The 428,886-nt window shown below is 40.7% G+C and overlaps 1 protein-coding gene, 2 long non-coding RNA genes and 2 pseudogenes across 3 annotated transcripts; 1 reads left to right on the top strand and 4 right to left on the bottom strand.

The window, feature by feature from the left end:
• Positions 1–5,935: 5,935 nt before the first annotated feature.
• ZFAND3 (zinc finger AN1-type containing 3) lies at positions 5,936–333,969 on the bottom strand. The gene is made up of 7 exons (XM_047858007.1): positions 333,840–333,969; positions 333,038–333,320; positions 226,219–226,259; positions 85,723–85,905; positions 64,117–64,182; positions 36,219–36,386; positions 5,936–8,305 (listed from the first exon to the last, which is right to left on the bottom strand). Exons 2-7 carry the CDS (start codon positions 333,106–333,108, stop codon positions 8,151–8,153), a joined length of 684 nt encoding a protein of 227 aa, XP_047713963.1. The 5' UTR covers positions 333,109–333,320; positions 333,840–333,969; the 3' UTR covers positions 5,936–8,150.
• On the bottom strand, positions 154,619–169,793 carry LOC125165301 (uncharacterized). The gene is made up of 3 exons (XR_007152055.1): positions 169,781–169,793; positions 165,897–165,901; positions 154,619–154,751 (listed from the first exon to the last, which is right to left on the bottom strand). It is a non-coding gene; the product is annotated as an uncharacterized LOC125165301 (long non-coding RNA).
• Positions 216,166–216,513, top strand: LOC125165300 (alpha-endosulfine-like; annotated as a pseudogene).
• A 44,700-nt stretch (positions 333,970–378,669) lies between the features above and the next one.
• Positions 378,670–379,002, bottom strand: LOC125166827 (60S ribosomal protein L27-like; annotated as a pseudogene).
• Positions 379,003–385,553: 6,551 nt separating this feature from the next.
• On the bottom strand, positions 385,554–402,254 carry LOC125166828 (uncharacterized). The gene is made up of 3 exons (XR_007152547.1): positions 401,921–402,254; positions 388,749–388,812; positions 385,554–385,717 (listed from the first exon to the last, which is right to left on the bottom strand). It is a non-coding gene; the product is annotated as an uncharacterized LOC125166828 (long non-coding RNA).
• Between the last annotated feature and the right edge of the window lie 26,632 nt (positions 402,255–428,886).

Here is a 428,886-nt window from a genome sequence, read left to right as displayed (position 1 = left end):
ATATGGTAATTTCAGTTTAACTTTTTGAGGAACCACCAAACAGTTTTCTACAATGGCCATATTATTGTACACTCCTACCATCAATGGATGAAAGTTCCCATTTCCCCACATGCTTGCGAACACTTATTTTCCATTTTTTGATCATCACTGTCCCAGAGGATGTGACTCACTTATCAGCCCTGGGCTCCCAAGGCACATGTGTGAGAGAGAGTCCAGTGGAAGTCTTATCCTATGCCTTTTAGATCTAGCCTGGAGCCAGGAAGCATCACTCCTGCCATATGCTAGTCATCAGAAAAGCAAGTCTCCACAGCCAGCACATGTTCAAGGGGAAGGGCTCCTTGGTATCTTCATGACATTTCTCATCCAGTGCTACTCAAAGTGCCAGCCTGTGGGATGACAAGGTGCTCACACCAGCACACTGCTTCCTCATCAGGAGAGTCTGTTGGCTGACCCAAGCGAGTGCTTAACTATTTAGCCGACTTACATTCAGACCCAAGCTCCTCATCTGGGCCTGTGACACAGGGGAAGAGCTGTGGGGCCTCTCAGGTCTTGCTGGGAACTAAGCCACCATTTCATGCCTTCAACTCTCTCCCAGCCTTTATGGGGCCCTCTTTAGGAAAAAGAATAAAGAATATGACTATAAAGTCAGGCTCAAAGATGAAGAATTAGAAATCACAGCGAATCACCCATTTTTCAAAGTTGACACATACCCAGACATCAAGAATTCTAGAAAACCAACACAATGGTTTCAGTGGCTGTGTTGCGCGTCTATAAGGCTTGGGCTCTGTGCTGTCGGATCACCCTTTGCATGATTTCCTGATGCCATTCAAGAGCAGAAAGATTCCTCAATCTTCCGTCCCTTGATCAAACTTTGAATTACTGATACTTCACATTTCTTTCCTCTTCACAACTCACACTGGCACGGACATAAGTTTTGGGAACTTTTGTCAAATGTGAGGAAACCACCATTAGGTTTCTTCCACGTGTGAGGTGTAGGATTCCAGGGCATGTCAGGAATTCCTAGGCTAATCTTTAACACGCTTTGCACTGCACAAGGCACATGCACTTACAGTTGTATGTGCCGCACAGCCCAGCATGCTCCTAACAAGCGGAGATTTCCATCTTGAGCAGGCATGGATGAGAATCAAGTCTTGTGCTTGTAAATTTACACATCCAATGACTGGAAGAATTTTCCACAGACTAGCCTCTGGCTCCAAACATTTTTTTTTTAAGTTTATTTATTTTGAGAGAGAGAGAGAGAGAGAGAGTGCGAGCGTGTGCGCGAGTGGGAGAGGGGTAGAGAGAGAGAATCCCAAGCAGGCTCCATACCTTCCATGCAGAGCTCAACAAAGGGCTCAAACTCACAAACCATGAGATCATGACCCGGGCCGAAATTAAGAGTCAGATGCTTAACCGACTGAGCCATCCAGGAGCCTCCCAAACATTCCAAATCTTGTCTCCCTTCCGTGCCTCCCCTCCTTCTAGTCAGCGTGGTGATCAGCATGGCCGGCAGCAAACTGTCCTTCTGAAAGCCATCCTTTCTCCCCAGGAAGACCATCAATAACCCAGTAAACACCAAAGTGACAGCAAACCACACAAATACATCCTACCCACTCCAAATATGTCCCCAACTCGACTTCACCTTGGCCAAATCCCCAAAATGCCCACATCACCTCAGCACCACCCAACAGAAGAGGAAGTTGGAGTGGAGAGAGACCAGCTTTAACCAACTGCAGCTACAGAATCTCACCCTTGCAAATTTTAAAAAACCGTGGGCAGAGGCAGATTCACTGCCAAGGCCGGTCATCAGGACTTAGAAGGGGTCTTGGTGAGTGAGGGGCCTAGAGCTAAAACTTCATTTCAGTAGAAGTCCACCTTTAACATCTCCATCAAACCTTTCCTGCTCCTTATCCAATCTCCCTGCACCTGATGACCCTGCTTCCCACTTGCATGAGCGAACAGAACAGACAGCTTCCACCTGCCCGCCTGTGCACTGCGTCTTCTGGGCACCACTCTTGACTTACCCCTGCGTCCTACGCCCCCTACCTCTCCTGCTCTGATGGATCATTCCCTCAGCATAAACAGTACTTCTCTCCTGCCTCCACACCCACTCCATTACTGCTCCCTTCTCTGCTGTAAGTGCAGCAAAACCCTAGTGGGGCTTTCCAGCTTTTTCCCTGGTGGCAGGTCTCTGGCCGCTGGGTGCCCAGGCAGCACCCCCATGGACTCCCTTCTCTTTGAAATTCATCAGGATTCCCCTCTCTCTGGGTCTCCTCCTTCTGCTGGCAGCTTCTTCTCATCTCCCAGGACCTTGCAATACCACAATGTCCCTGGCACAGCCTCAGTCTACCTCCTTTCCTCCCTCAGTGACCAGGCTGGGACCTGAAGTACTGGCTGTGTGCCGAGAACTTACAAATGCTCATCTCTAGTCAGGATGTCTCCACTGAGCCCGCAGCTGTATACCGGGTGTCCCCTCCACATTTCCACCCGGACATCCAGTCTGTGGTGTCCACCCCACCGTGTTCCCACCAGAGTCCTTCATTAATGGCACCTCTGGCCCTTCATTCTGGCCAGAGCCTTGAGGTCCTCCTGTCTCTCACCCACAGCCCATCTGTTGGCATCTCCTGTTTTCACTACTTTCAACCCAAGTTCACAATCTGACTTCTTGCCCCCCGAGTTCTGTGCCACCACCATCCACTGCCTGATATCAAGTAGCCTCCCTGGCCTCCCACTTCCTCCCTTGCACACAGGCAGGGAGACTGTGTCCCCTGTGGCTCAAATCCTTGATGGTCCCCATCTCAGAGAAAAGCCCACAGGCCCTGTGCTTCTTAGCCACCTTTCCCATTTTGTAGCATACATTTATCCTGTTCTTTTGTCCCATCCCCACAGCTGAAGTAGGCACTATTTTTGGTCACCAGTACCTGGAATTGGTGCCAAGCACATTCCAAGGGTTGAATGAGGGTCCCCACAGCCAGGGCTCCGAGCTGGAAGGGCACCCGATGGGGCTCACAAGGTGTACACAAGCTTCTGCCTTTGGGACCTGTGTCCTGGTGACATCCCCTTTCCTTTTGGTCACTGTGTCACATGGAGCAGATCCCTCCCCTCCTAATCTGGGACCCTCTGCTCCCGACCTCCTTCTGCTGCCTGGTGGGCCAAAGACCACAGTTCCCCCTAACCTGGGGGTCAGCTGATTCTGACATCTGACCCTGTGGCTTGCCTGCTCCCAAACCTTCCAAAGCCCTGGCCCCCGCCCCGCCCCCCAACAAATCCACACTCCTCCCCACAACAGCTCAAGCCCTTCCCAGCCCTGGGAGATCAGAACAGGGCTGCCTGGAGATGGTGAGGTAGGGATGGAGTCCTAGGAACCACTGGACCAGCCAGCCTGGCCTCCCAAGTACCTAACAAGGGGTCATGCACAAACCTATTACCCACACGCATGAAACCAGAGACCCCAGTCTGGGGAGCATCTCACTTGCCACTTGCCAACAGCTTAACTGCCCAAACCCATGAGGTCAGCCCCTAAAGCCCAGTGGCTACATGTGAGCCTGGCGGCTACGTGCCCCTTCCCAGCCAGGCCCTCTCTGGCACATCCTAAGGGTGAGCCATCAGTTTTATTTTGTATGTTCTTTGCCGAAGCCCACCAGTCTCCCCAACCTCTTGCTCCTGGCTTGCTATATCCATTTCAAAGTCCTTCCAGTGACTGATCGGAAACACCCTGACATGTAAACCTGGGGAACAGGATGCAAGTCAAGGGAAATGTGAAGTTCCGGGAATGTGCCAGGTGATTCAGGTTATGGGTCACTGGGACAGCACAGCAGAGATCCATGTAAGCCAGGCAGGCCTGGCTAGAATTAACCCCCAGCACACAGAGGGTGCTCAAAGAACAGGGGTAACTTGTCCCAAGGTGTGATTATGAGAAAGCCCGGAGGTAAAAATAAGTCATGGGCTGCGTATTGTGATGCACTAGCCACCTGCATCTTCTAAAACATCTCTGACCAGGAAATCGGCTTTCCACTTGGCATCACCAAGGACCTGAGCTTCTTGAAATCCACTTCTGGGGAATGCTGGACAGGCTGGCTTCTGAAAACCCAGCATCCTGACCTCCCTGGGAGAGCTGGTCCCTTCTGTCAGTTTTTAAACTTAAGGAAAAAAAAAAAAATCAACGTTGCACATGTGTATAGTCCTAGAAATAGAAAATATAAGGCTTGCTGAATTCCCATCCTCCACCCCCACAGAAAACCACTAAACTTCCAGCGTTTTCTTCTGCATTTACCTCCACATTAAAAAAAAATTTTTTTTTTTTACTGTTTATTTTTGAGAGAGAGAGAGAGAGAGAGAGAGAGAGAGAGAGATCAGGGGGAGGGGTAGAGAGAGGGAGACACAGAATCCAAAGCAGTCTCCAGGCTGAGCTGTCAGCAGAGCCCCACACAGAGCTTGAACTCATAAACCAGGAGATCATGACCTGAGCCGGTCAGATGTTCAATCTACTGAGCCACCCAAGCGCCTATACCTCCACATTTCTAAATAACATGCTCACATTGCTCTCTTGACTTTCCAGTTTACACATTATTTAACTTCCCACTAAGGACGATGAGAACGTAGCCCCATTATACTCTATACATACGCATGCACGTACTCTGGTCTCCGAAGAGTTCTGTCACCAGTTTTTGCCAGAGCAACATTCATCATTATTTATAACAATCACAGCTGAGTCATGTAAGGTCTCTGGGCTCCTCTTAATATTTTTTGTGTGTCATTAATAAATGATCTATTTTAATTTGCTTACTTTTCTATGAGATTCATGCCCAAACCCTGGGACAGAGGCATGGATCAAGTGTGGACCCTCTGAGACCCATGAGACTCTCACTGCCCACACCACCCACAGCTGGCTGCATCCCCCGTGACATCCCTTCCCAGTCCTCTCCTGAGTTTCCAGGCCTCCACGTTTTTCTCTTCTTATTCCTCTTCTTCTGGAGCCCTCCTTTAGGCAGGTTTGAGAATGGCTGTAAAGGAGATACGTTTTTGAGACAGCTGCAGAATTTTCCCGGGTATTTCTGTTGCTCTGCTGACTGCTGGGGTGCTCTCAGTTCGCTCCTTCTTTGGAGCCAGAGGGCTCTCTCAGTTTGCCTTGAGGACCACGTCCCACCCCCAATCTGCCTGCGGGGTGGGGGTGGGCTTCCTGCTCCTGTTCCTTGCTGTGGCTTCTTTCCAGAGCCATCTCTTTTGGCTGTGGGCTCCTGCTGGCAGAAACAAAACCTCCCAGATCAACAGGAGGTGCTAACCAGGGACAGAGGTGCATTTAGCGGGTTCCAAGGCCACCACACTCCTGTGCTCTTTGCACACATCTGCCTGTTCCCCTCCACCATACACCTCTAATTTCCTTTTAGGATTTCTCATCATCTGCATGGCAACTGTGTGGTCAAATATTCTGCCCTAAAGGTGGGAAGGAGGGATGCTACTCTTCTGCCACATTTTCAAACACATGAAGACGTATCGAATGCCTCCTCCACACCAGAGTTGGATCCGGGTCTCTGAGATGCTGCCCCTCCCCGCCCCCCAGGACCCAGGCACCCCTAAGGCAGGCACAACTGAGGGACTCCCTCAGGGCTGGTGTTTATTTCTTCCTATCTCCCCTACATGGGTGACCTCCTTGCTGCCAGCAAAGACTTGGCCCAGCAGGCACACCTTCATCCAGGGTCAGCCCGGGGGCCTCCCAAGGCACAACCCGCCAACAGAAACAAGGAGAGCAACTGTTTAGCCTGGACGTGTGTGACCCCCCCCCCCGCTCCCCCCGCGGAGAGAATGGAGGGGACGCTGCACACAAGAGCCACCTCCTCCCTCATCTCTTCCTAGCTCCGGCCAGGGAGACACTGTACCGTTTTTCTGGTTATACAGGTAGCACTTTGGAGAACTGGCGAAACAGAGAAATCCAAACTTTCATACGATTGGTTTAATTTTTTTTCAGCAGGAGAAAAAAGAATAAAGTTACAAGATTCTTTTAATATTTTCACAATGTTAAAACTAAAACTGAGCTCTAGGCTATGTGTGTAAGTAAATCTAAAACACAAAAGGGTTAAATAAGATCTTCTCTTTTAAAGATACAAGAATTTAAGCTTTCCTTACATTTAACAAACTTCACAGAACAGATACTGCAGGGGAACAAGCCCTCCCCCCACCCCCAGCTCTACCATCAGGAAGTGAACATGGGCTGCGAGCCCTGTGTGCCACCAGGCTCCCCAGAGAGCCTACCTCCCATCCCTGCCTCGAAGCAGCAGCGGTGGGGCCTGAGGAGGGCCGGAAGGGCGCGTGGGTGGCCTCTTCGGGATCAGAGCTTGGCGGGGGGGCCTAGGCGGCCGCCTCACTGAGGATGGCCATGTACTGGCCAGAGGGCCGTGGCTTGACAACAGTGGTAAACGCGGGCAGACCTGGCCCCTCTGCCCTGGGCTGCCTTAGAGCAAGACACCAGTCTGGGTCCTGAAGCAAGAATAAGGCTGGAGATTTTGCAGCGGATTCCACTCTGGTGGGGGTGGGATGGAAGGAAGAGGCTGGGAAGAGCATGATTTCCTATTTCAGTATTCCGGATCAAAACCACTTGTAGTTGCAAGGTGTGTAGCTGTGAACTGCAGACAGAGTTGAGCTGCTTGTTGTGGTATAAAAGGGAAAGTTTGCTGGGTTAACTATTCCAGTAGCCTGTGTGTGAGCAGATCCAAGCCGCCTCTGCAGGAGCCTCCGACTCTCACCAGCCTGGACCAGATGGGGTCTCTGGGCCACTCAACCCTGTTCAGGCTTAAGACAGGAATCTTAATCCTGTCCACCCTCCCCGCCCCCACCCGACCGGTGATGATTCCCTAACACGGGCAAACAGGCCCAGAGCCACCCTCCCCACCTGGCCTGAGCTATCGTGGCTACTGACTCCTTTCTGCCCGCATGAAGAGGGACAGGCTGATAAATGTGCCCTCCCACCCCACTGCCAGAGCAAAGGTCTCTCAGAGCCAGGCCGGGCCAAGAACCACTGTTCTAGACAGATCAACCCACAGCTCCTCTGGCGTATGCTGCCTGCCCGTCCTAAACCTATGTGGTAGAGGTTGTCCCTGGACTACAGAGCTGCACAGACACAAGGGGCGAGGCCATGGCACCATCCTCTCGGCCCACAGAGGGCTGAGTGGGTGCCACTGGAAGGGGCAGAGTCTGCGGACAGCAGCTTCCCAGACGCTCCCCAGCCCTCCTACTGATTCCCGTTGGCCATGAAATGTCTTTTTAAAAAATCCCAATATAGAAATATAGCTGCAGAGGCCAGTTTGTAGATCCCAGCCGCAGCTGCTGTGCTGTAATTAGCCTTATTTGATCAATTGCCAGATCCCTGCACTTGGCAAATGGCAAACCAGAGCCAGTGGGGTCAGGGTGCGCCCTGGCTGCTTCTCACGACCGTGGGTCCTGTGTAGAAAAGATGGGTCTTGTACATGGACTAGTCTTGAATGGAACTAATTTTCAAAGTGAGGTTATTGTTTCTCTTCTCCTGTGATGAGAGAGTTTTTTCATAGCAAGTCAGGTAAAAAAATTTTCCTAAGAACCTGCCCCCCCACCCCCATTTCCAGCTCTGTGGGAGAGCAAAGCCACCACCCAGCCCAGCCACGTGGCCAATCTCAACAGCCTCCTGTGGCCAAGGCACGCGTGGCCATCAGGTATCCTGGCTACTGGGACTAAGGATAAGTGAAGAGGTGAAAGGCCGAACATTAACCAGAGTTTCTGGCAAAGCCATGTGCGTCATGGGAACTGTAACACCAGCTTCTACTCCTCTATTAACTCAGAGTCTCCGTCTGGAACACTTTCCGCTTAAGGCTTTTTATAAGTTTGACTCCAGCAGTGACAGGTATGTGTTGTTTTAAATCCACTAGCCATGCTCAAAAAAAAATATTCTTCACGTTTTAATTTTATACAATGGCTAGCAGGCACCTTAGTAACCAGCCAGAAATCAATTTCAACCACCATCAACCCCTAAACTACAGTACCAGGATGGCTGGCTAAAGAAAGGAAACGGACTGGCTGTAGTCTGACGCGTGCCCAGTACAAGGTGTCTGGCTGACTTTGTCCTAAATAAGGCTAACATTAGTGAACTAAGAACAGCGTCATGTGGCGGCCATGCCTGGCCTTCAGGAGCACCCCTCCCCAATGCGCTGGCAGGAGCGCCCCACTTTCCGGTCCAGTTTCACCATTTTCATGATGGCTTCCTCTCGGCCGCGGCCCATGTGGTCAAACGTACAGTCATGCTGCTCGGGGAGGCGATGTAACATACAGAACACATAACCTGCAACAGTAGGAGAAGCAAAGAAAACAGACTGTTAGGTGGGCCTCCAAATGTCCAAACCCCAGCTTTCGTTCTGGCCTGGAGGATGGAGGGGCATCTCAGTGAGCAGACAGTGGCGCACAGCAGGCACTCCTGCCACCGGAGAGAGTTTACACAGCAGCCGCCTGGGAGGAAGGGGCCTTTACCACAGCTCCTCCTCCAGGACCTCAGAAGGCCAGAGACTTCTCAGCTGCTGCAGTGAGACACGCCGCCCCCTTCCCGGTGGGGGTGGGGGGGTCTGAGCCCCTCCCTCCCCACCAAACAGGGGGGAGGGGAGAAAGCTGCCAGCTCAGCACCTTCCCAGCTTGGGCAAACTGTAACAGCCACAGGACACCCACCATTTCTAAGAGGCAGAGACGGAGCAGAAATGATTATGGCTTAAATTACATCCTGTACAGTGAGGGCTTAGGGGGGACAGTGGGTGTGATCAAACCACAGCCCACAAGTGAGCGGAGACTCTCAAAGAAAAGGGGATTATTTCGAGTGCCAGAAAAGGTATTACATATAAATAGGGGAAAGAACAGAAATGTTGAGCTCTAATCGCCATCCATCTCAAAGGAGCCTGAGGCTTCTAACTCCACCTGGTAGGTAGGAGGCTACAGGATTGCTCCCTCTTCCTGGAGCAGAGAAATCAAGGGAAACACTGATGAGCCTGGCAGAACAAAGGACTGAGGAGAGGCCAACAGAGCAAGGAGATGGTGCAGGTGAAGGCCCTCTGGTAGGAAATAAGAGGTGGCCCTCAGGCAGTCAGCAGGAGGCTCAAAGGACAAAGGTAACACAGAGCTGCCAAGGATGTGGCCTGTTCCCTCCCCATTCTGCTCCATTTCTAGAACTGCTGATGTCCCCAAGGTCTGTCTGGCCCTCTCTGTCAGGGAGGGGGAGGGAAAGATCCAGGCTGGGAAGCCACCTGCCAGTGCTGGCTGGCCCATCGCCCTCACTCATCCCATCAGTCGTATGTGGCCACAGGCCTAGACCAGGTCCACAGGACCGACCTGTAGGCGAATCTTCCCTAAACCTCCTCTCCCTGTGTGCGCGGGCAGGCATCCCACAACAGCCCCACCAGGCCAAGGCTCTCCTCGCAACCACCACCTCTTCCCAGAGATTTCTTTTGCGCCCAGATCTCACTGCTCAGAGCGAACGGCCAGTCACTCCCTTCATCCATCTCCACAGCCTCCATTTCTTTTCTTTTCACAGAAGAATAACATTGGTTGAAGCAAAGACTGAGTGGCCAGGACAGGCGACAGTTTCAACAGCCTAACCTGTAAGGTTAACTTCATCTAGAGAACACTCCTCAACTGACCCTCACAGCCCTGCTCTGATGCCCTAAAGCCCATGCTGTGCATAGAGCACGTGCACAGGGCCCAAGAGCCTGAGTGACCAGGCTGACTGGACCATCCGCTGTGAGAGAAAACACATTATTAACTGCTTCCCAGGGAGAGCAGGGCAATATGTTTGACTCTAAATTGGGACTGGGTTTAAGGAAAAGAACAGAGATGAAATTTTTGTCTCCTGAGAAGCCGAGTTCCCACTTGGTCCAAAAGCAAAGTTAAGATTAATGAGCTCATGTGTTATATTTACTGATAAGTTCATTACTCGAAGATATTGGATAGTGTTGTCTTTGTCCTAAAGGACTTCCCAGCCTAAGTGTGGATGGCCTCAATATACATCCTCCATCTAACCAGCACAGCTGTCCTTTGGGGCAAGCCTACCTGTGGGGAGAGGGGCTCTGATGGGGCGCTGGCAGCATGGCACCATGACATGCTGGTAGGCATTTTCTGCCACCAAGTCCTGACATACTTCTGGAACTTCGGCATCTATAAAAAGGGTGGGAGAACCCCCAATGCCCCCTTCCCTCCTTGTTTTCAAGATACGGAGATGATGTAGGAGAAGGTCCCAGGGGCTCTTCTCTGCTTCTGATGAATGGTGCCGGCTGAATCAAAGTAGCAGGAAATGGATTACCTCTGAAATTAACTGAGCCCTGGCTCAGCCTAACACCTCATTAGTCAAAGGCAGAGTGGGGCAGAAAGGAGAGGCTCCAGCCTTGTCCTCACTACACATCCCGCACAACTTTGCTTAGCTTGCCTTCCCCTGGCTACAGAGCAGCCCCCCTCAGGGATCTGAGAGCCCCAGGCTCCGTGTGGAAAAGGAAACAGGGCGTGACAACCACAACAGCTGCCTGATGCTCTCTCTACACACCCGAGGATTCTCCATCCAGCCAGAAACACCTCATTTCTCCCTCCGAGTTCTGTGTACCTCTGTCAGATACAACTTGACACTTGGCTTTGATTTCTGTAAGGTAAAAACCACTACACAGCAGCTACACTTGGGTGTAGCACGGGTAACAATTAGAATATATGGCATTGTAATTCACTGGGGAAGAGTGTCTGGGCAAATTCTAGAAGGCTAGCTTCCCAACTTGCTGTACTGAGGTTAGTAGCTGGAATAAATTAAGTCAATCCCCTCTCCTGTCAGGGTCACTCACCAAAAGGAAGTTACATGCTGGAACTTGTCCCAAATGCTGAGCAGGTATGATCCACTGACAGCAGCCAATCGGCTAAATGCATTTTGGTGTCAGTATTCGGGAATGGGTTGCTCTGGATACAGATGGGGGTGGTGGGGGGCGGGAATGACCCGTGGGTAGACGAATCTCTATCCTCTTTTCTTGGTACCCACAGATCTGTTTCCAGAAACTATTGCAAGTGTCATGAACTTTCAATTATTCTCTGATTGAATTCTTTAAACAGAGCTGGGTATGGAGAAATGAGTTCAGGCTGCTAGGGAAGATGATTGTTCTTAATTTCAGTGATGAATACAGTTTAAAAGCGCAAGGGGATTTACAGCCTCTGTCTACATCCTCCACAGTGTTCATTAGAAACCAATTAGGGCCTTCCAGAGAGGGTCAACCAAGGCAGTGTCCGAAGGGATGAAAGCACAGAGGACAATGAATTGATCAGCTGAGCTGCAATATGGGTTTGGTATCATCACCAGAGGATTACACAATTCTTTTCTCCCCTAATTTAAAAAAGTTATATATCAAAACTGAATTCACTCATTAATTTGCATACATACAATCAATCCATACCTACACTCTCGTCATGGCCCCCATAGTTCAGCATCATGTACTTTAAAAAAAAATTCAATATACGTTTGCCTATAAGAGCTACATACCACATGGTACTCTGGCAGGATGAGGATGGATCAGGGTAAGAGAATATGATTAAAAGGACGCTGATTCCCAAAAGAGAATGAAAACACCCAAAGCCAAAGTTTTTGAAAATATGACATGCCTGCTAAATGTGGTTTAACCTCAGCCCTTGCCCCTCTGGTGTCACATAACTGGCTGCCCTGCTCCCGAGAGGCCCGGATTCCTGGTTTTCCATGAAATACTGGCGTAGGAGGAAGCTGCAGAGCTCCTATAGGCTGCTGGGGTTGTTTTCAGTACATCTGCACGAAACACTCAAGAATTTGTGTGGGTGTTTCTTCACTAGCTGGCACTGAAGAACAATTTGGGATGAGCCCTTGATTAAAAAGGGAGGGTGAAGCAGCAACTCTGTGTGCACTTTGTTCCATGCCCCACCCCCTGCCCCTCCCTGGCTTCTGGCTGCCCATCCCTCACGCAGGAAGAGGAAGAGGAGGCCCCCACAGCAGGTGATACCAGTCAGCCCCCTCCCAGTGAGCTGAGCTGGAAGGTCTCCAGCAGCTACATCCTCAGTTTGAAAAAACCTTCTTTAAGCAGGCAGCATCAGGAGGGAAGAGGATGACTGTGTAGATGGTCACAGGGCTGACCTACTCAGGCTCATCCCAGTGCCCTGCCCAAGCCTGTGGCTATGGACAGCAAGAGGTGGGGGGGATACCAGAAGCTTCCCTAACTCTATCACTCAGAGATACAAGAAAGGGTTTTTCCCTCACATGGCATGAGAAATACAGAAGACAGCATTCAAGTCACTGGCCCTCAACAGAGAAGCCTGGGGGCATTCTTGTAGGACAGGTATTTTAATGGAAACCACTCCTCTGGACTCAGCCCTCCTGATGTGGGCCTGGGGCCTGTGGCACCCATGACCATATGCCATATCAACCTAAAGATGGTCAACACCCAATGGCCCTGAAAATACATTCCCAGCACAAAATGGAACTAAGGCTCATTCTTCTAAGACTCGAAAAGGTCTGAAAAGTGCATGTTTCTAAAAATGCTCATTTGGTGGGAACCAAACTTCTGACTCTTTAGCTTTTAAAGTTAATGTCTGGAAGCCATACAATTCATTCTGATGCCTTCATCCACAGTTAAACTTCACATCTGCTTACACGGGTGTGTGTGTGTGTGTGTGTGTGTGTGTGTGTGTGTGTGTGTGTATGTGTATTTTGAGACTAAACACACAGGATAGAGAATAATTTGTACAAATGCCATCATCAAACACAGATGACACCCAACACCTTTCTCTAAGTGCTATGAAAGTTTTAACACTGTTTTCTGTTTCACTAACTTGTTTACAAAAATCCACAACTATCACTGCCCAAGAGGAACACTGGGAAGAAGCCTCACCAAAGACCTGAGAAGAAAGGGTCTGTGTCCTTTACCTCTCAGTAGTGCTGGTAGGCAAGGCCCTGAGGGCACTAGAACCAGATAACTGCTTCACCTACCAGTTCCATCCCTCCACTGCTCCCTCACCCACAAGCCATGGGAAATGGCTAAGGTACTGGGGGCAGGGAGATGGGAGGAGGAGGAGCTGGGGGGCAGAAGGAGGGAGCCAACCTTACACTCTGTAGGCAGCAGGCAGGGTAGCCCTTACCCTCTGGCTGAGGCCCTGGGCTCCTCCCCCCCACAGCCAGCACTTCCCTCCAAACCCTAAGAATTAAGCAGGGGCTGGAACTTTATCCATGGAATTTCCTAAGGGAGGCAAAGAAAGTGATGCCAAAATCCACATTCCAAGTCTCAGCCCTTGACATTTTTATTCAATCTCTGTCAGACAGAAATGCTGCTTATCGGCTTTATCTTAGAGTAAAAAGCCCCATTTAAAGTTGGCAAAGTTGGGCAGCTCTGGATAGTTTTAGACTTTAATTAATTAAACATCTGTTTTCTCACAGGATCTGACCCCCTCCACCCCCCCCCCCCCCCCAACTTGAAGGCTCACCCACCGCGGTGGTTTTAGTAAAGTCACAGACCAGGGCAGGCCTCAGCTCCAGCTATTTAGGTGTTTCTACCTCACTTGTAAGAAATATTTTACACTTTCTTGCTCATTTGAATTTCAAATTGTCAAAGCAAAGGTTCAAGCAGAAACTAAAAATACTGACAAGCCTTGGGGACCGAGGCCCTGTAAAAATGATCCACCGGTGAGCAGCCTGAGGTGGCAGTGCACGTGTGCATGCTGTCTGTGCAGTCACGTCTGCCCTCCAGCCCCCTACCTGTGCTGGCTGCAGTGTACATGCAGTTAGGAGGACAATCAGAGACTGTTCCTACACGTGAGCATGGGCTCCAGCAAACACAGCCTACCCGACGCCTCCCGAAGCTTCCTGAGAAACCTCGGCAACAGACACTCCAAATTTTAACTCATCAATAGGCACCACTTCCTATCTTTTTAAAGAATAATGACAAATGTGCCTGAGCCATGTGTCTGAAATGACCAGGCAAGCTTGTTAGAAAAAAGGATCACATTTTTTTTTCCAGCAAGGTAAAAGTTTCTTAAAGCTCAGGACAGCACAGTGACCTCATAGCTCATTTGTAAGTACATGCTGGGAACAGCAGGTGGCTACAGGAAAGCTTGTTGGAAAGCATTAGCCATTTATACTCCCACCAGCAGCAATCCCGGATTACACCACATTCACTGACCCAATGCCCAAGGCAGAATTTGTAGCACAGAAACATATTAAAGGATCTTAACACATTTTATTTCATCATACCCAGGGTATGGGCAAAGCAGCTACAAGTGATTCAGGAACGGAGTGTGTCTGCTTTGCATTCTCCTCCATCTCTGGCTCTGCATGGTGGAGGGGAAAGCATCGTGCTCCAAGAAACAGAACTGGAAAGTGGCTCATGAGTGGCCAACACAGTGCTTAGCTGGGCCGGGGGAGAGAATGGGTGGATGGGCAGGGGTCAGCTGCCCAGGGTGCTGGAACCAAAGCCACAGTAGATCAAGGTGGGCATCGGTCTGTTTTTCAAAGGGAAGGAGAGCCTTCAGTTTGTAAGAGCCCATTCTACTCAACAATTTAATAAAAACCACTAAAATATACCAAGACAATTCTAAAACAGAAGCAATCATCTGTTTTCCCCCAAATCAATTATAATACCAGTTAGATACAAGCTAAATGTTAGAACAAAAAAGCAGTGTGACAGCAGGCAAAGATATGGGAGCCTGGTGCCCTGAGCTCCTAAGGTGGCTGTGTGCACTCAGCAAGTGGCTCTGGGAGAGGAGACAGCAGCAGAGGGAGAAAAAGGTGTTGTGGTCCAGTGTAATAACAAAGCTCCTGAAGCAACTTGCACACGTCATTTTAAAAGTATACAAAATTCACCACTCCTGGTATCCTTTATTGTTCTCTAGATAGCTCCCTTCTTGCAAAAACTCTACTGACCTCTTTCCTCTCCTCTGGGGGGAATGTCTGCCTTGTCCCAGTAATGTCTCCTATCACCCAACTCAGGCAACCTTGCTTTACCTGACATTCACAGAACAAGTCCTGCCCCCTTCACTCTTGCCTCCACCCAGGAAAAGCCTAGTCCTATTTTTGCCACCGTGGGTGGGAGGTAGGGCAGGGCACCTGCATCACAAAGGATACTGTGCCATCAATTCTGACTTGTGAGAACCCTCCAAGCATGCCCGGTAACACCTCAGCGCACAAGGAAGAAGGGGGTTGGCTGTAGGCTCACATTCTGCTGGGCTGTTTTATCTACAGATGAACATATATTTAAAAACTAAGAGAAAATGGCTCAAGACAGTTTTTGCCACAGGAATAATGACTTGCATTTTCAAACATCATTCCATTTCAGTAGCAAAGGCAGGCAGTATTAGCCTCTTGGTACCTGAGGCAGTTTTAATGATCCAGAAAAACCCTAGCAGGTGCCTGCAGTCCCAGCCTCTGCTCCATTCCTTCCCCCCACCACAGGCCTCTCAGGGTCTCCAGATAATAGTGAGGTCCTGGCAGGAAACTTCCATTTCTTGGGTGACCTTATCCTCCTCCCAACAGGCTGGAGATTTCTCTTTCAGCATTTCCTTGTCCTTTAAAGGACTACGTTCTCAAATGGAGAACCCTCCTAGAAAACTAGCTCCAAAGCTGCACTGTAGGCAAGAAAAAGGGCCCTACCCACCCCACCCAAGAGCCACTGAGGGCACAGCCTGGGCCCAGTGGAGCAACTTAGCTGCCAGGCTCTCCAGAGAACTGTGGCCTGTTTAGCCATCCCTGAGGCTACACTGGCAAGAGCCAGTTCACCCAAGTCACAGAATGTCAGGGGGCCTCCGACTGTAAATGCCATGTGTCTCTCTCCAGAACAACACTTGGAAAGGAAAGGAATACTTTCTCCATTTTTCTCTGTCGGCCTTTCAATCCATATGGTGAGGTCATGGGACAGAGTACGAAGATGACAGATCGGAACTGGGAGGTACCTATGGCAAATCCCATAAACAGCGCAACCTCAAGTTCTCTTTCTGCAAAACCCAGTGAGAAACTTGTGCTTTGGAGCCAAAGTACTGGATTCAAGTTCCAGCTGCAATGCTCTGACAGTTGTGTGTTACAGGTAAGTCATTCAACCTTTCGGAGCCTCACTTGTACCGCCCATAAACGGGGTTACGGACATTAAAGCAGCTAGTGCACACGAAGCCCCCGGCTGGAGGAAGGCTGCTGCTGGATGGCTCCTCCAGCTTTTGTCACCCCCTCACCTTACAGGATATAACTAACAAACTCGACTTCAAGGCTGGGAGCCCCCTTCCCCTTCTTCCTCCTCCCGTTTACCTCTCAGTCTAGACTCTGGTTTCCTTCTGAGAAACTGCTACTGACAAAGGAGAATGAACGTGAAATCTTCCTCTGAACACGTGGTCTCCTCTGCCCCTCTTCACAAACCTCTTTGTACAGACTACAGATGCACAGTAAGTGACAAGCTCAGTAAAGATTTCTGTTGAAGATATGCAAATTTTAGAGCAACTTGATTTAAATATATGAAGACTACACAGGGCAGCCTAGAAAGCACTCACTGGTTAGGGACACCATGAAAGGGACACAAACTTTCCAAGGACAGCAGAGAGCAGCTTCTCTGCTCCTGTGGGGGCTTCTCCACAGGTATGGTTGTGAATTCTGCAAGCCTCTCTCACAAGCAGAGGCAGAGCAAGTGTGTTTCCAAGTTTGGTCACGTACTGACCGTGTGCTGAAGAGCCCGTGTCTATTTCCCTGAGATGGTCGAGCTGGGAGCTGCGGTGAAAGCAGGAACAAGAGAAAGGAATGGGCTGTAGACATTCTGAAAACAATTATGCTTTTATCCAAATGGTGCCAATGTCACGTGCATTTGCTTTGTGCTTCTTTTAAGAATGAAAAGTCTCTCTACATGCCTCGTTTTCACATTAACTCAGAAAGGTCATTCTGAGGGCCTCCAGAGTACAAGCACGCTCTTCTTGATCTTCACAAAATTTAAGCCTTAAAGTCACAAATCCCACAACATGTGAGGTCCACTATTCTAAGTGTGTGTAGAGGGGAGGGGAGGGCAGAGAAGCTGGCTTCTTGATTCTCCATTTTTAAAGTTACTTTATTTAAACACCCCTCATCTGCAGGGAGAGAGGCTTACTCAGTGGCAGAAGAATGCTTTAGCCGTACACATGAATTCAGACTTGAAACCAAACCATGGATATAGACAGTTAAAACCCCCAATGAATGGACCACCCACTCCAGGATCCTAGAGACTTCTTCTCTGCCTGGGTGGGGGGAGTTGACCTCACAGCCCAATTCCCTTTCACTCGGAGAGTGGGTGGGGAGGGGGGCACAGATAAGGTTATACAGTCCAGGTATATAAATGCCATGAATGGAGCTTGCTCATTGCTAAACCCAATGGGCTCTTTTCAGTTCTCCTCGATAGTGTCTGGAACAGTTGACTACTCCCATGGGCACATACTGCTTTCCTTGTTTTTATTCTCTCTCCCTACTGTCCTTTAAGTATGAGAATTCCTCAGCGCTGGACTCTTTTTTTTTTTTTTTTTGTCTCACCCACACTTGCCCCAATGTTTAAAACTCTAACCACATAGGCCAACAACTTTGAAATGTCTTTCTCTGTCCCAGACCTACCTCTCTCTTTGGAGCTCTATGCCTCTGTATCCAATTATCTACGGGCTAAGTTGGATATCTTAGATTCAAGGTGCCCAAAATGGAACACTTGCTATTCCCTCACAAACATACTTCTTCAGTGTCCCCCACTCTAGCAGAACAGGCTCACCTTGCAGCCAGTGGCTCATGACACAAACCTGGGTCATCACTGATATATTCCTCATTCTTCACATTCAACTACCAAGTCCTGTGGATCCTAGTCCCCAAAATCAAATTCATTCTCCTCCTTCCACCTTTACCACCAGCACCCAAAGCCACCAGTGTCTCCTGCTAGGGCCACTCTAACAACCTTGTGATCCCACACACCCTGATCTGTGATAATCACACTCTTATTTAAACCCTTTAGGGGTTTCCCAAGAATGACAATCAATTTCACCATCTTAGCTCACTCTCATACCCCACTGCCTTTTTGTCTCTCCTCATGCCATTCACCCCCCCACCCTCCTGTACTCTATGTCCTTGACACACTCACCTAACCAAATGCTTGCTTCCTCAGGCCTCACTTTGAATGGCTTATCCTCAGGAAGACCTCCCTAGACTCTCAGACTAATCTAGAGCCCCATTATACACTCTCATGGCATCCTGGACTTTTCCTTGAAACACTGGTCACAATTATAATTATACAGTCATTGTGTAATGTTTTCATTTAACTTGTTTTCCTGATTTCCTGAAAGCAGGAACCACGCTTTTGTAATTTAATGCCTAGAACAGTGTGTGGTTCACTCAAAATATTTCAACTGAGTTAATGAACGGGAGGTTAGTTACAGAGACTGTGTGCTCCGAACCTCAGGGGACAGATAAAGGCCAGTCAAGAGCTCAAGTGGCCAAATCCAACCTGCTCACCCTCACTTCTCAGCAGCATCTGTCTCCTGTTCCTTTCTTGTAGTATTTCTCTCCCTTGGCTTCTATGGTGTTCTGTGATGTTCCTCATCTTCCTCCCACCTCACTGGCTATAGCTCCTTGGGACCCTTTATTGGCTTCCCTTCTGAAACCACTACAGAATATAGTCCTCTTGTATTTTTGTACATTCCCTCCTGTAGGTAATCTCATCCAGACCCAAAGCTTCAAGTACAGTCTAAACACTGATGCCTCTGGAACTTTTATTTCCATCCACAAATTATTCCCCTAAACTCTAAACTCCTATATTTAACTTACTACTTGACAAACACACCAGAACAGACTGGTTAACAGGAACCTCAACTGTAACATGTTCAAAACAAAAGTCCTGTATTAGCTCATCTCCTAATCCTCCCTGCCTCAGGGAGTGATACCATATCCACACAGTTGCTCAAGCCAAACCCGGGCCTCCTTCTTGGTTTCCTATTCCCTTATTCCTCGCGCCAACTTTATTATTAGTCTTGTTGGATATACCTCTAACTGATGTTCTAAATCTGCCCAAGTGCTTCTCGCCATCATCTCATGCAAAACTCCCGTGCCAAGAATGAGTGCGGCATGCTGATGGAACAGAACAAAGGCCAGCAAAGGCTGAGATGCAGTGAGGCCAAGCCTCCAACATGGCTACCTGGAGCCCACAATGCAGTTGCACTCTTCTGCCTTTGCTGCCTTCCCACCCCCAGCCTTCTCTCTCAGAGCAGTTAGAGGGATTTCTTTCTTTTTCTTTCCTTCTTTCAGGGCAAGTGACTTGAGATGTACTTTTTAATATTTGTTAATTAATTCCTGTTTGAATAGGTAATACATGAATATAACAGAAATTCAATTTGCAGGAAATAATATTCAACAAAAACTAAGTCTCCCTTCCCATTCTCTCAGTTGCCCTCCCCAGAGGCAAAGCAACCACTACGACCAGTTCTTATGTATTCTTGATAGTGTATGCATACACAAGCATTTGTGTTCATGTCCCAGAGGGATAGAAATGTAACATAAAATGTAAATCAGATCACACCACTCCTTTGCCTAAAGCCCTTCAATGCCTTCCCACTACTTTTACTTAGAGTAAAATTCTAGTAGACCTTGCAAAGGTCTAACTATCCCCCATCTGGTCCTGCCCGCCTCTCCTCACGCACTGTGCTCCAACCACACGGGCCACCTTTCTGGTCCTGATATGCTAGGTTGTTCCTCCCTCAGGGTCACCTCACTGTTCTCTCCATCGAGGACACTTCCCCTGCCCAAGCTCTCTGAATGGCTGGCTCTCACCAGTTTTTATGTCTCAGCTCAGCTTTCACCTCCTTCCAGATGCTAGCCTCCCCACCACTACCTGCAGCACCCCCACCCCACCCCCACCCAGGGCAGAGCCCTTCTCTTTCTCCGTCATCCTATTACACCACAGCACTTACTCCTACCACAAAATATCTCATTTATATCTTTTCCCTTGTTTACTGCATCTCCCTCCCAAAGAATAAAAGCACCATGCGGTCAGGGACTTTGTTGCTGTTTTCCCTGCTGTTCCTCTGGAACTCAAGTAGACTGAATAAATAAATAATTTGAGTCAACATCTGACTCATTAAAAATAGAAGAAAATTACTTTTGGCAATAAAAGAAATGTTTAATGCTGGTAACTGTGCCCCTCCCTGCCACCCCTGGAAAGGAACACCACCACACAGTCTACTTCCAATTACCTGGGTAAACAGGAGCACAGTGAGTGCAATCTAAAAACTATTACTGTCTGGCTTTGGATATATTCCATTGTTTTGCAGTATCCGGTTTACTTTCCTAATTATGCTTTTCTATTGCCATTATTAATATGAACCTATATTCACTGAGCTCACTCTGAGAGGCAACCCAGAAATGTCCAAGATGGCATTAGATGCTCTCCTGGAATTAAAACTTTGCTGTAACTCATAATCACAAATGAGCTGAGTACAGATAATGAAGAATTGAAGCATAATCACCCAAGTTCCCACTGACATTCATTTCGTACTCTACCCCCCAGTATTTTGGTCATTTATTCCAGATTCCATGGAAAATTAATCCTGGGGTAGTTAAGTTCAAAGGAAGAGCAATTTAATTGATACAAGAGTATGAACACCAACCTGGCCCTTTAATTTGTAAATCTGGAAGCCTTCCCCTTCCCAGGTGAATCTGTTACACTGCAGTGCACCGCTCTAGGGAGCACATGTCATACTATGTATTAGTCACAAGAATGCACAAACTCCATCATGTGCTGACTCATAGTTTCCATCTCCCAGGAGCCACCTGGGTTCAAGAAGAGCATGTGAGTGTGTGGAGAGGCCTGCTGCTATACAGCATAATCTAGAGAGGAAGAAGCCTGCTCAGCTCCTCAAGGCACAAGTGGGCTGCCAGAAGTCTAAGCCTCCATTACCCACAGGAAACGTCTTCAACAGAGTATCCACTGCCTGCCACCTCCCACCTTACAGCCTAAGAACAACCCATCTGCATCCAAGCAACATCTTGATTGATACTTAGAAAATTCTGGCCATAGGAGAGCATCCAACACCTGCATGGTATACTTTCCCCTAGTCCCTCTGCAGCCAGAAAGTACTGTTCTGGAGAATTCATCAGGAAAAATGAAGCAGTCTTGGCTGTCTGCTGCAGGAGAGAGCCACTGGGCAGAGTTTCCCATAGGCCAGTGCCATCTGTATCCCAGTCATCCAACATGACATTGCACATTTCAGCACGTACAACAGTCGGTGAGGCCCCGTGATCATGTACAGGGAGGTACCCAGAGAAAAGAGGAGCACTTCTTGTCATCCCCTCCTTCCAAATATGCCTCTGTGCTGCACACTGAGAATAAAGCAGACAGTACAGGTGGCTCTACCTGTCAACTCCACAGGCGACAACAGGGAAAGGGAACATCCTTCAAATCTCAGCAAGAGGTAAGCTGGGGCACCCTCCCAAGCTCACACAATCCCTTGAGTAAATGCCAGTGGACTTCCCCACCCACCACATCTCCATTTCTGCCCTCTTCCCATTTCCTTACATTTCTAGTCCTTTTCTACTTTGTTTTCCTCCTTTTTCTAACACCTCCCCCCAAACCCCCCCACTCCCGCTTTCTGTTTCTCAAGGTGCCTCAGTAGCTATGGTTGCCTTGACACCTGCTCTGACCACAGAGGGGGTTTTCTGGACAGTAGGCTCAAGGGCAGACCGACTCTGGTGGACAGTGGGAGTATCCACACTATGTAGCTTCTACATGTGCAGCTGTCATCTGTCTGGAAAGTACATGGCAGATGACTTCATCTCCTGCTCAATTCTGCCTAAGCCTGAATAGGGATGGGAATAATGTTTGTACAAACAAGGATATGTGGAAAGGTGAGCAATTTCGTAGAGAAGCCAGCTGACCCAATTATCTTAGGCACTTCTCCAGTGAATTATAGGGCTGACTCATCCTTTTTGGTCTTTGGCCTCTGAATTCTGTGCCATATTTCACAGTGGGCCTTGACTACCCCAAATCAGCATTTCTTCTCAGCAGCTAGACAGTGCCATCTCTCAGCACGTATCTCCCACCTACCCAGCATGTGTATGTTTGGAGTCTCTGGGTCCTGTCCCAGGGACGCTCTCCCTAGTGGCACTGAGTTTCAGAGACTGAATGGTTCTAATGACGCCAACCACTATCTGAGAAACTATAATCCACAAACACTGTGATGGGGCTCTGGTCAGGGGGCAGACAATACATATTGAGTGCTAAGGTGACCTTCCCCATATCTGTCTTCTAAAAGATGGCTGTGCCCCCCAAATGCAAGTTCTCTTTATATATATAACACTACCTATAATATCAACCGATGCTGCGGAACCTGTGTTGCTGATTTGTCACAGTCTTATTCAGGCTCATTGCTGGCCGCAAGATAGCCAAACCTGAAGTGGTGAGGCTTTTCTTGGAGTCTACATCTCTAGGGCCCAATAGTTGAGGAGTAAGGACTATCATGTGATCTTATCAGAGCCTTGGTCTGCTTAGGTAAAAGCACTTTCCAGAAGCAGAAACAAACTTTATTGATATTGATCTCTTCAGAGGAAAGGTGCTATAGAAATCTCATCTAATAAATAAAGGATTCAGGCTCCAGTGTTGGGCTGTCAGTCCAGCAAGGAAAAGAAGCTATCAGGCTCAAGGAGTCAAAAGTATTTATTGGTCATCTGTGCAATGTTTACAGAGCACTATTCTAGGGGCTGGGTGGAGGAAAAGGAAAAGAAAAAAGTCACTAGTTTTCCTGCCTTTCAAGACAGCTGGAGATGTGCAGAGAGGAAAACAGCTGAAGGACACAAGAAGCAAAGCAAGAAATCAACTGCAAATAAAATCAATACAACCCAGCTATATGCAATAAATCGGGGGCACTGAGGAGAGGTCAACTGCATAAGGTATCCTGGAGTGGGTAAGTTTTCAAGGACAATGAGGACATGAATTAGCACTCAGGAAAAAATGGAACGTTCACATCAATAAGAATTAAGTGCCACTGTGTCTCACATTACCCAGGCACAGTGAGAAACAAAAAGGTGGCAACACTATGGACCTTGTCCTCCAGAAGCATCTTATCTAGATGGAGTGACAAGTGGCACATGGAGCAAACTGGAAACAGTATATTGGGATGACTTATTACCACCGTCTCAAGTGGTTCTCACATAGTAGGCTGCATACATTTTTACCATTCATTGTTCAATAAAAAGCATCTCTGAATTGGGGCAGTGCTTAACAAATGGGCTAAGATCTATATGGCTGAAACTAGATGTAACTCATGCTGCAGGTTATCTCTCACTGTTTAGGACACCCATGGGCCAGTAGGGGGACATGAACACTGGTGGGATTCTGGGAGCTCAACAGATCTGGGCTCCAATGCCAGCCACTCCCTTAGTATTTGAGTTACTCAACTTCAAAGCTTGAGTGTTCTCTTCTGTAAATACGTAGTACCATTTCACAGCAATGCTTTCATTAGGGTCAAGTGATGGAACATAGGAGTAGGCATCCACTGTATAGTAGGTATTCAATAAAGCTGTTACTTTCTCCTTTACCCAGAGGATCACAACTGCAATGGTAGAGTTCACTCATTCACTCGAATGGTCACTAGGTATCAGTGCACTTCTACTACAGTAGAAGCTGCCGAAGAACACCATATGGTCCCTGCCCTCCAGTGCTTATGGTCTAGGAGGAAGGAAAGCTAATGTATGTTCTGAGAAGTATAACAACAGAGGTCAGCCATGGACTCCATAAATGAGAAGACTTTTTAGCAGTTTCAGAAGGAGATCAGCAGGTAAAGAAGGGTTTTTGTTTAAAAAGACATCCAGATTTTGTAAGGGCTTCTGATGAGGAATTCTGTGGAGACAAACACTGAGCCCACTCTATCATGCCTATATCCCATCCTAGGCCATAACATCCCCACACAAGTTCTTCAGTCCTTGTGAATGGACTTGCTACTGGAGGACTGGGGTGCCAGAAAGCCAAAGCCCCTGTGTTCCAGTATCTGAGGAACAGGCTTGCAGGGGAGGAAGATGATTTGTGACAGGTCACTCTGGAGGACAGAGTGAGGAGAAATAAGGGCACATTATAGAAAAAGGCTGTTTTTATTCAATGGAGGAGGCACCTAGGTGGTCTAAGCTGCCTGGCAATAAGACCTGCCACATTCCCTCCAGGCTGAAGATGTACACGGTGGCTGGATTACCTGCAAGGGCACTGCTGCTGCTGTGGTTTCAAGGTCAGTTTGAGGGGCTGGCCAGGCACCAGATGGGTGACTTCTAAGTCGCTTAAGTACTTGAAATCTATGCCAGAGTGTGACAGGTTAGGCAGGAATGAGAGACTGATGTGGTTGTATACAGCAGGTCTGTGACCTCCAAAGAGCTCATTTTATTCATGTGCAAGATGAATCACAGGTTTCACTAATGCAAACACACTCATTCCCAAAGTCGAATATTTAATTAAACCATAAGCTTATCAAATATTTTTAATTACACCAAGCAAGCAATTCTACCCTATCTGATGTATGTATGTCTTGGCTGATTTCTACCCCCTACCAATAAAAATTCAAGGCAGATAAAAGTATGTAACAACAAATAATGGTAAGGTTCCCTATCTACACCTTATTCCTCCAGCCAAATATTCCACCGGGAAACCCTCAGGTTGCACATGTACCCTGGCTTCCAGAATTAACATGGAGACCAGCCCAGACATCCTCTCATTCACTTGCTTGGGCATGTCTTCGACTACTACTACTACAAAAGGGCTTTCTCCTAAGGATAATCAGCAGGTTCACCAGAACGCCACATTTCTGTGACCTCCGATTTGTCTTGCACATTATTAGTCAACACTGTCTGGGTACCACCATAGGCCACATACTCTAATAAGGGCAGTGGGAAGCTACAGAATAATACAAGATCCTGACCCTTGAGGATTTCAGAATCTAGGAGGGAAGAGAAGATCAGTAGAGGAAGGCATGTGTTAAATACTCAGAAGATGTAAATTTCTAAGTAAAAGAGAATGGAGTTGACTAGATCTGATATAAAACTTCTATGATGTGGATCACCTTATTTGACATGTCCAGTAATTCTATTTGGTCTTAAATTACCTTTGCATTTCCCATGAAAACAATGAGATATTAAGTGTGCCGACAGTTTATCAAACATTGGGGTATAAGAGAATTACCTGAGCAACTGCACTTTTACTTTCTAAAGAAGCATCCCCTTCTATCTGGGGATAGGCCCACATTTTTCAAGCAGCAGTGCTCATGAGGGAATCGCAGTAAGAATCTCTTTGAGAAGACTGGTAATATCTAATAGCATATATTTGCTATTACAATGTACTACATTATGTATATAGTACATTATGTGTATAGTACTACAACGTACTATACAATGTATACAACGTATTAAACACAAATTAGTTTAACTACATACATTAAAGGCTTTGGAAAGAACATTTAGCAAAACTCTGTGAACAAATTGTTGTTAATCTGCAAGAAAAAAAATTTAATAAAAAATCCTATTATTTTGTCTAAATACTACTTTATTTATCTTTACTGCTAATGGTCTAATCTGGTGACATTTTGCTGCAAAGGGTTCATAGAAGAGTCCTGAGTTCTGAGCTAGGTTTTGGAGGCCAAACTAAGAGGAAGTGAAAATAGTCAGGTGTATTAACTTGAAAGAAAGACCAAGAAATCTTTTTGGGTACTTCAGAAGAGACCAGCAGGATTTGGTGGTAACAACAAGCCAACATCAAGGATGTGTGATGAAGAGTTATAGTTGGGCGGGGGGGGGGGGGGGGGCAAGACCTATGTGATGGGAGCAGGCACTGCTGTGAGCAGTCACCCTGGGCAGGAACTTTTTAGTCCCTGAGCTTTACAACAAAGGCTGCATGAAGTACCAATATTTTAGCACACAGGTGTGATCTGAGGCTAGTGGAAACCTTTCTGATCTGTTTCCTCATTTATAGAAAAAAGTGGGGTTGGCATGGCTGCTAAGGCTCCTTTATTATCTATCTACCCACAAATTTTTGTGATTGTGTCTTGTGGTAAAAGCACTGAATTCAAGCAAAGCATTTCCAAGCTTCTCTCAGTGTGGTTTGCTTTTATTACCTCAAGTGAGAATAACCCAGACAGAATAGCATTTTGGTGTCTTGTTATGATATTGGTGTGAGGAAAAGAGGAATATTCTCAGGGCACAGGTTTTCCCCACTATAGATGGAGACACATTACACAGAACTGTGAACAAAGGGAATATGCTTCAACTGTAAACAGAAATGAATTCATGGGATGGTAAACTCTTATTATTTTTTTTAATGTTTATTTTGAGAGTGGTTATGAGCAGAGGAGGGGCAGAAAGAGAGGGAGAGAGAGAATTCCAAGCAATGAGAGCACAAAGCCCAATGCAGGGCTTGATCCCATGAACCTTGAGATCATGACCTGAGCTGAAATCAAGAGTTGGACGCTTAACTGATTGAGCCACCCAGGTGCCTCTGGATGATAAAACTTTTAAAACACAGTTTTGCTCTTTTTTTTTTTTAATTTTTATTTATTTTTGAGACAGAGACAGAGCATGAACGGGGGGAGGGTGAGAGAGAGAGAGAGAGGGAGACACAGAATCCAAGCAGGCTCCAGGCTCCCAGCTGTCAGCACAGAGCCCGATGCGGGGCTCGAACTCACAAACTGTGAGATCGTGACCTGAGCTGAAGTTAGACGCTTAACCGACTGAGCCACCCAGGCGCCCCTTGCTCATCTTTTTTAGGCCACATGGTAGTTCACCATGGGCTATATCATCTGTTTGGGGGGATGTATTTGAATATTGCCTGTTTTCCTAGAATGTATTCAACAGCTACAAATATTACAAATGTCAGAGAAGGGCAGAGGTGGGGAACAGCTATAAAAAATCTACAGCAGATGGGGTGCCTGGCTGGCTCAGTTGGAAAAGCATGCACTGATCTCAGGGTTCTGAGTTTGAGCCCCACACTGGGTGTAGAGATTACTAAAAAAAATTAAACTTAAAAAATCTACAGCTAAATCATACTTAGTTGTAAAACACAGAATTTTACCTAAGATCAGGGAAAAAGGCAAAGAGATCCAGTCTCAACACTTCCATTCAACATTATGGTAGAGGTCATGGCCAGTGCAACAATGCAAGAAGAAAACTGGCATAAAGTTTGAAAAGGAGTAAAACTGCCTTTATACACAATGACATGATCATGGATGTAGAAAATCCTAAGAAATCTAGAACTAATAAGTGAATTAGAGCTGCAGAATAAAAAATAATATGCAAAAATTGTGTTGTGAAGTGACAGCAAAGAACAATCTGAAAATACATTTTAAAAATTCTGCTCACAACAGCATCAAAAAATTAAAATGGGAATAAGTTCTTTAAAAGGTACTGAAAAATACAAAATATTGCTGAGAAACTTGAGAAGACTTACATACCATATTCGTGGGTTGGGATATTGTTAAGATGGCAATGCTGTACATCTTTTTTAAATGGTAAAGATACTTGAGGTATGGACTCTTCACAGAAGAACTGATAAATAAGTAACCAAAAAGCTTATGAAAAAGATGCTTAATATCACTAGTTATCAGGGAAATGTGTGATGGGAAATTAATATAACACACCAAGCTGGCACCACATACCCACTAGAATAGCTAAAGTTAAATCAAAGACAATATTAAATGTTGACAAATTATGGGTAAATTGGAACCATAATGCATTACTAATGGAATTTTCTTAAAGTGCTAAACGTCAGAGTCATTCAACCTGGCAATTCCACCTCTGTATCTACCTAAGAAGAATTAAACATATATCCACATAAAAACTTACACATGAATATTTATAGCAGCTTCATTCAAAACATCCTCAAACTGGTAACAACCGAAATGTATGTCAACCGGTAAATGTGTTAAGATCCATACAACGAAATACTACCCAACATTATAGAGGAATGAACTACCAATACATGACAATATGGATCAATCTCATAAACACCATGCCATGTAGAAATACAAGACTACATATATATACTGTATGAATCCACTGATATTAAAATTATCGAAAAGGCAAAATTATAACAACAGAAAAGCAGATCAATCAGTGGCTGCCTGGGGCTGGAGTAGGGGAGAGTAGGGATTGACTGAAAAGGGGCACAAGGGAAATTTTACAGGTGACTAAAAACATTTTAAAATTTGAATTTGGTGAAAGCTGTACCACTTAAATTTACCAAAACTCACTGACCTGTAAAATAGGTGAATATTATGGTATATAAATTCCATCTAAAAAAATCTGTTAAAAAAAGAACAAACAAACCCATGCACACTCTGCTGGACAAAGAATTAACTGAAACTATTTACTCTTGGAACCAAAACAAAAGACATCAATAATTCATTTTCTTTTGCAACGATCCATTTTTCCCCCCTCCCATAAGGAAGTATTTCTAAGCAGGGTAACCTAGCCAAATAGCTTTGATAAAATTATTGATAAAATTACTGTGCTGTTATTGCTGCTCAGATTGGACTACAGAAGTAGTGGCAAATTTGTTGTCCAGACAGAAAATATTTCACTTCATGGGACAAGGGTCTCCTGGTTCACCTCTCAGTAGGGTGGGAATGTGACAAAGGCTTCAGCAGATGTGTTCTGTACATTTTGTCTTTTGAAAGCTCAGTCTTTGATGCTCCTTTGCTGGGGAGGGGAGCTCTTCACGTTTCTGATTTCTTTCTACACCCTTGTCAAAGGGCACATGGTAGGTTGGATCTCCGACACAGTGCTGAACTAATGGGCTAAATACGGAGTTAGTATTCAGTAAAAGGTTTGATTTGTTTTGCTCTAACATCTCAATGTGCAATTTATAGAGGAGCAGCAGAGGGACTAATCTGTTTGGTTTTAGACTAGAATTCTTATACATTAAAGATTAAATGGGGAACACAGCATACTCTTGTTCAGGTAAAAGTACAGTGAGAGCGAAAGAGAGTAGCAAAGGGAGAACATTTTCTCAGAATCTGCCTCAAGATATCCAATTACTCTTAGTTCTCACATTTACAGTAACTCCCATCAAAGGGTGTTTTTGTTTTGGAAGGATGGACAGGACACCTATGTTACCATAGGTAACATATACCCAGCTGCTGTCTTATAAGTAATGGAGAAACGTTAGCCTTTCATTGCCAGACTCAGCATGAAAACATGAAAAGGGCTGAGGTCTTGGTAACCACACACTCTCTCCTATAATACATGGCAGAGCATAAACTCACCACTCAATAGCAGTAATGATAACACTAAACCAACCAAATCAATTTGGTCAAGATAAAAGATCTCTGGTGTTTCCCTGGATAGCAGAGTTTTCTAACGGATCCAGGCTAGAACTCTGTAAGGGAATAAAGCCTTTATAAAAACATGCATTGCCTTGCTTTCTTTTAGAGACAAAGGACAGAATGCCACGTGTTCCTGACAGGTTCAAATCACATGTGGATGAGAGTTAAATAAAGGCGCAGATACAAGGACTTATTTGTGATGATTTCTGATCCTGGTGAAATGGACCAGCCTAGTCATTTCATGTCACCAACACACCTCATTATCACCACAGCTCCTTGCCCAACTCTGGACCATAAGATATCACCATTCATTCACTCTGTAGTCCCCTGTAGTGCAGAGATGGCTGTGACAGAGGCACATCCCTTTTCACTTAGTGAATTAGTTCACATTCTTCCCAGATCATTCCACTTAAAAAGATTCAGCAATCTCCCGGGCCTTCTTGTGTGCTTAACTGGAGCAGGGGAGGGAGTCAAGGGGCACCTGGGTGGCTCAGTCGGTTAAGCGTCCAACTTTAGCTCAGATCATGATCTCCCAGTTCACGAGCTCGAGCCCTGCGTCGGGCTCTGTGCTGACAGCTCAGAGCCTGGAGACTGCTTTGGATTCTGTGTCTCCCTCTCTTGGTGCCCCTCTCTTGATTATGCTCTGTCTCTCTCGCTCTTAAAAATAAACATAAAAATAAAAAAATAAACACACACAAAAAAGCGTGTTGACTATATTCAAAACCACGGGCAGCTTCTCACTGCAAACCAACATCCAAACCGTACAGCCTGGAGCCTGGAATCCTTACCCTCCCTTTCTAGTAGTCTCTTCTCACTCAACCCCAAGGCTCCATCCAGCTGTATAGAGGTCACCATCTTTGACCAGGTAGTCCCTCTTACCCCACATCTAAATCCCACTCTGCCTTTGAAGCCCCAATTGTCACAACCTATACAAGTACTGTAGTTGGAATTAATCTCTCTCTCCCCATGTTCCTACATATATGGCTTATGCCTCAGTTAAAACTCTTATGGTAGGCTGCCCTGGATGTCAGCTATTTCATGCCTTCCTCCTAGGCCCAGCAAATCCCTATTTTGAATGCATATTAAAACCACCTTGGGGATACCTAGAAAAATGGCTGATTCCAGGAGTTGGCAAAGGTCAAGTACAAGACACATCCAGAACACATCTTATAACTGCCAGAAAGTAAGGAAACGTTTTTGGCACAGTTTGAGCACCAAAATAATTAAGTATAGTAATGAATTATGAACCACTGATAAAATAGAAGAGCTCATGAGCCTGTAATAACAACAGATAAATAAATGGGGAAGAAGGGTTTTCACTTACATAAGAACGCTGAGTGTCAAAGGAGAAATGAAGAAGGAGGGCTAGAGTTAGAAAATCATCATTTTGCAACGATCATAGTAAAGACTGGTTCAGGGGCACTTGGGTGGCTCAGTTAGTTAAGCATCCGACTTTGGCTCAGGTCATGATCTCATGGTTTGTGAATTTGAGCCCCACGTCAGGCTCTATGCAGACAGCTCAGAGCCTGAAGCCTACTTCAGATTCTGTGTCTCCCTCCCCCTCTGTCCTCCTCCACTCACGTGCTCGCTCCTCTCTCTCTCTCTCTCTCAAAAATAAACAGACATTAAAAAATTAAAAAGACCGGGGCGCCTGGGTGGCGCAGTCGGTTAAGCATCCGACTTCAGCTCAGGTCACAATCTCGCGGTCCGTGAGTTCGAGCCCCGCGTCGGGCTCTGGGCTGATGGCTCAGAGCCTGGAGCCTGCTTCCGATTCTGTCTCTCCCTCTCTCTCTCTGCCCCTCCCCCGTTCATGCTCTGTCTCTCTCTGTCTCAAAAATAAATAAACGTTAAAAAAAAAAAATTAAAAAAAAAAATTTAAAAGACCAGTTCAGGCAAGAATCATCAATGGATGCTAAATCTAAGAGACACTTTTGATGATGAGCAGGATACTGACATGGTCACAAAGTGTCTTCCCACAGACTGCTTACTACTTGCGTGGTCAAAGATAGTAACTATAGAGTGGAGAAACTGGGCAACACTTTGAGTGAATTAAAATTAATATCTACAGTGAGGGGGATAATGGACATCTGTGCCTAATATAAAATCCTGAGAAAGACACATCACTTAATAGGAGTCTGAGACTAGGCTGGGAATAAGTAATCTGAATCTAATCATGAAGAAACACCAAACACCAAATAGAAACAAAGAGAGTTCTATTAAAAGGGGGGGAGGGCTATAGTCTTCAAAAATATCAATATCATTAAAAACAAAGAAAGGCCATAAAAACGTTTCAAGTTAAAAGGGTCTAAAGAGACATGACAACTAAATGCAATACTTGATCCTGGACTGGAGGGGGAAAAAGTGCTTTTACAGGAGACATTTTTGGATCAACTGAGAAAACCAGAATATGGGTGGCAGATTTAATAAAAGCACTGAATCAGTATCAATTTACTAAAATTGATAACTGCTATGGATATAAAATAATATCCCTATTCTTGGAAAACATTCATTGACGTTTATAAAGACAAAAGGCCATGTTTGCAGCTTACCTCAAATGGCCCAGAAAAACACTTTAAACTTCCAAATAAAAAGCTAAAACAATAGCTGGTGTCCTTTTCTGATTTAATTATTTAGAGTGAGGCCCAGACATTCTATTTTTAAAAGCTTCCCAGGACTGAGAACTGCCTAGAGCAGTGGTTCCTCAGACCAGCAGCAACATGACCCAGGACCTCGTTACACATTCACAGGCCACTGAATCAGACCTCTGGGAGGTGGGGGGTGGTCAGCAATCTGTGTTTGTCACACCTTCCATGCGAGTCTGATGTCCACTCAAGTTTGGAACCACGGACCTAGACTAAGAGCTCCTACATTCTATATTTCTAGATCCTACATTCCCCACAAAAGCTAGCAAAATGCTTCGTGCATTGTCGTATCTCGATAAATGCTTGAAGAATTTAGTTTTACAGTGAATGATGATGCAGAAAATGACCACTGAGGCACTTGGGAGATGATAAACTAAAGGGCTAAAGCATTACTATGGAGTTTCTAAAGTGAATATAAAATTTATTTTGAAAGCAATAATGGAAGTCAGATTATTCAGGTTGTTAGTAAAAGCACTGTTATCCCAAAAGGGAGCATATCGGCTTACAGTTTAAGTCACTGTCAACTGAAAACAGGTGATAACTTATGCAAGCTCTTAGACTGGTATTTAAAAATTAATTCTGTGGTTCTGGGAAGCAAGGCACAACAATAACTAAGCCACGCTGTGTGCATCATGCAAGATCTGCTTAGAGAACACAGCATTCACATGGCTGTGATGTGGCCCAGATCTGATGAGGATGGTCAAATTTCAGAACATCTTCTAGCTGGCCTTTGGAGAGACAAGACTCCTGTAATGAGAATGAGCTGATCAATTTGCCTACTGAGTAGAAAATGAAACAAATAAATCCATTTTTATGCAATTGTTTTCTATCTTGAGAAGCTAAACTGTTGAAGATGCTCTAGGATGCAGGACGTCATCCCAGCTTCACCACATGCCTTTTCTAATTGGCATCCTGAGAGATTTCACAGGAAAAGGGTGTTACTTTGGTATTGTTGATTTAAAGGTTATCTAGTCACAGCAAGGCAGAGAAGAATTCATCTTCAAAATTCACCTCCTTATTGAAAGCCCATGGAGTATCTTGGCAATTAACAATTCCTATCACCTCTAGCTGTTCCCTATGTGAGAAGGCTCAGAACTCGCCTTACAAATTGCTCTTTTGAAGATCAAAGGGAAGCTGAATGTGTCTGTGTGTGCTCTCGATGAGACTGTAATTTAATGGAATTTTTAGAGAAGCCTTGCTGGCAGTGTTTGGATGACAGCCCCGGGGCGGAGGATTCAGGGGAGCTTGGCCACTCTTCCCTTTGGAGCGTCTTCTCTGTCTTTAATTGGCACCTCATTAGAAATTAATGAAAATGACATCCTCTGTTCTTCCTGCTCTAGGCATCGAATGCTACAAAAAGGCCCATCACAATTCATAACACATTCAATTTATATAGCAATGGCTCTTAAGCATTATTTATGAGATGTGAATTTCTTGTCAGCAGTTAATAACCTGTACAGAGTGGAAGGGGAATGGAAAAAAAGATTGTGAATATATATATTAAGAAAAAGATTTTCTGCAGCGGAGAAGTGTTCTGTTTGAGTTCAAACTACCTTCCTGAGTCTTCACTTCTAGCAGGAAATTACTATGCTCCCCCCCACCCCCAACCTTTCAGGGCAGTTCAATGTCTCTTCAACACCCCATGCATCCTCAAGGAAATAACTACACAACTCACCCTTTCCTAGAGAGATCCAAGCAGACAGGCAGGAAGAACACAAGAGCTATTTGTCAAAGACAATCCCAGAGGTGTATGTTCCCACTGCTCTATTGCTGTCCTTTATCTTTTAAAATGTGGCAGTAGACTCAGTCATTTTTCTGGGCACATAAGTGTAACACTCTCAGTGGGCCAAACTGAACTCCCCACTCTCTCTAGGAAGGCTACAACTGGAGGGAGTGCACAAAGCTCAGGGCTTTCTTTCCCAGCATTAAGATCAAATCTCTCTGTAAGTAGACCCTCAGAATTGGGCATAAGCCAAGGGACTATGTGTTAGATCATTTAAAAAGAATGCATATCTGTGGTAAACCCAGCAGGCACTCAGAATTTACCAAGACACTCAAGTTGGCTTCACTCAGGAGCATGTAAAATCATCTAACATGTATTTCTAGATTTTTTTCAGCTGAGTGCTTAAGACCTTAGGAAATCTGGGAGACCTGGTTACAATACTTCTGGATCTCTCAGTGCTAAACTGTGAATTCTCACCGCTTGCCTGACAAGGACAGGAGGTATCAGCCATTGCCAGAGGCAAGACAGCATACTTTATGGATCAATTGCTTGATCCACTAGGGCAAATCCTGTGTAATACCCAGGATTCAGTTGCTTTCAAGAAGGAAACAAGAACATAAGGTACAGGAAAATCTCATGATTCTAATTTAGGAATAACCAAGAGCATGTGTTATAAAAGCAATAGGCAAAACGGTCAGGTGGGCTTCACAACACTGATAACAGACTGAAGTACTGAACCCCTGCCCCCACAAAAGTTCATGTGAAGACCAAAGCTAAGAATCTGCAGACCACCAAAGACTGGACAAACCCTTCAATACAGGCGAAGGTGGTTAGCCACCATGCACCAGAGTCCGCTCTGGCTAACCACAGTATTCCTTCCCTGTTTCACTATGGATTTAAAATCACGTGGCAGGGTTGCTGAAGATGCAGTCTAAGAATAAGGTTCTGGGCTCTTCTGGAGTTCTACATGAACACAACTGAAGTCTGAAAACTCTGCTGACAGCCTCTCCTCTCACCTTTTCTCCTATCTCTCTTCTTTACACTTTCACACAAGTGTTTAATAGGAAAGTAAATGCCAAGCTAAAAAAATAAAAACTCATCCAGTGACACCTGGACTTCCCATGCTGGTGTCTGTTTCTGCAGTTGAGCATACACTTCCAATCTCATTGAGTACCACACACCAGAGCGCACCAGAGCGTGCAACAAACAGATTCCTGGTCTTGATAACAACAGGAGTTCTGACTTTGTTTCCATGAGAAGCTGGTACCCCTCCTTTCCTTTTGATTTCCAACAGGGTAAATAACTGAGGCACAGGGAAGCAATGGCTGCCTCTTCAGAAGATGAAGGACTATGAGTAACTGTAATTTTCTAACTGCTGAGAGAACCATCTAGTCCTGCCTGCCAGCATCAGTACTTGTAGGGTATCTATGGCTATCGCAGAGGAGAAGGGAGGCTTCTAAAGCTCACTCCTTAGGGCAAAGAATACAAGATACTCAGAGGCAAGAGCCAGGTCTCCAAGTCTGCCTGATGACAGCTCTTGTCCCATAGAACAATTTTATAAAACAAAGCTTTAAATCAGGAAATAAAAACAGGAACAGGAAATCTGTAAGTCAGCCTAAATAATGCAGCTACACAATTCTGCTTCTCTGTGACATCACGTACGTGGTCAAAGGGAGAGAAAGAATTGGTCTAAGTTGTGTTCCGTTGTGGGTAGTCATGAAGGTTTTAAAAATACATCCCTGTACAGCAATTCTAAGAGCTAGTATAACACTGGATAATACAGAAGAAAATGTTACTTTAAAGCTACTTCAAGGGGTTAACTGACAATGAATTATGATTCAAAGAAAATGTTCCAACCAAACTTTAATTTAAAAGGGGTATGGGGGGAAAGAGTTTCCATTTATTATACGTAGTAAGATGTTCATTCAAAATGAATAACTGAATTTTATGGTACATATCTCAGAATGTCACTGGTTTGGTTAATTTCTAAGTAAGTCATCAATGAATAGGAACTAGAGTAATATGTAGTGGGGAGAAGTTGGAATCAGTAAGCAGTGACAATGCAACTCTAACGAGATAAATTTAAGAGTGGGAATGTTTGTGCCTTGTTTTTACGTGTGAGAGGAAATAAAGGGCGTTTAGAAGTAAGACTTCTCGGGGTGCCTGGGTGGCTCAGTCCGTTGGGCGGCCAACTTCGGCTCAGGTCATGATCTCGCGGTCCGTGAGTTCGAGCCCCGCGTCGGGCTCTGTGCTGACAGCTCAGAGCCTGGAGCCTGTTTCAGATTCTGTGTCTCCCTCTCTCTGACCCTCCCCCTTTCATGCTTTGTCTTTCTCTGTCTCAAAAATAAATAAACGTTAAAAAAAAAATTAAAAAAAAAAAAGAAGTAAGACTTCTCTGCTCCTGCTTTATGAATCTCCAAACCAGTAGCTTGCAGGGAAGTACTCAGGAGAAGAACAAAGGGCTTCAGCCTCTTAGGAATAATTTCCAAAGTTATGCCAGGGTGTCAAGGACCAGTCTCCATCATGCCACTGGGGGGAAAGCTTACCACAGCGGCATGATCCCAATTCCTGCTGCACCAGCTCCAGTTTGGTCTGACACTGGAAGCACCGACGTCGACTCTTCTGTTTAGACCGGCTGTTTTCCTCAGGTCGTTCGGTGTTCTCCAGTAGTCGTGCCCGTTTCACTGGCGAAGCCTCATTCTCAGACTGTGAATCTGACCAAAACAACACATTTAGGGGTCAGGGTTAGTGCCTGGCCCAGCAAGCACAGCTAATTAATGTACTGCCAGGCCTTCTGCTGCCCTTTTCCAGGAACTGGACCTGTGTGAGCAAGAGCCAGTTCTGCCTGGCCTGGTTTATACTGCACAGATTGTGACAAGAATGTACCTTCGGGGCAGACTTCTAATAAGCGAGGCCTGAGCTAGGAGAGGAGAGCAGGGTTACTTAACAAAAATCAGTCTGATGCTGTTGTTTTTAAAAACAGCTGTTTCTCTGAGGAAACCATCCAAACTGGGATCCTCTCTTTCTCTGTACCCCATCTCTGGGCCTTACTGCTTGTACTGGTTATTTACTGCTTCTTAGATATTTGGCCTCAAGTAGATTGTAATTCATTAGAGAAGAGACTATATCTAATATTTCTTTATATCACCATATATAGCACAATTCTATACCCAATGCCACTGTTTGATGGGTGATCCATAATCTTTTCTAGTAAAAACACTCCTGTTTCTAGTCCTAAATGTAACAAAACACACAAGAATCAGGTTCTGATGCTGAAAATTATTTCAACTGTATTCAGAGTGAAGGAGTATCCTTGTTTATTCACAAGCAGGCTATCCCACAGCCTCCACTGTGGAGGCTACCGAAGCAGCACTTTGCACCACAACCCTCAACGTTGGTGCCAAATTGGCAGGTGGAGGGAGGTATGCTGTATGACAACTTGTGTTTTGTGGAACCTTAATAAAGTAACTAAAATGAAATAAAGTTCTTGTCATAGGCAGGCTGCGAATAACTCTTGCCTTCAAAAGAAAGGGGAGCACTTGGGAACTCTGTATTCTTGGACTTGCTCCACTGCAAACTGAAGATGCACCTCTTGCCAAGGTTCTAAAGGGGTTTGTGCTAAACCATCTCTGGAACACAGTCTCCTAAACGATTTTCTTCAAAACACATCCAGATCCCACCACTTCTCACCCCTCCACCAACACCACACTGGTCCAAGCTATTACCATCTCACATCCAGCTTAGTATAATAGCTTTTTAACTGGCCTCCTGCCCACCCCTAAGCTCCTACAGTCTGTTCTCCACAGCCAAGTGATCCTTTTAAAAATCAAGTTAGAATCATGTCGCTTCCTTCTTCAAAACCTTTCTAAAGCTCCCCTTCCCAGAGTAAAAGTTCAAACACTTACGACCGCCCTCACAAGCACCTGCATGATTTGCCGTCCTCTCTGCTCTATCACCTCATCTGCTGCTCTCTCCCTTTACTCCATCCACAGTAGCCTCCTTATTGTCTCCTACCTCAGGGCCTTTACACCTTCTCCTAAAACACTCTTCTCCCAGATCTACATGGGATCTCACCTCTTTTAAGTCTTTTAAGTCACATTTTCAATGATGTCTTCTTCCCTGTTCACCCTATCTAAACCACTCTTATCCCCCTTCCCAAGCACTTCCTCTCCTCCCAACTCCTGCCTTTTACTCCTCCATAGCACTATGCCTTTTAGTATAATCCTCTAGGAGGATGTAAATTCCTGGAAGGCAGGAGGTTTCACTTGCATTGTTCATAATCTGCCTTCCATGCCTACAACTCAATACATATTTCTTAAATGAATGAATCTTGTCCTAGGCAGTTGGATTTTCTATTTAAAGTGGCCCTAGTGAGAAGCAGCAGACTGCTGGATGTTTTTCAGTGGAGGCTGTCTGTACCTTTTTCCCCAGCCTCCCTCTGTGTGAAGACGCTGCACTTCACGGGAGAGCGCTCACTGCCCCACCCTCCTCAGCCCACCACACTGTGCACTGACTTATGGAAGGCACGCACCATTCTTAGCAATTGTAAACTTCATTTTTCATCTCATTTAGTTCTTCCAGTCCTACATGACATTTTCCCCCAATACAAACCAACTAAACAAGGTCTTTGATGAAAACAATTGAAAGCAAGTTCAGCCTATTTCCCAGCTCTGCTGAGCGAAGCTGTCCAAACCCAATTGGTGTGATGACTGAGGCAGCCACAGACAGAGCCCCTTCCCCTACAACAGCAACAAGCAACAATCTAAATGTAAATCATTACAAAGCAGCCAGCCAAAAGGAATTCACCTCCTATGAGCCGCAGTGCTCTCCTGGGGGTCCTTTTTCACAAACCAGCAATGGCACAATTTGTATTAATAACCCTATTTAGAGATACTTTTTTTTTTTTTGTAACAAGAAGAGAAAATTCTAGAGTAAGAGTCATAACAAAAAAAAAAAACAGTGCTTGTTCTGAGACAAGGTCCTAAATATGAAGCATCCTTATGAGAACTTATCTCCCAACGCTGGGGCATGAGGTGGGGAAAGAGAGAGAAAGGAGCCCATACAAGAAATGGAGGCTATTGATGCCTTTGCATTATTAATATTGTTAAAATCCAGAGGGCTCTGACATGATGCCAGCACATCTCTAATGTAAAAGAGGACTGCTTAGACCCTAACCCTCTTTCATTCACACTGCTATCTGACAGAACCAAGCCTGTGTCTAGAAATGCAGAGTTCACATTCAAAAGTGTTTTCCACATGACACTGTCCCAAACTGTCAAACATGCTATCTACATACGTCTCTATTTCTAAAGCAAACCTTTGCTACAAGGAGCAGACATTTTTTCTTTTAGCATGGCAATGCTGTCCACGGCTAAGTATGCGCAGATAAGCAAGGGAGTGATAGGTAATACTTTTTTAACATATGATTCTCAAGAATGGGAAATGGAATTCACATTTATATAATCATCAGTTGGCCATTACCAAACAACCCACCTGATGGGACTCTCAAAAGTTGGAGGCCTGTCTTTTCCTCTGATTCCCTATCTTGTCTGACCAGCAAGCATTCAATAGCAAAACTAAGGAGTAAGTTTGCATGATCTCATGCTGAAACTTTCCTTTCCCCATTCCACATTTTATATAAAGACCACTTGGTTATTTGTTCGGGTAAGCAGGAGGCATGGGATGTTGCAGAAATTATAGGTCCCAACCGGCTTTTCTGATGCTGCCGACCACTTCTGGCTGCACTGCCTTGGCCATCCTAAAAGAGCACCACTCAGCCCTAGTCAGTCCTCTAAGAGTCAATGTCTGGGCATCTGTGCAAGTCTAAGACAAAAGGCATCCATGTATATAAAGTCTGAACCACGAGAAGCAGTCCTCAATGATTCTAAACCAACACAGATGAAAAGTTTACCAGAATGTGTGTGTGTGTGTGTGTGTGTGTGTGTGTGTGTGTGTGTGTGTGTGTTTTAGGATCAAGGAACTGTTCTGAGACACTAAGAAATCCATGACTTTTATGTTCTGGAATATGCCCACTTAGTCTTCACTCTAATGGTCTATTAGATGGAAAGGAATCCCTGTGCCCTCTAATGATCCCTGCCAGAAAGAAAGAGGGAGAAAAACCTTCTTAAACTGTTTACCACCCTCCACATGCTGTCATCCAGGAAGGTGACAGTGTTATATATAACTTCTTGGCAAAGCAAACCATTCTTTGACATTTTTTCACAAGTCAACTTAGTGTTTTAATTAGTAGCTAATGAAATAAATAGCAGTCTACAAGATCATCATCATGTCTGCATAAGAAATTTACATCTCCTCTGCTAATTACTTAATGAAACTTTGTGCCATGGGGTGAGTTGCGTAAATAAGAGAAACAGATGTCCAGGGCAGGATTCTAATTGCTTAATAATGAACTAAATAATTCAACTATTCAATTATAAATTTTATGTCAATTAAAAAAGGACTAACAGAAAAGATCCAAATGTGGTCAACACTAAAGGAACCCCCATCTACTGTCCATATTTGAATAAATTAAACTCTGATTATTTACTTTCTGCTCGAAAATTTCGTTCCTGTTACTTTGAGACATCTTTAACTTCCTCGACAATGACGGAAAACACCCAACACTCTACTTGCACAATCTGAACTTGGGCAGTAAGGGTTAAAGGCGGAGAGAAAGGTGAACAGAAATAACTCTTACATGCAGCTTTAACTGTCAGAAGAAACACGTCCTTGCAAGGAGCATGCTCATTAGCAGCAGGAGGAGCTGTAGTGGCAAGCTAGAAACTGTTTCCACCCCAGGAGTTAAGAGTGACTTCTAATTAAGGTCCTTCATATAAAGGGCCAACAAAGCACATTTTTTCCAGTATGCTTTTTCTCGAGAACATAATCCAATCTGCATGTACCCACGCAAGAGCTGCCACACTCCCATGCTGGGTTCACAGTTCTTGGTACTCACCAGATCCCCTCTTCCTCTGCCTATGTTTAACAGAATGAGAAAGATATCACATCAGATTTTCTAAGCTGCAGGAAAGGTTGATCAAGAATCGTAATGTGATTACATGAAAAAGGAAAACCTTAAGACAAAGTATTTTACCTATCAGCTCCTTAGGTTTGATGGTAACTACTGCTTAATTTGTGACAGAGAAACAAGTACAGAGATTTTAAAAACACACAACCTTCTGAAAAGAGAAATTCTTCTAATTGTACTATTTCTTAGCCAATTGCAGAAAGCAGTGGTAAGACTTTCAATTTAGGAACACAGTTTAACTGGAAAGCTTGAGACAACAAACAGAGTTACTTCTTTTAAATTCTGTTTTGTCTCTGACAGAAATTCACATTTGTTCCTTACTGTCACTGTTCTTGTCTTTATTACTCATGTTCTCTCCTGAAAATTTCCAAATAAATTGTGTCAGGCCTGTCAGAGTTGAATCCCAATCTCTCTTAATCTCCCGTCACTGTGCAGCTGGCAGCATGCACACACCCGGGGCTGCTAACCATGACTGTGGCCTTCTGACGTCTCAGGCAGGCTCTTAGCCCTCTGTACAAGCCAACACTACAATTTAGAACAGGAGAGTGGGAGAAGCAAAGTGGCGACAAAGAGAAGGAAGCCTTCCTCATTCGCTTCACCCACACCTTCCCTCACTTGTAAGAAAGAAAGATGAATCTGTTTAATCTCAGGCTGTATGACAGCTTTTGAGGCACTCAATCAGTTTTTTTAGAACCTATCACAGTCTCTTGACAGATTGACATTTATGATCCCAACAGCCTGTGCAAACATCAGTAAGAGCAATAATTAATGAACCTCACACATCACTGCTGTCTCTCCTTCGACCATTTAAAAGGAGCTTAAGCTGCTAAAACCTCTGTCCATGAAAAATACCATTCTCACTGGAAAAACTGATAAAAGGGACCTTAAAAATCTGTTTTACAGGTACTTTCTCTGTTTCTCCTCATGAGTGCATGCAGGGATTAAATTCATCCTCTCCTGAAGGAGTTCAGGAGAGAAAACTTCCTTAGGACCTATTAAACATTTTTCCCTATGGTGTCCAACTGGGATTTCCCCCTCCCTTCTTACTGTCCTAATGGCCTCAGAACAATTTGGGAATATACACCTGTTACAAAGCTATTACATGGACAGAGAAAGAAATTCAAGTCTTCGGTGGGAATGGATTATTAAAATTTTGTGGAAATGCTTTTATATATATGACATGGAGATGAATGTAACTTGAAATATACTTAAGATGCTATGTTTTATATCATAACCATTTTAAAGGTCAGTTGTTCTCAAATTGCCAGGGAGTACCATTCTTAAGCATCAATTTCTCTATTCTTCATCCAGTTCCACTCCTACCCCCGCCCCTTGCCCCTAGTTATTTTTTCTGGCTCTCTCCTTTGCTATTAGAGATACCTGAGGGTGGTCTCCTTCTCCATCACAACCTCAAGACTGAAAGCAGACCTCTGACTCTTCCCTCCCTGTTGAGAACACAAGATCGGGAGACCTGAGGCAGCTGATCGGTAAAGCGGACTATCCTGGGAGTGCACTTGAATATTTGGGGTCTCTGTCCTCAAAATGCTCACAAGATACAAAACATCAGAAATCTTCTTGGGGGTAATTATATCATCTAGCTGCCTCATTTTGGTCATCATGATAGCACTGCGAAACTGCTTCCATAGGGACTTTTTTTGGTTAGAAGACAGGTTTAAGAGCAGCTGAACACATGGAAGTTGTAAGTCATGATAATTTGTACCCAAGTGGGAGAGGAGCACCCACAAGTCCCAAAGGCATGTTTTAAAGACTGGGCTCAGATTTCTCACTTCCCCAAAGCCAGTCTTCCCCTCTGACTCCTGCTGGACAGGAAGGTGGATGCTGATTTTCATGGCACACCTTGACACCAGAAAAAAATGACTGTAAATTTGTTAATGGATCAAGTAGGAGAAGCTAATGGGCTGTGGGGAGAGCAGCTCTCCATGAAATAAAACAATCAAATAAAATCATGGTACCAGAGCCCAATAGTTCCAAAGGAAGGAGTTTTCCCTCAACTTTTCTATTCTGCATGCCTTTTTATTTCTTTTTCTTGCCTACTGTGCTGGCTAGGCCTTCTAGAGTAATGCTGAATAGGAGTGTTGAAAGAGGACGTGCTTGCATTGTTTCCAACTTCAGGAGGAAAACATTCAGCTCTCACGCAACTTTTCATTTTGAAAAATTTCAAACACGTAGAAAAATTCAAAGAGTACAACACCTGTGCACATTCCATTCAGATTCAACAACTGTTAATAATCTGTCACACTGTTTTATCTCTCCTCTCCATATTTACGCTTTCCCCCTCCCAAAACCATCTGAAAATAATTTGCACATATCAAAATACTTCATACACACACATCTAAAATAATAAGGGCATTTCCTGCCATGACCAAAATATCACACCTAAGAGCATTAAGAATAATTCCCCAGTGTCATCTCATATTCAGTCCATATCCAAATTATCTTCATTGTTCTCAAAGGCATGTCCAATCAAGTTTCATGTGTTACATTTGGATCTTATGTCTAAGTCTCTTTTAATCTAGGACAGCATGCCCTTCAAAGTGTTGGTTTTCCTTCATTTGTTCATTCCTGCCATCAAATGACCTAAACTTTTGAACAGTCCTGGTTAGTTTTCCTGTGGAACATACCATATTCTAGATTCTTTACCTACTTATCTACCTTTTAATGGCATAACTTAACTTATAAGGAAGGGGATTTTTAATTGTACATCTCCTCTGTTACATATTCAGGGCCAGAAATTAAAACTTGCAGCAAGTCCCTGACAAATCCACATGGCTGCAGGGCCGGCACAAGCAAGGGCAGGTAAAGAAGAGCAAGTACTGGGTAGTCAACCAGCCCAGTTCCTACTGCACGCTGCAGTGGGGGGAGGCATGTTCTTCCTCTAACGGGTTCTACTGCACCCTTGCCACATACTGGACATCAGAATATAGTTCATCTATGCCTGGACAAGGGACGGATGCTCAGGCAAACATCAGGAGATGAGCTAGCTCCAAGTGTTTAAGCCCATGATTTCTTTTTTTTTTTTTTTTTGCCCATGATTTCTTATAGTCTGATGGCATTCCCTGTGACTAAAGCTGGTCCCACAGGCCACAAGTCATTCCTCCAATTATTTCCTTGCCAATAGCTTCCTGGCCTTTTTCCTGATTGCCCTCCCTCTCATGACGGACTACACTGTTGTTAATTATTGCTATAAGACATCTCTTCATTGCTAAACCACTCAACTCTCTAAAGTTCTTCGTTATTTTAAACCTAAGGAAAAATTTCACCAGATTAAAAAATATACACCAAAAGCCCAGGGATGTTCATTTGCAAAAATAATCACAATCTCATAAAGTACAGTAACATTCTGTTTATTTGCTCTACTTTATTTAAGCCTGTCTATTAATGACCACTCTGTTCAAGGCCATGACAAACAGACCATATATTATTATTTCTCAAGTGCCTACTATGTGCCAGGCACTGGGCTTTGAACTGGCAAATCAGATCTGCATATGGTAGTGATCTCTTCCCTCAAGGAGGCCACAATCCAGAAAGACAGACATATATACAAATAAACCTATAGCACAGTGACATATTAGTATATGAACAGAATGCTATGAACACAAAATGTGGACATGGTAAATTCTTTTGGGTGGGTGATCAAGAAGCAGAAGACAGAAAGGTCAGTAAAGGTACCTCTTGAACTTAAGAACTATATTAAATATATGCAGACAGATGATTTTTTTGCTCGTTTTTGTCATCTCCACATTCTTTTCTGGGGAGCCTGCTTTTCACAATACCATCTGCATATAGCTTACAGCTGTTCATCTACCTTCTTCTCTTTACCAAACTTGCTATCAACTAATAGACCCTTTCACAGTCTCAGGAGCACAGGTAACTGGAGAATACCAGTGAGTGGCTTTAGGGAAATAAAGCTGTGTTACCTTTCCCCTCTCCTTGGCCCCAAATGGTTCAAATTTTTCCTTCCATCATGTTTATTAACCTCAGTATTGGCTTCTGTCTGGCTCAGACACATGCATGGCTTTAACTGCCAACTTTTATCAGGAATCTTCCAAGCCCATTTTCTGTTTATCATTAATCATTTTAGTTTGAGATAATTATAGGTTCACATGTAGTTAGAAGAAATAAGGCAGAAAAATCTCATGTACTCTTCACCCAGTTTTCTCCAATGGTAACATCTTACTAAACTCCAGTATGATAGCACAAGTAGGACCCTGATAATGATACAGTCAAGCTGTATAGCATATGGATATAGTCAAACTACATCCATCACCACAAGGACCCCTCATGTTGCCCTTTTATAAGACAGACCCTTCTCCCTCGTTCCCCTCTTGATCCCTGCCAACCCTTGGCAAACATTAATATGCCCTCCATTTCTATAGTCTTGTCATCTCAAGAATGTCATTTACATGGACAAACAGAATCATATAGTAACATTTTGTCCAAGCTCATTTCTAAGGCCACTACCACAGTAGGTGAATATGATAAAAGAGATTCCTTAAGTTAAGCTTCAGTAATAACTGCAATAATAAGTACTAACACAAAGCACTTATTTTGTAACAGCACCTAAATGCTTTTACAGTAGTTCCCTCTTATCTGTAGGGGATATGTTCCAAGAATACCCGTGGATGCCTGAAACCAGATAGTACCAAACTCTATATATGTTTTTTCTATACAAACATACTTATGATAAAGTTTAATTTATAAATCAGGCACCATTAAGAGATTAACAACAATAACAGAACAACTATAATAATATACTGTAAGGTAAGTTATGTGAATGTGGCCCCTTCTCTCAAAATTATACTGCACTCACCCCTTGTCTTCTTGAGATAACGTGACAGGGAAAATACCTACATGAGGAGATGAAGGGAGATGAATGATGTAGACATTATGATGCAGACTTAGGCTACTACTGACTTTCTGATATGTCAGAAGTAGAATCATCTGCTTCTGGACTGCAGCCGACTGTGGGTAATTGAAACAGTGGGAAGGGAACCAGTGGGAAAAGGAAGCCATGGGAAGACTAATTACTGCACATATATTAGCTCTTTTAGCTTTTGTAACAAGGCTATATGGAGAGTGCTATTATTACCCATATTTTAAGACGAGGAAACTGAGGCATGGGTTAAGTGAATTGCCAAGGATCACACAAAGCTGGTAAGAAGAGTTAGAATTTGAACCCAGGGTGTGTGTGTCCTAGAGTCCTTGCTCTTAACCACTTAGCTATCCTGTCTCCAATGGTTATTACACTTCAACACTCTGCTTCTGCTCTTCCATGAAAATACCTAACTGCAAAGACTAGTTTTTACCACCTCCTATGTATACAAAGACCCAGCTGTCTAGGGGTGAGGGGGAAGCAGATCCTAAGCAAAGTATGGGAAGGAAAACAAGAGACCCTTTCGGTTCCACTTAGAATCTTCTTACCCAAATAAAATGGTACAATTTCTCTAAAATACATCTCCGCTGAATAATCCTACTTGTCTTCTGCTCTTAGAATATGATTTAAAAGACTTACTCCTGGGGCACCTGGGAGGCTCAGTCAGTTAAGCACCTGATTCCTGATTTTTGGCTCAGGTCATGATCTCGCAATTTGTGGGCAGAGTTCCACCTTGGACTCCATGCTGACAGTATGAAGCCTGCTTGGGATTTTCTCTTTCACTCCCTCTCTGCCCCCCCCCTCCCCCCACACATGCTGCACACATTCTCAAAATAAATAAGCGAACTTTTAAAAAAAAAAAGACTTAACTCCTACCATTTTCTTCCCATTCCTGCAAACTTTCCGAATTTCTGTGGACTAGACTTACAGCATTTAGTTTACACAAAATGAGCTTCATTTTTAATTTTCTCTGTTATTTTCAGGAATCTGTCCACAAAAGTTTCTTTACAGATTATTATAGGATGATATAAAAAAAATACTGTGCCCCTAACAGCAAAAGTCAGTTATTTTCATTTGAAATTTTATTTCTTTTAACGGTCAGAAAAAGTAAAACGTGCTTTTTTGCCTTTTTATGAGCCCCAGAAGTCAAAGCTTCCTCTTCTCCACCACCTTGACTCCTTCCTACAGGTCATACACCAGGTCTCTTTAAAAAGGCACTGATGAGGGTGGGTAGCCCATAAACCACTCCTGGGTTCACCGCAAAAACCGCAGCCACCATCCTTGTTTGTTAAATGCCATTCCTACTGCAATATTTACTTAAAGGGTATCCCCAGGAGCTACAGTCTACAGAGGTGCCACTTGGTCAGTGGAGCCTAGCCTGTCACACCAGCAACACAGCAGTCTTCCTTTGTAGCTGATACTGGCCTGGTACCACTTCCTTGTTTTAGCTTCTCCATCAGCAACACCTGTCCTGCCTGCCCATCTAAACCGTATTACTTTTCCCCACAGATTTTTCAGTTACTTATTTTAACTGACAAATTACCCGCAGTATATAATCTTTCCTTCTTATAACGTGCTTGGGAATTTTAGAGTTCAACATTACAAAGCATTGATTTTTTAAAAATATTACATTTATAGCATCAACAGAGTACAGAATAAGGTTAACACTATTAAGGTTAGACAGAGAGAGAAGCAAGATTAAGAAACCCATGAGAAAGATAGACCTCTCAAAAGGTCACATGCCCAAGTCCCCTAACTTCTGTTTCTTGACCACAAATCTAGGTCCGTTACCATGAGGGTTTTTTTTTTTTTTTTTTTTAATTTTTTTTTTTTCAACGTTTATTTATTTTTGGGACAGAGAGAGACAGAGCATGAACGGGGGAGGGGCAGAGAGAGAGAGGGAGACACAGAATCGGAAACAGGCTCCAGGCTCTGAGCCATCAGCCCAGAGCCCGACGCGGGGCTCGAACTCCGGGACCGCGAGATCGTGACCTGGCTGAAGTCGGACGCTTAACCGACTGCGCCACCCAGGCGCCCCACCATGAGGGTTTTAAGACTCTCAAAGTGCTAAGACTGGTCTTGAACTTCTGTTCTACTATCTTTTCCAATATTTCTAGAAAACTAAGATCAGCCACAGTTTATTTTCATTTATCCAAAGAAAGGAAATTTGAGAGAATCCATGAATTATCTATATATCCAGATTTACCATCCTACAACTATGTGTAAGGCAGGCATACTGTTTTCATCCAGTTTCCTAGAACACTCATTTAGAAGTTAAACTGCCTAAAAATACAGATTAAGTCTTCTACTTATTCTGCAGTTATATGAAGCCTAGAAGTTTTCAAATTATACCTTAAAAAACTACAGTTGACCCTTAACACAAGTTAAACTACTTTAAAGTGGGTCTACTAATATGCAGATTTTTTTTGGATACAATACAGTAATGTAAATGTACTTTTTCCTTATGATTTTCTTAATAACATTTTCTTTTCTCTAGCTTTATTGTAAGAATATAGTATTTAATACATATACAAAATATATTATCAATAGACTGTTTATATTATTGGCACAGCTTCTCCTGGTCAATAGCAGGCTATTAGTCAAGTTTTGGGGGATTAAAAAGTTATATGTGGATTGCCAACTGTGCAGGGAGACGCGGGGACAGTGCCCCAACCCCTGTGTTTTTCAAGGGTTAACTGTAGACAACTGTTCAGAGCAAAACTGGACAGTAATGTGACTACAGGCATCTTTCCACTGTTGATCATATACGAAGAGGCCTAGTGGGAAGGGACAGGTCAGGAGTCTTCAAGTAATAATGTAATAACGGACCCCCCCATATTCGGTCTCCAAAGTACGGATGACTTGCTTAAGTCATGAGTCTTTTTTCAGAAGACTGAAAATAGCTGTTCTTTTTGGAAAAACACTGAGTATGGGGGTAGGGTGGGGAAAAGGGGAAAGAATAAGACACTAATTCAATTTTTTTTACTTTTTCTTTAAAAAAACCAAACATACAAAAAGTCAAACATTCCTATGCCCATCATCTCACTCCTCTGAAGCTTAACTACCCTCCCCAAAGTGTTCTTAATTTTCCAACTGTTTTGCCCATCTGGCTAATAATGCAAGTCTCTAGGGGCAGGGGCAGAAGTGACATATTTAGTACTCCACTGGTGCTCAACAACAACAACAACAACAACAACAACAACAACAACAAAGAATATCTCTGTAACAGGGAATAAGTCCTTAATGATGATGATCTTGCAATGAGAGACAGTCATTTTGTGGGCTGTGGTCCAGGTTTAATGTAAGGGAAAAAAAATATTTGAACATTTATATTATGTTATTTAAAAAAATCAGCTTGAATGTATAAGTAGATGCTAAAATTAAATAGCTGATTTGTTTTTAAACCATTTTTGTTTCTAATTCAGCATCAGCCTAATTCAGCTCCTCTCTTACCTATCGTTTAGTTTCTTCCACCCAAGATCTAGTCTTTTGACTCACTGCTCCCAGGGTAAATCCTTAAGTTTATGAATAAATACTTCTGTGCCTCACTGTTACTCTTTCTGATGTGAGGCTAATTGAACCTAAAGTTAGAACACAACATACGATGACAAAGCTTGCCCAGGAAAGCTTTGTCTATTTATTTTCCTGAACGAGTACCATTAGGTATTCATTACTCGGGGTTGTATCAGGGCTGATGCACGTCCTACCAAGTATGTAGAGGGATGACAAAAGCTGCCTTAAGAAAGTGGCTTATGAAGAAAAAAGAAAATCTCATTTGTAAAACAAGTTGCTGGAAAATTAGAGGTAAAGAAGTCTGCATAAAATTATTATGAAAATTGTCTTTATCCCATATTTGAAACATGAGAGGATCAAGTGCCTAACATTTTAATCTCAATTCAATTGACTTTGTTCATCAGCCACTCTTCACTGAAAGATTATTGATCATAATGTCCATGCTAGAAAATCAATTATATATTACATCAATGTTTACTTCACAATTTTGCAAACTGTACTGTGGCTATGTATACCTTGATTTTAAGAATTACACACTGAAGATTTTAGCATAATAAAGGCACCTTACTCAAATGATTAGGGATATGGAACGAACGAACACACACACACACACACACACACACACACACACACACACACACACACGAGGTCAGTAGGGGGGAGGGTAGAAAAAGCCCATATGGTAAAATGTTAAATCTGGGGAACGGGGAGGTGGGGGCACAATAAAGTGAGAATTTGACTTTCTTGTAACTTTTCTGTAAATCTGAAATTGTGTTAAAAAAAACCCAAAACACCTATATTCCAGGGTAGCCATACTTGCATACTGGCTAGAGTGTCTGCCAAATTCTTTCCCAGATGTTGACACTGCTTAGGTCTGATAGGAGAGTGCATGGCAAGATGGCTGTAGCAGGTAATCAACAGCAATGTCAACGCTTATGCTTCTCCAGGTTTGTAGTGAAGTCAACACTTATCTGTTAAGTACACTTTAATGATCAGTCACAGACTTTTACATATCACTTCCTTAATCTATACTTCCTCCAATCCCAGTAAGGACCCATTTTTAATTGCATCAATTACTGCAACTGCTATTCCAGGAAGGATGATGACCAAGACTTAAGATGTGATTTTAATCTTCTAGAAACGGACTTATCAACAGGAGGCCAAAGAAAAAGTAGATCTGAATCCTTGTCACTTACAGGAACTATCAGTTAATGCCAAGTTGAAAAACAGACTTTGCTACAGCTAACACCTCCCATTCATATCAGTACTACACATATTCCCTTCCCAGCCCAACTTTCTTTTAAAAGTCATCCTGCATATTTGGACATATAACTCAAGCTGTAATGTAACAACATCTTTGGGAAAGAGTTGTTCAACATTCTGTCAAAAAAAAAAAAAAGCAGTGCTCAATATATTTTTTCAAGTAAATACTGGCCCATATTCAAGGTAAAAATCTTAAAAGACTGTCTGTTGTATTGTCTTTCTTTATCCCTTGCTAAAGTAACACAGAAATTAACACAGTCTGAGTTAAACGCCCCATTTTCTTGGTTATATATGTACATACATTTTTAATAAGTTTTGATGGGGTGGATGGATGTGGGCAATGCATAGCATGCAACTAATTCCCCTGTCCACTGAGCTAATAGAGATGTGGTTTATTTAAAATTCAGAGTTGTGGTTCTGCTACTTGGGAATGGTTTTCTGAAACTCTGTAGGTGGATACTGGTAATGAAACAGAGAATTCAGAACGGCGGGGAGCATAAGGCCAAATAAGCTTTTATAGCAGTGTGTGTGTATGCACTAAAAATAATTATACATATGTAGTGGGAGGCTGGTTAACTTGAGCCCACAGAGGCACTTGGTTGTTCAGATAACTAATCACAATATGAAGTCCCCCGTGACAAAAATGTTTCCAAGGTTAAACTGTCTGATTTTTAATCATAAAGAAGTGAATTTATTGGCTAAAGTTCTCTCATGTTGTTGGTCTAAATGTAACAGCCAGCCTTTTTCATCAAGATTTTAACCACAAGAAAACTATCAACCTTCTGTGGCTCCTAAATTGAGATTTGCTCCAGAAAGAAAAGGAGTTCTCAATTATAATATAAAAGCTTAGAGAAGAGTTCAGGATGTAGAAATGTCTTTCTTTCTTTTTTTTTTTTTTCCTTGCAGTCAAGCTTGTGAAATCGCTGTAAGGATTACTTTCTACCAATACACACAATATTAAAATTTTACTTTTAAAACTAGGCCCAGAAATAAAACAGAACAAAAAAGAAGTTTGATTTTCCCAATTCTGATGTCCAGTTTTCTTAAGAAAGAGTTTTCTGGGCTTCCTGTCATTCACAGCCCTCACCCATTCAAATAGGGGCTGCTAATGGCTCTCCCCTCTTCTCTTGACTTCACTGACCACTACTCTCCATCTGCTTGGCTTTGGGTCCTCATTACCAGTTTCCGATTCCATGTCTTTTTCTAACCGGACTACTGGAGTTGGGAGTTCTTTCTTACTTTCCTCCTTCAAGTTTCTCCTCCATCTCCTTTCATCATCAGGTACCTTCTGATCTTATCTCTACTACCTACTAAGCATTTATCAGGCACTATGTCAGGTGCTTTAAATGCATTATCTCATTTCCCTCATAACAACTCTACAGTTCAATCTGTCATTTTTACAAAGGAGAAAATGGAGGCTCACAGAGAGGTCCAACAGTTCTTCCTGTGGTTGGGAAACTGGAACGGGAACCCACATAGTCTGCCTCTAGAGCCCACCTCGTCAACCACCACATCCTACAAATACACCTCCAGTGGATCCCCCGTTTTCTGCCCTGCTTCTCACCCTGCTTAAGACTTTCTTTGCACACCAGTGGCTGTCACCCCTGCAATCACAAAGTTTCAGCCTCCACCCATTCCCATTACAATGGCTAGAAATTTGTTTAAAATCTTTTGTTGATTATGTTAAACACACACAATTATATTTATTATAGTGGGTTCAGTCTTCATTACCATTATTTTTGTGCCTTTATTTCAGTTGGGTCTGGGGAGGGTCAGAAGAAAAAGTGTTTAGCCCTCTTAAAATAAAAGTTACCTGCAAAGTCAGGACTGTGATTTCTGATTTAGTCACCAGTGGAAGAAAAAAGGTTCTAGCTTCAAACAGAAAGTTGTGGTTCTCAGTAAATGTAGGGGACGAGATGTACCCAAGCTGTCTATACATTAAAAAAAAGAAAACCTATTTATCTATATCTATACCTCTTTCCTCATGCCTCACGCTACTAGAGGCAACTAATGCTTCTGAGTTTTTGCGTCTAAAAAATCTTCTTTGTGTATCTCTTCTATTTCTCCTGTAATATTTTCTATTCTTTTTCCTTCCTGTGTACCTTTCCTTTGTATCTTTTTTTAAAAGTTTTAATTTTAATTCCACTTCATGAACATACAGTCTTACATTAGTGTCAAGTGTACAATACAGTAATTCAAACAGTTCCAGAACATCACCTGCTCATCACAAGTGCCTTCCTTAATCCCCATCACCTGTTTCCCCCATCTTCCCACCCACATCCCCTTTGGTAACCATCAGTTTGCTCTCTATAGTTAAGAGTCTGTTTTTTATTTGTCTTTGTCTCTCTCTCTCCCTTCTCTTTCTCTATGTAATTTTTTTTTCCTTTGGTTGTTCATTTTGTTTCTTAAACTCTGCATAGGAGTGAAATCATATGGTATGTGACTTTCTCTGATGTGTTCTGTTTTGCATTATACTCTCTAGCCCGATCCATGTTGTTTGTTGCAAATGGCAAGATTTCACCCTTTTTTATGCCTGAGTAATATTCCATTGTATACATATACCACATCTTCTTTATCCACTCATCAATCGATGGACACCTGGGCTGCTTCCATAATTTGGCTATTGTAAATAATGTTGCAATAAACATAAGGGTATATGTATCCCTTTGAGTTAGCCTTCTTGTATTCTCTGGGTAAATACTGGGTAGTGTGATTGTTGGATCATCCCTTCCTTTGTAGCTTAACAAGGGCAAAATATTTCCCTATCTTAACCACCTCCATGTTAAGAAATGCCTAACTCCATTCCTTCTCCAACCACCACTACTTACAGGTTTTTAATGTCTCACCTAACTCCTTAACTGAACGCCTTCTGTCTGCTGCCCCTATTTTCTTGTTATCAAGAACCTCTTTAATGACTGCTCATCAGGCTTTGGTTTCCCACCATGACACACTAACTTCTTTTACGTTTCCCAATGATATTCTGATAGCCACAGGCAACAATTTCCTGAGTCCTCATATCTCCTGGCCCCTATTCTCTTACATCTTTCAAGATCCTGTGTTTGGTTTGTTCCTTTCTTTTTTTTTTTTTTTTTTTTAATTTTTTTTTTCAACATTTATTTATTTTTTGGGACAGAGAGAGACAGAGCATGAACGGGGGAGGGGCAGAGAGAGAGGGAGACACAGAATCGGAAACAGGTTCCAGGCTCTGAGCCATCAGCCCAGAGCCCGACGCGGGGCTCGAACTCCCAGACCGCGAGATCGTGACCTGGCTGAAGTCGGACGCTTAACCGACTGCGCCACCCAGGCGCCCCTGGTTTGTTCCTTTCTTTAGCTTCCTTAACTCACTGGTTTCTTCTTCTCTTTCCCAGCCCCCCAAGTACAGTCCTTAGCAGCCCCTCATTCTTCTATAAGTCACTCTCTTACCCACTTTCACACTCTTAATCATTGCTTCTAGATCAATGATTTCCAAACTAGGCCTGTATTTATAATTTTCTATAGGACTATCCACAATAACCTAAAATTTAGCTCATCAGAAACTGAAAATAGTTTCAACCAGTTTTTCCTCTCACTCTTTCCCTGACATCAACCATTATCTTTCTTCCCTCAGATCCCCAATTTTTCAACTCTGCATTCTTTCTTGAGCCAACTCTATTCAGCCATTAAATCTTATTATTTTAAAAAAAAAATTTTTTTTTCAACGTTAATTTATTTTTGGGACAGAGAGAGACAGAGCATGAACGGGGGAGGGGCAGAGAGAGAGGGAGACACAGAATCGGAAACTGGCTCCAGGCTCTGAGCCATCAGCCCAGAGCCCGACGCGGGGCTCGAACTCCCGGACCGCGAGATCGTGACCTGGCTGAAGTCAGACGCTCAACCGACTGCGCCACCCAGGCGCCCCTCCTATTATTATTTTAAAACATTTTTCTCAAATTTATCTCTCTTCCTCTATCCACTGACCACTACCCACAAAACACCTTGAAAAAATGGGATAAGGAGGAATTGGTAAGTCAAATTATTATTTTATACACAAAAGGAAAAACCTATCCACATTAGCCCAGTGGCAAGACATTTTATAGACTGTAACATTAATTTAGTTTATCAGGTTTGTAATATTATCATATATCCACATTCTTAAAAATGAGCCAAACCTATGCATAACTTAAGGCATCAAAGAGCTCCACAGAAAAACCACAATTTTTCCAACAGCAGGAAGACTCCTGATAAGTTAGTTTTCAAGGTAATACATAAAGAGGTGTATTCATTTAAAGGCACAAATGGCAACTGAACTACCAGAATGCCCATAAACTCCTGGATCAAACTGGTAAGCCCTTTTCAAAGCATTCCTCTGTAGCTATGCTACACATTTCTCCTATCCCAAAGGTCTAATTACTGTGATTTAGTGAAGTTGAGTGATCAGAGCTGAACAGAATAGAGGTGTATCTCAATTTTCCCAAGTATTAGGTGCTTATCTGCTACTCAAAAGCATTGCCAAGTCATACTTGCTGTCTTCCATTCACTGGAAAGCAAAGTCCTATTGCTAGACTTTGCCTCCACCTTCCAGTGTCCCCTTATCATTCCTACTGGCTCTAAGGAACTAAATTTTAAGCATTTCATCAGGAAGATAATCCTTTTAAAAAATACATTAGTATTATATTTGTTTGTAATAATTAACATAATTAATCCCCCCTGTGCTCACTTTAGAAAATAAACATTAGTTATATTTCTTGCTCTCTAAAAATGGAATTAGTTGTGTTTGTTTCTAGACTTATTTATAGTCCAGACCATTCTGGTCTCTTTATAGCATAAGCTGCCAGGGGCAAGATGCATGCCTATCACTTCTTTTGCATGTTCCTACAGAATTTACTACTGGACTGTCATAGTGGTCTTTTAATAATGTACTGGACTGGCTGAGTGACTACAGTATCTCTCAGCTGGTCCTATATTACACATAAGCAACCACTTCTGAAGGTGTGATCTATAACCATAACAGCAGGCAATACAATAAGATTATAGCTTTAATCGGCCATGATTATGAAATATTTCTTAAGATTCATAAGGGGGGGGGGGTGCCTTAGAAGCAGACACAGGTGTGAGGAATACATGCCAGCCCACCTGATGACAGAACAGGCAATGGGACTGTCTCTTCAGATAGATGAGCAAGAAGGAAAACGGATAACACAACTTGTCTTGGAAGCAAGCAGCACGATGAGGCAGTAAAAACCCATCAGCATACATCACCCTATCATGGCTAGTGTCATTCCCAGCCTCTATTAGCCCTCGCTGCATCAGCGCAAGTCCCAGACACTTTATCCTGTTTATAATTGCTGATGAGCAGTAATAAGGCCTCCATGCCTCAGCTCCGTCCGTTCCACTTCGGTACCCACCTATTAGGTAATAACTTTTATTTACAGCCTTGCTTGATGCGCTGTTCTATTAGTACAGCCAGGAACTGAGCGGGGCAAAAAAAAGAGTCTCCTTAATGGGCAGTATCATCGCGAGGCTTGGATGATTTATAATGCAGCTTTGTGGCTGTTCTATCACGCTCCTCTGGTAAGACTGCTCCAGGAAAGCTATGTTTCTAACGTGGTGTCCTCTAAAAGGCACACATGTGCTATGGAGCAGCACCTGAAAGGCATCCCCAGATACATCCCCGCTGCCCCCCACCAAAATCCAAAAGTTTCAAAGGAGGAGAGGGGTATTAAATTCCCTTGATATCCTTTTTAAATAGTGTTGGCTCAGGCATTTTGCCCCAGTGGAGCAATAGAACAGCTAATTAATGGAAGTTCAAGGCTTTTCTCCTTGGTAAGAGTGCAAGCTATGATAAAATAAATGACCATAAATGCAAACACACACACACACACACACACACACACACACACACACACACACACACACACAGAACAGCTATAACTGCATTCAAATAAATAAGCAAACTGAATTTACACAAAGCATGTGGACCACTAGTAACTAGTAGCTCAACACCAAAGCCAATGCTTCTCATACACACACATCCAAAATAGCAGCAAGCCTCATCACACTTCCTTTTCCTTTTAATACTGGAGTGTATTTTTATCCATTAAATGCAAAACTGCCTCTTGACAAGACTGGCACCCTGGCTTGATATTCACTTTTATCAGCTTTTGTTCAGAGGAGAAGCTACCACTTCTTATGAGCAAAATTCAAACAAGTACTCTGAAACAAACCTTTGGCTTCAAGTCCAGCAAACTTAGACATTATTATGTGTCTAGCTGGCCTATAATGCAACCACAGTGATTAGTGGCAATGGGTCCAAACTCTGATTTACAAGTACAGGTAACCTGTAATTTTCCTCTCCCTAAACTTTTCTGAAATCTATACATTGTGTGAGGTGCTTTTAAAATCACCTATTATTCACATATTGACTATCAAATCATCTATTTATACAGTGTCTTGCTACCTCATTCTGTTTCTTTTTTTTTAATTTTTTTTCAACGTTTTTTATTTATTTTTGGGACAGAGAGAGACAGAGCATGAACGGGGGAGGGGCAGAGAGAGAGGGAGACACAGAATCGGAAACAGGCTCCAGGCTCTGAGCCATCAGCCCAGAGCCTGACGCGGGGCTCGAACTCACCGACCGTGAGATCGTGACCTGGCTGAAGTCGGACGCTTAACCGACTGCGCCACCCAGGCGCCCCTCATTCTGTTTCTTAATATAAGCAACAATTCAGGCAGATGAAAGTCTTTACAGAAAATAAAAACCAACACAAGAAAAAGCATTTAGCAGGTTATTTCCCTACCCAGTTTTCCATGTACTTGTCAAAAAACATGGAGTATCAGTAAACAGCCACTAAAACATACTAAGATAACCTGTGGCTTGTTTTCTACAATAAAACACAGGAAGACACACCTTTTAGAGAAATGTTTGCAATCCTACCAAATATGCAGTATTCATCTTGTCCCCTACCCCAGGAATCAAATGAACTCTTTTAGGACCCAAGATGATGAGTGCACAAGGTAAAACATTTTTTTAATCCTTTTTTTCTTTGCCATGACAGATTTACTGTTTTGATCTTTCTTCAATGGTTACATTAAATGCTAATAAAAAATGAAAGGTTTATATCTTCCCTAATAGTCTCCTGATGGGAACTTGCATATTACACAAGTAGGTCAAATTTCTAATTTTCTGTCTCAAATGCTGATACTGCAGACCTGAGGGAAAAGCTATACCTGAAGGACCCAGGAGAAAAAGAATGAAAAAGAGAACTGAATTACACTTGAACTCATGCCCAAAGCCACCTCTCTTTAAAGCTCCACAGCATCCTTTCCAGAAGCGCCACAGACAGTATGTAATACTGACCAATACAGCTGGTTGAAATGTTTCCATGAATACTGACTCCACCAGGAGGTAAAACATACAACTGTAGGTATTTCTCAGATTTACAGAGCCACCTCTGATTTAACACTACCACCCTTTAGCTTCTGAATCAATTTAAAATATCTTATATAAACCTAACAACAATGAAACATTTCCCTTTAACTGGCTTCTGAACACTGATGTGGAAAGTGTTCGGCACATCAATCTTCTCTTAACTCCCAGGTGAAAGGGGGTTTCTCCTCTTGTCTTTTTTTTTTTTTTTTTTTAATTCTCTTGTCTTTGTAAGAACAGACAATAATATCACAAGCAGATTGAGAGAAGTGAGTCAAGAAAACGTTCTGGGGGAGAACAGGGAAACAATGAACAATACAAGGGTATCTAGTTCATGTCACTATTCATCACACTGAAAGAAAAACAGGTAACCCAAAAGGATAAACATGGGTTTTCGAGGGGGGGGTGGTGGGAAAGGAAAAGGAAAGAAAAAAGAAAAATAAGTTTTAAAAGAAAAGAAAGCATGCAAGGGCTATACAGTTAAACAGAAATAACATGCTTCTTGTAATAGAGTGGAATTGATGATACTTTCTGCAAAAACTTGCCTTGATGTTTAATGGGACAGTTTCTAGTCCCATCTGCTTTCATCTCAGGCAATACTGTAACTCCCTTATGGCCCCACAAATGGTTATTTTACTTGCTACTCTACTAATTATAATCACATTTTTAACATACACACAGCATTTAAAAACCATCATTTTTCAAGTCTATCAGAGAGAATATTATTTACTCAACATACTTGCTAGAAGAAGAGTAAAACTGAATATAGAATATATTGAATATAGATACGGTAAACCAAAAGGCTGTTGGCAGTACCATTAAGTTTGAAAGTTGCCTATGACTTTTTCCCTATTTTAACTTTCAAAATAAAGAAGCTATAAAATGAAAAAACAAAATCAAGGCACATAAGAGTGGTGAATTAGGTAAGGAGCAATTTCCTTTTTTTCATACACTAAAAAGTCTACCCCTTGATATATTCAACCTAGCATAGAGTGAAGAGTTGGTTACTGCCTCACCTGGAAGGATCAGGGTCCTTGAGTTAGTTACGGTTCAAGGGTCCTCGTGGAGACAGACCATTTCTCCACAAAAATTCCAGGCAAGACATGGTTCTGTCAATTACAGCTTAAAATTTAAAGTTCATCAATAGCAATCTCCAATAAATGAAACACAAAACAACATATTTCTTTTGCTGTAACTCTCTGTAAAAAAAAGAAAAAGCTACAGGTCTTTATTATTTTTTCTTTTTAATTTTTTTTTCAACGTTTTTTATTTTTGGGACAGAGAGAGACAGAGCATGAACGGGGGAGGGGCAGAGAGAGGGAGACACAGAATCGGAAACAGGCTCCAGGCTCTGAGGCATCAGCCCAGAGCCTGACACAGGGCTCGAACTCCCAGACCGCGAGATCGTGACCTGGCTGAAGTTGGACGCTTAACCGACTGCGCCACCCAGGCACCCCGAAAAAGCTACAGGTTTTTAAAGAAGAAATCTTACAAAAAGGCAACAAACTTCCCTCCTGTCCCACAAGGCACTTTAACCATAAAAATATGACCACATAAAATATTCACCTAAATATCCAAATACCTTCCAAATAAAACTATCTAGACCACAGCTTAGATTACAACATTTTGGCTTAAGGTAGAACTTGATAGAAAAGATGAAGGACAAAAGGGAATCTTCCGGTAGTCTGTTACCAAGGAAAATGAACTATTTCTTTCATAATATACTCATTCTTGGCAAGAATGTTGTGAGAATTAACAAGGGAACATGTGCAAACCATTCTGAGCTCTTGGAAGAAAGTAAGTTCTCTCTAGTAATCTGAAAGTATGAAATGCTTTAACTCTCACATTCTAACCAAAAGCAACCTGGGACTTGGCAGCATTTTTCAACTCTTTGCTGACTGTTGATATCACAAAGCCACACGCACCTTCACTTCATTTTTCTCTGCTTGAAAACCACAATGATCACTCTGTGTGTGTGTGTGTGTGTGTGTGTGTGTGTGTGTGTGTGTTTTCCATCCAAAGATTACAAAGAGTCTAAATGTTAATAGTTCTATGTGGCTAAAAGCCAGCATCTAACAAAAAGCCATTTCTCAGCAAGCTCACAAATACAAACTGATCTTTCATTTGCCACTACTGTCCCTTTTTGTAATCTGCTTCTGAGACTCACAATCCTCACAAAGCAATTTCTAAAAGAGTTCCCCCCCTCATTTTGATGGTTGCAGACCAACCACTCTACACTACTGTCCACCTCTCTAAATTACAATACCCACTGATCAAGAAGTAGTCACCTGAAATGTAAACAGAGACATAATCAACCATTCCACGTATTAAAATCATATAATAACATGTCTGATGCTAATCTTCATATCTAATTTTCAAAGTACTAAAAAGAAATGACATGTTTACTGAAGAGGTCACTAACCTTTTTTGAGTGTAAACACCTATCTAAGACATTTAGCTATGTACCTATATATATGTATGTATGTATATAGCTATGTGTATGTACACACACACACACACACACACACACACACACACACATATATTTCTCAGGGCACCTGGGTGGCTCAGTCTGGTTAAGCATCCGACTTTGGCTCAGGTCATGATCTTGTGGTTCCTGAGTTTGAGACCCACATTGGGCTCTGTGCTGACAGCTCAGAGCCTGGAGCCTGCTTCAGATTCTGTCTCCTCCTCTCTCTGTCCCTTCCCACTCATGCTCTGTCTCTCTCTCTCTCTCTCTCAAAAATAAATAAACATTAAAAAAATAAATAAAAAATATATTTCTATGTGTATTTGCTTGCTTTAAAGTATGTGCATGGACTAATATATAATGAAATCAATATAATATAATCAATAATATATATTATGAAATCAATCTGCAAAATAGAAATTTTAAAAGCCTGACATAAAGAGCTTTTACTATTTTCTCCCTATACTTCACAGCCTTTTATATTGTATGCCCTTCTTCAGGGACCACCGACTTAAAGAACCGCTTTATTGTAGACTAAGTTACGTATTCTTTTTCTAATTTCACGTCATTATTACGCTAGAGGATGCTTTAGGACCAAATCTGTATGGATAGATTAGCTGGGAAGAGTTGGTATAGTCAGAAGGTCTCACTCTACAGCTCCTAAGAAATAACATGTGGCTGTAAGATAATCTTTTACTCATCATCTATGCCTGAAGCCTGTGTTCTGAGAGACCGTTAGGAGAGCTACTATTACGGTATCCACTGTGGCAGAAGCACTACAGGGCATGTGTTAGAGGCATGAGTCCTATTCTTGAAGAACTTAGACATAAAGAATACAAGACACTGCAGCAACATAACAATAAGTAATTGGTGGTGATTCATAGGAAAAATGCCCAGAATCCCCATGATGAGCAACCTGCTGATTTCAGAACAGCAAGATGGAAACAAAGACAGTCAACCTGGGATTCCCAAAGCAAATCATTTAATTTACCTCTGAAAATCAGGAAGTTCTGCCCTCTAGAGTCAAGCCATTGTGTAAGGCTGAAGTCATCCACCTAGCTCAAGGAGCCTGAGGGGGCACACATAGGTTTCTTGAAAAGAAGTGCAGCTGGCTGAACCTGATGGCCTTTAATGTCCAAGCTAAGAAATCTCAACTTTCTTTCAGACTTTTTGGAGACGACTTGCATGTTGCATTAATGTCCTTCCAAGCCAGAAATTCTCAATCTCTTTTTAGTTAAGAGGTATGTGTTCCCCCAAAATGAGGCCTGGAAATGTATGACTGAGAGCTCAATGCCTCCCTTATCATTTCATTTGTGGAGACCTAAAAATATTACCCTCCTCAGTTCCTAACATAGTACTGACATACAACAACATAATGTGAACAGAATGTGATCAACATAAAATCAATTAATGAAAGTAGATATGGCAATACATTCTGGTAAATTATAATCTACTCCTTTCTGCCTAAACTACCTATTAATGTAATATCAATACCATGTGTATACAGTTGGCAATCATATACATATAATCTTTAGTGACAGCACCTACCCTTATTGAAGACCTATTATGTGAGCTTTATGCATAGTATTTCTCACATCAAACCTACGAGACAGATTCAATATCCATTTTACAGATGAAGAACAAATTTTGAGAGGTTAACTTATTTACTCAGAATCACATTTTGTAAATGGTCAGGCTAGGATCTGACACCTGATTTGCTTCTAGAACTCACACTTTTATTATTATATTTTTAAGTAGCCTTCACACCCTGATCTCATGACCCTGAGATCAAGACCCGAGTTGAGATCAAGATTCAGACACTTAATTGACTCACCCAGGCACCCTGTAGAACTTGCATTTTCAAACTACTTCACAAAATGCTATGTTTCAAAATCTTGTGTTTCTCTATCTCCATAATTCATCAATGATATGCTTTTCCACAGTCTGGCTGGGAGTATAAGTAATTACAATAAAATGCAATACCCAGTGACGTTATATTGCAGAAAACAACAATGGCTTTAGCATCTCAAAGATCTGTGTTCAACAAAGTGGCAGTAAACAGGGGGAGGTGGGTGGGGCAATGAGCGAAAACAGGTGGTGGGAATTAAAGAGTACACCTAGCATGGTGGGCACTGAGTGATGTACACATTTGTTGAGTCACTATATTGTAAATCTGAAACTAAAATAATACTGTATGTCAACTATACTGGAATTAAATTTTAAAACTTAATAAAAAAAAAAGATCCATGTTCAAGTCCTGACTCTTACTAGTAATATTACCACCCCAGGAATATACTTAACTTTCTGAGTGCCCATTTATGTCATCTATAAAGGAGGAGTAATTATCTTGCAGAACTGTTCTGAAGATGAAATGAGTATGTATGTAAAGCATACTGAATGGTACCTGGTAATGTAATAAGCATGCAATAAACACTGTTACTATGTTTGGATATATGAAGCAGAACAGAGGCAACAGATATGCCTAGAAAATGAAGCACACAAGTACATGATATTCAGGAAGAGTTCCTGCTAGTTTCAGTGTCTAAGCTGAGCAGGAGCCTCCTTCCTAAGTCTCTGAGGATGACTCAAGGTACTTGAGGCCCATTCCCTGACTACCTCAACATGTTAGTAGTGCCAATGGTAAAGTCTGCCCTGAGATCAAAGACTGAAAGGAAAGAAGAAAGACTAAAGTGTAGTGTGCATGTGAAGTGCTGAGATGAAAGGGCTCTGAGTGTTTCCAAGCTTCTGGCTGAAGTGGGTAGGAAGCTGGCTCTCTGACTTCTTACTGGCTGGTCGGGATGGCCTGTCTTACCCCATGACACAGCTCACTTCTATCTTAACCACGAACTACTGAGGGGAGCTTGGGTGCTGGGCACAGAAAGGATGAGAGCATCCCAGGACTATCTCACACCTTTCCTCAATACTAGTATAGGAGAGTAAATTTAAGTTCCTCAGAGTTCAATGCCTGGATCTTACTCTAAAACTGTGCAAGGACAGGCCTATTTCAGGTTTAACATCAAAACTATGAGCATTTAAAGGGACTGAGGTTTCAGTTTAACTTTGTACACAGAAATAGTTTGTGCTATTTCTACTGGGGAAAAAGACTTTGTGACCTTTAGAGAAACAATATAATTACTTTGACTCCTCAAAATACAATCTTTAAGTTATTTTAAATAGTAGGCAGCATTATTAGAAAAGGCAAATATTGTTTAAAGTAAATGAAGCTACAGACTAAGGGAGCAATGGACATTACGACTGCTCTTTAGAAAGTTGTAAGATTCATGACTTCATGTCTAATAAAAATGTCACAGATGCACAAAGATGTTTTTGGGATTCAATGCATCTAAAAAGAATGACTTCAGCATACCTCTGGCTTTAAGACAAATGGAAAAAATTTTTCTAAAACTATTAGGATACTACAATTATCAAGTTAAAACACTGATTATCTGTACCACAACTTCTTTCACCTTCCACCTCCATTATCTAAACAATGTTGTGTTTTTTTTTTTTTTCAGTAGGTCCAAGACAGACAAATTAGACACATGCCAGAAACTAGGCAATTACTTGTATTTTCTGTAGGTTTCATGTCTTAATAGTATTCTTCAGATATTAGGAAGTAGGTAAATTTTCATGTCTACCCTTCTTGGTTCTAGCTGCCAGCATTAACTCATTCTGACCTCTAAGAGCACCACTGTGACCCCCTGTTCACTCCACTGCCACTCCCAGAACTTAGCACATAATAAATACATCACCTTCACAACTGATGTAAGAAATTAGAGAATGCCCTGGCAAAGACACCATGTTCAAACCAGTAACTAATTTCTGTGAAGAATCCAGATAAGAATGAATCCAGATAAAAATGATGTACGTACCTGTACCACAGGATCTTTTGGTTGGTGTGATTAACGAGACATGAGCTGTGTCTGTGCATGGCCCACCTAGAAACAGAAAGGCAGGCACATCAGTCAGGACATATCTTCTACATGCCCAAAGTTGCTATCCTGGATAAAGAGAAACCTAAAAAGGCAGGGATCAACCTGCAAATATGCTTGAAGAGGGGCAGTAGGAAAGATGGTGGTGGTAGCGGAAGGCTAATTTCTAAGGACCTAATTTTAGCTCAGCAATTTAGACTACAGGTCCACAGTCTTTCTAAATTACAACATGCTTTTCTTTTTTTTTTTTTTTTTTAATTTTTTTTTTCAACGTTTATTTATTTTTGGGACAGAGAGAGACAGAGCATGAACGGGGGAGGGGCAGAGAGAGAGGGAGACACGGAATCGGAAACAGGCTCCAGGCTCCGAGCCATCAGCCCAGAGCCTGACGCGGGGCTCGAACTCACGGACCGCGAGATCGTGACCTGGCTGAAGTCGGACGCTTAACCGACTGCGCCACCCAGGCGCCCCTACAACATGCTTTTCATAAAAAATTATTGAGTTCCATAATGTTCAGAAGTTAAGGATATAATTTTAACTAGAATTCTGATGCAGGTGAGAGAAAATTACCCAAAAGTTTGGGAAGATGAGTTTTTCCACAAAGCAATAAGCAGGAGCACTCCCTCTTAAGTTGATCTCGGCAGTCACCTTACCTTTAAATTTATTGTATTTAATAAATGGGCAATAAATTGCCCATAGCCTTACTTAAAGAGGGAGAACACCCAAAGGAACAAAACACTGCTTTACAGAAGAAATAAGGATCATTTCAATATATAAAGAGAGCATTACTGAACAAGGAAGAATATCTAGTTCAATTATAAGACTATGATAGAAAGAGGGGCTTTTATGGAATCTTGTGAGCCCAGAGATCTAGTAGATAGACATAATTCAAGAGTATGCAAGAGATATAGTCAGTTTATATACTGGGTGAAGGCTTGAAAAGCAGTAATTTCATTCTGCACAATCAGGACCATCAACAAATTCTTAAGTTGATATTGATATATATACCCCAACACTCCCATATTGGAGACCACACCCTACCTTCTGAAAAAGGAAGTTACTGTATAAACATGAATACTAGTGGTTCTTGACATACCCTAGGAAGGGCAGTGGTGGTGATCATAAAGGAGTAAAACAGGCAAATGTTACACTATTCTGAAAAGGTTCCTCAGGTGATGATGACTAGCAAAGGGATACATGGTTTCTTGGCACAGCTGTAAGCCAATAATGACAAGACTTCCTATCACTGAAGTTACCCACTGAAAAGGAAGGAAAGGTGAAAGAGCTCTAAGCCCTATCCTAGAGTTCATGCCACCAACATCCATAGGTTTAGGGACCTGGAGATCCCACGTAAGAAGTTCATCATTAGTTCCACCCTTTCCTACCCCAACGCCATAAGAGCAGCAAACCTTAGCGGGTGTAAGACGACACAGAGGGGAAACAGAAGGGAGGAAAAACCAAGCAGGTGTATTGTTAATGTCAAACAGGTCTTAGTAAGTCCTACTATTTGTCACCACATGGGTTAGTCTCATGCTCAAGGAGTTTATACTTTTGTTAGGAAGACAAAATTTGTGTAAAGAAAAAACAATACATGACAGCAAAAAAGAGCTGAATGGGAAATGATCAAGTACCAAACATTATGGAACAAATAATAAATGCTAAATGTAATCAGGAAGAATGTTATCTATCACTGGCCAGCATCACCTGGAAATACATCTCAAGAATTTGAAAATGAAGGACTGAAAATTAGGCCAAAAAAGCAAGACATTTCAATTAAAATTTTTTCTACAAACATCACAAACTAGAGAAAGCTCAACATGCTAAAATTCCAGAGTCCAAATGGGCAACTGTGACATGACAAATAGGCAACATGAAGAGAAAACGGGCTGCCGGAAAACGGATACAGATCCCACATCCATAAGAACCCTCTTGACACTGGCTTCTATAGTTCCATAAATAAGTTAGCTTTTTCCTCCACGTGAGGTTTTTGATTTTAGTTTTGTTTTTTGTTGTTGTTGTTAATCGAAGCATTTTGATTTCTGGGAAATGATAGGCTGTTACAGAAGACTCCATTTAAAGTCCTGCAGCTACTCCCTACTTGCTCAGTAATCCTGGGTAAGTTTAATAAAAAACATGGACGTCATAAATTGCCCATAAGCCACAGTGTTGATGAGATCATCTGTACAAAAAGACTTCATAAACTATAAAGCTTTATATTATGTATCATCACTTTCTCTTCCACCAGATTTTATGCTCCCAAGAGCCAAGACCTACTTTGTCATCTACTCTTGGGTCATGACAATGTCAACAGTGGGCAATTAATAGTGTTTATCAAGTGACCACTGCAAGCTGCTTGATGAAATCGGGAGAGTGCATTTTTTAAAAGCTTTTTTTAAATTGAGGTATTAGATAAAGAAAATACTAGAATGAAGCACGTAAATCTTAAATAGACACAGTGAAGGGTTTTAACATACACACACACACACACACACACACACACACACACACACACACATATATATATTTGCATAACAACTATCAGATAAATATACTAGAACATTTTCAGAATCCAGAAAGTTCAAAGGAGCATTTTCAAGATACAGATTCCCAGACCCAGACTCTGGAAATTTTGATGCAAAAGGTTCGGGTGGGCACAGGAAGCAATTTTAGTGCACATTTTAAAACCAGCTGAACACAATGTAAATATTAACAACCCAGTCAGTTCTAATCTCTGATAACATTTTCTTTAACTCCCAGCTCAATATCTGGCCAAGATCACAGAGTACCCACAGCATCGCAAGCTGCACAGAGCACAAGAGTCAATAACAACCTAACTAATGGAATACTTTTTTAAAAGGATACAACATAATTCATCCAGTAAAATTATGAGAGAAGGGAGAAATTGGTCACATCAAGACCCCTAAAGAAATTTAGCTGGGACTCATGACTTAACACTCCCATGTTTACAAATGTAATCTTTACCTCAATCTGTAGATTGAGAGCTGATCCTTTTTAAGATTCCTAATGAATGAATTTCTGTAGGCTTTGGCAAATACGCAAATAACTTTAAGGCTACCTAGCATATCTCACCATGCATCATCATGAAAGTGTTCTCCAGAGAGCTTGTTAAACTAACAACCCAATCCAATGTATTCACTACATTATAGTAAACTACAAATAGAACCATAGTTGAGCCAAAACAAATTGACAGCATGAGTAACTGGCAGTGATAATATATCCCAGCTTTGATAATTGGACAATATTATAAACAGAAAGCTTGGAATTAAGTTTGGTCTGGCAGACTATAACCTATGAAACTCTTTAAAATCCAAAACAGATGCATATGAGCACCACACATATATTCTACACTAATTGTGCTGTCATACAAAATTCCTTTACTCTCACATAAAAGGAAGAGTCACAGGAGATATTATCTACCTTTACACAATTACAGATCTTCCTCAACTTACGATGGGGTTACGTCCCAAAAACCCATCATAAATTGAAAATCCTAAGTTGGAAATGCATTTAATACACCTAACCTACTGAATATTCTAGTTAGCCTAGCTTGTTTCTTAAATGTGCTCAGAACACCTGCATTAACCTACAGCTGGGCAAAATCATCTAACACAGAGCCTATTTTATACTAAAATATTAAATACCCTGTCTAATTTATTGAATAGTGTACTGAAGGTGAAAACCAGAATGGTTGTATGGGTACAAAATGGGTCTAAGTGTATTGGTTGTGGACCCCTGTGATGGTGAGGCTGGGGGCTGTGCTCATTGCAGCTGCCCAGCATCACGAAAGGGTACTGTAGCATGTATTATTAGCTGAGGAAAAGATCAAAATTCAAAATTCGAGTATGGTTTCTATTGAATTCCTATGGCTTTTGCACTATCGTAAAGTCTAAAAATCATCCCAAGCTGAACCATGTTAGGTCAGGGACCACATGTAATTCCAAATCAACTCTGTTAAAATGAATACAGAAAATTAAGGACCACTCAAGGGGAATCTTTTCAAGTTTTTGTCCACAACAATAAAAATATAACATGGGTGCCATGTGGTTATAGCAAACAAAACAATTTTGAGAGCTGATGGTGAGGGTCAAAGTCAGGGCACCTGTTCATCAAATAATGGAGTTGGCTTTTCTTTACTGGGCTTTCTAATGCCTGAGGGAAAGGCAGCATATGGTCAAGTCATTGTAAATCCTGCTCTTATTTTTGGCCCTACCTCCTCTCCTTTCCAAGCAGCAGGGTAGACAGAGCGAATAACTGAAAAGCAAGGTGAGGAAGCCTCTTCATGACTGGGTTCTATAAGTGAATATAACGTGTGTGTATGTGCATGTGTGTTATGTGTTGAGTGGGATCATGGTTAGGAAATGAAATGTATTTCAAAGCACAGCATGATTCACACCATTACTGTCTAGTCTACAGTAGTGGCAATTGAGTTCAGAAAAATAAGTTTTGGGTTTTTGAATATGAAAAAAACCAAACACCATAGTTAAAGTTCCTTGTTTAATAACAGGCTCTCTGCGAATTCTGAACCAGATGATATCAAGATTAACCAACCTAAACTAACTTTTAGACAGTCACTGAGAGTACTTTTTTGCTTTCTTTTGCTAAGACATATTAAATATCTGTTTTTTCAAATCTCTTCACTATCTGCTGATATTTAATAACAGACTATAATTTTGCATTTGATATTACATCCAGAGGACTTTTTACTAAGTTTCAATAATTTAGAGTCTGGAACTTCAAGTAAATAATGTTTGTGGTAGCTTGTGGTTTGTGGCCACAAGTCTGAACACACTATTTTGTCTTCTAGGGGATGTTTCTATTCTTGTGTTAAAGGTGTCCTACATAACGTAGCACTATGGATTGCATTTGCAATTTCACATGACAGGAATGAAATAAAATTCTTCGGCTATATTCCCAACAAGAGATCTTTATACTGTTTCTAATAAGGTAGTGGATTTTCTTAGAGAAGCAGTACTAACTTCAGTCCTGTACAGTTGAAGGGTCAAATCTGCATACTAACTTCACTGTAACTTGCAAAACCAGAAGGACTGAATGAAGGTATCCCATTAATTATCAACATTCAAATTTCAAACTGAAGTAGAACTCTTAAATTTTCTGTCAGATTCCTATAGAGTTACTGAGTATGTCAAAAAAACCTCTGAGCTACCTATGTAGTAGTCAATCTCAGACTGGTTGAAGTCTGTGACTCAAGGAGGAAGCAGAGAACAGAGGCTTAGAGGCAGCTGTGTTTAGGATTGCAATCATCTTAGGCACTCTAAATCTAAGGCTGAATAAATAACAGAAAAATAGTATTTCTCCTTAACCCCGAAAATAGAGATGAACAATCTACCCAGAAAGGTTTTGTTAAAACAGCTGTGATGACTGGTTATTTTTGGCTTCTGGATCCACTAGCCCTCATTGGCTGCAGGTATACCATGTGTTAAAGCACATCAATTAGGAAAAATGGACTGTCAAGGAGTCAGTCAGCTAAAAATTGCCAGAAGCCCAATAATGAAACAAATATTCTACTATCAGCTCTTCATGGTAACTGCAAAACATTAATACACAAAAATAGCCATTCCTTTTGCAAATTTATAACACTTCAATATTCTTGCTTAATTAACATGACATTTACATAACAGTATCTAATTAATTTCCAACTAAAGGCACTATGGGCTAATTAGAAATGCATCATCCTTTTTTAACCAGCTTGTCAATTCCACTCTATCATAATCTGCACATTGTTTACCTTGCAGCATCTCACTTTCCTAGGCTCAGTGTTCAAAAGGTGATCTCTGACAACAGATTCAAGAGCTACAATTCTCCTCACTCTCAAGAGATTTATAGTATCTTATCAAGAATTTTTTGATGAGACAACTCAAAGAAAAAAAAAAAAAGCAAAAAACAAAAAGCCTATGCAACAGAGATAGTGAAATAAACTCTACATTGTCTCCTGATGTGGCTATATTAAGAATGTAAAACTATCTTTTAAAAATATTCAAAGAATCTAGATTTCTTTTGCAATAAGATATTCCTTCTCTAAAAAGCCTTCAATACACACACAGACACTTAAAACAGTAAATGGTAAGAAATGACCAGCAAGAAATGAATATTAAGGACAGATCAGAATGCATAAGAAAATAAGTCATCTCCCCTTCAGAAAAAAGTCAACCTCACCCTAAACCTGCAAATCTTGAATTGTTTTAATCAGAAAGAACACACCTAATCTATCTACATAATTGAGTTTGAAAAGCACCATCGATTAAAAACAAGGATACATAAAGATATAATGAACGGAAATCTAAGTATACAGAAAATCTTCAGCACAGATAATAGCCCTCCCATTTCTCCAAATGAAACTTTCAAATTAAACCATTTACAAAGCTTGTTACAGAATCTAAGTGTTAATCTCTCAGTCAGAAGTTGTAATCCTAACTTACTGCATGATCTCTCGCACCATTGAGATCTAAATTAGGGATTCATGAGAAGGGGATTTTCAAAGTGGGTCACAAGTTGCAATTGGTAGATATCTATTCTGCTTATAAAGGGCTTCTCAACAAAATTTCATTACCATTCTACCCCTGCTCCCCTAAATAAGTATCATGCTGGGCAGCTCTGCAAATGTTAGTGTATGTTTGTGTGTGAGTATGCTTATTAGCCTATTTGTCCAATAGAAATAAAATTAAAAATCCTCCCATACCACCTTCCCCAGAGAACAGCACTACAAGCAAAATGAAATCAGTATGCTTTCATTCACCTAGTACTGATGGACTCTTACAGGAGTTAAAGTGGACATCCCTGCTGGGGCCAGGGAATGTGTTTTGGAAGAAATACTCTCATGACCCAGCAATGGCCTTAAATGGAATGAGCCTCAAGGGCAAGGGTAAAGTCTGACTCATTTTAGTAATCTAGCACGTTAGGTTTTCAAAAATGTATTTTCCACTGCTAAATGAAAATGACCCAGGCCAAAAGCAGTTACTGAACATACATAACTATTCAGAAGGGAAATGGAACAATTTTAAAAATAGTTGATTTTCACTATATTTACATGTTGATATAGCACAACAGTTATTTTAGTCTTGGGAACTTTTTACACTTAAAAATTATTAAGGACACTAAAGAGCTTCTGGTTATATGGGGCATATCTACTGATATGTACCTGATCTGAAATCAAAACCGAAAAAATTTAAAAACACAGCTTCACTTAAAATTCACAAAATAATTACGTGTCAACATAAAAACATACCGTTTTAGGAAAAGCAATTACACATTTTGAGAAAATTATGAAGAGTTGTCTTAAAGGAAGACATCTGAATTTTCATATCTACATTCAATTTTAATTGAAGGATATCACGAAAAACCACTCTTCACACAGATACACAGTGGGAAAGGAAGGCCCTTATGGTGCCCTGAGTCGATCTTGGGGACTTTATAGGTCCTTGGGCCACACTTTGAGGAGGACTGGTATAGAACAAAAAAATGAATCTAAAGGTTAATATAATTTCCAATTTCTCCATACTTTCCTCACATGTCAGTTGGTTTATTCTGGTCTTGCAGAGACCAACTGGATGCACTAGTAGTAATAACAGTTACTACTGTTACTACTGAATGAGAATGAGCTCATTCTCAACAAAATGTTCAATATTTAAGCAAATACAGAAAGGCAAGGGGGTAGCAGAATAAACTCTATGGTCATAATTTCAACCAGGACATTTTGTTTCTGCTACTTATATACTAAGAGTAAAAACGTGTTTCAAGGAATTCAAAAAATTCTGAGCAATTAAATGTTTGATTTCAGTTTTTCAGATGTGATCTCTCAGAACCCCTTATGATCAGAACAGAGCTTCCAATACATTAGGAAACTGACAAACATCCAACATCATATCCAAATGTGATAAAGTCCAATAGCAATTAACATTGAAATTCTAAGATACCACCGTCTTAGGGATCAAAACTAGAACCCTTTTGGGGCACCTGGGTGGCTCAGTCGGTTAAGCATCTGACTTCGGCTCAGGTCATGATCTTGCGGTCTGGGAGTCCAAGCCTGGCTGTCAACTGTGCTGACAGCTCAGAGTCTGGAGCCCAGTTCAGACTCTGTGTCTCCCTCTCTCTCTCTGACCCTCCCCAGCTTGCACTCTCTGTCTCAAAAATAAACAAACATGGAAACACACACACACCAAAAACTAGAACCCTTTTTTGAGAGGTCCAAATATTACCTAGCTAAAAGTTCTATTTTTACATACTTCTTTCTCTGTGATAAAACTTATTTAATATGGATATGAAATCAGGAGCTGTCACTTCTTCAATTTAGGCTTCAGTTCTAACTCTTTACAGGCATAACTAACGCCCAACACAGATTTCTGTATTTGCATTTTACCATCAACATGAGCATGAATCTCATAACATTAATGGAGAAACCACTCAGCAATTATAAGAGCTTTTATTTTTGACATCATAGTTCAGCTACCAAAGATGCTCTCCTAAATCTTGGCCTACGTCAGCAACTGAAAGGCTGCAATGCCCTCCTCAGAAAGAAGTTACTTGTGCATGTTCTTTGTAAGACACTTTAGATAAAATGGAAAAAGACATTATTTAGGCCACAGATACGCCCTGTGGACATTTAAAAAGAATTCTGAATGCAGGTGCCTTCTTCCTTGGCCTTTGGTGAACCTCTCCTATAGGTAGCTGCACACTGCTGTCAATGTGTTCACAGTGACATTGGTTGTAAGGTACCTGCGTCCAACCTCCTTGTTCTACAGAAGCAAACGCTAGCAGGTCTTACCAATGGGACCTCTCTTTGCAAAAACAGAGCCACAATTTGAATTATGTAGAGAAGTGTTTATACTGATATTTTGAAATTTAAAAACTTCCTCACAAAGATGGCATCCTGTTTCTATTAAACCAAAAAATTGTCCTTTTGACAGATCAAAAAGTGAAATGGTTTATGAAATTACAGACCACGTGAATATAAAACATAAAGTATATATGTAGTCACTTTTTGGCACTGGCAGCTTTGAATTTTAAGAGAGAAGTTCACAAACACAATTAAAATATAAAGTTAAAATAACCACTTTTAACACATCCAAATAGATAGCCCTATTAGAATACGATTTTTTCAGCCAAACGCTTCTGTCATAATAAAACTTAGATTTAGTTTCAAATTGACACTGTCACCCATTACTTGTATCAACGCAAAATAAAAATATGACAATTGCAAAGGGCTAAAGCTGTGTGAAATGTAATTGTTCACTGTGACCTTTACTTTCACAGCAAAGTACAGAATACTTCACTTAATAAGAACATAAAACAAAAATCTGCATTTGCAAAGAGGGGGGCAGTGATAATGTTGCTTCAAAACCTAGTCTGAATATCAGTAACTGTATAATCTCATAGGTGCCTGAGGAAATCTTTATGGGAAATAAACCTTTCAGATTTGTAGACTTCTTAAGGGAGCCTGAAAAATGAGTATTTAAAACCTGCTAGTTTTCTGTATGGCAAAGGGGAATCCTAAAGGGGGAAATTGAAGTGATAAAAGAAATACTTATAAGCAAAAACTGTTACTTCACAAGCAAGTGGCTATTTGCATAGTTTAAAAAAAAAAAAAAGACAGTCTTCCATTATTCCAAATCTCTGGTGGATAAAAGAAATTAACTGTCACTACAACAAGGCAACCAAATTTCAAAATTTGGTAGGGAAACTGCCTTTTCGAGGTGCTTCATCTTGGGGTTACTGAACGGCACAGTCACAGAAAATAATAAAAGAACATTAAATAGCTGTTTCAAATCAGGTTCAGGCAATAACACACTTCTCTTTAATGTGCCAAAACACATGAGTTTTCCAAAAGTTAAGAATTAGAAAACTTTTCTAAGTATTTAAATTAGTAAACATTTACTAAGTACTGCCTTGCCAAGCACTATGCTGGGTGCTCTGGGGAAAAGCAAAGCAACATATAATAAAGTCTTCACTAATTCTGGACTTACCCTCTAAGTTGGTACAAGGAGATGACATTATTTTGTCAAAAAGATAACCAAAACAATATGCGATTAGATGTTACAGGTAGGAAGTGGAGGAATTCCTTGGAGGAAGCAATTAGTGTTGATAAAATGGTTTTGAGATGGCTTCCACGAGCACAAATAAAAACGGTTAAGACAAGTGCCAGGGCATCTGCTGAGGACACCAAGGGTCTAGCATGGTTCAGAGCTGAACATCACTGCTGAAATGGGTAGCCTGGTCAGATACAATCAATGAGTGTCCAGATTACAGTGGAGGATGCCTGATACAGAATTAAGAATTTAAATGACCAGATGATGATAAGCCAACTAAAGAATTTCCTTTCTTGTGTAACATGATATCAATGGGAGGTTCTTGTGACAAACTTAAGGACTAGGATAAGAGTAGAAGATATGGCTATAATGCTGTAAAAACACAATGGTGGCAGTGACAACTTTCCAGACCTTTAACATCTCTCCATTAACTAGAAGATCATAAACAAAGAAATTAGGTAATATAACCAATATCAGTGAAATTAAGAATAAGACTTAGTTTGTGTACTTGGTATAATATATACTCTAAAGCTAATAAATGAGTGGTGCCTGGGTGGCTCAGTCAGTTAAGTATCTGACTTTGGCTCAGGTCATGATCTCAAGGTTCATGAGTTCAAGCCTTGCTTTGGGCTCACTGCTGTCAGCACAGAGCCCGCTTCGGATCCTCTATCCCCCTCCCCCCTCTCTTCCCCTCCCCAGCCTCAAAATTAAACAAACATTTAAAAAATATTAAAAAGTAAAGTTAATAAATGAAAGTTATGCATTCCAAGAAATTTAGAAGAATAGATGAAATGGATGTTTTTAATATCAAAATTGACTTTAAATAAGGTAGAAAATATGTAAAGTCCAATATCAGATATCAGGCCAATTAGCTTTATGAATAAGTTTTTCCAGCTTTCAAAGAATAGACACGTTACATAATGTGAGAACATAATACAAAAACCTGCTTAGAGCACAGGAAAAGATGAACAGCTTTCTATGAGATTAATGTAACTGATGCCAGAACTAGACAGGAATAGCATGCCCACAATAATATAAATACACATATACATAAAATTAACTCACTTGTTAAAAAGGTGTAAAATTTAAAATAAAATTAGCATTTTGAACCCAGCAGTATACTGAAAGAACTAGTAGAGTTTAATTCAGGGAATGCAAAGATAGTTTAATGCTGGAAATCCATTAAATTAAGAGATTACATATTAAAAGAGAAATCCATTTGATCATCTCCAAAGATGCCCCCACCAAAGGTATTTTATAAAATTCAACACTCCTCTCTGACTTAAAAATAAAAAGTGAGCAAGCTATAAATAAAAGAATTTCCTTCAACTGATAAATAATAGCTACAAAAACAAAAACAAAAACCCCACCACAAATACTAAACCGTGAAATGCTACTAGAAGTAGTCCTATTAGAGTTCGAAATGAGAAAAAGAAAAATATATAAAGCTGGAAGGGAGAAAATCTTGTAATAAATGTTTAAGATTTACAAGAAGAAATGATAGGCGTTTACTCAAAAATATATAAGATTTGAATAAATGAAGACAAACAATATTCCTATGAGAAGGCCCAATAGTGTATTAAAATGTCAATTATTTCCAAATAAATCTACATATTCCATATAATCCTAATCAGAATCACACTGTAATTGTTAATACAGCTTGACAAGCTGACTATAAACTCATCAAGAAAATACAAAAGAATAGCTAATATAATTTAGAAAAAAAAAAATAAACTAAAGGGGACTAGCTCTACCAGACATCATTACATACCACAAAGATATATTCCAGTTTTAGGAATATACAAGTAGACAACTGGAATAAAATAAAAGAGCCTAAAAACAGATCTGTGTTTATATAATATTAATGGAATTACAAACCAGGCCTATTTAATAAATGGTTTTGAGATCACTGGTTCTCCATTCAGAAAAATTATAAAGGTAAATCCTTATACTCCTATCATATACAAAATGAATTCCAGATGGATTCAAGAGCTAAATATAGAAAAAGATAAATTATAAAAGTATTAAAATACATTAAAAAATATTTTTATAACCCTGTAGCAAAGAAAGCCTTCTAAGAAAGACACAACCCTAGAAGACAAAAGACCAACAGACTTAACTTTAAAAAACCTGTAAATTTTCAACTAAAATTTCAGACACCCAAATCAAAATTAAAAGCCGAGTGACATACTAGAAGAAAACATTTGCAAGATACATAACAAAGACTTATGAGTTCCTACAAATCAGTAAGGAAAAGAGTTAATAAAAAAAATAAATAAGCAAAGAATAGAGATAGGCAAATCACTGGAGGCATGAACAGTTAACAAATGTGCAGCAGTGCTCAATCTCAGTATCAGGAGATGTCAGGGGAATGCAAATTAAAATGAGCTATTCTTTTGCCTACTGTCTCCTCCCCCCAGAACACCTAACAACGGTAAAAGTACGGGAAACACTCTCAAATACCATTCGTAGGGGTATATTTGATAATGTCATTTTGGAAATTAATTTGGGCCATGTATATCAAAAGTTAAAATATATATATACATATTCTGATTCCTTGGTTCCTCCTTCATGTATTCATCATGGAAAAATGACACATGCACCATTAGTCATGTACAAAAATGTCTACTTCACATGGCTTATAGAGAAATGTTAGAAAGTCTCAAAAAAAGAGAAGATAATAAAAATACGAAATACTATGCAACAGCTTAAAAAGAAGTAGGCAGATCTTTATGTATTGATCTGACAAGATCTCTAAAATATACTGTTAAATGGAAGAACAAGTTATAAACAATAAATGGAATATGCACTCATTTGAATAAAAATGAAGAAAATTGGGGAACCTGGGTGGCTCAGTAGGTTGAGCGTCCAACTCTTGATTTCGGCTCAGGTCATGATCTCAGGGTCCTGGGTTTGAACGTTGGGCTCTGTGCTGAGCATAGAGCCTGTTTAAGATATTCTCAATCTCTCTCTCTCTCTCTCTCTCTCTCTCTCTCTCTCTCTCTCCTTCTCTCTCTGCCCCCTCCCTCCCTCCTTCCCTTCCCCTTTTCTCCCTCCATCTGCTCCTCTCCCCTAACTGCATGTTCTCTCTCTTAAAAAAAAAGTTTTTAAAAATGAAGAAAATCTTGGGGCGCCTGGGTGGCGCAGTCGGTTAAGCGTCCGACTTCAGCCAGGTCACGATCTCGCGGTCCGTGAGTTCGAGCCCCGCGTCAGGCTCTGGGATGATGGCTCAAAGCCTGGAGCCTGTTTCCAATTCTGTGTCTCCCTCTCTCTCTGCCCCTCCCCCGTTCATGCTCTGTCTCTCTCTGTCCCAAAAATAAATAAACGTTGAAAAAAAAAAAATGAAGAAAATCTTTATGTATGCCAAAATACATATAACTTGAAAAAGAATGTATAACCCAAAATGAATAAACAATGGTTATCTCTGGAAAAAATGGGAATTTAGCGGGGCTTGGGGGTGGAGATATAAAAAAAGTATTTTCACCTTCTATTCTATATAAACCTGTATGTTTATTGTGTATTGTGTATGTTATTGCTTTACTTGTGTACTTAAAAAATAGGATTTACAAATCTTTTAAGAAAAAAAAAGCCATCAAATGAGTAATTTAAAAATCATTGTTTTGCTTTAATTTGGTCTTTATTTTGACTACTTGTTGAAGGTCACATGATCCTATAAAGTGCCTCAACAAGTTTCAACCCAGATAACATTACGGAATAGAAATAATTTCAGTAAGAAAACACTGCTAAACTGCTCAAGTCCTTCTGCTTTTTGACAGGGATTAATTTAATGATTCCATACATTGATTCCTGGTAAATTACAGCCATTCAATTTGATACATCATATAACTGTACATTATCATACTGTACTGCAAAGTATCAATCTTTTTAGTACATAGCCATAATAAAAGCAGAATGCTTTAGAGAATCAGCTCCAGGATAAATAAATGGACTGAAAAAAAAAATACCTTTAAATTAAAATCAAAAGAGACATTTAAAGTTTGGGCATTCTTCATTATGGGAAAGAATCTTCCACTTTGAGACTATTATATATCAGAAAAGCTCCATCTGTTGTATAATTATCTCTGATAAACGGCCTGATGCTTCGAGCTTCATTAGAGAAAAGGGAAGAGAAAGACACATACAGAAAGAACTGTGAATAAATCTCCCCACCGTATTTCACTTAAAACCAGCCCAGCAGGAAGTCATAAAGTATTTTTTTAATAGGTAATATTTTCTAAATGTTCTACTAGAATAAGCCAGCCTGTTTTGCCCAATATCGATCTGGTTTTCTGAAGTAGGCATAGTCCAAAAAAGGGAAAACTAGTTTCGCTGAAAGATTATTAGAAATTTAATTGGTAAAAACAAACAGTCTAGCTACTTGGTGGCTGTGATATTCATTTTTCAGGGGACATTAATTTAACCACAGATAAAGAATGTTCTCAAATTTCTATTTTGGGAATCACTGTCATAATTAAAAGAAAATCCAGCCAGCACTTGGAAATGAAGCTTTAATCATTAACAATCTTCATTAACATTCCAGTTAGTATGGTTCTCACTTTTTCTGTATATTTTCTTTTGGCTATAACAAAAGCATCTCTTGGGTGGATGCAGTAGAGAAGAATATGAAAAATCTGGAGTATTATAGATGAAAAAGGCCCAGAGCTGAGTGCTAGTCCTGTCATGTGATTCAAGGCAAATTAGCATGCAAACCTTTTTCTCAGCTGTAGAATAATAGGAAGAATAGCTGCCCTGCCTACGTTGCACACGGTCAGAAAGATCCCAGGAAAATAATATTTGTTAAAGTGCTCTGCTAAACAGGGGTTAGCAAACTTTTTCTGTAAAGAATCACTGGGTCTTTGTAGCAACTACCCAATTCTGCCATTGTAGTGCAGAAGTAGTCATAGACATAATACATAAATGAATGAGCATGTCATATTCCAATAAAACTTTATCAACACTGAAATTTAAATTTCATATAAATTTTACATGTCACAAAATATTGTTCTTTTGACTTTTTTCAATCATCTAAAATCATTACAGGCCACACAGAAACATGTGATAGTCTAGATGTGGCCCATGGGCCATATTTTGCCAATTCCTCTTATAAACAATAGTTTTATATATGTGGTGGCTGCTGTTTATTTCTTAGTATGTGCCTCTACAGAGCTTAGGAAAAGTATTCTGTATGAGGTGGGCACTCTCTAACTGCTGGATTAGAATGTCAGAATATTTGTGGGGCGCCTGGGTGGCTCAGTCGGTTAAGCGTCCGACTTCGGCTAAGGTCATGATCTCATGGTCCGTGGGTTCGAGCCCCGCGTCGGGCTCTGTGCTGACGGCTCAGAGCCTGGAGCCTGTTTCAGATTCTGTGTCTCCCTCTCTCTGTGACCCTCCCCTGTTCATGCTCTGTCTCTCTCTGTCTCAAAAATAATAAACGTTAAAAAAAAAAATTAAAAAAAAAAAAAAAAGAATGTCAGAATATTTGAAAACAAGCCCATTTCTTGCCATCACTCTTTCCTAGGTATGGATTTCAACTGTTTGAGTATCAGTTCTCTTCCTCTCCTGCCTTGAAAGAAACAGACCAGCCAAATCTCCTCCAGCACCTCTATTTCTATCCAGTATGTAGTGGGCCTGGGAAAAAAAAAAACAAAACCCAAAACCTAGGTAGGTACGCACATCAGAAGTTTCCTAAACATGTCTACCTGTGACATGCTCAGGATAACAAGAAAGCTGATTTATAAGACAGAGAAAGAAAAGGACATTTTTTCATCTTTTAAGCCCTATCTGATAAGACCCTGACTTAAGGTGACCAGTCAATATGCCCCTCATTTAAAAATAAAACAACTGGTTCCGGTGTTTTCTATCTACAACCTGACATTATCCTTTCTCCCTTTAAAAGCTGGGTCAAGGGGCACCTGGGTGGCTCAGCTGGTTGAACATCCAACTCCTGATCTTGGCTCAGGTCATGATCTCACAGTTTGTGAGATTAGGTCCTGCCTACGGCTCTGTGCTGACAGTGTAGAACCTGCTTGGGATTCTCTCTTCCTCTCTCTCTCTCTCTCTCTCTCTACCCTTCCCCCTCTCTCTTGCTCCCATTCTCTCTCAAAATAAACATTAAAAAAAAAAAAAGTTGGGTCAAGAAACAGAAGTACAAATCACACTTCATCTCCTCTATGAAAACCCTGGAAATTGGGAAAACAGCGAATAAGTAGCAAAAGCAGAAGAAAGGTTATTTTGTTCTTGTTAAATGTTTATGCAACATTCCTTCCTCTGTAGTTTACATTTGCACGCAATGTCCTTTATACCATAAATCACCACAGAGGCAGGAAGTTATGGTGTGATGCCAGAATCAGGCTACTGTGATCTTGGGTAAGATACTGAACCATCATCCTGTGCCTCGACCTCCACACCTGTGAAACAGATATGGTAACAATCTCTACCATACAGGGTAATTATGAAGATAAAGTAGGTTACTGCAGATAAAGTATTTGGAATAGTGCCTGGTATTTGAGGAGTCCAGAGCTAGCTGTTACCACTGTTATAGCATTTAAATACTGTGACAAGTCCTTTGGTCACTCTTTGAGTTTTGTTTACACTGCTTTTTTAAACAAGTTTCTAATGGGTTAAAAGTTCCACAGACTGTTCTGTAGTCACACAACAAAGGGAGAGGAAGAGGTATGTGAGTGTTCAGACAAAAAACACAAACTTTGTCTGGAGCTTTTGGATATCTGTGTTATTTGACATTCAGTCAGGTTTTAAGAAATTCTTCTGGATAAAAATCTGCCCTGCTTCTTTGCTTTACATGCTTGTCAGTAGTTCTTACCCTATCTGCAGTCTTTTTAGAACAGCACTAATGCACCCAGACTCTCACCACATATATTTCATTTCTTGTCCTATATTCATTTCACAGTGGGAAGTAAAAAAGCAGATATAAATAATACCCATTCTCTTGATTATTACAGACAAATAAAAACTTTCCACAAGTCCTGAAGAATGCACTACACTTCCAGTTCTACATAGTAACAGTAGACCCACAATTACTGTATAGTTAACAAAGTATGTAGTACTTGGATCTGCAACACAAACCCATTTCCCAGCAACTCCCACACCCCACATCTCTTTACCTCTATATAAGAGAAGCTACGAAGGGCCAACAGATGAAATTCTGGTCCCTTGAGGTTGCTAAAAGATCAACAGAAGTAATCCCCTTCCTCTGCTTCCTCCACCCTGCTTCTACAGTACAGCATAGCTGCAGAAATCTCTAAAGTGCCTATCGACCAGGCTGTCTACTCTCACCTGGGTCTTCACTGCTACTTGGCAACCACCATAATTATCTCATGCTGACTTACAATGCATCTACCCTAACACTTTAACAAACTTCCTTAGTTTCTTCATCCCTATATCCCCCATCCACAAACCAGGCACACATAGTTTTCAATCTCGTTGAGGTAGCAACACCCACCTAAGAAAGCTTTTACAAATAACCTGCTTACTGACCACTGTTCATGCTGCTGCCTCCCTTACACCCCAAATTCTTCTGAACCCATTTGGGAGAATAAGCCAGAATCTCAGGGAGAAGCATATATATTTGAAAAGGTGACCTCCTTGGGGGATAGAGACCTAACCTTACTCATTTCTGTAGCCAGCACTTAACCTAGTACCTCACATATAGTAGGCTCTCAGCAAAGATTGCTAAATGAATATACAAGCCACTGAAAAAGATTATTAAATAGCTTATACTTAGGTAATCAGTCTCAAGACCATCAAATCCAAGTGTCTCTGGTCAGCTGACACTCTCTACAGCATTTTAACAATGATGAGGCAATAAGCTATTGTGGATGCTTGCAAACACTTGCTTTGGAGACAAATTAGTGGGCTGGAACATAAACTATATTGAGAAGCAGAAGCTCTGTAACTTTGGACTGAAGTTACTGAACCTCTCTATTCTTTACCTTCCTCGTCTGTAAATAGAAGAATAATAAAAGCACCTACCTCACAAGATCCTGTGAAAAATATTACTACATGTAAAGAGCTTAGAAGAGTGCTTAGAATATAGCAGACACTTCATAAATGTGACCTTACATTTTCATTATTTTTTAAGTTTATTTAGAGAGAGTGCACATGTGCAAACAGAGGGGCGGGGCAGAGAGAGGGAGAGAGAGAAACCATCTCAAGTAGGCTACATGTGGGGCTCAATCCCACGAACTGTAGACCATGAGCCCCATGTGGGGCTCAATTCCACGAACTGTAGACCATGACCTGAGCCCAAATCAAGAGTCTGACGCTTAACTGACTAAGCCATATTTTCACTATTATTATGAAAGACCACATCATAAGTTGAAATTTGTTCCTTGGCTTCTGTGACCTTACCAATTATCATTCTCCTCTTCTCTGACTTCTTCAGTTTCCTACTCTGTCTTGATTTCACTCTCAAGGTTCTATTCTCACTGCTTTTAATTGCTCTCATCTTTGCCAATCTCATTTAATCATTAAGGCTTCAACTATCATCTCCCAAGTGTTTGAAGCTCACTCTGACTTCCCCTTCTCCTGAGCTCCAACTCAAACTGCCCACTTGAACATGAAAGTCATCATCATATCTCAGATTAGCAAACCTCAACTCCTCATATCTGTAAAAACCTGAGAACTACAACAATGAGCCTCATAAGAGTTAGGAAATGAGATTTGTTTCAGAGAGTTTAACTCAAACACAAAATGGTTCAAAACAGTAATGTCATCAGAGAGAATGGATCTGAAGCTAGTAGAACTAGACATCTTTACTCAGATGGAAGGTATTTATTTATCAAAAGAAAAAACATGGCAGTGTACAATGGACCAGAATTGCAAGTTATGGAAACACAGGAAGTGTTGTGTCCTAGGGGCTCCAGAGCTCAGGGTGGGTGTAAGCCCAGGCAGAGAAAGGAGAAAAGGGTATAAAGATGTAATCTTGCATTGAATGCAACACCTTCCCTGTATGTAGTTAGAGTGTACCTCACAATCTGCTGGACTCAATTAAAAATTCACTTCATTTTAATTCCGCTTATTGAGGCCATACTTTGCCATTTGCTATATTAAATCCTTGTTTGGTTGGCTTTCCAGAAAGGTCTGCCTCCAGAGAAAATGTTTTAGTCGTATGTATAAATTTTTATTTCCAATCTCTGTTACAGGACTTTTCATGATGAATTAACAAAGTAACTTTTGGTTATAATTTGAGTTTCCACATACCTTAATTATAGAGAGACAAAGTGCTGATCTTGCCAACACGAAAATTTCTATTCTCTGTGGTAATTATGTTCCCCATTGTGAATTAACTAATCAAAAGCATGGATTCTGAAGCCAAATGTCTAAATTTGAATCCTGGTTCTAGTATCTAGTTGTTTGTGACCACAGGCAAATTACCTGACCTCTTTGTACCTATTTCCTTATCTGCAGGATAGGGATAATGATAGTATCTACTGTACTGGATTATCATGAAGAATAAGAGGGAAAATATGCAAAACATACAGAACACTATCTTGCACATAAAGTGCTCAATAAATGATAGCTATTATTATCTTCCTCTTGCACACAGCTTGGCTGCTCAAGCTGTTTTTTGTGGTCTAATCCTGGTATGTATGAATACAATCAGGTAAGATCCTGGCCAGCTCCAATCTTTCCCTTAGACAAGGAATTCTTCACCTAAAGGCTACAATGAGCTTAAAAAATTTTTATTCAAAATTGGATAGTGTGTATTTTTCTGAGACAAGGGGTCATACCTTTTATCAGTGTTTCTCAATAAGTACATGACACAAATAGATTTTTAATAACAAAATAAAACTCATTGCCTTAACATTACTACTACTATTTTAATGTTTTCTTCTTCCCTCCTCTTAAATGATTTCTACACCTTCCCCTGGGCCTCTATTCAATAAGTTACAATATTTAAAAAATTCTTTCTCTGCAATACTATTCTAGTATAACCCTTCCCATTTTCAGGGTTACTTCTCCAAAAGAACTGTAATAATATCACTTTCTTTGCTCAAAAACATGACTATCATCTAACACCCAAATAGCTTAGCTGGGCATTTATGACTTGACCATCATCTACCTTTCCAACCTTGTCCTAGGGGTCACTTGCCAGTATAAAACCCTATGTAGCTTTTCTGCACAGCTCATTCTACTCTGTCTAGAATGTCTTTTCACCATCTGTGTCTATTTCAAGACCACTTTCTCCAGTAAACAAACACCCTTCTTCAAGAGTCACGGTCTTTAATACATAAGAATCATTAAAATGGGCACATAAAACCAAGTATCATCGTTTATCAACACTGGCATTACTGACATGTCAGGCTGGATAACTCCTTGCTGTGGAGAGCTGTCCTGTGCAGTGTAGGATGTTCAGCTGCAGTGGTGGCAGGGGGTGGGTGGCAAAATTACTCCTGGTTGAGAACCACTGATATATTGTAACAAATATATTTAATTTCCTCTAATAAGTAAATTCTCTGAAGACACAGACAATGGTCTTCCTTACTATTATATTCTCAATTTTACCTAGTACACTGGCTTATGATCATTTGTTCTCTGCTTATCTTTCCAAAGTTAGACAGAACACTCTAACCTACCATATTCCAAGGATTTCTATATGCTCATTAACTCTGAAACAGCAAACTTCAACCTGTTATTAAAGCTTTTAAAAGGCAAAAACTGCTATGTCAAAATGTGCCTAAAATTTTCAACACATATGGTTATAGGTTGTGTCCTAAAGAAGATGGTTAAAGCATTTAAAAATTTAAGTGGACAATGGACTTCCATATCACATATATAACAATAGTATTCTACCATTGAGGACTTATAGAAGAACAGAAACCACTTCCTACTCTCTTCAAATATCCTATGTTCTATGAAGTTACTATCTCAGTTAATTGCCTAGAAACATTCAAGGCCTAGTTAGTGACATAGGTTAAGTTTTCGATCCAAGGTTCCTAAATTAGAAGTTCTCTAGACCAGTGGTTCTTATCAATTAGCACACATTAGGATCCTCTGCAAAGTTAAAAACAAAACAAAGCAAAAAAACAAAACAAAACAAAACAAAAAAAAAAAACCAAAAACACACACACACACACACAAAACAGATCCCTGGGCCTCCCTCTAGGTCAATAAAATTAGACTCAGGGAATGGGGCTGAAGACTAAAATTGTTTTTGTCTTTTTTTTTTTTTTAAATCTCTAGTGGGTTCTGTTTTGCAGCCAGGATTGAGAACCACTACCCTAGACTGGTTCGAAACTTCGTACTTGACAGTTAACATAGAAGACTATCTTTTAAAAAAGACCTTAAGCTCTACAGAAGAGCTAAGACATATTCTCTTAACTTGTTGAGTTGGGCCTACATGTCAAAACTTTATCTTGAATTAGAAAAGCTGCTACCTTGTTTTCTAGACAAGGCATTACCAAGAAGCTCATGATATGATTCTTGGGCTGCTTTCTCTACCACTTCACAGGATCTGGGCACTTACACTCCTCTTTACTTGGTGAAGTTACATTCAGTTCTGTCGGAAGCGGCTGCTGGCTGGGACTAAGAGTTGGCGTGGTTATCGAGGTATTGTTGTTGTCACTGGTGGTCTCTTCAGAAAACAAATCTGATTGGCTGTTACTGGTACTTGGAGCAGAATCATCGTCTGGTTGTTTCTTTTGAAAATCTGAAGAAAAAGAGTGATATAACCAGCTTAATTAAGGAGTTCACAATCTCCTTGGGAATTAGAAGACAATAAAAGTTAGTACAAAAATAAAAATTAAATGACACAGCAGCAATAATACACTTGGTGATAAAAAAAAAACGGAAGTAAAAAAACGGATCAAAAACATATACCATATAAACCCTTCACTGACAGAGGATAACTGGAGTTAAAGCTTTCCAAGGTCTATGTATTGTTCAGAAAAATGGTAGACATACCAATTTTAATGTAAGAGTTTACAAAGCCAAATACAAATTAAAATTTTAGGAGTAATCAGTAGAAGGGAAAAATAAATAAAGAAAAGTTACTCAGGGGCACCTGGGTGGCTCAGTAGGTTGAACGTCCAACTCTTGATTTCAACTCAGGTCAAAATCCCAGTGTTGTGGGATTGAGCCCCGTGTCAGCTCTGTGCTGAGCCTAGGGCCTGCTTAAAATTCTCTCCCTCTCACCCTCTGCCCCTCTCCTCAGCTCAAGCTTGCTCTCTAAAATAATAAATAGATAGACAGGTATATAGATAGATACATAGATAAAGAGATTTAAAAAAAGTTATTCAAATCAAGACAGGACAGGTAAAAAGGAAAAAATAAGCATAGAAAAAAAACCAGGGTAAACAGAAAACACATAATAAGATTGTAGAGATAAGTACAAATATATTAGTAATGGTAATAACTGTAAACTGACTAAACTAAGAAAATATTCAGATTGAATAAACAAAATCCTGTTTTATGTAGTTTATGAGACACACTAGAAACATGAACATGAGTATAAAGAAAATTTTAAAGTACATTATAATAATACCAGCAAAGATACATGATTAAAAAGCCAGTTATAGCCACAGTACTAACAGAAAATGTAGACTAAGGCAAAAAAACAAAACAAAAACTAGAGAAAAAAAGAGGATTATAGAATAGTTAAAAAAAAAAAAAAAAAAGTTTAAAAGCAAAGAATTTACCAGGAAGATAAAACAATTCTAAACCTGTATGTTCCTAATAACAAAGCCTCAAAATATATAAAGCAAAAATGATTCTATTTATGGGAACCTGACAAATTTACTATCATAATGGGAAGATTTTAATATATCTGTCTAAGCCAAAATAATTAGTAAAATTAAAGAGGATTAATAAGCATAGACTCATATACTCAATAATAAGATAATAAATTATTTTCAACCATATGAGGAATATTTATAAAAGCGGCTATACCTGGCTAAATGCTGATCGCACATTAACCTATAAAGCAGAAGTCTTAACAGATGCAAAGAATTAGTAAGATAAAAGCATTATTAGCTAATCACTGAGCAAGTAAATTAGATTCTGATAAAAAATTCTGTATTTGAAAATTTTTTAATGTTTTATTAAAAATTTAAAGTAAACTCATGGGTCAAATCAGAAATTAGAAAATACTTATAAATAAATGATAAAGAAATTACTACTCATCAACATCCAGTAAAGATAAACATGTACATAACATTATACCTCAGTCATTTCACACCTAGATCTATGTCTAACACACATGTATAAGAATGTTAATTATATATTGTTTGCAATACTAAAATGTCAGAAACAATCTGAAGGTCCATAAACCATACTAAATTCATATAAAGGAATAATGTATACTGTGAAAATGACTGCTACACACATCAGCAGGAATGAATCTCAAAATCATAGCACTGAAAAGAAAAAAACAAGTCACTAAATAACACAGTAAGATTGTGCTTATGTAAACCTTAAAAAGAGTCAAAACTCAATATATTATTTAGAATTTGTATGTTCAAAAATTTTTTTAATGTTTATTTATTTTTGAGAGAGAGTGAGAGAGAGAGCTCAAGCGGGGGAGGGGCAGAGAGAGAGAGACAGAGAGAGAGACACAGAATATGAAGCAGGCTCCAGGCTCTTAGCTGCCAGCATAGAACATGATGTGGGGCTCAAACCCACGTACTATGAGATCATGACCTGAGCTGAAGTCAGAAGCTCAACCACCTGAGCCACCCCGGCGCCCCTAGAAATATGTATGTTTAAACCATTAAAAAATACTTAATACAATTCAGGTTAGTGGTTACTTCTTAGGTTGAGGGAGGGGGATGTGAAGGTGAGAGGTATGCAAAAATAATAGGAATAGTGTACACTGACAGAACAGATTAAAATAAAATTTATGCATAAGGGAATGCTAGAAGGCAGTTAAAATTAATGGATAATACTACAAATACAACAAAAACAATGTTGAGTGAGAAAAGCTATGGAGGGATATATATAATATTTATATAAAAATTTATAATATGTAAAAATACCATATATTGTTTATTGATACATAATTATAATATAATGACATGTGTGGGGATGATACACCAAATTCAGAATAATGGTTATGTCTGGGGTGGGGGGAAAGGGAGGGCAAAGAAGAACAGAGATCTCCAATTCTATCTGTAATTTTTCATTTCTCCAAGTTGGTGTTGGGTATGTAACTTAAGACTATTAGGTACAGTCTCTGTATTTTTCATTTAAAAATCTAATGTTAGTCTATAAACTACATATTATACTTTATCAATTCAGAGAAGGAAAAGAAGATCCCGACAACTCTACATTGCTTTACCTTTTAAACCACAGAGAAACTACTATTATGCTCTTATCACCTCATCAGAATCACTGTTTTAACATGTACTGAGCTATTACTTATGTTTGCATACCATGTGCCAGGCAATGAACTAAATGTTTTATGCGTATAACTCATGTACATCAATTCTCATGACAACCCTAACAAGGGAAGTATAATTATATAGTCATATACCACTTCACTGATAAAGAAACTGAGGCTGAGAAAGTTTAGGTTATTTGTTCCAAGTTAAAGTTACTAAGTAGCAAGACCAGGAATTATATACAGGTCCATCTGACACTAAAACACATCCATGGTCTTTAATCACAACCACAGGATGTAAAATGATGAGCACTAGTTTGGCTCAAAAAAAAAAGACCTCCATGTCAAGTCCCTAATGATTCACAGAACCCATGTTGAGTGCAAGGGATTTAGCCAAAGAATCACTAATCTTTGTGCTGATTAGTGATCTAAAGCCTCTATTGCTTCTTTTCTGTATATTTATTTCTCCTAGCTACTTCCTCATTCTTCAGTGTTTTGGCATTTTAAAATGGCTTATTACCTCAATGTTATTTGTACAGCACCTTTAGAGAAAAAGGTACCATAAAAATGGAATAAAAATACTATAATAATGTAACAATGATGCTTCTTTATGTCATGTCATCTCATTAGCTCTCTTATGTCAATAATCATCGTGTCCCTCCTATAACCATCTCTACCATTTAATTGGAAATGTTACAAGGCCCTAAAAGAACTAAGTCATCATTATACCATCTAGCACAATCCCCAATGTCTGGAGACAGACACACAAACTCACTCACTCAAGCACAATAACACTTAAGGGTAAATGAAATTGGTGTTCACAGACAATAACCAGGTCCCACCCACACAAATCTCCAGCCCAGGCTTTCCATGCTCAAGTACTTTTAAGTTTTCTTTTGTGAATCTTCAGTTGACACAATGTGCCTTCTTTTAACCCATTCTCTCATGATGACTTTTCTGCACCTCCACAGGATGATCAGGTGAAAAAAAAATCATCATTACAAACCAAACTGGCTACACACAAGAGAGCTAGCAGAATCTCTACACATTCTCTGCTCGGATTCAAAAAAGAGCCCAGGAATCAAATAATTTTACAGTCAGAATTAACTTTAAAGATCCAGCCCAATCCTCTCATCTTACAGATAAAGAAGAAAGCAAGGGCCAAGAAAGCTAATTCAAGTCACCAGAAACTCACAGAGCTAAATCCTAAGAGTTTTCTAACTCTCGGGCCAATATGAGCAGCTTATATACTACAAAGAGCTTTAAAGCTGGACCTGGATTCAAATCCTAACTTTGCTATTTAATGGACACATGGCTAAAAGAAAACTGTTTAATCTTTTGGGGCCTTATCTGTAAAACAAAAGGAGGGAATTATTTCTTCCTCTCACAATAGTGTGGATTAAATAAGATAATGTGCATAAAGTAACTAGCACATGGGTACTCAACAAATGCTAGCCATTAAAAATAAAAGGTATTTTCCCAGTTTATAGAAAGATCATGAATTCTCTTTTCCTTTTAGCCCTGACATTTGCATCTTAGTTCCTACTCTCTTGTTCCTTTCTTTCTGAATCTTTTGGTATCCAACTTCTGACAACCGACAAACAAACAAACACAGAAAGGGAAAAAAAAAATCCCAGAAGTCTATTCCAAGGTCGAAGGGGAGCAGATCTGCACCACATGTAAAAAAGTGAACAAAGCAGGCAGAGAGACTGCCTTTCATCACTCTACTCTGAAAAGCAGTATGGAAAAGGTGAAGAAATAGTCACTTCATTTGATCCAGCCACAGTAAAGCCTTGTTCCATTTGTTGTACAGTTCTCATATAAATGGGAAAACCAGAAAACTCCGAGCTTATCAACTTCTATGAGGAAAAAAAAAAAAGGAATAATTACCTATTATTGTAAATTGGTAGACTTAATTGTATATCCAAAGGTGTAAGCTTGGTGAATGTAAATAAAGTTTTCCAAAATAGTTTTGTAAAACTCAGGTAAAAACCTTTGGATTAATAGGATTGCTGTGCAAAAGTGAAAAGAAGCCAAGATCCTGGCAACTTAACTTATTATCAACTAAAAGGAAAAATAATTTCTCAATGAAGGTAACTCTTAGAATCTGAAATATCTAGAAATGGGATGTTTCCACAAGAGAAAATGACCTACTGGTACCAGCTGAGCCAAAATGGCCAATATAGTCCCTGAGACTACTTGCCCATATACTCACTGGACATATTTTTTCCCACTGCTTTTGCAATGCTTTCTTTCACAAGTCAATCTTATTAGAAAGTGTACCTCAAAAGACTGAGAACATTGTAACAACACCTCGCCCTGCTCTGCTGACAAGCCCATTCACCTGAGCAGCCTCGCTGGGACTATACTTTATCTGATTATTACTCAAAACTTACCTTTGGTTTGTATATCCAATGTACTATACAGATTTGGTAAGCTGCTTAGCTCCTTTAACTCCCATCCCACTTCCAGATTAGGACAACTTTTTGAACAATTCCTTTAAGGCAGAGAATACACAACAGTGATTCAGAAAAGATTTCACTAAACTTACTTTCTTTGATAATAAATTCCTTTTTTTAAACCCTCTTCTTAACCTACTTTTTGCTCTTAGCAATATATCATGAATATTTTTTGTCACATACAGACACGTGTGATCACTCATGGGTATGCAATTAAACCAATTCACTATTGTTGTATCTCTGTGCAGTTACCAATTTTTCACTATTATAAGTAAGATTCCATTGAACTTCCTCAGGTTATATTGCTACAAGCAGAACAACTGGGTAGGAGAGAAAGTGCATTTTTAAAACATTTGGTACAAAATATCAAATTCTCTTGGCACAATACCCTGTGATTTCCCACGGCACAAGACCTACTATGGTACGTTAAGAATCTTCTGTTCAGTATCCCACAATATATGGCCCCAGGATAAAAACACTGCTCAATAAATGCTAACTGAATGATAAGTGGCCAAATGTTTTCCTGTAGAAAAACCCATTGCTGGATTACATTTAAAATTATTTATCCGTTGTCATTTCAAACCTCTCACAAACTACTTTGTGTGCCTTCAAGGGCACTCCTAAAATCACCTGGATTAGCATTTCTGAAAGATGATGTACTCAGTACCCATTAATTTCTATTTTCATAATTAATTAGTAGAAATGAGAGATTCCACTGCATTTGTTCCAACTCACTAAGTTTATATGGCCACTAATAAGGCTTCTGTATCATTATTATAGATACTAAAGCTGGGTATAAAGAAAATCAAATTGGTGGTGAAAGAGGAACTACGATTTAAGTGCCTACTATGAGCAAGGCACTCTGTCAGAGGCCTTCTGTTCATTTTCTCATTTAATCCTCAAAATAACCTGGGCACTAGATGCCATCCTTACGCTTTAGCAGAGGACAGTGGGGCATGGCGAGGGTGGGCAATCTGCCTGTTCCTAACAAGTGCTGGAGCTAGGGTTTTGAGACCCAGGTTTATGTGATTCTAATGTCCATACTCTTCTCGGTACAGCCAACATCAGTGAAGCAACCACTACCCAGCTTGCCAAAATGCAACAGCTTGCAGACTGCAGGGGTTACTTTTCCAGTTCCCACATCCCATTCCCAGTCTCCAAACTCCACCTGACTGTAGATTATAGATCTACAGATTACAGGTTACAATTCCATTTTCCCACTGGAAGCTTTATTGTAGCATTTCACACCATAACAATGCTTCATGTTTCAAATAGCCAATTAAAGTGGAAACGTTGCAAATAAAAATTCAATAATCTTAAAAGTTTAGTTCATGGAAGACATTATATAAAGGCCTCCTTTACAAGAACAGGGTTCTTTTTCCTTCTCTTCATCCCTTCCCCCAATTTATGTCCTAAATAGGCTAGAGCCTCCATTCATAAGTAATTTCTGAGGTTTTTAAAGCTGTATGTTCCTACCCCGACCCCAATCATAAACTTTAGATGCCTTATTTTTAAAAGCTACAAACCCATTAGCCAATTCATAAACCAGTTTTAGCCTTCTGATTAAAATCCTAAAAAAAAAATTCTCCTAGTTGGATGTTAACCTGGGTTTAAAAGCCTCAGCAAAAAACAAACTCGTTGGAACAAAAATTAGCAAGAACCAAGGACAGATTACTATTAACACCTTAAAAACTTAAAACTTTGGATCTTATCTTATGGGGAAAACAGTGATCTACTCAATATGGCTAGGTTCATTTAAACTTTCTTTCATTAGTAATCTCTTTTAGCTTCTTAAAAAACAAAAAACTTTACCCTACCATATTCTCACCTACATTCTCATAATGATTCCTTCTCTTTAAAACTGAGACTGTCTTCACTGATCTCAGAATAGACACTGTCTGATACTGCTTTGATACTAATTGACATTTTCAGGTAAGTTTAAAATATATACATTACAATCTCCCACGTACCACATACATCCTACTAATGGTAAATGACTCCTGTCCTGTGTCCCCATCTGTGCCCATGAATCTTTGAGGTATATCTCAGAAACTATAGACCGTTGTCTTCTGCCCTTCTCCCATCTCAGGGGATGGCACCAACATTCTCCTGGAGGCTGAAGCCAGAAGCGAGGGAATCATTTCAGACTTCATATTCTCCTACCCTTAATTGTACATCTCAAAAAATCTCTGAATCTAGTTATTTACAACTCCAGTATCTCTTGAACCCAGCCATTTCTCCATTACCACACTAACCTAAGTCGTCATCATCTGTCAGATTCCTTCAATGGTATTCTATCTGATTCCTTTGCATCCTACTAGCTCTTGGCCCGCTCTAATACATTCACCACAAAACAACCAGCATGGTGGTGTAAAAACCAAATTCCCGTAAGTTCATTTTCCTCCCTAAACCCTTGAATGGCCGCACCTTGCCTTTATAACTAGATCCAAAATCATAAACACGGTTTAGAAGTTAACAAGTCTGTTTAAGAACTGGCTTCTGGCTATCTCTTCAGTCTCCTCTTAAGCCACTGCTTCTCCTCTCCCTCCTCCTACTTCAGTCACTCAAGGGTCCTTTCTGTTTTTCAAACTTTCCATGCTTTTTCTCAATCTGGAGTACTTCGATCACAGCAGGTGACTATTTTTCTTTATCTTGCCATTTGCTTTGGTAACTCCTACTCATCTTTGAACTTTAACGTAAGCATGATGTCCTCAGGGAAGCCCTTAAGATTATATCCACAGAAACACTTAATATATACTTGTTGGATGAAAAATAAATGAAGGTCTTATTTACTGTATACCCTAGCCCCTAGCAAAACACTATTATATCTGCCACATAATATACAATATACATTTGCTGAATATAACTTATTTGATCTGCTCAACATACTAAGCTTAAAAAATTTATGGGGCGCCTGGGTGGCTCAGTCGGTGAAGCGGCTGACTTCAGCCAGGTCAAGATCTCGCGGTCCGTGAGTTCGAGCCCCGCATCAGGCTCTGGGCTGATGGCTCAGAGCCTGGAGCCTGTTTCCAATTCTGTGTCTCCCTCTCTCTCTGCCCCTCCCCCGTTCATGCTCTGTCTCTCTCTGTCCCAAAAATAAATAAACGTTAAAAAAAAAAATTTATTAGTTGTCTCAGACCTTAACGGACTTCAAATTGCTACAAAATAGTTATAGGAAGTGAATGTTTCTATATACAGTAAAAATATTAAACACCACTGTCAGTAAGCAGATGTTTACATTTTACAAGTTATCCCTGCACATAAAAAGTTTTCTTCTTTTCTACTCACCACAGGTAACTAGTTCTGATAGGACTCGAAACGTCTCTCAAGTCCTATTTGCTTAGGTCTAGACCACAGGGTTGTAAGCCTTTGAGAACAGAAATAATATTACACTGCTCCCCAAAGTATGTCTTCAAATGCTTCTTGCAAAAATAGTCAACAAGAGAATATATGAAGTTGACAAAGCTTACAAGCGAAACTCTTATCAGTAATTAAGCTTCCTTTATAATCTGGTTTATCACAAATTATACAGTCCCTAGATTCTTCACACCTATAGAGCCTACTGCTCAGAAGTGTGAACCAGCAAAAAAGTTATTTGGAGGAAGGCTTATTTCTTATACAGCATTTATTGTGCAGACTCTACAGTTTTTTCAGTAACAGTGTCTCCTACTCATTTACAGGGCATAAATTAACATGTTAACATTACAGAAAATATCTAAAGATCCATTAGTACTACAATAACATGCACCAGAGACCTATTTATTTCATTTCAGTCTAACCACAAAATGTGTCAGTTTTTTAAAAATCAACAACACAGGGAGAAGTTTTCTAAATATTGTGACATTAGCCTAGGTCCAACAAGATGAGCATTTGCTGATGTTTGTGTGTGTGTGTGTGTGTGTATACATATATGTGTTCATGTGTATGTGTGTGTGCATACACACACACACATATCCTACACATATAGCTCAACCATCAGAAGTATTGGTAGGGCTAGGAAAATTGTGGAAATATTAAGAAAAGCTGACAAAACAAAGGCCAATTACAACTTAAAAACAAAACCTCTGACTTACCTGTTTGTAGCTGATCCTTCATACCAGTTAAAGACCTCTCCTCAGGCCATTAGTCCCTACTATCATTCACAAATCACTACAATGGCATGGGTGTAAAATGAACATAACTGCTGGAGATGTTGGAGCCTAGATTTTTTTTTTTCCAGTTCAGACTTAAGGTTTCAAATGCCCATAAAGACGCGATAATGGAACAAAGAATTAGAAAAGTATTTGGGAATAAATTACAAAAAAGTCAGGTTACCTCCTTTTTCAAAGATTTATGATTGTTTTTATAACTGTACCTACAGTCTTCATAATACTATCCCTTCATTTCACCATGTAAAAGTAATAAAAGAAAAAAAAAATACCTCCCACTAGCATGTCCCTTTTTGCAAAGTGGCAGGGGAGCAGCGTTCATGCTCCTGCCATTGATACCCCTACAACTTGGTCCTGTTGTCTTGGCTTCCTTCCATCCAGGAGGGCACCTCTTACCTTTAGTGAGCTATTCCCACCCCCTAGTATTCCATTTCCACTCAGTTCTCAGCATCACCATCTCGTATCAGGTCACATACGACCAATCTCCTACATTTAACCCTATTGCCAAGCTGATCACTTCATCTGCTTCAGGACTTTCAACTTGGGGTGGTGGTGGTAACTTCTGAGACACACATTTCCTAAGGATAAAATCCACAGAATGTTCAGCACAAATAATTATTTTTCAAACAATGCACTATGGTATATTTTAAGAATGGCAATCTCTTTCCCAAAAAGTAACAGACTACACACTGTTTTAAACTACTAAAAGAAAAAATTTTAAAGGATAAAGTGATGGGTTTACTAAACACTTTCTCATTACACCTATTAAAATGTATCACAGGATGCTCAGAAAAAGACTAATTTTTATCCAGTGAACACAAAGTATCAAAATAATGTATGTTTGCATGATTCACAATCTCCAGGAGGCATCTGTCTACTAGGAGAAAGAACAAGAGATCTTTCTGAAGAATACTATGGCTGGTTATGAAAAAGCTGTAGAATATAAGGAAAATCTTATCCTTTACATAAAAGCCACCATCAAAAGAGGTAAGAGATTTCTCCACTCATGAGAAAAGCTCATGCAGTTATCTACCCCGTCATAGTATGGTGTTTAGGAGTGTGGAATCCGACAGTTCAAATCCTGGCTCAGCCTCTTCACTGCTGTGTGACCTTGGGCAAGTTATTTAACTTCTCTGGCTTCAGTTTTCTTCTATAAAATGAGAATGATAATTTTATCTACTTCGTAAGGTTACTGTGTGGATTATGTTAGCTACTACATGTTAAAGTCTTAGAACAATGCCGGGTACATAGTAGGTCTCTAGGATTTTTATTATTCCATTCTGGCTTCTTGCACACAATTTTCTAAAACTTTGCTATTGCAAGACTGGCAATGAAAAATATTTTCTCTGATGCCAATAAAAAATGGAAATTATACTTAACTCGGTTTCATTAATAATGTAAGCCAATCTTGGGGTTATAAATTCAAAAGTTTTCAAGGATCAGGTAGTTAGAAATGTATAAAGACAGCTGGCCTAAAGGATAGGGAGTAGTGGTTACTGTGGTTAACTGGCAAGTGTAAACCTCTCCTAAAGGCATGTGGGGGCCCCTGGGTGGCCCAGTCAGTTAAACACCTGACTCTTGATTTTGGCTCAGGTCATGATGAATTTGAGCCCCACATCATGCTCTGTGCTCACAGCTCAGACCATGTTTTGGATCCTCTATCCCCCTCTCTCTGCCCCTCCCCTGTTTGCGTTCTCTCTCAAAAAAGATAAACGTTAAAATATTTTTTTTTAAGTCTTGCTGTTCGATAATATTGAATTATTAATTCCATATATTGGTAAAAAATGATTTATCCAATATATGTGCAACAGATAGGTAGGAAACTGTGCAACTGGATAAATAGGATAGTAGAGATACAAGAGAATGAGACAGACCTATGTTTGATCCTCACTAAGCTTCTTAGAAGCAGCATCCATAAAAAAGTCCATACTTGTTTCTTCACCTGCAAACAATGTTAAAAACCTACTCTATAGGACTTCTCTGAGGATGGGCAATAATGTAGGTGTCCTTCATGAAACAGACGTGTTCAATAAAATTTTAAATGAATAACAAATGAATGTCAAAACATTCATCTAGGTCTAGAATAGAGACTCAGTCTGGGGTTCTTATATGGTGAGTCATCTTAGGATAATTTAGGCTGTAATAACAAACAACCCTAAAATCTAGAGGCTTTACAACAAAAATAGTTTGTTGGTTTTGTTCACATGTGTCTTCATTCCAGGAATCCAGAATGAAAGAGTGGCTCTAACCGGAACACTACTGCTCTTGTGGTAGAGGGAAAAGGGAAAGCTGCAACTATACCCTAATTTTCTGTTCACTAGTGGCATATGACTTTTTCATTCACGTTTTATTTGTTAAAAGATATCACATGGCCAAATCTGATGATGAGAACAGAGAAGTATTATCCTCCCATCAAAGGAGCAGTAAATATATGGAAACATGTATAATCCAGAGTTTATAATACGTGTGCCCAGAAAATTTTGCATTTAATTCTGGGTTAAATCTGGGAAATTAAATGCAATACTGTGTATGCATACAGGCCCATTTTTCCCCTCAGCAAATGGAGCATACACAGCATATTATGAAAAGTATCACAGACCAAAATGGCCTAAAAGAAGTCAGATTGGGTTTGAAAGAAGTCAAGTCTCAAACATACAATTATTACTAGTGATTTTATAATAGCAGATCAATAATCCTAACTATGATTTTCCATGCTTCTGGTTACTGGGCAGCATGAGCCAGGGAAATAATCCAAATTTTCTCCCAGAAAGTATTAAATTCTAGTACTGTCTTATGAAAATCTGAATCACAGTAAAACTGTTATCAGGCTGATACTGGTTTAATAAAGATTCATCTGAAAAAAAAAAAAAAAACCTGCTATTTCCAGGCAACTTGAAACCCTTCATGAAATACAAGATAGTGTGATCCTAATTCAAATTTTGTGTGTTTTAAGTTAACAAGGTCATGCTATGTTTATTATATTTTTTAATAATTGCCAACTCAGCCTTACATTCTGATTTTCAAATAGACAAAGACTACTAAGTCAATGAACTGAAACATTTAAAGCTGCCTATCAAATAGAAAAAACAAATCAGGGGTGCCTGGGTGGCTTAGTTGGTTAAGCGTCCAACTTCGGCTTAGGTCATGATCTCACAGTTCATGAGTTCGAGCCCTACATCAAGCTCTGTGCTGACAGCTCAGAGCCTAGAGCCTGCTTCGGATTTTGTGTCTCCCTCTCTCTCTGCCCCTCCCTGACTCCTGTTCTGTCTCTCTCTGTCTCTCAAAAATGAATAAACGTTAAAAAAATAAAATAAAAAGAAAAGAAAAGAAAAGAAAAAACAAATTATTAGAAAGTCCTTCTTAGGAACCAACTGCCTTATGCTAATTAAATAATCCAGTCTGATTTTGTCTAAAATTCACTTAATACAGATGAAATTTGGCATAACTAACTCATTTAAAAATATATTTTTCGGGCGCCTGGGTGGCGCAGTCAGTTAAGTGTCCGACTTCAGCCAGGTCACGATCTCGCGGGCCGTGAGTTCGAGCCCCGCGTCAGGCTCTGGGCTGATGGCTCAGAGCCTGGAGCCTGTTTCGGATTCTGTGTCTCCCTCTCTCTCTGCCCCTCCCCCGTTCATGCTCAGTCTCTGTCCCAAAAATAAATAAACATTGAAAAAAAAATTTAAAAAAATATATATATTTTTTTCATTTGGGAATAGTTGGGTTTTTTTTGTTATTTCACTTGTAAGTATGGGTGAATGTGTTTTGAATGGGATGAGGAAGAGGAGCAAGTTATTCTAAAATTATCTTTTAAATGCTTAATGGCATTTATAGACAAGTTCCTCCTTTTAAGGTTGTATTACTACTAAACAAATTAAGTGATAATGTTCTACGCAGATACAACTCTAATTGTCCCTTACTCTATAGGTACCCCAACAAGAGGCCTTATAAATCGAATTTTTTAGAACTTTTTCTAATTTAGGCAACTAACTGGGCTTAGATCTTGCATTAGTGTGAGATGGTATTTACCATTAATTCTCACCAGTGAGAAAAAGGAAAAGGAGATGTATTTGGACTGTCAGTGCTGGTACTCATCTTTCAGAGAAAATCCCTTTGGCTTCTTACAAGGGATGTTATGAGAAAGAATTGTGTAAAACAGTATATTCTGAAGAACCGTTATTGAGAACACTGCTCCCTACTGTTCTCACTGTCTGCTTTAGAGCTCATAGGATGGTGATCTGTGAACTACTTGCATTTCCATTTCTGCTCTGGCTCCTAGGAAGCTCAGGTTTCAATCTATACTCTGTCTTTAACAGTTATACGGATGTTTATGGGTGTGAATTTGTGTACAAATTTCTCTTGTCTTTATCCTACTAATCAATCTGAATTTTCCCTTTTTCCTGATTCCTTCATTTAAAAAGAAAAGGTCTATTGTACTCTATATGTTATTTTTTACTAGACTACCATTTTTTGGAAAGAAGTAGTGACACATCAAAAACTAAATGCCACAATCTCATTTTTATGTGGGTATTTCATAAAGATCAGCATTTATAAATAATACATATGTCTATATCTATACTTGAGTGAAGGTTACTAATAAAACCAAAAGGGAGGAAAATTACTAGAAAATTTGTGAGTATATTAAATTAGGAATAAAATTCTACATGAACTACGTTAGCATTTCTGTTATGAGTAGACCATAGTTATGGATTTTTTTTTCACTTTACCCTTTAGGGCAAAGAATGCATGCAGTGGGAAATATCAACCAAATAGAACTGAACAGGTTTCAAGGCAAGACATGCCAAGTCTAAGTAACAGATCTAAAACTGTGAGAAGTTGAAAAGTAATGGACAAACAAAAATGAGCAGAAGATGCATAGGAGGCTAGGTACAACACTGCCAAAGCAGTACAATTTCCCTTGCAGTTTACACTTCAATGGTCTCAGCACAAATCATACAAACCTAAAAAGATATGCTCTGAAAAGAGAGAGCAATTACTTTTGCATTTTCAAATGTACTTTATCAAGAGCAAAAACATCTTCCCAACACAACCGGCCCCAAAGCTCCCATTTCATGAAAGTGATTTACCATCTCACTTGGCTCTCTGTGTGAGTAACACTGTAGTGCAAACTTAAGGGAACAAGCTAGCATGTCGAGGAGGATGGCAGCACATTCCCAATTTCTCTTTTAATACTGTGCTTATCAATTTGATGGATGTTAAATTCCATTCATCTTTTTTCCTAAAAACTAAAACTGAGAGTGACAAGGAAAATTACATTCTCTACAGCCAAGTTCTTGCTGAGGCATTAGAGATGCTGGCATGCCTACTCAAGAGTAAACTGTGGCTCTAGAGCTCAGGAGCTCAAATTCTTCTGCAAGATGGCTAAAGGATGAGCTTTTGTTTCCATTTTATTCATGTTTCCATTTTATACAGGTCCGATAGGGAAAATATAGTTACAAGCTTATTTGCATAGACAACAGTGTTTCTCCATACATCTTTTAAAAACCTAAGAGAGCTGGTCTTACTTTCAACCAAATTCAAATCCAGCAATAAGGTTTTTTTCCCCATCAAGCTTTTCCATTAACCACTTAAGTCACAGACAGAATTTAATGCAACCTAGGTAGCAATTACAGGTGGCTCTTGAACAACATGGGTTTCAGATGCACAGGTCCCCTTATACAGATTTTTTTCGATACAGTATAGTCAACATATTTTCTCATCCTTATGATTTCAGTAACATTTTTTTTTTTAGCTTCCTTTATCATAAGAATATACTATGTAATACATATAACAAATTCCAGTCAACAGCAGGCTATTAGGAGTTAAATTTTTCAGGAGTCAAAAGTTACACATAGAATTTTGACTGCGTGGGGCCTGGCACCCCACACTCACATTGTTAATGGTAGTATATTGCTATGGATGCAAAAGGGAAAAAGAAAAAAGAAAAAGGTAGAGAGGGTCAATTTAATGGGGGCTTATACTAGCAGTGGCTTATACTAGCAGTGATTATAATTGGAGAGACATAGTAAAGACTTTGAACTAGATTTTTATGGAATTGTTTTTTGTTGAAGTGGCTACAACTATCTATACAAGAGAAACTGCTCTTTGTGACTATTCTCATGACAGACTTTGTCCCCCAAAATCTATATTTTTCTCCTTGTCACTTTAAATCACAAAATATACTCATGTGATTTTGGAGCTGAAGAGCTTTTAGAAATAATCTACTACAAGGTTTTCAATCTAAAAACAATTTCAAAGGTACCACCAGCATTTTAAAGAAACAGAATAGAAATGGAGTGTACTGCAGATTTAGTAAGGCTAAATTTTCTTTCATAAAACTTTTGACTTTGTTACAAATATGCATTATTAGGCACACATACATGTATACTGGATCACAACATAAAATGTACTTCTTACCGCATGATGTGGTTTAAAAAGTTACAAAACCAATGATCCAATACATTTTCATTTTATATATGAGGAAAGTAAGGCACAGAGAAGAAATCAACTTGTTCTGGGCAAATGCACCCCCCTCCCCCCCGCCATGGATGTTAAGCTGTAACTTTTCCAAGTAGATTTTATCACTTAATGTAAGTTATATATTGCCAATCATCTACTCTCTAGAATATACTCTAAAACTCTGGCAATGAAAGATAAACCCTTCTTTGTCTCCCTTTCTTGCACATGTTTCTTTTAGTTGAAAACCAGTAATGACAAAAACTCCTTACACTTTTTTTTTTTCAAGTACTCCTTATGCTTCTTAAAAGCAGCAGGTTAATGTTTAAGTGTACTTTTCCCAACCTCAAACGGGCCAGCCACAAGTATGATTTACTCAGGCCATACGTTATTTGAAATGTGCACTTTTCAATTCAGCAATTCTACTTTAAGAAAACGGTTTTAAGGAAAACAAGTGCAAAAGTAGTGTACATATTAAGAAAATAATGGTGATGTAACAAAAGAACACAGAAATCAAGTTGAAGGTATTCAGAGTGGCCAAATTAGGACAATTTGAACCTTAAAAAAAAAAAAGAGGATAGTAATGAAGTATAACTTATTGAATAAAATAGAAATTCATTGGTTCATACTGATGTAATTAAAATGAAAGAGAGGAGAAAGCTCTTTGTTACAGCAGAAAGAAAACTAATAAATACAGAAGAAATAATGTGGTTGCTAAAAATCATCAGTGGGTGCTAACACTACTGGGTGAAATTTTGATGAGGAACAGGATATTTATATAGTAGTCTCAAAGCACCTACCCACAAATTCCTTATTAATTAGAAAGGAAACAGTAATTTTATAGTAGAGAGATCTGGGGACACCACTTTAATCACATGCCTCTCGATAGGATGCAATTAGAATACAACAATCATTTGTGTGAAATATCTCTCAAAAATGCATAATTTGACCTAATCATGAAAAAACATCAGAAAAATATAACTGAGGGACATTCTACAAAATAATGATGGGAATTCCTCACTAATGTCAAGGTCAGGAAAAACAAACAAAACAGGCTAAGGGACAATTCTAGACTAAAGGAAACTAAAGAGACATGACAAATAAATGCAATGAATTAGACTATGATCCAGGGGAAAAATTTGCTATAAAGGGGATTACTGAAACTGATGAAATGTGATTATAGACTATGGATTAGATAATAAAACAGTATCAATATTAGATTTCCTGATTTGATAACTTCACTGTGGTGGTTATATAAGAGAATATATCCCTATTTCTAAGGAAATATACACTGAAATATTTAAGGATAAAAAGGCACATCTCCAATTTATGTTCAAATGGTTCAGAAAAAGATGTGCACATGTGTGCCCCCATACATACATATACAGAATGATAAAACAAATGAGGCAGAATGGGAAAAAATGCTGGATCTCCATAAAGTAAATATAAAATTGTACCAAAATTACAAGTTTTTAAAAGGTGTGTACTTGGGAAGCAGCCCAAGTGTTCACTGATGAGTAGATGGATAAACAAAATCAGGTATATACACATGGCAGAGTATTATTCAGCCTTAAAAAGTAAAAAGAAAGGGAATTCTGTCTCATGCTACAACGTGGATGACCTCTAACGGCATTGCTATAAGCCAGTCACAAAAAGACAAATACTGTATGATTCCACTTATGTGAGGTACCTGGAGTAGTCAGATTCAGTGACAGATAGTAAGATGGTGGCTGCCAGGGACTGGGATGGGGAAGAAGTGGGCAGCTGTACAGGTATCAAGTTTCAGTTGCGCAAGATGAAGAGTTCTGGAGATTGGCTGCACAACAGTACAAATGTTCTTAACATTACTGAACTGTAAACTTAAAAATGGTTAAGATGAAGTTTTAGGATATATGAATGGCCCACAATTTAACAATTCTAAATAAAGTGAATTTTTTAAAAGCTATGTATAAAATAGTCACTACAATCTTTTGTTCAACAGTGTTAACCATCAAAATGTCCTTTAAGAGGAGATGAGGCAGATCTGTACCTTATGGAAAGAGTGGGGAAAAGAGTGAAAAATCTAAGTTTACAAAATACTATGTTTAATATACCATCTGTATATGACAATTAAAACTTATAATTCTTTTTTAGTGCTTTTCTCCATTTCTCTCCCCAAAAAGTCTAATAGAGATGCATTATAAGTTTAGGAGCAGTAATATCCGGGTAGTAGAATTAAGAAGGGGAATATTATTTTCTATCATTATGTCACAACTGCCTTTTTTTAGACAATAAGTATGTATTTTAAAATCTATTTAAAACAAACATAGAAGGGGGTGCCAGGGTGGCTGGGTCAGTAAAGCATCAGACTCTGTGCTAACAGCTCAGAGCCTGGAGCCTGCTTCAGATTCTGTGTCTCCCTCTCTCTCTGCCCCTCCTCTGCTTGCACACTGTCTGTCTGTCTGTCTGTCTCTCTCTCAAAAATAAACATTGAAAAAAAAAGTTTTTAATAAAACAAGACATAGAAAACGATAGATACCTGCATTCTCACCACTTAGAAGTAACTAATTTTGGTATCTATTGTATTTGCAATATGTGTGTGTTTGTGACTTTTTTAAAAAGTACTGATAGAGTTGTGGTTCCCCACCCTAGTGCTCTTCTGTTTCAACCATTACCATGGATTTGGAATGTCTCCTTGTAAATCATGTATTTTACTTGTATTACCCAGGCAAGTTTTAAAAATTTACATAAATGACACTATACTGCATGTCTCATACTATTACTAGCTTTTCCTCAATGTTAGTTTGGCATACATCCATTTTGACACATATGCATCTAATATTTTCATTTTAACTTGTAAATACTACTCCAGCTTAGGAATATACTCTCCTCCTTCCCACTTCTGAGAAAAGTCCCTGGGAAAATTCTACAAATCCTTAATAAACATAGAATGAAAATGTGTATGGAACAGGTTAAAGAGGAAAGAGTGGCCAGTTAGGCTTTTCCATATATGTCTGAAAGCTGATTATGGACAAATTTAACCTTCAAGTTGCTAAGAAGCATTGACATAAGTCAGGCAAAACTCTTGAGATTCTTTATATCCTATGATCCTCTCATTCTTCCCAAATAATCTTTAGTCTTGTTAAGACTGATTGTCATTTGGTAAAAAAGGAAATTTTAAGGGGGATAAGGCACTAACTTGTAGAAACAAGACCCCACACCTTTTAAATTTTACTAACAAAATGTAATTTTATATTAAAAACAAAAACACTAAATTTGTTCACTTTAGTGTCTGTGGTTTTACTTTGACCTCAAAAACAGCCAGGTATCAGTTAACTTGAGCTTCAAGCCAAGCACGTTTCAGGGTATAATCCAACAGCTTCGAGAGGCAGTGATGTCCTAAAAGCCGATTATACAGTAACAGATTCAGCTCCTTTTTGGTGTGCCTTGCTTTCAAACCTTTGCATCTAGAATGACATGTAAAATCTGAGACTACTATTATTTGGCAAAGGCAAATGACTAGGAAGGTCTACTGACACTGAAAATGTTCAGGTGACAATTCTGAATCTTCTAAATTATGCCAGAAACACTTTATTTTCTCTCTTAAAAAAACTAACGTACAGATGTGGGGAAATGACTTTCAGCTAACTTTTCCTATATGAACATCTTTGAAGACCCTGCCTCAGAATGCTTCCCAGAGGCCTAGGATGAACCTTACCATTTAAAAATACTCCATTTTATAAATAATTTCTCTTGCACATCCTTCCCAAATCCAATTAAAATGGTACATTTGCTTGAGTTTTAGTTGGTAAGATTCATTTAAAGTTCACACATTTAAAAATATCTGTATGAAATAAAAAGTCATGAGCCCTTTCATAAAGAGCTAATGGACCAACATGCTAAGCAGAACCTCCTGTTTTGATTGCAAGCAAAGGGCTACACTACATGTACCACTTCTACCTCTGCCATACAGGAGAGAGCAAAGTGCCATCAACAGGCTAGAGGGTAATAAAGCTTTGAAGCAGAGTCACTTCTACTCTTAGGGTCCTTAATACAGCAATGGCAGAGAAAAAGACAGGATGAGATGCCTACAACCAGAGACATCTGGTTGGATCAGTTGATTAATCTTTGAAGTCCTGCTTGTCTAGGCTCCACAGAGCCCTGGAAAGCCCCCTGCTCCATGTGCAGACAACTATGAAGGAGCAGAGTGCAGCCCTTCACTCTGCTTTTAACTCTCTACCTCCTCTGTTCTTTGGCACTTGTATTAATTAGCTCATATCCTTCCACACAATCCCCTTATTATTAAGATCGTGTGAAAGAAAAGTCACTCCCTACCCCCCTCCCCCAAAAAAAGATTAAGGACGTGCAGTCTGGAAAGTTAATCTTTGATTCACCCTATATTGCAGTACACAGTCAGGAATACTCTGGGTTTGTTATCAATTATTTATACTTGGTCAATAGGCAGACCCTTGGCTAGTCTCCAGGAGAGATGAGAGGGAACAAGAGAGCACAACCTATACACCTAACCCTCAGGAGAATGACAAAGGTGAGCTTAAAGGACCCCAAGAGTCCTCATCTGAATTAAGGAGCACTGGCAGTGACTGGGCCCTTGTGTGGCCCCTCCGCAATAGATGTGCTACTGCGCCCCCTGCTCTGGGTACGGACAGGCTGTTTCTTTTATCTACTTTAATGCATGTACCCCCCAGCTGATGCCTTTCCATTAATTACATAATCATCATCACCTAATTGCAGGGCAACCTGGCTGGTAGAAAATTTTTTATTATTAATGCTCGTTAAACAAGCATTATCACACTTCTTTGGGAACAGTAAATTTGAACTATCACATAATCTAAATTCTTCCCAGAGAGAAGTGAATACTGGGTCAGCTTAAAGGAAAATTAAAGTTATTATATTTATTTAAGGAAGAAAATGTCTGACTATTTAAGAAACCAGGACACAGGGAAAAAAAGATTTTCAACTCTTATTTATAATGAATTCCTGCATTATGGGTATGCCTAGCTAGAGTACTCCAACAATGCTCATTCTGATTGAAATGTTACACTTCACGATTTGAAAAATCTGGGATGAGAATATGGCACTATACAGTGTTTACTGACATGGTGAGAGGCGAAGTTCACTCAACTATCCATGGCAGAAATTCTATTCTGCTGAACCCCAGAGGGCTAGCTTGTGCCACACATCAGGAAGACCACAATAGGAGAGGTACCCAAGGCTTGGCTATCATTCAGATAAAACTAAAAAGATTTTCTATTCATTTCCTGATATTTTACATGTTGTGTGTGCTTACCCATTACGTTCTACAACCCTTTAAGAGATTCTAAGCTAGAAATGGCCACAGAATACCTATTCTCTCTTCCCTAAAAGACTGAGTAGCTCAAAGAAAAAAAATATGTTGGGTTAGCAGGATATCACATGACTAGAATTGAGATCCTACTCCTTAGGCAAAAGCTACATTGTTTTATACAAATTCTGAAGCAATTTGGTATGTTATAAAGCAAACAGAATTAAATGGAAACTATCATCTGTCCAAGTGAGAAAAGTATATGTTATATAGAAAATGAAGTCGGGGCACCTGGGTAGCTCAGTCAGTTAAGCGTCTGACTTCAGCTCAGGTCAAGATCTCACGGCTTGTGGGTTCGAGCCCCACATCAGGCTCTGTACTGACAGCTCAGAGCCTGGAGCCTGCTTCCGATTCTGTGTCTCCCTCCCTCTCTGCCCCTCCCCTGCTTGCACTCTGTCTCTCTCAAAAACAAAAAAAAAACATAAAAAAATTAAAATGAACTCGATTTTACAGTTTTTGCAAATCCCACCAGATAGTTTACCTTTTAAAATATATTCATAAATTTACTATTACATGTTAAAGTTTGCTTACCTACTTAGCTTCTCTATTTCTATTTGGTACATTTTTCTTATGTCTATCTATTGATATTCTCTTTGATGAATCACTGTAATCACACCTTCCTTTAAACATATTTATAATTATACAATTTAAAAACATATTGTAATTTGAAGTCTTTGTCTATGTCCAACATCTGGACCCCTTGAAAGGCAGTTTCTATTGCCTGCTTTTTTTTCCTGCATAAGGTAACACTTCCATTTTCTCTGCATGTTTTGTAACTTTTTTCAAAAACTTGACTTTTTAATTGAAAAAATTTTCTTTTAACTGGCCATTTTAGATTACATGTTATATACCAACTCTGATTACTTACTCTCCCTCTTTGGTTGGGTGGTTATTTGTTTAGTGACTTGGTTGGACTACATCTGTGAAGTTCATTTACCTGCAGTGTATATTCTCGGATGACCCTGCTCAGACTTTCCCTTGTTTTTATCTTTTAACCTAGGCACCTAGGGGGTCACATATTGATCAAAGTTTGTGCTTGCTTCAACTTCCTGAGCCAGTTAGTTTTCCATCCTTTACTCTTCAATATGTGTGTGGCTTGGAGACTGCTTTCACTTTTCAAGGAATGTATGATATTGTCCTGCATTCTGCCAGGGACTAGCAACTTGGGGGTTCTCTCTCTCACTACTAACAGGGTGCAGCTTGAGCATGCCCAGCCTTAAATACCATCAGGGAGGAATGTAGAATACTGATTTCATTTTTAAGCCTGGCTTTCTAGGCATCCCCTCTAGATCAGATTGAATTATTGTTCAGTTAGTGTTTTCTCACACATTGTGCTTAAGCCCCTTGAGCCAGGAAGACTCCACATTTCACTAATGGATCTGTGTGTGACCTGGGGAATGCTTTCAGGTCCACCCCACATCCTGCTCAAACTGCTCCTAAGTGGGTGCAACATAGTGGATGTGCACAGCCTTCCAGACCTCAAGAAGTGGCTGTGATCCTAGGAGGGATCTTTTGGCTTTTTCCTTGGTTCTTTTCTATTTCTGGCTGGTTTACCTTTTTGTTTATTACTACTAGCATCACAGAGCTACCTCTACCCACTTAATTATGCCACTGTTTCCAATCATGGCCTCAGGTATGAACTTTTCTACGATTTGTGCCAAATAAAGTCAGTGTCCACTCTCTCCCCTCCAATGCAGACCCTCTACCATTTCACAGGTGCTGAGATTGAGGAGAGAAGTTAACTTCTCCCACAGTGACACCCTGGTTCATTTTGGCTTGCCCTTCTTGGTATAGAAACTGTGCCCTATGAGCAAGGTGGGCAAGGGCAAACAGAGATTCAGTACCTTTGTCTTGTTACGTCTAGGGCAGAATCCTTACCCCATGAGTGGAAGGAAGCTGGGTTGGAGAAGGAAGCCCCAGTCGTCTTAGCCACCCCTGCCCAAAACAGTGCTTATGCAATATGAGGCTGGAAGCACTTAAGAGAGGCTAGCTGTCTGTCCCTCATGCAGTGAAACTGTATCCCTAGAATTGCAGTTGGAGGAAGAAAGAGCTCTCTGCACCTGCACTGGACATATCTACCTGGGGCAGATGTTCTATAACATGGAGCTAAGAGAGTTTGGAACAGGTTGTGGCTCGAATGCCATAGGCTCTTGCTGTTCTTACCAAAATTTAGTTGACTGTGGTAAGTGTTTCTCTATTTACCGTGCACACTTAGGACACTTTCCAGAAATTTAATTCAAAAAAAAATTTTTTTTGCTAGATGACTATTTCACTAGGGAGAGGGTCTACCAACCTTCTCATAGAGCCATTCCAGAAATTCCCACCCTGAACTATTTCTAGGAAATTAAAATATGGAAATGAGATGATAAATCTTTACCTTTCCTAGATAAGTGGTGTGTGTCTGTGCTGTTCTTGAATGACCCAACACTGTTTACACAACAGTTTATATTACACAAAAACAAAATGCAGAAACCATTACAATAAGAATTACGTTAATGAGGAATTCTCACATACTAATTAAGCAATGTAAGTTTATTGTTTTGTCTGTACCTAAATATAAATATTATTGAATACTCTTTCCCCCTTTTTGAGGGTTATTTTTAAGAGTTTCAAAGGTAAAATACACCATCCCTTAAATGCTGGACATATATGCCCAGCCATGTATCACCTTGGTTGCTTAGAAACCACGAGGCACAGCCTGAATAAGCAAAATTAGAACAGCAGAAGGAAAGAACCCTTTGTTAAAAAGAAGTTCAGGAGAAAATGCCCTGGCTATATTATGTATTTTGAAAATGAGAGACCGCAAGATAAACAAACATAATGGAAGGTTTAGGATGTCACATGTGAAGATGCCTTCTCCAAAGCACTTTCTTACTACTCTTGAGTTACATACTTCAACTCAGTTGTACTTCACCAAGGAAGAAGAATAACTTTAATGCATGTACAAAATTTCCATAACCCCATGCATCAAAGTGTCAAAAAACTACCAAGAAAGAAAAGCTGACCTATATTTATGAACTCCAAAGGTCAATGTGAAATCAACGTTACACCAGGCTCAGGAGGTGTAAAAATTTAATTTCCACTCAATTCTGACTATTTAATAGCATGAATCAGATGTAAGGCAACTCATCAACAACTCTATGCATTTAACAGGAAATTAAAAACTTGATTATCTTAAAAACGACAAAAGAAGACCTGCAAAGCATGTAGTCCTTCTGATCACATATGGAAAATATTTACTTAGATTGGTTCTGGTTTACATTAGCTATGAAATGTCCATTACAATTTATACTTGGCTGTACCTAAGCAAAAAATGATATTTAATAATTAAACAAATTTAAATTTTTTTTCTAAGTTTATTTATTTTTGAGAGAGACAGCATGAGCAGGGGAGGGGCAGAGAAAGAGGGAGAGAGAGAATCCCAAACAGGCTCCGCACTGCCAGCACAGAGCCCAATGCAAGGCTCAAATTCACGGAACCATGAGATCATGACCTGAGCCAAAACCAAGAGTCAGACACTTAACCAACTGAACCACCAAGGCGCCCCAAAACAAATTTAAATTCTAATTGTTAGTATTCACTCTGGATCATCAGCCTCATAGGAGATACATGTGCATCTGAAGTTAAGCACTCAACTTCCTCTGAAAAGGAGCATAATAAAAAAATGATACACTGCAAGAGCAAGTGGCTAAAGCACTAATTTCTGAAGCAAGAAAGGAATGTTCTATTCTTTTCTTTTTTTAAAAGAAAAGTAAAATGATTTTTAAAGTTGCCAATAATCAGCAGTTCCTACAGTGGATAGGAAAATTACTCCAGAAACCAATATGAAATATCACATAAAATTTAAAAATTCTTGGGCAGAGTCTCTCTTACAGACTTTTATGGTTCATTTGTTTGTGAGCTAAAATCCGAGAGGACTTACACAATTTGGAAATGGTGCTCATTCTCCTAGCTGTACAGAAATCAAACAAAGGAAGGAAAGGATATACCACCCAAAAAGGGTAGGGGTACCTCCTGTATGTTCTCAAAGTCGGCAGAGGGACTTGTATGCTTCTTGTCTGTACACAACCTGATTTCCACTTAATAGTTCTTAATCGTTTTTTTTTTTTTTTCAACGTTTATTTATTTTTGGGACAGAGAGAGACAGAGCATTAACGAGGGAGGGGCAGAGAGAGAGGGAGACACAGAATCGGAAACAGGCTCCAGGCTCTGAGCCATCAACCCAGAGCCCAACGCGGGGCTCGAACTCACGGACCGCGAGATCGTGACCTGGCTGAAGTCGGACGCTTAACCGACTGCGCCACCCAGGCGCCCCGCTTAATCGTTTTTTTAAAACACAAGATGAACAGTCTGAAATTCCTGAGAAAATGGACTATTTCCTATTCTATATTCAGCCTAATTCTAGAGCTAGAGAAGTTTTATTTAGGGTCCAATCTGACTTTCTGCTAATACCTGTGAGGCACACAGAACAGTACCTTGTATACTGTAAACCCAACAAATAGAAACCGCGATCATCCTTATCCTGCAGACAAACTCCCCAACACAGAAGTCACCAAGGGCCTCCACCTCATTTCTAATGATATTTATCTCCATTCTACTTCAGCTAACCATTCCCAAGGCAATAACCTGACCCTCATGACCCCAAATAGTCCATTTCAGAAAATTTGAAACTCACCATCACATACTCTAACCACCATCTCCTTTCCTTCCACAATCTGTACTCCTTTCCTTTATTCCTATTATTCTTCCTAACTCTTAAGTAATCAGCCTCTTGTCAGACTTAATCCTTATTCGACCCAACCCAAATTGCTTATGGTCCATTATTTGGACTATTGTCACCAATCCTTAACTCCCTTGAAACCTTGTCTTCTGTTCCACAGGCCCTACAAACAAGCCTCCAACCCCAGATCAGTTCCATAATCTGCTCCTAATCTAGACGGCCAAATTCTGCTAAAAAGATTTATGCAACTGGGTAAACTAGGGCCACTTTGGGCCAATGAGGCTCCTTCCTACTGGCAACTCCCACTATTTGTTGGTTCCTTATCATCAGCATATAAACATGCTAAAATGGATTCCCATGATAGATGCTTTAAAAAAAAAAACAACTCTCTTGATCCTTGACCCCACAGACATCACTCTTTTTTCTTTCTCATTCAAGATTCTCAAGACAGAAAATTCAGATGACCTTAGATTCATCAATGACTTTTTAGATGTAACAGCAAAAGCACAATCAAGACTGATAAATTGGACATTATTGAAATTAAAAATCTCTACTTTGCAAAAGACACTGTCAAGAGAATTAAAAGACAAACTGCAGACTGGGAGGAAGTACTTCCAAAAGACTTCTCTCATAAAGAACTGTTATCCAAAATATACAAAAAACTCTTAAAACTCATCAGTAAGAACACAATCCCATTAAAAGACAGACCAAGGCTTTAAAAGACATCTCACAAAATAAGATACACAGATGACAAGTAAGCATATGAAAAAATGTTCCACATCACATGTCATCAGGGAAATGCAAATTAAAACAAGATACCATTACACTCCTATTAAAATGGCCACATTCTGAAAACACTAAATGCTGGTGAAGATGTAGAGCAACAGGAAATGTTCATTCATTGCTGGTGGGAATCCAAAATGGTACAGCCACTTCGGAAGACATTTTGGTGGTTTCTTACAAAATTAAACATACTCTGACCATACGATCCAGCCATCATGCATCCAACTGGTATTTACACAAAAAGTTAAAAACTTATGTCCACATAAAAACCTGTACAGAGATGTACTTTATAGCAGCTTTATTCATAATTGCCAAAACATGGAAGCAACAAAAATGTCCTTCAGTAAGTGGATGGATAAACTGTGGTATATCTAGACAATGGAATATCATTCAGTGTTTAAAAAAAAAAGAAAAAAAAAAGTTACCAAGCCATGGAAAGACATGGAGGAAACTGAAATGCATATTATTAAGTAAAAAAAAAAAAAAAAAAAATTTGAAAAGGCTACATACTGTATGATTCCAATTATGACATTTTGTAAAACACCAAACTGGAGTGACTATAAAAAAGATCAGTGGTTGCCAGGGGTTTTATAGAGAGGGAGGAATGCATAGGCAGAGCACAGAGGATTTTTAGGGCAGCAAAACTACGATACTCTAACAGTGGACCTGTATTATCATACATTTGTCCAAATCCATACCATATATAGTATTAAGAGTAAACCCTACAGGCTTTAGGTGATGATGATGATGATGTATCAATGTAGGTTCAGCCACTATAACAAATATACCACTGTGTTGGTGCATGTTGATAATGGGGAGGTTGTCCATGTGCAGGGGGGCAGAGGATATATGGGAAATCCCTGTACCTTCCATTCAATTTTCCTGTGGTCCTAAAACTTCTCTTAAAAAAAAGTTTCATTAAAAAAAAAATTCTCAAGATACAAATTCTTGCTTGATTTAAGTTTAAGCAGAGGTGCATGTAGTAATAATAACATCAGAGGAAGTAATGCTTACACAATACAAGGATTAACAACTCAAAGCCACCACCTGTTCACAAGCAATTGACTACAGAGGGTCAGATACTATGGCTAGTGACTTCCCGTTTTGAGTAAGTAGGGGCTCAGAGAGATGAGGAAGCTGAGGCTTACAGAGATTAAATAATTTTTCTAAATCATATAGTTAATAAGGGATAAACAGGACATACATCCAGAAAGCATAATATGGTGAAATGATTTTATCCTTAAAGCATTAATACGGTTCCCAGAGAGGTAAAATTCCTTGATGTGAGAAACTGGTTTGATAACACTGGTGAAGAGAAATAAACCTATCAGTCACTGCCATGCTTAATGTATAAGATTTGATTTTCAGTCAGTCTAGAAATAAATATGAAGTTTTACTACTGCAATTATCTTCCTCGAGGAATCCAAGATTCTAAATTATAACCGGCCTTGTTAATTTGGTCCTTACACTCAATACAGTTTGAATATTAAACGCACAAGTTCAACACAGTTCATTATGGCATATTCTTTAAAGATTCTTTTTAGGGAGTAGTACTAGAACAATTGTATTTATCAAATTACATGTTTTAACTACACAATAAATATCAGTAAACATGACATTTCTCATTGGTTGTTCTATTTAATTTTTTTTAATGTTTATTTTTGAGAGAGAAAGCGAGCGCGCATTGACGAGAGAGATGGAGACAGAGAGTGGAGGAGGGGCAGAGAGAGGCAGGGACAGAAGATTTGAAGCAGGCTCTGTGCTGACAGCAGACAGCCCGATGCAGGGCCTGAACTCATGAACCACGAGATCATGACCTGAGCCAAAGTCGGATGCTTAACCAACTGAGCAACCCAGGCACCCCTAATTCTCCTTTATAAAAAATGTGTAGGTAGACTTTTTGAAGTGCTTACTAACATCATTCTAAGAACCATTCTTTAGAACTGATAGTTTTCCATATACCTGAAATCTCTGGGGGGGGGGGGGGGGGGGGTGGGCGGGGAACCCAGTATCAGCTGTTAGGAGAGAAATTGCTTCATTTTTTTTCTTCTAGCGTTATCTAACATGAATTTTGAACCCTGAATGAAAGTTCTTTATTTTTAATTACATTCACCTAGAATCTTTAAAAAGACACTGCATATTTTCCAAGATAACTCAGCAGACACAGGATGTGCTCCCTCTGCTGGCTTCTTGAAGGAGAAATGAAAAATACAACTTTTTCTAACAAAATAACTAGAGAAGGGTGGCACATCTCATTATAATGTATTGGATGGCCTTTTATCAAAGTAGATTTAGCAAGAGTCTGTTAAACCAATATCAATGGACTTTCCCCTTTTTTATTCTGGATTATTTTCTTATCCCCATTTCTCACATAGGCTGGGGTAGAGGTGGGAAAGGTAAAACTTCACAAAAAGAGAAAGGGCAGAGACTAGTTTATTTCATACACACACAAAAAAAAACACACTGCAGCATGAAGTATGGCATATCTGAGTTTACACAAACGCTGAAATTGACTGTAAAACATAGTTAGTAAATTCAAATCTATTTTAAAAAGCTGAGGAAACCACTGTTTCAGTCAAAAGGCCAACATTATAATGCTTTTTCAGACCCCAAAGGGGATGGAAGGTTAGAAAACCAATGCACAGTCTAGAAAACATTCTTTCATTAAGTTATATGTTTTAATTCCTAAAGTTTTAAGTCATTTGTGAAGTAAAATTTACTTTGAAATAATATCTAGAAGTAGTATATTTAAACAAAAGCTTTAACTCTGCTTGCTTAAATATCTAAAGCTATTAATTTTAATTGTTTTGCCAAGTATCATTAGATGAATGTCATGAGAACTGTTATACAGATGTCCTGTGATTGACTGACTAAGCTATCCCGGAAAGGCTTCTAGGGAGAACATGAAAATTTACCTCCTCCTTGACTATCTCTAAAATACAAGATGAAAGAACTTTCAACTCAAGGCACAGTTGCTAATTATGTAATGAGTATAGCACATTACCATAGAAAACTGTGCATTGGCATGTAAAACTCAGTACAAACAGAAATGTGAGTAAATGGAAGGGTAAATAATCCTTCCAGACAGAGCTGAATTACTGCTTTAAACTACTGGCTGTCACCCACATGCTGTTCTAATTACCTGGTTAAAGCAGCCTGCATACCATTCCCGTGGGCCTCCTACAAATGACAAGCTTGGTCTCACAATGAGGTAAGGAGGGGAACACTGTAATAAATACAAGTTCCATTAACTAGATCAAACAAGCAGCTGGCGTAATGACATCAACTCCAGCTAGAAAAACATTTCAACTTGACACACCAAAAATGCAAAATTTCCACCTTAAACACACATACACAGAGACACACACACACTATAAAGACTGGCAAAGCTGGATTGATATTTTCTAACCTATCCCTGAATTCTGTCCCTTTTCTCATCAGTGAGACTGTATTAATGAAGTTTAGAGTTTCTATAAAAAGTGAACTAAAGCCAAGCTTAAGTCCACTCCTATCTTCTCATATTAGATCTAAGTAAGTTATTTCAAATTTAGATCTCAGGAATCTAGCTCCTGAATAAGGGTTTACTTGCAGTCATTTTGGCTAAGGTGTTTAAAGTTTTCAGCTAGCAGGCTTCCAGGTCTTTTCAATAAATTCATTAGTTTTATAACAAAAAGATACATGGTTTTGCCAACAAAGTATTCACATTTTTAGCAAACAACCAAAGCTTGGGTCTTACACAGAGTAGCAACATGAGCCTGCAGATGGTAAATTCCGTCACAAAACCAGGTCTGATCTTTATTTTCTAGTTCCTAAATGTGAATAAACAATAAATCAATTAAGAACACACCTTTCAAATCAATCAAATGCTGATTACAAGCAAAGAAGTTTGCTAGACTCTAGGTAAGATATCATACGGCTCCCACTTTGCATGCACACTTGAGCAGAACAAAGTCCATGCACTCCTGGTCACCATTCTCCTCCAGAGTTACTAGATAAGCACCTTCTTTCAGTTGCCATTAATTCTACCTTTTAAAAGAGATGCAGGGTTTATCAAACACCTTTTGAAAACAATCTAGACTTCTGTCTTCACCAGTAGTTTCTCAGTACATTTTAAAGGAAATGGGTGCTTACAGTTTTGTTCTCTTTTGAGGTCCAGGCTCCCTATAACTTGCTCTGCCACTTACAGCCCTTTATATCATATCTCCATCACCACTGAGCATAGCCCAAATGACATTAACTGTCCCAAAGACTTTGGCAAAGTTAACTTCTATTGGTGAAACTTTCAATTAGTTAATATACTCAATGAAAAAATGATTATAGCATGTTCATATAGCCTGGATTATTAGATCCCAATTAAGAACATTTCCAAATATTATTTTCTTTTTGTATTATATATTATTGTATCATAATAATATGTTGAGTATAATACCCGCTATAATAGAATCATTACCATTATCATATTAACATGGAAACATGTGTGTCATAACAAAAATGCACTATACAAAACTAAGTAAAAGTCCAGTTATGTAAAAAATACATACATGTGAAAAAGGAGATATATTAAAATGTACTAAAATATCTAGGCAGAAACTATTGGGCAATTAACTGTTAACTGAATCAACCAAAAATTTTTTGAGGTAGTTATAATTTATCTTCATTTACACTCAGAGAAACTAAGGCTTGTGGAGACTGGGAAATCTGCTCAGTCACACAGCTAGAAAGAGGCAGAACTAGGATACAAGTAGTCATCAGGTCTATCGGATTCCAAAGCGGGAGCACTTACTTCCTCTACACACCAAGGAAAAATGCCAGAACTGAGAAAGGCTTGCAACCAGGCCTTGAACCAAGGACATGATTGAACATGCTATGGGGAGTCTGTCATCTCCAGAAAGGCAAAATAAGAAAAGGTAGGGCTAAGCATACTAGGGTCATCAGGTATAAATTTAGGTTTGAAGTATAAAACACAGATCCACTGAAGAGCAGAACAGTCTTTATGGAAGATGAAAGTGAAATTAGTAAGTACTGAGGTAGCTAGTAAGGAAGTGAATAAAAGCTGTAGTAAAATCCATTGGAGTACAGAGTAACTATGTGTCATTTTAAGGAAAAAAAGGCACAAACAAGGAATCAAACAAACAGGTGGTAGCACCAAGACTGGAGAAGAAACAAAAACATTATGTCATGGAAAAAGCACCAACTTGGATATAGAAAGATCTGGGTTCTATCCTGGCTATATAACCTTAACGGAGACCACCTTCTTTTTTGGCTGTATTCTTAACCTATCATATTCTTATTCATATTATTTCTTTTTTATCTCAGATACTACTAGAACCTTAGCTGGTTTTTATGGCATTCATTGCCCTTCTTCCTTTATATTATTGTCATCCATTTTTGTTCAACATGTATTTTAAACTCTAGGCGACACTGGAACTGTTACTTTTCATCGTCAATATTCATTTAAATTAAGCCAACTTTATTTCATCCCTTGCTATTCACTACCTCAATCAGTTTTGTCTGGCATTTTTCCCCGTCTTGAATGAAGGTTTTCTTTCCTTTTCTTTTTAAGTGTTTCTTTTAATGCAGATATGTGGGTGACAAACTCCCTCAGTTTTTGTTTTCAAAAAAATGTGTTCTCACTTTTATTTTTGAAAGATATTTTCCCTGTGTTTGAATTATAATTTGACAATTATTTTCTCACTGACTTTCTAAAGATGCCATCCCTTGTCTTCTGGATTTCATTATTTCTGTTGGTCCTCATATTGCTTCTTTTAATTAAATGTGTCCTTTTCTCTGAATACTTTAGTTTTCAGAAGTTTTATTGCAGTTGTCACCCAATCTCTGTGCTGCCAAAGAATCAATTTTACTATGAGAAGCACTGGTGTGGTGTCTCTCTATTAATGTTTTCATGATAGAGCTAAATAGAAATTACACCAATTGGAATACAACTGAAAACAAAGCATGAAAAATAAAGAATAGAGTATCCAAGGCCAGTTGAATGAACAGCTTTAACTATGTGTAATTCTTATACTAAAAGAATAAGAGTGAGAAAATGAGGCAAAATTAATATTTGAAAAAAACGATGGCTGAAAATTTTTCCAAAATGAATGACACCAAATCCCAGTACAAGAAGCTCAGAAAATATGAGGATAATCCTCCACCACCACCCTGGAGATACCCTACTATTCAAGGTGCTGAAAACCTAGAATAAAGATAAAAATCTTGTAGAGGAAAAAAGACCTGCTGAAGGGTGAGATAAGAACTACAGCAGACCTTCATATCTGAAACTCTTGAGAACCAGGAGAAAACAGCAATAAAAAGTGCTGAAAAATAGCCAACCCATAATTTTATACCCATGGAAAATACATTTTGGCCTCCCCCTCCCCCATTTTTACAAATGAAGCTATAATGAATGTCCTTCCTTATACCAAAATCTTAAAAAGAATCTCTATTTTTTCACAATATATTGTTTAAAAAGGATTACCAATAAACAGCTATATTTTTAATGATTTTGATAACCACCACTTAGTGTTATACTCTCTCAAGGATGATATGTAAGTACAAATTCTTGTAAATACTACATCATTACAAAATCAAACCTACCAGTTCAGTAGTGATTAATGTTACCTAATTTCTCTTCCTAGTGATATTGAATGTTTTTCTTATACTTATTGTGCAAATTGTTATGTTTTTTTAAGTTACATATTTATATTTGTACCCAGGTTTTCTGTTGAACTTTTGTCTTATTTTAATTAGAGAAAGTTTATTATAGATTAACAAGAGTAAACCATTGCTATATATGTTGCTAATATTTCTAATTTGACATTTATTCTTCAAATATTTTTATGGTATGACTTTCTCTTCAAGCATTCATGAATATTTATGTTGTCAAATTCTTCAGTCTTTTATTAATTTCTTTTTTTAATATAAAATTTAGAACAGTTTTTTTCACGGAAGGTTAGAAAAGCAGTTCCTTATTATTTTCCTCTACCTTTAAAAAAAAATGAGGTATGGGGTGCCTGGGTGGCTTAGTCAGTTAAGCTTCCAACTTCAGCTCAGGTCACGATCTCAACAGTTTGTGAGTTCCAACCCCACATCAGGTTCTGTGCTGTCAGTGTGGAGTCTGCTTTGGAGCCTCTATCACTCTCTTCCCCCTTGTTCTCTATCCAAAATAAACATTAAAAAAAAGTTTTAAGTATGTTTCATATGTTTATTGACCAGTTGCATATCCCCTTTTGTAAAGTGCCCACTGTTTGCCTATTTACCTACAAAGCTGTATTTTTTAAGGTGGAAGGTAGTGTTCTTTTTAAAGTAATATGTAGATATTCTTTATTTATACTAAATAGGAGTCCTGACTTTACTATTGCCTGAGAGATTACAAACTAATTATAATCATAAGTGCTGTGTTGTTTCAGAGGTAGTAGATCCAAAAGAATACTTTTAAGAAAAAGGTAGGAAACCACAAGGAAGACATTTTATTACAGTCACATATTTAAAATGTTTTACTCATTGATATTTAGTAACAAAGAAACTGGTTAAAGGAGAAGTAAAACCAAAAGATAAAATCAGAATTCCTATCCTTCCTGAGATCCAGATACTGGAAATCTGTACAGTTTATAGGATGATTGTCAGGCTGTACAACTTTAGGTCAGGAGTCAGAAAAAGGGCCAACCACCTGCAATAATTTGTGGATGTATTTTGGTGGAAACATTTCAAAAAATAGTTGTTTCTTTTCTTAATTTTTTTTTTAACGTTTATTTATTTTTGAGACAGAGAGACAGAGCATGAATGGGGGAGGGGCAGAGAGAGAGGGAGACACAGAATCTGAAACAGGCTCCAGGCTCTGAGCGGTCAGCACAGAGCCCGACGCAGGGCTCGAACTCACAGACTGCAAGATCATGACCTGAGCCGAAGTTGGATGCTTAACCGACTGAGCCACCCAGGTGCCCCTCAAAAAATAGTTTTAAAAACGGCACTGTTTAAAGAAGATGAGTAAAAAGGTCTAACAGAACTTTAATGGCTTCTATAAACACTAATTTTCTCAAGGTAGGAATTTAGGTGCAACTCAAATAGCTAGCCAGGCCCAAGACAGAAGATTTGGGTCCTACTAACTTCCCAATTCCTCCACTGGCTAGTAAGTAAGCCTTCATCAAGACAGTCAAGAGAAACAGATGTGCCTGTGATGAGCGTCAAGGTCAACCTCACTGAAAACACATCTAATCAGAGGTCATTAAAACAATTCCTTATAAGCAGACAACAGAAGCTTGATTTGGAGTGGCCTATTTTTGCTCCATCCTTTCTTCATAGAGAAAAGAAAAAGCCAAGTTACCTAGTTATGCTGTATAACAGAATTCCACATGGAATATATGAAATCTATCCATTATAAACCAGAAAGCAGGCCAAGATCCCACAGCATGACTTCAAGACAAGGTAAAAAGCTAAAACTTGGAATTTACTAATTAGTAAGTTAACTCTGACCTTATTTTTATTTTGTTGCCATACTGTTGAGGAGAGGTCGGTAAGTGGATTCTTTCCTACCTTAGGTCAGACAAGCTTTACTTGCATCACCTTCTAAACCTAATCAAGCGGATCTGTAGTTGTCTGAAGAAATTAACTTGGAAAAAAAGGCGTCTTGACTGGACAATAAATACAAACAAACAAAAAATACACTCATCGTATACAGACCATTGTACATTCAAATTGCAGTTTCTTAAGACTATCCAGAGATGGGGGTTTGTTTGTTTGTTAAAGATAAAGTTGAGGGGCACCTGAGTGGCTCAGATGGTTGAGCGTCTAACTCTTGATTTCAGCTCAGGTCAGGATCTTAGGGTTGTGAGATCGAGCCCCATGTCAGGCTCCACACTGAGCATGGAATCAGCATAAACTTCTGTCTCCCCCTGCCCCTCCCACTCATGAGCATGCACGTGCTCTTTCTCTCTCAAATTAAAAAAAAAAAAGTAGAAGAGAGAATTTTTTCTAAGACAGTACAGAAAAGTTGGTATAATATTTAACTAAAACTCTTAATAATATATACCACACAAACATTTAGGTCCTACAAACCCTACCCAAAATTTATAATGGTATACCACAGTTTAAATTTTAGTAGGAGGCACAAAACTATGGAACAGAGAAAAAGAAAGAGTCAGCTTCCTTCTTGGCTTAATGGTATTTCTGGGTATTGGCTAAAAGGAGGCTTTACATACCTCTACAAAATAAGGAGCTGCAGATAATTTCCAAACACTCTGATAGCAAATGTGCCCTTCTAAAGGATGTTACAACTTGGAGAGAGCAAACAACATTCTGGGGGAATGTTCCTTAACCACCTTTAAGCCTGAAAAGCAGTGACTTCTCAGTTACTGTAAGAGGCCTGCATGAATTACAGAGAAAACAAAAGCAAGGATCTACTGGCCAGCATAGCTCAGGATGAGATCAGCTGTCCTATCTTGGACTGTGGCTGAGGGCTGGGCTCCCTGAGAGATTCTGCTGAGTCAGTCTCCCACTCACCCTATCGCACTTCCCACCCTCCTAAAATATCCATATTGGTTTCAAAGCCTCTGCTGAGAACATCAGCCTTTTGTACAAATATTAATATTTTATATCTACCAAGGCAGCCAACCGTGAAGAACAGTTTTTCTTCAAAATTTTGCTTTGATTCCTTGCTACTCTGTCTGAGCTACTGAAAGCTAGATAAGTTACACACATACACTGCTGGGTTTTTCAAGCCTTAGTACATTCATTAATATTTTATAGACTTAATTCTAAGGCAGCTAAACAATATATTCTATTAAAAATGCTCTATTAAAAAAAAGAGGTACCTTTAGAAGGGCAAGCTGCTGCCTAAAATATACTTACAAAAGGAAAAGTTAACCTTGAAAAAAGGTATCTCCAAATGCTATTCAAAGCTCCTTGGGTTTTTTTTGAGAAGAACCTTAAAGATTCCATGAAAATTCAGCATGGGGTTTCTCAATGAGGACTGAATGAACGACCATTTATAAACAATGAGGCATTTAAAAGGCTTGCTGAATTTATTTTTAGGAGAAATACTTTAAAAACAGAAGGTAAAAGGACATAGAAGAAAATCACTATAATCTACTCTCTTAACTATCCCTTAGACTGAGAAATTAACAAATGTTTGTATCCACCTAACACCATTTTGCTTGTGCTCACTGTTCATTACCCATCACTAGAGCCCCCCTGTAGGCTCTTCAAGATCTCTCTTCCTGCACTGGGGACTAAGGGAAATATTTATGAAATAGGATAGGGATTTACTTAGTTCCAAAAGTAGACAGTTAGTAAATCCATTCCTTATTTTAAACATTAATCAATAAAAAGACTTGGACCTGGAATTTCATCTCAAAGAAAACTAGCTAATGTGTAGGCAAACTAAATTTGCTCCCCAAGTACAGCATGTATACATTGAAGTGATGTTTCGTTTTATACTACACACACACACACACACACACACACACACACACACACACACACACACAAATCAGGTGATTTTATTAAATTACAAAAGCCTAATACCACATATGGTAGAGGGAAGATGTCCACTTTCAGATTTTAAAAGCATTTTAAGCTCATCTAAAGAGATCCTAAAATAATACAAATGATAAATGCTTACACAATTCAAAATGTGGTGCAGAACTTTATGGCTGAGTAAGCATACTCTGAGTCCTTATATTGTTAAGAAGCATTTCCTAATGCCTTCTGTGTACAAACAAAGTCCTGATCACAGTGCTAAATCAATGTGCAAAAGAAGCTGTTCTAAGATTTGGGACTGAAGAAGTAGGATTCAAAAAGAAAAGTTATAAAAACAATGTATAAAGTATAAAATGATGCAATATAAATTGGATATATGAATGTTTAGGGGAAGAGATTTCCTTGAAGAACTGCATTTTGAGGTGGATCTGGAAAAGGATTTGTCAATAATTTATAATAAGACAATGTTTCTTTTTATAGTACCTTTATTGAGGTAAAATTCACATATTATACAATATATTAAAGTATATAATTCAATGGTTCAAAATATATTCACAGGGTTGTGCAACCATCACAACCAATTTCAGAACAATTTCATCACCTCAAAAAGAACCCCTGTGCCTGTTAGCAGTGACCACCCCCCACCATTTCCCTCCAACCTCCTATGCAATCACCAAGCTACTATCTATTTCTGTAAATTTGCCTATTCCAGACATTTCAGAAAAATGGAATCATACGATATATGGTGTACTGTAACTAACCACTTTCATGTAGCATGTTTTCAAAGTTCATTAACACTGTAGCATGAATCAGGGCTTCATCCCTTTTTATGCCTGAATATTCTCTGTAGGGGTTCAACTGGCTAAAAGATGAATAAGCAAGTTATTTGTCAGACTCCTCTTTAAAGTCTAACGTTTTACAGTCATGAATATCACGAATTCAGCATAATTAAATATTTCCTAAGAACAAAACAGACAAAAAGAATGATGTGTTCACAAGAATGATACAATGATATTTCCATGTATACTTTTAGTAATCTGACTGCAATAGTTAACGTTTCAAAAAAAAATTTTTTTTTAACATGCACAGAAGTTCTCTTCTCATTTGATGTGCATGATATGGCCTTTTCCGTCTTCCTCTTCTTCTTCTTTCTTCCTTTTTTTTTTTTTTTTTTTTTTTTGAGAGAGAGAGAGAAAGCCTGTGCGCACAAGTGTGGGTAGAAAAGAGAGAGAGGGAGAGAGATAACCTTTAGCAGGTTTCACATGCAGCACAACGTGGGGCTCAATTCCATGACCATGAGATCATGACCTGGGCCAAGATCAAGAGTTGGATGTGTAACTGACTGGGCCACCCAGACTCCCTTTCCCTTTGACTTGGATATTTTGCCTACTAAAAAAAGGATGAAAATAAACTACCACTTCTAATTATGAAGCGAAAACATCCTAAGTAATGAAAAAATGTATTGATGTAACCAAAGGAAGACCTCTGCTTCTCTTCAGTAACGTCTACTCTTAAAGGTATGTGACTTGTGAATTCTTTTTTTCTTAAGATGTCATGTTTATAGCAACTCAATTAACAACCCTGAGTTAGAAAATGAAACTTATTTCTAAAGCAAAAGAATGTAGTGGTTCTAGTATTAAAATGTACTAAACTCAACTTTGAAATCTGAGAAGAGCATCTCTCAATTCTGTGACATGTGAACAAATACCAGATACATGGAACCAAAGAAGAAATCATGAATAGTACATGTTATTTCTTTACTGAGGTGAATTCCTACATAAAATTAACCTTTTTTTTTTTTTTTGGAGAGAGAGAGAGAGAGTACATGTGAGGGTGCAGATGAACAGGGGAGGAGCAGGGAGACAGGCAAAGAGAGAATCTTAAGCAGGCTCCAATGCCCAGCACAGAACCCAACACAGGGCTCAATCTCACTACTGTGAGACCATGACCTGAACCAAAATCAAGAGTCAGAATCTTAACTGAATGAGCCACCCAAGTGCCCCTAAAATCAAACATTAAAAAAAAAAATTTTTTTATTACGTGGGCAGCTTCTACCTTTTGGCTATTGTGAATAGTGCTGCTATGAATGTACATGTCCTTGTTTGAATACCTGTTTTTAATTCTCTGGGGTGTATATACTTAGTAGTAGAATTGCTGGGCTGAATAAAAGGAATACTGAATACAGTGATTTCTACGATTGGCCAATATCATTAATCTGATTATTTCCTAATAATGGAGTACTTTAAACACTGACAGAAAGTATTAGAGACCAAAGTGAATAAGCAAGTAGAAACAAACTTAAATTACTTGACATCTTTTTTTTAAAGCTATTCTTTCCTTGAATCATTTCTGATTTTTCCAGACAACTAATGACATTCTTCTTGTGGGTGTATGAAACTGCTCTTGCATTTGGATATTCTCCTCTTGCCAAAATGAAATGCTTCCACCTTGCCTATGCCAAAAGTCAGATTATAGGCAGTTTAGAGACAGTACATTCTGGATTCTTCTTTATAAGAATTAACTTTCAATTCTTCTTTTAAAATATAAAAACTTCCACGCTGTTAGTATTAAAATGTCTTACTTGTTAGCAATAATACTTCAATCAAACTAATGTTCAATGAAAAGGGGATTGTCTACCTTAAAATAACAATTTACACACACATGCATAGCTCCTTCTCTTGAGAGGTTTTTTGAATACAAACTATCAGAAAAATTAAATCTTCCCCAATTCAGAGTGTTTGGCTAGCTCACCTCTAAAAAGCCCCTTCTAGCCTTATGGATTTGTTAGAAAGGTTTTACCAAACACTTTTTTCCCCTAGCAAATTACAAATTGAAAAACCCAAGAAGGATAATACATTCAAGTAGCAAACGTGATTTTACTTATTTGCAAAGGATATGCAAATTCTTTGTCTTTAAAGCTAATCCCTTCCACATATACCTGCTCCCCAAGTTTACAAGGAAAAAAACAAGGACAACAAAGAGTCACTGAGTTGGTGGCAGATCTGTGCTAGTCTAAGGCTGTTTGTTCCAACCAACTTGTATTGTGCCCTTTAAGATCAAAAGAATGATAAAATCAAATATTCTGAATAAAAATTATACAATTCACCTATCTGCTCTCAGATAATTTCTGACCAAATGGCACAGAGACAGGAAAGTACGTTGGCTAAAGGGCTTAGGGCTCTGACACTCAGCCTTAATACTTAAATGTGTGACCTGACCAAGACATGTTAGAATTCTCTAGGCCTAGGTCTTCATTTAAAAAAAAAAAAAAAAAAAAGGAAGAGGAGGATGCTGTGTTCTAAGGATTAAATCAGAGAACTTTATAAACTTAGTATAGTGCCTGGAACAAAGCAAACTTTTTTTTTTTTCTTTTTCTTTAAAGGTAGGCTTCAAGCCCAGCACGGAGACCAAAGGGAAGCTTGAACTCATGACCCTGAGATCAAGGCTGAGCTGAGATCAAGAGGTCACTTAACCCACTGAGGCAGCCAGGTGCTCCCACAGCAGACTCTTAATAAACGGTTGCTGTTGTTATTAAAAGAACTGCAAAACAAAGAAGTGACTTATTCCTGTTACAGAGATTAGGTAGAAATAACTTCATTTATAAATAACATCTCCAGGAAGATGCAGAAACAGCACCAAACAACATGGCATTGCAATGACACTAAAATCATGATCAGGCTTACTGCTGATAAAATAAAAGGCATTTCTTTCTTTCTTTTTGAACCTTCTTGCCTACTTTGAACAAAGAGAAAAACAGAGGAGATGCTCATTTTAGAAATGCAGGCTACTTTTTATAGCAGAGCTTCTCAAAGGTTAATGGATATGCAAATAACGTGGGGAGCTTGTTAAAAGGCAGAATCTGATTCAGTATTTGGTAGGTCCGGGGCAGCCCCTGAGATTCTGCATTTCTAACAAGCATCCAGGTGATGAGGAAGCTGCTAGTCCAGAGATTATACTTTGAATAGCAAGCGTTTACAGGATACCACATTCAAAAACAACAACAAAAAAGAACACCTAACTTTGATCCTGATACCAGATACTTGAGTACCAAATCACAAGACTAAATGGCACTTGACACCATTATAAGCTTGCTATGACCTATAATCTGTGTTTAAGTACTGATAGTTTCTTGAATACTCATCTAAGCCAATCTTTCTCTGCTAGGGTACATATTGCTTCAAAATGATCCTGGTGCCACTCTGCCTTACACTGAAGGTCTCAGAAAATAGAGGCACTTGCAGCTGAATGAAGAAACAGGCACTGTCTCGAGCAGCCCTTCTGAGTCAATGAATCTAACGTTATAACTCAATTTTACTTTTAATGATGCATGCAATGGGTGAAGAGAGAAGGTGTCCTGTCACTATCACCACTAAATTTTCACCCATTCCCCTTTAGACATCTGCCCCAAAAGGAGAGATCATAATACCACAACTCATCCAAGGAAAAAAGGAAGACAAAAACTCCATCACCAATAGGAAGACAGAAGTGAGAACTTTTAAATTTCTATAAGGACCAAAGTGTTTTTCTAAGCCCTCCTCTTTCCAGGTTCTACATTACTTTCGGCAGTCAATGAAAAATTCTAGCCCTTGGGAATACACTTGAAATTTAAAGCTTCTTCAGTTTTACCAAGGGAGAAAAAGCTAGTGAACCACTAATTCATGTAAAAATAAGCATATATAAGCCATAAAAAGCATGGTCCCCCCTTCTTCCCTTCCATCTTTCTCACCTCCACCTTTTAAAAAGGGGCACAGTAGAGACTTAACGTTCACTGGTTTTCACAGACAAATCATTAATCTTCTCCATATTACTTATCACTGCAGCTAGGATATTGTTTGCTCTAATCTAACAGATTTTCATTTCAAAACCAATTCTAAAGCTCAGCAGGGTGCTATATACAACTTTAATGAGAGCTTCTTACCCAAGACTCTTCCACTATGTGCTTGTTCAGAACTGTTGAATTTTACTGGTGGAGGTTGTTGAATGAAGCAAAGGAAAGGTTAACCAAGAAACAGAATTTAAAAACTGAAACTCACTTGCTTATCTTTTTTATTCATTTAAGTATACAACATTAACAAATTGAACCAAACTGATGACAGGATTTATGTTTACCTTATGTGATACCTAAGCCAGCTCTATGTATCTCCTTTATGGACCCTTCTACATTGCATCTTATGGCTCCCTACAATTAATGCAAAACAAGGGAGTAGCTCTGTAAACCTGCTGACAGCTGTTTAATGGGAGAGGTGGAAAGTAGTGGACGTATCCTGGCAGTGTGCTTAATGGATACACAAACACCACAGTCATCAGCCTGAAGTGATTCTGGCAGAAAATTAACTTAGAGATACAAAACTCATTTGGTGAGAAGACCCACAGCAATCTGAACAATATCAGACTGTGTAATGGGGAAATGGGTAAAATAAGATGATGTGTTTTCTAAACTCCTCTTAAGAAAGAAGCAGAAACATTTTTTTTCCCACATGCTACTTTGTAGCTTCTTGCTTTAACATACAAACCTGCAGTTGCTTTCTCTTAAAGCCAATGCTACGGATTATAAATGACTCACCGAACAGAGTATGTCAGAGATTTGTTTGTTAATATCCAAGTGTTACAAAAGCATAGTATTTTATGACATAACCTGAAAATGTTATCATCATCAACTGATTTTTCCTTTTTAATTTTTTCCCCAGCATTGTGACATTCAGGTTAGAGAAAGGAAGAAACCTAGCATGTGTCAGATTATAAACTGTGACACTCGGCTCCAAGGAAATAACACTGTTTTAGTGAAAATGAGGGTGGGAAAGGGTTATCCACCAACAAGAAACTAATTAAATAAATCATAGTATACCATAAAATTTTGCTACTGTAAAAAAGGAGTCAATGAAAACACCTCTAGAACATAATGACTGGAAAGAACAAGGTCAAGCAGAATCTGGAAATAGGAGAATCAAAATGAGTATATATAAAGAGGAGGCAAACTATGGATGGGGATCTAGAGCAGATTTTCTTTTAGTGATGTGCCCTCTTGTAACTTTTAAAAATTTTGTGGAACACATCGATACTTCCTTTTCAAACAAGATTCAGTGTTTACATTTAAAAAATAAAAACATATGCTTTGAAAAGACAGTAAAAAAAAGAAAAGCATATTATTTGAGACAACTTAATTATAACCATTTATGATATGCTACAATACGCAATATTTTATTTTCAGCTTTACTGAGATATAAATGACATGTAACACTATGCAAGTTTAAGGTATTCAACTTACTGGTTTTGATACACTTATGTACTGCAAAATGATTACCATCATAGCATTAGCTAACACCTTCATCTTGTCACACAATTATAATTTCCTTTTTGTGTTAAGAATTCTTCAGATGTACTCTCTGAGCAACATTTAGGTACATAATACAGTATTATCAGATTTGATCACCATGCTGTACATTAGATCTCCAGAACTTGTTAATCTTGTAACTGGAAGTTTGTCCCCTCTGACCAGCATCTCCCCATTTCCCCCATACCCCAGCCTCTAGTAATCACCATCCTACTTTGTTTCTCTGAGTTTGGCTTTTTAGATTCCACATATAATAAGTGGTATCATGTACTATTTGTCTTTCTCTGTCTTATTTCACTTAGCAAGATGTAACAATAAAAAAAATTTTTTTTGCTTATTTAGTGAGAGACAGTGACTGCGCAAATGAGGGAGGGACAGAGAGACAAGGAAAGAGGGAATCCCAAGCAGCTTCCGTGCTGCAAGCACAGAGCCCTATGTGTGGCTCAAACCCATGAAACCGTGAGATCATGACCTGAGCTGAAACCAGGAGTCATACACTTAACCGACTGAGCCACCCAGGTACCCTAGCAAGAAGCTTTTAGTATTATATTTCAAAATGCAAACATAATAAAATGTTTTCTTTATTTACTCATGAAGAGATATTAAAGGACCATGTAGATGCCTTGTATAATAAAGATTACAGATGACAAGACAAGGCTAAGAACCACCTTACAGAATATGCTTTAATTATTTAGGAGATAAATTAAAAGTGGCATTATCTAACCTAACCCATCTTATTTTGAAAGTCACACATAAACATGGTAAATTTATATTCTATTAAGATAACTGACTCTTCACCTATGATAGTCTACACTAAGAACCACAAAAGGGGGCAGACCTTAAAATTCTATGAAAGGTGGGAATGTGGCGGGGGGGGGAGATGATGAAGAAAAATAATTATAAATAGTTTTCCAGGAAACTAGGAAAAGCACACTTTTGAGAAAAAAGGTATGGAGACCTGGGGGAAGGGAGAAAACAAAACTCAAAATGAAGAATCCAAGAAAGCTGACAAGAATGTTACTTTCTGTCATTTGAGAAAATATATTCAGTTAACACCTATTTCCATAAAGGAACAGCACAGATGGAAAAAAAAAAAAAAAACAGGCCCACCGTATCTTTGGCTAGAAAAGTAAATGATGAAAGAAGTTCCTTAGAAGACAGAAACATACATCTAGAAATATATGGTTCCTTTTATGAATATAGGGGTATCTCTCTTCAGTGAGACAAACAACACCATGTCTTCTCCCCCCACTCAGTTTTTCGAGTATCAAATACAGAAATTCTAACTGTATACATGCTTTGTGAGCATCATTTACTTGCAGTTTAGTATTCACAAAATGAAAAGACAGGCTCTGCTAAAGTGCCTTCCGAAAAAATATGAACAGTGGTTTAGTGGAACTAAGCAGATCAAGCTTTTAGACTTTATTTCAAAAACACTGAGCTACCTCAGGAATGCACAGCTCACTGGGCACACTAATAACTAGCTTCAAATACCAGTTGAAGTCATTGCGGAATGCAAAGGCAGGGCTTCTAACGGAATGTCAAGCAGTCCCTGTCCCCATCTCCACACAGCAGTTCTTTCTTAGGTGCTAACCACAAAGCTTCCTGCTTCTCTGTGAACTGTGAGTTACCTTTTGGGCAAGTGTTTCTAGAAGTGAGACTGGGTGAGAAAGGTGATCCTATTTTACCATATGGCTGGACTCACAAAGCCATTCCCCAATTCCCCTTGGCTTTGGGCACCTGCCATATACCCAACAACTCTAAAATGCCTAAAATTCTGGCACTGGGGGGGGGGGGGTCCTTTAAGAATGAAATCTTCTCAGATAATGTATCCCCACCCCTCAATTTGATGAATCTGAACAGAAGGCAAGCAATGCCTGGTTATGGAAGTTCAAGACAGTTTAAAACAACAAAAATCCAGGTTCACCCCCTTCTCTCTTCTATACACAGTAAAGAATGGCCCCCTGGCTAGATGTCTGAGTTAGGCTTATGAATACAATGTTTCTAAAGATCCCTAAAGCTAGTTCTCAAAAGACTGTTAAAAAAATGTTAGCAGTAATCCTATATTAAAAGGTTTTTTTTCTTAATCACCAGCAGTATCTTCACAAAAAGGATCTTTTTCAAATCATTAAATAAATTTTCATCTATTATACTTGTATCTGTTTTTAATATAATCATGCCTGGTTTCTTTATTCATAACTTTCACTAAACAAATTAAGGATGGAAATTTCAGCTGTTGAAAAATTACAAGTAACTGACCTATTTTTAAAGAACTTTTTTCCTTTTAAAAAAGCAAGGTTACCCAAGAGGAAAGCACAGTAACAAAGTTAACCTCAATGATCATTCATAATTGAGTTTGTAGGTGGAACAGTACAGATATATAACTCTAATGTGGTTTCTAGGTTTGGGCATGTATTTTGTATTCTAGAAATTAAAAAAAATTTTTTTTAATGTTTATTCATTTTTTGAGAGAGGGAGACAGACAGAGGGTGAGCAGGGGAGGGGCAGAGAGAGAGAGGGAGACAGAATTCAAACCAGGCTCCAGGCTCTGAGCAAGCGGTCAGCACGGAGCCCACACGGGGCTCGAACCCACGAATTGTGAGATCATGACCTGAGATGAAGTCGGACGCTTAACCTACTGAGACACTCAGGTGCCTCTAGAAACTTGTAATTACACCAGTCATACTGGAAACAAGCAATACTGTGTATTTAACACATTTTCCCTGTATCACCATGACTCTACCGAAGAATGGCTCCTTGAAAAGCTACATTTATTTAATGTAGGTGGCTAAAGGCTAATTTTAACTATCAGATATTTAGTACCTGTCCCATACTGTTCTTTTTAAAATCTCACAACCCATCCCCAGGAGATAAATCTGACTGCTACACTTCACAGATGGCCATACTAAAGGCCAAAGTCAGACAGCTAAGTGGATAAACTGGGATTCTAACCCAGATACACTTGACTCCAAAACCAAAATTCTGGCCCACTGCCTTTAACCTCAGGATTACATGCAAGAGGTGGCCTGCTGTTCCACAATACTACTGATGACTGAATTCATGGTTACCACTATAGCCCTGAATGTATCTAAAATACAAATATACAGAAAGTTACAGAAAATAAAATGAAGTATCTAGTATTGCCTAATCTTAATATTTCACTCTATTTGTTTCAGAGTCTTAAAGAAGAAAAGAAACATTGCAGGTCAGGTGTAAGGTCTCTATGCACTCCTTTCCCAATCTCATTCCTTTCTCTTTCTCAGAGGTAACCACTACCCTAAATTTGGTTCAAGATTTGCATTTCAAGCCATGCTTTTATACTATTTCTACAAACAAGCATCCATTAAAAAGCATGATTTTTGCATGCTTTCAAACTTTATGTAAGTGTGCCATACATAAACATCATTCAGAAACTTATTTTTCTACTCAGTCATGTTTTTGAGGTCTTCCATATGGAGAACTGCACAACGTTCTGGTGTATAAACAAACCACAATCAACCTACTCACCTAATGTTGGACAGTTCTTGTTTCCCATTTTTCCACTAATACAAACACTTATTGTGCCTGTCTCCTTTGCACAAGCATTACAGCATTTCCAGGGTACAGACTTAGAAGCAGAAATGCCAGGCCAAGAGGAACTGTACCTTTACTAAATATTGACAAATTGCTCATGAAAGGGATATTCAATTCATATTCCTAACAATAGCAGAACCCACACATCCTCACCAACACTTGGTAATGCCAGACATTTACATTTTTGCTAATATCATGGGTGTGAAATTACCTCATTTTCATTTTAATTTGTATTTCCCTGATTAATAATGAGACTGAGCATGTTTGCATAATTACTAGCCACAATTTTTTTAAAAAGAAAGGCCAATAGCACAGTAAATAATTAAGTATCAAGGACATAGAAGTAATATAAAATGGATATAAAAGTTTTTCCTACAAGTAAATAGTCAATGTTGAATTCTAAATAATGAGAGAAAAGGAAAATATATACTGTTATTTCTCTGAAATCTTAAATAAAGTGTAAGTCTAGTCATTTACTGGTAAAAAGCAGGTTAAATTAAACAATCAAAGGTCTCTTCCAACTAAAAATGTAATTCAAAACACAGTCAAACCCTATTATGAGAAAATCATATAATTTCATGTATGAATGAATGAATCAATTGATCAATGGATGGATGAATGAATGAATGAATCAAGGACACACAGAGTAACCAACAAATTGCTTTGGGTTTAGAAAACCTTCGTAATTATTTTCTGAACTTGCAGAACTGTACCTGCATCCCCTTTTCGGCACCTTAAAGGAAATAGTATTTTAGCCTATGAAGCAGAAAGAAAATGAGACAAAGAAAAGTGGGTTGTTGCTTAACTAGATTCCATCTTCTCCATATCCTAGAAAATAAAAGGAAATGCCCTCTCCCTTTAGGAGACAGGGCCCCAAGAAAGAAGAGAATTTCAGACAAATGACAACATGAATGAAAAGAGATGACTGAAGCCACATGTACTCTGTCCAACCCAGCGTTTTTAAAAATGAAAAACAAAAATCTCTCTCAATATTTTACCAGTTAGTGATCTGAATTAACAGAGCTTGGTTTTTATAGAGCTTGGTTTTCATAAAGCTTTATAAACTTTTACAGAAAAGTACAAGACTAATATAAGGACTCCCATATATCCTTTACAAGATTAATTCACCAATTGTTTACGTTTTGTCCAAGCTGCTTTATCGTTCTTTTCTCTGAATATTTCTGGAGCCACTTGAGAATAAACTGAATACCTCTTTTAACAGTAAATATCTGGATATTAAACCTGTTATTCATAGGTCTTAAGCCATCAAAGACCTTTGCATCTGGCTTGGAAAAGGTATTATTTTCCCATTAAAAAGCAAAGTTTTAACTCTAGCACCTAAAAATGGCAGGAGTTTTAACTCTAGCACCTATGTATTATTATAGGTTAAATAGGGCAGTGGTACATAAACTGCTTTAGATTAGTATCATGCGGGAGTCTTTAAAACAAAAAAACAAAAAAAAAACAAAAAACCAGATGCCTGGACCTGGCTCCCATCCCAAATACTCTGATTTAATTGGTGTTAGATGTGACCTAGGCAATGGGATTTTTAAAACTCCCTAGAGTTTTAAAACATGCCCCAAAGTTTTGAAACCAGTTTTAGGGACTAGGTACCTACACACCATTTGAAATACTGGTTCTAGGAAAATATGTTATAGTTCAAAGCAACTGACGACAATAAACAAGTAAATACAATCAAAGTGCAAACTGGGGCAGGCAGAAGTATTCAACATTTCGTTTTTCATATAAATACTTATTATGTGCTTTCTCTGTGCTCTTCTGGGACCGCAAGGTATAAAAATGCAAAGCCAGGAAGTAGGCAACACAAGTAATAACTACAGCATAAGTAATAAGTACTAGATTTAAAATATTTTAAGACTAACAGGAACACAGAATATATTTACTCTGAAGGCTCACAGGAATGGCGAGTGGTACAGAAAGAAAGTTCCACATGAGATAATCATTAACGTATGAAGAGGACTTCACTAAGCAAGACTGAACTACAGTGAAAGAACATTTTGAGAAACAGCATCAATAAGAACTCTGCTCCACAGAAATGTTAGAAAATGATCAGTTGTTCCATGAAAACCCCAAACAGGGTTGCATGAAATTCAGGCCACAGTATATAAACCTTGTATACAGGAATCAAGGAAACCAAAATCTGTATTTTAATGATTAGGGATGCCATATTTAACAGCACCCAGCACACAGAGGTGATCAGTAAGAGAAGCTTTCTTGCCTGAGTCTCCCTTTTTGTTTATTCATTTAAACAAAAACTTAAGTGAATAAACTCAGAAAATACAGAAAAGTATAATTATAAAAATAAAGTCATCAACAATCATACTACCCAACCAATTTTGATATTTTAAATAACTCCTTACTAAAGCTGTTAGTCCAGATTTTTTACTCTGTAACACAAAAAAAGAATTCTATAGAAACAACAACCCCCTCAGCCATTATCTTTCCTGATGGATACTAAAAGAGGATCAGTTCAAGTTGCAATATGGCCATAGCAACCACTAGAGGGTGGCCAAGTCTGATGTATCCATCAACTTCCCATACTTTCTTAAAGGCATTCAAGTTAAGATCTCTTAATTGACATTCAAGTTAAGATTTCTGGACCCTAACACTTCATTACAATAAAGACTGAAAATTAGTTCCAAAGAGAAAAGAGAGACTCTTTCCAGGCAATTAAGTGTTAACAGGATACCAAGTCTGCCTACTCAGATATTTTACCAAACGTATCCATCTACTTCTTGGGAACAAGATGCAATTTCTCCAACGGGGTCAGTGTACACCAGCATTCTATTTCCTACTTCCCCCAACCCCCACCACTGACGTACTGAAGCATATTAGGCTAAAATTCTCAATTATAAATACTTATACAGAATTGGCCTCAAAGTACTATATCCGTATATAGTGCTTTTATACATACTATATATATTCCAACTATCAAATGTTAATACTTGAGTGTTCTCTATTTAAATTTTTCATATTAAAGTTTTACAAAAAAAAAAATGACTTATAAAATACAGCTATGTATCCTTACATTAACTGAGGAAAAAAACATTTTGAAGATTTACATTAGGTTTTATTTCCCCAGAATCCTAATTGATAAAGTACCATCACAAAGAATTATTTTAATGATACAATCATTTATAGTATGTTGCCAATATAGGTTGCCAATTCTAAGCAACCAAAAAATCAATTAATATAAATACATTTGCTGATTGTAAAGAATCACATTATGTTCTGAGAAGATAAAGATTATAAAGCAAAATGGTAATAATCTGAAGAAAAAAAAAAAGAAACTAACCCACAAAACTTCTTCCTATTTGGAGCTATTAACACAAATACCAACAAAGTACACATTCACACCCATTAAAAACAAACCTTAAGGAAATGCAATTTAAAACAATAATGAGGTATCACCACCCACCCAGTGAAATGGCTTGAAGTCAGAAAAGATTGACAATATTAAGTGTTGACAAGGACATGGAGCAACTAGAACTCTGATGTATTACTGGTGGGAATACAAAACGGTACAGCCACCTTGAAAATCAATTTAGCAGCTCCTTATATAGGTAAGCATACACTTGCTATAGCTTATCATACATGCAATCCAGAAATGCCACTCTCATGTATTTATGCAAATAAAATAAAAGCTTGTGTTGATACAAAGACCTACATTCAAATGTTCACTGAAGTTTAATTCAAAATAGTCCAAAACTGGAAGCAACCTAAATATCCATCAACTCAATAAATGGAAAGCAATGACAAGGAACAAACTACTGAAATATGCAACAACATAAATGAGTCCAAAATGCACTGTGACAAGTGAAAGAAGCCAGACACAAAAGATTAATACTATACACTTCCACTGATATTCATTTTTCCGAAAAGACAAAATAACAGTTACAGAAAGCAGGTCAGTGGTTGTCAGGGGTGATGGAAGATGATGACTACAACGAAGTATGAGGAAAGTTTGGGTGATAGAAATGCTCCATATATCATGATTGTGGTGATGGTTACACAACTGTATACATACATCAAAACTCATCAAATTATACTCTTAAAATTAATGAATATTACTTTAAAATTTATATCTCAAAAACCGTGGTTTAAAATTTCATTAGGGGCGCCTCGGTGGCGCAGTCGGTTAAGCGTCCGACTTCAGCCAGGTCACGATCTCGCGGTCCGTGAGTTCGAGCCCTGCGTCAGGCTCTGGTCTGATGGCTCAGAGCCTGGAGCCTGTCTCCGATTCTGTGACTCCCTCTCTCTCTGCCCCTTCCCCGTTCATGCTCTGTCTCTCTCTGTCCCAAAAATAAACGTTGAAAAAAAATTTTTTTAAATAAAATAAAATCTCATTAAAAACCCACAAAATAAACTGATTCTAACACATAATAGGTCATGACTTAATGAGTTCATCAGAAGAATAAAAAGAGATGGTCAAAACAAAGACATTCACATAAGGGAATAATAATTCTCCTTCAGATCTTTTTTGTAATGTTTGTTTATGTTGGGGGCAGAGAGAGAGAGAGAGGGAGGGAGGGAGGGAGGGAGAGAGGGAGAGAGAGGGACAGAGAGGGAGAGAGGGAGAGAGGGAGAGAGAGGGAGAAATAGAACCCAAACAGGGGAGGAGCAGGGAGGGAGGGAGACACAGAATCTGAAGCAGGTTCCAGGCTCTGAGCTGTCAGCACACAGCCCAATGTAGGGCTCAAAACTCACCAACCCTGAGATCATGACCTGAGCTGAAGTCAGACACTTAACCAACTGAGCCACCCAGGCGTCCCTCCTTCAGATCTTTAAAGAAAAGTTCCTACATGTAAAGATCTACACATGCAAAACATTCATGTGTATAGGTGGTAATTATTTTACTCTTCACAACATGGAGAAGCATTCAGTCACTGTTGCTTACCACATTGAGATAGGAACATGCCTCCTTATCACCGTTCTTACATGGTCATTGCTACAAACCAGCCACAGAACCCTCAAGAAACAAGCCCAACTTCGCCCAAAATTCTGCGTCCTAACCCTTAACAAAACACAAATGAGGTAAACCATTCATTCCACATCTAGGGCCTGCCCTAATTAGTAGGCAGAGCAACACAGCATGGCACTGACCAAAACAACCTCTTTCCTACATCTTTACCACAGTGTCTAAAACCTCCATCACTGGAGTCACTGTTTGAGAGGTCCACAACTAAGTACAAAATACGTGGCTAAGAATCCACATTAAGTATGATCAAATCAATATAGTCTATGGATATAAAATTTCTTTTCAGGAAGATGAAAATATTCCAAAATTGAATTGTGGTAATGGCTGCACAACCCTGTGAATATATAAAAACTACTGAATTGTAAACTCTAAATGGGTAAATTTTATGGAATGTGAGTTATATCTCAATAAAGCTGTTTTTTCAAAAATCAACATAGTTTATCATGTTAGTTTAGAACTCAACACTGGAACTAGGAAAATTTTAGTGCAGCATGTAGGCATGAGCTAATGATGGGGAAAAAGCCAGGTGGGTGTCAGAGGGAGCCTCAGTGACTACTGGGAGAGGAATATGGAAGAGCAGAAAGGAGAGAGCAAGCACTGGCTCAGGGTCGGGAAAGTGAACCTCAGGCAGGATGCTGAAAGGATGCTTAATGGCATGCCAGGGCTGGTCCTGAACATCTGTTGTTCTTAATACAAGTCTATTGCTTTTCTACAAACTATTACCAATGCTAATGTTTTTTTTTCTTCTCTTTCAAACTTCATGACTATCTACTTTTTTTTTCAATCACATACTAAATCATCTTAGCCAATTTACTTCTTCATGTATAAAACTGCCCTGAACTATATAAAATTAGATGAATAATCACAGGATATTAAGAGACCTTAAATAACACATTGCCTACTTTCCTATTTTTACAGAAGAGGAAATTAATGCACAGAAAAAGTGGTTTGCCCAAGGTTATCAGCTAAAAATGGAATAAAGACTAGAAAAGATTTCTAATCTAGAACTGATTTTATATGACAGCACACATCACCTATTTTAGAAGTCTACAAAGGGTGTTCATTATTTCCTAAAATCATGTAATCATGCCCCTATGTACAAAATCCCTTAAACATATAGAAAATGGTTTTTTAATGTACCCAACAGAACTACAAAATAACCAAATATGATCATAGGCACACCCAATATACTTGTGCTGTCATTCACACTCAATTCAATTGGTAAAGGAAGGCTTCACTATCAAGCTGAAGATTTTTACCAGAATGTAGCAATAAATTATAAGCTCATATTCTTTTCAGGGTTCTGTGACAATCACAAACTATTAGATATGTAAGGCACAGCCCTATGGGAACACATCTATCTTCAAATGTGACCTTGCAATTAAGCATGTGCCAACTATCTTTCATATGCTGCATACAAAGTATTTACAGAAAAGTTCAGCTAAATTAACAAACCAAAACAGAAAAGTTAGAGTTTCTCACAATCTGTCATTACTCCATTCCCACTGAAGCTCTAACAAAGGCATGAAAAGACTAACAGCTGCAGATGAAAGTAAAAGACACACCACTAAACCTGAATTAACCTAATCAAAATGATGCTATTATATATGAACTTTCAAAATCCAGTTAAAGTCCTGTACTGAGGCTTTGGTTCCAAAACGGCCTGTATCCTTATGGCCAGTTATCTGATAGAAATGGAATAAAGTAAACATTTTTTTCTCCACAACCCTCCCATCCCCACCAAAATTCTCATTTCATCAGGAAGACTGAAGATTTAAATTTTAAATTTCCTAGACAGTAATGTAACTATAACTTATTGTTATTTGGTGACTGATTACACACACTGTAACTTAAAAGGCAGTGATAACTACCAGTCATAACATCTGATCCCTTAAAATGTGTCCATATCAAAGCAAAGAGAAGGTTCTCTCTTGGTGTGTGAATACAACTGGAAGGAAGGAGACCTACTCTGGCTCAGGAATTCCTTGGGAACACCCCAAGGAATTACCAAAAATTTGCCAAAAGTAACTAAAATCAACACTTTTCCAAAATAAAATCTGGATGGTGGCTACATATTATAGGTTATGGCAGGGTCCTATAAGAGTTCTGAATGCAGTTTTGGCAGCCTCTTGCAGACTAACAGATGTATGAGAGAGATTTGGAAAGTGGCCTTGTCTTTTCCAATATAACTATTTTTGGATATTTACACTGAAGACTGCAGAGTGGGAGATAAACACTGGCTCTTTCATAACCTGGTATCCAGCAGTGTTTTGGAAGTTACTTGCCACTGTGGGAAAAAAGAGAAGAAACCCACCACTCAAAGTGTAGGCTGTTAGTGGGAGTAAGGCCAAAAGCATTTATTCCTTGATGAGATGCCACCCAAACCTTGTATTTTCTCCCCTTCCACACAAAAGTGGCTGGCATCGGAAATGACACAATCTTAGTGAAAAAGTGTAGAAATCTTTTTCTTTAAATTTTATTTAACTAATAATCTATTCATAGGGCTTCAAATTCAAAAAGAACAAGAAGGTATACAATGAAGACTCCCTCTGCTCAGGTCCTTCAATCATTCAGTTCCTCCACAGAAGGCAATTCAGGTACTTACCACTTACTGACAAGACAGTAAGGGAACCAATTCTAGTGCAGAAGTAAGACAGTCAGTCTTTGAACAAGATGCTTGCAGGTAAGCATCCTCAAAGGAATTCTTAATTATAGGGTATTAAAAACTCTGAACCCCACATACAAGCATAAAAGGAATGCTTATATTTTAAATACCTATTACTAGAAATTCCACTGTAACTCTTACAGATCATATCACACTTAGCAGGTCTAAACCTATGCTCTTCAACCAGCCTTTAAGAGTAAGCAATAGTCTTTGTGTAAGTAACAAAGTCCTCAAAATGTTTAGTACAGTCTTCCAGAAGCTTAAATTTAAGCTAACAAACTATCTGGGATGGGAGTGGAATAAGGGAGACTGGGGGGGGGGGGGATGGGGAAAGGATCTCCCCACTGCCACACATGTCCAGATAGAGAGGAATCCTCATGTTCAAAATGTTCACTGTGAATAGAGTCCTGAAACTAGCTGGGCTGCAGAGGGAGTGAGTGGAGTAGTTAACTTCTAAGGCTGTTTCCAACTTTGTTTTCATTTGTATTTCAAAATTCCACTGCTTGTTACTATTTAGTCCAAAATTGTGACATAAATTTCTTACTGCTTAAAAACTGTTCTCTATTTGCAATTTTCCCTAGGCTTTTCTAAAATATAAAACTCTGAAAAGATAAACCTTAAAAACAGCTTCCAGGGGCATCTGGGTGGCTCAGTTGGTTAAGCATCCGACTGGGCTAAGGTCATGATCTTGTGGTTTGTGGGTTTGAGCCCTGTGTCGGGCTCTGTGCTGACAGCCCATAAGCCTGAGGCCTGCTTTGTATTCTGTTTGTGTGTCTGTCTGTCTGTCTCTCTCTCTCTCTCTGTCCCTCCCCCACTCACTCTCTCTCAAAAATGAATAAACTTAAAAAAAAAAAAAAGATTTTTAAAAAGGGCAGTGCCTACATGGACCACAATAAGAAATTTCCATAAACGCACGCGTGCGCGCGCACGCATGCACACACACACACACACAACCAGCTTCCAATTCCTTTAAACATCAATTTATATCTAACTGATAAGCAATTATAAATCATATTACTATTAATGTAAGTCTCAAGGCCTCTGTATACCACATTTTTAGGCGGCCTCAGTTGTTATTTTAAACAACCTATTTCCTCTAACAATCCTCATTTTGGAATACTTGTTAATTAGATAAGGCAAAGGCCATGTGAAAATTTCCTAACTGAAATTCCTGCTTTCAGAAAAGTTCCCTAAATCAGTATCTAATTCTGTTATGCATGTGAATCACCTAGGGTTCTTGTTAAAATGCAGATTTTGAGCCAGCAGGTCAGGGCCTGAATTCTGCATTTTCAGCAGCTTCCAAATAATGCTACTGTAACTAGTTCCTGGATTATACTTTGAGTAACAAGGCCCGAAATCATTGCTCAAGATCTCAAGGAATCCATTCCACAATCTCATGAGAATTGTGAGTTAATTCAATATGGCAATATATATGCCACACATCTTTGTGAGTACCTACTGAGACTGATCTGAATTGCTTTCTCAGTTGTGTTCAAATTTTCTACAAGCCTCTGTAGTTGATGAACCTGAATTTAATTAAAAATACTATTTTGCATGGGGTGACTGAGTGGCTCAGTCAGTTAAGCACCTCTTGATACTGGCTCAGGTTGTGATCTTGCTATCATGAGATCACATCCACATCAGGTTCCAAGCTGTCCTACTTGGTATTCTCTCCCTCCCTCCCTCTCTCTCTCTCAAAATAAACAAACTTAAAAAAAAAAAAAAACTATTCTGCAGCAGTGCTTACCATCAGGGAAGAATTAACTTTGAGCTGCAATAGGCTAAGTAACATTATAGTTTTTCATTTTTTTTTTTTTAATTTTTTTTTTTTAACTTTTATTTATTTTTGAGACAGAGAGAGACAGAGCATGAACTGGGGAGGAGCAGATAGAGAGGGAGACACAGAATCTGTAACAGGCTCCAGGCTCTGAGCTGTCAGCACAGAGCCCGACGCGGGGCTCGAACTCACCGACCGTGAGATCATGACCTGAGCCGAAGTCGGACGCCCAACCGACCAAGCCACCCAGGCACCCCTAGTTTTTCATTTTAAATTGTTACATTATTGTTCAAGTTAATTATCATCATTTGATCAATAACTTCTAAATCCTGGGCCACAGACCAGGTGGTCTTCTCAATTCATAGCGAAATGAAAAGAGTAAGAACAATATCAGTATTTCATAAGGCTAAATATATTCTACACTGTTACATTTAATGTTCCTTATAATTTACTTATTTGTAATTCTTTTGGTGATTTGAAATATCCAACTGATTAAATAAAAGTTAGCAACCTTGTGTTGTTCACTCTTCCTTCTCTCTTTTTATTTTAACAATTTAATGCAATCCAAAGTCTGAGAACCACCAAATTCAAGTAACTTCTCCATACCCCTCTGTTCTCTGGGACCTGGGGGTGCTGGACTCTCAACAAACATGGGCGGGGTGGGTGGGCATGGGCACTAGCACACAAGAACAGTAAGTACCACTTGCGGCTTTTTTTTTTTTTTTACTTGTGGCTTTTTTTTAATCCTCTCCACCAATCCCTAGATTGTGGATTTACCAATGGAGCTGTTAAGATATTCAGACACACTAAATGAGGCAGTTCCTAAGGTCTTTGGAACTTTGATAGCTGTGGTTTCAAGGAATCTACACCCTTTGCTCCTCCCATCCTCCTCTCTAAATAATCCAGAGCTGGCAAAACCATCCATCAAAATCAATCAATCTCATCCTCTACTCTATAGGCTGAGCACATGTCAGTATTATGCAAAAGTTTTATTTTCTCCTGAAGAGAAACATGTTGATGAGTTTTGTACTCTTTGCTACTCACAAAGCAAAGGTTAGGTTTTAGCTAGGTATAAGCGCTTATTTTGCATTAATAACACTAAATGAGGACAAAGCACTCTCAGAGCAGCAGAGTTCCTGAAGAAAATTAAATCTGTATTTAATTTAGAAAGGAAAGCTTCTTAATTAGGCAAATTTCACATGTTCTGTATAAAAAACACAATTATTTGGTGTGAAATAAAATTAGCATGAAATTTCTCATCAACCCACATTCTTTTACATTAAATGTAAAGACACACAACAGCTGGTCAACTTACGTCTTCTGTTCTTAAACATTACCTCAAAACCATTAAACTCACTTTCTCCCCCACCCTTTCTCCCACAAAAGAGCATATAAATTGTACACTGTGTGTCATACTGGGAATCTGATGCACACTGAAGCTGACACTACAGGAAACTGAAGTGACAGTAACCTATTTTACACATCTTCAATGTTAGCCTCAGAGCTAGCTACACCATGCAGGGAGAGTTGCTGAAGCTAGCTGGCTCTGCCTTCATCTGAGTTCATTTAGCACACCACTGAGAAAACTCTTCTGGTTCAATGATCTGTGATTACCTAATTAATAACTTTTTACAGCGATTTCAAAGGAGCAGAATTATGGGCTTAATATATGTGCCAAATGTCCACATATGAATTCATGTCTCCCTGAACTGTACGTTCAGTTTCATGTAGATTGGTAACACTCAAGTAGTCCACTTTACCTCATACATAGCAAAGAACCATAAAACCACAGTAATATTCTGAATCCTATTTTTAAAAATGTTCTAGAAACCTGATCAAATTAAGATTTTTCAGATGTAATATTCTCTTGGCAAGCCACACATTATTAACTATGTAGAATGTAATAACTGTATAATAATTAAAAAGGTTTTTTAAAAATCCATCATTATAAGAAAAGGGATTAGATTTAATGTGTTCAGATTCTTGTATGACAGTCTATAAATGGAAAGCTATTTGTCATAACTGGCAAAGGAAACAAAATTACTCTGATTTCAATGGTGTTTTAAGAAAGTTAGCTTCTGTCAAGTGTTTTCTACTTCTTACAATAAATAATTCCACCATGTATGCTGAAAATATACATGATCGTGACTTACTTAGAATCAAGTAAAAATATCACACAGTTCTTACTAGATTCTACACAGAATCCCAAAATGTCCAGGTATTAAGGAACATCCACCATCAGGTAGCAGGGTGCCAAAGATCAGATTTAAACATACTGGTACTTCCCTATTAAAATCTAGAATATACCTTTGACTTCAGTGACTTAGTCCTAATTATCCTTCCAGAAATCAATCTTAAATGCTTTCATCTAAAAAGGATATAAAAATGCAAAACCAGTTTTTATCCTTTCCATTCCTTTTTTTTTTTTTTTTTTAAGAGAAAGAGCATGAGAAGTACAAGACTAACTTTGAGTCTAAAGGGAGAAAAAAAAAAAGAACATGGTGTTTAGAAAAAGAGTAACTGAATTGTTCAGCAGACATAAGTTACAGTCCTGGGAACTGGCAACTTACCAGCTATGTGAGACAGATGTCAGTTTCATTAATTCTAAAATAAAAGAGTGTAGAAACTGATTTCATAAATATTTTCACACTATTGGATTCTTCCCCTTCTCAATCATAATATAGGCTTGTGAAGAGAATAATGGCCATGAATTCTTTAAATACTATTTTCAAAATGCTTCAATATACCTATTTTATTTTCACAAGAATTCTATGACACACAGAATAGACAGTATTATTAACATTCTACAAATAAGTAAACTGTCTTTCAGAGCAATTAAATGACTTGCCCAAGAGCCCCAAACTGAGAGAAGGATAGAGACTTGTCAATCTTCTTTTTCTTTTTTAATGTTTGTTTTGGAGGCAGGGGGGGAGGAGGAGCATTGAGAGAGTGGGACAAAAGATCCGAAGTGGGCAGTGAGCCTCATGAGAGCTCAAACTCACAAACCATGAGATCATGACCTGAGCCATCCAGGCACTCCTCAATCTTGTTTAATAACTCGTTCTACTATGCTACAGGATTTTGATCTAGAAAACTTGGGTGCTATAAAAAGTCTATTTTTGGCAGTCAACTGTTGTTTCTTATTGGCAATGTAATAATACATACCTATACTTATTTTATATACTGGCACTATAAAGAAATTAAGGTTTGATTGCAAGGAATTACCCTTAGAAACCATCTGTCAATGTCTGCCATATTTTGGTAAAGATATTAAACCCTATCTTTGAGACTGCAGTACTCTTTTTCAAAAAATGCTTAGACAGATCTGTCCACTGAGAGTAGATATATAGAATAGAATAGGTCCATAACAGAACCCCAAATAAAACTATCCTATGTGGAACTCCTGGGGTTTGAAGTGGCTCTAAAGAAATTTATCACAGATTCTCTGCAGATCTGCTGAGCAGACTCTCATTTTCAATCTTGCTCATATAAAAACTTCAAAGCCACTGCTTTTTCAAAAGCTGATTACCTTGGTGAAGACTGTCCATCACTTCTTGTGAGAGGTTGAACATTTCACTATCCACTAATTTGTGATGCCAAGAAAACTGCCAACAATCAGAGTTAGAAGGGATCATAGTAATTTCCTACTTTGAAGGGACCGGGTGACTCAGACAGTTGAGTGTCCAACTCTTGATTTCAGTTAAGGTCATGATCTCATGGTTCATGAGTTCAAACCCCACATCAGGCTCTGCGGTGGCAGCATGGAGCCTGCTTGAGATTCTCTCCCTCTCCCTCTCTCTCTCTACCCCTCCCCTGCTCACGCTGTCTCTCAAAAACGAATAAATATTTATTAAAAAAAAAAATTATTGGAGCACCCACGTGGGTCAGTCGGTTAAGCCTCCGACTTTGGTTCAGGTCATGATCTCACAGTTTATGAGTTCAAGCCCCTGGGCTGACAGCTCAGAGCCTGGAGTCTGCTTCAGATTCTGTGTCTCCCTCTTTCTCTGCCCCTCCCAACTCATGCTCATACTCTGTCTCTCTCTCTCTCTCTCTCTCTCTCTCTCTCTCTCAAGAATAAACAAACATTTAAAATAATAATAATAATAATAATAATTATTATTATTATTTCCTAGTTTGAGACCTGTATTTTATAGACTTCAAGTAAGCCCTGAGTGATTATTGACTAAGCCACCCAAAAGAACTGTCACTGTGTTTTCCTATTTGGCATACTTTTACTACATAGTGTTAAACCATTGTATAGCTACACGTTTAATGGTAGAGACGAAAGTTTTAACTCTAAAGGTTAAAAGCAAAGACTGTGAATTATCTCTGGATCTTATTTTTCCATACCATTCCTATTCTACAGTAACATCATGTGTCGGGCTAAAAAGTGAAGTTTGAAGGTTATGAATTTATATGTACACATTCAAATATTCAAACTTTAGAAAATAAAGGCTCAAAATCACAAATAAAAAAGATGTTACATTTAGTATTGCTCACTTCTATCTGAATCAACAGCTCCTATTGACGAAAACAGATAAAGATTTTTGCATCTCTAATAGCGTGTTGTCTTATCAGGATTCTGCTGTCCTAAAGCAACCTTAAAAAATGCTGAATGGAATGATGAACAAATGGAAAGAGAAAGAAATCCCACAGAGTAAGAACACTGGATACTGCCATCCTAAAACAACCCCAACAGATGCCCTCATAAATTAAAAGAATGAAGGGGAAGGGGAAGGAAAGGAAAAGAATCCCACAGAGAAAGAACATCGATCACATCTTCAAGGCAGGCAATATAATGCTAACAGCTAATGTGCTGGAAATTAGATTTCTCCTTTGCTGAGATTCTACCAAATATCTGCTATCAGAAATCAACCTTATAATACACAAAAGTTTTATATAACCACAAAATCCCAAACTGTGTATTATTCAAGTTCTAGGATATTAATTAGAAGCCACTGCCATAGCCTCTCCCCATATTCTACACCCAACATAATGTTACCAAATTTTAAAAAATATAGTACTCAAAACTTCCTCCAAGGGACCACTGTAAAACCAAACCCTGGAAAGCTGAATGGTGAGCCTATGGTCTAATACAACAAAATTAAAAGGACAGTTGAGAGGAACAAAAAGTTAGTTGCCAATCAATATTAGAGTCCCTAAAAAAAAAAAAAACAAATTCACAGTGTTTTCATTCAGGGTCTCCTGGGTAGCTCAGTTGGTTAAGTGTCCGACTCTTGGTTTCGGCTCACGTGTGATCTCACAGTTCATGGGTTTGAGCCCCGCATCAGGCTCTGTGCTGACAGTGCAGGACCTGCTTGGGATTCTCTCTCTCTCTCTCTCTCTCTCTCTCTCTCTCTCTCTCTCTCTCTCCCCCCCCCCCCCACCCCCCCTCTCTGGCTTGCTCTCATGCTCTCTCTCCCTCCAAAAAAAAAAAAAAAGAAGAAGAAGAGTGTTTTCTTTCAGAATACAGAAGATGATGGCTGGGTTACAGGGAACCAACAGTAATAAACAATGATTGATGGGTGCCATGAAGGCAGAAGGAAAAGAGATATAAACTGGAACCTCAAGATTCTGCATGACTTTTAAACACTAGAAGTTCATTTACTCAAATTTCATTAATTCCCATTTATAAGCAAATACAATATAAACATATTTTAATAATTATAAATTAAATTAAAATATTGTGGTATAATTCAAAGCTAGACTCTAAGTTTCTTGAGGGTATCATATTTGTACTCATGTCTTCACACTGAGATTGGCAAGTGTTTATAAGCCTAGTTTATGATTATACAGGCTTATATAACACATGAACACTTGTAGTACTATATTTTGTTATTTTAAAGAAAATCACATCTCTGAGTATTCTATAATTCAGGTTCTCATTAAATCAGACAAAACTTCTGGATCATCCTTTACTTAAAATGTTCACATCTGATTGTATTTTCACTGATAAATAACACCCATCCATCTGGTAATACAAGAAATGAGCTCAACTTTTCCGTTTCTGGTAATTACACAGCAGAGATCTTGATCATAAAAGAGGAAAAAGTATTTTTTTCCTGAAAACCCACTACATAATTTGTTAAGCCCTGGGTCAGATACACCAGCATCTAACCTTCGAGGACATTAAAATCTAGCATTTAATCAGTCAAAAATAACCAGACTATGTCACTCGTTTTACAATTTATTTATTTTTGAGAAAGAGAGAGTGCATACATGCACACACGAACACCCATGAGCGGGGAAGGGGGGGGAGAGGGAGGGAGAGAGAGGGAGCGAGAGAGAGAGGGACAGGGACAGGGACAGGGAGAGAGAGAACCAAACTATTTTTTTTTTTTAATAATCATTGAGCAATTTGTTCTGAATTAGTCTTATTTTCACTAGTATGTCAACTATAGAAATATCAGAAGCTCAGTAGAATTTTAGCCACTTTAAAACAAATCTAAAATCTTAAGCTCTAAAGTTTCAGTGAGTTTGGGAACTATTCTCATCTATGTTTCAAATAATGAGAAGACTAAAACAATAACCAGAGAATCTAGCATAAAGGCAGCACATGACTGTTAACCTCTGCATTCATACAATATATCAATATTTACACAGAAAAGGGGTGAGAAGAGCTCAGGCCAACAGCCACTATTCTTTTGTGTGGAATAATTTTTATTCCCTGGGACAAAAAAGTTATCTTTACTTTTATTCCTTTTTCTCTACAGAGGTTGTTGGGAGCTATGGAAATGTACCAATACATGTTTATCCATGCTCTGAAAAAGGTTTTCCAAAACTACATAAATCAGACATCTCACTATACCAATTACATTGCACAATTTTAGGATATTTACCTATGACCATGGGAATGAATTAATGGCTAAAAAAAAGAGCAAGTGCTAATACCAAGCCTTTAATTTTATGGCATAGAAAGTAATGCTATACTTTCTAAAATCTGGAGCTCTGCACTTCTGGCCCAAAGCCCAATAAAAGATAAGATTCCAATATAGTTTATGTTGCTCCGCTCTGTGGAAAGATCCCAGAAACACAAAATAAATTGGGCAGGAAAGAACACCAGGATGGAGATCGTTTATAACAGAACACAGTCTGTCTCACCACATGCATTTGCATCAAGCCCTTTAGTTCTCAGACCCAGCTACAGTTCCAGGGGTACTCTACCTTCCAGAAGATCAGACACTAGTAGAAATGGACTTGTGAGAGTGAAGCAGTGAACCAGTTTCCAAAATAGCTGAACTTTGTTTCCAGAAGGTTAAGGATATTATTCAACCTGGACGTTGGTAATATTGTCTCCAAGTCGGGGGGCCCTGGGTGGCTCAGTCAGTTGAGCGTCCAACTTCGGCTCAGGTCATGATCTCACAGCTTGTGAGTTTGAGCCCCGCATCGGGCTCTGTGCTGACAGCTCAGAACCTGGAGCCTGCTTCAAATTCTGTGCCTCCCTCTCTCTCTGCCCCAACCCACTCACATTCTGTCTCTCTCTCAAAAATAAATAAACATTAAAAAAAAATTTTTATCGTCTCCAAGTCAACAAAGCATGACCTATTTAAGCAGAATGAATAAAGATGCTTCAGAATGCTTTCTAGTCTAAGGCTCAGAGTTTATTTTGGAGATTAAAAAAATTCTCCCTTGCAAAAGGATACATATGCATTTGTTGCATTTCTAAATTACTCTGCATTCTTCAACCAGGTTAAGTGTAATTAGAGCAAACTTTGAGCTTTATTCAGTGCATCAGAGGAAGATTCAGTATCTACAATTCTTCATTTGTGAATATTTCTAGTAATACACAAAAATAAACAATTATCAAGCAAAGTAGTAGGTAAGCACAAGACCCTTCAGGGTCTATGGACTTTGCACTCTTTCTTAAACCTGTATGGAGGGCATGTGAAAACCAGTTTCCATTTCTCAATTTCAGAATTAAATTACAAGAGTTTATAATTAATTAAAAGAAGCTGCTTGGGTCTTGCAAGTGATAAATATGAGAAGATAATTCTCATATTGGAATCTCTAGGATCATCACAGGAACTCTTTGGGTGGCTTGTTATCCAAACAAAAAAATTTTTTTAATGTTTATGTTTCAGAGAGGAAGAGAGCACTTGAACTGGGGGAGGGGGGAGAGAGAGAGACAGAGAGGATACGAAGCAGGCTCCACACTGACAACACAGAGCACCATGCAGGGCTCAAATTCACAAACCTTGAGATCATGACCTGAGCTGAAGTCAGACGCTCAACCAACTGAGCCACCCAGGTGCCCCTAATTGCTTTTATTTACAAGAAAAAATTTTAAATTCCATTTGGGAATAAGGGTAAGCAATTCTACCTGTGTGCCACTCAGAAGTCTTTTTTGTAAGATTTTCAGAACATTTCTAGTTTATAGAAAAGTTGCTAATATGGTATAGATGATATAGAAAGTTCCTATACACCTGGAACCCAATTTCCCCTATCATTAACATCTTATGCTAGTTTGGTATATTTGTTACAATTAACAAACCAGTATCGATACAGTATTAATTTAAGTCCATACTTCATTCATGCATTTCCTTAGCTTTTACTAATTTTTTTTTCTGTTCTATAATTCCATTCAGGATACCATATTACATGTAATCACATTACATTTAGTTGTCATGTCCCTTAGGGTCCTGTTAACAATGACAGTTTCTCAAACTTGTTTTTGACGACCCTGACAATTAGGAAGAGTACATATCAAGTATTCTGTAGAATGTCCACCAATTTGGGTTTTTATGATTTTTTTTCTCATAGTTAGACTAGGATTATAGTCTTGGGGGCCAAAGACCATAGAGGTAAAGTGTCATTCTCATTACATCATATCAGGGGTAATTATCACTGCTGATGTTAATCTTGATCACCTGGCTGAGGGAGTATTTGTAAGTTTCTCCATTTTAAAGTTACTCTCTCCCTTTCCATACGGTACTGTTTGGAAGGAAATCACTACTCACCACACTTTAAGGATGGAGACTTAGGGTCACCCTCCTTGAGGGAGTACTATCTACCAATAAATAATTCTGAATTCTTATGCACAGTAAATTTGTCTCTTCTGCCACATTTATTTAATCAATCACTAAGTATAGCAGTATGGACTCATGGAGTTTTATACTTTGGATTATAATCTATTACTACTTTATTTATTTTGTTGCTCAAATTTCTCCAGCTTTGGCTACTGGGAGCTCTTTTCAGTTAGCTCTTCTGTTCCTTTGATGTGGTTCCATCATTTTGTGTGTGTGTGTGTGTGTGTGTGTGTGTGTGTGTGTGTGTGTGTGTGTTTTAAGTACTTCCTTTACTTTCTAGCATTACAATATGCTCCACGCTCATCTTGCATATTTCCTGCCCCAGTTCTGGAACTCTGTTTCTCCAAGAGCCCTGGTTTCTCTTACTGGAGAGTGATATTAAAAACCAAGATCGGGGCGCCTGGGTGGCGCAGTCGGTTAAGCGTCCGACTTCAGCCAGGTCACGATCTCGCGGTCCGTGAGTTCGAGCCCCGCGTCGGGCTCTGGGCTGATGGCTCAGAGCCTGGAGCCTGTTTCCGATTCTGTGTCTCCCTCTCTCTCCGCCCCTCCCCCGTTCATGCCCTGTCTCTCTCTGTCCCAAAAATAAATAAACGAAAAAAAAAAATTAAAAAATAAACAAACAAACAAAAAAAAAACACCAAGATCTGGGTGCCAGGTATGCTTGTCACTACTGTATGTCATTACTTCTAAGGTCATTACTTCAGTTGACCAAGCAAGAAAATATAAGTGTGTATATGAATCTGTGTGTACACACAACTATAAATATTTCCATATGTAACCATCTAAAATAAGCTACACATGAGCTCTTACTGATGTCTCCAAATCCAATCCATTAGGACATAGATCATCCTGAACCCCCCACTACCTTGTTTATCTGTAAACTCCCAACAGTAAGAAGAAATCTGACTTCAATCAGCAACCATCCATTTACTTTATTGTTCAATTTCAGTATACATGTATAGTAGTTATCAGAATTGTTAGCCTGTACCCTGTGGGAAACAACTTTATCAACTGGAGTATAGTATTTATGTATAGGTCTTTTGCCTTTAGTCTTAACAGACTCCACTGACTTCCAAAGTTACTAAAGGTCAGCACCTTTTCCTCCTACCTCTTCAATGAGATGGTTTCTTACATCTGTAATACAGTAAAGTCTGTTTTGTCACACTGTCTTCCACCCTGGGATCTCGGAATCCCCTAAACTAGTTTTTAAATTTGCATATATTAAAGTTCCCTCTCTGTGAAGATAAAGTTCTACAAAGCTATAAAGTTCTATAAAGCTATAAAGTTCTGTGTGTTTTGACAAATGCACAGGGTCATGTGCCCATCATTCTAGTATCATACAGAATAATTTTACTGCTCTAAAACTTCCCATGATTCAATCCTCCTTCTCTCCTCCCAAACCCCAGCAACCGCTGATTTCTGTACCATCACTTTAGTTTTCCATTTTCCAGAACATCATCATATAGAGTGTAGCCTTTTCAGACCAGTTTCTTTCACCCAGTAAGAGGCATTTAAGATTCACCCATGTTTGGGGCACCTGGGTGGCTTAGTTGGTTGAGTGTCCGACTTTGGCTCAGGTCATGATCTCACAGCTCATGAGTTTGAGCCCCGCATCGGGCTCTGTGCTGACAGCTCAGAGCCTGGAGCCTGCTTCAAAGATTCTGTACCTCCCTCTCTCCCTGCCTCTCCCCAACTCGCCATGCTCGCTCTCTCTCTCTCTCTCTCTCTCTCTCAAAATAAACAAGCATTTTAAAAAAATTAAGAAAAAAATATTCACCCATGTTTTCTTGTGGCTTAGGAGCTGATGTCTTATCACATAACAACATTCTATTGTATAAATGCACCATGGTTTGTTTATTCATTTACCTACTGAAAGACATCTTAGCTATTTCTAGTGTTTGAAGATTATAATAAAGCTGCTATAAACATTCATGTGCAGGTTTTTCTATGGTTTTAAGTTTCTTGATGATAAAAATTCTCAACAAAGTGAGTATAGAGGGAACATACCTCAACACAAGAAAGGCCATTTATACACTGATAAGCCACAGCTATTATACTCAGTGGTAAAAAGCTGAGAAAGCCTGGGGCACCCGGGTGGCTCAGTCAGTTGAGCATCCAACTTTGGCTCAGGTCATAATCTCACAGTTCATGGGTTTACACCCCACATCGGGCTCTCTGCTGACAGCACAGAGCCCACTTTGGATCCTCTGTCTCCCTCTCTCTGTGCCCCTCCCGTGCTCATGCTCTTTCTCAAAAATAAATAAAACATAAAAAAAAAAAAAAAGGTGAAAGCCTTTCCTCTAAGATCAGGGGCAAGACAAGTATGTCCATATTTATCACTGTTGTTCAAGATAGTACTGAAGTCCTGGCCAGGGCAATTAGGCAAGAAAAAGAAACAAAATCATCCAAATTGGAAAGAAATAAAACTGTCACTATTTGTAGATGACATGACATTATATATAAAAAGCCCAAAAAACTGTTAGAATAAATGAATTCAGTAAAGTTGCAGGATATAAAATCAATGAACAAAAATCCTGTTGCATTTTCATAATAACAAACTATCACAAAGAGAAATAAAGAAAACAATACCATTTACAATTAATCAAGAAGAATACAATACCTAGGAATAAATTTAACCAATTTTAACCTCCTTGTAGGTGATAACTACAAGATATTAATGAAAGTGGTTCAAGAAGATGCAAATAAATGGAAAGATATTCTGCACATGGATTGGAGGCATCAATATTGTTAAAATGTCTTTACTACTGAAAGCAATCTAAATTCTAATGGCATTTTTCAAAGAAATAAAACAAGTAATTCTAAAATGTGCATGGAACCACAAAAACCCTGAATAACCAAAGCAATCCTAAGAACGAAGCTGGAGGTATCACACTCCCTGACTTCAAACTACATTGAAAAGCTATAGTAATCAAAACAGTATAGTATTGGCATGAAAATTAGACACATCGCTCAAAAGAACAAAACAGAGAGCCCAGAAATAACCCTGTGCATATATGCTCAATTAATTTACTACAAAAGAAGCAAAAATATACAAGAGGGACAGGACAGTCTCTTTAACAAATGGTGTTGGGAAAACTGGGCAGCCATATGCAAAAGAATGAATCTTGACCACTATCTTACACCACGCACAAAAATTAACTCAAAATGGATTAAAGATTTGAGCATAAGATGTAAAGCCATAAAACTATTAAAAGAAAACACAGGCAGTAAGCTCCTTGACACAGGTCTTGGCCATTATTTTTGAATCTGACACCAAAAGTGAAAGCAACAACAACAAAAAGTGAAAGCAATAAAAGTAAACAAGTGGGACAACATCATACTAAAAAGCTTCTGCACAGCAAAGGAAACCATCAACAAAATGAAAAGGCAACCTACTAAATTGGAGAAAATAACTGCAAATCATATATCTACCTGATCAGGGCCTAATATCCAAAATATATAAAGAACTCACATAACTCAATAGCAAAAACACAACTGATATTTTATAAAATGGGCAGAAGATCTGAATAGACATTTTTTCAAAGAAGGCATACAGATGGCCAACAGGAACATGAAAAGATGCTCAACATCATTAGTCAATAGAAAATATAAATCAAAATCACAATGAGAGATCATCTCATATTTGTTAAAATGGCTATCATCAAAAAGTTAAGAAAACAAGTTTTGGCAAGTATGTGGGGGGGAAAAAGGGAAGCTTTGTGCACTCTTGGTGGGAATGTAAATTGGTGCAGCCACTATGGAAAGCAGTATGAAGGTTCCTCAAAACATTAAACTACCAGATAAACCAGCAATTCCACGTCTGGGTATTCATCTGAAGAAAACAAAATAATTAACCTGAAAAGCTTATATATACCCTCATGTTCTCTGCAGCATTATTTGTAATAGCCAAGATACAGACACCTGAGTGTGTATCAATGGATGAATGGATAAAGAAACTGTGATACCACTGCACACTTGTCAGAATGGTTAAAATTAAGAACTCAGGAAGCAAAAGATGTTGGAAAGGATGTGGAGAAAGGGGAACGAACCCTTTTGCACTGCTGGTGAGAATGCAAACTGGTGCAGCCACTCTGAAAACAGCATGGTGGTTCCTCAAAAAATTAAAAATAGAACTACCCTATGACCCAGCAATTGCACTACTAGGTATTTACCCAAAGGAAACAAAAATGCTGATTTGAAGGGGCACCTGCACCCCAATGTTTATAAGCAGCACTATTGACAATAGCCAAAGAATGGAAAGAGCCCAAATGTCCATTGACTGACAAATGGATAAAGAAATGGTATGTGTATGTACGTATGTACACACACACAGACACACACACACACACAGGAATATTACTCAGTGATCAAAAACAATGAAATCTTGCCATTTGAAACAATGTGGATGGAACTAGAGTGTGTTATGCTAAGCAAAATAAGCCAGTTAGAGGAAGACAAATACCATATGATTCCACTCATATGTGGAATTTATGAAACAAAACAGATGAATATAGAGGAAGGGAAGGGAAAATAAGATAAAAACAGAGAGGGAGGCAAACTATAAGAGACTCTTAAATACAGAGAACAAACTGACGGTTGCTGGCCAGGTGTTGGGCATGAAGGAGGACAACTGTTTGGATGAGCACTGGTGTTATATGTAAGTGATAAATCACTAAATTCTACTCCTGAAATTATTATTAAACTGTATGGGGGCGCCTGGGTGGCGCAGTCGGTTAAGCGTCCGACTTCAGCCAGGTCACGATCTCGCGGTCCGGGAGTTCGAGCCCCGCGTCAGGCTCTGGGCTGATGGCTCGGAGCCTGGAGCCTGTTTCCGATTCTGTGTCTCCCTCTCTCTCTGCCCCTCCCCCGTTCATGCTCTGTCTCTCTCTGTCCCAAAAATAAATAAAAAACGTTGAGGAAAAAAAAAAAAACTGTATGTTAACTAACTTGGATTTAAATTTCAAAAAATCAAAACAGAAAAGAAAAACTGTGGTGTGAATATTATTCAGCCATAAAAAAGGAATGAAATTTTGTCATTTGTGATAACATGGATGGACCCTGAGGGCATTTTGCTAATAAGCAAAATAAGTCAGACAGAGACGACAAATAGCATATGATCTCTCTTATATGTGCAATCTAAAAACAAAAATAAAACAAAACAAAACAAAACAACAACAAAAAGCATGCTCACAGTTACAGAGAACAGACTGGCGGCTGCCAGAGACAGAGGGTAGGGCTTAGGAAGAATAGGGGTCAAAGGTGAAAAGAAAAAATTAAAGTAAAACAACTACAACAACAAAAGAAGTTTCAACAGAGCAGTTAACCATCAACTCTTCTTCCTGAGCAACCTTCCAATTCTGTTAACCATCCACCAAAGCCATCAAAATCTATTCCTACCAACTTGGTGGATCTGTCCAAACAGCCTCAAGTAATCTAATAAAATTTTCACTTCATATCTGCTAGCCACTCTTTACAAAGCTCATCCATGAAATGAACTCAACTGAGTATACATTCACTAAGGGCCTACTATGCACTGTACTAAAATTCAAAGGATGAAACCATAGTCTTGGCCCTTAATGAGGGAAGCAAAGCATTTCACCTAGAGCACAAAACACCACAAGTGCTTCACAGAGCACCCAGCAGCTACCTCTCCCTGCACTAGCTGTCTTAACTTCAAGTAGGAGCTAGCTTGGGGCTCTCTAGGGGTATGAACTGCCTGCATATTTTTATTTGAGCCTCTTCTCTTCTGCCACTATGCACCTGAGCTGGCTAAATTCCTAGCTGTCTTGAAGGTCTGACATAAATTCACTGTCATTGTATATAGGCATTCCTGAACCTTCTTCTATCAATGCAACACCATTCTTCTCTCCATCCCTATTTTCCTTACAGAGCTTGGAATCATATGCCAGTGATATTCCTGAGAATGTAAAAACAAAAAGACCATGCCAAGAATGATAAAACTGAAATGCTTTAGCACTTCTAATTTAATATTGTCTGTATCTCTGCATTTCTTACATTTCCCAGTAGAAATAAGAAAATAGTATAAGTAACTCAACCTCTGCTGTTCATATGCAAAATGACTAGACAATGCAAAATGACTATAAGGAATAAAACACATTTTGTTCTGCAAATCTGTTCCTCTCTAATTAACATCATAAACGTATTACTAGGCACAAACTAACATATGAGGTTCAAGAGTATATCCGACCCACTTCTGGGAATTTATCCTATAAAAATAATTCAAAAGAATAAAAATATTCTATGCAGAAAAGTGTTCATTGCTACCTTATGTAAAAACCTGAAAACCAGAACAATACCAAAGTAGAAAAATGGATGAGCAAATATGAATAAATTAGATCAATGCATAATATATAATACAAAATAATTTTAAAAAATTAGAAGTATGTGAAATGTCCAACAGAATGACAAAGTAGTAGTAAGATATAAGATCATAAATATGCTTACACATTGCAAATGTATGTATATAATGGAGAGACTGAAAGGAAATATATAGAAAAGGATTTAGGTAATGAAATTAGCCACATTTTTCCTTTAAATTTTTCTTTTACAATAGAAGTTTAAAGAAAATAAAAGTTATTGTATTTCTCCACTTATACTGCGTTTTGCAGGTTCTTCCAAATCACACTGAAAAGGGGTGGAGGGAAAGGCATAGGAGGTGAGGGGATTAACTGAGACCAAGAAAGAAAAGCCACTCAGATATGTGACAGCCTGGTTTGAATCCAAGCTCTGTCAGCCATTATCTCTGCAACCGTGGGACATTTACTAATCTCTAAGAATCCCTTTATAAAATTGATTCTTAACATTTTGTGGGAAAAAAAAAGAAATAGTGTAACAAGTGTATGATAACAAGTGTATGGTTATTATTCCATTCATATATGTGTTGATCAGATAATAGTGTTGAAGAGAAATACTGTGAAGACTATTAACATAATCTTAAAGTAGCACATATTTGTGTTGATTATTTGGTGTTGGTGAGACTACAACTTCTGAAAATCTTTTGAATTTTTTTCTGTAAGAGCCCTATTATTTAAAAAAAATTTTTTACTTGGAATAATTTATTTGATAGTATCATCTAAAAAATTACCAATTGATTTTTGATATTTCAAACACATTATTTACACTCATTTTACTTGTTTTACTTTTTGTACTCATTACAAGGCTTTTTAACAAATAAATTTTGATTCAAGAAAGAGGCTCTGCTTTACTCATCTTTGTATTTCCCCAGCACCAGATACAGTAACGCGTATAGTCAACAATCAATAAATACTTGCCAACTGAACTCTTTAACCATTTTTTTCCCACCATTGCAGAATTAAAATTATGCAACGATCTGGCTAAGGAACAGTTAATCACTGCACATTCCTAATGTAACTTTCCAAAAGGGAATTCCTATTTTATGCTAGAACTGTTTTCATTAAACTAACAGAACGTCGCAATCTAGCACTCACTGGTAGTTAAAGACAACTCAGGATGAGAATTTAACAGCCAAAGACAGAAAGTTGTAAAACGCTCACTCTTACAATTGTCAATGAGACTGATGCCTAAGACAAAAGTTTCCCTCACCTTAAGAAACCTGAGAAAAATAAATTTCTAAGTAAATATGTGATATTTACTTACTAAATATTACTAAATATCCTTTTAGGGGTAAAAAGGAGGAAGAAATTCTGGTTCATCAGATCTGCCAGGAGTCAAGAGCTGCCTTTTTGTCCTTGACACGGCACACTGCATCCCCAGAACTAATATCCATGAGGGGTCTCCAGTATTACCTTACCTTTCTGTTCCTACCCTTGCCTTTGACTCTCTCGTTCATTTACTGCCACATTCAAAAGAATGTTTAAACTGCTATGCCACTGCCAACAGCAAATATAGAACCAGTGATCAGCTACAGACTAGAACACTATCATTAGGATCACCCCCCTCCTCTCTGAGATAGGAAACTTAATGGCTGGCCACTACTGCATGCCGGTGTACTTGGGAAACCTGCCTGAAGTCTGGTCAATAAAGATGAATGCTAACAAGGCACAGAAAAGCATCTGCAAAAATTCTGCCCTCTTGGTAAATCTTCTTTGTTTCAACTTACTCTACTGAGCCACAAGGTATAACAAACTGTTTAATCCTGTCTGATTTGTAACTAAGCAGCTATGCTTTACTGATGGAATCGGAAGGTAAGAGATACAAATCACATATTTAATATTATAAAGGCATCTACATTATATATGATAAATATAGACACCCTGAAGAACTAAAGAAGTACCCTACACCGTGCCAAGCACACAATGTCAAAACAGTGAAAAATGTTAAGACTCCAGCTCATAATTAGTCATTCTACTGCTAGGGAGGTGATGGCAGGCAATTTCTGTGGGAAAAGTAATGTCTGAGCATGGAACAAGCAGTCTCTCTACCAAAGAAGTGGACACTTAAGAACTGCTTTAGCCTACTCATAAATATTCCCACTCACTCAGAGACAGACGCCAGGTGATCTACCTAACCTACCTGATTCTGAGTAGAAGACAGTATAAGAAAGATGAAGCCAAAGAAAGAACAAGTGTTTTCTCATTTCGTTGATCCACTATAAGAAATAGGCTGCCTGTTCTCCAAAGACACTTTAGGATTTTTCTCCCACTGACTTTAACTTCTTTGATCCATCTCCAGAATCGTAACATTATAATTGTTATATAATTACCATTTTTTCTTACAGAAGCCAACACACACACACACACACACACACACACACACACACACACCCCATAAACTTGTCCTCTGAACTACAAACACACAATTCTACTAAATATATGTACAAATGCAAAAAGTTGGATTCAAATTCTCTCTGATTCTTTGACACACCCTGTTTAAGTGGTAGTTCTATGACTTATCTTTACTGGTCACATTCATTCTTTAAAGGAGGATTTCCGCATCCTTGCAAAAAATGAGAATACCACAATCAGCCCCCAAAAGAGTTCAGAATTACATGTTAAGTAAACAAAACACTACTATATTGTGTTCTATAATGTAAAATATGGTTAAACCAAGCCAACCATTACTGCATGGCAATTTTGATTTGGCTAGGTTTGAAAACGGATTATTAAATAGTTCATAAAACATTTTTTAAGTTAAAATTCCTGAGCTTTGAAAGAAAACGGATAAATCAGCACCAACACTTTATTGTTACAAGTAACATCACCAATAATTTGTATAAAGAAATAGTCTCCTTAAAAATAAAAAATCATTTTTAAAAGGTTAAGAGAGGGGCGCCTGGGTGGCTCAGTTGGTTGTCTTTTTTTTTTTAATTTTTTTAAATGTTTATTTATTTTTGAGACAGAGACAGAGTACAAGCAAGGCAGAGTCAGAGAGAGAGGGAGACACAGAATCTGAAACAGGCTCCAGGCTCTGAGCTGTCAGCACAGAACCTGAAGCAGAGCTTGAACCCAAGAACCATGAGATCATGACCTGAGCCGAAGTCAGACGCTCAACCAACTGAGCCACCCAGGCACCCAAAGTGTCTGACTCTTGATTTTGGCTCAGGTCACAATCCCAGGATCATGGGACTGAGCCATGCACTGAGTTCCACACTTAAGATTCATCCTCCCTCCCTCCCTCCCTCCCTCTCTCTCCCCCTCTGTCCCTCCCTCCCTCTCTCTCCCCCACATCTGTTCCTCCCTCGCTCCCTCCCTCCCTCCCTCCCTCTCCCCCACTCACATTTGCTCTCTAAAAATAAAAAAGAAAAGGTTAACAGAAGTCAGCAAAGGCTATATTTCTATGGTTTCATTATGCTTAGAGTTACATAAAGGAAACAAAAAAAAAAGTATGTCTTAGGGCTAATAAACATCCAGGTTTTTTTCTAGATTAAAAAGATACTTCCTGAATTCTATAGATCACTTAGTAACTATGGACTGAAAAACATATATATACACAATGAAGTGATCCAGGTGTCACCAACTTGAACAAGTGATCAAACTTAGCTACTAGTACCAAGAGCAGCACGACCCAATTCCTGGGAGCATCTGATGTGATGCAATAAGGAGCACATGTCATCTATAAAGCACTCTTGCAAAAAAGTGTTTAGGCTGAATTTAGTCATAAGGAGACCAATTAGACAAATGTGGAATGTTGGACACTATATAAACTTGGACTTGACCAAGGCTTTAGCTCTTAAAAAAAAAAAAAAAAAAGTCAGGAAAAACAAAGAAACAAACCAAAAATGATACAGAAACCACTGCATATTAAAATAAAATTAAAAAAGACATAATCAAATGCTTAAACCTTGACTGGATCCTGGATTAAAGACAAATTTTTTTTTAATTGCTGTAAAAAACATTTTGGGGACAATTAGGAAAATGTAAATAGGGTCTGTATATCGAATGTTATAGAATTAGAATTGTTGACTTTTTCTTAGGAACAATAATAGTATTGTGGTAATTTAAAAGTATTCTTGTTCTTGGAATGCCTGGGGGGCTCAGTTGGTTGAACATCTCACTCTTGATTTTGGCTCAGATCATGATTTCACATCTTACGGTTTCCAGGTTTGAACTTCACATCAGGCTCTGTGCTGACAGCATGGAGCCTGCTTGGGATTCTCTCTCTCTCCCTCCTCTGCCTCTCCCCTGCTCACATTCTCTCCTCTCTCTCAAAATAAACAAACAAACAAACAAACAAACAAACAAACAAAAAAGAATATTCTTATTCTTAGGAACTGCGTACTGAAGGATCTGGGGGTGGGGGAGGGGGAGCAGCAGGATGTCTGAAGCCTGCACACAGCAAGGCAGCAAAGAAATAGCAGGAGAAGGAGAAGAGAGGGAAAGCAAATGTTAAAAAGTATAAATTGGTCAGTCTAACTGAAGGACATAATGATACTCGTTGTAGTCTTTTAACTTTTCTGTAGGTTTGAACATTTTTAAACTATAAAGTTGGGAACACGGAAGAATGGGTGTGAGGGAGGGCATCAATGTTTTCATCTTCTTGCAGTACTGTGCTTTGCCTGTATCTCCAAACAACACTCAAATTCATCATTACTTTTCTCTCAGCAGCAAAAGATGATAAATTAAATGCTGACGCATAATAGGCAGCACAGATAGAAAATTCTTTTTTTCCAGGCACAGTAAAATCTGCCTCAAAAAACATTCAGAAGAGAGCCCTTCAAGGGTGAATGGATTTAAAAGTCTTGTCTAGGAAACAACATAGTTCCCAAACCTTATTACATACGTTAAAAGAAAAGCCCCAATCAATTTAAGGAAAGCCAGTCAGCAGGAGTAGTAAAATATTTTCAAAAAATGCAAATCGTATCACCCATTTATAAATTTAAAGGCTTTATCAAACATGATTTATCACCACGGGCAAGAAAATCTTAACATTTCATTCGTTTATCTTCAAATGGGCTAAGTGTGAAAAGAACGCTGAACCAATATAAAAAGTTTAATAAACAGAAAGCATTTTTCCTAGTAGGATTTCATTACATTGCTTCCAATATGTAAAAGTAAAAAGAGTGAACAGTCTTTGAACAATAAGAAACTCCAAAAGAAGATCTGTAAAGAATAAAAAAACTATGCCACACACATAGTGGGAAAGCAAATACTTGTTAAACGAGTACTTACAGAAGGCAAAGAAAGTGCACCATGTGCCCTTAAGATATGCTACCACCCAGCAAAAGAGGGGCATGTGAAAAAAATTCCCCCTAATTAAGACTGTGACACTGCAATCATCAGATACATATACAGTATACCCTTGTCAACAAAAATTGATATAGTGGTGCTTTCAACAAGTAGATTTGCTCTATCAAAAACTAATCACAAGTCCTAAGGGGATCCTCCTTCACTAGGAAAAAACTCACAGACACATAGAAGGGAAAATGCCTTGCCCATAAGTTAAGAGGCTAAGTTCTAGAAACCAACAATATGGGTTTTTAAGAATCAGCTATTCCTTACAACCTCTGGAGGTTTCCAGAGCTACTTTTCCAGTGAGAAATCTTCAAGCCTGTAGAACTGACAAGAAACCTTTTGACGACATGGGGTTCTAATGTGGCACAATATCCTTGTGTATCCTATGGAAACAGACTCCCAGGAATACCAACCAGCTCCTTGTCCCTGACTGACCTCTTGAGAGACAGAAAAGCCTATATGCAGCTCAAGGATGCCTGCCATGCCCATGGTCATTCATTCTGCATAAGGAAAAAACTTTCACTTACATGTGTATAAGTAATTAGACCAAGAATCAGTACCTGAAGCAAGGCACAATGGAAGTGGCCAAGACGGGTAGGGTGAAGAGGAGTGGTTAGACGGGCATGGTCTAAAACGGTTGTCACTGGCCACACATGGTTATTGCTCACTTGAAATGTGATTAGTCTGAATTAAGATGTGCTGTATGTATAAAATACATGCCAAATTTCAAAAACTTATTAAGAATGTGAATACCTTATTAATAACTTTATTATATATTAAATATTTCATATATTTGGGTTAAAATGGTTAAAGTTAATTTCACCTTTCTAATTTTATTTTGCTTACTTTCTTAATACAGCTACCAGAAATTTTTAAATTACATGCTGTTCTGTTCATATAGCCTTTTTAAAGAGCACTGACACAATGAACAAATGGAGTTTGTTAAAAGAAGCAGCTGGGGCGCCTGGGTGGCGCAGTCGGTTGAGCGTCCGACTTCAGCCAGGTCACGATCTCGCGGGGTCCGTGAGTTCGAGCCCCGCGTCGGGCTCTGGGCTGATGGTTCAGAGCCTGGAGCCTGTTTCCGATTCTGTGTCTCCCTCTCTCTCTGGCCCTCCCCCGTTCATGCTCTGTCTCTCTCTGTCCCAAAAATAAATAAACGTTGAAAAAAAAAATTAAAAGAAGCAGCAACTTATTATTTAGTATGGGCATTTACCATGTTTCAAGTACATACTATTTTGTTGTTGTTGTTGATGTTGTTAAGTACGCTCCGCACCAGTATGGGACTTAAAAGTCCCAACCCTGAGACCCTGAGATCAAGAGTCACATGTTCTACAGACTGAGCCAGCCAGGCGCCCAAGTACAGGCTATTTTGAATATAGTATTTCTTTTATTCCTCACAAAAGCTTTAAGAAATATATACCTTCGTTCAGGGAAAGGAAAATGTGGCTTGAGAGGGTGCAAGGGGAGACAAAAAACAAAAAAAAGAAAGCAAAAAACCCACCCCAAATCACAAAGCTAATAAATACCAGAACAGGGATTTGAACTCAAAACTGATTCCAGAGCTTAAGCCCCAGAACCTCTAGGCCAGTAGTTCTCGAAGTATTGTCTGAGGACTATCATCATTACCTGAAAACTTGTTAGAAATGAAAATTCTCCAACTGTACAGCACACCCAGAGACCCAAACTCTGGAGGTGGGGTTTAGTTAGCAGTCTATATTTTAACAAATCCTCCAGATGCTGCTGAACTGATTCAGCCAAAAATTCTGAGAACCATTTCCCTGTGTTATCAGGTAGCAGCCAGTCAAATCCTCTCAAAGGAGCAGAACTTGAGAAGTCTGAGGAAAGCCTAGTCCCTGTTGCTATATCCTTTGTTGAAGCTCTTCAAGAAACATGCTCTATCCGGTAAGCACTGAGGTCCTGCAGTTGCATCCCGACTTTACAGAGCATCCCTTCAACAAACCCATCATCTAGTGCAGCATTTCATTTACGATCCTGATAAAGATTAAAATGCAAATAAAATCACAAAAATACTGGCAAAAAATACATACTTTTAAAATAATGTTAGGATAAAGATATAAGTATGAACCAAACCCTGACACTATAAAAAACTGATTAATTCAATAATATTAAAAAAAAGTCTTGAATTGCACAAAAACACAACAAGCTTTAAAAATAAAAACAAGGACAACTGGGGCAGGCTGACTTTTGCAACAAATATCACAAAGAGCTAATTCTTTCATTTATAAAAAGAATCACTACAAATCAAAAGAAAAAGAACCACCCAAGAGGAAAAGGTCTCTCCAAATTAACTAATTAAAATAAATGGGTCACAATAAAGGAAATGCAAATGATCAATTTCACTCACAGTAAGAGAAATACAAATTAAAATGATTTTTTTTTTCACTTTTCAGACTGGCAAAGATCAATGGGTTTAAAAAATGTGTCTAAAGGTAAGTTTCTAATATTCTAGCTCCCACACCCATGTCTTTTGATAATCAGTTTTTGGTGATTCCATTCAGGAACTGCTCAAGTCAAAAATCTTTATATCACACTTGATTTGATCGCTGTCTCTTCTTTCTCCTTCTTTCCCCCTTTCTCCCACTTCTGATCTGCCAGCAATTCTGCCAACTCCACCTTCAAAAAAGATTACAAATTCAACTATTTTTCATCACCCTTACTGTCATCACTCTGATCTAAGATATATGAACTCTCCCTTGGATTATTACTGTAACCTCCTAACTGCCCTTGCTCTTGTCCCCCAGTCATTTCTTAACACAAAAGAACAGCTCTAGCTGCTAAAAGCACATCAAATTATATCATCACTCTGCTCAAAACCCTTCAATGGATTTTCATCTCGTTCAGTAAAAGCTAAAGTCTTTACCATGATACCCAAGCCCTTACCTGATCTGAGCCCCTTACCCCTTGACATCATCTCCTATTATTCACCCTTTGCTCTCTCTGCTCTAGTCATACTGGCTCTCTTGCTGTTCTTAATCAAGAAAACTTCTGCCTTTGGATCTCTGCACTTGTGTTCCCTCTGTCTGGGATGCTCATCTTCTAGATATCGACATGGCTAACTCCCTCACATCCTTCAGATTTTTACAGTGACATTCTCTAGTCACTGTACCTAAAATTTTACTCTCCAATCCTGGTATCTTATATATTGCTTTGAAGGCATCCCTTCATTGATTCACAGCATCCAAAGGCGTTAACAAAGTCTGGCAACTGGATTCTCCTTAAGCAGAGAATCTGGTGTGAAATTTCTTTTAGAAGCATTTTTTTTTTATGTGTTAAGAAATTTTATCAGGTTAAAATCTTGTTATAATTTGGTGTGGGTCCACTGATTTTGAAGATTTCAGATTTCAGTCTTCAGCACTGCCAACTTTCTTTCATTATTTTAACCCCCCTCCCATTTTTTTTTCCTGCTTTCCCTTTATGGAACTCCTGTTAGACAAAGTTTCTGAGGTAAATCACTCTGAATTTAGGCCTTTCTATGCAGTCACACAGCACTGACACCAAAAGAGCAAAACACTAACGTTTTCCAACATGACTGTCAAATGTCCCACATAGTTATTTCTGATAACAATACCAGAGCATGTTCTCCAACAAAACAGTCATCCTCAGCAGTAGGAAGATGTGAAATACAAGAAAGAATTGTAAGCAAACACGAGTTAAACTCACAGTTATATCTAAATATATCGCTATTTTTTCATTTTTTTAAACTATACATTTTAGCTAACTCCAAAGAAACATTGATTATCAAAACAATTTAGGTGCCCTTATCCAGTCTAACAGCATCTCAAACTTAAACATGCCCAAAACGCAACTTATTTTCCCATCAAAACTGCTTCTCTGGCAGCCCATTTCATCTCAGTAAAAGATACTTCTATTCTTCCAGTTGCTTAGACCAAATATCTTGAGTCATCTTTGACTTTCAAAAAATTCTCTTAGAGATACCTTCAAAGTATATCCAACACTGTAACAGTTCTTCCCAACTCCATAGTCCTGGACCACACCATCTGATCTCAAATTCGAATTACTGTAATAATCTCCTAAATGGACGTTCTGCATCCTCCTTTGCCCCATGTATCAGCCCAAGGAACCCTTTTAAAATTATGTCTGATCACATCACTCCTTGGATTTCATCAAACCCTGCTCTACGCTGGCTTCCCGTCTCATCCAGAGTGAAAGCTCAAGTTCTTACTAAAGCCTGCAAGGTCCTTACTAACTCAAGTCTCTTGTTACTTCTGACTCCATCTTTTTACCAGTCTCTTAGTCTTTCAGGCTGCACCAGCCAACAGTGGCATTTTGCTGCAGCTCCTAGAACATATCTTAAACACTCTCCAGCCTCAGGGCCTTTATATCTGCTGTCACTGTTGCCTGGACACTCTACCCCCAGAAAACCACATAGCTTGGTCTTTACCTAATTAACTCCCTTACATAAAATAAGAAATCTACACATTCACATATTCCTTCTCCTAGCATCCCCTCTGTCCTTAATTATTCTTTTTATTTTCCATAGCACTCATTATCATCTGACACACTACATATTTATTTCTCTTCTCACAACAATATAAGGTTTTTTAGAAGTAGAGACTTTGCCACTGTCATTTTCTGGTATATTCCAGTGCCAGAATAGTGCCTAATATACATTAGGTGTTCAGTTAAATATTTGTGAAGTTAATAAAAACTAGACACTTTAAAAGCTTCTCATTACTCTATTTCTGGAGCCTAAGAGTCCCTGACACAGAGTATACTCAGAAAATGCTGGAGAAAGGGAGGGGAGGGAGGAAGAGCTAACAATCTACATTGAGACCACATTCTTTTTTTTTTTTTTTTAATTTTTTTTTTCAACGTTTATTTATTTTTGGGACAGAGAGAGACAGAGCATGAACAGGGGAGGGGCAGCGAGAGAGGGAGACACAGAATCAGAAACAGGCTCCAGGCTCTGAGCCATCAGCCCAGAGCCTGACGCGGGGCTAGAACTCACAGACTGAGAGATCGTGACCTGGCTGAAGACGGACGCTTAACCAACTGCGCCACCCAGGTGCCCCGAGACCACATTCTTTTTTAATTTTAATTTAATTTTTCATTTTTTGAGAGAGAGAGAGCATGCACACAAGCAGGGGAGGGGCAGATGGAGACAACCTTAAAGCTGACTCCGTGCTACGTGCAGAACCCAACACAGGGCTCAATCCCACAGTCCTGGGATCATGATGAGAGTCGAAATCAAGAGTCAGACGCTTAACAGATTGAGGCACACAGGCGCCCCAAGGCCACATCCTTAAGTGAACAAGAGGAACAAGAGTTGTTAGAAGCAATATGAAAACAAATCAATGTCAAAAATTTATCTTAGAAATGATGGCTGGCTTCAATGGAGACATCAAGCTAAGAAAAAACATTTAGGAAATAGCCTATTTTAATTTTGCAAAACAAAACAAAAAAAACTCCGTAAGCTTCCGGTTAGAAACTGTATTGAGGTAACATTAACATCTTGAATTATATGGGGGCAAACAATGAAGAATGTCAGGAATGGAGACAAGATGACAAAATAAACAAATTTCAGAGCAGTGACATTTCTGGCAGTGAGTGGGGGAATGGAAAAGAGTTGGCAGCAGATGCAGCAAGACACCACTGCAAGGACAAAGTTTGGCAGGAACAGAAAGTATAAAGGTCAAACTGGAGATACATATTGAGACCACATATTTACACAGCTTACCAGGAAAGCAGCATTGAAGTTCATACCCAGTGATACAGAAAGAATCCTATGTGCTTCTACAGTTATCAGGAAAAGAGCATGAATCACACAGTCAAATGGGGTAATAAGGCCGCTGTGAGGGCACAGATAACGTTACTATGGAAACTTTGCTTTTTTTTTTTCAACTTATTGGCAAAATTAGCATTTTACTTCTAACGTAGCATTAAAAATTTTACCAAAAAAATCTAACTTACACAGTATTTATTGTGTCTCAACTCCAACAACTTTATCAGTAGTTTTCAAAACGTCCTGCAAGTAACTAGAACAGTTCCAAGACTTTCCTGAGAAACTCAGAATTTTCTCCCAGAAAATACTAAATGTATTAAAAGATATTATTTTAAATTTTTTTTTTTCAACGTTTATTTATTTTTGGGACAGAGAGAGACAGAGCATGAACGGGGGAGGGGCAGAGAGAGAGGGAGACACAGAATCGGAAACAGGCTCCAGGCTCTGAGCCGTCAGCCCGGAGCCCGATGCGGGGCTCGAACTCACGGACCGCGAGATCGTGACCTGGCTGAAGTCGGACGCTTAACCGACTGCGCCACCCAGGTGCCCCTTAAAAGATATTATTTTAAAGAGGAAGTTTCATTTTGAAGGCATGTCCAACAGTAATAATACTTCCTTTTAAAGAAAGAGAAGTTGAGGGGCACCTTGGTGGCTTAGTCTGTTAGGCGTCTGATTTTGGCTCAAGTCATGATCTCACACGCAACGGGCTCTGTGCTGCCTGCTTCAAGTTCTGTGTCTCCCTCTCTCTCTCTCTTTCTGCCCCTTTCCTGCTAGCACTCTCCCTGTCTCTCTCTCAAAAATAAATAAACACTTAAAAAAAATTTTAATAAAGATAGTGCAGTTGAGACCAAGGAAATCATGACCTAGGGTCACCAGATCCATACCAGTTTCCAGTGAGAAGAGTCAGAAAGTCACCTAAACCTATCTGGCTCTTGCTTCTCTCTCCACTCCTCTTAACCCTGATTCAACAAAGTACAAGCAAATGGTTTCAGAAGTTCTGCATCAGGACAGTAGTGTTTACACGGGGGTTAAGAGTTAGATTCTTCTAAGTCTGAGGCAGGTGACCGAACTACCATTTGAAAGCAGACAATTACTGCATTGAGAATGCTTATGATTTCTTCAGGTTTTATAGGTTTAGGTTTGTAGTCCCAATACCACACACAAATACAGGTATCCTCATTTTTCTCAGAATAAGGTATTCCAGGATATTCTAAATCTCTATACAAGCGAATTCTATTTTTTCTATTAATTTCCTATTGATTGTAAAGTTATGACAACAGTGTTACCAATTAAAGGCTAGCTATTGTTACTGGGAGGACTTTTAGAACAAATTCAAAACTCTAAACCATTTTTTCAAAACCTAGGAAACAATCTCTCTGAACATCATCATCTGTAACCTCTGACTCCGCATATCACAGAAATGAATTTCTCTCATGCTTGGAGATATGGGGCCTACCTCACTTCGACTCCCCCACATTTGTTCTGAGTATTTACATTATCTCCTAGAGCTGAGGTTAAATTTCAAACTTTGTCAACGGGTGCCATAATCTGATCCGAAGTAAAACCCTACTCCAATCTAAATATTTTAGAGATTTTTCCAAGGTCACTGATCTCCAAGATAAATCACTGGCCTACATTCAGGAATAAGTTTTAAAATTGGTAAGCCATAGGCTATCTGAATAAGATCATATGTTAGTCACCTTTGTATTCCCCTCCATGCTTAGAACATTTAGCAAACATTCTGAAAACTTTTTTCACAGTCACAGTTATGACTTAGGCTTCTTAATAACATGGTATGAAGTAAGTTTGCCTTTCACCATATAATAAAGGAATAAATAACGAGTGGAAATATCCTTCTTTCAGGGTATGTATGGATGGTTGAATATAACATTCCTGCTTTCTTCAAAGATTCATCTCTTGCTATATACCCTTTCTTAAATTATGATAATTTTAAATGATAAAAGTAAGTGATTTGCCAAAAATGCTTAAAAAAAAGAAGCTGGGTCAATGTAAAGCTGGACAGAAGACTCAGGGAGTTTTACTAACATTTATTTTTATATACTAAACTAAGGATTAAAAACCCGCAACAAGGGGCTAGCCACTATATGTTATCTAAGGAAACTATGTTATTTAAAGAAACTAGTGGTTATTTCTTCACTTCCCAAAGTAAGGCATTTCTTATGTGCAGATGACACTAGTAAGCAACTTACTAAGTACAATTTTTGGTGCCTATCGTAGAATGTTATTCAACGATTGCCACCAGCCTCAAATCTGTTAAGTCCCCTCCTAGTTGATGAATCTGATCAGAGTTCAAGGGCAAAGGTTACAAACTGAAATGTTTATGGGAACTGGGCAGGTAAGAGAAGTGAGTAAAGTAAGCTGGGTTCAGAACAACATGAAGTTTTAAGTCTGTAACAAACTCAGGAATGCCTGTCAGTCTAAAGGGGCAACATCTACTCAACACCTGAAGGCTGGAAACACACCAAAATTAAAAAGAGGTAAGAAAAACAGTTTGTTAAGAGAAGCCAAACATTCATAATTTATGTAAAAAGCTCCCCTAGTTTTAAAACACTGAAGGCCTGGGCGCCTCGGTGGCTCAGTCGGTTAAGCGTCCGGCTTCAGCTTAGGTCATGATCTCGCTGTTTTTGAGTTCAAGCGCCGTGTCAGGCTCTGTGCTGACAGCTCAGAGCCCGGAGCCTGCTTCAGATTCTGCATCTCCTCCTGTCTCTGCCCCTCCCATGCTCATGTTCTGTCTCTCTGTCTCTCAATAATAAATAAACATTAAAACAACTTTAAAAAATAAAAAATAAATAAAACACTGATGGCCAAAATAAACACATTCATAGACAATGTCTACTTTGTGTTTCCTATTAAAACACACATGCCCCTGGAAAAGTAGGTTAATCAATTTCCATCTAGGGATATGAGCATAATGCCTTTAGCACAATGCCTTTAGTACTCAATAAAGACTTTTGGGTTGGACAGACCTTATATTACAAGACAATTCAGATGTTAAAAGAGAGTAGAAGAATAAAAAGCAAATCTCACATAGCTTCACAATTTCACAGATATCTGCCTCTCTTGTCCTAAACGTTTACCTCTTCTACATCTTAATACTCCTTTCTCTGTTCCCCTTTCCTGTTCTGTAATTGCTTATGCCTTGCTCTGTTGGTATTACCAATGACTTAAATGGTAACACCGACCTAAACTTTACTGACGATTTTTTTTTTAACTTTGAAAACTAAAATGTTAGTATAAGGATTTCAAATAAAGTCTAAGGTTTTTTCAGGCCAAGACTATTATATTCATATTTATGTATCTTCCAACTATGACTTCCCTCTTCCTGGCGTCACTGAAGTTCCTAAGAAATAAGTATTTCTTAGACTGAGTTAGTGTCATTACAAAGAAATTTTTAAAATTTTCTTTCACCAAAGGATTCCCTTGAATATCACATTCCTCCAGTGCCTCAAACATACCTGGTGCTCAACAGTCATTGCTTAGCTTACAGGTCTTTATTTACTAAGCTAGAGGAAACTGAGGGAAATAAAATCAAAGTACTAAAAATCTTACATAATTGAATAATTACAAATGAAACTCTTTTAAATTTTTTTCAGTTTTCACACTAAAGTATGTTAAAAGAAGAGTGTAACTGCTGCAGCAGCTCCAAGAACACAGAATACATATCCTCTCTGAAAACCAACAGACCAAATCCCAGGTTTTTATATACTCAAAAGGGAGATGCACTGACAACAACTACAACTAGCTCACTGTGTTAGACAGGTTTACTGAACCCTGCCTTACCCTCTGCAAGATTAGCTCACTCTCACACACTGGACTCATGCTGCACAAATGAACGCTAGGATGTCCTAAAATCATTCTTTAAGTCAAAGTTTCTGCAAACTCACCATCAGCATTGTATCCGGGATGACACTGCTTTGTTCAAATTATGTAATCAAACACAATTTAAAGGTTGCCAAAAAGTGCAATCTCTACATCCTACCATCAACTAAAGAAGAGACCATAAGCTGACTGGCATTCAAATCTTTAGTGTGCTCTCAGACACCAACCGGGGGAATGTGGAAACTAAGACTGCATTGAGCACATCTCATCCTCCATTCCAAGCAATGGATGGTTGTACCACTAATAATGCACTTCAACTTCTCATATACAATGGGAAAACCTAGACCACTTTACCTTAAAAGCTTTTAACCCTCAGTTCATCAGACCCAATTTAGTTTCCAACTTATTTTTCAATAGTTCTAATTTAAGATTCATCTTTATTGACCTCTATTCACAGACTCAATGTAAGAAACTTCATGCTCCACCTTGCAATTACCATATTGGTCTACTGGATCCGTTTTATAAATCTAACACATAACATAAGTTTAATGATCTTATTTTCTCTATATCTTGAAACATTTTTGCAGTTTCGTCATCCTGGGAGTTACTTTATCATTACTTGCCATTATTTATCAATTATATCCAACTATGCTTTTAAAAAGGCTACAATAATAAGAAAAAGGGAAAAGGGAATTGTCTACATTGAAGGATGATGCAACAGTGAAACAATCATACCCTTCCATTTTCTCATTGCATTGTACAAAGTATTTGCATCGTCTTTCAAGAAGGAATAAAAGGGCACCTGGGTGGCTCAGTTGGTAGAGCACCCGACTCTTGATTTCAGCTCAAGTCATGATATCATATCCCCATTCGTGAGTTCCTAAGCCCCCAGCATCGGGCTCCATACTGACAGTGCAGAGCCTGCTTGGGGTTCTCTCTCTCTCCCTCTCTCTCTCTGCCTTTCCCCTGCTTCTGCATGCTCTCTCTCTCTCTCTCTCTCAAAATAAATAAATAAATTAAAAAAAAAGAAGATGACATTAAAGACTTGAAGATACCATCTTTGTAATCTGCTTTACCTTCCAATAAATGTAGCTGAGAAATCAGAATTTTTCATTTTCTGCCAAAGATGGCAAAGAAAATTAACAGAGAAAGATGGTTCAAAATTATTAGACAAATCAGATATTGCAAAAAGACAGAAGCACTCTAGACTGTTAAGAATGTATTTCTAATGTTAAAAAGAAAATAGAATATTCTTGGGGCACCTGGGTGGCTCAGTCAGCTAAGTGTCCACTCAGGTCATGATCTCACGGTTTGTGGGTTCAAGCCACATGTTGGGCTCTGTGCTGACAGCTCAGAGCCTGGAGCCTGCTTCAGATTCTGTATCTCTCTCTGCCCCTCCCCTGCTCCCTCCCTCTCTCAAAAATAAACATTAAAAAAAATTTTTTTTTCAATTCTTTCTCTCCCTCTACCTCTCTCCCCTGCTCATGTTCTCATTCTCTCTCTAAAAAGTAAAAAATAAATTATGGTATTCTCATCTAGTCATTTACTAGGAAGAACTCTGTCACATGATCTTTTGCAACAAGAACACAGATCACCCCATTCTGCTAAAAAGTACATGTAACTGTATTCTTTCATCTTTTATGATGTTTACATGGCTAAATTTACATGATAAAAAAGTGTGCTACATTTAAATCTAATTAAAATTCATAAAAGCCTTTTTCACTACCCTTTATTTTTGTATATTTTTCATAATGACTTAAAATATAAAAATATGAATATCCACTGTACTCAAATGACAAATAGTGATTATTTTTCCAACCTACCAGAGACTGAATATCAAACTTCCTTTCCCTACCCCCTATACTCAGCCTTTTAAAGGTTGCTACACCATTTACACATCATTTACAAATACAAAAATGTATAATTGGCTATATTTTTTATTATACAACTCACGTTGCCTTTCTAAAAAGAAAAAAGTTATTATTCATGTTATATGTGTTTATATTTAAATACATGCTATAATTTATACCATACATAAATGTTATATTTTGTATGTAAATGCAGATTTATAAGACTAAAATACTGTATTTCAACTTACTTCTTTCATTCAAAAATATAAATAAACATTTTAAAGTACATTTACCCCCAGTTTCAATAATTACTGTAGGATTCCTTCTACTTTAACAATTAACATACCAGATTACCTAACTATGACCAGAAGTCAACAAAATACCCTGTGATTTCATTACAGAAGTCACAGACATGAGACTCACATCTGCTCTCAAATGAATGAAAATGATTTAAAAAGAAAAAACACATTCACAGAGGACCATCATTTAGTCTTAATTCTTAAGTAATAGTAACAGCTCTCTTCTTATTCCTGAGTCCTGATTTTGGCACTACCCTTTGTAAGTGATGACCTTATCATATGATCTTTAAGTACCCCTAAATTTCTGAAAATAGAAGAAACATGTTATTCCTATGAACATAATAGGATCCTAAGTCAGCCCTAATTCTTCTACCTACCCATCTAATACTATCAGCCTTTAGGCTAGAAGCACTCTCTAGGTGTGGGTCCCCCCAGGCTCAAGCTCCTGGTTTTCTCCTTTCTCTTTTTGGAAAACCTTATACATTTTAAATTTACCCTCTTCCCTTGCTCTGTTCTCTGCACTCTTAAAAGTATATTCCAATTGTGCTTTTTTGTGTACAAGAACAAGTAGAAAGCAGAGAAATAAATTCATGTTATAATTTTTCCAGAAGGATTCTACTTCACCAAGCAAGATACTGCTTACCCTACAATTAATTTTAATATTGTAGCAGGGAAGATTTTTTTCCTTTATGTTTTAATCTGGGGACAAGAACAAATCCAGTAATAGAACGTCAACATTAATTTGAGGGGAGATGAAAAATGACTTAATAACACTGCAGCAGGATTAATATTGTACGATAGATCATGAAGCCATAAAACTCTTGACAAATTCATTTTTGTATCACTGTATATTCTTGCTAATAGGGCAGGGCATATCTGAAAGGTTGCTAATACCTTCCTGCACAAATGCCGATCAAATTGCACTGCAAGGGGATGCATTTTGAAGGAGATGGGAGAAAAGAGAATTGTCCTCACCCATCTGCAACTTACATTTAAATGCAATACAGAGAAAAATAAGGGCAGAGTGATTTTTTTTTATTTTTTTTAATGTTTTATTTTTGAGAGACAGACAGAGAGAGAGAAGAGCATGAGTGGGGGAGAAGCAGAGAGAGAGGGAGACACAGAATCCAAAGCAGGCTCCAGGCTCTGAGCTGTCAGCACAGAGCCCGATGCGGGGCTTGAACCCACAAACCAGGAGATCATGACCTGAGCTGAAGTCTGACACTTAATCAACTAAGCCACCCAGGCGTCCCAGGGCAGAAGCTAGCAGGAAGATAACATTTGCCTGAAGTGGTACAATTCAGAAAATGAGTTGATGGTTAACATGAAGTCTGCTTCTACTTCAAGACCCTATAGCCCAGGAATTATGAGTGGAAAACAGATCAGCAAGTGATACAAGACAGATTTTACCCAAAACAGCTACCTAAACAAGATGCCAACCCCACAGATCAAATAGGGGGAAACTAGTATAACACAAAAGAAGCTACCAGGTCCTTAAATGAATTAACAAAAAGCAGCTATCAGATCTTTACACCAAGAATAACTTCTGTTCCCAGAGCCAAGACAGACTAACAGGAAATGAATTTATCCTCTTGCCTGAAACAATGGCGGATGGATGCACAGAAGAAAGGAAGGAAGGAAGGAAAGAAAGAGAAAGAAAGAGACATGAGATAAAAGTTTTCAAAATTCAAAATTCACCATCTGACAAAATAAGGGCAACAGTAATTCCTAAGAGATAGGAAACAAAGGAGACAAGCCCTAAGAATGCCTCAGCTTATAGCCTTGGAAGAGGTCTCCAGGCCACAGAACGTGGAAGGGAAAAGGAGATGAAACCCCGCAGCAGCATTAGTTTCAGGGGCTTTGCAACCTGTGCAGTTGTAGCTCAGAAAGGACCTGTGCATAGTTTAATGCTCTGCTGTTGCCACCTTGAAATTCAAAAAGTTTTGGGGCACCTTAGTGGCTCAGTCGGTTAAGCATTGACTTCAGCTCAGGTCATGATCTCACGGTTTGTGAGTTTGAGCCCTGCGTCAGGCTCTATGCTGTCACCTCGGAGCACGGAGCCTGCTTCAGATTTTGTCTCCCTCTCTCTCTGCCCTTCCCCACTCACACTCTGTCTCTCTCTCTCAAAAATAAACTTAAAGAAAAAAAAAAAGAAATTCAAAAAGTTTTTTGAATAATCGGCACGTTTTCATTTTACACTGGGCCCTGCAAACTGTATAGGTGGTCCTGCCCAAATGCCCTGAGCTGAGGAAATTAGCTGCAAATTGGCTGAGACCAATGCGGCTAGATTTCATAGGACAGATTAACAGTGTACAGATCAGTACGTGTATATTTAAAAAAAAAAAAAAAACTATCCAGGGTGCCTGGGTGGTTCAGGGGGTTGAGTGTCTGGCTCCTGGTTTCCAGTCAGGTCATGATCTCACAGTTTGGCATGGAGCCCTGCATTGGGCTCTGCTCTGTGTGTGGAGCCTGCTTGGGATTCTCTCTCCCTTGTTCTGCACCTCCCCTGCTAGCATGCACATGCACACACTCTCTTGCTCTAAATAAATAAACTATCCAAGGCCAGGGAAAGAATCCAAAAGGATTAGGAGGAATAGTACCTGTCACGCATACAAGGCTGGGAATGGTGCCAAAGGTCAGACGAAGAAAACTCATAATTTAGGGCAAGGGTAAAGTGCTCAAGAAGATCTTGCCTTGCAAGTGGAGAACAATTAACCCTAGATTAAGCACCACTTCAGACCCATATTAACAAAATCCTAAAAGCACAACTCCAAAAGATCATACTGTTTCCAAAGAAGTTAAATGCATCCTGGGACAAAGCTCAAGAAGATTCGTAGGTAGACAAAAATATGCAGCATCCAACAAGGTAAAGCTCACAATATCTGGTATCCAAAGATTACCAGGTACACAAAGGAGTAGGAAAACACCCATAAGAAGAAAAACCAATCATTCACAACTGCTATGGTCATTCACATGTTGAAATCCTAACCCCTAAAAGGTGATGATATTAGTAGGAAAGGCCTTTGGGGGGCAATGAGCTCATGAGAGTGGGGTTCTCATGAATGGGAATAGTGTTCTTATAAAAGAGGTATCACAGAGCTAAGTAGCCCCTTCCTTCATGTGAGGGTACAATGAGATATCTATGATCCAGAAGAGAGCCGTCATTCGGCCAAACTGCCACCCTGAGCCAACCTCCAGAACCGTAAAGAAATAAATCTCTCATTTATAAGGCACTCAGTCTGTGGCATTTTGTTATAGCAGCCTGAAAGGACTAAGCCATCAACTACCAGAACTAACACAGATGTCAAAATTAGCAGATAAGAACATTAAAACAACATAACAGAATCTGTATTGCTGCTAAAGCAACAATTAGATGGAAAATTATAGCACTGAAAATATTTATTAGAAAAAGATCTTAATAAATTAGGCTTCTATCTTAAAAAACTAGAAATGAAGAACAAATTAAAATTAATATTCAGAAGAAAGGAAGTAATAAAGATAAAAGTAGAGGTGCCTGGGTGGCTCAGCCAGTTAAGCATCCAACTCTTGACTTTGGCTCAGGTCATGATCTCACATCTCCTGGGTTTGAGACACACTGGGGCACTGTGCTGACAGCATGGAGCCTGCTTGGCATTCTCTCTCTCTCTCTCTCTCTCTCTCTCTCTCTCTCTCTCTGTCTCTCTCTCTGTCTCTCTCTCTCTCTCTCCCCCCCCCTTCCCGCTCACTTGTGTGTGCACTCTCTCAAAATAAATAAACTTTAAAAATATGTAACTGTATTTGTAGTTAAAAATCCTCCCACAGAGAAAATTCCAGGCATAGGTGGCTTCATTTGTGAATACCAAACATTTAAGTCAGAAATAATACCAATTCTAAACAAACTGTTACAGACAACTGAATTGAAAGGGATACTCCAACTCAGTGTCTGAGGTCAGAATTTCCTCTGATAATAAAACCAGACAAGGGCATTACAAGACAGAAAAACTATAGACTAATATCCATAATGAATACAGATGTAAAAATTCTAAATAATATTTTACCAAAATGAATCCACATTATCCACTAAAAGGATACCACATCATGAAGCAGGGCTTATCTCAAAAATGCAGGACAAGGTTTGAAAATCAGTCAGTGTAATTAATTCACTAGATTAACCCCACATTAAGCTAAAAGAGAAAACCATATGATCATCTCAATAAGCAAACAAAAAGCATTTTACAAAATCCAACATTCTTGATAAAAACTCTCAGCAAACTAGAAACAAAAGGGAACTTGCTCAACCTAGTCAAGACCATCTATAAAAAAAAACCTAGAGCTAACTCCACACATACTTAATAGTGAAAGACTGAACACTTTTCTGCTTAGATCAGGTATTTGGTCACCACTTCAACACTGTAGTGGAAGGTCCAGCCAGTGCAATCAGACAAGAAAAAGAAATGAAAGGCATCCAGATTAGAGAGAAAGAAGTAAACTCCCTTTATTCATAGAAAACCTGTTGAGTCTATGTAGAAAACCCAATGGAATCAATAATAAAGCTACTAGAACTAATATTTAAATAATTTATAAACATGACAGGATATAAAGTCAATGTACAATCAGAAATAGGAAAAACTTTAAATACTACTTATAACACCAAAAATAATAAATCTGGGGGGGGGGGTGACCGGGTGGCTCAGTCAGTTGGGCATCTGGCTCCAGCTCAGATCATAATCTCATGGTTTGTGAGTTCAAGCCCCGTGTCTGGCTCTAAGTACAGCTCAGAGCCTGGAGCCTGCTTTGGATTCTCTCTCTCTCTCTCTCTCTCTCTCTCTCTCTCTCTCTCTCTCGCATCCCCCTGCTTACACTGTCTGTCTCGAAAATAAATGAAATATTAAAAAGACAAAAAAGAATAACTCTGACAAGAGGTATGAAAGACCTATATAGGAAGAAATACAAGATATTACTGAGAGAAATTAAAGTCTTAAATGAATGGAGAGAGAGAGCTTGATCATAGATAAAAAGACAAGACTGTTAAAGTGTCAATTCTTTCCCAAGAGTGGTACTGGCATAAGATAGAGAAACAGATTAACACAACCAAATATGAGTCCAGGAAACAAAAAAAAACTTACACATATTAATAAAACAACTGATTTTTGACAAAGGCCTAAAGGCAATGAAATAGTAAAAGGAAAACTTTTCCAACTATTGGAAGTGGGGGTGGGAGGGTGGGGGGAAAAGCTTGGATCCATACCTCATACTGTAAATATTACTACAAAATACATCATAGATCTAAATATAAAACCTTTAAAACTATAAAACTTCTCGAATACACAAAGAAATTTTAGAGAATAATCTAAAACAGAACAAATGAATAAACTTGAACTTCACTGAATTTAAAACTTCTGCTCTTCAAAAGTCACTTTAAAAGAATGAAAATATAAGCCACACAGCAGGAGAAAATCTTTAAAAGCATATATAAAAAGGACTTTTATCCAGAATACATAAAGAATTCTCAAAACACAGTAATAATAAAATTAACAATCCTATTTAAAAATGTGCAAAAAATTTCGACAGTTCACCAAAGATACATGGGTAGCAAATAAACACATGAAAAGATACTCAATGTCATGAGAGCAATGCAAATTATAACCACAATGAGATACCAAAATACACCTATTAGAATGGTTAAAAACTAAAGAGTAACCATATCAAGTGGTGGGGAGGATATAAAAGAACTACTACCCCCATATGCTGCTGCTGAGAGTATTAAATGGTATAACCCCACTGGGAAACTCTGGCAGTTTCTTAACAAATTAAACGTACACCTACCCATATATGATCTATCCATCCCACTCCTAGTAATGCCCAAAAGAAAAGGAATATAAGGAATATATGTCCATATAAAGTCTTCCACGTCAAAGCCTTGCTTTATCTGTAATAGTCAAAACCTAGGGGCACCTGGGTGGCTCAGTGGGTTAAGCACCCAACTTCAGCTCAGGTTATAATCTTGCAGTTCATGAGTTTGAGCCTGCATCGGGCTCTGTGCCGACAGCTCAGAGTCTGGAGCCTGCCTCAAGATTGTGTGTGTGTGTGTGTGTGTGTGTGTGTGTGTGTGTGTGTGTCTGCCCCTCCCGTTTGCACTCTGTGTGTCTCTCTCACACAAAAATAAACATAAAAAAAAAATTTTTTTTGAACCTAAAAACAACCGAAATGTCCATCAACAGATAAATGGATAACTTACAATATATCCACACAACAGAATACTATTTAGCGATCTGAAAGGAATGAACTGTTGACACAGGCAACAATACGGATAAATCTCAAAACAATTATGCTGAAAGAAGCCAGATCCACTCCCCAAAAGATCCTCCCACAAACTGTTTCTTGGCCTTTTGGTTATGGTTAAGTGAAGAGCCCCCTGCCAAAAAAGTATACATCCTACGATTCCATTTATGCAAACTAATCTATTGTGACAGAAAGCAGATCAGCGGTTGCCTGAGATGAGGTGGGGATGGGAGTCTTAAGGTGTGAGAGAAAACTTACTTGTGGATGACAAGTATGTTCACTATCTCAGTTGTGCTGATGTTTTCACAGGTATATACATATGTCAAACATACCTCAATCAAGTTTTTTTTTTTTTCAACGTTTATTTATTTTTGGGACAGAGAGAGACAGAGCATGAACGGGGGAGGGGCAGAGAGAGAGGGAGTCACAGAATCGGAAACAGGCTCCAGGCTCCGAGCCATCAGCCCAGAGCCTGACGTGGGGCTCGAACTCACGGACTGCGAGATCGTGACCTGGCTGAAGTCGGACGCTTAACCGACTGCGCCACCCAGGCGCCCCTCAATCAAGTTTTTTAAATGTACAATAAACATATTTCAAATATAAGAAACAAGCTAATCCAGGTCACTATCCTGTCTCCACTAACACTTTCTCCTTTTTTTCATTTCAGCATTTCAAATACTACCAGTAAATGCACTTCTCAAACTAGAATACATGTCCTTCAAAAATTTCCCTCTAGTTTCTGCATTACAAGCAAGAGTGCATTTATACTTAACGAAATGTTTTTAGTGAGTCCTTCCAGCAAACTGATCTTCCTAGAGCCTATTTGTCAGCAGTGGATTAATGTGAGGTATGCTTAGAGTAAGGCTGCTTTGGGTGAGACTCTACTAAAAGGCCAAATTAGCCTTCTCTTCCCAGTGCTTTTCTGAATCAGAAGATGAACTTGACAGAAATCATTATTTCTTTTTTCTTCAAGTTTTGATTTAAATTCCACTTAGTTAACATACAGTGTAATATTAGTTTCAGGTGTAGAACTTAATGACTCATCACTTACATACAACACGCAGAGAAATCATTATTTCATTCTATTAATCTTCACAAAAATAGATTTCTTGCTGCTATAGTACAAGCAAGGAAACTGAGGCAGCTTATAATGAAATAGATGGAAATGTGAGGAGGTAGCTCACCAGTTCATGGCTAACTGGCCAGGTTCTTGAGGCAAGAATGCCCAACTTCATCTAATGCATTATCAAAAATTAGTTATTTTTTATACACTGAAATCTATTTTCCCACTGATTAAAGTTTCACTCTCAACTGACCTTCAATTGATGACCGAAATAAGTTAAGGTCAAATGATAAACTTGAGAGGTGCTAGTTAGATGAACCTATAACGACCACCTTTGAAAAGCAAGAATACTTTAGTAATATGAACAATTACTCCCAAATTTACCTACATGCAAGAATTTCTAAAGCAAAGAATACTTGCAGGTGGAAAACTTTTCAAAGAAAATAAGTAATGAAGGTAGAAGTGAAAGTATGAGAAGTAGACAAAAGAAGAATTATTTGTTATGAAAAGGCAAGATCTGATTATTTCCACTTGTGAATCTACCAGTTTTAGTAAAGTGAAAGTTGATTGTTTTCCTACCGATACTAGGTAATAAACTCTCAGGTCACAACAACGGTTTGAGACAGAAAACTAATCTCACCTATATAAAATATACTGACTCCTGCACTGCTCATCTAAGATTATAGTAAATACTTAGTATTTAGTGGATGAGAAAGAACATTTCAGAACTTCCCCAATGTAGAAACTGGGAATAGTGGAAAACAGTCCCTAATTTATTTCACAGAAAAATCCAGAAGAGTGACTGCAGGCAGTATTCAGGTCTTCAGCTTCAAGAAAATCCCAGTGGGATCACTTTCTTTCAGAACCTCTAGCTTAGGCACCCTATATAATGCTCCAGAGCTATGCTAATACAAGGTATAGCAGCAAAGAACTGTGCTGTCACATATGGCTATTTAAATTTAATAAAATGGAAAATGCAGTTCCTTAGTCACACTAGCCACATTTCAAGTGCTCAATAACTACAAGTGGCTATCATACTGGATAGCACAGATATAGAACATTTCCACCATCACGTAAGTTTTTATTGAATCGTGCTACTCCAGATTGACCAAGTTTAAAGATGATGGCTCTCTTTCATAAGCTATTTCAGTCCTTTACTAATAAATGAGGTTCATCTTTACAAAAATGGCATTTTCATTTAAAAAAAAATACAGTTTTGTGAATCCATGCTTTTTAAAGTCCAGAAAGCCACCCATGGAATGAAATTAATTTTAGAAACCATCCACCTAAAATGCAGCACAAGTTTTTTAATCATATAGTTCCTTTACCTTGGGTGCATTTAACTACTTGCTAAGTGCCATCAATAATCTATAGTACTCAAAGTTGTTCTGCCCCTTTGGAACATCTGAAGGCTGACAGGGAAGAACATCATGATAGTTTTACCAAATCAGCAACTCAGGAACTGAGAAAAAGTAGTCAAACAATTAAAAGCCATGAATACAATGACAGAAGATCTAATGACTTTGACAGATGAACTCAGGGGAGCGAAGTGCCAACAAAACTCAGAAAGTGCAAAAGTTTTTTCAAAATAAACTATCACTTTATCAATGGATATTAAGTTGGCAAACTGCATGAATAATTCAGGTCTATTTTCATTTAAGTGGAATCTTCAGTGAAGCCATTACATTATTGACTTCACCACACCTGTCTTTCAGCTGACTGCTAACAAAACTACTCTATCACAGGTTCCTGGAGATGAATATTACCCACTGTTCACCTACCTCTTTAACTTAAGTCCCGTCTGCCAAAATAAAATCTTGCCCCAAATGTCATAGAGAATCTAATACGGCCAAAAGCTTTACAAAGGGAAGAGAGGGCACAAAGGACACCACCTGGTCCCAACTACCCATCCACTAATAATACAATCCCATTCAAATAAAATAACAGCTGTTGTGATGCTAACCATTATTCTTTGATGTTTCAAATCATACTAAGTCCTAACTCTTTATGGATCTTCAAAATGAGCATGCTCCCAATTCCATATACCTTCAAGAGTCCAAAAAATGCTAGGCAAGCACATCTGTTATTCTAACAACATATTTAATACACATCAGACATCTAGGGATATAAATTTTCATTAGCAGAAGAATCATCGATTATTTCTGAAGCCTTGCTGAGGCAAGTATAAGACTCTGGCTGGCAAAAGACTGGTTTGAAGAACTGATGTTCTAAGAGTGAGGCTAATGTGTTGAACCCAGCTTTATGTGAGTCTTCTGTACTATTTTTTTTTTGGGGGGGGGGGGGGGGAGGGACAGAGAGGCAGAGCATGAACAGGGGAGGGGCAGAGAGAGAGGGAGTCACAGAATCGGAAACAGGCTCCAGGCTCCGAGCCATCAGCCCAGAGCCTGACGCGGGGCTCGAACTCACGGGCCGCGAGATCATGACCTGGCTGAAGTCGTACACTTAACCGACTGCGCCACCCAGGCGCCCCTCTTCTGTACTATTTTTTTAAAAAAAGGTGCTGCATTGAGTGAGGTGTCAAGCCTCGTAGATTGCTAACAGGTTAAAAAATAGAAGAGAGGTTGTTTAAGGGAAAGAAACAGGAGAATAACTCAATGCAGATGACTCTGGTCTTCCATTTTTTTTCTACCTCCCTCTCCCTCATGTACCCAGAATTCATTTGGGAAAGCCACTATTTAATAAAGACAAGAAATATTAGCTAGAGAAAATTAATACAAATTCAATAGGAAACCCTCATTTCTGCTATTAAGTTGGAGGGAAAATAATGGAAATATGAAAGCAAATGCTGTTCATTCAGGATGAAACCTTAAGTAAATCTTAGAAATAAGCACAAGGCTGCTGACTAGAATGAATCGAAAGTAGATTTAGCCATTTTAGAAGAGCTTGGCAACATGAGGAAGTGTGTCCAAAAACTTCACCCAGCCACCAGCATCAAATTTAGAATGTGTTTATCATGTTACTCAGAAGGCAGTCAAATCAACAAGTATCAAAAGCAAAAATTTAATTTCAATTGAATTAGTGAGACCCTTGGCCAACCCAGAACTAATTCCCCTCACACAGACACAGAACAGCATCTCTGTCATTTACAAAATGTGCTTGAGTGTATACAACAGGGGGGCGTTTATTAATTACAGTACTAAGGGCTGGGCCACAGGATGGCTTAGAAAAAGTCAAATAACAACCTAAGGCCTACATTATGGGTTCAACTAACAAAGATTGCAAAAGTGTTCTGTGCTATGTAAAGTATTTGAGAGTGAGAGGAGTAGAGACTAAAAATTATACTCAAATAAAAGCTAAAAGATATTCCTGATGCAGGCTGGATGTCATCACTCAGATATCTGGGAACAAAACACGTTTATCAGAATCATGAACCACAACACCAATCCAAATTTTCAGTGCAGATCATCACAGAGAGACTGACGAGGAATGAATGAGAGTCCTTAGACCAAGGCATATTTAATCTTTTTTTAATTAGTGGGCATTTCCATTCCAACTATTCTGATATTTGAGTCAAGATCGTAGACCTTCTGGGTCCTGTGAGACAGGAAAACTGAAGGAACCCCACAAAAGAGAAAGTTGTTTTTTCCTTTGGTCCTTTTTCTGCTTCTATTCTTGCTAGGATCTGCACCCCCACCTTACACAGGCCTTAATGTACATCCAACTTGTAAAGGTCAAGGAGTTAATAATTTCTTTGGAGTCTTCCAGCACAACAGATAACATTCAAGGAGTGTCCAGGTAAGGTCATCTTCAGTGTTTTTTAAGACCACTGACTCAAGACAACCTCATGTCCAGACCCCTAGCTCCAGGGCATAAGTGGCTTATGAAGGACACCTGATATTCGTCATTTTGACCAAATCATGGATGCCTAAGAGGACAAGAACACCAGACTACCATACTCAATAAAAACCCCAGATCCCAAGCAAAGATGAGACTCATCCTCCATTTTCTTTCTGAGTCTCCTAGATGCTCTGTCTGTATCTGTGTTTGATTTCCATCCTGTGCAAAGCCAAGGGCCCTCTTGGCTGATCCTGTGGGACTCCCTCTGGGCCCTCAGACCCGAAACGCCTTCATCACTTGTCGTCAATGCTGGGGTACTACATAATACTTGCCACAGAAACAAATTCTTTCAATTCTAAGTCACCGGCACGGGCTCCTCTGGCCTCTCACTACACCGTAAGAAACTGGCTGGAACCTTGGCAGCAAAATTTTTTGTGACTTTTAATTTTTTACATAATTGCAAACTTCCAAATACTCTAAGAATGATACAAGGAACTGCCACATACATTTTACCCCAGATCCATAACCGCTAACATTTTCTTAGCATGGAAAATCTGACACATTTTAAATTTCTGACCTATGTGTTTTTTTCCTTCTGGAAATGACCTTACATTCTACTAAATCCTGTTAACTTCTCTCATTTTAATGATACTAAATCAATTCAATAACCACAAGGGGATTTGATGGTTTCCTAAAGATACACACTGAGCAAGAATTTACTAGCAAGGTTCCCATCAAACAGTTTTCCTCAGATATTCAGGGACTAACTCCTAAATTACTGAATTCAGAGAGGGAACAGACAGAAAAAAATTATGGATTAATCAGAGCAAATTTCAGTAACTACTAGACCAATTTACCCCCATATGTTGAGTTATTCTAAGTTATTTATTACTCTGGACATTATTGCATATTTGATTCACTAATATACCTTTCTCTTGCTTAAAACAAAATTCCAAATACCATACAGTTTTCTTTAACTGCACTGAAATACATCTTTAAGAATTTTAGGGGTAGGATTTCACAATATCCCTAAGTCACTAGGTATCCTCTGGTGTTATTTCAAGAACAGGGCTGGAATAAATTTTCTTATCCATTTTTTCTGATGAGAAAATATAAGAAAGTACATAGCAGTGGGAATGAGCCTACTCTAGCACAGTGTGCCACGTGGCTCATTCACCATCCCAGTTCTCACTGTTAAGAGATTTAAAACCTCCCTCTCAGTAACTGCTAGCTGTCCTTCCTGCTTATTGTTCCCACAGAACAGCATAGACCAAATATAATCGTCACCCCACACCCACATTAACGCCCAGCTTCATGCCTCCTACTAATCCTGTGTCAGACAGTCTGCCTTTACCCTTCCAAGGAGGAGTCTGCATCTAGTTTGCCCCAACCCAAGTCTCCATCCTGTTTGGCTCGGTGAATACATAACATCCTGCCAATGGTTAGGCCTAGCCCAATTAGTCCCTTCAGAGAAGATTCTTTTTTTCCATCCATTCTAAACCCTCTTGCTGACCCAGGAACCTACCTCATTCCACATCCTCTGTATAACAGTAAAATTTGTTTTTCTTTTCAATCTCTAATGAGAATTCCAGAGACAGCCCATTAAGCCCCAGTTTCTTGTCAAAGAAACAATTCTAGTTCTCTGATAATCTGCAGAATACAAATTACTAACCCAGGCTGATCACAGGAAATGTTATTTCTCAGTTCTAACATTCAATTCCTCCCACTTAGATATTTTAGTTGGTGCTCTCCTGCTAGCAGGACAATCATTTCAGAGAACTCTTAATGCTGCAATTTGTATATAGTGGCAAAAACACCAAATAAGAGGATGAGATAGTGTAATACAGTCATTAAAAAAATTCACTTGGGAGCCCAAGCTGAAGGAGAACAGTATCCTACATTGGGAGAGAGAAAGTGGGGAACTGACTGGAATGGGAGTCAGAGCCCAAAAAGAAAAAGTGGGGCATCCATTCAAGAGGGGAGGCAGTGATAACAGAGATGGGAGACTGGTAATATATAGAAGGATTGATCACTTAGCAAATATATTAAGGACAATGAAAGCCACGTTTCTCACAATAAGAGAAGGGGTTTAGAAAATAAGAAAATGAGAATGAGTCCTGTGGTATTAAGACTGGAATTGGATTTAATATTAATTCTTCACTTTCAACATATTTAAAGATATAAATAAATACAGAGGTAAATGTGTAAGTATCCACTACAAAAATCTAGGAGCAACAACATTCTAACAGCAGTAAATATACTAAAGACCCATATCTTGTCTTCTGAATACTATTTTCCACTAAAAAGAACCAAAGTTCCTTGGAGAAATGACTGATTGATTCCAGGATTGGAGCAAGAAGGTACAAAATAAGCCTGGAACATCTTGTGCCAGAAAGCAAGAAAAATCTCAAGAGTATTTTGTCAAGGGATGTGTCAAAAAAGACACAGAAATCAACCTGAAGAGGCTCTCACTGGCCAAATCTGGAACAATCTGGCCATCAAAATACCTAACAGTAGTAACAGACTATAACAGGCTGAATAAAACAGGAAATATGAGTCCATACAGATACAAATTTAATGAATAAGTAAACAGTGTCATGAAGATGGAATATTTACATAGTTATATATTACTTTCCTACAAAACATTAATTACAAAAGTGACAAGAGTAAGTAACTTTACAGTAATGAAGCCCAAAAGACAACACCTCAATTAAAGTCGTCAAAGTGGTCATCATTAGTAATGGGTCAAACTGAAATTGTAGGACATGTGACATGGTACAATGAGAACATCACTTATGTGATACTTCTCCAAATGTAAGATAACCCCAATCAAGAAGAAATAACAGATAAAACCAAAACAAGAGACATCACACTAAATAAATGCCTTATAATCTCCAATAGTGCCAAGTTCACAAAAGAAAAGAGTGAGGAACTGTTTTAGAAGGAAATACAGAGAATTATGGGGATAGATGCTATATGAGACATCATTGGGATAACTGGAAAATCTGAATGCAGTCTGAGGATTAGATAATAGCAATGTATCAAAATGTTCTTGTTTTCAGAAAACAAACACTAAAATATTTGGAAGTGATAGAGCCTCAGGTAGGCAACTGACATTCAAATGGTTCTGGGGGCGGGGGGGTGGGGTGGAACAACATTATCTGTAACTTTCTCATGAGGCAAAAAAACAAAGAAAACTTATTTAGGAGTCTGGCAAATCTAGTTTCAAAATCAGGTTCAGCCACTTCCAAACTAAACAGCTTTAGAGAAGCTGCTTGATCTCTGTAAACCTCGTTTGCTCATTTAAAAGTGGGGACTGGGTGAAGAAATGGATGAAGAAAACATGGATGAAGAAAACATGAATAGACACTTCTCTAAAGAAGACATCCGGATGGCCAACAGGCACATGAAAAGATGCTCAACGTCGCTCCTCATTAGGGAAATACAAATCAAAACCACACTCAGATATCACCTCACGCCAGTCAGAGTGGCCAAAATGAACAAATCAGGAGACTATAGATGCTGGCGAGGATGTGGAGAAACGGGAACCCTCTTGCACTGTTGGTGGGAATGCAAATTGGTGCAGCCACTCTGGAAAGCAGTGTGGAGGTTCCTCAGAAAATTAAAAATAGACCTACCCTAAGACCCAGCAATAGCACTGCTAGGAATTTACCCAAGGGATACAGGAGTACTGATGCATAGGGACACTTGTACCCCAATGTTTATAGCAGCACTCTCAACAATAGCCAAATTATGGAAAGAGCCTAAATGTCCATCAACCAATGAATGGATAAAGAAATTGTGGTTTATATACACAATGGAGTACTACGTGGCAATGAGAAAGAATGAAATACGCCCCTTTGTAGCAACATGGATGGAACTGGAGAGTGTGATGCTAAGTGAAATAAGCCATACCCAGAGAAAGACAGATACCATATGTTTTCACTCTTATGTGGATCCTGAGAAGCTTAACAGAAACCCATGGGGGAGGGGAAGGGAAAAAAAAAAAAAAAAGAGGTTAGAGTGGGAGAGAGCCAAAGCATAAGAGACTCTTAAAAACTGAGAACTGGGGCGCCTGGGTGGCGCAGTCGGTTAAGCGTCCGACTTCAGCCAGGTCACGATCTCGCGGTCCGTGAGTTCGAGCCCCGCGTCAGGCTCTGGGCTGATGGCTCAGAGCCTGGAGCCTGTTTCCGATTCTGTGTCTCCCTCTCTCTCTGCCCCTCCCCCATTCATGCTCTGTCTCTCTGTCCCAAAAATAAATAAACGTTGAAAAAACTGAGAACAAACTGAGGGTTGATGGGGGGTGGGAGGGAGGGAGGGGAGGGTGGGTGATGGGTATTGAGGAGGGCACCTTTTGGGATGAGCACCCAAATTGGTATGGAAACCAATTTGACAATAAACTTCATATATTGAAAAAATAAATAAATAAAAATAAAATAAAATAAAAGTGGGGACTGGGGTGCCTGAGTAGCTCAGTCGGTTAAGTGTCTGACTCTTGGTTTCAGCTTAGGTCATGATCTCGCTTCATGGGTTTGAGCCCCACATCAGGCTCTGTGTTGACAGCACAGAGCCTGCTTGGGATTCCCTCTCTCCCTCTCTCTCTGCCCCTCCCCCAATTATGCTGTCTCTTTCTCAAAAAATAAACTTTAAATAAATAAAATAGGGGGATCAATCTCTAATCTGTGGTGGGAATTAAGTGAGATATGTTTATAAAACACCTTTAGCACAATGCCTGGCACTAAGCACGTGCTCACTGACAATTATACTTTCTCTGAAGACAAAATCTGATAATGCTGGATTTCCCCTAAGATACTTGGAAGAGAATCTGCATCTAGCATTTTGCAGACATTTGGTTGTCAACCACAATTACTATTTGTAAAACCTGCTGCTTGCAATTCTGTATCACAGATACTTGCTCTGTCACTGCTTTTGCATAGAGGGAAAACACAAACGCCAAGCTCCTCTGTCTATGGTTCCCCGTTGTCCACAAACACACAGTCTGGTTTGAGGTTGTACTTTAGGAGACCACACTGCCAGTGACTAATTCACCTCAGCCCACAAGGTACTGGTACTCAGCATCCTACTCTCACCTCCTTAGCAGAGCTGATTTGTCTAAGACAACACATGCTTATCTGGCCTTCTGAGAGTAGAGTTCTCTTACCTCCAAAGTGAAGAGAAATTAGAGAACTGCAGAGCTGAAAGGCAAAGAGCAACAACTTCAAGACCTGGGAAGGGGCAGAGTAACAATCAGACAAGGACATTCCAGAGGCTTCAGACATCCCTCATACATTGTCCAGGTCAAGAAATGGGTTTGAACTGCTAGCTACTAAATGTTATTCTGTTTTGTTCCCATCTACACGTTAGCGCACACATGTTCTGCCTTCTAGGAGATTGTCCATACACACTAAAACAGTGCTACTCAAAGTACAGCCCATGGACCAGTGATACTCTGCAAAGTATTAATGGCCTGTAATGAGATCAGTAGAAATGTTAAGGGTAAGAATTTTAAAAATGTTGTAGTAACTTGATGGAATAGTTTTGTCTACTAAATATAATTAAAAGCAGGACTTATGGGACACCTGGGTGGCTCAGTCAGTTAAGCATCCAACTCTTGGTTTCAGCTCAGGTCATGATCTCGTGGCTTCGTGGCTTCAAGCCCTACACAGGGCTCTGTGCTGACAGTGCAGAGCCTGCTTGGGATTCTCTCTCTCTCCCCCTCTCTCTCTCTCTGCCCACCCACCCCCCAACCCTGCTCACATATTCTCTCTCTCAAACTTTTAAAAAATTGGACTTATATTTTACGTCTTTATTGTTGATTTTTTAATCTAGTAATTCAATCTTATTATATTTTACAAAAACCTGGATTGTGACAGGTTGAGGGAAAAAAGAACTTCTCTTTCACCACAGACAGTTTAGAAAGCAGTAACTGAGATTTTCATATCCTAAGTTTGAATACAGTAAACTAACATTTATTAAGCACTTACTACGTGTCAGGTACTGTTTGCTTTACACACAATACTTTATTAAATGCTCACAGCAAGCCAAGTCCAATCTCTACCCTAATTTTCCAGATGAGAAAACTAAAGTGCTGAGTACAACTTGGTACAACTTGCTTTAGTACCAGAGTAAATAATATATTTCACTTCTGAACTTAAGTCCTTAACTACTAAGCCATAGAGTATTGAAAAAAATACAAAGTAGGAAAAGAAAACGGTCAACATACTCAGAAATGATAGGAGTAAGAATTCTTGAATGTGTGATGGACCAGGTGGCATTCGACAAACATGGGTATTTTGGCCTAGACGCCATTACATGTAAGAGAGAACGTAACCCACTTCACCTGCCCCAAGTAAATACAGTGGGTGGTCACAAGAACACATATATGTAACAGGGTTTCAATAATGGATGTGGGCCATTGTCAGAAACAAAGGCTGGCTGGCCACCTCTCTCAGGGGCTGTTCAGTCACTGATTTTATACATGCTCTACTTTCTTCTCTCTGCCAGAGCTTCCTCTGCTTCAACCTGTGCATGACCAAAGATGACCCAATGCAAGTTCCCTGACCATCACCAGTTTAAAATTTCCCTTTGCATTTCTCAATGGTTCACATTCCTCTGATGAGCCACACAGGTCAGAGGTTAAAGACTGGCTACCTCATGAATCAGGCACCCCTTCTAGTCAATGGTGGTTAAATGACACAGAACCTGGGTGAATCCGCTTACAGTAGCTAGGGGTGAGGAAATATAAAGTCCATTATTTCTTCTATATTACCTAATCTTTGAAAAGATGGTAATCGTCTATAAGGTCTGAAGAAAGATTTAGACATAAGGGATTGTTTTCATTTTGCAAGACTTGAGGAGGAAGATTTAAAAAAAGTTGTTAAAAAAAAAAAGAGGAATGGAACAGAAGGTAAAACAGAATTACAACAGAAAAAAATAAGATGTACAAAGAAGATTTTAAAATTTTATAAAAATGTTTATGTGGGGTAGGGGGGTGGGGACACACACAGGGGAGGGACAGAGAGAGAGGGAGACTGAATCTGAAGCAGGCTCCAGGCTCTGAGCTGTCAATGCAGAGCCTGATGCGGGGCTCGAACCCACAAACTGTGAGATCATGACCTAAGCCAAGGTCAAACGCTTAACCAACTGAGACACCCAGGAGCCCCAGATGTAGAAAAAAGTCTAATATATGAAACACTGGTCAAAACCAAAACCAGTAGACAATTCTTCAACAAAAGTAGCATTAGTAAGATATCAGACATCATAATTGAGACCCCAAAATAGTACTGGAAAGCAGAGAAAATATGCATGTACATATGTCCACCTTATGTACTGTATATTACTGGATTAATCCTGTTGCAGTATGAAAGAGTACTATACCCAATAGAGCAAGCCTGGATTAGAAACATTTGACACCTAGATCAATAGAACAATGTTAAGTTCTAGGCTCAGAGGGACGCAGAAATAAATAGATAGATAGATAGATAGATAGATAGATAGACAGACAGACAGACAGACAGACTGGAGAAGGCTACCACATTCCACAGACCAGAAACCTTCACAGGAGAAGCTTGTTATTATTGCTGGTGAAAAGGGGGGCGGGGGGAACCTAAGAACTAGAAAGCACCCATGACCTTAATTTTTAAAAAGAGGAGGTAAGGGGGCTCTCGGGACAGATCATCATTTAACATGGAAATCAGTAAAAACTTTAGTAAGAGTAGTTTCTGTGGCTAAAATGCAAAACAAATAAGTGAATATGGCAGCCTTTTCTAAACTTCTCAATAATGGGAAGGTACACACATCAGAAGGTAGCTACAAGGTTCTGGGCTGATTGTTTGAGTATCAGCAGTGTGGTACACGCAAAAAGGATATAACTCATGGAGAGTGAGCGAGCAGTTCCACAAAAGGGACGAAGCTGCCATGCTCAAGCAAATGTCCTGATGGCCCTTCCCATCACTTCTGTTGGGAGTGGAAGGCTGTGTGTATGTATGCGTGCTGGCAACAGAGATCTGAAATGTCTGTCACACTAAACATTTGACCCACAAGGGTATATAACACCTGGGGGGTTTCAAGGTTCGCTACATGTTATCAATTATTTGGTAAGTATGAATTCGAATTGTGCTGTAGGACAGCTGTGCAGGCATGAGCTACTTGGCTCATCAGTAAACCCAAGCAGATCAGCTCAGTGTGGTTTTACAGTTTTTATTTAACCCAGGGTCTCAAATAATTCTCACAACTGGGGAAGGCAGGGTATTATCACCCACATACTATAGCTAAGAAATTAAAGGAAAAGATACACTACACTGGTATCTTGAAGGTTTCGGAACACATCTCCCACAAATTTCAAATTTTTGATGTTAATGATTATCTCGCCAACTAGACTTTGAGAGTAGGGACTACATATGCACTTCTCCCTACAGTGCTTAATGTAAAGCAATAAACATAGCAGATACTCAAGAAAAGTATCTTATGGATAAATGTAATTTATTTACTTATAACACTTCTTTTCAAGTTTCAGACACCCCGGCTTTAAGTGTTCTCTTTAGAAGGAAACAGTTCAAGTTTAAATCAGAAGCCTGAAGAACTTACCTCTACTTGGTCAATTTAATTCTAGGTCTGGAAGGTAAAATTTATCCCAATTTAATGTAAAGATTTTAATTTTTTTTTTTTTTTTTTTAATTTTTTTTTTCAACGTTTATTTATTTTTGGGACAGAGAGAGACAGAGCATGAACGGGGGAGGGGCAGAGAGAGAGGGAGACACAGAATCGGAAGCAGGCTCCAGGCTCTGAGCCATCAGCCCAGAGCCCGACGCGGGGCTCGAACTCACGGACCGCGAGATCGTGACCTGGCTGAAGTCGGACGCTTAACCGACTGCGCCACCCAGGCGCCCCTAATGTAAAGATTTTAAAAGTACAGATAAAACCAAGAAGCCTAGCTCCAGAAAACACTGATTTATATAAAGCAAGAACCACAAAGACAGCGTCTTTTAAGTAAGGTCTAACAGCATTCACATCAAATTCTTACAAAGCCGACTACTTATATATGACAAGTTCTGCAAAATCATTACCATTTCTATCGATAATGTGCATCTGTATTTTTCAAACTGACATGGTGAAATACCACAGATAAAATACCACCATAACACACATGGTTGTGTTAACTGCTTATAACTATTTTTAAGTAAAAATCGGTTTTTAACCTTGTGCATGTAACAGAAGCAGGACAGAATTCACAGATTTGAAGCCATCTATAGGATTCCATACTAACTTTTCTACCTTGATGAAGTCAAGCTAAGTGTTTGCAGGAAACCATCACTACTGTGGAGAAACTACACTAATAACATTGAAACCTTTTCTGTTGCTACACATTAATGTCACAAAGCTAGACTGAAGCTTGATTTATGGATCACTGTACTGTGTTAGGTTGTATGTGGCATTATTTTGGTTACAACTGCAACACAAAAGCAAAGACCTGCATTTAAGAGAATTCCAATGAAGGGACGCCTGGGTGGCTCAGTTGGTTGGGCGTCCAACGTTGGCTCAGGTCATGATCTCACAGTCCATGAGTTCGAGCCCTGTGTCAGGCTTTGTGCTGACATTTCAGAGCCTGGAGCCTGCTTCGGAATCTGTGACTCCCTCTCTCTCTGCCCCTCCCCCACTTATGCTCTGTCTCTCAAAAAATGAACGTTAAAAAAGAGTTTTTTTAATAAAATAAAATAAACAATCTGGACTTCAAACAGTTTAGTTTTAAAAAAGAGAGAGAGAATTCCAATGAAATGGACTGCCAAAAACACACCACACCTCAGCACTCCCTATCCCATTTCTACTCACCATAGACTTAGCTCTTGAGCTCTTCATCAAGCGATACATTCAGTATTACAAACGGGTACTGAACCTGAAGATGACTGGTGCTGAAACCTGTGGCAGGATTTGGGCTCCTTTAGCCCTTTTTGCTAAGTTATGCTAAGACTCCACTTGGCAGATAAAATTAATAAGGGCTAACCATCTTAAAGCTTGGCAAAGACCTGAAGCAAACTTAGGAGAGAAATTTTACCCCAAGTTTACCCTCATGAATGGTGAGATCATGATCTGAACCAAAATCAAGAGCCAGACGCTTAACCAACTACACCACCCAGGCGCCCTGGAGCTGATGTACATTTATCCAAAATTTTATTGTTAGAACCATGTCAGTTCAGTTTCTTCCTAAATAAAAATCAAATCAAGTGCTCGGTATCTTGGATCAAACACTTGGCTTCCAAGATTAACTAGTGATGACAGTGGTATAGCATTATAAAAATAACCTCCTTTCCATATAAAATGGCTTAGAGTACATCTAAAGCAATTTTTAACCTTATTTTTATACTAAAAATTTATATATCTAAATAGACATAAAGAATAAAGACAAGTATCAAAATATTTTATGGCTAATTTTCTGTCCACATTGATATTATAAATTCTTCTCCCCAGAAAAAAAAAAAATCAAAATTTAATTCTGCTTTCTATCACAGTGATCTGGTCCAATCTTCCTATTTGAATTATGTACAAGATTTTTGGACTAAATATAGAGAAGCAAATTATAGACTGTAAACACCCTATATGTCACATACACAGCATATCTGAGTTTTCTCCAAAGGCGTATGAATAAATTATTCCACTAGGAATATTTACCAGTGTGCTGCCTTTCCTCATAATTTCAGTCTAGGTCTGAAATGCAGCTAACATATGAAAGCAAATACAAGTTTCCTAGAATACATCACATTTCTTTGACAACTAGAAGGTAGAATTCTACCACATTACTTATGGAGAAACTAACCGTCAACTCTTTTTTCATTATATTTGTTTTTTTTTCTCCCAACTTTATTACGGTCTAATTGATAAGTAAAAAATGTGCATATTAAGGCGTTACAAGATGATGGTTTGATGTATGTACACATTGTGAAATGACTGCCACAATGAAGCTAATTAACACACCACCTCACATAGTTACCACTTTTTGTATGTGGTAAGAACATTTAAGATCTATTCTCTCAACAAATTCAAATATAAATACAGTATTAACTGTAGACACCATACTGTACAGTAGATCCCCAGAATTTATTCCTAACTGAAAGCTTGTACCCTTTGACCAATATCTCCTAATTCCTTCACTCCTCAACCACCTTCTGTGAGTTTGACTTTTTTATATTCTGTATGTAAGTGAGATCACATAGTATTCGCATGTCTCTGTCTGGCTTATTTCAGTTAGCATAATGTCCTTCAGATTCATCTATATTTTGACAAATGACAGGTTTCCTTCTTTTTTTTTTTGACTGAGTAAAATTCCTATGGGGGAGGGTAGATATTTTCTTTATCTGTTCACCCATTGACAGACCCTTACATATTTCCTTATCTTAGCTATTGTGAATACTACTACAATGAACATGGGAATGCAGGTTATCTCAGGCACTGATTTATGTCCTTTGGATACATACCCAGTAGTGAAAAAGCTGAACCATATGTAGTTCTTTTTTAAATCTTTTAAGGAACCTCCTGAGTATCTCCCATTATTTAACTGTAAAATTCACATTCCCACCAACACTGTACAAGGGTTCCTTTTCCTCCACATCTTCACTAACACTCATTTTATTCTGTCTTTTTGATAACAGCCAATCTGACAGGTAGGAGGTGATATCTCATTGTGATTTTGATTAGCACTGACCTGATGATTAGTGATACTGAGTACCTTTTCAAATACCTGTTGGCCATGTGTATGTTTTCTTTGGAAAAACGTTTGCCTGTTTTTAGTTTGGTTCTTTCTGCTACTGGGTTATAGGAGTTCCTTACACACTTTGGATATTACCACCTTATCAGAGATATGGTTTGCAAATATTTTTTTTCCCATTTCATAGACTGCCCTTTTACTGATGGTTTCTTTTGTTATGCAGAACATTTTAGTTTAACATAGTCACACTTGTTTATTTTTGCTTTTGTTGCCTGTGCTCTTGGTGTCATATCCAAAAAAACCACTGCCAAGACCCATGTCTAGGAGCTTGTTCCCTATGTTTTCTTCTAGGAGTTGTAAAGTTTCAGGTCTTATAGTTACCTCTATAATCTATTTTGAGTTAATTTTTGTGTATGGTGTGAAATTTGCATGTGGCTCTCCAATTTTACCAAAACCATTTACTGAAGAGACTATCCTTTTCTTATTGTATATTCTTGGCACACTTGCAAAGATTAGTTGACTGTATGTGCATGAGTTTATTTCTGAACACACTATTCCTTTCCTTTAGTCTACTGTGGCTGTTTGTATGCTGTTACGATACTGTTTTGATTATTACAGTTTTGTAACGTAGTTTGAAATCAGGAATTGTGATGTCTCCAGCTTTGTTCTTTCTCAAGACTGCTTTGGCTATTTGGGGGTCTTCTGTGATTCCACACAAATTTTAGATTTTTTTTAATGTGAAAAATGCCACTGGAACTTTGACAGGGATTGCACTCAATCTGTAGCCCGTTTTGGGTAGTAGGAACATTTGAACAAGATTCTTTCAATTAATGAAAATAGGATATCTTTTCAGTTATGTGTCTTCAATGTCTTACGAGTTATGTTTTTTTTAATGTTTATTCATTTTGAGAGAGAGAGAGAGAGAGAGAGAGAGAGAGAGAGAGAGAAGCAGAGAGAGGGGGAGAGAATCCTAAGCAGGCTCTGCACTCAGAAATGGTGAGATTATGGGGCACCTGGGTGGCTTGGTCGGTTAAGCGTCCGACTTCGGCTCAGGTCATGATCTCACGGTCTCTGAGTTCGAGCCCCACATCAGGCTCTGTGCTGACAGCTCGGAGCCTGGAGCCTGTTTCGGATTCTGTGTCTCCCCCTCTCTCTGCCCCTCCCCTGTTCATGCTCTGTCTCTCTCTGTCTCAAAAATAAATAAACGTTAAAAAGAAAAAGAAAAAGAAATGGTGAGATGATGACTTGAGCAGAAATCAAGAGTAGAACACTTAACCTGCTGAGCCATCCAGGTGCCCCAGGAGTTTTCAGTTCCTTATGTGTTTATTTTAAATCTATGCAACAATTCTTCCACACCACCCTCTAGTTTCAAGATACTACAAATTTTCTGCTTGAATAAAAACCAAATCTAGACATTAGCATTTTTATCAATGTTTTATTACTACTGTGTCTAATTAGAAAGTTACATGTGTAAAGGTTTATAGTTTACTAAGTACCTTGCAGATTTATTTGATCCTTAAAATTCCCTGCAGGACAGGTTATCACCACGCTCATCAAGCAAAAGAGCAAATGGAGACTCAGAAAAATTGATGTCATTTGCCCAAGGTCACACAACAAATAAAAGGAGAGTTAGAACTCAATGAAAAAACTTTTGATGTTAAATCCCGAGCATTTGATCAAGGATATAAGACGCAATGAAATATTTCTACTAGAATTGTCAACTGAAAGGAAAATAATTCATAATCTTCCAGGATAACAGACAACTTGTGTTTTTCCTAATAGAGGGGAAACTTGCTTAATATGTCACTGAAAGACTGTTAGGACTGAATCACCCAAACACAGTAAACTGTTCTGACCTCTCTGGAATAGAAAGGCAGCAAAAGAACAAGTGGCCAGGAAAGGAAGTCATGAAAGCCATGGGCCATTTCATTTTCTTGAAATGAATACATTTTGTTTCATAGTACCCCTAAAATTCAGAAAGTTGTGCAGACTATCACAGGTTTATTTTAAGGACCTCTATGATGGGAAATTCCACAATCATCAGTCCACTCCCAACAATACTCGTAATCATGAAGAACCAACTGTCCATATCCGTAATCACTTCCTCCTACCTTCTCACTTTTTCTATTTTATAATCTCACTTCCACATCTACCACTCTTAATGAGACCACTCTAAATCCAAATTCTTCACTAGGATGTGGGTGGTCTCAATGAAATTTATGAACCTGCTAAAAAATGTGTGCCAAACTATGAAGACATGTACCTTCTCCTGAGAACTGAATCCACAGTTCTCATCAAATTTTCAGAAGTATGTGACTACAAAAGAATAAACATTGCTAAAGTCACATATACACTGTCATTCAATTTGACAGTCATTACTCATTTTTCTCTCTCTACCTCACTTGATACCACTTAATCCTTTCTATAATCTATATCACAAGTGTCATCCAGTGTCTGGTGGTCACTTACTGCTATGACCTCTGTGATTTATTTCCTTTCATCTTCCTCCACTAAGAATCAAAGCATCCCTTTGTTCACTCCACTAAGTTAGTGGTTGTCAAAGTGTGATCTCCAAACCAGCAGCAGTAGCAGCATGACACGGTAATCAGTCAGACATGCAAACCACTCCAGCCCCACACCATGCCCACTAAACCAGAAACTCTGGAGGGTGGGGCCCTGCAATATGTGTCTTAAAGGCCCCTCCAGGTGCATGTTCAAGTTTGAGACCTATAAGCTGAGCACAATAACCTTCAACTCTATTATTCTGTCTTTCAAATATTTAGTGAACAGTAGCTGTATACAAGAACCTCATCTTAATATGGCAGCTTCTCAAAACAGACTTTAGACCTTTCACACATTTCCAATTTCTGAACTGCTTATAGAAAATATGCAGTCCCTTCATTACCTCAAATTTAGTCCAAAATCAAAGTCATTGACACTCCCCTCCCCCAAATACAAACACGCAAAACACAAGATTTTCCTATTCTGTTCAGTGCATTTACATACATATTTATCTTTTCCTCTTTTTCTACATATGAATCTCAACAAGGATTCCCACATTCTTTTATCCCGACATAATTTAGAATTTACTCCTTGATCTCTATTCCCACATTACCATCCAGATCTGGGGCTTTACCGTATTTGCTGCACAGGTCTAACCAGTAACTTCCCCCAGAGTTAAGTGGCAGAGATGAGAAATAAACCCAGAGGCTATCTGACCCCAGAGTTCAAGCTCTCACTTATAAGCTACACAGTTGACCCTTGAACAACAGGGGGCTTCAAAACACCAACCCCCCCACACACAGTCAAATATCCATGCATAACTTCTGCCTCCTCAAAAACCTTACTAATAGCTTACTGTTGACCAGAAGACTTAACAATAGCATACAGTCTATTAACACATACTTTGTATGTTATACTATATATATATGTATATACTATATACTATATTCTTACAATGACTTAAACTAGAGAAAAGAAAATGCTATTAAGAACTCATAAGTAAGAGAAAATACATTTACAGTTCTGCACTATAAAAAACTGGCATAGGGGCGCCTGGGTGGCTCAGTTGGTTAAGTGTCCGACTTCAGCTCAGGTCACGATCTCGCGGTCCGTGAGTTCGAGCCCCGCGTTGGGCTCTGTGCTGACTGCTCAGAGCCTGGAGCCTGTTTCCGATTCTGTGTCTCCCTCTCTCTCTGACCCTCCCCTGTTCATGCTCTGTCTCTGTCTCAAAAATAAATAAATGTAAAAAAAAAATTTTTTTTAATAAAAAACTGGCATATAAGTGGACCCATGCAGTTCAAATCTGTGTTGCTCAAGGGTCAACTGTTATTATGGAGGAACTGAGACCCACAGATTTTTCATCACAAACAATGTAACAAGACCACTGTCTTTAAAAGAAAAAAGGCAACCTAGAATTCTACACTCAATGAAAATATCTTTAAAACAAAAACTAAAGACTTTTTCAGGGTGCCTGGGTGGCTCAGTCGGTTGGGCATCTGACTTTGACTCAGGTCATGATCTTATGGTTTGTGGGTTTGAGCCCCACATCAGGTTCTGTGCTGTGCTGACAGCTCGGATCCTGGAGCCTGCTTCAGATTCTGTGTCTCCCTCTCTCTCTGCCCGTCACCTGCTCACACGTTCTCTCTCAAAAGTAAATAAACATTCAAAAAAATTTTTTAATAAAGACTTTTTCAAAGTTACAAAAACAGAAGAATTCATCACCAGTAATATTAAAGTACATCCTTTGGACAGAATGAAAGTGATACCATATGGAAATATGGATCTATATAAAAGAATGTCAAAAGTAGCAGTAAGTTATTACACTGATAAACATAAGATTTTTCTTAATTCTGTTTAAAATACAACTATTGAAATAAAAATAGTAATAATGCAGTAAAAATTTTACAAAACATGCAAAAGTAAAATGTATGACAGCAGCACAAAGGTAGGGAAGGAAGAAAAGCACACTATTACAAGGTTTTTATACTGCATGTGAAGTAATCTAGTACATAAACACGAACACAGATTATGAGAAGTTAAAAATGTGTATGACACACACTAAGGTAAGCACTAAAACAAAAGTAAATCAACAAAAAACATACAATAGTATCATTAAAAATGTTCAATTAATCCAAAAGAAAGCAGGAAAAAATAATAAATGGCATAAATAGGAAACATATATCAAAATAATATTTAATTCACATTAAATATGATAGATTTAAACCTAACATACTAATAATTACACTAAATGTAAATGGTCTAAACACCCCAAATTAAAAGATAGAGATTGTCTAAACAGATTGAAAGAGAGACATCCCCAACTATATACTTCCTACAAGAAATGCATTTAAATATAAAGACAGATAGAATAAAAGTAAAGAATGGAAAAAGACGTATCATGCTTACACTAAGCTACAGAAAGTAGCTAAATTAATCACAAAGTAGACTTCAGAATAACTACATCTAGAATATACTCATTTCAAAATGATAAAGCGATCAATTCATAAATACGAAAAAATCCTACACATCTATGCATTTCACATAGCTTCAAAACCCACAAAGCAACCCATGATAGAACTATAAGAAAAACAACAGAAAAATCCACATTTATAGTCAGATATTTCAATAACCCTCTCTCAGTAACTGATAGAACAAGTAGGCCAAATATCAGCAAAGACACAGACTTGAACAACAATATCAATCAACTTGACCTGACATTTAGAGAACACACCACACAACATCAGCAAATTGAGGGCGCCTAGGTGACAAAGTCAGTTAAGCATCTGACTCTTGGTTTCAGCTGAGGTCCTGATCTCACAGTTCCTAAGTTCTAGCCCTGCACTGGGGTCTGCGGGGACAGTGCAGAGTCTGCTTGGGATTCTCTCGCTCTGCACTTTCCCACCTGCCTCTCTCTCTCTCTCTCAAAATAAATTTTAAAAAATTAAAATAAAAAATTTTTAAATGAAATTTAAAAATCTTAGAAGTAAATTTAAAAATTAAAAATAAATTTTAAAAATTAAGAATAAAAAAAAAAACCCAGCAGATGTGCATTCTTTTTAGGTGCAAACAAAACATTTACCAAGACAGATAATATTTGGAGCCACAAAACAAGTCTCATTAAGTATAAAAGGACTGAAATCATACAAAATATATTTTCTCGATACAATAAAATTAAAATAGGAATAATATAAATATCTCTGGAAAATACCCAAAGAAGGAAAAAATAAAGGAAATATGAAACACCATTATACACTAAAAGGCCCCAAAGATCATAATATTTATATACCCATAACATAAATACTCAATAATTATTTAACCAAAAATTGCACTACAAATATATTTGCAGGAAGGATAGTACAGGATAGTATAAGAATACAAACATTTTAGGGGCGCCTGGGTGGCGCAGTCGGTTAAGCGTCTGACTTCAGCCAGGTCACGATCTCGCGGTCCATGAGTTCAAGCCCCGCGTCAGGCTCTGGCTGATGGCTCAGAGCCTGGAGCCTGTTTCCGATTCTGTGTCTCCCTCTCTCTCTGTCCCTCCCCCGTTCATGCTCTGTCTCTCTCTGTCCCAAAAATAAACGTTGAAAAAAAAAATTAAAAAAAAAAAGAATACAAACATTTTATACATCATAACAAAAAGTAAAAAATGTGTAAAAGTGACAAATCAAGTAGGAGCATAAATATGAAGAGTATGAATTTAGAAGAAACAGCAGAAAGAATTTAAAGTAGTTGCTTCTGGGAAAAACTGGAGGGAGGAGGGAAAAAAGGAGGAGCATTTTGCTACCTGTAGTAATTTAACTATTTCAACAATATGCATGTAGTACAGTACTTTGACAAAGAAATACTTAAAAAAAAATTTTAATGTTTATTTATTTTTGAGAGAGAGAGACAGAGCATGAGCAGGGAAGAAGCAGAGAGGGGGACACAGAATCTGAAGCAGGCTCTGAGCTGTCAGCACAGAGCCTGACATAGGGCTCGAACTCACAAACTGTAAGATCATGACCTGAGCCAAAGTCGGACACTTTACCAACTGAGCCACCCAACCACCCCAGGAAATACTTTTAAAAGACATTTCATCTACATTATCTCATTTGATTCCTAGTGAGGAAGGAGGTATAATGACTCCCATTAGACAAATGAGTTAACTGATACTCCAGGTTACACCACTTGCTCAAAGTCAAAGCCACTACAACTTTTCTTTGATAATTACATACACAATACTTGTCATGGCATCATTTAAACAAATAATAAGCAGAGGAAAAAAACTGTTGATTTTTCATTTTAATTTATTACTTCCATACATATTTTTAGTTTTTATTCTCCTCTAATGAAGAGGACTAATTTATTGGCTGCACAGAACAAGAAGGAATATTCTCACTTAACCTCCCATTAATAACAGATTTTTAAAAGAAATCTGAACAGAGGTGGATTCTTGGCAAATGTGGAGGACAAAATTGTAGTCAAACTCCAAGATTAAATATTTCTTTAAGACCTGTAACTCTTAATCACTACTTTTAACTATGGTAAAATACACATAACATTAAATTTACCATTTCAACCATTTTTAAGTAACACTTCAGTAGCATTATGTACATTCACACCCTTGTGCAACTATCCCCACCATCCATCTCCAGAACTTCCCCCATTCTCCCTTCCCTCCAGCGCCTGGCAACCACCATTCTACTTTTTTGTCTTTATGAATTTGACCACTCTGGGTACTCTAAATAAATGGCACCATAGTTTATTGTCCTTTTGATGCTGGCTTATTTCTCTTAGCAATTATGGTTGCAATCTATGTTGTAGCAAAACTTTTTAAAATTCGTCTCCAAAGCAGTGAAAAACAATTCCTTGATAATGCTGTAAGAAATTAAAGCGCCAGTGAATTTAAGAGATACCAGTTAAGAAAAATTGTTTCCATCTCCCTTAACCATGATCAAGGCACAAAAGAATAAAAAGAATATGTCACAATTTTAAACTACTGAAAAAGGATATCTTGGTACTTTATAACGTACACAAAGGAAGGGGGAAAAAACCTACTTTTGTTTTTGAAAAATCCAAACAATTCCTTTTCCTCTAAGGTTAGTGCTCTTTTGTATTGTGCAGCAAAGGTCTATAAGGAAGGGCCTCTGTGAATGCAGACTGGGTCTCTGCTTTCTATTTTAAGGGTGGGGTCACACAAAAGACAAAAGCACTAACAATGTTGGGTGTTCACAAAATACTGAGTCATGGTAAATATCTTATAAATCAGAAGCGAAATAGCCTCCATTCAGTCACACAGAGCTCAAAGAGGAAATACAAGAAACTTGACCTTTACAATATACTTTGAAAAGGTTCTCCTGGCTCCAGTTTTAAAAAACAAGCTTATTGTGTACCTTTACATTCCCCTCCATTCTCTTTAAATCTCTGCCCTGAATACCTGCATTTATTTCCATCTAAAACTCAAAAAGAGGTCCCAAAAAGTCTTTCAATGGAGACACTAAAGAGACAAATTACACCAGCTCTTTGAGATATCAAAAACATCACTCTGATATTAGGGTGAGGCTGGTTTTGTGAATTTTATGATGCAACTAGAGTCACCCAGAAAATTTTAATAAATAATAAGGACTGATTACCAGTAGTGCCTCAAGTATCCAGGTGTCTGACAAGCATTTAAGCAAGAGCTGTGCTTTTCATAGGTTTGGAATATTAACACTAAAAAAGAAAAAATGTCCACTTAAAACAAAGTCAGGTATTTTCTATAACAACTATATAAAAAACTATATAAAAGTGTTTTAGGCAAGACATTCATTTTTCCTTTATGAAGACTATTCCACTTGGTATGCCCAAGAGTTAAGTGATTACCACTTCTAAATTTTTTTTTTAATGTTTATTTATTTTTGAGAGAGACAGAGACAGAGCTTGAGCAGGGGAGGGGCAGAGAGAGAGAGGGAGACACAGAATCCAAAGCTGTCAGCACAGAGCCTGACACAGGGCTCGAACCCATGGACCGTGAGATCATGACCTGAGCTGAAGTCAGACGCCCAACTGACTGAGCCACCCAGGCGCCCCAAGTGATTACCACTTCTAACATAAGACTATAAGAGTCTTATAGTCTCTTATGGTTGCAATCTATGTTGTAGCAAAACATAGATTTCTTCATAGGCAGAAGATGATGTTCCAATGCAAAATGTCCCATTGTCCAAAATTATCTGATTCACTTGCTATTTTTCTATATGCTATATAGTTTTATGAAACCTCTCGATAGCCAAAATATTAAGTATCTAAGTTTTTAAATTGCTACATAAGGTACAAGTGGCACCATCTCTGTGTGCCACCCACTGGAGATAAAACACAAGACTTCACTCATACCCAAAGAAAAATGAATTTATTGCTTTTGACCTTCCCTTCAATAAAGACAAATTATAGTCTGAGGGAAGCATACAAAGTTTTTTCTCTCCTCTTTTTTAAGCCCCTCCTCCTTCAGGGCCTTTTAAACTTTTTGAGAGAATTTTGTCTGTTTGTGGTATGTTATACAACCAGACTACTTGATAGAAGGACACCATAAAAAAAATCCATTCCCAAACAGCATATATCGTGGGACATGAAACTTTTTATCTTGGGTTGAAAAATGGTGGGGGGTTATAATAAAAAAAACTTTTGGTCACATTCAGGGGGATTTCTTTAAGGCACTAACGATGTAGAAAACATTTTAAGACATTTTACTAATTCCATAATTGCTATATGGGAATAAAACCTCACATATAATGCAAGCCTCTTATTTGAGAAAAATTTTAGGAAAAAAAAGTTGTAATCAATGTATCTTTAGAAAAGAGGCAGCTGAGTGGCTCAGTCGGTTCAGTGTCCAACTCCTGATTTCGACTCATGTCATGCATGATCTCACAGTTTGTGAAACAGAGGCCCAAGTCAGGCAGAGCCTCCTTGGGATCTTCTCTCTCCCTCTCTCAGTCCCTTTCCCCCCATCAAAATAAATAAACTTTGAAATAAATTATATAAGGTTGTCAACTGTATACCAACTCTACAGAACAATGAATAAACTTAAGAAACTGCAAAACTTAATCAGCAAATGAATGAACAGATAGTAAACAGAAAAACACATAGGATGTCTTAGGAGTACCCATAAATAAGTGTTATTGCCACTTTGTTATAGATTGCTTTCTAGTCCCAACTTCAAGATTACTAACATAGCATAGTTACATTGGAAGAGAAAGGGAATTATGAAAGACAGACATGAAAGATGAAAAAAAAAAACAAGCCAGTTTACCCCTACCACATCACTTAACTTGAAACTCACTAATTCAGCAGACATTTGGAATAAGCATCAGTGTTAGAAAAGCTCTAAGATTCCTTCCAAATATCCTATGATTACCATCTCCTAATACCACAATTAATGGCATTCAACACTTCTAGACTTCCTAAAAACAATGTTACAAAACACAATGTACACTGAGTAACTGAATGCACATAGAAGAAATGAACAATCTAATTTAGCTTTTGACTACCATTAGAAGGTTAGGACCTGTGCTTAAAAACTTTTTCAAAGAGGCTTTTTGACATTAATTTTTTTTTTTAACGTTTATTTATTTTTGAGACAGAGAGAGACACAGCATGAACGGGGGAGGGGCAGAGAGAGAGGGAGACACAGAATCGGAAGCAAGCTCCAGGCTCTGAGCCATCAGCCCAGAGCCCGATGCAGGGCTCGAACTCGCGGACCGCGAGATCGTGACCTGAGCTGAAGTCGGGCGCTCAACCGACTGAGCCACCCAGGCGCCCCTTGACATTAATTTTTGATTCAAGTATGGAAATTAACAGCTACTAGATCTTAAACCATATGAGTCAAAGAAAACACCATTGTCACTCTGTGCAAAACTGGCAAATTCAGTGATTTCTGAAGATGTTGAATATTTTCAAAGTTCTTCTTGGCTTGTTCAGCCATAGATTAGAATGTTAAGGAGAAGATAGCAGCAGATTTAAGCCTTAATTATCTTTACTCAGAAAACTGTTTGAACTTAAAATATTATCCATATGGGTGTTAATCTTCCAAACTGAGGTATGGGACATTTAATAATATTATGACTGTCTCCTCAAACCATCAATATAGTTTGCAAGACTTTCATAGGACAGTGATAGAAATGCATAGGTTTCATTTAATTTAGTCCAAATAAACTAGCTAGCTTCCTCTGGTACACAGCTCATTTTTCCAGAAACAGCTTTTTTCAACAGGGCACACCTACATACTTTTTAATTGTTTCACAGAAATGTACTCCTCTTGTTCTCTCTTGCTTATATAGGTTAATAAATGTTATAATGTTTCTAAAGTCATTACCAAGTCTTTATACAACTTTCTTCTTGCTGTCTTTATTTCAAAGCTTTTGACAAAATCCTACTGTCTACTTCATAGTAAGTCCTATGGAAATCAAGAAAACACAAGCAACGTCATGCTTTACTTGTATCATTGTTGAGTTCTAGAGTTTATTTGGCATTTCAACTAAAACCGGAACTCTATCAACTGTAGTATAGATACAAATACAATACTGGAACCAACTCACATGTGGTGTCTCCCTATGCTGTGAATAAGTAAACTGTCTGCCTATGAAGATCTATGCAAAGACATCTGTCCTTTAAATGTTTGATAAAAGTAGAAGCGCCTGGGTGTGGCTCAGGAGGTTAAGTGTCTGACTTGGGCCCAGGTCATGAGCTCACGGTTCGTGAGTTCAATTTAAATTTGAAATGTCTGATGAAAGTGCTACTAAAATTCTAAATAGTTTTAAGTCACTGATGGCTCAAAATTCTATTATCATATGAAAATAAAATAATATCCACACACTGTGGCAAAATCTTATACTTCTCTCATCATTTTCAAGTATCTTTCAAGTATCTACTATATTGAAAATTTGGCTTCACATATTAGAAAAATAAAGAGGCTAATAACATACCTATGGTTTTATATGCCCTCACCTTCCTCAACATGAACAGTTCAAACTTCAGAAACTGCAGCAGGCACTAGATAATTACTCAGGAATTTAGAGAGTTTTGCTAATGCATGTCTCAAACATTAAGAAAAAAAGTATCAAATGACAATCTTTTAAATTTATTTAATCTATGAGGAAATTTATAAAACCGTATTTTGTGGAGGTAAATCTTTACCCTTCTTTCCCCCAAAAAGTGCTGATCTTTAGTAATGACTCTTCTTTTTAGTCAAAGAGTTAAAACCATCTCTTTTACTCCCAAATGAGTGTCAGTCCTACTCAGAGGTGCCATGTTTTATTTAAAACACACTCTTTCTCAGTAACCACTTTGTTCTAATTGGCAAGGCAAAGCCAGGTCCCTAAAGCACATAGCTCGTTACATTCAGTTTGGATTACAAAAACACACGATGAAACAAACTGCATCGAAATGTACAAATTAACGGCACCGGAATATGGGACAGGGAGGTGGAATTAGATTGTAATATGGAACAAAACCCACAGGGAGGCCGAGGAACAAATCACTAGTGTCTCTATAAACTATACAAGGTTTCCAAATGAGCAAATACATAGGCAGAGGACAGGCTTTTCCATAACTCAACCAAATTGCTAAATATGGATACAACAAAACAAGACTTTTTTCTTTTCACTATTATGCACACGTTTGAGACAATGGGAATACCAAGAAGGTTTTAACAAATGAAACCTGCAGGATGCACTAAATATGAAACTCATCTTTGCTTTCACACTGACAACGTGCAAACAGCCCTGCAATTAAATCACACCTCCAAACATTTTTTAAAAAATCTTCTGAGAAGCTAAACACAGGAGACTAAATTAGAAATGGTGCTTCACTATGCAGCTTAGAGAGCAAGGTTAATGAGCTAAAAGTTATAAGAACAAGAAAAAGAAAGATGTTACAAAATGAAGATCCCGCCACCAAAACAGAAAATGCAGTAGACAACTCACCCCCCTTCTCGCCACACATGCACACCTTTTCCCAAATTAGATACTCAGTGAAGCTTCCGGCACTATTTCTCTGATCTTCCCTAGAGATTTAAAGACAAACTGCAACTGAACTAGAAGAGAACAGGAAAAGTGTATATACCCTTAACTTACACACAAATGCAAAACAATGCTACTGCTCTATCTTCACAGGGTCTTTACAGTACAATCCCATGTAAACCTACTACCTTCACTCCTAACAAAATTTAACAGTGGGTGAAGCTTATAATTAAGTGTCTAAATACCTGTAATCAAATCTCAGTTCCTTGCTTTAAAATTTAAAGCACCTGGGTGGCTCAGTCAAGCATCCGACTTAGGCTCAAGTCATGATCTCACAGTTTGTGAGTTCAAGCCCCATGTCAGGCTCTGTGCTGACAGCTCAGAGCCTGGAGCCTGCTTCAGATTCTGTGTCTCCCTCACTCTCTGCCCCTCCCCCACTCATAATTGGTCTCTCTCTCCAAAAATAAATATTAAAATTTAGTTAATCTTGGGAACATTATTTAATCCATTTAAGCTACAGTTTCCTTATCTGTAATATGGAGATAAAATCACCAAAGTTTTGAGGATCAAATCAGATAATATTGTGCAAAATGGCTTTATAATATAAAAAGGCTACAGAAATCTTAGTTATTGCTGCAATTACTTCATCTCAGGATTTTATAATTGCCTGTGCCCTTTCTCCCTCTTATTTCACCAACAGTAATTCTTATGCTTTTATTTTATGTATCTTTTTTTTTAAGCATTCCCTTTTAATATGTACTCTTGTTATTTTTCTCCAAACCAGAAGCCTTGGGTTAAGGTATCTTTTTCTTCTCTACATCCAGTATTTAGTCTAAAAGTAATTTAAAAATCTAAAACAGGGGCACCTGGTTGGCTCAGCTGGTTATGCATCCAACTTTGGCTCAGGTCATGATCTCATGATTCACGAGTTTGACCCCCACGTCGGACTCTGGGCTGACAGCTCAGAGCCTGGAGCCTGCTTCAGATTCTGTGTCTCCTCTCTCTGCCCCTCTCCCGCTCACTCTCTTTCTCTCTCTCTTTCAAAAATAAATATTTTAAAAAATTTTTAAAGAAATTTAAAACAGACCTTTTGTAATAATTAAGACTGTTAACATATAGGGGTGCCTGGGGGGCTCAGTCAGTTAAGTGTCCAACTCTTGGTTTCAGCTCAGGTCATGATCTCACAGTTCATGAGTTTGAATCGTGCATCTGGGGATGTTAGCTGTTAGCACAAGAGCCTGCCTGGGATTCTCTCTTCCACTCTCTCTCAAAATAAATAAACTAAAACAAAACAAAACAAAACAAAACACCTGTTAACATACAGTGAGTTCTACATCACACACTAAGGACCAACTGAGCAGTGGGGCTTTTAAATGATAGAGAATTCTGTATTATTAAAAATCATATTTTAGTTACACATTAATGGCTTGCAAGTAATGCCTAATCACTGTACCCACCATCCCTACTGTGGACTAAGGATTAAATGCTTGTGGGCTTTAGCCAGGAAGCATCAAAAAGCAACCTCATCATAACCCTGTCATTCAAGGCCAAAGAAACAGTGAGATCAAGAATTACTCTAAGTATCTGTAGCACAGAGGAGTCAAGATCACTGAAACACAAAGAGTTTCATGGTACTTTCCTGAGTCTATCTGATAGCTATCCATATCCCTGTCAGGCCTAAAAGGAAGCCCATAAACCTACCTGATCATTTAGTCTGCACAGACTACTGAGAACATGAAACACAGGAAATGTTAGCAGTTAACTTCTATACAGCTTTTTATGTCATCAATGGTTGTTGCCTTATTACACAAAGATACCAACCACATCTAACCCAAGCGATCTCAGAACTAGGGATCTCCAAGCTTCTTTGATAGGGGTATACCATCAGTATAAAATTTGAGCACCCACCTTCTACGTGTGTGTGTGTGTGTGTGTATACACACAATTATATATTCCTGCAGTGAAATGAATGATGTGACCCCTTCTCACATCCCTCACCAAAAAAAGTCTTGTGTGTGTATACACACACACGCACACGCACACACACACACACTTTTATGTATTTTATAGTGGGGGCACTAAATCATGTATGTATGTGTGTGTGTGTGTGTACACACACACACACATTCCCAAACCTGTAATCTTATTTGTTAAAAAGACCTTTGCAAATGTAATTAAGAATTTCAAAATAAAATCATCCTACATAAGCGGGGACACTAAATCCAAACAACGGAGACACACGAGAGAAGGCCATGTGAAGATGAAGGCAGACACTGGAGTACTGTGTATATAAGCTGCCAAGGAATGCCAAGAATTGCTGGCAGGCACCAGAAGCAAGGAGAGGCATGGAATGCATTTCCTCTCTGAGCCTCCAGAAGGAACCAAGTCTGATGGCTGACAACACCTTGATTTCAGACTTCTGGCCTCTAGAACTGTTGTTTTAAGCCACCCAGTTTATAGTGATTTGCTATGGCTGCCCTAGGAAACTAACACCAATAAAAATATGCACATTATAAAAATCAACAACATATATATGGGATGATAAAAGTATAGAAGTAGAAATTCTAACATTTCTTTATGCCTCAATGGATAATCCGATGCACCATTATGAAGAATACAGCTGTAGACCAACATGTGGACAGAAATAAAGCCAAACGAGGGCGCCTGGGTGGCTCAGTCGGCTTCGGGTCAGGTCATAATCTCACGGTCCATGAGTTGGAGCCCCACATCGGGCTCTGTGCTGACAGCTCAGAGCCTGGAGCCTGCTTCAGATCTATGCTCCCTTCCCTCACTCTCTCTGCCCCTCCCCAACTCACACTCTGTCTGTCTCTGTCTCTCTCTCTCTCTCAAAAAATGAATGTTTAAAAAAATTTTTTAAAAACAGAAAGAAAGCCAAACGACAGAGCCAAACTATCTTAAAACCCCAATGACCATTAACTTTCTTTTATTTTTCCTAAAATACTGACACACCATGATGATTTTTGTACATTAGGCCTAAAAGCTACCTTTCTGCTACTTATAGCACTGAGAATTTTTTCATTACAAATGCAACAATTATTTTTGACATAATTTCCATGACAACATATCTTCAACACACTGCTTCACTTATCATGACTAGCATAATAATTAATCACACAATTTAAGAATGCTCACTAGTGAAGGGCACCTGTGTGGCTCAGTTGGTTGAGAGCCCGACTTCGACTCAGGTCATGATTTCACAGTTCGTGGGTTCGAGCCCCGCGTCAGGCTCTGTGCTGACAGCTCAGAGCCTGGAGCCTGCTTCGGATTCTGTGTCTCCCTCTCTCTCTGCCCTTCCCCTGCTCATGCTCTCTCTCTCTCTCTCTCTGTCTCTCTCTCTCTCTGTCGCTCACAAAAATAAATAAACATTAAAAACAATTTTTTAATAAAAAAGTAAAAAGAAAAGAATGCTCACTAGTGAGACAGCAAACGGCTATCCACCAAGAGGTCAGAGAGTGCTTCCAGAGTTCAGCTTTGCTAATCAGTGTAAGGACCTGCTGCCCTGTGTCTTGCTTTCATTTGAGACCAAGGAAGCTATACCACAGAGAATATGGTTTCTAACACAGAAATAGTCAACACATTCAAACAAGTTTTTAAAAATAGAGAAAACATAAGGTTGCAACTGTGATATAAAGAGAGTAACTGAAAAGAATATGTCCATTAACAGGGGACTAGATCAATTGGGGCATGGTATAATGAAGGCGACCTATAATTTATCAACCAACTGGGACACTTTGAAGAGTACAAAGGGGTATCATTAGTTTCACTGTCATAAACACTTTAAACTCTATTTCATGTAAATCAGGATACTGATTATAATAATATTATAACAGTTAAAATGAACTAGAGCAACATGTATCAACATGATTAGTTTTTAAAATCATTATTAAAAAATATAAGTTGTAGAATGACCAGTGCAACATACCACTAGCCATTTACACATTTTTAAAACAGAATCATATATTGTTTATATAAATACCCACTCATAATAAAAAGTATAAATACAAAAATAACAATAGTGATTCTCTGTGTGATGAAAAAAGGATGACTGAGGTAGAAGAAAAACTAAGTTTAAAATACAATATAAAACAAACAAAAAGGACAAAAAAATGTCAGTATTTGTTAGTTCTGGTTTGGGTTATGGATGTTTATTATATTATTTTCTAACTTCAGACACTCACACCAGATACCCACCAATGGACACCTACTGGTTGGGAAAATTCAGTGAGCTAAATTGTCTCTTTTTAACTAGTGCATGACCTATGTGTTTGTTATACTTGAGAAATCTTTCTTTAAAAACTCAGTTTTTAAGAAATCAGAGCATTCAACAGTAAGTCAATTACAAAGACAGAACCACCCTATTCAAATGCTTCATTTTAAGAGCAGCAGCTGCATTTCTTCTGGGAAAGGTGATTTGAAAAATCAAGATATGGGGCGCCTGGGTGGCGCAGTCGGTTAAGCGTCCGACTTCAGCCAGGTCACGATCTCACGGTCCGGGAGTTCGAGCCCCACGTCAGGCTCTGGGCTGATGGCTCAGAGCCTGGAGACTGTTTCTGATTCTGTGTCTCCCTCTCTCTCTGCCCCTCCCCCGTTCATGCTCTGTCTCTCTCTGTCCCAAAAATAAATAAACGTTGAAAAAAAAAAAATTTTATAAAAAAAAAAAAAAAAAAAAAAAAAATCAAGATATGACAAGCATACAAATTCTAGTATCTTGCCCCAGCCCCACCATGCTATAAAATGACTCACTGGAGAGGGTAGTTTGTTTTATACCATTTTAGCGATCGTTACAGAGTTCCCATAATTTCTAAAAGAAAACATGCATAACAAGAAGTGCTTAAAATTTTCAGATTTACTCTGTTCCTCTTACTGCAGATCCTCAAAATTCAGCTGTAACCTACAATTCTTCTTCCCTTCCAAAAGTGACTGGTATCAAGCCACTTATACTTTGAACTTCTAAAACAGAATGGAAGCAGAGAGGAGATTAGAGTGCAACTCCAAAAAGTAAGAATTGCAGGTTCATAAGGAAATGTTTTAATTTACTTGCCATGAAACAGCAATTTATTGCCCTGTTCTGGAAATAACCATGGAAAACAAGTCACTTTGAAGAGAAATGTTTGCATTTTGGCTTATCTACCCTTCCACCCTATACCTAGCACTGCTGTATCACTTAATTCAAATGCCAACCTTTAGATTCTCTTTGCTGCAACTACAGCCAATTTATGTTCCTCTCATTTCAGAAAGAAATTAACCACTTCCAGAATGTGTCAGACATAAGTAGAAATGCGCTTCACTTTTCAAAAATCTATATGTTATTTACAATTAATAAAAGTCTGAACGTACAAACAAAATAAAAATTAAAATTCCCCCAATACGCCTACTCTGAGACTACCAAAATTAAACTTTTCGTGTACCTTCTTCCAGCTTTATCCCATGCAACCATAAAAATTATGTGTAGTTATGGGTATTTACCTAAAGAAAACTAAAATACTAATTCAAAAAGATATACGCAGCCCTATCTTTATTGCAGCATTATTTACAATACCCAAGATGTAGTAGCATCCTAAATGTCTGGCAATAGATGAATGGATAAGGAAGATATGGTACAAACACACAATGGAATATTACTCAGCCATAAAAAACAAACAAACAAACAAACAAACAAAACAAAACAAAAAAAACAAGATCTTGGAGCACCTGGGTGGCTCAGTCAGTTAAGCATCCAACCTCGGCTCAGGTCATGATCTCACGGTTCATGGGTTCGAGCCCCGCATCCGGCTCTGTGCTGACAGCTCAGAGCCTGGAGCCTGCTTCAGATTCTGTGTCTCCTTCTCTCTCTTCCCCTCCCCCACTCATACTCTCTTTCTCTCTCAAAAATAAATCAACATTAAAAAAAAAAAGGAATAAGATCTTGCCATCTGTGAAACATGGGTAGATCTAGAAGGTAAGTTGCTAAATGAAATAAGTAAGACAGTGGCAAGGGCCACCATTCTGACTGAGCAACCCTAGTGAAAGGAGCCAAAGAAGTAGCACAGGATGTCCCCATTTTCCCTCCCCCTTCCTTTCTCTGGTTGACTTCCCAAACCCTCTATACGCCAGTCCTGGTCCCACCATGTCCCAGAAATAAGAAGAGGAGAACCCTGCACAAGAGACTGGTGACGAGAAGCAGGACACACAGGAGAAAGGAGGTATTCTCCCTGAGAGAGGAAAGGAGGCAAAGCTAAAGGCCAAATATCCCATAAGACAAAAGCCAGATGGCTCCAACTTCATGGAGAGACTCCAGAAAGGGCAAAAGTACTCTGACTCAAGAGACCACAACATGGCCAAAGACAAGAGGAAGAATAAGCAGTTGCCAAGTGCAGGACCAGACAAGAACCTGGTGACTGGTAATCACATTCCCACCCCACAGGATTTGCCCCAGAGAAAGTCCTCACTCATCACCAGCAAGCTTGTAGGGTAACCTCAGCTCCCCTTCTCTCTTCTTCCTCACCCACTGAACTTTTAATATATCATAGGCTGGAGTGGAATGAGTGCCTGGTTAGATCTCAACTTGCGAGCCAGAAATGACCCTAATTCCCATAGGAGCTGCTGAGAAGATGATGTGGGTTGAAAGGGGGCTCTGAGTTCATTTCTTTGGTTAAATTGAGATTTTCACACCCTCACTGAGCCCAAGCAAGGGCCAGAAATGAGAGACTAGGATTGCATAATGCTGTAAATGCTCTTTTTTCTCTGTATGAGAACCTGGGAAGATGTGATTTCTCCTTTTGGAAGAAATATCCCAAAACTGGTTAGGCTAAGCCTTGAGAATAATATGGTAGGTTTACATCTGGAGGCCAACCTGACAATGCTGGGAAAGGCAGACTGAATAATATCTGTTTTCTCTGCTTCTACATGTTTTGTTTTTGTTTTTTTTCCTCTTAGGCTGCTACTGCTTCATATTCCCATTATGGCAGGTTTAGAGAATCCTCAAAAAGAAAAACTCATTTGCTTGCCTAAAACTACAATGCCCACCTAACCTCCCTTACTGAGTGTCTCTTACAGTTTTCCCTGCATCATTTACATGAAACGGGCACTTTCTTTCTCTTCTAGCATGTGCTTTTGAAAATATCATGGGACAGTGGAAAGAGCACTAGGTGTAGAGTCAAGATATCTGGGTTCCAGCTGCACTGCATCTTCGCAAAACTGATGTGTAACCTTGGTAAAGTCATTTAACCTCTATGGGTTTCTATTTCCTCATTTGTAAAAGAGTTGAATATAGATAAGACTGATTCTAATTTCAAAATTGTATAACTGCCAGCTGAAAAAAAACAAACCATGCCATTCATGGTAAAACTAAGTGAGGAAAGCCTGTGGGTGAGCCTACAGATGGGAACCATCTGAAGACTAAATGGGGAGAGAAAAAGTTGAGACTTGGGGGCTATATATTGGAGCAAGAGGGCCTCATAAATATCATGGTTTTCAGCATCAAGGAAAAAGTTCTAAGAAGCTAGCTTCTAGAAGCATCTTGCCCTCGCCCAGTTTCCTGGCCTTTACTGCTAAAAAGTTGCTCTGGCAGCCAACCTGTGGGCCTGAGGACACATGCTTAGTCACACACGTGTGGTGGAGTCCCACATTTCCGATGTAATCAGATGCCAGGTGTATTGTTAAGGAGATCAGAAGAAACGGGACACATTGAGCAAGCCTCTGGGCTTTGGTATTATGGCAGGGCTGGAGCAGCAGGTCCCTAGGAGATGATTCACCTTGGAAGAAGGGGAGGGGGGTCAGGTGGTCCAGGAGAGAGAAAGGGAACATTGAGAAATCTCTGCCTTCCTAGAGCTCAGTAACTTGACTCCTTGACTCCTATGGGATGAGGAGAAGCAGCAATGTGAATTCATGAGCAAGTGGAAAAGAGGGGTGCAGGTGACCAGCACCTTCATTCTATGTATCACTAGTCTGGCCTGAATCCTACTGCTAATTAGGATGGCAGGAGTGAGAACTAACCATTCAAGAGGGTAAGATTTGTAATCCTCTCTCGTCCTCTCACCTCACAAAATCAGATATATCAAACATTGGGCCCGATGAGAATGACCATGAACCTGTTGATACATGTGTGGGGTGATAGCGGGTGTGTATGCTTCTTCCTGACTGGCCATTCACTTTTCAAGCTATCAGATTGGATAGGAGAAAGCTGGTGAAGAAGGAATAGAGAGCAGGATCCCTGGATTCCCTGGGCCCCAGACTCCTTGACTGTCACTTGTATATAATTTTTGTGTTTCTTGCTCCGTTTCCTCATGCTGTCTTCCTTAGTATAAAGTCTGTGTGGGAAGGGGAAAACGCAAAACATCCATGTATAGTTTCCTCAACTGTCCCAGCCATAAACATAAACATGTCATGTTATTATATAAATATATACATAATTTTGTGTGTTTTCTTCAAAAAAAATCATCAGTAAAAGACAAAACACTATGATTTCACTTATATGTGGAATCTAAAGAGCGAAACAAATGAACAAAAAAGCAGAAACAGAGCCATATATACAGACAACAAACTGGTGGTTGCCAGAAGGAAAAGCAGGGGTATGGACAAAATGAGTGAAGGAAAGTGGGAGGTATAGGCTTCCAGGTACAGAATAAGTTATGAAGGTGAAAAGTACAACATAGGAAATACAGTCAGTGATACAGTAATAGTGTCGCATGGTGACAAATGGTAGCTACACTTGTGGTGAGCAGAGCTTAACATACAGACTTGCTGAATCACTGTGTTGCACACCTGAAACTAATGTAACATCGGTGTCAACTATACTTCAGTAAAAATAAATTAAATGTAGTCTAATTAAAAACAGAACACTACATATACTGCTTTGTAGTCTTCTCAATCGGCATTTAATTAATGTCCCTGTTATTTTTGAAAGGGAAAACAAAAATCCCAAACTAATGGCATGTTAAGAGTATAAATTAGGTAACTTTATTATTCAATAATAATTTTTGATTTAGGTAGAAAATTTGACAGCAACGAACAAGCCTGATAATTTCCAAATTGGATACAATGTAAGCAACAATGAGGAAAATGAAATCCTGCTTGAATACTTAGGCTATTTCAATCACTTAAAGCCTCCCCAAAGTCCATTTTGAATTTAAAACAGTAACTATATGACAAAATCAAGAAATAATAAAAGTGAAAATGAAAGTACTGTACAGAACAGTTTTCTCCCAGCCGACAAAACCTGTAACAAAAATATATTAATTATAACAATATTTTCTCCAAAGTTAAGTATCATAAACTGGCGTCTAAGATTACTCATTTGAATAGGTACCTGAAAACTGACTCCCACAAAATAAAGTACGCACCTAGCTCCAGAGTCATATTAAACTATGCTTCTTAGGGGCACCTGGGTGGCTCAGTCGGTTGAGCATCCGACTTTGGCTCAGGTCATGATCTCACGGTTCGTGAGTTCGAGCCCCGCGTCGGGCTCTGTGCTGACAGCTCAGAGCCTGGAGCCTGCTTCGGATTCTGTGTCTCCCTCTCTCTCTGCCCCTCCCCTGTTCATGCTCCGTCTCTCTCTGTCTCAAAAATAAATAAAACATTAAAAAATAAATAAATAAATAAATAAACTATGCTTCTTATATGACAGGTATTATTTTATTCATTGCAATATTCTTTATCAGTATCGAGGCACAGTACACAAGTAACCATGAAACAAAAATAAACTTAGCTTAACTATCTTCCCACTAAGAAATACACGTATGTGAAAAGTCACACCGAAATGAATTTTCAAAAACTTAACTTCACCATTACTTACAATTTAAGAAATGTTTTATCTATAATTTTAATTCATCTTCAACTGACAAGACATCCCTTATGCGTTAGTTCTTCTATTCTTGTCCCTTTCTGTAAATTGACATAGTAATGCATTAAAACTATTCTTTTGGGTGGCTCAGTCAGTTAAGGTCCAACTCTTGGTTTCTGCTTGGGTCATGACCTCACAGTTCATGAGATGGAGCCCCACATCGGGCTCTGCACTGACTGTGTGGAGCCTCCATGGGATTCTCTGTCTCTTCCCCCCCCTCCCCCACTTGCACCATGCACTCTCTCTCAAAATAAACTTTTTACAAAGTATTCTTTTTACTTTCGTATTATAGTTGACACACAATGTTACATTAGTTTCAGGTATAAGCCTCAGTGATTAGACAAGTTATACCTATACTCATCATAAATGTAGCTACAAACTGTCACCATAAAATGCTATGGTAATATCACTGACTACATTCCCTATGCTGTACTTTTCATCCTTGTGACTTACTCATTACATACCTGGAAGCCTGTACCTCCCACTCCCCTTTATTCATTTTGCCTATATCCCTACCCTCTCCCCTCTGACAATCACCAGTTTGTTCTCTGTATTTGAGTTTGTTTCTGCTTTTTATTAAAAGTATTACTTTTTGAGGGCGCCTGGGTGACTCAGTTGGTTAAGCATCCGACTTCAGCTCAGGTCATGATCTTACAGCTTGAGTTGAGCCCGACGTTTAGGCTCTGTGCTGACAGCTCAGAGCCTGGAGCCTGCTTTGGATTCTGTGTCTCCCTCTCTCTCTGTCCTTCCCCTGCTCACACTGTCACTCTCTGTCTCTCAAAAAATGTATAAATGTTAAAAAAAAAAATTGGGGGGTGGGCCTCCTGGGTGGCTCAGTCAGTTGAGCCACCGACTTTGGCTCAGGTCATGATCTCATGGTTTGTGACTTAGAGCCCCGCGTCGGGCTCTGTGCTGACAGCTCAGAGCCTAGAGCCTGCTTCTGATGCTGTGTCTCCCTCTCTCTCTCTCTCTCTCTGCCCCTGCCCCACTCATGTTCTGTCTCTCTCTCAGAAATAAACATTAAAAAAATTTTTTTTTAATTTTTTTAATAGAAAAATGTAAAAAAACTCTGCCTTCCCCACTTGTGGCCATCCTGCTTCTTTTCTCACCCATACTTTTATTTAGCAAAAACATTCTGTGAAAAGCACTGCTAATATGGTAATACAAGAGGTCTTTGTGAATGAGGTACCAAATGTCCCAAAATATCAAAGGCCAGTTAGTATCCAACTCACAAATTCATAAACTGGGTTTGTACTCAAACAGAAAATAAATGATACCATAACCAAAGGTCATTTTTACCTTTGTAAGAGGCACCCTTTAGGTGCTATGCTTGACTTTTCATATATATTTTAACCTAGGAGCAATCAGGTTAGTTCATGCTTACATACAGAAAATCATGTAATTCAAACTATTCAAGAGCTCAGAGTAGACAAAGGTCACAAAAAAAATCAACTGGTTAATGTTTTGCCTAAAGACAGAAAAGAAATATGTACTATTTTCCAAAGAAAATGGTATCTCAAATAATTCAATGACTTTCTAGTGAATTTCTGCAATTCAGTGATTTTTAAACCACAGTGGTCTTTAAATCATAACCCTGGTAATATATATTTACATCACAACCTATTACGCACTATTTTCATTTACATATGTAACTCAAACAAAGGTTTGACAAAACAATACTTGCCCTTAATATTTGTGATGCACTGATTATTTCCTATTCTAGTCAATTTTTTTTAACGTTTATTTTTGAGACAGAGAGAGACAGAGCATAAACGGGGGAGGGTCAGAGAGAGGGAGACACAGAATCCGAAGCAGGCTCCAGGCTCTGAGCTGTCAGCACAGAGCCCGACGCTGGGCTCAAACTCACGGACCGTGAGATCATGACCCGAGCTGAAGTCGGCTGCCCAACCGACTGAGCCACCCAGGCACCCCTCTAGGCAATTTTTTAAATGCAGTCATGACCCATTGAATTGATTTCTCTAACCACAAATGAATCACAACACCAGTTTTGAAAAAGTGCATTAGTAGGGCGCCTGGGGGGCTCAGTCGGTTAAGCGTCCGACTTCGGCTCAGGTCATGATCTTGCGGTTCGTGAGTTCAAGCCCCGCGTCGGGCTCTGTGCTGACAGCTCAGAGCCTGGAGCCTGTTTCCAATTCTGTGTCTCCCTCTCTCTCTCTGACCCTCCCCCGTTCACGTTCTGTCTCTCTCTGTCTCAAAAATAAACGTTAAAAAAAAAAAATTAAAAAAAAAAAAAAGAAAAAGAAAAAGTGCATTAGAAAGTATTGTTTCAACCAGTAAGTGTTTATTCACCATAACGTAACTACAAATACCATATCATGAAATTTTGTGGCTGTTATAGAAATTACATTTACTGATTTTTTTGGTAAAGTCAAACAACAATATAAAAATGTTTACTAAAAGGACAGTATGAAAGAATATTTTAGAATATTATCAAGGGGATAGAAAAGCCAAAATTAGACCAAAAAACATGCTCAATAGTTATATAAATTAGAAAGATCTGTGTGGCAAGATCAATTGATAACTTAGGTTCAAGGGTGCTTAAATACCACCCTTTTCAATAGTTTAGACATTCTTTCCATAACTTCAAATAAACTGAAAATCTGTTAAATAAATCTTTTTTTAGAGATAATACAAAAATAACTAACACACAACTGGAAGGATAATATATCAACTCAAAGGTGGGAGAATTCCTTATCCAAACTGCAGATGTCTCTGGTTTCTGCTCACAGAACAGTCTTAGTCTTAAAAGAGAGATATATTCACATTTTCAAACAGATATTCAAAATTGTGATTTGAAGAAAAAAAAATAACACATAAAAGGGGGATTGACAATAAAGTAGGAAAACAACAAATACTTATGGGAATGGAAAAAATATACTATGATAAAATTAACTTCTCCTGTTTTTTTTTTTTTTAATTTTTTTTTTTTCAACGTTTATTTATTTTTAGGACAGAGAGAGACAGAGCATGAACGGGGGAGGGGCAGAGGCAGAGGGAGACACAGAATCGGAAACAGGCTCCAGGCTCCGAGCCATCAGCCCAGAGCCTGACGCGGGGCTCGAACTCACGGACCGCGAGATCATGACCTGGCTGAAGTCGGATGCTTAACCGACTGCGCCACCCAGGCGCCCCTCCTGTTTTTTTTTTTTTTTTTAAGACTATAAATAATAACCTCAGGTAAAGAGAACCCAGGAGAGTATTTCCAATCCACTGTACCTCAAATCATAACACTACAGTCAATCATTTCTTAGTGCCTTCCCAGAATATTTCCTTTAAATACCATAGTGATTCTGGCACAAGAAAATCTTGGGATGATAAGGGTCTTCAGGTCAAAGGCACTTTAAGGCTAACAAAGTAGCATACTGCACATTTTGGAGGCTGGGAGTGACTCCAAATGGCCTAAAATGATTTCAGCCATGCCAAACCAGGAATCTAGATGTCAAAAAATAAAAATAAAAACCGTATCTTCCCATTTCAAAGAGACGAATTTTGGTTAAGCTGCAAGCTTGTTAAGAACAGCAAATCCAGCCAGCTTGGATATACATTTCTTATTCTAACAATATGGAGAAACACTGTTATTTGCATATAATTTACCTGCAAAATTAACAATTCAATGGTTTTTTTAGTTACTCTGACTTTGCATACACTCATGTTCTTTCCCTCAAACAGCCCAGGAGTCTTTTATAAAAAAAAAAAGGGGGGGGGGGATCTGAAGCAGTAGTTACTAGGGCAAGTGCTCACCATTTGGCAGAATATTTCAATGGAAGCAAACAGTCATCAAAGTGAGATTTAAACCGGCACCCACAGTTCCTAACTTGGTAATCTATTTCAACAAGATTTTAAACATGTTTTTACTCACTTCAATTTTACGTAAACAAGTTCCAACAAACTCACTCACTTTTCCACCACATAGATTTATTTTGAAAAGCAAAATAAATGTGTCCCTAATGGGACACAACAGCTGTTTTTAAAGTAATTTTTCCATCTTTTAAAAGTACATTGTATACTTCATGGTATACTTTAAAAGAGTATTGAAAATCACAGTGGCTTTGACCAAAATAATCTTCTTGTTGTTCTATACATCTCATGCCTCTACACTCTACTTTCATTCAGGAATGAAATCCACAAATATATTGTAAAGTTCAGTGACTTTTTTCCTGTACTTCAAAAAGAACACCAAATGCTACTTCCGCAAGCAGTGTGTTACTAATCATTCCTTTCAAATGATGTCAAATGACATTGAAGACATTAAGAATATGGGGATAAAGAAGGAAAAAGATTATTTTCTTTACGCACTTGAAAATACCCTTAATATTTTTAAAAGCAAAAATGACAAAGCTGTATTAAGAGTAAATGTACACAAATCACCAGAGAGACAATAAACAATTATAACCATAAAAAATAAAACTGTAACAAGTACAAAGAAATGCAAAGACCATAGGTGATAATTTCTAAAATTGTATATTTAGTTAGGGACAAGAGACAGTTCTTGATTTGACATGAGCCCTTTCTCCCAAAGCCACTCTTTACTGAATTGTAAGGGGAAGCTAGCAATATATGGAGACAGTCATCAATCTAATATACATTCTGTCTCATTGCTACTTTCATCTTTACCATAAAATTTAAACTCTCACCAATGAGGAAGTAGTTCTTCATATTTGTAATTGTAGACATGTAAGTAAAAAGAGCAGAATACATTCATTTAATGGCAGAGATACTATTAAAAGTTGGATAAAAACCACACTTACCAATATTTTTTTTTTCTTTTAAAGACCTAAAGTATTTGACAAATTCCAAACTTTTAACAGATATAAAGTACCTTCCCCAACCCTGGGACCTGCAACTCCCTCCCACCAATCCCCTAGCTTAGGCATAAATGTAAACGACTAAAGCCTAAATAGCATAATGAATAGAAGGTGAAAACTGACAAAAATTCTCTCCTTGGCCAATCTCTAGCAGGCTCATCTGAGCCCTCTGCTCAACTAGAACTCAATCTCAGCTTATAAAAACTACAGACTCCACCCCCTCCCCAAACATTAAAATATTTAAACAAACACTAACACAGTTTCTAATCAAGACCCCATCCCTAGGATGACCCCAGTCCCTCTTAAAGTGCCTGCCTAAGAAAGCTCAAGGCTGCCTAAAGAATTTAAGGTTTTATTAGCTGTAACACCTGACTACAGGCCTCTGAACATCCTATCTTAGACCATTTACTGAAAAGAGTTTTTTACAACTGTAAATTCTTCCTCTGTCCCTTTGAGATGCGTATACATCTCCTACATCTCAGGAATCCCTGTCAAAGATATGAAAAACATTTCTTTAAAATGTAAACATTAGAAAGCACAGGGCCTCAGTCTCTCAATCTCAGTAGGAGGGCAGGATCCTAACTTCCAGACAGTCTGCTAATAGATACAACCAACCTAGTCATCATTTACACCGACAAACCCTTTGTGATTTTTCACTTCCTGGACTACTAAGCCAAGTGAGCAACCCCTCCTTATTCCCTCATTCTCCATTTAAAATGCCAGTCACTTCTGCATGAATAAAAGTTGTGTTCAAACTGAACTCTTCCCTATTGCTATATATTACTGTTCAAAGTCTGTCCTTAGCACTTTAACTAGCGTCCAGCTTTATCTACGACAGAATGAGTAGAAAAGGAAAGTTAAACATCTCTCAGTTAGTAAAGACTCAGGTATTTTATTAAGATCATCAGATATGAAATTCTTTAAAAAAATGAAGGTTTAAGTTCATGAAGGAGTCATAATTTAAGGAGTCAACCAAATAGCATTTGGGGGCTGGAAAAGGACCTTGGCAAACATCAAGTCCCAAGCCCTTCATGTTAAAAATGACAACTCTAAGGTCTAAAGAGATTAAGTGATTTACCCAAAGTGATTTCAATAAGGGACGGGATTAGAAAGGGCTAATTCGGCATGATTTTCTTCCTGACTCCAACATGAAAATATCCTTTCTCTTATATGCTCACTGGCAAAAGTAGAATTTCAAGTCAAGATCAGAGATGAACATGTATTACCCTACAACAACACAAGATTTTACAGTTCCAATATACATCAACAACTGTAAACTATGGAAAGCTTGGTGCAAGTACACAGATGATTTCATTTCACTCAGGGAAGGCTATTTTAATAATCCTAACAAATATATGAAGCATCTTGGTAAGGAGAATCTGCTTTCACACACCAGCAAAGAAAACAAAACCCCATGCATAAACACAAAAGGAGGCCAAATAATTTAGATCATCTTAAAAACAATCAAAAAATAAAAATAAAAATAAATTAAAAACCTTTTTTCTGCACTTACCAGCAAAGCATTTGGAACAGAGGTTCATAGTCTTGCTGGACCTGGGGCAAAAAAAAAAGAAAGAAAAGAAAGAAGAGCTAAAAATTCAGTATTACTCTAATGAAAACATAAAGATGTTTGAAATGTAAGCAAGAATCCCCTGGCCAGGCAACTGAACTAATAAACTAATAAACTAATAAACTAACCAACCACCCTCTCCCACAAGGAGACAAAACAAACAAAACAACAAAAACAAAATATGATACTTTATTATCAGTGAGTTAACCAATGATTTGTTTTTTGTGATTAGCAAAACTCAGAAATTAAGTAGCAGCAAGTTCAGAATTACTCTAACATGCCCAGATGACGACACAGGAGTCAATTTGTCCCACAAGATTACCACTTTCCGTCTGTTCACACTGGAACATATACCACAAAATTATCACTACAGACAACGAAACTTTTGTCTCTAAAGGAGTAAAACTGTCTCCCCAGATATATACTCATTTATCTCCATAACATTACTTAAATTTTTATGTTCTCTTCTTTCCTTTCATTCTAGTCCTATTTCAGATCCTGGTCACATTATGACCCTGTAGTTTAAAATTCTTTCTTCAGATGTTACCAATCAAATTATTTTTCATGTCCTTTCATCTGTTAATAATGGCTACAACTCACTGAACACTAACTCTGATGGACACTAAACACATTATCTTATTAATAAACCCAGTATCTGTGAGATACGTATTACCATATTGCTTGCTTCTAAAAATGCACTTTAAAAAAATCACATTAAAATGTCTAGAATCAGGAAACATCATATGATTGGCTACAGATGATGACTAAATTAATGAAATATTCCTACCACCTCCTCCATGGTGTTATTAAATTGAGGGATCTTAGGAAATCAAGGACAGTCTCATCTCCATTTGACCAGCTAGCATTTGCCCAAGGTCACAGAATTAGGAAACGGCAGAGAAAATAAATGACCTTGGGCCTGAGCCAATGCCAAAGGCCATCCTTTGTTCACAGCATAACACAGCACCTGGTACCACACAGCATCCCAGGCACAACAGGGCGGGCAATCAATAACTTGTCTATGAAGTTCTTCTCATCGCTGTTTCCCTTCCTGATTCTCTCCCAAGTGCACTCATTCCTACAGCCATCTTCCAAAAACCTCCTACAATACTCTCTGTTGGATATAAACTGACCTATTTACAGCCTCATTCCCCAGCAACACCCCTCCCAAAATCTTAGTCTTTGCCCAGAGCTGCTCCTACACAGAATAAGCCAACTTTCTTCTGCCCTTCCTAGTAAAGTTCATAATTAATGAAAGCCTCCCTCAGGAAGTATTCCCTGATGGCTATGAAGGTTTCCTTCTATACTGGAACCTAAGACCTAAGGGTAAGCAACTGTCACAGGGTGACAAAATTGGGGTGGGGTGGGGGAGTCATTGCTTCTATTTCCCAAAAGAGATGCTACGTCAACTGGAGGATCTTTCTTTAGAATTCTGCTTAATATAAAGACATCAAAGGCAGTAAGGAAATCTTAACTATCACTAAATGAATAAAAATGGACAAAGAGATGAAAAGATGTTATTAAGAGTGGAATCTAACATTTATTATATTACCTACATGTGGTAAGCATACCAGATGCCTTCAACCCACTTTACCAAACAAGGAAAGGGAGCCTTCCAGAGGGTATATAACTTGCCAAAGGTTACAGAACAAGTGGATGACCCTGGTCTGCCTAACTCCAAAGCCTGTGTTCTTTTCACCCAAATTAAGGCCTCTGCCCCCAATACAGAAGCAGAAGAGTACAAATAATTCCCAAGTCAGCACTCTGGTCGTTTGGGAAAACGGTCCCATGAGTAAAGACTGAATGTATGGTAATCGAGTCAGCTCCTTGAGAAAGCAGAACCTTCCAACAGGATAAAGCTCAATCCCTGACTTCCCCTCCAAATATACATACACATGTATGTGCAGGGAAGCAACCTTGACTGACAGTTATTTCAGTTCCAACTGAAAGAGAACTGAGGATGAAAGAATATCTTTGTTACCAGAAATTCCCCCCAGGAAAGCAGGGCTCTTCCAGATATGGTCACTATCTTTGTCCATGCAGCAGCACTGAAAGCGAGAGGTAATTTGTTTATCACTTCTACTGCCCCCCACATCCAGCAGGTATCATGGAACGCCTGCAAAGAACCACTGAGGGCAGCTCGGCACCAAGTGTGCAGTGTTACCATTTGTGTTTCACAAAACTGGTTAAGGAAAAAAATGGCAAAATAGCATTTTTCTCTGCATCCCCTATTCTTTTCAGAGAATTTATTTAAAATACCACCATACCTAAATTTTACTTAAATGACATTCATCCCACTTTCTGTATAGGAATTTTCCAGCAACATGCTTATCAATGAGGTTGTGAAAGACATAATACAGCCACTGATATTATTAATCAAAACGGAGATGCCTGAAATTTAAAATAAGCCAACATTTGGCTATAGAAATAATGGCCACTGGTAATGCCAACTTGGATCACTCAGGTCAGCAAAACAGAACTTGAAAGAACTGGCAGAGGCTTCTGAGAACTTTTCTCCTTTCTCATGTTCGACATGTGAAACTTGAAGCTAACCATAGGCATACGACTACCGACTGCCCATGGAAAAGCAGTGTGATCAACTTGCAGTCTTGGGACAGACAACAGAGTTCTCTATGTGATAGCAAACATGAAAGGTAAACAGGATTCTCTTATGTCCCACTGCTCCAAAGAAACAGCTCTTATTGAGATCTCCAAAGGCTACCATGTTTCTAAAACCAAGGATTAGTGGCTTGAATAATGGCCGTCCGAAGATAACAAATCCTAATCCCTGGAATTTATTTTATCTGGAAAAAAGGTCTTTGCAGACAACTTAAAGATTTTGAGTTTACCCTGTATTATTCAGGTGGGCCCTAAATGATATAACAAGCATTTCTGAGAAAGGGTAAAGGAGTCTGGAGAGACACACAGAGGAGAAAATGATATGAAGATGAGGTAGAGCTGTAGGAACGTGGCCACAAACCCAGGAATACTGGGACAGCTAACAGAAGCTGGAAAAGGGAAGGAATGGATTCTTCCCTAGGGCCCCACAGAGAGAAGGCAGCTCTGCCAGATTTTGGACTTCCGGCTTCCAGAACTTTAAGAGAATAAATCTCTATTGTTGTTTTTTAAGTTTATTTATTGTTTGACAGACAGATAGAGTGGGGGAAGAGCAAAGAGAGAGGAGAGAGAGAATCTCAAGCAGGCTCAGTGCCATCAGTAGCAAGAAGCCCAACACCAGGCTCAAACTCACAACCTCAAGATCATGATGACCTGAACCAAAATCGAGTCTCAGATGCTTAACTGAGAGAGCCACCCAGGTTCCCCTAAGTCTCTGTTGTTTTAAGTCATCCAATTTGTGTTAATTTGTTATGGCAGTCTCACAAAACAAATACACAGTTAGGTCTCTGATCATCTCAATGCCTCCCACTCAACAGCATTCATCCAGATCCATCCCTCTTGAAACTCTCTTTACTTTTGCCTTCTTGTTGCTTGGATCCTAGATCAAATTTACCCCCCCCCCCCCCCCATCTAGTTTTCCTCACCTAACTGCTCTCTTTTAGCCACCTTTTCTGGCTCCTCCTCCAATGTCAAGACCTTTACCTGGAGGTCCCAGGACTCAGTCCCTGTTACCTCCACTTCTCCCATGGCTTTAAATATCGTATCTAAACAATAGACTCACAAATAAATGTTCACACTCATCCCAAACCTCTTCACCTTGCTCCAAACTCATGTATTAAAATGCCTATTGGGGCGCCTGGGTGGCGCAGTCGGTTAAGCGTCCGACTTCAGCCAGGTCACGATCTCGCGGTCTGTGAGTTCGAGCCCCGTGTCGGGTTCTGGGCTGATGGCTCAGAGCCTGGAGCCTGTTTCCGATTCTGTGTCTCCCTCTCTCTCTGCCCCTCCCCCGTTCATGCTCTGTCTCTCTCTGTCCCAAAAATAAACGTTGAAAAAAAAAAAAAAAAGAAAAGAAAAGAAAAAAAATAAATAAATAAAATAAAATGCCTATTTGATATCTCAAAATGCAGCTCAGAGTCAACATTTCAAACTAGAACTTTCAATACTCCCAAACTTGCCTGATGCATTTTATCCACTTTTATGAATAACAACACCTTCTTTCCAGTTGCTCAAGTCAAAATTCTAGAAACCAACTTTGATTTCCGTCTTTCCTGTAGTCTCTCATACACAGTACTCAGCAAGATCCACTGGGTCTATTTCCAAACAGACCTCAAATTTATCTACCCTCTCCTTTGTCAATGCTTCCACTCTGGCAACCATTACCTCATACCTGGGTCATTGTAAATGACTTTTTAGTGGTCTCTCCATTCCCACTCTTGATTTCTTAAAATGATTTTGCAATGAGTAATCTTTTAAAAGCAAATTAGATCATGCTATTTCTTGCTTAATGCCATCCAACAATTTCCTACTGCATTTAATATAAAATTCAAACATCTTACCAAAACCATTTAGTTCCCTCATGGTCTTGCTCTGCCTACCTCCCCTCTTTATTTCTCACCATTTTGCAACCCTCACTTACCACATTCCAACCACACTGGCCTTTTTTCCTGTTCCTGGAATGTGCTGTAGAGCTCTTGCCCATGCTGTTTCTTCTACCCTCAAATCACAGTTAAGACTAGCTCTTTCTTGTCACCCAGGTCCTGGTTCAAACCTCCTCAGGCTTCACCTGACCACCAATTTAAATCAGTCCCTCTTCCTGTTTTCTTTTAACAAATGACCCTCTTGGTCACTCCTGCCTAGTACTTAATAGGTACCCAATATTTGTTAAATGAAGAAATGAATCCCCCTTCCTGAAGGCATGACACATAAAACCCTAAGTAGATTTAAAAAATGTATTTTGTAAAGGTCATTCAACACTATCTAGAAGAAAGGGCACCCACAATTCCTGTAGCTGTCTGCCTGTCATTTCTCAGGAGCTCTGTCATACTGTATTACCTACAACTGGGAGATAATGCCACCCTATGTACCTGGCCATGATTTGTCACTCAGGAGATAACAGGTGGCAGACACTTTCAGAAGTTTCTTTCCAATGAAATGGAGTTGGAAAGAAACCAGCTTAAATTTTTCTCTCCTTTCAATAAATGTTTAATATTTTCTAGTTTTGAAAATACATGACCCTTGTACAGAGTTTAGAAAAAGAACATAAACATTTAAGTGAAAATTAAAGATCAATGATAATCCAATCCCCCAAAATGAGAATTGTTAACATTATGAAATAACTCCTTCTTATCCTATGGGTATACATAATTAAGAACAGTGTTGGTAAAATTGTATGGTACGTTCATAGGCGTGCATTTTATTAGGTGTTATAACACATACACGTTACATATTCTCTTTTGCATAGATCACATATTTCACTTTTAAAAGTGTTATAAAAATATGTAAATTTCATTTTCATTTTGTATTTACGTTTACTATTTTCCATGTCATTACGTATTCTTGAAAAACATGCTTGTTGGGGGCGCCTGGAAGGGTGGCTCAGTTAGCTGGGCATCCAACTTCAGCTCTGGTCATGATCTCCCAGTTCGTGGGCTCCAGCCCCATGTCGGGCTCTGTGCTGACAGCTCAAAGCCTAGAGCCTGCTTCAGATTCTGTCTCTCCCTCTCTCTCTCTAACCCTCTCCCACTCACGCTCTCTCACTCACTCTCAAAAATAAATATTAAATATTAAAAAAAAAAAAACACCATGTTTGTTGCTCTGTAATAGTCCAATACATACTAATCCTATAATTTATTTAGTCATTCACTTAGTTTTTGGATGTTCAGTCTTTGCCCAGATTTTTTGTTATAAATATTCCTATAATGAGCATTTGGGGATATAAATCTTTGGTCATAAATCTTTCATTAAAATTGATTCTGAGGAGAATTGCTAGATGAAAAAGTATGGTTTTAGTAAGTATTGCCAAATTCCTTACCAGGTAAGTTCTACCAATTTACACTGTCCTCAAAAGGATCTGAAAGTACTTTTTTCAATACAGTTTCACCAGCATTAAGTATTATTACTTTAAAATCTTTGCTTGATGGGAGAAATGGTTATCTTAATCTGTTTTCTTCCAAAATAAAAAATTTTCCAATTTTGAAGGATATCAATTTCTTAAGGAAGAATCAATTAACTTCTAATTAATTCATCATGGGGAATTAGAACCACATTACTAATTTTTGAAAATCCTAGAAACATTTTGTATTTTCTTGATCTCCATATAACACTATTGTATCTCCCTACCCCAGAAACATATACATGCCAGGTCCTCCCCCACTAAATATTTTAATATAAATGCGGAGGGGTGCCTGGGTGGCTCAGTCGGTTAAGCAGCCAACTCTTGGTTTTGGTTCAGGTCATGATCTCACAGTTTTGTGAGTTCAAGCCCCGAGTCGGGGTCTGCACTGACAGCATGGAGCCTGGTTGGGACTCTCTCCCTCTCCCTCCCTTTCTGCCCCGTCTCTCCCTCCCTCCCTCCCTCTCTCTCTCTCTCTCTCTCTCTCTCTCTCTCTCTCCATCTCCCTCTCTCTCAAAATAAATAAACTTTAAAAAATTTGTTTTAATGTGGAAATAAAAAACACTGTCACCATATCAATGTTCCTTCAACAATAATACTATTTTTGGTCCAACAATGTGGAAGAAACTGAGGCACAAAAAAAAAAAAAAAATTAAAAAGAGTCAAAAAGAAAAAAATGGTACCAGCATGGAAACATACCAAAGCCCTTCCTTCCAATCTTAAGGTCCCTAAATTTCTCTAGGTTAGGCATGGATCAATAAAACTACAAAAATTTAGACTACAAAGTGATTTCCTTTTTTTTTTTTTTTTTTAAAGTAATCTCTACACTGAACCTGGGGCTAAAACTCACCACCCTGAGATCAAGAGTCAAACACTCTTCTGACTGACTGAGCCAGCTGGGCACCCCAATGTGGTTTCCTTCTTAAAGAAGAGAACTGATCTGTAAAAACCAATTAGTCACATTTCCTAGTTCAATCTTCTTTAATAATCTGTAAGAAAGAGAGGAGGGAGGAGAGGTTGGGGAACAAGGAAGGGAGAGGGAGGTGAAGGAAGAGAAGGAAAAATCAAATCACAAAGCGTTCTCCACTCTAAAAATCTTTCCAGTTGCCTAGAAGTAAGATTAGATGATTAAAGGCCAGTAACAATATGTGTGCCAACTCGTACACTTACAGCCAGAAAGTCTAACTTCCTACAACAGCTAGGAAGCAAGAAACAGCTCTACTAAATCATCACTCTTTGCTCATCCCCGGCAAACAAGAAAAAGGACAGTTCAAACAGATGACATTCTAGCTGGCAATGACAAAGGAGGCTTTCAACAGTGCATCCAGCCTGTCTCAACTGTTACACATCACTCTAAATCATTCAGACAATGTCTGCAAAGTTTTCTTTTTAAGGGAATATTACAAAGAAAAAGATGGGGTGGTTAATAAGGAGGATCATTTCTAGAATGTAGCAGTATGGGTCATACTACTTTAAAAGATAATTTCAATTTAACAACTTAGATTCCAGTTGGGGTACTGTAATGAATGGTATCTTAACATTTTATACCCAAATTCAAGGAAAGCAAGGACACAGCATACACCTCTGGTTTTATGTGTTTTAAGTCCCTACACTAAAAAGACATATAAATGTAAAACAAGTCACCTGATCATCTGTGACCCTGTATACATTACTGAGAGCTTAGTCCAGCACTAGCTAACAAAACAAGATGAGCCACGTCCATCAATAAACTAGTAAAAAGAAAGACAAAAATTAAAACATGTAACAGCTCTCACAGGAAAGGAAGAAAAACGATGAACTAAATAAAAATGCCAAATAATTTTTCCACATAAGAGAAACTAATGACACTATCAACTCTAACACAAAATGGTATACAGTGGCTGCAGCTGTCTTACCATATATGCCCAAATATAAGGAAAGGATTTCTTCCCCTAAAATTATCCATAAACACACACACACACACACACACACACACACACACACACACACACACACACCTGTTTTACAATTAAGTCTTTACTTCTGAGGCTGGTACCAGTAATCTTATACTAAATGCCAACGGGGGAGAAAGAAGAGCTTCCAAAAAACCTAAAAGTGAAAAACCCAGGGAAAGGGCATGGGGAGGTTTCAAAAGAGGAAGACCGTATCAATAGAATTAAATGCCCAGGGGCATTTATCCAGTCAGAGTCTGTGAAAAGGGTGAAGCAGTAAAGTCCTTAAGTTTTAAGGGGAGTAAAATGCAGTTTTAAATACAGACTTCATACTATTTTCTGGAGTATGATCTCATAATTACAAGTAGTCGATCCCACTGAAAAAGGTTTTTGAAGATGACTTAAAAAGCAACACAATAAAAGCCTTGGAATGTTAGGAAGATTACAAATAACATTAAAATGATGGCAATTCTCCTAGTGTTATATGAATGGATTCTTGTGGCTTCAGATAAAATTTCCAGTAAGAGCAAACATTTACAAATTTTTACAGTGTTCTACCTCAAATAACTTATAAGGAAGTGAATAACTGAAAAACTGTGCTCAATAACTTTAAATGTGGTTTTAGTAAACACTGAAGACACTGATATCTGTGAAGATGCAGAAAGTTCAAATAGATTGGTTTCATAAAGAGAGTGTGGAAAACCTAGTTGTTTTTTTTTTAATGTTCATTTATTTTGAGAAAAAGCAAGCAAGCAGAGGAGGTGCCGAGAGAGTGGGAGTGAGTGAGAAAGAGAGAGGGGGTCCCAAGCAGGCTCTGTACTGTCAGCACAGAGCCCACTTCAAGTCCTCTGTTCAGCTCTCTCCCCCTCCCCTACTTGCTCTCTCTCAAAAACAAAATTTAAATAAGTAAAACATTTAAAATTTACATTGGGAACATACACAAATGCATACAATTTTATATAACCTGTGATCTTAAATAAGCATGTGAAGTCATCATAGTGATAAAATAGAGAATATAAATCTCTTTATGTTATTTTCTTTACAACTGCATATAAATCTACAATTATCTCAAAATAAAAAGTTAAATTAGAGTTTTAATACGTATATGTGCAATTAGCACTTTAACTAGACATTTAATTACTTCACCTATACCCTTAAAGGTTTCTATATTCAAGTTGACCAAAACACTTCTTTCTCTTATTGAGAAAATGTAAGACTGCCTTATATCTGGGTCTCTTCATCTGCAAATATATGGTATTTCAGGAAATTCAAACTCTAAGTTAGAATAAAACTAATGTTCAGCAGAATTCACTTTTGTAAAAGTAGAGAAAAAAAAGACTGTTAACTGCTGTCCAGCTACCTAAAAAAATTTTATATACAACTTTTTAATGAAGTATTTTTTATTTTTGAGAGAGCACAAGCAGGAGAGGGGCAGAGAGAGAAGGGAAGAGAGGATCTAAAGCAGGCTCTGCACTAACAGCAGAGAGCCCAGTGCAGGGCTCAAAGTCACAAACCGCAAGATTATGACCTGAGCCAAAGTCGAACACTAAACCGACTGAGCCAACCAGGTGCCCCAATATACACATTGATTATTAAATTTCTCAAACTATTCCCATCCAGTTTGCAAAAAAGTTTCTTAGAATTCTATAGTAATGGACGGTACTTTCTGGAGTGATAAAAATATTCTTTACCTGGGTGACGATTACACATATACATAGTACACACTGATCAAAATTCATTACATCATACATTTAAGATTTTGTATTTTACTACATATAAATTATAGCTCAATAAAATATTATAGCTATAAAAAATTTTTTTTATTTCAACACCTCATTAGGCACTACTACTGTTACATTACAAAAGACGTTCTTCATGTTGCCATGAAAACAGTGAGGTTTTTTTCCCCCAACCATTTGGTATAGGAGCAAAAATCTGAGAAACTGAGAAAAAAAAAACAAAACCAGAGACACGCTGAGGTATTCCCTGCCTTATTTTTCTCCTGGCTAGCCATGCTGCTGCTCCCAACAGGTAGGGGAAAGGGACACTACATTTATGGAGGTCAGAGTGTTTTGCCCTGAACAGTGAGCAACATAATTAAATGGCAATGAAACTTCTGCAATGGGTTAATAATTAAACTAAAGAACCACTTCTTCCAAGGCAAAATAAGGGCTTTGCATTTTCCTTCATCTTTGCAACTATCATTACATAAAAACTACTGAAGAATTATATATGTACAGATCTTATTCAAGTGGCAAATCTTTGTTTCATCCTGGTGACGCATACATTTATCTACTCTTTTTACTAAGGTAATTTAGACTTGCAAGGAGAGGCATTCACTTATCCATTTATTTATTTATGGAAAATCAGATCAAATGAAAGACAATTTTCATGACACATGAAAAGTAAACCTAAAACATTAGATCATTCTTTATCAGAAAACGAGACATAAACCTGGGAGATGACAGAGTTACAAGGGTTCAACTATAAGGTTAACCAAAGCTTAGCAAGGATAGATGTAGGGCTAAGGAAGAAAAGCACAGGTATTTCCAGCAGCTGGAAAACACCCAAGTAAAAAGACATCTACAAGATGCAACATTTCAGTGCACATCACTTAGGTGAGGTGCAAGCACCAACATGATATCTACTAGATATGGAGGAGGAGAAAGCAGTATCTAGCAATATAGAAACACAAGAAAAACTTAAATGTGTAGGTAATGTTACCAACATTAAAAAACAAACATCTTTTATACTTCAATACCACCTTCCATTTGTTTAAATTCTAAACGCTTTATGTGCTGTGTCAATCTAAGATCTATTTAAGGGGTAGGTGGAAAGGTCAGGATCACACCTACCTTGTGTGATGAGATATGGTTGAAAGGTGATAGAAGAGAAACTGCTCTCCTTATTCCCAGTCCCAAGCTCATTGAAAGAGAAAAAAGTTCACAATTTCCATTTCCTGACTATTTTAGTCATTCACTTTAATATACAAAATTGAGTAAAGACTGCAAAAGAAAATTCTCCATGTAATCAACCGCAGCAGAAAAACAGAGGCAGAAGGAAACTCAACAGTACTTTTATGTCTCTGTCTCAAGACTTAGAGTATCCCTGTTCTATAATCACCAGAGATTCCATTTCTTCTTTCTGTGTACTTCACTACTGCCTTAAAATCATGAATTTCTAATGTCTTACTATAACCTTCCTACTGTTGTAAACGCCTTTATAATCTTGTCGTCAGTGTAAAAACACAGGCTGCTACATGGGTATTGGTAAAAGCAGCAGCCTGGGAAGAAAGGGCCTGGCTTGGTGTAACCTCAGTTTTGGGTTTTCTTACCCATTAAAATAAAGTGGGTTACTTAGACCGGTGACTATGACATTCTAGGAGTCAATGGTCAAACAATAATATAATCATAATATAATCTAACAAGAGAACTACTGAACCCTCCATTATTTCTAGGCTAACTACCTACTAAAACCTTCTGATGGGGACTATTTCCTAACTATTTAGTTTTCTCACTCTGGAACATTTTTCCAAGTGCACTGAATGCATACACTGTAATGGTCTAATACAGAATATGGTAAAGGAATGGCCCTGTGATTTCTTTAAGCACCATTCCAATTATATGACTTGTTATCAATGGTTTTAATTTTTTTTAATGTTTATTTTTGAGAGAGAAAGAAACAGAGTACAAGCAGGGGATGGCAGAGAGAAAGAGAGAGACACAGAATCTGAAGCAGGCTCTAGGCTCTGAGCTGTCAGCACAGAGCCCAACACAGGGCTGAAACTCACAAACCACAATATCACGACCTGAGCCGAAGTTGGGACGCTTAACCAACTGAGCCACCCAGGCACCTGTTATCAATGGTTTTAAATGCAAAGGCATCACTGACTCTTATTTAACTGGTTTACTTATCACCTTAGAATTCTTCGTACTATCATTGGTACCAACCCAATCCTACTCCTATATGGAATTTCCACAGCTGTTTACTTTCCTTAAGGAAATTATCTTGCTGTGATCCTGAATAGCATACTATTTTTATTTGCCAACTTTTCTAAATCTCAGATATTTAGAATTTTAATCCAGTTGCCTATCGAACCATCGATCCCACTCAAACTTGAAGTCATTCACAAACTTAATAAGCATAACCTGTGTGCCACAATCTAAGACTCTGGTGGAAATATTAAAAAGCTCAGGACTCATGTGACAGAATTCATCTTGGAGTATACAGCCCCCCTCCCCAATGCTGAGGACTGGTGCTAAGCTGTGGCTAACTGTTTGAAGAAGAGCTTAATAATCATGGATCTACCTTCCAGGCCACAGAGCTTGCCACTCACTCTTCACAAACATAAGCTACCTTAACCATTACAAAAAATAAGATGAAAGGCTATAATCTGGCAGAAAACGGGACTCATAACAAATAACCTGCTCTAGGCACCTTAAGATGGTGAGTCTGCAGCAGCAGCATCTTCTACAAAGAAGATAGCAGTAGTTTCCTTTGCAAGACTTCCCTCAACTGGCTATATTAACTGACACTTGAGACCCTCCATAAAACGGACATGCCCACAGCTTGGCAAATGCTCTCCCAGCCAGCAAAGCTTTTTTCCAATACAGAGGCTTATTTCCACTCATATTAGTTAGCTGAAGGTTTATGAAGAACTAGTTGTCTTTTGTTCCCAAGTCTGTCTATATCTTATAATTACACCTATTTTACTTGCTGCTGTGATCACACAACTACCTAAACCAGTAAGTACAAAAAGAAAACATTATTTCTATAAAATCTATGTTGAATACTTTGAATAGATAAAAGTCATGTTGCTATTTTAAAAAAAGAATGCTGTCACATTAGGCATGGACATCTTAGACAACTTTAACGATGAGAAACAAATATAAAAACCTAGAGTGCTCTCAGTTGCTTCACAGATAACTTTATAGAGTTTCACTCAATGAGACCAAATCTGGACTTTAATTAACAAGCCCTTAAGCACTTATCTGCCAGCTACCAGCAAAATTAAAGGAGTTAACCATTTTAAGCTAGCATGTAGTTTACAATTACTAACTTCGCTATAATCAGCATTTTGCACATGGGAAAACTGAGATGTTGTTAAGTAACTTGCCTAAGTTCATGTTTTAGTAAGAGGCAGTTGAGGGTTCCAGCTCAGAAAGCCCAGTTCCCAGAGGCCATATTACTAACATGTTAAACTATCACAAATGACGTATTATTTGTGTGACTTAAATAGCCCATATGGATGGCTCCTGAATCATTATTGACTCATATGCAAAGAAAAGGTCTTAAGCCTACTGCAAAAAATATAAATTATATACATGTTTTTTTAAATTAACCTAAAGCATCAAGTTATTTTTTAGCATTCGATACTTTAACATTTTTTTCACTTACTGATCAGTCTTGTTAGAATAAAAGACTTCTGGTATACAATCCCAAATTGTGGAGCAAGTCAGTCACAAACCACAATGACAGAGTAAATGGTTTCACAGTAATGACAGGTATTATTGAAATATCATATTCTCTTTTCCAGTGAAAAGAAAGAAAAGTATTACTGGTTTAAATGTAACATTCTGAGATTCTACCCATGATGAATCAGCATCATAATACAAGCAATTTCAGAATGCACAGAGGACAAAACTACCAACTCTACCAAAATCATAAAAAAAAGGGAAAAAATGCAGAGAAAAAGTAAGCTATATACAAAATATTTAACATTCAGAAACAAATCTGGGAGTGGGGGTTGGTGAATTAGTTGATATATGTTTACTTACTATACAGAAAGTGTTCCTTCTTACTAGATTCCACTAATTTCTCTACGGTCTTATTCAGGTGAATGCTAAACTGCAATCAAATACCAAAATCAACTTCTGAAACATAAAATCCATCTCCACACCTTACATGCTACTATAATAAATTTCTCTCTGAAACTGTGAGTACAATATAACAAGTCAAGGAGACATCTGGAATATGTTCATCCAAGCACAGAAACCAAAGGAAGATAACGCAAAATGCCTTTTCAACTACACAACTAATGAAGTTATTTTTCAAAAGCATTCTAGGCACCCCCCTCAGTGTGGTAATTACTTCAAGCAATGTTACTAAAACCATTAGGTGAAAGGTTATTGAAAAACAAGACAGCATATGGTCTGGAAGTTTCATCCTACAAATTACCTGCTAAATACAAAAAAAAAAAAAAAATCATACCTTTGCAATCTGGCAGTCAATACCTTAACCAAGTGATCCCATTTAGCTACACAAGCAGAGACATTACATTCATCCTGATTCAATATACATTTATGTTTTAAATTATTTAAGCTATTTTTATGATTCCACACATTACTTATTTTCATTTAATCATTGGTGTATAAAAAAGTACACAACTTCACCTATTAGGTACGCTTGCCAAATATGTTTAAATTAAATCACAAGAAAGCAATGAGACAAATCTAAAATTTGGGATAACTGGCCTGTATTTTTCTAAACCTCAGCGACATGAAAAACAAAAGAGGCAGAGGAACTATTCCAGATCAAAAGAGATTAAGAGAAATAACAACCAAATGCAAACCAGAAGTGTCTAATTTTTGGATCCTGGATTAGAAGAAAGGGGGGGGTCAAAAAAACCCCTCTAGAAGACACATTTGGGACAACTGGGGAAATTTTAAATATGTATATAAAATAGTTGATATTATGAAATTATTGCTATTTTTTTTAATGTTTATTTTTGAGAGACAGAGCACAAGCAGGGGAGGGGCAGAGAGAGAGAGAGAGAGAGAGAGAGAGAGAGAGAGAGAGAGAGAAAGCACAGAATCTGAAGCAGGCTCCAGGCTCTGAGCTGTCAGCCCAGAGCCCGACGCAGGGCTTGAACCCACCAACTGTGAGATCATGACCTGAGCCGAAGTTGGATGCTCAACCAACTGAGCCACCCAGACACCCCTATTGCTAATTTTTTAAGTCTGATTATGATTTTGTGATTATGTATGAGAATGTGTGTCTTTGTTCTTAAGAGATTCGTGCTGAAATACTTAATAGGTAAACTGTTGTTATAATCAGCAAACAATTCTGCAAAAGGTGTATTCATAAAAAGAGGTAAGGAGGCATGGGTAGCAAATGTTAACAATCAGTAAACCTAGGTGACGCATGTATAGGCATTCATTATATACAGACATTTATTACACACACACACACACACACACACACACACACACACACACACTATTTTTGTTATTTCTATTTTCTGCAGAGTTGAAATTTTACAGAGTAAAAAAGCTGAGGGAGGATGTCCACACACAGACTTGAACATTCATTATTCGTAACAGCCAAAAACTAGAAACAATTCAAATGCCCATCAACTGATGAATGGATAAATAAAATGTAACATAACCCACAGATTTAGCAATAAAAGGAACACTATGTATACATACTACAACAATAAACCTTGAAAACATTAACTGAAAGAAGGCAGTCTTCTTTCTACATACTATGATTACATTTATGTGAAAAATATCAAGACATAACTTTAGAAACAGAATGCAGATCAGTGGTTGCCTGAGGTGGGCACAGAAATTTACTACCAACAGTGCTAAGGAAACTTCTCAAGCTGCTATAAATGTTCTAAAACTGCATTTGGTAATGGTGGTACAACACTACAAATTTACTAAAAATCATCGAACTGTACAGTTACAATGAGTTGATTTTATGGTATGTAAATTATATCTCAATAAAATTGTTAACAAAAAAGTTGAGAAAGGAACATTCTCTAAACTGAAAAAAATCAACATAAAACAACAATAATTTGGAAAGGAATAAATTTGGTTATTAGCTAGTATAGACTAGAGGCAGGGAGTTAAGACATCAGGCTAAACTATATAATTAAAGGGTGTTATATGTCTACAAAAAACAGATGGAAGTATTCAATCAAATGTTATTTCAAAAGTAAAGAACTCAATGGGGCACCTGGGTCGCTCAGCCAGTTAAGCATCCAACTCTTGACTGGGCTCAGTTAGGATTTCACAGTTGTGAGACAGAGCCCCGCACTGGGCTCTGTGCTGGGCAAGGAGCCTGCTTAAGATTCTCCCTCTCCCTCTGCCCTTCCCCTACTCACAAACCCACATGTACTCTCTCTCGAAAATAAAAAAAAAGAAAAAATCCAATCCTTTACTGTTATATTCCCAGATAGATTTTATATTCCCAAATAAGCCCCCCGAAAAATGACACATAATTTTATAACCAAAAGATTCTTCAACAACAAAAACACAAAATCCAACTTAAAAATGGGCAAAGGACTTGAAAAGACATAATAAGATCTACTTCACACCTAATAGGATGGCTATAATAAAAAAGTATTGGCCAGGATGTGGAGAAATTAGAACCCTTATATACTGCTGGTGGGATGTAAGACGATGCAGCCACCATGGAGACAGTTTGGCAGTTCCCTCAGTAAGTTAAATATAGAATTATGGTATGAATCAAAAAGAATTGAAAACAAGTGTTCAAACAAAAACTTGTTACGTGCATGTTTGCCACAGCACTTCACAATTGCCAAAGGGTGGAAAGGGCTCAAATGTTCATCAACTAATGAATGAACAAACAAATCATGGTATATATCCATACAGTGGGTTATGGCAACCACTAATCTTCAGGCTTGGTGGATTTACCTATTTTGTATGCTTCGTGTGAGTGGAATCATACAACTTGTGACCCTTTGTTATCTGGTTTCTTTCACTTTGTATGTTTTAAGGTTCCTCTGTGGTCCAGCATGTATCAGTTCTTCATTCCTTTTTATGGCTAATTAATGGATACAGGTTTCTTTTTGGGGTGATGACCACGTTCTGAAACTAGATAGTGGTGATGACTGCACAAAATGTGAATGTACTAAATGCATTCAATTGTACACTTCAAAAGGGCTAAAATGGTGGATTTTATGTTCTATGTATTTTACTATATTTTATTATAATTTAAAAAAACTGCCTGTGGGTATACATACAGGATATTTAACTTGAATGTATTATAATTTTTCTACTTCTTTTGGCTTTTACATATACCATAGATCATATAATAGGTATGCCTTAAAATCTAACATTTATTGAGCACTTATTATATGTAAGATACATGGTAGACATTTTTTTAATGCATTTTAATCCTTAAAAACCTGTAAGGTAGGTAGGTATTGTTATCTCCATTTTATGTATAAAAAACCAAGGCTCAGAGAATGAGGCAACAACTATTAAAAGAGCTAGGATTCAAACCTAACCATTTTTAAGATTGCGATATGCCACAGGAAAAAAAAAATCATCTTTCTTCAGACTTTTCTGACAGATTTCTGGTGAAATATATGGACAGAAAGTCAAAACCAGTTCTAAAAGACCTTCAGTATGATATATGCTAGCATTTCTTTCCTGCCAAGACATAATTACTGTGCTGGTTATCATTTCCAGAGAAAGCAAAAGGTCCAAGATAATTGTCACCACTCATTTCAGTGTAAGCACGAAGTGGGGCAGGGGAGTGGCTGTACATATGCACCCAAGGAAAGGAAATTTTTTCTAAAATATAGATTCCCTGGGGCTCCTGGATGGTTCAGTCGACTAAGCATCCAACTTCAGCTAGGTCATGATCTCACAGTTCATGAGTTCAAGCTTCGCATCGGGCTCTGTGCTGACAGCTCAGAGCCTAGACCTGCTTCGGATTCTGTGTCTCCCTCTCTCTCGGCCCCTTCTCCACTCGCGCTCTCTCTCTCAAAAATAAATAAACACTAAAAAAAATTTTTTTTAAATAGATTCCCAGTCTCCACCCTAGACTCAGTGAATTAAAACTTTGGCTAATGCCCAAGATTTCTTATGTTTTCTTAAACGTTCAGGTGAACTGACAAGTGTAGGAAATGCCATAGTCAAAGTGGGGAAAAAAATATTTTTTAGTCAAACAGAACAGATAAGCCTGCTCCAATTAGCACTGATTTTAGAATACAGGATTATCAGATTTATAATAATCTAGAAATGATATCAGATCTTTTTACTATACACTTACATTTCAGAGGACATGATTCTACTCAAAATGCATTTGAATCTTTGCATTATAATTCATGAAATTCAACATATCAAATTGTATCAATGCCTTTAGAAATCTTTTATAAATTCTAGTTGTGTATGTGTGTATGTGTGTGTGTATATATATATACATGTATTACTACGCATGTACACGTATGTGTATGTGTACACACACACACACACACACATTTTATTAGTTAACCCTGTGCAACATTTAGCATGGTGCCTGACAATCCAGCCTCAAAACATTTTCAAATGGACAAGCACAAATACATTCAATTAATACTGATACCCACTTCATGTGCCAGGCACTGTGCTAGATGCTGTGAATATAGGCAGGAACAAGACATATTCTCACAACACTTAGTATTAGCAGGGATATCAGTCATTAAGCAGGCTGCTGTGGAAGTACCGACCCTTTTTCATCATTTTCCTTATTTTACTTTTAGATGTGAATTCTGCTTCAGCCTTCCCTAGGGCATTATAGGATTCTCACTTTGTCGTATCAATCCCTTTAAGTTCCAATTTTCATTTTACATGGGAAAAATGTACATCCAAGCAGCCTCCGTTACTATTTCAGAGCAATTGGAAAAATCCCAGAATCCCCATTTCCAATGGGCTGAGACTTTCCAATATGCCTAATAATGATACTTTATGACCTAGAAGTTCCAATGAATTGGTAGTAAGAAAACATTGATCTGCTTCAGTGGCACTGTAATTGGAATGGTGATTAAATGCATCATGTTAAATTTACCCTGGGCCTTTTCCAGTGTGGCAAACATAAAATGAGCTATCAGCATCAGCAGAGCCTAAACCACTCTTTCCTTCTAAAATGATAGTTTTCCTGCATGTCAAAGGCGCTATGTTTGAGCTTCTCCATTAATAATTGGGTGGCATAACACGACAAACCGTATACACCCCCATAAGCTTCCACAGGATGTACACTGCCCAATATGGTATATTGTATTTAGCAACTTGGGAAAACCTTATGTATGTCAAAGCAGTGCATTTGCACCACTATAGTTAATGGTCTGTCAGCATTTCCATTATAAAGCAATTTTCAAAGGTTTATTGCTCTGCTGAAGAATTTGCTCTGAGCTGAAATTTGGCATTCCAGAAAAGCAAAAACTGTAGCCTGTAGTTGTTTATTCCCTTCCAAGTAGGCCAAGTAGTTTGTTTTTTTAAAGTTAATCTATCCCTTTATTTGAGAATTTCCTCATAAAGCCCTTTGGGAATATCCACAGAACAAAAACCTCACACCTCACAAAGGGACTATTGTTTGGTAATAGCAGCTAGCAACTTGAAGGTACAGAGGACACAGATTCCAACTTATTTACGAAAACAATTTTTAAAAAGCAAGCATATTTTTGATGAACAAATTGCAAGTTTAAAAACTTTTTCATCAATTCTACCTACTTATATTAAATTATTCATGCTATTAGAGTATACCACCATTCATAGCAAAATCAATGGGTGACTTTAAAATTCTCCTCTACTGTTAAGCCTCCTTTTATCCTTCCAAGAACCATAGCTACTACTGACCTAATGGGAATCTTTCATACTCTCCATTCCCTCTAGCCCAACTAGTCACAGGGAATAAGTGTTGTAAGTAAAAGCTAGGCAGCAAGAAAAGTTACAAAGTAGACAGAGAAGCTTTGAAGGTAATTTAGAAAATTCAGCAACGATGATCAGCCCCTGAGTGACAAAGTACACAGAAAACAGCTGTGGTAACCTATAAGACTGGCACATTAGCGATAAACAATTTTATTCAACCTCTGGAAACCATTCTATTAGTCTAAAAGCTTACCAGAATATTTCATGTTTCAAACAAACAAGAAATCAACTATTTCAGTACTTTGGTTTCTTGTTACTGAATCTAACTTGAAAGCTTAAATATTTATGCTTTAAATTACAATGGTTTTCAATTATACAGCTAATTATAATTGACACAACTCTACCCAATAAATAAAGTAGTTATAAGAATGGTTTTCTAAGCTTAAAAATTCTTATCACTCACAAATAACGAATCTCTAAAATTCTGGCAATCAGTGATCAAAACAACCTTTTTTTTTTTTTTAATTTTTTTTTTCAACGTTTTTTTAATTTATTTTTGGGACAGAGAGAGACAGAGCATGAACGGGGGAGGGGCAGAGAGAGAGGGAGACACAGAATCGGAAACAGGCTCCAGGCTCTGAGCCATCAGCCCAGAGCCTGACGCGGGGCTCGAACTCACCGACCGCGAGATCGTGACCTGGCTGAAGTCAGACACTCAACCGACTGCGCCACCCAGGCGCCCCCAAAACAACCTTTTAAAAATGAATACTTTTGGGGCGCCTGGGTGGCTCAGTCGGTTAAGCGTCCGACTTCGGCTCAGGTCATGATCTCGCGCTCCGTGAGTTCGAGCCCCGCGTCGGGCTCTGTGCTGACAGCTCAGAGCCTGGAGCCTGCTTCTGATTCTGTGTCTCCCTCTCTCTCTGACCCTCCCCCCGTTCATGCTTGTCTCTCTCTGTCTCAAAAATAAATAAACGTTAAAAAAAAAATTTAATAAAAATGAATACTTTTTAGAGAAGTCTAAAGATTCATCCTAAATTACTACTGATATAGCTTAATATATTTTGCCAATTTTCCAACTAAATTTTACTCTGAAGACAACTATTATCTCAAAGTATTAATTTTTAAAACCATCTATGAAACCACTTCCACACCCAATAACAACACAGAATAATGTTCGTAAAATGGTAAGTAAACAGGATCCAATTCGTGATTACAGCTAATAGAAGTATAGACATGAATGCATCAGACCAGGACCAGAAGGGTCCAAGAAACAAAAAATATAGGCAAAACTTTGCTTTATGATTTTTCTTAATGTTATATTCTTTTTAAAACATTTTATATTCAGATTGCAAATTAATCTCACCTCTACCTTTGGCAGACATTAATCATACTGGCTAAATTTACAAGTATAAAAGCTAAAGCCCCCAAAAAATTATTTACTAAGGATAAAACAGAATACTCAAGATTAACCCTCAAATAGCATCAGTGTTACAAATTAATTAGATCGACATATAGAATCTGACATCTAGATAAAGAATTAAGTTACTTTTATCTTTTGCAATTTTGTTAGTGGTCTCAACTAAAAGGGGCCTCCAGTAGTTAACCCAAGGACTTGTGAATCTTTCTGGCTTCTTAAATGTATATTTTTTAATGTTTATTTATTTATTTTTGAGAGAGTGAGAGAGACAGAGTACAAGTGGAGGAGGGGCAGAGAGAGAGGGAAACATAGAAACCAAAGCAGGCTCCAGGTTCTGAGCTGTCAGCACAAAGCCTGATGCAGGGCTCTAACTCAGGAACCCTGAGATCATGACCTGAGCCTAAGACTTAGTCATTCAGGCATTCCCTCCTTTTGGTTTTTTAAAGAGAAACCTCAAGGAAGCCTGCATGAAGAGGCAGCAACCCAGTATATGGTGTTGGCTATCACACCTTTGACTCAGCCTCACTGCTTTTATTCAAAGGATGGACACCTCTATAAAAGGCTTAACTGAAATCCAATGGCAATTAGTTATCGATGGTTTCATTTCCATGTTAGAAAGACAAACATAACCTTACTAATAATAATTTTAAATAATAGCAAAGGAGCTTATCACCTATGTTTTCTTCCAGGAGTTTTATGGTTTCAGGTCTTACATTCAAAAGTCTTTAATCCATTTTGAGTTAATTTTTTATATAGTGTAAGACAGTAGTCTTGTTTCATTCTTTTACATGTGGCTGTCCAATTTTCCCAACACCATTTATTGAAAAGATTGTCCTTTCCCCATTGTTTATTCTTGCCTTGTCGGAAATTTAAAAGATGACCATAAGCTACATAACATCAGTATCAGCAATTTTTTTTTTATCTGACTCCAAAGGTAAGGGAAACAAAAGCAAAAATAAACAAATGGGACTACATCAAACTAAAAAGCTTTACACAATGAAGGAAACCATCAACAAAATGAAAAGGCAACTTACTAACTGGGGGGAAATATTTCCAAATCATATATTTGATTATTGGTTAATATCCAAAATATATAAAGAACTCATACAGTTCAATAACAATGAAACCCAAACAATCCAATTAAAAAATGAGCAGAGAATCTGAATAGACATTTTTCCAAAGCAGACATACAGATGGCCAACAGGCACATGAAAAGATGCTCAATATCACTAATCATCAGGGAAATACAAATCAAAACCACAATGAGATATTACCTCACACCTGTTAGAATGGATATCATCAAAAACACAAAAGATACCAAGTGTTGGTGAGGATATGGAGGAAAGAGAACACTTATACACTGATGGAAGGACTGTAAACTGGTGTAGCCACTATGGAAAACAGTATGGAGGTTCCTCAAAACATAAAAAATAGAGCTACCAGAAAATCCAGCAATTCCACTACTGGGTATCTATCCAAACAAAATGAAGACACTAATCTAAAAAGACAAATGCACCTCTATGTTCACTGCAGCATAATTTACAATAGTCAAGACAGAGAAGTAACCTAAATGTCCACTGATGGATGAATGGAGAAAGAAGATGTGGTGTATATATACAATGGAATACTATTTGAAGGAAGGAAGGAAATCTTATTGTTTGTGACAACATGGATGGACCTTCAGGGTATTATGTTAAGTGAAATAAGTCGGAGAAAGACAAACACTGCATGATTTCACTTATTTCTGAAATCTAAAAACCAAGAACAATCAACACAAAACAAAACCCAGACTCAGAGATTTAGAGAACAGACAGGTGGGTAGCTGCCACAAAAGAGGTAGGTGGGTGATGAAATGGGTGAAGAGAATTAAGAAGCACAAACCTCCAGTTACAAAAGAAGTCATGAGGATGTGATATAACATGGGGAATATAGAAAATAATACTGTATTGACTTTGTAAGGTGACAGATGGTATCTAGACTTATTGTGGTGACCATATCACAACATATATGAAAGTCAAATCAGTATGTTGTATACCTGAAATTAATACTGTATGTCAATTATACCTCAATAAATAAAAAAATAACAGCAATGAGTTTTACCAGATTTGATAACAACTGCTCATCTCCTGTCCACTGACCACTCAAAACTCCCTTCTTTCTCAGAAAGTACTTTTCCTTAATAATGCTGTTAGGAGAATAATATATTTAAAGGAACCACTTACTATCAGTTTTGAGTAAGAAGGTCCTGACCTGACAACAGAAAAAGGGCCAGGGATGTCCTGTGGAAAGTAGGGTAGCTCCCTGCTCCCTCATCTCTAACACAGTAGACTCTTTCATTAAAATGTATTCTTATAAATGTAGCACATGATAGAAAATTCAAAAGACACTAAATAAAGAGTACTAGTGAAAGTGTGTCGCATTCCCACCCATGTCTGCCAGACACCCAGATCCTCCCTACGTTAGAAGTAGCCACTATTACCAGGTTGTTGTAGATTCTTCCCTGAGGCACATCCCATTTTAAAATACTATCCCATCCTCCAAACCTCAGCACTCCCTAGCCTGCCTGCGTGCTTCATTTTTCTAACATTATTATTTACTATTATACACTTAATTACTTTACTCCTCTCCCAATCCTAACCCACAACAAGAATAAAAGCTATATTCCCAGAGTATACAACAATGGGTGGAACATAATGGAATCCTGACAAGTATCTGTTGAATGAGTTAATAACCTCATCATTACAAATACTAGTAACAAGCAAGTTATCTATTCTTTGCAAAATACTGATGCTTTTCCAAAAAGGAAAAAAAAAAAAACAAACTACAGAAATAGTGCACTCTGCTTAGGAAGCTAAATCAGCTTAAGAGTATCTAAAATTGCAAACACTCCATATTGCCCATTATTTGAGATTATAAATTTTACACTGACTTTCTACATAAAAGGAAGTCTACTTAAACACCACTTGTAATATCACTTTCCCTTGAGATTTTCTCGAAAATGAGATGTCTTCTGCAAGTCTAAGAAAGTAAAATTGTAATGTGCAATCTCAGGAGTGCTGAAAAGGTAGTTTGCTATGAAATTTTTTCAGAATAAAGTAGAAATACATTATAAATAAAAACATTAAGAATAAGTTTGGGAAGAAATCTTCACACATATGCAGAAGGACATGTATTACAAGGCTTTCTACAGCATTGTTTCAAATAGTTAATTAACTAAATAATAGGTAAGCTTGTCAAAAACATGAACATCCATCAGAAAAGACTAAGTATGCTCTATCCATCGAGTACAATATGAAGCTATCCAAAACAATGATACATTTCTATATAAGCTAAAATGGAACAATCTAGAAGATATATATCACAAGAAGATATATAGCACAAAACCAAATGTGTATTATTTAAATACCCAACCATTTATGGAATGAATATATCACAGGAATGAATATATCACAGCAAGAGAATATATGGTTTGGTAAAAGATGGCAGCTATACTTGTGGTGTTTAGAACATAACCTATAGAACAGAACTACCAAATCACTATGTTGTACACCTCAAACTAATGTAACATTGTACTTCAGTTAAAAAAATTAAAATTCGGGAGCTTGGCTGGCTCAGTCAGAACATGCGACTCTTGATCTCGGGTTGTGAGTTTGAGCCCATACTGGGTGTGGAGATTACTGTAAAAAAAAATGTTTAATTAAAATGTAAAAATTAACTAATTAACATAACCATTAAGCTCAATATAATATGGAAGGCTAACCCCCACCAAAAAAAAAAAACCTGGTAAGAGACTGCTGCAGGGCAAAGAAACCATGAATTTGAGTGGGGTAAAAAGATTTACTTTTTACTGTAAACCACTTGCAACTGTTTGAATTTTTACCATATGAAGATTATTTTCTTCAAAATAGAGGGGGAAATTACAGAATAAAACTGAAAAGAAATATTACTTAAAATATGCAAAGATAATGGACATCTCTGGCATAAGGGCTAAAATTGGAAATCACTTATCTCTTATTTCAACTATTACCTTATAGAATTTAAATTCAAATATACATCTAAACTGGAGAGATGAACAATAAATACTTTTGGATCATGACAAGTATTCATGCCACCTCAGAAAAATCACAACACAAAAATAAATAGCAACACAATGACATATCATTCTAACCTTCATCAAAACAACAACAGAAAGCTAACATCACACTTAATAGTGAAGTATTGTACATTTTTCTCTGATGTCAAGAAAAAGGCAAGGATGTATACTATTCATATCTATTCAGCATTATACTGGAAATCCTAGCTGGTGAAATTAAGCAAGAAAAGCAAAATAAGAATCCTAAAGATTAGAAATAAAAAATTAAATGCCATTATTTATACACAAGACTGGATACATTAATAACATGCAAAAGAGTGGCTCAGTCATTTAAGTGTCCAACTTTGGGTCAGGTCATGATCTCAAGGTAGTAGAGCTGAAGCCCCATATCAGGCTCTCTGCTCTCAGCACGGAACCCACTTTGGATCCTCTGTCCCCCTCCCTCTCTGCCCTTCACCTGCTTGCAGGCATACTCTCTCACGCACGCATGCAAAAATAAGTAAATAAACTTTAAAAAATGCAAAAGAAGCTATAAATATTAACATTAGTAAATGAATTTGGCAAGATTTCTGATTGTAAGGTCAACCTCCAAAATTTTATTTCTACATCTGAAGCAACAATCAAATAAATAATAAACTTTAAATCAGGAAAATTTACCGTAGCAACAATAAAAAATATCAAATACCATCAAATACCAAAAAATAAATCTAAAAGACATACAGAGCTGCTTCACTAAAAATGTAAACATTACTCAGAGAAATTAAAGAAAATTTAGCATAAAGAGGTATACACTATGCTCATGGTTGGAAAGCTCAAAAAAATAAAGTGACAGTTCTCCCCAAATTGATCTACAGATTCAAAAGAATATCAGTCAAAACCCCAGCATATTCTTTTTAACTGAAACTGATTCTAAAATTTATATGAAATTGCAAAGAATGCAGAATAGCTAAGACAATGTTAACAAAGCTGGAGGACCTACGCTACCAAATATCAAGACTTATCCAAAAGCTACAGCAATAAAGACAGTGTGTTCATTAGTGCAGAGATAGAGCAGAAAACTCCAGAAACTGACCCACATATTTGGTCACCTGATTTAAGACAAAAAGATACCAGAACAACTCACTGGGAGAAAATTAGGTTTTCAATAGTGTTAAAAATGAGCTTTGACCTTTATTTCATATCATGTCCAAACATGTGAAGTAGACTCAACTGTAAAATTTTAATAAAGTGAGAAAAACAAAACATAATTTTTTATAAACACTTTTTTTAAGTTTATTTTAGTAATTTCTACACCCAATGTGGGGTTCAGACTCTCAACCCCAAGATCAAGAGTCACATGCTCTTCCGACTGAGCCAGCCAGGCACCCCAAAACACGGAGTATGTTTATAACTTTGGAGTAGGCAAAGATTTCTTAAACACAAAGAACACTAACCACATAAAACAGTAATAAACTGTAATTCATTAAAATTAAGAACTTCTGTTCATCAAAATGCTAAGAGAATGAAAAGTAAACCACAAACTGAAAGAAGAGTTGCAGTACACACACACACACACACACACACACACACACACACACACACACACACATCTGTGTGTGCATGCAAGTCAAAAATATATAAAGAATTCCTATAAGTCAACAAGACAATGGACATCCAAATTTAAACTGCACAAAACACTTCAACAGGTTCTTTAAAAATGTGGGTATCTGCAGTCAATAAGTTAATGGAAAACTGCTCAATATTATTAGATATTATAGAATGCAAATTAAAATCACAATATAATACCAACAGAAAGGCTAAAATTAAAAAGACTTTGGGCCGCCTGGGTGGCTCAGTCAATTAAACATCTGACTTGATTTCAGCTCAGGTCATGACCTCACAATCATGGATTGAGCCCCAGTCGGCCCTGCTCTGGGCAGGGAACCTGCCTGTGATTCTCTCTCGCTCTCTGCCCCTTCCCTGCTCATGCGTGCACACACTCTGTCAAGATAAATAAACATTAAAAAAAAAGACTGAAAATATCCAGATGTTGGCAAAATTGGCAAAGGTGTAGAATGCTAGAATTCTAACGCTCTGTTGCTGGTAAACTGGTATGGCTGTCATGTAAAGAGCTAAGCATACATAACCTACGACTCCCCAATTCCCACCTGTGTATATACCCAAGAGAATTGAGACTGGATTTCTACTAAGAGACATGTGAAGCAATGTTCATAGCAGCATAATTTATAACAGAGATCAAAAATAACCCAAATATCCACCCACAGGAGAATAAACTGTTCTACTGTCACAGAATGGAATGAGTACTACCACAAGCAACCACAAAGATGGACCTTTCAGACAAAATTCTGAGGAAAAGCTAGACACAAAAAGAACCTATGATTCTACTTAGATGACATATGAAATAGATAAAACTCAATCTGTGTTGACAGAAATTAAAATCCTGGCTATGTATGAAGGCAGCTTTGCCCACGACCAGGCCAGGAAGAGACTACAGGGGCTCTGTTATTTGGATCTAGATGGTGATTTCAATGACACATAGAGATATAGATATAAATACAAAATTGAAAATTCACTGAATTCTAAATTTAACATCATACACCATACTATATGGGTAATTTTAAAAGAGGATATATTACAAACAGAAGTATTGTAAAATGGTAGATAAATTTCTAGGGGAAAAAAACTTCTCAAAACTGAGAAGAATAACTAGAAAATCTAAACAAATCCTGTAACTAATAAAGAAAATAAATCCATAACTTAAATTCTTCCAATAACGAAAACTTCAAACTCAAATGGCTTTGCTGGCAATCTATGTAGAGTTAAAGAATAAGTCAGTAATAAAAACACAGCAGAGAATGGAAAAGAGAAGAACATTTGTCTATTCCTTTTATGAGGCCAGCATAACCTTAATGCTGAAACTCAACAAGTACATTATAGGCAAACAAACAAACAAACAAATAAATAAAATAGAAATAAAAATTACAGACCAGCATCATGAACACAGATGCAATAAATGTAAGCAAAATTTAGTAAACCAAAATAAGTAATAAAAGAACACTATAGCATAATAAAGTAGGTTTCTTCTGGGAACCAGGTTGGTTTAACACTCAGCATCAATCAGGGCGTCTGGGTGGCTCAGTCGGTTAAGTGTCCAACTTCGGCTCAGGTCATGATCTCATGGTTCATGGGTTCAAGCCCCGCATCAGGCTCTGTGCTGACAGCTCAGAGCCTGGAGCCTGCTTCAGATTCTGTGTCTCCCTCTCTCTCTGTCTCTCAAAAATAGATAAAACAGGGGCCCCTGGGTGGCTCAGTCGGTTAAGTGTTGGACTTCTCAGGTAATGATCTCACAGTTCATGACTTCGAGCCGAGCCCTGCATCAGGCTCTGTGCTGACAGCACGGAGCCTGGAGCCCACTTTCAGTTGTGTCTCCCTCTCTCTCTGCCCCTCCCCGGCTCGCTCTCTCTCAAAATTAAACAAACATTTAAAAAAATTTTAATAAATACTTTAAAAAATTAAAAAAAAAAAAAAAGAATAGGATTGCCCGAGTGGTTCAGTCGGTTGAGCAGTCTGACTCTTGATTTTGGCTCAGGTCATGATCTCACAGCTCATGATTTTGAGCCCCACATCACACTCTGTGCTGACAGTGTGGAGCCTGCTTAGGAAATATTCATTCATTCATTCATTCATTCATTCATTCTTTCCCTCTCTCTCTCTCTCTCTCTTTCTCTACCCCTTCCCTGCTGGCACTCTCTTATTCTCTCACTCTCTCAAAATAAATAAATAAACTTCAAAAAAAAAAAAAAGAAAGAAAAAGAATAGAAGTTAGAAGTGAACTTCCTTAATTAGAAAAAGAGTACTGCAAAAAATATTATTTAGATAAAGCCGAAAGAGAACATCAAGTAATGGTGAAAACCTGAAAGCTTTCTGTTTCACAACAATATAAGTAAACCCGTTACCATGACATTTATACATCTATTCAATTATCTACAAGGCAGCCCAGTCGCACAATAAAAAGAGAAACAAGTAAAAAGGTACAAGAATTTAAAAGACAGAAATTAAACTAATTCACAGAGTAAATGACTATATAAGTAAAAACTATTTGCAAGACCTCTATTCACAGAACTATAAAATATAGTTGATAAAAATTTAAGAAAATCTAAATAAATGAAGATACCATGTTTATGGTTGAAAGATACGAAAAGTTCTCCCCAAATCTAAAATTACCAACACAACCCTAGTCAAAATTTCAATTTCTGAAAGAAAATTAGCAAGCTTATTCTAAAATCTATATGAAAATTCAAATGACCAAAAATGGTCAAAATCAATCTTGAATAAAAACAAAGCTAGAAGATTTACTCTATCAGACATCAAAACTCTCTATAAACTGTGAAACCAGGGTAACTAAACAGTTTGGCACTAGAACAAGTATAGACAAGTAAACTAATATATTAGAATATAATGCAGAACAACCACATCCATGGACAACTGATTATTAAGGACATCAGTCAGGGAAAGAGGGTTTTTTCCAATAAATAAATGGTGTTGGCTCATTAAATATATCTATATATATCTATAGATATAGACATAGACATAGATGGAATAAAATGAACTTAGTTCCAGGTGAATTACAGATCTAACTGTGAAAGACAAACCATAGAGCTCCAAAATGCTAACAGAAGAAAAATGTCCTGATGTGCTCTACATAGAAAAAGATAAGATATGAAGCACTAATCATAAAGAATTACTACACTGGAATACATTAAAATTACCTTTTCATTCATAAGAATCTCTCTTCATTAACCAATACAACCGAGTAAAAAAGCAAACTACGAATTAAGAAAAACTACCTGTAGCACACGTAACTAACAAAATATAGACTGTATAAGAACTCCTATAAATCGGGGCGCTTGGGTGGCTCAGTTGGTTAAGCACCTGACTCTTAATTTCAGCTCAGGTCATGATCTCACGGTTTGGGAGTTTAAGCCCCATGTCAGGCTCTCACTGATAGTGCAGAGCCTGCTTGGGATTCTCCTTCTCCCTCTCTGCCCCTCCCCTGCTCACCCACTCACTCGCGTTCTCTCTCTCTCAAAATAAATAAATAAACTTAAAAAAAAAAAAAACTCCTACAAATCAATGAGAAAAAAACCAAAAGAAAAAGGGGCAAATGTCTTAAATAAGTACTTCCAAAGAGAATGTTTTAAATATACGAAAAATAACACAGTAATCAGTGAAATGTAAATTAAAACCATAATATGATAATGTGAGACCATCAAGACAATAATTAATATCTAAAAGAACCACAAGAATGTGAAGTCACCACAACCCACATGTACAATTTTGAAAAATAGTTTGCCATCATCTATTAAAATAGACAATATAGAAACCTCTATCTTGGCATATGTCTTAGCACTCCTAGTTATACACTCAAGAGAAACACATGCTCAGGTTAAAAGATGTGTACACAAATGTTCACAGTAAACAACCCAAATGTCCTTCAACAAAATGGATAAATATATTGGCATGTTCTCATAATTTCATACACACACACACACACACACACACACACACACACACAAAGAAAAAAGATGAAGACTTCCACTTTCCACCAAGACAGAGTAACAAGAACCAAATCTACCCTCCCACCTCAAACAACAAAAACAAAAAGAAACAAAATACATGAAACAAAGGTTCTCAAGAAAATGGTCATGAGAAATAAAGTCACAACAGAAAATGAAGGTCACTGATCTCTAAAAGATAGTAAACAAACAAAATGAGCTTCTGGTTTCTCCATTTTATTTAAACTGTATTCAGGCCACAGCCAAGGACAAGAGAACCTAAGAGGGCCAACGCAGCTAGAGTTTTCAGCGCAGTTACAAAAAAGAAGACAGTTACAAAGAAAACTCTGGAGATCTGCAGAGGATCCTCTGAATATTTAGCTGAGTACTTCATTTGAGGTTCATGTGAGGAAGAGAAAAGAACTACCAGAAAGGATTAGAGGGAACAATAATAGCTATAACTCACACAGGACCTGGAATAATGTCTATTCCCATCAGTCAGAATAGAAAACCTCATAATTGATAGGGCAGTGGGTAGAGTGCTCACAAAGGTTTTGGATCAAGAGTGGAGTAAGTGAACTTTAAATTAAATGCTGATCTGGTACAGCCTAAAAAACAGCTTAAAAGATATGAAATAAACTCATTCAAAGAAACTGAACTGCATTCATAACAAAGTTCAAGAATACTTAGAAGAATACAAAATATCTACCACCTGGCCAGGTAAAATTAATTATGTCTGGTATATAATCAAAAAGTACAATAAGCATGCAAAGAACAGGAAAATATGACCCAGAGACAAGAATAATCAAATCAAAACCAACCCAGAATTGGTGCAGATGACAGAATCAGTAGCTGACAACATTAAAACAATTATAACTGTATTCTTTTTGTTCAAAAAGTTAAGTAGGGACTTGGAAGGTATAAAAATGAACCAAATTGAACTCTTAGCGATGTAAATTACATGGTCTTAAGATGAAAAATACACTGGATAAAATTACAGCAGATAGACACTGCAGAAAAAAGATAAATAATCTTGAAGACATAGCAATAATAAATACAAAGAGAGAAGAAGAAAGAAAAAGAATAAGATATGTAAGAAAACTTCAAAAGGCTTAATATATGTGTAACTGGAGTCTATGAATGGATAAGAGGGAAACAAAATTTATTTGAAGTAGCAGAACATTTTAAAATTTTATTAAAACTATAAACTTGTTGATCTAAAAAAGCTCAACAAACCAAACTCAAAAAATATAAAGAAAACAACACCAAGGTATATAATAATAAAAATGCTTAAAACTAGTGATGACAAAAATCTTAAAATAACCAGGGGAAAAAAAGACAAAGAAAGATAAAAATGACAGATTTCTCGCTAGAAATGATGCAAGCCAGAAGGCACTGAAGCAGTATCTCTAGAGCACTAAAAGGAAAAACTGTTAATCTAGCATTCAATACTCAGCAAAAATATACTTCCAAACGGAAGGAAAAATAGACCTCTTCAGACATACAAAAACTGAAGGAATTCCGTACCAGCAGACCTGCACCAAATTAAAATTTAAAAAAAAAAAATGTTAAAGTATTTCCAGGAGTTAGAAAACAGCATCAAATGGAAATAATGGACCTATGCAAAGGAATGAAAAACACGGAAACAATGACTATGTGAATAAACTTCTAATTATTCATACATTTTAAAAAATATTTCTAAAGCATAAATAGCAAACATAGTATAAATTTTATAACATATGAAGAAGTAAAAGCACATGGTAACAATAACATAAGTTCAAGAGATGAACTGAAAGTCCTTATACCACACATGAAGTTTATAATATCACACTTTAAGGGACACTGCCATAAGACAAAGATAAAAGTAAACACTAAAATAGCAACAAAAAGTTATACCTGGCTGCCTTTTATCAGGTTGAGATAGTTCCCCTCTACTAGTTTGTTGAGTGTTTTTATCATCAAAGGGTATTAGATTTTATCAAATGCTTTTTCTGACTCTCTTGAGATGATCACGTGATTTGTTTTTTATTCTATTGATATATTACATTACTTAATTTCATAATTGGCAACAGTATTACTCTTGACATAATCCTACTTGGTCATGTTATAGAATTCTTTTTTTGTTTTTAGATTTATTTATTTTGAACGAGAGAGCATGAGCAAGGGAGGGGCAGAGAAAGTGAATCCCAAGCAGGCTCCACGCTGTCAGCACAGAGCTGTCTGACATGGGGCTCAAACTCATGAACTTCCAAGATCATTACCTGAGTTGAAACCAAGAATCACTTAATGTCTGAGCCACCAAGCACTCCTATAATTCTTTTGATAATGTTACTAGTATATAGTTGATCTTTATATCCACATTCAAAAGGAATACTGCTATTTGGTTTTCTTGTGATATCACTGGTTTTGGTATCTGGGTAATACTGGCCTCATACAAAAAACAGCTGGGAAGTCCACCTTCCTGTTTTTTTCTTTGAAAATCTGTTAAGAATTGGTATTATTTAATTTTTATTTAATTCCTCTTTAAATAAATGTTTATCAATTTTGTCGATGTTTTCAAAGAACCAGATTTTGATTTCTTTGATTTCCTCTATTGTTTTCTATTACCTATTTCATTAATTTCTGCTCTAATCTTTACTGTTTCCTTCTTTCTGTTTGCTGTAGGTTTAGTCTGCTCCTCTTTCCACTGTCTTATGTGGGAAGGCTAGAGTACTGAGTACTCTAGTACTAAGTACTTTGTTCTTAGTACAGGCTAAGCTATAAATTTATAGTACAGCTATAAATTTCCCTATAAGCACTACCTCAGTAGCATCCCACACATTTTGATATGTTGTATCTTTTCATTCATCTCAAAGTATTTTCTGATTTCCCTTTTGATTTCCTCTTTGACCCACTCATTATTTAGGAGTGTATTGTTTAATTTCCACATACTGATGAATTTCTCAAATTTCTTGCTGGCATTGACCTCTAATATCATTCCATATGATCAGGAAATACAATCTGTATTATTTCTATCCTTTTAAATTTACTGAGGCTTGGGGTGCCTGGGTGGCTCAGTCGGTGGAGGATCCAGCTCTTGATTTTGGCTCAGGTCATGATCCTAGGGTCATGGGATCAAGCCCTGCATCAGGCTCCACACTGAGCATGGAGCCTACTTGGGATTCTCTCTCTCTCTCTCTCTCTCTGCCCCTCTCCCTTACTCATGCTCTCTCTCTCTCTCTAAAAACATAAAAAATAAATTAACTGGGGTTTGTTTTACCACTAGCAATAAGTTCTATCCTGGAGAAACCCATGTGCACTTAAGAATAATGTATATTCTGTCATTTGGTGAAATATTCTATAGATGTCGATCAGGTTTATTAATTGGCTTATAGTATTGTTCAAGTCTTCTATTTCCTTGTTTACCTTCTATCTAGTTGTCCTATACATTACGGAAAGGTTCTGAAGTTTTCCAATTATTATTTTCTCCTCTTTCCTCCCTGCTTCAGATGTCCTCATATGAAGGGGGATACTTGGAGCTGCTGCTGCCATTTTATAACCATAATGGGAAGGGAAGTGTAGACCTGCTAAACCCACCCTGGCATCACAGATTCCATACTTCTTGTTAAATGAAATAATAACTGTCTGTGCAGTTTAAGCCCACGCTACTCAAAGGGTGGCCCTCAGGCCGCTGCTAGTCTGCAAAGTGTGTGTTACCAGTCCACAACCACAATAAATGCATGAGAGCAGGCATTCAAAAACTTTATAGTAATTTTATATTCCCACATTTGTATTGTATTTTAAAAATAAAATTCAGCAATGAATTGAAACTAACAAACAAAAAAACTGGTCCTTCACCACGTAGTGGGAAAACATTTGTTTAAGCCACTTTTAATTGGGTATTAAGTTACTTGCAGCCAAAAACATCCATGAACTCAGCAACATCCAAAAGAAAGTAGTCTACCCAAGTCCTCTTATAGACTGACACATTTATTTAAGAGTAACCATTCTGCACATAACATACCAGGTAAACTTAAACAAAAACAGAAATGAGTATCATTGGAGACTAGCATTCTTGTCTCTCATGCAATCATTCATTTCTAAGGATCCCAGAGCACTATGGAAAAGGGAAAAAGGAAGACATGTTAAGAAAATTCAATGTATATACAATCCAATGACATGAAAAAAATAAACTCTAAAAGAATAAAAGCACAGATGATTGAATCATTATGCATGCCTACTCAAAGAATAATTCACATTCTATAATCAGTAGTTAAAAGAGCTTGTCCAGAAATTACAGTTATAGTTAACAAACATCTTAACTGCCTAATGAGATTAACTCTAATTGAATAAGTGCTCAACTACTAAACAAGACAACCCTATTTTTTTGACCAAAGAAAAAAAATGCGTCTATGGTATACTTATGGAACCTGCATCTTACACCAAATAAAGTTCTCCTATCTAAATAGAAACAACACTGGGGCACTTAGGTGGCTCAGTCGGTTAAGGGTCCAACCTTGGTTCAGGTCACATATAGTCTCTTGGTTCACAGGCTCAAGCCTCAGGTTGGGTTCTGTGTTGATAGTGCAGAACCTGATGCCTGCTTCAGATTCTGTGTCTCCCTCTTTCTCTGCCCCTCCTCTGTTTGAGCTCTGTCTCAGTCTCACAAAAATAAATGAATGTTAAAAGAAATGTTTTTAAATAAATAAATAGAAACTAAAGAGCAATTTTATATTCAAATTGCCTTGGACTTGAAATATGCCACAGATAAGATTCTTTATCAGGAAATACAACTGACGGTGAGTTTTTTTTCTTTTTATCACAAGTTTATTCCCAACACCAGAAGTCCCAATTTGATTATGTCTTTTTCGTAATATACGTTAGGGTTATTTAACATGTTTAAAAGGTACATATTTCTTTTAACAATCTTGATATAGAGCAAATGCTTTAGTTGGTACAAAGTACTAATGATTTTTATTTTAAAGAAAAAATTTATGATGATTACATATTTAATATAAAATTCTTACACATGCCAAAAACACTAAACATATTACTTTTAAACTAAGAAGCGCACCTCTGATGTACTTTTACAAAAGAATTACTTCCATTACTCTGCAATTTCATGCTTCCAAATCCAAGAACAAGATTTATATCTAGAATGACATTAAAATTTTTTTTATGTTTATTTTTGAGAGAGAGAGAACACACACAGGCAGGAGACGGGCAGAGACAGAGGGAGACCGAGAATCCGAAGCAGGCTCCACGCTGTCCAAGCAAAGCCCAATGAGGGGCTCGAACCCACGAACCACCCACTAACTGTGAAATCATGACCTGAGCCAAAGTCAGATGCTCAACCGACTGAGCCATCAGGGCTCTAGAATGACATTTAAAAGAAAAGGGGCTTGTTTCACCAAATCACCACACTTCCTACTTCATTAAAACACTCCTTATGCTTTCTAATTTCTTTGATTGAATAAGTTACCAGTTTAAGGAACAGAAGCATGATGTACAAGGGTTTCTTGATTATAACATCCATAACACAGAATCTTACTTGTACCACACACATGGATATTCATATGCATATATACTAAGCCATCTTAAGTTATTTTAAGGCAATGGCTTTACTGACTGAAAATGTGCTGAACCTAGAACTGCTCTAAAATACAGTCTTCCGAAAAAAATTTTGTTTTGAAAACTGAAAACATTTGCTCAGCTGTTCTGCTCAAAATTATACATTTCCCCCCTTTTTCTTTCTTTCTTTTTTTTTTTTCTTAAACAAATAAACCATATGCCCTTTTAAAGAAGTAATCTCGGGGCACCGGGTGGCTCAGTCAGTTAAGCATCTGACTTCAGCTCAGGTCATGATCTCATGGTTCATGGGTTCTAGCCCCACGTTGGGCTCTGGACAGTTCAGAGCCTGGAGCCTGCTTCAAATTCTGTGTGTCTCTCTCTATCCCTCCATTCACACTCTCTTGTCTCTCTTTCAAAATAAATAAATAAACATTAAAAAAAAAAAGTGGGGCACCTGGGTGGCTCAGTCGGTTAAGCATCCGACTTCAGCTCAGGTCATTATCCCACAGTTCATCAGTTTGAGCCCCGCGTCAAGCTCTGTGCTGACAGCTCAGAGCCTGGAGCCTGTTTCAGATTCTGTGTCTCCCTCTTTTTCTGCTCCTCCCCCACCCGTGCTCACTCTCTATCTTTCTCTCTCTCAAATAAACATTAAAAAATTTTCAAAAAAAAGTAATCTCAAGGAAGTTGTTCTCAACACTGGAGCCATTACTCAAAAACAATGTCAGACTTCTTCAAAACTGTCTTCAGATCTACATTTATAAACCAAAAGAAGGAATTAACATATGGTCAATTACAAAGTCAATTACAAACCAAGCATGGAGACTCTTCACTTATTCTTCATACCAATCCTACAGTGTGAATATCTCAGCTTTAGAAATAAGGAAACCAAGGTCAGACAAGACCTGTGGCTGCAAAGTCCCTGGATATACCTCTGGCTCCTCTCATTGTTACAATAGAGACCTTAAGTATTCAACTTAATAGTCAGCAACTCTCTTTCCAATCTTGTCTCTAAAAACATTTGTTATCATACTCCACCCCCTAAAGACATATCAAAGCTCCAAGAAATGATGGGCCACCATAAAAAGCGGTTAGAACAATGTTCTTCAGTACCTGAAGACAGACCCAAGAAAGAGATGCCAAGACATCCTGAGTAATGATGGGACTGCTGGAATAATTAAAGAAGCTGAAAGCAAGAGTTCTGAAAAACAATCATGTGGATGTCTGTTTTAGAAGGCTTGTAAAAACAAGGATTTACTTGTATCCCAGAAGTGGAATTTGAAGGTGGAAGGAAAACAAAGATGTAGTCAAAATTCCTTCCCAAAAATTCATGCATGGATTTGGGAACTACTACTATCTGGCAAGAACTGAAGTGAAAGAGCCATAATAAATATTCTCCATGCAACAGCAGTTTGAGGAGCCCACTGATAATTTGTTTCTTCATTCACAACTCTCAGCAAAGTGCTGAGTGACATCACTGCATACTTGAATGACTACTATTTAATTTGCCTATTGAAAATCTTGCCTTCCCCATTAATATTTAGAGTAGCAGACAAACGGTACCGATGAGAGACTTTTTTCACAGGTATCTTGTTCTACAGCCTAAGGCCACACTGGAATTTTATTCTAGCAATCTCTCAAAGGATATGCAACCTTAACGTGTGCAATATTTTTGTGAATCAAGACACACTTCATTAGGAGTGCCTGGGTGGCTCAGTCGGTTAAGCATCCGACTTTGGCTCAGGTCATGATGTCACTGCTTATGAGTTTGAGCCCTGCGTCAGGCTCTGTGCTGACAGCTCAGAGCCTGGAGCCTGCTTCGGATTCTGTGTCCTGCTCTCTCTCTGCCCCTACCTCGTTCATGCTCTGTCTGTCTGTCTGTCTCTCTCTCTCTCTCTCTAAGAATAAAACATTTAAAAAAAAAATTAAAAAAAGATACACTTCATTTTCAACCACTTATAAAGCCCTGATTGATCCCAAACAATATCAAAACTATACCAAACAACCTCCCACGTTTATGTGATCAGATTCAAAATTAACCTCCATTACAAGAGCTACACATACACCAGAGCTTTTTCTACCTATACAAGTTCTTAAGGACCTGGAGTTCTTGGTCATCCAAATCTTCTAGATGATGACTGTAACCTTTAGAACCTCTAGCTCAAGGTTCCTAGGCCTGGAAAACCTCCAGAACATCATGAACTACTTGGGTGGGTGGGGATAGAGAAAGTAGACAATAAAAGGGATATAGGATAGATTTCTAAAGGCTTAGCTATTTAAGAACATTTGGCAAACTAAACTCATTTGTAATCTATTTTCCATACTGTCAATAGCCAAAAAAGAGACAGAGAGAGAGAGAGAGAGAGAGAGACAGACAGACAGACAGACAGACAGGCAGGCAGGCAGGCAGACAGACACACACACACACACACACACAGGAAAGGTGGGGAGGGACAGACAAATTAAGAACAGAAAAAATGCAATGTTAATGCTCTTCACAGTGACAAAAAAACCTGCTGGTACCAAGGGATAAAATTATCCTAAGATGCACTCACCGCGCATACATGCTTTGTCCACTACTTATACTATTTGTGACTCAAATTATTGATTTATTAACTAGGACTGTAAGAAGTTTTAAATAAAAACATGGACTGGATAGTGCTAGCGAAACAGTAAACAACCACTGGAATATCCTAATAAGCAGGAGTAAATGTTTATGGGGGTACAAAATTTTTCCCAGAGTCCCACAGTGATCAAATATAAAGATACACAGGGGATTTCTGAGAAGAAATCCCAAAAGAACTGGCCAACTAGTCCCTGTTCGTTCCTCATCTTTTTTTAAGTGACAATATTTTTTTTAAGGTTTTATTATTTTTAAGTAATCTCTACATCCAACGTGGGGCTCAAACTCACAACCCCGAAATCAAGAGTTGCATACACCACCAACTGAGCCAGCCAGGTACCCCGCTTTATTCTTCATCTTTATGTAAAGTCCAGCCTAAGAACTGGGCTGATCTAGTCCTGGCCCTCATCTCTAATGTCAAAAAGGAGAATAAAGATGTAAACTCTCCATACTAAACAAAAGGAGATGGGGTTGGTGCACAGACCAGTGAGGTTCGGAGTCTCTGGATTATGCAGGAGTTACACTCATGTCTGCTTTTCTCCTCCAGTAGACAAGTAGAGCAGCAGAGACTGACCACTAGCACCGGAAAACACACCTTCGAATGCAATGCTTCATTCAAGCACCAGAGGAACCCAAGGCCTGGGAGCCCTACCCTTAAGTATCCCATCCTTGGACAAAGGGAGAAGGAAGAGAATAAGAGGCTTATATCAACATTCTGGTTTATCACTGCCCACCCAACCACCACCACCAACAAACAAAACCAGAAAAGACTAAGGTTAAGTGTTTACTGGCTACTCTATACTGGTAAGAGAGGAAACAAGAAACCACTGCTAATCTAATCTAAACAACTTTAAAAATTTTTACTTAATTCAGCATAGTTAACCCAAGGCCACTGTTGCTCCTTTGTATTTCAGAAGGGGTTGTATTACTTTAATGACAGACACAAAGAGTAATATTTTTGTTAACACTGGCCCTAAAGTAAAATCCCCTTCCACCAGCCCCATATCCAGGGACCTAACCACACAAGTGCCCTGTCATTGAAAATCACCCTAATGTCACAGCTATCTCTGCACTAATCATGTTTTAGAGAAACTGGAAAATTCAACATTGGGAACATTCTGCTGCAACACGAGTGAAATTAAATTGGCTATTAGGTAGTAAAAAGAACAAAACTGTCCTCACACAAACCACCTGCTAAGCTCTGTACCCCAGTGACCTGTAGTCCTCATATGATTATATGGGAATCTTTTTGAACCTCTTATACTTTTTAGCCATATACTAGCATCCAGAGGAATATATTTTTTTTAACTACATTTGTTAAAATTCTAAATATAAACAGTCTTCAACTCCACTTCTGCCTCAACCCCCATCCCTCTCCCAATACCAAATCTTTCCATTGGAACCCTAAGCAGCTAGGAACAAAAATCTCTATGAAGGTTCCCAAGGACTTAAAATTCTTGTTTCTACCACTTAGTGGTCTATTGCTATTCAAAACCCTGTACAGCAGGTACCTTTTAGCTAAGGAGATCAGAAAACACCAAAGCCCCAGCAGCCCAACTGTTTTCTTTTCTAATTATTGAAAGGGGAACCTGTGGAGGGATTAAAGATTTAGCCTTACCCCAGAGCTAAAAGCCTCTCTGCACCAGCAATCCTATCTCTTGCTGGCCTAAGCAGAAAGAACAGGGAATCAAATCTAGTCTCTACCATCACTTTATAGGACATTAATAATGACAGTCTGTCCAGCCACCCAACAGCTCTTTAATTTAAAGGTCAGCATAATCCCAAGCCTTCCCTTATAGACTATCTTCTGTGATGTACTGGCATACAACAGTGGGGTATTTAACAATAAACTTCTCCAATCACATATAATGGGACAGTAATTTATGATCAAGAACTATATACCTTGTTTTAATTTTTTTTTAATGTTTTATCTATTTTTGAGAGAGACAGAGACAGATAGAGCACGAGTGGGGAGGGGCACAGAGAGACGGACAGAATCTGAAGCAGGCTCCAGACTCCGTGCTGTCCGCACAGAGCCCTACGCGGGGCTCGAACTCACTAACTCTGAGATCGTGACCTAGAGCCAAAGTTAGACACTTAACTGAATGAGCCACCCAGGCACCCCAAACTAGATACCTTTTTTTTTAAAAAAAAACCACTTTCCATATTAAATATACCCTTCATGGAAGATGTTTATAAAGAATAAAACATAACTGAAAAACTAAATTCTGATTCAACGATTTTAGGTAATATTTTCTCAAAACTTGTAATATAGACTTTTTAATTCCTTTAAAAAATTTTTAGTTCAGAAGGGCTATCTCATCCTGGAGGATTTTGCCAGCTTGATCTTCAATTCCAAGTACTTCATTCAAGTCAACTCTGGAACATCTCTAGTGAAAAGATTCTCACTGAACTCCCTTAGCAAGTTATTCCATTGTCTGACTGACCTCACTGTCAGGTAAAATTTTAGCAGGAGATTAGAACATTTTTCTTTTTCAGTTCCACAACAGAGTAGTTTTTAGATCAAAAAGAATTGCTGCAGCATCCCTGCTGACACAATAGGATAAAGCAAAGAAAAAAAGCACTGGTTAATACCATTCAGCTACTGTAGAGTTTATTTCTAAAGCTGTGAATATAGTTTTGAAATATGAAGCTTAAAGTAACATGGACAGCCAAAGCTGTATGGTTTTTGTTGCTTCATTTTTTAAAATTAAATCCTTTAATGGCTATTTTGTCCATTCACCTTTCTTTTAATACCAAGAAAGGCGAAAAGAAAAACATTTCATGTTAGTAAATGCTTTATTGACCTAACTCTTATCTGAACAAAAATGACCCATATCTCACAACCTCTAAAAGCTTGTAGATTTTTTTAAGCCAAATATACAAAACATCACATGCAAAGATTTTGCTTTTAATCCTTAAAGTACAGCCAGGCAGCTAGCACTAAATGGTCTGCGCCCATGCATACAGCCTATTACACAATCCCTCAAAAAGTTCCCAACCGACAACTTTCAGCTATCCTAAAAATAATACAATATTTAATTCTTTTGAATATGTGGTTATATGTGCTAGTTACCTTTTCATACCCAGATTCACATTCTTAAGGGATCTATATATAACAAGATCTGTTCTACCAATAATGAATTTCCTATCATCCATATTAAGATAAAAAGCATGTTCATTTATCCATTGCATTCAGTTATTTGAATACTCTTAAACTATTCACTAATAACAGGCAAAACAAAGCTTCAGATCCACACACTTAGGTACCCTTGATTATGCAGTTAACTCATTTAGTTGGGTTCTGGGACATGGACATACCTATATATTTGTTAGTTACACAAAGAAAAAAACTCCTTTTAATGGCCACAGGAAATAATCACCCCAGTATGCAAATCTACAAAATCAAAGATAATAAAGGTGGTTCCATTCAGTACTCCCACTTTCTAAAATCAATCCCACCACCTGCACCTCCTCCCAAAAAACCTCTTCTGCATTTGGAATGAATATTAGAGATAGAGCAGAAGCCTGTTTCTGCTCAACCAAAGATCTATGAAGCATCCTACCACACACAAAGTAATTTTGAGCAAAGTAGTCCCAACATGTTCTCTGCCATCCTATCCCACTCACCATTTTAATTCCTCTAAGGTGTACCTTGTTAGAAACACGCAAGCCAGCAATTACACAGGTCACAGGGGTTTGAATGAAGAACAGTAAGTTTACTTGGGCTGGTAGTCAACTACACATGGGTTGGGCATGATGGGTTTCCCTCTGAAGTTCGTAACCCCAACTATGACCAACAAGGATCCTGCTCCAAGCACAACAACGCTAAATCAATCCAATCAAACCCTGTCTGTAGGATCAGTTGAAAGGGTCAAGCTGTTATCTGGAGAAGTTAGCTGGTCCTAAAGCAAAAAGGGAGACACCTTCCTAGCTATTTAAGAACCACATCAGGGGAATTGGGGATTGAGTACTACCTAGGCAGTGAATGAAGCAAATTTCCTTTTGTTTCACTCTCACTCTCACTCCATTCTTGTTATCATGTGTCTCTTCCTCATCACTGAGAAACCTGACCAACCAGATCAGTACAAATTCTTTTCAGAAAGTAAACTAATTCCCAAACCTAACAGCTTGAAGTTGCTTCCTTTCTCTTATTCAGTTTCAAAAAAAATCTATACAGCCAGGAACCAAGGAAATAATGCATTTCCATGTAATCTGAGATTCATATGAAATATCTACAGAATAATAAAAGAGAATGCTACACTAAGAAATTTTCCCCTCAAAGTACCAAAAGAAGAAATGTTTCCAAATGAAAAGTGGTATGATCATCCATCCTCAGGATAAACAATGAAAATCACCACCTTCTTTATGCCCATCGAAGAAATGATGATACATTATCCAGAATATCTTTAAGGGGCACCTGGCAGCTGAGTCGAAAGAACATGGACTCCTGATTTTACGGTCATGAGTTCAAGCCCCTAGTTGGGTGCAGAGGTTGCTAAAAATAAGTAAGTAAATAAACTAAAAAAAAAAAAAAAAAGTCTTTAAAATAGATTATTTAACACTCATACAAAACTCTACAGCTCTTCTTTCACATGCATAAAGTGCTTGCTTGCATAAATATACAAACATTAAAACCCAGGATCCATGTGTCACTCAAGGAAATGATTGCTGCAGGCACAGAATTAATTAATACATTCCCAGAGTTTCCACAATAGAGCAGGAATACTTTCAAAGCAATTTAATAAATATGTATAAAAAACAGCTAAACATCTAAAATAACTAACTTGGGGCGCCTGGGTGGCTCAGTCAGTTAAGCCTCCGACTTTAGCTCAGGTCCCATCTCACAGTTCATGGGTTTGAGCCCCACCAGAGCTTGCTTCAAATTCTGTCTCCATCCCTCTTCTGCCCCTACCATGCTCACACTCTCTCTTGAAAATAAATAAAATGTAAAAAAATAAAAAATAACTAAACATCTAAAATAACTAATTTGGGGCACCTGGGTGGCTCAGTTGGTTCAGCATCCAACTCTTGATTTCACCTCAGGTCATGATCCCAAGGTAATGGGATTGAGCCCTGTGCTGGGCTCTGCAGTGAGCATGGAGCCTGCTTGGTATATTCTCTCATTCTCTTTCTCTCTCCTCTCTCTCTCTACCGCCTCACTCATGATCTAAAATTTAAAAAATAACTAATTTTAATAAGCCAATTTATATGTGTGTGTATTTTAATCTCAGACACAAGACAAAAAGAGGATGCAATGGCCATCCCGTTCAAAGCCAAAAGAGACACAGCTCTACACAATATCCTCATATCAATATGTGATATGAGATAAGAGACTCATAAAAGAGACTCATTGCTCTTTCTACCACACTCCAAAATGCCCTCTGCTTCTACATTAATAAGACACATACCATAACTGACTACTGTTCTTTACAGACCTTTAAGTGTTGGTATGACTGACCAGAATTAAAACTATCTCATTGCCTCTTCAAAAGAACCACAGATCATTTCAACTACATGAACAAATGTAAGAACTGCTGCACAAAGAACATATTCCAAAAATATAGCCTTTAATATATAAGAGGGACAGGATCCTTCCTCTTCTGTATTTTCTTCTATACACTATTAGCATTGTCAAGAAGTATCTATTTTAAATCCTTTCTATGCTTGCTTGTTTTGCTGTAATGCTGACAGTGATACCTTGTCTTACCACTAATACACAAGAAGTTCTTTCACCCGTTCAGGAGCTAGTAGTAACTCTACTTAGCTTATACCAAGAAATAATAAAGCATGGCATATCTACTGAAGTTGAAGGTAGAAACAAAGTACCCATAGGGTTCTAAATGTTGCTAGGGAAATAAAAAACAAAACTTGGATAACTAGTAACTTGAAATGATTTCATTTCTGCTGTGCCTTCCTCATCAGTATATTAACCCAAATTAAAATAATCAATTTCCTTAATCTCCTGCCTCACCTTTTCCATTAGGTTATATATGCTAAATGAGCAGTTTCCCAAATTGTCAAGTAGTAAAAAACTTCCTTTCAAATGAAATCTCATAAAGGGCATGAATACAAAATTGAAAGTAAGTGTTCTACAGAAAATAAATTTTCAAAGTTCAAGTGTAAAGCTTTCACTTATTATAAAGCCAGTTACCAAAAATACAAGGTTAATTTGATTAAAATACACTGAAATCAAGGATTATAGATAAAAATCCTACATGCAGGGGTGCCTGGGTGGCTCAGTCGGTTGTATGTCTGACTTCGGCTCAGGTCACGATCTCACAGTTTGTGAGTTCAAACCCTGAGTCCCACTCTGTGCTGACAGCTGAGAGCCTGGAGCCTGCTTCGGATTCTGTGTCTCCCTCTCTGCCCTTCTCCCTTGCGCATATGCATGCTCTCTCTTTCTCTCAAAAATAAACATTTAAAAGAAATGAAAAAGAATCCTATATGCAAAGTAAATATTATACTAAGAAGAACTGATACATAGATGGCAATCAAGAAAATCCTGATTCACACATATACACTGCTAACAATGATGCTCTTTAAACAGAGAGCAAAAAAAAATTTTTTTTGGAGATCTGCACAAAAATTACTATAATAGCAACAACTAAAGCATTAGTGGTAACTCATATTAAAATTGAGTTTACTTTTAAAAATAAAAAAATTTTTTAACATTTTATTTTTTAAATAATCTCTAAGTGGGGGCTCGAACTCAAAACCCTGATATCAAGAGTTGCGTGCTCCTCTGACTGAAGTAGCCAGGCACCCTAAAATAATTTTTTGTTTGTTTTGGGTTTCTTGTTGTTTTGTGGGGGTTTTTTTGATAGCTTGTTTATTGGTAACCTCTTTTTCCTATATTTTTCTTTTTAAATCTAAGCTTAGGAGTAGATGGTTTCAGGAGTAGAATTCAGTGATTAATCACTTACATATAACACCCAGTGCTCAACCCAAACAAGCGTCCTCCTTAATGCCCATCAACCACTTAGCCCATCCAGCAACCCTCACTTTATTCTCTGTATTTAGAAGTCTCTCATGGCTTGCCTCCCTCTCTTTTTATATTATTTTTCCTTCCCTTCCCCTATGTTCGTCTGTTTTGTTTCTTAAATTCCATGTATAAATGAAATCATATATTTCTCTTTCTTTGACCAATTTATTTTCCTAAGCATAATACATTCTTATTCTTAGTTCCACCCATGTTGTTGCAAATGGCAAAATTTCATTCTTTTTGATCACCAAGTAACATTCCATAAAATTCTTAATAAATGTTTATGAAAGCCTTAAAAGCAATTCTACTGAACACTGAGCAACTACTTCAAATCACTAATCTAAGCCAGTTTTTACTACATTATAACATTATAATTCTAACCCACCTCCCAGGAACATCTCCAATTAGGCTTGGTGGCGGGGGAGGGGGGGATCTATTCTTTCTAAATTATAAACAGAGTAATGGTTATTTGAGACTGAAATCTAAATATCTCTGGTAAATCAATATAAACTCTTGTCCTTCATATTCAAAAGTGAAACTGATGACTGTTCCTCTAGTGAATCTCAAGAGTCCACAAGATTAGCCATCTCACCTAAAGATGCACCTAGCATCATTTGGGAGCTGGTAAATCCTACAGTTATCATCTCTGCCCTAACCCGTAAGTCAAGTGCTACAAAGTGCACCAAGCTGGCCAAGTCCAGGCCATCCCACCTGATTTTTAATGATCAAAAGCTAATAATGATGTTATGGGCACATCTGGGTGGCTCAGTCAGTTAAGCATCTATTTTGGTTCAGGTCATGGTCTCACAGTTCGTGAGATGGAGCCCTGAGTTAGGCTCTGTGCTGACAACAAGGAGACTGCTTAGGAAGAATCTCAAGCAGGGATTCTCTCCCTCCCCCACTCGTGTGTGTGTGTGTGTGTGTGTGTGTGTGTGTGTGTGTGTGTACACGCGCGCACATGCATCCCCTCTCAAAACAAATAAACTTTATTAAAAAAAAATGAGTATTATATATTGAACTGTGCCTCCCACCCCCAAACAAAAAAGTATTTTGAAGTTCTAACCCCCAATATCTCAGAATGTGACCTAATTTGAACATACAGGATCTTTACAGAGGTAATCAAATTAAAATGAGATGGTGACAGTGAGCACTAATCCAGTATGACTAGGAAAATTGTACTCAAAGACAGACACATACAGAGGGAAGACAATGCAGAGACACAAAGATGGCCACTTACAAGCCTAGAAGAAAGGCTGCAACAGATCACTCCCTTACTAAGAAAGAAAGAACCAACACTACCAACAACTTGATTTCTGACTTCTAGCCTCCAGAACCCTGATGCAGTAAGTTTGTTATTTAAGCCGCTCAGTTTGTGGTACTTGCTTATAGCAGCCCCAGCAGAACAATACAAGTGGTTTTTACCTTGCAAGTGATTGAAAAAAAAAATCAAAAAATATTATTTTGTAGCATGTAAAAAATTATATGAATTCACATTTCAGTGTTGATAAATAGTATGTAATAATAACTATTCAGGGGCGCCTGGGTGGCGCAGTCGGTTAAGCGTCCGACTTCAGCCAAGTCACGATCTCGCGATCCGTGAGTTCAAGCCCCGCGTCAGGCTCTGGGCTGATGGCTCAGAGCCTGGAGCCTGTTTCCGATTCTGTGTCTCCCTCTCTCTCTGCCCCTCCCCCGTTCATGCTCTGTCTCTCTCTGTCCCAAAAATAAATAAATGTTGGAAAAAAAAATTAAAAAAAAAAATAATAATAATAACTATTCATATATGTATTGTCTGTGATTGCTTTTGTGCTGCAATGGCAAAACCAAGTAGCTGCAACACAAGTCCCTAAAAATATTTACTATCTAGTCCTTTACAGAAAAGTTTCCTAATCTTAGAATAACTATTTTATCACAAAGCATCACCACAAGGTGAAGATGGACCCCAAGGTCAATCTCTTAACATTTTCTGTTACCACATTCTTTCAGCTGCTCTTCTATATCCTGCTTTTAGCTTTACCATATCTAATTTTTCCAAGATTACTGTATACATCAAGTAAGTACCAAATATAAATGCCTCATTAAGCTATAAAATATAAAAGTTATACAATTCCATCCACACAGAACATAAATAAGTTATAACAAACAACTTTAAGGACAACAACTGATATACTCCTGGACCATGAACCTGATGGCCTACTAATGTTAGCAAAACTTATGTACTGGTAAAACTAGATAAAATACCTCATATGAGTGTCAATGACAGATCCAAGAATTATAACCACATAAATGATTCCACTAAATTCAGTAAGCCTGAGCAAACAAGCAAACACATGTTATATATGAATTAAGGCTGTGTTTACCTTGTATTATCAAACTACCAATTTGTCAATCAAACACTAAGGGGCTAGCACATGGTAAGAATGATGAATTGTGTTTGTAATAACTCTTTGATTTCAATTTCCTAAAACCTAATACTTGTTCATTAAAAAAACAATTAGGTACCACTTTGGTCAATTGTTTGGCCAATACCTACTGCAGCTGAACAAAAGGGTCACACCCATGACCCAGTAATTCAATTACTCAATATATACCCAATAGAAGTGAATACACATGTACACCAAAAGACTTACAGAAGAATGTTCAAGAGGCACTTCTGTAATAGGCCCAAAATGGAAATAATCCAAATACCCATTTACAATAGAAGGGACAAATGAATTATAGTAAATTCATAAAATGAAATGCTTTTCAACAATGAGAATAAACTACTCCCACACCTGACATGGAATAATCTCACAAACATAAAAACAGACACCAGACAAAAAGCAAAATACATGAATTATCAGTTATACAAAGTTCAATAACAGGCAAAATTAATCTATGGCACAGAAGATAGGAGACTGACGACTTTGGAGAAGCAGGTAGGCGCAGTGATTGGGTAGGGATACAAAAGGGGCTTCTGAGGTGCTGGTAATGTTCTATTTCTCTAAGTCATGTTCAATTTGTAATAGGATACTGAGCTGTAGAGTTACAATTGGTGCACTGTGTGTGTGTGTGTCTGTGATATATCATACTTCAATAAAATGGTTAAACAAAATATTAAGTTCCACACCCAAGAGCTGCTTCCTAAGCTTACTGGAGGTGGAACATAATGTGTTCTTATTGGACCAACTGTCACAAAGATATAAACCATAAACTCTGGACAAAATTAAAAAGTAACTACCGGAAGACAATGAAAAGCAATCAAAAGCAGAAAAGACACTATAGAGGAGTTCCTGGGAAAAGGAATAGCACTGGGGAATTTTTTTTTTTTCTTTTTTAATGGCTTTCTGCCTGAAGGCAGGCCCAGTTAAGCATTATTAGGTAATAGAATTTGGACAGAAACCATACTCTTACACTGGCATGAAGAACCAGAGAACAGAGTTCTGAATGACTCCACCAGGAGGGAATTGAGGGATGAAACCAAAGAAAAATCAGCCACAATGGGATAGGTCCAAAGTCTACTTATAAACTTTGCCCCAAATCTGTAGCTGATCCCTGAAATAGGCATAAGTGAAAGAGACAAGGATCCGAGATAAGACTAAAAACTGAATACAGATTTAAACTGCTGACCACAGGGGAAAATGATCTGGAACTTGAGCCTATCCTTACTGAAACAATTAAATAAAGTAAAACAAATGAGTCAATATTCTTTGGAGGTACACAAAAGATCCAAAATCTCTATAACGAATGGTTCATAATGTCCAAGATTCAACTCCAAATTACTAAACATTCAAACAGGAAAAGGTGGCCCACAGAAAAGACAACCAAAAGAAACCAACACCAAGATAATCTGGATGTTGTTACTAGTAGAGGAGGGCTTTTAACCTTCACTAAGGTTTCTCTAATGTTAACATTTTAGATAACCCCCATAGAGCTATAGAAACCAGGAAATTAATTAATGATAAAATACTATCAACTACTTTACAAACCTTATGTAAACTCTGTCAATCAATTCACTAATATCCTTTTTCTGGCCCAACTTCCAATCCAAGATCCCACACTGCACTTAGTTGTCATGTGTTGCTAGTCTCCTCCAACCTGAATATAGTTCCTCAGTATTTACAGAAAAGATTTTTTTTTTTTTTTTTTTTGACAGAGAGCAAGCACAGAGGGGCAGAGGGAAAGACAATCTTAAGCAGTTTCCACATCAGCAAGGAGCCTGACACAGGGCCTGATCTCAAGACCCTAGGATTATGACCTGAGCTGAAATCAAAAGATAGATGCCCAAGCAAACCACCCAGACACTCCCAGACTAGAATTTTAAAAGCTGTTACTTATAACCATACTCAAGGATTGAGGAAAATATGCTCGTAATAAATAGGAAATATCATCAGAGAAACAGAAACTATAAAAAAGAACCAAATGGAAATTCTAGATTGAAAAATACAATATATCTAGGGGCGCCTGGGTAGCTCAGTCGGTGAAGCTGTGCTGACAGCTCAGAGCCTGGAACCTGCTTCAGATTCTTTGTCTCCCTCTCTCTCTGCCCCTCCCCCACTCATGCTCTGTCTCTCTCTCTCTCTCTCTCTCTCTCTCTCTCAAAAATAAACGTTTAAAAAAATTTTTAAGAAAAATACAATACCCAAAATAAAAACACCTACTGAGCGCAGACTAACAATGGCCGAAGTGTTGTAAAACGATCTATCACAGCTGCCAACTCAGGAAACAAACAGGTAAGTTCTGGTGCACTTCCTCAGCCTAGTGTTCGATCCTGGGGAATCCTGACAGAGCTGAACAAACCAAAAACGTAGTTCCTGGCTCCATCTGCCAACAATGTCGTGAAACAAACCCGAATAAACTCATCCCAAGAGAAGTCTATAACTCAAGAGAGGAGGGTTTAGAAAAGAGAAAGGGAGAAATTTATTTTGATGCTGGCAGCCAGGAGATGTGACAGGCTCAGGCCCTAACAACCAACCTTTCTGCCCACAAGAAGGACACCCAGAGTTTTACCGAAGAGGTTCTGGGCGGAGGGGGATGGAGGGGGGAGGGGGGAGGAGGGTGGGTACATGCAAGGTACATGAACATGAGTGGGATCACTATGTGTATCATGGATAGGGAAGCATAGGGTGTGTTTGGTCTGGGCATTCTATTGCTACCAGGGCTTTTCTGGTCTGGGGGCTGGAATGTTCTGGGTCACTGCAAAACTTCTCATCAATGCCTCAAAAAAGTGCAATAAGAAATAAACACAGTGGGTTTACTCACAAGAGTGAGTTACACAGTCTTGCCTATTTCTGGTTTTAACTTTTGAGGTTTATAGTTGAGCAAGAAGGCTTGCTAACAGAGTCAATACACTTGAAGATCAGTGGCTATTATCCAATCCAAACGAGAGGAAAAAACAATTAGAAAACTGAAGAGTAATATGTGACATGCGGTACACTATCAAAAGTCTAAACAACTGTGTAAGAATAATTGGAGTCCTATAATCAGAAGTGAGAAAAAAATGGAACAGAAAAAAACTTTGAAGAAATAATGGCTGAAAATTTCCCAAATGTAGTAGAAGTTGGAAATCTGCAGATTCTGGGAGCTCAGTGAACCACAAGCAGGACAAATACAAAGAAAACACCTAAGCACATCCCAGTCAAACTGCCAACAACCAAAAATAAAGAGAAAATTACTAAAAGAACCAGAAAAAAGTGACATATCACATATAAGAAAACAATAATATAAGTGATCAGTGACTTCTCAAAAAAAATAATGGAGGTCAAAAGACAGCAGAAGGACATTTTTTAAGTGCTAAAAGAAAAAACCTCTTGACAACCCAGAATTCTACCTTCAGCAAAAATATCCTCCAAGAATGAAGACAAAATAAAAGTATTTTCAGGGGTGCCTGAAATAGTTGAGCGTCTGACTCTTGATTTCAGCTCAGGTCATGATCCCAGGGTAGTGGGACCAAGCCCCACATGAGGCTCCACACTCAGCATGGATTCTCTCTCTCCCTCCCTCTACCCCTCTCCCCTGCTCAAAAACACTCTAAAATTAAAAAAATAAAGCAACTTTTTTTCAGAAAAATAAAAGCTAAGCGACCCATCATCAGCAAACCTACACTATAAGAAATGCTAAAGGAAGCTTACTTAGCAGAAGAGAAATGGTGTAAGATGGAAATTCTGATTTAAACGAAAAACAGAAAATGTTAATTATGTGGGTAAATAGAAAACACTGTTTTTTCTCTTAAATTCTTTAAATATGTATGACTTTTTAAAAAACTTAATAGCACATTCCTAATAACCAATAAGTCAGAGAAGAATTCACACACACACACACACAAAATTAAAAATACATTGAGATGAATGAAAATGAAAACCTATCATAAGTTCTGAGATACAGCTGGATCAATTCTCAAAGGAAAACAGGTAACTGTAAATGACTACATTAAAAAAGGTGAAAGATCAGGGGCTCCTGGGTGGCTCAGCGGGTTAAGCATCTGACTTCGGCTCAGGCCATGACCTCACAGTTCAGGAGTTAGAGCCCTGAGTTGGGGTCTGTGCTGACAGCTTGGAGCCTGGAGCCTGCTTCGGATTCTGTGTCTCTAGCTCTCTCTGCCCCTCCCCCCACTTGTGCTGTCTCTCTCAAAAATAAATAAACATTTTTAAAAAAAGAATGACTATGCCCAACAAATTAGGTAATCTAGATCAAATGGACCAACTCATATAAAGACACAAATTACCCAGGGGCGCCTGGGTGGCTCAGTCAGTTAAGTGTCCAACTTCGGCTCAGGTCATGATCTAGCGGTTTGCGAGTTTGAGCCCCGCATCAAGCTATGTGCTAACAGCTTAGAGCCTGGAGCCTGCTTTGGGTTCTGTGTCTCCCCCTCTCTCTGCCCCTCCCCTGCTTATGCTCTGTCTCTCTCTGTCTCAAAAATAAATAAAACATTAAAAAAAAAAAGACACAAATTACCCAAACCAACACCAGAAGAAAGAAAAAAATCTAAAATACATATACAAGTAAAAAGATCAAATTCTTTCACACAGAGAAAATCCAGGCTCAAGTGGCTTCACTGGTGAATTCTACCAAACATTTAAAAAATAATACCAATTCTTCACAAACTTCCCCCCACACACACACACACCAAAAAAAAAAAAAAAAAAAGGAAGAGAAGGGAACATATCCCAACTCATGCTATGTGGCCAGTGTTACCCTGAGACCAAAACTATGTAAAGACATCACAACAAAAGAAAACTGCAGCACAGTATCCTTATGACAAAAAATACAAAAATCTTCAATAAATACTGGCAAACCAAATCCACCAAAAAAGCATCATACACTGTGACAAGGTGGGATTTATCCCAGGACAGCAACATTTATCACCTCAAAATAAACTCATGTAAATACACCATATTAATAGACTAAAGGACAAAAGCCATATGATCATCTTAATAGACAAAGGGAAAATTTCTAACAAAATCCAACACTCTTTCATGATAAAAACTCAACAAAAGTAAATGTAGAAAGGAATTTCCCCACTCTGATAAAGGGCATCTGTAAAAAACCCACAGCTAACATCACACTTAATGTTAAAGTACTAAATACTTTCTCCCTCAGATCAGGAACTATGGTAGGATAAAGCAAGATTACCCCAAAATATCCGATTCCTAATCCCCAGAATCTGCGAACATGTTAAAATGAAATCTGCAGATATGATCAAGGATCTTGAGATGAGCAGACTATCTTGGTCAGCCCAATATAATCGTCAAGAGTCCTTATCAATGGGAGGCAAGAGAGCTCAAACACAGAGAAGGCAAAATAAGGACAGAAACCGAAATAGAGTGTGGTGCGCTTTGCCAACATTAGAAAGGGCCACAAGTCAAGGAATGTAGACAGTCTCCGGAAGCTGGAAAAGGCAGGAAACAGATTCTTCCCTAGACACTCCAGAAGGAGCCAATCTGCCCAATACCTTGATTTTAGCCCCATAACATGCATTTCAGACTCTGACCTCCAAAACTGTAGGAGAATAAATCTGTGTTGAAGTCACCAAATTTGTGACAATTTGTTGCAGTAGCAACAGGTAACTAAAACAGGATCAAGGGGCACCAGGGCAGCTCAGCCAGTTAAGTGTCTGACTCTTCATTTTGGCTCAGGTCATGATCTTGTGGTTTGTGAGATGGATTCTCTCTCTATCTCGCTCTCTGCCCCTCCCCCACTCACTCTTTCAAAACATACAAACTTTAAAAAATAAACAGGATCAAAACAAAGATGTCCACTCTCATTTCAATTTGTACTAAAGGGTCTAAACAAGGCAATCAGATAAGAAATAAAAAGTATCCAGACTGGAAAAGATGTAAAGCAATCTGTATTCGCTGATGATATGATCTTGCATACAGTACATCCTAACACTTACTAAAATACTATTAAAACTAATAAATTCAGCAAGGTTGCACGACAAAATCGACATACAATAAATGTATAGCTGACCCTGCAACAACGTGGGTGTTAGGATTACCCCCACCCCACGCAATGAAAAATCCACGTATGACTTTGGATTCCCCAACAACTTAAAACTACTAATTGCCTCCTGTTGACTAAAAGCCTTAGTGATAACAAAAACTCATTCAACATATATTTTGGATATGTTCTATACTGTATTCTTACAGTAATCTAAAGAAAATATGAAGCACCTGGGTGGTCATGATGATACAGTTTCATGGGTTCAAGTTCTGTATCAGACTCTGAGCTGACCACATGGAGCCTGCTTGGGATTCTGCCTTCTCTGCCCCTCTCCCACTCATGCTCATTCTGTCTCTCTCAAAACAATTAAAAAAAAAAATCAATAATCTAAAGAAAATGTTAAGAAAAAGGAGAAAATACATTTATAGTACTATACTGTATTTATTGAAAAAAATCTACGTTTCAGTAGACCCACGCAGTTCAATCCCATTTGGCTCAGGGGGTCAACTGTTTTTCTACATACTAGTAATAAATAGAAAATGAAATTATGAACATCAAGATGAATAAAACATTTGGGTATAAATTTAATAAAAGAAAGTGCTAAGACTTGTACAGTGAAACTATAAAACATCACAGAAAGAAACTAAAGAACTAAATAAATGACACTGGAAGATAATATTGCTAAGAAGGCAAAACTCTCCAAACTAATTTACAGATTCAATGCAATTCTTATCAAAATCTGACAGTCTTTCTGAAGAAATTGATAAGCTGATCCTAAAACTCATTTCAAGATTCAAGGGACCTCGGACAGACAACAAAAACAATCTTGAAAAAAAATATTATGACTCACATCTCCTGATTTCAAAATATACTATAAAGCTACAATGATTAAGACAGTATGGTCATAGCAGATAGATATATGGATCAATGGAACAGAACTGAGAATCCAAAATTAACCTGCTCATTTATGTTCAATTAATCAAGACAATTCAAGATTTGTCTTTTCAATAAATGGCACTGGGATAACTGTATACCCACACACAAAAAATAAAGTTGAAACTTCACACCCACCCAAAAAAAACTCACAAAATTAATCCTAGACCTACCTATATAAAAGGCAATATAACTCTTAGAAAACAGAAGTAGAAATCCTTATGACCTTGGATCAAGCAATGATTTCTTTACATATGGCATCAAAAAGCAGAAGCGACAAAAAAATTAGACTACATTAAAATTTAAAACCTTTATGCTACATGCTATCAATACAGCTAATAGACAAACCACGGAATGAGAAAAAAATACCAGAAATCATGTATCTGCTAAGTGACTTGTATCTAGAATATATTAAAACTCTTACAACTCAGTAACAAAATAATCCAATTTAAAAATGGATAAAGAATTTGAATAGACATTCCTAAAAATACACATACACACACACACACACACACACACACACAAATGGCAAATAAGCATATGAAAAGATGTTCAACATATAGTCATTAATGCAAATCAAAACCACAGTGAGATACCATTATATACCTACTAGGATGGCTATAATTACAAAGACAAGGGATGGTAAGGATGTGGAGAATCCGGAATCTTCATACATTGCTGGTTGAAGTGAAAAATTATGCAGCCACTTTGGAAAACAGTTTGGCAGTTCCTCTAAAAGTTAAGCACAGAGTTGCCATACGACCCAGCAATTCCACTACTAGGTATATTTGCACATGAAATGAAAACACACATCCACACAAATACTTGTATACAAATATTCACAGCAGCATTAATTATAATAACCAAAAAAAAAAAACCTGATACATGATAAAACATAGCGTAACCACACAATGGAATATTATTCTACAACAAAAAGCAGTGAGTACTAACATATGTCACAACATGGATAATCCTTAAAACCATTCTGTCCAGTGAAAGCAGCCAGGTGTAAAAGACCATATATTTTATGATTCCATTTATATGAAATGTCCACAATAGGCAAATCTATAGGTAGAAATCAGATCAGTGGTTACTTACAGCACAGGCAGGGGGACTGGAAGAAATGGGGAATGACCACAAACAGGTACCTAATTTCTTTTAGGAGTGACAAATGTTCTAAAAAGGTGACAAAAGTGTTCTAAAATTAGATTTTTGTGATGGCTATACTAACCCACTGAATATATTTTAAAAAAAAAACCTGCACTGTACACTTTAAATGAGTGAATTATATGGTATGTGAGTTTTATCTCCAAAAAATTGTTAAAAGAAAATGAAAAGACATACAACAAAAATGCCAAAATGTTCAATTACCCCCCCCCCAAAAAAACAGGAAAATGTGAAGAAACAAACAAAAAAGAGATGGGACAAACAAAACAAATACTAAAATAGTAGACCTAAATCCAACATATCAATAATTACATTAAATGTTAGTGAACTAATTTAAGCACTCCAATTAAAAGGCAGACAATGTGAGAATGAATTTTTAAAAATAAAAACTGAAAGTATACTGTCTATAAGAGACATACTTTAAATATAAAGAATCTGAAAGGTTGAAAATAAAATAATGCAAAAGGACATACCTAGCTGGAAGTAAGAAACATAAAAAGGCTAGGGGGCCTATATTCATAACAGAGGAAGCAGACTTCATTAGAGAGAAAGAGGGCTATTCCATAATGATAAAAGGGTCAATATATCAGGAAAAATAACAATAATAAATGTATATAAGCCTAATGTTAAGGCTGCAAAATACATGAACCAAAAATTTCCAGAGTGTTAATGACAGAAAGACAAGTCCACATAGTTAGAGATGTTAATACTCTCCTCTCAGCAATTAATAAAACTAGATTTACAAAATCAGTAACAATACAGAAGGTCCAAAAACACTCTACCAATCACCTTCAACTAATTGACACTTACAGAACACTACACTCAGGGCCCCTGGGTGGCTCAGCAGGTTGAGTGTCTGACTTCAGCTCAGGTTACAATCTCACAGTTTGTGAGTTCAAGCCCGATGTCAGGCTCTGTGCTGACAGCTCAGAGCCTGAAACCTGCTTCAGATCCTGTCTCTTGTCTCTCTCTGCCCCTCCCCTGCTCACATACCATCTGTCTCTCTGTCTCTCTCTCTCTCAAATATAAACATTAAAAAAATGAACACTATTCAACAACTGTAGAAAACATTCTTTTCATCAAGACCAACACACTTCTAAATAACCTATAGATCAAAGAAAAAAAATCACAAATGAAATTAGCGAATGTTTTGAACTTAATCAAAAAATACAACATACACAAATTTGTGGAATACAGCTAAATAAGTACTGAAAGAAAAATGTATGTTTTTAAATGACAATATTTGAAAAGAAAGTTATCTAATGTCCGAAGAGTCTGCCCCAAGAAGCAAAATAAAACAACAACAACAAAAAAAGCAAAGAAAACCCAGATTAGAAAGGAAATAAAAATAGGAGCAGGGGTGCCTGGCTGGCTCAATCAGGTAAAGCATGAAACTCTTGATCCTGGGGTTCTGAGTTCAAGCCCTACATCTGGCACAGAGATAAATAGACAATACAATACAATAAATAAATAGACAGTAAATTAAAATAGCAAAAATCAACATAACAGAAAATTAGACAAGGACACCATACAGACAATAAATAAACAAACAGTAAATTAATTAAAACAGAAGCAAAAATCAGTGTAATAGAAAACAGACAGGGGCACCTGGGTGGCTCAGTAGGTTAAGCATCTGACTCTCGATTTCCTCTCAGGTCATGATCTCACGGTTTGTGAGATCAAACCCCACATCAGACTCTGCACTGACAGCATGGAGCCTGTTGGTACTCCCTTTCTCTCTCCCTCTCCCTCTCCCTCTCTCCCTCTCTGTTGCTCGTGCGTGCCCTCTCTCTCAAAATAAATATTAAAAAAAAAATAGACAGTAGAGAAAATGAATGAAAGAAAAAGGTTTTCTCTAAAGATTAACAAAATTGATAAACACCTATTACCAATATTGGAAACAGGTAATATCACTACAGACCCTACACTGTGTTACATGAATAATAAATGAATACAATGAACAACTTTATGCCAATAAATTCAACAACTTAGATGATAGGGACAAATTCGGTGAGAAATACAACTGTAAAAAACTGATATAACACAGACTAAAATATCCTAATGACCCTAACTCTACTAAAAATAATAATGAAATCCTAATCAAATGAATTCTCACAAAGAAAACTACCAGGCAAGATAGTTTCACTGGCTAATTCCCTCAAACATTTAAAGAACAACTAATGCCAGGTGAACACAAACTCTTCCAGAAAAAAGAAAAAATAGTTACCAACTCACTTTGAAGCCAGCAAAACCTGATAAAGAAAACTACAGACTAACATTCTTTATGAGCATGTGAACAAAAATCCTTAATATACAAATGGAAGCCAGCAACATATAAAAATTATGATGTCACGACCAAACAAGGTTTATCCCAGTAATACAAGGTTGTTTTAACATTAAATAACTCATCATCCACAATGCATCACTGCAGAAGAAATCTCTTTATTAAATAAATCTAATAACGTCCATTTCTCTTAGGTGGCTCCCCCATACCTACATACAAGACAGAAACCTTTTCACCATATGTTAACTAACTAGAATTTAAATAAAAACTTGAAGAAAAAAGACAGAAACCTTAACATAGCACAGAAAGGATCCTTTCATAACTGCCTCTGCACAGCACCCACACCTCTGCTACCAACCTCCAATACGAAGTCCATGCTCCCACTACAATGGCCACACCCTGTAAGATAAGACACTCCCCTCCTTCCTTCCACTCACAAATTTCAAAACCCCACCTGAGCTGAGTTCCTCTGAAAGCCTTCTGGACTTTGTCAAGTTGATTTCATTACTCCTCTCTCTACATTCCCACTGCATCTTTTGTAACCCTCGATTAGATTTTACCAGTATTTCCTTTTCTTTCTATTCAACTACCACTCCTACAGTTCAGGGGCCAGATCTTTTTACCACATTAACAGTGAAAGAAAAATCATATGATCTTTCAACAGATGCAGAAAAATCATTTGTCAAAAGTCAATAAAATCTGTGGAGGAAAAAACTCTTAGCAAATTATGAATTAAAAGGAGCACCTGGGTGGTTCAGTCAGTTAAGCATCCGACTCTTGATTTTGGCTCAGGTCATGATCTCACGGGTTCGTAGGATCCAACCCCATGTCACAGGTTGGTGGGATCCAGCCCCACATCAGGCTCTGTGCTAACAATGCAGAGTCTGCTTGGGATTCCTTCTCTCTCCCTCTCTCTGTCCCTCACATGCACATGTTCTCTCTCTCTCTCAAAATAAATAAATGTAAAAAAATTAAAAACTAAAATAAATTTCCTCATTTTCTTCAAAGTCATATAAGAAAAGTCTACAAGTAACATCTTTTTTAACATCCAAGTAGCACTTATCTCAGTAACACTATTCAGCATTTATAAGTGCTTATTTATCTCTCACTGGTCCTCACAATAAACATGTTGAGAGGGAGGGAGGGAGGGAGGAGCTATTATTGTTTTGTTCCAACTGGTAGAAGAGTAACTCTGGGTCAGAAATATTAAATCATATGCCTAAGTAAGAGAGCCAGTACTAGAATCCAGGCTTTAACCTGAAGTACTTCTCCACTAGAGTATGCAGTCTCTCATCATCAGGCTCATTTCACAATAAACAATTCATCTCTCCCACAAAGCATACTTTGGTATTCTTGTCAAAGACTAGGTGCTGGTCCCTGGTGTGGCAATTCTTAAAGTTTCTAGCAATGCCACTGGTTTAGAGAATTATAGCAAATAGTAAGATACTCAAACGATTATAGTTCATTAGTTGATAAAATAAAATAGGACAAGTAACACTAACCTGGAATAAATAATTCTAAAACCCACATTAAAAAGAACCTCAGGGGCACCTGGGTGGCTTAGTCAGTTAAGCATCTGACTTCGGCTCAGGTCATGATCTCGTGGTTCGTGGGTTCGAGCCCTGCGCTGACAGCTCAGAGCCTGCAGCCTGCTTCAGATTCTGTGTCTCCCTCCCTCTCTACCCCTCCCCTGCTCATGCTCTGTGTCTTTCCATCTCTCAATGATAAATGTTAAAAAAAAATTTAAAAAAAAAAAAAAAAAAAGAACCTCAAATCAGGGTGCCTGCCTGGGCAGCTGGCTCAGTCGGTTAAGCATCTGACTTTGGCTCAGGTCATGATCTCCCAGTTTGTGAGTTTGAGCCCTGCATCGGGCTCTGTGCTGACAGTTCAGAGTCTGGAGCCTGCTTTGGATTCTGTGTCTCCCTCTCTCTCTCTGCCCCTCCCCTGCTCATGCTCTTTCTCTGTCTCAAAAATAAACATTAAAAAAAATTTTTTTAAACAAAAAAAGAACCCCAAATCCCCCTTCCACAATCTGTCTGTAGTCTTTTCCTTCATAGGTCTAAAATGCAAAAGATAAACAGATAATTCAAAGCCACATTTAAATTTGTATCTCCAATCTGCGCCTTATCAGCTGGAAGCTTAGGACCACAGCTCCTTAAGAGAGAAACCAAAGTGCCGAGGCCACTTCTGAGTTTCTGATTCATATGAATTTTTCATGCAGGCAAATATGAATGCTGTCTTAACATCTTTCCATGTGTGATACATCTGCAACCAGCAAGTTCCACAATGAGGTTGGATTTGCTTCTTTACTGCACAATATGCACTTCACTTCAAAGCACACAGGGAAATCCAACTCTCTTGAAATAATCTATTAACAGAACTACCAAAAAAAAAAAAAAAAAAGGGAAAGATGTTTCTTTAAAGTAGTTTTGCCAACCAGCTGCCTAGAGACCAGTCACTTCTATGCATTCTCTTTTGTGTTTTTGTGTTCTCTAAAAGTGAACATTTGACTTTGAGTCATCACTTATCCAGGACAAAACATTAGACAAGTAAGATAAAATAAGCCTTCTCCATAAATACAGTTGTCTTCGGTGTGAACATCCCAGGCTCTTATGCAGGAACCCATATGTTCCATGATAACACAGTGCCCTTTCTACACAAGTTCCTAAAGGGTTTGGTGAATTTTTTATCTGACCTTACTGCTGCTGCAAGTCAGTGACCACAGAGGTATCTCTCACTGACATTTACAGTAACTGAAGTAAAAATAAGGACCTCTTTTCTTCAAGTGACACAGAAAACTCAAAGGTCACTGGATAATACACTACACCAAGGAAGAGTGCACCAGTATCTCAGATAAATAGCTTTCTCATGACTACTTTATGGATAAGCCAATAGTACAACTTCAAACTTCTCTTTAATTCCAAAAACTCAAAAATGGTTAGATGATGTCTTTAAAAATAAGAAGCCCTTTTTAAACTTAATTCTTTTCTTATTAATCACTAGGCAAAACAGGGAGTTATCAAAATAATTTAGAATTGCCTCAAGTACCACACCATGTACAATGTTAAGCAAACTACAGACCAAAATTCCTAACTTCACAATATCACCTTCAAGTCTAATTACAGGAAGAAATTTAAAATGTTCAAAGAATGATAATCTCAACCAATCACTTTATGACACACTTTTTTCTTTTCTTTTCTTTTTTTTTTTTAAATCTTGCCTCTAGCTGAATAATTCCAAGCAACCTTCTCACCATCAGCCTGGGGCTGGCAGAGCTGCTGCTATCTCAAAGTTAAAGTCAGGAGTTGCCACCTTAAAAAGACAGAAGTTGCCACAAAAGATGTAGCACTGAGGCACACAGACCAAAAATTAAATAAATTGGGCAGAGATTCAGGTATACTGAAAGGTAAAAGCCCCACTCCCAGTTTCAGAATTTGAGGAAAGAAACTTTTTCACCCACTATTCTACCCCCAAGGCTGCCTATGGACCACATTCTGTGTGACCCACTCCTACTCAATCCAGCTCTCCGTTCCCAAGAGCAACACCTTTCCCTCCTGCTTCCTCAGCACTATGATGCTCTAAAAAATTGTCCTTTGTGTCCCCAGTCTGCAGCTGAACTCTGAGGCCAAATTATTTCCTCCACTCAAACTGCTCAAACCACATTCCCAACCCATAGTCACATTTCACATAAAATTTGTTCAAAGATCTAGCATTACAAATACTACAATGCATGTGAAATATACATTTCTAAATTTTCAACAAAAAATAAACTTCCTCAGTTAAAACAAGGCCAAGAAAATGCATAATTGCAATTAGAGATACTGCTTTATCTGAGCTTAAAAAGCATAATGACAACAGAGAAAAAAATGATAAATATGTGCATGTTGACAAGCCTTATTGTGTGTGTGTGTGTGTGTGTGTGTGTGTGTGTGTGTGTATAATTTTCTTGAATTGGTCTTCATACAAAAAAGGCTATTCAACTGTTCTGCACTGTTGGTGGAAATGTAAACTGATGCAGCCACTATGGAAAACAGTATGGAGATTCCTCAGAACATTAAAAATAAAACTACCATATGATCAGCAATTCCACTTCTGAGTATTCATCTGAAGGAAACAAAATCACTATCTTGAAAAGAAATCAGCACCCCCAAGTTCTCTGCAGCATTACTTACAATAGCCAAGACATGGAAACAACCTAAGTGCCTATCAGCAGATGAATGGATACAGAAAATGTGTTATATATACACATTTATTATCATTCAGCCATGACAAGAGGGAAATCCTGCTATTGGAAACAACACAGATGGACCTTGAGGGCAGTATACTACGTGAAATGAGCCACACAGAAAAAGACAAACACTGTATATAATCTCACATGTAGAATCTAAAGAAGGAGGGAAAAAACCCAACTCATAAATACAGAAAATAGGCTGGAGGTTGCCACAGGTGGGGGACAGAGAGGATGGGCAAAACGGATGACAGGGGACAAAAGGTACAAACCTCCAGTTTAAGATCAGTACGTCGTGGGGATGTAATGTACCGCATGGTGACTAGAGTTAACAATAGTGTATTGTGTACTTGAAAAGCTGCTAAGCCTGGGTGGCTCAGTTGGTTAAGCGTCCAATTCAGCTCAGGTCATGATCTCACGGTTCATGGGTTCGAGCCCCGCATCGGGCTCTGTGCTGACAGCTCAGAGCCTGGAGCCTGCTTCAGATTCTGTGTCTCCCTCTCTTTCTTCCCCTTTCCTGCTCACATTCTGTCTCTTTCTGTCTCTCAACAATAAATAAATGTTTAAAAAAAAATTTTTTTAAGAAAAACTGCTAAGAAAGTAGATCTTAAAAGTTCTCATCATAAGAAAAAAAATTTGTAACTATGTATGGTGACAGACAGTAAATATATTGTGGTATTCATTTCACAATGTATACATATATCAAATCACTATGCTGTACACCTAAAATGAGTACATTATATGTCAATTATATCTCAATTAAATTTTTAAAAGAGCTGTTCAAAAGAGATACAATACACTTGGACAATCTACTACGTCTCATCTCCTAATCATTCCTCATTATGTCCCACAGGGAAGAATCTTGCAGGAAAACCTATAATCCTTCCCATGTAGAATTATGATAACTACTCAACATTTCTCGTATTTAAGAAATCATCACTGGGGCGCCTGGGTGGCGCAGTCGGTTAAGCGTCCAACTTCAGCCAGGTCACGATCTCGCAGTCCGTGAGTTCGAGCCCCACGTCAGGCTCTGGGCTGTTGGCTCAGAGCCTGGAGCCTGTTTCCGATTCTGTGTCTCCCTCTCTCTCTGCCCCTCCCCCGTTCATGCTCTGTCTCTCTCTGTCCCAAAAATAAATAAACGTTGAAAAAAAAAATTAAAAAAAAAAAAAGAAATCATCACTTTGCTTATTTTGGATGCCCAGAAAATTGTGCAATTATGGAAAATGTTGTCTGTTAAAAACATAAAAGGCAAATGCTTATATATGTAAATGCAAAAAGAAATCATGATGAAGATCCAATTTAGGTCTCAAAGCCTAAATTTAATTTTTTATTTAAATTCAAAAGTGGAACTTTTAAGTTGTCACTAATCTTAAAATTGATCAAAGTATGCTTCATCAGCTGCATTAACCTGGTAAGCATTTATCCTTAATCAATTGGGAAAGTTTAAGACTCTCTACCTCAATCCTCAGTAATCCAGGGAGTCTCCTGCCCTCAGTGAGTTTAGTGTATGTTACCAACCTACTAGCTGTCCTAGCCTTGGCTAGGCAGTTGTTATAATCAAAGCTGTGACTGCTTAGCCACTTGAAAATATGTCTGAGAAATAATTTTGGTTAAACTTCATGGAAAAATTCTGTGAAAGCTAAAACTTTCAATAACAACACAAAAATAGATCATCAATACAAATCAAAGATTCAAAGTATAACTTAAGAAATAAATTAAAATCACACGAAATTTTCTTATGCCATTCCCTCAAGTGCATTTTTTAAAAAATTATTCTGGGGCCAGATCCAGACTCAACAAGATAAAGTGCTGTGGGCCAATTATCCTATTTCCACCGGTAGCACTGATGGGGAAAGGGGGTGTACAGAAACAGAACACATACATGTTTTCTATCCCTACTACCTTTCAGCAAGGCCTAAAACAGTAAATATTAGAATAAAGCTCCAGTTACCTATACCTAATGCCTAGGAAAAAATATTTCTAAAATAAAGTTAGAGGCTGAAAAACAATACAGTATAATACCTATGCCCCATGGCCCTCTCAATAAGGGATCTTTAGTTACAGCCAGAGAAGCAAAGACTTCATCTGTACCCTTTATATACAACATAAAATCCTATTTAACCCCTATAAATCTTACTTACTTCATCTTTGAAATGTACAGAGCCACACCACACCAGAAGATTAACATGAAGATTAAATCAAGTAAGTATGTGAAGCTCCTAACACAGTGTTTTTCACTGTACCCTAAATAAATGACACTAATACCCTACTTACGCATTTTGTCATGATGTCCCCTCTGCCTAGAATGCCTGTCCTTCACTTCTCCCCTTCTGCCTATCCAAACCACTTCCATTCTTCAGTCTTTTTCAAGTCACTCTTAATGCCTCCTGCCTTATCTACAACACCACAATGGCCTTTTTCAGCTTTAATATCCAATTGTTTACCATCTGTAACATTCATCGTGCTATTTAACAAGACATTACTCTGAATTTACCTAATATTTCACTGACATATAGTACAGATCTCAAGCAGAGAAGAAGCTCAAAACCTTCACGGAGTATCATCTCATCCTTCCATGTCTACTTCAACACCTATCAGTGCTTTACAGAAACTAAAACAACATTCAGTAAATAAATGTCGTATGAGTGAATGACCAAATGGAGGCACAGAAATTACAAGCTGTTCTGTTTGGATAAAAACTGTGTGTAAAAGGTAGCTCATGAGAAGGCTCTTGAGAATCCAGAAGAGTAAATGCATGACACATGCTATAACTGAAATCTAGTTTACTTTTAAAACAAAAACAACAAAAAAAAAAAAAAACAAAAAAACCCCACTAAATAAATATCCTCTTTGCATTAAATACCACTTCACAGAAGTTACAAACAAGAAAAGGCATAATGCAATCAATTCCTTACTCAAATTGACACCTCCTATAACATTAACCACTTCTACAGAGAATATAAAATTTGATAGACATTCTTGGCTCAAAATTAGGATTCTTTTCTCTAATCCATTGTATTTCTAAAGAGACAGCCAGCAGGGGGAGCACAAGCTCACGTACACCAGAATCACAAAATATGTAAGACTAACAAATTTCTGAAATTCTGAATTTTTTTTCAAGTTAAACTCCTGAACATTAACCATAAAAAGTTAATGGAGCCCATGTGTTTATAAATTATATTTTATAATATTATTTCTAAATCATATAAATACTCCATAAACTGTCACTTCTTACCTCAAGTTCTTTTGTGATATAGGTACATTCCAAAAATTAAATTTGAACATACATCCTTTTTACAGACATAAAGAGAAATCCAAATGACAATGGAGAAAAGCTGCTACTTTCTAAAAGGTTACCCAAACTAAAGTACAAGTCCAGTCTCCTAAGCCCAGCACCCATTCATCAATGCAGTCTTCATCCATTGTTCTTCCCAAAGCCTCATTTGCTGGTCTCCAGGCTGCTATTACGCCCCTCCCCAGAAAGCAAACCTCATTTTTAGTCTGTGACTGTAAGATTCCCCAGAAAATAGTTAAGACCCTGGAAATTCTGAGATACAATTTAGGAAGAGTATTCTCTGTTGACAACTACAGACAAGCAGGGCTACAAATGGTATGGAGGAGGGGGTATAACTTGTGGAACAATAGGAAATCCTAATTGCCTAAGGCAGAATACTCAGATAAAATTACTCTAAGCGAAAGTTAGTCATGATTGTCTGTTTTTAATAAGAGAAACTGATGGATAGAACCTAAATGTAATACTGAAATTTTCTCTGCTCTGCTTAAAAAGTACTTCTATAGAGGCACCTGGGTGACTGAGTCAGTTAAGCATCTGACTCTTGATATCCGCTCAGGTCACGATCTCTCAGTTTGTGAGTTCAAGGCTCCAAGTCGGCCTGTGCGTTGACAGCACGGAACCTGCTTGGAAGTCTCTCTCCCTCTCTCTCTGCCCACCCCTCCTTCTCCCTCACTCTCAAACTTAAAAAACAAAAGTACTTCTATATACATTACCATATTTGATCCTTACAAGAACCCTTCTGAAAAGCAGGTAACATGCCCGTATTTTTTAAGTTTATTTATTTTGAGAGACAGAGTGTGCACGAGGGAGGGGCAGAGGGAGAGGGAGGGAGAGAATCCCAAGTAGACTTCCCACTGTCAGCCGCAGATCCTAACAAGGGCTCAAACCCACGAACCGCAAGATCATGACCTGAGCTGAAATCAAGAGTAAGACACTCAACCAACTGAGCCACCCAGGCACCCTAGTAACATGCCCATTTTAAAGTTAAGGGAACTGAGATGCAAAGAGATTGTCTCATTCAAGATAACAAAGCTCTTCAAGATAACAAGCGATAGGAAGAAGATGTCAACTTGGGCTTTCTGGCTCCAAAGTCAAAGCTCTTTGCATCACAAATTGTCTTCCTAAAACAAGGACTAGAACACATGTACTGGAAATATGGCTCACCTGGTCACAAAGGCACAAAAACTCTTTTTTCAATAGGTATATAAACAATTACATTCTAACAAACTGGACACCTTAGAAGAAGGAAATGAACAAGTGGGACTACATCAAACCAGAAAGCTTCTGCACAGGTAAGAAAACCATCAACAAAATGAAACACAACCTACAAATGGAAATATTTACAAAACAAAATTGCAACTGCAAATCAAAACCACAATGAGATATTACCTCATATCTGTTAGAATGGCTATCATCAAAAAGACAAGATGTAACAAGTGCTGGCCACAATGTGGAAAAAGGTGAACCTTTCTGCACTACTGATAGGAATATAAATTGGTACAGCCACTACAGAAAATAGTATGGAGGCTCCTCAAAAAATTAAAAATAGAACTACCTTATGATCCAGCAATCCCATTTCTAAATATACATCCAAACAAAATGAAAACAGGATTATCAAAAAGATACCTGCTCTCCCATGTTCACATAGCATTATTCACAAGAGCCAAAATACAGAAACAACCTTAATGTCCATCAACGGACAAATGGATAAAGAAGATGTGGAATATATACACAAGATGATGTGGATTACTATTCAGCCTTGAGAAAGAAAGAAATTCTGTCATTTGTGACAACATGGATGGAACCCCCAGGGACATTACACTAAATGAAGTAAGCCAAACAAAGGCAAATACTGCATGTTACCACTTTTTGTAGAATCTTAAAACTTTAAAAGAAACAAACAGGGGTGCCTGGATGGCTCAGTTGGTTAAGGGTCCAGCTCTTGATTTCGGCTCAGGTCATGATCTGGCAGTTCGTGGGTTTGAGCCCCGTGTCGAGCTCCACACTGACAGTGTGGGGCCTGCCAGGGTTTCTCTCCCCCCCCCCCCCGCCCCGTCCCTCCCCCACTCATGCTTTCTCAAAATAAATAAACTGTAAAACAAGCAAACTCACAGAAACAGAGTGGATGCCAGGGACTTGGTCAGGGCCAGGGGGGGGCGGGGGGGGGGGGGGGAAGGGTACATCATCATCATGATCACAGATAGATACATGACTACAAGTCAATGAAACATGCCCGACGTTGGCCCTGGTAGCAAGCATATCTGTTCTTTTTGCTCTTCCAGTCCAAAGAAACGACAGTGCCAACACTGGCACACTCAAAAATTGTATTTGTAGTCAAACACTGTGAACACAAAAGAGCCAATTATGCATTAATAGCTCTTCAAGGAGCAAACACATTGGTCTTGAAAGCACTACACAAAAGACAATTCTAAAACGACAGCTTCACCTTTTATACTTTTTCTTTAACTGGTTTAACAAATAGGTTTCATTCATACCCAGCAAATATTAAATACACAGTGCTAGAAAAGCTGGAGAGCAATATGTGACATTAAAGTTCAAATGGACAAATATAAATATATAATAGGATGTGTTTTACAATCAATGACCCCGCTTTTCAGTCATCTAGGTGGGAAATGTAGGCTTTTGTTATATATGTGCAAATTAAATTTTTTTAAGAAAAAACTACCCTCTTCTTCCATGAACCTAAAACCTCCAGAAGGACAGGTTTCAAAGTCTTAACACTCCACAATCTATTCAAATGCTGGTTTGTTTTGTTTCAAATATTATTCAAACCTTTGTGCACTTCAAGTTTAACTCTTCCCCCTACATCTTGACATTTCTATCAGAAGTCCTGAAAGCCCTCACTACAACTTACCATCATCCTCCCCAGGAAAAGTGCCCCAAGAGGTCTTTCCGGCATAAAGTTGCCTGTGTCTATCAGAGAAGATGACCCTACTATTTTAGTTGTGTCAGATTAAATCAGGAATTGGTGTTCCAGCCTAAAGCTGCTGTGAACTGAATGGACACGTAGGGTCAAACCCGGCCCAGGGTTAACTGCACATGGGATGGTGACATATCTATCCAAACAGACCCTCCATATACACTAGGGCACAGAGAAGGCAGGTCACTAGAGTTCAGGCGGTACCCCCAAGTTATTCTAAACTCTCCATGAGAATTACTCCATATTCTCTAGCCTGGGAAATACTAGGGTCCTGAGTGAATGTGCAACTAACAAGCAAAAATAATACCCTATACTACGGCACACTCCTCTCAATTAAGCCCCATGCCTGAAGGGAGATCTCCTCTGCACAAACCTAAAAAAAAGTCTATCTAACACAATTGATGTACTTCTCTAGACATAGCAACACATTCACACATCCCACACATGGACCTGGTCACTGGACAGCCGTGCCTTCACATAAACACTATACTCCTCTGGCAGCAAGGGCAGGTAAAGTTGAGGAGAGACCCTTCCCATTACATAAAATTCTCTCTCATCACAATCAACCATAATAATCCTGAGCTGCCTGACAACTCACCTCCTTCACGAAGACTTCTCCAACTGATCCAAGTGACATTAAATTATTCCATGACCCCTCAATATATTTAGTTTGTTCTCTAAATCACACATTTCAGTTAACTTTTGAGATTCAGTCCAACCTATAGTAACACAGAAATTAACCTCATGCTAAACATTATTTTAAATTTGCTGGGTTACAATTTTTGTTTTATAAAGACCTTTATTCCCCCATGATTTAACCGGTATATTCATTTATACTGTATCTACAGTATGGTGTTCTTCAGAGTCTTTTATAAACAGTATTTGTCTCCCCAATGTAAAAACTAAAGTCTTGGGGCGTCTGAATGGCTCAGTCGGTTAAATGTCCGACTTCGGCTCAGGTCATGATCTCGCAGTCTGTGAGTTCGAGGCCCGCGTCAGGCTCTGTGCTGACAGCTCAGAGCCTGGAGCCTGTTTCGGATTCTGTGTCTCCCTCTCTCTCTGACCCTCTCCCGTTCATGCTCTGTCTCTGTCTCAAAAATAAATAAATGTTTTTAAAAAATTAAAAAAAAAAACACAACTAAAGACTGTACCATGACTATTCTTTTACACGTTTCCACAAAACCCAGCAGTATTTTACCCTTACCAAATGAACAATTTCCTTAATAAACACAATATTCATCCTAAACATACTAGGACTTTTGAAAATGGGATATTTTTATTATTTCACTATTCTGGATTTTCTAATACAGTTACAGAAACAAGTAAAAAGGACAGTTATAGCCATGGACTGTATTTTAGATACAGTATTTACCGTGTTAATATATTAAATATATCCTCACAAAATTGTTGCATATAAACAAATTACAAATATGTGTATTTCATTATTGACAAAGCACAAAGTATTAGGCAGTGAACATAGTGCACGACTATCAAAAGAACAAAATCAGATTGTGCCCTAAGGAATTCAAAACAGACAACCTATCTACAAACAGTATGCATGCGGGAGTGAAGGATGTCCCTGACAAAAAGAACAAACAGATAAGGGAAGGTAAAAAGTAGTGTTTGCTTCACTGAACAGGTGGAGTTTTGAGTATGACCTGAAGCAGAGAAAAAAACTAAATATGTTGAATATTGAAAGAAGCAGGTATCTGGCACAGCCAGAAATGGAATATCAGGTACACAGAAAGAAGAGTAACATGGATCCAAAAGAATGCTTCTACATGGAACCATGCAAGGGAGCTGAAAGAAAAGAAAAGAAAAGAAAAGAAAAGAAAAGAAAAGAAAAGAAAAGAAAAGAAAAGAAAAAGAGAAAAGAAAGGAAAAGAAAAGAAAAGAAAAGAAAAGAAAAGAAAAGAAAAGAAAAGAAAAGAACCAGACCAAGGTTTACACGGGAAAAGACCAGATCTAAAAGAGGAAGAGAGGAAATGATAGCAGGTTATGGATCAGCCTGTGTGCAATGTCAGGAATTCAGAAGACTATAAAGCAGTATTATGCCTGTATATGAACAATGTCATTATTTTTACAAAGTTTCTATCCAGAAAGAAAAATCTTCTTAGTTATTTCTCAAAGAGTAAGGCAACAATAATTAGAAAATACATTAACTGTGTATATTCACATTACATAAAGTTTCACATATACTGTCTCATTTCAAAATGCAACCCAGATTTTACATTCACTAAGTCATTGCAGCCACCCAAAAATGAAAGAAAAGGTGTTGCTTTTCACTTGACTAACAAAATCAAATAGTGTACTTGCTCTCTCCTCTCTTCAAACTTTAACCCTTGAAGGTACCCCTATTTAAAAAAAAAAAAAAAATCCCCTAACATCAAAACTAAATTCCATTCCTCTTTCATTAGATTCAAGTCACTATCAAAAAATTAGTATGACCAAAAAAGAAAATCAACAATCAAATTAAATTATGAACACAAATTTCAATGGTCACAGAATCTAAAGTAACTCCCTCAGTGCAATCTTCCAAAAAGCAGGACTTCAGATGGTTGTTATCAGAGTGGGTCACCCAGAGATTGGAAAAGAGAAGAGATATGAATAAGCATCCATATCATAAGCCAGCAAGATTCCAAATGTCTCACCACAGAACAATTATACTTTGTGAACTTCAGACTTCGAATATTTTGCCTTCTGAATTGCACTTATAACAAATTTTATTGCCTTTAGCTTTTTTAGACTAAAATAGAAATAAATGCCAAAGCTCATCAGCATAAACAACCATAATTAAGTAATACAGTTTAAGGCCAACCTAGTCCTCACACACTGGAAGAATAAAAATAAAATAAAATTTTTAAAAAACTTGACGGTTTACCCCATGTAGTCTCATTAATATAATTGAGAATATTCTGGAATCAAACACACCTGGTACAATCCTGACTGTCTGATCTTGGGCAAAGAACTTAAATCTGAGTCTGTTTCCTCATTCATAAAATATAGATGCTACTAAAACCTATCTCATAGAGCTGTTAAGGCTAAAAGGAGACATGGCATGCAATACCATTTGAACTGTGCCTGGCAAACAGAAAATGTTCAATAAATGTTTTAATCACCATTAATGTTTTTTAAAATCGATTATCATAATCTAGGGACCTCTATTACTACCTTCAAGAACCTCCAAAAAGTAGAGGGACCTGAGATTTTATAATCATGTCCTATATGTCCTCCACTACATTTTGATATTAAATCAATAATATGCTTAACTGAATTCATGCCTTCCTAAAGATGGAATATTCAAGAAAATGTTTTATCTGTTGTTTTCTCTCTGCCTGGTAGACTTATGGTGGGTTAGCCCACTAAAAAAAATAGGGCAAAGGCCTTATTTTGTGTGTTTGAGTTTTCTGTCCTGAACATATATTACTTTTGTAATCAGAAAATGCAATAGATGTTGTAAGATTAGTTTTTCCTCTCAATAATTTATTTTGGCAGTCAGGAATTCTTATGCAATACACTTATTTTTTTCAAGTGCCTAATAAAACAGTTTAGATTCTTAGAGGTTTCAGCGTTTTCTTCCTACTTCTTATAGCTATTACATTGCTCATGAGCTAAGGCTTGGAAACAAACTTACTAAATCATATTATATAAGTAAATTTTAAATACCAGCAGTTCCCCTTTAGAGTACAATCTGTTTTTAATTAACTTGTTTGGAACTCAGGCCTCATTTTCCCTTAATGTTGTAAGTATGGTTAAACTTCCTACATTAACCAAAGAAGATTATTTAGCCAAACTATTACTGAATTCTACTAGTAAGAGTTATTGACCTAGGTTCTAAAATCCAGGGTCAAGCCACACACAATAGCAAGAATTAGAAGTCTGAAAAGCTGAGCTCCTTTTTTGAAGCTCAGTAATGGCCCTTGGCAAAATTTTAAAACAGGCAGCTTATCTTGGTATCTTTTGAATGCTCTCTAATTTGTGCCCTGGGGCTCTCCTGTTGTCTTGTGCCCGTCAATTATGGAACCCTATCCAAGCCTGGTCTCCCATGATACAATTTTACAAAGTCCTCTTTTCCCATCCATCTCACCACTGTAACTGATCACATTTAAGTATTACAGAGTCAACAAATGAACCAACTCATCAATTGAACACCTTAATTCTAACCTGGAGTATTTCTGGTCATATAAATAAAAGTGAATCTAAGTCACATATAAATAAAGAGAACTACACAGACCATGTCAAAATAGATATTACTGACCTAGAAGGGCACCTGTCACAATCAACTTCTCACAACTCTTCTTTCTAAGCCCACCAGGTTTCAAAAAACAACAAAACCCTCTCAGACATTTACAGAGAAGCAACTTAGAAGCACAGAGTAGACATCCTTTGAGAAACTTAAAAGTTAAGGAAATAAACCTAAGAATTTGTGAAACTAAAGAACTATCATTAGTTTACATTAACACCAAATGCTAAAGGAACACAAATATGAGGTCCTAAGAGACATTCTAATTACATGAGGAGGAGGCAGAAGTTATTCCAGGAAGAGAGAAAAGTAGAAGGCAGGGAGACTGGAGAAAAAAAGGTATGTACAAGAGGTGATAAAGACACCACAATGGGATAAAAGAGGAAGAAGCATGGTTTTAATTGGGAGGTATACAGGACCAAGCAGAGAAAAAAAGTCTTCAAGTGAACAGGTACAATTTAGATTTGAATGGACCCAAAAAAAAAAAAAAAAAAAATCACTGCCAGGTAATTCTTTGCTGTGAACAATGTCCTGTGTATGGTAGGATGTTTAGCAGTACCCTTGGCCTCTACCCACTTGATACCATTAGCACCTCTTTCTACCAAGTAGTGACAACTAAAATTATCTCCAGACACCATCACATATTCTCCAGGGGACAAATTTTCAACCTTCCCATACCCACTCACCTAGTCCAAGTCCTTTATGAGATAAGGAAACTGAGTCCTAAGGGAGTCACATAACTTGCTAAGGTCAGACAGACTAGTTTTGGTGCTGCCAGAGCTAGAATATAAGCCATGCCAAGCCAAGCCAAGTGCTACATTAGGCTTTGTGATCTTCCTAAATTACGTTTAGAATGGCTTCTAATGATTCTTTAGAGGTCATCACAAAATTAATTTTAATACCTAAACTGGACATTTTACCTGCAATGTATACTATACATGTTGTAACAGCTTTCTATTGTTTCTGTAATGCTTTACAGAATCAATCATTAACCAAAAAAATCCAAACAAAACAAAAAATGTATTCAGTTACCAAAGGAACACAGCAAGTAATATCCAACTACACTAAAACTAGCTGGTTAGATCCCTGAGCACCTGGGTGTTCTAAAAAGCCAGTTTTTCCTAACAGCTTAAAATCTGTCCTTACAGATACCAAGTTTCTCCCCACCCACAAGTTGTTTTTGGTTTTTTTCTTTGGGCGGGGGGGGGGGGGGGGGGGGGGTGTTTTTTGTTTTTTGAGAGAGAGAGAGTACACAAGTCCAAGTGATGGAAAAGCAAAGAGGGAGAGAATCTTTAAGCAGGCTCCAAGCCCAGCAAATCCAACATGGGGCTCCATCCACCATGACCATGAGTTCATAACCTAAGCCAAAATCAAGAGTTAGATGCTTAACCGACTAAGCCACCCAGGTACCCCTCTCCCACAGTTTTAACTCAGACAGATATTTTTACTTGTAACTAATGCCTTGCCCTCCTAAGCTAGAACATCAAAGACAATTTAAACTCTATTTTAAGATTCAGAGTCATTAGGAAATCCACTCATAATGGTACTCTAACACTTGGAGATCTTCAGAGAATACCGTAAGTAGGTAACAATTAGCTTTATGTGGCTCAAGGAGAGTGCATGTGGAAAAAAAGTGGAAGATCAGATGAAATAGTATAGTTTGGAGCCAGACTAAGGAGTGTGAATTTTATATCAGAAGAGTAGGCATTCCTCAGGCTCTTCTGGGTGGGTAAATGACAGGAACAGGTCTGTTTTCCAAAGATCACAAATGAATAGAATGGAGGAAAGAAAAGGAAGACTCCAGCAGGAAGCTCCATTTAGAGGTAACAGGCCGAGCAAAAGGCAGAGGCTGCCTGAACTACAGTGGCAGTGATGGCAAAAAGGGAGAGATAAAATACAAGAAACAGCTAGAATACCAATCTGGTGAATGAAGGGTGGGAAACAGAGTGGTATAAAGAGTCAAAGAAGGCACAGGCTTCTGGCTGGGTAAATATAAAATAAGACTGGGCAAACAGTAATAGAACCTCATTTCCAAGGAAAAAGAGATTGAGCTACATTTGGGTTTAAAGGTCTAGACCCATGACGTCAGTAACGTAGGCTTTACTTAAACAAGTCAGATGTCTACTAAGTTTCACCCTCAGTAAAAATGGTGAGAAAGAATATGTATCCAATTTGTTTGCAAAGATTGAGAAAGTAAAGGTACTTTGGAAAAAACCAGTCTAGTGTAAGGAATAAATACTTCTTTTCTTTTCTTTTTTTAATTCCTGCCAAAACTACTACTAAGTACAATCTTCACTGGGTACCGGGTAGCTCTATTTCCTTACCACAAATCTTTCTAATCATCACCCTGAATGATTCACATTAAAGCCACCAATGGCTTCTTCCCAGCCATTTCTGTTCTACTATCTTTTTTTTTTTTTAATTTCACCACTATGTGTTTCACCTCTGCCCTGACATTCTACACAACATCTACTGCAGGAAAATCACACTAAGAACATTAATTCTGAAAGTTTCTTTTCCATTAAAACATTTTTCATCTTGGGGCACCCTAGGTGGCTCAGTCAGTTAAGTGTCTGACTCTTGATTTCAGTTCAGGTCATGATCTCAGTCTTGAGTTCGAGCCCTACATCAGGCTCTGCACTGACAGCAAGGAGCCTGCTTGGCATTTTCTCTCTCTTTCTCTCTCTCTCTCTCTCTCTGCCCCTCCCCAGCTGGGGTACACTCTTCTCTAAGTAAATAAACATTTAAATAAAACACATTTTTCATCTTTACGTATTTTTTTCTACTGCAGTCTTGTCTATTTCTTACCACCCCAGTCCCATTTCCAAACTGTACTACTTCAATGGTCTCACAGTTTCCAACATTTCCCCCAAAGTTAAAATAAAAAATTCACCCTACTCCTCCTCCTCCCCCCCACCAAAAAAAAAAAAAAAAAAAAAATCCCTCCTGGCTGTGAAGGTCTGACTAGTCTGGGTTAAGGGGAGAATCACTGAAGTGAATGTGTATTGTGTTAAACCTCAAGAAAGAAAAGGGTTGTAGAAAGAACACAATACCTCCCCTCTCCCAGAGCAGACTCAGACTTTGTAAAGAAAATTAGAGGAGTTTCACAAAGAATAAGAAAGGATGAGTAGGAAAAAAGGAAGAGAACCCAAAATATCGAAAAGTAGATGACTACAACACACAACGTGTCACACTTGGTTACATGTTTTACTGAGCATGTTTCATGGCCTCTATCTACCTTCATAATCTTCAGAAGTAACTGCCCTGTAGAAAACTTGCCCTTTAAATAAAAGATGGACATCAGACATCCCTGGGGGAATAGGGGAGTTAGAAAATATCCACATGTTGTCACAAGGGTATCAATTAGATTCCCTTGTGAGGCCCTACAATCCCTACAAGGGATTTACAAAGGTGTGGTCTCAGAAGCAGCATCAGCACCACATCACTGGGGAACCTGTTAGAAATGCAAGTTATTGATGAATGCATAAAGATGTGATGTGTGTACACACACACACACACACACACACACACACACACAATGGAATGTTACTCAGCAATCAAAAAGAATGAAATCTTGCCATTTGTAGCAACATGGATGGAACTAGAGTATATTATGCTATGCTAAGCTAAATTAGAGAAAGACAAATATCATGACTTCACTCATATGTGGAATTTAAGATACCAAACAGATGAACATAAGGGAAGGGAAGTAAAAATAATATACAAACAGGGATGGGAACAAAACATAAGAGACCCTTAAACAAAGAGAACAAACTGAGAGTTGTTGGAGGGGTTGTGGGTGGGGGAATGGGCTAAATGGGCAAGGGGGGCATTTAGGAAGACACTTGTTGGGATGAGCACTGGGCGTTATATGTAGGGGATGAATTGCTGGATTGTACTCCTGAAATCATTATTGCACTATATGCTAACTAACTTGGATGTAAGTTAAAAACAAATAAAAATTAATAAAAATTAATTTAAAAAAAGAAAGAAACACAAATTATTTGTTCCCATTCTAGAAATGGGGCCCAGCAATCTGTGTTTCAAAAAGCCTTCCAGGTAATTGTGATGTAGTCTAAAGTTGGAGAACCACTACAAGAGAAAAACTTGGCTATTATTAAGGTCCTCAGAGTCCCCCTAAAAACAGGTTTTTGGATTTTGTTCTTGGATTAACTTGAGATTTCCCTGTATTCTTGAATACCTAGAATAGCACCTGACACAGAGTGCCTGACTCAATAAATAAAATAAAACTCCCTCTTACTAAACTAGCTGTAATGAAACTATTTCTTATAACCAAAGTAATCTTAATTAGGAAATGAGTATGTGAAGTGTGGGCAGAGAACACAGAAGACAGCCTGAGTCATTTTGAGGTAGTCCATGGGACCTTAGAGAGCTGGGACATTGTTTGGAGAAGGAAGAGCTAAGAAACATACCCTGTTCAAAAAAGAAAAAATGAAAGATTTTCAAGGGGCAAAAATGAGAATTTAACAACAGGGTCAAGGAAATTGCAGGTTTAAGAAACTGTGATTTGACCTTGTACAAGGCTCTGAGGCCAAAGCAGAAAATCATCATGCTTTCTCTAGGGCCTAAGAAGTTAATAAAGACGTTGACCTCTGCCTCAATGAAGAGTGTTAAAAGTCTACATACCTAATGATTTGCCCGATTTGTATGTAATTTGTACCTTAAGATTCCATCATACCATGGAAATAATTTATGCCTTTCAACTCTGTTATAGCAGACAAAACCTTGAAAAATAAGAGCAGACTAAATTCAGAGAGCTTAGAAATTCTACCATGATCCCTGTCCCTTGATACCAAATATTGACATAAGAAATTTACTACCTAAAAGGCAAAAGAATAAAACAAATGAAAACTTTTTTTGCGGGGGGGGGGTGTTGCCTCTATTGTCAAATCCCTTAATTCCAATTCCCTGTATCTCATAGAAAGATTCTCCTTCTCAAATAACGTAATAACAATACTGCACCCCTTCAGTGGTCTCATAAATCATATTTAAAACTACTCACCATGGCCTTTTTTTTAAGGCGGGCATTATTCCACTTCTTAGACTATTTCCCACTATACCCCCACCTATGCCCTCTGCTGCATTAAGTGTCACCCTCACGTAGGCTACATGAGGGCAGGGACTTGTTCTTGTACCCCCAGTGCCTAGAACCATGCCAGGCACAAAGTAAACAGTAGAATATTTGTTGATTGATTGACTGCCACTCCCATTCCTAGTCCCGGTTTTTAAAAAAAATTTTTAATTTTTTGTTTGCTTGTTTTTGCTTTTTGAGAGAAAGAGAGCATGAGCAGGGGAGCACAGAGAGAAAGGAAGATACAGAATCCAAAGCAGACTCCAGGGTCTGAACTGCACACAGAGCCCAATGCGGGGTTCAAACTCACAAAGATCATGACCTGAGCAGAAGTCAGATGCTTAACTGACTGTGCCACCCAGGCTCTCCTAGTCCCAGTTTTTTAAATCCCTTTATTAATCTCAGTCTATCCTTTCTCAGATTGAAAACCTCACCTCTTTCAAAAAAGCCTCTTCTGACTGGCTCCAAAGAGTTTCAGCTGAAAGAAAACCATCTTGCTTATGTTAACACTTATGTACAACTATCACTGATTGTATGTCTCAGTCATCTATGCTTTTTTCTTGTCTATCTTCCATTTTAGACAGGCCACTCAAGGGCTAGAAAAAGCCCCTATTCAAGTAGTAAAACCTAACTGGGGCCATGTCCAGGGTGAATGCAATGTCCCAATGATCCCCTGCTCAACTTGTTGAATAGATACAACATAGCCATTTTACAGGTGCCTTCAGCAGGCAAAAATGGCAGCAGCAAAGGGCAGCAGAAGGCAGCAGAGAGGAAGGGATATGGCAGAGAAAGAGAAACCTAGATAAGACTATGGGAAAGGAGGGGAGAGGACAACCAAACTCACAAAGTCTCACTCATTTGCTTACTCAGGACTATCATAATGCCTCCCACAAGGCACTGAAATCAAATTATAAGTCCATAAGCTATCCTTCAGAACATTCTCCTACTATTATTACAACTCTGTTTCATCAAAAAGAGTAAATTTTAAATAAAATCAAAATAGTAATGACATAAGCACAAACCATTAAATGAGACAAATCATCTGGGGGAAATAGGTTTTTATAAATTACTTACCACCCGCCTCCTCCAGACAAGGGGTTGGTGAGAAAGACCAAAAAAAAAAAAAAAAAAAGAAAAGAAAAAAAAAAAAAGGAAGAAAAAGAAATAGTACAAAGCATCTCTAAAAGGAGAGCTCTGCTGGGGCGCCTGGTTGGCTCAGTTAGAAGAGTGAAAGAACCTGAGACTCTCGGTCTTGGGGTCATGAGTTCAATCCCAACATAGGGTGTAGAGACTATTTAAATAAAACTCTTTTATTTTTTTAATTTTAAATAAAACTCTTTAAAAGAGAGAGAGTGAGTTCTGGCTCTCGGATGTGGTAGATCTGTACTTACCACCCCTTTTCCCCATCTCCTCCATCCTCTATCTTCACTGCAACTTTCTGGCCATCTGCTGCTACTGCTGAAGGGCAGCAGGAATGTGAAATCTGAGCCAATTCATCTCAATTTGCAAGGCAGTTAATTTTAATTACGCAAATAATTACAACACTACTGGTTGATATGCCTTAAGACTTCTGTTAAACTTTGATTTTTTTTTAAAATCTATTTTTTTATGTATATTTATGGGGGGGGGGGGGGGGGATAAAGAGAGGGAGACACAGAATCCCAAGCAGGCTCCAGGCTCTGAGCTATCAGCACAGAGCTCGACGTGGGCTCAAACTCATGAAATGTGAGATCAAGACCTGAGCCCAAGTCAGAAGCCACCCAGGTGCCCCTACTTTTTTTTTAGGTAGGCTTCATGCACCCAGAGTGGAGCCCAACACGGGGCTTGAACTCACAACCCTGAGATCAAGACCTGAGCAGAGATCAAGAGGTGGACACTTAACAGACTGAGCCACCCACATGCCCCAAGATCTACTTCTACAGGAAAACATGATGTTGAAGAACCTCACTTGTCAAAACTATATCAAAGGTATACAAAATATAAATTTAAAGGAAGAAGCCAACAGCTTTCTCCTTCTTATCTTTCAGCTTCATACAAAACTACAGCATTAAGGAAGAAAACACATCCCTCCCGTTTTCTCAAGTCTTCATTGATAAACTGTTACGTTCTAAGCTACACAGCTCCCTCTCCAGTTTAAAAGTTCCATGGCTAGTTTAAGTTATGACAACCCAAGCAGTTCTATTTCTGCATTTCCTAATTAAAAACTTACCAGAGAAAGGATCTTTAACTGAAGCCAGAAAGAGGTTAGCAGAGAGTAATTTATGATGAGGCTACAGAGACAAAGGGAATATTCCACAGAGGCAGACTATACAGTCTCCTTATTCAGAGCTGCAGCTCCAGGAATCTAATGATTCTTCATCTATTCAAAAATGAAAATGATAATAAAATTCCCTAGTGTTGACAGCAAGTGATTCTTAACTTCGCTGCTGCCTGACAGGCACCTACAGGCTTTACCTGGCCTCAATCTGTCCAGTTTGGAACTGCCAATTAGTAGCTTCTCAGAAGCAAATCTCAATGTAAGCCATTAAAAAAAGTGCTTTTCAAAGTGTCAAATACAATGGATTAGTCAAACTCAGCACGTTAGAACAAAATAAAACCTGGATGCCCAATTCAGGTTTCAACTGTCAAAGCCAAGTGACAAAGAATATCAATTCCAGAGCAAAAAAAAAAAAAAAGGATCAAATTCTCAAAACTGTTGTGATACACACAGTCCCCTTAAATACAAAGAACGCTGCAGCGGTCTAACAGGTGTCTTTCCAGAAGTCTTAGCCTTTCTCAATCAAGGTTCCACAGGAGAGAATTAAGCACTAGTGCCCTAAGGCAGAAGTTGGCAAACCTTTTCTGTCAATATTTCAGGCTTTTCAGACCATGTGGTCTCTGTCACAACTACCCAATTCTGCCACTGGAGCTCAAAAGCCGCTGTCAACAGTTAAGTAAATGAATGAGAGTAGCTAGTGTTGCAATGAAACTATTTGAGGACACTGAAATTTGAATTTCATACAATTTTCACAGAAATGTTTTTTTCAACAATTTAAAAACATAAAACTGTTCTATTTCATAAAAAAAAAAAAGGGGTCATAAGTTCTTTGGATAGATTTGGTTCTGAGCAGTTTACAGAGCAATTCCCTAAGGCATCTTTTGCATATAATAGATTGACCTCTCTCTTATTCATCCAGAATGGTACTAATGGTACTAATTATGTATTGTACTACAGAAAATTGAGAAAATAGTCACTCAAATCATTTTCTGTGTGTCTACAGTACTCTAACAGAATACTATGTAGTGTGAAGCTAACTGGTGAGATTTTATTAACATTTGTTAACTTGCACAAGAAAATACACAAGCTATTTTTTTAAGTTTCAAAATATTAAAAATTATAAAAAGGAACTTCTATATCCAATATATTGCCAATGGATGATATAAATCAAGATGTTTCAAATTAAATCTCTGGTTAATGTATCACTAGAAACAGTAAAGAAATTCTTATAGTAAAGTCAAGAATTCAATTACCATCTTTCAATGTATATATTCAGACATTGTTTCTTCTTAAAACAGAATCTACCTTGAATAAAAATCAAAAATATAAATTACAGAATTGCCTCAGACCATTATATACTAGATCTGAGTTCCAGCTCTACCTCTTTCTAGGTGAGTGAGCTTGAGCAAGTTCCAGACTCTCTTACTCATCTGTTAAGGAGAGGAAATACCTGCAACCCTCCAATAGTAGTCAGAAGTGTACAATTAAACTTAAGTGAAAGAGTTTGTATACTATACAGTACTACAGAAATATCAGTTGCCATTATTAGTATTTCATATGCCTTCTTCATAATATAATTTTCCACTTTTGAATAACACTAGTTTCCGCTAAGCCTTGGTTTTAGTGGAATACTGTGCACCCACGAGTATATTCCACTCAACACATTTAATTTAAGCAAAGCCTAGGGGCGCCTGGGTGGCTCAGTGGGTTTGGCTCAGGTCATGATCTCACAGGTTTGCGAGTTTAAGCCCTGTGTTGGGCTGACAGTGCAGAGCCTGCTTGGGATTCTCTCCCCCCACCCCTTCTCCACCCGTGCACATGCCCTCTCTCTCTCAAAATAAATAAATACACTATAAAAAATAAATAATTTAAGCAAAGCATAAAGTGAGGCACTGTGGAGGAAATAAAGATGACTGAGATGGGGGTGCCTGAGTGGGTCAGTTGGTTAAGCGCCTGACTCCAGTTCAGGTCATGATCTCGAGGTTCACAAGTTTCAGCCCCGTCAACAGGGCTCTGTGTTGTCAGCTCAGAGCCTGGAGCCTGCTTCAGATTCTGTGTCTCTCCCTCTCTTTCTGAACCGCCCCCCCACCCCCGCCCCCCAGGCTCTGGCACACGTGTGCCCTCTTTCTCAAAAACAAACAAAAAAAAACATGACAGAGATGGGCTTGGCACTCAAACAGCTAACAATGATCTCAAACATGTACACAATAAGTCAGTGCTTTAGGAGAAGCAACTGACAACCAACATGAATGTACTGTGGAATCAGAAAAAAATTCACAGGTATTTATAATAAGGGTCTGGGTATATGATGGGAGACAAACAATTAGGGAACAGCAAAAGGTGAGAGAACACTCCACACACCCCAGAATACAGGGCAGTTCAAGTTCTAAAACAAATTCCCAAAAGGGGAGTTTCACTTTTAAAATCTAATCAGGAAAAGAAAAACCTCAACCATTAGTCTTTAAACCTCTGAAAGGTACACACCTTAAAAGACAAGCAGGGGCCCATTTTAAGCAAAAGAATTAGGAAAATTATGAACCATGCTAGTTTCAACCCATTTCATCATTTCCCAAAGCACTTAACTGACATTATCTAAAAGAATATGTTCAGAGGGGACTGCGTTAAGAGGAAGGGACAAGTCTGGCCTAGCAAGCTCTTAGGGAGTGGAGACTGACATACTCTGCTTTTTTTGATGACACATGTAATTCATCAACCTGCTTCAAAACCAATTTCTTAAATTCTGCAAATTATCACAATTCACTGTAAGAAAAAGCAACGTCACAAGTTCTTGTAAGAATAAGCTATTTATGCTTCCTTGGGAGGAAGGAGACTAGGAAATCTGTCATTCTTCTAGAGTTTATTTTCTTGTCTACATCATTAAAAACCTCTTCCATACCCAAATTTTATTCCTGTTTACCCCTTTGCCAATAACAATAACAAAATATGTTTACCTTGGAACTCTGCCTGGGCAGAAGAAAATTTCTTTAAAAAAAAAAATAGTAATAATGAATAAGAAGGGTATTCTGTAATTCAGTTACCTACCCCTCCCAACACTGCCAATGCACCAGTGAAAGATTAAAGATGGCCCCAAACTGCTACTCCACTCTTTGACAGATGGAGTCCAATTTCCCTCCCCCTGAATCTGGGCAGGTTCTCTAACAGCTTTGACCAGTAGAATATGGCAGAATAAGCTATGCCAGTTTCCAGCTGAGCCTGTCAACTAACTGTGAGAAGTGATACTAAGTTGTTTTTTAAGACTCTGAGATTTGGAGTGATTTGTTAAGAAGCAACAGGTAATTAGCACAGCCACCAGACACAGTTCAAGCTTTCACGACTTTAAACACACCAACAGCCAAAACGTAAAAGGAAATAAAAACTCGGGAGTTACAATTTGGGGGAATAGAATATGCTGTCGACTAGCTCAGGGCATAAAAAAGAAGACCACAGTATCCTAATTCCTCCTAAGAGATGCAAACTGCCAAAAAATAAAGTCAGTCAGGTTCTATCAGGAAAGGTTATAAAAATAAAACTCCTTGAGTATACCAAAGTGAGGCATATATTCTTTAGACTAAAGAAAACTCTTTGGTCTGGACGGTTACATACCAAATAGCAGTCACCTCTGGAAAGTAGTATTTGTGAAGGAGGGAAAGAAACAACTTTATGCTTTATACAATTCTGAATCACTTTAAATAAGCATGTAATACTTCAAAAAATGTTTTAAGTTATTTCCTCTGAAAAAAAGCAAACCACTATATCCCTAACAACTTTTAAATGTCTTTTTGGTACATTAAGAATGATAGCAGGGGCGCCTGGGTGGATAAGCGTGTAACCACAGCTCAGTTCATGATCTCACAGTTCATGAGTTCAAGCCCCCCACTGGGCTAGCTGCTGTCAGCGCAGAGACTGCTTCAGATCCTCGGTCTCCCTCTCCCTCTGCTCCTCCCCATCCCCTCCACTCTCTCGCAAAAATAAATAAAGATTAAAAAAGAAAAATGTTAAAAGCATTTAACTCAGACTCAGTCAAGTGTCTGACTTTGGCTCAGGTCACGATCTCACATTTCAGAAGCTGAGGCCCTGCATCGGGCTCTCTGCTATCAGCGCAGAGCCCACATCAGATCCTCTCTCCCCCTCCATCTCTGCCCCTCCCCCACTCACAGTGTGCGTTCTCTCTCTCTCTCAAAATAAATAAACTTAAAAAAAATTGTTTTAAAGAAAGTAAGAATGATAGCAAAGCCACTCTTAATTATGCTTTCAGAGAATAAAGGATGGTGTCAGCCCCTAAATGGGCACCTATTTTTAACAATGAGTTTAGGGGCACCTGGGTGACTCAGTCGGTTAAGCGTCCAACTCTTGATTTTGGCTCAGGTTATGATCTCAGGGTCGTGAGATCAAGCCCCACGAGGAGCCCTGAGATGAGCTCTGCATCAAGTGTGGAGTCGCTCTCCACACTCTCTCCCAAGGTTCTCTCTCCCTCTCTCTCTCTCTCTCTCTCTCTCTCGAAAAGGGCACCTGTTGGGATGAGCACGGGGTGTTGTTATGGAAACCAATTTGACAATAAATTTCATATTAAAAAAAAAAGACTTCTAGACAGAACTAAAGGCCAATAAATACTGTACTATAAATGTAAAATTAATACACGATGATTAACATAAGTAATCTTAGAGAAGTTTTCACATGATTGTATATCGTCATCCTAAACTTAAGTATAGCATCCTTAGTGAGTTATTCATACTTTAATTTTCGCCAAAAAGTTCATGTTTCATGAAGTTTATTACCATATAATAAGAAGATTAAAAATTAGGTATCATGGTAAATTCTCTCAGAACCTGAAACTGTGTACAAAACTACAGTCCACATTAAAAATAATAACCAAAAGCTAAAAACAGGAGTTATTGAGCAAAATGGTTTTGTGCTCTACAGAACAGTAGTGACCCTATCACCTAATCAACAAAGGCCAGTAGCATTCCTCAATAATCATGAGGGGAAAAAAGATGGTTTCCATACTTCCAAAATCCTCCAGAGAAACCGCACTGGGAATATTTACCTGAATTTTGGATTAGTGTTATTTACATGTCTTTCCTCTCACATTATCTGTTATATCCTAAAATTTCTTTCTTTTTTCTAAACATGAGTTCTTCTGATAAAAGTTTTCTCAGTCACAAAGCCTTAAATCCCCAATTTTGCACAGTTCTTTGAAAACTAATTTTTGAAGATTCAATTAATGTTGAATGTGAAATATTTCTAATATCAACATGTAACATTTATCATTTTTATTACAAGATATTGTTACCAATTTGTTATTTTTACCACTAGACTTCCTTTTATTTTTTAATTACTCAATTCTTCAAGTTTTACATATTGGGCACATTTTCTTCTATAATTTCAATAAATGCATTTTTGTCTATAAATTATAATTTGCTGGGTTTTAATTTTGTTATCTTAGTGTCTCATGCACATGTATGTGGGCATATGTGAAAGAAAGATGGTTCATGCATGTCATTAAATCCTTGTAAAGAATTAAATAAAATTTCCAGCTGATATTATAAACTAAATATTTTAATTGATGCATAGTTGACATACAACATTATATTTGTCACATTATGTTATTAAACATAATTATTCAATATTTGCATATAGTGTGAAATTATTGCCCCAATAAGTATAGTTAACACCCATCATCATACATACTTTGATTTTTTTCTTGTGGTAAGAATTTTTTTTTTTTTGGTAAGAAATTTTAAGATCTACTTTCTTAGCAACTTTCAGATAGGCAAGATGGTATTACGAACTATACTTGCCATGCTGTATATTACATTCTCATGATATTTATTTTATAACCAAGTTTGTTATCTTTTGGCTCCCTTTACCTCTTTTGCCTACCCCACACTCACCACCAATCTGCTATACTCTATATCTATGGACTTGATTTTTTTATTCTTTCTTTTCTTCTTCTTTTTTTCGGATTCCACATATAAGTGAAGTCACTATTTCACTTAGCATAATGTCATCAAAATCTACCCATATTATCAGAAATGGCAAAATGTCATTCTTTTTTATGACTGAATAATATTCCTCTGTGTGTGTGTGTGTGTGTGTGTGTGTGTGTGTGTGTGTGTGTGTGTTTTGCATTTTCTTTATCCATTCATCTGCTGATGGACACTTGGGTTGTTTCCATATCTTGCTATTGTAAATAATGCTGCAATAAACATGGAGCTGCATAAAAAAAAACTCTCTCTCTGTTCACCCCCCACACCCCCTCCCCACAGGCTCATGGGGCACACGCTCTCTCTCATTCACTCTCTCTAAAAAAGGAGGAGGAGGAGGAGGAGGAGGAAGAGGAAGGGAAGGAGAAGAAAACGAGTTCAGCCTATGTTCCCTCCACCTTGTATCTCTTTCTTATCCCTCTAGCCACATGCTGCAAAATGGGGCACTCCCAGTTAGCACAGTGCCCAAAAAAGCGGTGGAGGACTGTGAAACTGCTTTGTCTTCCTTCTTTCAAGCTTTGAAGAGTACTAGGTAAGATAAAAACAATTTTAGAACTTCCCTCCACACCTCCAGCAATTCTGTCAAGGCATCTTGCAAACCGTTTCCCAGGGTTTTTGTTCTCAGGGCCTCTGCCACACTCCCAACCCCAAGAAAACTGGCAAGATGATCGGATTTATATGAAAGAGTGTGGAAGCAAATCAAATCACAAAGATGCAGAGCAGAAAAGAAAATAATTCCTCCCTTGAGTATCTTTAAGTTTTCATAAACTATCCGTATCTCTAACCTCTTCTCTTTAAACCAATTCCTTCCTCCTAAGAAATTCCATCAGGAGACAGGTAAGGAAAAGATAAAATTCAGAATACTTTGCTCTGCTTCTGGTAATTAACATCAAGTAAAGTACCAAAGTGGAAAGGAAATCACCACAAGGAAAGCTACAAGGTTTTGAAATTATCACAGGGTTTTGTTTAGGCTTTTCTGCCATGTATCATTAAATGTTGAGAACTCACTGTTATCTTTAAGTGCTTCCAGGGAGCCCTTCCCAACCCTCAGCTTATCAGATTTCCTAAAAGGACAGAAACACGAGTGTTCAGCAAGTTTAACTATCAAAGTTTATTACAAAACATCATTTATTAGAGTCCTATAATCTCAGATTCAGGTTTTTCTCTTTACTAAACCCTAATACTCCAATTTCGCTTACATCCCTCATAAGAAAATAGAGATAAACAAATAGAGATACAAAATGAACTGATATAAAACTAGGTAAATATAGAAAAATATTAAGTACAGGTTAGTAAATTTAGAAATAACACATAAAACAGATTAGTGAAAATGACCAAAGGATCACCCTTGTGTCATGTGCCTATTAATAATAGACAGCAACTTGAAGGGCAGGAGATGAAGAAGAGAGAATTATTTTTAAAGCAATATAATACATGCAAAGTTAAGAAATAATCTTACTGGGGCGCCTGGATGGCTCAGTCAGTTAAGCGTCCAACTTTAGCTCAGGTCATGACCTCACAGTTCGTGGGTTCGAGACCATGTCGAGCTCAGGGCCTAGAGCCTGCTTTGGATTGTGTCTCCCTCGCTCTCTGCCCCTCCCCCACTCATGCTCTGTCTCTCTCTCTCTCTCTCAAAAATAAAAGCATTAAAAAAAAGAAATAATCTTATTATATTAAACATTAGTTAGACATCTTTTAACTTTTATTGTACGTTCCAATCACTTTCAGGGAGAGGAGAGATGGAAGAAACACTGATGACAGAAAAATTATCAGAGGTCTGGAAATTTTAAGGGAACATGAGACAGTTATCTGATTTACCGATGATTGTGAGGAATAGAGATTTTTAAATTGGAAAATGTTGATTAATTGCAAAAAAACAGGCTCAAACATCAAGTCATTAAGCTAACACTGGTCTCTAAACAGGAATACAGCAGGCCACATATTAGGCCACATAAACTCTCATATTAGTTCTTAGTACTGTCTTTGGTTTCAGGGAGAAGGGTACGATTTTACAAAACTGGATCACAAGACAGGCACACTTCATCTTCAAAAACAATAATAATTAATCACCTTAATAGGGCACAGTGACCTAAATGCATTAAGATTTTTAAAATCATCCCCTAGTAGAAATCAATTCATAATGGATGAGATGGTTTGGAACTGGGGTGCTCATGAGGCTAGGGCATCTCCAAAACGATACCTAAAATCAAATCAAGGGAACTAGAAAAAGCAAAGCTGGAATATAAAGGGTTTTTCTTAAGAAAACTACAATCTATTCTAGTCTATTTCCTGATGTCATGCTTGCTGGTAATTGATTTTTGTATTGTTATTATTTAAAAAGCAAATTCTATAAACAGAATAGACAAAATGGTGGTACAGTCACATAGTGGAATGCTATTTAAAGTTATGCAATAATAAAAAGGAACAAACTACTGCTACATACAACAGTGACCTATACCAAAAACACTACACTGAGTCAAAGACCCTTTAGCAGAAAGAGTACATACCATATGATTCTATTTACATGACTTGAAAAACAGGCAAAGCTAATCCACAGTGGAGGATTAAAAAAAAATTAATGGGGCACCTGGGTGGCTCAGTCGGTTCAGCGTCCGACTTCAGCTCAGGTCATGATCTCACAGTTCGTGAGTTCGAGCCCCACATCGGGCTCTGTGCTGACAGCTTAGAGCCTGGAGCCTGCTTCAAGTTCTATGTCTCCCTCCCTCTCTGCTCCTCCCCCGCTCATGCTCTGTCTCTCTCTCTTTCAAAAATAAATAAAAACATTAAAAAAAATTAAAACAGTGACTGCCTGAGGAAGGAAACAGAAAGGGGGGTTGGGAGGACAGACTGACTGGAGAGGGACATGAGGAAGCTTTCTGAAGTCTGAGCAACATGTAATATGGTATAATCCAGCTAAAATATGTATATATCCTGATAGAGATTTGGGTTACACAGGTATATGCATTTCTCAAAACTCATGTTAATATACTCAAGATTTATGTTTTTCAATGTATATTGTACTTCAAAATAAAAAGGAAATGTTAAACTCTAGTTAATAATATGCATGTCATAGTGTTTGAAGGTAAAGTACCAAGGTCTACACTTTACTTGGAAAATAAAAAAATCAAATGGATTAATAGACGGATAGAGGGATAGAAAGCAAATAAAGCAAAATGTTAACAGACTATAGATAGCAGTGATGGTTGCACAACTTTGTGAGTATACTAAATTTCACTAAATTGTACACTTTAAAATAATGAATTTTACAGTGTGTGAACTGTGTCTCAATTAAAAAAAAAATTGATGAGGAACAAAGCAATTGAAACTTACTTTTTCCACTCAATAATACATAAGACCATGTCCAAAAATTTTCAATCCCAAGGTTTCAGCTAAAACAAATAGCAGTAGAAGTAGCACTTCAAAGATGCATCTAATTCTGAGCCAGGAGCCCAAGCACCAACTTTCTAATCTTTCTGGGTTAAAACACAGCAAGTTGTCCTCATTTGCTGATTCTGCCACTGCCCATATTGCAGCCCTGGGCCTTCCTATGTGTCTCCATGTTGTAAAACACCAAGGAGTCAAAACAGCATCAACCTCACCCTCCTGACCTGGGATAGTCTAAAATGAATCAATGGTAAGCTGCCAGTATACTTATTAAAATATTTACCATTAACACAATGGTGTACACAACTGTACCTTAATAAGAGTTCATCTATAAATTCAAATGATCCAACTGCCTTTGATCACAGTTTAAATGTTCAAAAGCTTAAAATTCCTTAAAGTCATTAATACAGTAGTCATATAGCTAAATAAACTAAAGACTTTGCAGAAAATAACAGGCAGCAAAATAATATTTTCATAGTATCAATCTGACCTTACCTCTCAATCACACTATGCATGGACTAATATGTCCTTCTTATGTCAATACTGACACATACAACCCATAATCATGAATGAAATGGTATAAATCAGTATAGCCAGGAAATTTACCTGCCCCCTCAATTTTACTTCATACCTCAGCTGATTTTTCCTAAATATATATTTAGCTTAATTTTTAAGAAATAGATTTCATCACCTCCCTTATGACTGGTTTCATTCTACCTCACCCTAACCTATACCCGCTTGAAGAAAAGAGTGGAAGAGGAAAGGAGGAAGAATAAAGTGTTTTTTCAGTGACACAGAGGTACTTCAAAAAGACATCACATTCAACTGGAACACTTTAGAAAAGATATCTGAATATTTACAAGGATGAAAGTCTGGACTAAATAAAAGAGACTTCTTCATAGAAAAACAGAAGCTTACACAAGAAGATTAAATCTATAAAACTAAGTAAAATATCAAGACAGATGAGGTGAGTGCAACCTTTCCCACCAGAACTTAGAGGTTATAAGTATTTCTTCAAACCTAAATTGGTAGTTCAAGTTTTGTTTTTAAATCTAACATAAAATCTTAAGTAATCTGTTACTGTAAAATAATCAACAGAAACGAAAATTGTAAACAGATCCCAGAAAAGTTTCTTAATTCCTGATTATCAGATTCTTGGATCATTAACAGAAGTTGTTAATTTCTGGTACATGTGGGATGTAATTATGGCGATTTTTCACAAAAGGTATCTTGGTACCACGCTCAGCCAGAACACTGCTGAGATGCACATGTCTAAAAAAGTATTATTTAAATCCTTAGCACTTTAAAGCAGCAGAGAAGTCTCAATCATCATCTTACTTGGCCACTCTTTGCAGCATGACCCGACTGCCACTTCTGCACTGAACTATCCCTTTGGTTTTGGTAACCCCACACTCACCTGATTTCGATCTCTCCATCCATCTCCATCTCAAACTCCTCTTATTCTACTTGTATTTACCAAGGTTCCATCCTCAACTATCTTCTCACCCTATACAACTGGATCTTAAATGAAAGTTACACACAGGAGCAGTAACCAAAGGACGGAAGAAAAAAGGCAAGAACTGCCCAGATCCCACCTTGGACACACTAAATTGGAGCTGGGGGAAGCAGCAGTAATGTGTTCTAGAAAGGTTACTAAAGTGATTCTGACAACCCCATCTCTACTCCAGAGGGAACCACTGGTCTAACAACACTTTCTAGGTGACCCTACCTGGCTTCAGCTATGACCTATGTACCCATGTCACCCTAAATGGTGCAGCCATGGTTCACCTTCCCTCCCAAACTTCAGACACCTAAGTTACTTCACATTTAGATGGTCCATAAGCCCTACAATTCAACATACCCTATACCATTTTTTGTAGCATAGTAATAATAATGACAACCACCATCAAGTATTGACTAGAAAATCTGGTTAAATTTTAGTTTATGCACCTATTGGGATACCGTGCTGCCATTTAAAAGAAGGTAGAAATGTATATGCTAACTTGAAAAGAATTCTAAAATACAGTTAAAAAAAAAAAAAGCAAGTTACAAAATAAGGTGTAATGTGCTACTACTTGTGTTAGAAAAAAGAATAATGTGATATATACACAGGAAACTTCTGGAAGGATACTCAAGAAACTTAGCTATGATTCTCACTAAAAAGTGGAACTCTGGGTATGGTGTAGAAGGGAGTATACCCATATACAAATGAATATATACTGTATACCATTTCTGTTATTTGAATTTTCTATTATATGAATGCGTTCCTTTTGTAATTTAAAAAAAGAAATTCAAAGATATTGCAAAACTATATAAGAAAATGTACGTGCTATCTGAAAAAGGACTTGTATCCAGAATAAAGAATTCCTAAAAATGAATTTAAAGAACCAGACAACCCAAGAGAAAAATAAGCAAAAGGTTTGAATAAATGCCTCTCACTGACGTTTAGCCAAATCGCCAACAAAGAAAGTTGCTCAATTTCATTAGTCATCAAGGAAATGCAAATTAAAAACCATAATGTAATAACCCTACACACAACTAAAATGAAAGACACAGTCAGTATCAAGTACTAAGGAACATGTGGAATAACCATAACTCTTTATATACTAGTGGTGGGAGTGTAAATTGATAAAAATACTTTAGAAAACTAGCGATATCTACTAAATCTAAACACATATACATACACTTTATAATCCAAAAATTCTTCTGCTGGATATATACCCAAAGAGAAATGAGTACTTATGTCCACCAAAAGGCACATGCAAAAACGTTCACAGCCACATTATTAATAATACCCCCATGGGGCGCCTGGGTGGCGTAGTCGGTTAGCGTCTGACTTCAGCCAGGTCACAATCTCACGGTCCGTGAGTTCGAGCCCCGCATCAGGCTCTGGGCTGATGGCTCAGAGCCTGGAGCCTGTTTCCGATTCTGTGTCTCCCTCTCTCTCTGCCCCTCCCCTGTTCATGCTCTGTCTCTCTCTGTCCCAAAAATAAATAAACGTTGAAAAAAAAAATTTTTTTTTTAAAAATAATACCCCCAAACCAAAAAGCTCCAAAAAGTGGAATGGGTAAATTATGCTATCATATAATGGAATACCACAAACCAATGAAAAATCATTACCTCTCTACACAAATGTAGATGAATCTCATAGTCATAACGCCGAGAAGGAAAAAGTCATACATAAAAGAGAAATACTATATATTCCCATTACATAAAATTCAAAAACAGGCAAAACTAACCTATAGTGACAAAGGTCAGATAAGGTTGGGGGAATCACCTGAGGTAGGGAACAAGGAGACTCCTGCTGGGATACTGGAAACGTACTGTTTGTCAATTTGAGTAGGTGGTGGTTATATACTTGTATACATATGAAAACAATCATCAAGCTATACATAAAAATCACCAAACTTAAGAAAATGAGAATACAACCGGGAGAAAAATTTTCCAAAAGAGGATAATCGGAGGACTGCATCCAATATGCACAAAGAACTCTTAAAACACAATGAGAAAACAAACCCAATGAAAAAACAGGCAGAAGACCTAAACAGATATCTCACCAAGACCTGAACAGATACCTCACCAAAGAAGATGTACAGATGGCAAATAAACACCTCAATATTCAACATCACTTATTACAAGGGAATTGCAAATTAAAATAAGATACCACTACACATCTATTAGAATGGCCAAAATTTGGGGCACCTAGGTGGCTCAATCAGTTAAGCATTCGACTCTTGGTTTTGGCTCGGGTCATGATCTCAGTGGTGAGATCATACCCCACATCGGGCTCCCCACTGGACACACTCACTTTCTCTTCTCTCACTCTCAAAAAAAACAAAACAAAACAAAAAGCCAAAATGCAAAACACTGACAACACCAAATGCTGATAAGCATGTGGAGCAACAGAAACACTCATTCACTGCTCTTGCTGGGAATGCAAAATGATACAATCACTTTGGAAAATAGTTTGGCAGTTTCTTATAAAACTAAACACACTCTTATCATAATCCAGCCATCACATTCCTTGGTATGTACCAAGCTGACAACTATGTCCACAAAAAAGCTTGCACATGAATGTTTAGGGCTGCTTTATTCATAACGGCCAAAACTTGGAAGCAATCAAGATGTCCTTTAGTAGGTGAATAAATAAACTGTGGCACATCCAAATAATGGAAAATCATTTAGTGCTAGAGAGAAATGAGCTATGACTTATGAGGGCGCTACACTTATGAATGGGATTAGTGCCCTTATAAAAAAGGTTGAAAAGATCCCTTATCCCTTCTGCTACCTGAAGAGTATAGTGAGAAGACAGCATCATCAATGAGGAAGCTTACTCTCCCCAGACTTAGAATCTGCCATCTTGGTCTTCCAGCCTCCAGAACTATGAAAAATAAATTTTTATTGTTTATCAGCCACCCAGTCTGTGGTATTTTGTTATAATCCCCTGAATGGACTAAAATACTCAGATTTCAGCCTAGATTCATTCTTAGCTCTCCTACTACAGCATTCACTCAGTTGCTTTATCTTGGGTCCACAGACCCCACAGTCTGTGGATAGAAGTGCGTTTAGATCTAATTGGGTTCCTTCATAATCACAGGTGTTTTATTTTATGTATTATTCTGAGAAGAGATCCATGGTCTCCATCCAATTATAAAAAAGGATCCATGGCCCAAAAAGGTTTCAATGCTTTAACTGGACTCTGCTTCAATGCTTATGCCCTCCAATTCTCCACACTGCTGCCAGTTATTTTCTGAAACATAAATACCATGTCATCACCCTTAAAATCCTTAAATGGTCCCAACTGCTTCCAGGATAAAATCTAAACTCAACTGCATGACAATCAAGAATGTTCATAACTGGCTCCTGCTTATCTCCTCAGCTTCACATATACTGCAGCTAAAATACCGAGCTGTATCTACAATTCTCTCAATTCTGCATGCTTTCTCACTTTTCTCTGCCTTTGCACAAGCTGTTCCTCCAGCATTTTATACCCAGCTTAAGCACCATCTCCTCAGAGAAGCCCTCCTGGCCATCCTCCACTCCCAGTCTCAACAGGATGCCCTGTCAATGCTCACATCACTTTGTGATGATCCCCCAAAGCACTTTCCTCATGGTATTTGGTCAGTTTATCGGTCTGCGTCCCTTTCTAGACTATGAGCTTTTTTAGGGCAGAAGCCAGAGCAGAGTATATCATGCCTCTAGACCCACAATAAGAGCACTCAACAAATGCTTACTGAACAAGAGATTGGCCTTGGAAAATAGCCAAACTGGCCAAAGGCTGGTCAGAAACCTCATCAACTAACTAGGTAACACTGATCTGCAGCCTGCCATTAATGCTCAGTTAAGTAAGATAGTTCTGCCTCTACTAATCTACCACCAATGTTCCTTCATTCAAGGCTGGGAAGTTAGCCTTTAATAAATGTAATTACCACAGTCAGGCACTGTGCCAAGGGCTTGACAGGCATTAGAGCTCACTAAACCTCAAAGCAACTCTAAGGTAGTCTGTTTGTTTGTTTTGGTTTTTTTTTAAGTTAAAAAGGCAGAGAGGTAAACTACCCAAAGTCAAGCAGAAAGTTTCAAAATCAGGTTTTAAACTCAGGATTCTAATTCCAAAGCCCATGCCTGCTGAACTCAGTTGGTTTTCTGGAGATAATAGATCAGCATGCCCTTGGAAGAGCCTGGATTGGATAAGAGAGTCCATTTCATTAGCCATTCAGCAAATGAGAAAGGTCTTATTCCCCAGGCAGCACTACTAGTAAATTCTTTAACATTTAATGTAACCTCCCCCATAAGTACTAGCTGCAAAATCTTTTTAAAGAGAAAGGCTCAATGAGAGTTGTTTTTCCAAGAACAGCAAGTAAAGATGGGTGAGACTTTGCTGAACTCTCCATCAGGCTTGGGGATTGAGAAGGGAAAAGAACAATCAGTCTCAAGAGATGGAGTTGGTTGTGACAATACCAGTAAAGGAATGGAGAAGGTAGATGGAATCTCCATGGCCTGCTGCAAAGAAATACCATGAAGCGCTATCCTTTAACAGGCTGAAAAGGTGTCTTTAAGCTTAAAAAAAGAAAGAGCCCATGAGGTTCTAACAGACGGAACACCAATTTGCCAAAAGCTGCTGCTGTTTCCACTAAACTTTGGCCCGGAATTTGCACCACAGCTCTTACCCTCTGATCTTTAACGCTTCCCTGCAAGACCCCAGGGGACTCACACCCTGCACTTCAAGGGAAGACAGAATATTTTCTTTAATCCTACCCACCACCTGTTCACATTAGTTTCTCTAGCCTTTACAGATGCGACCACCTCTCATATTTTGAGTAGAAAATAGTGACCACAGAACATCTTCATTCCTAATGACCACCACTCCACTTCCATTCACATTCCCCCATCATCATCCCCCTCACATTGCAGTCTTCCTCTTAACCACCTTCTGTGTCCTTCCTGCTCCAACTCAGCCCCAAATCTATTGTGATACATATCTATCCAGTGACTTTTAAAAACAAAACAAACACAGTCCATTCTTCCTAGTCCCTAGCTCCAACCGAAACAACATACCATGTAAGTAATGAAAACTATTCAGGTAAACCCAGGGGGCTTTCCACTAAGATCAGAATACCAAATCGCTAAATAGTTGAAAACCAAGGGTGAGAGAATGCAGTCTGTAGGGACATATACTTCCACTGAGCAGACTGTACATGGTTATCATTTTCTAAACTAATCCATACTGACACTGAGATCATAAACGCCTAAAGAGACTCACATATATACCATCCAATCTCCATACTTTCATTCGAAACCGTATTTTTATCATTTAAATCACAGCAACAGTTTCTTGATTAGATCCCACCCAATATGCACTGAAGAAAAATATTCGCCTTACCAATTAAAAAAAAAAAAAAAAATACATGGTTTGAGTACCTCTCACTGGCAGTGGGGGGTGGAGAAGAGGGGTGACATGGAGACAGGGAGAGCCAATTAATAGTGACTTACCCACAGAAACAAGGAATATAGGCCTCAAAGATTACATGAACACATCCCCCCAATCAACAAAAGTTCCCCTAACCAAACATTTCTGTGGATCAACATCAAGAACATTCCTTTATTTTTAAAGGTGAGTAGCACAGCTTTGTATTATTTCAAAAGACAAACTACAGGGGCGCCTGGGTGGCGCAGTCGGTTAAGCGTCCGACTTCAGCCAGGTCACGATCTCGCGGTCCAGGAGTTCAAGCCCCGCGTCAGGCTCTGGGCTGATGGCTCAGAGCCTGGAGGCTGTTTCTGAATCTGTGTCTCCCTCTCTCTCTGCCCCTCCCCCGTTCATGCTCTGTCTCTCTCTGTCCCAAAAATAAATAAACGTTGAAAAAAAAAATTAAAAAAAAAAAGACAAACTACATAAACCTATGTAAAGTTATAAACTATGAGGATTTTATATACACATGCAAAGTTTCATATGCAAACACACAAAGACTTGAAAAACCTGGTTTTCTGGATTTCAGTGGCATCTAAAGAAGAAAACAAATACCATCCATGCCTCCCCAAGGACAGAAACCTAGAAATAACAAAACTAGAAACAGTTCACGCTGAAATATACCACACCTGGGGCTCCTGGGTGGCTCAGTCAGTTAAGCATCTGACTTCGGCTCGGGGTCATAATCTCTTCGTTTGTGGGTTCAAGCCCCACGTTGGGCTCTGCACTGACAGTGCAGAGCCTGCTTGGGATGCTGTCTCCCTCCCTCCCTGTCCCCTGCTTGCTCTCCATCTTTCTTTCTCAAAAATAAATAAAAAAACATTAATTTTTTAAAAATGAAATATACCACACCTTCTCCCACCTCCAGCTTGTTTTTTATTATTTTTTGCCAGTTAATATACTTCTGGCCAGTTTAAGAATGACTGTATTATTCAACCCACTTTGTATCTCACTCATTACATTAAAAAAAATTCTTTCAGGCTATAACTTGCCAGCACATCTATTCATATACGGCACCGTAGAAATGGCTGAAAATTGAAAAAACAATGACCTAAATGAAATAGGCAGACTTTGAAAGCACAAATATGCTCAGCAAAGCCCTCCACCCCCACTGTGTTCTCCAAATTCCTGCCCCCACTCTTCCAGCTAGGTACTATAAGCTACAGAAACTTCACACTATGTTCAGAAATTCTACCAACATAAGCATGCGAGAGAAAATCAAATGCCTGGCATAAGAACCTGACTGCAGAAAGAATATTTGTGATACTTTTGAATGGTCAGAATACTTCTCCTTCCAAGAAGTGTGGCTGAGAGTGATTATTTTATATAAAGGCACTTCAACTTACCAATGTGTAAGAGTCCAAGAAATAGGTAAGACATCAACAATTGTTACTCCACACCATTCCACTTGAACAGAAAGAAATGAGAAAAGGCACTCCCCCCAAAGGTCCCAAGTGCATCACCAACCTCACTCTTTGCCAGGTCATTAATGAGGCGGCAATGCAGCTAACTAGAGCCTGTCCACAAATTAGAAACACAAAATGCTATGGCGTGGTCTGCTCCTATCCTCCTCACCCACCAATCACCCACAGCCAGGGTGATAGCAAACTCCATTAATGACCTCTCCCAGGACATTCTTCTGCCTTAATCACACCTGCCTATGATACAGGACATCTGGTACAGTTGAAGGAATTGATGCAATTAGTAGCCAGTACTGCACCTTCTTCCTACTGTATTCTTCCTTCCTCTGGTTAACAACTGCAGCCACAACTTCAGATGTCCGGCACTGCTTGCAATTCTGTCCCCTGGCCTCAAGGATGACAAGGCATTTTCATTCATCTTGTACCATTCACTTAGCCTGGTTTTGCCCAATGCTGCTGGATATTCCGATACATTCCAAGTTTTTCTATACGTGGGAACTTGAATTTACCAGAAAATCCAATGCACTTATTCCCAATCACATTTCAAAAACTGCCATATGAGATTTACATTTGTAAAAATAAATATTCCTCCACAAAAGTCAGAGTCCAAGGTGAATACCTTCAAAAAGTCTCTCACTAAAAAGAAAAAAAAATTGATTCTCTATTAGCCCAACACTTCCCTGTATGGGTCTCTGAGGTTCCCAGTTTAATAGTGCTAAGAAAAGAGCAAAGATGATTGACTCAAAAGCTAACATGAAAAAAAAAATGTTCACATTATGGACTAACTTGTACTGACATTTTAATTCCCAAAACTGAGCAAAGGAGCACTTCCCAGTAATCTGAATTAACAATAGCATTGCTTCCCCCAATGAAAATAAAATGTTAGAGCTGGAAAGCAACTTAGAGCTAAATTAGACAAGTCCCTCATTTTCAGAAGACAAGAAAACAGGGGTCTGGAGAACTCACAAAATAAGCTTGAATGTCAATTATAGCTCAACAAAACTGAGGAGGAAAAACAAATAGGCTTGAAAATCCTGGCTGGCTGTCAGGTCAATGTTCTAGATGAGCACTGTCCAAAAGAACTTTCTGGGAGTTTGAAGTGTTCTATATATGTGTTCCCCAATAGGGTAGCCACTAGCTACTGAGCTAGTTAAATGCTACTTAAAAAGTAGCTACTGCAACTGAAGAACCGAAATTTTATTTAATTTTAATTAGTATGAATTTAAATTGCTATATGTAACTAGTAGCTACTGTATTGCACAGCACAATTCTAGAAGTTGTTCTCAGATTCTGGTTTTTAAAACTTCAAATGAAGCTGTTTAACCTCTCTTCTGCATTTAACACATACAGAAAATTTCTTCTTTATATCTAAAATATTTCATTCAGCAGCATAATCTTGTTATGTGGAGACCCAGCCCAGAGCAAGATCAGCCTGTTTCTCAAAGCCCCTAGCAGAACTGAGTGACATTAGTGTCATCCACCCAGTTGGACTGAAGTCCCTCTTTCACCAACCATTCACACAAGTCCCACAAGCCTGACACTACCCAACAAGCCTGAATCTGGAAGATTTTTCAAGTGCCTCATTAAAATTATACAAGTGTTGGAATGTGACCAGTCACTTCCTACATGTGGCATTGTTGAGATACCAAACTTTACCTTTCTTAAAAAAAAAAAAAAAAAGGAATTTTTAACGTCAATCTTTATCTATGATTACTGTAGGATTCCAAAACTTCCCTTCAGTTTGCACACAACCTTTTTAGGATCTAATAAAAATCTAAATCATAGGGGTGCCCAGGTGGCTCAGTTGGTTAGGACTTGGACTTCAGCTCAGGTCATGATCTCATGGTTCATGAGTTCGAGCCCCACGTCAGGGCTCTGTGCCGACAGCTCAGAGCCTAGAGACTGCTTCAGATTCTGTGTCTCCCCCTCTGTCTGCCCCTCCCCTGCTCATGCTCTGTTTCTCTCTCCCTCAAAAATAAACATTAAAAAAAAACAAGATTTTAAAAAAATCCAAATCCTATTAGTTCTCACTGTCTTAGTACTCTGCTCTCAGTAAATACTAAATATGCTTGGGTGTTTTTTTTTTAAGGACTTTATTCAGGGGCACCTGGGTGGCTCCGTCGGTTGAGCATCCAACTCTTGATTTCAGCACAGGTCATGATCTCACAGTTTGTGAGATCGAACCCCACACTGGGCTCTATGCCGATAGCGCAGAGTCTGCTTGGGATTCTCTCTCTCTCTGCCTCTCCCTTCCCCAAAATAAATTAACAAAAATTAAAAAAAAAAAAAAAGATTTTATTCATTTCAAAAGATCCTTAGCCTTCTGATTTTTCTACCTAGGAAAAGGTTAGTCTGTGAAAATTAATGTTAACTTTAATACTATGAAGGATTAAGAAGAATTTTAGTCAAAACTTTTCAGTAGAACTTAAACTACTGGATTCTCCTTTTTAGGAGGAGGAGGGTGAATGGGAGAAGAGGATGATATCAAAAGAGCAGTATGTCCTATATGTTAACTGAATCTAACTTTAAAAAGCTATTGCTTCAAACCAAAGTAAACAAAGACCATGTTTTCCTTAACAAAAAAATAAATAAACTCCCTGTGTTCCGTCAAGTCAAAGGGACAATTTCATGTTTTCTGAATACCCAAATATAATCAGGAAAATGGGGCAAGTAGACAAATGTACAGTGAATACTTCATTACATCACACTGCATCTTCAGGTGCACATAATACTGAAAGACACAAAGTAAAACTGCACAAATGAGCTGTTTTGTTTTTAAGGTAACGTTTAAGGGAATTTTATAATCGAGGGATAATTAGTGACATCACTGAAATAATCATTCTACTGATTAACTAGTAATTCATGCTGTGTTCACATGAACTTGAAAGCCCAGGTTAAGCTGGTTGAAGCGTGGCAACATGTTCTAAATTGGGAGACTGAGACTGAAGAACCAAGGGCCACACACTGTTCAGAACCAGGCACACTAGCCAGATGACTCACAAAGTGACAGAAACAGGGTTCTACATCAATTCCCCAGCCTGGGATCAGGGCGGGGGGGTGGGGGGGAGAGAAAGAGACAGATTTTATTCAACTAACTAGTCACACCTTGTTATTCCCAAAAGTGAAATGGAATAGAACAAATCATCTTTTATGTTCTATCAACTTTCTGCTAGTAACCTCTTCAGAAATGGAATATAGTTTGTGAGATTACTCTTCATCTCTGCCTAACCCCATCTTTATTTAAAATACATTATTATCTAGCAGATCTAGTTGGTGAAATAAAACGCTTCAACAGATCACAAAAATAAAATCCTAATAAAATCTATTTCCCTAAAGAAAATTCATCCATGTAACATTTATTTTATGACATGGTTCGTTAAGAAGAGCTTATTTTTTATCAAAAACAATGAACAGTTTACCAAATAAAACTCACATTTTTTTTTAATTTTTTTTAATGTTTATTTATTTTGGACAGAGAGAGAGAGAGAGACAGAGAGACAGAGCATGAGTGGGGGAGGGGCAGAGAGAGACAGAGACACAGAATCCGAAGCAGACTCCAGGCTCTGAGCTGTCAGCACAGAGCCCGACGCGGGGCTTGAACTCACAGACCACGAGATCATGACCTGAGCTGAAGTCGGATGCTCAACCGACTGAGCCCCCCAGGTGCCCCTAAAACCCACATTTAAATGTTCCATTATTCCCAAAGAACAAGACTGAACGTTTGTCAACTATACTTTAAACTAATTTATGAAAGAAATAATAGTTCCCAAAGTTTCCATAATATTACAACAGATTGTCTCCAATTGTAAAAGCAAAATATCAGTACTTGATTTTTATACTTAGTAAGTAAAATTTGAAAAGTCCATTTTTTCTTACCTAATTATCTTTTTTTCTTATCCTATAATATAACCAGTACATTAGTGTCTTAAGTCTTCTCCCTCTCTCTTTTTTTAAAGTTTATTTTATTTATTTTGAGGGAGAGAGAGTCAGCAGGGTGGGGGCAGAGGGAGAGAGAGAGGGAGAATCCCAAGCAGGCTCCTCACTGTCAGCAGAAAGCCTGACTCAGGGCTCAATCCCACAAACTGCGAGATCATGACCTGAGATGAAACCAAGAGTTGGGCACTACAGAGCCACCCAGGCACCCCTCTTCTTCCTCTCTTTTTTAGAATATTTCTTTTTTTTTTTTCAACGTTTATTTATTTTTGGGACAGAGAGACAGAGCATGAACGGGGGAGGGGCAGAGAGAGAGGGAGACACAGAATCGGAAACAGGCTCCAGGCTCTGAGCCATCAGCCGAGAGCCTGACGCGGGGCTCGAACTCACGGACCGCGAGATCGTGACCTGGCTGAAGTCGGACGCTTACCCGACTGCGCCACCCAGGCGCCCCTAGAATATTTCTAAGTCTGTTCTTTCAACACCGTTTGAAAATGCCTGTAAAGAATCTACGCGTTTCGGTACATTTTAAACGTCTAAACAACTTAAAATGCAACTTCAACTAGTAACACTTATACCCATATCATTTAAAAGTGCTTTTGTGTATGTATATATTTCTAAAATACTATTTCTAAAATAATATTTTTATTATATTAAAATACTATTTCATTTCAGGTTTATTACAAACTAGTATGTTTTTCGCAGGGCTACGGAATGCCTAAAAATTAGCCAAGAAAATACTCATATTTCACTAAAAGTTTTAAGTTCATACCTCAGGGAAAAAAACGGTTTATGATCATTAACTCTAAAAACATTGTACACACCACACAATTTTCAACTTTTGTAAAGAGGTAAATCTTCAACAATTTCCAAGGTAGCAAAGTTTCCCAGTGGAGAGATGGTCTCTCCGTAGAACAGTAACTTAATTCCATGCCCACAATTAAACAACATAAACCAAGAGGGAGAGAAGTAGAAACTTTCCTTATTCCAAATACTCACACATTTGCATTGTGTGCTCCTCTTGTCATTTTACTTTCTAACTGTTGCATTCCCACAAAAAAGACCTCACAGCTCTCTTGTTTAAGCAAGCCCCACTGACTGGTGTCCTGACTGGACAATGCCAGGCAGCAAGTCTGGCAGCCTAAGTAACTAAAGAGCAATCTTAAAGGAACTGCCTTTAGTCTACTGGTGCCAGAACATTCTGCTAAGAGGCTCCTCTGCAAAGGGCTGTGGCTAGCTGACTTTACAGACCTATGGCTTCCACAGAATGCAATGCTGACTGAAGTTTTCAGGTAACACACTCACCTTCATTTTCATGAAAGAAAAAGGCACAAGATACCTACTGCATGGCTCTCACAGCTTTCTACTTTTCTCCATCTGTCTAGCTACCACACAGGTGCAGGCCCCAATCATCCCTGGTCTGGATTACTCCTCCTGATAAGACTTCTGTACCTCTAGTAATACCCCACGAACATAAAAACACCACATTCATATACACAACACACCCAGACCCCTCTCAACATCATCCAATCTTTCACGTTAAAGAAAATCACGCCACTACGTGTTCAAAGTTCTTCAATAGTTCCTGAGTGAACTCAAGATAAAAGTCCAAAGACCTAGGCATTACCTACAGAGCCCTACATCACCAACTGCTCTCACCATCTCACCCTCATCTCTAGCAAACTGCCCTTCACAACCTACCAGTCAACTCCAATGAACTTTTAAGTTCCTCAAATGTGGGGTGCTTTCTCTCACATCCAGGACTTCACCCATGCTATCCTCTCCACCTGAAAGAAACTCTTCTAATTCCATTCTCCCCTACCCTTCCTGCAGGCCTAGGCCGGTGTCACTCCAGGCTACCTTCCTCTACCTCCACCTCAACTAGGTAAGCGCCCCTGCCATTACACCCTGTACCAATCCTAACATACTTTATTCTGACACTTTACTTCTGCTCCCAGAAGACGGGGCCAGTGTCCCCTTGTCCACCACCATTATACCAGAGACACTCAATTATTCGTTGAATATATTCAAGGTTACTTAATGAACATAGTATGAATGTGGCCCATACAGTAAGAAATACATGTTCGGTTCGGAGTCAGTCATGATAAAACTCTGCAGCAATATCATTACACTTTGGTATAGAATGCAAACTACACAGGTACCTACAAACTCCTTTAGAAAAGGTTAAAACATTACACATTAAAGAGAACACTTTTCAACATAAAAATATTAGTTTTGTGCTCACAACTCCTATCAGGCAAACTGCAGTTCATTAAAAAGGGCCAGATTGAAAGTATCAAAAAAGCAGGACAGACTGCTTATAGGTCAAGTATGATACCAGTTTCACTAATCCTCCCTGCAACTATCAAACTTTCCTGGCATTATTCAGAACTCTGCAGCCTAAAAGTAAAAGGCTATTCCATTTCCTTAGTTTCTATGTCTTGACATAAGTCTTTCGATAAGGGTTCTGCTCAAGATAATGGTCCCAAGGACAAACTTGTTGCCAGGAAACAAGCCTCTCTCTGATACATCCTGGGCATTAGTTGCCATTGGCAGCTACTTTCTTTGAGCCACATGTCTTCTTATGAGTTACAATCAGAGGCTTGTGACACCAGATTTTTCCAGGGCAGCAGATTGATGTCATAAACGTGATGGTACTAAGCACTCTGACGAGCTCACCAGCTCCACCCTACACTCACTGCATACAAGGGGCAAGTTATCCACCTCTCAAAGCCTCAATTTCCTCATCTATAGTGGGATAATGGTTGTACCTCCTAAGATTCTGTGGGAATTAGATTGTCCAGGAAAGCACTTAGCAGACAACCCAATTATTAGGAAGACTATAAAACCTAAAATATTTTCACATCTTCAAAACTTTTGCTAATACCATAACTTATTTTTGACTAACATCTTTCCACCAGGTATTTTTTTAAGAAAAGGCAGAAAAGGGGCGCCTGGGTGGCGCAGTCGGTTAAGCGTCCGACTTCAGCCAGGTCACGATCTCACGGTCCGGGAGTTCGAGCCCCGCGTCGGGCTCTGGGCTGATGGCTCAGAGCCTGGAACCTGTTTCCGATTCTGTGTCTCCCTCTCTCTCTGCCCCTCCCCCGTTCATGCTCTGTCTCTCTCTGTCCCAGAAATAAATAAAAACGTTGAAAAAATTTAAAAAAAAAAAAAAAAAAAAAGAAAAGGCAGAAAAGAGGACAAAATGAGAACCTATTTCTGTCACGACCTTTCAATTTGACAAATTCCACAGAAATCTACATTAAGATCCACTTTCTTTCTCTTCACTCCCAAAAATCCCAGACTTAATCTGTACTTCAACCATTCCTAACATCTGGGGGATAGCAAAAATAAAATACTTAAATACATCTTTCCAAAATGTTCTCACCAGAAATAATCATTTCGTTACTGCCTCTATACACTATGAAATATACTACGTCTTTGGAAAATAGAGGAAAAAGGGATCAATCACAAAAGTCCTTCAAAGTCTCCCAATTCCCCTACAATTAGAGTCATAAGGTAGGATGGAGGCACCTGTTAGGTAAGAGGGATGGTAATCCATAAAACTCCAAGTGTTAACAAGGAGAATTTAAAATGTAACTGTAGGTGAAAAAGTTAATTTCCCACCTCACAGTTTTTCACCCTAACAGGATGGTCAAGTAATAACGCAGGCTGGCCAATATAAATATTTTTATCATTAAAAAAAAAAAAAATGGAGAGAGATGAATTTGAGCCAATTGAGCAAACTGGCTCTCAGGTTCCCAAGCCAGGTTGACTTGAGTTGGGTGTTTTGGGTTTTTGTTTTTTATTTTTTGGACAAGAAAATTTTACAGAACTCCCGAAATGTGTTTTAAATAAAGGGGAGACCTCCATATTCTTATAACTTTACCCTAGACTCGGCTCTGGGCTCGATTTTTAAAGATGGGTGACGTGTGAACAGCTTCCTAAAAGCAAATAGGGCACTGGGATATAATTTAGGAAGTGATGATGCAAGTCTCTGGGGGACAAGGAGGGAGGGGGAGGTGAAAAAGTCAGAGGAAATACCCTCCTGGTGCCTGGGCACCAACTCATACCAAGGCAGGGAGGGAGGGCTGGCCTCCACATGCCAAGGGAAGGGGCACCCCAGCTTCACCCGGAGGTGCCAACACCGCCCCCTCATCCCTCTCCGCTGCCCTGCCCCCCCTCACCAGTGGCCGGGGCGGCCCCTGTTGGCCCAAACCTCTGGCAGGAGAGTCCCAGAGGGTGGCAGTGCACCCGGGCCAGGGCCTTCTCTGCCCACCTCCAGCTCCCCACCCAGCGCCCCTCCCCGAGACTCGGCCCCTGCCCCCTCCCTGTTAGGCCCGGCTAGGGCCCAGCCCCCAGGGTTCCGGCCACCCCCGGCCCCGAGGCCTGCCCGGGCAGCCCCCGCGCCAGCGCCCCCAGCCCCCGCCCCCACCCCCACCCGGCCGGGCACTTACCCCCAGAAGCCGCAGGGACAGCGAGGCGGCAGGCTGGGCGCTTTGCTGCGCTCGCTCCCGGCGTCTCCCATGGTGCTCGGCGGCGGCGGAGCTCGGCGGCGGCAGCGGTGGCGGCGGCTGGGCCTGGGCCCCGCTTGAAGGAGGCGGCGGCGACTACGGCGGCGGCGTCGGGGGGCTCGGGGCGGGGGGAGGGGGAGGGAGCGGGCGCGCGGGCGGGCGCGAGTCCGAGGCTCCGAGCCGGGATTCCAGGCCGGTCAGCTGGAGGCGGGCCGCACCACTCGGCCTGCAGAGATGGGGGGGCCGGGGGAGGCGCGGAGAGGGAGGGTAGCTGAGGAGGAGGGGCGTGCGGGTGAACCGAGGACCGCGGGGGAGGAGGGAAGACCCGGCGCCCTCGGCAGCTCCCACCGCCGCTCGCAGCCAGAGCGATGTCCCGCGCGGCGGCGCTGGGAAGGACCTGAGGCCCCCGCCGGCTCTGGCGTAGCAGCGGCGGCTGTGAAGCCCCGGGCCTCGCTCGCTCCGTCACGCTCCCCTCCCCCGAAGGCTGCGCTGACCGGACAATGGCCGCTCCGCCCCCTCCCCTCCTCACACACCCCTCCTAAGGAGTCACAATGGTCTCGCCCGGGGGAGCCGCCGCCAAAGCCCAGCAGCTGATCAGCTGGGATCCGGGCGTGCCACTTTGTTCAGCCCCTCAAAGGAAGAGTACGGGGCTGTAGGCAAAGCCGAGAGCGTCGGGCTATCACCCGACGACGGGCCTCTGAGGTTTTCATATTCTTGTAACTTTTAAAATCTGAGGCAAACTTACCTTCTCCCTGTCTGAAGAAGGGGAGCAGGTTTCTGAGTACCCTGGGGCACGTTGCCTCCCCCCAAACGCGAATGGTACGCCCCGAGCGGGAGGGGGAGGAGTAGATTAGTTGTTTAGGGTAAGTCGGGCCAGTCCCAGAGCGGCGGACGAGTGCTACGCATGCGCCCGGAGACCCCGTAACCGGGTACTGGGAGGGGCCAGAAGGGAGTGCTTCCAAATCCGGAAGTGGGTCTCTCTCTTCCCGGGGTTGCGGGGGTCTTTAGCTGCTTGGAGGTCTACCAACCGGCTGCTGCTCCCGGCTATGGGCGAAGCCAGGGACCATTTCTCCACTAACTGCCAATCCCCTAGAAATCTGTCTTCCCAGTCCCCCCACACCCGACCCACTCTTCCAGTTCCACCCGGAGAACTGGTCTCTTCTTGGCAGTAATGAACTTAAGGGAAATGTCCCTCCCCTCCCCCGCCCCAGGAAGGGCGGGGTGCAGGAGGGTAGTGTCTCTGTGAAGTTCCTAGCTCCTCCTCCCCTTTCGGTGCCCCCAGCCTCAGAGACACAAGTTCACTCCCGATACCCAGACTAAAAGAGCCTCTTTTTTTTCTAGAGTGGACATGTTTGGTTTGGGGAGGGGACCTATGGCCGAATCAGTGATGAAAATTAACGTAAGCAAAGAAGTTCGAGCCACCAAAAAATAAGCCTTTAGCGCTTCTTGTCTTTCATCTTGAACTCATTCTGCGTTCCAGCCAATCGTGAGCAGAAGGCGATTGTAGATGGCAAATGTCAACGCGGAGGAAACTTCCACCATATCTACTGGAGAGGTGACCCCCACAGCTGAGACCCTTGTTGGCGAACTTCGAAGGTCACTGCTACTTCCGGAAGGCTTCCTGGCTCTTACAAAAGGCGGCTGTGTACCCCCGATTCGGCAAGAATACGAGACCCTCAGAGGATATTACCTAGATTAATTTTATTGTCAAATGTTATTATTTCTATATCTACCATTATGTCTGTGCATGCTCTGTGGACTTGTTGACATTTATGTCGCTTCTTTTGGCCTCTAAAGAGCAAGGATCACATTTAGCTTAGCATCTTCTAAAAGATGCTATGGATGATAAAGACAAATGATTGCAAAAATCAAGTTCTTTACAGCCAATGCACTTCCAAAAGTGAGTGCTGATTTTCGTAATATTTAGTTTCGACTTTGTGCATTTGCACAAGCCTTCAATAAGTAGTTATGTCAAAAGTCCATTGAGTGGATGAAGCCATACAGCCATACAGCTAGGTGCTTTCATTGGACTCACATTGCCCTTAAATCTTCACTTAAACTAACATAAAATTGCCACATTCTTAAAAGACTTATAGCTTTTGAGTTTAACAGACCAAGATTAAGTGGGACTCTCTCTCTATTGGCATTTTGATGGTCTTTTGTATATGGAAAAAGAAAACCTAAAACCAAAAGGAAAATTTAATATAAACTGTGATTGTCATCTTACAAACTGCTTGCCTACCTGTCTGCTTGCCAGTTATTCATTTTAATAAGCATTGACTGACTGCCAAGATGTGCACAAAATTTTCTAAGGCCTTATCCCTCCTGTTACCCTCTGCCCCACTGCTCTTCCTCTCTCTTGCCCAGGACACTACTCCTGCCCATTCAGGCATATGTTATCTCTTCAATGCCTTGCCTTTGCTAACAAGGCAGAATTAGTCCCTCCTTCCTCTGCCCACATAATCTCCATTATAGGACCAAGAAATATACATATTTGTCTCCTACCACAAAACCTAACTCCAAAAGGTTTGGCTGATAGAAATAGCTGCTGAGTACTCTCAACGCAGTGGGGATACAAGATGCTCAGAAGGTATCACCTAGATTAATTTTATTAGCAAATATTATTTTATTTCTATAAATGCCATTCTGTTTGTACATTATGTGTATACTTGTAGGATCCACAAATCACCATGGGATTGAAGCCAACTCAATCCATGTTTACTGAATGGAAGAGCTTATTTGATAAGAAGCCACTCTTAGTCAAGCCTCTTGTATCTGCAAGGAACAGAAACCCACTGAAACTTCATGCAAAAATTAATTAATTGATTAATAGGGGCACCTGGGTGGCTCAGTGGTTGAGCTTCCAAATCTTGATTTTAGCTCAGGTCATGATCTCATGGTTTGTGGGTTCGAACCCACTCTGGATCCTCTCTCTCTGTCCCTCCCTTGCTCATGCTCTCTTTCTCTCTCTCAAAATAAAATAAACTTTTTTTTTTTTCTTCTTCTTTTCAACGTTTTTATTTATTTTTGGGACAGAGAGAGACAGAGCATGGACGGGGGAGGGGCAGAGAGAGAGGGAGACACAGAATCGGAAACAGGCTCCAGGCTCTGAGCCATCAGCCCAGAGCCTGACGCGGGGCCTGAACTCCCGGACCGCGAGATCGTGACCTGGCTGAAGTCGGACGCTTAACCGACTGCGCCACCCAGGCGCCCCTAAAATAAACTTTTTAAAAAATTAATGAATTAATAATAATTTATTGAAGGAAATAATCTTTTTTTTTTCTTTCAACGTTTATTTATTTTTTTTTTGGGGGGACAGAGAGAGACAGAGCATGAACGGGGGAGGGGCAGAGAGAGAGGGAGACACAGAATTGGAAACAGGCTCCAGGCTCTGAGCCATCAGCCCAGAGCCCGACGCGGGGCTCGAACTCACGGACCGCGAGATCATGACCTGGCTGAAGTCGGACGCTTACCCGACTGCGCCACCCAGGCGCCCCTGAAGGAAATAATCTTAAAGAACCCAAGAGCACAAAGAGCAAATAGATCTCATGAAGGACTGGAAGAGGGATCTAAAATACTAACAGAAGCCAAGTAGCTAGTTTCTCATCTCTTTTTCTCTCTGGTCACACATTCTTCCATCTCTTTCACTCTACAGAGCTGCTTCATTCTTCTCTGCAGACCTGCTTCCACTGCTTCTCTGGGAATACAGTGGAACATGACTATCCGAGCTCGCCTAGCCTCACCTCAAGAACCAACAGAAATTAATTATCTATGAATCCCAGTTCTCAAGGGAAAGAACCTCACTGGTCAAACTTACGTCAGGTTGTCTATTCTTGATAGGATAACTTTGAGCCAGTCAAGGCTTTTTGTTTTGTAACGCAAACATGACTGTCAGAGGTTCATCCTTGTAGCCTGTGGTTCTCAAAGGTCAGTTATGTTCTTGGCAAAGATTCCAAAATGTATCTAACACAGACCAAAAAAGGAGTAAATTACAGCCTGAAATCAAAAAGCATAAAGAAGAGTGGACATGTTCAAGAAACTGACTCCTATTTAAACTATTTCAGGCCTGGGGCACCTGGCTGGCTTAGTTGGTAGAGCATGCAACTCATTAATCTCAGAGTCATGAGTTCAAGCCCCACATTTGCTTAAAAAAAAATTTAGGGGCGCCTGGGTGGCTCAATCGGTTGAACATCTGATTTTGGCCTAGGTCACAATCTCAAAGTTTGTGGGTTCAAGCCCAGCATCCAGCTGTACATTGACAGTGTGGAGCGTGCTTGAATCCTCTCTCCTCTCTCTCTGCCCCTCTCCTGCTCTTTCGCATTCTCTCTCTCTCTCTCTCTCTCTCAAAATAGATAAACGTTGAAAAAATGTTTTTAGGGGCACCTGGGTGGCTCAGTCGGTTAAGCATCCGACTTCAACTAGGTCATGATCTCGTCCGTGAGTTCGAGCCCTGCGTCGGGCTCTGGGCTGATGGCTCGGAGCCTGAAGCCTGCTTCAGGTTCTGTGTCTCCCTCTCTTTCTGCCCCTCCCCTGTTCATGCTCCGTCTCTCTCTGTCTCAAAAATAAATAAACGTTAAAAAAATTTTTTTAATGTTTTTAATTTTTAAGTAAAAATAAATACCAAAAAAAATAAAAAAAATTATTAAAAAAAAAAACTGTTTCAGGCCTAAAATTAAATGGCATTCCCTCAAAGAAGCTTTCATTGACCACCCCCTATCCCCACTTAAAATTATATTACCCTATTTTTATCTTCTGTGGCACCCTTTTCCTTTGTAGAACCTATCACAGTTTATAATTAAATATTTATTCATGTTTTCTCTCCAAAGATCGTGTCTGTTTTGTTCACCATTATTTATACAATGCCCGGGACACATTTGGTAGACATTAATAAATATTTGTTGACCAACAACAACAAAAAATAATATGAAACCCATATGTGAATTGGCACCCTATTCAGACTATCCTGGGGAAATGTGTACCACATACCTTCCCTATAAGACACTGAAACTCACTGCAAGCTTTTTCATCACACAAAATGAGACCCAGTATTCATTTGCTCCCTCTTATGTTCCTAGCTGGCTAACTTTTCACCCTTCGTTCCCAAGGTTTCTATCGGAAAAACCCTTGAACCAGTTCCTATAACATGCCCACTAGTTGGCTGAATGCTCAGAGAGAACATAAAATTTCAGGGCATCATCAAATTAGGGGACCAAAGTGTGGGGGTAATTGTCAGAAGTGCTTTTGTCATAATTGTCTTGACTATTTTCTAGTGTAGATTACGTTCCAGATGAGCCTGTGATGTGACTCTTGGGAGTAGTTTGCAATCACCATTGGCCTAAAAGGAGCCATCTACGTGCTCAGTAGGGTCTAGTAAAGGATAATATTAATGCTTCAGCAGCCAGAGCTCTTGAAGTAGCAACTGAGGTTGTATGGGAAAGAGCCAGGTATGACTCAAGGGCATGGGCTCACAAGGGCTGCTTTCTTAGTAATACTGAGTCCAAAGACCTTAACCCTGCAAGAGACAGCCAAAAAGGAGACACTCGTGGAGACCTGAGAGAAAACAGATGGTCCTCTAACTCAGATTCTAATTCTTACCCCACAACTCTAACTCCCAGGTCCAACCCTTCCATCATTAGAATTCATTCTACCTTGGTATTAGCCCCAATGTCCATTCTACACTCTAGCCTCCGTCTTAATCCTAATCCTAACATGATCTGGAAAAATTAATCCTAGATTTCAGACCTAATCCCAACCTTAATTCTGTGAGCTTAACAAAGGCTCCTTGCCTTGCCACTGAGTTATTTTCCTCAGTTCCTCTCTCTTATGTCCCTTGACCCTGACCCACTCCTGGGAACAGAGAATCCTATAACACTCTGGCCCCCCAGGCAGAATGGGAGCCAGTTTTAATAATCCTAAAAAAAGAAAAGGGCCTTGGGCTGCTAAGAAAGAGAAAATGGGGCATTTCTCACCTGCACGGGAGGCAGCAACCATGCCCAGTCACAACATGTCCTGTTTGCCTAATTCAGACTGCCCAGCCCTCTGAAAGTCCAGAAAAGATGCAATCCGAGTTACCTGTGTAGACTGAGGAATGTGTGACATAGCTGGCCAAGAGAAGAAGATCTGAGACCTTTCTGCAAAATGATAGGGTTAGATTAGATGAATGTCTTTCAAAACACATTCTCAGTAAGAATTCTGGTTTCTGTGTTCCTCCCACACTAGGATTTGGTTCTCCAAAAGGGGAAAAAAAAAACAACTTTTTTTTTTAAAGTCACTGAACTAGACCCTCTCTAAGGTTTCTTCTGGCCCCGGAGTTTTCTGATATGCAGTTGATTCTTTTAGTCACTTACGGTCCACTTGGCATGGATAAACTCTCAGAGCCAGGGGAAAAGAAGAGCAACCAAGCATACCATCTTCAGCCCTTCTCAGGAAACTAAAAATAAATTAAATAAAATGAAGAGTGCAATGGAGAAGAGAGGGGAGGGGAGGGGAGGAGAAAACGCTGCCATTTCACGTCTCATGTTCCCATGTTCATGAAGCAATTGCTGATTTCCCTGCTGCTCACACCCATCTTGGTGTGAAATTTGATTTTACTGACTTTTAAATTTCTTTTCAAGAATGGAAATACTGTTTTTCCCTGAAATAGTTGACCTTTGTGAGGAAAATTTTTCAAATAATAAGAACGCAAAAGCCCTCCCTAATATCACTTCCTAGAGAGACCCTTTGTTGACAGTTTGTTATGTAGCCCTCCAGGCTTTTCATTTATATATTGTTATATAAACGGGGTCATGTAACACAGTATACTCTAGCCGATTATTTTTAACTTAGAAATATGTCGTGAACGGGGTACCTGGGTGGCTCAGTCGGTAAACGTCCAACTTTGGCTCAGGTCATGATCTCCCAGTTCACGACTTTGAGCCCCACATCGGGCTCTGTGCTGACAGCTCAGAGCCTGGAGCCTGGTTCATTCTGTGTCTCCCCCTCTCTGCCCCTTCCCCACTTGCTCTCTGTCTCTCTCTCTCTCTGTCTTTCTCTCAAAAATAAACATTAAAAATACATACATACATACATACATACATAAATAAATACATAAATAAATAAATAAGAAAAACGTCCTGGACATCTTCCATATTCATGCATGTAGCTTGGCAATATTGTCTTGTTGCTAATTATTAGGGTTCTCCGGATGGTTAAGATATATATGAAACCATATACATGTATACATATACATATATATGTATGTGTGTGTATATATATATTATATATATATATATATAGAGAGAGAGAGAGAGAGAGAGAGAGACAGAAGGAGAGAGAGAGAGAGAATACAGTGGACCCTGAACAACACAGGTTTGAACTATGCAGGTCCACTTACATGAGGATTTTTAAAAATAACTATAAATGAATTCTCTCTTTCTTATGATTTTCTTAACAGCATTTTCTTTTCTCTAGCTTACTTTATTGTAAGAATACAGTATATAATACATATAACATACAAAATATATTTTAACCAATTGTTTATGTTACTGGTAAGTCAATAGTATGCTACAAGTAGTTAAGTTTTGGGGGAGTCAAAATTTTTGACTCAGTGGGGAGGTGGTCAGTGTTCCTAACCATCCCCCCCACGTTGTTCAAGGGTCACCTGCATAACCACGTATATGAGGTTTATTTCCATGTGTTTATAATATATATGAGTTTTATTATAAGGAATTGGCTCATGCAATTATGGAGGCTGAGAAGTCCCAAGAACTGCCGTTTGGTCTCCTGAGAACCAGGAGCCAATGGTTAGAAGTTCCAGCGTGAGTCTGAAGACAGGAGAAGACTGATGTTCAGCTAAAGTCCATTAGGCAGAAAGCAAATTCTTGCTCAGCCTTTTGATCTACTCACGCCTTTAACAAGTTGGATGGGGCCGGCCTACACTGGGGAGGAAAATCTGCTTTAATCAGTCCACTGATTCAAATGTTAATTTCATCCAGAAAACCCCCTCCCAGACACACTCCGAATGTTTAACCAGATAGCTGGGTACTCCATGGCCTAATCAAGTTGGCACATAATATTAACCCATCACACTATAAATCATGGGCTCCAGAGTCAAAATGACTATATTTGAATCTGGCTTTTACCACCTTCCAGCTCTGAGACTTTAGGGAAGTTACAGAGCCTATCTGTGCTTCAGTTTCCTCATCTGTTACAGGAGGCATCTGTAGTGGTCTATGCTTATCATCTGCCCATTTTCTTTTTGGTGGCCCTACTTCTCCTGTTCCCAGGCCTCCTCAGAGATGTACGGATAACTAGCTTTAGTCAGGGAGTGCTATCTGGACTTTGCAGTTACATGGACCAATAAATTCCTTTTTTTTTCTTCCTAAGCTAATTTGGGTTAGGTTTCAGTATGCTTCAATGAGAAGAAAAGTCCTGACTATGCATGATAGTATTTACCTATGTGATAAGTTTATTGTGAGTGTTAAATTATATAATCCATGAAGAAAATCATAGCATAGTATGTAGCTGACAGTACAAGCTCAATAAACATTTACTATTATTGTTCATTTATTTTTAATGGCTACTGACCACTCTGTTGTATGGATAAACCATTTAATGTATCTCCTTTTGATTAATTTATCCTATCATTCATTCATTTATTCATTCAGCAGATACTTTTGGAGCACCTACTATGTGTTAGGCACTGTTTTAGGCATTAAGGATACAGTGGTGAGTGAGACAGATAAGGTTCCCTACTCTAGTGGTACTTATCCTCTAGTGGTGGAGGCAGACAATTAAAAAGTTTTCATGAATGTCTTAAAGGACAGTAATGTCCAGATTTCCACATTTATAAAAAATCTTACAGTGAACATTTGCTTGTTTGTCCTTTTAGTGTCTTGGATACATTTTTTTAGAAAAAGAATCAGGGGCACCTGGGTGGCTCAGTTGATTAAGCATCTGACTCTTGACCTCAGCTCACGTCATGATCTCACTGTTCGTGGGATGAAGTCCCTCATCGGGCTTCGTGCTAACAGCACAGAGCCTGCTTGGGATCTCTCTCTCTCTCTCTCTCTCTCTCTCTCTACTCCTCTCCCGCTCAGACATGCACTCTTATCTCTCTCTCAAAATTAATAAACATTTTAAAAAAAAGAAAATGAAAAAGAATTGCAATACCATTTGTTATGTATGGCCAAACTTTCCTCCAGAAAGGTTGTACGAATTTACAATCCCTTCACCAGTGAATGAGAAGGCTGTTTTCCCCACACCTCAGTAGCCTTGGGATACCATTACTCTTTTTAATCATTGCCAGAGTAAAAGGTAAAAAATAGCACCTAATGGATGTTTTAATTTGCATTTTTTGGTTATTAATGAGGTCCAGAGTGTATGTGTATATATGTATATATTATATATAACATATATATATAATATATATATAATATATGTAATTTATATATATATATATATTGAGGGCACCTGGGTGGCTCAGTTCATTAAGCATCTGACCCTTGATTTCACTCAGGTCATGATCTCTCAGTTCATGAGATTGAGCCCCATGTCAGGCTCTATGCTGACAGCACACAGCCTGCTTGGGATTTTCTGTCTCCCTTTCTCTCTCTGCCCCTCCTCTGCTTGCTCTCTCTCTCTCTCTCTCTCTCTCTCTCAAAATAAGTAAATATTTTTTTAAAAATTTTTTAATATTAGCCTTTTGTCATATGTACCACAAATTGTTTCTTTATCTCTTAGCTGTATCTAGGCTTTTGACTTTGAAGAGTCTAAAATGCAGGGGAACTATGTGAATTACCTCTCGCTAATGTTTGAATTGCCTCTCGCTAATGTTTGAATTGCCAACATGGCACTTTTTTGTTAAAGCCTCTAGGTTGCTACTTAAAGGTTAAAAAAAGAAGATGAGAGAAGTATAGGGGAAAACACAGGAAATTGTAGGAGATGGGGGGCAAGCAGGGAGAGAACCCCATCCTCTCAGCCTACCCAACTCTGCCTCATCTCAGGCAGGCTCAGCTATGAGGCAAATGGCCAAGGCCTCGATAGGTCAGCTCAGACCCTGGGCCAGGCCTGAGCTCCCTGGGGTGAATCACCCACGACATATATCTCAGCCTTCCTGATATTCTATGTATAAGTAGAAAGGCCACCAGAAGCTGTGGCCCTATAGTTCTGTCAGCCCCCAGGGACTGGCCTGAATTTCTCATCAAGTCACTTGCTCAGGTCTACAGAGGTAATTTCTAGGAGTGAATGATACCACATGTGGCCAGGCTGGGCTTCGAGAACTGACCCAATGAGAAGAACTAAGGCTACATGAGGAAGGGGGAAAATGGTTAGAAAAAAAGGGTTAGAATTCATGTTTAGGATGAAATTAGGGAGGGAGCCAGAGTTGGAAGAATTGGGCTAGGGAGTCAGAGGAAGCAGAATTGGTGGCTCAGGGACATGTTTGTGACTGGGCAAGAGGTTTAGCTGTCCAGGATAGGGCTGAAAGGCTAAGGCTGGTGTCTTCGTCTAGATCCTCCACCAGAAGCTGACCCTTAGAGATCAGGAGGTGGAAAGAATACTGTAGGGATGGCAAGGTGGCCAATAAAGGGTGTGTCATCAAGCCATCTGTCCCTGGGGGTGACCACAGCTCAGTGACTAGTCCTGTGAGTGCCGTGCAGAGTCACACCTCGAAGTTACCCCAGCTGAGGGATGAGGGAACTGAGTATTTATACATCTGCTTCTGTTCGCGGTTGATGGCTGCTCTCGGCACTTCAGCCCATCTTTTTCTGGCAGAGCAGCCTTCCCTGGTTTCAGAGAAAGCCCTCAGGCAGAGAGGTGCAGGGACAGACCACTCGAAATTAGTGGGATCACTCTGAAGTGTTAAGGCCCCAGGGACTATGAATGAGACACCCACAGAGTCTACTATACCTGGGAACAGTTTGGGGTGCGTGCATATTTGGTATAAAATCATGCAGGGATTTCTTCCTAACGTTGTGATTAATTAAGGAAGGCTGAATGCCTTCTGATTAGTAGGAGCTAGGGAGGAGAGACAAGGTTAAAATTGAGATTAGAAGGTTAGGGTTCTGTTACGGGCACTCAGAGAGGCTACTCATCCCTCCTGAAGTTACACAGCTAATAGGTGGTGAGCCGGGGCAGGATTGCAGCCTGGGCTGTGTTACTCCAAAGCCCATTAAGAAGCAGAGTGCAGGATAGCCTGGTGAAGGGAGGGAGGTATCCACAGGATCCTTGCCGCCTGGGCTCCTTCCCCAGCAGCCAGGGAGTGGGGCTAGGAGGAGGCTGTGCAGATGCCATCTGTTATCTTGGCTCCACTGCCTGGCAACTGCCCGCCTATGTCTGTTCTCTGCTCCGGAGGAGGATGCATTCCTCCATGGCCCATCGGGCAGGATGAGGAGCCGTGCCCTCGCCAGGGCTGTACCACATGATGGATTCAATGATTATGAGTTTCTGATGTGGAGGCTGCTCAGTCATGGAGCAGACCCAATCCCATCTGGTGTGTCTTTCTTGAAAGAGCTGCTAGAAGGAAAAATCTGCATACTACTCACGCTGTTAGGAGCGTATGCGTATACACACAGGTACAGGTGGGCATACGCAGGTGTGAACTTCTGTGTGTGTATGCGCACACATGTGCGTGCACAGGTGTGATGTGGATATTTGGAGTGCAAAACCATTGTGGTTCTATTTCTCAGAGATCATTTAGCAAACAAGTCATTGATTAATAATGCTACCATTTTTGAGTACTCTCCATATGCCAGTAACTGTGGTGGGTGCTCTACACCCATTGGTTATTGTAGTTAGCAGAAACTTTATAGCTGCCATGCAAGAGAAATTTTATCTTCCTCATCCTGCAGATGAAGAAACCAAAGTTCTCCCGGCTAAATGAGCTGCCCAAGGACTTCTTTTTAGAGCCAGGATTTGAGACCATGTCTGTGATTTCAAAGTACATGGTATTTAAAAAAGAATTTTAATGTTTATTTTTGAGAGAGAGAGAGAGAGAGAGAGAGAGAGACAAACAGCATGAGTGGGGGAGGGGGGCAGAGAGAGAGGGAGACACAGAATCTGAAGCAGGCTCCAGGCCCTGTGCTGTCAGCACAGAGCCTGATGAGGGGCTTGAACCCACAAACTGTGAGACAATGACCTGAGCCAAAGTCAGACGCTCAACCAACTGAGCCACCCAGGTGCCCCAAAGTGCATATATTTAATTTCCATCTCCTCCCAAATCTCAGAATAAGAATGAACAAACTACTGCTACGTATGACAATAGGAATGATTCACGTAAAACTCATGTTGAACAAAAGAAGTCAGACACAAAACACCTACTACATAATTCCATTTCTGTCAAGTCCAGAAACAGACATAACTAATCAATGCTGTTGAGAGAAGAATGGTTACCATTGCAAGGCATAAGGAGTGGCTGGAAGGGGGGCCCTGAAGAAACTCCTGGGGGGCTAGTAATATTTTATTTCTTGATTTCTGTGCTGGCCACATGGATGCATTCAGTTTGTGTGGATTTATTAACTGTGAATGTATGATTTGAGCACTTTTCCATATGAATGTTTCACCTCAAAAAGAAGTTCAAAAAAATTTTTCAGGGTGTAGTGAGGTATTCAGAGAAAGGAAGCATCACTGAGCCTGCCTTTTGAGGGGGGCACTCCTGTTCTAATCAGGACACAATTGTGGTGACACAATCTCAGATTCAGGAAGCTTCCAAGCTATGGAGTGGGGTGGGGGATTGAGGTTAGTGTACTTCAAGCTAAATGCTCCAGGGAGGCAGGGTGCCTGGGTGGCTCAGTCAGTTAAGCATCTGACTCTTGGTTTCAGCTCAGGTCATGATCTCACAGTTTATGAGTTCAAGCCCCACATTGGGCTCTGTACTGAGAGTGCAGAGCATGCTTGGGACTCTCTCTCTCTCTCTCTTCCTCTATCTCTTTCTCTCTCTGTGTTCATCCCCTGCTTTCTCTCGTTTACTCTCTCAAAATAAATAAAGAAAATTTTTTAAAATAAATGCTCCATGGGGGCTGGCTAAAAGGAGTGATAGGGCCTAGGGGAATTCACAATGGTACTGAGTCTAAAGACCACGACAAGAGAGAAGCTTCTTCTTCTTGGTCAATGTGTAGAGGCCAAGAGAATATTGTGACCTTTGAAGCCCAACAGACCTGGGTTGACCCGGCTTCCTCCTCCACCACCTGTGGGACCTAGAGAAAGCTATTTATCTTCTCAGAGTCTTGGCTACCTCCCCTGTGCAATGGCTCATTGCTAACAGAGGCTACTATAAGGATTAAATGGCATGATAGAGTCAGAGCACTTGGCACAGAGCATGCTACATGACTGGCATTCAGTAAAGGTATATTTGGAAGGTAGAAGTAAAGATACTCTGGAATCTGAGATCTCCCTCAAATATCAGAGGGGTTGGCAGGTAGAAGATGCCTCACACTCATTCTGGGTAGCTGTGGCCAGAACAAAGTGGTTTATTAACCATGCAGTGGGACCTGGACATAATGGGCAGGAAGGAGTAAAGTTAGTGGAGGCACCTGGGACTGACTGTCGGCTCTGTGATGAAGGTCCTAGTGAGACAGATCCTAGAAAGGGACCCCTAAAAAAGGAGCCAGGCCTAGAGCAGCAGGGAGAGGTTTCTGGGTTGGCAGCTGAGCCAGAGAGCAACTTTTGGGGAAAACAGCCAGCAACAGAAAGCTCATGGAACTGTGCACTGTGGGTGGGAGTTCTTCCTCTAGGAAAACATGTGGAGTCTACCCCTGAAATTTTTTCCACAACGTACAGGGACTGATAGAATTTGTTCTAAAAACTGGTGAAGGGACCAAGTTTGGCCAGACTGAGAGAGCATCCGCCTGCTTAAGACACAGTTGACAGATGAGATACCGAAGGAAGAACTGCCTGACTGTCTCCTAACTTGACTGCCATCTACCCCAAGAAGCTTCATTCCACCAAGAATTCCGTATTTTCACTTTCATGCTCCTGCAGCATGCTATTCTCACTGCATGGCCCACTGGACCTTCTGCCTGGAGAAGGGAGAGAGCCTTGCATTCCATTATTTTTCTGATTATGACCTAAAATCCAAATGGCAGTGGCTTAACCACAATAGCAGCTTACTTCAGTTCCATTCAAGGGAAGTCCATCAAAATGTGTGCTTCGGAGGGTACCATCAAAAAAATGAAAAGTCACAGACTGGGAAACAATATTTACAAATCACACATCTGACAAAGGATTGGTATCCCAAATTTAGAAATAATTCTGGAAACTCAATAACAGAAAGACAAATAATCCAGTTTAAAAATGGACAAAAGACTTGAAATACACATTTCACCAAAGATACCTGAGTAGCTCATAAGCACATGGAAAGATGCCAACCACTGGTAGTCGTTAGGGAAATGCAAATCAAAACCACTTCACATCCAGTAGGATTACAACCAGAAAGACAATAACAAGTCTTGGTGAGGAGGTGGGAAATCTAGACCCATGTGTATTGCTGGAAGGGATGTAAAATGGCACAGACACTCTGAAAAGTAGTTTGGCAGTTTCTTAATAGGTGGACCGTAAGTTAACCGTACAACCCCACAATTCCACTTCTAGGTATGTACCCACCAAGAGAAACTAAAACATATGTATGTCTACAGAAAGACTTGCAGACAAACGTTCATAGCAACATTATTCATAATAGCCCAAAAGTGGGAACATCCCAAATATTCATCAACTAATGAGTGGCATACCCACACATTGGATTCTATTCGGCAATAAGAGGAGAGAGGCACATTTACATGCTGCAACAGGAATGAACCTCAAAAACAGGAATGAACCTCAAAATCATGGTGCTCAGTGAAAGATCCAAAAGTCATGCATGATATGACTCCATTAATGTGACATGTCCAGAAAAGGCAGACCCATAAAGGCAGAAAGTAGATTTGTGGCGGCCATCATGGCAGCCAGGGGCTGAGTGAGAATAAGGGCAAAATGGGTACAGAGATTGTGGCAAGGGTTCTGCAGCTCTCTAACTTTATCAAGTTACTGCTGTTGTTCCTTAACTTCTGTTTGTTTTTATTGAGGTATAACGTACATCCCAAATAAAGCATGCAAACCTTAAGTGTACAATTTAATTTACACACACGCACACACACCTGCATACCCACCACTCAGATCAAGATAGTGAACATCTCTGGCACCCCAGAAGGCCCCTCCTAGCCAGTCCCCCCACAAAAGTGACCACCATTCTGACTTCTGTCACCATAGAGGAATATCACCTGCTCTTAGCGCAGACCAGGCACTCAGTGGGAGTCACCCACCATTTTCTATTCTCACATGGCTCTTAATGTGTGCCCTGGGCTCCTTGGCTACTGTCTTCCTATTTCAACACTCCACCCTACATTGGACACCACCCCTCTTTCTTCATCCCTCTCGGAGTGCCAGTAACATATCATGACGGTGTTGATTTTTACTGAAGATTTGGAGTCATTTGGGAGTAATTGCAGCACAGGGCAGAAAACAACCTAAAGCTCCTTGTTAGGCATCACAAACTCCAGAATTACATGGGCCAATCTCTGGCTCTTGGAAGATCCCTCCCAGGTCCCCCCTCCACCAGGTGATTGCCCGCCTCCAGTAAAGACAACAAACCCCAAATCCTCCCTGGGACAGGGAAGTAACTAGCATTCATGGTCAAGTGGTTCTATGATGAACTCCAGACTACAGGCCCCATAAAAGAAGGGCAGCAGCATTCAGCTCCAACCTAAAGTTGATAAGGCAGGAAGAGGAATGTGTTTTTAATAAAAGTGACCTGCATTTGACCAGTGTGCACTATCAGCTCCAGACCTCTCTGGTCTTTCTCTCCTTCCCTCTTTCTGGGCCTCTTACCTAACCTCCCCTACTTTGTTATACAAAGCAATTCAGTCCCATTAGCCTCAGGGCTCCCCACCCAGGCTAGGCCCACGGCACCTCCTCTTTCCCACCAAAATCACTTACCAGGACTCATCAAGGTATCTTCCCAAATGAAAGAACCAGAAGAATGTCTCAGCTTTTTAAAATAGCACTTTTGTTTTTCCTCCTGTGGTCTCATTTTAAAGATGAAGAAACTGAGACCCAGAGAAGTTAAATAACTTGCCCTGATCAAAAAATGCTTAAGCAGGGAAACTGGACATTGAGCCCAGACTCTAACGTCCATGAAGGTGGCTGGTCCATTTCTGTATCCTCAGAACTTAGAAAGTGTCAGGAATCAATTAATGCATGTTGTAGTTCGATCGAACGAAAGGGCGGGTGTACAGAAGGAAGGCATCCTAGGCCAGTGAGGAAGACTGGAGGGGAGAAAAGACAAATTGTTTAAGAAGTGGAGGGCAGTGAAGTGAGAAGGGGCTGGGCCCCTCCGGCTTCTGGGAGTGGGCTGCCCCTCATGGCTTCCCTGCCTCCTGCCCAGCCTTCCAGGGAGACTGGTGCTCCTGGCAAAGGCTGCTGCCATCATTCATCAAGGCCTAGCAGCCTGAGGAAGCTCAAGGCCTATCCTGTAGGACACTTTCAATCAACTTTGGTTCAATTTATTCCCTCTAAATGACTCTGAAATGTAAATAAAATTAAATTAATCCTACTGTGTTTGTCTCTGGTTAGGGCTATAATGGGCTGCAGTAATGCTGCCCCTGAGATCAGCTGTGGAGAGAGAAGCCCAGACAATAGCAGCATGGCCAGCGTTGTACCCCTCCACACACACACCCCCATCCCCTGCTCTGGAGGGACAGGCTGCACTATCCAGATTCATCCATGCTGGGAGGTGGGAGGTGGGCATCATGGCACCTCCACTTTTCCTTCTTCCACCTCAGACCAAGCCAACCTGGACCACATAATTACTGTCCACCGGTGGCCCCATTTCCACTGCCCCCATCACTCTCGAATTTTGGGAGCTGCAGAACAGGGCAGAATGGCTTCTTCTTTGCCCACCAAGCCTAGAGCCACACATGGCTCCCGCACCAGGGCATGATCACTGCGACCACTCACCCCTCCACAGAAAGGGCTCCATTGACCCAGATCAGGGTTTCTCAATCTCAGCACTATGGACATTCTGGGCTGGATAATTATTTGTTGTGGGAGACTGTCCCGTGCATTGTAGGATGTTGAACAGCATCTCTAGTGTCTACCACCAGATGCCAGTAGCATCCACTCCCCTGGTTGTGTTAACCAGAAATGTCACCAGACGTTGTCAAATGCTCCTGTTGTGGACAATCACCTGTAGTTGGGAAGCTCTGCCCTAGAGGAGGGGAGTGGGGGACCAGAGAAAGGGGGAAGTCTGAGGGAGGGGTGGACTATGTGGTGCACATGTGTCTTTCACTCCTTGCCAGTCTCATCTACCCTGCTCTCAATACAGTTTCTTAAAACCATAGGGCGTGTAGGTGGCTCAGTCAGTTAAGTGCCTAGCTTCGGCTCAGGTCACGATCTTGTAGTTTGTGAGTTCAAGCCCCACATCAGGCTCTGTGCTGACAGCTCAGAACCTGGAGCCTGCTTCAGATGCTGTGTCCCCCTCTCTCTTTGCCCCTTCCCCACTTGCACTCTCTCTCTCTCTCCCTCTCAAAAATAGATAAACATTAAAAAAAATTAAAACAGCAACAAAAACAACAACAACAAAACCCATACTAACGTTGTTGTAACATAAATAATGAATGACCATCCAAACTTTGCACTAAAAACCAGGACCCTGACCTCTTCCATCCAGAAGCCTCACTCCACCCTCCATCACCCCAGTCCCCCAGTTTACCCAGCCCAACCAGAACCCAAAGGTTTTCCTTTAGGATTTCTCCATTGATAAAAATGCCCCCAAGTGAAGAGGTTCTCAATGGATTGGCATTCTCCATGGAGGGACAAATGTCCTGCCAAGAAGAGATTCCCAAGAGAAGGAAATTCCAAGTAGGAGGCAATTTTCCAACAGAAGTAGGCCCCAGCACTTTTTACAGACTGGGCTATCAGAATTCCCCCAAAAGCTTCCTAGTACCTTAGTACTATAGTAGGTGATGTAGGTTGGGGTCTGGCAGGAGTCTTTCCCAGGGTGCTGCCCAGTGGGGCCTGAGTCAGGAGAAAGCTGGAAAGGGAGAGAAGCATTATCCTACAGCATTCAGAGGTTCTGATACCAAAGGCAATAGCAATGAATTTGCCCTGGGAGAAGTGAGGGGATGGGGGCAAATCCTCACTTCAGTGTGCATTCCATCCCTCACTTCAGCTATTTCATTTTACAGAACCAAACTATGGGGGAACAATCCGGGATTTTAACTCTATTTATAAATCTCTTAAAGCTTTTATGTGGTCCAGAGGAAGGTCTCGCCAGACCGGTCCAGCTTATGTAGAAAAGAAGTCAAAGAAAATGACTTATAATCACAGGACAAAGACTGAGCCCAGAAGCCCGAGAGCCTGGGAGGCTCCCTACCTCCCTGCTGGATTCATTACCATAAAAAGAATTAAAATCCCACCTCCCATCCTTGGATTTCATCATAATCTGATTTGTGTAAATGTGTTTGCTATATTTCTATCTCTTGCCAAAGTCTGTTCCTGGCAGAATTTCTGATTTCCATAGTCCAAAAAGTCCGTTCATAATCTGGAGAATGTCCATCAACCAGCTTTATGTTCATAGGATGTTTATTTGACTCATGGCTGCTAGGCTCACTGACTTATCAAAATGTGCTGATCTGGACTCAAATGTATTTGTGCTAAGCCTTTGTGCTGATTGGATGGCAGCTAATTCTGCCATGCGAAGAGACCCTAATGCAGATGATAAAGAAGCTACTGACAAGACGGAAGGGTGAGCACTTCACACATCCTTGCATTGGTCTATCAGCATGGCAGTGACCTTGAGGTTCCGCCTCTGCTCCTTCCAGGCATACAGAAGAGCTTCCTTGATCACTCCATACTGGAGACAGTGTGCACTACCCTCTTGAGGACAGGTGCAGAGGGGTGGGCTTCCAGTGGGGTGGGAAGGACTGGGGTTGCCCTGGCTCCTCCAGTTCCTCTACAGAGTCCCTCTTTGGAATGGACTCGTGGCTTCACTGGACCTCTGACTGCCTGCTCCCTCTGGCTACAGCCTCCCTGGCTCCCATCTCTGGATGGAGCCTCATCTTCAGGGGCCAGGGGCAGGGCCTGCCTGGCAAACATGGGAATTTCATGGACCCTGTGTCTCACTATCAAGTTCTAGAGGTGGTTGGAAATTAGAAGTGGACTGCAAGGAATCCAGATCACTTTCCAGATCCTTCCTGGGGAGCTGAGGTTAAATCCATGACTCTTTCACTCCAAAGCCCATTCAGAACAAAGAGGATAAGGGAGATCCTGTCCACCAGGACACTACCCTCCACTCTGTCTCCCCCAACCCCAGGTGTCCATGTCCCCCAGCCTCCTCTCCAACAGCTGCCTCCAGAATGAGGCATTAGCACTTCACTGATGGCACAGCACTTGGTCACAGTGCCAAGTTCCCCTTTTGACTTTGATAGATGACGAGCAATTGGAATGACAAATGTGTGTGTACACGGGTGTGTGCTAAACAGATAGGGGTGGGGAGGCGGACAGAAACCGAAAGATAGGACAAGAACAGGAGGCAGAAGGAGAAGTCCAGATACAAAAGTTGACTGAGGAACAAAGGCAGAGGGTAGTTGGGAGGGGAGGAGAATCAAAATGGGGCTCTAAAAGAGACCTTAGTTGATCCAGAGCTGCCCGAGGAGCTGTTTATTACATCCCTGTGCCTGAGTTTACTCATCCATAAAATGGGAACAATAATCATATAGCTACCTTATAGTGTTATTGTAAAGATCAAATGAGTTAATATACCTAAAGTGTTTACAGTGGTGACTGCCTGTTTTATACCACCTTGGTTGTATGAAGTATGAGATAAGGCTGAACAGATGGTTTAGATTCAGTGCCGGAGGGGCTTGAATGACAGTCTGAGTTTGCGTTTTGTTCTGAAATAAATGGGGAGCCATGGATGATATTAGAGAAAGAGCATGGCATTGGGTTTTAAGGGCTACTAAGTACAGGGTAGTATTTTAAGTTCTTTTTAGTCATTTGCATGTTTGTGAAAATGAGTTTCAAATACTTCCATGGGAACAGGTTTGATAGCAGAGAAGAGAAGGCATAAAGATTTGGGACAATTTGGCCTAGGGACAATTGGCCCTGATGTGAGAACTGATATAGACTCTAAGCAGCCAGGCCAAGCATTTTATCCCAGGCACTCTTCTGTAATGGAACCTGGGCTGGGAGCCAAATAGAGAATGGTACGCACCCAAGTCATGCTGTGTGTGGGTGTGTGTGCATAAACATGTGGGTTGGGGGCCAACGCTCAAACACACGTCTTGGGACACAGAGTAGAATCTCCATAGCGTTGTGGGGGGTGAGGAGGTAAAGGGCCATGGTTACAAAAGCATAATCTGGAGGGGTGCCTGGGTGGCTCAGTCGGTTAAGGGTCTGGCTCTCGATTTCTGCTCAGGTCATAATCTTACGGTTCATGGATTCAAGCCTCGCATGAGGCTCTGTGCTGACAGCGTGAAGCCTGATTCTCTCTCCCTCTCTCTCTGCTTTTCTCTCTCAAAATAAAGAAATAAACATTAAAAAAAAAAAAGAGCATAATCTGGCACCATACTGCCTGAATTCAACTCCTGGCCTCTGGATGTGTAAACTTGACTAAGTGAATAAAGCACTCTGATGAGCCTCAGTGTCCTCATCTGTAAAGTGGGTGTAATGATAATATCTACCCTGGGGCTGTTTGGAAGAATTAATGAGTTAATACACTTAAAATGCTTAGACTAGCACCTAGCAATAGAGTAAGTCCTCGGTATGGCATGGTTCATATTATTACCATTATTATTTGGTTATTCTTGATATTATCACACCATTATTATTAGTTATAAGATTCTGAATTGAGAATGCAGACATCTTGATCTCATCTTGGACTCTTAGATTCCTCCTTCTTCTCTCCCACACTCCTGTGGAGCTAGTTACCCAATCTTCCATCATTCCTCAAACTGCCCCTCCTTCCTTTCACAGGAAGGCCCTGGTCTCCCAAGGCCAAGTTATTTTGCTATGGCCCCTGGGACTGGATCAGGGATGGCACCTGCACTGAGCTTCAACAGTTGGGGGCTCTGCCTAGGCATTTGAAATTGGGAGAGAGAAAGAGAGTTCCAAGGAGTCTGAGTCCGACCTGACTTGAGGATGCTCCGGTAATCTAAATTCATTTGGGACACAGCTTGCATGTTGGGGCCCAGCTGTGATTGCAGGAGAGGGGCAGAGAGAGAGAGAGGGAGACAGAAAATCCCAAGCAGGTGCCATGTTCCATGGTGAGTCTGACGCGGGGCTCGATCCCATGACCCTGACATCATGACCTGAGCCCAAATCAAGAGTCAGACACTCAACCGACTGAGCCACCCAGGCTCCCTTCCTCTGTTTTTCTAATAATAAATTTCCCCTTTCTTTCTTAGATTAGTTTTTGTTGCTTGCAACCAGTACTGCAAACACAGTCTTATATATGTGTATAATCTCATTCTCTGTGCACGTGTGTATTTGTAGATACGCTCCTACTCCGGTACACACACAACTTCCCCCTTCGGTCACCTGTCGTTAATCAAGGTCAAGCAGGTACTTCGGCCCCTGTGGCTAAAAATGAGACAGCTGACAGCAGGCCAGGCCTTCGTCTCTTGCAGCTGCTTCCTCCCACTTGGGCTCCAGGCCTAATGGCTTCCTGAAGTTCCATAAATACAGCCCATGCAGCCACGCCTCCATGCCTTTACACATTTGGTGTCCTCTACCAGGATGTCTTCCCTTTTGGCTAACTCCTCCTCCACTTTTGAGATTCAGCTCCAGCATCTCGTCCTCCACAAAGCCTCCCCTGGCCCTAGCCCTTCCAGCCAGCCTGCGTCTTCCTCCTCCTGTGTCTGGCACTCCACCTCCGTGCTTTGACGGTAATTCCACCAACCCATCGCTGGCAACTGCGTCTGCTTACCCATCTGACTTCCCACGGACTGGGGGTCCCTGAGGGTAGTGACCGCATCTTCTGGTTCTAAATCTCCAGCGCCAAGTGATGGGGAGGCCCAGTGCTGACCCGAATGTAGACGTTGGGGTGGGGTACGCAGGCAGATTTTATTAGTATCTACTATGTGTGCTAGGTTCTTTGTACATGTTGCTCTCCTTGATTTTTCTCAGAGCAGCCTTCATGGCAGACATTGTTGTCTCCATTTTATAGATCAGGAAACTGAGGCTCCGAAGGTATATGAGTTAGGAATAGGTTCTGCTACAAGTCACAAAGACCCCAGGATGGTTTGTTTCTTGCTTATGTGAAAGTGCAGAGGTGAGCTGTCCAGGCTGGTAGGCAGCTCTACTGTATCAAATCCTCAGGGCTTATTGCTCCAGCCTTCCTAGAACATAGCCCTTGTTATCATGGACCAAGACGGTGGCTAGAGCTCTAGCCATCACATCTTTGTTCCAGGTAGAAGATGGATGAGCGGAGAATAAAGAAGAGGGCAAAAGATGCTTGATTTTGAAGGAAGATTCCCCAGGCTGCCACATGATGTTTCTATTTATTTATTTGTTTGTTTGTTTATCTGTTTATTTATTTATTTATTTTTCATGTTTACTTATTTTTGAGAGAGAGAGACAGTGCGAGCAGGGGAGGGGTAGAGAGAGAGGGAGACACAGAATCCAAAGCAGGCTCCGGGCTCTGAGCTGTCAGCACAGAGCCCAACACGGGGCTCAAACTCACGAACCATGAGATCATGACCTGAGCCAAAGTCCAGACGTTCAGCTGACTGAGCCACCTGGGTACCCCTGCCGCGTGACATTTCTGCTTATATCCAGAACTTAGTCACGTGGCCACCCAGGTACAAAAGAGGCTAGGAAATGACTTCTGGGTGGCCATGTGCTGAGCTAAAATTTGAAGGTGCTGAGCTAAATTTGAAGGTTCTATTACTATAGAAGAAGAAAGGCCACACCAGCAGTCCTTGCAGCAGAAAAGACCTACCCAATGTCACACAGTAGAGAAATTGCTAGAGCTAAAACTCAAGCTCATCTCTGTGAAATATGGAAACCAGTGTTCCTTTTGGTAGATCATGCTGTTTTTTACAATCAGGAGCACAGGGCAAGATGTTTACAAAATTTTAAGGAGGCAGTGAAGCATGTTAGGGGTTGGTGATGAGGAGAGTTCTGGATCAAGAATGACACAAATATATGCATTAAAACACAAGTTCTGGGTCATTCCCACAGGATGACAACCTCCACGTAAGGGGCTGGCAAATACCTGTGATGCTACTAACTGGAGCATCTTCTCAGAGAAGGAGGTTGACGGGAAGGAAGGCTCTAGGAAGGACTGGGGTCACTTCCTGGGTGACAGCCCCAAGGGCCAGAGTCTTACAGCCTAATCCCAGACGGGGCAACAGGGAGGACATGGGAGAGGCAAGATTTCCTCACGACAGTCTCAAGCACCCCAAGGTGACCTAGTGCTGGGCCATGGAGAGAGATTACCAGCTACTAATAGGAAATTGCTGGATTTCACCTCTAGTTTGAAGTCTCAATCACTTCTCGAGTAAAGGCTTACTGGCTTAAGCCCTCTGGGATTGGACTTTGTTCTGTTCTCCCAGGGGGACCCTCCAGTCAAGGTGAGGCACTCTGGTGCCAGCGGGGATGAGCAGGAGGGGTGGAGGGAGACTGCAGCCTCAGCCAGTGGAAGCAAAGGTGCTTCACCAGTGGAAGCAAAGGCGTTCCCCGCCATGTCGAGGGTAGGAGCCGGCTGGACAGTCACTGAATGTGCCGTTGGACTCCAGCACTTGCAAACTTGTTCAGACTCTCCCAACGCCCTCTCCCTCCAAAAGCATCAATAGTGCTGTTTCTAGCCATGAAAGAACTAGGACAAGTCACTTCCTATCGTTGAGCCTCAGTATCATCATCTACATAATGGGCAAACTTAGTATTTTAAGGTCAGAATAAAGATTACCCATGGTGGATATTGACTGGAATGAAGCATGAGGGAGCTGTCCGGGGCACTAGAAAAATGTTCTGTATCTTGATCTGGGTGGTGACACAGGAGTGCATTTAGGTAAAGATTCCTCAAACTGTATGCACAATTAAGGTTAGGGTACTTTATCGCACATGAGTCATATCTCACCACAAAAGTAAAGAATCAGAGAAGATGCCCCTCATCCTCAAGTCTAGCCCAAATGGTAGTTGTGAGAATTCACAGAGAGGCGGAAAGCAAAGTATTTAGCACAGTCTATGTGGCACTATCGTGTTCTCTCATTCCCTGTTTGCACCCCGGTGGCTTTGTGAGACATAACCTCAAGGAAAGCAGTTTCCCTGAGTCTTTCTGGGGAACAAGACTGGAAGTATGATTAATTACATATATCAACGAGGAAAACTTCCCTGATTTACACAACCTGAGGCATCAACCCAAAGAACGAACAAGACATCCTGGATTTAGGCAGGAGAGGTAGCATTGTGTCCATTTTGAAGTTAGCTGAGGCACAGAGGGAGAAAGTCCCTTGCCCAGGGTGGCCGGTATGTAGGAGGCCCAGGAAGGACTAGCACCCAGGCCCCTGACTCCCAGTCCAGTGCTCATGGAAACACTGGAATCTCTCAGATGGCCTGAAGGCCAGGCCTGGCTCCCCCTCGCCCCCCTGTGGCCAGCCTGGGAACACTCGTGTTGCAAGGCTGCTAGGACTGCCGGTGCACAGATGGGCGAGGCAGCAGCCCTCCGCTCCGGAACCCTCTCCGCTGGTGACAACTCAGCCGTGAGTCATCCCAAAGGATGAATGAGCAAGAGAACAAACCCCACCTCCTTGAGGTGGGGGCAGGAATCCCTGAACGGTTTCCCTGCCTTGCTGCACATCTTTGCAAACTTGCTTGCCTGGCCTCTGGGCTTACAGAGGGACAGAGCTGGCAGCTTTATCTCCTGGGTGCCCTGGCTGACCTCTTGACCCAGCCAGCTGTATGCTGAGCCCCCAGGGTCCCCATATTTAATGTGTCCCCTGTGGTTCCCCTGCTCCAAATGCCTATTTCTCTTCTCTACAGCCCCCTTCTCCCTGCTTCCTGTCATGTACTCTCTAACCCAACCTTATTATCTGCTGGGCCACCGGACCCTTTCTGGCTGAGTTGAGAGCCTGCCAGGGACACCCATCAACCCTGTGGTCCCACCCAGACGGTTTCTCCATCCCAATAAATCCCAGTTGGTAGCCATTCTAAAACAAGGCTGAAAAGCAATTTTCATGTGAATGCCTGGGTCTGTTTGGTTACTCCCCCACTCAGTCATTCAATAAGCATTTATTGAGTGCCAACAGTATGCTAGGTATTATGCTGGATACTGAAATTACAGACAAAAAGCATGGCAAAGGCCCCCAGTCTGGCATTCAAAAATGTTCCGTTCCATTCTTCTCCCTTCCCTTTAAGAGCTCTGATTCTGATTTTTTTTTTCCTGCTTACAAGCTGTGTGACCTTGAGCAGAAAGTAAACAAGAAAAAAAACCATTATTATAAATGCCAAGTACTATGCTAGGTGATTTACATCTGTTATTTAATTTTCCTGACAACCCTATGAGGTAAATATTATTATTCCTATTTTTCTACGTGAGAAAATGGAGGCTCAGAGAACTTAAATACACTTGTCCAAGACCACACAGTTAGCTGTTGGCCATGCCAACATTTGAACCCAGGTCACTCAGCCTCTCCAGATCTTTGCTTTCTCGTCTGTGAAACAGTATCTGTGCCATAAAACCCATGCTAGAGATACCCAAACAGGTTTTTTTTGCTTTTCTTGCCCCTAGGTAATGGGTACAGACATTGGCCAGGGGCTCAGCCGTGCCGGAGACAACACGAGATTCAAGGCTATATTGGGAAGGCTTATGGGGTCTGTCCAGGGGGTCCCGAGGCCGCCTTCTTCTCCCACAGATTCATCCACAGTGCAGAGCTCTGCTAATCTCATCCCAGCACAGCCCAGCTCAGTGGGAGGAAGTGCAAAGTGGTATATTGTTGCTTATTTTAAAAGTCAAGTATGTGTCTCAAAATAATGTTAATGGATTCATCAGAAGAGAAGCACTAGGGTGTTCAGAGCAGCCCCATTCATAATAGCCAACACCTGAAAACAACATAAATATCCACCAGTGTGAAGTTGAATAAATAGTGGTTATTTATGTTTTATATATTTTTACATTTATGGAGGGAGATACTACTCAGTAATGAAAAAGAATTCCTATAACCACATGCAACAACATGGATGAATCTCAGATATAATGTTGAGTGAAAGAAGCCAGGTGCACAAACATCACACACTGTATGATTCAATTATGTAAAGTTCAGTAAGGGGCAAAATTAACTGGGTCGCTCAGTCAGTTAAGCGGTTGACTCTCGATCTCGGCTCAGGTCCTGATCTCGCACTTTGTGGGTTCCAGCCCCGTATGGGGCTCTGCGTTAATGGTGCAGAGCCTGCTTGGGATTCTGTCTCTCCTTCTTTCTGCCTCTCCCCGGCTTGCACGCTCTCTCTATCTCTCTCAAAATAAATAAATATGCGTTAAAAATTTTAAAAAAAGAGAGAGAAAAACTTTGCTTAAAAAATTAACTTACACCAATAGAAATCACAGTAGCAGCTATCTTCGGAGGGGTGCTGGCTGGGAAGGGGTGTATACCTCTTGAGGTGCTGGAAACGAGGAAATGTATATTTCGATCTAGGTGGTGGTTACACGAGTGTATCCATATGTAAAGATTCATGGAACTGTATGCTTGAGATTCATGTTCTTCATGGCATATATGCTGTATCTCAATTTAATAAAAATGATTTTAAGGGTGGCTGGGTGGCTCAGTCAGTATGCATCTGATTCTTGATTTCTGCTCAGGTCATGATCTCACAGTTTGTGAGATTAAGCCCTGTGTAGGGATTCTGCTTGGGATTCTCTCTCTCTCTCTCTCTCTCTCTCTCTCTCTCTCTCTCTGCCCCTCCCCCACTCTTTCACAGGCACATGGGCACATGCACTCTCTCTCTCAAAATAAATAAATAAACTTTAAAAATTAATAATTTTAGGGGCCCCTGGGTGGCTCAGTCAGTTAAGCATCCAGCTTCAGCTCAGGTCATGATCTTGCAGTTCATGAGTCCAAACCCCACATCCAGCTCTGTGCTGACCGCTCAGAGCCTGGAACCTGCTTCAGATTCTCTGCTTCCCTCTCTCTCTGCCCCTCCCCCCCTCATGCTCTCTGTCTCTCAAAAATGAATAAATGTTAAAAAGAATTTTTTTAAAGGAGAGACAGTGTTCGAAACCCTTGGAGGTGTTTTACCTTGTTCAAACCTTCAGGGTTTGTTGGATTTTACTGCTGAGGAAAGAAGCCCTGAGAATTGAGCAGCGTGGGGAAGGTCTCCTGTTGAGTTACTGGGGAGCATGCCTGAAGCCCAGCCTCTTCTGTCCCAGTGAGGGTGCCTGATGGCCAGAGTAGGGTACTGGAGTCAGATGCTGGAATCTGGAGTCTGGAGGGACTTGCTCCAGGAGGCGTCTCAGAGAGGGGTGGGCTGGGCAGAAGCTGCATCACTTCAGCACGGGAAACTGTGTATGAGACGAAGGCTGTTAAGTGGTGACTGGGCTGGTGTGGGGGATACTTTAACAGCTCTGACCTTCCTTCCACCTCACCCCAAGGGAGAAGAGAGCTGGAAGTTTTCCCGCTTTTCTATCTCCATGCCACCCCCTTCCCAGCTGCCCACCTCCTAGGCCTCTGCCTGCTACCCTTGGTGGTTCTGAACCCTTTCGGTTCAGTTCACGCTATGGTTCTGGCTTTCAGAGAATTTCCCTGTGTTTGTTGGCCGGTTGGGAGGGCTGAGAGTGGAAGGTAGGGCTGGAGAGACCAGGATGGAAGGCAGTCTTGTGCCGAGAAGAGGGCCCAGAGGGTGGGGCTGAACACAGTGGTGTTGGGCCGTGGGTGGCAGGATGGGGTAGGGTGGGGTGTGCTAGCTGATCGCGTTCACGGGAAGCAACGCCTATAGTTCCTCTGTTGTGTGGGAAAAAGGGTGAATAGACACAAAGCCTGCCCTCCAGCCAGCTTGGAAGTAGAAACAGCTCAGCCTTTCCATCTAGAAAGTTCTCTCTGCCATCTAACTTCCACCTTCCTGTTAGAGTTTATTCTCCACCCTTTTCTTCTGTCTTCAGTGGAAATGGAGAGGCCAAAGGAGGTCAGAAAGCAAAGAGACATTCATTCCAAACCCCACATCCTTGCCCTCCCTTTGAGCTCCTGAGAAATCTCTCCTAGACCCTCCTCACTTAGGGGAGACCCACCTGCTTGCTGCTCTGCATCAGTCTCTCTGGGTCTGAGATGGCGCTGGGCACAACCGGGGTAGCCCCGGTAGGTGACTGGTGGTGGGCCCAGGGCCCAGACATCCAGGAGGTGTGGGTGGCAGTGGTAAGGTTCTCCAACCAAACCCACACATTCCACAGTCCAGGGCTTCCAGGCCATCCACTTAATTATCAGATATTTCCCATTTAGTTTCAATTTTATTTTTAATGACTAGGTTCTCCACAAACACGTCCCACTCCTAAGTTCTTCTCAGAGACAACCCACTTCATCCTTTCTTGAGTCTCCTTCCAAAGATGCGTGCAGACCCATAGATGCACATATATTCTGTTTCCTACTTTGCACAAACATACACTGCTCTGAACTTTTTACAGGGTATCCTGGGGGTGGTTCCACATGAATCCCTATCACATAGTCCTCATTGTTAAGCAGCAGCATTGTATCCCTTGTATGGATTATAACATATATCCAAAGCACCTACTAGGTGCTGTGTACCATGCTAGGCAGTGACTCATAACAGTGAACAAGCCAATCAAAAAGTCCCTGCGCTCATGGGTTTTATAGTCAAGGTGAGTTGAAGATAAGAACATAGGCAAGTACCAAGCAGGCTCCAGGTTCTGAGCTGTCAGCACAGAGCCTGATGCGGGGCTCGAACTCATGAACCACAAGATCATGACCTGAGCTGAAGTCTGACGCTTAACTGACCGAGCCACCCAGGAACCCTGAGCATCTCACTTTTGATTTCGGCTCAGGTCATGATCCCAGGGTCATGGGATCGAGTCCCACATCAGACTCTGTGCTGAGTGCAGAGACTGCTTGAGATTCTCTCTCTCTCTCTCTCTCTCTCTCTGTCTCTCTCTCCCTCTGCCCCTCCCTCCCCAATCACATGTGCTCTCTCTCCTCTCTAAAAATAAAATAAAATAAAATAAAATAAAATAAAATAAAATAAAATAAAATAAAATAGAAAGCCAGGGGAATGGCAGAAAAGGCTACAGACAGGAGCAATGTCTATAGTGAGGCCAAGTGGGCATTAGCCAGATGGAATATGAGTAGGGATGGAAGACAATTTAAAAAAAAATTTTTTTTAGTTTTTTTAACATTTATTCATTTTTTGAGAGAGAGAGAGAGAGAGAGAGAGAGAGAGACAGAGCACGAGTGGGGGAGGGGCAGAGAGAGAGGGAGACACAGAATCTGAAGCAGGCTCTAGGCTCCGAGCTGTCAGCACAGAGCCTGACGCGGGGCTCAAACTCACGAATAGTGAGATTGTTACCTGACCTAAGTTGGATGCTTAACCAACTGAGCCACCCGGGGGGGGGGCCCGGGAGGGAAGACAACTTTAAGCTGAGGGGACAATGTGTGTACGGGGAAAGACATTCTGGGCACTTGATGATTCAATGTGGGGGTGGGGTAGGAAGGACACTGGTATGGTAAGAGAGGTCCCAGCGGGCTCTCAGCCACGGAGGAGCAAAGGGCTTTGGACTTGACCCGTGCAGTGGGGAGCATGGAAGGGATTCAGGCGTGACTGACACGATCGGGCCTGTGTTTTGAAAGATCCTGGTAGCTGCTGTGTGGAGGGAAGATGGAGAGGATGAGGGACCACATGAGCAGCAGGGAGGCCAGCTGGGTACTCCATCCACCAGGCCTGAGGTCTAATGTTCACTGGCTCCACATCAGCAGCCCACCCCCAGCCCATCACCATGCGGACCTGGGGGCAGTCACAGCCTTTTCTGGCCACATTCCCTCACCTCAAAATGCAGGGAGGGGCAGTGGATTAGACGACACCCCCGTACCTTTCCTCCCCACACCTTTTCCTCCATGGATGCTGTGATGCAGACTGGGTGCCCCTTCTGTCACCCAACTCTGCCGTCCCTCACCCCTTTTCAAGTGTGTCAGTACTTGGAGCCTGGTAATCACTCAACTAGCCCCTCCTGCTCCCTCCCCCTCCTCCACATTTGCAGGCAGATTCCCATTCTCCTAGTTGGTTATTCAGCCATTTCTTGGGGTCCCAGTTCTGTGCGGGTCTTTTTGGTTCCCCAACTGATGTGTAAGCCCAAGGATGCCCAAACTTGGTACCTCCTCACCTCTAGGGTTGCTCCCTTCCTCTCCCCTCTAGACTCCCCCTTCTCTATTGGATCCAGAAAGCCCCCCTGGAGAACTTCCCATCCCAGACTGGTTGTCCACTTCCCTTCAGATCCACTTTCGGCCCTTCCTGCACTTTGCTCTGTGCCCCAGAAAGCTGACCTCTACCTCTGCATCTTTTGGTTTCTGCTCTCTGGCTTCAGGTGGGCTTGGCAGGCCAGAGGCACTAGCAGTAGATCTGAGAGCTGCAGGAGAGAAAGGCCAGGGTATTTAGTGCCCCTCCATCTTTGCCAGCCTGCAGTTTGGGGCTGAGGCTGCATTCCTCCACCAAGCTGTGGGCTGCAGCTTCTGGGGCGGGGGCGGGGGCGGGGGTGGTGGTGGTGGTGGCGGGAATGCCAGTCTGCCAGCTCCCTTAGCTACAGCTCTTGCTAGGCCCCTCCCCTGCTCCCTCCCGCTCCCCCTCCCTTCCCTCCAGGAGCCCTGGGTGCTTCATCATTTCTTATTCATTTCTTTAAAGCTGCCCACACCTCTATAAGTAGTTCCTTCATTTATGCCTTCAATTAAACCTTTGAGTATGCTCTGTGTTTCCTGCCAGCACTGATGGATGCACTCCTCAAATCCCCCCACCCATCACTCTCCCTCCACCCTCGCTAGCACCCGGGGTGAGACAATTTGCATATCTCCCCTTGGGCACTGGTGATTCTTCCCTTTGATACTGGACAAGTTGCTTATGCTCTCAGTTTTTGGGGCAAATGGGAATAATCATCAGACCTCATTCCTAGGGTGGTTGTGAGCAGTCAATGTGTGCTCATGAGTCATGTGTCTAGCAGAGTGCCGGGTGCATTGGAGAATCTTGGTGAATGCTGAGTTCTTTCCCCTTTGGGCAGTGGCTTCCTCTTCACACCTGCCTCCCCCCCTTGAGCTGGGGGAGTGTTCCCTCTGAGGGGCATCTGAGCCCAGGAGAGAATCATGGGCTAGAGGGAGTGCTCCCAATGACAAATCCTGTCCCCAAACCGCGAGAGTGACTTGGTTAACTTAGAGAATGCCTCTCAAAGCTTTGCCTACCAAGAAGCCGAGCAGGCTGGGGTATGTGTGGGCTTGGCTCATTACAGCAGGGGCCAGAGAGGCTGCTCTCTTTGGCTGGGCCCATGCTGTCCACCGTTAGCACAGCCCAGCCAGGCGCTGCTTTCACTCCATTAGCCTTCAGGAATAAAAAGAACGATTTCTTAAGTCAAGAATAATTATTTCAACCAGCTTTCCTTCTCAGCTCGCTGCTGCGCCGGCTGGACTGCGTGTGCTGGCTGACAAATTAATTTCTATTATTTATATTGGGCTAGAGAGGAGCCACATGCCTGGGGAATGGGGGTGGGGCAGAGGGGTGCTGCAAAGAGAGGTGGGAGATGGAGAAACAGGGACAGGGAAACTGGAAGAGAGGTGTAGGGAGGGGGGGATCAGAAACAAAGAAGCTGAAGAAAAGACAGTTGGTGGTTGGATAGAAAGAAGCCAGAGGCAAGGCAGGCTGGGGTGGGCTCCAGGCTTGAGGGCCAGCCTGGAGGCTGGGGTGTGGGCACTCACTCTGCTCCCTGCTTCTGTGGGGACTGCTGGATCAGGGCACACAAGCCAGCAGAAGCCTGCCCCTCCAGGATTTCTGCCAGTGAGCCAGCCTCCCTGTTCTCCCCATCTGGGACATGCACTGGCATATCATCTGGTACTCAGGGCGAATGCTCTTCATGACCCATCAAAATGCACAGAAATGTCTCCATCTTCCCCAGCCTCCTAGGCCCCTGCCAGCAACATGCCTCCTCCCTGAGACACTAAGAAGGTCTCACTGAGCTTATCCCACCCAAGTCATAAACACTGGAGGCTTTAAGAAAATGCACCCCTATCTACCCCTTGTGTGCCCCCAAATCTCTTCCCTTTTCTTCCTACCTCCTTCCCCTTCCATTCTCCCTCTCACTTCCCCTATCCTTCCTGGGATAGAGAGAGAACTGGCCAGGCAAATACCTTCTCCCCCCAACCCCGGCCCTGGTGGGGGGGGGGGGGGGGGAGAGGAGGGGCACTGAATGCAAACATCTCTCCCTCCTGCGGACACTCAGGACCTCTCCCTCCAAAGTAAGGGAGAGTGGGTCAGGGTCTGTGTCTCCATCCCTACCTCCTTCCAGGATGCAAAGCCAGAGTTTTCTTGCCTATCCAATCTTGGCCCTGACTCTTTAAATGATATATATGACTAGGGTGCCTGGGTGGCTTGGTTGGTTAAGTGCTCTGACTCTTGGTTTCAGCTCAGGTCCTGATCTCACAGGCTGTGAGTTCAAGCCCTGCCTGGGGCTCCACACTGGGTATGGAGCCTTCTTGGGATTTTCTCTCCCTCTCTCTCTCTGTCCCTCTCCTGCTCTCTCTCTCTCTCTCTCTCTCTCTCTCTCAAAATAAATAAATAAATAAATAAATAAATAAATAAATAAATAAATAAATTTAAATGAAATATATTACACATTTATTTCCTTATTTATTCATTTTCTTTTTTGTGGAGGAAAATCTTAAGAGTATAGCTTGAAGAGTCTATATATATACATAAAGAGAATACATACACACACACACACACACACACACACACACAAATACCCTTGTAACCATCAATCACTTAGATCTAGATAGCAAACGTTTCTAGCACCCGAAAGACCCCCTTCATGACATAGTCCTGGTCTATGTCCATCCCACCCCCTACCACCTCAAGGTAACTATTATTCTGATCTCTATCACCACAGATTAAGCTTGCTTGTTAGTGAACTCCATATACATACAACCATGCAGTAATACACTTTTGTATCTGGCTTCTTTTGTTCAACATTTTGTCTGTGAGATTCATCCATGTTGCTGTTTGTAGCAATAACTCGCTATTTTTCGTTGCTATAGAGTACTCCCTTGTACGCTGATACCACAGTTCATTCAAACATTCTCTTGATAGCTATCTGGGTTGTTTTAGTTTTTGGCCATTGTGACTAAAGCTCCAGAACATTCTTGTACCTGTTATGGTCTGCACATTAAGAGCAGTGTAACCTGTGTGCCCGGGTGGCTCGGTGGTTAAGCCTCTGACTTCGGCTCAGGTCATGATCTCATGGTTTGTGAGTTCAAGCCCTGCATTGGGCTCTGTGATGACAGTCAGAGCCTGGAGCCTGCTTTGGATTCTGTGTCTCCCTCTCTCTCTACCCCTCCCACCCTCTAAAAAACAAATAAACATTAAAGTCTATTTGTTTAAAAAAAAAAAAAAGAGAGCAGTGTAACCTTGGGCAAGAGCGATACTATGATTTGTAAGAAATGTTTGGTCTTTGTCATGGTTTCTAGCTCACAGCTCCCAAAATGCTTGGCCAATGCTTGGACTTTCCTGAGTAGTGAGAGCAACGGGAGCATTGTCATAATATTTAGTCTCTTGTCCTCAGTTCCCGAAATGGCTTCAGAGCCATAAATGTGACATGAGTGTCTTGTTATTCGTAACAAGCCTCTTTCCACCACACCTGAGTTTGTGTTAATGCAGTAACGTTTGGAAATCTTCTAAGGATGGGGGCTGGTTGCCAGGGGAGCCAACCTTGAATAGAAAGTCGGAACTTTCAGTCCCGGCCCCTGATTTCCCAGGTGGGGAGAAGGGCTGGAAGTTGAATCAATCATCAATGGCCAATGATTTAAGCAATCATGCCTATATAATGGAGCCTCCATAAAAACCCCAAAAAGGAGGGATTCGTAGAACTTCCACATGCACCATGCCTGGCCCCAAGCTCCACAAGGACAGAAGTTCCTTTGTTCCTCTGCATCTCTACATTTGCCTGTGAATTCATATTCTTTAATATTCTTGTAGTAAACCGGTAATCAAGAGATTTAAACAGGTTTCCTGAGTTCTGTGAGCCACTCTAGCAAATCAATCAAACCCAAAGGAGGGGGCTGTGGGAACCTTTAGTCTATAGCCAACTGGCCAAAAACACAAGTAACTACCTTGGCTTGTGATTGGTATCTGAAGTGGGGGGTTAGGAGGTAGGGAGGTCTTGTGGGAATGAGCCTTTAACCTGTGGGGTCTGATGCTGCCTCCAGGTAAATAGTGTCAGAATTGAGCTGAATTGTAGAATACCCAACTGGTGTTGTGGAGAACTGCTTGGTGGTATGGGGAACCCCCACCCCAACCCCGCTGCCACCACTTTACCCATACATTGGATGGTGGGTGCAGAAACTTTTAGCAAGGTACCTAACTTCTCTGAGCCCCAATTTCCTTATCTCTAAAATGAGAGAGAGGAAAGATGTCAACTGTTGACTGTCCTGTTAGGTGATCACGAGGTGATCATGAGGTAACACATGCAAAGCGACCAACACAGCATCTGGTACACAGTAGGTGCTTAATAAGTGCCAATTTCCTCTATCTATAATTTGTTGGGAGCTGGGAAAGGAGGTTGCAGTATATAATTTCCAGCCGGAATTCTGAGGTCAGAAAGCTATCTCAATAGCAACCATCACCCACAACAAAATAATCCTAACAACACTGGTGACTGCTTACTGAGCACTCGTGTGGCCAGTGCTGTGCTATAGATTTTACTGTCATTTCTGCCATCATCCATAACTGCTCCCTGAGACTCAGTTGTCTGTGGCTTTTCATTCTTCCTAGAGCATCATCAGGAATGATTTTCATTTTACAACTGGGGAAACTGAGTCACCGAATAATTGAAAGGATTTGCTGCAAATCATTCATTCATTTGGCCTGAGAGTAAAGAGAAGTCTCTTTTACTTCTGTACCTTCTTGTACTCAGCAGAGGATCTGACTCAGGGTGGAAGCTCCTATTCGTGGAATAAATAGAAAATGAAGACTCTCTCTTGGGGCGCCTGGGTGGCGCAGTCGGTTAAGCGTCCGACTTCAGCCAGGTCACGATCTCGCGGTCCGTGAGTTCGAGCCCCGCGTCAGGCTCTGGGCTGATGGCTCAGAGCCTGGAGCCTGTTTCCGATTCTGTGTCTCCCTCTCTCTCTGCCCCTCCCCCGTTCATGCTCTGTCTCTCTCTGTCCCAAAAATAAATAAACGTTGGAAAAAAAAAAAAAAAAGAAAAGAAAATGAAGACTCTCCTGTGCTCAAGCCTTCCTTCTGGGTAACCTTTACCAGGGAATTATGACTGCCACTCTCTGCACATGATTTTCCCCCTAGAGAGGCCTCCCTTGCTGTAAACTGTCATGCAACAAGCAATGAGGAGCTTTACAGCCACTTCTGAAAGTGAACTGGGTCGCCTCATTTGCTCTTGCCTCAAATATGGGAGAATCCAACATCCTGGGCTGATAGCAAACTCCCAGGGATTGTCACATTTGGCCTCTGGCCTGGGATAGGTCCTAACCAGGTCAATGGCCTGCCTGCCCTCTAAAGCCCTTTAAAAAGGGGCTGCCTTCTCTAATGCTGGGGGAGGAAGCCAAGGAGACATTAGGCTGGGTGTGCAGTGGGGACCGTGCTGGATACCTGACTCCAGTGTGGCTTTCTCCGTGGCCTGAGTGGCTTCTGATGGCCTCTCTGGACCTTGCTTTTCTTGTCTAGGACAGGTCTGGATGAATACACACACTGCGTTGTGTGCTTTGGAAAAGAGGTAGGGGTAGCTGTGCTCCATTCCAGAGACTTGGGTAAGCCAGCGTATGTGTGTGTATTGGGGGGGGGGGGGCGGGTAGTGGAGGTCACCACGGCTCTGCTCAGGGCCTTGGGCCTTAGAGGCCCCACAAGGCTTTCTTTCCCTCCTGCAGCCATTAGGAGGAGGGGCTACTGATTGGGAGGCTGTGGGCCGCTAATGAGCCCACTGAGGACCTCAGAGACAGCTCTGATGGTGCTAAAGGGCTTCCCTGAGTTTCCTTAAAAGCCCTGGTGGCAGTGAAGCCTCCATTAGCCGGAGGATTAATCACCAGACAGGTCTCGGTCACCCCCTTTCAAGGTGCCCCCAGCTGCTCCCAGCTGGACCTGCTGCCCCTGCTGTGCTCTTCACGTTTAGAGATGCCCTCACCCATGACCTGCCCTATCTGGTCTCAGATGAGGCAGCAGAGTAGGGAAATGGGAGCCTGTGGGCCTGGGCCTGGGGGACATCAGGGGGACAGAGGAATGGGGGATGGAGACCTGCAAAATAGGGGCCGGGGCCTCTAGGGAGTGATCACAGAGGTTTTGACAGACGCCTAGGGGAATGCAAATGATATGCAAAATATGCAAACCATTAGTGGTTAGCTGTGGGTCAACAGCTCCGGTCGTTTGAGTAATAAGTTGACAGCTCTGTGCTCTAAGCCTCTGATTAGGCCCAGGGGAGGGTCAGGCAATGTGGCCTCTGTAGGCCCAGACCAGGACTTCTGACCCCTCAGCTGGCCAGCCCTTCTAGCACCCTCTCAGGCCACCTGCCCTGGGAAGTGAGAACTTCAGGCAGCCAGAGGCTCAGAGAAACCCCTGTTCAAGTTGCAAAATGCCTCACCCTCTCCAGAGCCCAGGGCAGTCCTTAGTCCTGAGGAGGCCAGGCCAGGCTCCAATTCCCATCTCCCCCTCTCCCCTTGGGGAATTCCCGCCCCCCCCCCCCCTTGCTTTACCCTGCCCTTTCCTCTCCAGCCTCTCAGTCCCTGTCTCTTTCCTGTGCCTGGTCTCTGGATATCCCCATCTCCTGCCTGCCTCTCCACCTATTATTCTAGTGACCTTTCCTCAGTGCTCTTGGTGGAAAATTTACCAACTTCAATGCCCTTGTGACTCAGCCACCTAATTTGCACCTGGTTCTTATCTTCTGGGTACAGAGAGCCCAGCCAGCCTGGGGGGTGGTGGTTGGAGAGGGAATAGGACCTGCTCCGTCATCTCACTTCATCGAGAAAGCCCACAGCTGCCAGTCACACCTGCCTCTGAGGGCAGCATGGTGGTGGGGTGGGGCGAGAGGGCACCTTTTCCATCTCCCTGCCTCCCACCAAACCATGCTGGATGTGCAGACAGGCCTTTCCATGCTGGTAGGACCCAGGAAGGTTGCACACCTTTCTGAACACCCCGGCCTGCACCCTGACACCCATTTGAGGGGGAAAATTCTTCCTGGAGTCTTTGCCATGGCATGGGGAGAGAAGAGAATTAGTCAATATTTGCCAAGTCCGGGCAGTATGCCTGGCGGTGCCTAGGTATCATAAGATGAAGTATGTGTGGGGGAGGGGCAGCAGGCAGGATATCTTCAGAGAGGCCACCTTCTCAATGTTCCCTCCTCAATGTGCCCTGCCAGCAAGGGAGGGTCTACAGTCCTGGCAGGGCTGTGTAGGGGGGGATCCTCCTTCTTTGGGAAGGTGAGAGGCCCTGAAGCAGGGCAGGGAGAGGCTACTGGCCCCACTTTCATCCCAGGAGACCGGGCCCCAGGGTCTGACCCTCTGTTGTGGTGGATGTGGATAGCAGAAAGCAGGCAGTTGTGAGTGGAGGCCAGCAGCATCCCCCAGCAGCTCCTACACCTGCTCCCTCTGGTGTAGACTCCAAGGAGGGTGAGCTGAGGTTGGTGTTGTCCTGCATGGGAACTCTGGGAGCCAGACATGTTGTGGGGGGTGGCGGTGACGGTGTTTGTTCCTCATCTGACCTTATCTGCTCCCAGTTTCTTTCATCACTCTCCCTTCCTATCCTAGAAACAGAGGCCAGGAGGGGAAGAGGAAGCACCTGGAAGGTCTGGGCCTCTGAGCCTTGAGGACAGCTGGGGCTTCCTGCATGGAGTTCCCTCATCTGCAAAATGGGAATTGTCCTGCCTGCCTCTCTCAGGTGGTGGCAATAACCAGATGAGAATGTTTTTTACGGGCCCTGGGGACTTTATGCAGCTATGCAAAGCTAAGGTCTTGAGTGCTTCGCATTCTGAGCACTCTGTGACACACCATCTTCCTGCTGGCCTCTCCCCTTCCCCCCCCAACCTCTGGGATGGAGACCCCCATTTCCCAGTCGTTTCCTTCCCTCCCAATCCAACCCCCCGCTCAGCAGTGTCCTTTGTGACATTGCTAGAATGGCTGAAGATCAGACCCCCACCTCCCAGAGGCCTCTCCAGGGTGTGAGCAGCATCAGCTTTCCAGCAACCCCCACTGCGGTGGCCCAGACACCGCTGGCTTCCCTGACCTTCAGGCAGTGCCCCGACCCTCTTTCATCTCTTCTATCCGCTTCCCCCCACCTCCAGCCTCCACCCTCCCTGCTTGCTACCAGGCTATAAGGCTGGCTAGCTCTGCAGCCCCCAGGGGGGATCAGGTGCGTAGAAGTGGCTGCCCGGCTCCTCCCTGGGGCTGAGGAGGAATGAGCAACCTTTCCCTTCTCTGACTCGGCAACGTGAGCCCCCATCTCTCAAACTGGAGCAGAGGAATGTATAGCTGAGAAGGAGCCTGCAGAACTTGTCTGGATTCTGGGAATCCTGAGGCCCAGGATGCTTCGCTGGGCTGGGCCTGAGGCTGGAAGGGGTGGAAAAGAAGAACAAATAGATAGAGCCTGGATTAGGATGCTCACTCAGCTCAGCATCAAATTTACGGGGCACCAAAAAAAACCTCAGCAGTTGGCACCTGGGTGGCTCAATCAGGTAAGCGTCTGACTTTGGCTTAGGTCATGATCTCATGGTTCTTGGGTTCGAGCCCCGAGTCAGGCTCTGCTGATGGTTCGGATTCTGTGTCTCCATCTCTCTCTGCCCTTCCCCTGTTTGTGCTCTGTCTCTCCATCTCTCTCTCAAAACTAAATAAACATTTAAAAAAATGTAAAGGGGCGCCTGGGTGGCACAGTCGGTTAAGCGTCTGACCTCAGCCAGGTCACGATCTCGCGGTCCGGGAGTTCGAGCCCCGCGTCAGGCTCTGGGCTGATGGCTCAGAGCCTGGAGCCTGTTTCCGATTCTGTGTCTCCCTCTCTCTCTGCCCCTCCCCCGTTCATACTCTGTCTCTCTCTGTCCCCAAAATAAATAAACGTTGAAAAAAAAAATTTTTTTTAAATAAAAAAAAATAAAAAATGTAAAAAAACCCCAGTAGTAAAGAGAAATATTTTCATGCAATATCTAAAAAAATCTAATGCAAAACAAAATCCATGATTGTCATAGGAAGAAAAATGCTGCCCCCCTCCACTCCTGCTCCACCCACCAAGGTCTGTGTCCTTATCCAGGATGCGTGAATGTGTTGAGTTATATGGGAAAGGGGAATTAGGGTTGTGGGGGAATTACTATTGTTAATCAGCTGGCCTTAAGTCAGTGAGATGAGCCTGGGTTGTCCAGGTGCGACCATTGTCATCACAAGCGTCCTTAAAAGTGGAAGAAAAAGGCAGAAGAGCCTGAAGAAAATGTAATCACAGGAGCAGAGTCAGAGTGATATGATGTGATTCATTGTGATATGATGAAGATCCCACTGGCTTTGAAGACGGGATGGGGCTACGAGCCACAGAATATAGGTAGCCTGTAAAAGCTGGAAAAAGCAAGAATATAGATCTTCCCCCTGAGGCTTCAGAAGTAACTAAAGTCCTGCTGACACCTGGGTTTTTGCTCAGTGAGATTGATGTCAGACTCTGTCCAAAGGAAATGTAAAATAATAAATTTGTATTGTCTTGAGCCACCAAGTTTGCAGTGATTTGATACAGCAGCAATAGGAACCTAATATAATAATGAGCCAAATATTAACATTTTAAATAAAAACAGGGTCAGGAGTCTCCAGGCTCCTGGAGGGGGTATACAGATACACATATTAAGATCTTGAATGTCTGAAATGTCTTTATTCTACCCTCCCTTTGTTGATAGTATTGCTGGGTATGCAATTCTAGACAGGAAGCCATGTCCCTTAGCATTTAAAATGCATTGATTCATTATTTTCTAGCTTCTGCTGTGGTTGAAAAATCTGAGTCCATTATGATTCCTTTCCCTTTCCAGGTGACTTTTGTTTTTTTAATCTCTAGAAGTTTGTAGGATTTCTTTTTTTATCACTAGTGTTTTGAAATTTTATAATGATGTGGCTTTATAGAGGTCCTTTCCTGTCCATTGTTCTGGATGATCTCAAGCATGTCTCTTAGTATTGGGAAAGAAATTTTCTTATATTACTTCTTTGCTTATTTCTTCCCTCTACATTCTCTGTTTGTTGTTTTTTTTTTTTCTTCTTCTTCCTTTTCTGTTACTCCTACAAGACATATGTTGGATCTTCTCAACTGATCTTTGAATTTTCTTATTTTTTCTCTTCCATTTTCCCACTTTTTGTCTTTTTATTGTACTTTGTGGGAGATGTCCATAAATTTATTTCCACACTTTTTAAAAAAAATTTAAATATTTTTATTTATTTCTTTTTGAGACAGAGAGAGACAGAACATGAGCAGGAGAAGGGCAGAGAGAGAGAGAGGGAGACACAGAATCGGAAGCAGGCTCCAGGCTCTGAGCTGTTAGCACAGAGCCTGATGAAGGGCTTGAACTCACAGACTGTGAGATCGTGACCTGAGCTGAAGTTGGACGCTTAACTAACTGAGCCACCCAGGTGGCCCTATTTCTATAATTTTATATTGAAATTAAGTAGCTGTCCTTTTATTTTTATTTTTACTTTTTTTTAAATGTTTGTGACTGACCCAATTTTTTTAATGTTTATTTATTTATTTTTGAGAGAGAGACAGTGCAAGCACGGGGGGGGGGGGGGGGAGACAGAGAGAGACAGAGACACAGAACCTGGAGCAAGCTCCAGGCTCTGAACTGTCAGCACAGAGTCCAATGTGGCAATGTGGGGCTTGAACCCACTAGCCACAAGATCATGACCTAAGCTGAGGTCGGATGCTCAACCGACCGAGACACCAGGTACCCCAAGTAGCTATCCTTTTAAATTATTTTTCATTTTTAAGAACACTTTTTTTCAGAATGATTCCTTTTATAGTATTTTATTCTTATTACATGGATACAACATATTCTCATCTCTCTGGAAATAAGTTTTATATTGCTTTTTATTTTGTAAGTTCTCATCAGCTTCCTGCATGGTTTCCATTTTGTCAGATTTCCTTTCTTTTCTGCCTTTCTGTTTGGTCTTCATCTTTCAAACTGAAGACTCTGCACACATGTGATGATCCCTGCTATCTGTTCATACTTAAAAGCGGGTTACTAGGAAATCATCTGACAGCTCTATGGGAAGGCTGTCCTTCCCACCCAGTGGGCCTCATGGGTAGGTGATCAGGTGGGGACTTAGCTGCTTCATTGGCAGATGCCCAATGTCAGCACATATAGACTTTTCTCTTAAGACAGTCAGTTTCTCCAGGGAGAGGTTCTCCAATCTCCTCCAGGGAGTATAAACCTGACTGCCAGCATGCTTAGAACTGAGTAGGGAAAGAGAGCTGGCGTCCTGCTGTTCGGAGAACAGACTGTCACTTATCATCTCTTCCAGTAAAATACCTGCAGTGAGTTGTTTGGCTCCCTAAAACGTGCCCAAGTTGCAATTCCTCGAACCTGCCAATGAGAACATATTTGGAAAGAGGATCTCTGTAGATGTAATTAAGCTAAGGATCTTGAGATGAGGTCATCCTGGAGTGTCAAGGTGGGCTCTACATCCAATGACAGGTGTCCTATAAGTGACATACAGAGAACAGACACACAGAGAAGAGGAGACTTCCATGTGAGGATAGAAGTGGAGTTTGGAGTTATGTGGTCACAAGCTAAGGAACCCCCAGAGCCACTGGAAGTTAGAAGGGGCAAGGAAGGATTCTTCCCTTGAGTTTTTGCAGGGAGCACAGCTCTGCTGACACCTTGACATAATTCAGACCTCTAGATCTGTGAAAGAATACATTTCTATTATTTTCAGCCATGAAAATAATTTTTGATTGTGTGTTATGACAGCCCTAGGAAACTTGTATAGCACCTTACTTCCAGCTGGCCTGTTATTCGTGAGACTGGAGGTCCTTTGGTTCAACCCCTCCTGGGAATAAACATCCAGACTTCTGCTGGGGTGGGGACAGGGTAACTGACTGAGGTCTGAGAGGAGGCCAGAGGGTCTAACTGCTCTTACTAAAGACTTTTATTGAGAGAGAGAGAGAGAGAGAGAGAGAGAGAGAGAGATTCCCAAGCAGGCTCCACGCTCAGCATGGAGCCCAAATCCAGGCTCCATCCCACAACCATGAAATCATGACCTGAGCTGACATCAAGAGTCAGATGCTTCACCGACTGAGCCACCCAGGTGCCCCCCACCAGAGACTTTTTATTTTTATTTTTTTTTAATGTTTATTTATGTTTGAAAGAGAGAGAGAGTATGCCTGAGCGGGGGAGGGACAGAGAGAGAGGGAGACAGAGGATCAGAAGTGGGCTCCACCCTGACAGCAGAGAGCCCTTATAAGGGGCTCAAACTCACAAACTGTGAGGTCATGGCCTGAGCCGAAGTCAAATGGCCAATCAGCTGAACCACCCAGGCACCCCTCTTTATTCTCTTTTTGTGATTTTGTTTTTGCCTTTAAAAAGATAAATGTGCATATTCATTTACATTGTTTAACCAGAAGATTCATATTCTTCATTTTAATTATTGGGGTTTGACTGCTATAAGGAAGGCCACACACTCTCTACTTTGCCACAGACCTCTCCACTCCCTGCAGTTCTATATCTGGTCTGATTTGCACATTTGTGTTTCCCACCTGGCTTGCCCCTGTAGGCATCTACATTTGTTATCACCGGTTCAAGTGCCTCCAGAGAACCACAGTGAAGGAGGGGGATGGGTATTTGGCAAGACAACTTCTAATTCTCCCCACTTTAAAGATCCTAAAACTGAGCTGGAGACATAGAAAAAATTATAGGTAGAAGATCGGGGTAGGAGAGGAGGAACTTAAGGATGGCTCACCTTGGCTTGGTTGAATATCTAATTCCTGGTGTGTATAACCTACTGGTTCCTGTTTTTCTAGCCCCCTGCCTCAGTTTCCCCATTTGGCTAATAGGCACAATCATCTATGCCCAGTGGAGTGAGGTTGGCATGGTGAGATAAGACATAAAAAGCCTCAACAGAAGGAAAACTGAGAACTTTGCTATTTTTCACATCTATCTGTAAGAAGTTATCTTGATTGGCATTGAATTGATTACTCAGATACATCTGCTTTCCCCATTGGAATTAACCACCTGGGCCACCTTAGCCCGGAATGTTGTTTGTTGGAAGGAGAGATCTTGATTTTAAGAGTCAATGGTTTGGGAATCCTACAAACTGGTGCTTCTCAGCTGGGAGACCCAAACACCATACCCTGGGTTCCTCAGGAGTCCCCAAGTCAATGCTGGAGGGTGTCGGCCAGGAAGACACAAAAAGCAGTAAGAGCGATTCTGGGAGGACTAGAGATGCGATGGTGGTTGAGGCCAAGGTCTGAGCTCAGGGCTCTGTGGTGAGTTTTGGAGGGAGATACTGAGCAGGTGTTGTTGGGGGGTGGGGAGGAGAGAGGGAGAGGGAACTAGTTCTCCAATAAGGGCCGACCAAGCAGTGGTGAAGTGTTTAACATCTCCTCTTTCTCCCATCCCTCTCCTCCTCCCCTAAAGCCCCCAGGGTCCCAGCCATACCTTCACACAGTGTAGGAGTTCTGATCAGTGGGGGTTGTTGTTTGGATTGAGTTGAATGGCTGTACCTCAACAATCTCTGTCCTTCCAGGAGAACGGAATCCGGGGAAACAGCATTCAGTATTTCAGGCCATTAACTGCTCTCTCCAGATCAGCCAGGGGCAGCCACCGTCACCACCCACCAGGACCATGATACCGGTTCTGGACAAGGGGAGCCTGGAGCCAAGAGGGAAAAGGGGGAAAGCAGAATCTGACAGCCCGAAGCCTTGCCACCTCCTCTTCCCCTTTTCCCCTCTCCCCTGTCTCCTGCCTCTCCCCCGCCATGCCCCAGGAAGCACCAGACACAATCAGCAACTTTCATTTTTTTTAAAAAGAAAAGGCACTTTAGGGCTTTTACGGAGGAGGCTGTGGCCCATTAAGACACAAATTAAATCTTTGTGGGAATAACCAGAGTGCAAATTCCCAGTGTGAGGACCGCCCCTCCCCGCTACAGCTGCCCCCAGCCTCAGGCTTCCACAGTCCTGAGCCCCACCTCCCTCCCTGCAGGATTTAAAGTGCGTCTCAGGGGTTGAAGGAAAACTAATCAGTCTTGGCATTGAGTAGGTCTTAGGGCAGGGCTAGAAAGGGGTAGGAGGAGAGAGAAAGGAGCAGGTGAGAGAGTGGAGGGGTAGGGGGAAGGGCGGAGGAAAGGAAGGAGCCAGCCAGACACTCTGACACTCTATGTGTTGTTTTATTTAGCCCTCTCACCAAGTGTAGGAAGGAACTATTGTTATCCCCATTTCACAGATAGGAAAAAAATGAGCCTCTGAGAAGTAGCGTGGCCAAGGTCATGCTGCTAATGCCAGCTGGGATTTGAATCTCCTTTTTTTTTTTAATTTTTTAAAAAAAAATTTTTTTTTCAACGTTTATTTATTTTTTGGGACAGAGAGAGACAGAGCATGAACGGGGGAGGGGCAGAGAGAGAGGGAGACACAGAATCGGAAACAGGCTCCAGGCTCTGAGCCATCAGCCCAGAGCCCGACGCAGGGCTCGAACTCACGGACCGCGAGATTGTGACCTGGCTGAAGTCGGACGCCCAACCGACTGCGCCACCCAGGCGCCCCTTGAATCTCCTTTTAGAGAGTTGCAGAGGAGAAAAGGGGGAGAGAGGGGCACCTGGATGGCTCAGTCGGTTAAGCGTCCGACTTCGGCTCAAGTCATGATCTCGCGGTTTGTGAGTTTGAGCCCCACTTTGGGTTCTGTGCTGCCAGCTCAGAGCCTGGAACCTGCTTTGGAGTCTGTGTCTCCCCCTCTCTCTGCCCCTCCCTGGTGCTTGCTCTGTCTCTCTCTCAAAAATAAATAAACATCTTAAAAAAATATATTTTTTTGTGTTTTTTTTTGTTGTTGTCGGGTTTTTTGTTTTTTTGTTGTTTTTTTTTTTTTTGTATTTTTAATGACTGAAACAAAACAGATTTAAAACTGCAGCTTCTGGAAGAACCATTTGTTCTTGCTGGTCTTGTACCTCTCCTCGAACTTGACCTTGGCCTCTCATCAGACCTTGCATTTAAGAGCAGGGTCTCCAGAGGTGCCTGGGTGGCGCAGTCGGTTAAGCGTTCGACTTCAGCCAGGTCACGATCTCGTGGTCCGTGAGTTCGAGCCCCGCGTCGGGCTCTGGGCTGATGGCTCAGAGCCTGGAGCCTGTTTCCGATTCTGTGTCTCCCTCTCTCTCTGCCCCTCCCCCGTTCATGCTCTGTCTCTCTCTGTCCCAAAAATAAATAAACAAACATTGAAAAAAAATTTTTTTAAGAGCAGGGTCTCTGAAGACATCCTTGTTGACAACAGTTTTGTCCAAGGGGATATCCCCAGAGTACCTTGTGGGCATGAAGTGATTGTAGTTATAAACTTTCACAAAAGACTTGATCTTTGACCTCTTGGCGATTTTCTTCTTGCCCATGGCAGCTGTCACTTTGCGGGGATAGAGGTCAATTCCAGCCACCAGAGCATGGCTGTAGGGACAGTCTGAGGTGCCATCATCGATGTTCTTCCCGATGGCCACCTAGCGTCCCGAGTAGCGTCCGGCCAGGACCAGCACCACCTTCCCGGGTTTCATGAATTTGCCCATCTCGACACCAGCTACTCGACCCTATGGCAGAAAGGAAGAAAGCCCACTCTTAAAACTTTTTTAAAAGAGAAAATGGGGAGAGAGTTACATGCACGCTGTTCCCCTTCTTTCATTCCCCCCTTCCCGCCCCCCTTTCCAGCATTTCTCTGTAGTCTGAGCATTTCTCAGGAGCCAGGAAGTCCATCTAATTGCACCTTCCTGTGAATGGTCCCTCTTGAGGGTCCCACAGAGAAGGTGTGCTTTATTTGGTCCAGGGCACTAGAGCACATATGGTACCCATGGGTGGGTGGGTGTTGGGTGAGGGACCATCAGCCAGTCTACCCAATGAACCTGTTGGGAGCCATGCCAGGCTGAGGGGTTTGGTCACTGGAGTTGGACAAAGTGGGACAGGCAGAGACTGAAAAGACCTTGGGCCAGGCAGTCTCCACGGTGGGGGGGGGGGGGGGGGGGGGTTGGGAGCCAGTGGGGAAGAAGATGGGGAGTGGGGCTTTCCAAGAGGCTCTGGGCGCCCCTCACCTCCCTTGTACTTGGTGCTGCTGGCCTGTCACTCATTCACTCAACCAATGTTTATTTAGCACCTGCCGTGCAGCTGGCGGGGGGCTAAGTGCTTCAGTTAGGAAGCAATATGAAGGAGAATAATGCTGTACTTCATCTTTCTAAGAAACACATTTTCCCCCACAATTTTAGCATTTCTGAAATCAGGATATGTCTTTCAAGCAGTGAATTTTGGTTATTTTCAGCAGTGTTTTATTTTTCTTAGAGGTACATGAAGTCATGGTGCATCCAAACCATGACAGCTTAGATTTGATGAAATTTGGTAACAGCTATGCTTACAGTACTTCCTGCATGCCGAGCACTGTCCTAATTGCTCTGCGTGTGTCAGCACATTAGGTCTTCCCATCCGTCGCTGAGGTAGGAATGCTTGCTGTTCCCACTTTAGAGATGGGAAAACTGAGGCACAGACAGGTGCATTCTCATTTCCCCTTCAAGGAGGGGGCAGCACAGAGGCTGCCTGATAAACACCAATGCCAGGCTTGCCACCACGGCAGAGCTGTGGCAACAAAGAAAACCCCAGAAGGGGAGAGCCCCGCCCTGGAAATCTCACACCCAGAGCTGGCTGTGAGGGTCCTCCCAGGCCCTCCCATTTAACCAAAGAGTGATGCCCCCCAGTTCTCTTCTTCCTGCCCCCACTCCCCATCCACCTCTCCTCTGTGTGTGGTTATAGGGGTTAATCACGGAGGCAGCTGTCATTCCTATCAGCCCCACGACTCTCAGCTCAGTCCTGGCCACAGGGAAGGGGATGACGGGATAGGGGGTAGAGGTGCAGAGCTGGGCACGAAGCGCCTCATTATCCCTGGCCCCTCCCTGGGGTAGACACAGCACATTTCTTTCGGCTTGAGTCTCTCCTTTTCCTAATCTGTCTCAGGCTAGGAAGGCCCCTGCTGATAGGGAAGGTTTACAGCAGGGAGGAGAAAAGGAAGAGAAGTTACCAGAAATCCTGTCCCTGTTGCCACCTCCTTTACCAACCACACTCCAAAGCTGGCCAAAGCCACACTGGAAGGCAGAGGGCCTGGAAACCTCCCCCCAAACCTGTGACCCCAGGCAAATCGGTGTGCCTCTCTAGGCCTCAGTTTCACTATTTGGACAATGGGGTTAATTCTCCACAGGAGACCCTGGATGGGAGGGAGGATGGTGCCTAAGAAATGCGATGCTCCAGGCCTTTGTTTCCCTTGCGTCCTCTGTCTCCTGACTATGTCCCCACCCCATTCATTCCTACCCATTCCCTGACCCGACTCTGCCAAGTATTGGGAAATGAAGACCTCACCTGCCAAGAGGGGCTAGGAGGGGCCCTACAGGCCCTGCCAGCAGCCCTGAGCTGTCAGGCTGGCTGCTTTCTCTTGCTGGTGCTGGCAGTAATTAATTAATCCATCCAGAAGCCCAAGGCAGTCATCAGCAGCATCTCACAGATAGAGACTGCAGCAACTCCAGCTGGGTTACGGGCTGGGGGGGGTCCTACCAACGGCGGCCACATGGACCTTGGCTCCTGCAGTCTGAGAGGGGCTGGGAGGGGGGTGGTGGTCATCTTCCCAAGCCCTGTGTGTCTCATGTTTGTTCACTCATTCAACAAACACTGTTAAATACCCGCTCTGTGTCTTGGGTCTGAAAGCAGAGCCTGAGCCAGGGATTCAGACATACATGGTTCATTAAGGGATGCTTGCTTTTCAGGAACTCCTTGTGGAGGAGGGAACTGTCTTAGCTTGAGCTGGTATAACAGAGCACAGAATATATTACAGAATACCACAAGATTGGGTGACTTAAACAGCAGACATTTATTTCTCACACTTTTGGAGGCTGAGAAGTCCAAGATCAAGGTGCTGACAGATTTGGTTTCTGATTAGACCCATCTTCTTGGCTTGCAGACGTCTGCCTTCTCACTGTGTATTGACATGGCCTTTCTTCTGTGCATGTTCGTGGAGAGAAAGAGAGAGAGAAAGGTCTCTCTTCCTCTTCTTGTAAAGGCACCAATCCTGTAATGAAAGTCCCAACCCCATGAACTAATCTAAACCTAATTACCTCCCCAAAATTCCACTTCCAAGTACCATCACACTGGGGATTAGGGCGTCAACATAAGAATTATGCGGGGGCGTGGGGGGTGGGGGTGGGGAACGGGGAGGGAAACACAAATATTTAGTCTATAGCAGGAGTTGAGCATGGATGTGGTCTCTGCTAACACCTAACCCTAGCCTGATCTTCAGGAGGCTTTGGAGCATAAACCACACCACAAAGTTGTCCCCCCCTTTGAGAGGAGGGCCAGCCCTTTTTACCTCCTCATCAGTCAGTCACTAGCTGTGGACTATAGTGGGTGGGTGACCTCGAGGACAAGGTGCTTCTCATTTGCAGTGGGTGATACTCCAGCGAAGGGGCAGCTGGGGGCCCTTTGCAGCCAACGTCCTCAGCAGTTGAGAGATGATATGCCTGCTTTGGTGTAGGGGACCTGGGCAAGGAATCAGCAGGTTCTACCACACCAGCGTTCTTACCACCGGACCAACAGTATCAGCATCATGGGAAACGAACATTGTCAAGCCTGATTCTAGAGACCGTAAATCGGAAACGCTGGGGATGGGCCCAGTGAGCTCTGTTTTCATCAGCCTCCTAGTAATTCTGGTGACTGCTTACTTTGGAGAACACTGACCTGCAGGGTACACAGTGAACAGTGCAGTCACCATCCCATTATCGAGTCCAGTGTGGCCAGACCAGCAGGGCACACGTGGGTCTGTTTGTGGGTTTGTGGGCCCAGATCTGTGGCTGGCAGCTCAGCAGGTTTGACCAGAGTCTCTTGGCAGTGGTGCTACTCCCCCCCATCCCCTCCCATCCCCCCCATAGACCTTTGTCTTCAGAGTCCTCCATAACAGAGGATTTCCCCACCCCCTCATTACACCCAAGGAACATTACCCTTCCTGCCTCATCCTGCCATGGCACCACTATAAGGGAGGAACGTTCATAGTCAACCAGCATGTACTGAGTCTTTTCTGGGCTCACTGTCATAAGCTATTTTATTTGATACCTTTCTATAACACCCTGTGTTGTAGATAGTAGCATCCCTGTTTTACAGCTGAGAAAACCAGGGTTTAGAATAACTTGTTTAATAAGAGAATGAGAACTTGGACTTTTCAGTTTCGAGCTTGGCGTGTATTCTGCTGTAAACAACTTCGGCAGAAGTCAGAATACGGGTTGCCTTGGGTGGGGGATATGGTGGGATAGAGTACTCGGGGGTCTTCTGTGGCTCTGAAGGGCCTTATCTTGATTTGGGACATCCACGTATGCCTAGGTAAAAAGTCCCTGAGCCTTACATTTAAGATTTATGCAGTTTATTGTTTGTAAACCATACCTCATTTTATCTTATTTAAAGTTCATTTATTTTGAGAAAGAGTGAGGAAGGGAGGGGCAGAGAGAGAGAGACAAAATCCCAAGCAGGCTCCATACTGTCAGGGCAGTGCCCTCCGTGGGGCTTGAACCCACGGGGCTCAGATCATGACCTGAGCTGAAATCAAGAGTCAGGTGCTTAACCGACTGAGCTATCCAGGTGCCTCTGTACCTCATTTTAAATTTTTTTTTTTTCAACGTTTATTTATTTTTGGGACAGAGAGAGACAGAGCATGAATGGGGGAGGGGCAGAGAGAGAGGGAGACACAGAATCGGAAACAGGCTCCAGGCTCTGAGCCATCAGCCCAGAGCCTGACGCGGGGCTCGAACTCACGGACCGCGAGATCGTGACCTGGCTGAAGTCGGACGCTTAACCGACTGCGCCATCCAGGCGCCCCTGTACCTCATTTTAAATAATGCAAAAGTAAAAGCCCTAAACAGACACAAAAAACCCAAAATACTATATGACTTCACTTATGTGAGGTATCAGGAGTGGTCAAACTCCTAGCAACCGAGAGCAAATGGTGATTGGCAGGGAGAGGGGGGAGTTGATGGTTAATGGGCACTGAGTTTCAGTTTTGCAAGATGAGGTTCTGGAGGTCATTTGCACAATAAATGTGAATATAGTTAACACTACTAAACTACACACTTAAAAAAGGTTAGGATGGCAAATTTTATATTACGTTTGCCTTATCACAAAAGGAAGATTAAAAAATTAATCTCTCAAAATTTGGCTTTGAGATGTTCCACGGATTGAAAAGGCACTGTGGGATCAATGCTTGCCCTTTGAAGGTGCTGACCGGCGATTGGCCTCCTGAATGAACTGGCTAGAACTTTGGACGCTTGAGGTCAGAGAAGGCAAGCCTTCCCATCTCGTGCTTGAACTCTCTCCTACAACATCCTTGCTAGGTGGTTTCCAGCCCACGCCTAAACACCTTCTGGTTTCAAGGCACTCACTCCATCCACACTCAAGACCAAAGCAGTAATGCTAAATAATGATGGAAACTCTCTCGTTGAATGAAGCCCATCCCCTGCCCTTTGGTTTCTATTCCAAACCTTAGGGCTGTAGAGAATGAATGACATCTTGCACAGGACTGCACTATAGGGTTTCATTTTGCTTCCTGTTTTGTTTTTGACTCCGTATATTCACACTTGTTTTCTTCTCCATTAGCCACATACTTCCAATGTCAGGCATACACCTATTAGATAGGTGTCAGTATGGACACGTATGGACTCTGGCCTTCTGACTCCGCCCCTTTATGTTACATTGCTGAATGGATGGAAGGAATACTCCTGAATGTCACCCCTGCACCAGGACAGCTAGCAATAGCACAGCTATGACGTGGAAGTAAGTGACTGAGAATCAAATAAACATGCCCACTGCACCCAACCCAAACTTAACCTAGTTTCCCCTGAGCTGGATCCCATAAATGCCCACAGCCACTAGGATACCACATAACACGGAGGAAAATGTGAGGAGGGGAAGTCAAAGTGGAAAGAGAAGGGGATCTTAACAGGTTAGGATTAAAATATCTATGTTTGCAGATTTTACAAAGCTATATGATCATGTGAACGTTTTGTCAACTCCCCTCTGAGAATCTTGGAAGGGGCCTATTTAAGTGAGGGGCCCTGAAGCAGCAGCCATATCAGCTCCATGGTGAATCCATCTGTGTCCATGGGTTATGATTTCCCAGAGGTCAGGGCAGCCTGGCAGGTTTTTGAGGACCCTGACCATTCTCCCCTCTTCCCCCTCTTCCCAGGCTTCTATTTTGCTGGTTAAATACGGCCAGTGTCTTCTATGGTTCCTCAAAGACAGGTCCCAGGTTCTTATCCGAGCTGGTATCAGTTTGTCTACATCTCTTTTTTTTTTTTTTAATGTTTTATTTATTTTTGAGACAGGGAGAGACAGAGCATGAACAGGGGAGGGTCAGAGAGAGGGAGACACAGAATCTGAAACAGGCTCCAGGCTCTGAACTGTCAGCACAGAGCCCGACGCGAGGCTCGAACCCACGGACCGCGAGATCATGACCTGAGCCAAAGTTGGCTGCTTAACCGACTGAGCCACCCAGGCGCCCCTGTCTACATCTCTTTAAAAGGATCCAGAACTGACTGACAGGCTGTTCATATCACCTGCCAGGGTAGGACACCTAGGTCTGCACGTACACTGTTTCCCCTACAAGGCCTGGGGGCCAGGCACGGTTCCATCCTCCAGTGCAGGATTAATTTAGCAACTATTTCTGAGTGCTTTGTCTGTGCCGGGCTCTGGGGTGGGCCTCGGGATCCAGTGGAGGGCCCCTGTTCTAGGGGTGTTTACACCCTCAACTTAAAAAGTTAGCTTTTAGCCCCAGTCACAGGGCCTTCTGCAGATCCTTGACTCAATTTCATCTTTTTTTTTTTTTTTTTGACTCAATTTCATCTTATTAGATTTGCTTCACTTGGCCATTCTGCCAAAATCATTTTGGATCTTGCTTCTGTCATGCCCTGTCCCCTCTCTCCCTCCTGGCTTCGTGTCGTCTGTGAATGTGATAAGCCTGTCTGTTATGTCTTCATTGCAGTCTGGGATAACAGTGTTTGACTTCCCAGGACAAGGACAGAGCCCAGAGGCATTAGGAGTTTCCCTCCAGGTGGACATTTATTCCTTAATCAGCACCCTTTGGGGACAGTGGTTCAATCCACTTAATTACACGGTCACCCAGCCACATTTGTCCATCTTGTTCACAAGGACATAAGATGCCTTGTCACATTCCTCAGTGAAGTCCAGACGCACTATGTCTGACACAGTTTTCTTGCCATCAGTCTGGCAACCCTGTCAAAAAAAGAAGAGTGAATTCTGTTCTCCAGCCACAGACACCACACTGTAAAAAAGAAAAAAGAAAGAAAGAAAAACAACAACAACAAAAAACTTTTTACTGAAGCATGCATTCAGAAACAATGCTAAATCATAAATGTACAGCTCTCGGTTAAAGAAATGAAACAACCCTGCCCCCACCCCGCCTCAAGCCCCCTAAGTTCTCCTTCTGGTCACTGCTACCTGCCAAGAGTAACCCCCTTGTGACTTCTCACACCATAGATTAGCTCCTCCCAGTTTTGAATTTCGTGTAAATGAATCATAGAGGATGTATGCTTTTGTATCTGGTTTCTTTTGCCCCACACTATCTGTGAGGCTCACCCATATTGTATATAGTTGTGTGTGCTCATTCTCATGGATACGTAATATTCCATTACACAAATACAGCACGATTTATTTATCCTTTCTACTGCTGATGATTGGAGTTGCCTCCAGTTGAGGCAGTTATGAGTAGCGCTGCTATGAACATTCTGTTATTTATCATCTAGTGCACAGATGTACTTGTAGTTTGAGTCTATCCCTAGGAGCGGAATCTCTGGGTCATGATGTATACATTTTATAGATTTTTGCCAAACAGTTTGGGAAAGTCGTTGTATGATTTCATACTCCCACCAGAAACATATGAACATTCTCACCAACATTTGGTTTGTCGATCTTTTTTATTTTATCCCGTCTGTGGGTGGGATGTGGTGGTATCTCATTGAATTTGCATTTCCCTGATGCCTAACGATGTGGAACACCTTTTCTTGTGCTTATTGGCCACTTGTATGGCCTCCTTTGTGAAATGTCTGTATAAATATTTTGCTCATTTTTCTATTGGGCTGTCTGCCTTTTTCTTATTGATTTGTAGTAGTTTCTTTTTAATTTTTTAATTTTGAGAGAGAGTGCAAACAAGCTGGGGAGAGGGGCAGAGGGAGAGAGGGAGAGAATCTCAAGCAGGCTCCACACTCAGCGGGGCTTAATTCCATGACCCTGGGATCTTGACCTGAGCCGAAACCAAAGGTCAGCTGCTCAACTGACTGAGTCACCCAGGCATCCTTGTAGTTTCTTTTTTATATTCTGGATGTGCACCGACTCTGCTCTTAACTCCAGCCAATTATTCTTTTGCAGATGAGTGTATCTGATGCTCAGAGACAACCGGAAGGGAACGACTATCCCTTTAGGTGATGTCAGAGCCACACCACCGAGGGGGTGACGTCACAGCCGCACCACTGAGGGGGGTGACGTCACAGCCACACCACCGAGGGGCTGGTAGCTCCAGTTGTCAGTGTTCCATAATCAGGTTGCTATGTTGCTCTTGGAAAGTGGTGAGGCGAGGTTGTGTGGAAGATGAGAGAGTCCGGAAGCCACATGTGGAAGGGAAGAGGGCAGAAGGGGCAGCCCCAAAGCCTTGGTGGGGGACTTTGAGGGTCCTTGTCAGAAACCCTGAACATGGGCACTGGCCCCACCACTTCTGAAGGTGTTATCTCAGCTAAGCCACTTAATCTTTTGGGGGATCTATTCTCTCCTCAAGGAAGTACAGACAATACCTATTTCACAGGGTTTTCTGAGGTTAAGTGAGAAAGCAGTTTATCAAATGTAATATTCCATGCAAACATCATGTATGTCTTGGAGTTGGGAGGACTCCATGAGTCTGCCTTAATATAGCAGCTGCTCAATAAATATGCATTGTTGAGTGCCTGCTGTATACTAATCTGGCAGTCTGGTGGTAAAGAGGCTCTGATGTCAAATTACTCAAGTTCAAATGCCAGTTCCATCACTCACTTAGCAATGTGTCATTAAGCAAGTTAATTAGCATCTTTATGCTCCAGTTTCCTTATCGATAAAAGAGGGATAGGCTAGTACCTAACCACACAGCGTCAACGTGTGAACTAAATGAGATAATTTATGTAAAGACCGGTACCAGGCTCATAGAAAGCACTCCTGTTATAATCAGGAGTTTACGTATGTCCTCTCACATAGTCATCCTAAAGAAGCAAGGTGTGCGTTATCATTTCCATTTTATAGGTGAGGAGAGGGTAAGAGAATTGCCAAAGTCATGTGCCCTGTAAGTACCAGTGCTGGGATTTGAACCCAGGCTTCTGTGGGTATGTCGTTAATCTAGTGCATCTAACTGTACTGCCATCCAGCTCATATTTGTCTGTCCTATTTCCAAAGATATTTGGAAAACCCTCGTCAAATGCTTCCCTGGATTTTTGGGTTGGGGGAAGACAGGCCTGAGCCTCTGGATGCAACCACGGGGCAGGTTGGGCCTGCCAGGCCTGGTGTGCAGGGAGAGGAGAGTGAGGCTCTGTGAAGTTCAGGTGCACTGTGCTGCAGAGCCATCGGGACTGGGAGTCTGCAGTGGGTGCTCTCCTGAGCCCCAGGCCAGGCAGCAGGGAGAGCGTCAGAGCTTTCTGTAATGAGCCTGCCACACGACTGGACAGAGACTTATGACTTCTGGTGGCTGGGCTGCCTCCTCCCACTTGTCTTCCCTGGTTATTTATCACATTTGTCCCTCTGGAGAGGCAGGGACATTGCTTACACTGTCCAGAACAGGGAATGCAATAAAGCCAGTTCTACAGGAGGCCCTGAGCCCTGTCCCCTTCACTGAGGGGGGTAGGGGCTTGAGGGGCTCTCCTGGTGGGGGGTGGGGCACCAAAGCCAACCTGAGTTCAGCTTCCCAGAAGGTCTCCAGCAGCGTCTCCAGGACCACAGTGATGAACATCATTAGCTGCCACAGCTAAGCTGGCACTAACCAGACCACTAAGCACCCCAACCCCCACTCATGGTATCGTCCCTCCCACCACCCCAGGCACTGCCACCACCAGTAAGACTGACATCATCTCCGGTGACACCACCTTGAGCTGCCACAGATGGAGATGATGTCACTATCACCAGGATCACTGCCATTATCACCAACAGGAAGATAATTATCAGCCTGGCTTCATTACCCACCCTAGCTTGGCTCAGAGAAACAAGGTAATCAGAGTTTTATGGCTGTTTCTACCTCTGCTCCTGACCTTCATGGCTCCTGGAAGAAGTAGTCCTTCTTGTCTGGCTTTCCTGGTTATCTGGAGATAGAATGGGTTCATGAAAAAAGCTTAGCTCTAGACAGACTTGACCTTGAACTCGTCTGTTCAAGGTCAACAGATGAGAGGCCCAGAGACAGTAAGATGCTTTCCTGTGCCTCAATAGCCTTACCTGTAAAGAGAGGATAGTAAAATTCACCTCACTGTAGGGAATAATTGTAGGGATACCGTAAGGATAACAAAGTGTCTGGACCACTGTAGGTGATCAATACATGGCACACTAAATAACTATCATAATTATCATTATTACAGGATGAAACTGTTTTCTTAGAAACTGCCACTTCCCGGGGCACCTGGGTGGCTCAGTCGGTTGGGCATCCAACTCTTGATCTCAGCTCAGGTCATGATCTTGTGGTTCATGAGATTGAGACCTGTGTTGGGCTCTGCGCTGACACCATGGAGCCTGCTTGGGATTCTCTCTCCCTTTCTCTGCCCACCCCCCCCCCCCAATAATAAATAAACTAGGAAGGAAGGAAGGAAGGAAGGAAGGAAAGAAAGAAATGGCCAATTCCCAAAATGGCAGGCTCCTTGTGTCTGTCCAGAGCATCTCCTGGACCTCCCATCCTGGACACCTAGCCCAGGACAGTGGCTTCCCTCTCTCCATCCTGCTGCCTGACCCAGTTTCTGTGAAAACCCAAGTTTCTCCCTAAGCAGAGGCAGCAGTCACATCTCCAGGTCTCATCGTCCTATTAGGACAACATCAGTGTAAACATTAGTTATTCACAAACCCAATTACATTTTGATTGCTCTGACCCAACCGAGATTGGGGTTACTCTCAATCCACATTTATTTTTTGGCACAAGCTTCCTAAGGTGCGGGAAGAGGAAAACAACCTCCCTCCTCCTCCACTGCACCAGGCAGGAATCTTCTCCTGGGCTTCCTCATTCCTTCTCTGTCTGTGCTCCAGAATGTGACCGTCCCTGGGCACTCTGCTGTTGAATGGACAGCAGGAGGGGCTGGGCCAGGGAGAAAGGGAAGTCCAGATTCCTTTGGAATTTCAGTAAGAAGGAAAGGAGAGCCTGTAACAGGGAAGGGGGAGGAGGCAACAGAAAGGGCACAGGAGGATGTCTTTGGCCAGCTAGGGGACTGAGAGAGGAGCTGCCTATGTTTGGGGTGAGGGTGGCAAGCTGCTTCCCAGCACCTGGGACACCATGCTCCCACAATCTCGGCTGCACCCTTCCTTAACATGTCCCAACTTGAGCTCTGGATCTGCCCCCCAAAACCTGCTTCTCCCAATGTTTTCTCCATCCTTGTAAGGGATGCCCGGACCAGTTGCCTGGGCCAGAAACTCAGTCCAATTCATTAGCAAATCTTGTTGGCTCTACTCAAAATATGTCTAGAATGTGGCGGTTTCTTACCGCCTCCCCCACTCCCAATCCTGGTCCAAGGCACCATCATGGTCTCTTGCCTGGCTGACTGTAATAGTCCCCTAAGTGGTATCCCCTTCAGCTGTAGTCTATTCTCAACACAGCCACCAAAGCAGCCCTTCTAAACGTGTAGTTGACCAAGTCATTTCCCCACTCAGAATGCTGCAGTGGGTCCCCGTTTCACCCAGAGTAAAAGCCAAAGTCTTAAGTGCCTATCTGACCTGACCTGGCCTCCTGCCTTCTCTCTGACTCTGTCTCTATTATTCTCCCCTCACTTGCTCTGCTCCAGCCACAAAGATGCCAAGCACAGTCCCGTCTCTGGCATTTGCATTTGCAAATGTTTCCTGTGCCCAGGAAACTTCCTTCCAGATATGCACATGGCTTGTTCCTTCATCTCCTTCAGACCTCTGCTCAAATGTCACCTTGTCAATGAAGCCATCTCTATCTGTCAGGTCCCTGCAGAAAACAGATGGCACGCTCAAATTCAGATCCTCTGAAGAGGCTTTACAGAGACGTGGGCAGGGGGGTGGGAAACCACACGGATAGTGCAGGAGCCCTAGGCTATTCACAGTGAAGAGCTATGACCATCCCAAGGCGAGATGATGGGATACTGCGGTTGGTATGGCAGTTAGGTCGGAGGGAGGGAGGCAGCCAGCCCACAGGTTTTCCGCCTTCCCTCTGATCTCCTGTGGGGCTTCCGATTGGCCACACTTAACAGACACCAGACAGCAGGGGGTCTGGGTGATGCAGTCCACGTGGGTCAGCCTCCAGGGGCACAGCACTGGGTGAAGGGTAGAGAAGGGTGGAGAGTGGGTCTGGAGACGCAAAGGGATGATGGTTAGATCATCACTCACGACTGCACTACTTACATATCACTCCCAGAACTCTGTCCTTCTTCCCGCTTATTCTTCTGTATCCCACTTATCACCTTCTAAAACACCATACAATTTTTGTTTATGTTTACCCACTGGATTGTAAACTCCACGAGGACAGAGATTTTGTCTGCTTTCATCCACTAATGTATCCCCAGTACCTAGAACAGAGCCCAGTAAATCATAAAAGGTTAATACATATGTGATGAAGAAGTGAATGAGTGAGTAAAAGAGGGGAGCAGCGTGGGAAGGGCTAGGTGAGATCCAATGGGGCCTGAGAGCCCTGGATTTCACCCTGGGAATTGCCATCTGTAATGAAGAAAGAATGCATTTGTGGTTCAAGTAATTGGTAGTAACTGACGGTAATTTCAAGTAATTAAACACTAATTAATTCAATGAGTCAGTAATGTATTTATTTATGGTATCTGTGTTTGTTTCCTTATAAATATTGGTATTACTTTTGTCACGTAATTAAAATTCACTGGGGAAGTCAGTGAGGTTCCCGGGGGTTACAGAGGCTTGGCTTGGTCTGGACCAGGAATGAGCAGTGGGACCAAGGTTGGGTGAAGGCTGAGGTCGGAGTTCACTTGGTGTGGGGTGGGCCAAAGCAGGCACTGGTAAGGGGTTTTGCACTTTTGGCTGATGTTAGTTTGGGGTCGGGGATTAAGACACTTAACCACAAAATCTTTTCAAACTTCATGACTTCTTTTATTCCCCTCCACAACTCAGAAGTATTCTTTTTAGATTGGAATACATGAGGTCCATGGGGGTCATTGAGTATAGGAGGTCTTTCCCTCCCTGGACTTCTTTTCTAAGAGAACAGCAGTATCTTGAGCTCTTGGCCTTCTGCCCTGAACTCTGGTCTCCTAGGCATGAGACCAACTATTTCTGGGCTGGACAGAAGATGGAGAAGGAGAGGAAAAGGGGATACCCCAGCTTGTAGGCCCCAAAGGACCCAGAGCAGGATCTGAAGGGTTGAGAAAAATTGAATGGGGGTGAGTGGTGCTGGGGGAGAGCACAAGCTCATAACAGGCAAGTTCAAGGCTCTGGGGGGTTCTCAATGACTTTGGGCCAGGCAGGTATAAGTATCCTGGTCACACAGATGGACAGACACGAAATGACACAGAATGACGGCACCCATAGAAGACACCGCCCTCCTTTTTCTAGATTCCCAGCCCACATTCCTCATCAACCTCAAACTGGCAGTGTCCAGCCTTAGGCCAAAATGTAAACCTCCCCTCCCCCATCGTACTTTGCTTTTTAATGTTTTTATTTAGTTTTGAAGGAGAGAGAGACAGACAGACAGACAGACGGAGCATGAGCGGGGGAGGAGCAGAGAGAGGGAGACACAGAATCCAAAGCAGACTCCAGGCTCTAAGCTGTCAGCACAGAGCCTGATGCGGGGCTCGAACTCACGGACTGTGAGATCATGACCTGAGCAAAGTCGGACGCTCAACTGACTGAGCCACCCAGGTGCCCCCCTGTACTTTGCTTTTTAGACCCTCAATGGCCACTGGGCAACTTACACTTATTACAGGTTAGAAAAAAGACAAATGGGCATGAAGAAAGCAGAGAAAGAAGTGGGGGTGGGGGGTAAGGGCTGGATGTCTCAGAGGCTATAGTATGTAAGAGATCTCTCTCTTCACGTGCTTTCTCCAACTGCTGCCCTCCTTCCCCTTCCAAAGTGGCAGCAGGGAGGTGTTCAGGCACAGGTTCTGGAATCAGATGACATGGGGTTAGATTCTGGCTGTTTTACCACTTCCTCTCCATATGATGTGTTGGACAATTTGCTTAACATCTCTGAGCCTCAGTTTTCTTTTTTTTTTTTTTTTTTAAATTTTTTTTTTCAACGTTTATTTATTTTTGGGACAGAGAGAGACAGAGCATGAACGGGGGAGGGGCAGAGAGAGAGGGAGACACAGAATCGGAAACAGGCTCCAGGCTCTGAGCCATCAGACCAGAGCCCGACGCGGGGCTCGAACTCACGGACCGCGAGATTGTGACCTGGCTGAAGTCGGACGCTTAACCGACTGCGCCACCCAGGCGCCCCTGAGCCTCAGTTTTCTTATCTGTGAAATGGGGATAATAATAGTATCTCTCCCATAAGAGATGTTTATAATGTTATATATCGCAGTGTGGGAAGGGCAATATATATAACAATACATTGTTATAATGTTTAAATACACTTATGCACATAAAGCACTTAGCCCATGTAGCCTGGAAGGCAGAAAGTGCTTAATCTGCCTTAGTTATTAGAATAACTAATGTAGGTGTCCAGCCACCATGACTCGCTTTTTGAGTGCCAGCTTGGCCTCATCTGTAACCACAAAGAATCTCATATCCCTGTTGGTGTTGACCGGCCCTAAGAATTCTCCTTTCAAGGGCTCGGATGAAAGAGGACTGTCCTTCGAGATCTGACCTGGGCATCTTTTTGCAGCAGACCTATACTCATGACTCTGCTTTACGCAGAGGCCTTTCCTCTACCCCTGCTTCTCTCCGGCAGCCCGGCCTGTGGAGTGGCCCCAGCTGTGGAGTGACGTCCGGCTTCAGGTTTCTTACTATGTCTCTGTGACTCACCACCATGGCAGTCTTGTTCTGCCTCACTGCCTCTGTCTCGCTGTCTCTGACCCGGTCCTGGCCTCTCTGGCCTGTCTTTCATTTCCCCTTCTCCGTTTCCCCTTTGTTCTCTCTGTTTGTCTCCCTTAATTAGCCATACTTTGGAACCGAAGTGTTTTTATTATGTTTTATTTATTGAATGGCTGTACGTTTCCTGTTCTTAATTTAAAAGGCAGATCGATAAAATGCTTTATAGTCCTTGCTTAAAACAAAACAGAACTAAGTTAAGTTGTTCTTGGTTCATAGGACTCTTTCTTGCCTATTTCTTTTTTCACAGGAAGAAAACGTTCCTCATCCCTATTCCCTTAACTGACAAGAACACTTAATTCACCCACTGGCTCTTTCATTCAGTTAATTACTCATTAAACAGCTATTGAGCCCCGTCTGTGTGCCAAGCACTGCGCAGGACTCAGGTGCCACGCAGAGACTTACCAAGCCCTGTTCCTGCCCACAAGGGGCTCCTAGCTAGCTGGGGAAACTTGTTTGGGCACCGGCACGTGCCAGAAAATGTTAGCGGTGCCGTGTCAGTGTGTGATAGCATTGGAGGTGGCACAGGTAGGGAGTGGGAAAGGCTTCCTGCGTGGGCAGCAAGCTGGGCTACGAATTCAAAGATGAGTCGATGTCTTGATTTGGGCTCTCCCAGAAGCAGACCCGAAGACCAGAGAAGGAGTAGAGGTAGTTAATTCGGGAGGATCCCAGGCTGCACTAGCAGGGGAGTCGATACAGGGGACACCAAGGAGCAGGTTACCACTGTGGGCAACGGGGGCGCCCTCCTTCCAGAGGCTCTGGGAGACTGTGCAGAGCACATCTCCGAGTTGTCTCAACTGAGCGGTGAAGGAGCTGGAGTATTTATACTCCTGTCGACTCCCACCAGTCATTGGTGTGGGCCTCCCTGGAAAGTATTGACTCCTCCACACTCCTGACGAAGTGGGCGCTGGTGGTCAGAGAGAGCCGTCACGCAAAGGATGTGGGTTCTGGGAGTTGGGGGTCAGGCTGGTGTTCACCGAGGCGATGAGGACAGGGTAGTGCAGTGGGGCACCAACATCATCTGATACAATAGGTGTTGGGGAAGGGGAAGGGAATGCTAGTCAGGTGGTAAGTGTGAACACACAAAGGGTGTGGTGACCCTAGGAGCCCACACGTAGTTCTGCACGGATCCATATTTCAAGTCCAGAGATTCTGGCATCGTGTGGCCTGGGCCTCAGCTTCCTCATTTATAGAAGGGGATATAGAAACACCTTCCCTCCTCATCCAAGATGATTTGCACAGACCTCCCAATGTGGACCCTGCAGAACAGGGCCCACGTCAGCCCTTTCCTTGAATTTCTCCACCGTGCCTCCTGCCAGCCTCCGAGGCTCTGGATATTTGAGGCTATTTATGATGCCCTGTCGATATCTGTCTTGGCGGAGGAGCCTGGAGGGGGACGGATGGAAGCTGGGGCCCTATCCATCAGTCACTTGGCTGCAATCTCTAAAGAGATTTTAATTGTGAGCTCAGATTTACTCCAGTCATCAGCAGTGCCCGCCCGCCTCTTTACTGGCCGAGAGCGGGGCCTGCAGGCCCGCTGTGGTTTGCCAAATGGACGTCTTGTGGCAACGCTGAGGAAATATTTGCTGCAGTGAAACAATGTGCCCGGCGGAAAGCAATCGTCCTAAATCGCCCCCTGACAGTGCGCCAGAGCTCTACCGGGGGCTCCTTCCACTGAACTCACAGCTATTTTTCCGGAGCTGTATCCCTGCTACCTGCCCAGAGAACAAGGACAACCGTCTCAGACTGAATTGGAGGGAAACTGAGGCAGGGAGCATCACTCAACTTCTTCTGGGCCGTGTGCCAGAGGGGATAGTAGGGGAACAAGGTGGAAGGGGGTACACTGGGGGTGGCATGGGAGACAGAGCCCTGGGTTAGGAAGACCTGTCCCAGGCCCAACCTGGGCAAAAGAGATAGTAAATGTCATCCCCACTTATAGCTGAGGACACAGAGGCCCGAGATTGCACAGCAAGTTATGATGGAAGAAGCTGGGAATCTTGAGCATTGGTCTTCTGGGGTTTTGCATAGGGTTTTGTCTGTGGACCCCTGCGTATCCCTTTCTGAACTCCTTTTTCCTACGTCTCAAGGCTTCTTTGCTCCCTCTTCAGAGGACGAGGGCCCTTTCACTCTCAAGATTTGCTCTGGAGCAGTGACCTGCTTCCAGGAGCTTGTCCCTATCAGTGTGTTTAAGTGGCCATACCCCGGATGTGGTCAAGTCTTCTCTCTGCCTGTGGGGTACACCTACTTGATCAAAGGAGAACCTCTGGGGGAGAGGAGAAAGAGAAACTGGAGGAGGAGGAGGAGGAAAAGAAGAGATCCTTCCTAGATTGTGAAGTCACCCAAATAAAGCCTCCTGTTCTGCCTTCAGGGCTCAGGACTCAGGAGCAGGTCTGGCCTTGGTGAACATTCCCTTTGACCCAAGCCTGTTGTTGCAGAATTTATCCAACAGAAAAAACAATGCCCACAAGAATCTCATACATGATATCTACTGTCACAGTGCTGGTGATAGAAAAAAAAAAAAACTACAAAAATGAATGTCCATTAATAGGAGAATGGTTGACTAAATCATGGTCCAATTTGGGAATATCATGCAACTATCAAAAAGGAGGAGGGGCAGCTGCTGGCTCAGTAGGTTGAACATCCGACTCTTGATTTCAACTCAGGTCATGATCCCAGGGTTGTGGGATCAAGCACCTTGTTGGGCTCTGCACTGGGCATGGAGCCTGCTTAAGATTCTCTCTCTTCCCCCATTCTCCCTCTGCTCCTCCCCTGCTCATGCTGTCTCTCTTAAAAAAAGAGAGAGAGAGAGAGAGAGAGAGAGAGAGAGACAGACCTAAAGGTTGACTTGGAAATTCACACAGGAAAAAATCAAGTTGCAGAATAAAGTGTGTGTTTGAATTTCATTTTTAAAAACTTTCATACGTTTGTATTTTGGGGGTTAGGTAAGTAAAAGCATTTGGAGGGTTCAGATAAGGATCAGGTTCAGTTGTGAAAAATAGAAAAAAAGACCACATAGCAATAGGTTTTTTTTTAGTTTATTTATTTATTTTGAGAGAAACAGAGACAGCATGAATGGCTGTGGAGCAGAGAGACAGGAAGACAGAGAATCCCAGGCAGGCTCTGCATTGTCACTGCAGAGCCAGACCCGTGGCTCAATCCCACAAACCGTGAGATCATGACCTGAGAAGAAACCAGAAGCTGGATGCTTAACCAACTGAGCCACCAGGAACCCCTAGTTTTTGGGGTTTTTTAAAGCTTTCTTTCTTTCTTTCTTTCTTTCTTTCTTTCTTCTTTCTTTCTCTTTCTTTCTTTCTAGAGAAAGAGAGGCAGAGTGTGAGCAGGGGAGGGGCAGAAAGAAGAAAAAGAGAACCCTAAGCAAGCTCCATGCTGTCAGTGCAGAGCCCAATGGGGTTTGAACCCATGAACTGTGAGATCATGACCTGAGCCAAAGTCAAGAGTCAGACGCTCAACCAACCAAGCCAGCCGGGAGCCCCAAAAGTTTTTTTTTAAGTTTATTTATTTGTTTTGAGAGAGAGAGTGAGCACAAGTGGGGGAGGGACAGAGAGAGAGGGAGAGAGAGAGAATCCCAAGCAGGCTCTGTGCTATCAGCATGGAGCCCAACATGGGGCTCAATCTCATAAACCATGAGATCATGACCTGTGCCAAAACCAACTGAGCCACCCAGGTGCCCCAAAACAACAGTTTTTTAAACAGGATAAAGTTTACTTCTCTCTCACTTAAGAGTTTTGGAGGTGGGGCGCCTGGGTGGCTCAGTCGGCTAAGCATCCGACTTCAGCTCAGGTCACGATCTCGCAGTTCATGGGTTCGAGCCCCGTGTCGGGCTCTGTGCTGACAGCTCAGAGCCTGGAGCCTGTTTTGGATTCTGTGTCTCCCTCTCTCTCTGACCCACCCCGTCCATGCTCTATCTCTCTCTGTCTCAAAAATAAATAAACATTAAAAAAATAATTAAAAAAAAAAGTTTTAGAGGTAAGTGGTTTAGGACTGGTGTGGTAGTTCTATTCCTTGAAGTCCTCCAAGTTTCTTCTAGCCACCATGAGTGGCCTCCATTTCCATTTCTTCATCTTATCGCCCAATATGGCTGCTTTAGCTTCAGCCATCATTTCAACATCCTAACCAACTGAAAGGAGGAAGGCACCAAGAGTAGCATGCCTTCTTCACTTAAAAGTTCACTTCCTCAGGGCGCCTAGGGTGGCGCAGTCGGTTAAGCGTCCGACTTCAGCCAGGTCACGATCTCACGGTCCGTGAGTTCGAGCCCCGCATTGGGCTCTGGGCTGATGGCTCAGAGCCTGGAGCCTGTTTCCGATTCTGTGTCTCCCTCTCTCTCTGCCCCTCCCCCGTTCATGCTCTGTCTCTCTCTGTCCCAAAAAATAAATAAATAAATAAACTTTGAAAAAAAAAAAGTTCACTTCCTCAAAGTCTCATATATTAATTTTGGATACATCCCATTCACCAGAACCTATTCTCATTACCACACACAGCTGCAAGGAAGGCTGGGAAATGTAGTCTTCATTCCCAGTGGCCACCTGCCCACCTAAAAGTCTTTTAGGAAGAAGAGTATACATATAGGGGATTGCCTTTGCCCAGGAGAAGGAAACTTGATATTGATCACTTTAGGGAAGAGGTTTGGGGCATGGAAAGTAGTCAAATATTAGGGTTTTTAAAATATCCTACAGTTAATGCTTGACCTATTTGAGTTATTATTAAAAATGCATTACTTTATTGCTTTTGTAACAAAGAATCCCAATAACATATTTCTTTTTTCTTTTTTTAATTTTTTTTTAACGTTTATTTATTTTTGAGACCAAGAGAGACAGAGCATGAACAGGGGAGGGGCAGAGAGAGAGAGAGAGACACAGAATTGGAAGCAGGCTCCAGGCTCTGAGTCATCAGTCCAGAGCCCAACGCGGGGCTCGAACTCACAGACTGTGAGATTGTGACCTGAGCTGAAGTCGGACGCTTAACCAACTGAGCCACCCAGGCGCCCCCCCAATAACATATTTCTTAAAAACCTCTCTGATTGGGTGGCTCAGTCAGGTGAGCATCTGACTCTTATTTTGGTTCAGGTCAAGATCTCACAGTTTGTGAGTTCAAGTCCCACGTAAGGCTCCACGCTGTCAGCTGTCAGCCTGTTTGGGATTCTCTCCCTCTCTCTCTGCCCCTTCCACTTCTCATTCTCACTTGCTCTCTCTCTCTCTCTCTCTCTCTCTCTCTCAAAATAAATAAATAAACTTTAAAAAAAAAAGTTTAAAAAAAACCCTCTCTGATTGCTTTGTTTCTTTTAGAATAAACTCAATCTCTTAGCATGGCATTCAGAGCCCTCTCAAATCTGCCTAGGCCACACTTTGCAACCTCTTCTGTGCACCTTGTTATGGCCACACTTTTTTTTTCTGTGAACCACCCCCTTTTCCCTGTGAACTGCCTCCCTCTGTGACTCTGTATATTCTGGTTCCTCTTCCTACAATGACTTTTCTGCTCTTTGTCTCATCTTTACAGATGCCACTCAAGGAAATCGTGCTCTGGGTGGTCGCCCCTCTCCTTGCACCTCCGCTGCCTTCAGTCTCCTTGTGAGCACACACTGTGCCCTCTGGTGATTCATCCCCTCTGCATCCACTTTCCCCATTAGACCAGGAGCCCCTCAAGGGCAGGGGTAGGGACTGTCACTCATTTGCTCGTATCTTCTGGCACTTACTTACAATGGTACTTGTTTCATAGGAGGTGCTCAACGAATGTGCCAGAGATTCCCTGCAAGCATCACCTCATTTCATCTTCATGTCAACCCGTGAGGTCAATACCATCATTCTCCGTTTTACAGGAGTGGGTGGCAGTACTGCAGAGTGGTTATAGACAAGGAGCCAGGCAGGCCTGAGTTCATGTAATAATACCTGGGTAAGTTACTTAACTGTCCAGTGTTTCCCCATCTGAAAATCAGAGCTCATGATATAGGTCAGCATACAGTAGACACTCAATAAATGGCAGTAATTATGGACTATCAGATGGCTGGGGCTAGGATCTTTGTCTCTTCCTTCCTCTCTATAGCCCTCCTCCACTCAGGTGGAATCATACTGCCCACATCCTTTGCCCAGCCCTGTGGCCAGGTCCAGGACAGGTCAAGTCCAGCCCAGCCTATCCTCTCACCAGCCCTGATGTGGAAGCTGGAGGAACAAGGGGGCAGAAGCTTGATGTCCCTTAAGCGATCATACTTTCTTCCCAGTGTGTTCTCCTATGGCTTTTCCACACCTGGCTCACCAGTCTGGGCAGAGTCTTTGCAGCTGGTTCTGGTTCCCTCCTCATTTAAAAAAAAAATTTTTTTTAACGTTTATTTATTTTTGAGACAGAGAGAGACAGAGCATGAACAGGGGAGGGGCAGAGAGAGAGGGAGACACAGAATCTGAAGCAGGCTCCAGGCTCTGAGCCGTCAGCACAGAGCCCGACGCGGGGCTTGAACTCACGGACCGTGAGATCATGACCTGACCTGAAGTCGGATGCTTAACCGACCAAGCCACCCAGGCGCCCCTCCCTCCTCATTAATAAGAAGGGACTTTCTCTGTCTGCAGGACCCTGAGTCACCCTTCTGGAGTTGAGATGGGACATTGGCAGATGTAGTTTTCCAGGACCCTGAAAAGAACAGGTGCCAAATGGGGGAAGAGACCCTTACCCCATCACCCCCATTGTCGGTCAATACCCACCCTGGCAGCCTGCCTGTACAGCTTCTGGCTTGGCAGCCCTCCCTCCCTCCCATCCTTTGGCACCCATTCCCTGGGTCTGCCACCCCAGGAAGAGAAATCATCCTAAACTGTGGGAAGAGAACAAAAACAGGCTTCCCATGCAGAGGAGCAAGATTCTTCTAGCCTAAGCCTGGGAGCCCTGTGAATTCAGCCTGTAGATGACCTTAACTGGACTATACACACACACACACACACACACACACACACACACACACTCAGAGGCTAGCAGTGGCCTCCCTGGGGACCCCACAGCTCCTCCCTAGAGTCCTGTGTGGTCAGAAATCATCAAACCTTCTACCCCATATGTCTAACTATGGCCCCATAGTTAGAGGCCATGCAGAGAAGAAAATGTCTGCCCCTCCTCGTCCTCTGGCTTCTGTTAATATCCACAACCACCACCTCATCCAATGATACCTTCTGTACTGAGCCAAGTGGAAGTCAGAAAACTGTTGAACCAGGCTCTAACTTTGGTCACACATGCACAAACAAACATGAGCAGAAGCATTTGGGAGGGGGAAGGTCAGGGAATGAGCACAGAGGATTCTGGAAGGATCTACCATGAGCCTCCAAAAGTGGATGGTGAGTTCTGTGGCTGATTGCTGGGAGGGAAATCTGGGATTCATTCTCCTTTCTGGGTGGGGGAGGTGAGCCAGTAGGCAGAGGCACATGACCTTTTACCAGGCAGACCAGGTGACTTCTGGGTTCTGGGGTCTGAAGCCCTGGCTCCCACACCTCATCCTCTTTTGTCACTTGTTTTCCTGTTCTGAGGCTGTGTGTTTAATGGCCAAGTCCTGACTTTCCCTCAGCCAGGTGGGAGTGGGGTAGGTGCAGAAACCTCAGCCTCCATCACCAGAAAGGGGCCTCCTGAAGGCCAGAACCTGTGTCCTCCAGCAGACACGGAATGACTTCTCCTGTCACAGCAGGTACTGATTCCAGAGGATGGACCCTGCCTCCCACCACCAGGCTGCGCACCCAGCTCTGGCCTCAGCGGCCCTCAGCTGGAGTGGGGGGTTTGGGCAAGAAGAGGCGGCAGGAAGAGACCTCCTGTCTCTGCCCTCTGCCCCCACCCCAAATTGCCTCCTTCACCTTTCCCAGGTTGTGTTTACCTTGGCCTCCTCCTCCTGCCCTGTTCTCCCAGCCGATCTGATTGCTGTAATTAGTTAATCAGTAACTGGCATAATTTCCTCCTGATTAATGCAGAAATAATCACCCGCCAGGGCTGCCAGCAATTTGCTTATCAGAGTCACTTTGAAACAGCTTTGAAAATGAGCGATTGGCACCTTCCTTGGGGTTAAAATTAGAGCCTGAGGAGCCCGCCCTGGGCCATGGGCGTCTGGGATATTGGGAGGGGCCCACAGGGGAGCCCCCACCCCACTCCCTGTGCAGGGGCCTCCCCTCTGGTCGGGGGCGGGGCAGGCACACCCTCGGCCTCCGGGGTCTCCCTCGGTCTCACCGGACTGACCTGTGAGCGGTCAAGGTCCTCCAGGCTGCTTCCGGTTAGCCCTGGGCTCAGCTGCACCCCAGGGCAGCACGGAGCTTCCGGAGCTGGCGAGCGCCAAGGTCCCCACGGCGTCTGGCTCCAAAAATGTTTGCCCAATGGATGGAGGAGAGATGCTGTTCCTGCCACCGCCACGCCTGCTACACGGGGCTCCCGGAGACACGGGGAGGCAAGGCGCACTTAACTCGCTCACACCTTGCAGCCAGGCGGTCATTTGAAGGGCGGGTGGCGGGGTACTGCGGCGCCTTCCGGGAAGGAGCTGGCAGGTGGAGACCAGGCATGAGGCTTGTCCAGGAGTAGGAGGCTGTTGGTAAAGGGACAGGGCAGGGCGATGGCCCAGAAGGAGGGGCCTGGCCTAGGTGGCAGTAACAACAACAACAACAACAACAGCAATGATAATAATAATAGCAGGAGTGAAAGACAACCACCCAACCTCTTATGGAGTACAGGAATCGTACTACCTTCTTTACATACATTATGTCATTTAATCCTTATGAGATAATAATAAACACTTAAGGAGCACATAACTATGTGCCAGTTCTGCTTCTTCATTTTTATAAATTTACTTTTAATTATGGAAAATTTCAAGCAAACACAGAGAGAATTGTAATAGCGAACAACTCCTAGGTACTCAACGCCCCGTTTCTGCAATTTATTAACACTTTCCTAATCTTGTTCCATCTCTTCCACCCTCCATTCTTGTACCTGTTTGAATATTTTAACACCAGTGCCAGTTCTATCATTTCACCTGTAAAATGAGATGCAGGTAAGAACATGATCCTCACCGGGTTGTTGAAGGATGTAATGAGATCGTGCATGCCTAGGTCTTAGGACACATATGCACGCCATAGATATTGGTTATTATTATGTAGAAGCGAGGGAGTGTTAAAATCTCATCTACATCTGTAAGGTCTAGAGGAGAAGCAACAGACAGGGCTGGGGTGTGAGAATCTCCAGGTGCTGGTGCTGGGGTTGTTGAGTCAGGTCTTGGGGTTTGGGGCAGGAGAGGCTGGCGTGATTGTTGTCAACGTTTCCTGTGTGCGTGAGTCACCTACGGAGCTGCGAATGGCAACCGCGTTCGCGTTCGTGATCACAGGGGCTGCTGTGGCCTTACAGCTGAGCTATGGCCCCTGGGCGTTCTTTTTGGCTCATCAAATGCATGACTCTCTCCCCAGGTCTCCTCTAGTAGCCTGAAGAACTGAAGGAGAGGGGCAGGTGGGTAGTCAGAGGCCCTGGAGGACTCGTTCCAATTCTCTCAGAAGGGGGCATCGTGGCATCAAGTCAGGAGAAAACGGGGCAGTCCCTAGAGTACCTCTATATGCTGGGGGGCTGGGGGTGCTGTGTTGTTGGTCCCAAGTGCGCTGCTGGGTAACGAGGGATATGGGAAAGCGGTGGTGGAAGCCGCTGTCCCTGGCCATTAGGAGCCCACAACCTGGTTGGGACACACTGAGTTAAACGATAATCTACAAGATGCACAACTGTCACATGGTGTGGTGTGATCGTCCAGGTCAGTTCCCAGGCCCGGCCTGCTGGGGACGTCCGAGCACACCTTGGACTCACGCTCCTGACTTGCAAATGCGTTGTCCTGCGCACACGTTGTCAAGGGGACACCTGTCACCGAGAAGCTTTTGTCAGGGTAAGAAATAAGCAGAGGTGACTACAGAAACATTTCTCTGTCAGACACGTGGGACTGTATGACTAGCTGCATTAAAAAAAAATAGCTCCACAAAAGATTAAAAAAAAATTTTTTTAATGTTTATTTATTTTTGAGAGAGACAGAGACAGAATGCATTTAGGTTAGGGGCAGAGAGAGAAGGAGACACAGAAGCAGAAGCAGGCTCCAGGCTCGGAGCTGTCAGCACAGAGACCAACGCGGGACTCGAACTCACAAACCATGAGATCATGACCTGATCCGAGGTCGGACGCCCAACCAGCTGAGCCTCCCAGGCACCCCTGGCTCCACAAAGGATTTTTAAAATGGACTTTGTTTTAAGTTTATTTATTTATTTCGAGAGAGAGAGAGAGAGAGCACGCGCGCACGCATGCATTCGAGTAGGGGAGGGGCAGAGAGAGAGGGAGAGAGAGGGAGAATCCCAAGCAGGTCCCACACGAGCCCAACCCCATGAACCCTGAAAGCATGACCTGAGCCGAAATCAAGAGTCGGATGCCCAACCAGCCGAGCCACCCGGATACCCCTAAAATGCACTGTATTTTTAAAGAATCAAGCTGTTTTCCATGCTTGGCAGCTGCCATCGGTCAGTTTGCAGAGAGCACCGGTAAACAAGCTTGAGGGATCGGGCATAGGAGGGGGTGTCTGTATTTCTGAAGGTGAGGCTGCAGCCCCCTCCCCTTGTCCTCCTTGTCACCCTCTCCCCACCCCTTTCTGGGAGCAGGGTTGGCCTCCTCCCTTTGACTGACAGTGACACTTTGTATCCATCTCCTTCCTTCTTGCAACTCTCACTCCCTCCATTTTGCTGACACGGAACTTAGTCACTTCTCCTACATCTCTGGCGGGCCCTCCTCCTACTCCTCCTCCTTTGCTCACTCCTCCCTCTGCCCTCCCTTTACATGCAGGCAGCCCCTCTGAGACTCCCTCCCCGGCAGAGTTCCATTCTGGCACCACCTGTCCCCGCCTGGTGTGAGCTCTTTGATTCTCTTGTTTTCAGCTCCTGTATTGCCACCAAGCAGACTCCCAAACACATCCCCATCCCTTATCCTGATCTTTCTCCAAGGACGCTGGCCGGCGTTCCCCTTGTGTACTGGACACTTCCACTAGGCTCTCCTGCTGCGACTTCAAATTCAATTTGTCTTTATCAATTTGTCATAATCTTCTTCTGCAAATTAGATTACCCTTCTGCAATCCCTAAACCCTCAACGGGCACCACCGCCCTTTCAGTGCCTTTATCCAGAAGCTCGGGAGTCACACCCAGCCCCCCCACCCACCCCATAACCATGTGGGTCCAGGGGCTTCCATCCTGGATCTGTCTTCCTCCTCCCTTCTCCTCGCCATCCCCCACTCCCCCACCGCCACCCTCCTGGTCCTCTCATAGGGACTCTGCCTCTCACTGTGTTCTGTCTCTCCTCCACCCTTCAAGCCATAATCAGGGTATAAAGTCCAGACCACTCAGGGAGGCACGTGTGAGCTCCCTGTGATGGGTTCTAACCAGTTCCTTCCACTGCACCTCCCTGTGCTCGCTTCCCTCATCCTAAACCCAAGCATCACCCTGGGTGTGGCAACGTCCACAGAGCAAACCAGGCACTTGCATACATTTGTCCCTCACCCTTCCCAGCCCCGTCTCCGATTTCTACCTCTCCCGTTCCTACTCATTTTACTACTCAGCATCAGGTCCAGCTGCAAATAAGAGAGACTTCAAATAATAATGCCTGAAGTTAGATGTTCTTTCTCTTTTATGCAGAAGTCCACATGGAGTGTTGCTTCATCAAGTCCTCAGGGACCGAGATTCATTCTAGTGTACTGGTTTCCCATCCCTAGGATGGCAACCTCACGATCCAAGAGGACAGCTAGAGCTCCAGCCTTCACCTCTGTGTTCCATGTAGCAAAGAGGGCAAAGGGTACGGGGGGACCTGATCAGGTGGGGGGCAGCGGTGCGGGTGGTGGAAGAATTCACCCGGTGTAGAAGAAAAGAGAAGTTTATCGAATACACCCCAAAGGAGCAGCCGGCAGGACAGAGAAGGAGAGACTGCTTTGAGGGGCCACAGCTATACGGCAGATTGAGGGGGTATGGGGACATATGCAATTTTCCCTTTCTTGGTAACTGTGCCTGGTTGTAAGTAGCCCATTGCTCAGTTAGGGCCTATGGTTTTCGAGGTGGGTCGCTTCCTGAGCCTGTTTGCGTTCAACGTAGTGGTCAGTGGTCGCTGCGGGTCCTTTTGTCTTACCCAGGTTTCCATTGCTCAAGCCTGTTGCCTAAAAGTGGCCTCTATGAAGGGCGTGTGTGACTGTGTTAAAGGAAGGCTCCCAGAGGTACTTATGCTGCTTTTCCATTTATATCCTCTTAGCCAGCTGCAAGGGAGGCTGGGAAATTTATTTTGAGTCATGTACCTGGCGAAACCTCTGATCTTGTAATATACTGTAGAAGAAAAGGAAAGAGGCTATTGGGGGAACTATTAGAAGTCTCTGATACCATCTGACAGAGACCCATTTAAATGCCTCTCCTTCAAGTGCTTTCTCAGAGCCCCACATGGAATTAACCACTTCTTCCTGGGCCCTTGCTACAGTACTTCTCAGAAATTCTCTCCACTGTCTATTGCAGTCAGTGGAGTTGGTCTCCCCTCCCAGACCGTGAACCCCTAGAGGCAGGGGAAGTGCCTCCTACAACCTCGAGCCTCCTCATGGCCAGTCACGAGTGCGGCAGAGCGGGCACTTGGGGAGCGCGTGTTGACCAGACTGAGCCCTCGAGCACCTCAGGTCCTGCCTCCCTGGGGAGCAACAGCATGGTTTCAGAGGTGCCTGGTTGTCGTCAGGATCACAGCCTGCTTGTGGACCTACCCTGTGGCTGTGTTTGTTTGCTTTCACATAACGGCACTTTACTGGGGTGTAATTTATATACCTTCAAGTGCCCTAATCTTAAGTCCAAATCAATGACTTTTGACAAGTGTACACACTCATGTAACCACCACTCAGAGCAAGAGATAGAACATTTCTAGCACCTCTAAAGACACCCTTGTGCTCCTCCCTAGTAATAGCCCTTGCAGAGGTAACCGCTGTCCAGGATTTTTGGTGGCTGTGGTTTTATGGGTGCTTATATTAACTTCAGCAACAATTGGCTGCTTGGTGGCTGTGTAGAAAGTAGGAACTGGGGTAGGGAAGCATTAATGTCCCTGCTCCAAGTCTTCTCCCATCTCTCTATGTGCCAATCATACTAGTCTTTAAGTTCCTTTAACTCACGCAGCTTTCTCTGGCCCCAGGGCCTTTGCACATGTCATTTTATCTTCCTGGAGTATTCTTCCTATGCTCATATGGCCTATCTTATTCCTGTTTGATCTTCAAGTCTCAGCTCAAGCATCACTGCCTCATGAGGCTGTCCGTACCTTACTCAGACTGGGCTCTACATCCCACAGCACCTGGCACCTTTTCTTTTGTAACAACCATCACCATTGTAAGTCTTTAATTCCTGCATGGCAGACACACCCCAAGATAGCCTCTCACTGAGTCACATATCTGAGTCACATATGATTTGTTTCTCATCAATAGACTATGTCAAGGGTTATAGGATTTCACAGTGCCAAATCAATTGATTTGGGGTTAATAAAAAATTTATTCTAAGTTAACCTTACTTAATCATGTTAAAGCTCCTATAAAAAGGACGGGGGACCTCCTTGAAGTCAGAGACTTTTCTCCTGGATTCAGAGAAGCAAGTTACCTGGAGTCCCACCTCTATGTTGAAATTAATTTGGTTGATGGAGCTTGGAAGCAGATCTCTCTCCAGTTAAGCCTCTGCTGAGAATACGGCCCAACTGATGCCTGGATGTAGCCTCGTGGGTCTGTGAGTAGAGGACCCAGACAAGCCACGCCTGGACTCTGGGCCCACAGAAACTGTGAGATAACAAATGTGTATTGTTTTAAGCTTCTAAGTTTGTGGTAATTTGTTACATCACAATAGATGACTGCCTTTACTAATACATCTGCCTTGGGGTTCCTGGATGGTTTCCTTGGTTGAGTGTCCGACTCTTGATTTTGGCTCAGGTCATGATCCCAGGGTTGATCTCAGGTCACGAGCCCCATGTTGGATTCTGCACTGAGCATGGAGCCTGCTTGGGAATCTCTCTCTCTCTCCCTCTCTTTTTTTCTCCCTCTGTCCCTCTCCTCTACTTGCACTCTCTCTCTCTCTAAAATAAAAACAAAAATCCAAAACTAATACATTTGTCTGCCTCTACCTCTAAACCATGAGATTCTTGGAGGCAGGGACCTTGTACACTGTGGCTATCCCTGTCTTCTGATGTAGAGGTTCTCAAAGTTTCTTGGTTCACAGTATCCTTAATGTCTTAATTTTTTTTCATGGTGTCTCTAGATCAAAAATACTAACACTTCTGTTAATTCGATAGCTACACCAAACAGCTTAAGTATTTATGTCCTAACAACTTAGTAGCCATTTGCAAAAAATAATGCACACAGATTAAAAGAAAAATTGTATTATTCTATTCTTAACTGCAATTATTTGCTCGTAGGACGTGTGTACCTGTCGGACACTGCACAACTTCTCCAACCTTGGAATCAGAGTCGACACCACCACACCACCCTCATCCTGGTTTCCTTTTCTACATTGATTTTCACTCATGGAGTGAAAATCTATCTTCGTGACATCATTGAAAGGAATGTAAGGCAAAGTAATAGTTGATGTGAATGTGAACCAGCTCAAGCTAGTAGCTTGCATGATGTACAACAGGTGTTGCTGTGTTATCTTTGAAAATGTCAAATGGGGCACCTGGGTGGTTCAGTTGGTTAAGTGTCTGACTCTTGATTTCGGCTCAGGTCATGACCTCATAGTTCGTGAGATCGAGCCCCGCATCCAGCTCTGCGCTGATGGTGTGGAGCCTGCTTGCGATTCTGTCTCTCTGCCTCTCTCTCTGCCCCTCCTCTGCTCAGAGGTACATGCTCTCTCTCAAAATAAATAAATAAACATTAAAGAAGAAGAAGAAGAAGAAGAAGAAAATGTAAAATGTCCCACAGCTCCCCTGTGAATTGACTGAGATGCCCCAGGGCTCCTTGACTGGCACAAACCATAAACCTGTATGTGGAAGGGACTCAACAAATAGTTCATGAACTGAAAAGCGACTGACTGCCTGAATGGGTGAAGCATGGTGGGAGGGGGGAGCCCAAAGAGGAAACAGAGCTTTGAGTGAAAAGGCCCCGTTCTTCTCCCCTAGCACAGTGGCTCTAGAGGGCTATCAGTTAGAGTCCAAACAAGACAGCAGAAACCACTCTAGATGTTTCAAAGAGGAGGAACTCAACACAGGGGATTGGTTATACAAGTGGTGGAGGACCAGAGAAGATGGACAAGGACTGGTGAGGTGACTCGGAGATTGGTGAGAGCTGGAAACTGCTCCTACCCTCAGGCTGTAGACACATAGGAAGGAGGGTATTACCCACAGCAGGCCTGTCAGGCAGGAACTGGAGCCATGAAGGAGACACAACACTGCTAAAGACGCCAACCGAGGCGGGGGGGGGGGGGGGGGGGGGGGCTCTCCCTTCTAATTGCCTTCCAAGCTCTCACCATTGGCCAAACCCAGCAAGACGCCAGGTGGCGCAGAGCCTGACAAACACAACCTGTAGGGGTCAGCCCCTGTCAGAGAGAAGAGTGGGGGAAGAGTAAAACAATAGACCTCAGAAGGGGCCCAGGAACTGCTCAAGAGAGGTGGAATGAATTAACTGTGTCTGGGATAGAGACTGGGCTGGGAGGAGGGTCCCTTCACCCAGGCCCTTACCCTGGCGTGGGAACAAGCAGGTATCATTCCGAGAAGGGTCAACATGTCCAGGACTGGCCTGAAATGGACACCTTCTGTTCTCCTGGACGCCGGGGAGGCCCCTCCTCCCAAATCCAGAACTGAGACCAGGCCCACTATAGACCTTTGGAGACAAGCCTGTTGCCAAGTGGCTGAGTGACTTCTGTCAGGTCACTTAACCACTCTGAGTTCTGGCCTTCTCACTGTAAAACAAGGTCTCGGACAAGATGACCTCTTGGATTCTTCCTATCTTTAGGGTCCTTCGACACATGACTAAGCCAGACTTTGAAGAAGTTCCAGAGGGGCAGTTTGTAGATGGGGGAAGGGGTAAGCAAGAAGGTGGGGCCAGATTCCACTCATTTATCTAGGGAAGCAGGGGCTAGAGGCAGGTCACCGGCCTCGCTGGCAGGATCTGGGGGAGTTGCCTTCTTCCTGGAGGTACTGCCCGTGCCCAGGAGCTTTCTCCAGAGGGACAAGAGGCCCCAAACAGTCTACACTTCTTAAAGGGTGGAGAGAACTTGGTGTCTGGGAGAGAGGATCATCTAACTCTGGAGGCATCTGCAGTGATCCCAGGGAGGGGAATAGAGCTTGGGAGATGGATTCAAAGACCCAGGAAGATTGGAGCAGGACGAGGAGGAGTGAACTGGACCAGAAGTTGTCAAGTGACTCATAGACCTGGAGAATGTCAGAACTGGAATGCACTTGACATATTACCTAGTCCAGTCCTGTTGCTTTCCAACGAGGAGACTGAAGCCTAGAGAGGGAAAGTGACTTGACCAAGACTCCTCCTCTATTACTAGCCAGCCTCTGACTCCCAGCTCGGGTCTTTTCTGAAGCATAGCAGCCTCCCACATCACACTCAGACCAAAGCTGACTTGATCTGGGTCCTCCTCTCTAAGGACTCTGGTCTGGATTCTTTGTTGCTCTAGAAAGTGAACTGAGCAGTGAGTTTTCATTAAAACACAAGTTTAATATGCAGTCCTACTAGAATGTCAGCCCCATGAAGGCAGGAATGTTACCTGCTTGTTTTTCCTACTGTACCCCCAGCGCCTAGAGCAGCGTCTGCCAAGTGGTGCTCCCACTCGGCAGTCTCAGTCTGCCGGGACGATGTTCTAGGCACAAAATGTAACAAATGGTGGGTATTTCCAGGCTTTGGCTGGGGGAGCCGTTTGAGATCCCCCCCAACTCAGGAGTGCTATGCTCCTCATGCTCGCTCTGAACAGCCACCCCATGGGCCCCAGGGGAGACTGTTCGAGCTCTCCTCAGCTCCCCCTGCCAGTTTTCTCATCTAAGAATATCTTTAGCCGGATCTGCTTGGTCAGAGTCTCTCCTCCTTCCCCTTCACTCCCTCCTTCCGAACATCCTGTGGAGCCCCGTGCAGGGGATTAAGAGAACAGTGCCTAAGACCCTCCCTCCCTCTTGGCCCCAGCCTGGCATCACCCGCGGAGCTGTTTAATCTGAAGATGTTTTCTCAAGAGCCAAGCTCACATTCTCAAATGCTCAATAAGCATTTCCTCCTGGATGGTCATTATGGGTTGAATTGCGTCCCCTAAAAAGATTTATGAGGGTACCTGTGAATATGATCTTATTTGGAAATCATGCCTTTGGCAGATGCAATCGATATTAGATCGAGATAGGCTCGGAATCCAGTGACGGGATGTTGTTTTTACGAAGAGAGAAATTTGGACACAGATGCAGGGAGCATGCCATGTGTCAAAAGAGACAGAGATTGGAGTGATGTGTCTACAGGCCAAGGAACACCCAGGATTGCTGGTCAACACCAGAATCTAGGAAGGGGCAAGGGGAGTTTCTTCCTTAGTGCCTACGGAGGGAGCATGGCCCTGCCGCACCTTGATTTTGGACCTCTAGCCTCCATAACGGCGGGAGAAAACGTTTCTGTGGTTCTAAAAACTCAACAAACATCCCAAACAGAGATCATCACCTTCCTTGTCAAGGCTGTGCCTCTGGCAGCCGCCCTCCACCCACGCTTCAGGTCTGAGCTCCGTCTCGTCCCATTCCTTGGCAAATCACTGCCAACTGTTGTGGTCTGCCCTGCCCCTCTGTCCCTCTCCTCTCCCCCCACCTTCTTAGTTTACGCCCTCATCTGGATCTCGCGACCCCTGCCTCCGATCCATCTCACACAAGATTGGATGATTAATATTCCATCATGCAGCTATCCCATGATACCCCACTGCTCTCTAGCTAAAAATCCAAACAAACCTCCTTTGTAAGGCACCCTGCTGACGGCCCAGCAAATCCCCTTCATTTGGCACGTGCTCTTATCCCCCAGCTGTTGGGAGCATTGACTGACAATAACTCACAACCGTTCCTTCTTTGGAGAATTGCCCTGGGCCAATGGGAGCCATCTTTTCCAGGAGCTATGTCCTCTGTACCAAGGGCAGCCCGCAGCAAATGACTGACTGATTCAGGGGCACAAAAGGCCAGCCCCCTTGCCTCAAAGCAGGGCTAAATCTGTGGTATAATTCATTCTCCAGAGCTTCCTGGGGGATCAGGCTGAAGCCAGACTCTGGGCAGAGACCATATCCTTCCTTGACCCCTTCCCCTGCCCTACCCTGTTCCCCAGTTTCTCCTGAGAGTTTTATCTCCATAATCACATCACTGAATATGTGTCCCGGGCTTTGCTTTCAGGGACCCCCCCTAAGATGACCCTAGGTAGAGCAATGGCATTTCTTAGTAAAATCCACACCTTTTTACTTGGCATTCAAGGCCCTCCATGGTTATACCCAGAGCACCTATGTTCCCACCTTGAGTCCCCTCTTTCCCCGTCCCTTGTACTATGCTGGTGCTAAACATGGCATATCATCGACCTGCATACTGAATCAGGCAGGCGTTCCTCTATTTCTCACCTCTGAGCCTTTTCTATGCTCTTCCTCCTGCTGGGCCTCCCTACTCTGCCTCCCTCATCCACACACATGGAAGCACTTACCAACTCTTCAAGAACTGCCTTCACCAAGTTTTCCCAGCCCGCGAGCAGGAAGTCCCATTTTCCGTCTTTGATCTCCTAAGCGCATCCTGTCTCTCTCCAATGACATGAATCACTTTCTGCTCAGGAATCGTAGGGTAATACCAAGTTAAGTGGCACAATTTCTGTCTCAGTTGAGGCCCCAAGTTACCAGGTGCCAACTGGCCCATATCCAAATTGGGGTGCAAGACCACTCCAGCGGGACCTCCTTTGTAAAGGAGGTGGCCGAGAGCTGGCCCTCACCTCCAGGCCATCGGACAGATGGGGAGGCTGAGAAGTCGGAGGTTAGGAGGGGCGAGCTATTGGTGAGCTGAGTCTCATGATGGCAGATGGGTCAGCATTTGCAGGGGTTAAAGATGCTGAGGATTTCCCATGGAGCATCTGGGCACCAACTGGGATTCTTTTCAAAGCGATGGTCTAGCAGATGCCCAGAGAGGAGGGCAGATGAAATGACAGCTGGAGAGTGCCACACCCATGTCAGGGAACAACCACAGGTGAGAAAGCCCGGCAATGGGTTCCCACCAGAGGAAGAGGCAGCTTTGTGCACCTGCTGAGCCCCTGGACCCTCACACTACAGTATGTGACAGAACCAGGCAAGCAAAACCTTTCGTGCCCCAAACCTGGGGAGGACAGAAGTGGCCTGGTGATTGGGAAAGGGAAAGGGGGGGGGGGTCTATCAAGGAAAAAGAAGAGAAGCAAGTGAAATATGTCTCCCCCCTTCCCACAGCAGAGTGAGGCCCCACTTGGGGCAGAGAGCCAGGGAGGCGCTTGAAATGTATGGGACAGTGCCTCTCTGACAAGCTGTGGACCGGACTTAAAAAAACATGCAAGCTGTATCATGGAGAATTTCAAACATATCCCAAAGTAAGAGAAAAGTCTACTAGATTCCCACTCGCTCTGCTTCTGTAGCCCGGTTTCATCTGCACTCCTGCTCTTTTCCCTTCCCCTTAATGGACTAGATGTTTTCATTAGCAAACGAAAATTTGCTTTTGTTATACCGGCAAATGAGAACTTACTGCCTAAGAATAGTTTTGGCTCTGTGTGGCCTTGGGATAGTGGTTATAATTACTATAGTGCTATAGTCACTGTGCTATAGTTACTTCCAGGGCATGATCTCCATCCTTTTTTTTTTTTTTTATGTTTATTTATTTTTGAGAGGGAGAGAGAGAGAGAGAGAGAGCGAGCAGGGGAGGGACAGAAAGAGAGAGGGAGAGAGAGAATCCCAAGCAGGCTCCGCACTGCCAGCCCAGAGCCCGATGCGGGGCTTGAACTCATGAACCGTGAGATCACGACCTGAGCCATAAACAAGAGTCGAACGCTTAAGCGACAGAGCCCCCCAGGTGCCCCTGATCCCCGTTCTTCTGACCTGGAAGATGCAGGCCAAGGAGGTCCTCTGGGAATGATCACATGCCGGGTGGATGGCAGATGGTGATGACAACAGTGGTGACTAAGAGGGTCAATGGATGGCGTGTGTGGTTGGAGAATGGGTGACCCGCGGCTGGGTGGCATGTGGACAGATGCTGGAATCGTGGTAACTGGTTGGAGTGTGGTGACGTGTGCGGGCACACGGCTGGCATGTCTGTGGCATGTAAGTGGGAAACTGGATGATGTGTCGGTTGGCACCTACGTGGCATCCAAGCAAGGAGGTGCGTGGGTGCCGGCTGGTTCGCTGTGGGCTCAGGGTATGTGATGATTTATCTGATTTGCCCTCCGCTGTGCTTCCCCTCCCGGCGGCTGACTGCATCTCATACATACAAAGGTTCTTATCACATCAAGAATTCATAATCATCCCAAAATATTCAATGGGGACATGAAATATTTACACACGAGGCGCCAGACGATGAAATGAAACGAGCCTGTCCCCAGACCCTGATAGAAACCTCTCTCCTGCAGGGACAGGAATGGGGCTCAGAAGCGGGGGCCTCTTCATGGGTTCCTGTTTGTCTCCCAGAGCTCTGGGGCCCACAGGACATATACCATATGTGCCCTTGTTTGGTGGGGGAGAAGCAGATCTCCAGACTCCTCCCTGTTCCCTGTGTGGGCAGGGGATGGCTGCGGGGGTCGCGGGAAAGCCGAGAGCCGCCAGTCCTGTATCATAGGAACCCAGAATCTTGGAAATGGAAGCTATCGCATCATTCACTCACCTTCTCCACAAAATGCTGCAGGGATCCTCATTTTATCTGCTTGCTTAACTCCACCAACGGGAAGCTCAACCCTTATTCAACAGCTAGTGTGACTCATGATTAGAAAGCTCCTCCTTGTATTCAAATGCCTGTAAACTCCATTTGCCAGTCTTCTTCAGCCTGACGACATTTCAGCTCCCTCTGGGGGTCACCTTGTCCGTCGCCCTGCCAGCCTGGTCCTTAGTATCTTGAGGCCCCCAGCCCTGCCACCCGCCCTGGGATGGCCCAGAGCACAGATAGGCCCCTGAGCAGCTGTAATGGCATCGTCTGTTTAATTAGCATGCAATTAGCCTAATGCATATTTTAACATCACACCAGAGCTGCTTATCAATCATCTGTAGCCAGGGACAGACAGACAGACTGGGGATCTGCAAAGCTAGGAGAAAGGAGATCTTCTCAATGACTTTTAGGGGCACAGCACCCCCAGAGGGTTACAGAGAAGCCTGAAGGGTTGTGCCGTGTTAAAAGACCCAAAGTCCTTCCCTCCGGCATCCAGGGCAGGAAGATGATGCTCAGGCCTCAGTTTCCCTGGTTGCAACCCTCACTTAGGCCAGCACTAATCTCCGCCATCAGGCTGGAAATCCTTGTCCTCTTTGAGGACAAGTACCCTGTCTTCTCTTTCCTCCCCTGAGCCCTTCCCACTCCGCCTGGAATTCCCAGCTAAAAACTATGATCCAGAACAGAAAGAGCACTGGACTGGGAGTCACCGGATGTGTGTGTTATGTTGGCCAAGTTGTGTCTTCTGGCAGAACCTGTTCGCACCGTGGTGGGGTAGAGACAACAGAGGCTTGCAAGCTTGATCAGTGTTTCATTTCAGCTCTATCACAGGCTAGCTGGGTGACCTTAGGAAAGTGTCTTAACCTCTCTGAACCTCCGTGTCCTCAAATGCAAATGGCTCATAATAATACCTACCTTATGGGGTTGGTGGGAGAATTAAATGAGTTAACACAGTGCCAGCACTTATAGTACCGAAGACATGATATTTTCCTCCCTCCCTCCCTCCCTCCCTCCCTCCCTCTGTCCCTCCGTCCCTCCCTCCCTGCCTTCCTCTTTCCCTTCTATCTCATACTGTCTGGAATTCACACGTTCCTCCAGGGTTTCTGGCCACTTTGCTGGTGGGGAGGTGAGACTGGATCTCTGGGGGACAAAATAACCGCTATTGTCTATAAGAGCTCTTGGGTGGAGCCCTGAGTGGGGAGAGCTGGGGGTGGTGCTGAGCAGGCAGAGGTAGCCTTAGATGGGTGAGGCAGGGCATTCCTGACTGACACCTTTTCCATGAGGATAAACTGGAATGTGACATTGTTACTGCCAGATCCTGAGTGGCAGAACACAGAGGAGCCTAAATATTTCATGGTCAAATTCATCAATAATGGAGACCGAGACTAAATTACATAACTGTCACCTTTCTGTTAAATAGTATTTTCTGGAAGGGGAGGGGGTTGGGAAGGGGCCATGGAGGCCTTTACTGAAAATCATGAATGATTTAGGCCAGCAAATAAAAGGGATCAGGAAGAAAGGAAGGGAGAGGGATTTTCTAGGACCACCTATCTCATCCTCCAGGGGTAGCTGGATGGAAGCTGAAAGGTGTGAGGGTCTTGGGGGAGAGGGTACCGGGTATAAGGCTTTGGGGGTTGGGTCACACCTTCCAGAACAGAGTGGGGTGATTCACGTGCTAACCTGAGTTTCACTGTCACTAGATCCTTTTTCATGGAGGTGGACAGAAAGAAGCTCAGAGACAACTATAAATCAGGGGCTCTGTCTCCCCATCAAACTGTATTCTGAGTGTAGGCGCTTGTCTCCACCATCAGACCAGGGACTCCCTGAGGCAAGAGCTTGTCTGTCCCATCGAAACAAGGGCTTCCTGAGGGCAACGGCTGTTTCTCCTTCTTGAAGGCAGGAGCTGTGTCTCACCCCATGAAACGGGGTTCCCAAGGGCCTGTGCCTTCCTCATCAGAGAGCTCCCTGCGGACAACAGCACGCCCTCCTCATCAGACTTGGAGCCCTCGAGGGCAGGAACTGTGCCTTTCTGACAGACCCAGGGCTCCCCCACCGCATGGGCATGTCAGATCAGGGGTTCCCGGAGGGCAGGCATCCTGTACCCCCCGTCAGAGCGGGGGGGCCCCTGCAACCAGGAACTGTGTCTTCTCCATCAGACTGCACGCTCCCTGAGGGAGGTAGCTCAGTCTTTTCCTCACCTTCGTTCTTTGTTCAGCAGAAGAGGGAAGGCATGAGGCCAAGTGCCCAGCGTCTCAGGGCCTCGGCAGCAGGGTGCCCCTCCCCTCCCCAGGAGGGAGCCTCAGTGGGCGTGTGTGCAAACTCACCCTGCACCGTCAGCCCTTCGTGGGAAGGGTGAGGGTTGGGAGCACTATGCCCGCTAAGTGTATAATTACACAGTACTTGGGGTAATTTTCCTCTTCCTCAAGAAGCGCACGTTGGCCCTGATTTTCCTATCTGCAGATTGTAAGCTCGTAATTAGCAGCAAATTACCCACACAAGTGACAAATTTTTGTGCTTTCAAGTAAACAGACAAAATACCCACAGTTCATAAATTGCCTCTCGGTGCCGCAGCCACCTGGCTCCCGGCGATGCCCAGCCTGCCCACACGTGGCAGAGAAGGGGGGTGGAGAGCCAGCGTGAAGGCCAAGGCTGCAGTCAGAGGGATGACGAATACACCGGCTCGCTTTAGAATCAGTCCTTCCCACTCACCAGCCAGGGTGGCGGGTCAAAATCCTTGGTCCAGGTCAGCTTCATGGTGCTCGCTATGGATGTGAAGCACTGGGGTAGCAGCACCAGCCTGGAGGGTAAGAAATAGGTCCCCGGGCCGCCGTGTGTCACCCAGGATTTCATTGAAGCTGACCCCGTGTCTTCTCTCAGCCAGTATCACCTTGTGTAGGTCACACAGGCCTGCTGAACATGACCTCTTCCTTGTTTGGGAACACAAGTCTTACCTGTTCGGTGCCGTGGATTCTTTGGAGACAAGGAGGTAATTAAGGTTGAAGGAGGCCATAGGGTGGGGTCCTAATCTGATAGGACTGACATCCTTCTAAGAAGAGGAAGAGACACCAGATCTCTCTCCTTCTCTTTCTCTCTCTCTCTCTCTCTCTCTACCCGGCCCCCTCCACGTGCACGCAGAGGAGAGGTCAGGTGAGGACACAGGAAGAAGGCGGCTGATGTAAAAGAGATCCCACCAGGAACCAATCCTGCTGGCGCCTTGATCCTGGGCTTCCAGACTCCAAAACTATGAGACAATAAATGTCTATTGTCTAAACCACCCAGTCTGCAGAATTCTGTCAACGGCAGCCTGAGCAGACTAACATACCACGTGGCTTCTCTGAGCCTGTTTCCTCACAGGCAAGACAGGGGTAACCGTGGAGCCTCACGTAGGACTGTAAGGATTAAATGAGACAAGGTATGTAAAATTCTTATCAGCATTCCTGGTCCATGGCAAGTGCTCAATTGCTGTGCTGTTATGAATGTAGGAGGATGCTAAGCCCATCAGCAATGACCCCCTCATCCTACAGTGACCTCATGCCCAGCATGGCCCCCTCGCCAAACTTGAAACAATGAGAGCCCGGGGTTGGCCTCCCTCTTCCCTGGTCCCTGGGAGAAAAGAAGAGTAACATTTACCTTCCTCCTAATTTTGTCCTTTTCAAATGTCAACAGGGAAGGGAGGGGATTCTGTTCCTCTCTCAGCTCCACACGGGCCCTCCCTAGCAGAACACTTCACTCCCTATCTCCTTGTCTGCTTCTGTGGGATGGGGGAGGAGTGTGAGGGCGGATATCCTCCGGGATCCCTGGAGGATCAGGGTGGCTCAGGGGCAAACGAGGCCACCCCTGTTGGGGTGCAGAGAGCTGGGGCGCTTCCTGGAACCAGGTAATGTGGAAAGAGATGTGGAAGGTAATGAGACAGTGGCAGGGGACACAGGTCCATCTGGCCCTTTGCCTCAGGATCGATGGTAGTTCTGCCTATCGACGCATCCTAAAGTAGCCCAAAACTTAATAGTTTAAAACAATAAACGTTTTATTTGGTCACAGTTCTGTGGGTCAGAAATGCAGACAGGTTATGCCAGGGGCAGCTCATCTCTGATCCCTGTAATGTCTCCTTGGGCTAGAATGTCTATGGCCTCTTCATCCACAGGTGGGAAGGCTGGAGGCCAGTTGGAATGTCTTGACTGGGTCGTTTATCTGGCTTCCTTGGTTCTCAACCATGTAGTCCTGGGGTCTCTTCTCCCCATGGGGCTTTTCCAACCTGGTGGTCTTTCCTGAAAGGTGGCTGAACTTCTTATGTGCGGTTCAGAGCTCACAAGAGTTCAAAAGTGGACGGTATGGGGCGCCTGGGTGGCTCAGCTGGTTAAGCATCCAACTCTTGATTTTGGCTCAGGTCACGATCTCATAGTTTGTGAGTTCAAGCCCCGTGTCGGGCTCTGCGCTGACAGTACAGAGCCCGCTTGGGATTTTTTCTCTCTCTCCCTCCCCTCTCTCTGTGCCTCCCCTGCAGGCATTCTCTCTCACTCAAAACAAATAAATAAACTCAAAAAAATAGATCCAGAAGTGGAAGCTATTGGGCAGTGGTGTGCTGGTAACGAACTGGCTTTACAGGAAAAAAAAAGGGGGGGGGGCAATGAAAAAGGAAGGAAGGGAGAGAGGGAAGGAGGGAGGGAAGGTCCTTGGTTTATAGTATTTGCCAATTTCTGCAGTATACATACTTCCACCAAGACTAATTTCAAGCTACCAACTTGATGTTGATCAACTCATAAAATTCCTCAAAATTTAACGAACAGCTCTTGCAAGCTAATACAAACCAGGGGTGCACGCAGGGCTTATTAAGGAATTTCAGCCAGGAATTGAGCTAACATCCCTTCTGCCATATTCTACTGGTTAAGGCAGGTCTCGGGTTGGTGCAGAGTCAGTGTGGGAGGGGAGTACACAGGCCATGTTGCATGGAGGTGTCCTTCTTTGGGGACCACCAAAGTAGCAGCTCACCAGGGACGGTAACACTGATCACAGCTATCATTTCATTGTACCAGATGCTCGGGACAGGCATTTGGCAAATATTACCCCTTTCCGGCCTGAGGAAGTATTTAAGATGAAGGCCCTGAGATCAGAGAGGGTGGCAAAGTGCCTAAGCCTTAGATCCTATTGCCTCCAGCATGGAGGCATCTCCTCTCTAGGAGGGCAGGGATGTTATAGTTATTAGATGGTATTAGGGAGCTTCAGAGTTTTGGGGAGCACAAGAAACAGATTCTTATTAAACGAGTGTTGTCACATCTGGGAGTACGGTGGGGAGTGACATGAATAAACATGAAGGGGAGGGACAAAGAGGGTATGAACTAACTCACTGAAACCCTATAATATAAAGGAGGCTACCGGGAACAAGTGTGGGGGCAAAACGAGGGTGCCCTCCCCATCCCATCCCAGCACCCCTGCAGCTGGGTAAACTCAGGATTCCAACCAGGGGCGATGCCACAGGTCTGCCGTGTTTCCAGATTTCTGACAGCTACTAATTGGAATCCTGAGAACTCTTGGAAATTCCTAAAAGCACAAATTATTCTGTATTTTCCAGAACACGATACTTACGCGTTTTAAATGAGCGACAATAAATAACAAACAGCGAATCCTTTTTCTGTCATAGGGTTGTGCTAAACGTTTCAGAGGTCTTTTGTTTCTAAAAAAAAAAGATATAATGTTAAATGCATGGCTTATTATTGCTATGAACCAATATATTTTGACAAGATTATATATCTCAATAACATGTAAAATTGCTCCCTACCTGAAATTGACACTTGATAGGAGAAAACATTAAATGAAGATGTAAATATCAACACAAAATTAATGATAAATAAAAATCATTAAAAATTGAAAGATAACAGAAATATTTAACATTTAAAAATTTTCATTCTTGGGGCGCCTGGGTGGCTCAGTTGGTTAAGTGTCTGACTCTTGGTTTCGGCTCAGGTCATGATCTCACAGTTTGTGAGACAGAGCTCGGAGTCTGGCTCTGCAATGACAGTGAGGAACCTGTTTGGGATTCTCTCTCCCTCTCTCTCTGCCCCTAGCCTGTCCTCTCTTTCAGTCTCTTTCAAAATAAATAAATAAACATTTTTTAAAATGTTCATTCTTAAAACATTTTTATTATTTTTTTTAAGTTTATGTATTTATTTTGAAAGCGAGAGAGAGAGAGAGAGAGAGAGAGCACAAGTTGGGGTGGGGTAGAGAGGAGGAGAAACAAAATCCCAAGCAGACTCCACACTGTCAGTGCAGAGCCCGATGTGGGGCTTGAACTCTTGAACTGTGAGATCATGACCTGAGCAGAGATCAAGTCAGATGCTTAACTGAATGAGCCACCCAAGCTCATTAAAATTATATATATATATATATATCTCATTAAAATTATATATATATCATCATATATATGATGATAAATATATATCACCTATATCATTTTAATGTTTATTTACTTTTGAGAGAGAGAGAGAAAGAGAGAAAGTGCGGGGGAGGGACAGAAAGAGAGGGAGACAGAATCCGAAGCAGGCTCCAGCCTCTGAGCTGTCAGCACAGAGCCTGACACATGGCTCCAACTCATGAACCATGAGATCATGACCTGAGCCGAAGTCAGATGCTTAGCCAACTGAGCCACCCAGGTGCCTAAAATGATATTTTTAAAACACACAACACATTATTTGATCTGACAGTCTTGATCTTTGTTTTACAACAAATATTCCAGATACAGAAAAAAAAAATCGTTTTTGTTGACATTATTTGAACCATCAAGCAAATGTTCAAAGTATTTTCAGCTTGGGTGTTAGGGCACACGGTACTTCATATATGCTCTCTCTTTTTTTTTTAAACAATGAAAATCTTTGTGTGCCTGCCCTGATTTTTTTTTTCTGTCATTGAAATTGATATTGCTTTTGCTCATTCAGATTTTAGATCAGTTTCTAATTTCATGTCTGAGAATTCCACAACATTCCTATTTCCTTCTCTACATTTCTTCCACAGTGAGTAGCTAAGCACAGGCAAATGCCAGTGACCATCCCTGGTAAGTACTTAAAGACGGTAACATTCATATCCTAGCAAGGTTAACAGCACTTCACATATCAAAATTGACAGTTTAAGGGCTTATTTTGCTTCCAAAATTTATTTCTTAGAGTACTGATAATAGGATTTATATGAAGTATACCATGCATATAAACTTCTTAACATTTATTTTACTTGTAACAATGTCTCACCATTGGTAGCACACAGGGCCACAATCACATCTTGATATAATGGCAATAGCTATGAGCAAGACTGATTGCTTCTCACCTATGAGCTCTTGTCCCAGTTCCCAGAGATGTTGACATTAACCTTCAACTCCATGGTGAAGGACTGTTTCCAGCTCTTGTTTTCAACTTGACATCAGTTGATCCTTACAAACCAGCAACATCTCTATGCTGATTATGAAGCCTTAGTTCCTGCAGGGGAATTATAACACTTTTTTTTCCATTTTTCAGTTTTCTTGACTTTTCTTCAGATTTTGAATTCAAGAAAGAGAATTTCTGAGAAATGCTGGTAAGACACTACTGTGTTGTAACGCTGGGTCTATAGCATGGCTGAAGGGATGTGAGCTCTATCCAAAAAAAGTGAAGTCTTGACATGCCTACTCCTAGATGGGATGTTATGGCCTAGAGGTTGGAAAGGTCATTAAAGAGAGGGCTGGACTCCAGTAGAAAGACCACCCAACCATGTGGGCTCCCCAGTGCTCTGTTTCCCCTGCTGACCTCTTGCAAGGCAATGTGCCCCAGGGACCTGTTTTTAGCTCCTTTCTTGTCTTCATCTTCACACTCTCTGGGGCACCCCATTCCTGATCTTAGTTTCATTGTAACGATGAAACCCAAATTCACATCTCCAGCCCAGACCCCTCCCACTTTTCTACCTAAAGATCCATTTGCAAGTTTTTTGCTTCCAACCACATGATTCCAGACTTTGCTGGTTTAGAAGTCAGAATATCCAAGGTAGAAATGCTTCTACGAGGAGAAAAAAATGGTTCCACTAAACTGGAAGTTGAGTTGTTACCAGGCCCTTTTGTTTCTCATGCACAAAAGGGATTATAGCGCTGGTTGGGGCAACTCTAATTATCACTGGGAAACAGTGGGACAGGGAGGTGTTTGGGGCATTTCCTAGTACTTCTAGGTCAAGTGGTAAACGTTAATGGAAGACCATAGCAACCCAAACAGGCAATACCATCCAAGTCTCAGCCTTCTCCAGGCAGAAGGTTAAGATTGCCCACCCCCCCACCCCCCCAACAAATGAAGAACTCTGAGTAGCTGACATACTTGTGAAAGGCAAATCGGAGATGGGATAAAATGACAAATATGAGCTATGGTCTTGTGATTAAATGCAGAAGTGAGAACTATAGTATTCACCCATATTGTACTCCTTGCTTTGAGATGGATATATTGATCTATTTTATTTTGACAAAATTTCCTTCTTTCTCCAATCCTGATATCCTATTATTTTTATATAGTGACATTTTTGATGGTTCTATTTGCAATTTGTTGGATAGGTTATAGAATATCAAGATTGGATCATGATGGAATTAGAAAAAGAATGTGTCGTAGACTCTGGGCCTGGAGTTCTCTCTTGTCCAGTGAGAGAGTGGGACGCAGGATTAACATGCTAGAGAGGCTAATGTCCAGGAGGAGACAAGAGCCCCAAGTAAGGGTCCTTGCTCTGTTTTTGTTAGGATCAGAAGGCTTACAAGAGTGATGGGCATACACAAAGAGACAATGAAACTGTGAACACTAACTCATGGGTGTGGGGAAAAGGGGGTTTTGAAGATATGTGGTCTTAGGGGTTTAGGTTAATACAAAACAAAATTCTGGTGCGGGGTGGAAGGTTGTTTACAGCAGACATGAGGGCCATCTCTATTTACCTAAACTGCCTAGGGGACAAGAAAGACAGAGCATGCACTTCAAGGTCAACAAGGCACCTTTCTTTTGCTAATTAGGCACCTTTCTTTTGCTAATTAGATCTACTCTGGGCAACTTTGCCCTGTTGTGGCCTAAAGTCCTGTTTACCTATTTTGGTCCTTCTTTCATGTGAAAGCAGCTTTCTGCTATTGTACTAAGTTGGGGGGGCGTTTCAGCCCTGAACACCTAATCTTGTTTACCTCATTTTTGATGCTTTCATCCTGAGGCTTTTCTATTCTTGTATCTTTGTCCTATACTGGGGGCCTTTGCCCTCTTTACCTAATCTTGGGTGTGTTCATCCTGTCGCTAATTCTTTATGCCTTGTTAACCCTTTGGTGCAGGCTCAGGGAATTCCTAAGCTTATTCTCCACAGAATGGACATCCCAGTTATCTGGGTTGAATGACTGATGTAAATTTGGGTTGTCCCCCTTTGGGGAGAAGGGTTAAGTTTTCATTTGTGAGGAATTAATTACATTCCATTAGGCAGAAGCAGGTTATGATGGAGACTGCTCATGGTGGGTAAGTTTAAGAATGGAAGAAAGGGGAGGGCCGGCATGGCATTTGGTTAAGCGACGAACTCTTGATTTCGACTCAGGTCATGATCTCAGGGGTCATGGGATCGAGCCTTGTGTCAGGCTCTGCACTGACAGTGTGGACCCTGCTTGGGATTCTCTCTCTCCCTCTCTCTCTGCTCCTCCCCTGCTTGAGATCTCTCTCTCTCGAAATAAATATTTTTTTTAAGTTAAAAAAAAATAATGGAAGAAAGGTATATGTTGATGTTGGGCAGCCAAAACAGGGATCATGGTGGACCTCTGCCATTCTTCTTGTTTGCCTATATCTTTTAAACTTTCTTCCTTTATCTGGGACTTCCTTACCCACTTTTCCCCTGAGTAGAAGGCAGTAGAGCTCACTTTCCCAGGATGCCTTGCACCAGGCATCTAACTAAATAACTAACATTTTTTGAGCACTTGGATTGTGCCAGCCACTGTGCTAAGAACTTTTCCTGCTATATCTCAATACTTACAACTACTTTATATGGTAAGTACTATAGCTTCATATTGGAGACAAGGAAACAGACTCAGAGAGGTTAGGCAACTTGGCCAGGGTTAGGTAACGGTCTGACTGCACTGACTGTACTCTTAACCATCTGCCTCCAGGCGACATCTGTGTTCGGTGGGAGAACACACAGATTAATGTCACGATAATCTCAATGTGTTGAGGGTATTACTCTGGGAGCAAGGAGAAGCAACTAGTGGAGATCCAGGAAGACTTCTGGGAAAAGACATAACCTGAGCTGAGTCTTGAGGGATGTGGGGAACAGGTTAGATAAAGGGGGACGGGCAGGGCACTCCAGACTGGGAACTGCATGTGCAAAGGCCCAGAGGAATAACTGGCATGACTGCAGTAGCCATATTTCAGTGTGTGGCAGGGAACAGAGGGGAGGAAGGCAGAGTCCAGATTCCTCAGAGTGCCTCGTGCTAAGCTGAAGAGTCTGAACTTGATCCTGGAGGCTATGGAGGGCAACGAAGGGATTTGCAGTGGATTTGTGATTTGGAAATCTCTGGCAGAGCAGCAAGATGGCTTGTGGGGTGTGTGGGCTGGAAGCAGGGAGCTTGAGGAGGCCTTAGCATAATCCAGGTGAGAAATGAGCAGAGTCACACGAAAGAAGCCGCAGTGGTCGGGAGGGGAAATGGACAGAGGGGATGGATATGACAGACATGGATGGGGTAGAATCTGCAGAGTTTGGATGTGGATTCTAAAGGGAAAGTTAGAGCTCAGGTTCAGTCCCAGGTGCCTGCCAGGCTAATGGGGGAAATGGTGAACCATTCACTGAGATGAACACAGGAGGAAGAATGGGTTTTTAAATTTTAAGCAGAAAGGTCGGCAGCCTCAGGGAGCCTCGGGGAGCCCAGGGCTGACGATGCACCTAATAACAGCTAACAATGACTAGGTGCCTACAGCACGCTAGGCTCTGCCAAGAGTCAACTTTACAGGGATGTGTAAAGATTAAATGAATTAATACACATGATTAAATGAGTTAATATGTGTAAGGTGTTGAGAATAGTGCCTCTCACAAGTAAGCACCCTGGAAGAATTTGCTGTTATTATTACTATTAGTGGCCTTGATTTAGAGGGCTTAGGGAAGTGAGGTAGCTTGCCCAAGGTCACATAGGCAAGGAGCAGCCATCTGATTCTAAGGGCCATCCCCCCTCTCCCCCCCCCCCCCATACACACACACCTTACAGTCTGCAGGTCAGAGTGTGGATGCTGATCAGAGCCCCGGGGCAGATGAGCTCACAGCGGCTGGGGGGGGGGGGGGGGCCGTGGGCATGGAAAGGACAAAAGCGTGGGCTGATTGCTGAGGCCCATAGGAACACTGATAAAGCTGTCCTCAAAGACCCTCAGCCCATTGCATGCCCTCAGGGCCCCCCTGGTGCCTGTGCTTTAATGCACACACTGCTCACCTCTGGAGCATTTAAAACAATTTTTTTTAAGTTTATTTATTTTTGAGAGACAAAGAGAGACAGAGCACAAGCCGGGAAGGGGCAGAGAGAGAGGGAGACACAGAATCTGAAGCAGGCTCCAGGCTCTGAGCTGTCAGCACAGAGCCCGACGCGGGGCTTGAACCCACAAACCACGAGCCGAAGTCGGACAGTTAACTGACTGAGTCACCAGGCACCCCATGGAGTGTTTTAAAATAGTATGTTCCTAGTATATTCCTGCGCCCCACGCAAGAACCTCTGCCTCGGTCGTTCTGGAAGAGTCGAAATCCTGGACCGGCCTGGAGAGACCCTGAGCTCACAGTGAACTCCGTCAGCACAGGAGAGATGCTGAGTACCCTCTGCTGAACGGTGCAGAAAAAAGTAGTACCTCTTAGAGGGTTGTGGTGAAGGTCGAGATAATGTTGTACATGTACTCCATAAAGTTTAGTCTTTATTATCATCAGTCATTATTATTATTGCTATTGGTGCTCAGGCTTGAATCTCTGGGGCTTAGCACAGCTTCTAGGACTTAATACATAACTGCGGAATAAATGTCTGGATCAGAGCACCTTGGTTCTGGTTCTAGCTTCCCTTTGGGTGAGTCACGCAGAGCCTCAGTTTCCTCATCTGCAGCCTGGAGACACTGACCCCACCTCGCAGGGCTCCCTGGGATTAAATGAGAGCACGCAGGTCTGTATTTTGAGGGCTGAGAAGCGTTCCACAAAATGCAATGCAGTGTCATGCTCTCTCTCCCCTGCCTGGAAGCGGCTGGTGACAGACCAGGGGAGGTTGAGTGGGAGGCTGCCTTCAACCGGTGGGACGCTCTCGGTTCCTTGTGAAACAAGTGGGGTGAGGCCAGCAGGGTCCTGGGAGGATGTGGGCCAGACGTGGGCCGCCACTGGCTCACCAGGTTCAGGAGGAATCATTGAGGCTAATGGACTGTGGCCTCCTTTCTGCCTGGCGCAGCTCACGTCTGACGGTCCGGCATTCAGTGGTGCTGCGTACTAGATGCATGCTTACCTCTGCACACATGTGTGTACACATCTGCACACAAGGCGTGCACACTTAGGGAAGCCTCAAGTATCTCCCAGAGCGAAGGGGTGGCAAATATGAAATCTTTGAGAAGCCACCTCTCACATGCAGTAGAGATAATTGGATTTGGATTTGGATTTGTCTGGGTGTCTGTCCTGATATCCGTAAGCCAAACATGTGTGCACATGTCTGTGTGAGCTGCTAAACGGTGCTGATGAGCCACAGGTGGAAAAATGAGGGGCCAGTGGTGATGGTGAGGCCAGCCCGGTGGCTATACGCCGTGGCTTACACTGGTGGTAACAATGTCGGTGGTGTTGAGGGTAGGCTGATGCTGGCCTCTTGCCTGTCCCTTTCACACACTGTAGACATTTTCCTTGTAGGTTAGGCCTTTTCTTGAGAAGGAATGGTGATGAGGAGGAGGTTAGGAGGAGGGGAAGGGAGGCGACGCATCCTTAGCATTAGCACCCAGTGTTCAACCAGCAGTCTCTCCCTGACAATCCAGCTCTTACAATATCAATTTTTTTTGCTCTAGAAAGCAGTGCACTTTTGCTATGTAATTAGGAAGGTAATAGGTGGGAGCAGCCCCCCTGCTGTGGCATTAAAAAAAAGTTTTTTTTAATGTTTATTTATTTTTGAGAGAGAGAGACAGAGACAGAGACAGACTGCAAGCAGGGGAGGGGCAGAGAGAGAGGGAGACACAGAAACCAAAGCAGGCTTCAGGCTCTGAGCCTTCAGCACAGAGCCTGATGCCGGGCTCGAACTCACAAACTGCGAGATCATGACCTGACCTTAAGTCGGATGCCTAACCGACTGAGCCACCCGGACACCCCGTGGCATTTTTATCTGGGTGGAATGAACATACTCTGCCTGGGTCTTCCTCTAGACCTTTGCTCAAACTGCTCCCATTACCCAGAATACCCTCCGTTCAGGCTGACATCTCACCCAGCCCTAAAGGCTCAGCTCAAATGCACCTCATTTGTCATGTGATAGGATTAAATTCTCTCTCCTTGCTACTCCTTGGTTGCAAAGACGACTGTATAGTGGTTTTGTGTGGCTCTGAGGACAACAAATCCAGGTGGGCCAAAGTTACACTAAAAATGTGGTCAATGTCCTTCTCTGGTTTAGACCATAAGTACTTGGGGTCCAGACCATAAGTACTTGGTGTGGCCCGAGACACCAAGGCTTGATACAGTGGTATATTGGCAAAGGTAATGTTTAACAACCAGGTATCTTGGGAGGGGGGGAAGCCCTGATTTGGTCTACTTGCCAATTTCCATGGTATAAATACTACCACCACATTAAAGCCACCAACGTAACACCACTGCAGGTGTGTTTGGGGAAGAGCTGTATACCATCAGCTCTATGAGCTCGTATGAGCTGGTTTCAGTATACAATTGCTGATTCATGTCCATGCTCCATGAATGTTGACATCAGCTAGTGCCCGGCACATAGTAGGCCGTCAATACATGTTTGAATGAATGGACAAATCAGTGAATACAGAGATAAATGAATGGCGGAAGGACCAGTTGAGTGGGTGAAATTAAATCAGGTGGCTACCGCGGTGGTGACTCATGGCTGGCTTTGGCAGGGGGAGGTAGGAGTAGAGAAGAGGGTGTGTCTGTGTCTCAGGCAGGGGCACCTGCCTGGTGGCCAGCACCAGGCAGATCCAAGGGATCTCGGTCCCCGCCCAGAGGGTCTTCCTGCCTCCCCCAGGCTTCCCCTGCAGCTGAGACTGCTTTGCATTCTCTCATAAATAAACTGTAATGCCGCTGAATTCAGTTTTCTTGTTGGGTCTTTTGTTTCTTCAATCATGACAAAAGCTGTACTAATGAGT

Source organism: Prionailurus viverrinus, chromosome B2 (assembly GCF_022837055.1).
Source record: "Prionailurus viverrinus isolate Anna chromosome B2, UM_Priviv_1.0, whole genome shotgun sequence".
Lineage (NCBI taxonomy): Eukaryota > Metazoa > Chordata > Mammalia > Carnivora > Felidae > Prionailurus > Prionailurus viverrinus.
The sequence above is the reverse complement of the archived record's forward strand: the minus strand, read 5'-3'. Positions and strand labels throughout refer to the sequence as shown.

What these genes read in the sequence shown, in the direction of transcription:
- ZFAND3 (XM_047858007.1), bottom strand. Translation starts at nt 333,108, where the DNA reads ATGGGAGACGCCGGGAGCGAGCGCAGCAAAGCGCCCAGCCTGCCGCCT. An exon ending in CTGTTCCAAATGCTTTGCTG is followed by an intron (nt 85,906 to 226,218) that starts GTAAGTGCAGAA and finishes CTTTTTCTTCAG; the next exon opens with ATTTTCAAAAGAAACAACCA. An exon ending in CAAAAGATCCTGTGGTACAG is followed by an intron (nt 36,387 to 64,116) that starts GTACGTACATCA and finishes TGTTTTGGTCAG; the next exon opens with ATTCACAGTCTGAGAATGAG.